Source organism: Cygnus olor, chromosome 3 (genome assembly GCF_009769625.2).
Source record: "Cygnus olor isolate bCygOlo1 chromosome 3, bCygOlo1.pri.v2, whole genome shotgun sequence".
Taxonomy (NCBI): domain Eukaryota; kingdom Metazoa; phylum Chordata; class Aves; order Anseriformes; family Anatidae; genus Cygnus; species Cygnus olor.
In genome coordinates, this window is record NC_049171.1 from 83,017,395 (window position 1) to 83,449,473 (window position 432,079).

A 432,079-nucleotide genomic window follows, 5' to 3' on the forward strand; every position below is an offset into this window, starting at 1 on the left:
TCTTCAACATCTGAGTAGCTGAAGGGAAAGAAACCAGGAGGGTTCTTGTTTTGGATGACTAACTGCTCATGAAATGGTGTGATGGCTTTTCAAATTTTTACCTTTTAAAAATCAGGATTTGAGTCTGTTCAAAGATATATCTAAAAGTTTTCTTGTTTGTTTCTGTTATCGTTTTAGGAATAGTAATATCTTCCTCTGCAGCAGATGAAGGTACAAAAGAATATCTTAACCTCTGAAATGTATGCTTTCCATTCTTGACATAAATACTTTATTCTCCATCTTTGAGCCTTTTTTCAAAAGATAGTTTGAGATTGGCCTACGAGAGACAGTTGTTAAGTTTTTGCTGTCTACTTTTTTACAGTTTAAGAAAACTTGCATCCATAAAATTAAGGGGACTAAAGAAGCTGCTTACATAAGTAGGTTTTGTGTACCTTTGTGCAAATGGTCCTTTTATTTCTACATTTGTGTAGAATTCATGGTCTACAAGGAATGAAACAATGATGCTGTAAAGCAGCTTCTCGCGTGTACCACTAGAAAATCCCTGCTCCTGAAAGACAGTTTCTTAACAATGAGTTTTCATCTCTTGGATGATTGTGATGAATAAAGGCTAGTGATAAATGTTTCTCTTCCCAGCCATTAGAACTGTTGGCAAGAATTAATTTTTGTGTTGCTACAAGCTACAAATATGTTCACAATGGTAAATATTTTTTTGAAGGGAAAATGTAAAAATAATTGGTTGTTCTCCATTGCTTATTTATCAGTGTGGGAAAAGTAAGGTTACTTTGTACAGTTTATTCTTGCCTGTTGACTATAGCCTTCACTCAGAGCTGCATGTTCCTGCGTTAGTGGATCATCAGAAGAAACAAACTACCAGTGTCAAGGACAGGTACTTCTAAGGGAATATAGGACATCTGCTATGAAATCTACATGTGAGAACAATACTGCTGTTTTAAACTTATCTGCTAGTACAGCCCTACCTGTTCTTGTAGTTTACTTATTGAAAGCGCCTCCAATTGTTCTGCTCCAGCTTCTTGGAAGAGAAAATCAGAGGAATATAACAAGCGTTATATGTATACGTATGTTGATGCTTCTTTGTCATAAACAGGTGCCCCATTGTTGTCTAGTGTATTTCGTCTGGACAGGAGAGTTAAAAAAAAAAACAAAAATATAAGTATATATATATGTATATATTATATATATATAAAAAACCCGATGCCTTAAAAGCCACGGGGCATGTAAAAACTTTCTGGAGTGTTATTTCAATGGTAGGTATTAAGGAAATTATTCACGCAAGAGTGCTTCTTGAGTATATTTTATGTTCTTAAAGTAGACATGTTAAAATTGTCTATGTTTAACTCTGGTGTTTTGTGCTTTGGATGTCTTGGGTTCTGACTTCTTTTCCCATTATAGGGGGGTTCTTCTTCAGAAGACATCTCTCCAATAGAGTTAGAAGCCTCTTATGTTATTGTAAGCATATATTACATGTAATAATGTATAAGGTTTATAGTTAAATGCAGAGTACTCGGTCTGTTCTATGAAAGATGCGCAATAACATACATGTAAAGTAATTTGTGCAGGACTATTCATGAGTTCAAACTGACTCAAGGTAATATTCCATAGTAAAATAACATTCAGTTTCAAAGTGGGAGAAATTGTTATAGGTGATGGGGGGGGGGGAGGAAATAAAATGTACCAATGAGAATAAAAAAAAAAAACTTGGAAAGAAAGGGAGATTTTGGTTTTAAAAAATAGAAAAAGATATGCAATGGAAAGTTCGAGGTATGAGGGTGGCTGGAAAATGATTCAGATGCGGAGGAAGTGAGAGCAGATAGCACCCATCAAACGTGCGTGTTGGTAGGGTTTTTTGTTTGCTTACTTTTAACATACTTTTACTTATTTAGTTCTACATAATTTATCTAGTTTATCTGCAGGCTTTCAAAGAAGTCTTATGAAGTGGATAACATTTCTATGTCCTATGAAAAGAGTGAATTTGACTATAAAGGCTAAATGAACTGATGGTAGTCTAATCAAGCATCGTTTCTGAAAGTGCTGACTACCCGTTCTTCATCAGAAAGGTGATATGAAGTGCAAATATTCAGTACTATTGTGAATGAATATGACAGCATCCAAATCAAGTCAAGTAATGTTCTTTAAAGTATAGGTGACTCTTCCAGATTAAACTGAGTCTGTTTTAAATCTTTGTTCTAGCTACAGCAGTTGTTATTCTCATGAATAACAATTTTAAAATAAAATATTCTCTTTCATGAATTGATGTAATAGAATCATTTTTACAGGATGGAGGAATATTTAAAGACTAGGTCTTTACGACATTTGTAAAAACTCAGTTGTTATAGTATTTTAATGGAATTTACAATATTGTGGCACTTTCTGTTTATTATTAACAGATACTGATACTGCATAAAGTATTAGATGTCCACAGTATTCCTGTTTTTAAGTAGCAATTAATGTTTAACTTTTTCAGAATTGTGATTTTTTTTTTACCTAGGTGTTGTTGCTAAAAGACTTTCTTTGCTCTTACTGTTTGCTTTAAAGAATACCTACCAGCTCCTTTTTCATTACGAGGCATAATTGGTATGCTTTATCTGGTTTTATTTCTCTGGATTTGTCTTTTCGTGTGTGTATGATGATGGTTCCAACAATGCCTTGGAATGGGAATAATATAGTACCAAATTAAAATTGTTGACATAGGAAAGAAAAGAAGGGAAATCCCTTTCTGAACAGTAGAGGTCACTTCACACTGATAAGAGACCTGAATCTGGCTGCAGTAAACCTAGGATTTGGCTGTAATTGTCTATAAATGAGCCTATTTGTTGCTCTCCTGTGGCTCTCTTCTGTTATGTACCTTTGAATTTGGCAGTGAAATAAGAGGGTGTTGGAACAGTTGTGCCGGCTGTGTAGGTAATACAGAAACCGGGTAATGTAGTTTCAAGAGCAGATGTGGGGTTGATGGCAGACAGCAAGGTTTAAACAATTCCTCAATTTGTTGGCTCCAAAGTGGTATATAGTTATAGGATGAACTACTCTTGAATTACTGTTTTTAAGGGTACTTAGAGCTATGTGCTGCAGCTAAATAATAACCTTCAGAGCTAAAGGCATCAGTTGTCTCTGTAAAATACTGATATCAAGTCTTAAGATTTGTTTTTGCCATCCATAATTCTTACCAAAACTATTAGAAAGGGCTCTAGATGATGAAGCACTGGGTCTGATGAGGACTTCATCTATTTTTCTTGGTCGTTCTTGTCAAATCATACAAGATTCTTTATCTCAGGATAGTGTATACAGCACAGTCTTTCAAATATATAAAATACAGCAGACAGGGAATATGACTGTGCAGAGTATGCATTTGTACTGTGCTAGAAACGGAATGAATTCTGCACAGATGTTGTGTTGGAGGATGAAAACTTAAAGGTGACAAGGAAGAAGTTGGCATGAAAAGGAAAAAGCAGCAGGGAGAGTTAATAACAAAGCAAAGTTGTTCTATGGAATGGGATTGAGGTGGCATTTGAAATCAGAAGAGGTGTAGAGTATTTGCAGCAAGAGTTACCTGTGCTTGAGGAATGTACACATTTATGTGCATATTTAAAATTGTATTCCTTCAAGCTCAGGCAAAAAACTAACTTCAGAAATATTTGGAGGCTTAATTCTTCTGATTCTTTTTGGTCGGCCTGATAATATTGCTTTGAATGAAGGATAATTGAGAAAGGGTTGCCTCTTTGGAGAAAAAAAAAAAAAACACAAGGTATTGAATATAGATGGAATTCTTCTGGTACTACTGAAAAAAGAGTAGTAAATAGGTATTTTTCCTAATATTACAAACCTTGTATAATAGCCTTCCTACTCCAAGAATATTCTGCTAGAGACAGAGGAGTTCAATGCTTAAGGCACATGTTTAAAATTTACATCTTTTTACTGTCTGCAGAATCCATATTCTAGGTATGGAGAGAATTTTATCAGATTTTACAAGAATATTGGTTAAATTTGATGTAATAACTCCAGTAAAAGAAAAAAAAAAAACAAGACTGGGACATCTCTAACTGTGCCCTGCAGTATATGTAGTTCAGTAAAATAGACAATTCTATCAGTCTAAATCTGGTGCTTTGTGTATGAGTCTCATTTCTATTATGACTCTTGATCATCTGTGATCATTAAAACTAACTTGTCACCTTCACTGGAGACTGAAGTATAATTTTCTGTGGTGAATAACATAGGTTACTATACTACCTGGAATAGTAACTTCTCCCTTGTTTCATTGTTGGGTTTGGCATATGTGTTCCAAGTGCATGATCTCAGGGTACTGGTGACCTCCCGTCCTTCTCTGTAGAAAGTGAGAAACAAACTTCCTTCATGTAGGAGGCTTGAGGAAATACTAGGTCAGCAAATAAAATGCTTGTCATGGACACATACCTTTTGTGAAGGATTATTTTCTATTCCAGCAGGACTCGTTCTCTCCAGGCTCCCATGATTCATGATTTTGATTCATGATTTTACTTTTAACATATAAAACTTTGGACGTGGAACATGGTACGTACCTGTGTGAGGTTCTGTTCTGGGGAGGTTTCTTTAATAGCTTCTACCTACTTGTGTAGTGTTACAAATACACCTATGTCCTGGAGCAAGGGCACACTAAATGGTTTGAGATACAGTGTGTGTCTATAAGACAGAAAAATCTGAGTTGCACTACTCTACGTTCCTGTTTGATGTAGACTGTAGGATTTCTTTTAGTTTATTTCTAGTGCAGTATCTCAAGGAGAACCAGAGTTCCCTTTAGAAAATGTTACTTTAAGTACTTGCAGTGAAGGAGAAATCATTGCAACACTTGGCAATAGCAGAAGTGCTCAAATGATGATTTGCTGTTTAGGTTTTTAAGGTCTAGCTTGTCTTTCATCTGTTGGTTTGAGTTATACTTATCTGCTGTATTAAAGGAGGTCAATTCTGCACATTATCTCATTTAAAAGGAAAAAAAAAGACTAGATACATTTCTTCTATTGCAATCAATAATTGAATTTAATATAATTGACTCTTCTGAATAAGATTATTTTTCCTCATTAATAATTTCTGTTACTCCTCAGCAGAACTCAGTATTACCCTAGTGTATTTCTGGAATCTCTCTCACTCAGAACTTACCACTCTGAAGCCAAATGAATTTTAGTTTTGGCAGTCCTTTACAGGTGGATGTAAGTGGATCAGAGACTCTTGCTTGGCCACCTCAGTTACTGCCAGAAGGTGTCAGTACGTCAGTAGTTAGCAAGAAGAAACAAGGCTTGGATCTTAAAATAATTTGTGATTTTAATTGGTTGATTTTTGCTTCTTTAAAGCAGACAACTACTGTTCTTGGTAGTAACAAATAAACTTGTGTATTCTGCCTCCACTGTAAACATATTTATCCTAATTCAGAGCTGGGTAAGCATGAGATTAATAAATCAATTTTACATAGGCCACTAAACTTCTTAGCTGTCATCAGCAAAAAGTTCTTACTTCCTCTTTTTTTAAAAAAGGAAGATTTAGCTTAATTCTTTTCGTGTTCTTATAGCACTCTCCAAACAATTTTGAAATATTTTCAACTGAAAGGAAAGAGTTGGGTTGTACATGAATACATATGTGATGTGTTAAATCAAAAATCTCTGGTTTAAAAAAAAAAAAAAAGCTAATCAGAACGTTTTCTAGAAACCTAAAAATCCAGGTGATATATTTTTTCTTTCCTTTAGTCCTTACAGATAACTGTTACAGCATTATGGTAGTGTTTTTTACTTTTAATTTTTCAATAATCAATTACTCTGCATCCTTCTTGTGCTTAGAAAGCCTTTTCTCTAATTCTGTTGTTAGAGAAGGTGTTTAAGAGTATTTTTTCTTTTATCCTAAACTGAGCGAATTGCAGGTAGAAAACAGTAAATAAATACCTCTTAACAGTATTTCATAATTGGTTAACCAAGTTGTCATTTACTGGATTATTTGGGCCATTTTTCAACTGCATTTATGCAGATGTTTACTGCTCCTCTTTAAGCTGGATAAATTGGAATGCTTTCTTCTACCAGCATATTTAATTTGCTCATATGTCTGTAGAATGTGGGAAGCATCTGACTTCCCGCTTTGCTGCGGTCACATAAATGACTTGGGCAAACCAGTTCATTTCCCACACTTTAGTTTGTGGACTGTAACAAGAAAAAGAAATGTTCCAATCCTGCTGCTTAAGGATGTCTGCAGAGATTTGAAAGGTCTTTATCTAGAGAAAAGAATTTCATATTTCAAATCTTAACCTGATTGCTTAGGCAGTTACTTGTTTGCAACTGTTTATAATATGGAGCCCAAATGTGTTACCCAAAAGTGAGATGGATTTGAACTGCAATGGATTTGAACTGCAATTTCTTGGTAGGAAAGTTATCATTTGTTTTTGCTAGAAGTAATTGAGTTGAAAGGATGCAAATATGGAAGTGGAATTGTCATTGTACACAGGATTATCCTGATTAATCTAGCTCAAATAGAAACTGCAAGGATTAGGATAAATATAAATGTACAAAATGCTCAATCATGCAACTGAGAGTTCAAGACTGATGCGAAGGAAAATGTAATACATTTGGTTGTATGATTATATGCTGCTATGAGTTCTTTTATAGTATACAGAGAACTAATACATATCATCTACAATACAGTGGAATGTAAGACAGCTCATTGTGATCCTTTAATGGGAAGGCCCATATTTCAAGAGGCCCTATTATTTACCAGAAATCTTGGGACAAGAATGACTCTTTCCTACTATTTCCTTCTCATCAGGTCGTGAGTTGAGCACCCTCTTGTTTAGGGCTGCCACTTTTTCATTAAAGGAAGTATTAATCTTATAGTAAAGTAATATCAGATTTTTATTTTTAATAAAAACTGAAATATGGAACCTTTTGTTAGCATGGCATTTATACAGTTGTTAAAGAATTGCTGAAATGCTTGTTTTGGCCGATGACGATATTTCCTACATAACCAGTATTACATTGGTGTAAATTCAAGTGATAGACTTGTGCTATTGTATTTGGATTGACATGGTTAATTCTCCTAATTGCTTCTGCATGCAAGTGCTCAAACATAAGTAATTTGCGATAGTGCTGCTCAGAGAAAACCAAGAACCAACATCTCAGGGATGCTCAACATCTTCTAACATCAATTTTTTGCAATTAATTCAGTTGGAGATTACACATTCACTTATGTAGTAATCAATTAATTAATTATTGCATTTATTTTTTTCTTATAGTGATACTTCTACCATGCATCAGATGTAGACGGAACTTCACTGAACCTGAATAAATACACTTGCTACAGGTAGAATTGTAATGCTTTGATTTTGGAAGATTCTAGGAATCAAGAACGCCCTAAAAACCTCTTAATTTAGTTAAGTTTAGTTAGTTTATTTATTGTTATCATATGTGGAAATGATGAAGAAGTTGTTATATATGGGCTAGAAATAGCAGCTAAAAACAACGTTGAATTTTAAGACAAAAGGTAAGGTTAGTGAAAATCCAGACCATAGCTGTCTTGTTTATTCTTCTCATTTAGAATTTAAGAACCAGTTGGGAAAAAGGCCTGTCACAGAAACCATTCATATGACATATGATTTAAGTAGTATAGTTGGCAAATCAGCTCTCAGCTGATAATCGTGCACTTGTATTCACTGTGTCTTAAATGAATGCAAGATTGAGATCAATTAGCATTCAAGTTTATACCATGAACATAATTTTTTAGCAAACCTTTTTTAGAAAAACGAAGTCATTGTAATAAATGAATGCCATTGTCTGAGAGAGAAACAAATACAACTTTGGTTAGTTCCCATCTCACCTTTTTCTCCAATCAAGACCATTTTATATCAGTTGATGCTAATTTTAGTATATCAATAGTTTTATTAGCAAATGCAATCATTTTCAATGTTCACTTGGATTGAAGTGGACACTTTAAAACTGTCTAGTTAGAATTAAACATCAGCATTGATTTCTAAATTATTTCTAGAGTTAATATAGACAACACTAACTTCTGAGATTGATTGCTATCTGCAAGAAACATTTTTTGTTTAGTAGTGCTTTTTGTTTGGTTTAAAAATAAAAAACAAATACTGGTCTCCTGATCTAGAGTTGCTAAGCAAAGCAGGGATTAGTTACTGGTCTAAAAAGCTAATCAAAACTAAGCTGGATTGTCCTGTCTGATATTATATGAATGTTCAGGGACTTCAAAAAATAAGCTAATATTTGTTTTGGCTTAAAACCTAGTTCTTGGAGGTCAGTTACAGTGAGAACATCCATCTTCTTGCTAAACTATAAAAATGATATAATTTTGGAGGTTTCTGTGGTTGGCCTAATTTTCTCTTGGTTTCCTGTGTCTGGCATGCACATTTTGCCAATGCCAGAGTTGTGAAGTGGTATCACCCATAAATTGCCATTGGAAGGTCTGTGCTCATGTGAAGCTGAAGTCTGCTCTTTTACCACTTTCTGACAGACTCACAGATCTGAGTGTGGAACTTGGTCATGATGGAATGATTATAACTTCAGTCTTTAATACAGAGAGAAGTTTGTATTAAACTGAAATGTAAAGAGGGCATTTTCAGTCTTTTTCAGAAATGTCCCAGTAAGTGGTTTGTATTCACAGATTCTTAGATTGCAGTTGGGTACGCTTACATCTAGTACGTTGGAACTAAGTAATGTAAATTTCATGAAAGTAACAGATAAACAAGGGTATGGTTGGTGGGGAGGAAGAATTACAATCGAGTATTTTACCTTTTAGGGACTATCAGAGCAGCCCAACACTGTTGAAAGGATAGGTACAGCCTGACTTGTTTTCCCCTACCTAGTTCACTGCACAGTAACTACATTCAAGAAAAAGAGCTTTTTTAAAAAATATTTTGTATTCTAAACCTCCAGGATAGCAGATAACAATGTGGATCTGACTCCTTCATTAAGCTGACTGTCATCTTCAGTCTTTCTGATCCAGGCAACTTCATTACCAGCAACTCAATAGATGTCTGTCTTCTGACTTCTTAAGCATTGTTAAGACGCAGGAAGGAAAAATAAGACAGGAATAACTTCAGTGGGTGAAAACACAATCCCTACAATGACAGCACAACTCATTTCCTTTTGGACTACTATTCAGATTATCTCTAGTGGTCCAGTTGGATAGGTGGGAAATAAGATGTGAAAGAAAGCACCAAACACCACCACTGAGGAGACTAGTCTGTGGCAGAAAATGCAGATTTTTTTGCAGTTTTAGAAAACCAGATGTCTGTGGATATGAAGCTAAATTTCCCCCCAGATGAACAGGATTCTTCACAAAGATTGTGTCAGACCTTAATAGCACTCCAACCTTCTCTTATTACCTAATATTTATTAAATTGATTTTCATGGGGTTTAGTTCAATTTTTGCATACTTTAATGCCATATAATCTCAGTTCACTTTAAACTACATTATTTTTCACAGTGTAACACTACCTTGTGGACTGATTTCTATTTATTTCTTAAATCCTAATCCTCTTTCTTTAGGAAATCTGCTGTTACAACCAAGGAGCATCCCTTGTCAATGTCAGTAAGGGTTAAACAATATGAAGCCATAAATGGAACAACAATCATTTCTATTTCTGAGAGAGACATTTTGGCACTGGGGGGGGGGGGGGGGGGGGGGGGGGGGGGGGGGGGGGGGGGGGGGGGGGGGGGGGGGGGGGGGGGGTGGGGGGGGGGGGGGGGGGGGGGGGGGGGGGGGGGGGGGGGGGGGGGGGGGTGGGGGGGGGGGGGGGGGGGTGGGGGGGGGGAAGAACTGTTTCTGATTCAAAATACAGTACTATCTCTAAAAGCACTTGAATTGTGTTTCAGAATGCATTGTTGGATTTTGTTTGCTTATTTGATTTACCCATTGTAACAGCTGAGTATTTTTCTCTCTTTATTTTCTGTATTACAGGGTAAATGAGCTACATTCTCTGCATTTTTCACCGCTCTAAAGTCAACTAGGGCCATATCACAATGAGAAAAGAATTTGAATGGAACAGGGCTCTTGTGACCACTTTTCCCAGGGGGAAGGATTGTAGCCAGGACTGAATTATGTGTTGCAGGCAGGTACTGCTGCTGGAATTGCAGGGGAGATGAATGTGGTGGCTCTAATAAAGAATCTTAACTTATGGATCATGTGGTCAGAGCTGCATGACTAGACTGAAGATTCTACTGTGTGTCTTCTGCTAACATGTTCTACCACAACCAACAGTCTTCTAGGAAGACTCAAACTATATGGAATTTACTGCTTCACATAACTTGTGTAATTCAATGTCTAGAGGTATTTAATTTATGATGTAAGTAAACTGCTGTTAAAAATAAATAAAAATTGTGCTCTGGTGTGGGGAGAGTGCAAAAATGCTTGGCTTAGAGAGGCAGGCTCCAAACCCAGGAGTAACTAGCTAAATTGGTGTAATTTCTCTGGTTCATTTACTATTTTGGTCTTAATTAGCTGATGTTCCATTATTGAAAGCCCACTATCATACACATAACTTTAAATGTGCGTAACTTTAGATGACAAAGAAAATGGGACTGCAAGTGAAATCCTTCACTACAGTAGAGGAAGCTTGAATAAGTTTCTTAAAATGATTGTTTCACTCTATACTAATAATGCTAAACAAGCCTACATCTTGAAAGAGAAGTGATGAAAACGGAAATTAATGTAAGTTCAATAGTAGTGGTTTTTTTGCATAGAATAATAATATAGTCAGCAAACTAACTTCATTCTGGGTCAGTAAGATTAGAATAAAATCTGTACCCTGGGGAATTACAGAAATCTTCTGTGGACTGTATCAAAGGAATACCAAACAACTATTCGCTTCAGAGATATTGCTATTAATATTACAGACATGCGTTACTCTTCAAGACAATTTTGTGAATTGTTTTTCACCACTTGTCACTGCTAGTTTAAGAGGTAGATAGAAGCAAAAGAAAATTTGATGTTTTAATTTATACATAAATTAAAACGGGGCTAGGGCAAAGAAGGGAAACCTATACAGCAGCTTTGTGTTTTTCCTGCTAAGGAAATACTGGATGGCAGCCAAATTGTAAAATATTTTATCTATACTTGTTTTAAAACTTTGGCCACCACATTATCTATGTTACCTAAAGCTTTTATGTGTGTTATGCAGTTGTTTAACAAAAATTGCTCTTCTGAGAGTATGTGAAGGTCGAACTGTTATAAATATGGTGGGGTTTATCTGCATTTTTATTGATTCAGCTAAACACTGATGCTAGGTGTGCTTCTAAATTTAATTTTTTCCTTAAAACCAATTGAAACTTGACTCGAGAAAACTGATCAGAACAGAGGAAGATAATTTTATTGCATACCTGAAGCTAATGTCTCAAAATCAGTGGTATAATCTACTTTAACATGAAGCTAACTGACTCTTGGTCTTTCCTATTGTCAAACAGAAATTCATCCAACAACAACAAGAAGAAATAAGTTTGGTTTGGAAGCAAACAAGAACATTTTTCTGAAATAGCTGCTGAAGGACAAGGGAATACAAGATAGTTAAGTCATTTGCTCACGACATGCGAGAAATCTGTGGAAGAATAAGCAGTAAGTCATCGAAGATTAGGACACTACCTTCTCTCACACCAGGAAAAAATTATGTGCTTTCTGTTCTTCTATAAAGTGAAACAAAACAAAAAATTGGTAGCAAAACTATTGAAGTTTCCAAAAATCCTCTTGGTAAAATACAGTACAGTGTAAGGCAATACAATGAAGTAAGCCTATCAATTATTAAAATAAATATTACACTGCATTCAGTAAGATTACTCTGCCAGACCTCCTATCAATAGTAAAAAAAAAAAAAAAAAAAACTTGCTTCCCATATAATCGTAGAGTTAATGGTGAAATCCAAGTTAATGATAACTTAAAGTACTTTAATAAAACCAGTGTTTCAACTTAAAGGTGGATAAAGGTAACTGAACACTTTATACTTTGTAGCAGTGTGCATATCTTAGAAGGCATCAGAGCTCTCATGTTCTTTGTAGGCAAAAATCTCAAATCTATTTCATTACCTGTGTCTAGAAATCCGATTAGGTAATGTGTTTGTTGTTTTAACAAAACAAAATGTCACCATACATCCCTGGAAAACGTGTGACTACTTACCGAGTATTACCATGTTTAAACAAAACTAAGTGATCCTGGAGCACAAATGTTCTCTACAGTATGTGTAAAGTAATTCTTCCACTGCCCTTGACACTGGTAAGGCTTGGAGTACTGTTTTGGGCACCATAATTCAAGAAAATTGTAGACTTACTGGAGACAATCCAGAATGGAGTAAGAAGAATGAGCAACAGTCTGGAGGGAGCAGGAGGGAGGATGGAAGGAATTGGCATTGTTTAGTCTAGAGAGGAGAAAACTGAAGAAAGATGGGACGACAGTCTATAACTGTGAAGTGTGTTACTGCAAAGCAGAAACCATAAACCATAGATAGCAAAAAAAAAAAAATGGAAAAAAAAAAGGCATCAGAGGAAACTGAATGTTACTTTTAGTGATAACTATCCTTTGATAGATTAGTTAAGGGTTTAGTAAATTTTCTGGCTAAATTTGTTTTTAAGTTTGGCAGATATTTGCATTTAATATTTAAAGTTGTGGAGCACATGTAAGCTCTGTACATAAATTCTAACTTCTAAGTCCATTCTAAAAACTTACCAATAACCTCACTAGGATCTCTTGATTTTATATTAAACAAGCTTCTGCAATAGATCATGCCTGAGCAATAGATCATGCCCTAAGCAACCTGATTTAGTGGGTGGCATCCCTGCCTATGGTGGGGAGTTGGAACTAGATGATCTTTGAGGTCCCTTCCAACGCGAGCCATTCAAATATCTGTTGTAGCTATAAGCTAACCTAACCTATCAGCAATCTAAGATGTGTAGATACGTTATCATCAAGCAAAATCTGATAAACTGTATATACTAGGAAAGAAGAGATTAAAGGATGCTTTAGACTTCTAAACTGAAACAGTCGAACTTTCTCCTTCCTATGTGGAAAGGAGTATTTATATTACTCACATTCATTTTATTTATGCTTTTAGAGACCCACTATCTAGGAAGAGACTATTTACCTGTGATTCACAAATACATCCTTCTCAGAGAAGATGAACAAGCTGAGCTTTCCTTTTCACAGTGCTCCTAGACACCTTGGCAATTATATAAACAATGAAACCTGGCTACAGCACAATTATGGGTCACTCTGCAATGGGTCACAGAGTCAGAAAGGAATCGTATAAACATAAGTGTCCAAAAACTTTTCTTCATAAGGATAACTATAACTTACCATTACTCACCTTTTAGGAGATCTAGGAAAGCCATTGTCTCTTAATGTATTTTAGGTTGTACACTAGAAAAGCTAAAATTAGGGGAATCAAATAATAGTATGTGTAAAAGGAAGCAAAGAGGGTGTCCAACCAATTAGAATAACTCACCACAAACCCATTCCTAAGTCCAGGAATAATAGTCATCACATTATCCTTCTCTCCCGGCCTTGACAATTTTGCCTGTATATAACTGGGTCATAAAACAATATTCTTGGAAAACGATGCATTTCAGCAAGAAAGCAAAGATGCACTTTTATTCTGTACAATACTAATGAATGGACGATGCACAAGAATGCATCAGTCCTGTGAGTTATATGTCTAAGCCTACATCATCCAGAGTATAACTTACAAAACTGCTTCTACACATGAGATGCATACCTAATACTATCCTAATATGGCTGTGGTTGAAAATATCTCAACATTCCTCAGCTGTGCCTGCGGAGAATGAACACAAAAATGTTAATTCTTCTACATTTATATCTGTTGTGAAATGCTGGCACACTCTAGCAATCAGCATTAATACTTTATTTGGTTTTGTGGGTCTTTTCTAAATGCCAGCAAATGAAATGTGGAAAATTTCCATCTCCCATACTTGATATGGATTTCAGCTGTGAATGTGTATGTCTGTCACTGTGTTGGAGATGGAGAGGTTGAAATAACCTTAGACTATAATTCATAAATACCTGTGGATCAACCTCTAGATATGCTTATGTATAATTAATTTTGCCTGTATTCCATTCTTGGACAACGACATAGATATGTACGTACAAGATGAGTTGATTTTCAGTGGATTCTATAATGCCACCTAAGTCATACGTAATGAATTTTAAGCATCAAGAAAAACACTATAACATAATTATAAAGAAAACAAAGATGACTTCTGAAGGGATATAATGCAGTGTATTTTCATGTACATGATAACTATTTCAAAGAAATGACTAGCCAGTGAGATCACTCAGTTGGCTCCATTTGCTGCTTTTCCAAAAATAATGTGACATTGTGCATTGAGAGGTCTATGCCAGTTGTGCTGCAGGAGAATCCATTACTTACCATAGATTTCTTTTGAAAAATACTTTTTTTTTTTTTTTGTACAGACAAAATGTTTGGACTTCAGGACTGTGGGAAGCCAGGCATCAGAGTGGCCAGCTGTTCCCCTTTAATACAAGGACTGGCCTGTATCCTGAGCAGCTGCAGGAACTGGAGACTTTTAATGTTGTTCAAAGCTACCTTAGCTTTTCCTATCAGCCTTGTCTTGAACCAGGCTGGACTGGACCAGAGATCCTGGCTCAGAAAGTCTCTCACTGCTATTGTCAGGTAAAATAACCTCTGGAAAGCATAGTAAGAATATTTGATTATTTGCTGGTCTTTCTTATTTGTATTCATGTGGTTTACAAGGGGATCCTTTTTACTGGAAAACAGTTAAATCTGGGAAATTTCAGTCAGAAACACATCTTATTTTCATTTTTTTCTTAGTGATTACATTTTTTTTCAAACAAAACTGTATTTTTAATTGTTCCATGCTTGAACTTCACAAGAAACTTTGATTTGAACAAATATTAAAGCTGGGCATTTCAAAAATGTTTAGGAAAGAGTTTCTTTATTCAACTCTTGAATAAAGAAGTTTGTAATATCTGGCCTCGTTAATTCAGAATTCTAGGTTAGTCTTTTTTATGTGGTCACTTTAATCAAGGAGATGCCTGCACTGCTGCCAGAAGAGATTGATTTTTTTTTTTTTTTCCTGTTCAGTAATCACAGAACCACTGATTGGTTTGAGTTGGAAGAGACTTTGGAAGATCACCTAGTTCCAACTCCCCTGCCATGGGCAGGGACACCTCCCACCAGACCAGGTTGCCCAAAGCCCCATCCAGCCTGGCCTTGAACACCTCCAGGGATGGGGCATCCACAGTTTCTCTGGGCAACCTGTGCCAGTGCCTTACCATCCTCAGAGTAAAGAATTTCCTCCTAACATCTAATCTAGCCCCCCCTCCCCTTTTTAGTTTAAAGCCATTATCCCTTGTCCTATTACTACATCCCCTGACAAAGAGTCCCTCCCCAGCTTTCCTGTAGGCTCCCATCATGTACTGGAAGGCTCCAATGAGGTCTCCCCGGAGCTTCTCTTCTTCAGGCTGAATAACCCCTCTCCCAGCCTGTCTTCACAGAAGTGGTGCTCCAGCTCTCTGATCATCACCAGGTACAGAGGTCAGACCTAGTGGCCTGTAGTTCACTGGGTCTTCCTTTTTTCCCTTTTAAAAAATGAGGGTCATGGTTCCCTGGTTCCCTTCTTCCAGTCACTAGGAACTTCAGACTGCCACAACTTCTACCCCTTTCTCTTTTCCAGTAATCCTTTTCCTGCTGCTTTTCTAGTGTAGATACAGCAATCCTTTGAATCAGGCCAGAGAACATCATCTGTCTGAAACCTAATATCAAGGAAACAAACAAAAATGTTAATGCTCATAACAGGCAGCAGGAATGATTGCCCAAGGATGGCTAGGTCTGCCCCTGTAGAGAGCATTACAGATTTATGCCGAACTGAAGTAATGCTGTAACCAAGCTTCTAGGGATTCAGTGCACATAGCATGCAGAGATGAGAGAGACAACCTAATCAGGGAATGGGAGGAACTATCATAAATCCCAAGCTCTGCAGGAAGATTGCATGTGATCTCTGAAAATTTCACAGTTAAAGATAGAAATGGATACCTGCTATACGTGGTACATCAGTAATCAGAGCACCCACAAAAGATATCGATCGTGATACACATCTGCCACTGTTGTTGGAAGTTCTTTTGCCACCAGACCACACACCATCCTGAAGCTGATGTAGGCAAGTCCTTCCATTGAGGCTGAAGGTGCAATAACTCTGTAAAGGAAGGAATTCCAGATAGCCTGGGACAGAGAGCTGGGTGTGAGAAGGAGCATGATGCTGATGCTATTGTCAGCTTGCTTGGGCTTACCTGGAAAGAGAGGCTGCAGTTCTGCTCCGTTATAAAGTTTACATGTTTTACATTAAATAGGATGTAAAGAGCAAGAATGAACAGTAGATATGAAGAAAACTGAAACCTATTTAGGCTCATACTAGCAAAGGCCAAGCATGCATAAATGTTTCCTTACTGCAAACTATACCTGAGACATTTTAAAATTCTAGTTGGATAACATTAAAACTCCATAAGATGTCTGAAGGAAACCAGATGGCTACCTTGGGGAGGGACTGAGATAAAGTTTTAATGATTATTCCCCTCTACACCAGCAAAATTGATATTCAAGCAGAAGAGAAACAAAAGTAGGTCAAAGAAAGGTCAGCAGTTAAATCGGGATGTGTTTGATACTAACCCTGTAATTTACACACAAAATCATCCTAATTCTCTCTATTATAGTTTGTAACTTAGTCTGGAAAAGTTCATTCCACATCAGTTAGGATATATTTTTTAAATTTGAGTCACTTTTTCTATCACAGCAAGGCACTCCTGACATGTGTGATTTTATTTATGCTATGTAACCAAGTCAATGTTCTTATTACCCTGTTGTATATCCCATGGCACCTTTGCAGGAGGGATGATTCATCTCAACAGGCTTATCTAGTGAAACTCTTTAAATAACTGTGTGTGAAACATACGGTTCAAGACCAAAAACATTTTGAGAGTGGAATAAAGCCAGGAATAGCAGCTGTTGCTAATACAGTATAGTGAGATTTGATAGAGGGCAAACCAAAGCAAACTTTAATCTCCAAGAATCTTCGAGCTTACAGACTCAAGTTAAAAATACAGGACTACAACCCAATTTACTACATTTAGGTTAAAATTGACTTGTCTTTTCTACCATGGCTCTGTTAAAACATTTTGCTTTATAAGTAGGACAAAGTTTCTGTGTGTAGGCAGAGACAGCTGGGAGTTATCTGGAAGATTCAGAAAAGAGGAAAGATGTCAGGGAGAGCTGCTGATTTATTTCAATCTATTCTGCTGATTTATTTCTGGGGCTTAAGTTGGAAGTCAGAGCAGGTGAGACGAGTGTTTGTTCCACTACAAGTCTAAGCTTTCGTGCGTTTTGTCCATGTGGGGGAATCTGATGCTATGAGAGAAAGATATGTGTTTAAAAGTAGCAAGAATATTATATAGAGAAATTTGTAGGTGGGAATGGAATAGATGTTCAGGTGAACATGTCAGGAACTGCAACTGTAGTTAACAAGAACTTACAGCTATGAGAGTGGTGGACCAGAACTTCATGGGAGAAGCTGTTTCAGAGACAAATTGTTTTCTGGTTCTACTTGTTGAAGGTGAAAATTCTCCTTACTGTACTCCACCTTGTACTTCTTCTATACCACACTACCTGTGAGATAACCAGATTAGTTTGAATGGTCTAGGGATGCAAGAGACACTCTTGCATAACGAATATCAAAACACAGTACTTGTCTTTTAATCCCTTTTGTTAGTTTTCGTCCTGTGAAAGGATGAGCTTAATGCTTCTTTGCTTTAGCTGATGGTGCTGCAACTTGTGAGGAGTTCAGACAAAGCAACTGTAAGATAGCCATGCTGAAACTGACTGGCAGAGAAAAAAGAATTGAGCGTAGGGCAATGACTCTGGACTTGTATGTCTAAAAGGTTCTAAGGAGCATGGCAGTGAGAAGACTGTAGAGCCAAGATTGTCATGAATTGGGAAAGACTACATTTTCCCTTGGACAGGTTATGTTTGCTATTTTTGTCCAAAAGAGAACTCACTTTACACAAAAGTAATGTTTTGTTTGCTTTTTGTATGAAATCAACACCTGTACCACCTTTTACATTTGAGCAGACACTGGCTAGTAAGTAGGGAAAACACAACTTCTTCCTTCAATATGTCTGTCCAACTGTGTAAATAGAGGTCTGTTAGGTTTATCAAAGGGACCACATAAGGCTGTGATATTGATAGGTATTTTTCTATGCCATGTCAGTCCCAGACTCGAGCTGAGATGAGAAAACAGAAATGTCAAATCACATATGCCCCAGTTCTGGATGACCCCAAGGGTCATCTTCAAACATGAGGAGAAAATGGTCTTTGTTTTCTCTCTCAGCTTTCAAATGTGAGTGTATCTGGGCAGTAGGAGGAAAATAGTTTTCTTCTGGGGCCATGACTGGAAGAGAATACCAAGCCTTACCTCAGATTATACCAACACGACGCAAATGGTGGAGTCATCACATGCACCTAGCTCTGTGAACCCTTTCAGCTTTTTGACATTGTATAATAGTGTCACACATTCTTTTAAGAAAGAGAATGAAACAAACCATTAAAATTGCAGGGGACAGAAAGTCCTTTATCAAAACAAGCAATTCAAGAATCTAAATAAATGCAATAAAACACTGTCCTCATTTTCATTCTTTCCTTTTTTTCTATCTTGTCCTATTTCCATTTTCTTCTTGCTAGTTTTCACATAGAGGTAAACATTATAAAAGGTCTTCTCCAGTCATGTTATCTCACCATCTTACAGCTGCAAGATTTCGTTAACACTGAGGGTTTGAACCAAAGATCACTTTTCAAAAACATCCAATCTTGATTTTTAAAATGCTAAAGAGAGGGAAAAAATTTTATTAATTATAATAAATTGTTCCTGTGTTTGTTAACTTCACCGCGACAAAAAATCTGTATGTCTAGTTTTGCTTTATTTAGTTCCAATACCAACCTACTGGACCTTTGTCATTCATTTATCTAGTGGACTGAAGGGCCCATTATCAATGCTTCCTGCCATTATTAAGAATTTTAAGACTGTTTTAGTCACCCATTATCCATGCCCTAGGTAAGGTAAATAAGCTGAGCTCTGGAATCTCTCTCTTTACAGGTCATTTTTCTTCCCAGCATTTGAATCATTCTCTTGGCAATTCTCAGACACTTTCTCCAAGTTGCAACATCAATCCTGAATTGTACACATTAGCTTGAATGTAGCAGTAGTCATTCCAGTGCCAGGTGCAGAACCTAAGACTGAAATCTCTTGCCTGTCCATGTGTCGATGATTTATTAGCCTTTTCTGATCAGTGGCGACACATGGTAGCTACCATAATATAATAATATCATGTTCTTCTGCAAGACAAGGCCCTGTATCATCTCCTCTGATTCTAGCACTAGTCTGACTTCATACGTGCTCTTCTGTTACTACTGCATGTGCTCACCTCCACATACTCAGTCCAAGTGACCTGCCTTTCATTTTTTATCCCTGTACTTTGAGGCATATGCAGGCTTTATCAGTGATAAATTTATGGTTGCTTTGGTTTTTCTCTAAATTATTGATTGAAATGCTGCACTGAGAACAGCACAGGCACAGAAACATGGCTATTATAGGACTGAATTCGAAGTACATTATTGGTGATGGCTTCCCTATTTCCAAGTGTTTTTGGAGATCTGCTTATAGGTACTCTATTTTTTCTAGCTCCTTTAGTCAAAGTGTTGTATGATACCAGGAAGACATCTGGCAGATAAAGTTGAAAGTCTTAACATGTTAGTAACCAATATTGTTTAATTCATAAACTACAATCTATTGAAAACTCTGCTAGACAAGTTATATTTTCAGTACGCACATATTAGCATCAATATTGATCTGTCTTTAAACTCTCAGTTAATCAAGTCCTGATATGCCCTACAATATTGATGTCAAGCTGGAAGGTTTGTGTTTGCCTTTGCTAATTTGTTTAGTCTTTCAAAATACTGTCACAGTATTAGCTTTCTGTTAATCCTCTGCATTTTCAAGTGCCTGAAGTGATATCAGCAATGACTCTTTATGGTTCAGCAACGGTAATCGCCATTTGATTCTAGGAAGTCATAGCGTACCATTACTCTTAATCTTTTCTTCTGTAATAATGGAAATAATACTTGCCTTAATCATAGGATTCGCTTGCAGAAGTGGCTAAGTGATCCAAGGTGTAGGGGCTCTGCTGAACCATGGGACCATCTGGATCATGGAGCTGGATTTTGTCAGGTTAGTTTCAAGCATTAACACTTTCAGCAGCAGTATGAATTTAAATCACCTCATGGTGTTTAGAATCCACACCCATATGCCCTGCATCAGTATAAACTTCGTGAAAGCAAACTTCTGAAGTAACTGCATGAAAGTACGGTAGCCGCACATCTTTTGTGTGTGGCAAGTAGGTGACATGAAAAACTGCTTTGGGTTAACCTGCATGTTTTGAGCCTAGTGATTGTAAAGAGATTTTATGCATCATATAAACGCACACATAGGCAAACACACATGGCAGTAAAACTTGATTCACAGTGTCTCCACTTTATAACAAGTAACAGAAGATGAAAATCCACTTAGTAATAGAAAAGCAGAAAAAAATGTTATGATGTATGATGTGGTCATGGTAAGGGGCTGGAACCAAAGCAGGTACCAGAGAAAGGGTCGCGAGTGTCTGGGGGAGGGGAGGAACTTGGGAGGCTGAGTTTTTGATGGAAGCTATGAAAACAGTTTAGATATCTTCGGTGCTCTTGAAGTCACTGCCTCTCTATTGCCCTGTAATTGTTGTCTGGTACATCTCAGTCATTGTTTCTGAATGTAGTTGCGTTTCTTTCTAAATACTTCTTAGAATCCAGATAAACGGGTTCCATGTTTCAGTTGAAGTACAGGGTACGTGGGAAGGGAATTGGAAGCCCCTTGCTAATGTGTAAGTAATCTCTGGCATGTTGGCATTGTGTTTAAAAGTTCTTTCCTCAGTTTGGTATAGAGGGGCTGGGACATCACAGTAGAGTTTAGACCATGGTGTCATTAACTTTTTCTGGATACTCCCCTCAACATTTCGTCCACTCATACACACATGCAGAAGTATTTGAGTTGCAACTGGGTTGGGGCACTGTTATAGGTGAAAACTATAGTACAGCTGCGAACGTGGTTATGCCAGTGAAATGAAGATACAGGAAGAGAAGCAGTGGAGCTAGAGCAGCTAAGCCCCAGCATCAAAGGCACAGCTTGGTGGGGGTTGATCAACGCCTGTCAGTATTCGAGAAGCTCTTTTGGAAAAATTTTTCTCTTGTGCTAAGGTATTCTGGTGAACTTAACCTTTTTCCCTCACTGTAAGGACCCATATGCCCTCTATAGTTCTTCATCCCTTTATTATGATTACACAAGTGTGTGCGGTTACAGTACACAGTACAGCAGTGTAATTTGAGAACTCTCATTAAAAAAAAAACGCACCCTGATGCTTAAGAAATAAAGATGTTTTAATGGAAAACTTAGAATCAGAGGAAACCAGGACATCCAGAAATCTTCCCACTGCCTTGTAGGATTAATTTACTCATCCTCCATTGTGGACATTCCACAACTTCCCCAGACAAATATTCCAGTTCTGCACCACCTTTTTCATTAGAAAGCTTTCCTAGCTTTTTTTTCTTGCTGCAATTTAAGACCCAATACCTGTCATAGTAGCCGCTATAAACAAGAAAAAAAATGCTTTCCTCTGCTTTAGCAAGAGCCTTCTGTTCGTGAGGAATAGCGTGTCCCCTTTCCAGCCTTTTCTGCTAAACCACCCCACTTCTTCCATCCTTTGTCATAGGCATTGTCTAAACCTCTGCTTATTGTCATTACTCTCTGAATTCTCTGCTAGTTCATATTATTCTTCAACTGAGTGCCTAGATGAGGCACAGTATTTCAGCTAAAACCCTATCATTGTTGAGTACAGCAGAAGGCTTATTTCACACATCTTGCATGCTCTACTCCTGTTTAGAAATCCCAATATGGTGTTTGCTTTTTTCACAATAGCTCGATAGTGTTGACTCATGCTTAGCTTGTGATTCAGTCTATCCCATGGACTCTTTTTAGAAGAAATGCCACCAGCCAGTTGTTTTCCATCCTGTATTTGTGCTGCTGATTATTCCTGTCCAAATGAAGTATTTTGTATTCATTTGACCAGGCTAGAATGGGAGCCTTCTTCACCCTTCCTGTAAAATCTTTGCCAACATTTTTTGTGTTTCTTATTGCAAAATCCACAATACACACAGGACTAGCTATTCTTTGGATTTGTCTTTCCTTTTTTTTAGAGGTCACAGGGAATAAGGATGTTAGATGAGCGTCAACTCTATTAGCAAATACTTAGTATGCAGACAATGACATGAGAGAAGAAACTCCTCAATTTGTGTGGCAAACTCCATAAATTCTGATTTGTTTAACCAGAGATTAAGCCCAGATGTGAAGCTAACAAGATTAAGAAGAAAAAGGTAAAAGCTGACATTGATTAAACCTTTGTAAAGTTTCATGACATCAAGCAGATGAATAAAATTTTAGTCAAGAAAAAAGGTTTCCATCTTATATAGATTTCCTCTGTGTTCTCTTCCAATGCAATCATAACTTTTGGTGCAAGGAGTTAGTTATGAAGAAAACATCTCTTTCCAGTATCTTATAAAAATAAGTTTATAAAGTGCTCAGCTCACGCTTAACCAATATTAAATAAGCAGATCCTCAACAATTTACTTTGGAGCCAAAGCTGGTGGTCAGTGCTCCCAAGAGTATGATAGAAATAAGAATATGTGTATAAATAGAAGTATCAAGTGTGATTCTAAGCACATTTTTTAATATCACTAATTATTTTACTAGTAGATGTAAGAAGTATTCAGCTGTAGCAGTAACTACGATATAAGATGATAGATTAATTAGATTTAGCATGTTCACTTCAAATCCCCTTGAAGTACCAGGATTTGTTTTAACTTTACTTCTACATGTACTACATTTTTGAATCACTGTTCAGCGAGTCTCTGTTTAAAATTAGTAAATCAGAGAATGGGCCAGATTCCTTAACTGGAAAGACTCTTTTGAGGACTGAGATCTGTCTGAGCCTTGATTGCTGGCCTGCTGTATATGTTTTTTTATTAATCTTATTTATTTCCTCTAATGTCCCAGAACTAGACCAAGAATAACTTTGAAGCACCTATTTTTATTGTTTGCATAATCCAGCATTGCTCAAAAAATCTCAGACAGTTATCGATTAAGGTTGTGTTGCAGACTTCAGTATAACACTAACTTTGATAACTGCATAAGTAAAACAAACAGTACTTGTGGGCCTAGTCAGTAAGACTCAGAAAATACAAATATAGAGGAACATCCTGGCCTGTCCAAAGGATTTGATTCTCAAACGTCGCAAAGACAGGTGCTGTCCCAGCTATCTGTACTCCTTCTAATATTAATGACACAAACATTTCACAGATTTCCAGAAGGGTATGACTTGTATCAAAATGAAAAGATACACACACAGCCTAAAAGACTCAGTTTGCAGCATATCTGTCTCTCTAAACTTCAGCTTGCCTCTAACATCCTCTAAAGAGTTTACAAACAATAACCTACTAAGCTTTGCAGTCCATGCATAGACAAGTTATGTTGCATTCTTCCTGCTCTGTTTACAAACATACTGAAGGTAAGATTGATTTCGGTTTTTCATACTTCAGTGAAATTCTACTGAGATTCACAGATAAATCCACTGATGATCAAATTAATCTGAAAACTTTTATAAATCTAAAAAATTGGCTAATTGCCTGGTTTCTTGTCTTTCCCTAGTTTGCACTTCGCAAAGTACTTTCAGAGAAATGATTCAACCCTTTCCTAATTCTGCAATTTAAACTTTGGTTCTACTTACATAGAAAAGATGGGGTTGAGCATAGTTCATCTATCTGTGTAAGTACAAGGAGACTAAGAGTTGTTAAAGAAGTCTTTGATTTAGCTACCAAATTGTAGACTTTGGTGCATCAAGAAAATAATTGTCAACAAGCAGACAAGTTGCATGGTTTCTGCTGCAGGTACATTTTGTGCAACTGTGTATCAGCCATTCAGTTTCATTCTCCTCAGTCCCACCTCATGATACCATGCTTTGAAGAATACCTTGAAATGCACTTATGACACTTTCGATAACAAGAGCCTCGCTACATGGCCATATATAACTTTCTTCTCTCTTTCTCCCTTTGTTTTTGAAACCATGTACTTTTGGCTATCCATCTTGCCTTCCTCAACTGAAGCTGTGTTTCAGCATTATATAGTGCATCTACACGTAGGATTTGTATGTTTTGTATATATGTTATATATGTTATATGTAACTAAAACACAAAAAACTCTTCCACACGCCTCCATAATACCTTACTATGTTGAGAATGACCAGAAAACCCCACCTCATTTTTAAATGAGGAGACATGTAGAATAAAATAACCTGTTTTTGCTTTTCAGTGTTACCCAAGTACCCGTTCCCATATATACCGCATTTTTTTTTGCTGCAGTCACATGTGTAACTGTACAGCCAACTAGGATTTTCTTTCATTCATCTTTTCCCCTCATATAAAAATAGGTTGAGATTTAGATTTTCCCTCCTGACAAATGAGCAGAAATAAAATTAATCAGATGGGGGAAAAATACAGCAGTCTGAATGGGGAAACAAGATACTTGGCAAAAGCATATTTTGAAGAAAAACTTTCCAGCAAATTAAACACAAAAACCTTTCATGTCTGCTACAGAGTTTGACCTTTCCTTCTCCTCTCCACCTCCCATGCTTAAGTGCTTCCTCCCATGTATTGTAACATGGTAGCTCTAGCTCCGCAGCCCTTATGGCTCCAGGCAGTACTTTCAGTGCATGCTCTAGCTTCTACTGGAATCACTTCATTTACTTTATAGGGTTTTGGATCAGGCCCTTCAAAACAGCCTAAACTTTCCACTAGTAAAACCAAAGCCTTTCACACATCTTTGTTGGATAATTTTCAAAAAGAGAAGGTAGACTAGAGGTCTAGTGTGGAAGCTGGGTTCAATCCCCTGGGCTGCACGCCTCCACTGTCACCCTGGGCCCTACCTGCAAGGGACCTACCTTCTTGCTGCAGCACAAGCATTTTCTGTGCTGGGTCCAGGCACTAACCAGGGTACACGGTGTGGCGTGTGTGGCTCAGGCTCTTCAGGCAGAAGGGGCAATCCTAGTGAAGTATCCCCCACTTTAGATAAATGATTTTTCCATTGAATTATAAAGCATGCTCCTATGTGAGGCAAGTGACACAGTGATCATGCTCAACAGTTGCCTACTGGGCTAGCTGCTTTGGATGACAGAACCAGAGGATACCTTCCTTTAGGGTCCTGGCGTAGCCCAGAGTGCAAACCCTTCAAGAGCCACCTGTACCAGCAGCAGTTCCCCACACCAGCCTTTCCCTCCCCCCCTCAGTTTCTTGTAACATGCTCCCTCTGCACCAGCCCCTTCCTGAAGATTGCCACCTCCCAGCAGTCTGCTGCTGGAAGAGCTCATGTGAGGCATCCTCCTTTTGTGGCAAAATCAGCTGGATAAGCTGGGACATGAAGTAAACCTACTGCGGTAACCTACCTTGGGCCTGAAGCTAAAACAGTTCACATAAATGAGCAACACTAAAACACACAGCTGTTCTTCAGCTGATCAAGAATGGATTGGATGCTTTTTCTATCTCAACCAAGATTGCCGGAAGGGGGGGAGCTACCTAAACGGCAGTAACAGCCTCAGTCAGGCCATTTGAACTCCTGCTCCAGATCTGACAGAGGCTTAGGAGCCTGAGAGAGACCAAGGCATATCAACACAGGCGCCACCCGAGGCTCCAACACAGGCTGAATTACAATAACAGAACAACTGTGAATTCTCATACAAGTTTGTTACATGGCAACGGAGGGCATATTATTTATAGTTTTCAGCAATCTTGGGATCTGTACCCAGGTTCTGCAAACACAGAAGGCCTGGTTCCTTTCCAAAAAAAAGAATGGGAACGAAAGTCAGCGAGCATGAGGATGGCTGGGAAGAGCTGAGGGCTAAACCAAATACAGCTGCCTCCTAGGCAAATGCAGTATTTCTCCTGAGGCCTCTCTTGACAGTTTTGACAGATTGATAACAGAGCCAATATAACTTGGAATAGTGAAATTATCTTCCTAACCCCTTTAGTGATTGGGTTACCCAGATGGTCTAGACACCACAGATGTCTGCACTAAGTCGGTGATCCTCACCTGTAGCACAGCAGCTGTTTTTCCTATTGATGGCTGTTTTATTTTGTTGATGACTAATGCATCAAGAGGCTGGAAAATGAGTTACTCTTCCTCATCCAGTCAGCATTCAAATATGCAGCTCATATCGCTATTTGACTTTTAATTTTTGACCACAGATGCAGCTTTTTAGGGGAGGAAGGTCAGACAGAGACCATACTTGTATCCATCACCTGATATTAAGTTTTTAAGTTCCCAGAGTAAAGGCCAAGTCTCCTTGTGAAGTACTGCCAGCACTAAGAAGAGAATTTCTTTTACACCATGTCTTCCTTTCAGCACCCTCCTGTGTGTTTTTTTTCCATTGACAGAGTTCACTTTACTCAGGAAAAGGCTATATCCACCCTCCATCTGAAAGCATGTGTATTTTTTCTCATAACTTCTCTTTGTGAGCTAACGGCTGTAGTGGTTGCCTGAGTGATGTCACGCTGAGACTCAGCCTTTCCATTCAGTCACAGGCAGGCTTGGGAAGAATACAAGGCTGCAGCTGCTCTGGATGGAAGCGCTGATACACATCCTTAGCCCCTCTCCCCAGTCTGTCCCCTCTCCTCACCCACTGTTTGGCTGACCTAAAGATTTCCCTGCAAATCCATCTGGCACGCTGTAAAGTCTTGGCTCAGTTCTTGAGAACTGGAAATAAGCTCCAGGTCTACCAAGGACCTCAATCAACGGCAGATGAACCTGTGTTTTTGTTTTGTTTCCCTTTTACATCATCTCAAGTACTGTGAAATTGACAGCTTTCCCACCTTTCTGACACATAGCAGGCTTTAGGCTGAAGGCCTGATTAGGATCCAGACCATGCTGTTACACAGAAAGTGAAGCCAGGATCATGGAGTATTTGCAAAAATAAACACCACTGGCCAAGCCCACCCTGCAACAAATCACGAGCAGCCTCATAAAGGTCCTTTACAGTCCCTGCCGGACATGACGTAAGTGTTGAGCGGCCCAAACAGCCCCTCCTGGCCCCCCTCCTGCCTGCTCTGGAAACTGTGCGCACGGCAGGGCACACTCCCTCCCTCCTGAGGGTCTGCCGGCAGGGAAGGGGCAGTGCTGCTTTGCGGACTCTAGCTTTGATACTTGCTACATGCTCTTCAAAACCCATCTGGACTATGCTGCTACTAAACAGTTACATGCCATAGGAACGTTACAGTCAAAGTGCAAGACACACACCTGCTAGAAAACAAGAGGCAGAGAGTGACACAATTATGACTGTAAGAGGAGAGTCCTAAGGTAGCCACCTTCATTTAAACTGTTCCTCTAAACTAGGGCCAGACTGTTATTTATCATAGAACCTATCTGCCTTCACATGTAAGAACAAGTAGCAGATAGCTAAGAAACTTGTGCTCTTAAAGAGCAACCTAAAAACATCAGTGGAAAGAGTTGTGTACAGCAACCATTAAGAAGTATCTTAGGAAAAAAAAAGAAACTAAGCATATTTCTACAGGTAGAATTTGATTATTTTTGCTAGTCTAAAATATGATAGGGTGATACAAAAGTCTACGAAACGAATGAAATATGTTTATGTACAGGAGAGTCGTCTAGATGTCCTTCTGTAACAACAAATCTTGGGGGGTATATGGGGGCCATTAAAAAAATTGTACATATGTTTTACTGTAATATATGAACTATTTCTCAATCACCTTTCAGAGACCCCGTGGAAGTTTTCCAAATAAACCTTCCTTCTCTCCCCCTCCACCTCACAGCCCATACATTAAAAACACAGTGTTCTAAAAATAGTTTCCTCTCCCGGTCAGGCCCTTTGGTTTTATCCCTAGTTTCTATAGAGGCTTTCTTAATGGGAATGCAGTAGTACAATTTGATGCTGAAGGTTATGTTCTGTCCTGTTATTTCATTTGACTTTCCCAATTTACTTTCATACATAAGTGAAAAAAAGAATTTGAAGGGGAGGAGACAGATCAAGTCTGTCACTTAGCATGTTTAACAGTTGTGGGTTTTGTAGGTTTTTATTATTATTTTTACTGCAAAGCTAACGCTGTCTGGAAACAGTTAGATGGGCTTTTTATTGCTTTTACCTGCTAAATTCACAAGACTTGTCTGCATTACTTAAGAGAGAAGATTAGTATCCCTATTAATTCATTTATTCTACCCCTACAATCTTAAATAATTTTAAAATTCTAACAGTTTGGAAAGGTCCTGTTGTTGCTTATTGCACGAAAGCCCTAACTGACATTATCACGTTTGCCTTGCAGCAAGTGACAATTCACGCTCCATAAAGCATTGTATGCATTTTAAAGCTGTGTTTGCAGATGGCTGTAGGACGTCAGTGGTGGCAAGGAGAGTACAGACAACTGGATCTCTAGTCTTAACAGGCACAGAAAAAAAAAAGAAAAAAAGACTTCTACCACTTGGAATTCAAGTACATTGGTGAGACTTTTTTCCCCCCCTTTTCTATTTCTGAACAAAACCCAGAGCTCAGAGATGGTTGTTTTTCCTGAATTGCTACTGTGGTCTCTTCCCATTGTCCTGATGAGTATTCAGAGTACATGCAGCTTGCTCAGGTCTTTTGAGAACAAGAAAACTTAATCCTGTTTCCACAGCAGTCACTGTGCAGGCATACATTACACAAATGGCATGTTTTATTAAAATATCATTTTGTGCAGCAAAGATGGCACCAGCAATTTTAGGTGCTTTTGTTTTTCCCTTTTAATGACACTAGCAGCATCTGTGGTTATTAAAACTAGAGCTTTCTAAGTGAAGTTAAGGAAAGCAGACTACGTTTTCCTCCCCCAGTGTTATTTCTGTGTAATTCCACTCAGCTATGTTGAAGTCACAACTCACCCAGTACTCTATTTTACACAGTCCTCACTTAAAAAACAAACAAACAAACAAACAAACAAACAAAAAACCTCAAAAGCAAGGCAGCAAGGGCAATTTTAGTCTTCATCCCACACCTAAATTCAGTGTCTTTTTAGTTATATTGATTTGAAGATGAGACATAATGCTTGATTTTGCTAGGGTTCAAGGGCTGCGGACCCAACCTAACAAGTGACTTCAGCAGAGCACGTACATACCCAAGAGCTTTGTAGCCAGAGCACCAAACACCTTCCAGGATTTAGCAGGTAGTCTATGGCAGAAACAAAAGTATCCTTATGTTTTCTTTTCTCTGGTGGAGGTTTTGGATATTAAAGAACCATGTCCATATCTTAATTCAGAAATGAATATACTTTAACAAACATTGGTAGCATCTCTATCTTCTCTTTTTAGATTGGCAGTACACAGGAAAACACTATAGAGTTTACTTATCACTGGCTTCCAGTGGTGTCCTTCATTGCAAAAACTATGTATGTCTGTAATCAATGGGTAATAGCTAAAGCAAATATTAGCTCTTCAAACAGCAGCTCATTGGAGACAGCTGTGGTTATCTCAGTTGCTTATGTCAGTCATCAGAGCAAAGCTTTTCTGTTTGCTTCTTTTTTAGTTGTTCCCTGCAGTTGAAGGGACAATAGGTTCCATCCAGTCACACTAGCAGGATAACTGATTTATTTGGGCATCTAACTCCTAGCTTATTACTTTAAGACTCTTTGAAGACTGTCTTTGATGGTTAATCTTACTTGCTCTGACACCTGGTAGAAGGGCATGTCTATCACTATTACCCAATGATGGAGCTTCACCAGCTCATGAGACTTCTCTCTGGGTTCAACAGGGCAGTTTGAATAGGTTTATAAAGATGTTCTTCACCTGCAACTGACCTTCTTCTGCAGTAACTTTTTGGCTGGATCTGCAATTGAGCCTGTTAGACAGCACACAGTCTAATGTCAATATGAGCTGGAAGGATCAACACTTACACCTCAGCCACTACATTACAAACTAAAGAAAGTTGGCCGTCAGACAGAACTGCTCCAGCCAAGAATCTGTAGTGCTTTTCTCTTCACGCACCAAATATCACACAAGACAGGAAGACAAACAGAGGAGCCAACGAAGCAAAATATTAACTGAGCTCTTGGGCTGTCAAAAAGTGCTAGAACACAGCAAGACTTCCCCTTGCTACCCCCACCCTGGGGTTCCCACAGCTGTCCAACATTGCCCTGCCCTGTGCCTGCCAAACAGGTGTCTTTGCCTCCCTGAGGGCTCATAACAAATGGCTATTTGCATTTGATTTGTGGAATGGAAACTGTTTCCATGAAAAGTGAACTTGATCCAAGCAACAGATTCTGGGATCCCAAAGCCTGCCTGTTTTCATAACCCATACTCTGACACAGCCTGCCCCTTTCTACCGAGTTGGGCAGGTCAATGATTTCTTTGTGCCTGCACCCTCCCAACCTGCCTTGTTTTATGAGCTGGTAAATAACACCTTCAGTGATGCAGGTACCCATTAACAGCCAATAAAGCAGATTTTAGGTTTAGAGACTTGAGCCCAAATCTCCTCAGAGCTTTAAATTCAAGAGAACCACTGCAAAAAGCTCATACATACACATTCTCTCCTTATGCATAATTTAAATACTGTCAACACTTCTTCCTTCAGTCTAGCAATTCCTACATTAATCATCCTGCAAATCAGTTCAGTACTGAACAAAACAATTGCATCATAATGTAACAATTTGACCATCCTAAGCTGAGGCTGCCTAAGGTTGATTAACTGCATGCTGCAACAGATTTTTAAATGACTTGGTGTTTTAAGCTCATTATGCATTCTCAGAACATTTACAGCTTCCCTGATACATTCCTCAGATATGAGGAAGCCAGGAAGGCTAGCTTCAGACAGAGCCTCCTGTCAGGAGGTCCTATAACTTATATTTAGGGAGTGTTAGACACTGTCATACCTCTTCACTGTAAGGTACAACACAGATACCCACCCTTGAGAGAAGACTTAGTGAAGCCCTCCTGCAGAAGGCACATGCAGGTGCTTGTAGGGGAAGGATGTGAGTATCTTTCCTAGAGAGGCTGGACTAGACAGATCTTGAACACTCAAGTTACAGTTCAAGTCATATCATTTGCGTTTATGTTATGCTGGCTAGTAGTCAGTATTGCTTATTTGAACAAATTGTTGTCTATCATAGGCATTCACAGCATTTTCTGTAACAGCTGACAGGAGTTTATTCAGGTGCTAAAACTACACTGCACTGAATCCTGTTCTAACACTACTGCAGTCTTGCAGCTCAGGTACCTAGCTTAACAAGTTGTTTATAGGTAAAGTCACTCACAATGGAGCAGACCCAGAACTTTGTTATCTCATTCAGAAGTTAAGGAGTGGCTATGCAAGCAATGCTTCATTTAAGAGACATTAGGCTCAGATTCCCAGAATTGTTCTAGGACCTTCACCAAGATAGTCTTTCCCCAGATTAAAACTAATGTTCAACCCAATACTTAAAAGCTTCTTTATTTTACTCTTAGATTTAGACTTTAAGGACACCTTAAAAAGCAGTTACATCAAAGATTGGTATTGCAAAAAAAAAGTGGAAGTGCAGTTCCAAAAAAAACCCATAGTGTCTTCAGGTATAAAAATAGATATCTAAGTTATTATCCAGGAAAAGTGTACCACCATTTCTGCCTTGAGCTGGTCCTGCCAGCTTCTGGGTCATGACTCCCCAGTACAGAGCTCATGAACTCATATTGGAAGGAGCATCTCCGAGCTTCACGTCACAGGCATGACTCACAGCACAACTGTGTCACTGCAGCACACAGACCCCAGCCTTAGGTTTTCTGAAGACATTCCATAGTTTTCCCTTGAGTGAGTAAGAAGCATCCAAACATCTCCTGGGAAGCATATGTCATGTACACAAAGCCATCTTCATCTTTGTAGTCCCTGTACACTTCTGCCATTGTCAAGGACATACTGGCTATGCTCTTGTTGTTCACCAGCAGGTAGAAAGCTTGTGTAGCTGTTAGAGCCATCCTGCTTCTAATTGAAGAGGGGAGGGGAAAGGTAATAAGAGGATTAAGCATTAGCAAATTTAAGAAGGCATCAACATTAGTCCATGAAATACACAAAGGAGAACAGTAGCTTATTAGGGAACTATGTAAAAGAAATGTGTAAAGTCATTATGCGGTTTAACGTCTTCATCAGCAGGAAGCTAACCGTGTGCTTGAAAGCCAGGAGGCTTGTGTTCCAAGAAAAGGCTTAAATTTCTAGACCACAAGGGCTACTGAGTCTGAGCTTTGAGTTCTCAGTTGCTGGGGAGAAGTGCTAAGCAGAAACCAAAAGCTCCTGCTGTAAAGCTACAGTAAGTGATTATGATTACAGAATAGTCAGTTATACTTAAAGTAAGCCTACCTTCAAAAGAAGAGTTCTCAGAGACATAACATACAGATCAGCTGTGCAAGACACAAAAGCATCTCCTACAGGAATTAATAGCCAGGAAGATCTCCTCAATGCACTTCTAGGAGTCTGAAAGCCTTGCTATTTCCCAATGCTTTGGCAGAGAATGCACTAAGTACTTTGGGAGACTTCTCTGCTACAGCGCTTTTGTAAGGAATAACTTAGAAGCATGCTTCACACGGCTCACACCTAGGAGTTGCTATAAACTTGAGCAAGACACAGCAAGAGCTAGGAGAACAGAGCCGCAGCACCAGCTTCAGCAAGCAGGAGGAAAGCAGAGCCGGAGTTTAGAGCAGTCCTTGCACACTGCCCTTAGCAGGGAAGAGAGGAGGCTTCACAGGTCCGGAAAGCAGGAGGCACCTCCTTTCCCCAAAGCACCCGAGCAAACGCCTCTCCCCGCGGGGGAAGGGGGCCGCGGCCAGAGCCCACCCCGGTCCCACTGCCCACCTGATGATGGTTATGAACTGGGTCATGGTCAGCTCCTCAGGAACAAGAAACTTGGTTTTGTCCAGGAGAGGAAGGTATTTTTCCTTCTGGTATCTCTCAACAATCACCTGTTTTAATCAGAGCCGCTTAGAAGCCATAAAGGCATTCCGTCCCCCGCTCCCGAACTTCAAAGAAAAAGGCGCCGGGAGCCTCCCCCGAGCACGGCGACAAAAGCAGAGCCTTACCGGGATTTTCGTCGGGAACTTGGCCCTGATGCCGGCTACTTCTTCCAGCCTGGTGGCTGCGCGGGAGAGAGGACAAGCGTTACCCGTGCGCGCAGCCCGCCGCCCCTGCTGCGCTCCGCGGCCCCGCCGCCCCTACCGAAACTCTTCCTCAGCTTGAAGGGCCGCGCCGCCTGCGCTCCGGGGGCCGTCTGCATCCTGCCTCCGCTGCTGCCGCTCCTCCTGGTGCTACCACTGCCGCCCTAAGCCTCTTATGGGGCCGCGGGTCCGGGCCCGGCCCCGACCCCTGGCGGGCTGCCGGGGGCCCCGCCCCGAGGGGCGGCCTCCGCGCCGAGGCCGGCTGCGGGCAGCTTGCCCGCCGGCCTCGCAGCTCCTGTGCCGCCTGGGGGTCTTTGGGGACCCCCCCAGAGCGGGCAAAGGGTGCAGCCCGTCTGCGTCCAGCCCGCCTGCAGCCCTCTTCCCTTTTCAGACGGCTGGGGCCATGCTAGGTCGGCTATATCCTATTCACGCTATATCCTCAGGCTACCACTCAGGTGTCAAGGCACTGACACTGGCAGAGGTTGCCCAGAGAAGCTGTGGATGCCCCATCCCTGGAAGTGCTCAAGGCCAGGCTGGATGAGGCCCTGGGCAACCTGGTCTGGTGGGAGGTGTCCCTGCCCATGGTGGGGGGTGGAATCAGGTGGTCTGTAAGGTCCCTTCCAACCCAAACCATTCTGAGATACCACACTGTTTATTTTCTGAACAACCTGGGTGGTGACTTTTAACCCTGTTTCATCTCTAAGGCCTGATTGTGATTTCAGTGGTTTCCAAGCAGACTTCAGGTCCGTCTGTCTGCTGAATATGATGAGACAGATTCCCAGCCCTCAGGGTTGCCTGTTTACTTGCTTTTACTTCAGCTGTCAAAGTGGCTTCACAGCCAGGCATGGCTCAGCAAGGAGTGAGGCTAACTGGAGGCTGGTTGTTGTCCATGTAAGTCATCTCAGTGGATGGCTGGAATTGATCCCTATTACTCGGCTTGCTTTGTTTAAACCTCTAAAATACAGTAGTTTTCATTTTATTCAATCTACCAGGCCAAAGGTGACTGGAAGCTGCTACAGTTTTTGAGTGAAGGTTTATGAGTGATGGACTTGGCTGCTTCTTCAAGACAAAATCAATATCACTTGTGCTTTTATTGTCAGTCTTGCAATATGTGTAGCAAGGCTATTTTTTTCCCCTAAACTTTTCCAATCAAAGGAGAATGAGCTCTCATTTAAAAATAAAATTAAGTTTGTAACCTCATAGTCTCCATTAAAAGTGCTGTGTAGCACTGAATATGCCCTGAAGACTCAGCAACTGGAAGATCATTTTGAAAAGGCACATCTTTATCAAAGCCTGTGCGCACTGGGTACATGTAGGCCGTGACTTTCAGCCAGCCCTCGCAGAGCTCCGTGTCCAGTGCCTCAAGTCAGGAGTGGAAGTCGGCTGGAAGTGGAGGGCTTCAGTCACAGCACAAGCTCCCCCGTGTGGCACCACGAGCAGAGTTGTATGGAGAGGGCGAGATCTTTTGCTGTGAGGAGTCCCTGAGCGAGAGCTCCAAACCTGCAGAGGACCTGAGCCAAGGCTGGAGTGGTGTAGACGCCGCTCCTCAAGGAGCTCCTCCTGACGGGCAGGCCTCTGCAGCACTGCAGGTGAGCTCTGGGGGCGGCCGGCAGAGCTGGGTCTCACATTGGCGCCCTGCTCCCTGTGCCACCTCTCACCGCGTGTGGGGGAAGCACAAGGGCCTGGTTCCACACAGGCATCAGCGGCCTTGCCTCCAGAGGGGCAATTTCCTTCCTTAAACGTGAGCTCCCACAGCAGTTGCTTGTGGGAGAACTGAGCACCTGATGAGAAGGGGGAGCCAAATAAGAGAATTTCCAGTGAAATTCGCAGTTAGGGCTCCAACTTCTATGGCAGCTAAGAGCAAGCACGGACTCAGGCCTAGTTTGCATGTGCCCTAAGTTGCATTGTCTGGAGGCATAGAGAATGGGAGGTCTTGTGTGTGTCTGCACGGCATCTGCACTCACTCTTGCATGGTTATCCAGTTCTGGACTTAAATATGGAATTTATTCCTTCTCCCCTTTGCGTTGGAAGTTTTTCTCACTTGCACATAATTACTGAACTGGTAAAGCAATTTTGTATAGAGAACAGAGAACTCAGGGCCACAGTGAACCAGAAAGAGAAGGATCAAAGCAAATTGTTATTCTATTTTATCCTGTTTGAATGCCCAGAGACTACACTCATAGGAGTACTCTAAGTCCATAAACATTACAGCGAAAGCTTAGAGTTGCCTATCTTATCTAGTCCAGTTTCATTGCCATGTTTATAGCCTTTTCCAGAGTCCCAGGTTTGCAGCTGTATAACTGAATGTTGGTCTATCCATCATCCCTATAATAAAGTGATCCCAGCTTCATAGGTCTAATCATACACAGAGTCTGGCTCAGGAGAAGTTATCTTAAATGCAGCAAAGGAATATCACGTCCTTCACATTGTCCCATTCCAACTGAAGACATTAAAATACTTGTCTCATAGCAGCAAGGGGTCTTAGTGAATTTCCTTCCCTGTGAGGGGAGGGTGCAGGGTGTCAGAAATGTGAGGACTCTGTTTCGGTGGGAACCAGGGAGCTCCTGTGAAAGACAAAATTGTGGTTCATGAAGAGAGCCTGAAATAAGCTAGTAGGAGCTTTCTGGGAAAGGATAAAATTTGGTTTGTCCTAGAAGTGTTGCTGAAGTCTGAATACATGATACTGCCGGAGGGAGGAAGTGAGTCAGCTCATGACTGAGCAAATGCTTGAGGGCTTCGCCTCCTGATCCGGTGAGAGGGTGCTTCTGTCATAGACTTTCTAGCATATGCAAGTTTTCTATTGTAAAATTTGACTGCTTTGCCTGCCAGTTCATTTTACATTTTCAGGAGTTTGCACTGCTTACCTTGCTTCTTGAACTTTTTCATCCCCAATTCCTGCTTTTTTTTCTTTTTTTTTTTTTTTTTCCCCATGGAATCAGGGCGAGAGTGATGAATGGGCTCTAATGCAAGGCCTTTTTCTTAGACTGTGCTGCTCCATTCATGCTGAAGCTGCTCAGAGAAAGGTCTTTATCTGTGTTAGAGGAAAGGCCTGAAGAACTAGAGAAAGCACATTTCTCCAAATTGTTCTTGTTCAGTAGTTACTTGTCATTCAAATCATAGAGGTCCCTATGGATATGCAAGACTCCCTATGCTAAAGCAAATATAAGCAGCTCCGAAAAAAAGAAGCCTGCCCCAAAGAACTTGAAATCTGAATTTCCCAGACAAGATAAAATGAGGTAGAAATAATTACAACAGCTGCAAAATTCCAAGACGCAAAGAATGTGTGCAATAGTTTTAACACAATTTCAAGGGGAAGACTGGTACAGCTGGTAACAGCTTCCACAGTGCTGGAGCAGAAATGCATCGAATTGATCATAGGACCACCCTGCCTCTTAGGGAATTCACACACAAAAAACAAAAAACAACAACAAAAAAAGGCAAACATCAAGATTTTACATGTGATTGCATTACAAACTATCACAAACTATCAAATCCCTGACCAGCTGCCTTTACACAGTTGAATGCTGCATGTGAAATCACACTTCCTAAGCTTTCCAGTAATAGCTGTAAGAAGAAAAAAGAAATATATTGTACAGACAGGTTTAGCAGAGAGAGACAGGCTGCTTCTGAAGGGGTTTAGCCCTGACACATCACAAAGACAGGATTACACCATAACGTTAACCTGTTGAGCGTGGCTGTGTGTACAATCAGTTGCTATCTAGTGGGTCTGTAACTTAGTATTTCCCTAGAGGGAAATGCTAACCACTTCTCTGAGTGAGGAATTCTCCCTGAGCTTTGTGAATGCTCCTCTGTTCTTTTCTGCTCTGAAGCAAAAGCTCTGAATTATATTTCCGTAGCATGTACGAAAGTTTGAACGATGCTAGCTGTGATCCACTATGGCTGTAGGTGGGTTGTAATAAGCTCTGTAACAACAGAAGAGACGTAAAAGATGCTGAGGTTTTTGCAGCATTGTAGTGGAACCTCTGCCTCCCCTCTGCAAGTGCTTTTAATCCCCAGATGTGTTGCAGAGGCACAAGGACAAGTTGGGAGTCAGGCATTCACATCAACAACAGTGCTGCTTCCAGGTGGATCTGTGAGCTTTTGTGGAGCTGCAGACCAAGAGCTGCCCCTGCTAACCAGAGGACTGCGAATCTCCACTCAGTATGCTCCAGTAGCACATAAGTACTGAGAGGCTCTAGCCACGATTTCGCCAGCTGTAGGGAGCATCCAGCTAAAATTCCCTTCTTTAACCACATGGCATTCCCACTTCGGAAGCCTCCACAGTGCTCTCTAGTGCTTGTGTATCACTGTGGCTGAAAGCCCTGTGAGGTTTAAGGAGTGGGAGTGATTGGAGAGCTCCAGCTGCTGAGCACGGGGAATTTAAGTTGTGGTTTAAAGCTGACCACCCCTACCCAGGCTCAGGAGTCATGTCTCTGAGCCTGAAGTCAGACTGCATCCTGCTAGCCTGTTCTGCCAAGCTTGCTGAACAGTACGATGCCTAATGAAGGCAAACCCAAGGGCCAGAATCAAGAATCGAGAGAGAAACTTGATAGATGGAAAAATGTGGACTGCCTTAGAAGTGATTTGTGTTTCAGTGGAAATTATTCACTCCACTGTTACATGCAAAAAGCATCCCAGCACACCATAAACCGAGATTAGCTTTTCTTCATAAGTCACTGTGCAGGTGCTGGTGAGTTAATTCCAGTGTAGCAAAACTTGGATGACAAACAGGGCATTGCTCTGGCTATAAATTCCATCCAGCATTGAATAATCCTGAACACAAGCTGATATGTAAGCAAGAGGCTGAGGGACTAAGTGCAGAAAGCACAAAACAGTTATGTGTAGACTAACCATATAAATGTGAGTGATGCAGCACTAGAGGGACGAGGATTTATTTATTTAAGCAGCCTAACTGAATGGGAAGAGAAAATGCAGCATGATGTTCTAGGGAAAAAATGTGAGTTGGCACAAGGAAGGCTTATTTGTCGCACTGTGAAAGTCTGAAGGTTTACAGTATTATGCATAGTTATCTTAAATACGTGCTTTCATGAGGGCTGTCTATAAGTGACAATAAAATATTCAAGTCGAGAGGGGTTTGGAAAGCCCTCATGCGCTAGGGAACAGCCAGCCAGTTTAACAGCTCTTACAAGAGCTGTCCTGAATATTTGCATGCCCCTCAGCATCACTAGTTACAGACAGGGAATCTTTTGCCTCCTTCTTCCCTTCTGCAGCTCTGAACTTGCCTATTTCTCTTCCTGTGACACAGAAGCAAACCTACACTCTGCTTCTCATAAGCTTGAAGTAGTTGTGTGACAGCAACTAACTTTCTCTCCAAATTCATGAGCCTTTATGCCAAGTTAGTTGGAGTATTCTTCTGGCTTAAGAGATGCTTAGTCCTGTATCTCAGATTTATGGTCCAAACTCATCTGTTAATGAGGCTCAGGTCATGAACTGAGCTCTTCTCAAAATGCTGAGATAAGTTTAAAAGTCACAGGTGGTATTACTGGGTTGATTGGCTAGTGGTTATATGTGCTTTGGGTTCTTTTCCATTGTCTCCTGATCTTTTTAACCCTTATAGTGAACCTAGGTCAGATCTCTCTGGCTTTTTGGTGTAGCCCCAAAGGTCAGAAATGAGCTCTGTTACTTCCAAGTGAGAGACCACACAGCTGTTTTGTGTCAGAGCTTGGGATTGAAAGCTTCAAATGTCTCTTCTGTGAAAGAAACTTCAGCTAAACTCATTTAATCTGTTCTCTCTTTCTTACCTTTACATGTCCCGAGCTGGAGTCCATTTCTCTCCTGGTTTATTGTTGTCATAAGGTTAAAATGCTGTTGTCTGTGCTGCATGTAATGTATGTGCAGCACCTTAGAGATGGCAAAATTTAAGCAGTATTTTGATGGAGTAGTTTCTTTATGCTAGTTTTTGATTTCAAGGGTACCATTAAGCTTGCTTTTCTTAAATGTTGTATCCTCCACTGAAAGATTTTGAGACCTTTCTCAGCATTAACTTGTTAAATTCTCAACCATGTTAAGAGAGTTGAGCAGGCTGAGTTACAGTGAGGTATCCTCCATCTTTAAGTCATTCCACATGGCAAATCCTTCTGTTTTAGCATTTTGAATTTGAGACCTTCTCAGTGACTTTCGTCAAGAATTGCTCAAAACGAAGATTTTTAACTAGATGTAAAATAAAGCAGTGACTTATTTTAAGGAAAGCTGGCATAAGCTGGCAAGCTGTTGGTTAAGGTCCCTTGCAAGTACCTCTCTGATTTTCTGTTTCCCGTGTTCTCCTGCAGGGGCTGAGCTCAAAGTTCTAGGATGATGCTACCAAGGCAAAAACATCATTGAATCCTCCTTTCCTACTGCATGCCCTCTCATTTTCATTGCTGAGAAGGAATGAATTATGTTTTCCTTGTACAGAAGAAACAGAAATGATGTTCTCACTAACTGATTTTCTTGGTCCTCCCTCTCCTTGGAAAACTGAAGAAGTGCTCTTCTGCATGGACAAGACCCTAGCTTTCCTTTGAGGTAAGGCACTTCAGTTAATGGATTTCCCTTTGTAAGAGATCATCGTAACCTTCTGTAGTCACTGCTGTTTTGTAGCTTGTGACAAAGGAGCACATTGAATAGTGCTGCTCAGGGGTTCTTGATAACAAGGCCCTTCTGTGGGCCAGGGCCTGTTTAATGAGTGCTGTTGCTGAAGCATGGGCTTTTTTAGGAGGTTGTGCGTATTTGCTCATCACAAGGGACTGCTGGTACTTCACATGCATAACAGCAACAGTTGATGGAAAAGTGTGATAAAAGGGGAAACGCTCCACATTTTGCTCCAATTAGAATTTACTGAGCATCTGTTTGAATTAATCTGATTTTTTGGACATCTATTGTAGGCTGGAATTCTGGGAACATGATTTCCCTCTTCTGGTGATGTGTCTTCTGTTTGACTTGGGAGCACGTTTGCATTCTGTCATGCTGGTTTTAGCAGTGCTACTACTATGAGTACAGATCTCGGCACTTGTGCCTTGGTGAGAGAGAACAGCGTGCCATGTTCTGCAAAAATGGATTTCAAAGTTGTGCTTTGTCCATATAAGATGATAATCTTGTTTGAAGATGTTTTCCTTGCATACAGTGTTTTAAAGCATTTTCTCCAGTATGGCTGAGTTGTTTCTAGACGGGATGTCAGTGGCTTTGCATCCAGCCTGTGCCTGGCCTCCCCGCTGAGACTGCCAAGAATGTGTCAGATGGTGCCAAAAGTAGCTATTGGGGTTTGGTTTGTGGATGCTGGAAACTGGTTACTATTTTAACCTTCAGAAAGGGTGTTATAACTGACAGAGAGCAGAGGATTTTAAAAATATCTTTAGCATGTCCCTGTGAAGCTGGCAGCTTTCTTGTTGCTCGTCTGGAATGCCTGACATGAGGGTCAAGAGAGCCCAGCTCTCTTTTGGGGTGGCGGAGAGCATGCCTCACCGGGAGAGCAGTGCACAGCGTCTCCAAGAGTGGCCACAACCTTTGTACACCTCCCTTTTCAGGTGTGTGTTAACGAGGTCAGATCCCTACTAGGAAAGTGCTCTGCACTTAACGAAAATCTGGACTCTTTGAGATGACCACATGGGGTACTCAGAAATTGTGGATCTCTGGATTTGAAACATCTAAGGTTTAGGTCCAAACTCCAAAACTATAGGGAAAAGAAAAAAAAAATACACAAAAACTTTATAAAGGAAACAATGAGTTCCTGCTTTACAAATTCAACCCTGTCTTGTTGTCCTAGAGGTCCTTTTTAAGGAAGTTTTGTAAGATGTTAGGAAAAATACCCAAAATACTGGTTGGAAGAGAGAGGGAAGTTGCTTTACAATTTGAGAAAGGGGACCCCTAGGTTACTATTCCCAGTGTCTCTACTGGACTGTGTCATTTTAAACAAGTCCTGGAAGTGTGGCCAAGCCCCTGGGCTGTATCATCTACTTAGCTGCACAACAGATGTGTTGTGGAGCTCAGCTAATGTGCATGTGCCACGAACAAAATTCAACAGAAATGCCAAGAATTTATTGAATGTGAAAATGCTGACAGTGGTTTGGACTGATAGGGGATTGCTGAGAATCACAGCACAAATGTATGCGTTAGCAGATATTCAGACCTGTCTATGTGAGGAATCTAACTGAAGATGATTAAATCCAGAGCCCAGTCTTCCCAGGGTCTGCATACAGTCAGTGGCCAGACAGAGAAAAGCTCTTGCAGAGGGTCCGTGCAGCATATGTGCTCTGAACTGTCTTCTGCAGGAGTCCCTCCCTTTCCACTGGCCATGCTGAGCATTTGAGTACCTGCAGCAGGTACTGTGAATACTCCAAAGAGCTCAGCCTCTTAGGAGCGGGCTTGAATTCTGCTGTGATCATTTTCAGCAGAATTTTCTTTGCTTAATAACATGCAGGCTTGCTCATTTCCTTAGTGCTATGATATGAGACTGTCAAAATAGCTTATACCAATGTCACCCAGCCTATTTATGTTGCATCTTTGAACCGAGTATTTTTTAAAACTCAGTTATACAGAGTGTGCCTGTAGCTTAGACAAAAAAGACAGCCTTGTACCACTTTCTGTCTATGGGAAACGGACTTGAAGCACTGAGGAAGAGTATGGGTAAGATATAGGCAGGATGGGGGATGCTTAATAGAGGGCAGACTTGTGAACCCCAAAGTGCAAAACAGCTGGTTGCTCAATCCGTAGGCGTTAGTTTGTGTGACTAACACACAGGTAGTAGATAAGCCAGTTCTTCCCGACCTCTGCAGTAGTGTGTCTGCAGTGGGCAATCTTTACAAAGGGATGAATTGTTCTTAAACCGCAGATGGAATGTGATGCAAACGAGGGGGCTGTTAACTATATAAAACACGTGCCAGTGTCTTGCCTTTTGTCATCTTGAACGGACCTAGCTGCTTTGGAAAGCAGAAAGCTTTCTTCACCTATTTGCTTTCAGGTTGCCTATCTTCTTTCAGTTTCTTGAAGACCACCACAATGCTCGTTTCACACTGTAGCGGACAAGAGCTGAAGGCAGGGCTAGATCTACAGGTGCTGCTGTCAGTGATTGTAGCCATACAGCGGATGCCAGTGAGAGAGCATGGTCTTTGCCCAGATGCCCCTGTGGTTGTAAGGTGAGACTCCCATCACCGTCCTGCTCAGGAAATCAAGAGGATTTTTCTCTGTTTTAAACAATAGCTGAAGTAAAGCAGATCTGAGAACTGGAGAAAATCCCACCCAAATATACATACAGATAAATGGAATAGATATGATAGATGGCAACTGTGCTGTATTGAATGGCTCCTGTTGGTAACCTACATAATTATCATACAACGCATGGCATTGGCATGAGGGCTGCTCACTACTAGGTTCTTGATATGGATCTTGCTTATTGTCAATAACTTTAGGCAATTTTTCTCTGATGAAGGCTACTGGAATAAATATATAGGATAGTGCCACTTTGGTTTCTACTGTGCAGTTCTCCCTAAGTAGCATAATTTTTGATAAGAGGGCAATTATCAAGTGTAAATTTTCCTCTGTTTTAAAGAGGATTTCTCAAATATAAGGTTGAACCACACTGAAAAAGTGGTGGTCCTTCACAGGAGACAAGCTTATCCTAAATTGTAAAAGGGGATCACTGGAGGTTCCTGTTAGTGGTTGTGGACAAAGTTAACATTATATCCACGGAGCCTTTTTGTGAATGTAAATCCTCTCCCCTGATGTGCACACCTGGCTCTTTGCACCAGTGTGATGGATGTTTTGTGCTGCTACCCAGAAGACTTGCAGTCTCTGGAGTTCACTAGCCAGAGTTGTGTTCATGTTCATCTGTAAAACTGACTCTGCTTGCAGGTCACGATTTTTTCCTTCAAACCAAACTGCTCCAAGAAGGCTGTGATCAGTCTCTAGAAGGACACACTGAACAATTAGAAAAAAAAAAAAAAAAAGCCAGAGTTTTCTCCTTATTCTTCTTCTGGTTCAATATACCCTTACACATTTCATCGGGTGCTTTTCTAAATTATAACATTAACTCCTGCAAATACCTTTACCTTTTCCTCTGCTTCTTCATGTACTGGCTTACTTGTATTTATGTAAGCAGTATCATGCTATGTTGAATATTAAATTACTGAAATACATATAGAGGTGTATTTGCATATTTCACTAAGAGCTCATTGGGAAACTAAGTTAGCTTTGTAACAGCTGAGGCATTTGTTTGTATGATCATTTTAGTGCAGACGAATTAGTCAGACTTGTTCCTGATGTAGCATTAGCTCCATGCAACTGTTAACTGCTACAGCTGAAAAGAAATGTTTATTAACATAAGAACTTTTCTTGCCTTTGAAATTTCAGTGTCCTCAGTGAACTGAGTTAAAAAAAAATCCTGTTCTTGTAGTTTCTTTAATGTAAGATGAGATGTAGTATCACATCAGATACTGCAGTGTGTGTATGCGTACTCACAAATATACATATATTTATGTTAGCATATACAAATATATACTTATACATCGAGGCATATATATATGTTATTCTTTTTCTCTGAAGGTTTGTAGTCATATGCACTGTGGATTAAATAAGTTGCTATGGATGTAAATGATACAAAATGATTAAGTAGCCCAGCTGTCTGTGGTCAAATACAGCATTTCACCAAATGCTTCTCCAAAATAAAAATTCTTCCAAGGAGTGATTTATAATTTAGACCTGTAAAAAGGTTTCCTGGATAGTATTTGTTTCCCATGTGTAATGTGGTTTGCAATCTACTTTCGGATCCAGCTCTCTGCATTTGTCTCTGAAACGGGTTTGGTGATGGATAGTGGCAAGCCGCCTAAAGATGACTAGATATTTTGCCTTTCTAACATATGTCTCCGGAGTGGTGAGTTAGTGTCTAGCATCATGTTAATGTCACAAAGTAAAGGAAATGGGGTGAGAGTCACTAATGAAAAATGACTTGAGCCGAACTCACAGAAGAAGAGCTAGTGAGCCAGCTGCCCGGTCTGGATCCTCTTCTTCCATAAAGCTTTAAATCCCTTCTCCGAGAAGGTCTTGATCAAGCAGAACAACTTTTGAGATTTTTTTCCTGAATGGGAGCATAATCAAAACTTGTTGACAGCTTAAATGAAAACAGGCGTGGGTTGGGAAAATCAAATGGCAGGGTGGGTCTAGCTGAGGCAGGGCATTGGAGCGGTGGTAGAGCCCTTGGTCTGGGATGTACAAGGTCCTGGAGCCAACCTCAGCCCAGCTGAATGAAAGCAGAAGGCTTTCATCCTTTATTATTTTTGGTGACATGAGCTTCAGTGCCCTGTGCATAGCTAAGTCCCACTCATTAGGATACAGATAGGTGAAACCTTCTCTCCTCTCTCATGCCAACACAGCCTCCAATGTGGTACATTTTGGTGACTGCTGGTGAAAATATTCTTGCCATTAAACCCTGTAGAACTGGCACCTTGCCACTTTTGTGTGGCTCTTTTTTTTTATTATTATTATTTTTTCCCAGAACTGAAATTACTGTTAACCAGCCTGGACGCCCCCCCAGCCCCCTGTCTGTGAGCTGCCTAGAGCGTGCTGGCACCACGCAGCAATGATTACCATAAAATACTTCTACCAATGGAGAACTACTCCAGGAAGGGTTTGCCTTGTGTCAAGGCTCAGCAATGGAACTCAGGGTGCCTTCAGAGCATCTTTCTCTCCTGGTGGGGATTTCAACCTAACTTTGGGAAAGAGATGCCAAATTCTGTGTTAGTATTTTTCTAATCCCTGCACAAAGTACAACTTTCTTCTCATTTGGAATACATTGGATATCTTGAAATCCAGAGAGCAAAGAAGTAGATACTATCACATACTGTTCTTAAAATTGGGGATATCCTATGAATATCCTGTATAGCAAACTGATTTTGATAAGGCTGTTTCTCCATTAAAAAACAGAATTGTACATGGTGACTTGTACTTTCAATTCACAAACAAGGATAGTTTTTGTCAGATTGTTTTCATTAATTAATAAATTCAAGGAGACTGAAATCTGTTCAGATGCCCAGTAAAGATGCAAGAGCCAAATTCACCAAGTTACAGGCTTACAGTGTGGTGCTTTTCGTGTTTCCACCCGATGTTTCACTTACATCCCTGTAGGTCAGAGGGTCTTTCACCCTGATATGAGAACCAATGTGTGAACCGCAAACCCTGGCAGTGCTGCTGGCTGCCTGGGGTCAGCTCCACGCAGATGGCAGGCTCATGTCCCTCTCCCCCTTCTCCTGCCGAGGCGTTGCTGCTGGCAGCAGCCACAGTGTTTGTGCAGCTAGGCTGGAGGGTCAGTCCACCGCCCATACTCTGTGTACGGTGGTGGCCAGCATGCCTGCCATTTGAAGTGCAGTGTTTTCCTGAGCTAGGGACAGATCCACTTTCTTCCATGAATCTGTTCAGTAGCCTTTTGAATTGATGTTGATATCAACCTAAGCATCTGCAACAACATGCTAGCAAGGATTTCTACAGCTTAGCTACACGTGGTATGAGGAACCACCTCCATTTGTTTGTTCTGAACCTTCTGGCTGTTGGTAGTTTCATGATGATCCTCCATTCCTCCTCTGAGGAATGATCCTCAGTGATGATCCTTCAGTCCTCCACTGACGGAAAGAACAATCATCCTCTCATCATCCAGTCTGACATAGCACTCATCTTTATAAATGTTCCTTCAATGTGAAAACAAAACACTGATTCTAGCTTTAAGCAATGCAAATTAAAACTATTATTACCTATCTCGGATGAGCAAATTAAGCAGCAAGAAGTAGGCTGGCTGCCTTTTCACAGCATGCCCTCTGCAGCTTTCAGGTAAGACAGTTGATTTAGGTATCAGGTGTTTTCTAAATTGAGTGGGGAAAAAAAAAAAAAAAAGAAAAAGATTTATATCCACTCTTTGATTAGACTTCAGGGTTGTGGGTTTTTTTCTTAAAAAACGGTGGTGGGTGGTGTGGATGTGACCATAACATTAGCAGCTCTGACTCAGACATACAAGGAGCACATCTGCAGAAGGAGAAGGTGTAGTTTTTCATATAAACTGTTTTCTCGCTATAACCACACTGTGACAGACTGGAATGAAAGCTCCAAAAACTTCAGTCAGCCTCTGGCTCTGTGCAGAAAGTCTTGCACTGTCAAACCTCCAGGGAACATTTGATTGTTTGGCTCAAAGGCAGAAGACCATGTAGAGACTGGGAGTTAATTCACTGTGGTCATTGCACCTCCAAAAAGATAGGAAAAAATGCGAATGTGCTCCAGACTGATCTGGGCTCCAAGCATGCAACAAGTCATATTTTTTTTACTCTAGCTGACAGTAGAAATTAGGGCTGTAAAAGGTCTGCCTAGCAGAGGATTATATGAAACTCTGAGAGACATAGCTCCAAGCAATTTTTGCTCAATAAGCATGTCAGCTGCAAGCTGAAACAATCCAAGATGAGTGTGCTACAGCCTAATGTTCAGGCGGGGTTTCTTTAGGATAATTGCCCAGTGGGGTTGCTGTCCCTTTGCAGAGCATGCTAGAAGGTCCAACAGCACTAGCAACGTGAGCATCTTCCTGCACCATTTCTGAGCACCTCTAGCAAGGTAATGAAAACCTTTGGCTTTCCCTGGCTTCATTTCTTTTTAAAAGGGAAGTCAGCAATCTATAGGACTTGATTCTTTTGTTGAAGGATGATATTCTTAGCAATATTCTAGGACATTCTTAGGATAATATTATTACTATTATATATTAGCAGCTGGACTGCTAATTAAGCAGAGTCCTTTACAGCTCCAAAAATAATATAGCTGAATATCCACTGTCAGAGAATTATATAATTTGATAATGGTTTTAATGGGAGGTTTATTATTGGTATTTTCTTCTTGCTTGTGGTGGCTGAGCTCTGGAGAGCCCTCTTGTGCTGGGTGCTGTACACACACTGTTCAATAGGAGGATCTTGCTATGAGTCCCCAGCCTGAGCAGGGGAATCCTGGGCAAGGATTTGGGTGGGTAAGGGGGCAAAAGAGATGTCTTTGGGCAGTAGGAGAGAGGAGTGCAGCCAGCCAAAGCTCAGCCACTCTATAGGCACCGCACCTGAAGAGAGGCCAGAAAGAGGTTCTCGATACTCATTTATGCTAGGGGAGTTTCTGTAAATTGAAAGCACAGCTTAATTCCCATTTTTGTCAGTGTGATTCACTGCATGACTTGTGGTCCTGCATCCACTGTCCTTCTCCTTTCTGGTGTGAAAACTGGTGCCTTAGGCAGAGCTTCCAGACAAAGAGATTAGGTTTAAAGTTTGCTGATGTGACAAATTTTATTTGGCAGATTCCAGGATTTAGAGACTGAAATTTCTTGCACTCGATGAACTTCTGCAGCACCTCCAAAGTGGAGTCCTGAGGTCACCCCATCTCCCACAGATGTCAGCCCGCAGCGGTCCCTGGGAGACTGGCCACTGAGCCAGGCAGTCTGGGAGCCAGCCTCCAGCCCTTGGTGACACTGACACCTGGCTTTGCTGCTAGTATTCGGGTAGAGGCAGCTTAGTGGGCAGCTTCCTGCTGAGTGGAGGGTTGGGAAGAAAAAAGACTTCATCTAATTCAAACTGAAACTCAATTTGGAAAAAAGGTGATGATTCCTGTTAACAGAAACCCTCTTTCCTGGCTGTCCTCCATTCTAACTTGGACCTTCTCATCTAAACCCAGGATGTCTGTGCTTCTTGACTTCCTTGTGTACTGAAACTACCAGATATGTAAAGACAGTTGATTATAATGATTAATGTTAACGGGAAGTGCAGAAGGGAATTATTTGCATTCAAGCTATTAATGTGTCTCCTAACACTCTTTCTCTCTAAATCACTGGGAAAGTCAGACTAGATTTTAATAGGTGGTGTTATGTAGTTCCAGAAACAAACAATCTGACTACTGTGGTTGGAAGGGAATTTACACTATCAAAGCCTAGATACGTTTTAGGCCAGTAAAATGTATGTGGCAGTGGCATGGATTTATACAACGTGTGGGCCAGAAGGAAAGGTTAGATCTTTCAGTCTAACATTAGGTGTAATATAAGCCATAGATTTTCACTTGATTTCTTCCTGTGTTTAGCCTCATTTTAAGTGACAGCAAATTCTATCATATTATCAGGTAGCTCCTCAGGTCTGTCTTCTCCCTCACCACACCATTCAGGTCTTCTTGTTTATTATACAATGTGCAGGTTTCAAATGTCGTCAACATTGAGAATACAGTGGAAAATTAGACAGTGCAAGTTTCAAAGGAAACTCCTTCATTCTTTCAAGCACTGCTAATAAGGATATTAAAGGGTTTTCTCTTCCACCTCTGAACTTCAGTCTGGCTGTCAGCTGCTGTTCTGCACATGGCTGAGTTTGCAATAGTAATTGAGCCCAAGGTTTGTAACTAGCTTACAACTCTGTTCTGTTGGGTCTGTTAAATGAATGATGAAGTAGTATCTTTAGCATAGTTTCTCATCAACGTTTACCACATTAGCACAAATTTGAGAACAAAAAATGATAAATTGGTATCAATAATATTTGTTATAAAGCTTTTTACTGTCTGGATGCTACTAATTTTCACGCTGGGCTTTTGTACCCAAAGTGTTTGGATCCCGTATAGGAAAATCCAGAGGAGACTTATTCCCCCAATACCCACCCCGCACTGTGCAGAAGACCCCAGACAGAGTTATATCCTTCTTTCTAGCTTGGTGTCTACCACGGCCAGTGTCAACAGCTTTCTGTGCCAGCAATCCTGATCCCCAGCTCAGGTAAGGGTGCTGCTGTTTCATGTATGGCTTTGGGGTGGGATGTAGGAGGGGTGAGTGAGCCTTCTGGTGGAATTAGGATTTCTTATATCAAAAGTCTGACCACAAGGGAGAGCATGGCTTTAAAGTGAACTCCCTTTGGGCTATGAGTCAAGAAATCTTCCTCAGAATATCTGCCTGCATCAGAAACTGTCTTCTCCATCCCCCTTTCAATGCACACAAGCCCATGACCAAAACTGTGGTCCTAAGATGTTCCTTGGCTCTTTCAAGATGCTCAGCAGCTCAGATAGCAGATCTTAATTCTCCTTGATGTCACATCAACAATTCTCAGAGCAGGAGGATCTTGGAAAATGGTGATGATGGTAGCTCCTGTGGGAGAGGACAGAGGATTTCCACGCAGCAAGGCTGGAGCAGTTGCAGGAGGAAGCAGCTTGGCCCCAAGCCAGGAGGGGAGCTTCAGAAGCTGTGATGACTGCTATACCCGGGTCAGGCTGTGAGGAAAAGGTGGGGCAGTTAGCTACAGGTAGCATTGTCCAGGCTGGCAGACATTGCGCTTGCCTTACTAGTTAGATCATGGTGGTTAGGTTTTCCATGTTTTAAACCCCAGATGGAACTTTTGATCCATAAGACAAACGGCATCTTGCTGGTTGTATTGAATCCTCCCCATTACCAACATATTTCTATTCAACCATTACTGATATTGTAAGTTTTTGACTGTGTTGTCCCTTCAAATCCTATCCCTGTTTATGTTCTCACAAATTATTGGCCATTTTGTCCTCATCAAGTAATACAATTGACATGTCTCAGCACTTCTGCTGATCCATGGCATGCTGTTGTGCTGGAGGCAGGCTGTAGAGAAGCGAGCTGTCGTGTCATAAAGCAGCAAAATGTGAGCAAGTTGGCACTCAGAAGTGGTCAACATCAGCAGCAATAACTGGGCGCCTAATCAGAGGTGACTGTCTACATGGAAGAACTTACTTCATGTCTCATTTGGAACCATTGGTAACTCCCTGAATGTGGAGGTCTTGGGAGTGATTCACATGCTTTTAGCCTTGGGGTTACTTGTGACTGCATTCACAAACACAAGCCAATAAATTAAAGCAGATATATGAGACCTTACTGTGGTATATTACAAATTAACACCAACTTGATTTAAGAAAATCCCAGAGTTAATCTTGATTTTATGCAGTGTAAATGCTGCATTTATTATGTACTTTCTGGGAAACATAAGTTGTCAACATAAAATTTTAGAAAGCTTCCTTTAACTTTTTTTTTCTATCCTGTTAGTTCCCTTTCAGAAGCAGAGGCTCTGCATTATCAATATACTTGGCAAAATTATTCCCTTGGTTCTTGCCTGTTCAAAGATAGCAAATTACTACCCCTAACTCCTTATTTTTGCTTCTCTCTCTTGTAATTCTGTCTTTTAATTATAAAGCCTTCCACTGATGTATACAACATCTTATTTGAAAGCCAACAAGACATAGTGTAGTAGAAAAGGCTCTTTAACTGGAAGCCTCTGAGAGGCAGAAGAGAGTACAGAAGGGTGAGTGTTGGTCTTTGTCGAATGGAAGCAAAGAGATCCCTGATGGCGGTCCCTCTGCCACTGCTCTACCTTATGTGAAAGGTCAAATACTGAGCATAGTACACATAGTACATGAGAAGTCAGTGATCTCATGACGTTCCTCTGTCATGTATGTGATTTTTTTCCATGCTATTTTTTTTCCATATTACTCATAATGCTTTGAACGCTCTTCTTCTCCCAAACTGACAAACTCCAAGCACTTTTTATTTACTACAAATTATTTCAAAGTTGTGGTGTCAGGATAATTTGCATAACATTTCAAGCCTCTCCAAAATAAAAATAAAAAAATAAGAAAAAAAAACTTCACAGTCTTAAAACACCCTTTTTTTTTTTTTTTTCCCTAATTACTTTTTCTGACAGTATTTTCAGCTTTACCATCATGTGAGTGAAAATTAAGGACTCGTGTCCCCAGGATGCTTGCTGGACCTCCCAAGAAAGCTACATGACTGCATTTGCCATCAGCTCCTATGTATTCTAAAACTGCACCTACGCCTACAGATTTTGATGAAATACACTACCAGTAGCTAAAATTAATAATCATACTTGATACCAAAAATCAGGTGAAAAATGTAGGCATTGCTTTTGTGTTGCATTATAATTTCTGGATCTTCATTTGTATGTGCCATTTGTGATGCATCATAATCCCCACTCCGCAATCTCTACCTTTCACAGTCTTCCAATATCTGTCACTCTGTCTGTAAATAACCTACTTACCATGCTTTCCTTGCATGAGCAACCCCTTCACTGTATGTAAACCAACTATTTTTTTTATTTTGGATTGTTGGATTGTCTAGGTAACACATACCTAATTATATGCTTAGAAATTGTTCTCACTTCGCATTTAATGCTAAAATATGGTGCTTGTCTATTTTCCTGAATATTCTAGTTACCCTGTCCCCTTTAGAAAGGGGTACTTGCATGTGAAACATGCTTCAAAAAGACTCAAAAAAAAAAAAAAAAGTGGGTTAATCCAGTATTGCAACCTCTACATAAAATTAATTTTCATGAAAGGAACACAAAACAGAAAGAAAGAAGGAACAGTTTAAAGGAGGTAAAGCATCTTTTTATTACTTCAGTAACGAACTACAAAGAACTACTGACTATAAAGTCAGCAGAAAATGACAAAATGTAACAAATTGAATATAATCTGCAAAGAAATGGCAGATTGATTTCTGGGGCACATTTTGATATTATGTGAGACACTAAAAGCAGATCATTCTCAGAGATCTTGGAAGGAGCAGGAGTTGTTGGTTTAAAATCCAGCTGACAAAATTAAGTTTAATGGTACAGATTGAACAAGAGATAATAGATCTAAAAGAAATACTGATTTGTTATTGATAACTGACTTTGCTGCAGATTAAGAACTTGAACAAGGGAGTTATATTAAATTGCTGTCCTCTTGAAATAGACTCTTGCCATCTTCAATAATGCCAAATACTTTTTTTAGTTCATTGTCTTCTTCCTGACATGCTTCTTTCCCTCTTGTTTTTTGCAAGCCTTCTTTGGATGGGAAGGCAGCCTTGCTGAGGAACTGAAACAAGAAAGAGTAGAAAGTGAGTGTTGGATAGCAGTTTTCCTCCCGCCCCAGTTTATTTCACGGCTTGTTTCTACATTCTTCCCTACTTCAGTGCATGAAGGAATTTTTCTAAATATTCTAGTTACACTGGTGACTGGTATTATCCCTGCTTATAAATCTTGTCTTGCATATGAAAAGAAATATTTTGCACAGGTGTCCTCTTTGTCAAGCCACACTTGCATGTCAAAAGTTTTTCCAGAAAGACTGGGGCTTAATCATGCTGTTATAACCTCTACATAAGCTTAATTTTCATGAGATGAGATAAAGACAGATATATAAATAAGACAGAAATAAATTCTTTAAATTTAAAGAAGATAGAGTCATTTTATCTCTTGAGTAATTCTAACTGTATAGAACCTAATTTCAAGAATCATCTGAAATATGAACACTGATGGATAATTCAGAGTTATTCCTGTTTCTTCAGGGGCTTAAAACTAAAGATCAGGATTTCTACCTCAAAAATTGTTTGGGGAAAGTGTTTGTATCATTGATTACAGCAATAAAATGGAAAAAAAAAATACTAAAAAAAGGACTATTTAACAAAAATTGTCAAATATGAAAACCTTGTCATTCTTCCTAGATAGTACACTGTTATTTGTGGCTGGTTTGGCAATTTCAGATGGGTTTGATCTAGACTCCAAACAAAATTATAAAAATGTTGGTAACTAGAAGGAAGAATGAAAACAGAGTTAGGCCTCACTTTTTAGAAGATCTGATTATTTATGTTGTGTTGGTTTTGGCACAGTGCTGGAAACCTGACGTTTGAGGGATATTTCTAGACTTGAATAATGGGAGAGAAATGTCTATTTTGTTTGTATTATATAGCTTGTATTTGCCAGAAGTGGTGTGTTTGTGGGATTGTTATAGATGGGAACTCAGCTTCACAAAGATGAACTGGGTCTGTGGGGCCCATATGTGCAGATTTCTTGCTTGGAGCAAGGCTGCAATGAGGGCTACCCAGGACAGAAGAAAATACACGGTTGGAAGGTTAGTGGGATAAGGCTCACACTTTACACATTTCTTTGTTTCGCACTGTACTTTAAAAAGGCATTTGTGTGTGTGTGTGTGAGCAGGAAGCCACTTCTTTATTACAAGGTATTTGCTGTCAGTAAAGATCTAAATCACCTGATGGGTAGAGGAACCTGTAAGTTGGTAAATGGTATCTGGTTTTCTGTCATTCTAATAAAATATTTCCTTTTTGCCTGTTAATAGAGAAGAGCCACCCAAAACCTTCAAGACCTTTTCTAAAATACACTCCTACATTAGCTAATACAAATAGAACATCCTGTCAAATTTATTACACTGTGTAAAAGAGACACTAAATAGAGTAAGAAATAAACACCAAACAGTGGAGCAATTTATACTTGCTGGATAAAGTACCCTAGCACTCTACTCAGTTGAGTTCATGTCACTTCCAATCTTATTTTGCTTTCAGGAAATGAGAACATGGCAATGAGATGTATCTACATCTGTGCACAGCTAGCGGCTGTGTAGTGCTTGGCTTTTAGTAGACACATTCAGAACAGAGAGCATGTGCTTTTCTTGTACTGTAGTTTCATAAGAAAACCAGAAAACATTGCAAACAGCATATCAGGTTAAGTGCAAAAGGTATAAGCCCTAAGATGCTTGGGTCGTAGGCCAACAAGGTTATATTGACGTTTACAGTGTTAGGCTGTTTAGTAAAATTAAAGCCTGAGCTCCCAGTCATTCGGGTAGTGTTATTGGATTACTGAGTAAAAGATCCACACAGTTCTTATGAATACCACATCGTGCCTTGCTGCATTTTGTCAGGTGATGTCAGCAGAGAAATAACCTCTTTTCAGGCTCCTCTAATGGCTACTCAGCCTGTCTGCAGGCAATGTACTGTTCACTGAGGAAAAAGGCATTTGTTAAGCAGCTTTGGCTGCCTTCCTGCAGGCTACTTACCCAGGAATAATACTCAAACCAGTGAATATAATGAAGTTCAGTACCTTTTGAAGTAATTCAGGTAGAAATGAAGGAGTTTATTTTGTTAAAGAACAGACAGCTCCCACTTTGTCAAAGCGAGAGTGTGAAATAACCTTAAATTGCCAGGGTTCAATGCAGCAAAACCATCAGCTTCAAGATAATGGCACAGACAGGCAGGCCAAGGGGATGCTATAATACCAGTACCAGTAGTATATACAGAAAGTCTGAAATGGTCTGTCTGGATTTATGCATTGTACACTACCATATGCTATTGTTGCTCTTAAAGGTTTTCTGTCAGTTTAAGTTGGTGTTGGATGCAGTTATGGTTCCCCCATTGTTTAAAGAGAAATAAGACTGGGTCTCTTCCTTACTATGTTACATAAGAATGCCTATTTGAGTGTTAAAGCAAACTTTAGGACATGTCTGTCCCTAAGGACATGTAGCATATTAGTAGCAGTAAGCAATCTGGGGCCATAGCCAGGTAGGAAAGAAACTCAGAATAACAGATTAGCAATTGCCTATTTTGCAGCCCAGGCATTCAGACAAAATACTCTAGTGAGTACTACTGATTTAGTGCTCGTCAGTCTTTTGTACACAAAGAGTTGCTAGTTGAATATATTTCAATTCCAGATTGAGGCTGTCCAGTGGAATGGCAAGCTGAACTCTGTCTTTTCTCTCCCTGCTGTAATTTTCCTATTGAGTGGTCCTCAGTCTCCATACTCCCACCAAAGGAGGAGTGAGCTGCCCTGGGCTGTCCCTCTGTCCATTGACAGCACAGCCTCTTAGGAAACTGCATGTAGGTCAGATTTTAATTATATGCCAATTTCTTCACTGTGCCACAGGATTTGAATATTGGAGGTGAAACCCTTGAAAAATATATTAACAGGTGTAGTTCTTCATAATATTGGTATTTTATTAGTTGCAGTAAAAAAAAAAAAAAGGTTAACTTTGTCAAAATGACTGCCATTTAAAGTCAACTTTCTGAAATTACAAGATCACACGTAACAAGCTATAATGGCATTTAATTCAACAAGTAATCTAGAGCAATCTGTGTAATGAATTCTGGTTAGTGGTCTTCTGTAGACATCAACAGCTCTGAGTACTGGAAGCCTGTTTCTCTGTAGGTATGTGATGGTCCTCCCACAGCTCTGGAAGCCTGTTAACTACATCACTTTTCCACTAGGGGAAGAGAGAACACATTCAGGCTGTAATAATGAAACCGCTCAGCAGAAGAGATTCTGAGAGAAGGAATGATCAATGTGTTTTCAAGAAATTATATATGAAAGTAAAGGCTGAGATAATCTTAAAAAAAAGAAAGAAAGAAATGAATAGAAGCAGACTAGAAAACACAACAAGCAATCCTCTCCAAACACCAATTTGAAGTTTTGTAGTTCAAGAGCAGTGAGAACCATTTTTCATGTCTGCTGCTTTTTCTTATACTTTGCTTATACTGCTGTTTACTGCTATTTCTTATTCTTTAAGGATTTTTAAATATTGTTTACATTTCTTCTTTCTCTTGATGCTTCCTTTACAACTGGTACATCTGCAGAGAAAGTATCCTTTCACCAACCAGAAAGTCAAGTTTTACTTTTTGGAAAATTCATTTGCATCATCTTGAACGCACAGGGTTTTTTCAAGTGCCCTTCCCAAAAGAGGATCTGGCAGCATGTGTGGTGTTCTTTAGATTTACACACTGACTGCATAGATTTTTTTTTTCCCCCTTTTTCTTGTTCTATGTTGTGCTGCATCTCTGGGTTGAATGCACTTTCTCCTTCTTCTGAGTTGAGATTATTCCCATTGCTTTAGCTATTTTTCTTCTTTTTGCCAAAACCGGTTCAAGTGGCAGAGTACAATGCTGAACAAAAAGGATCCAATATACATACATTGATTTTACTTCAATTGATGCTGATGACTCCTAACATGACAGTTTTTATTAACTGAATAAAATGATCTAATCTAGGCAAATCTGGACAGCATAACCGAGTTTGAGTTTTTAAGATAAATTCCAAAACTAGTGTCTTTGCTAAACATATAGGTTAACTAAATGTTAGTAAAAACAGATCTGGGCAGGCATCCTGTGGTTTGACTAGTTTCATATTTGGGGAAAATGTAAATGCATATATTAGTTTCTATTGTGATTACTCTCGTGTGCTGTTGAAAGGGATACAACTGCATTTAAGAGAGATATACAGATTCCGATGTACTGGTATATTTAAGATGTCATGAATTAAATGTGTGTTATTTCGGAGTATTTATGCAGAATTTATGACAAATGTTATTAAATAGTTATCAGAAATAATTTTATACGTACATATGAAAAAGACACACTTCATTTGGGCATGGTGCAACTGGAGATGTGATTTACAGATTAAGACAGCAGAGACCTCCCATTCCCTGTACGAAGAAGTTCTTTCCCACTTGAAATCTTAACTCTTATGATAAAAGTTACCTTTGGCCTGATCTGCTATTCCTTCCACAGTGTTTAGTCAAAGTTTGCCGAAAATGGCAGAATATAACAAAAGAATGTAATCTGCAAAGACAGAGTGAGGCTCTCAAATGGAAAATGTTTTATGACAAGGGCTCAAATGTTTTGAAGAGTGTACTAATGATGTGTAATGATCACATCAAGGTGATGAATGGTTTATGTTTGTATATGGACAATTAGGTGTTCTATGTATATGGACAAAAGTGTCCTTTGACACTTTTTTCTATTTCTCTGTCCTGGTGGTTACCTTCCATTTAAATGTAGAAGCTTTGTCAGAATCCTTTGTAAGTTCACTGGTACTTATCCTTGTGAGATGGACTCTTACATCTTTAAGAATACCAAATTCCTTCCTTAGTTCGTTGTCTTCTTCCTTACGTACTTCTTTCCAATTTCTTGGTTGCAAGTCTTCTTCGGATGGGAAATCAGTCTTGTTGAGTAACTGAAACAAGAGAGAAGAAGTTTACTACTTGAAAGTGAGTGTTGGGTAGCAGTCTTCCTCCCACCCGTTTCTTTTATGTCCCATTTCTACATTCTTTCCTACCTCAGTGCCATGGGGTGGGATTAATTAAATTCAGGATTCAGTCAATTCAATTCATTTGTTGCCAGCCAGCCCTTTCTCTCTAATCTTTAATTTCAGTGTTATTTTAAAATGTGATCCTGATGGCACTCATCACCTGTCTTTAGAAACATATGGATATTTTTTTTCTCAGCACTACCTAATTATACTTTCTTTTTAAACTGTCTCAAAGTCTCAAAGACCTGCAAACCTTACTTTGATTTACTCTACAGTGATTTGTCTCCACTGGAGTTGTGTTTGATTTCTCCAAAAAATTGAAATCACAGTCAGGACATTTGTCTTTCACAGCATTTTTTCTGTTATAAATCTGCTGAATAATGCACTTTGATTGCATTTGACTGTATCTAAGAGGAGACTAATTTACTGTCCTTACATATACATTCAACTGATCATCACAGGTTACTTACTGCCTGTTGTCCTTTCCCACTTAGAGGACAGCACTGCTTGGGCTGAGACATGGTAGTCATCCTGTGTGAAAAGAAATGTGTTACCTTTGAAATTTCATCTTGGTGGGTAGCAAGGGTTGGAAGACATTTTATGTTCTGTTTTGCAACACACTGTCTTGACAGGAGTGTATCTGAAGCTTTGGTAGTTATGTCATGGATAGCTCTGCAAGGAATGAAACAAATTGTGGTCTTCCTAAGCAACGTATTTCGTCTTTGTATTTCTATTTTTAGTGGCAAAACTTCGTGACTCTTTACATACAGGAGGTAGACTTTCCCATTATGAATCATCACAGCATTTTCCCTAAGGATTGGAATTTTCATTTTCTCTTCAGTAGGGCTGACAGATGAAAGTGGTAAAACATTTTTATAATCCTTATACTTGATATCGGTCAATGACCTTAAAATTCCTGAAACAACGCTGTTAGATGACTTTACAATAAGGGGATATGATCTTGCTGTCTTGCTGACTAGCTTTTCTCCTGCAAACTGTTTCACTGGGGTTATCTGGGAACTTTTCACATCTTCAGTTACTGTATCAGGACTAGAACAAGGTCTTGCTAAATTTGTGCTAGTTGGAATTAAGGACTTTGGAAAATTGTCCCAAAAGGGTTTGGAAGCCTCTTCCATTTTTATTACTGGCCAAATATAAGTAACAGTTGGTATTTCTGTAGCCTCCCTTACTTCAGGGTCATTTTTAGTTCTGGCTGACATCAGTTGCTGCATCGCAGGTGGGAAATAAGAAAGTGGTACTGATAAGACTTTGGCTTCAGGTGGTATCTCTAAATCATACTTTAAAATCTCAGCTTCAGATTCTTCAGTAACCTTAAGATGTTCACAGATTCCTGAAACTGGTGCTTTGTCCTCTCGGTCAGTATGAGTTAGTAAGGGGCATCTTCCCAGAGAGAGCTCTTTAGCTGAAGTTTCATTACTCTGAGTATTAAAAACCTTTGAGGAGAACTTTCCTCTGTCAGCAGAAGTCATGCCAACATTCTCTAGTGTGTTGAAACTTCTGGTAGAGAAATATTCCTCACTCTTCATTTGCTGATACTGTAGCACCAGAGCAGACGTCGTACTGGTTCCTGGCATCATAAAAGCATTATGGTTTTGAAAACGTATTCTGCGTAGACAGATGAGTTACCATGTGCAGGTAGTGGTACACATTAGCAAGGCTTCCCAAGGAAAAACAATGTAGAAGCAGTTTCAGTAGGTCTCATATATCTTCATTTCTTTCCTGAAGGGCTACACCTATGCAGTCTGACGAACTTAAAATAAAAGTTAATATAAATTAAAATGTGATTATATATTTGTAAATGTACAGAAATAGTGATTTTTTTTCTAGATGGTTGTCATATGAAATGTCATCCTAAAATAAAGTTTAAAAAGAAATGTATTTGTGATTTAAGTATTAACTAAAGCTCATCTAGCCAGTATGATTTTTCTGCAATAATCACTCCTTGTGAGATACTTCCAATATTGAATTAAATTGGCAGTGAGTTTCTGCTGGCTTCAGTAAGAGTTAGATTTTACCCCATAGTGCAAACTGCTGTTTGACAGGATCTATTTTGAAACCATGTTCAGATGCTTATCAAATACATCTCAACACCTTCAAACCACAGGTATAAGAATAAGATTCTAAACAACTACAAGTACCTAAATGAGTCTACTGTAGAAGGAAACAAGAAATGTAAATTTGTATCATGAGAAAGGCAAAGATCCTCAGGTGGATTAAAAACAAATTAGTTTTGAATTAGCTCATTGTATTTTTGTGGTTATGTTCTCTCAGGAATAACCTACTTATTTTAGCACTACAGACTTGATTTTGTAGAAAGTAAACATAAACATTCACATTATTTGCATGTCAATCACACAAACCAGATGTTTCTTATCCTTCCTGATTATCAAAAAAGCCATTGAATTCTCCTCTCTATAACTGAAGAAATCCTACTACCTAACTGACAAAAAGAAGTCTAATAAAGGCAGTAATTTCACTCTTATGTGTTCTGTAATCCTTTTAGGGATTGCATAAATTAACTTTTCTGAGTCCTTTTAACTAGTAAAACTGAATAAACTAAAAAATAAAATGAAGTTTCCTCTTCTTCTAGGCTGTGCCTCCTGCATTTGTGATGCATAGATCTTGATGTAATCACATAATTCTACAAGTCTAATCAGGAATGATTAGAAATAATTATATTAATTGTCAACAAATTATTTGAATAATTGATTGCACGAGTGAAAATAGCACTACATGTAATGAGACACTGTGGTCTTCCTAGAACAACATAGAGTGTGTATTTCTATTTCTGGTGACAGATTTTTATGCAGATTTTTCTGCAGAAAAATTCTACAGGTCAGATAAGCTTCAGCTAGTACTTAAAGATGAGTGAGGCCCTCTGTAAAAGCAGGATGTAAGTCCTATTTTTTCCTTTGTTTCCTCCCCCTTTTTCACTTCTGGATTTAGGGATTCTATCTATGTTCAGAATTATGATGTGATTGAGTTATGACAAGTCTCCTGCCCCAGAAATCTGATATTGGCCTCTGCATTTGCCTTCTCACTCTTTTCACTGGCCCTTAATGCTGTTCCATTAAATATTCATCTCCTGGCATGCAACCACAGCCTCACTGATTCCTCAGTAATAAGAAATTTACTACTAACTTTCCATCAATAGGAGATCTTCCCCAATATCCCTAAACAAAAATAATCAAACAAACAAAAATCCTAAGGACATGAATTGCTGACGCGTAAACATCCTTGGAAATTCAGACACAGCAATTCAACTGGTATCAAAAAGGAAAGAAGAAAGGCTCGTGGTTTTGACACAGAGAAATCCTGGTTAGCTGTGAAACCAGCTGAAAAGAAAAAAGATAGTGCTGCAGAAGAAAAAGACTTCTCGATTCCCAAAAGCCATGACTCGACTGATTGATGTAGTGATAAGGCTCATTGTCACACTCTTAGATTTTGCTCTCTGGCGTCCTGTGTGCCATTTAAAGACTTTCTAGCTAACAGTCATTGCCAAACAAATCCCACTAAAAGCACAAAAAAGTAAACAACGTTTGCTTTATAAATCTCACCTGTCGTGTCAGCATTGCAGGAAAGCCTCTCAGCTCACAGGCTGTCAAGGAGGCTCAGAGAGGCGTGATCTGCCCTGTTCTTGCAGGTGCCCAAAAGCTTTGTGACTATCAGCACTGATAAAGTGGTTCAGCTTTTCTTGCCAACGGGCACAGACAAGTACTGAACAGTGCAGCGCATATATAGTTTTGCAGTGTTCATCACTGCAAGAAGTGCCAAGAGCACTTTACAGACTGCATCTGGAAGAGCAGGGGTTGTAATTTAGATCTCCGATGAATCTCCACTGTACTGAAGGTATGACGTGTGGACTGTGGGCTAAGCATGGCTCACCAGAGCAATTATTTTGGCCTATAACCTTCTCCTGGTGTGTTCATTCCAGCGAACCATGCAGGAGCGAGAGGCATGTCAGGTAAAAATGTTTGTTAACAGCAGCACAGTCCTAGACACCATCTTCCCAGGGAAATTCAGGAGAACTCCAAGGTATGTGAATATATATACAGTATGCACTGAATGTGAAGTAAGCCTGCTAGTCATAGGAATGTCTGATCTAAGCATATCTGTACACACCAATTTTTAAGTCATCTTGGGGCACATCCTTTGCCCTTGGAAGATGCTGTATCTCTTGTTTGGCCAGAAAATGTGGGCATTGATTCACTATGCTGTCCCTCAGAATTAAAAAGCAAAAGCATAGGTACTTGACTATGATGAATCTAAAACCAGCCCAATCTAGCAATCCCACACGACTGAAAACTGTGTTAATATAAGTGTTATGCAAATGAATAATGTCTTCAGTCCTAACTCTCTGCTATGCACAGCAATCAGTAGACTCTCCTTATCTATCAGTACTGGAAGAACAAAGGAGTCTCAGTTCCAGCATTTTATTGACTTTAAATAGTAGCAAATCACACTGATGAAAAATGTATTGTACCTTACAGTTTTGTCAGTGCACACCTTATTGTACAACAGTGACCACAGTTGTATAATTTTGTTATTCCTTTAGTTCAAGAGATGACCATTCGCACTGACAAACCCTAGATCCTCAACACCTTTTAAAAAAAAGAATGACTATATTCACATACCTTAAAATGTCCTTCTTTACACACACAAGAAATATGTAAACAAAAACTTCCTTTCTTTCTCCATCTTTAAACCAACTAACTGCAAAGCAGAGCCTCAGACTTAGGAAACAAGCAGCACAGATTCCCTTATTATTTCTAGCTTATGTATACAAATCTTTTCCATCTGAAATGATCTTACAGTGTAAATTTTATGACTGTGATTCACCACTGCCCTGGCTTCATCAGAGATGAAGACAGCAAGAGTCTTAAGAGTTTATGTTTACAAAAATATTAAAACCCTCAAATATTTTGTCCTTATTTTTGATTAAAATGTTCATATGAATATTGCAACTATGAATTTATGAAAATGCTTGTGTTCTAATTAGATTTTCATTTGCAAAACTTTGGCTTGGTATCTTAGTTTAGTTATAAAGTCTGATGAAAGTTTCTTATCATAGTTCAGGGAGGATTCCAAGGCTATCCCTGAGAAAATGTGGATTTCCTGAAATATAGGCATGACGGCTGCTGCCATAGCATGGCCTATTTTTGCCTGGACTCAGTCTAAAGTCTATGCAAACTGCATTTCAGATGCTACATCTGAAGCCTCTTAAAACATAGCATCTGCTTAGTTAAGTACCCTTATTTGAACAGCAGTTCTACATGGAAGGGTCACATAGGCCTATAAAGTCTCCAGGACTTCATGATGTATGTTACAAAATACAGGTACAATGCAGATCGCTAGATCTGCAACATGGTTCAACACACGTAATTCCTTCCCTTTCTCAACAGCTGACCCACACTTAGGCTATCAAAAATGCTGTAATGTTCAGGGAGAGAGCAGTTTCAGGAGTTACTAAAATGGAAAAATGTTTTGGTGTAAGGCCACTGTTTTAACAGTTCCCTGACAGTTTCTCACATTATGGGCAAACTGTTTAGGCGGAGTACTGTTTTCTGAGAAACAAGTGTTAGTTTTCAGGTTAGCAACCTATAAAGGGAGCACATTTTGCTGCTAGCAATCCCTCTGCCAGGAACTGAGCTTTAATGATGTATGTAAATCATAATGGAAAACATCCAGTGAGTGAAAGCCTAAACTGGCCTTCTGCCCTACCTCAAAAGGCTGTGAGGACTCTCTTTCATGGTTTATGTGTCTCCCACAACTCTGCTGCCCAACTGTTTACGCTTTTGCAGCTGGGGTTCCCCTTGCTGGCTCTTTAAGCAAGGCTACAACTCTGGCAGAGAAAGTTGTATTAAGCTTTATGGCAGGAGCACGTATGGTGTGAAAACATCAAATATGATTTACTTGCAGCTCAGCGGTGCTTGTGAGTGTTTACAAGAGGTAAATAATCACCTCATCAAACGCACCACCCTGCTGCAGTTCACTGCCTTGCACCAGTCCTGGCATAGAGGGCTAATTACACACTGGGGGAGTCAGGGGCCCTTCTAGCACAGTTCGTGACTGTAGCCAGAAGTGGATGCTCTGCCAGAATTAATGAGCAGGACATGCACATGGTGATCCTTTCTTCAATATCCCTCACCTCCAACAGACAGGGCCTTCCTGAGCCACTGGCAATTTCTCTGTGGATTTGCTCCTAGCACCATGCCCTGCTGCCCAACACCTCCCACATCCACGGCAGCTTCTGCCTCACCTCAGTGCCCAGCTGGGTCCCGTGCAGCCATGAAACTTCCTCAAGCCCACAGTTTTGAGGACAAACTCTGAATTCCTAGGACAAACTCTAGCCCTCCCAGTCAAGCTCAGCAGCTGCAGTGGGCCAGGCCAGGCCTGGCCAGGCCGGAGATGGTGTGAGGGTGTGTGGTGTGGTTACCTTTATAGGAGTAGCACAATGCCAGAGGAGTAACAGTCAACTGCTGTGGAACCTGCTGCCTGCGGAGAACCTTCCAGAGCACCGGTGCTGGAGACCAACCACTGCTGGGTGCCATGGAGTTTTAATGGCCACTTCAGCACTGGGGGCCCTCAGCCCCAACTGCTGCTCCCCCTGGTCACTCTGTGGGATCCAGGGCACAGGGCAGAGACATGCAGGTACCACCCCACCCGGCCCGGCCCCAGGACATTGGCCCTTGGCGCTGTGCCTGCCCCACCAGCCCAGCTGGCCCTCCTCCTGTGCCCACCTTCTCTCCCTGCTGCACCACAGCGTGTGCCATGTGATCTGTAGGTCCACACAAATATTTGTGACCACAGCACCCTGGTACCAGGGTGCATTTGGCCGCCACAGGGCCACAGCACAGGTGGCCCCAGTGCGTAGGGTCTTCCCTGGGGCTCACTGGCCTTGCACACCACATCCCTATCCTGCCTGTGTGAGGGTGGCTCCCCTGGCCTCATGCTAACCTCACAGTAATAAGTAGACCATAACCCTGAACCTTGATCCAACAGCTTCACGTGGCTGACAACAGCGGGACATGGCACATCACCTGGGAGCGATATGTTGCAGCATGAATCTGGATGAGAGACAGAGCTAGATTTCTGATTGACTTAATGCCCGCAACCCATGTAAGTCTGGAACACAAGTCCTGTGAGGAGCAGCTGAGGGAACTGGGGTTGTTTAGTCTGGAGAAGAAAAGGATCGGGGAGACCTTTTTGCGCTCTACAACTGCCTGAAAGGAAGGTATGGGGAGCTGGGGGTCAGCCTCTTCTCACAGGTAACTAGTGACAGGACTAGAGGGAATGGCCTCAAGTTGCACCAGGGGAGGTTCAGGTTGGAAATTTCTTTTTGGTGGAGAAATTTCTTCTCAGAAAGAGTAGTCAGGCATTGGAATGTGTTGCCCAAGGAGGTGGTGGAGTCACTGTCTCTGAGGGTGTTTAAGAAAAGGTTGGACTCAGTGCTAAGGGACATAGTTTAGTGGGTGACATTGGTGGTGGCCACTTTATTGTTCCTGTCCGGTTAGCAGCTCCTCTTAGAAATCTCTGCTCAGAGCAGAGTAAGACATTCTATTTTGCTCTAATCAGTGAAATAAAGCTAGAGAGATACCAAATAGAGATATAAAGTGTCTGGTGAGATGCATCATGAAGATAACCACATGGTACTCCATCTTGGAAACTCTGTCCACCTTCACTGAATTTCTCCAGCAGTCATTAGGTTAAAATCAATCTGATACATGAATTTCCTGGGATGGTTCACTGTCAGCCACAACCTGATGGGGATTTTCACATTTAGTCAGAGGACACGTTTCAGGACTGCCATGTGAGGTGAACACCATCTGCCTCTGGCTGCCCGTAGCTGTAAGTTTTAGTGTTAGTGTTTACGGATGCCTCAGAAATCAATACCACTTCCAGTCAGGTAAGAAAAAAGATAGTCCTTGTCCCAGTAAGCTTATGAAGCAGAAACTTCAGAGAGAGAATAAGGACCTTTTCCCCTGTTCCTGCTGAGTTTTTCTGAAATGATGCCCTGTTGTGATACAGGCAAGAGTAAGGAGCATAAAGAGACATACTGGATCTAGCACATGTAACTGCTTTAATGTAGGCAAGCCCAAGAATGACCCTGACCTTCAGTATTGTCTCTGAGTGTGACAAGGTATTCAATTTGAGCCACTTTGTGCCTATCAGCAGATGCGGTGAGAGAGAAGATGGAAAGGAAGGCAAGAGATGAGCTGAAGGACAAGGTAAAGAGCAAAGTGATTCACTGACCATTTTGCTCTTCCCTCTCACCTCCTCTTTTCTACCTGCTTCTTTGTGTGAGCTGGAAGACTATTAAAGTAAAGGAAGAAGAGCACTCTGGCTGACTGTGATGTGCCCACCTACAGTTTTCAAAGCCTAAGAATTATTTTAGGGAAGATAGGAGATGTGGTGCAGCCTGACGCAGGGAGAGAAGGATACAAAGATGTAACCCCAGCTAGTGACATCTAACTGGGGATATCAGGGGCAGTGAGTGTTCAGACTATGTATATGCATGTGTGTGTGTGTATAGGAGGGAAGAAGTAATGTGAGACAAAATTTTCAGTAGATAATCCTCCCTTTTTAAAAAAGAGTAGCTTGGCTCTTCACTATATCAGAACTTCCCCTACCTCTCAGATTGTGCACATTCCTTTAGTTTGTGTTAGTAGAAACCCAGTGCCCTTTCTCTGGCATTGCCTTTTCTTACATCTGTGAATTTTGTCTTCTGGTACTACTTAAAGCTCAGTCCTGTCAGTCACACATCAGAAACGGAGACATGGCAAGAGGTTGGCTGGGGGGTTGCCTCTAACATTTAGAAATTGCTTCTTGGTATAATCTTGCCTGATGGATCCACCCTCCTTGCCTGCAGCAATTGGTACCTATCCCCTTGTAATCAGTCATGACCTTATGTTTTTGCCAGAAAATGACTGTAAGAGGAAGGTAGCAAACATCCAAGTTTTCTCTGATGAGTTCCCATAACTCTGTCCATCTTGTAAGAAGGCTGCAAACCAGAAGCCTGTGCTCCTTACCAGCTCACAGCTTGGAGAGAGAGGAGGTTTCATTAGCAACCCTCTATCTGCCGTTTTCACACTGAGTTGGGAACTTGCTAATCCATTAGGAAATAGTTCAGTGATAGAGCATGTCACAGACACTGAGTAGATGTTAGACTTAATCTTGATAATTTTTTTTTTGTCTGCACAACTGTTTTGTTTAAATGCCTAGGGAAAGATTCCAATTCCAGTGGGTTCTGGACCAAGTCCTAGCATATCAAGCACTTGCTAATAATAAACCCATATTTATTTATCTGTTGCAGATGCTGATCTGTGACATATAAATAGGATACACTGCATAGATTTTGAAAAGAGGTGGCTTGTTACAGCTTGTGATAAGTCCTGTCTGGGAGTGACATATAGCCTCAAAGGGGAAAACTGAAAGATGGGAAAAACAGGAACATAGGCCTCCCAGCTCATACACATATATATACACAATCAAAGAGGGGCTGAAAGCAGCAGCTTTTGAGGACATAGGAGTTTTGTCATAGGAAGAGTCCTTTTCAGGCTACTCCTCAATTCAGTGGTGAAGTTTCCTTCCTGTGGCATGATCCTCCTTCAGCTCTTGACCTGGCAAATTAATAGGAGCATTTTGCATCAACCCAGGTGTTGTGGTTTAACCTGGCCGGCAGCTAAGCACCACACAGCCGTTTGCTCACCCTCCTCCTTCCCTCTCTGGGATGAGGGAGAGAAATAGGAAAATGAAGCCTGTGGATTGAGGTAGAGACAGTTTATTAAGACAAGAAAATAATAAAATGATAATAGTATTACTAATAATAATGTGTACGAAGCAAGTGATGCACAATGCAATTGCTCACCACCCGCTGACCAATGCCCAGCCTATCCCCGAGCAGCCACCCCCCACCCCGGCTAGCCACCCCTATATATTGTTCAGCATGACGACAGATGGTATGGAATACCCCTTTGGCCAATTGGGGTCAGCTGTCCTGGGTCTGTCCCCTCCCAGCTCCTGCTGCACCCCCAGCCTGCCCACTGGCAGGACAGAGCGAGAAGCTGAAAAGTCCTTGGCTTGGTGTAAGCGCTGCTCTGCAACAATTAAAACATGAGTGTGTTATCAGCACTCTTCTCATCCTAATCCAAAACAGAGTACCCTGCCAGCTACTAGGAGGAAAATTAACTCTATCCTAGCTGAAACCAGGACACCAGGTTCTTAAGGTAGATACAGTTGGCTCCCAGTAATCTGTGAGTGGACGTGCAGTTAGCAGATTAACCATCTGACAGGCGCAGCTGACAGCCAAGGAGGTTTTGTTAGCCAAAGTACCACAGTGCTCCCTCTGAATGCTACCAGGTAAGCCCAGCTCTACCAACTGTACAGCCCAAGAGAGCACACCCTGATGCCCCTAAACAAAAAGCACTGGGGAGCACAGCAGAGACATGATCGGGGCCTGTGAGGAATTAGCCAAAGTCTGCACAGGCCTCAGTAAACTGTTTTTTGTAGTATTTCATCAACTATGGCCTGCCAGAGTGCTGCAGAGCACAGGGCAGACACTGGGGTGAGTAAGCTCTGTTGGATGTCAGCGCTGCTGGAATTAAGCTGCCTTGCACAGCCCAGCTGTCTCAGCACATCCTTCTGTATCTGTGCTATCAGGATTTTTCCATTACCCTAGGCATCTGAGCTACACACTGGGGTCAGAAGTTTGTCGCCGTTCTCGGGGAGCGGTAATTTGCAGTGGTGCCAGCAGGTGGCACAAGATACTTAACGGTCTGCCTCTGCCGACTAGCATGAAATGGACTTCTTTCTTAAAATGTCTGGCTAGCTTCTGCTTAATATTGTCGCAAAGTGTGTACTCCACAGAGAAGAAAGCTATTCCAGCTTTCCTATGTCACTGTAGTAATGCTTCTTTACAAACACACACACACACAAACAACAACAACAACAAAAGACCAAATATGAATCAGGTGGTGTCTGGGTAATAGGAGATGCAAAGGAAATGGTATTGAAATGCCAGCTCTCTTGGGAGCAGTAGAATGACAGAGGAACTCTTGCTCGTGTCAGAGAGAGGTATTATCAATATCCAGGATCACATACACAAAAAAGGCACCCTTCTGGTAATTAAACAGGAAACAGTGACATATCAAAGAAGGGCTCTTAAATGTCTAAGTGTATTAACACAGCTGTGCATACAACCTAACGGTACCAAGCAAAGCAGAGGCTGTAGTTCTGTCTAGTGAAGCAGATTTAACTTAATCTCATTGATTCTATACATTTTCCACAGCTCAAAGGATTGATTACATTCAAATTTTGGATTGATTACATCCAAGTATCTCCCTTTTTAAGTGGTTCTTCTTATTCCAGTTCTTCACTGATGCCTGTTCCTAACCAATTTTACCTGCTACAGGCATTCTAGGGAGCTAGGTATTTCCTGGTCAGCAGCTCTGCACTAAAGATGATCAAATACCACTCATATTGGTAGATCTTCAGGTCTGTGTATGGCCCTGAACTACCTGGTCACAGGCATTGTTTCCCACTTGTTGTAGTAAATTTTTGTAGTAAATTTTTGTAGTAAAGTGCAGCTTCTTACACTTGGGCACAATAGTACGGCATGATGCAGCAGCATATGAGAGCACTGACTGAGCTAGGGACTGCCGCTGTAAGCTCCCCTGTAGCCTGTCACACAGCAGGGCTTTGCTCCATCTGCACCTCCACAGTCTCCAATCTCATGAACAGAACAGAGCCATCCATCCACAAGTCCTCAAGATAAAGAAGAGCTGGAAGGGGAGGCGATTGGGAAAAGTGAGGGCAGGGCAGCTGTGGATGGGCCAGTGCTAGCAGTGGTGACAGTTCTGTGGGGCTGCTGTACATGCGACCCCTGGCTCTCATTATTAAACAAGTCTGGCTCTGTTGCTCTAAATCATTTCTCAATGAGCTACAGACAACTACGTTCACATACATGTGCTTAAACTTTTTATATATCACTTGTAAATGAATTTAGAGGTATTTCAGCACTGAATCTATTCTTGCCTGAGCATCTGGCTCCAAGAAAAGACAGACTACAGCATAACAGGAGAGACGAGCAGTTATTATCAGCCTGTCGTATACAGTGCCAGTGCTGACGTCAAGATTATTCTGGCCTCAGGGGCACAGGGAGGTAAGCGATTTCAAAATGGAGCTACACAAATGAAGATAAAAGCCACATAAAGCTTTGCTATCTCTTTCTGGCTTTGCTCCCCCGTACTTCCACCCAGCTGAAATGCAATGACTGTATGATTGCAGGGAAAAAACACAGGAGCAAGAAGAAGGTAAGGTTATGCCCAAGCACAAAGAGGTTCAAGTCACCTCTGAACTTGTAGAGCTGCAGGGAAGGCAACAGGCAGTGGGGTAATGTTTTGTTGTAACATAATGCCATCTGCTGGGACTTGCTATTAACAGATGAGGTAGTTAAAATAAATTTGGGATAAATGAGTCCACAGGGCTAGAAGACATGCTGCCTCACAGCCGTGTTAGCACAGACTGAATACAATCACATTTTCAGCTAGCAGCAATGTTTGTATGGAATAGAAGCAATTTTTAGAGATTTTTCACTCCTTGCTGCCTAATACATTGTCATTGAGTATGACAGCCTACATCCTACACTATGTTCATGCTGGCTATTACTGCTGTAAGCTTTTCCCTCTGGAGTAAAAAACTGAAGCTGTTTTGTCATGACAGGGCAAATGAAACTTGCAGAGTGATCGTTCATCAAGTGCTGCAGGTTGCCTAACAACCTGCTTCCCCAAGGACTAACAGAGTCAAAAATAGAAAGAGACCCTATCACCTGCATTCAGGATTGTTTCTTGAATGCAAAGGCTGCTTGTCACACAGGAAAATGAATGGGCATGTGGCTTTGCTGCTGCTGATGCCATCCCAGAACAAGACAATGGACATATTGTGGTGATTCTTCTGTACTCCTATGTGTGGAGAGTGGCATGTGCTCTTTGGGGTTGGCTGTCTACCTTGTCAGAGCACTTGAGATGCTCAAGAAAAGCTAGGAAGTACAAGAGCTAGCTCAAGTCATCTTCAGGTTAGCTTGCATGCTAAAAGTAGGAATTAGTGTAAGATTTTGACTTAAGTCATGAATCTCAGGGCTGTCTCATACAAATTAGTATACCTAGGAGAAAAGTGTAGCTCCATCCTTGTCTCATTGGTTAGAATTGGCATTTACCTAGTCATTTATAGTGAGTGCTGCCAACTCTCCTGTTATACCTATACCTTACACCTGAGCAAATACAGTCAAAGAAGGGGATTACAATGTATTCTGCAAGTATGGCTGCATTAAATTGTGTGAAATGCCAGGGAACTGCAAGGCTCCCAAAACCTTAGGTTAAGTCTGGGTCAGATGCTGGGTTCACTGGTATGTCACTTGTAAGCCAAGGACACCCTGAACAGTGTATTTGTCATTCCTGTGTCATTTCTGCCATGGAGAGAGTGGTGAAGATAATGGGTTTGCTGTGAAATCAATGTTCTGACTGGCACGTAGGATTTCCCCACAGGTATGATTTTGGGGGCATGTTTGTTTCTGATCTGGGTTTGCTGATTGAGTTGAGACCACTTCCATGATCAGAAGAATGAGGTGGTTGTGCCAGTCTTGTTTGGGTTCAAATCCTATCCTAACATGTGACGACCATTAGTATATGGACATATGCAGAACTGGGAATTTCCCTGAGGTTTGTTTTTTGAGGTCCTGAGGAACCTCATAGAGGTTTGTTCACATAGGCTGTGTTTTATGATAGCAAACTGGGAAGAAAAACCTTAAATGCATGTGTTACGGTATTTTTCTATTTTTTTATTATTATTTTTATCTATTTTTATTTTTTGTCCATGGGGATGCATGGCGTTAGGCAACCTGGATGTTCAGGTTTCTGGTATTTTTCTGAGTGCCCAACTGTTCCAAGTTGGCTGACTGGTTTATGCCACTGTCTCTGTTTCCTTTGAGGCTTGGTTTGTGCCCCATTCCTTGTATGTGCTACTTACACAGGGAGGTATAGGCTGGAAATCTCTCTGCAATGAGTACATTGTGCTGCATCTTGTTTGAGAACAGCAGTTTGGAAAGACAAGCTTTAACTGTCTGACTAGTCTCTTTCCTGCTTTTACATGAACATGTGTTGTCTGGCAACTTAAGTTTTGTTGCATGTATTGTGGTAGCAGGTACCTTTGAAAACATGCATTCAGGTCCTACTCCTGTCTTTTTACTACCTGCTGTGGTGAGGTGTACAAAGTTGGTGTGAAACTGTAATGGATATGCTGAGATAAGTGTTTTTTGACAATGGTCCTTGGGGATGGAATTGTCCTTCTTTGAACACCTCTATGGTAAATTATTTTTCCTATTTTGGAATATTTATTCCTTTAAATTAGTGTGTCCCTTGGGAGTCAGAAGGAGAATAGTCTAATACACCTTGTAGAGGTTTCAGGCTCTTTCAAAGACTGTGCTTTGAATCCTGTTCCTGACATGTGATGCCTACCATACTGACAATGTACGTAACATTTACATGAAGTATGTGCTGGAAGAAAAAATTGTTTCAGACTTGTAATGGATGTGTTACCATTGACTGTGAAGGTGATAGTTCTTTAACAAGAAACTTGTGTTGACTGTGCTTCTTTCTTCTTCTGAAAGATCTTTGTACCCTGCAAATCCCATGGGAAGTAATATGCTTTAGTGTCTTGTCATGCTGAATGCTTCAGGTTGATTAGATTTGTTGTTTCAGGATGTCTGATAGGTAGCTTGATGATAACCTTATTGAGGTTGAAATGATCAAGAAAGAAAATACTCCCTTGGCAACTTGTTTGGACCATCTACATTTCTGTGACACGGTTACATTGTCCCTATAAGTGCTTTTAAATCCTTCCATCCTCACAAACGTTAAATTAAGAGACCTGCTGAAATTAATTCTGGAGATCTGATGTTGAACTGATCCAAAATACTGTTTAACCCATAACAGTATTCAGTGTAAGATAACTGGAGGTGTGACTACACGTGGCTCATGAATGAAGACTTAACGTACTTAAGGGAATAAAACAGTTTTTTTTTTTGCTCTGAAACATTTATACCCCAAGATCTTTGGTATCCGCTATACACCTTGTTCCTGCCTAGATAGAAATGTTTTGAGTATGCTAAAACACTGATAGAGGGGATTACTTATTTGGAATGCTCCCCTTTTTTTTGGTTATAGTACATGATGAACTTATACCTTGCTCACTTCTGGTTTGTGGCCGTGCAGAGACGAAGTGACTAATAGATGACATTTACTTGGCATATCTTCAGCTAACAGTTAGTGTTAACATGTGACACTGTGCAAGACTGCATTTATCAGTGTTAATTTCCAAACTCTAGTGAAGGTTTCCAAGTCCTAGCAAAGAACCTTGGAGATTTTTCCTTAAACAATGTTGTTTTAATCCTACTGTCAAGTATCATGAGTGGCCATAAAAAGGTCCTAATATACAGGTGTCCCCCTCTAAACTAGAGAACACCTTTTTCCAGTATTTGGGAACATTATTGTTTTTCTGAGGTCTTTAGCTCTCAGTTCATTTAGGCAGTACTGGGAAGTAGTGGGATAAGATCTATGAAAGGACACAGGTGGGAAAAAGTTGGATATGAGTGCAAATTACGTGTTGTCAGAAGTAATTCTAGAAGCTTAGAAATAAGTCATACCCCTGAGCTATTTCTTATTGTTTGTCAACTATTAAAATAGCAGGGTTTAAGCTGAGCTGTTTAATATATGCCCTGAAACAGTTCATGTATAGTCACTAGGGCACTGTTGAGGCTGAACACACAAAGGTTTTACAACCCATATAATTTTTTCATTGCAGAAACAGTTTGCTGTAAGAATAAGATCCTCAAAGTGTCTCACATACCCACTCTGAAAACACCTAGGAAGTTTTCTTGGATTTCTTGTGCCTCAAGCTCCCAGGTTTTGTTAGGGAGGCATAGTTTAGTCATTACTACACATCTCAAACTAGGTATTCCTCCTCCTTAGAAGTTTGACCTAAAAAGGGTGCTCAGATTGCACCAAGCACACATGGCTTCATGTAGAACACAGTTCTTGCTGCTTTTGTTAACGATGGGCTGGAAGGGTAATGCTACCTCCCTCCCTCACACAGTAATTAAGAGCTTGTTGTCCAGAGCACTAGCAATAGAGGAGATCTAGACTTAGTTCCTTTAAATCATTGCTTGTGAAGATTCAAATCAGAGTTCTTGACTTCCAGCTACAGCTGGATTTCCAAGTTGATATGTTACCATCAGGTTTGTGTTCATTCTTCACTGAGGTGGGAAAGGAGGCAACCCCTACAGCCCCCAGACTTGACAAAAACAAAACAACAAAAAAAAAACTTTTCAAAAGCAAGAAGGCACAATGAAAAATGCCAACAGTGGTTGTCCTGCTGCAGCAGAAACTTCCTGTGGCCCTGGGCAATCTGAGAAGGGATTATGGGCATTACATTGCACGTGATTTAGGGACTGCTATTCTAGAGGTTCCAGCCATGGTGATTATATTGAGTTTGAAATGTCACATGGCATGCTACCTTACTTGTACTGGGCCCGCCTGGGATGGAAATTTTCTCAAATTCTGGAAATTTTGGGGGGCCCATAGTATGATGCATTTGCTACCTTCTTAGTAGCAGTTATACCTGTCTTTAGGAGACAGCATGGAAAAATATCAACTTTTGATTTTATGATGCTTTAGGTATGATATGCAGATTGCTCAGATAAAGGGCAGGTAGTCAGCTTTAACTGCAGTATCTGTTACTGTTGCCGTTCATTTCTTGCAGTTAACTGTTAAACAACAGCTGTCCCACTTTAATGAGTTTTAAAAAAGAGAGTACAACAGCTCATTATTTCTGTCTTCCCTAACAGGCCTATTTTAGAGGCCCTCAGTTAGCAGCTTATATGATTCATGCCAAGTGGAACTCATTTCCATGACTATTAGGATCATTTGCTGAATGTTTCACATAGCACAGGTTTGCTGTGAACCCTCTCCGAAAACTCATTTTTCTGTTGGCGGTGGCTTGCATCACAGCAGCTCTGCGGCCATCTGTGGATCTCCCTGCATCTGTGTGAACAGAAGCGCTGTATAAAACCCAAAAGGTTAAATGAAAAGATCCATTGCCAAGTGAAACCTCCTAATTCTTTTGAACAGCTTTCTTCTTTTAAATGTGTTAAGTCCCTCTCAAAATTGCATAATGGTAGAAAGTCTTGTTTTGCCCTCTACAGGATATGCATACATACATCCCAAACTGAAAGGCCATTTCAGTTGCTTGAGGAGCAGGAGGAAATATGTGTCTACTGGGTGTCTGAGATAATTTTGATCTAAAATAAAGAAATGGCACAATCTCAAGTTTAATTCTCCAAATATGAAAACATGTAGTTATTTTGAAGGCAGAACAAGGCATATACCCAGAAAAAAAACATTTGGGGCTTCTGGACTTCCCTCTTAAGACAGCAAAGAGGGCATTCAGCTCAGCATAGGTTTTTGCATAGTACAGACCTGCCATTGAGACTCCCATCCCACAACTGTACTCAGATGGCTGGGATAAATATGATAAGAAGGTTGTACCTAGTAGTCAGTATCAATGTGTAAGGATTCCTAATTTTTGACAGCCCTTGTTCTCTGCCTTGAGGAATGCACTGTGCAGACTTTAATTTCACCTAGAAGTAAAGCACTCTGTGCATTTAAGTAGAGCCATGACACTTGAGTCAACAGAGGCAGGAACAAGGAGGTGATTCGTGTCATTAAAGGGGTTTACCAACTCAGGCTGAACTTTCCACAATTGCTTAATGAAAAAAATACACTTCAGTTTCTATCAAATCTTTCAGATTGCCTCAATCAAGGTTCTGAGGGATGTGAATAAATTGAGATTAACATGGTTACTGTTGTGGTAAAAGAAGGGGTAATGAGTTCTGACCCTGCATATGTGAATTACAGGGACTTGCTTTTGATCATATGTAGGAGAAGCATATTCTAGATAACTTGTTAAGTATTCTTCCAGACTTAATATGATTTTATTCCTAATAGCAATGGGGCTGAATACAGGCCACAGATGTTTAGTTGCAAATGATATACGATATTATCTTAGCCAAGAAAGGATTTTTCCCTTAAGTGTTTTTCCTGTGCTTTGTTCACCTTTCACTGTGCTCCTCCAGAGCCTCCTGCTTGTTGCAACAGCCCTCACCAATATCAGCTTTTCATTACAGTTTATTTCCTATGGATTAATCTGTTGCCCAGAGCTATAGCCTGAACATGTCTGGGGACTGAAAAGAGATCTAAAATTAAATCCCTGCAGAGAAGCCACCTTTGTTCTTTCCCAGAGAAACAAAATACGAGTGTATCCTTGCCAGAAACAAGGAATCTGTCCTATAGAGAAATTGTTGCTGCTGTGCCTTGTGAAAGGGACAGCAGAGGACCCAAATGCTGCTTCAGACTGCAGGAGAAGTCTTTCATGCCTTGGCATGAAAGGCAACATGGCTGTACCTTGCTTTGTGCTTCCTAGGTAAGCACAAAAGGAGTGTTAAAGGCAAATGACCATTACCATTTTCCCTAGGAAATCAAACAGAAAGCACTGCTGCCATTTCTGCAGCTTTGAAGGTCAGGTTTATTTTTCTGCTTTGTTTACCATTGTAATTCAGAACCCAAGCTTTTTCATTGCATGGATATATTACAGAGACAGGCGTACCTGGGCTGGCAGATTACACATACTGCCCTGTGCAGGGCAAATAACCACACTGTAAGATAAGCTATTCTTTTGCTACACTACATTTTTGCTAGAAAAGCCATTTTTCAGTATCTTGACAGAGGAAGCAACAGCCAGAAGAAGGTGAGATCAGCCCATTTTTTATTCTAGCTTCAGCAGCACTGCACTGAGGACTTTCATTTTTGGACATTAATAAAAAAAGCCAAAACAAAGCATTTCTCGCTCTCCCTCCCAGGACTCTATAGCTGTGACTGAACAGTTCCAGAATGCGATGAAGACACAGCCAGACGCGCTGGCCGCCATTTCAGAGCCCACCTGCTGGGCAACGCTAGGGCAGGCCACACAAAATGGCGGCTGACCGTGAGGGGAGGTGGAGCCGCTCCCACCCCATAGTGGCGCGGCCGCAGAAGCTTCGAGAGCGCCGACAGGATGGCTTTGGCCAGGCGGTGTGTGCCGCCTCTGCTCCGGTTGCTGGTGGCAGCTCATTGTCCAGGCTGTGTGGTAGAGGCAGCAGACATCTGAGGGGGAGCTTTTGGCTATCTGCCAGCAGGTACAGGTGAGGTGGCGGGCTTGGGGCTTTTGTTTGCTTGGGGCGTGGATGATTTGTGTTCGTTTTGTACAGCTGTTGGTAATCAGGCAAAACCTTAGGGGAGAGATGTTTGCTTCCTAAAGCAGTGGGTTTAATATTCTTAGTGTCCTTGTTGTAGTAGAGGTGATACAGTGGGAGATCATTCAGTGCAGAAAATAATTTCAGGGGTATTTTAGATTTTTATTAGCACAAGCCTAACTTGTGCTAGAAATGAAGATTGCTTTAACTAAAAAATACTGGATCCATTAAATTAGGCCCTGCAGGCTCCTGATGTCCCGTAACTGAGTTGACTTCCAGTTTAACTGGTTTTGCTTCCTCCATTTTGTCAATGTGGTGGTTTTGCAGACATTGAACCAACTTAACACTTCCATTTTAGAAGCAAAAAAACTGGATCAGTCTTTGTCTTTGAGCCAGTAACTGGTCTTTGCAAAACAACAAGCCGAAGTGTCCGTTGCCAAGCTTCAATGTGGTGCTTGTGATTATTTTGCTGTATTTATGGTGGTTACGGACTCAGCAGAGCAGCAATGTTGAAACCCATGTGACTTTCCAGGGGTAAGTACTTGTGCTGCTCTCTTCACAGGCAGAACTAGGATCCAGTGGTCATGATCTGGTCAGTGGCTAAATGAATATCTTGGTCTTAGTTTATTAGTATCGCAAGTTATTTTGTATTCTTTTGTCATTGCCTTAGAGCAACATCACCTGTCCTTTTGCCCTTGTGGTTGATAACAGAGGATTTAGAATGTATTGCTGATGTCCAGAAAGCAGTACATTTATGTATGAAACTAGAACAAAACAATTATCCTGCCCTTAGCCATGTTTCTACGTAGTGTTTAGCAATTTAAGTTAAGTAGGAGAATCAAGTGTCTCTGTGAATATAAAGTGAGTAAGTAATTGCGGATGTGAGGTGAATTTTCTGCAAAGGTAGAAATGTGGTTGCTTTTTTAATAGCACAGATCACCTTCCTGGAAGCTCACGATGTGGTAGGAATGTGGCTCCCATGCAGTGGAGATGCTGCTCTGTGGTGGGAAATTGAAAATCTCATTTTTCTCAGTTGCCTATGTTGCTTTACTTTTGTAGTAGAGTATTGGGCTACCTCTGATTCCGGGTTACTTCTCTGCTGCCCTTGTTGATTGTTGTACATTAGAAAATAGGGGAGAACCTTAAGTAAGCTGTACGAGGGCAGGCTGTAATGCAAATTAAAAGTTGCCATGTTTTGCACAATGTTCAGAGAATTGTTGAGAAACTGAGACCTAGACATTGGTCTTTGTTTACAGGGACACGATTCTATGATCATTTTGTGAGATTGGCTCCTCATCTAGATTTTTTTTGGTGAGTTGGAATCAAGTGAGATGATTAATCCCTTTCATGGAAGCAGGAAAAGCCCAGGGACTGATGGCATGTGCACTACTTCTCATCCTTATTTTTTTCTTTTGTAGTGTGTATATATGTAGTCAAATCAGCTTGGAAGCCTTCCATAATACGGTAAATGTGATCAGAAAATGTCTTGAGTCAGAACAGGTCTCCATTACCATATTGCTACTACTACTTCTCTTGAGAGCTCCCTGGTGTGAAAACTTTGCAGGAGGATTTATGAAGATTGTTTCTCTTTGTTACCATACTTAGCCCTGAGGGGTTAAGCACCCATCCAGAACTGTACTGTACCATCTGCCTCTGGAAAGTGAAACCTTTGTGGTCCTTGTAGCTTGTAAGCATTTATGGGTCCTGTGGAAACACCAGTCAGTGTTGGGGGCGTACTCTGAACACTTCTCAGGTGTTGTGTTTGTTAGAAAATCTACCTTTGTTTTTAAGGAGACACTTATGTACATAGCAGGCGTACAGTATCAGCTGGGGAGAAAACCCAGAGGGATCACTTGGACAGTATCTTTTTAAGGCTTCTCACTTCCAGATGGGACCTCCTGATTACCCCATTAATTTCTTAACTATTAATTCCTGCTCAATTCCTGTACATGTTCCAGAAGCCATAATGATAGTAAACCTCTCTTGCACATTACTCATGTAAACAAATTCAAAACAGGGTAATGAAAGTTGGTGGAATTGCATATAAGCAGTATTACAGGGTACATAAATAAAGCTTGTGAGAGCTGGCTTTTCTCTTTCTTCCTTATGAAAATGGCAGCAGAACAAGTTCCATCTTGCTTGAACTGCTAGTTCTGGCGTTTATTATTAATGTCATTTGTCTGGCTGCAGTATGCCAAAGGCAGCAACACTCATTCCTGACAACATGGACTTTAAGTACTAAAGATCATAATTTTGCTATTTTATTCCTCATTATGTTTTATTTTTAGATTGTTCTAACATCTTTTTGCGTTTAGTTCAGAAGAGCAACAGTCCATTTTAAAAGATTTTCCTGTAAAGCATGTTTCTTTGTGACTATTCTGATCCTTACATTTCACCATTTAAAAAGTATCTATGAAGTGTTTCATCCTTATTAAAAATTTAAGTGTTTACTTCATCTTTTATTGTATTGTAAATACACTTTTTTTTTTTTTCTGTTGATGTAGTACGTGTAGACAGATAATCTCCAATACTGAATATTTTTTGAGCAAGGAGGATGTTTCTCTTGGTGAGGTGATCTGCAGACATATCCAGTTACAAGCAGCTGTCTTGACTGGTTAGGCCTGACTGAATAAATGGCATTGTTCACCAGCCACATGAAAGCAGAAACAGGGAACCAAGTCTGGTGTTAACGCTCAGCAATGCAGCAGTGAATATCCCATCTCAGTTAATGAAGGAATCATTCCTGCTTCAGCATTTCAGTTTGCTCAGGCCTGTTTTATACACTGTGTGGTACAGTGATCCTGTTCCCCTTTCTTCTGAGGCATATGTGCAGTTGTAGAAACTGACTTGGCAGTTGGAAACGTATTTACTGTGTTTATAGTAACTTATCTAGTCATTCCTATTCTTCACAGCCACAGAAAACAGGCTTTCTCTTGCAGTGGACACTTGCAGCCTACCTACTTGGGAGCTGTCACTGTCTTCTTTCTTCATAATTTTAGGAATAGAGGATACCTTTCAGACAAATGTGCTTGTGAAGGCAGTTGTCTTCTTGACAGTGGCTTTTTTGTTGTTGTCGTGAACAGAAAAAACTATGCCAGAGAACAAAGAGGTGTATACTGAAACCTGCTTATGCTCAGGAAACTTAGAGGAGGCTTGGGACTCCAAGCATGTTGGGACTTAAGCACAATGGTGGAGTGAATACCTACAAGTGCTTGCTGAAGTCTGCCAAAGCAGCGTGATCTGGGATGGAGTTGCTGTCGGTTCCAGTGGGAAAATGTTACTGCTTCTGTTCTGTGGTTGCAGGCCCTCATCTTATAAAGCATTTATTCTCTTATTGCTGCTGTTGCTATCAGACTGACAGTATGGCAGTACACAAAGATGAGGGTTTGAAGAAATCTTTTTTCTTTTGAAACTTGCTGGGAGATCAGACTTGGGCTAGGAATTTTAATGATCCAAAACTTTCTTCTGAGTTCCTTATTTTTTCTTGTTTTCCTGTTTTATACTGTTTGCACTTAGGGTGCAGCTAAGGATTCAGGTTATTTTCTTCGGCTGCTCTTTCACTAAACTGTAAAGTTTGCTGCTCTAGTGCAAATAGTTTTTTGACTTGTCCTGTTTGAATGACTTCCATCAAGTCACTGCAAAGCAGAAAGATGCACGTCAAGCAGCTTGCTATAGAATGCATATGGAAAACACTGTGGAAGCACTAATTCTGGTGAGGTGTTGTAACTGCAGAAAGTGTCAGGCATGGGGACAAATTTCATCCTTTAGTGTAGCTGCTGACTTCTGCAGTACAGGCTTAGGTTAAAGTATAGGTCTGTGATGGAATATTGGCTTTTACTCTTCTTCCATCATTTCCCTACAAGCACAGAAACATGGGGTTAGAGAGATTAGGTTGCAGTATCTGGCTGTTTTGGGGGGCCCTGTGACATGGCTGAATTCATTGCAATAACTTAGAACAACAGTTTTCACTGGGTCTTATGATAAAGAAAAAAATAATGGTTTTAAAAGGTGATTCTGCTGTCAGTTTGATATTTGAAATCAAAGTTGAGGTGCAGCAGGATGTTATGGTAGTCACAGATAGGAATACTTTGATCTGCTTTGATCGATTTGATTGCTTATGTCTGTTTTTTAGCAGGAGGCCACCAGCCTTATCCATCTCAGTTTTCTGTACGTGTAGATCAAAGACATTTTAGTAAAAACCGAAAGGGCTCGGGATTGTATTTTTGGACTGAAAAATCACTAGGCATAGACTTTGCTGCTTTATTTTGTCTGTAAGTTACAGCTATGTTACTGTACTTGCTATACTTACTGTACTGCTAATACCACTACTGTCCATTTTCAAAGAGCCATCTGTGAAAGTCATGTTTTCAACTCTAAATACTTGATCAGGATGAACAGGAATGAATTTGTTGAACCTTTGGTGCTTGCTGGAGTTACCCCATTGCTTTAAATGGTGCTTTTAATTAGAAATGTGTTTATATGAGCAGTTCTGTTCTTAAGCATGTCCCTACAAAACTCTTGAACTGTACTGGTATGACAGTTTTGTGTGAGCTGAGGTTCTTGAAGCATTTATAAGCCCTTAAAACGAGCCTGTTTCAGCTGATTCTGCTACACAAGATGTGACCTTTCTGATAGCTCATAAACCCCTTGAAGCAGCTGTGTTAATATTCCGTGTGCAGACTGAACATAGTCTTTGGGAGTGTTACATTACACCAGCAGTAAAACCTATTTAGTAACTTACTGCCACGCTGGTTTGATAATGGCTATAACCATTGTAAGGATACAGAGTAGTGACTGGAATATGACCTTTTGGTACTGAAACCTGCTTTGTGGTTTCATCCTAGCATTATCTAGCATACATATCATGAAGACTGCAGGGCTGAATGATGCTATGCAGGGGCTGAAGAAAGCAGTCCCTCTTCTGTCTCCAAATAGCACCTTGTGCAGAGGAAACAAAATAAGACATGAGAGCACTGTGAAGTAGGTTATTGCTGTTTGGTGATTCCTTTGGCCTCTTCCAGACTGGTTTATCATACTGGGGGGATTGTTTTACTATTGGCTGTGAGACTATAGGAGTGATTTGGAATATGTACTGTAATGAGCCAAACACCCATGATGTGTATTTTTTTGGCTCTCTGGTGAAGTCTGTAATATGGTTCCCTTGATCTGGATTACTGTAGCCTGCAGAAGCAGCTTGAAACCTGACTATATTTAGAGTTAAGTGCTCAGTTTTGTGTTGGGTCAACAGGTATACACAGTTCAGGAGTCATTTTCCAGAGAAGGACCATCACAACACGTTATTAGCATGTTATGCCCTTCAGCTCCTTTGAAGAACATACTGTTAAGAAACCAGGGTATGAAAGAAAAAGGGTGGGTTTTTCGTTTTATGTTACTTGCTGCCGAGGGTGTCAGCACCAACCAAAAGCATACCATGGCTGATTTGTAGTTGCTTTTCCTCAGTTACGTGTGCCTTCTCTTGCTGGGTGTCTTCCACTGCAGTGTATTGTTTACATATGTATCTATTACTCAGTGAGAAATTTGGTACTCAAAAATTAATCAGAGGTTAGCAGAGGACTCTCTTCTGGAGTTGAACTCCTCTGGGTTGAAGTCAACACCTTTGGGGATCAGTGCTGTATCTTACAAGATACATGCTTTTTTGGAGATGAAGATCATGTCTGAGAAGGATATATCCTTTAAAAAATGTTACAGTATTGTAAGTAAACATGAGCCATTATGTTTGAAATGTGTCCTACTTAGGATGGGGCAGCCGCATAAGAAGCAGTTGTTCATTGTATTTTATTGCATAGGACTCCAAGTGGAGAAAGGACCCATCTATGTCAGCAAGTTGGTTGCTAGCAAGGGCAGGGAATGGGGTCAGATTGGTTCCTGGTCAGTAAGTCAGGGCCTCTGTGCAGATCCAGGTCATCCAGTGGTGGTGTCTGTAGCAGAGCTAGGACACTGAGTTGGTTTCTTCTCAGCTTACTGAGATGAAATTTGTTTTGTCTACCCCTAGAATGTATCTAAACATTTCCAGGTTGCATCTTTATGGAGAGAATGGCAACTTGCAAAGGGGATTTAAGATGAAAACAGGTATCAGTAGCTAAATTTAGGTTTTGTCTTTTGCACGCTACCTTCTTCGTGATACAGCATATAATGAGCAATTAAAGTTGCTATTGTTGGTAAGCAGGAGTGAGATTTAGTTTCCTACTCCATATGGTTATTACGAAGCTGCACATGTTGAATATTGAATTCCTAGATGCAGAGTTTTAGTTATAAGTGTACTTCATTTTTTATTAAACAGAGGCACTAAATAGTAAATACTCAAGTAGAATAGTGTGGCCTGATAGAATAGGCCAGGCTGGATGGGGCTTTGGGCAGCCTGGTCTGGTGGAAGGTGGAACCAGGTGGTCTTTAAGGTCCCTTCCAACCCAAACCAGCCTGTGATACTGTTGTAATAAAATGGGGACATTTTGGAATTGAGGTAGGACTTTTTTTCACGGGAGTTGGTTCTGTCTTTGTTCTGAACTGGTCACTCCTGTTGCATTTAATGAGGAATGACGTTAGTGTTGTATGTGAAACAGTGTGGGCAGAGTCTGCCCAGCAATGACTTACCTCGCTGCAACTGACGCAGTCAAAAGCCTCCTTTCTAGTAAATGACAACCAGCTTCTACAAAAGCTCATGCAACTGAGAGTGGTGGTTATGCAGTTACCTCCAGAGTTCTGCTTCCTCTCATCTCCTGTCAGTCATTACCTTTTCCATTTAAGCTTATTGGGTGCTTTGCGTGTTCCCGTTTTCAGACTACAGGGAACATGAGTTGGTCTCCATACAGCAAATTATTCGGCACTAGAGCTTGTTAGAAGGGTTTTAGATGAAAAGGGTTTTTGTGCTACTCTGTTTAGGACTCCTGTGGGCTTAAGAGAATGTGAGAGCACTCTTTGCTACAGAAAATCCGGGTGGCTGTGTCACTCTCCTGGGAAGTGAGAATCTAGCATAGGCCCTGCTTCCTCGGTTTCAAAGTAGGATCTTAGTGTGAGTGTACTGGAGAAGGGGAATGTCCTGCGCAAAGCATGGTGGTCTGTGTAAGTATTGGTTGTTGACCATTCTTGTTGTTAGGAAAATCAGGAGTTGTAGCCTTTTGCTGGTCAAGAAGATGCCCATTAGAAATAGGCATTAGTGTAATAGACATTTTTGTCTACGGGATCTTCCAAATAAATTATCTGAAGTATTGAAAAGTTTGGAGTCAGCTTCCTTGCTGTTTTTCAGTCCCCATTTTGCTTTTCCTGTAGTTCATCTAGCCCACGCTTCAGTGGAAAGCAGATTAGGCAGTTCTACAACACCTGTTTCCCATTTCCATAGACACCCTTTGTCCACTTCTATCCATACAACCCTTCTGTTCTTTGTGCACAGTGGCACCCCTTGCTGGAACAGGCTTTACCCTCCTAAGCAGGAAAAGTGTGGTCTTTAGGTAGAGGTTTTTTGTTAGTATCATTATTGTTTTTGTAATGCAGGTTTTAGGACATGGGAGGGGACCTGGGCTATCATATATTACAGGTCTTTTTCCTTTTGTATATTAAATTTTCAAATGCTTTACAGCTCTTTCAGATATGGTGGGAGGTTGAAAACCTTACTTTATATTGAATTAGAACAGCAAATAAAATTCTGGGCCATATAGTATACTACTACATAAATTAACTTAGGCTGTGCTATCATTCCAGGCTACATCCCAGAACAAACTATGCTGGGATTGAGGTGGGGCATTAGAACTGAATGCATGAGAGGGAGCAAAGGAGGGAGGCTGATGTGCAATGGGCCTACAAGCCTTCTTGTTCTGTAATACTCAGAGGAAATAATAAACATAAGGGAGAAGAAACTATTACACCTTTTAAATCATCCTATGCAATTGTCCAAGTACAAAACTCTGCTGTACATTATTGCACTTAATGTTACTTGCCTGTATGAAATGCCAGTACAGACACACGCATTTTTGCGGGTTATTTTGTGCAAGAATAATTACTAGTTAATGTAGAAATTGTATCTGCTGCTGTGCTGTTACTGAAGTAGCTGCTTTCAGATGAATTGTTTCCTGTACAAGAAATAAAAAGAATCTAAGCCATGTGAATATCTCCCTTACTGGTACCAGCTGATCAGCTTACTGCAGCATCTTCAGGTGCTTCAATTTCATTACCCTACATAAAATCTTGTTTTAATTCCCCCTTTGTAATTAGACTCCTGCTGGTCTAAGAAACAACCCCAAGAAGAGATTGGGGCTTGAAGTGCAGAGTGAGGCTCTATGGCCTTGTCCTTTGGCAGAGATCAGGTTAGACAGTTTTAATGATTTCTAGAACTTAAAAAGCACTGCTAAGCTCTTTGCTTCTTTTCAGCTTTTTTTCCTGGTATTACAAGATCTCTGATAAACGTTGTTCTTTCTGGTTTGAGTAATGGGACAGTTGGTAGCTATTGAACAGCAATTGATTGTCCTGTTTAGTCAGGGATGAATTGGAAATGAAAAAATGGAATTCCCTGCTGGGTTGGAGTGTTCACAGGTAAATGGTGTCCTGGAGAAGGCTGCCCTTGCCTAACACCAGGAATCTGACAGGTTCAGATTTGGCCAGTGTAATTTTAGGAATGTGAATAGTCACATCTACGCGTGAAAGAGGCGAGGAGTGGTGCCTTGGCTGTATAGCTGAGTGATGCCAATTGACAGTTGCCTAATCTGTGCTTTCCCTCTTCTTCCCAGGGGACCTGTGGCCAGACTGCACCAAGGACGGTCACCAGTATGTATTGCCCCAGTATGCTTCATCTGAGTGCAGTCTGGAAGAGCACTGGTTGTGGGCCAGCAGGAAGGCAGAGAATGCTAACGCGGCTAAGACATGAGGTACTGTTCAAGCTTGTACTGTGCCCCTGTTCTCTTTACTGATATAGACATAGTCAACAAGACTGCTTCATAGGCCGGGTCCGTTTAGTGTGAACATGATTGATGGAGAGACTGATGTGCCTAAAAATGTGGTTCAGGCGTGGTATGTGTGTCTGAAGCCTGAAACACGATACAGAAGACCTGTGTTCCAGCAGCTGTGGAGGTGACAGAGGTGTGCCAGCGCTGCGCATCCCTTGTGCGTCTCGGCTGGAGGCACCAGCTGTCTGTTGGGGCGTGCCTCCAGTCTGGGGAGTACAGGAGACTGAGGGCTGGGGCTGGGATTTGGTGCTCATACAAACAAACTGACTGAGACGGAACACAAAGAAAATAGGAAAAGCATTATGTACTGAAACGAGATTCTTTTATTTCAGTGCAGTACAAAGAAATAGGAGTTACTTTGCTTTGAATGAAAGTATTGAAACTGAAAAATGAAGCTTGTGAAATACATTCGTGTAGTAGTAGGAATCCTTGGATATCAAAGCAGTGAAAAATGACAGCTATGACGCTGCGGCATTAAAATAAATATTTACATAGCTTTAAACTAATGCATTGCTTTTTTTTCTTCATTTAGTGTTGAATCATTGGTAACTTAGTTTGCAGCACAATAATATATTACCCACTTTGAAATACTGACAATGCTATTTTAACCATTGGTCTTTCAGCCAGTGATTTCCTTATGTTTAAAATGTACTGGTACAGCAGCAACACTCTTCTGTACCAAGCAACAACGCCTTTCCCCCTCCCCCCCCCCCAAAATCCCAGCAAAACCAAAGCCAGCCTCTTTTTTTTTTTCTTCCAAAGAAGTAATCTGCTCAGTTAAGTACATTGACCTTCCGTTACATATAGTAACGCTGTAAACAGTGGGCCCAGCTCACAGACAATAACATGAACTCATTAAGTTCAAGAAAAAGTTGTTTTTCAAAAAAAAAAATAATCTTCTATGTTGCCTACCATCCTGCAGCATGAAACACAGTAACTGCTCAGTTTTGGACGTTTTAAACTAGAACATCAGCTTTCAAATTGAATCAGGACAGGTCATCTGTTTTCCTAACAAGTGCAGATGAGGTACATTTTCAAAGGTATTAAAATGTACTGTCATACTGGTTTGCATCACAGTCAATAGCCCCATGTACTTGGTGACTTTTTAAGTAAGTAAACGTTAATTACACAGGTATTGCTATGAACCAAGCCCATTGTTTAAAGGAAGCACAATTCTTGCCAAGTTAAAAGTCTTTACATAAGAACGTAGTTTTATAATGAAGAACTGCTGTGTGAGTTATTAAAATCTTGTGTCTTCCTGCTTGCGCTTTGTACCAATGCAGAAAATGGACAAACATGCAGTAAAACGTAGCATCATTTAGAAAATAATGTGTTAAAAAATTCAGTATCTGATATTAAAGCATTTACACTGCATAGGCATTCATATAAGGATATAGTATAATAAAACTCATCAAATATACAAGCATGCAGCAGTTGCCTTATTCACAGTTCTAGAAATGACCACACATTGATTTCCTTAAATATAAATTGGGTTATCCAAAATAGATTTTGCAGCCAGTCTCCTTTGCAGTGGCAAACTATGTTCTCATGTGCATTGCAGATACTGACCTATATAACAGGCCTAAGCTATGCCACTGTATTGTACACATCTGTGATAAATACTGTGTTTGAAATAGGAAGGATAATGAAGTTACCATACTTCTCGTAGTAGAGCTTGGAGACTACGCAATGCTGGAATTAAACAAAAAATATAAGCATATTTACTGTATTCTCCTTAGAGAGTAACACTGCAACCTTGCCACATATCTAGCTACTGCATAAGCTGGCCATGCAGTTTTCAAAATAAGTTTAGACAGGTTTTTCTATTTGAGATTTCACCCCATCAGAGAAAGTACAGTAGTAAACTCATATAGTACATACCCTTCCTGCCCTGCAAACTTTACAAAGGACTCCTGCTACTCTTAGGTTGTGTAGGGAAATAGAATACAATGCAATGCCAAAGTCACACCCTCAGAGAGGTTTTCTTGTCTTCATTTAATCCTATACAGCAGTGAGCTTCAAGCACTTAGATGTCACAAGATGTCAGCACCTAGGTTAGACCCTTTCTGTGGCTGAAGGGCACCTGGAGGGTAAAGTTGGGGATATGTGGTTTGAAGTTGTCTGTGGTTTTGACTAGCTTGTTATTGCCTAGCTTGGCACGCCAGTCTGGTGCGTGACTCCAGGACAACAGCGAACAGAAAGTTTGGAGGCAAGGCTTGTGTTAAGGTTGTGTGAGGTTTGAAAAATTGGGCTCTAGAGCCTGGTTTTGGACATGCCAAGGCAAAGTTGGAGTGAAGATTATGACTTAAACCCTTTCCCCCTTTCAGATATTTTTTCCGTAATGCCCGCATTCTGCTTTTTCTCGTCTTTGTGTATAGTAACAAAGATTTTTTGGTGTCTTTAATCAACATGTGCATGTACTTCCTTTTTCTTGGCACTTCAAGTAAAGCTAGTACAAATGACGTTGCAGGATGTCACAACACCCAAGATGCAGGCAGCGGGAATACATCGCTGTGTAGAAAGCAGCAAAGGATTCCTACAAAAATAGCACGTGGGAAGTAATAGCTTGATAGGGAAAAAGCCAGATAATGAGCAGAGAGGGAGGGAGCAGAAGCATTGGCTAATGAAAAAGGGGAGTATGGAAAAGGAAGAACTGGGGGCAGTGGTTGCTGGAAGAAAAGGAGAGTGTAATCCTCCCTGGAGCATTTAGTTCAGAGAGAAGCATTGCCCTTTGTTTTGTAAAAAAAAGTGAGCTTTGGCACACATGTACATGGGAATGAAAAGGCAAGTAGACGGCTTTGGTATGTGCTACCAGAATCTGTTACATTAACATACTTGTATGCAGTGGCCAGGAGTTTGCTTTTGTAATCTGTTATTTGAGTCTCTCCCTCTCTTAATGTGGTGCGTATTCCCATTCCCTAGTGAAGGAGATGTGTCCCTTACCAGCCAGAGGCGTACTGCTTCCTGTCCGTCTCGCAGGAGGAAGGCAGCAGAAGGCACCGTTGTGCTAGAGATGTGTCTAGCTCCTGTGACATAGTCACTTCTGTGTGTGTGGAGCCTCAATGCCACATCTGGAATCTGGTGTGGGGACATCCAGAACTTGAGATGGATATGGGCTCATCTGAGTGCTTTTACTACATCGACTAACTGACACCTGGAAAATGGGCTCACAATGTGTTACAGCTGGCTTGTTGCTACAGAAGCTGTTTTTCTGCTTTTTCTCCAGACTTGTTACCTAAGATTTCTCAGTTGACATCTAAAGACACAAATACTGTGAGAACTGGCTTTATGTTGATTATTTGGCAGTAGGGTCTGCACAGATAGTAACCCCCTTTTTTGCTGGACCTCTACGCTATACACATCCATAGGTGGGCATAAGACCTCTGTTACCAAAACTTCGTATGACAGATCTGGTGATTCAGAGTCTTCACGCATCTCTGACATACTAAGAGCAGCAGTTTAGATGTGGGGACTGTCCAGAAATATAAGAGCATTTTTATTTAGAGATTTCAACTTCATTAATCTGAGTACTACGCTGGCCTCCCATTCTTTTTCCAATTCTCATTTATTTTTTAAATCTTGGCAAAAATGAAAATGTGCTTAGTTTGATCCTGACTTTGTAGACATTTTACTATTTGCACTAGGTTCTTAAGGTTTCTTACTGAATCTGTCATTTATTTTTCTTTTCGCAGGGGAAATTCTATAATCTACTCTGGGAATTTAGAGAATCTGGAGATTGTTAAAAGCAGATGTCACAGCTGCTTTGAGTATGGTGGGAAGGAAGAAGAGGAGCTCTCCAGAGAAATCTGACTGTTGGCTATAAAGAAGTTCGTGCTAAGCTTTGAGCACCAAGTTCCACAGGACTGTACCGCCTTTATGCGAATGAATAGACATTGGATGGGTAAGGCCTTTGCTTTTTCTAGAAACCTTATAAGCTCTACTTCTAGTAGCAACTCAAATTGTTCTTGGAAAGAGGAGAAAGTACATTTGCATTTTTACCTGCCTCTTCAACCCCTCTCTCAAAGTGAAGGAACTAATTAAGTTCCTAAAGACAAGGGTCCTCTCACGTGGTCGTGCAAGTTAACTACGCATTTGACGCATTGCAAATCTGGCTGTATGTTAAAAAACAGTTGACATTAGAATAAAGTGAGACCACCAAAAGAGGTATTTATGTCACCAGGTAATACTTATCCTCATTTAAAATTTGCCAAGCTTTTTTTTTTTCTTCTACCTTTTATCCCTTCTTCCACATTTTTCATGTGTGTCTGTCCAGGTGAAGAACTGAGGCACCTTCCTCATGTGTTTGAGCTCCTTTTTATACCTTCTCTAGTATCACATTATGTAAGGGATCTCTGAAAGGGCAAAAGGTTGTTGAGCAGCCCACAGTTTCCATAAGAAGCAGGCAAATAAAAATATTTTTTCCTTGCTCCTTGGGCAATGACAAGTGGAAAACCTGGAATGGGTTGCTAAAGGAGCAGAAGACAGAGAGAGGGCAAGTGAGATAACGAGAATAGTTCCCCAACCTTTAGAAGGAGACATCTGTCACTTTCAGAATCATCTTGCTTTTCTGTTAAGGTTCCCAAGTTTCAAGAAAAAACAAATACAGGTATAGTGTCATTTGAAGAAATACAAATAAGGACTAATGTGGTATGATAGAATAGTGAGCAAATCTGTTAGAAAACAGTTGTTAGCAAGTCAGTTGTTAAAATGTGGCTCCATGCTTATATTTGAAGAGTCTCTCATTGTGTTCTATACTGTCTGGTTTATATAGTGCTACATATAATGATCTGTGCCATTAATCTTTACCATGAAATTCTTTCCTCACAAAGAACCCCGTGAAGCCTCTTAAGAGTTGAAAATATAGTTCCAGCTTATAAGTCATTTATAAGCTTTACACAGATAGCATTTTTGGGGGGAAAAAAACAAACAAAACAAAATGTGATTCATGTGTCAGATTTGATGGCCTGATATGTGCTCTTAGTTTTCACTGTTGTATTACTTCAGAATATTTGCCTGTCCAACTTGACTGTGTTTGTATAGCAAGAGAACATACACAACTGCTGCATATGATATGATATTTGCAGGTATGTGCTGTGTTGTAAAGCCTTTGTTTATATAGTGCTAAAGACTGCTACTATACTAGAAAGAGCCCCATTTCTAGTATTGCTTTTCTTCTCAGTACCTGCTACATAGAACTTGATGGGCTCCTGTTCCTGCTATTAAACATATTAAGCTTGTAATTGTTAGTTTCCTTCCTGTTGCTCTGAAACTAATCATGGGATGGGAATTCGCTCACGAAGAAAAGAAGGGTGAGTGTCTAAAATGCAGGATTTTGCAGGGAAAAAGCAAAGTGAGAAGTTAGCCCAGAGCTTTTAGGCCAGCATCTGGTCTGTTAACTCAGTCTGATTCAAGTTGGTTTGACTCTGTGGCTATTTTTCCAACCTTCTCTCTACCCTGATTACATTTTAAGCTGTTGAGGGAAGGACTGCTATTACAATGTGCAATGCAGTGCCCAGGATGTATTCTTGCAAATTCATCATGATACAGATAATTTGCATTATTCACATTGGTTACCATGAAACCCAGAACTTTTCAGTATAAGCACAAAAGAATCCTCTGGAATGCTACAGTTGTCCACTTTACTAGAGTATGGTGGTGTTTTTTTTTGTTTTTTTTTTTTTAGCTTCAATCAACCGTACTTTTGTTATTAAAGGGAAGACCAGCATGTTCTTTTTACAGAATTAAAAAGATTTTTTTTTTTTTAGAATAAACCATTCCAGTGTAGAATTTGTTGTGAGTAAAATACAGCCAAGTCCATTGACTGTGGTAGAATAACTCACAGCTAGAATTGCATTGCACTGTTAAAAATCTTAATTTTAACAAGGTATTCAGCAATAGGCCACAGTGGCTTAATTTTTGTCCTACAAATATATTTTGAATTTAAAAAAACAAAACCACTAACCTTAGTGTATTGTTGCAGTTACAGCGTATTGAAGTGAAATAAAAACATGTTTCCATGAAAAACCAAATTAAGTTATCCTGTTGGAACTGCTCAGTACAGCTAGATTCCTTGTTCTGTTTCTTTGTAAATTCCCAATCTCAAGATAATTGTGCAGCTCTCTCAGGTTCATCTACTGACTTCAGCATCTGCTCAGTGTAAAGCATGTGAGTTCTTCCCTTGTCTAAACTGTTTTGGATGAGGTCTTTTCTACATGCTAGTTTGGCAAGCTTCTAAGGCATTTGTGCAACATGATGATGCAAGAGCAAGCTGATTCAACACTGAAAAATTTGTAAGTAATGTCCAGCAGTATTTGTAGTGGAAAAATTACAGCTAAGAAAGCAATCCCTCTAAAGTATCATCTGAGCTTCTATAGTGTGCAAGTGTTAAAAGTGGAATATTTACTCGTGTTTACCTCAGGCAGGTATCACTGTGAATTTAAAATTACCAAGGATCCATTCTTTTTACATGGATTGGATTGTGATTGAAAAACCATGAATATATATGTATAAAAAGGCTAGGATTGGAAGTAAAACAGTGCCAGTGCTCTCTGGGAACATATTAATATGTTGTTAGTGTTTTTGTGTTAAAATGAAGGGTTAATTTTGAAGTCCAGAATGGTTAAGATGTCTTAGAGCTCTCTATAAGGCCAGTCTCAGGAGTCAAGTGCATGATATTCAGGAGGAAGATATTTATAAATGACTTCAGTTTGAAAATCTGGAATAGCCAGCTGATGTGTTACCATCTTACTCAGAAAGTCTGTGCTATTTTTCAGTAAGTACACACTAAAGTCACAAAAAAAAAAATCAACATAGAAATTCTCTGGATTTCTCCTCAGGGTTAAATGGCAGGTAGCATTCACACAGAGCTTAGTTCAGTTTTTATCTATGTAAAACTCAACAAAAAGTAGTAGAAAGAATTTAGGTAGCTAGTAGGAATGCAAGTAACAGGTAGGTCTTGAAAGTAGCATTCTGAGCATTTTTATTTACTTTATTCTTATCTGCTTTCCCCTGAACGATCTCTAGAGCCTGGATTTGCTGAAAGGAATAGGGTCCTGTAAACCTTGTTGTACAGCAGCAAGACCCCACATTGAAATATGCCTTTCTTAGAAAAAAAAATGCTGAGGAGAAAGAACAAAGAAAGACAAAAACTTAAGTCCATTCCTGTTAGGTTACAGTTATGGCCGTTGTGTCATGGCACATCATGCTGCTTCTCTGTTCTTTGCAGAGAAAGCGAAAGTAGCTGCAGATACTAGTTAAGGGGAATGCTTAAATTTTATGCCCACTCTATTGCCTCTTTTTTTTCCCTGTGTTAAAGACTAAAGAACACCACCCTTCCCCTACCACCAAAAAGACTCCCAACAGCAAAGCCCCAAATACCTGTTTGTTGTTTGGCTTGCAGCATGGTAAATAAGAGCACATGCAAGAGACAGAAAAAAGTAGTAGCCTGCCCAAAACAGCTTGAGGCATAACGTGTGAGATTTGTATAGTAACCACTGTATGAGATTTGGGCTTCACCCTTGGCTGAAAGGAATTTCTGTGGTGATTCTTTTGCTGTCAGCCAGGTGTTGGGAGAATTCAGATTTTATTTATTTTTACACCTTGGCAGGACAGACTGCTTCAGTCATGATGTGGATTAGTTGATGATAAAGGCAGGAGTAATTTGTGAAGTAAGTTTTAGAACTGCGCTTGGATAAAAATGCTTGGGTTTAAGTGCTTGTGGTTTGGACCAACACATCACGTTTGTTTTTTGTGACTCTAGATTTATGTACTAATCTGTAAACATCACAATGTGTAGTCTTCTTTCTTAGGAAGCTTGCTGTATACCTTTCAGTACTAGATATAAGATGTTAGCAGGACTTCACGTGAGGAACAGTTAAACAAAAACTTCTATGAATAAGGCACTAGTAAATGTTTGCAGCAAACAACAATTACAGTCTGTATTCTTTAAGAATAAAGCCGTTCTGTTTAGGAAATTGTCTTTAATATGACAGAGTTACCAATACCAGTTAGAAGGGGGTTAGAGAAAGTGCATCTTTTGGATTTTATGCCTGTGAGGACTGTGAGAAACTACGGAATGCAAATTCCTGTTAAGGTTGGAAATTTGCTGTGCAATGGTGATATTCAGAAGAACTAAAGCAAGAGGAAACTGGTCTAGACTGATCCCTGCTAAACCAACGTGAAATAACTGTAATGGATTTGCTACAGATTTATTTACATTGACAGAAGAAGCTAAAGCCAGAATTGAGGCTGCTGTAGCAAATCTAGTTAAACGGGAACAATGGTAACCTAAAAGAAATAATTGGCTGTAACAGATTTTAAAAAAGAATCTGCTTTTTTGTTTTTTTCATTAATTTCCAACTTGCTGAAGTCCAAGGATGCACTTTGTCTGTTGGCTAATGTAACAGACCAAAGCCTTCTGTACTACTTTGGAGCTGCTGCCATTGTAAATAGCTATTAAAATAGCAATCCATATGTTATACGAAATTAAATTTGAGCCTGCCAGTCCGGCTGTAGGATGGCTGACCACTATTTCTCATTAAAGTTGCTCAGAAATACCCCGACCATTCCATCATAAAAACAATATACTACTTCTTTTAAAAAGTACTTTTATGTATCAGCTTTTTGGGGGGAGGGGGGGTGTCATTGAAGCACCAGAATTTGTTCATCAAGTCAATAGGAATGCAGTTGTTAACTGAGGGCCTCAGTTAATGTTTGATTGCATTTCCCTAGGATCAGTTCAATGAAACTACTATATCTGAATCGTTCATTTGCTATACTAAACAGAAGGTCAGTGGTAAGTCCACAGTCTGATCTTATCACTAAATACTATTTAGAAAAAAGACATTACCTTTAGCATTTTACAAATTTCTGTTGCACTGAGATTCTTCATTACTTGTACAAAAATGTCATTTCAAAAACTTAACACATTTCTAATATCGATAATACAAGAGGGAAAAATATCACATTGATTCTTCTTGTATATTGTTGCCATCAGGTGCTACAACTAACAACTCTGAAAAGGGGGGGGGGGTGTCTTTTTTTTTTTTATCTTAGTGAAAACATGGTAGTAAATTTATCTCGAGCTTTAAGATCACCTATCCATGGGGACCATTTCTGATCTCTCAGAAAATTTAAAACTATCTTAAGCAGTTTTTAACCCCCCCGCCCCCTTTTTTTGCATTGACTCCAAAGACTAAATTCATTGGTGATGTAACCAATGGCTGAAATTGGTTAAGAGTTTGACCAGAAATGAATCTGGATGTATCTTAATTATAATAATAAAAAAAACACCCTAGATTTTGTGCTGGGGATCTCTATCATTCTTGCAATACGTATACTAAAGTTATATACAGAAGAAAGAAAATACAAAATTTTCTCTTTCCAAAGATCTCTCCTTTAAAGCGACTCAGGTAACCTTTTTCTTTTCAGATTTGTTTTTTGTTTCTTATACAAATGTCAGAATATATGTTTTCCTGCAGGAGGGAAGTCTAATAAATTGCATGGGTTTATCGGAATATTATCAAATGTTCTTCAACATTAGAGCTGTGCAGAATCTTTTCTGTAAAAATTGACAACTAATTTTTTTTTCATGCTTTCCAGTAAGATGATATATCTGGGAAATTGCAAAAGAAACACAGTGTTTGTTAAAAGTGTGCCTTTTGCAGTCCTAACCAGTTTCATGGTGTGTCTCTATCTCTTGCTGGCAAAGTAGTATTTTGAAGTTGTGCATACATTGCCTTTTCATAATTTTCTAAACTGTGCTTACTTTTAAACAAAACTGACTTTTTTTTTTAACTTTTCAAATGAAACTTGTATTTTAAAAGTCAAGGTGGCTTTTTAACTTGGTCTTAAGATTAAAATAATCCATTGGGACATTTTTGGTTTTGGTATCTCTTAACCCACTGCTTTCAAAGCATGCCTTCTGTAATATACAGCCGGGTGAAAACAGTCTGCATTTGGAAATAGTTACATGAATTATTAACAAAATGGAGAATGCAGTTTGCTTTCATGGCTGTTTTCTTCAGCAGAAGCAGGATAGTAATGAAACATTTTCATTAAGAAACCAAGCTAATACAGTTCTGGAAAAGAATCTTTTTAAAGAGCAAATTCACACTTTTACAGACAGTTGCATCTCAGGGCAAAGTCATGTTTGTAGAGGTGCCTGTTAATACCAACTGAAACTGTGGCCCAAATGAAGGCCTCATGGTTCAGTTTATGCTGATGTATTCGCTTATGGGGACAACGTTTAAAAAAAGCCATTTTGCAATTTTGTTTAAGTGACAGGAAAGAAAAAATGTGTGAAAATGAATATATTATCATTTAACAACAATTTTTGCATAATTTTGCACAACCCTTGACTTTCCCAAAAAGTAATATTTGATTTTTTTTTTTTTTTATTCTTTACACTTGACAAACTTTTACCTTAGGGAAAATTTGTTCTTGAACTGATTTTTCTTGCAATCTCTAGTTCTTTGCTTTCAATACGCAGATGTACATTGTTAGATAATACTATAATTAGAAATAACTGTTACGTTGAAATGAATCCATATTACTTTGATGAAAATTTATTTAGCTGAGAGGTTTTAGGGATTATCATGAATTTGATTAGGCTAACACCAGTCCCTGAAAACCTTCTCATTCTCTTAGGAGATGAATTACCAGTACCATAACTGTAATGTATTTTAAGGCTATTTAGAAAAGATGATACTTTAAATAAATGTTCAAAACTAGAAAAGACTAACACGACTAGATATTTATTTAAAGGGGATGATTTCTATAGGTGAATATTTGCTTATTCTTCTATCTTTTCTAATAGGGTAAACCTACCATCTACTTGTATGTCAATAACTGATCTTGGAATGCCATTTCATAGCTAGGATCTTAGTTCTGCCAAGGGTTCATTCTAGCCAGGATGGCAATTAGTGAAAATCTGAAAACAGCCTCAATCAATTCTTCTGTTTCTGTTAAGTTCAAATGAGGAATGTTAAAATTAACATGGAAGCAAAAATTGACATTCAGTGTCAGAAGTAACAAATTTGAAAGTCTTAATATAGAGAATATAGTTTAGATAGTTTATATAAGTGTGCTTTTTCCTAAAAACACCCCCCAACCAACCTTTTTTTTTTTTTTGCCTTTTTAAGTCTTTTGTCTGTAAATATGAAAGAGGGCTACACCCAATGTAATTTTCATTGTTGTACTAAACAGTAAAATAGTCTTTCTAATTCACATTGCTCATGGCAGTCTTATTTGATGTTGCTTTATTAAGTTTGTGATTAAAGCAGTTTGGGATTTTTGTTGGTTGTAAACTTTTGGCATAATGTGAATACCAGTCTCTTTCAAAAACAGCCTTGAGTTGCTTTATGATGCTTGTGCTGTTCCCCGCGTCTGCTTGGTTGATAACAAGGCCCGCTCCAGCGTTCTGCGTAAATGCATTCCTACCCAATCAAAATTACCTACAAGTAAAGGCAGGAATGTACAATGAGTGAAAACAAGTTCTTTATTTAAAAGCAATCATTCAAAACTAATTTCTCTGCCTTTCTGTGTATTATGATATATATGTAGATATATAAAAAAACTCCATATACTTATTAACCTTTCAGTGCCTAGAATGAAAATATTTTGGGGCTTTATAAACAAATTAAAGTACATGGATGAATAGTGGTTGCTCCATAATGCTGAACCAAACCACTAGATCTTTTAGATTACCTCTTGACAGATATTTCAGAAAACTGAAACAGGTTTTATTGTTTTACTCTACTGGTTACTACCCACCTTGTCAAAGTCTAAGGTAATATATGAGAATTTCAGATGCTGATGGTAGCAAGTCAAAGAGGGTAACTGGATTAATGGTAAACCAAGTGTTTAATTTACATCTTTGTATTTCTCCAGAACTCATAACTATTTAAGATCTACATTTAAAATATGCAGTATTTTGGAGAAAAAATGTTGTTACTAGAGCAATCTTTCAAAACAGAATGTCTGAACGTTTAAAGACTTGAACGTATCTGAGAAATTTATACTTTTTCTTTAGGAGTCACTTAAGCTACTTCAATATGAAACGTTAAGAATTTGAAATGTCAAAGATGGTAAATTGAATGTCAAAGATGGTAAATTGAAGCCTCTTTTTAAGGGACCTTTTTTACTATGCTTTCAAGTAGAAGATAAATCAGGTCCTTAACATATTTTTATTACTTTTGCACAGCTTTATTTCTTTGTCCTTACATCTCTGTGTGCGCATATATATGGGGAAAAAAACACCACCACAACAAAACCAGCTAAGAACCCATACTGTGTAGGCACTTCATAAGGTAATGAAATTTGATCTGGGTATTAGAATTTAAAATGGAGTAAAAAGAAGATTTCAGAGCTCATAAAATACTTAAGAGACCAGAGAGGAATGAGCTCAGCTACTTGAAGTGAAATGGGTAAATTGAGAGGGGTGTGGGTGCATGTTAAGAGCCCATCCATGTGAGCTTTTCAGAGGAGCTTTTGGACATCTCTCTGTACTACTTGTGATTGTCTTACTCTTCTGTGTGCATGGACATGCTTCTGTGTTTGCAGGCTTTCTTTGCCCCAACTCCCTTAGAGAATACTGGCTTTAAGCCCTTGCAGTAAGTCAGGGTGAGTAAGCTGGCAACTAAAACATCAAGCTGCAGCATATTAGAGTGCCTGTTTTTCCTTGACTTAGTAAAATCTTAAAACTTACTTTTTAATTCAGTAGCCCTTTTTTGATCCTTCAGCTCAAGCACAGCTCAGTCAGTTCTATATATACATATATATATAAGTTTTTATCATGCATTCAGTCAGCATTTGACTGATAGTGACCTTCTGCAAGGTGCCATGAAGAGACTTTATTTAAATGTACCTTAACCCAAAATACCAATTGGACACATATCTAACGTTAATAAAAGGAGGGTGTCTGGAATATTACAGTTAAATGGAATAAGATGACATTAGAAGGTAACGGCCATTTGTGGAGTATTTACTAGGTTTATTTACTAATCTGTCATAGGTTTATTAATGACATGGGAAATAGAGAGCAGTCCACCTTTATTGGACTGCAGAAACAGATAATATGGTGATCATCACATTTATTCTTACTTCATAAAGTATGCTGTATTTTTCTTTTAAGTCTATTTTTAACTACTGAAAGCAGTGTGCTGCTTTTGAGAAACTGATAGGAAAAATAAATTTAAGAATTTTTAAATGACGAGAGGTTCAAAGCTCAGTCTTCATCCAGGTTCCCAGAGAAATTAGACCAGTATTTTAATTAACAAGCATATCAGCTGTAGATTCCTCATGCATAAATGGGTATTGTTTAAGGCTTTTGGCTAACAAACAAATATTCTTGAGATGTGGTTACTTACCAATGTATGCAGCTCCATCAGTCACCATATTTGTTACGGTTTAGTTTGGGAAGGGAAGTGTTCTTCTGTTCTTTAAGAAAGCATGCATTCTCTTCTTCAAGGTCAAAGAATTTCTGCCATAAAATAGATTGGAGTTTAGGTTAATAAGAACTACTCTGTCGTGGATGGAAAAATATATTCTGCTCTTCTACTTTTTATTGAAAATAAGTTAGTGCTACAGAACAGCTCAGGGTTATAGGCAAGCATTAATTTTCATAAAGTACTGCACGTTGCATTTTCATACTAAATTCTCATAGCTTGTGATATGCAGTATACCCTGGCGTTGTGAAGTATACAAAGTAAATAGCTACTGCATATTTTAAGCAATACAATGCTGGATAATAAAGGCTACGAAATGAAGAGCAAAAAAAAAAAATGTTCTGCATAATGAGAGATAGAAACTTGTTTAGTTCATTTCCATGTTCATCAAGAAGCCCTGGCATTTGACGTCTGCTTCAGGATACATACTTCCAGGTAAGACAACAAGTTGAATTCTTACATTTATCTGGCACATTGGCAAGTTTCCTGCTGGAAACTACGCCGATCTCAGAAGCTTTTCAAAACCCCATAGACAAAGACCAGATTTACCAGACAACAAGAGGAAAATGCATCTGTTTTACCCTGAAGTGTGATGCCTGATAGATTTGTTTTGAGGAGCTGTAATGCACTCCTTAACTGGCTCAGTGCCAGACAGGAAGATTTTCCAGTACAATACTAAGTAATGTTTGTTTCATCAAGGAAATTAATAGCTAGACAGATTCCAAAAACAGAAGTGGAGAATAACATGATGAAGTAGAAATTAAATATTTACTGCATGACTTGGAAACTTTGATTGAGGTTATGGTGTAGAGCCTCAGAACAAATCTAATTCACGATACATTATTGATGAAAATGGCTGTACGCTGCACCTGCTCCGTGTGTCTGAGGAACTCCTGTACAAGCAAGTACGGTTGACAGAAACTATGTACTTAGCAAGTTGGAGATGGATCTGAAAATGTCTTGAATTACTGGATAAAGCCAGAAGAAATGTTCATGTTATTCTCTGCACAACAGAACAGGAACCGAGATAGTTAGCAGCCATAGGGTGTCCTTCAAGGACATTAACTCTTCCTGGTGATTTGGAAACTGAAGCAACCTGCTGTGTAACTGACTATTATTGTAGGAACTAGTCTAAAAATTGCAAATGGGTAAACTATTCAATGCCAGAACACAAAACATGATAAGCTTCATTCCCAGGGCTATGAGATTTAGCAAAAAGTCGCATATTTTGCTGCAAAAAAAACCAAGCACAATCATCATAGAAGCTTAGAGTTGTGACATTGAGATAGATTAAACAGATGTGCTCAACTGAAAAATCACATGCCAGTTTCCTATTTGTATAAGCTTGTAGAAGAGAAGATTTCAGCCTCAGGCAGGAAAAGATAGAATCCTAGAAAATGTGTGTTCTCCAGCAACAGCAGACAAGTCATTAATTCCTTGACAATGCAGATACCAGTAGGGAGCCACATCTGCCCTCACAAACAGAGTACACAAATGTAGCTTTGATAGGCAAGTAAACCACCACCAGCAGTAAGTAGTAGCAGAGACTAATGTTCTCTACTGCGTACCTTCAGCAGAAATACTGTGCTAATAATACCACCACCTTTGGTTAAAGTTTCATTCGTCTTTTCCATCCTTATTTTAGGAGTTTAGAACTTAATTCAGTTGGTGCTTGGGAGCGAAGGTGTCATAGTTAATATACAGCACTTTTTTTGACTCACAGAACATCTGTATTTTGGTATTTCTGGTTTCCTGAAAATTAGCAAAAGGTTCTGTTTTTTGCTATCTTACCCTAGCATGAATATACCTGCACAGCTTTCAGTTGGAGGCTCAAGAAGGGTTTGTGCCATAGAGCTGTATACCTGGTCCATGGCACTCCTGCCTGGGCTCCAGTTCCCTGATGTTGCTTTACTCCAGTTCAGGCTTCCTGTGGGCTCTTGAGAAGCATGCACCTGCCTCTGGTCAGCACTGTAAGCAACGGACCTGGACCACTTCTAAAGCTTCTTTGGGAGTTAGACCGTGCATTTGTGCATGGAAGATGTGCTTCAAATGTAAAGCACACAAAACGTGAGTACTAGAATGAAGGTCCCAAGAGACATGCCAATGAGCACTTCACCTTGACTTTACCCTTTATGACTGAAGCTTTAATTACATGATCCCATTTGGCTGAGTGCAGGGAGCAGGACAGAGCTCCCTAAAGGAGCAACAGTTTGGTATGCAGTTTAACTCCTTGGTATTAGGCTGTGCTTGCTGCATTTACTATGTCCCTAAACAAAGCTTCCTCATAAATTCTTCTCGAGTCATCTTTTTTCAGAATGTGTATTGAATTTATGGTCTCAAAGTCTTTGTCAGAACGTTATTAAGGCACTGGGACAGGTTAGCAATTTTAAGTTTTCAATCAGAATTTGTAACTTGAGTTTCTCTTAAAATTGCAGAATTCTTGTGCATAAACATATATAATATGTACCTGCACATGACAGTATATTCTGTAGAGTTCTGTGTTCCCTTTCCAACATGTACACACGTTACTACACTTTGATCCTGGCTAGAACAGAGGAATACAAAGGAAATGATTTTTTTTTTAAGTGCTCATCTGTCACGTTTTGTGAAGTAAATAAATGCCATGATGAAGCCTGTGGTACAGTTTGAGCCAAAATTGGATAGTTACCAAGAAAGTCTGAGCCTTAGGCTATTAATTATACCAAACCCATCTTCTTTAATCAGTTCTTACCTAAGGCAGTGACTTGACCAGTGTGCAGAACTTGTGAGGCACAGCACAGAGGCAACTGAGTTCTGTTGTACCTTTAAAATTATATTGAAATCTGCTATGCTCCTTTTTTTTTTTTCCTGGAAATCATTGTATTTCTATTTTAACTACAGTGATTCTGGCTAGAATATCTCTGCCTAGAACTCATTCTTTTCCTTCTATCATTCAGTTCTTTATAATATAATTCTGTACTAAAAATTTTATCTGTTTTAAGTAGATGGAAATGGATGTGACTATGTACAGCGTTAGGTCCCATTTAAATAAAAAATAATTTTAATACATAAAATTTCGATGAATACAGAACAAGTAAGTTATTTGAAATTGAAGTGGCTTAAGCATTGTCAGTCATATGTAGTTTTTGTCTTATAAACACACTTTATGCTGCTTCTCACTTTAAGAAACTTGTAATAACTGTATTTCAAAGCAAAAATCTCTTTCTAGATATATACATAAGATACCACAGTGTAACACAATACTTCTTTTCCCCTGCACTTGTTGTCAATTAAAAACAACAAGAAAAAAAAAAACAATAACTCAGGGGATTGCTTCAGGCAGTTATCTGAAAAAAATAAAAACTGATTCAAGATGACTGATTAGCAGTATCCCTTAATTTCATAAAAATGAATTGTATCAAATTTTAAGTAGTACTTACCATACATACCATACTCTGTTCTCTGATACACATGTAACACTAGGTACTTCTTACCTTTCTGATCGCATGCCTTATGCGAACACATAATAGTTCTAGTTTTTGTAATCCTGAATTTACAACCTCAATCTAACATAAAATATTATTTTTTCTTATACTTTGTACTTCGGTAAGGGAAAAATTGATACTTATGCAGATGAACAGTAAGGTTACACAAATCCAGACTAAAACACGTTTGTGCTGTCACTTTTATCAGCCAGCATAAAGAAGACATACAGCTACAGTTCACTCTGCTAGCTTTGCCATGAAAGACCAGATGTAGTGTTTTACGCAAGCTGTCCCCCACACAGACTGCCTCTTGGCATCATTCTATTTTTCTGTCTTAATTTCAATGTCTGTTACTACTAGAAATTATTTTAGTTCACTATATTACAGTTCCTATGTTATTTAATGAAATTTAAAGGCTTTGGTACAAACAGAGAACACTTTCCAGTTGTGAAGTTTTCTTGATTTTTTTTTTTTTTGTGGGGTGTAGGGGAGAATATCTTAGGATTTCAAAGCAATATGGATTATACTTACAACTTTCAAACTACAGCTTGGAACTTCAGTGCAAATAGCTTTGAGAGATGAAACAAAGTTAAAAGTAAGGGGATCTGTGTCTCTTGAGAAACTTATGAGAAGTCGAACTTTAATACTTCGTAAAACTAAAGCTTCTCGTATCTTCCCATCTAAATATGGCCAGTATCTGTGGAGAAAGAATACGGTATGTTCATATGACTTTAAAAAAATAAAAATAATAAAAAAAGGATTTTTATCCAATCAAGCCTAGAAGACATCACAGAGAGAACTATATACATTTATTTAATTAATTTTGAATTTATTTTTTCTGTCTAAGAAACGCTGTTCTCATTTGAAGGCGTTCTCACTGAACAGATCAGCCAGCATCCTTTTTCATAGCATTCTGCCCTGCCACCGTGGGGACAGTGAGGCTGTGGACAGCTGAGCCGTAGCTAGGAAGGTTGCTCCTGCATCACTGCCTCTATTGAGAGCAGTGGAGGGAGAACCAGCAGAAGCTACAGCTAGAGGGTGCTGCTTACCCAGCCCAGACAGAGGGACAAGAAGGATTTTCTGTTGCTTACACAAGTAAGGGAACAGGGACACTGAATCCTCCTCTGACTGCCATTCTCTCTTTTCCGGTGTACCATACAGGCAGAGGACTGGAATGCCTTCTGTTAATTTCCTGCTTTGAAAAGGAGAGCTGTGCATGGTGCCTGCATCTGTTAGCAGCAGCAGGAGAGGGGTTGCTTAAGGAGGATGCTATCTTTTCTTGATCAAGATGGGAGAAATTCTTCAACAAGTGGGATACTGGCCTCCATAGTGCTCATCTCCCACCTGTTGAGTTGGCTGTTCTTGCTAGTTCAAGCCTTGCATTCCTGACTCTTGGTGAGACCAGGTCAGGACAGGGAGAATTAGATAAAGAAATATACATTTTCTTTATTCCAGCAGTGTCAAGGCATTCAGCCTAATGAAATCTGACCTCTGCAATGCCAGAAAATCTGGGAGCTGACAAGTTAGGGAAGCTGTGGCAGTGCAAAACACAAAGCCATGCTGCTAGGGAAAACGTTAAAAGAATTTACACAGGTGGCTTCTTTGGAGCTCTCTAATCCAGTGGATTTCTGAATTGTTAGGGCATGAGAACAAAAAAGGGAGGAATGTGGCAGGTAACATAATCTGCAACACTGCAGCAGTACTACATGTGAAGAACCTTTCCAGCATAAAGGAGAAACGAGAGGGCTGGATGGTGTGAAACAGGTTCCTACAGCACTACCCTGGATTCTGTCAGTGTGACAGAGGCTGTACATAATAAGCTTATCTGAAAACCCCTCTTCTGGATTTGAAATAGCTTACACTTGATATCAGTCAAATGATTTAAAAAAAAAAAACATACCTTCATGCAAAACTGGAAAAAAACACACAACCATGTTAATTTGGCCTAGTGGTGTTCAATTAAAGTGCATGGATGGAACAGCAAGCTTAAGTAGCTGTCAATTCATAGCAAGCGTTACCAAGAGAAAGAGGGACCACTGAATACTTGCCTTCTGAGCTGGATGGTTTTAGAACACTGTGGTGGCTTCAGTTGTGGGTCATGTCTGCTTTTTAGTGGTCCATATAAACTGTGTGTTTAAAAGTTACTTGGTTTTGTTTGTTTTTAACATTTCTCTGTTCTTCAAACTACAATATAACTTAAAATGTAATCTGTGCTGAATTCAAAAATAGCTTGCATATATTTCAGTAAGGCTATGACATTTCCCATGTTTTATATGAGAACTCACAGCATGGTTCTTCTCTCTTACATGCACACCCACTCTATATTGGATAGCTATATGGTATTCATAAACTAGCAGTAGCTGTGTTATCAAGGTAGTGAATACAATAGCATAAAAAATGGGATTAATATGTAAGCAGGTTCTTGTATTTCTGGGTCTCTTGCAGGTGGTCAGACTAGACAAGTTCTGATCTCCTTCGATAGGCAGATCCAAAGCTTAGGGCCCAGAACTGGAAATGTCTTCTTAGGTCCCAATTCTGCTCCTACTTAAGTCAATGGCAGAACTCTCACTGATTTCAATAAGAGCAGAATTGGGCCCAAAGAAATTGGTCCACAATGGTAACTAATCTCCTCTGGGTTCATTTTCTCCAGCAGTTCTTAATGGCAATTATGACAGTGTGCTGGCCTGGACATGGACACTCACCGTTTAGCATTTGTGTCGATGACGATCGGAAGGTAGTCCATGACAGCTATGTACACAAACTGTTTCGCATCATCGATAACATTGTATATAGCTTCGATATCCAGGACTCTGTCCTTTGGGCAGAAGAGTTTAGGTGAATTCTGTGAAGGCAAAAATTCAAATACTGCATTTAAAATACGGGAATAGATTTTTTTCTACTCCCCTCATACCTCCTACGATAGCAGGTACTATTCTGAATTTTAGTAGAGAATATTAACTATATCTTTACCTGTTCTGCTGGAATACTCAAATATACAAAGACTTATTTTCAAGGCTTAGTTTTGCCTTGAAAACTTCATCATTTAGGTATGACTGGGTAAAATGCAGACAGCACAAGCTTGAAAGCAGTGCAGAAGCTCTCATTGAAGTTTTCACATTTCAAAGAATTTTGTTGCAAAGAGTTCCAGGACTGATTACTGTCAGATGGTCCTGTTTAAAGTACCACACAGTCACTATTTGCTCAGTCACTGCTGCAGGGAGATGCTGCAGTTTTGCAAGAAACTTACCTTTAAAACCTAGCTTCAGGTATGGAGTAGCTCTGTACCTGGCACTGCGCCTAGGGCAGTGGGGCAGCCAGGCGAAGCCTGCCAGGAGCACCTGGCAGCAGAGAGGCCAGGGAGCTTCTGCTCTCCTGCCCGAGCAGAGAGAAGAGGTGGAGCTGCTGCCGCACTGCTTGCAGCTCCTGAGAGCAGAGGCTGCTAAAGATCGGTCGCAGAGTGCAGGCAGGGGCCAGTTACTTACAGCCTGCTGCTGCTGTACCACCTCACCTTTGTTATCTGCAAGGGTGGCATCCAGACATCTAGATGACTGTTTTCTTTAGGAGGGGTTGACTTTTTTTTCTTTCTTTCTATACAATACCTGTCACCTTAGCGCCTTAATCCTTGACTGGTGTTAAAGATTTACTACAGATAAAGAAGTTAGCAAAATATGAGAAAATTAACAGTAGCAAGATTTCAAGACCAATATTCCGGATGCATTCCTGAACACTTAGAAAACCAACCCAAACCTCCTATGTTTTATCAGCCAGTCTGGAAGATGATGTTGTTGCTAAGCAACATCACAGCCACGATTCCTGACTCTTAAGAAAAAAAGTTCAATGACTTAATGTTGTCCTTGTTGTTTTACACAGCACAAAGATGGAAAGCAAAATACATAAAATACATTTTTCAAAGAATAAATTTGAACTCACAAAGAAGTGTAAAGTGATTTTGTTAAACATACTTGATATCTAGTATCTGAAACATAAAGAGGCTGTTGAACGATTCTTACACTCAATATTTTCTTGAATAGAAATTTTAAGCTACAGACAGAACAGCTAAAGAACAAAATTGTTAATGCATTCTCATTTTCAGATGCATTCACTACAAAGACCAGAAAGCCAAAGATAGTTAGAAGAAAAACATTGGTTCTGCCTGTAACGCTTGTGTTACATTTCCATTCATTAGCATTCCACTAGTTCGCTTGTGGTATGGGCGACCCGCTTTGGTCATTTTAGTACTTTCTTGGTGTTAGCTGGGCAGTACTTGATGTGCTGATGAACACCTACCTGGCACGTCTCTAACATAACGAGGAAGTGAGACGTGTTTCCTAACTGCGTATTTGATGGTCACTGTCTCCCTCCATACAGGCAAGGCCTCTAACCATCTCAAAGCACATGTCATGTTGGCAATACACAGTGTGATAAAGAAGATCCTTGCTTTGCAGGATCTCTAAATTCCTTCCTTGCCCTACACAGTCCTCATGCAGTAGCTATAGGGAGCTAATTCAGACCAGGCCATTCAAATAGGTTCAGTAGTAGGTAGGTGCTCCTCACTGTGAGCAGTTTTTTTCTATGGCATCAGAACAATATGTCAGAACAACGTATGTAGAAGTTGTTTAGTTACATTAAAGCCCATTTTGCAGCCTGTTCATACAGAAGGAAAGTTACTTTTTTTTCTTACGATAGATATCCTAGTAACTAAACTGGCTGTGACTACATATTCAGGTAGCTCCTGGTATTAGACTTAGCTGATCGGAGCTTCTGAGTACAATAACTCCTTCCTTTTGTTTTCTGAATAGGATTTCAAGACAAGAGGCCTTTGTCCCACAGAAAAGGAGAACACATCAGAGGGAAGAAGTGCACATTCTGCCAACTGCATGCAGAAGAGCAATTTCTGTAAGAGTCTCTCTCCACTTGTCTTTGTCTAGGATTCCATGTCCCTTAAAGTTGGCCTTGCCCAGCTTTCATTACTGTGCACCCTTGCAGGAATGGCTTTCAGCAGGATTTCTCCATTTCTTACAGATTGCTTAGAAAGGAGTAGGAGTTTGCATGCTAGTTCCAATAATGGCAACTACTTCAGGTGGAATTAATTTCAGAGCTCCTCAGCTATCTGTTAAAAAGGCAGTTTTCTAATTTAATCTAGTCTAGGGACTAGCTTAAACTTACGCTAATAGAGACTAGCTTAATTAAGACTCTCCGAAATCAATGGAAGTACATGTATCTTCATAAAACTATTAATTTCTGGCTGTCTCGGGCACTTCCAGATTTTCAGTCATTTCACTTTGGAATAGCTCTTTGTCTCTTGAATGACTTTAGGAGTGTGAAAATCCTGGACACCTGACTTTTCCATGTCTCTCTCCCACCAGGTGACGTTACCCTGCCCCATTTGACTGTCTGCAACATCTTGTGCTAGTGGCTCATACAACTTGTGTGCTACATACCTTGTATTGTTTTAGACTTACCTGGCAATAAAATGGTGGGGTTTTCCCCTTGTTTTATGCAAAATGGTAAGTAACTCTTTATCATCTTCAGTATTTTCCTGATTTTGAAGTTTCTTTTTAACTCACGTTATCTCCAAAATGAAAGATACTCTATCTTTCATTATCTTTATCAGTCTGTGTACTTTTTTCCAGTTTTGCTACATCACTTCTGAGATGGATGACTGTTCCATTTCTTCCCATTAAAAATACACACAGTGCTTCCACAGGGACTCCTACTTAAATTTTAGAAGTTTCAAAATACCATTTAAAAATAAAAGTAGATAATGTTCTACAGAAGCATGAATGCTCTCAAAGGAACGGTGAGGAGGATCAATACTTAGAAATAACACGGATAAAAATCCAAGTTCTGATATCAAGCTTATTATATATCATTTTAGATATCTGATTTACAATTTATTTACTCCAAGTCATTCACCTTATATTCGCTAGTGTAAATAAATCAGCTAATTTGGAAGGCCTCCATATCATTTTCTGAATGCAAGGGGAAAAATGAAATTTACAGAGAAGGAAAAAGAATAATGCACATGTTCTCCAGCAGTTTTCAGTCCTGTCAAATTGCATGTCACAGAAATCAGATTGAAAAAAATAAACTGTGATTTGTTTGTTCTGCACCATAAAAAAAGTAACACTTTTTAAAAAGCTTTCAACTATTGAAGTAACAACTTCTCCAGACAGCAGAATAATACATAGGTGACAACCATAGTGGTCTTTTCTCTGTAGCTGAGTTTCCAGTCACTTGCATGAGTCTCATTGTTAATAGCTGCTTCTGGCTAAGTACATGGCAGTAATGTGCATCTTTTTCAGTTCGGGCCAATTGAGAGAAATGCTTAAGTACAGGTGTAATCTACACCACATATGTTCCTATTAATGATAATTTCCATCAGTAGTCCTGTCAATTTCTAATAGGTTTATACGCCTTTCTGAACACACATTCTTTGTTTTCTTAAACATTAGAAAAGAAAATAGAAGATATAAAAGCAAAGGTACTCAAGTGTAGAAGTAAAACTCCTTTTCTCCACCCAATATGTCAGAGAGAACACAACAATGTAATGGACTTCATGCAGGGAACTGAAAATCTGTATCAGTGAAGAGACATTAGAGTTTTTTCATACATGCTACTGAGACCTACCTAACCCAGTCACACCAGTCTGTTTTTTAATAGAAGAGACTGTTAGGAGAGTAAGCAGATGTTATATTTCTGGTCTTCCAAAAGTCTGATGAGATAAATAAGATTCTTCCCCTTCCCCCCTCCCTGCAATTCATGTCAGAACTTACCGACACAAAAGCTTCTGATTTAGTCTCATTCAGCTGCAGTGTCAGTTTATTCTGAGTATCGTACACTCCATATAGTCTCTTAGACCAACTTGGAGGTATGTTATTCTTGTATTTTAATGAACTGTACAGGGCAAATATCCTTTGTAAATCCAGGACGAGGCAGCTGCAGTTGTATACGATGACGCCAAGTTCCTTCATCTGTGAAATTAAAAGTTCATATTATTAGTGATATTTTGGCTGAGGGTTCTGTGGAAATAGGCAGTAAGAACATCAACAGTTTCTGAAGGGTACCTTGTACTCAGCAATATTACTGTCAACAACAGGAACATCCATAACAACACTTTTTTCAAAGGCAAAGGCATAAGCTAAATTTTCAAAGTCAAAAGCAGGCAAAAGCTGTAACAGGGCTTGTATGCGCAGTGTGTGTCGCAGCCGCATGCCTGGCTGCGACACACACTGCGTAGATGGACACAACTCGAGAGTGATGCCCATTTATCACAGGCACCATTTTTCCTGTAGGTGTTGCTCAAACTTACTACTTTTGGCTGGGGTGTTTTTTGTTTTTTTATTTATTTCTTGTTTACAGGAAAAGCATCCTCTCTGCTAGGTGACAGTTTCTTACTTCAGAAACAATTTATCTTCTCTGACTTGCGGAAAAGCTGAAAGCAATGAACTTAAGTTATTTCTTGGCTGAAGAAGAAATATGATGCTTCAGCTTCCAATACAAGGATGAAAAACAGGTGTTTAATACTCTGAGTAGCTAAACTGATTGTGCTATTATACGCAGCATGATCCAGTATACAGTACAACCAGTTAGGACACAAAAAGGTTCGATTCTCAGCTCCACCATTGGAACGGTATCTCATGAAGGTACATCAGATTTCTGGTCGTCAGTTCCTTCACGTGTGAAAACAGAGACAGTGAAGCACTTCAAAAGCATGACCCTTCTCACATGTAGAAGTATGAGGAAAACCAGCCCATATAGACACTATGGTACAATTAAATGCCTTAACCTTAACAGCCTTCCTTCTCCATTTAACTGAAGGCATGTCTCCTGATTATTGTAAGTCTTGGCTTGGCAGAGATCTCATTAACTACACATGCCCAGTACTTCTGGTGTTGATAGAATTTCACGTATATTTTCTGGATTCTGTAATCAAAGTGTTAACACACTCACACTCTCTCTCCCTTCTGTTGCTTTATAATATCTCAGGAAAGCACTGCTACAGGCACATACGCTATTGACCTCTCATTATCTGCATTTCACACTATTTCAACCATCTCCAAAAATCAAGGAGACAACCTGCATGTACCTGTTGAAAAACAGTATGTAGGATAAATATTTAAAGGACCCATGCTGCTTTTCTGCAAGCAGACTCTCTTGGTAGCATGTCTCAGAGGTCTCTCTCGCATGATGAGGAAAATAAGGAGGATATGAACTCGCCAGCATGTTCATCCATTCAGCGGCACCAAAAATTCCTTGTTGGTTTCATTCCCTCAGATGAGTTCTCCACAATCACATGGCATGGGGTAGTTTCTGTTAGGGACGTGTCTTTCTGTAAAGCGGGTGCGAACTCTGAACCCACACTGTTATCTCAGAGCTTGTTTCTGCACAGCTCTCCCTGACTACAGATGAGAAACACTGTATGAGTGGGTAGAGGAAGGGAAGCGAAGGATAGAGTTGAACCTTTGCTCTTTTTCTGTACTCTTTTTCAACAAATCCCAATATCTGATATAAAAGAAACGTGATGGGTGGCAGGTACTTCAAGTCCCTGTATTGGAAATACTGCATACATAAGAACATACAACTCGTAGCAGTCTCATTCCCAAATACTTACTGAATAGTTCCCCCCCCAGGAACATTACCTAATATTCTTACTGCCTAAGTATTAATATTTCCACTAGTTTCTTTCATTTAATTGAGAAAAAATACGAAATTCCTGTATTAGCCTGCACAACCTGCAATTTCTGGGTAGTTGGAAAACAGACTACTTACTGCACTGCAGCCTTTCTTTTATGAATAAGCTGGTAAATTTATTTTGATGATAAATATAAATTATTCCATGCTGTGCCCAGCATCCTAGTCAAACAGTCTATTGGGAATAACATCTTTGACTTTTTTCCCCTGGGTGCTGGTATCTCTGGGGACACTCCTGTATTCTGCTTAAGGTTGTCCCGGTCCTCCACATGCTGTTTGTCTCCAAACATTTTTAACTATATGTTACCTCTGTTTTCACTGTGTATCGCCAATACCGCTCTCTTAATTGCCAGGCATGCCATTGCAAAGGACTTACTAATAGTATTCTGTTACATGTATCTGCATAATGTGGTTTAATTGGCTTTTCATGGCTGTTACTTGATTCTGACATAATTATGTGGTTACAGTTTTCCTTTCATTTATCAGTCCCATTATTACTAGCCCACTTTATCCCTTCCACTAAAAGTAAAGATAAAACAATGTCCTAACAATGCACCAGAAGCTGCCAGCCTTGCATCCATGTGCGCAGCTCTCCTGAGAGGAGGAGAGCTTGCAGTGTCTTCTCCCTGTCGGTGTACTAGAGGACTGCCCTTCCACCTAAGCGCTTCTCCCTGTGGGGAGGTAAGCCCAGGGCACTAGCAGTGCGTTTCAGTGCAGTTTGGCAGGCCGCTGGACAGCCTGGCGCAGCTCCAGCATAGCCGGGCCCTGCCAGTGGCCCCCGGACAGGGCCAGCTGCAACAGCTGCTGGGCGCCCCAGCGCAGGCCCTGCGCTCCCCACCCAAATCACAGGCTGGAGCCATTTCAAGAGACACATTTACAGCACGGCCATGAAACCTGGCTTCCCACCGTGTGGCATCTCAAGGTTGGCTTCCCTGGAGGCAAGCGCTGGTCAGAGCTTTCCCTGCTTCTGAAGCTGTGAGGAGAGCTCTCCCCCACACAGGTGGTCCGTGGTACAGACTGGGCTCCTCCTTTCCCTCTCCAGGAAAACAGCTACTCTCTCCACACAGCTGCCTGCTTTTATGGACTTAAGTTCAAATTTGCCAGAACTTGGGAAGTAGATCGAAAGTTACCAGAAGAGGGCAGACAGCGACTCACATGCTTACTGTGCAGAGCTCATTTCCTTAGGAAACCAGGTTAGATGGCAGTCTGTTGGCTCGTTACGGTCTGGTTCAAGTGCCACCTTACAGCACAATATAAAAACAGCACAAACAATGCACATTTGTATGCATTAAAACCCCAGCCTCCTCCTCTCTTATGGAACAGCCCTAAGTAGGTTTGGAAACCAAAAAAATACGCTTCTTCAGAAGCGTCTTCCACACCGAGCCTATTTTTACTCCCATACTCTGAGGTGAGGAGAGACTGCTCTTTTTCCAATTAATCACAAAGCCTATCATCCTGGAGGCATTTCAGAGAGTGGGCTGCAAGGATGTGGTGGTGACAGATTTAGTACGAAGGGGTATGTCATCTAGATAAGGGAAGATATTTTCTCTTCAGTTGGAGAGCTGCTGTTATTACAGACTTTTTTTTATTTTTTTTCTCCCAAACAGTCTCAGAGGAGAAGCAGAAAAAAGACTTATATTGAAAGAATCAAAATCTTTGTGTCGGTCCCTGACTGAATTCCAGTGACTGAAACCTGTAGCTAAGCATCATCAGAGATACATTCTATGGTGAAATCCTCCAGGGAAAGAGCTCATAAAGCAAGGAAAGTATTTCTTCATCTTGAGTTTTTAAAGCAACTTACCCAGTAATGAAAGCATCAGTGAAAAATTAAAGTGAAGAAGGTCTCAAGAAATCAAAACCTTAATTAGTCTAAGGAAGATAATTCTGAAATGAAAATACTTGCAAATTTGATTGCCTCGAAATGGAACTGAAATACATGGATGTGAAAGTCACAATGTTGCTTGTGAGTGACATTTTCAGAGTATGTGTTGTGGTCTGGGAACTAGAATGGTTTCCTGGATAGGGAATTTTGACTCCTCTCTTTCCCTTTTTGTTAAGATCCCCAAGTGCTCTTCTCAAAGAATGAAAAACACTGGAGTGGGTTTTCCTCGTTCTTTCCCACGCCATTTCCATTTGTGCAGAGCAGCTATTAAAGTCTACCAAACCAGCATTTGTCTTTCTTGCCAGTAAGTGCTTTCTTAAACTACCAGGAGTGAATGGTTAACAAGGACTCAAGAAAAAATGAGTGGCTTAAACCCACCGTACAATGATGCTCTACCTACAGAAACCAGTTAAGCTACAAAAAATAATAAATATGTTTTGCCTAAATATGTATATGCCTAGTTAGGAAAATGATTTTTATCACAAGAGGATGAATGCCTTACTAGACTGGACAAACAGCAAGATTTCGCTGACAGAAATTTCTGCTTATTCTTTCCTCTTTTACATTTGTAGGCGTCATATACAAAATGAGAAAAACAAGGAGAAAAAATCTAAACCAATACGAGTGTGGACCCATCACACTAAGTACCACAAACTGAGAAACAGTAAGACTTTGCAAATACATTTGGATCATGGGTCAAGGTGGCACATTATGTCCTTAGCCTGCACTGCACAGACCAGACAGCGTGTTCTATATTTACCTTGGGATACACTCTAGGAAACAACCCCACTGTGTAGGCAAGGTACTATCTGACCTACATAAGAGTGGCACAATCTGGTTCACAGCTTGTAATATCTGTGTTGTGGTAAATCTGGCAGGAGGCTGCAGAAAATTCCTTATTCTAAATTCCTAAATTATTCTAATTCCTTCTTCTAAAAAATGTTTTTAATGATTGCTCACTCTTGAGCCTGATCATGAAAGCGCCGTGCAGCTCTCCTGAGGCATTAACTGCCATTTGCCCAAAAGCTCTGTCAACTTCCACGTGCCAGGCACCCATTGCCCGTGCTAGAGAAACGCTGGATTAAGCTACAGGTAGTCTACTGAACACTAAATTTACTCAGTAGACCTTTTATATATAGGACTGTGTGTGCATTTGCCACCCGTCTGCCATTTGCCTATGTTTGAAAATGTATTTCATTATCCTTTCAGACCTGTGGGGTTTTTAATGACCAATTTCCAAATGAATGACTGAGCAAAACCAGAATCACAACACCGTAGGCTAACAGAGTAACAAAAAGCATGCTGTACTGATATATCAATTACTAAGGTTTGAAAAGACCTAAGAATTTCTATAGCTTCTAAACAAAAATAATAGACAATGCATTAATTACTACCTTAGAGCAGGCCACATACATTTTCAGGGATACACTCACTATCGTTTCATAAAATATGCTATAAACACGTGGTGGTAGCCTGTGCTCCAAACACACGGTTCCTTTTCACTTGGTTATCAGCATCACCTGTCCCCTACTGAAAATCTCCCTCTTGTTTTCATCTGGTACCAGTTAATGCTGAGAGAATCTTTTCAAATCATACCTAGCATCATCTTAAGGCTGCCTTCTACACGGCTGTTTGGTACCTCTCGCCAAAATCTGCTGAGTGGGTATGCAGCCAGACACAGGCGACACTGGCACGGGAACCTTGGCGGTGGTGCCGGAGGAGGAGGGTGCTGAGAGGGGAGCGACCGTCACCAAGGGAGAGAGAGAGGCAAGGAGATTTGAGAAAGGCAAAAGCATTTCATGTGTAGTAGTGTTTGATGGGACTGTTGTAGCAGACTCGGCTGTAACAGGATTACAGGAGCAGTGCTCATCACAAATTCATTAGGTGTAACAGACCCCACTCGGATAGCTGCCACCGTGATGTACAACAAAAACGCAACCCAACTCTGAAGAGGTTGTGAAGGCTGCAGCACAGCCCGCCTCTCTCTCACAAAACAGATGCAGGTATTAGAGCCCACCAGAATAGCAAAGCATGTACCTCAGCTAATGCTTCGCTAGAAATTGCAACCTATCCTTGTGCATCCTGAGCCAAAACACTCCCTCCGTGCTTGCTAGTAATACAGTGCTGAGGCTGCACAGCTTTGTTATGTTAAAAACAAAAGATAAAATTCAGTGAAATCCAAATCCAGCACAGTCCTGCTTCTATTTTTTCCTTCCACATTAATAAGAACATGGGACCTATGCTACTGTTGGGAAATAATAGATTAATACAAATGGTAAAGCACTATATTCTCAGGTGGTGAGTAAAACTCTGTCTCACTTAAGCTATCTGACAGTAAGTGTAAGATCTAAATTTACAGCATCTGTGGATGCAAAAAAATTGTCTAGGGCAAAATAAATTTTCTTACCTGAGTTCCCTGTTATTCTGAAAACCTCGTAGTGCTTTTGATTATTATTTAGGAATTCAAACATTAAATTTTGAAATTAACTGTTACAATGATACTATTGTTCCTGTTTTCTGTAGGCAATTTTATTGAATAAATGGCATTTTGAAATTCCTAGAATTTAACTCTTAACCATTCTCCAGCGATTCACCTTGCAAGACCTGTACATGGCTCTCTCTTGTGCTTGGCCTATGTCCCACAATTGCATAGATGGCACCAGAGTCTTCAAACGTTACCACATCGTGTTCCGAGACTAGCTCTCCTGGGTGGTTTCTTTGCCAAAATATAATACTTAAAACAACAACAACAAAGTCTCAACAATACCTTTGGAAAGGTTAACAGTTTACAGGCCTATGCGAGTTAAAACATTGAATCACAAGGAAACAGATAAATAGAGCCGCAGTCTAGTATTGTGCCCAGGTACTGTACTTGGACATTACTGAGAATAGGACGTTCAAGTTTCCGCAAGGTCCAAATGTAGGTTAAAGAACCATTGATGAACAATAATAGAATAACACAAGACATATAAAGTCAGGAGTACATTCAAGAGCATGTAGCTCACCCTTGAAATTCGGACAATAGCAAGTTTATCCAAGTTTAACACTCTAGTGGAGAGCAAACGCGGAAGCTTTACCATCGCAGCACTGACAAAGGCATTTTAAAAATCTTTGCACATGAAGAGTCTTTCCTACTAGGCTCATGACTTTCTAAAGACTACCACAGTAAAGAAGAAAATATTACCAAGCTATATGAAAGACAGTAAAACCAGCCCCCTGAAGGCATTAATAACCCTCCTTTTTATAGAAGGTTTCAGTAGCATGCAGTAAAGCCACGTGTTCAACTACAAAAAGTGAAATACTGAGTAGGTGCTGATTCAGTATCTACAGCCCATTGCATATCTGCATGAAATAGAGATGTTGGGGAAAAACAAATATGATCATGTAAATAAAGATTATTGCAGTACCCATCCACAAAGTAAGTTAGTTTCAGAGACTTTTGAGTGTGTGTGTAAAGCTGCACTTTGGCAGCTTTAACATACTGGTTCTGTATTAGAAGAATTCTGCCTAAATAATTTTTTAGTTTTATTTCTTACTGAAGTAGCTTTCTGAACTGGTAGAATTTCACATGCACCCATACCATGGCCCAGTCTGGGAACTTCCCAATTATGGGCTGCTCCTAGTCCAGTTTTTTCTCCAAGTGAAGTTGCTCACTCCAGTGACAAGACAGTGCCCACCCCCAACATTGTTACCATCCAAGGCTAAAGGTTAATTCTCCATCATCTGGGTTTTAAGGGATTTAAAAATAATTGGCAGGCAGATTTCTACTGAACTAGAAAAAAGATCCCTTCCACTTGACATCAAAATAAAGTCTCAGCCTGCGCTGGGAACTTGATCCCATCAGTGAAAATGGAAAACTGTCATTCAAGTCACTGTGCTGAAAATAAATCTCAACGCGTGACCGCGGAGAGAGGATGCATTTGATACACAATGCACACAGCATTTGCACTGAACATCAGTATAAAGCCATAACATGCTCTCACAAAAACAACGGAAGGGACATACAGATGGACCAGCTGTACCCTGATAATGTGCATTTGAATTGGCACCCACTATCCCTTCACTGGTCTTTAATTCTCACTTTCAACAAGTCCATTTGATTTCAGTCTGTGAGTCTTGTCAACTGAAAGTTCCAGGGAAATTGGAACTTCATACAATATTTTTACTTTTATTTCCTAATGGTAAAAAGCTGCTACAATAAGGCATTAAGGCACAGGAGATAATTCAAAAGCTGCTAACTTTTGTGTCCAGTTCCTTTTTTTTTTTTTTTTGCTGGTCCACACACAGGTCAGGAACACAGAATTGCACAGTGATGCTCTACTAATTTCCACTTCACCTTACATTCAGTAGATGGCCCTACCGTTGTTTTGCACAGCATCCTGATCTTAGGGAAACTATGCTGAATAACAGTCGGTTCAGCATTTCATTTCTGCTGAAAGATATTACCACAGAGAGGCAGAACAAGCGAGGCATGCAAATGAAGGGGGGCTTTCTTTAAAATGGCATGGCTTAGAGAGAACTTCGTGCGGAAGAGATAGCAATGCTGCTTCAAAGTGGAAAACGAGAAATCCCCTGTGTCCTTGCCACATTAGAAAACAACCATGACAATTTTTATGTCAGCCATCTGCTCACTGATAAAGAAAATCCATCAAAAATATATGCATTCATACAAACAGAATAAATAACATTTGTTTAAACCATGGACCACTGTGTGGCAATGCTCACATAGAACCCAGCGCCAGGAGTGGAAGTTTGGGCTTTGCTGCTGCTGTTGATGATGCTCAACAACGAACCAAGTGCGACACATCGCTACTTGTCAGAGAAAGCCAGAAGGCAGAACTGAATCAGTTAAAAATTCCTTGCTATATACTCCATCAGCATAATTAATATCACTTGGCATAATCACAGCCTAATTTATCATTTTCAAATGACTTTTCAGTTTACAGTTTCATTACCCCCTCAAAGCAAGCACAAGTGTCTCTTCAGGGAAAAAGCAAACTTGCAACTGCAAGAAACCGTTTTGCCAGAATCATATTTGATTTATTTCTTGTTTTACTGTAGGAAATCTAATTAATGTGAATTCTAATTTGATTCTGTTTCTCTTTTCAAATGCAGTTTTTGTTCCTTATATTAAAGAAAAGCACAGGCTAGGAAGAAAAGGACCACATTGTGCTGGCCTTCATTTCACTGCTGGCAAGCTGCAGCACATTTTGGTGCTGGTGTCACTCATGAAATTCAACAATTAGTTACCTCACTGGAACCATACAAAATTAAAAGGTGTTCTGAAGGAGCCTGCTAGCTTCTGGAAAAGCCTGGAATCTCCTTTACTACACACATACGCATACATCCCGCTGCCTCTTTCCATCTCTCCTGCATCAGACCCTGTATCACCCTCTGTCAGCCCTTATCGTGCAGCCTCCTCACGCAGCTGGAAATCACAGCACGAGCTCTTAGTATTTGTTCTCATCCTCGGCAGTGCTGCAAGGGGCAGCCTCCCTACGTCTTTCTGCTGTATGACACTGAGAGGAGAGCACAGAGGACTGGCCTCAGAATAAAGGCAGTATTTATCTAAACCTTTTCTCTCAAAGCGCATGGTTTCTTTGGGGCTTTCAGATTTGCGGGCATCAGGGAAATGCAGCAGCACGTAGTTGACTAATTGGATGCATTATTTATAACATCACTGACACACACAGAGGGTTTTCATTTTACATACCGAATAGAGATTGGTGGCAGGCGTGCTGCGGACACAAACTGGGACAATGACATTATATACAAATTACTGCTGTAACTGTTCAGCCTTGCCAGGCTACCTGATCAGACTTAGAAACCTCTTCCCTTGATGTCAACGGAGGGCCAAAGGCTCTAATTAACTTTTGAACCTTGATTAAATGACGTGTACAGGGCCTTGAGGTAAGTTAGAAATCCAACCAGTTTAGACAGGTAATTTAGCAAAATATTACACAGGCAGCCCCAGGATAACAGCTAGCCGATATGAAAATCTGTTTCAGAAATCCATTATTCTTTTTTAGTAGCCAGTTTACTATTTTTGGTTGCTTCAACAAGGAACCATCTCCGCTGTAAAGATGTGGGCCTGCTATATTCTCCTAGGAAGAAAACTTGGAATTAAATTCATATATCATATTCCTGTCTCGTGACCCTAACTGTAGAACACATTGATGCAAGTTGCCTTAGTTTCACTGTGTTCCACTTACATTTGGGTCATCTGAAAAGCCTCTTGCTACTTGGTGAACTGGATTCAGCTGCGGTGTCAGCTGGCTGCCACTACATAAACAAATAGTAATAATGCATGCTGTGTCTATATCATCATGGAAAGGGGGAAAATAAATCTATTTTTTAAGGAGAAAAAACAGGTCATGACCTATCTCAAACGTGGCAGATGCTAACCCTATCTATGTAAAAGTGTATTTTTTTAATAATGTTGTATAACAGCCCATGTGCAAGAAGCAGAAATACTGTGTCAAAGATGTCAGAGATCAAATATGCTAATAAAAGTATAGTATCTACTTAAATAGCTCTTACATGAGTTAACACTGAACAGAATGAAGAAGAAACAAAAAACAATTGTGAGACCATTAAGGCTTAATGCCATTGCTGCCTGCAATGTTGGGTAATAATCACTTTATAGGAAAAGGAAGGAAATACCTGAAAAGATACCTGAGAATGTGTTATTCCAATTCAGCATCAACACTCACAGTCTGAAAACTGGAAAATATTTTTTTTCCTCACATAATTTCTATTTGAGTTGTTATGGCATGTATAGCGTTAAAGATAATAAAATACCAGTCACAAAGGTGATAAAGATGTTTCCAATACACTATGCTAATAAGCAGAATGTACATCATGAAACTGTTTTGTGTGTTCATGGTGTATATATACATGGTATATACACGTGTTGTACCCATGCAGCAGAGCTACACACAAAATGATTTGCTAACCACAGAAACATACCGTACCATTAAATTTGAAAGAAATGCCAATTAAATCATTATATTACAAAACATTAAAATATATATATAAACAATAATATATAAAGTAAATCAAACAATACATTTACATGATGAAATAATAAAGTAAAATAAAAGATAATAAAAACATATTAAATCATTATATTACACAAATTTCCCCAACAGAGGAATTCTCACGACTTGTGAAACTTCCTGAAGACACCCCTCACACGTCTGTTTGCCCGTGCTGCCCGCCCCGTGCACCTTCCTCAAGCAGTGATTCAGTTTGCCACAGAGCAGTTCCAGGCAAACATGAACGATTTCACGGCTTTGGTGAGTGTTGTTTACTTCACAAAGTTAAGAAAAGTGCCTGCACGATGACTTCCAAACTAGGCCTTAATGTTTGTGAAGACTATATCAAAATCTGAACAGGTTTAGAGGTGCTGTTAACTCTGTACATTCATATGGAAGGACTGCTTTGTCGCAATCTATTTTGTTCTGCTTGGCAATTTGTGTATATAGAAAGATGAGGTTTTACACTGCACCTCAGAGCCATTATTCCTTTCACAGAATGACTGAAATGGTTGTCCTTCCTCGCAGTACTCATGGAGATCTATGGCCCTGTATTTCAGCCTGATTTACTGTGTCTTTTTCACAAGACAATACTAAACCCAGTTTTCCTTGAAAGGCTCCCCTGTTAAAATGGAAGGTGGCTGAGCTGCAGCACTGGGGAACCTTTAGGGGTTGAGGCAGTTGTGAATGAAGGTGTTTGTCTAGAAGGGAACTCTCTGCAATACCGAAGTATGCACGTGTGGGTGGAACCATGACATACCGGGAATATACATCCATGATTATTTTAATGTTGTTATTTTAATTGTTTACTTGAACAAGGCTGATCTGATGGGGTATGCTAATAACTAATCCCTCAGAGAGGAATCCGCCTCCATTCATTAACATTACTGACCAGGATTAATTGCGAGCAAGTTGTTGTGGGAGATGACAGAACAGGCTGTGGTGCATTAGCTCCCCCCGCAGAGATTCAACTGGGTTTTAATGGACAAGTTCTCTTTCAGCGCAACATCAATCACATCCTAGGGAAAGCAGGGAATTTACAGCCTTTCTTCCACCCACATAAGTCTACTTATTTCAGACTGTACCACTGGCTGTTGAGCTTGGTGCTGGGACCACTGGATCTGAGGGTACGGCCTGTCATGTTGTCTAGGACAGACAACGTGGCTGTAGACCTCATCGGTCTTTAGAGCTATGACTCCGGAGTTGTCTACCCCTTGGATGCTGAACTCCAGCTGTAGCTTCACATGAGCCACCCTGGCACAGATACGCAGCACAAACACGTTTGCTCTGCCCGTGCAGTTTGGCTCAGACTGGAGAGCAGAGGTGCTCAGGCAGGCGCTGCCCCACTTTGTGCAGGCAGCCAGCAAGCTGCGCCAGCATGGACACCGCACAGCCCCTCCAATGCAGCACCTGCAGGAATACACCTTACCTTCTCAGCACATCTCGCTGTTTCAGGGTTTCTTAACACAGATGAAATGACAAGACTTTCACTTGTAAATGTGCTTGGTTGCAGGGTCTATGAACTCAAGTCGAGCCCAGTTTGGGGCAGTCTGCTTTACTGTTCACTGCAGAAAGGCCTTGTAGAGGCTTGCTGGAAACAACTCTCACCACAGTGACCAATGCCTTTTATTTTTTGCCTCTTCTCAATAGCTGAACTCTTAGGCTACCGAGTTTTATCTCTAAGGCCTTGGCTCCTGCAAGCACGTCTCAGCAGTACTGTCAGCTCACCACTCTGCCTGCCTGTTTGCTTCAGGACAGCAGCAGTGGACCTTAAAGCTGCCTCCAGGATAGTTGTCTCGATGATTCTTCTGTCCTCTGCGTGATGGCAGACAGTGTACACCGCTGAGATCCTGCTTGCCTGCAGTTCCCTGCACACTTCTAGAACCCACCCAAAGCTCTCAAGCCTGATAATCCTAACGCACTGATATTATTTGTCAGATATCTGAGGGACCACACACAGACCAGATCCAGAGACACTCTCTTTGCAAGATCTTCTGACTCTTAGTTGTTTCAAAATGTAGAAATGACATGGCGAGCATTAAAAAGCAAGCAAACAATTATGAGGTTATTTTTTACTGGAGAAAGAAATGTTTTTTGGACTTCGGAGCTCCAACTACATGAGTATCCCACAAAGTTTTTTAAAGAAATGACTAACTGTTCAAAGTGGATGTTTCATCATGTTGTTCTGTAGGCTTATTTTTCATTGATTTATCCAATTTATTACTGACTACTCCTATGGTAGGTAAACCTGCTCTACTGAACTTTCACAACAAATTAAAAAAAGAGAAAAAAATAGGTATCTAATTTAAAAGGCCTGAGAGAGTGATGAGCATGCTCCTACAGTCAAAAGAAATCAAATAAAAACATGCAGCAAGCTGGGGTTTGCCCTGTCTGACACTAAATGCAAAGACAACGCAGATGATGCACATGACAATAGAGCACGACATGAGGAGAACTATGCTAAAAGGGAATGCTGCAGCACTCGGAGTAACGCCTTCCTAACACCTCGCAGCTGGGGATCTAGAGGAACTAGCAAAGCCAGCAGAGCATGGGAAGTCTTTTTGGCTTGAAGGGCAAGGAGAATACACAGCCCCAGGCTGTTTGCACTCACTTGATCGCAAAACCAGAAACCCACAGAAGTAAAGAAGAACAAGAGCACTGCCAGGCAGCAACAGAAACACTCACAAAACACAGTGCAGCAGCCACACTACCCGTATTCCTGTCCAGCTTTAACCAGCCTTCTGTTTGCATTGTACATAATGCTAGCAAGAGACAAAACAGCCCACTTGCTTCACTGAGATTCATTTGTAAATACTGGATAGCCAGGTAATAAATTTCAAGCAGAGTAAGCCTAATGGGCAGGGCTGACTGTCCTGATCTACTGGATGTAAAACCAAAACAAAACAGGTCTTTCTCAGTTAAACCAAAACACCAGGCTTCCAAAAATGCAAACCCTGTACCATGATAAATACACACTGTTAAGTTCTGCATGTTTCAAGAGCAGTATGTCCCCTGCCACCTCCCCACCCAGAGGAAAAGAAGGAAAAAAAAAAGACAAAGAAAAAGGGAAAGCTGCTATCTTGGAGAAATGTATCAGTCATCAAACTGTTCTAGATTTGATTAAAGAGGGAGACCCTGGCCAATAGCTCCTAGCAAAAAACAGTAAATACATTTTCAGTCTGTCTTTTGGAAGACAAGCTGTAATAACTTCACAGCAGAGTTTTGACAATCCAACTGGCTTTCTATACTGTGAGAAATAAAAACAAAAAAGGAATTTAATTGTCAATACAGCTCTGTAATATCTATTGAGACACATTTTCTTCACATCTTGACTCATCCACCTGTGCTTATACATCTAGGTTGTGTTTTTATCTTACCTTTATAATGTTAGCTAGTTTTGGAAATAATCCCATTGAAGTCAACCGGATTAGCAGCATAAGTATTTTCAGGATTGGATCACACAGCTAATAACATACCCAAACTTTTGGGAAGCAGATATTCTCTGTTAAATACGAGGGATAATATTTAAGACAGAAATACGAATTCAGATGGAATATACAGGTATTCTGCTGCATATACTTTCAGTATAACATTTATCCGTCTGAGCTTGCTTGAACCCCGCTGGATGACGAAGCTGAAGGAGCCGTGTTTCAAGTTATTTGACACTTGAGACTGTGCTCAATTTACTAATAGCGATATGATACTGAACACCACGGGGACAGTAAGAAAATTAAGCAAATTATTAGAAGATGACAGTTAGGATTGGCAATGGTCTAAAGTGCACATGAGGGACAGAACTGTAGCTCATACAAGAGCAGCATTCTATCAGTGGAAACTCTCAATATAATGTTTGCTTGAGTGAAAAGATGCAATTCCACTAAATGTCAGACAAAGTATCTTATCTCAAAAGGACCAGATGCACCATTACATAACTTCAAGAGACGCATTTAGATAAAAGTTCAAAAAAATGACTGACTGATTATAGCATGCTTTTTGTGCTGTGCAGTTCTGTAAAGATAAGATGCAACTGTCATTAACAGAAATTGCAAATGTACAGATCCTGTCTCAGTGATCAGATTGGAGAGACAACTCTACTATAGCAAGATTTTTGAAAACAAATGAGATCATCATGATGTACTTTAAAGCGTATAGAAGTCCAGTACTTACTACACAGTGTTCTTATGGGAGGATAATTTAGGTCACACAAATAAATAGAAACTACAGTTTTTAAAGACACAGTTTGAGGAAATGATCATTTCCCTTTACCTGAGAGGGAAAATAAAAATAAAATGTTCCCAGCAGCATTCAAGAACCTCATGAATTGTGGAAAAGTTATGGTTTGGATCTGTATCCCCTGAAATGGAGGCCAAGAGAAGGAGGAGGAATAATCTCGTAATGAGTGGCATCACCTTCCAAGGGCTGCCCTTAAGCTGACAGGAATAGTCCTCCACATATACCTGGGACGAGACTTTTGAGTAAAGAACTAGATAGATTGCGTCCCAATGATTTTACCCCCTGAGCAATCAGAGGATTGCTCCTCCAAAATTCCCACAACCCCAAATTTCCTCCAAACTTCCCTTTGTGATGCATCTCTCAGTACTTGAGGATGCCATATTCTGCTTCCAATTTTTGTCATCTTGAAGAGACTAGGAAGAAACAGAGGTTAGGTTTTATCAGAGACTATTTGTCACAGAAGACAAGAGGAGGAGAAGGTGGTAGCGAAGAATTCTAACTACCGCTTTTGTCTCCTTTTTTCTTTGTTATAAGGCGGAGAGTCTGAACAACTAAATTAAAACCCTCGGGATCTCTTAATTCAGTTCTGTCCTGTCTGGTGATAACAGGCAAGACAGACAGCAACATTTCATTCAAGTGCGCTCCTGCAGCTGTCCTGCTGCAAGCTTTAGACAGCTGAGTCCAAAAAACTAGTTCATACAAAGACAAAATATTGGCTAGCCAGTTTTTCAAGGTCCTGTATACGGGCCAGGGCCATCCCAAGCACAAATACAGGCTGGGCAGAGAAGGGATTGAGAGCAGTCATGAGGAGAAGGACCTGGGGGTGTTGATTGATGAGAAGCTGAATGTGAGCCAGCAATGTGTGCTTGTGGCCCAGAAAACCAACCGTACCCTGGGCTGCATCAAAAGCAGTGTGGTCAGCAGGGCGAGGGAGGGGATTCTCCCCCTCTGCTCTGCTCTCATCAGACCCCACCTGGAGCACTGCGTGCAGCTCTGGGGCCCCCAGCACGAGACGGACAGGGACCTGTTGGCAATAGTCCAGAAGAGGGCCACGAGGAATATCAGATGGCTGGGGCACCTCTCCTATGCAGACAGGCTGAGGGAGTTGGGGTTGTTCAGCCCGGAGAAGAGAAAGCACAGGGGAGACCTTACAGCGGCCTTCCAGTACCTGAAGGGGGCCTACACGAAAGATGGGGAGGGACTCCGTCAGGGAGTGTAGGGACAGGACAAGGCGGAATGGCTTTAAACTAAAAGAAGGTAGGTTTAGATTAGGTATTCAGAAGAAATTCTTCACTGTGAGGGTGGTGAGGCACTGGCACAGGCTGCCCAGAGAAGCTGTAGGTGCCCCATCCCTGGGGGTGCTCAAGGCCAGGCTGGATGGGGCTTTGGGCAGCCTGGTCTGGTGGGCGGTGTCCCTGCCCATGGCAGGGGGGTGGAATTGGATGACCCATAAGGTCCCTTCCAACCCAAACCATTCTGTGATTCTTTGATTTTTAGTTAACGTGAAGAAAAAGTGTATCTTTTGTCTGTTTTGTTTCTCCTGAATAACTGTAGTGTTCTTAATTTCGGAAAAATTTGGAATGCAATATACTTAGATTGTAAGTATGCGTAATGTAGATTATTCATGTTTACCAATAAAAAGCATAATTTTACTTATCTATTCCATCTTCAGATGCTTAATAAACCTTTTTCAGAATAAGAGTCATAACTCTCTGACATCTCATACAGCTAATTTGACTGTTGATTTGATAGAATAATTAGCAGAATAAATGAACAGGCAACTTATCTGTAATTATTTAAATGTAATTGATAATTCATACTTGCTACAACTCTGGTGTACTTTAGAAGTCAGTTTACCTGTAATCTATTTTGGCCCTCTTGTATATTTAACGTCTCAGGTGCATCAGGTAAAAACCTAATTCCTCAGATAAAACAGGTCACTGTTTCTAAACTGATAGCGTCGGTACAGTTTATCTAATTTTCCAATTAGCTTAGATTATGTAGATACAATCATTAGTTTCTGATTTATGACCCCAAGGGATTAAGAGGAACATAAAGAGGAAGCTGCCTGAAAAGGAAATGGTGTTGTTTCGTAGTCTTGTCTGGTAGCTGTCACTTTTGAAAGCATTGCAAGGCACTGTTGGGAGTCAGCAAGAACAAATCATTGATCCTCTGCAGCACAGATGATTAGATAAACTTTTGCTATTCAAAACACTGCCTGAAGTAACTTCATGTAAGAAGCAAAGTCAGATAACTTTTACACATGAGACTGAGCTTAATTTACCAAGAATTAATGTCTTCCTGAACAAATACAATGGTGATGACATCAGGTATTATTTTCCCAGTCCTCCTTCAGAGTTTTTTTTTTTTTTTTTTTTTTTTGGTTGGTTGGCTTGTTTTGTATGTTTTTTTAATGTAAAGAAAAATCAAATGCCTTTCTGAAATCGTACTTTGCGTTGGTGAAAGAAATCACACAAGGAATGCAACAGACACAAAGAAAACAGGAAAGACGAGAGCAAATTCACACTTGCTTTTTTGTTTTCCCATAAATAATTACGTTCTAAAGCCATTCAGCCTAATTTGGTCTGAATTTAGAACAATCAGAAGAATGAAGAATCCAAAAAGTATACTGATTTAAGAAGCAACTGAAAAAAAAATCCTCTGCTAGCAGTTCTTACACAGCTAACTGTAAGACAGAAAATCATGGCCCTGCTTAGGAACTTTTCCTCACCATCAGTTGAGTCACAATTTTATGTAGGATTTTTGGGGATAATACTTTCAAGGTATCACAAGCAAGATAGAGTAAATGACTACTTACAGAGGATCTGGATACTGGGGTTCATTTAAGAACCGATCAGGTGACACTTTTCTAACTACTTGATTATTTTGCAAGCACACTCCCTTGCTCTCCACTTCCTGCAGGGCGGTGGCTGCTGGCCTGGGATGCTAGCACAGGAAGTTGGGTCTGTCCCTGCTGTGTGGTTGCTCACCATTGCTCATCTCGAGCATCACCATCCCCCTGGCCTCCATCTCCTCACAGCTCCTTGACCTCCAGGATCTTGCCCCACTCCTAGGATCTTTCCTCCAGCCAGGAACTTCACCTTATTTTCAGGCCCACTTATTTTTTATTTTTATTTTTTTCCCCCAGATCATTTCTTCCCAGCACACCTTCTTTTTTTTGGCACACCAAGACTCACTTTTTTCCCCTCAATCTAAGCAGTTTGTATGCAGAAGCACAACATGTGAGCAGACTCCCAGCTGGTGGTTCTGACTTCATCTCCAGTAACTGGAGGACTCTGGACGTGCCACTTTTGTTTAGCCCAGGTGTTCATAACCAGCACCGTAGACCAGGTAGACCAGTTACAGAGAGCAAGCAGCAGGCATTGAGAGCTCAAAATCTGGACATTAACTACCTCACACGTACACCCACTTACATGTCACTTCTTAGTACTGACAATTTAGGCTATTTTCTAGCCTATGACACAGCAGTAGTCAATATTGGCCCGATTCCACTTCTAGTGAAGACAATTGGATTAATTTTTACTTGTTACAATAATGTCCCATAATAGAATTTTCCAAGGGCTGATTACTGCACATAAACATATTTTTCTGAAATGGTTCAGCTAATCCATTACGGTTGTTTGTCCGCTGGATTCAATTATTCATGTGTGAATAATAAAGCTTTTCCAAAAATGTTGTTAGCAATGAAGAGCTGCAGAAGTATATTTTGGGCTGATTAGAGGTTCTGCTTGTACTACAAACCTCATGTTCCTTAAGAGAATTAAGGAGCAAAAAAGCATTTTCAAACTTCGCTGAAACTACTTGAGGCAGTCATGGAGCAAATGAAACATGATTTTTTTTTGTTAGTTCTTGCTCTTCATTAATATTATGGTTGATAATTTTTATATGATCAATTTATTTTAGTTACATTAATAAGCTACCTGGTCAAGTAACTAGAGACTAGAATATAGCGCCACGTCGCCTTTGTTGTTACTAGTGCAATCCACAGGCAGCAATTAATCAGAAGAAGTATGCAATTTTAGGTAGCATTGAACAAACCCTTTCTCAACAAACATTTTAGAGTAGATGTGTATATTTTGCTGACTAACAATAGACTTCAACGTGTCATTAACTTAAATATATACTTAAATACACTGCCCAGCTGTAGCCCAAAGATACTGCCTGACTTGTTCAATGGTCACAAAACATCTCAGGCAAGAGCCTGGGAATGCTGCGAAGATACTTCATCAATTGCGGCAATCACTGACTGAGTGTCAGTGAAAGCGGAAGGCAGAAGTTGTACAGACAATCACACAGATCTCCCATATGAGATAAAAAGTTCAAAGTGAGACTGAAAATTTTACCTTTACCATTTTCCTCTGTTAGTACTCCCCTAAAACACATTTTGCAGGGAAAATGGTACTACAAGCCTTTCTATAATTCTTTCAGGTTCACCAGCTTGATGAAAGACTTGTTTATACAGTTTTTGCACCATTTTATCAGTTTACAAAATTTACCAGAAAAAAGCTAGATCAGCGGAAAGGTTATTTCACTGATGCAATTTTACACATCGTTACTATATCTAGGAAAGTAATACCTCTCTAGGAAAGCAGTAAAGATTGTGGCTGCCCTGGTCCTAAGAAAATGAAGAAAAAAAATTATTGAGAACGAAAATCTGAAAGCCACTACTATAAAAGGAGACTGGTAAACTTTTAAGGAAACCATCACTATTAGTGTAACAGTTTATATCCCTGTCCAGAAATAATGCTTCAGAGCAGCAAAAATAAAATAAAATAAAATAAAATAAATAAAATAAAATAATTGTGAAAGCAACTAAACAAATTTACATGTTCAGTAAGTGTTTCAAAAAAAAATCATCAGCTCAAAGAACTGCAGAAGGCATATTTACTAGTCAAACATAGTAATACAATCAAGAAGAAACTTGATAGCAGCAAAAAGGGAAAAATGGTAACAGGAGCTTATTGATAACACTACTAGTAGTAGTTCAGCAAAGCTTTCAATGTTTCTAGTTAAGCACATTCATATGTGATACTGCTAAGCCAGAGCTTCAAACAGAAGAGGGAGAGGAAGGGTGTTTCTCACCCCTGGGCTCCCAGTCCTTATCCACCTCGACCTCCATGCTGCACCCCCAGCCTCTGACTCAGTCTCTTGACTGAAAGTCATTTCTCAGGCCCAGCTCCCAGCCTCTTGTCCCTTGTCTGCTCAACAGCCCTCAGCTTTATTTTCCTGGCACATCATACAATTTCTCTCCTCCTAACTGATTTTGCAACTTTCTCAACACCTGCGTAGTCTCCATCTTCCCATTTCAACAAACCTGTCCTGCAATTTAACCTGCCTGGCTTCCTCCCTTAGCTAATTTCAGTTTTCCCTGGGATCATTGTTATTCAGCATCTTCCTTCCTTCCAACACCTCCCCAGCCTCATTATCTCTCCGTCACAGCCTCCTGCTGGTTCCTCATCCTCCTCACTACCTGGCTTTCAGTCTTGCTAGTGTTTCTTTCCAGTTTCAAAACAAGCAGCCATGTCCCTCTGGGTCCAGAGCACAGCCACTCAACCTCCCAGCCTCCTCTTTCTTGGTCCAATCAACTCCCATTAAACCTCTGGGCCCAGATCCTGTAATACCTGCCTGAATTTCAGTGGCACTCCGCAACTATCTGGGTCCCCTAGCTGAGGTATATCACCGCACAAAAGCTCAGGGAATGAAGTGTGACAGACAGAAAAGGACTTTCTGAAGAATTACTTCTGTGCATGCATGAATTGCAAATTTTCAATGGATTATGGCTGTATTTGGCATGTATTAATGACAACAGTTAAAGATGTATCCCTGACAAAATCTAGACCTGTTCAAAGAAAAGATCAGAATAGTCCACTCTGAGTGAAAAAGCCTTACTTTTTTAAAACTCATTTTTTCAGGGAGGCTGTACACTCACATTTACTTGCCTTTGGGGTTTAATTTCAGACAAAAGCAGATAGCTGGCATAGATTTCAGCCAAAATGATTAGTGTTTTGGAAAACTTGCAAGCCACTTGAAACACAATTTTACATGGGAAATGCTGAGCAAACTTAGCAATAGACTGTGCTATCAGTCTTGTCCATAATGTCAAAGCTCAGACTCTGGCAAATACTAAAAATTTGATGGCAAAGGCACAAGGATATATGCAACTATAAATGTTATTCCCTAGGTAATGTACACAGCATATGAAAATCTCTCCTCCTAATGCAGAAAAACTACTTTTAAAGACAATATTAGCACTGTTTCTTGTCAGTGATGACAAGTCAAGAAAATTACAACAAAACCCAGTAAGCCGCATAAGAGATTGATTTCTAGTGTCCAGCTTATAGATGAAGAGAAGAATTCTCCACAAATATTGTAAAAGCAAATCTGACACCTTTGTACATGTGAATCCTCATGCTGTTTTTTCAGAGAAGCTGTTAGAAGTTAAATTATTATTTCAGCTTAGACTCAGATGCCCAAGAAAAGAATAATGCTAACAGTTTTGTTGTTGTTGTTTGTTTGTATTTCCTCCTTTTTCTTCACAGGGACAGAATAGCTATAAATCCAGTTATATCTACCCCAGTAACCTTGCATAAATATTCTCCAGTGAGCTGAGCTACTATATGTTAAGTACTCTGTACAGTAATGTCACACAAATGTTTCTACGCCTCCAGGACTCTATCAAGCAAGAGGTAAGAAGGGCAAAGACTCTGGCATTATAGCCCAAGGTGAGTATTTGCCAGTCTACAGGGACTTGCTCAAGCTTGGAAAGCTGTGGAGTTGTTGGGGTTTAGTTTTGTTTCTTTTTACTGAGGTAGTGAAATCAGGGAGTGGAATCAAGTTCCATCCCCAGCTCTGCTGCAGATTACCGGTGCAACCTTTGGCTAGTAAGTTTATCTGAATATAAACATAGTCACACAGGCTGACAGAGCACATGGTGTCTTCCGGGGGGGGGGGGGGGGGGGGGGGGCGGGGGGAGAAAAAAAAAAGATTTGCTAGAGGAAGGAAATGTGGAGATTTTATGTAGTACATTACAGTCCTGATGGCACAAACAAAAATTATGCACAACTCCTGTCTGAAGTGTCCAGATCTTCAGGTAGTTCCTCTCCTCTATTACAGTAAAAAATCAAAGAGCTAGAATAGTTTCTGCTTGTTACAGTTCTATGTGTATAAACCTGCAATAAATGTCATCTTCTATGGTAAAGGCAGGATTATTTATTGATGTTTAAGGTGTGCAGGACAGAGCAGTGAAAAAGTCTGTATATAACTAATTAGGTAAAGACACAAATAGCTGGAAAAAAAGTTTAATTTCTCAAGAATTATTTTTTCTTGGAGAAAGAAGTATGTTATATGCAGGTATGATCACAAGTATCACATTAAAAGGGTTAGCTTCCAAAAGTACCCCAAATATACACAAAAGGTTTTGCCTGCTCATCACATTTTATCTGTTGTTAGTCTTTACCCTACACAGTTCTGTGTGTGAATATGCTCCTCTGTGTCAGGTCTGTAAATAAATATGGAAAAACAGTATTTTTATTTTCACTTGATTTGTACACCTGGAAAAGAAAACATGAATCTGTAGACAGAATAAACTGAATGTGCAGCCTACCACACAGAATCACAGAATGTTAGGGATTGGAAGGGACCTTGAAAGATCATCTAGTCCAATCCCCAACAGTTTATAATCCCCAATCAGTTTACAATCCCCACACAGTTTATAGTTGCATTGTGTGCCTGTTATTTTTTCCACAAATGCTTCCCCTTAGAACTAGCTTGTCACTAATAAAGGCTTGGTTACTAAATAAAGGTAGATTCTGCCAATATCCATTTATCAACACATACTCAAACTAATTACCAACTGCACAACTTTTAAATTCCAAACCAATGGCTGAGGTTTGCATCCTTTTTTTAATTACAGCGAGACGAACACAAAGAAACTGCACTTGTAGAGCACTGCTCCAGCCTCACACTAATAGAATTGGAGATGCATTTGTACAGCTTAGGCAAGCAAAACTAACAGCCACCTGACTGTATTTGTACAGTATCAAAAGCAAGCTCTGGAAATACTGTAGAAACCTGCTGCATCTTTAGCACAACTGCTGCACCAGTGGAACAGGTGCTCCTATATGAATAATGCAGCGTACTGGCTTGAGCGCATGCAAAGGTTCAGTAGGGAGGAAGCTGTAAACATGCATGTAGAAAATACAGGGGGAGGTATGTGAAAAAATATGACAACCATGTACGGCTAAATCTTAAGCTTTTCATTGCATTTCAGGTATTATTAGATGTGAGTCTGAATGTACTCAAACAACTTACACTTGAACTGAGCCGCTGAATAATGAGCCCCTGCTAGCTACAAGGTGACTGACTCACACTGGATGGCTTGTTTGAGTGAGAAGATAACTGCATGCTTGATAGGCCGAAGTACCACGTCTTTCTAGAATAGAAAGACCTACTTTATACCTACTTTATTCTGTGATTTGCTGTAAAACTGGCCCTGGTGGTTTGCTGATTCAGTAACCACAGTTCTGTTACTCTAAAAATCAGATGAGTTTTTAAAGAGACCATATGTGACTAATCAACAGCCCAGTCTGCCTTTTCACAGGCCCTTCCCTGTAGGTAAAGCCAGGATGCAACAGAAAATGTGTAGTGACAACTTGAGCAAGTTTTCTGCTGTTGTTGCAAAACTGCAGAAGCCCTACCCCACTACTGCAGGCAGCGCGAATGCGTGGGCCTGGACAGGCCTTGCACTCCCTGCTCCTCTACTCCCCAGCTCCACTCAGTACGTACTCTTTAAGGGGGGGCCTGACCCTCAGGTGCAGCTACACGGGGACATTTTCTGATAATGAAAACCCATGGGAGCCGTGTTTCCACGTGTTTCCCCAGTGAGGACTCAGCTCTTTGCATCATTAGGTCCTACGCGTGTGCCAAAGCATTTTCCTTCAGGAAAGTACTCAGACTAAAATGACAGGGTTCTGTGCTTGTTTTGCCTCTTATGTGAAAAGCTCAAGACAGATTATTATTTTAGGACTGCATATCAGATCTCTTTGACAGTTGCCCTGATTTATTAACCTATAACTCTGGGGTAAGGGAATTGGATACTTATATCAGATGTCAACAGGGGCCAAGCATCTAACATCCTCAGGCTCTTCTGAAACCCCAATGTGCATCTCTCAGCTAATTGAAAGCAGATTCTCTTTTACTGCAACTCGTGAGAGAAATTTCTTTTTTTCTCTGTACAAATATTCCTCTGGGCTTCATTTTATCACCACATAAAAAATATGCTAGTAAATGACTGTAAGACAAAAATAATCCAAATGCATACAAAAAATACAATGATAAAATTAACAGTGAGGAATCACATTTGAAACACAAAACTAGCCTCAAAGTTCAATGCAGGCATGCTACATGAGTTAAGATTTACTTCATCATGAGAAGACCAATCCTATAATGAAATCTTAAAAACTCCAACACAACACACACCTCCTTCTCCACAAAGTCATTACAAAGGACGTTCAAAATTATCCATAAGTTTCTGACATTCTGCTGATATTTAGAAAGTATGGTTTTTTAATAGTAATTAATAACTATCAGCCTAGGACTGCTTCCTTTACCCTACGTTGTGCATTCCAATTAGTGAACTCTAAAAGTACAGGCTCCACGCACTGAATATGACCAACATGAGTCTCACATGGTCATTTTTGCTCCATACCACTGACTATTACAGCCTTTAACAATCCTGAGACTGCTGGGGGAAGAAAAGATACCTCCAAAAAGACAAATAAGCTGCATCATGGATGAATTACTTCTTCAAAATGGCATCAGACTGTAGAGAGTCCTCAGCACTGGTGGTTGGTAAGAGGCCTTACTGTACATCCCTCAACTCTCTTGCTTATGACAGAATTAAAATATAGAATTTTAATAGATACAATCTTCAATAGCCTTATGCTATTGACTTTCTGTGCCCATAAATCTATCCCTCCCCAGCTGTGGTGGGTATTTCAGGATATTATGTGCTATCCCCTTGTAACTCCTCCTGAATTTTGCTTTTTCTTATTTAAATGGCAGACGAGAGGGACTTGGTCATTCTCATGACACTATCAGGGAGTTTCTTTAGCAGTTTGTTTCCCAACACATTTGTTCAAAATTATCATTTTTTAAAAATAAGAAAACCAGAACTTACAACCTTGAAACAACACAATCATCACTGAAATCAATAAAGGCAATAACTTTTTTTTTTTTAAATTAACGCAAAGCATAACCGTTGAGGATAGCTATTTCAATGAAAACATGTAACATTTATAGTAATACACTTGTGAGAAGACAGAAGAGTCATCAAAACTCTGGCAGTCCCTCTGCCAGCAAACTATCAGAAAAAGAAAGCTCTACATCTCCACTTGTTGGCATCAAAACAATACTTTTTTCCTTATTATACACTCAAAGGGTATAGGAGTACTTTTTCAATTAAGTTACCTGTCCCAGTGATCTCCAGTCTAGGCTGGCACTCCCAATGTACACATGCTGTTTATCAACAATCCAGAAAGATGACTGAAGGCGACCTTCATTATATGCTGACATGTTCATATACAGCACTTCAGCACCTAGAGATTTACAGACACAACAACAAAAAGTACTGTTTAGAAGTACAGAAGTTACAGACATTAAAGAAAAGAAACTTCACATTTCAGGGTCTCAGCTATCAAAGCTACAAAGGGACATAATTAAACATATCATTAAGGCTTAAAGTCAATGATAGACAGTCTTACTGTCCCACTATTTCAGACCTTAATTAACGTATATTCCAGAAAAACAGGCGTAGGGAACATCCCCATGTGTTATTCTCTCTGCTTATTTACCTCCCTTTTTAGAATCATGTAATTGCTATTTTTTCAAGCACTGTATGCTCCTAAAACCCTTTTTAAAGGTCTATGCTGTAACTCTAACCTGTTACATATTATAATGACCTCTGAGATATAAAACCCAACTATATCCCCAACCTGAAAAGCAAACTCTTTTCTCTTGCCCTGTGCAATGCTCTGAGCACAAAGCCTGCAGTGGGTTACCACATGGAACAGACATCGATGAGAGGACCCCACAGGGAACATTAAGGAGTAAGGAAAGAAACAGAGACCTGAAGTATGCTGAAGCTATGCTCAATGCTACTCATCTGTGACTTTGAGCCTGCCACTTTGTATTGAATGGTTTTCTTAAGGATTAAAGTCTGCTGAAATCAAAGGACCTACTTGCAGGGTTAAAAGCTGTTGGCTCCATCACATGAGTAAAAATGTCTGAATCAGCCCCATCAGTATGTTTGCAGTACTAAACACAGAATATATTCAATATTAGATGAATTCATGGGATTTCTCACATCATTATTTTTCTTTCAGTGCTCCAGTGTTTGTAAGATTAGGTGATTAATCTGAATTAATTATTGCTGAAGGTAATTTAAAGTAACCCAATCTCTTTTTAGTTGTCACAGTAAGTGGGGAAGAGAAGTGACAGTAAAGCAGACTGGAGGGCAGCTATCTCCCATTAAACATTCATGTGATCATCAGTACCACGAATTCCCATAATGTCTGAATATGAATCACGATGTTAGAATTCCAGTGTACTTCAGGAACTAAAATATTTTTTATTTAACTTCTTATTTCTGACCTTCTAAGAAATATTTGACTCAGTTTTAAGCTGTAATTGCCAGTGATAAATATTCCTTTTCATTATCATTATTACTGTTATTATTATTATTAAAATTACAAATCTCTCTTGAATGAATGATTCCAGCAGTTCAAGCATCAGGAAAAAAATAGATATAGTAAGGCACCAAACTTGCAACACAGGACTTTAAGCAAGAAACAGTTTGGCTCATGGTCACTACAGTTACATTTCATGCTACCCAGCTACATTTCCCATTTTTTACAGGTATCATCTAACCACATTCATCTAAGCTTGGAAACAAAGGAAAGGTTGGAAACAAAGCGTTACTCCTTTGAATGTGTTGCGGTTTTCAATCCATGCATTAATGAGTAGAACTGTGCTAATTAATGAGATAATGCGCATGAACTGGTAAAGAAACCAGAAAACACTATAGCAGGTGTTAAATGGTTTAAATTGTTTTTTGATGAATAAACAAAAGCAACTAGCTGAGGAAAACTGTTCTGTAAGGTGCTGAACTTCTAGCTGATTACCTGAAAACTGTGTTTAAAAATCAAGTTTAACGTAGCAGTTTGCCTTGATCATATTTTCTTTGCATACATCCAATTTGCAACATTAAACAGCAGTAAGAATTTAACACCCACAACACACCTACAGCAAATAGATTATAAATGAAGTGTTAGCATTTTCATATAGGAAAGGTAAAACTGTCTGCACCAACAATGATCTTTCTTCTCATAACTGAGAGCCTAAAATAAAAACATTTAAAATATTTTTGAAATATTCAGTGCTGAATAAAAATGTTGATTGCCAAAGTTACAACAGAAAACTATTTTACCAACAATATTAACATTAAAAATAGCAGACATCTTCAGTAACCTGACATAAAATTCTAGGTATAAGACCCCAGGGTTTGGGAGCAGTTCACATATTGGCATAACTGGTGGGAGAGGACTATCACTCTAAAATATAATCTAGGCTTCAATTACCAAAATAGAGATTATAGCCGTGCAGATGATACTGCTAGCATACATACCATTAAAAACAAAACCTGGAACCCAACTTCTTTTCCTTTTGGAAACAGCCAACTCATAAGGCTGAGGAAACAGTATCTCCAAGTTAATTTAAAAAAAAAAAAAAAAAAAAAAAAAAGTTATGTGTTGTAGGGAGCAGCTGCTGTATAGCCTATTAATGAGCCCTTAACTTTTGATGAAAGGAAACATGCATCAGTATTGATAACTGCCTCTGTTCTAGAAGCTCTTGAGATGTTTTGTTAAAATAGGCTTGTCAGGCCTTCAACACAATCCATCATCCCTAACGTGGTCCAGTTCCCATGAGGAGATTAAATTGGACCGATCAATATGTGAAGTCATAACAGAACTCTTTATCTTGCTGCAGTCTCAATTACACAACGCTGGGGGTCTAGTGAGTTCAACCAGAAGGCACAATTTGTAGGTTTGATTGCTGATGTAGATGCCAGACTCTTAGAAAATAAATCCAACAATTCTGGTTCACTGAACAATAAAGTGCAGGATAAGAGCTTAGAGAAAACCAGTGCTGTCACTCAAAACTTGAGTGGATTTGCCTATCCCACAAAATCGTGTACTGTAAAGGCTGGGCCAGAGTGCCCATTTCTCACAGGAAGAAAGAATACTGCAGGGATCAAAGCGTGCTTGAAGTGACAGACATTTCTCTGAGTAATACTTCTTCTAGGCAGAGAGGTTTGCATTCTCTAACAGGGTGATGACTGATGCTGGCTGGGGCACACAGCAGGACCCTGGCCTTGGGAGCCTGGGCCTTCTCAGGCCGTGTGGGGGGAATGTGGTCCCTGAGGGGTGCCAGGCTGCTGCTCAGCCTCTTGCTCTGCCTTTCAAGGGGGGAGAAATAATACAGAAGGCAACAGGAGTACTTCAAAAAGACTGACCTTTCATCCATTTCCCAAAGGAATCCCAAAGCAGAAGCATGGCACAAGAAAATGTGATTTACCATTTCTAGCGTTGCAAAGTGCTGTTTGGTCTAGCTGCCTGCTCCCAGGTAACTTGATAACACTAACAATGTTATCAAGGCCACAGGGCAGGCTTGACTTCTAAACAGGAGCTTAAGGCCAGGGCTTTTTCTGCATACTTGAGTCCAAACACTCTAAGCTGTTAGCGGGAGACTTTAATCAGGGGCTTATCGTACAGGTGCTCTATTAGGAAAAACCTTGTGTCATCCAGAAGCACATCTTGGTACATCTGTGTTACAGCATATGCTAGCTGGGGATTTTACTACCGCTGTGGCAAGGTCACCAGGTGGCTACACAAACTGGGAGACTTCTGCCCTGGAGGCTGCAGCAGGCCGGGGCTCACAGGGCTGCTGCTGGGCCTCCAGAGCCACATCTATGAGGCCGACTGCAGGAGGTTCACCAGGAGCCTCTGATCCCACGTCTGTGTGCAGCCTGGAATAGTACCAGCTTGTCCTGGTACAGAGGCAATGTCACTGAGCCAAATCACCTCTCTGGTGGATACAGTAAAACTTTTTTTGTAAAGAAGACTGAGAAAGAGCAACTGCTTAGGCTGCTATTATCACAGCTGCCTTGAAAGCAAACATGCAAATTCTGCCCGCAACAGTTTTCAGCAGCGCCAGTTCCAGGCTAAACTTGCAGTGGAGTTAGCAAACATAACGCCCAAGGAACAGAAGCTTCCTTTGCTTGTACCGTGGCTAAAATTGGCCTTCTGTCTTCACAACTCTCTTATTCTCACTGTAAGTCTTTTTAAAACTAGACAAAGAAAAATGGGAAGGGGGAAGGATTTAAGGACTGAGATGAGAACAAGGCAGAAGTATCTGGGAAGCTGCAGCAACAGTGAAGAATGATTCACAACAGGCAGAACAGTGATGAGAGAGAGCCCTGACCACATCAGCCCTGACAGGAGGGAGCTGTGCTGCAGCAGACAGGCAGTGGAGAGGGATGCAAAGCCTGATGGCACATGCTGGGACAGCAGAGCCCCAGGAGAACAGGCTGTGGAGATATGCTGGGCCCAATTGCCCCCTGCTAGACACAGGGGAGTTGTAAAGGTGGAGGAGATGAACAGGGGCTTTTTAATACTTCTCCTTCTCCATCTTTGGAAAACAGGGCCTGTTATGTGCAGGCCATGGGAGCACAGCAGGCAATGGGAAGGGGGAGCTGCACAGAGCTGTTGGTAGGCAGGGGATGTGGGGAGATTGTAGAGGGCTCCCAAAGGAGGAGGGACAGCAGGATGCAAGGAAGCTCTAGTACACAAAATGAGTATAGTCAGTGAAAGCAATGCTGTTTATAGCTCTCTTGTATACTTGCAGTTTGTACCTGACCAATGCCCCTGCAACGCATCCAATCCCCTGCTCATCCTTCAGCCACCATTCCCCACATCACATCATCACCAAACTGGCCACAGTAGAAACAGCTGCTCTCTTCGGCTTACCCCATTCTTGCTGTCCCTTCACTCGTCATCATGTGCCTATCTTTTGCTCATGGCACTTTTTTTTTTTTTTTTCCCTCTCCTAATTCTGTGTATTCCCAAGCAAACACTCCAAGTAATATGACCTTTAAAAAGGAATCTGAGAACCTGAGCCATGGCCTATTTGTTTCACCCTGCTGCTGACAGTCTCTTGGCACACAAATATACACATTTTGATCTATACATTTTGGACAGTGGCCTCAAGCTGAAGTCAAGAGCAGGCTTACCTTGTCCAGACCGTGAACCCTAGAGCTCACGAGAGTACACACACTCGGGCACCTTGCACAGCCTCTCTGGGAGGCTACCACGCTGGTGGGAGGCAGCACGTGCTGCACTTACCGTGGTGCCATGCACCAGCTCCACTCCTGCAGCTATGCTGAGTCTTCAGAGCAACACAGATGCAGGTAATACTTGTATTGCAAAAATAGCACAATATCATGCGCTAACTCAAAGATCAACAAAAGATCCTTTATTATCCCTAAATCCCAAACTTATTAAAAAAATTTGCTCACTAGAAAATATAATGTGAGTACACACACATATATGGATGTATACATTTTCAAAGTGAACACCTCGTTCCTTACATTTTGCAGTAGATGCTTCCATTTTACTTATTTGCTTTCAGCTGCAAAACTTACTACAATGTACACTTACAAATAAAAATAAGTTTAATTTTACTGAGACAGAAATCCAGAGTGTTCCATACCCTGCCAAGTGGCAGAGTACCTGCCCCATGCTGGACAGACACAAGTGACCGAGGCAGAGGATCATCTCCCCAGGAACTTTTATGCTCTTTTCTTAGCTGACTGCAGAAAGTCTGGAGTTGTTCCAGAAGCTCCATTAGTGTGACCTGCCAGCACTCAGAGGAGGACAAGTACAAAAGCAGAGGAATGCACAACTTGACAACACAGTTATTTTTACTATGTCTCTGAATGATTAAAAGGCAAACTAGAATATTTACTATTTCTTGCTCTTTATGGAATATTGGATTTAAAATGCAATTTAAAAGTCTGCCTGGCCCCAGAAGGATTAATGATTCAGACTTTGAAGAGAAAATACTCAAGGACTTTTAGGGAAATCTCCGATGGTAATACCTTCACCACGAATTGGCTGTTTTGCTTACACTCTCCTCCATTCCTCATCTTCCCCCCGCCCCCTCCTCTTCACAGGACTGATCCTATCACTCTGGGTGTTGTTATTCATTCACCGTATTATTTGCACTCTGGGTGCTGTTCATCACCTCAATTTCATACTAATAAAAAAAAAAAAAAAGCATAAATACTTTAACAACTCCGTATGCTACTGGCACACACACATACAAAAATGAAATCATAGGTACTCAAAGAAACTGTGTTCTCTTACAAGATCAACCAATGCCCAAAGAGCCTTCCTAATAGAACTAGTGTCCATACCACCTTGAGCTTATATTGCCTGCCCTAAAGTGTAGCACTCAAACTGTATGCTGGACAAAAACACCTTCCTTCGGTATGAAATTCCCACTCGCTCCCAACATACAGCCAGCCATATACTATGTGCACATGCAGCTTCTCAAAACAATACAAGGCCCCAAAGCTATTGCTGTCTGCAGTAAGACGAGGCTGTTTCTGATGGAGTCATGTTCACGAAAAATTACTGGGTTGTTACTGCCTTCCTTTACATCATGTGTGGTCACCGATACAAAGACAGCTTTGAGGAAATCAGTGCACAGGAGAGGGATCTCCGGCTGCAGCTCCGTGGGCCCCTCTGGGCCATCGCTGGAGAGATGCAGGTGCCTGCAGCAGCCTCTGGAGTTGAACTGGACGGGCTGACAGGCTCAGGGCTGTGGCGTGGATGGTTCAAGGGGAACATGCAGAAAGCACTCTGCTCCCTGCACGCTGCCACCGCTCGGCTCCACTGGCACGCTCCCTAGCCAGCTCACTTGTCTGAGCCTGGCTGTAGCTTGGAGGAAAGGCTGCTCGGGGAGCACTTCCCTGAGCAGATGGGCTGCAGCCAGGGATCTCCCTGCGGAGTTGCGGGTGTGGGAAGAGGGAGGTCTCTGTCACTGCCGGCTGACTTCCCAGCCCCCTCTCTTCAGGCACCGAGCCAGCTCCTCGCCTGATTCCCTTCCCTCCCCAGCAGACCATAACACACCGTCAGTGTGATCGGGGACAGCAAACATCCTCCACAATCACCAGTAGTTTTTGCTTTGTTTTGCACCCATTTAGTGCATTAAAATCATTTCTGTGAACCAGCACAGCCCCAGAAACTGCTCTATCCACCCAGCTGGGGAAGCCAAGAGCTGAACATAGGGGCAGGAGTGAGCAGGAAGGAGGAGAAATAGGGACAAATGGAGCATTTCAAAACCCAGCTCCCTGTTTGAAAATAGAGTATTACAGAATTACAGCTGGCATGGTTACTTTTTTTTTTTTTTTTTTTTTTAATTAGCAATAATATTGGCATGAACAGATCTCATGTTCAGTGACTCTTCTTCCCTCCACCACCTCCTCCTCCTGGGTAGCTTTTTGGGCATTCAAGGAATGAACCTGATCAGAAAACAGACCCAGGTTAAAAAATCAGTTAAGAAAAAAAAAAAGGTTATTTCAAATGAAGAACTATTCACAATCAGTCTAACTCACCACCTGGCTATGGTGACACAACTGAAGGCACAGCACAAGTATGAGTGGCTTGTGGTTGGGTGCAACAAGATGCAGTAACTGTTTAGGCCAGTGCTGCCATTTAAAGGTACATCCATGTGATCTCAGCCTCAGTTCCAAATCCTAGTATGTGTTTGCCTTTCATCTCGCATAACCATTTCCATCACGCAAACAAAGGAGATATGAGGGCAGTAATGGCATTTGCTTGCAACGATGTTTCCCACGTGCTTACACCAGGGTTTCACAGCGAGAGAGAAGATCCAGAAAAGACCCATCAGGGGATCTGCATGTGTGCAGTTTGCTCATGGCATGCGGGACGGCAAATCCTTGAGACCAAAGGAAAGGTCAGAATTAATTTCTTTCAATTCCTTGTTTAACTTCAGTGACATCTTGGGAGCTAGTTAGTTCCCAAGGCAACATATATCCAAACACATCCAGACACTGGCTTCCACAATTTCAAATGTCGGCCTTTGGTGCTAGTCCACGTAATAAAAATACCAATTTCTCAGCTAAGTACCCTGCTGTAGACAGAGTTCGGCATCAGAGCATTACAGCTCTCACCCATGTGAACACATTTTGCACTGACTGCTGTGCCCTTTCGATTTACTCAGCAAAAAATCCAACAAATAACCAAAATGCTTCCTGCCCCATGTCACAGGAGAGACGTAAGAGATGCCTGACAACATTTCTTTGTAAAACCTATTCATAGCAACTAAACACAATTTCTGATTCACTGAACAAAACACTGAAGGTCCATCTTAATACAGGGTGGGCAAACCATGCCAAATACGATTACAGGGAAATAAGAGGTCTCCTCTTCACCTGCAGAACAGATACAGCACAAGCACGCTCCACTCAAGCTTCCCCACAGATAGCAAGTAGCTCAGCTGATTAATCACATACATGCATGTTTAACTAAGCTATGCACTTAATTTTGGAGTGCAAATATGGAAAGAACTCGTAGGACTCTAGACCTCTGGTCCTTCCAAAGACAGAAATCCAGTTTCCAGAAGACACTCACGTCTTTCTCATTCTGTAAGTCCATAAAGCACTGAGATTCTATACGGAAAACCACAAAACACAGTGAAGCCCTATATACATTAACAAAACAGTATTTAGAAACAGGAATTGAAGCCTGAAGTACCTTACTCCAATGCAGGATATATCACCACATTCATTTTAAAAGTAAAACAACCTTCTTAACACCATGTAAAACATTTTTATTAATAACCCGTGAAGCTTTTTTTGACTTTTATTATCATTTGCACTGTAATAGTTCTTTCCTTTCTTCTCCCTTTGTTTTCTTAAATGCTGTGGTGTATATTTGATTTTTTAGGTAAGATTTTTAGTTGTTAATTTAGAATTTTACATACTACATTTTCCACCAGAAAGCATCTATTCTACTCTTAATTACGGCACATACATGTTACAACCATGCCTTTGCAAGGCACAGGCTGCCACCCTGTATGTTTTTGATACGCAACTACTCCACAAAATGCTAGCAGCCAACAGTACAATTCATTATATGAAATAAGTCAGGAAAGCTGACATGCTTCAACTCTGCTCTTTCCCACCTGGACTTGCTGTTCTGAAGCCAGTGATTTCTGTACTGTATCTGCTAGAGAAACCCTTACTGGCTGGGACAAAGTTTAGGACTCTGATTTTAGGCTATTTGTAAAAGGAAAAAAAAAAAAAATCTTAATGCAAAAGAATTCAGAGTATCTTCTAAAGATCCAAACAGTTTTTCCTTGCCCTCTAATAATTATATTAGAAGTATATTCATGCCTTTGTTAAGGGGCTTTGCTGCATGATGCAGCAAGCATGAGAGACATCCTCACATTTTGCACAGATGTGACACTGACATCAGAATCAGTATTTTTCAGATTTTTACTTCTTTTAGAGCTACTTAAGGTATTTCATATCAATAATCATAGATTTTTAAATAAAACTTTGAATAGTAAGAGAACTGATGATCAGTTCAATTCTTTTCCCTTAGCAGAACTTAGCATTTTTCTAGAAAAATGGTAATTTAAATTACATTTTCTGAATATAAATCTGTTTTGTGAGTCTGATGATTCAGTAAAGTCTGTAAGACAACAAGTGTACAACAAAGTTTGACAGAATATATATATAATCTTAATTTCCATATTTTTTTGTTCTCCATTATTGAAGAGTAGGCTGTTCATTTACTAGATGAAGCTATAAATGTGATTGCTTTACAGATTGGGAAAAGTAATTTTCTTACTTAGCTGATTCAGACGACAAAGCACATTACCACTTAAAGGAAGACTATTACACTATCAGTAAAGGCATTACTAAAGTTGGATTGTGGCTTTTTCTCTTTGCCTAATTATAATTGCATAAGTTTTTGCTATAAAAGAAAGTTATTTTAAATACAATAAAGAGATTAGTAAACTCACACACTGCTCCCCTCCACTTTCAAAGACTTTTTACTTGGATTAGCATTATGAAGAACTAGATTGATTCATACACTTCCTAGATGAAACATCCTAGAACGCAGGAACATTTTTTTCATCTTAAGACATGAAGAATGAGAATCACAGCCCTCTATGAATGAATATTTTAGGGTTAAATCCCTTAAAAAAAATGCAGCAACTATTTATCTCTGACTTTATCAACGTCATTTCATTCTGACATTTATATACTCTAAACCCTTCAGTATTAGCATCAGTCACTTCTAAATGTTGACTAGTAATAACAACACTTGTGCAATTGCTGACAAGATGTGGTCCTCAGACATCTGCAGTTCTGCTTTGGCTTTTGTCAGTCTCCTTCCCACAAAGGAGAAATCCCAGTTCTAGAAGGTGAGAAAGTGTGCTGCAGGGCTGGCAAGAAGGTAAGGGAGGACAGACTGTGCCTCCTCAGAGGGCGGTATTATTTGGTCCTAGCCCACTGGTTTTTATTTTTTACAATACCTTCATAATAGAATTGTCTTCCTGCACCTGCATTAACTTATGGCCTGAACAGCTCTGGAATATTATGTCCAGGCTACAAAAAGCCAGAAGAACAGGCTGACCTGGCCATGGCTGTACAAGGAAAGAAGAGGCACAGCCAGAACCAACCAACCTGGGTCTGCCAGTAGCACAGTCATTTCCTTCTACTACTTCTCACTTCTCTAGCAGCATCTTTCCCCAACTCTTTCCTTTGATTCTGTCCTATTACCCTGCCAAGTCAGCCTTTGACTTTTCTATTTTTTTTTCCAGATAATTCCTATCTCAATTCCAATTATTTTTCTCTGCTTTCGTCTACTTTGTCACAAGCCCACCAAGAACATGCCTGGCCTTTTACCAGTATTCTTTTCTGATGTTTTCCTAATTAATTACTCACTTTTCTGTTTCTGCCCTTCTTTTTCATCTGATTCATTCCTCATAGATCTACCTGTTATTTCATTTCCCCCACTACCTTCCCTCAATGTCATTCTTCCTCCCTCTCCCTCGCTCTCTCCCACTTCAGGCTCAGTTTATCATTTCACTCTTGCCCTTGCCTACTAATTCACTGTTTCATGTATCACATATATTCATTCAGTTATTCATACACTCCCCCACTCTCCAATTAGTTGAGAAACATTTTTTTTTCTCTAACTACATATGCAGCATGATATATTCTCCAAGCCTTTTTAAAAAAAAAAAAAAAAGGAATGAAAATAATATTTTTCTTGGAGTTTTACGGGTATTCACAGTTTTGGGTGCCCAGTTTGGTCCTTATTTTATTTTGCATGTCCTGCAGGTATTAACTCATGATATACAACCCAAAGGTATACAAAGAAGATTGCTTACAGTTTAGGGCTCTGGGAATTGTTTTTTTTTTTTTGGCTTTCCTATTCCAAACAACAACTGAACCTGGGTCTAAGGTTCTTAATAGAATAAGGCACTTTTATAGCCTCTTCTTTTATAGAAGCATATGCAGAATAGACACTGCAGTTCTGCTGGAACTGACTGAAGTGACTCATGCTTGATTTACTATTGCTCTGGCCATCTTGTTGAATGCATTTGTGAGGGCTTCAGCATTCTGTTTTGGTTACAGAGATGCTTCATACATTAAAATGGAGAAATTTTAGAGACAAATTGACATTCCTTAGTGGCACAAGCAGAAAAATCCACACAATGAACTGAGGAAAACTAAAAAGCATGTAGGGAAACAATGCTTTGTCTCTGGGGAAATACACAAGGGATACAAATCAATAGCTTGTCAGTTAGCAGCTTTTTAACACAGATTGACTTTCAATCAACCAGTCTATTTAAAACGTAGAAAGCAAAATAAAAGGAAGCCACAACTCCACACATTCTATGTTATTAGTTGAACAAAGGACACGTGCAATGTACCATCAATATTTAAGTGACAGCACACTGAAATCACAGAGGAGTTTGGTGTCCTGCAGGATTAGATCAGAAGTATCATCTAATTTCTTCATTGTAAACATCTGCAATCATCTGTGAAGGACAGAAGTAAAGATCCTATTATATCATTCAACTAACAGAGCACCAGGCCTGTAGGACTTTCCTTACACTGGGGTCCCTATGAGAGTGGGGCCAGAAGGCAGCACGTACAGCTCTAGTCCCAACAGTCACATCATGGACTCGATGCCAATCCCGTGAAGGCACTCACTCTAGAAGGCAGTAGAAAGCACTGCCATCACTTCAGAGGCCCATCTGAAGTCGCTAGCTGGACACCCTGCCGGGGAAGCCTGAGGGATGACAGAATAGAGAAAAGACAGAAGGGGAAATCAAGTAGATTTGGACTATAAAATGTGTGTAAAATGGAAATGTTAAAGACTTGAAGGTGACCATGACTGACTATTGACGTGAAGTATAATGAATGCACAGGCAAGCAGGCAACTTCTGCACAAAACCAATGAGAGATCAAACTGAAAGCAGTACCAGGCATCAACAGGGTCATATGAAGCACAGGAGATGGTTCTGCTAGGGAGGGCCTTGGAATAAAGCAGACTGCTGCTGTAGGACCTCTCTCGTGTGGTGCAAAAGGCAAAATGGGCAAAATGGAGCAAATAAGGCTAGGTTTTAAGAGGAGGGAAAAAAAAGAAAAAAAAAAGATAGTCTCATATTTTGAGTGGCTTAAAACTACCCAGAATGTTTGGATCCCACAGCTGATGTTCCACAAAGCTGCTCTGTATGAAAGAAGTCAGGGCAGGGCAGGCACAAATCTCAATTTCTGAGGACTTAATTTGAGCCCCTAGGGTCTATCTAGTCTTATTCACAATGACATTGATGTGCACTAAGTGCTACGCAATGATAAATACTCTGAAAAAAAAATAATCAACAGATTGTGTCACAAATTGGCATCAAAATAAGTGGACGTCTTGGCACTTGTCTCTGTGTCATTTCTTCATCTGTAAAATGGGAACTAAGCTATTCCTCCACTTTCTGTGAGAATGATGAACATCTATTCTTGAATATTCATGAAGCACTCTTATTTCAGTGTTAACATCACAAGAAAAAAAAGGAAATAAATTTGTCTGCAGATTAGGTCTTGACGAGTGCTCATTAAGCAAAAGATGAGACTACACAATGAAAATGATAGCAAAATAAAATACTATATGGATACTTACATGAGCATAAGTACCTCTGCACAATGAATTTTATAGGGTTCAGTGGGAAGAAGTGTATCACATTCACCTAAATTCTGCATCATAGCGCAAACAGTTTAATGGCACAAGAGGTCAGGATGCAGAGGATATATTTTACATGCCATAAGTGACTGTTTCATGTTCATATTAGAGAATGCACCGAGTAGCAACTCCTGATTTATTTTGAGGAATGCATAGTATTGATTCAAGCTGCAACTACCAAAAAGCCTCTGTAAGGATGACTACACTAAAACTCAATGTCTTTATAAGGCTGCATCCCTTAAGCCCCTTCTGGTAATACCTATTTTCAGAAAGAAGATCTTCATAATACAAGAATATACGCTAAGAGGAAATCAACCACCAAAGAGAAAAATCTTTACTGGCTTCCTGGCAATACTTGAAAACATTTTAATAGAGACTCAGTTGTAAACGTATTATTACCAAAACCCACCTCTCCCAAGAGATGATGTAAGTACAGCTTGAAACCAGACTAAAGAAGAATATTAGGAAATGGCATCCTTCAATAAGTAGATTTGAGTTCAAGAGAGCAAAATAAAATGAAATAAAATATCGTAACATAACATAACAAATAAAAAGGGGAGGGGAAAGGAAAGGAAATAAACTCTTGCAAGTTAAATAAAACAAGTTAAAAAGATTGTGAAGAACAATGGATACTGAAGCTGCAGAATACATTGGTACTTGTGTGTAGTGTTTTGTAGATGACAAAAACATGCACAGATTCAAAAGCAATTGTTGAAAATCAAACACCACAACAAATTGCTAAATTCCATCACAAGGGAGTTCCTAATCTACAAATTGCTAAAAGAATATACAGGGTAATGGAAATATTATACTCCAATTGGTTTTGTTATGCTCTTTTTATAAGTGTGTGGTTCTTATGACTCCAGCAAGACAGAAGACAGACCTTCAGTCTGCTGCCATTGTCTGATGGCTGAAAACAGTTGCTTTGTGACCGTTTGCTTACAAAATCTCATTTTTGAAAGCCTGTCATTGCAATCTTAATAATACCCTGTTGACACAACTTTGAAGCTCAGTATAGATATTATACACTCCTATAACTTTACTGGTATTTTTCCCATCACTTTACGCAAACATAGCTACTTAGATTAAAAGCACCAGAAAGCGGGATCTGTTTTGTTTTGAGTCATAGAAGTGACTATCAATTTCTGCAGTACATAAAGACTTAGATTTTCACGCTATATTTAGTTAATATTCTGCCTGAAGGACAGAAAAGATGCTGAATGCACTCTGTTCTCAAGTTCAAGCATTAGAGACAATCACTCTATAAGGGTGTGCAACGAGAGATGGAAATGATGAAGAGTAATGCAGAGATATCATTCTGGGAAGTTTTCTTCCAGATGAATTACTCTAGATCAAGCTTAATGTAATTTAATTCCCAACCATTAGCCTGTGTAAAAATTCATAAAATACCATAGTGCAGTAGAAGCCTAAGATTAATTTTAAAAGTGATGCAGAAGATTACTAGAAAGATCAGTAGTAGTATAATAGTGGCAACTTCTTGTTACAGAGAGAAATCTTATTAACTAATGCTGTGTAAGACAGAAGGATTTGGTCACATGGGTTTACTTTATGGTACAACCTTACTGTATGCAGCAACCAAAAATTAGTAGCATATGAGTAGCTTTTCCAGAATGTTCATCAAAGGAAAACTAAATGGTGCAGCATCAGCTTAGTTTGGACATTTATTAATGCTCTTAGATACTTCTGATGACTTCTGGTATAACTCTGAATAGTATTTTAATTGCAGGTTCAACGCAGAAGTGTTGTATGGATTAAACTAAGCTGCAAAGAAGTGAAAAGAACTTAAAAACACATACACAACTTCAGAGATCCAAGTGTCAGTGTCATGCCACTTCAGACTGGGCTCTTTCCAGAGCTGACCACATTTGTAGTTGCATTATAGTCTACATGACATCAAAAACTTGAATGAGGTGAGAGACCAAAAGTTCAGCATCACTGGGAAAGCTGAAGAATGCTCACAAACAGTAGCAATCAGAAACAGAGCTAATCATACCAGCAAGACTGCAGCAATTGACTAAGACAGTTCTAGGAAGTCAGTCAGGCTTCAAGTGGATAAGAAACATATGTAAACTATATGAATGGACAAAAGAAAACTCATCAACAATAAATTAACCGGCTTTCTTTGAACCCCTATGAAAACACCATTGGTTTTCAGCTCTTTTCAGGATGAGACAGTGTTAGTGCTTTTGCAACCATGAGAAATTATGGGGTACCAACATTTCTGCAAAGGAAGCACAGCTACCTAACAAATGTTTTCTGATCTCAAGCAGTCCTGGCAGCTCTTACCAGTTCTTCCAGTAACAGTAGGTAGGTACTTGCATCCTATCCATATGTTGTTAAAATGTCATAACTAATTTCTGCTAATACCATCCGTTATTGGCTCCTCTGTACTAAAATGTATCACTGACTCAAACCAACTACTGCCATGCAAAAATAATCCATTCCAGTATGCAAACTATCAAACAAGATTTGGAATTATTCCCTGTGGGGTGAACCTGCTATGTTGGACCTGACTAGTTACTACTAGACAAAAACAATTTGGCTGTTCACAAGAGGGCTGGATTACCAACACTAGTAGCTATTCTGGAACTTACAAAACACAAGTGCACCCATTTCTGCCAAATCTGTGAATACATATGCATTAGTAACAGACTCAAATTCAAAGGAATTTGCAAACTGCAAATATGTACCAAAATACTGATCAACTGTGAAAGACTTTTTCAATTAAAACTTTTCAAGCCAAAGAATTAAATTATTTCTACTAAACACGTAGCATTTTAAAAGTGCTTTAGAGTACATCTAATCTTAATTCATCAAGTTAGATATAATATTATTAACTACGGTTCTTTTAACAAATAAAGACTACAGATATCAGAAAGCAAGTGATTGGTATTATATAATGCAAAAGTACACACTACCAATGGGAGGATGCTGTCTCTGGGAACACAACCATTCCTCTCAGCAAAGGCGTTCATTTCTAAGGGAAGTCTACAGACACAGGTGCTGTAGACCTTAGAATTAGAATTTGTCACTTGCATGTCTGGCTCTTGGGGGCACAAAGAGTTTTCGGCATAAAAGTGAACCTTTTTCCCACTCTCCCTCTTTCCAAAACAAGCCAGTACAACCCAAGACCCTAGTTGCTTCCAGAATTTAAATTAAAACATTTTGTTTTCTCTCTATTAGTTACGCATTTGACAGCCTCATACTGCTAATTTTCTAATGCTAGAGAATTTTGTAAGGCAGATCATGCCTAAACCTTCTTAAAGTGGGTGGGTTCCAGACTCATAAGAGGAAACTCTCTCTTTCACATCACAATCTATTATGGTGCCTATTTTCAGGATATCTGTATGTCCAACAGAAGTTTTATTCCCAGAATAGGCACTGTTTTCTACAGAACTGTAATAAAAACTGGAGTAAAGCACCTTACTTTTTTGAGGTAAAAGACATTTAAACTAAATAGTAGGCAATGTCAATGGAAACTGTGCCATTTACCTCAACACCTCATTCAGAACTGCACAGAAGGACTCATTCTCCAATAAAGTTTCAAAATACTGTCCTACAATCAGAAGCTTAAAATAATTATTTCACAAATAAGGGTGAGACTTTTCCTTCAAAAATATCAGTGGGCAGCAGAAGGAGCAGAAGCAGAGCAAGGACTGGAAGGCCAGTTTCTTCCATCTCAAATAAATGTTTGACTACTACAGAGTCATGTTTAAATGGAGACAGAAATTAGAAGAATTTCTGCAAACTGTTAGAGCTCAAATAGGAAGGATCCATGGAGCTCCTGTACAGAATACCCTCTACATTTTCCAAACCTTCGTTATCATAAACCCTATTTTATGAGGTTAAAGATCTTCAATACTAGCTTACACAATCTTATTTCTGTCACGTGTCTGGTAAGGTAAGTAACTCCTTCAAGCTGAAAATTTGGAAACCTTCAGAAGGAGCAGGATTTTGAACATATTCTTCCAGAATTCAGGCAGATGTTCTATGTCAAAAACATTCTGTTTGCCTACGTGTGACTCTAAGATGTAATAAAAATTTTACCCACCCTCTTTTTTCATTCATGATTTATAAGGTTGGACGTGGCTTGGCTTACCTTACACTGCAGGATCTAGCTCCCCAGCTGAAACAAATGAGAAACACGTCTTATGAGTCCTCATGGGATTTAGGCATAAAACCAATGTTGAACATTTCCTTCCTATCAAGACTTCAGTGGACACGTGCACATTTAGCAACATAAACTGAGGCAAAGGAGTTCAGGTGCCGAAACAGAAAGGTGTTTACCACTACCACCCCAAAACAAACAAAAAACAGCTAAACAGGAGTTTCTGCATGTTAGTGTTAGGTAGATACTTGAATGCTTGAATTTCCAATGTGAAACTGAACCATCATTGTTTAACACTATGAAACTCAGATCAAATTACTTGTTTCCTTCAGGAGGACTAACCCCTGGTCCTCTCAAAGGATCCTGCTTACTAGTTCCTGAAAAATCAAAGACAAAATGAGTCTATTTTTGGTTCTAAATTTTAAAAGAGCAGAAACTTATCTCCAACACCCTTCCTCGCAGTCTTAACAGAACCTGGCCTGGGAAAGACTTATGAAGAAAGCAGTGGAGCTACAACTCCATTCAGTGCCTTACATATAACCATCAACTGAACTTCAGCTCTTAAAAACGCTCTTTACATTCCTATGGAGCATGCATCTGTCAGCTGTTGTTAATTTTATGATACATTGTACAACTGGCCATCAGGGCTAGCAGAAATCTCTTCAAGACCCAAATTCAGGATTCCAGCATCACACTGTACAAATGGAGTGTATTTTCCTTTTAGTCTTTGCAATGTTTTTTACGTTTATTCCCAGCATTATTTTCAGATGAAGACAGATTAAAGTCTTATTTAAATAGATACGCCTAGGTTATAGTTTCTATAATCATTTGGAAGGATTAAGAACAGTCTTTAAACCAATCTGGACCTTTCCAATGCACCAGAGCTGAATACTCATAAGGCCACTCCACACAGAGGCCTGTCTACTTCTGTCTTAAAATTTCCCATGATTTCTCTTTCATAATCTAATTAAAATCCACTGTCTACTTATTTGGAACACTTTCTCTGATACCGAAACCGAATATTCTGTGCTGAATGTAAGTTAATTTCATCAGTTTACCATACCATGCACTTTCACAAAACCCCAACCTCCCCTTTTCCCCACCAACCCCAACATTTTTACACTTACAGGAGCACATCAGGATGTGGCAACCTCCCTAACTCCTATAGCTTTATCTTTTCAAAAGAAAATTTTAGTTTCTCCTAAATTAAGTTTCTCCCAATTTAAGGTTGGACTAGATGATCTTAGAGGTCTTTTCCAACCTGAATGACTCTGTGTTACTATGAAATGGAGGACTCCACATTCCTAAGGCTTGCAGTACACAAAGGCTCAAGGTTAAAAAAAAAAGTGCTTAACTGACAGCTTGTTTCAAAAGAAGAAACTGGGCTGATGTTATCAAACATTCTCCATCTCTTCTACAACATAATACAATTTTTTCAGTCGTTCTATATGATATGTTAAAATTATGAAGTCTTCTTCCCATTCCCTCACAACTAGGAATAGAGAAAGGGAATGCGATTGTGGCTGAAGGTAGAGAAGAATTCACATCCCACAAGCCTGACAGCTCTCAAACTACTCTAGACCTTAACTATGCCAACAGAAGCAGACAGAATACAGCTTTAAACACATTTCATCTGATATATATCATATTCACTACTGCTGTCCATTGTGAAACAATTTCATTAAAACAGAAGTAAAGGAAAAAAAAAACAAAAACAAAACAAAACAAACAAACAAAAAAACCTAAACACTAAAAATCCCTAGAAATTACATGACCTGGCAGAATAAGCCTAGCAAAACCAGGTTCCAGTGGTCCTGCCTCCATGGCCAACCCCAGCCACATGTTCCCTATCTCTGTGTTGTACCCATCATTTACGCCTGTGAGATCATACACTGAGCAATGCAGAAACTGAATGCAAATTAGAATTAAGCCAGCCAACAAAACAAAGCAGTCTGTAGCCAAACCATCCCCCTGAACGGTTTGCCACATGATCACTGGTGCAAGAAAGAAGGTAGGGACAACATATGGTGAGGATGGCAAAGAGGAGGCTGGGATCATGCAGCTGCCCAGACAGACCGATTTGTCACAGAATGGTATCTGTTAGTGTTTGCAATCCAAAAGTGCACAAATAAAAGCTCAAAAAGCTTACAGAGTTCTACTTTCTACTGATTTCTTGTCTCCCCACAATAATATAACTTTCTGTTTTTCTAATTTGGTTGCATCTGGTTAGGAGAGAGAATAATCCTGGGCAAATGCGCACAAACTGCTCAGTGACTCAGAATTGTACGTATGATCTAATGATTAGAGCCTGCGTTAGCACAGAGATTTCATATTATTCTTCAGTTTCATCAGTAACGTTTAATAGCTGTAAGCTAAATTATCTGATTTTTTTAATCACATTTGTGATACGGACAGACTCCTCTCTCCATATCTGTTGCAGCCAGCATTCACAAACAAAACAAATTCCTTGCAAATATTTGAGAAACGACTCATAAAAGGGAAAAAAAGCAAAAAGAAAAGGAATGAAGCAATACAAATTGAAGAAAGGAAATCCATTGGCATGTCTTAGAAAGCATTAACACTGCCAGCTAAAATAATATTGTAATTAGCAACGGATTTGGATTCTGTACACGTAAGAAATGATACAACAACCTGCTATTGGAGACAATACCATTCAAATGTTACTGAGGAACAAAGAGTGGTACATAATTATGTGCAAGGAGTGGGAGGGTTACAAGAAATGTTCAATCTAGTACACTGAACCACAGCTGAGAAAAGGCTAAAACAATAACCTTGAAAACAAGCATTAATATGCTACTGTCACAGCACATGAAGGATAAAGAAGAACATGTTTGTTTCCACAGTGAGCCACATTTTGCATACAGGCAGACCTACCTTTCACAAGACAGTCATACACATATATGCATACTATTTGTATACACAGGTGAAAGTGAAATGTTGCTTTAACATTAACTAAAGAGAATCGAGACTTCACCCTAGGACTGCATATTATTAAAGGTACTATAAAAACAGCATCATAGTTTGTAGCCTGTTTAGTAATAATTTTGACAATATTAGCTGGGAGAACATACATGTGGTCATTTTTTTCAGTTTAGACTTTTTTTTTTTTAAATTACAACTATAAAAAAAACAAATGCTCAAATATGACTTCTGGTGCCTGTGCTGGAATTAATAATTGCTAGTTGTCCCTGAGAGACAGCATCAACCAACTTCTCCTAACAGTGATGTAAAATGAAATTCATTAATACTGTATTTGCAGAGCACTCAGATACCACAGCGAGCAACACCATGGAAAAGCCTATGAGGAAATAAATCATTCTATATTCAGTGCAGGATCTGGCAGATGTGCAATAAAGAAAGCCTGGAGACATGCATTAAATACGAAGATAAAAAAAGATTCTACCCATTACTAACAGAAATAATATCCCCTGAATGAGCATCATCTCCCTTAGGCATTAAATGTTTGATGTATTCTCATTCAATACAATGGAAAAGCCTTCTGATTAACTAATGTGGTAAGATTATAGCAAGCACCAGTTAGGTATTCCATGTAAAAGGTAGCATTGGATAATGTAATTAAAGTCTATCATAAATATATGTTCTGGGGCCTAGTATTTCCTCATTTCCAAATGCTTATTTTTGCTACGAAATAACACTCCCACACTGCAACAATTATTAGCAAATGTATATTATCCCAGCACCCAGAGGTTCCTATCACCACAGCTCTAGGTGTGTGGGCACAGTAAATCAATCTGTTTCACTCTGATGCTGCCAGACTGCTTCTGTCACCAAACTATCCTGCTTTACAGCTAGCTCAAGTGAGTCAGGAGCGCAAAAAACATGACAAAGAAAGGCTCAAAGGTAGTGACAAAACCTGCAGGTTCCCAGCTAGCTCAGATTTCTGTACTGACATCGCTCATCGCTCTGTAAATCACTCATTTTATTTTATTCTATGACAGGTCAGTTTTGCTCTCCTGTCCATGTAAGATGTGCTTTATCTTACCCCGTCAGCTCAAATCTGAAGTCGGAGTTCAACTTTCTCCTGTTAGCCAGCAAGGGGGCTGCGGGACAGGAGGGATGTGCGAGGAGGACTAGGATGCGCTCGTGGGTTGGGAAGTTCTACCAAAGCTGCTTTCTGCAGGAGATCAGAAATGGGGAGAAGAGCCACGGGGACTCCACTCATGTCTGTCTAGAAAAGTGAAATACCTGATAGAATAATCTGGCTGGCAGATGTAGTCTCAATATCCGTGCTGAGATGCAGCAGAGCTGTTACATGTTCTGACTATTGCATACAACCTGCTTTAGAAGGACGAGGCTAGCCTGTGCTTACCTAGCAAGGGGAAGACGGGCTCATGAATATGTGAAACTCCCAGAGCCCAACGAGTTATGCATGTGCTTTCTCTCCACACTACTGCCTGTGGCTCGGGCTCCAAGCATATTTGCTGCTTAGGGACAACCAGCTCCATTTGTTAACTGGTGACCATGGAGTAGGGCTTGGACCCTCCTCTGCCCAATTCAGACATGCCACAAGAGGGACTTTGGGTCTAATTCAGCCAAATGTATTCTGGCTATCCATCTTGAGAAGCTTCGAAATTTGGCAGAGCTATTGATGTCTTTACTGCTTTCTTTCCCACTGGAGAAAATAATCAGTTAAAAAGGTGCATACATACTTTCTAAGATAATCTGACCGGTTGCAGGGGAAAAAATATTTATCTTCGTGAATATATGTGTCCAAAGATGAGTCACAGTTCCCTTTCAGGAATCAATTCTGACTAATTTCTAAGGATGCAGCTGGCCAGATCCTCACGAGAAAAGAGATTAATAATTTTAGTAGATGAACCCTCCAGCACAGCATAGTAGAGTGTAATGACATGTTTGCCATCAGCTAAGATGACGGTAGCAGGTAACAGTCCTTGTTTCTCCAGCAGATGTGAAAAAAGCTAATACAGATATATTTTCCACCCACTGTGTCATTCTTATTATTGAACTACTGGAAATTGGAGTAGCATAGCTAGCGTACCAGTGAACTTCTACTTGACACAAGCAGGACACACCATGTGAGACGAACCATGAGTCATCTGTTCATACAAGGTCTGCTCATTTCAACATAGAATTAAGACAATTAAATCTGATATTCTAATTGAAAGTGGCATGTTAAAACTAAGTTCTCTCTGTTCAAGAATGCAGAACTGAATAAAAATTTAACCGGTTTTAATGGGAATAAAAAAACCAAACCAACCTAAATGCAAGAGAACAGAGTTGGCAATCACTACATCATAATCAGGACATTCTAACAGAAATATCCGAATTTGTAAACATAAACAAACTGAAACATGGAATAAAAAAAATCATTCACAGTGAGAAAAGCAGGAAGTCCTAATATTTATCTTTGGAAAAGGCCAACAGTTGGCCTATAATTACAAGGATCAAAGAGGATGGCAGCAAAACTCACAAGAATTACTACAGAGAAGTGACTTTGATTCTTTGTAGCTCAAGAGCACTCAAATATATTGATCCCTTCATTTGAATACTCTAAAATTTCCTGTCTGAGGAATCTGAACAAGACATAAGGGAAACCAAAGGTAATAAAATAGTATAAGCTTATGTTTTATTTACTTGTTCAAAAAGCTCACAGGACTGATTATCTCCCACAAACTGACAGAAGCACTAATGACAAACACAGTTCCCTTCCCTGGTTAAAATTTTAGCTCATCTCTCTTTTTTTTTTTTTTTTGGAAAGGGGATAGCTTTTGATACTTTGTATTCTAAATAAATGGCATCTAAATTATCTATTGCCAGGTACATCAATATAAATTTACAGGTTCTACCTATAATTGTGTGTGACTGGGGGAAACTTGGGACGCTAGAGCCACAGGGAAATGAAACCAGTTTTTCAAAGACAGTTTCATTGGTGTTGCTCTTAAAACATACATTTCTTTTTCAACACATCAGAAAAACATAATTCCTTACTTCACAGATGTCTGTCAAAGCTGATACATACTCACTGGTTATCAAAGGATGAGTATCACTTTTGGTCATGTAACAGAAATAATCAAAGTCCTGGAATAGGCAGTGTCATGAAGTGATATGTCTCCATGGTTATTACATTGAAATAACATGTCAGTTTTGATCAAAAGGTAATCTCTAATGAACCAGGACTTCGTCTAGTAATTTTCTTTTACTTTCTTGGTCAGGAGATTACAAAGAAGTTAAATAAAGATTAACTTTTGTTGGAAAAGTGTGTTCTTTGTTCTTTACCACACAAAGACATGTTATGTTAGGGTGCTGGTACAAGTAGCAACCACTTAATTTATTTTTTTAGAATTCCCTTTGTGATCCATATATTAGATAAATCTCTGTCAAAAATGATTGTTGTCAAAATACACAGGTTCTTTTTGCCATTTAAAGATATATCCTACCCCTAAAAATCATACTTTTATCAGATTATATAGAATAATTAATGTGCTATTATTCAGGAGAAATGTGTGTGAGATTGTTAGAACTCTTTAGGTATTCTTATTTCTTTTAGCATTTAAACGCTCTTTGCTGGTTTTCCACACAGTTTTACATAAAGCAAGTTTAGTCATTTAGTGTCAGCATGTAATCCCTCTTTGGTTAGGGACTTTGAACTTCCAAACAATCATTAAGAAAGCAGGCACCTGAGAAATACCTGTAGCACAGAAACCTGTGCCAGTTGGCTAAAGCTGACAGTATTTTCCAGTGCTTCAGAATCATCAGTAGCATAGACATGTTGGTTTACTAAATTATTTTGCTATTGCTTAAAAGAGGAAACTATCTTGTCCCACAGGATGTAACAGCAATATCTCAGGTTACATTGCCTACTATTAATATGGCTATAATGGCTTTAAAAATCTACCTAAACACCGCACCACATTTTTAACCACTTGCAAAGTGCAAGCCTCTACTTCAGCTACAGTAAGAGTCGTAAAAGTTTCAGATTTTTGATAGCAAGGCACCAAAGAGAGCTAAAGAATTATTGGACAAATTGGACAACACTGCTCAACAACAGTTTGCATTTTATGTATGTCATTTGAGTCTGCATTTAAAGTAAAAGAAACATTACGTAGCAGTCAATAGCATAACAACATAAAGACCTTGGTCTTACCCTTTGTTTTCAAGTCATTTAATACTTTCGATTCCACGGGCAGGATATCGCTCACTAGTTTTATCTCAATATTTCGGGATGCCAGTTCAAGCAATTTTTCAAAAAGACGCTGACCCTAGGAAAAACAGGAAAGGAAAGCAGAAGTTTTAAGATAGAATTTTTTAAGTAGAACATCAAAAAAATTAAAGATGCACATTAAAACAAAACATTTTGTATAACAGCTGAGTAAATATGTTCCAAAATACGGTTAAATCTACCCTAAAGGTTAGAAAATTACTGTTCTGAATGACAAACTTGCTTCCTCCTTTTCCCAGACTGTGCAATACCATCAATGACAGGTGTCACACTGAGAATGAAGTGTCCGGTTCTTTATGCTTCATAAATGTATTTCTATATTAGTTTTCTTATAAATAATTACATTCTGTTAAATTAGGATAAAAAGTGCAAGGAAAAGACTTACAGATTACATATATTTTTGTATTGAGTGATTTTTTTGTAAGTGGTTCTAACCATAGTACAAAACATTTCCTGTGGTCACATGTTCGTTTTCAGATGAGCTATACCAGGAAGGAGAACAATAATGTAAATGTATTTCATACACTTCTCCTTTTTACAATGCTTTTACTTTATTATGTCAACCCTATTTCTAACAGAACAAAAAAGGGAATTTCATACTCATTTGTATACACATTAAAACAGAAATCAAGGTAATTGTTTCATATGAGAAATACAATTTTCAATCAAGTCACATTTTTCCATGTCCAAGAAGCAAAGAAAAAGTAGACCTTTGCATTGTAAATGTTAATTTTTGGATTCAATATCTTAAGTTAAGGGAAAATGCTTGGTTAGAAGCATCTAGCTATATGATGTGCAGAATAAAAGAATAAAATATCCAATGTACTATTGGATATTGTGCTGTGGTTACTACAGCCACTAGAACCCGCTTCCTTGTTGCTGTTCGAGCAGGCTACAGCAGACACCACTTACAATTAGCAGTAGCATACACAAAATCTTTGGGTTTAATCAGCAAAGTGTCTGCCCTAGCTACATAGCTCACAGAGATTCAGTATTGTGCTGGTCACGAGGAAAAATCTCGTATGTCAAGCTAAAGCAAAAAAGCAAATCATATCAACTTTCAGTTAGGTAGAAGGTAAAGCTTTCCACAGGACCATGTTAGAGAATTCTCCATACAAAATATTACTCTAAAAGTCTTAGAAGGATCTTTCTGTTTGACAAAAACAACCAATGCAAAACAGTTTGGGATGAAGCAATCTGATGTTGTGTGTACTAACAAAACTTCAGACAGAAAACCCTCCTCCCACATCGCAACCAGAAGCAGAAAGCCATCCTTTGCCCTGTAATTACCTGCAGATTGACACTTGGAGCCTTGCTGGGATTTCAGCAGTCACAGAACCTAGCTCTTCATCTGTTTACAGTACAGACATATTTCCCAAGATTCACTTCCAAATGTCTGAATATATGTGGCAAAATAAGAATACCCAGCCTCCTAAAAACTAGGTTTCTCAATATTATAGAGCAGCCAGAGGCTGCAATGGAAACACAAAACTACTGTTTACGTTTTACTTCTGTTACGTATGCCTGCTTGCTGGCTCAAACCCACAGCACAGCTCCCTGCTCATCCCAGGGCTTGCAGGAATTTGTCAGCCAACAACAGAGATCAGCTCCACTGTGACCCTGGGGGTCAGAAGTGCACTGGCTGCCCTGGTCCCCTTAGAGGGTCTTTCCTGCAATTGGTGCAGACTGGCACTCTAGTCAAATCTGGGACCTACAATGACTGTACTGGTTTCTGCTCAGTTCCCAGCCCATGCCTTGACCCGTTTTACCCAATCTTAGTATGTGCTGATGTGACCAACACAGCACCCTGGCTAGACCACCTAGCTGTCTCTTACAGACAGTCTGCCATTTCAATAGGCCATCTTCTGGGTGAACAGATCACTTGGAGTGCAGCCCTGCGTTCCAATCAAGGCATCTTCTCTGAAAATACATCTCTTTTCCATTATAGAACATTCAAAGCTATACATTTATCATGTTCTTTTTCATCATAATATGCTCATAAATGGTGAAACCTCACATTGATAGAAACATTTAAAGCATCTCTTGTGATGGTTACAGAATCATAAACTGTGGCTGATTAAGACTAGGAGCACACTCACCAGAAACGTGTGTGTTTATACAGGAATACAAAAACCAGCACCCCACCAACCAGTGTCAGAACTGGAAATAATTTCTGCTGTCTCCTCTCAGTGCATCATCCCTCAGCAGGGATCGAAACTCTCACCACGGCTTAGTCTAGGCACTCTGTACAACTATGACAAATACACTTGTCTTTAAAAATCTGCATGTACTACAGTAAAGTAGGATACTAGAGATTCTTTCTTCATTGTCGAAGTACCTGGCCTTCTTTTCCCATTAATATTAATTTGAAACTCAGTTTCTACACTTTCTGACATGTTTACTTGCAGTTTTACCATTTTGTTCTATGAAAAGGGAAAAAGACAGGACAGAAGGTCTGAAGAGTTTTGTCACTACTGTCAGCACATTTGAAATGCTTCTGTTGAATATAAACCTTCATGTTGTCATTCAGACCACATTTCCTTTGTGAGACAATATCAGGCTGCTGTGCGACTACGTGACAGCGATCAGAATAATTTCTATGGAGTTAGCTTGTGAGGGCTGAGAAGTAGTAACAAGCCAAGTGCTATGAAAATGCAGCATGCTACTTTATACCTTATTTGCATTTTAACAGAATATACCATTAGGAAAAATGCCTATCCTGATGAAATATTCTCTTACACTTTCCACAGTGCTGTGTTAGCAAACCTACTGAAAACGACAAAATAGGCTGTAAAATGTATACATCAAATGAACAGACAGACACTCTCATGACAGCTTTAAACTACTATCCACCTGAAACATCAGTCCCAACTGTACACCATAGCAAGCTGGTGAATTTAAAACAGACAAAAAAAGTTACTACTACCAAAAAGCTCTGAAATTCCCCCCAAAGGAATTTCTTAACCCTTACTAGGCAAACTGATTCTATCCTGGCTGACTTCCCTTGCTTACTGTCATCTTTGTTAGTATGCATTCCTCATTAAAAATAAAACGGGATATATAAACATGAAAATGCTATGTTTATTAAGTTTTCTAAAATTGAATTATTGTGCTCTTTGTCAGCTTAGATACCTACAATTGAGACAATGCTTAGCTTTTATTGTGACAGAATAAAACTGGTTACTTCCAGATTTTTTTTTCTGAATTTATTCTACATAGTTCTACTAATATTTTAAAATATTATCCTACGATCAACCTTTTGGGTATATCTAAAAAACATCACTAACAATCACCGCTTGCCAGCAGAAACCAACAGAAGAAATAAATGAAGAAATAAATGAAGAAATCCTAAATTCAACTTTTGCTATGTAATGCTGAATAGAGAAACTCAAAAGCTCTCCTCATGTTCTTCTAGCAAAACAGGTAAGGAAAAGGGAGGAAATGTCGATTATTGGAATTTCAGAGTTAAAAAAAATGCTTTCACTATAAAAACTCTCACTTTTTAAAATTTCTTTTCTATGTCTCATTCTGTAGCAGCTGCATCAGGGAAATGCCACTATCTGAAGGGGAGAGATGGCTTTGTAAAGATGAGTTTACAGAAAATAAAATACACTGCAATCTCCGTATCTGGCTATAGCCAATTTCTGCTGGTAGCCACTAAGTTTTTTTAATAGTTGTCAAGGACAGATACTTAAGCTTTGGCAGTGGCATTTGTTCTACCAAACAAATCACGTAAGACCCTTGGGTGATGGCTGTCTGCAAGTGACACACAGCTCACCCTGAGATTCACTGCAAAGCCGGACAGCTGGCTTACATGACACGTTTAGGTGGAGTGGGAGCCTTCTCCCATCAAGCCATTTGGGAGTGCACAATAGGTACGTAGGTAACTAGAGATAAGTCAGAATCACCTGGTGTCTGTGTGATGAGTGTAAAAGTCAGACACAGGCCTATCCTCTGATCATCGTACAGTTCTGCAAATATCCATCCAGGGAGAACTGGCTACTCACGGCAATACCAATAAAACATGATAGCATTGACTCTTACTTGTTAAACTTAAAATGAAATTTGCAAGAGAAGACTTGCTGAAACTATATAAGGTCACTTTGAATTAATGTTTCTAAACATGAGATGACTCAGAGGAAATGAATTGTGAAAATCGTGAAATTGGAATGATTTTATGTTCACCTCTCCCTTCACTGCAACTGAACTATAAGCTATCTTCCAAAATTGTTTCCACTGTCCTCTGATATCTCTGAACATCAGACTGCCACAGGAGGATTCACATGTTCGCATTCTCCAAAAATCTCAAAGCCTTCTGTGTAACTACCCTGCTATCTTGAAAATGCACAGATGAGAACACAAAGATGCCAAAGCACATTTTTCCTCTGAATGAGAAAAGCAGGTATAGAAAGCTTACTCATTATTTTGCCAAACAAATATTTGTTTACTTGACCTGCTAAGCTGTGGAAGCACACAGAACATTGTAGCATCATGTATCTGCATTTGAAGACTCCAATTCAGCAAGACTTATAAACTCAGATGCATGAGCACAGCAGCTGCAACCTGGACAGCTCAGTCAGCAATAACTGTTTCTTTAGATTTAGAACCACAAAACATGGCGAGGCAACTGGTAAGGACACAAGGTAACATAACCACAAACAAAAACAAAGAAAAATACGGCACAAAATTCTGCAATTTTATACATACAAAAGCATACATGCTTATCTATAGTCCATATATATATTGGATGTGCATATATATATATATATATATGCATTCATGTCTGTATACAATACTGCAGAAACTTCCTGCTGTATTTTTCTTCAGTATGTATATTGGACACAGATTTATGTGTGTATATAAATACACAAACACACATGTAGAGAACATAGCTAAACCCTATAATAAATTGAGAAAAAGCAATCTAGCCTACTCATCTCTTCTTTAAAAATCCACATCTGTTAAAGTGCTCTCATAAAGAAACTTGCTTTATAATATGTTGTAATATTCACAAAATGAAAATTGTTAGTTATACAGCAGAATGTGGGTCCATATGGAAAACGGTTATGTCCTTAGTCTCTGATAAAACAAGCATCATCCAGGGAACAACTAGAACTTACTAAGCACCTCAGAAGCTAGAAGTTTTGCATCTCCCTCCATGTAACACTTCTCCTGTGTGACGGCAAATTACTCCTGAACTCAGATTTGTAAAGACTCAAGGATGTTTGACTTATACTTCTGAAAATTACCGGATAACTGAAGATCCTCTCAAATTTCTCTTTCATTTTATTAGTGGAGAAAGCAAATGCAACAATACAAATTTTCTTCCCTCTTTCACCCACTAAGCTTGGTATACCTTCTCCAGGGCAGTGATTTGCTAAAAAAAACTCTGCTTCTTTGTCAATTTCTTTAGCAATTAGACTGGTCAATAACAGCACAGTGTTTTAGGATGAATAGACAAGCTTGACAGAGAGATCTATCAGCTGTTCAGCCCACACTGCTGTACAAATGAGGAAATGACTGGAATATTAATCACTTTTTAAACAGAAGTAATTACTTGCTTTTGTAAGACCTATGTATTCCAAATAGATAACTAAATAGAATGTTATAAAAAATGTCTAATTTTTTATGATCTTAACAGTGTATTTGGGGATGAAGGAGCAAATCCACTTACATGTATCTTCTTTCTTTCCCTGCTCTGACATTCAGCAATATCGTATAGCTTTTACTTTGCATGAAAATGTGGAACAGTGAATGGATTTGATGCTTAACAGCTGAAATCCCAATTTCCAGTTTGCTATTTTTACTCTCTGTTTGGGATTTGTTCGGCTCTGCTGGTTTTGAAGCAAATGACATGTTGAATATTTTCAGACAAAAAATTTTTAAAAGATTCATGCACATACCAATTCATGCACATCCTGAAAACATCTAAAGCACTATGTCTTTGAATTCATCTGCTTGAATGACAGTACATGGGTTTGAAGTTTCTTAGGCAGTAAATTTAAATAAAGCTTAGCTGCATAATTACATTGTGAAAAATCTCAATATTTTGATACTCAATAATTTTAGTCACTAACTATATTCCAATATTTATAAGCATTGTAAAAGGAAGGGTTTGGGCTACATTTTCCATTTGACTGCTCACCTCAAGTTTTCACTCATTTGAATGGACATGCAGTAGATTTATTCTGAAGGCAAGTGAATGTATGCCCTTCAATTAGGCTATAGCCTCTCTAAAAAGAAGTAGCGTCTAATTCAGAATTTGAAAACACAGGCTATTTGAAATACTATCTTTGGTTGCTCAGAATACCAGTCATTGTCATCAGCTAGCAAAAGGCATTTTTACTGCATAGCATCGACAGAACTAGAGAGGAAAGTGAAAAGTTTGTGACATAGTATAGTATTGTAGATTCCTTACAGTTACCCTGCTGTCATTTTAACCCAATTCCATGTCAACTGAGTGGGTTTTTTTTTTTCCATCAAAGAATCCATTTGGTTGAAATAGATACTCTCAGCCTCTCAGTTCTTTGATATCTTAGTTTGACAGGGTGATATTAGGTGGAAACCTGCCCTTACCACCTTTCTAAGAGGATTGCTATCAAGAATTATGTGTTTGTTGGCATAGTATCATTGTAATGACTGTCTCATTTGCTATGTATGATTTATAATTTTTCCTATTGCACATAATTGCAGAAATCCTGAACCCCCACCAAGATCCACTTTGAAAAGATATGAAGAATCATGTGATACATTTTGTACCAGATGAGTTGTAAGTGTAATTCTACTCATATATTTGGCTGCAGAATTAATCCACATACTCGATCTTTTACCTGATCAGTTTCATCAAACAGAAAATAAGTATATGGATTATGGATATTCCCAAATTATGGATGTGTTAATAGAGGTGTAAATTTGCAGGTTTCTAAAGATTACACAATTACATCCTTTCCTAAGATGGAAGCAATATGAATATGTGATGGATATGTTTGCTAGTCCAGTGTGCCACCACTCTCAGAAAACTAATGTATTGTTAGGAAAATCCTCATAAGAAAATATTTTTTAATCATTTTTTAAACTACCAAACAAATAGGTCTGCTACAGGGAAGGGCTGCAGCTCTAAAAAATTAATAGTGAAACAACAAAAACAGATTGTTAAAGTCCCACCCTTTTGTTAGTCTAGAACATACCTGGCATGCTGATGGATGACTGTGATTGAGGTCCCACTGGGAAGATACTATGTCAACAGACTTTTCAGCCATATTTAGCAAATTCATCCAGCCTTGGAAAAGAGACAAATGAGATGGTGCACTGTCTGAATAGTTGATCCCTTCAGGAATATTTTCCACAAGAGCAACCCTGAGAATAGATAAGGAAAAAATAAGCACTTAACATAAGCACTTTTCTTTATGAAAAAGTCCCAAATCGTAAAAAAAAAAATGTCAGGTTTGGGCCTGTGGTTCAACATCTGCTCCCAGAGGCTCTCAGCAGTTGGACACCTCACAACTCACTCTGAAGTTGCCAACTGCCATGCTCTGCACTTCCCAAAACAGTAAAATGCAGAGATGATGTACTGTTAATGTAGCAAAGCAAACTAAGCAAAGCAAACAAAGCTTTTGAAGCTCTGCAACATTAAACATAGAAAAGTGGAGTCAGTCCTTAAGGTGAGGATGGAAAGCATGAAATCTCTTCATTCTTTGTGACTCTCATCCTTGCATTTAATTTCTTTAAGATGCACACTCCCAGGCATTCTGTAAAGGTCTGCCTTTACAGCTGGCATTTTATTACATTGCAGTCTCTGCATATGAATTCTCCCTTTCCAACTGCTTTAAGCTACCTAGTTGTTCTGCTTTGTTTACTTGCATATGGCTCTGACTAGGATCATGTAGTTAAGAAAAGGAGGAGGATTATGCTTATTTGTTTTTATTATTATTATTATTTAATTTCCTGTTCTTTTTGGAAGGCTCCCTGATCTTACTGTCAATATTGTTCAAAATGTTTGCAAATTACAAATATTCACATGGATCCAAGAAGCTAAACAAACATTGTAGAGACTACTCCTTTTCACTGCATCCAACTAAATCAAGTACTTCCAAACTGTTTCTGAACTTCTCATCACTGTTAATTATCAACCTTAGCAATATAAATATGGTTTTCAAAGTTTTTTTTTGTTTGTTTTTTAAAGCAAATCATTAATACAAACATCTAGTATAAATTAGAATTGGGAATTGGGCACTTTCTGTTAAAAAAACAAAACAAAATAGTTCAGTATCTTCCTACAGGGTTGTATGGAAAATTTTACAGCTATTTCAGAAAATCTAGTATGTTTGTGAAGTTAATACATTAAAAGATTAAAGTTTAGTAGTCTTTAACACTGGGGAAAAAAGTATTTTGATAAAGTAAATTTGTGGTATACTATATTTTTATTTTCCTGGCTTGGCAAAAAAATAAAAAACAGAACAGGCACAGCTCCTCTTTCATTAAAACTTCAAATATTCCCTAAAATCAAACAACATACATATTGCTAAACTACAGTTACTGACAAGGCTCTCCACAACACAATTTGAAAACACTATTCTACTGGTTAACATTAAACTTAACATCATTACAGTAACACCTGTAGCACTAGCAAATTAACTGTAAGAGATTAAAATTATAACTTGTTTTTTAATGTCTTCTAGTATGTTTTATTCTAAAGCATTTTAACTACGTTAACTCTTGTTTATAAACTTTTCAAAATAACTAGTGCTCTAAAATTAAACTGCCCTTATTCATCTATTGGCATTGCCATATTTTCAGAAAGAAAATTTTAGTCTAACACCCAAGGTTTCTAGATTTGTTTCTGCTGCACTTAATACTCTTTTGGATCTTAATAAAGATTTAGTTAGAACCATTGAAATCCTAGTTACTTTCTTTTTAAACAGTTAACGTTGCTAAGAGTCCCAATACAATTAATAGCTTCCATGGTCCCAGAGCTGTTGTATACAAGGACGGGCACCTACTCTCCAAAGAGGGAGAAATCAGGCAGAAAAGGAAAAGTGATCTCTACTAGGACATTGAAAAAAAAGACAGTGGCAAAGATGAGAAATGAATTCATGTCTTTCTGGGCCTCTTCCATTGCCCATGCAATCACATGTGGATACGAGTTACTTTAAATCTTCTCCAAAGACATTTATTTGCTCAGGATATTGTCCACTCAGGTTTTGACCTGGCCAAGACCAGGGAGCTTAATATTATTTTTGAGATTAGGGCCCTGATCCAGCCAAACACATATATGCTTATTTCTGAGGCATTGACTTCATGTTATTGAGTGGTCAACTGTCTCCAAGTGGAGATCAGTAATGAGTGGTATTCCCCAGGGGTCAATATTGGGAGTGGCACTATTTAACACCTTTGTCAACGACATGGACAGTGGGATCAAGTGCATCTTCAGTGAGTTTGCCAATGACACCACTGTGTGGTGCAATTGACACGCAGGAGGGAAGGGATGACATTCAGAGGGACCTGGGAAGGCTTGAGAGGTGGGCCAGTGCAAACCTCATGAGGTTCAGCAAGGCCAAGTGTAAGGTCCTGCACCTGGGCCAGGGCAATCCCAAGCAGAAATACAGGTTGGGTGGAGAAGGTCAAGGTGTCAGGGTCAAGGTGCCTCTTGGTAAGGAAGCTTGCCCTTGCTGTTGGGCTGAACTTGCTCTTCACCAAGAGACCAGCTTCCGGCTTTTCAATCTGCCATTCAACACACTAGGACTAACTAAGGGATTTTGATTATGCAGCTTCTGCCATTTTATAATTAGGGTCTGATTATATAATAGAAGCCAAATGCCTTCCAGTTATTGAAACCATTCTTCAGAATGGATAGTATCCATTAATATATATTTCCCAGTCTTTTGTTTAAGCAAAAGACTTAGACTGTTTTTTGTTCTTTAGCAGACGAAAGACCTAGCTATGACACTAGTTAAAATGCTGTCTTTGGAATTCAGACACTTCCTTTCAGTAGCGAACTGATTTTGACAATAAATAAATAAATAAATAAATAAAACACCCTCCTGACAATACATTCCCTTTCCCTCTCAAAAACTCATCACCAAGCTCAGAATTTGAAAGAAAACACAAAACCAACTACCTAAGTTTCTAAGATTTTGCCTTCATAATCCTCCCTCCTCCTTAGGCACAACAGCAAAGTCCTAGCGCTTAGTCAAAAAGAGCTTTGTTAAACTTTCCTCATAGAAGTTTGAGTTCACAAGCCCCAGTCTCATCAATGAAAGCTGTTTTGTTCCAATATGACCCACAAAGCTCTTTTTTGAACATGTAACAGAAACTTCTAGGAGAGAAGGTCATTTCCAGACTTTATGGAAGATCAGACAAGGTGACAGTTTATTCTGCTAAAGTGACCTATTAAAGCAAAACAGGATATAGCACGATGGTTAAAGTAGACTTTACCTACACTCAAAATCATTAGCACATAATCTTATACCTGTTGGGTGAAATATCTTTCCCCTCTCGGATTTCCTGGTGCTTTATCTATTTCATCTGATTAATGCCAACACAGGCTTCAGTTATATAGCTGAATATTCTCAAACATACCTCACACAGACTGAGAAACCTTAAAGTAATGTTATATGATTCTGTGAAGTCATAGAGGGAGACAAAGATCAGAGCTGAGATTCAGGAACAGAAATGTGGTAAGCGGTAAATGGTACCTAATGCCTACCAAAGAATAGACCTTGACCTATATAGTAAGACGCTTCTAAGCCCAACTACAACTTGCATTTAGAAATCTCAGTTGAATTCTGTCCCAAGCTAAGGATTCTCCTTTATCTTTGACAGTTCTTTGGTCAGAAAGCAATAAGGTTCATTTCTGATCTTACATCAATTTTCTTCCTCTGAAGGAAACAGAGATGGTCTTAGATTAGGATCTTGGCTAATTAGAGTAGAAAGAGGACTAGGACAGTGAAAATAGGCAGAGGCAATATGTCTGTCCCTTCAATAAACTTAGGTTATTGGCAAACATTTATAGCTCTGTCTGTTGAGAAGTTTAGCTGTAACAATTATGCAAGTATAAAAGGCAAGTTTTTTTGAAAATTCAAACTTCATACCATATTAAAAGATTAAGCTGCTGAGTGTTATTCACTCCAGTTAGTATAAATCCAGAGTCTTACACTAGAGAGCATCCAGGTCTTAGGCACTTGAGTGTGTCCACAACATCTGAATTTACTCACCATTAAAGGGAAGAAACGTAAGAACACATGGGAACCATTAGTATGAGATAATAAAGAAATGAAAGATAAACAGACAATACTTTTCAACACTTTTGCCCTACGGCTGCTGTGATTCAAACAGGAGAGGGGAGAGGAAAAAAAAAAAAAAGGAAAAAGAGGCGTATCAGCTGTGTCCCTAAATTAGGGTTCTGTTTAAACATGACCTTTTGTGACCTCTCTCTCTTTCTTAATACAGAAGCCCTGGAACCACCAACCCCTGACTGGAGGACCACAGCTCCTCAGAAAGTTCCAGCTCTTCCTTTATACTCCATATTCTTAATACCTACTCAAAACCTACCATCTTTCTGACATTTGTCCTTTCAATTTTTACCATGTCACCTTCAAGCCTTCCACTTCTTCCTACATCATATCAATCCTACCACTCTTCCTCAGGTCTATTCATTAGCTGTCATGTTGGCCAAAGATCATCTTCTCTTTAGCTCAACAGAACCACAGCTGCAGTTCTTGTTTCTGAAAGGGATTAAGAAATATTCTTCTAGACGAGGTACAAATACTATTTCAAAAACATGCAGAACAAACTCTTTCCCGCATTCAGAGAAAAAAGTGTCCAAAAAAAATTAAAAGAGGTATTGACAGTTTATCAATACATTTGAATATTCTATTACATTCAGCGGTAAGGATTTGGAAGGTCAAGCCCTGCATTTCTATTTGAGACCAAACTCCAGAGCATAAAGTTATGTAGTGTATTTGGATAATTACATGGTATATCCGGTAAAGAAAAAATAAACTGTGTATTATAGATATTTACTTTGCAATTAATTCTTTACTCTAATTCTTTTAGTATGTTACAAAATGTATCATGATTACATTGTTGATTTCGATTTTAAATAAAATATTTTCCCTTTAAATTAATGACATAACACAATGATTAAAAGTGAAATGGAGAGCAGGTAAGATTGAATTAAAAATGGATTGTGAACTCTAAGTACTCAAAAGCACCTAGATTATTAGCATCTAACTGAGAATATCATGAGCTCTAACACTGAGAATCTCAATGGGCTGTGCATACATATATATGTGTGTTTGTACGTGTGCATGTGCCTGAATATATGCACACTTCAAAAGCTCTCGACAGACATTTGCTTGTCTGCTTTTTCAACTTTATTCATGAAGACTTTGATCTCCAGAGAAAAAATCTGGGGATGCTGAGTGCCTTGCTTAAAGATGATGCTTCGAATTTGATCTGCAGTGAACACAGATATGTTCAGATTTCTTGTGTTAAAGATATTTTTCTGCAAGCGTGCAGCATAGGACTCCAGGTCCTTTATCTGAACATTTCTGAGTATTCAATAGAGCAGCCTAATGTGATGCTTAAATTGAAAAGCTGCTGTCACTGCTTCCCTAATGAATATGTGTTTTACACAGGATTCTGTGAAATCAGTGATAACACTGCAATGAGCATATTTACAGTTATTATATTAAGAAATCAAACTCTGCTAGAATTCTAGGGATATACAGCACCAGCCTTTGATTTCAAGGAAGATTCTTCACCTCTTGATTGTCTTTATATTCTGAATCTGGCTGGACATCCCTCTGGAAGATAATGGTAACCATATAAGATATGAGGATAAAAAGGTGAAAAACTTGCACAGTGTGTGCAACCAAATGTTCTAAATTAGATTTCCTAACTTTCCTTTCCCTGCTCATGTGAATTGCAACCTAGTGGGATATAAGGAGCGTTGCTTAACAGCATATAATGAAATACAGCCATAGCTACAGCGTGCAGCAAAGCATATTCCTTCCAGCTGCTTCAAGCCAAGGAGACGTGCCAGTTCTGGGCTTCTGTTCTTCATCGCAAGTGGTCAGTGACTCCTCAGTCACACCTGGGCCAGTGCAGATGCCACCAGGACATCCTGGCACAAGAAAAGGCCACAGAATTTTATGTCAAAAATGCAAGGCAGGCAGATAGTTTGCTAAGTAAACGTGTACCTAGAGATGGTTAAGCTGTCCTGCACCTACTGCAAAAGGTTTGTCCAATCTGCCAACCTGCGGCCTAAATTCTGTGAATATGGTTTGTGACCGGGCTCAGAACACAAAGGGGTTGCCTGATCCCGTTTAACATGCAGCTGCAGGAGGTGGCAATGGCACAAGAGTTGTAATAAACAGCCCTACCTACTTCAAGTGTTCACTGAACACCAGTCTTAGGCACTTCAGCTAATGCCTAAAATTAGCAGCTGCCTTTTAGCTTTCCCCTTCTAAGGCTGTCCGTCTTTGCAATTAGTCTCCTTCAATTTTTTCTTATTGGTCTGCAGATGCAATTAAAGCAGGCTAATTATATATACACTCATATTTTAACTCCTCACTACTTAGGCCTTTTTATGCTTTCCGTAATTGACTTGGAGATCACTTTGTTATTGCTGTTCCCACATAACTGCTTTTGTGCCCACTCATCACGACATCTACAATGCCAAATATAGCATATAGACATGCACAATGCATCAGTCACTTTAAGTGCCAGATTCGTAGCTGGTACAATATAAAAAATAAAAATTTCAGTCAGTAGTTACCACTGTGGAACAATATTGGTTTCCACCAATTGAAGATTCAGCTTAATTCTCTGGGACTACAGAAAAAATAACAATAAGCACTTCAGGAATACCTCTTCTCTTTGGACTGCCCTACGGATCATTATGCAAGAAAAAAATGAGATTGCCTCTCTCCCATAACACCATCATCAAAAAGAATGTACCCAATAAAGGAAAAAAAAAAATCCTGCTGTTTCAGCTTCCTTTAGATGACAAGTAACACAAAATTTGTTTTAACACATCACAGGCATTATTTTCAAATAAAAGACCTGCTACACATGAACACAAATCATCCAAGGTTCAAAGCTGTGAATTACTTCTAATTAAATGTATTTTAGGTGACATTTCAGGTATCTTATTTAATCATTTCTCTTCAAGGGGAGTACTGCAAGAATCAATGAGCACCAGATCATCAATATCCCAACCCAGCCTGTGTCGGCAGCTCTGATGACCCTCTGTACTGTCTCAATAGAGATCAGAATTGGAATGTACCACAACTTTAATACTAACCTAAAAGTTCAGCACCCAGATAAATATATTTACTATTCAGTATAATATAAAAATGTGTCTGGATTGACTGATAAGGCCACTTAAGATGTCAAAAAGACAGCAGTTGAACCAAATCAGCGCAGGATTCATCTGACTGCCCATGTACTGATGGGAGCTAACATTTCAAAATTAATAATCACTTAAAAGGTCAACATACATGCTAGTCTTGCAATTCTTTGCTTGCTGTCATAATTTTGGTTTGCACCCTATTTAAATTGAGTAATTCCCATATTTTTATCAGAGAAAAATTTAAGACTCAAGTGAATTTTGCTTCACTGAACAACTGCTTGTTTGAAATACTCAAAAATAGGTCTCAAATGAAAAAGAGACACTTTTATATCAAAGAAAGCAACGGTATTGCTAGACACTAATCATAATTCATTTTAGAGTAGACTGTAACTGAATTTCACATATGAAAAGCCACAAGGATACAGAGGTCAAATGCTGCACATGATGTTCTGCTTATGGCTTTCTTTATGCATAGCAGGTATAAGCCTTGGGGATGCATGTGAAATTCATTTAATGGACACAGACTAAGAATGGAAATTGCCATCTGCTCCTCATATGTTTGGGCTTTCTTTATAACAATAGCCTAATGTAAATGTTTGAGTATGTCCTAGCCATAACAAGAAGCTATAAACTTTGGCTGTGACACACCTCTGTCCTCTTCATAGCTAAAACATGCTGCAAAACTTTTCAGCATCTTGCCATGTGTCAGAACAACCTCCCTTTAAATGGTGATCTCCCAATAAAGTTTAAAGACAACATAAGGAAAACAGCTGGCATTGTGATCTTATGAAAAAGAAAAAAAAATACACAGATGAAGAAGGATGCCAAATCAATGTTTGCATATGCCTGACATTTATCTGGGGTCACAACAGCAATTCAAAAGCTCACATCTGCTCTACAAAACTTCAGGTAGCATAACAAATTTCTCCCATCAAATTCTCTCTACAACTTCATTCTCCACAACTTCATTCTTTCTTCCCCTTATTTTTCATCGTTTCCCTCCCTCAGCTTTTTCCAGGTGCACCGACCTTCATTCTGGCTCATTGTGGAGCATTTTGTATCAAGGAACAAAGAATTTCTCTTATAGCTTTTTTTTTTTTTTTTTTTTTGGGATGTTTTACACAATGAAACAAACTTTGCTGGTCTGCGCTTAAAATGCATCATTTTGAATGAACTATTCTCTCTTGGGAGATTTTCTGTCTCACGCTCTTGCGAGAAGAAATTTTAGGAGGCAGCCAGAGTGGGGTACCACAGTGGATCCTTTCTTGTGTGGATCCCTTTTTGGGATTAGGCTTCCTAAAGGCAACTGGCTGAGTCCTGTATGTTTTTCTCTGGGTATTCTTTACATCAGAACAGCCTGTTCCAACCATGTGCCGTATTTTCTTTCACCATCTTTCGCTCTAGTTCTTCTACACGTTGAACTCTTCCACGCCCTGGCTCCTCCTCTCCTTGTCTCCCTCTTCTGTGTATTACATGCTACATGACCTCTTTACCTTTTGTTTTGCTCCTTCCAGTTTCCTGCTCATTAAATCTCTTCTGAATGACCTCCTTGGCAGAAATCAGCGTTGCTATGAAATCTGCAAGACACTTCTGTTTGTGTGGTCTGTTTTGCTCATCCACCATACCTGATTTGTCTATGTACAGTGAAAGCTCTTCATTAGCGGGACTCCTTGTTACTCTAGCATTCATGACAAACACTGGGGGATCCATCTGTAGTAAATTTCTAGGAAGTATTGCAGAAGGAAGAGGTAGCAAGGGCCTGTGAAAGTCTCCACTGACAGTATGTGATATTCAGGGACAGACTTTTAAGTACTGATGCTTAAATTGTCATCACTCTTTATATCAGAGCCATGAAGCAGGTCTAATTTGGCTTACTTTTTTTTTTTTTTTTTTTTAAGGGCATATATTGATACCTTGGCAGCTTCCCAATACAATATCAACAAGCACAGCACTGTCAACTAAGATTTCTAATTATTATTTCTAGTGATAGTTCTTTGAAACTTTGCCACAGATTACCATTAGCTGCAGCAAACAGGAAGAAACAGATGGTTACCAGACCTCCAAGCAAGTTAGATGGCAATACAGAAAGCCAAGTCCATGTGTAGGGACTTAAGTAAAAGCTCCTAACTTATCCTAACTGAAAGGGAAAAGGTTTCCTGGGTGATCAAGTCCCCGTCTTTGCTAGTTCAGGCAATTTTTCATATGCTTTTATTCTTAAATTTTCCAGACGAGGAAAAGATACTAGAACTGCAAATGGTTTTTACCTCCACTTTTTCTACTAGAATATTTATCTTATCTTGCTGCTCTCAGAGGCAGAGACCTGCCTCACGTTACATCCTTTTACCTACTCTATCCTACATCTTCAGTAACCCATCTCTTACCCGAGAATTCCTCTCTCCTGTGATACTTTTATGGAGGACAATCATTTTCTTTCTTAGCTTTCGCCCTTCACAGCCAAGTGCCTTTAGTTCCTTTTTAATAAATATGCTCTTCATTCCTAGAACCTCCTCCTTGTTTTTGCTTGCACCTACTCAGCATGAGTTCAACCTTCTTAAACATTCATGGTCAGATTTATACTTAGTAATCCAGATTAAAATTTATCAATGCCTTTCAAACTGGCGTTACTATTTCATTTGCAGTTCTGGATATACCTTACCTGCAGTATTGCACCTATCCCTAAGCAATTCTCTCTTCTTTTATTGCAGTTTCCCTAAGGAGCTGCTTCCATTAAACAGTGTAACAGGAAGAATCTAGTGAAATTACACTTGGACTATTGCCTAGGAGTGACTAAATCAAACTGTTAACCAAAGTGGTATGTATATCCCCATGAGAAACCAAAAGACATATTTAAGATCCATTAAAACCTCACAAATTTGAAAGACTTTTCCCATTCTCAGTCAGAGAAAAAAGGTATTTTTGGATCACCTATATTTATTTTCTGCCTCTAGATCACACATCTTCTGGTTCAAAGTTAATTCTAATGATGTCTGCAGGGGAACGTACCTTTAGGGGGCTCTATAGTCAGCTGGTGTTTAATTCACATACCTAGTCAGAAAGCTGACTAAACCAGACCTCTGCCATTCCCTGCTTCTGCATGACTGCTGTATTACTTGAAGTTCAATGAGTAAAACAAAGTGAAGAAATGCCAAGAACAAACAGACCAATTAAATGCCAGATGAATGTTGAAATGTGTAACAGACTTAAGAAAACCTTTTAACAACTCTTTTTCTGAAACTGTAAATATGTTCCAGCAAAACAGCAGACAGTTGAGATAGCTGTATTTCTCTCAAAGTTGCTTCTGAGGATATTTTGTTATTATTACTTTCAATTTATCCAAGAAGACAGTAACCACAGAACCTAAGCAATGATAAGCTCCATGAAAAATGAAACATAAAAAATGTTGTGAAGCAGAGAGGACAAATAGAAGGTGAAAGTACAGGAAAGTCTGGGAAGAGCAATTTTGAAGAGTTAACTCAGTCCCTGATAAGAAATCATATCACAATTGGGATCTGCAGAAAACAAAATTAAAAAAATTCTACTGAAAGACCAAGAATTAACCCTTGGCAAAAATACTAGAATTTGCCAGAAGAGAGAATCACCTATGTTGTATTGAATCCCGTGGAAGGCAGACAGCCCTCTGAGAAGTGAACATAAAGAACTCATATCTCTAAGGGACAACTTGATTGGAATTTGCTCTGCTGCAATTTGTATCCATTGCATCTTGTCCTATTACTGGGCACCCTCAGGAAGAGTCTGGTTCTCTTGTCCTTATAAGCACCCACATAGAAGTTGTAGAAAACACTGAGATCTCTCCTTTCCCTGCTTTTCTCCAGGCGAAACTGTTCTCTTAGCCTCTCCTTGTACTAAGCAATCGTTTCTCCTGCCCTGCTGGCTATAATCTTGCTGATAAAGGTCAGTATACAGTTGCCCTCCTCTGACTCATATTCAGCTTATTGCCTGCCAAGAACCCCCAGATCCTTCTCTGCAAAGCCTTCTAGCCAGTTACACAGGGTTATTCCAACCTGTGTGCGGGACATTGCATTATCCCACTTCTCTGGCCTGTCAAACTCCCTCAGAGCAGCAAAACAACCCTCTAGCACATCAACCATGCTTCACCCCATCAATTGGCATTGCCTACAAACTTGCTGAGGATCAGTCTGTCCTACTGCACAGGTCATTAATAAACATCTTACAGTCCTGGCCCAAGTATTGATCCCCGAGGGATGTCACTAGTAACTGGCTGCCAGTTGAATTTGTACAGATGATCACAACCCTCTGAAACCAACAACATAGCTGATATTCCACCTCTTCCCTGATGAAATAGCAATGGCATTAACCAGACCATCATCTGAATAAAACAGAAGAAATGGATTCTCCCTAAGTCACAAATACAAAATGTGTCATGTCTATATAATATATAAGTGAAACCAAGCACTGTCTGATTACTTGAGCATGGTCCAACAACTCCTCAAGATTATTTTGACATTTGCAGAAGTAGAATTTGCAAACTACAGTCCATAAAGAGATCTGCAGATAGGACATACTCTCTCTGAATAGGTGGCAAAAGCACAGAGCCATTTTCTTTAATCACTAATACACTCTTTAAATGCAAAAAGAAAACTGTTGTCAATGAGAAATGAAATTATTATTTTAGGAAAAAAAATCTATGATAAGGGCTAGTGATATTTCATGCTGCTTTAAGGTGAACAGCAATCTGAGAAAACTGATAAAGTTTTTCATCTAATGCCAGTCAAAGAAAATTAAGCAGCCTGTGCTAATGCTAATGACAAAATAAAATGGCCTGCCCTATTACTGAGGTTCCTCCAGTTCTTCATTTGTAGCAGCCCTTCTTGTTTTTTATCTGCAGATGAATGATTTTGCACTTTGTAATGTTAAGTTTTGTATGTTTTCTAGAACTCCAGACCATAAGATCACCTCTTTTTCTTTTACAGGCTCAAATAGGTTCATTTTCTTTTTAGAGGATCTGTTGACCTACAAACACTACAGCAAAGCATAAAACTTCAAGTAACCTATCCCAAAGAGACCAGCCTTTCATCACAACAGATAAAAAGAATTTTACTTGACTTAATCATGCATTATAATGACTAAATTAAGAAAATGCAATACAGATGTAATGTGTAAAACTCGCTTGCTACAGTGAATGAGATAGATGGAAATGATCAATTAAAAATTACAGAGCAAAACCTCTAAGACAAGAAAGGTAGATGCGTAAAACCGAAAGTAAAGCTTATTTCAAAGAAAATTCAATAGGAACACCAACTAGTAAAGCAAACATATTCCCTAATATATCCCAGTTCAGCAGCTGTACTTATAAAAGGATTGGCCATTTGCAGCTGGAAATTTGTACATAAACACAGGTTCATGCACAGAGAAACAAACAAAATAATCTATTATCTTCATTTACACACAGTGATTGGATATAAAAACATCTTATCTAGATAGAAAATGGGGCAAAAATAGGGGACTTTATGGGTCACTCAATTCCCTTTCCTTGTGGGGGAAAAAAAAAAAAAAAGCCAAGTGATTTCATTTTCTCACCTCCAGGACTTTTCTGCCCCTGTATTTTTTCAGTTCACATAACTACAGTTGGGTTCATCTGGGCTGCCAACAGTACCACACAGTCTAAACTACCACTCATTCTTCTCTTACTCTAACAGTTACCATAAACTATGTGCTATAGCATGTAATGGTAACTAACATACCAAGGCTTACTAAAAGAGTGAGAATTAACTGACAGTTCCACATGGCTGAAATTTTATTTTCCCACTACAGGCTAGAAACATTTAATGAAAACTCAGCGACACTTTAAGGTAGGAATTGACTTGCTCCACACCGGTCTTCCCAGGATTTCCACTCACTGTAGCATATTTTCTATGCTGACTATTTTATAGACTTACTGAAAGGTTATTACATCTGAATTTCTTACTAGATCAAGACTAAGTTCTTTCACCTTATCACCTAGGACCTGCACAATCTTTCAAACCCCCCTTCCTGCCTATCATTACATGAAAATTTCAGATCGCCTCTGTTCCCAACACCACTGAAACTTCAGGGACGAGAAGGAGCAGAGGACTTTACTTCTATGAACCCGTACTCTAGTTATAACTGACTATAAATGTTCCAAAGCAAACCAAAAAAACAACACCCCTCACTCCCCAGCAACAACGCTTTCCTGAAAGCAGATTTCCTATGTCCTATTTTCCTTTAACAAACCATGCCAATCAATAGTGATACTCTCACAGGGCAAAAATCTCCAAGTGTGTCTCCGTCCCTTGGACCCAGCAGATGCCAATAAACACCACAACACCACAACTGATCAATGAGCTGCACAGTATCTTCAAAACAGAGCCCCAGTTACTGCAGCTCCGAAGACAGAAACAGGGACAAGGGTACAAAAAAGGTTATTTGAATGGTGATGGGATTGGGAAAGGAAATAAAATATCAGTTCATCTCTCCTACTTGTCCACTGGCAGACAAAGACTTCTTGCAAAATTGATGGGGTCCTTCTTGCCCTCTTAGATGCATGCCAATTTTTTATGGAAACTGCACTTCCAAGAATCCCCATGAGTCTCTCGCCTAAGAAGGCAGATGGTGGATTGTGGTGAAGTAAAGCAAATTAAATACTAGTCTCCCTGATGTCAATAATAAAATTCCTTGCAATTCAGTTGAAACAGAACTCAGCAGAAACTTAATCATTTTAAATAACCTCTTAAAAGCCTATACATAAGGGATTCTACAGTAGTTCACTTCTCAAACCCATTAACTGTCTGTTTGATCTCATTAATGCTCAACTTTAGTTAATTCTGGCCGAGTGATTTTTTCTATCTGATAAGTTTATGCACATAACAAAAAGAATAAATAATCAGTATGTACATGAATCACAAATGCTTCATCTTGCAAGGCATGAAAATTGCAAGTGAACATTTTAACAGTCCAGCTTAAATGGTTATTGATGATCAAAAGTATTGTACAAAAAAGACACTCAAGGTTGTTTAATATAGGCTGTAAGGGCCTGATCCCACTGGCAGTACCCTTATCAGTGGGCACAGGTGATGATTAAAGCACCTTTTTGAAAGGGCAGATGCAAAGAAAAGCTTACAGCCCAACTCTCTGGCCTTCCACCTACTGCCCACTCCATAAAGGCAAGCAACAACCTCCTCACCTGGCCACAAACCCCAGCTCAGCGATGTGAGCACTGCTTGGTCCAGCCTGAGCACATGTGAATTAAGAACAGGAGTGAGTTAACACATGTGAGTTATGAACAGGACTTACTCCTGTGCCTGGAATAAAAATATTCCAACTGGAATAAAAATACTCCAGTAACTGCTTTTAAAGGATTAAGATCAAGCCTTTGGTAAATAGGGTTTTCCCTGCTCTTCTGAGTATGACACAGATGATAAATAAATCATTCACACTGCTCTTTTGACTCCTTTATTAAGCTGTTCTCTGACTCAATTCATCACAATTTTTGTGAATAAAAAATTGTGATCATCACAATTTTTGTGATGAATACTTGTCAATACCCTATTTACCTTACAATGCATTTGTAAAAGTACTCTTTCAAATATGAAGTTAGCCTCTGGAAATCTACCTTGGATAAGAAAATGCAGTTTACTTGGATAACAATACAGCCATTAGTGCACACAGAGGTAAACACTTTTAAATCATTCTTATTTTTTAACTCTGTATGTTCCTTTCCTACCATCCAACTTCAAATACTAACTGGATGAACAGACTCACCTTTTTATTTGCTGCTAGCTCATATACAATCAGAAAAATACAATTTTTAAAACAAGTCTGCTTGCAATAGCAAAGGGTTTATACAACTTACATACTTATGCAATAAAATAAATATTAATACAAATTGCATGACTGGAAAATCATTTGGGAAACTAGTTTGATCCCTGGAAGAACAAACTGAAAGTCAACATGAAATTCAAAGGGATTCACTGATTAGTATGCCTACCCAAGGGCATAAATGAAAAAAAAAAACAACCACGGAATGAAAAATTGTGATGAGGTACCAAAAAGAAAAACAGTACAAGAGGGAGAGATCTGAGACAAAAGCAACAAGCACCCAAACAGGCAGAAGGTATGCAAGCAATTCATTAGAGGCCAAAGGTGTCTTGCAAATTGCCACAATATATCCAGGCTTTGAAGTTTAGGACAGACTTTTTAGGTACAGATACCTGGAAATGGATTTGGCTTATTCCTGTTACTCCCTTCTGTGCAGTGTCAATGGAAACAAGCTGAAAGCAGAGAAATACGAGATGCCAACTCAAGATAACAGAACTGTGAACAGCTTGATACAGTGGGGCACGTTCTGCCTGAAAACTGCTTTCAAATATAAATAGCACCCTTTCAAGAGCAAATAGACTCCAGGAAAAAAAAATACTGATGCTCTTAAGGGACAGGAAAGTCATCTCTTCTAGACACAACTGCCTGGCAATCACAGGACAGGACTGTAAGAGCCTGGCACGGACACTGAGCATCCCTAAACTTGCTGTAATTCTAAATAAGTAAACCCATAACAATATCCCAAAATGAAACAGGACATCTGTGTTGTAGTGAAGAGAGAACTGAAGAATGTAACAATACTACACAACCTCAGAATAAATGGACTGAAAAAGTTCAGAAAGTTTAAAATGAATTTTGCTATGTAATTAATCCATTATTAATGTGCCAATATTAAAAGTAATCACATTTTATTCTTTGACACAATTAAAATGTGGTGTGCTTGGCAAGATTTTCTATAGGCCTTAAGCACGAGGCTAAATCAGGATTTTATATCATTTTATCAAATGAATTCCAAACACTATTTACAGGTTTGTTTGTTTGTTTGTTCCAAAGTAATGGCACTTAACTTGATCTCCAAGAAGAAATCAAACAACAGTACAGGATTTGTGGCAAATTAAAATAAAATTAAAAATTGAAAAGCTTTGGCTTTAAGGGGGTTATTTTTGTTTTTAAATCTTAATTAATTCTCCCCCCTGCTCCCTATATAAAACGGTAGTTTTCAGTATCAACTGCAAGTTCGTAATACTGTTTTACATTTATGTAATCCATGTCTTCTTCTAGGCAGTCCTTATTCCTTATCTTCATTATTGCTGAACCTTTATTCAGTATTTAATAATTGCATTGCAGTTATCATTTTGAGAGCTTTGGTGGAAGAAGTCATGTGTTTGTCACTTAAAATAATAACGTTTCTTTCACCACTTCAATTTAGAGATAAGTTTAAGTCAAGTCTCCAGTCCCGGTACCTATGAATGTGAATACTGAAATACACGAGAATCACTTTACAAGTGTAAATCCATCTACGATAAAACTTGAGAAGATAAAAAATATACCCTTTTTTATGTTCTGGAATTTTAGTTACCAAAAACAAGAAGCAACATCCACATAACTTATAATTATAGAACAGCTATAAAATATATCAGTGAGCCATAACAATATGGTCTCATGAAAAAAATTAGTTCCGCTTTAAAGCATATGAAAGCTTAAAAAACTGCACTGCTGTCTTCTCCTCAGCATATAAACAGACTGCCTGATGGTGGTGGGGCCATTGATGAAAATCAAATGCTTTCTATGATTTCAAGCTTCCTATCACAAGTCAAGTAATTAAAGGACAACAAATGTCTGAAATAACAATTAGAACAATAAAGTCACTTGCTGTTAAAAAATCAATTTTAAAAATATTTTTAAGACATTGTGAAGCTTTGTTGACATAAAAATCTATGGTTAACAACTGCCCTCCATCCCCCTCCAAAACCACATGCTTTGTACAAGTCACAGAATTTGTCGTCCCCCCCCATGTAAACTCTAGCTGGTGGGATGTCCCCCCCATGTAAACTCTAGCTGGTGGGATGTCCAGACTGCATTAAGCTGCGCTTGCTTGACTGATTTACTTTAGGCATTTCAGTGCCTTCTTTACAACCACTCCAAAACTTTTTTTTCTTCAAATAAAGAAATTGTAGTGGGTAGAAGACATCAACTATTCCATCAAAAACCATCAAGGGCCCCTAACAGAGAACCCACATACACAAAGCACCCTTCTGTACAAACTCCAAGAATATAATGAATTTTTGACTACTTGATATTTGGGCTTTCCATTGTACTACAAGGAGCAAGAGCAACATGAATGAAGCCACCTCACTAAAGAAAATAAAATTGCTGTATGTATTCAGCAAAATGTTGCTAAGCCTTAACCAAAATGTTTTGCTTTTAGTTAGCAGCCATAAAAAATAAAATAGCATTTGTAATGAAAATCACTTTTTTCCAATATTGACTTTAAATTCCTAAAAAGATTTAACCAGTTAAAAATGCTTTCTATTGCTTCAAATTGGTTCTTTTTCACTGGAAATGAGACATGATTTGAAAATCCACAGTGAACAATCACTTGTGCTACTGCTGCTCTACTTCAGCACTGTGCCAAAATACAGACTTCAAATAGTCTATAGTGCATCACAAAAGCTTTGCATACCAAATATATTTTAGATTAAACTAAACAGACATAAATGTTGTTACTAAGAATCTTACTTTCACTGTCACCTTATTATTAAAAAAAAAAAAAAAAACCTATTTTAAATGAGGTAAGTTTGGAGGGAAAAAAAAGTAAATTTAACATTAAAAATGTAAATTTAACGTCAGCTCTTCAAAGAAGCTAAGCACCTGGTTATCTATGGGTCTTGCATTAAACTCAAAGTAATTTGTGAGGTAGACTATCTCTAAATGAGAGAGAGCAAACAGTCACAAAGGTGACCAAGCAGAAACTTTCTGTCCCAGCCCAGCCTTCTAGCGGTATTTTCTGCTTCCAGCTCAGCAGTTACTGTACTAAATCTAAAGCACAGTAATTACTGCTTCAGAGAGGTAATAATAGGCCAACAGAGCAATTTAGAGACAAGAAATAAATACCCAAAGAGTTCAGATGGTGACAGGATGCCCCATCTCTTTGCTGGTCTGAACAGAGATCACAGCTCACCTCCTGCGAAGGGAGAGCTGCAGAGGGGAGCTCCGAGGAGCACTTCAAGGAATTGATGACAACAGTTTTACAAATAAGCCAAATGCTTGACGGTAAAATTAAAGGCACCAAAGGCTGGCATAACAATGATCATTATTTCACTTAGCAACATGACACAGAATTTGCTTACTCCATCCTCTGCCCTTGTGTCTTACTAGCCGTGCCATTTACATCTGATAGCAACATGGGGCCAGCACCACACCAAGCCAGAGTGGGGTGGGCAGTGCTTTGTCTTTAAAGTAGTTGCAGCTGCAGCTTGCAGCTACTTAAGCAAGAGAAAACAGCCTTCATGGATTTAAAAAGATGAAAAAACATGTTCCAGACAAAATAAGCAAAGATCCTTTATCTTTTCCTCATTCTGCTGCAGAGATGGGCAATTTTCATTTCTGCTACATCTCATGCAATCAGGTATTCCACGTAAATCTAGGCTGACCACAGTGCATGTAATGTGACGATCTTCTAGCATGCATTAGCTTTCTAAAACATCAGTAATGAACAATGGGACAATATTTATAACATGCCCTCAATAAGGAAAGATAGTCACAGGAAACAGATCTCAAAATTCTCCGACTGCTTCTGAACTTGAACAAAGATAACAGCACAGAAACATAGTATTTCCTGGGGATTAAGGAGCAATAACTAAGGCTTACTTCTTTTTCACTTTACCTCCAGCTATCTTGCACTCCTAACTTCCTAATGAAGAGAGTCCCATGCTATAGTCTTTATTAATACAAGGCCAATCAGCATTCTTGCCTCCCGAGATGGTGAGAGGCATAGGGAGTTCATTAAGCTTGAAAATGTCAAACAAATGCCCCTCTTCATTGCCACGTAGCAGTATGAGTTCAATAAATTCTCATTACCTGAAACCTGGAAGAAAAAAAAGTTACATACCATCATCATGATGGATTGCTGGAGCTGAAGGACATAGGGGAGGGAGAGAGAAGATGCAACAAGGAACTGATTATGTAGACCTTCTCTTGACTTGCAATATGAAATAAGCTAGTTTTAAATAAAAGTCAGCATTTAGAAAATGGGGGAGTTACTCTTTGATCTTTGCTACTGATTAAACATCACATCTATGTACCTCCCAAAGAAAATAAAAGCTAACTTTTTATTGTTTGTGGATATGTTTATGGGCTTGATTCAAAGCTTTTGCTATCTTTAGTGGATTTTTCAAATAAACTCACCTTGGTTATAACTAGAAATAACAAAGGCAGAATTTATGAGTTAAGGTTCTAGACATGACAGCTCCAGTTTATTTCCAGATATAATAGAAACAAATAGCACTAGAAAGTCCAAGTTTTCAATGAGGATTATACAAATAATTCTTTCCAAAAACTTCTACGCATGGTCTAGTTATCTAATGGCATACTAAGTCAACGTAATTAGGGGAAGTGAAAAAAACAGAGAACTGTATTTCTGATCATAACACTCAAATATTCCACAAATATATTAGTGCAATATCTAAGATAATACATACAACATTAATGCCATAATATCTCTAGATAATTTTCAGCCAGCTCTGCTGATAACCACTTTATCTTGCAGTATGATTTGTCAGATACAGGTTGAGGATCAATGAGTTTGGTATAGTGAGAGGTTATCCAGCTGATAGGCCATTGATTACTACCACAGGATTACAAGAAAGTAGTCTGTGATTGCTGAGATCTCAAGATGAAAACCTACTCTTTTATAATTTGTGCATACTTCCTGAGTACATTTGTGCCAGTACTGCTGAGCCTCTAAAGCTGTGTTAAATGTCTTTCCAGAATTTCTAAATGAATGAATCCACAATTGCCTTAAAGGAGGCTGTAGAGAGATGGGGATCAGTCTCTGATCAAGTGATAGGATGAGGGGAAATGGCCATGAGTTGCAACAGGGGATGTTTAGATTGGATACTAAGAAAAATTTCTTCAGTTAAAGGGCTGTGCATCATTGGAACAGGCTGCCCAGGGAAGTAGCTGAGTCACCATCCCTGGAGGTCTTCAAAAAATGTGTAGATGTGGAGCTTAGTGACATGGTTTCATGGTGGACTTGGCAACGCTAGGTTAAAGGTTGGACGAGATGATCTTAGAGGTCTTTTCCTACCTGAATTATTCTATGACTCTATTCCCTGGTGGAAAGGTACAATTTTTGCTACCTTCATTAGATTTTGCTCCTATTAATGGGGCTTTCATATATTGCATTGAATACTGGAGTGTGACCCGGATTTTTCTCAGAATATGCTCTAAGAATCTTCAAATACATTTGCTTGCCTCTTTCTTGTCTGCTCAGACTAAAATTAGACAAGATTGAAGTATACGTATTGATTGCACATTTACAAACTACACTGCTGAGATCACTGTGGAAACTTTACGAGGAAGAGCTACTGTTTGTTTCTTGATATTGCTGAATCAAGCAATGCTCATGAAATACTTTTTATGCACTTCATTAATGTCATGAAAAAGTACCTAAGGAAGACATTATTTTGACTTGGTGTTTATACCTGTGTAAAACATTCCAAAGGCGGCAGTGACAATCCTCAGACACATTAACACGTTCAACTGCAGAGGGCTAATCCTACCTGCCTTCCTCATGTGTCATCCAATACAAACTTGAAAGATAAGTTGAAATACAACAAACGAAACAGAGTAATTTAATATGGGTGAGCATACTTCAGAGAATGTATCATGCACATTCCACCTGAACAGCCCATATGGGGCAAAGGAGGACTCAGAGGATGAAATTATTGCATTGTTGTTATAGGAGATGCACTATTATGGTTAAAAAAAGTAGAAATGTAATCAACTACCCCACATTTTTTTCAGCCCCTGATTAAGGGAAGAAAATAGCATCTTTGGAAAGAGTCTTGAAAATATAATACATGCATAACAGTTGATGATTTCAGCTGAGAGATAAAAGGAAAATGATTTTTAAAATTTCAGATCAAAGGTCAAAGCCTGTTTCAAAATCTGGATAACACATTCACCATCCTTTTGCACCAAAAATACTATTACTTTCATTAAATCTTCTTGCTTTTAAAGAAAAGACAAAATGATCTCTCCAGCTCAATACTTTACTGACAGTCAAGGGCACAACCCTACGAATTTTACTTGGTCACTGCTCTATAGGATCATCAGCGCACACGCAGTTAAAATATCTGCTGAATGAAAGCTGACCTTCCTACAGTGCTTTTCTACAGAGCTTCTAAGTATAGTGTTTAGTCAGGGGAAGATAGTGCCATTTTGGAGACTACAAAGCAGTCCTTCCTTTGTGCACCAAGAGAGCAGAAGACCACCCCTTAGCCCATTATTTTCTGGGGAAAAAAAAAAAAAAAGAGAGAAAAAAGAAAGAAAGAAAAAAGAAATTAAAAAAAGGTACAGACAGCAAGCACTCTATGCCAAAGTCCTGAGGTGACTAAACAGCCAAAATGTTAGTGATCTTACTGATGGCATAAGCTTCTCTCCCATTGCTTAGAACTCCACATTCCAGTTATATCAAAACTCCCCTAAACGCTTACTCAGCAGTGAAACGTTTTAAAAAGCATTTCCTGGCATCTTGCCCTTCAGCAGAAGAAAATTTGCATTTTTACAGCATTTCAGCCTGTCAGCACTAAAACATTTTAATGGGTTTTGCAGCTGTGCAGGGAGAATTGCGAGATGGTCAGCGGATTCTTACGGCAGGCTGCTGGGAGACAAGTGCCTACGGGTGCTGAGGCAGGAGAAACCAGCTGACCTAACCAGACTTTACATTCCACAGAAAATTCAAACAGCAGCTTTCACCCACAATGAGTATGCCAAGAGCAGGGCTCCATGGGCTCTTTGTAGTAAGGACCATTAAAATCCTTGTTTTTCACTTGATCTGAACAAAAGCAGCAGCTTTCTGTAAGAACTCATGAAAGAGCAAAAGCATAGCCAATTGCAACTTCAATCCCCATAAACTGCACGTAGTATATAGGCTTTAAGATCTTCATTGTCTAACTACTGTGTGGATTTGAGAAAGAAGGCATAAGCAAAATCAGAGAAATGTGGCATCCCAGGGTTCCACTTGGAGCAGGGGAGAGCAGCGGGTCTGACTTCAAGGTGCTTCTTCAAAGGATGTTATTAAACGTACAAGCGAGGCGGGTGGGCCTGGCAGGGCAGGGAGGCAGCAGTAATGCCAGGAGCTCGGCAGCACACGCAGCCTCGCTGAGTGCTTCAGGCTGGCGCAGGAGGGTTGCAGTACCACCAGCTGCCCTTCCTCAGGGTGTGTGGACAGTCGGTGTCAGTGGGTGAACAAAGTCAGGAGTCCAAGTAAAGGGGTAAATGCACATTCCTCTCTGCTAAGGGAAGAGGAGCGCTCCTTCTCCAAACCTCCTCCTCATGGTTTAACACTTTCCCTACATACTTCCCCCCAAAAGACATCCATTGGGCATCCCAAGCAGAGTCGGCTGTGTTGTTTCAGTACACTTTAATAAAGTCTAATTGCAGTCAGAAAAAAAAATAACCCTGCATAGAACAGCTTAAGTATTTTGATTCAAATAAAATTGAATAAAAGTAATAAAATTGAGATCACATAAGTATATTTACTGGGTTAGCTATCTCATGACACAGTCTTTAATAATTGCATCAAAACATTTCTGAACTAATTAGCCAAATTCTTCTCTTAGATATACTAATACATAACACTGTGGATTTGTTTGGTATTTGCAGCGCTGTGGCCAGTGCAGATTTATCCTGGAGTCACACTGTCTCTGAATATAGACTCAAGATAATTCATCGAGGCAGGGAATATGCATGTGTGTAGGAGGGAGCCTGAAAAAGTTCCAAGGAATGGAGCTTCTGCCACTTGCTAAACCACTGGGGGATGAGAGAAGACCACAAAAAGGCCTGGATGGAAAAGCTGAGTGGAAATGCAAGAACACAGTCCAAACCTCACAAAGCCAATCCTAAATGACAAGGAAAGGAAAGATAAGGAAAACAAGGTTACAGAAGTCTGTCAAGGGACGGAAAAGGAAATAAAGCTGTAAAAATAAAGCAATGATAAGGCATTTTTACTACAACGCAAAATCTTATTAGAACGTAAGCCAGCAGAAAAGTAAGCCCACAGAGCAGTGACACCTCAATATACACCCAAGGACTCAACAACATATGAGAACTGTAGATCAAGTATTAACAATTTAACACACCACCATTTATTATACAAAATGTCGACAGCCAAACTTCTTGAAACGTGTCTTGCTACTCTGATCTGGAGTTAATGAGAGGAAAGGTGCTCTCCCCTCAGTGCCTGCCAGCATCCTGCCCATGCGGCACAGAGCCACTGTGCCTCTGTCCTTGTCCTGCAAGCAAGGTGTTACAGCAGTCAGTGCCTTAAAAAAGTAAAGCCTTGCCCTTGTAAAGGGCAGAGCTGTAGCTCATGTTATCACGTTATTGACAGCTAGATGTTACGTTGAAGGGTAAAGCATGAAAACATGAGGATCCTGAGGATCTTCTGAAGTGAATTGAAGTAAAACGAGGTATGGATTGCTAAAGCTCCCACTGAAAAATGAAACAGGGCGACCTGATTCCACTGAATTCTGTGTAAGAAATGTATCTGCCATTGCTGTTTATTAACTAGGATGCCATATATACTATTAACCAACAGACCCCACATCGTTTTGTTTTCTCTTGTTCACTACCATACTGTAATTGAAGATCTACGGGATTTGGTTCTCAAAAAACTCACACAATCGTCTTGTCTACGTTCATGCTTAATCTATAGACATGAAAGGACAAGGGCACCATCAAAAGAGAAACATTTTTAAGCCCTGATTTTAGTTACTAAAAATTTTATTTTTCCCCCCTTTCGCTTTCTACCTAGTTTTGAGGAAAGACCAGCCAATTTCATTTCATTTAATTGCTTTAACATTGGCCTTGTTTTTATTTCTGTTCTAAATACCTCTATTGCAGCTTAACGCCGCAGTATTACTTTATCCACAATTTATACAAAAGTAATTCCTGCTGAGCATATTTTCTTAACAGCTTCTTTACATACTCTTAATTGTTAGCTAATGTTCACTATCTATGAATTATTTAATATAAAAGTTATTAGAAAGCTATTAGACTTTCTGTAATAAAAATCTCCCAAATACAGTGATACACAACCATTTCCCTGGCACCAAGCAAGCGTGTCCTGGCAGTCAGTGCCGACAACCCGCCCAGCTGCTGCCTGGAGCAGCTCTGCCCACGGCAAGGCGGTTGTCTCCTTCCTAGCAGAGAAGAGGACTGTGAGGGGCACACAACTCACACGATGCTGCATGTCATAAGTGAAGTTATTCTTGCCCATCATGAATAAGGAAATCCAGCTGCTGTCCTTGGTGTTTACATCATATTTTTATTTTCTTTTTTCCTCTTTTGGTATGCGTACTGCAGGGAATACCCTGAATATCTATCAGCCAGGAATCAAGAGCTTGTATTTCCCAAAACAATCTATTAGGCACTGACTCGGTGCCTGTTTATCCACTGGAAAGAATCTGTCTCTTTTCTTCACTTGCACTGTATTTTAGCCCTGGGTAAATACCATTACCTTTATTTTCAAATTCTCTAAAATTTAACAGCTAAGTGTCAGAGACCTGTATGGCTGCTGTGCATCTCTGTACAAGCCCTTCATCAGCTGGGTTATGCCTATTCAGCTTCTTTGAGCAGATACCCATTAATTGTGCACCTATATGTAAAACTGCCCAACGTCTTCTAACACATCACCTTTATTGAGGCTCCTAAAAGGTCAACAAATATAATGTAAATAGCCACTATCGTATATATGAATTACTTGGTGAGATATTATTTTAGATCAGCTTGTGACCATGTAGGCTCATATAAAACCCCTTTTTGAGGCTTAAATATTGTAAATAAATATTAAAGGGATATTTAGATTTTTTTCTTTAATGACAAAATGTATGTTGTCTTTTTACTTCCTTCCACAGAACCCTGATATTCTTCTATGAATGCTTTGTAACTGTAAATAGCAACATTAATTTGGTCTGAATAATCATAAATCATTAAGCGGGAATATGACTGCTGCCTTCATTCCTCCCAGCCTGCGTATCTTCCAAGAAGATAATACTTGATTATCTTGGTACGACTTGGAATGGATAGATGTGTTAGCTCTCAGCCGCAGAAACCAGTCAAGAATAAAGATGTTATTTTTCTGATAAATGAACGTGATTTTATGATGTTAATGGTAATTTAAAGAGAACCTTCTGAATAAGAACTCTCTTCCCAGAAGAGGAGCAAAAGGATATTCTATGATGTTAACATTTCCAGAATCCAACAATCCTTTAAGTTTAATTAATGCCCTTCTTGCCCAACAAGAACAAATAAAACTACTCTGCAAAACAATGAAGGAAAATTCAAGGTAAAACCTTTAGTCAGCAACTATTTGAAATCAGCACTGCAAATTCAGCAGATATACTCTAGGTAGGAATGGTAATAAAAATCCACGGATGAAAAGAAAAAAGTACTCAAAGTATCCATTCCCAAAGGGCATTACCAGCACTCAAATTACAAAGGCAAGATTCTATAGAAATTTCCAGGACACCTTGGGAGCATGAAGATTGATTTGACTACTGTCTGTTGCTTTTAGGTATCTATTTGTATTTATGCTTTACAAAAAAAAAAAAAAAAAAGATAATTCAGTCCATATAGATTTGCATATGGTGAAAATTGCATCAACTATAGCTTAGCATGACCAAGAAATACTGTACTTTCATTTACCCATTTTTCTATTGAAATACTTTAAGGTTTTATGAACTTACATATATTCACATTTGTAAAACTATATTTTTCTTCAGTACAAAGCCAGTAGAAGTTGAGCTCTAAGACGTATTATTTTAGAGACTGATTCAAGTCCAGCTGGCTTGAGGAGATATTTCACAGATAACAACAAAGAATACTAAAACCTCCTTTTATTTTCCCAATCATTTTGAAATAAATGTGTTGCAAGATCAATGAAGATCGATTAGCTATATGCCTGCCAAGTTAACAAAAGATAACAGAATATCATCTGTGCTCAGATATCAATATATTCTCAGAGTCCCAAGCAGTTCTAGGAAAAAACAAAACAAAACAAAACAAAAAAAAACAGTAAAAAGTCAAAGCTAAAACTTCTAATGTGTCATTAAATGCTCATCAGAGATTTAGTCTCAGAGGCATGATGAATCTTCCCCCTCATATCAGAAGGCACGCAAATCACTGATGACTCTTAGAAGAACCATTTCAATACACAGAATGTGAAGAAACCAGATTTAAAATTAACAGATTATGATGTTCTCAGTCATGAAAACTCACTTTGAGCTGTATGATCATTTTCAAATAGCCTTTTTTGAAAGGCGGGCCATTAAATACAGAGTAAATGACATATGGGAAATTGCATCCTGCAGAAATGAAGGCTAGTATTTGTGCTTTATTTTTCTGTTTTCAGCTCAGGTTGACAGGAAGTAAATACATGAAGGAAAAAAATCTAAAATATAACATGAAAAGATAGTACTGGCAATGAGATGGATCAAGATCTCCAGCACATTTTTTCATCTTGATCAGGAGGGTTGGATGTGGGAAAGCTGAATAAAGGCACAAAACTCGTGTTTGTTTAACAGAATACAAACAGGTTCAGCTGCCCAGCAAGCAAGAGTACTTTGTATCTGAGGCATTAAGCACAGGCACTGATGCTGTGGACTAACCACAGAGACATGGACATACAGAGACCAGTGCCTCTGGACCTGTATCAGAATATATCGCCATGTATTAACATGAGGAAAAACAAAATCAAGAAGGAAATCCTGAAAGTTTCAGTCTAGTAAATCCTAGTGAAACACATACAGAGCATCTGAAGAGAACAGCCCTAGCAAACCTCAGCCATTCAGTCTCCTCTGTGCCTCCCAGCGAGGCATTAACACAAAGATCCACCACTGTCTGACTGGAACTTCAGTGCTACGACTGGCAAAGTGTGCTGCACGTGGCTGGAAATGACACTGCCAGCTCCAGCTTACCCAACCAGACAATACCGATATCTCTGGGATGCTGAAAGGGCTTCCCCCCATTGACAACCCGACTACTTTTTTGTAACTGTGACACTGTCCAGCCGCTCTGGGATGTGCACCCTGCCACGTCCGCAGCAGGTCACCAGAGGAAGTATCTAGTGTCTTAGACCTGTACTCTTGAAGAGTATCAACTCACACTAGCTGAAAGGACACTCACAGAAGCATTGTAGGGTTAGACACAGACCTCCACACATCTCCTGTAAGCTGACAGGGTAATAAGTACTTCTCTATGCCAGCGGGAGGGTGGAGCAGCAATTAAACTAAATGGTGTCACTGGAACAGGTGCTTGCTAGGATCTGAGGCAGCGCCAGCCCCGGCTGAGCACACAAGTCTCCCTGCAATAGAGCATCAATTCAGACAGATCCTACTGGGAATTTTAGCCACTTTTAATGCCTTTTTCCACAGAGAAAAGGAAGAAAGATTTACCGGGGAGCTTTATTAAGTTGGATAGCTATTCTCAATAGGGAGAATAAAAGCCTCTGATATGTGGCAGATCAGTCTTCAAGATCAGAAGAATGACCAATAATTTTAGATTTAATAACTCTTTTTAGAACAGGCTTACAATCCGGTAAAGAAAATGACCTTGGAAATTTTATGAGTCCTGTTGGGAATAAATAATCTGAGTTTTCTGCACATCTTAAGTTAAGAAGGAAAAAAAAAAGAAAAAAAAAAGAAGAGATTTGATCATAGAGAATCGCCAGCAGACTGAAGAGAAGAAAAGGCTACTCTAGTACACAAATTGTCCCTTTATCCCATCCACAATACTCAGGATCCATGAAATAATTGGAATTTGATTTCTGCTAAGGGTGGAACATTTTCTCTGAGGCAAGTTCACAAATTTTGAGTCATGAACCAAGAAATACATACTTAAATGTATAAATCGCAAGAATACAAAAAGACATCGATCTCTGTATTACACCCTAAACAACGCTTAGCGTAACAGAAAAAGCTGTCTTAAGGAGACTCTAACACAATCCATCAAACTCCAGAGGAAACCATTGGATTTAATTGAACAAAGAGTGGGTGAAAAAGAATGGCTTGTGAATTTGGACAAAATGCATTGAAGCCCAAACCCATCCACACAACGTAATTAATGGTAAACTACCTTCTGGCAGTAATGCAGTAGAATAATATCTACACAGAACATGCTGATGAGTTTTGGCGCTTTTTTTTTTTTTTTTTTTTTAATTTGTGAAAGCATTCTTTATAGCTGAAAGTAAATGCAAAACAAACCAACCCTTTTTAGGTATTAGGGCAGGAACAGACAGGAGAGAATCTTATTCTGCACTGACACCGAAGAATCATTAACAGAACATCTTTTCCACTGGAATACATTTTTAAAAAATTAAAAAATAAAAGGTAGGAAAGGTTGAGCTTCCTCTGGTGCAAATCTTTTGAATTACTGACTTCCCTCCCTGGCCCAATGAGTTGAATGCCCTTGCAAGTGGTAGGTGGTCCACCAGCTCTTTGCAGCATCCAGCCATAGAAATTTCAATAGTAAGGGTGCTCCTTCTTCTGATGCAAAAATAAAAATGACTGAAAATATGGAACATTAGAAAAATTAAGTAGTTTTATAGCTCACTCTCTCCATCACCCCCAAAACAGGAGGACAACAGTCATCATGTTGACAGAAGGCAGTTTTATGCCAAGTGCCTAAGTGTTTTGTAAATAGAAATCTTCAGTTGCTCTTTAACAGGCTTATTTTCAAAATCTGAGCATCTTGTTCTGTTTAGACATTTAATTATTATGCCTGTCATAGTTTGTTTATTAAATAGAAATCAGTCAATATAAACCTTGCTATGTTCAGAACCCACGCAGCGCAAGAAAAATCTCCCCCACAATCAGCCAGGGGCAAAGCAGTTCCAAGGTAAAACAACGTAAGTATGTGCTGCAGTATGTTCACTTAATAGTGCTGCAAAACCCTACTGAGAGAAATACCAGAGATTTTTTAAAATTTTTGTGGTTTATTGCTTTATAAAACTGTGGGCCATCTCTCACAACCTGAGAATAAAGGAATATCTAACAAAACTCAAAGCAACACATGGTAACTGTCCAACAGTAACTGCAAGCCAGAGGCAAGATCTACTAGGAGCTACCTGCTATCTCTGCTTCAATGGGCATCAGACAGGCCAGACAAGGAGAGCTAAGGGTGTATGCAACTTCTATAGGACCCCTAGCATCACTATCAGCAGGAACAAGCAGAAAAGGAGGCTTATTGAACAGCTGAAGTTACCAGTAATAGATCAAAAAGACGTTAGTTCAAACACTTCAGAGAACAGACCTTCTCTATCATCTGTAATTTCTTCTGTTTCCCAGCTTGTCATTTTTAGAGTTCACCAGCTAGTTTCAACACAGCCACGTAAGTTTCAACTAACGTTGTTATGCCAGAGGCTAGCCAAGATTTATTTAAAAGAGATCAGCCATTAAAAAGTACTATTTTCAAATTACGATAATCTAATTTTTAAGCTGCACTGTCTAGTGGACCCAGGGCAAGACAGGCAAAGGTCCTGGACTGCTAAGCATACGCTCTTAACCAGCCTCATCCACCAGGGCTGCCTAACAACATTACTGTGGACGTCTCAGGAGAATTATTTGTATCCCATACAAAGCACAAACTGTAAAAATTCCACTTTTCACAGTCATTACTAATTCTTTTAAATCCCTAAGTGTCAATCAGTTGGCATTCCTTTTAATATAAAGGGTCAAAAGCCATTTGTACTTCATTAAGTCCAGCATTCTAAAATCAAATTATGTGGAACCAAGCCAGGAGTGTACTGCATTCTCTGAAGCAAAAAGATGCCTCTTAACAGTCCTGGTCCAACTGTAAAAAAAAAAAAATTAAATTAAAATTAAAAATTAAAAAATACACAACTACTTTCAGTAAGTCAGTTTCTCCATAAGTAACTCAAGGTATGAAATTTATATGGGAGACTGTAAATGAGTATAAAGAGCATTATTTAATCTAAACCAATACAATTTTCCAGTCAGCAGAACTCAGATTCTAATTTCAATTCTGAAGCCAGAATCTGTCTGCCAGACCAATTTTACAGACCTTTCCCCACCTCCACGCAGATCTTTTTCTGAATGGCGCCATGTGTGTCAGTAGGAGACAGTAATTTTTAGAATGGTTCTTGGTGATTATTCTGATGAGTACATGTATTTGCCCTCAATTACTAGGACAGAGTTATAATTACTTTTAAATTATCAATTTGTACTTTTTGGATTATATCATCATAAGCAAGATTTAAAAAATAATCAAAATAAGTCTGTATTTACACATCAAATGAACAGGAACAAGATTTTCAGTCATTTCTTAGTTAAATACTGAATCTGCTCAATATTACTGAATATTGAGTATGTCTGCCCATGTAACAAACGAAATGCAAAATGGTTTTGTAGCTTCTAGCAATCTGACTTCATATTGTGACAGTCAAAAATGGTCTGTAAGGTAAAATGCTTTTTAGTTCTCAATCATAGGCTGAGCTTTTCAACAAGAAGCTCAAAGATTACAAATCATAATTAATAGTTCTGGTTTCAAACTTAGTTTCGTTTCTTCAAATTGCTATTTCCTGTGTGTTTTTTTCAGATGGGCAGTAACAATCCTTTCAGCGATGGTGAACACATGCAAAAAAGCCTGCTTCTCCACTTCCCTGACAAGTTTTTGTTACAAAATTCCCAAGAAAAATAAGTACATCAGTAAAGAGGAAGGTCTTTATGACAACACATCTAGTAAGTATTCCTTATGTAGTACAAGTTTAAGGATTAATAAAAAAGGAATCTCATGTTGAATTACAGCAACCCAATCAGAAAGGTTGTATTTGTATTCCTGAACAATACAATCACAACAACGTAAAGAAGATGTAGAGGCTTTATGTGAAAATACTGCTTACAACATAATTCACCGATATCTCTCTCAGGCTACAAAAAGATCTGGACTTCTAAAAATGTCTTCCTTTTACTTACCCTCCTCCCTCCCCCCAGTTCTCAATTCTCACTTGTTATTTTTTGGCAAAAGCTCCAAAAATTCCTAGCTGAAGCACTATTCTAGACCACAGTTCTATTTTAGCTATATTTTCCTTTAGAATCAAAACACAGAAATGAAGTTGATTTTCAGGAGACGAAAGCCTTTAACAAACCATCATAGAAATTCTTGTCAAATCAATAGCATTCTTTCCCATCAAGCTTCTTCACAGAAATAATATAAAAAAATAACTAGGATCATACACATAAACTTGTACTTGATAATAATTTCATCTGAAAAAATGACATTCTATTGCCATCCTATCTCAGCACATCCTGCAAATGTAAGCACCTGTTCCTGAATTTCAGTGAAAGTACTCACACAGCAGAAATGTAAGAATTCAATAATTCTTGTCTTACTTATTAAAAGTGCTTAGCCCGAGTACTAAATATATGCCACACAGCAATTGATCTCACAGCACTTCAGTTAAGTCTGCAATATATTTAACACAAAAAGGAGCCCATTTTCATCACGTAAAGAAGGATTCAATGTTAGTAGGTAGCAGCTGCCAGCACTTGGATACTGCAATAGCTGTTATTAGAAATGGTTTAGGCAGTTTATAGACACAGCATTGATGTGCCTTCTGGTTCAAGTATTAGTAGCTAGATCACGCACTTGAATCACTCTGTGAAAGGCATCTGAAAATAGAGCTGGGTTCTGAGATCACTTTTATCACTGTAAATGCAGAACAGTTTCATCGACTCTAATGGTTAACATCAGCATGCCGGATTTACACCCAGGCTCCTCTTACACAGTACAAGAGAAACAAGAACGACACACGCCAACCAACAAAGAACTGAGCAGAGATGAGTATTCTTTGGAAAGGGAGATTGGTGTATCCCAAACAAAGAGACAAAAGCAGTTAACCTCTTAGACATGGAAAAAATCATATGCCAGTTCACAATAGTACTGTACATGGCTCCCACTCTTGATTTTTTTCCATTTGAAAAATACAAAGTGAAGAATAAGTTCTTCCTTGGCTAGGTCTGGGGACAAAATGTGGAACCTTTAGTTTAAAAAACTAAGAGATAAACACAGTCCACAACTAAAGTCATGTGCAAATTGAAGCAAATGAGCAGAAAGACTTTCTCCTCATCTGACCTAGTTCTGTCAAAGATTCACACATAGAGAAGTGGGTGTAGAGGTGACACATACAGTATCTTTAAAAATTTTGGAAGGCAACAACTCACAGTAAAGAATACCTAAGACCCTGATGGGGAAATGAAAGCTAACTGAACTCTAGAATATACAGGCAAGATCTTAGAAGGCTGTCCAGAACCGTGGGCATACCTGAAAATGAACAGATTTGGGCCAAGTCATTTTACAAGAAAAAAAGTGCTGGAAAAATTAAGTCCTGGAAGCATGGCGTCAACAGAATGGGTTTCAGGACAAGGCTGCCTGCAGGATACAGGTATGTAATATTTGAAAGAATATTCTAGCAAGCAAATTTGAGGAATCTCTCTTTGCTTTTTTACTGGATTGTAAATTGCTGCTGACTGCGCAGTGACAGTTGCACCACAGAAAAATATTAAGATACTGTCCCCAAAAAGGTTGCACACAAAATCAACAACTTGCAGAAACAAGAAGAGAAGGCTCCAACAGACATGAAAATTTCATTAGCTTATGCTAAAAAACAAATATCAATTACTCCAACTCACCATAGGCCACTGGTAGCTGGGTAGATTCTGAACGCATCCTGTGGAGCGGTCAGCCACAGCTGCTGGACCAGGTTGCCCACGGTGGCTGCGGAGCCCATCCTTGGAGCTACACAAAGCCCAGCTGGGGACAACCCTGAGCAGCCGTCTATAGCCAAGCCTGCCCTCGGCCGGGGATGGACTGGGAGAGCCCCAGAGACCCCTCCCCACCCAGGCAGTCCCGTGACCCCATGAGAATGGAGAAGTTACTTAAGGGTAACTGTTCTCCCACAAACTGAATCACTGAGGGTGCTCTACATGCAAGTTAAAGCCTTGAAGAAAAGCAGAATACAACTGTGAACAAAGTCCACAAATGTTTGTTGTTGTGTTGTGTTTTTCTTTAAACCAGCCTTGCCAGAGAACAGAAGAGGGCCTTGGACAATATGATGTAGAAAAAGCACTGGACATCACTGACAAACAGATTTGTGGAGGAGCCTGCCAGTGAGGAGAGGTAGAATGAAATTCACAGGCTGGAAATGAAAGGCCTGAAAAAACTAATCACCTACTTCAATTTAAGGTTGAAAGAGATGCAAAACCATGGCAGGTGTCTGAGGCAAATCTTAATCTAATACAGTCAATACTCCATTCTTCCTGTCTGTATCACTAATTCCTCACAGCTCCTAGCCAAGGCACTGTGCATGTAAAGGGAGTGCAATGAGCAGGAATAGGCTGCACAAAAGGGGCAGCCTTAGGTCGAAGGTGATCAGTGACCTTCCCTGTGAAAGAAATCTCTTGATGAAAGAAAGATATGGTGGAACTGGGAGCAGCATGAGCCACTTCAGTCCTCATTTACTGAAATGTAATGGACTTCGACCCACGCTTACAAAATAATTGAACTAACACAAGGGCCTTGCTCAAAACACAGCACCAAAAACAATTTCAAAAAGTGTGTGCTTTATTTTGTCAAATAAACCTCCAAAACAAGAAACCATCTTTTCCTGTTTCCTACTCTTACCAATTACACCACAGGATTATGGTAGTTATTACACATCATTGTATAGCACATAATATTCTTATCCACCCCAAAAGAGAAGTTTTGTTTGTTACCTCTTACCGACAGTTATTTTGACAGTTCTTTTCTGAGAGTCCATCCTCATCTTCTCCCATAATATCCACTGCCGAAAATATCAGTGCAACCAGAATTGCAAAGCAGCATACCAGTGCAAAGATCACAATGCATCTTTGCTGAGACTGAAAGAGATTAAGATTAAAAAAGTTTTAATGGGGTGATCACATTCCAGTCAATGACCTGAGACTCTACAAATTTTAAATAAGATCTAAACTTCTTTGAAGATCTTACTGCCATAGCTGTCAACATGAAACACACCTCGGGATGAAAACAGCCTCAAAACCTTCCTCAGTGTATCACCTTGAGATGTATTTTATACTTCTCAGACACTGTTAAATAATTCATGTCACAAATAATATTCATAATTTAAACTGTCTTCTGTTTGTACCACAAGGAAAGCATTATACCTTAAAATAATGTTTCTCACATTAACTGCATATTTTCTGATTGTGCATCACAGATACAATACACACTTCAGCATGGCAATCAAAAGCCTTGAGAATTTTGTTGTGTTTGGCTGAAATAAATCATGTAATTGCAAGAAGACTGAAGGACAAAGTCCTTTTTATTGCTACACAAAGTGACTGGCATTGTTATAATCCTCACAGCAGTTGAGACACTGGCCAGTCCTTGCCCCACAACATTTATAATACAAGGAAAACAAATTCACAGATGTTAGATGGGATTCAAGGAAACAGTGGGAGACCGCTGGTCAATACAACAGGCAATGCTCTCCGCATTTGAGAGGAAATTAAACACAGCATAGCACGTCCTTACCCTTCAATATGAAATCCTGCAGCATTAAACGGGATACAAGTGTGTACAGCCCTAGATAAATGTGAAACCTTCTCCAGAATCTCCTGACATGCAATTTACACAGCTGCACAAATAAAGATTATTTTTATTCTGAAACCTACTGTTTAAATATAGTGTGTGTTTTTCTATTGAAGGAAAAAATTTTATTGAACATGTTTTTGTGCAAAAATCTAACTTGTTACCATAGTTATTTTCTTAATTTTCATTATTGCCCTGTAAATGAAATTTCACATTCAAAAAGGTTTTATAAAGAATGGGAAAGAGGGAAAATGCATAAGAAAGCAATCAACCTAATGCTTGTGCCTTGAAAACAACTTTATAGTATTTCCATCGCTTTTCACACTTATTTTAAGAGGTAATATGTTTCAGACTAGCAAGAACTTTTCCATGTCTGCATAAAGAAAAGGCCAACTTTTTTCTTTCTTTAAAAATAAGCTTCCAAAACTTCCAATTCAGCACACATCCCAGAAAAACCAAGCTCGTGTGTTTCAGAACAATTCAGATCTTTTCACAGACAGAAGTGAAATGCTTACTTAGAACATAGTAAACAACTTCCTTGGAGAAACAGGAACCATTTTTCTGAAATTCAGTGAAGAAAGCATCCTTTTACCTAACACTAACACTGAATATATTTAGGTTATATGCATATTTTAAATATAATACATATTAGACAGTTCTACACCTTTCAAATGTATGTTTAAACTTGTGCTAATACATTACCTAAAATCTTATGAGAATGTAGCATAACAAAATCTTCAAGCATTTGCAAAATCTACTCCTGAAACAAATACCATTTGGACATTTTTTTTTTTCTGCTAGGTATAGTCATGGCAACATACGAACAAAAATTAGAAATGACTGCATTTGGGTGCCCAAAACCAAAGCTGCACTCACATGCCCAGTAGGACATCATTCTCTCACTAAGACCACCTCTCTCTCACAGTTTGCTACAGTTCTCTAAGGGTATTTGCAAAAAACAATGCAGCTTCTTCCAAGCACTGGCTTTATTTCCATGGCAGCAAGATTGCAAGGCTACTCCCATACCAGCAAGCCAAACAGAGCCAGGGCTTGTTCTCCACCCTAAGGACAGAGGCCGTGAGCCAGCACAGCTCACGCCACTAGTGCTTGTTTTACTCTAGTAACACGATAACTGCAGTCATCCTACTCGCTGGAAACAGTCTTGAGCCCATACTGTGGTCAAAATTCGGCTAAACTGCAGCAACAGGCATCCTAGCTCCTACACTGTACAAATGACTGCGTGGCACCACTCCAGGAATTGCCTCCCATCCTCTTGCTGTGTCTCCATGCAAGCAGCAGCACAACTGAGCACTCCAGGGGCCCCGGGGCCAGGAGGGAGCACGTGAGCCTTCAAGGCTGGGCCAGCCAGGCTGAGGCAGCAAGAGATGTTTCATTGAAGGGAGCCTGCAGTACCTTCTATCATCCTAAAATGTCCCTGAAAACCTTTGTGAGCACCTTAAACCTAAAAGGCCAAAAGCTACAGCAGTTCCAAAATGATATGGTATCACAAGAGGAAGAAGAACAAAGGCGAGTGAAACCGATAAGTGCCTTCAATACCAGGACATTTTATGGTAGCAATATCCAGGTGGTTTTGTTCCAGGAACATGGAAAGGGGAGGCCAAAATGATCATAGAATCATTTAGATTGGAAATCGAGCTTTAAATCCCATTCCACATAAATTCACGGAATATAGTCAAGGCTTCTAGACTTCAGTGTTGTAGTCTAAGTTTGTATAAAGTTTAAATCCCTATTCTTTCAGTTCTAAGCATGCACAGCTTGCCAAGCTCTGCAGTTTGACTGCTTCTTATTAGAGCAGCATACCATTAGCACCACTAATAAGACCACTGCTATTCTACCAGCACTAAAATAAAGACAGAATCACATATATCTAATTTACTGCCCTTATTTACACAGATAATCTGTATCAAGCATTCCTCTTTGACAGTCATAATAGATTAGTTATTTCTTAAGTACCAGCCTAACCGTGTGTTCACAAGTAGCGTAGGGGACCTTTTAAATTCACACATGCTAAAAAGGAACCTTATCAAACTGTAACAATATTTTCTTTGAACTAAGGATAGCACAAAATATTAAATAAATAAATAAGCAAAGTTTCCAAAGCTTACTATTCTCCTAATCCCACATTATTAGTCAGAGACCTGAAAGGCTAGGTAAAGATCATTAAAAAAAATAAATCGTACAGATAGTAAAGAGGGTTTTGAATGTTTTTACAGTTCATCTTGAAATTACTCTTGCTGAGTGGTGATTTTTGCCAGCTTTTAAAACTACATGTTACATTAGAAATGAATATTTGAATATTGCTTATCTTCAAATTCATGTTTATATTAGAAAACAAAGAAACAAAAATAGCTACTGGCAACAAATAAGTCTCCAGAGCCTTTCTTTTGACAATGGTAATAAATCTTAATTTTCATGTACTACCACCAATACTGCAGACAATTTTATAATAGGCTTTTTCCAATTATAATAGATTGGAACAGCCCATGCCGCTGTTCTATTCTACTGCGTGCATGTGCGCACGGGCATGTTTGAGTAGTAGCAGGCTTCTTGAAAGAAATTAATTCAACACAGAAGAGCTCACGCCGCAGAGAGACTAGAAGGAATTTGTTAGATTTGCTCTTCAGGCTCTTGCATCAGTGAGCTTGGGCAAACTGTTTGCTTGATGCTGTGTTGTGCGGCCCCTTGGCAACGGGGATCTGAGCTTATCAGACCTATCGTCTTGCTGCTTTCAGTACATGCCTAAAAACCCTCTGTGTTTAAGCTTTCAGTCTTCAACACTTAGTTATGGAATACAGTTGGAAGACCTCTAAAGCTTATGTAGTCCATCTCTCCATATACACAATTAATTTAGACAAATACTACTTCTAAAAGATGTTTGTTCTAAAAAATTTCCAGTTGAAAGAGATCCTGCAGAATTCTCTTCAGGTAACCTGCCCCATGCGTTGGTACCTTAATGATGCCTAGCTAATTCTCTCCTGCTGCAATATAATCTTTTTCCTTCCCATATGAGCTGAAAATAGAGAGACAGTATTTCATTCTTTCCTGCTGTGACCTTTTATACATCTGAAGGTTGCTGGAGGTGCTATGAGGCCTGTGCCCAGAGCATCAGAGGACAAGGATGGCTGAGAGTTTCACTCTCAAGAAGTGCAGACTTCTTTCCAGCATGAGCCCCAAGATTCTGTTACATGACAGACATATTTCTTCAAAGCTCAGAAAGAGTGAGAAATAAACCCTGCAGAAATGAGGACTATCAAAAATGCTATTTTCCACTTCATGAGCAAAGTGCATTTCTTTCACCTGCCTCATCCACCTTAAACAATACCATTGTTTAAAACAATAAAATCCAGTCAAATACTGCATTTACTAAATGAAAGCATGGTATTTTTCATGCTGTTATACCCCCAGGTAGAGAGCGAGAAAAAGAGCAAAACCTGAACACAATGACTATGCATTACAGCACTACTCAGAGAAGATTTTCTTCTGAGAAGGACTCTGTTTATTTTTATTAAGAAAAATGATAATCTGTGTCAGTTAAGGTTGCATCAGAGCCAGGGCTATCCAAGCAGAATTTACAATGAGAGCAAGAAAACACCCTCCATCTTTACTGCATTCCCATTGCTAAAAGGCTGTTAAGAACATTTCAATGGCCTATAGCTTTAACTTTCTTCACAGACAGTAGATATCTCTGTAACATACACATAATGAAGCTATTACATGTAAACACCCAGAAAATAAGAAATTTTGTCAAGAAAAGTCACATTAATCATTTTTGATTTCCATCTTTCCTACTCATAAACCTTGTTATCCTGCTGGAGAAGGTGAAAATAACATATACTTTGACCTTTAATAAAAACTTTCTTGCAAACTCTACAAACTTTGTCCAGATTATTATAGGAGAGAGAGAAAACTGGATGGAATATCACTCTCATTGAAAAAAAATGGAGGACATTTTAGAAGTAATTCAGATGATTCTGCTGCATATATATATATATTTCCATGCTTTTAACAGTAATCTAAATTATGGAATAGAAAGGAAATGTGCTGATTAAGTTTTCAATCAAAAAAGCAGAATATATTGAAAGCACGCTGGAAGACTAGATTAAAATTTCAAAATATTCTTGACAATCCAGAGAATATGTTGAGAAAAACAGGTTAAAATTCAATTAAGGAAGAAAAAAAGCTACCAGCAGGTATGAGCAAGCAGTCGCACAGATACAGAAACTTAGAAACCACTAGGAAAAAAGGACAATAAAAATGATTAAGAGGCTGAAATACATGCTTTAAGAAGAGAGACCAAAAAAAATAAAATAGGACTCTTTAGTTTAGAGAGGAGAAAAATCATCAGAGCACTGGATAAAGTGAAGGCAAAATTACTATTCACCAAGTAGCACGATACCAGAAATAGGGATGTTTATTGAAGCTAGTAGAAGTTAAGTTTCAAACAGATCAAGTACTTTTTTATACAGTGGATATTGAGCATATGGAATTTGTTGTCACAGGAGACTGTGAAAGCAAATAGCAGCGGCAGGTTTAAAAAGGGATTAGATAATGCCTTTGACAACATGTCCAGAGCAGCTGCTAGAGGAAACAGACAAGGATGTGCCTTTCTAATACAGAAGTTGGGTGGCATGCTATTGCCACTGTTAAACACACTGTGCAGGACTAGATGTGTCACTGGCCTGAGCAGTAGGTTTTATTTGCTGTGTTTGTATATTATTTTTCCATAGAAAAATTAAACTAGTTATAGCATACTACAACGTGGACACGAATCAATCATGTCACACTGTAGTATTTACTTACATTTCTACATCCTGCTGTAGTGTTTGTAGTGCATACAAGGCAACAATAATCCCTACCTCTACTTCAAGTCTGCATGTTTTGTTCACCTTTCAATAGTGCACTGAGAGAGTTAAGAGAAAAATCAACAATAACCATTTACTCATATAGTCGCCACAGAAAGAAGAGTTAATTCACTGAATAACATTCTTTAATTTCAGTGTTTTCCAACCAAACGAGGCATACGAAGTCATACTGTCTGCCCAGTTTCTTTTGAATCTGTATTTGAAAGAAAAATCCGTAGAAATGTAATTATCTCAGATGTTTTATGAAATCCAGCATCTAGGTAGAGTTGGCTGAGAGACCCAACATAGTGCAACTCCCGAGGAAAAGATGGTCCAAAGCTTTGTCTTTCAGCATGTACACCACTCAGCGCCACGCAGCCTCATGCAGCCAGGGATGGGAAGAGTCACTGCTGCGGTGCTCTGTGGCAGGGTGCAGGGCCTTGAGTGCGCACCCACAGCGAAGCAGCTGCTTTGGTTCCACTGCCCTCTGAACGAACGTTTGATCCAGCAGGTCAGGCATGTAACACAATAACAGACCCATTACTATAAATAGAAAAAACTATAAACTACCTTGGAAGACATTCAAGGCTTTACATACTACTTATCTGAACCTCCTCCACACAAAGTGCTATATTACAGGAAGCTATTAACATTCACAATATGAGCTCTGTAAGAAAAAAAAAAAAAAAAAAAAGAGGTTTCCAGCACACGACCAGCTAATATCTAATGTATTTTGTTGACCAGAATTGGCATAAGAGAGAGGACTGAAGCATTTAAGTGTTCACATGCCATTTTCCTGAAATCAAGCCCTGATGTCTGACCATAATATATTGACTCAGTCTTTAGCATAATGTAAGACAGTATTGTAGTTTGAGAAAGGCAAAAAAGGCCAATGTATGCCCTAAAAACAGTCTACTGAAATCCAGTGTCTCCTGCAAAGAAAAAAAAGCGTATTGAATAATCACAACCCAGATTGAACAACCAATTCAGAATACTATTAATAATTCATTAGTAAAAAAATCACTGTAAATACTATTTCTATATCCAAATATCAGTTTACACATCTCTAAACCTGGAGACACCAGGTAGCTGCTCTTACCACTGCTAATATTAATTCTATTACTCCATCAGGAATTTTCCAAGTAAAAATCGCTGCGCAAAAGAAAGCTGTAATTGACTTCTTTTTGGATGAGCACGTCCCCATATGAGCAAAGACACACTACCTCTAGAAAAAACATACCAAACTGAAAACAAGAACAAGCAAACAAAATAAAACTACTCTATAAAACCCCAGAAGCCAGAACCGATAGCAACAGTACTTAATTTCTGTTTCGGGGTGACCAAAGAAAGGTCAGTAGGTACAGTGAAGGTAAGGGTGGAGAGAAAAAATAAATAAGGGGGAAAAATATTCATTGTACTCTTTCAACTTTTAATCTAAAGGCTAATCATGTTTATTTTAAAGTGAAAAGGAACATTTTTAAATGTTGAAGAAGGGGAAAAAAACTTTTGTTTCATAAGTTGCAGGTGAAACATGCTCAGAACACTTATTAGACATTTCAGACTTATTTAAAATGTCTCACCAAGAAAAGAAAGACACCCCATGTTAGAAGTAGATCACTTCAATGATTACTTGAGATCATGCGCTTAACATATACATGACACATTCCCCTGGACCAGTCTAATACACATAGCTCTGACTGCACAATTCTGCCCCAAACTAGGCAGGATTGCCATAACCATCAGACAGCTTTAGCTATTCAGGTGAGGCACCTAAGCTAGACCAAACCATACATAGATAAATACATTGATTTGATGCTTGTGATCTCTAACTTACAAATGGTAATGTCTCATGTTTAAAACTACACAGTTATGTTAGTACTTTAATAACTGTGACAAAAAGTATTAATGACATGCTCAGTTGAGTAACCTAAAGCTTGCTGTCAGGACAAATCTGCTGTCAGCAAATCTCATTTATTTCAAGAAAATGTTTTAAAGCCTTATTAGCAGCAATCTTAGTTAAGACAAACTAAACGAAAACTAAAAGTCAATTAAGACATTTTTCATAAAAGTCAAATAAGACATTTTTCTGCCACTGTTTGCATGTGCCATTTTTGTACAGTTACCTCAAGCTTCTTTATGCACACAGCCTTTCATCATTTTTCTGAGTTTTTTTTTCAAAAGGAGATGAGACAAAAAAAACAGACTTAAAAATACGAAAACATGGCTATAGGCACAGAAACACCATCAGGGAGGCTGAAGGTACAAACGAATTTAAGTTCAAGTGTAGTTCTGCAGCATAAACTCACCACTACCACCAAGGTGCTTTTTTTTCTTAGCTAGTTGAATTCACAAGGCAAAATACATTACCTTCAACTTTTTCCACTGAGGTTTAATCATTTCACGCTGCAGCTGGGACAGCTGGCTAAGAGTACAAGCACCATCAATTACTGTAACATGACATTAAGTCATAATAAAGCAATCATACTCTACAGTCTACAGCAGTGGTACAACTGAACCTGGCAGTACTTAACTTAGTTTCAGTTAGTTTAACCATAAATTACCAGCTTCCCTTTTATAAAGCGTAAGAAACAAATTCATTTGAACTCTTCTGAATTTAAAAGGAAGAGGAAAAAAGATCTCTCTCACTCAGTAATGAGAGGCAATTAAGGGAAAAGTTTTATTAACACTATTAGAAATTGACACAAGTTCAAGAAATGAGACTATCTCATAGGGAAAGCACTTATTTTTAGCTCATTCTGAATTTCTAACTACACTTTTAGTAGATGTGGAAATAATAGATTTGCCACTCAGCCAAGCAAGTTAATTCCATTGTCACAGAGAACACAACCAATGTGACATTCGCAATAGGAATTATGTTCCACTTTAAAGAGAGATAAAGGAAAATAAAAAGAGGCTTACAATCCAGAGCTAATCAGAGAGATAAAGGTAAACTAGTTAATTATAGTGATTATGTGTATCTGATCCATGCTTTCTTTCTTACGACAGACTTGAGAGGTAATTTAGCTACCATGTTTTTATCCTATAAAATTCTGTATTTGAATTAAATGACAGTATTTGTACCTTTTATATCTTAAATAATTCTACTTGATGGATAATTCCTTTACTGGCTGGAAAATATACAACAATGAGCAAAGATGAGACTACTGTTTTGACTTCAGCATCTCTCAAAAACCTTCCTCCTTGGCATTCCCTGCCTTTCCCAATCATCTCACGTTTGTCTGTGATTCCAAAAGACCCTTTTTATAGCAAACAGGGGACTGAAGAGTGGAGTGTCACAAACAGCACCATCCCCTCCTCTACATGCAGAGCTCTGGCATGGAGAAAGCCAGGCTGGAAGTGTCAGCTTCCACTTCCATCCCACAAAGGCAGCTGGTTCTCCTTGATGTGGTGCATAGGGGCTCTGCTTTACTCACTTGTCTCCATGTAGAAGGAACATTCCGGTTCTAATGGTTTTGTCTTGCATTTATTTGTTTGTTTTAATGAAAGCACTTCCTAGCAACACAGAAATGATTTAGGTAACAAAAAGAAAATAAATGAATTCCTCTAAGTTCTCAGTGACTGGAATGCCTGTTGCTAGCTATTAATAATAATTATTAAGTCTTAGTGTTCCAAAAACATTTGGTCAGAAAGGCTTTCCCTGTATCACAACAAAAGAAAAAAAGAGCTGAATATTTACACTGGATATAAATTTATGAGCACACGAGAATATATAACAGGCAAACAAAGAACCAAGAAAAAAAGTCAAGGCACAAACAGCAACAGATCTCGAAGACCTTCAATATTCTATTTCCTTTTACCACAATCTCCTTCTGTAGGAGATCTATTACAGTGCTCTCCATATACTCCATTACTGGAGGAGTTCTTTTCCTAACCCAATGAATAGAAACACACCTTGAATGTGGAAGAAAAAAAATCAGAAGAATCAAGTAAACTAGCCAAAGGAAATTGTTTCTGATGTGCTCTGGATGTCCACTGTTCCAGCTATGTTGACCCTTTCCTCCTTCCTTTCTCCACCAAACAGCAAAACAACTCATTATCAGTTTCCCTCCCACTAAGAAGTCCCCACTATATTCTGCCTTCTTACATGTTTCTCTCTTCACACAACGCAGAGAAAAGTCCACAAAAAGGATACCAGGTTTCAAAAGCAGTGGAAGATATCAAACGCCTTGAGGGAAGGTCGGAAAATCACCACCAGCGAGCTTTAGTTCTGGTAGGTCCAAAGAGATTTGTTTTCTAGAGAGTGCCACAACCATGCTCCTACACCAGCAGAGGTGCAGAACTACTCTGATTTAACTTTTCACCTCTCACTGAAACTACCCGAGACCTCTTCCACCAGTAACATCACTCCTGCCCCCATTCGCCTTTCCTCTGCTGCCTTGTGACTATGTTAATAAGGTCAGAATCCTTCTGGTATCTTGGGATATGAAGGTGTCCTGATTTACAGCCTTTTGTCAGGTTTTCTCTATCTGCCCCTTCTCATGTATTGCCCTTGTGGAAAAAGCTTTTGCACTATCATTTTCTTAGTCTGAAAATATATTTTGATATTGTTCTGCTGTAAGAAGCTCATTGGCTACTGGCCTACTATCTACTCAACATTTATTTTGTTTTTCTCACTCTGTTTATATTAGAAATGCCTTAGCTTTTTTAAATCATAATTTCCACAACCTCATACATAAGGATAATCAATCAACATTGTAACTGGCTGAACATTTTCTCTATTTTGTCCTTGTTTTTTGCATGTAAGTCATTGAAAATTCAGATAAAGCAGAGCCCAGTCATGTGAAACATTTCAGTGCGGACTCTGCCGCCTAGTAAAGTGCTGTTTGTGCTGCAGCTATCCTGTCAGTTGGACCACTATTTCCCTCAACCCATTATCAGTTTTCATGACACCTGACTTTAAAGCCTCCACCTTTCTATTACATATTGTTTAAATCAATCAATGGATTTAGAAGTTACTGGAAGGAATGAAGGTGGATGAAGCACATGAAGATACATACTTACATATTACACACACAACCTTGACCATAAAAGTCTCAGTTTGATCAGAAAACAGTCTTAAGGATTAAATAGGATATCCAACATATACAACTGCTGCGGTAAAAAAGAATGAGGCAGGTATGTGGCTGTTGCCATCAAAATGATCAAGTGTTCTGGCTGACCTGAATTTGTGACTAATTTTATGATTGTTTTAAATCAGGTAATCACTACTACAGATTTTTTTTAATTAAATTACCATTACAAATCTGGAATTTTTAATCATTCTATAAAAACAAAATGCTATTTTTGTGAAATTCTGGTTTCTTATTCTCATTTCTGTTGCAGAGAATCCCAATAAAGGCAAAAAAATTAGAGAGATGAAGATGAACGTTGGATACAGACCAGCGAATCCTGCCACACAGCAATTTGACATGGCGGAGGCACGCATCTCTCTGATGTTTCAATGTTCTTGAAAGGAGAGGAGGTGTATTGCACCTCACCAGTACAAGTGATGATGTATCAGAAAAAGTTCCAGTAGAGAGTAACTGCATGCCAAAGAGTGTCACTAAACATTATCACCTTTCATCCTACAGTGCAGTCCAATATTTTTCTGAAGCTTTTTTTTTTTTTTTTGACAGCAAACTTCACTGTGAATACTCTTTTAGGAGGAAAAGAAACTAAATTATTTGCAATAACAGCATCTTACAGGACACTATCAACTGAAGAAAATTGTTTTGGGCAAAGATGTATGCTCAGAAAATCTTACAAGTCCTTTCTAAACTGCAAAATAAAGTGCAGCTTGAGTTTTCAGTTAAACAGAAAGGCCTTAATACAGAAAAATCATCTAGAAAAATAGTAAGATTCATCTCTAAAGTCTGGGGATTAGACAAAAATCTCGGGATGCAATATGAAAATAAAGTCCTAATACATTATGAGGAGCTCACTCCCTCAAAAAGTTGCCATTGTGTTAAGTGACATAAAATTCACAGAGACATCTGAAGTTCATCTGCCATGTTGTCACAAATTGTCTTATAAAAAGTTTAATGAGTCTCAAAATATGGAAGTTTATTCTTTTCTCAGAAAGTAGGAAAATGGTAAATAATTGCTACCATTTTGGAAGGAATTTGAGATATGAAGATCTTACACTATTATATTATATTAATTGGCATTTGAAGTTTTATCCTGAAAGCCAAGACTGTAAAATAAATGCATCCTACACTTATGAAAACTAGCTTAGAGTCTAAATATTTTTTGTATGTACTGGTTAAGGCTGAGAAGTATTTGACATGAAAAAAAAAAAAAGATTACTGTGTTTATTGTGTGCTCTGGTAAAATAATAAATGAAATTCAAGTAAAATTAAGAACAGATTTCCTTTTTGAATGCATAACCTTTTAATCTGTATAATATTAAGCAATACATACAGATGCACTACTACTCACAAACAAGCTCGGATATGGGTTGATAACATTTCCAAATTATACTGCATCACCATATGCATCACCATGTACATATTCATTGAGACAACAGTGGTTCTCGCAATTCTAAATTTACAGATTCCCTCTGTATAGAAAATGCAAACCTAATGGCAACAGGCTGGCTTTTCTTAGTCTCCTAGTCATTTATAAAGAAAATTACCAAAATGTCTGGTGGTGTATAAAAATATATATACTAAGTACATACTTCTTCCAGAGCACATTCAAAAACAAGCGGTATTGATTGTCTGAGACAATGTACAGTATCAGAACAAGACAGACCTATTACAGAAGCTATAAGAAGAGGGCTGTATCTGTGCTTACACTTTCAGCCAATTGATACTCCATTTTCATTTCCATGGAGATTTTATTTTTACATTTCAGGTATTAATTCCCATATTAATCTACTAATTTCAAAAAAAAAAAAAATATTTACAGAAAGGATTGCTCCACAATCTAAAGTTTTATCTTGTTGACTGAATTAATGCCTGCCAAGCAAATTAATAGATAACTTTGCTGGCATTTATAAGAAATATGCACATATACACATACATGTTTTATAAAGCTTATTTATCGGCAAATGCCATCATACATCAAAAGCACAGAAAAGCATTTCCCAAAATTTCTAAAAGTTTGAAATTTCCAAAGTTTATGATTATGGATCAAACTTAACTTTTCCTATAGTGGAGAAATATGGGGAAAATGCATGGCACTCTATTGTCAGACCCCACTCAAACCTAACTCTCCAACCTACTGCAGAGATGTCCAGAATACTTCAGTAAAGGACAAAATTTTGTAGTGGCTTTCAGATAAAAATGTGCATAAGCATGCATTTTAGATATAAATGTTCATGGGTACACTACGGGCTTTGAGCAAGCCACTATGGATAATAGCAATTTTGCCACTGTCTTTAAAAGGAACAAGACTTAACTCAATCTTCAAAAAGCATATATAATTATTTTTATAATGCAAAGACCAAAAATCCAGTTTGAATAAAAATGTGATAAATTTCTCTCAAGTCATAAAACTATAGCCTTTATCTTTCAAAGGGCATTAAAATGCAGGCTGTAATCACATAAAAGTCTCTTGTTCAACAAAACTTTTTTTTCAGGAACAGTATGCTTTTCAGAGTTTAAAACCTCACCTTTTCTTTAGTTCGTTCTGTCTGGCTATGGAAAGTTCCAGTTCCCCATGGACATAAAAGGGATAATTAAATATGCACCTAAGCCAAAACTGATCCACTGTGCTGAGCTCAAATTCAGATTTGCCAATGACGTAAAACTGCAGCTATAATCTCCCCCATTCATTTTGCCATGTTCAGAATGTACAGCCAGGAGCACTCGAGCACTCCTCCTGTTTAACATGGTTCACTACCACACAAACCACTAGATCTCATTTTGAGATCACACTAAATATATAGAAATATTATCCAGACATCAGATATGTTATAAAGTCATCAGCTCAATTTAGATTTTGAATACAAAAGCCTTGATCAAAATTTAACAGATGATTCAAAGCATCTGGCACCTTATTAAATATTCATATATTACCCTATTTACATATAGGCAAGGAGATAAGACATTTTGATTTTCCTTTATTGCTAAGACTTTTTGACAGGTATATAGTTTTCTTTCTCCTTTTCTTCTGCACCAATCTCTAAAGCCCCTTCCACAACAGTTCGACTATGTCTTTCTTACAGCAGTTATGCTTCTCTCAGGGACAGCAAACAACAAGTCATCTCACTCTCAGCAAGGACTGCAAAACTGGGTTTATTTCTGAAAATTAGCTTTTTGCACACTCAGCTGCTGAGCTTTTTCCAGGAAAAAAGAAAAGAACCCAAACAATAAGCAAGCCCAAACATTAACCTCCACTTTTTCTGTTTGCAATTGTGTTCTGTTATCATACAGAGGGTGATAAAATAACCTGGAGCTCATCGGCTTTCTTCAAAATTTGCACTAATACAAACATGAACAGAATTTGGCCCTTGTTATTCCAATCTCCTCCATGGCTGACAACTTCTACAAAGTTATTTAGAGAAGATGAGAATGTTTAAACATGTCATTCTGATACATTTGTTTCTTGCATGGCTTTCAGCCTAGTCCTTGCATTGAAAAACAAAACCAAACAAAAATGGACATGATGGAAACTAACTGAAGTCACCATGTTGACTATGTACTAATCATTTTGTAATAAACAGATGCTTTGCCAAAAATTACTATAAAGCCCAACAGTTTTGCCTAGATCTCTGTGTTAGTGTAGAAGCATGGAAATTATGTTTTTAAACATGGGGGGAGGGGGGGGGAGGAATATCAGTCTCCATCTAGCCGCTGTAATTCAGTTTGAAGGAAACTACCCAGCAATTTAAAAATTAAAAAAATATGCTTGCACTTATCCACAAACTGCTCCAAGGACACTGAAACTATTTGCTATACATGCAGAAATGAATACTGTCACTTTCTGCTGTCTTGTAGCTGTGTAAATTACTTTGTAGATGGCAACTTTGGAAATTTGTCTCTCTACTATATAAGAACAGGCCCAGAGGCTGTAAATGATTGTTTGGGCCCTCTGACAAAAAGCATCTCACAATTTTTGGCTCAATGTGAGAAATTTCCATTGCTCGGTCCTCTGTTACACAATTACAATTCTTCTCTTAGCCAGATGAAAGAAAAGTATCCAAGCAAACTTCTTAATTGAAATGATCTACCAGTACTTTGGGAGAAAGCAGAAACTACCTGAAGGGAAAAAAAAAAAAAAAAAAAAAGGCAAAACCAAAAGCACAGTGTGAAAAATGTTGCTGTCGTCTACTTATTTTGCTTTAGATAAGCCCAGTACAGAACACAGCATCCGCTCTAACTAATGGTGTGGATGGTATCCTTTTCAGAAATATAAGCCCTACTTCCTCCTCTCTCCAGCCTCTTTATGCTGCCATCCTTCAGCTGGGCTGCAGTAAAGCCAGCAGAGAGCTACTTCAAGGAGGGTGCCTAATGTGTAGGCAAAGCAGGCTCTTCTGCTGTGGAAAGAGAGGGAAAGGGAATAGCCATGCCCCAATATTATTCTGAGAGCTGGAACGGCTACAGGGCAACACCGATGCCATCAAAATGAGTTAATGCACACCAGAAGATGGAATTCCCAAGGCAGCCAAGGCTGATGAGGTTGCAGAAGTTGTTTAAGGCCACTTTTCTCAATGGCAATCTTGACATCTTGTACAAGGTGATTAAAAGTCAGCTGGCAGATAGCGGGCTGTCTATAACAGCCCATGCTGCTAAAAGGATTTTTTATTTTTTTATTTTTATTATTTCTCCAAGGTGTGCACAGCCAGAAAGATCAGGAAGGTGGTTCTGTTGATGTAATGTTACAGGATCTGAACTGCCCTTTTCGGCCTCTCGGAGAGCAGACAGATCTACCGACTAGAATGGAGTGAAAGAGGACAGCAGAGGAAAATTGAAGTTGGAGCTCACCCAATAAGAGTGATATAGTAGTAAGACAGAGGACCTTAAAGAATTACTCTCTGAAATGTGAAAAGGCAAATACCATAAAAATATTACTGGTATTTGATACTGAGTTGCCCTGAAAATGATACCTTGACTCACAGGCAAATCTAGCCAAGACTCGTGTTTACATCCGTAATGCCACCCAGAGCGAGTGCTTCTGCACTTCCATAGTAACTACAGCGCTTGTGTTCACTCTCCCTGTCCTTGATGCTGGGGCAGAGACTGTAAGGAAGAGAAAATCCAAGCATGGTGAATCTCATATTCTGAAACCGTTTTCATAATTAAGCTATGCTCAAACTCCTTTAATCTTTTCTTTCTTCTCTTTTACTATATAAGTGGCTGGTATACCCCAGGAATAAAACCCAATCTTTTCATATAACAGTGGCAGTGTATTTCTCTGTTTCTTCTGCAATCATGTTATCTTTTTGCTACCACTTACTGATCCTCCTTTGGTTTCAGCTAGCTTCCTGCCTCATCTTTGAGAAGATATCTCTGCACTGGAGAACAAAGATGCACTTAGACTTGGTAGCATGCCCCAACACCTTCACTCAAAAAGTCAGGGAGACTTCAGTATGTTCTACAAAAATCTTTTAACTGCTGTCAGAAGTGTCAGAAAACAACATCAAAGTCCCCTAAGAATACAAGAGGGTGCCAAAAACAGAAGGAGCAGCAGAAGCAAGTTCTATCTACCATTTTAGACTGTCTTCATTTACTACACGTGCTCTGAAACTTTCAATAATTTCAGCCTGTCCCAGTCCATAGCCATAGCAAATAGCTTATTATGGCTCTTATTGTTGTTTATTCTAGCCAAAATACCTTTTAAAAAAACTAAGAAACTGTGACAATTCAAAATACCAGTCAAGTATTAAAACAGTAAAGGCTGACTGCCAGGAAGACCTCCCTCACTTTCTCTACCTGAAGTGTTTTTCAGTGTTTTTTTTTGTTGTTGTTTGTTTTTTTTAAATGAAGGTTCAGAGAGCTTTATCCTCTCTTTGAATGCCATGCTGAGTTCTGCTCCTGCTGTAAGAGTATTCTTAAACCATCAGTCATGTTTGAATTCTATTAATTAAGATTTCAAATAGATTGAGCTTATAAATGCATTGCAGGTATACACAGATAGCATAGAGGCTTTAAATACCATGACTATGGAGGAATTCCGTCTTTCATTTTAGCCTCGTAACTCCAAAGGCTAGGACTTCTATCCTTAATCTCAGTACAAAAAAAAATAATAAAATAATAATAATAATAAAAAAAGCAGAGATTTAGAGTTGGGTAAAGGAAGACGAAAGTTGTTAATTCAGAGAGTTCTACAGACTGGGAGCTAAGAGAAGTACTGCTAAGCAAAACATTTAAAAAGAAGCACTACTTGGCTAAAACCACCTCTATATCACTTTCATTTCCAAAACCAAAAACAAACAAATAAACAAAAACATGCACACAAACCAAATAAAAAAACCACCCCCCATATAATCTGTAAAATCACATCAGTTCATCATTGAAGAGTCTAATACAGTAAGAAGTTACTAACCTTAAGATTTCTTCCCCCAACATTAACAAGTGCTTTTTGAATAAACATTCATTACTGCTTTCATTATTCATTTTCTTAGTTAAATTACAAATTTTTTCCTAGTGGGCAGAAAGATGTAGGTGACACAAAGTTAGTCACAGATTAGTAAAGAAGGCAATCAAAGGCAAGAAATGGCAGTGGGATCCACTCAAGCTGAGTGACTGGATAGTAGCAGGAAATGATATAGTTACATATAACAGTGCACTAAAGTATACGTGATTCTTCCAGCTTTATTTGCCTCAAAATTAGTTTTAAACTGAGTAGTACAATCTAGGAACAAGATCACAGTTACTGTTGGTAACTTTATGGAAACATTAATATATTGCCCAGAGGTCAAGAAAGCCAACTGAATTACTAGAAAAGAAAGAGAACACCAAAGAAAATTTCTTCACACAAATGTATAAATTCACAGTGTGCCCACAACCTGAAAGCCATGTGCAGTTCTGGTCCACTAATTTCAAAAATCACAGAGCAACTGGAAGAAATATGGAAAAAGGTAAAAAGGACAATCAAAGCCCAGAATGTTTCTGTATAAAGAAAGATTAAATAAACTTGAAGTCTTCACCTCGGAAAAAGATATGAGTAAGGGAGGAATGTGACAGAAGTATAAATTCATAAGTGACATGGAAAAGATGACTAAGAAACAGTTATTCACCATTTCATCCAATAAAAACATTACAGGGCATTTGATTAATTATGTTGGCAAGTTCAAAAGGATCAGAAGAAGGTACTCCTTCACACAAGGCACTGTTATGCTGTGGAAACCCTTGGCATAGGACAATAGATGCTAGAAGTTTACACAGATTTGTAAACCTTCAGGTTTCTTCAGGTTTTCTTCTTGAAGGAAGAAGCTATCAACTCCAGTAACTGGAAATTAGAATGATCAGTTCTGTTTTCTTCCCTAGCTTCCATCAGAGACAGGACTGCTGGCTGGCTAAATATTGAGCCTGAGAAGCCTAACTGTTTTAATTTTCTCAGTACTCCTTTCCTGGAGAACAAGGCTGGCTTAACACTCTAGGACTGTATATCAGGGCATTACTGCTACAATACACTGCCCACTCAACATTAGCAACATATTCACTTATAACACAAAATAACAATACTGAATTCAACACCTCCAGAATCCTCATGCCCACCACTTTTGATTTCAGTATCTGCAAGGGACATATAGCACTAAGGAAATAACCACATAACACAGGGTGGTATCACAGCCCTGAGGGCACCCATACCCGTTACAGCCCCCTGGGGCTCCATCACCCTACCCACAGCCCAGGACCCCATTTCAGCCCCTCCCTGGGGCCACAGCCCCTATCCCAGTGATGCCGTAGCACGGCCATTCTCCAGTGTCCCTCGGCGCTGTCCTGCAGAGCCGGGCCCGCTCACGGTCCAACGCCCCAGCCCAACACCTGGGACTGAAGCTGTCCCTCAGCTGCCCCCCTCCCTGGTGGTGCCGGGGTGTTGGGACAGACGCTGGCTGCCTGGCCCTGGCTGCCACCCACTGTGGAAAATCTCTACTCGTGGTGGACGCTGTTCTCCAGGGGGCCCTGGCCTACCTGGCACACTGACCGCAGGTGCCTGCTGCACAAAGCAGCCAACACCTCACGTGGAGAGGCACACACAGTCCTGGAGAAGGAAGAGGAAGGGAGCTTTATTGCTGTTGCTGACACCACAGAACTTGCACCAAAGGACGGCCTCAATGATTGTAATTCTTAGGGCTGCACCTTGCCAACAGCAAGAGGTTATGTGGGCTACCACAGGCAGCAAAGGGCTCTCAGCTGCTCCTGCCTAGGGACTTGGAATTTTCACTTCAGAGTTACACAACATTAGGACTGTCTACTTGCATAGTAAAGAGTGACCATACAATCAGATTTTGTATCTACTTAACTTAAAACACACCAAAGTCATGCTGTTTAGATGCCCACAGATGATAATTAATTGCCTATTTAGTTGAACTACCTTGCGTTTACCACAGTTTCAGATTCCACATGTACACTCTGCGTATGTGTAGGAACTTGTTAAGCTTTTTGAGCCTGAGCTCACAACTTATCCAGGAGACTTTGAAGTATCTAGTCTGAAGGACTTTTTCAAGGTTTCTTTCTCGTACATTAGTGTAGAGTGAAGATTAACGTTAACCTGTCAGCTTTATCTAGTCACCATTACAAATGAGATGTATTACTTGGGGGGGAGGGGAAGGTAATTCAACCCTTGGGCAGTTCAGTAAATTTTATTCATGGCATAGGAAGAAGAGGAAAACTAAGACACTCCTTTACAGAAATCTTTAAAAATGTAAGGCCATTGGTAGTTGGATTTATGATGGTAATAACATACTTGAGTTGCTTGGGTTTATTAAAATTAATGACCTTAATAAAAACAACAGCAATAGCTACATATAAACAGAATCTACACAAATTTAGAAAACTGGCTTCAATGGTAAAAAATAAAGCTATTAGTAACAGTGTCCAAAGTAATGCAACATCTGATATGATCTATCAAAAAAGCAATCCTATCTATTTAAACCCAGATAGTAATGTATTAGTTCTAGCTTTCAGAGACATACATTTTTTCTTCATTACTGTACAGGATCCTGGAGCTTTCTAGTTCCAAAGACTGCGAGATGTTCTGTGTCAAAGCACAACTTCCAGAGAGCAAGTGCACTAGATTCATGAAGACAGAAGTTTGATTTTTACTTGCTTTTTATTTTAAGAATTAGGGTAATTAAGAAAAAGTAATGCTTGTCTAGCTTAAAAACAGCCTTTATACCTATTGATATATGTGATTTCACATGTATATATTTCAGACAAATAAAAGCAGCAATGAAAATGAGTCTCATTGACTGCATACACAGGGGTACTGCGTACTTTCGCTATACAGCCTGCTCCTCTTTCACGAATCATAATGGAAGATAAATCTATTCCATCAGTACCTCACAGCCACCTGAGAAGAGCAGTCCTCAGAATTATCTCTGTTTTGCCTTTAATAGACATTTTAGTAAGTTGCTTTTTCCTGATTTGAATAGACTGTGATTATAACAAAAGGTAGAGATATTTATCACCACTGAAAAGTAAGTAGAAAGGACAGGTTTCAGCTCCCTAAGTTGCTATAATTACCAAGGACTTGGTACAACAACTCTCATTAAATAGGAGGAGTCATACACTCAGCATCAGCCAATGAAGCAAGATCCATTGAATTTAATGGAACAACTGGCACAAAAGTCACTATGTTGATATCATTAAGATGAATGAAAAAGTTCTGCTAGTCCCACTGGAAACTTCTACCTGATAAAAATTTTCTCCTAAACAGAATTAACAACTAACAAATGACGTAGGGAAGATAACTGCCATCACCACTTTACAGCTGAATGACGTAGGTAAAACATGTCTTTTCTGTGGTCAGCCAACACAGAGGAGACACAAAAACAGGCAGCCCGTTGCAGCTGGGCAATCTCTGGCTAGTTCTCTGGGCAGTCTCAACAGAGCAAATAGGAGTTTATTCTCTTCTATAATTTAACAGAGCTCTCATGATCTAAACCTAAATTCAGAGCTTACCAGGCCATGATTCTAGTAACATAGAACCAGCTATGTAAAAATTAAAGTTATTCGAATAGAAAGAAAAAAATAGCAATTGAAAAATAAATTCAGTTGACACCAGTAAAACAAGGTTAACAAGGACTCTCAAAAACAGGATTTTTTTTACAGTCTTATGAAGCAGGATCTCACTCCTAACTTAAAAATACATTTTAACATCTCCATAACAGACCCACATTCCTTACACCTACAAATGTAAATCCCCTATGAAATTATTTTCTGGATTACTGGTTTCTAAAACTTAAGAACACCTAATATGCATCAAGACAGCAAAACAGCACTCCTTGCCTTATACAACATTGATTCTTCAGGTAGGAAGAATATATTCCAATTCAGATGATGAATGAGACATTTGCCGTTTTCTCCTATGCACTCTCCCTGCTTCTCTTCATTTAAAGAAGACGCAACACGTACGAGACCAATGGTGATAGCCCAATTAGAGTTACATTAATGCACCATGAATTTCTTAGAGCAACACTAAAAGCAGCAATGCATCTTGAATTTAGATGCTGAAAAGGTTCATAAATTTAGACTGCCAATAACATACGCATCTTTGTATTATACAGTCTGCAGGAAGAAAAGCAGGAAAATTTACAGCTTTTTCTCTAAACTTAAGCAATGAACTTGAAAGTATAGCCTGATTTTAAAAAGCTATGAAAAATTATTCAGTAATTCAAAATGGCATTCAAAGAATAGGAGTCCCCTCCGTGACTTCAGTGACCAGAGAATAATTTTCCTTTGTGCTCTCTGTCTTAACATACTGTCGCTTTCATTTATGCTTTGCTTTTAAAAAGCCAAATCAAAGATTTCTCACCAAATCAAAGTATGCAAAACTCTACCCTGCAGAAGACAATGTCTTCCACTCCAAAAAGTTCAAAACTCCTGGTTGATTTTCAACCAAACAACTGCCTAAACTGATTCATTTCAAGTGATGGCACTGGCTAGAGGAAAGGGACGGGCCTGAGGCAGGATGGCAGTATGCAACTTGAACTGGGTCATTTAAGTTGCCTTGGAAGCACAGCTTGAATAAAGATGGTCTTGACAGCCTCCTGGAAAACCTTTCCCCTCTCTGCAGAAGCTGCACTGAACAAAAGTTGTTATGAACCATTGTAGCTGTTTGAGACAGACACTTTAAGTTGGGATATGTGAGCATTCCTTCTGTATTTCTGTTTTCAGCAATACTAGAGCATAGATATATGAAATTAAAAGATACCATGGATATGCTCCACTCTTATTGCCTTGTTACTTTTGTTCAAATATTTGCAAACTCACCGTGGTCACTAGAGATCAGCAGAATGATTCTGTCAATGCTCTTCCATGATTTTCAAGCTACTAACTGAAACAGAAGACCTGTAAACTTGGAAAGCAAATGCACAGTTCTTTGTTGAAAAGACCATATGCTTCCCAGATGATTTTCTAGGAGTCCTAGGTGATTTGTAGCTATCAGGATTTGTACTATATGTCTATCTCAACAAAAGTCATCACCAAGAAAAACTGAAGGCTGCAATTTTAATATTTTAGAATGAATTCACAGATTCCCCACTTCTACATCTAATCTGCAAATAGCATCCCAGGACTTTTTGCTGAAGGCTTCAGCACCAGAACTTATTGGAAATCCTTTTCTCTCAGCGCTGAGCAAGGAAAACTGCTTAGTTTATGAGATGATCTGTCACCAGTGCTAACCGCAACTTTGCATCGGGATCAACGTTGTGATCTTGATGATGGTTTGCAGACTGAAGATAGGTTTCCACAATTTGAATTCACCCAATTTTTAGCTGCACTGTTTTATATGCTGAAAGGAAAATATAGAGCATTTTCTGACAATGCTTATGCATTTTGAGGGCAAAGACCTGATGTTACAAAGACTTCCTCCTTCAAGTCTTCCCCCCACCTCAAAAAAAGTTGTGGCACGCTGACAAAACAGCATGAGGAAGTTTGGACTGCCACTGTCTAGGGAGCACATAGTCCGTGGGCAGGCAGACTATTTCATTTGCCAGAGCTGTCAAGCCAGCCCTTTCTACAAACACTAGCTTAAGACAAAATAAAAGAAAAATTATAATAAAATGTTTTAAAAGCTGCATGCAGAGTGCTGAAGCAAATGCATAGTAATTAACTGGTTTCCTGGGTAACCAAGAGCAAAATGATCAAATCTGCCTGCTTAAAATTAGATTTTTAAATTTACATTTAGACATCTAAGAGTTGCACAACTTCCAGGTGTTTTGAGCTGCAGCTGTTTTGATTAACTGCACCTCTAGTGAAGTAGAGAAGAGACAGGCCACAGTTTTGGGAATATAAACTCAGTAAGATTCCTCTTCTCCATTCTGACTTCAGGATGAAGTATAGAAAGGGCCCGACTTGCCAATGCATCAGCACCCACCAGCTGTCAGCAGAAGTGACCTTTCAAAAATCTGAACAAGGTAAGACTCTAAATTTAAGCGTTAAGAATAGATATGTCTGCCTACCTAAACACAGGTACAAATGTAGCCTGCAGTACTAGAGTACATAACACGAAAGGAGAGCTTAAAATCTGTCTGACTTTAGGGGAAAATTAATGGCACAAACCTGAGAAGAAAGCTTGGAAAATGGCTTCTCTCATCCCCCTCTGTATGTATTTGCATTTCTTGAAAGGGGCAACAGAGAAATGACACAGGTCATGTGGTTATTTCCCTGCATAAATCCACTAGACTACTCCCCTCATCCCGGTGGGCTTCCCACCTCACAAGCCCAGTACGGGTGCTCTGCGTGCACTGCACATCCTTTTGGCTTTCTGTTTGTCAGTATCTGCAAGCATGAAATCTCTGTAATGAGCCGTGCAGCAATGACTTAAAGAATTACTTTGAAATTTTATTTACCACATGAAAAATGAAATGTGCACGCTGGCAGATGGACAATCATGAAAGAGGTTTTGGACTAAATCATTTTTATTTCAGGAATAGATAAGCTCTTGTGCAGTTTTCTAAACCAAGGAATCAGACATCTGGAGACCTAATTGTCTTAGCTTAAAGCTTATTTCAATACTATTTTTTTTTGCATCTTTTGGTATGTAGGAGGCTATGTACATGTGAAGGAAAATGGCATTAACTGGCTAATCAGTGATTTCACATTCCTTACAGATAAAGCCTATTATGCATGTTTTTCTCTGGTTTGTACAAAATACTGGCCAGTTCCTGGTGTAACTTAACAAAACAACTGGATTCCCACTAAGTATGCATTTGTCCAGGTGGGTTACAATGCTATAGTAGAAATAGCATGTGCATGTAGTTCACCGACAAGAAATCAGAAAATAACCTGCTGGAAAAAAATATGAAAAAAGAGGTAGTCTTCTTTATTTGTGAGAGAGACAGAGAGAGAATATGCACTCTGAAAGTGGAAAAAAAAAAAAAAAACCACCAACAAGTGACAGGTGGTAAAGATGCATCTGAATTATGTTTCAACTCTTTAAGGGATAGAGTCATGGGAATTTTCATCTTTCAAAATAATTTGAAATCTTCTGAATGTTAATTCTCTATGGTATTTCCTAGAAGCTTTTCTCCACTAATTTAAGCAAGAACAAACAACACTGAATTTTAATTAACTGTCAGGTACATCAGTGTATATTCCAAGCCTCCTCCAGGAAGCAACTATTTTAGAATTTAAGATAGGAGAGCGTTTATAACACAATAAATGATATGCTTCTCACTGCAGTCTGGTGAGTGCCAAGCCCTAAAGGTAGTAACGATTTAAAAGAAAGCACCGTCTTCTATGTCTTGAATCCATTTCCCCAGAGAGTACTGTCCATTCAGAAATTACACTTTTGATTTAAAAAATATATACACATTTACACAACATGGTCTGAGATCAGAGACTCAGCAGAAGATACACATCAGTACTGAAAATACAGAGACCTCTGTGAGGTCAGGATAGGATCTCCACATCTAGATTCTGCAAGTTTGCCATATTCAGCTACAGATTTCACTTTGACCACTAAAAACAACAGCACCTATTTTAAAAAAGTCAGACTGTTGTATGGGTTTGTGTTATGATTCCTCTTAAACCTAACAGAAATACAGCTTCATGGTTTGGGTTGGAATTTCGCTGAAATGAATGTATATTGAATCCACCTACCTTTCCCCAATTACTAAGATGCAGCGAGGTCAAAAACCTCTGCTGCTCTCTGTGCATCACGCGACACCGCAACACAGCAGAGGTGGCAAGAACGCTCAGCCGCATGCACAGCTCTGGTAATCACACCTTGTCTCAGCATGGCACAAAGACAGTTGCAATATCCTAACCTAACTCTTTCTCAGTAACAAAAGTTTGCAGGAAAGCAAGATGAAATGAGCCTGTCTTTAAAACAGAGCAATGGCTAAGCTCCCATTTTTCAGCTATGGATTGCATATGGTCCACCCATTTTCAGCAATGCCATGGATTGCACCAGTTTTTGTTTTTTAAACACCACTTGAGTAAAGTCATTTGATAGCACCAATGAAACCTCCCCAAAATAAATGATGGTGAAAAGCAATCGCCACAGCATGCTTTGCACTGCTCTTCTTCTGTCAGGCGTGGAAGCAAAATATTATGAAGCAACCTCTTTGCTTGGTGAAACACTCACTGGTGGTGGGTGCAGGCAGGGGGTGAGCACAGGTCTTGGCCCAGGCCCTCCTGGCAGCAGTGCCTGGCTGAGGGCCAACGCACCCAGCACTCTCTGGACACATGGGCGCTTCCTACTGAAGGTTTCTTGGGCAGCACGAAGAGCATAGCCTACTACGTGGGGTTTGGCCAAGAGTTTTTCCAGGTGTGTCTAAGCTGTCCAGTCTTAGAGCAAAAGTCATCACACACGCCGCCTATAGCTTTATTTGGAGATAGTTAAAACAAACAAGATCCACTGAAGCTTTTTCCTTCCCACAGAAAATGGAAGAGTAGTGGGAACTGGAGTATTTTTTAACTATTTAGGATGTGATTAATCCCAGAAAAGTCACAACACACCATACACAGTAGTAAGTACTTGCAAGATTTAGCCCTAAGGAACTGACTTTGTTTCCATATCAGATGTCTGAGTCACCTCTGAATTACTTTCTAAGTAACATAGGATTTAGCAGCAGGTGAATTAATATTGTCACCTATTCTGGACATTCTTTAATGAAAAATGGGTATGATCTGATAACAATGACAACCACGTACACAATTTAAAGGGTAATAAATAGACTAGAAAATCTATGTCTTCAGAAAGCTTTCATAGTCCCCATATTTCTGCAAAAGCAAGTGATTTTTAAGCTACGAAACAAACCTTGACGATAGTGGCCTGTATTAGTTCTATATTAAAATTCCCACAGAATATTACATCAATAACAATTTGATCTGAAATTCCTTTCTGAAGAGACAAAGACTATCAGAAAAAATAGTACTTTACAGGTAGGAAACAAAATATTCAGAAAAACTCTACACCACTAGAAAATTAATAACACATACTATAACTCCAGAGAAGTATTTTTTTTTTCCCTATAATTATCCATTTCTGTTATGTACTTTCTCAAGCATCATCTTGCAGGTATCTTTTACATACATGCATTTAATTATATTGTTCCTGAAAAATCCTCCTACTCTCTCTCCGTCTCTGACTGGAAGCATATAAGTGCTTCCCCACTACCATCAACAGTGTCACAGAACAGTGAATATTTCACTGGTTTTGGACCATTAAAATGATCCACAGCAAATGTACTACTTCCATAAACACGCACTAGAGAAATCATAAGGCTACTACAGATAGTAAGACTATTAAGGGCATTCTACATCAACATTCATTAGCAGTCTTTTAACATTTATTCACCCTTCAGATTCTGCTACAAATATTTTTACGTTTTCTTTTATTAAAAAGAGAGTCTCATCAGCTGTGAAGCCAACTTTAGCGAATGTATAAAAGAGGCACAGCATTTGCAGGACGTGACATACGAACAAGCCAAAAAGGACTACAGATATTAATGTAACACAAAGTCATAAGCTTATAAGTTCCAAAATACTGTATAATAACCTTTCTGCTATAATACAGTTAAGAAACTGAAAGTTCTCTCTTTTGTTTCACAGCATCATGAATGGTTTCTTCAGTTAGTTTGTTTGCATTCATGATGATTTTAAGGAGATCCAAAACCAACACAGTAGAAAGATTCGTGTTTATCCTGGTATGCTCTTACATTTGTTGGCTTTTCCCAGGCACTTCGCTGTATATGCGTATGTCCTATTAGACTGCAGCACTGCTCCCCCTGTGAAGTGAAATACCTAAACACTCACTTGGTAAGAGTTATGTGCATTAATCCCACAGAGGCAATTGTTTTTCTTAAAGACAAGAACAAACAACAGTTTGCTGCAAAGGCGCACACTGTATTGTTCCTATTTTTTTCCTTCCAACAAACTTCTCATCCAAAATCACGGCCACCATTTTTCTTGGGACCTAGCAATACAAGTTACCTGCCAACTCCAAGTCATGAAATCCACCACTAAGACTAAAGATTCACTAAAGATTCTTCCAAGACTTAGTCCTTCAAGATCTTCTGCAACTTATCAGAGCCCAAACTAAGCAATTAGGCTTGGATGACAAATGCATGAAAGACTTTGAAATGGAAAGTACACGAGGCACAGGTGGAGAAGGAACTGCCCATCACTTGCTGGCTACAGGGCCACACCCACACCGAGGCACAACTGAAATGCAGCCCACAATCAGCCCAAGCATACAGAGAGGAAGCAGCTAACAACATTTCATGGCAGCTTCTGCAGCAAACAGATGAGAGCTCAGACTCCAATATATTTCGCCTGTAGCATTCCTAGTGTGCTGTATTCATCCCTCAAACAGAACCCGTTTTCTCATGCTTTGCATGTATAAGAAAGACAATTTTCTCTCTAACTGTGCTGTAGGGGAAGAATTATTAGATGTAACTGCTGCTTTTGTGATTGATCCTCTGTAATAGTGGAATGAACAGTAGCATAAAAAAGGTTTCTTTCTAACATGCCTATCACTTTCGACAATCCTTTAAAGAGAAAAATAAGAAAATTAACAGCAGTGCAAGCAATAAGTTTTATGTAGTCAGAAAATAACCTAACAAAGCCAAATTGACTTACAGGAACTTTTTGTCATGGAGTTCTTCAGTATTATCTAAAATTAGTCCCATCAACTTTTCCAATGAAAAGAGAAAAAAAAGATCATAAACACGTTTTTTGACCAGTTTTGCAGGCTGGTTTCAGTCAATGGAAGATTTTTTATTTTTACCTGAATGACTCAGAGGTCTACAGAGTGGCTCCTCAGTTACTCAGGACCCAGTTATCTCTGACAGTGTGTTTGGGCCAAATCAACTATATATCCTTCCAAAACGTTTGTAACTTTCTCTCCAGAACTAATGCTGATGAATTCTGTATGACGTTACAAAGATTTTCCTCACTGAACATGAAGAACCAGAACAAAAGCTATTAAAAATACTGTCAGGGAAGAAGTAAAATGAGAGGTACAGTCTTACAGCATCCTTCTCCTTGCCATTTTTCCCAAATGAGTCTCCACTCAGTTATCTTATGACCAAATAAATACCCATTATATTGCCACACAGAGTTCTCCTTGTTACTAGATATGTGTATGGCGTATGCCCAGTATAGGAAAAAACAAGTCAGCAGTCTTTAGGCTGGTAGCCTGACACACGTGCACCATCTCCTATCCTGTGTCAAGGAGGAAAGCCACACCCCATCACATAATGGGGAGAAAGGACTGCAACACACAGTCCTCATAACATCTCTGACCTACCCGAAAGGTCAGCACTGCCAAGTTAAAGCCATGACTACTAAAGCCATCTTGCTATGGGAACGGAGGCAGAAGAGCTGTGGGTTTCAACACAATATCTGTCTCCCTCTTCAACTGAATGAAGATCTACACCAGAAGTTGACAAAACTTCGTTCTGGCTTTGAGTCTCATTCCAAAATCTTCATGGATCCAAAAGCTTTAGCCATATACCTGAGGTGTATGTTGGTGAGCTGAGGGGAAGCAGAGCTCCTGGCACAGCCCTAGGGCAGTAGATGACACTTGTCTCAGAGTTCTCCACTCCATTATTACATGATAAATAGAGCTCACTGTGCAGCTGTATCCCCAGACGACACAGCCACGTTGGAAAACATAGTTAAAGAAAATCTTCTCAACAACTGAGATACCCAGTAGACTGAAAACTACGTGCAAGAGCTAGAGGTACAGAGCTTCCCATCACCGTGCTGTGCAGTGGAGCAAGCCTGGAAATCCAGCCAAACTGTGCAAGAGTCTCCCACCAGCACACACTAACCAGCCTCGGATCCGACCAGAGCACACTCCTTATACAAGCACTGGAAGCACATCCTACAGTGCACAGCGCCGTAACTGATTCCTCTTACATCTCCATGCTATCAATTGTTATAGAGTTGTCAGTACCCTTCTGTCTTCTCCCAGCCTTTTTATTTATTTATTTATGTAGAAGGTCCACTCTAAGCCTCAACCTTAATTTTCTGCAGTATTCTCAATAAGGTCATGATGTATGTGAGCAATTATGTGCAGCAAAACATGGCATTGTTATGACAGTCATTACACATACGGGCAGCAGTCTTGTCCTGATATTTAATGGTCTAATATGAACATCACCAGATGCAGAAAAAAATAGGTATTACCTACCCACCTTCTCACTTTAGCTCTATTTCTCAGAAGCTGTTCCCTTTAATTATTTCACCTAGAGACCAGACTGACCTTTTCCCCGTCTTCATTTTCCCCAGCCTTCCCTTTTGATGGCATGACAGGATAAAAGCCAACAGGACAGAATAAGGCTAAAAGCATCCCTTCTTAATAGCTTCTCTGTATATTACCCAGATGAAGGAATAAAACCCTGTCTTGAACAGACACAGCAGACATGCTAATACATTATGTAAACCACAGCAAATAATTTATAACTCCCTGAAAGCATCTCATTTCATGTCATGCTGCCAGTGTAATGGCACAATTTAAAACATGGATTTCAGAGAGCTAAACTTGATATGTGGAGTATACTGATAATGAATCAAAAGGAAAGCAACTTAAAAAAATCCAACACCACCACAAAAAAAAAAAAAAAGAAAAAAATATTCCAGTTTATAAATCCTTGCACAAACCTTTGAAACCTTGTTTCTGTCACATTTTGTTCACTGAAAGTATTCAGGCTCCATAAACATGGATGTTGAGATTTCAAAACACACGCTCTTTTCATTATAAATAAACTCAAGTATATACCTGGAGATATTTCAGCATTACATTTCAATTAAAGGTCAGAATGCTTATCTTTTTCCTCCTCTACATAAACAATATTTATGGAGCATGTAAAGTGTGTACTTCATTCTACGTATGGTGCACAAACCTGCTGGCATGGTAAACAGCCTGCTGTACAGCTATAGCATATCACCTGAACAAAACTGTGCCAAAAGTTAGTTGAGCCACGTAAACTAGTACTAAGCACACACAATCTGTGATTTTACCAAAACTGTACTGTATTAGATTTCTTCTTTTTTGACTAAGTCTGTTCAGCAGTAGTATTATGAGAGCCAGCATGAATGGACACACCGTTTTTTTGTTTTTACCAAGAAGGTTGCAGGAGAACAAGGCAAACAACTAAAACTGTAAAATCTGAGGATATTACCAAATCTTGAGTCAAGTTCATATCAGGTACAAAGCTATCGCTCCCCCTCATATTCCCCTATGTGTGAAATATAGTTCAAATATGTATAGCAGTATTTTAAAATACAACATTATATTTTCAGGCAGATCATTGGACTTCTGTTCAGCCATTGGGATTTTTAAAAAATTATTTAACCCAAATTCATTTGTATGAATTTTATATCTAATTGTTGAGGTTGTTGTTTTGTGGGTTTGTCTTTTTTGTTAAATTTTACACTAAAAAGACACTTAAACTTCACTGTACCCAACTTCTCTTGCAGTAATCCTAGATCACACTTCATTAGAAGTTTTAACTACAATAGTTATGTTTACAACCTCCCAATTTTTCAAGTAAGGCTTGTACATTATTATTTTTTGCTGTTATTCACAAAACATATTTTGAGTAATTAAACCTAGGTATCTAAAGCATTTGACAGTTTGCAGTGCTAACCCCTCTATAACAACTGAGTACTTGCATTCTGAAAGAACTCCTCTCATGTTAAAATCATAAGAGGCTGTTCCACTTGGACTGGATGAGCCATTTATTACACGGCTGACTATTATTAAGGGTTCTTCATTTGGGGGATTGGGGAGGTTTGTTTTTCTTTTCTAGTGCCACCCCTTGCCCTATGACCAGCATATGCAAGATCCTCTCCCAAGCAATCCAAACTGAAAGAAACAGATCCCTTCTGATCTGCCTGCGCTAATTACCTAACTAATCCATGTCAAGCAGGTCACAAAGCAAGTTTACTTTGGCTTAAACTTTATCAAGAGCAAATACATGGCAGTACATGAATGCTTTTGTTTCTAGAAGGGAATGTTTTCCTTAATTTGCTGTAATGGAAGGATATCTGCATTTGACTTGTATAGGAACTACAAAACCACACACCTGGAAATACATTTAACCTCATTTGTAATTCATCAAGTTCAGTGTTCATAATGAGAAAACGAGACAGATCTCCTGTCTCCAATCCTTTCCTGTACCAAAATTTCGAAAATGGGCATTATCAACTATGAGCACATTGTTTTCAGAGAATAAAAAACATTATTCTAAAGTCTCCTCAGTACTACAGAAGTACTTAATACACAGCAGTATTTAATGTATATTCAACATCGGGCATTTTTGACAAGAAACTAGTAGTAGAAAAATGATAATGCTTGGATTCCTACTTAATATCTTTCCAAGAAGCTTAAGTCTGGTTTCCATTCAGTTATTGATTTCCTAATCTATGGTGCATGTTGAGAAGGAAAACATAAATCTTGAATATATCAAAGTGTGTTTACAGTCATAACCTGGAGCATATAGGCCAAGATAACAATTTACTATTTACTGTACTTCAGTATTTAATTTCTCTCTACACAGTAAAACCACTTAGAATAGCAAAAGATCAGACAGCATTCAGGGATGGTTTTTAGCTCTTCCATTCTAGTTTTCATACTGCTGAGCAACAACAAATACAACAGAAAGATGAAAAATAGCAAATCAGACAGTTTCACATCTGCTGTACACTTTTCAAACTCCCATAGTTGCTCTTTTAAAATTCTCTGCTACCATTTGAATCACAAAGAGAATAATTTCCCACACATCAGCTGGGCTGTCAAGTAAGCATATTTCAGTACTCTCCGGACTTATTTAGTAATTCGTATTCCTTTCACCCTGACGCACTGTAATTTCATAATCAATGCATTCCTGGACTTCAGTATGCACTTAAAATGAATGGCTGAGTTCCCATATAGGAGACTGTTGGTTGTTTTTAATTGAAATATGCATTAAACCCAGTCTTAACAATGATTCTTGGGAGTAAACAGTACCCAGATATGCATTTCCACCCACCAATACTTTAATAACTAAAAAAAAAAACTAATAAAAATATTTTATTGCATCTTCAGGCATTGTTTAAACTACTAGTAACATTGGTATTGATTTATAATAATTTCAAATTTTATATTCACGTGTTTTATATTCTACTTCTATTGTTTTTATATTCACAGTAGAATATTTAAATCATTACAGAGAATAAAATCACTATCCCAGGAAGTTCTCCTTGGTTATTTCTCCCCCCCAACACTAGAGAAACACAACACAACTGATAGGTCTTCACAAACTGAAAACCCAGGAAAATAAAAACTTCATAATTCCCTAAAAGTCAAAAGGTATCTACTAAGCATTTCTGTTCTTTAAAACAAACAAACAAAACACAACACCTAAAAGACAATATGTAAACATACAACCTACATAAGCAATCAGCACAGGTTTATTCATATTTTTATGAATAAAGTCTCTGTCAGTGGTAATTAATGTAAAATTATATTAAAAGCCCATGCAGCTGTCCTTCTGCAATGGAACAAGTAGACAGGCTTACATTTTACATCCAATTCTAGTCAGCAGTCTTTCCCAATTTTAAAAGATTTTATATAAGCTCCACAACATGTTCAGTGGCAAAGATATTTGTCACCAACTTGCTTTGCTGATCTTATCCAGCAAAACATTGATAATGCCACTGTATCTTACACACTGTTTTTGGTTTAAATACCGTTTCCCTCCTAATTTCATCATGACCTTTTAAGCATTCTTTTCTAAGTAATAATCCACAACTGGTGAAAAGTAAAGAGCTTCTTACCATTCTGATCCAATATTTTCCCTGTCTCTGGAGTCCAGCAGCAAGGAGCTGTTGCACTGCTTACTAGAGACACCAGCAGCTTTGGAAGCAGAGAATGTTTTATGTGGTTAAAATGTATCACCACTGATTATATTTCAGTCCCCCAATTCCTAGCCTTGATGCTCTGGAAATCAGCCAATCCAAGCAATAAAGAGGTTTGCAATAAGAAGTTGCAGAATTTTCACAGCAAATGCTTCACGAAAATGTTTTGCTTCTTGATACTTGTTTTTTATATCCGCTAAATGTTAAAATAAATCCTGGCTCCCTCTTCCCTCCTCCTCCTCTTTTTTTTCCCCTTCAAAATGAGATTCATATATTGTTCACAAGGGACTTTAGCACTTGCTACAGCTAGGCACAGTGCAGACAGGCATCATGCCAGATTACGCATACATCTCTGCCAAGATACCTGAATCTTGACTTGCAACACACCCTGTTATTCCAAACATGGATCTTCCTAAGGCAAAGCTCTTAACTTTGCCAAAACACACAGTGTTTTTGTGAGGCAGCCAAATGCCCCTTCAGATTACTAAGGATTATTTGCAATGTGGTTGTTCTTTGTTGGCTTTTTTATAAAACACTTTTTCCTAGTGAAGACAAGGTGGTAAGTTCCAAAGGGATAAAATGATCAAAGTGGCGCTCCTACTACACACTTCTACCACACACTTCTACGCCCATCCCTCTCAAAAATACACATCACAGAAAATCTCTCTGCAATGCTGTGACTATGATTAATTACTTAGTTCATATTATAACAGCCTTGGTGTTCCTAGTAACAGCCCAGAATGCTGCTGTGCTAGGGATACAAAAAAGGGAATAAAGTCCATGGAGTTTACTATCAGAGAACGCACTAAGAAATGATCAGGGATACTGAATCAAATCAGACAATAATGTCTAGTTTAATAGGTACTTACAATAATACCCCAGCAACCTGGCCATTTCCAAGCCTTTTTGGGCATCACAATAAAGGAGTTTTAGAGAAAGCCTCCATAGTCTTCTGAGGATCCTACCTTGGAGATGCTCTCAAGGAGCAAGCATATCATTGTGTGAAATTTTGATGAATGCATGAAAGAGGATGGAGTGATACTTCTGCCATGACTGAGAGTTCATAAAGGTCCAGGAAAGTTAAGACCATGCTTTGTGTAAGGAAGAAAAAGAAATTCAGAAAAGATGCTCACATCCTTTTGTAACAGGATACAATAACAATTTCCACAGGATCTGTTTGAATGTATATGACAATGCAGGTCTGACCTGAAGGAAAGCAAGAAAAAGGATGATGGACTAATTGGGAAGCAAGTTGAAGAAAAGCTGGACAGAAATTTAAATTCTTTGCTGAAACAGCAGTGAACTTATTTTAAAATAAGATGAATAAAATTTAGATATCAATAACACTGACGTTTATTTTTGAACACAGATAAAGATCAAAGCAATAAGTGACATGTATGTTATGGACATCATGGCGAGATAGGTTGTTTCCCAGAGTGACAAGGAAGCAGAAGTGGAGGAGTTTACAGGAGGCCTGTTTTAGCTAGATATCTAGCTCAACAGCCACAAAAAGCTCTCTTCAGTTCTGGCTGAAGAAGAAAGGTCTGTAATAGACATATTTGCAAATCTTTATGACAAAGATGAATGTGATTACATTTACAGATGAGAGCATCTGCTACAGGTGAATAAAAGAAGGGACTACAGTTCAACCCCTAAGAAACACAGCAAGATAGAGTGGAAAGAGGCATTGAAAGAATGATTAAGAATACAAGTGGGAAAAATTAGGGAAAACAGGGTCTGCTTCCCTGAAAACAGACAGAATTTCACAAAGAAAATGGGCAACAGTATCTAAGATAACCACTATGCTACAGGAAATCAGAACAGAGGACTGGCTTTTTTACTTGACCAGAAAGCTGTCCACAGGAACTTTGCCATGAGCAGCTTCAGCAACATGCAAGGAGCAGGAGCTGCCTGTGAAGTGCCCAGCGCCACACCACAACTTAAGCAGGGACAGGAAACAACTCATACAGCCACATGGGTTAGGTTGTTAATGGACACAAATTCACAAAAAGATACTTACTGGGATAGTGATCAGATGCTGAATATGAAGACATGCAGCCACCACCTGCCTGTGTGGGTTTCTGCAGTAAGTATGTATGAAGTCGGGTGATATGACCCTATGCATACATACAAACCTCAGAGTTTGAAGTCTGCCTCTCAGGCAAGGCAGCCAGGATGCTTCTATTTTGTTAACGAACAGTTAAGAATTATTTGAATGCATACAGATTTCAGAGTGAATTCTGTCACCATCTTCTCATAATTAAAACACACCTCCCAGATTCAAGTGCAAATATCACCTCCTAAACTCAACTAAAAGACGTTTCTGCACAGAACAAGCACTATCAATACAACTGTACAGGCATAAAAAATATTCAAGTTAATAGACTTACTTTAACATTAGCACTCTTGCTTCAAAAGGTCATCTTTTTCACTTAAACTCCTTCCAACATACACGCTGAGTGTCCACATGGTAAAAATTATATGATGGTATAAATGCAATACCTTAAACTTGAACCTCAATTTTTACATCTAGATAAGCCTTAAAGATGAAATATTTTCTTTGCCTTACACTGACAAAGGATCCACACACAAAGGGGAACTTATATTTTCTGAACAGGTCTATAATTTCTCCTTTTTATAAGGAATCATCTTCCCCCAGCTTTGAGCTAAAACCCTTAACTTAATCCTGTGCTGACTGCTTTCAGCCTTCTCATGCAAGGGCAGGTATATATTGCCAGACTTTACTCTCAGCAGAGTAACTGTGATCAGGAGCCCCATGCTTCAGAGGCCATTTCAAAAGTGAGATCAAAGCTCTCAAAGGCATCAGACCACTTTCTTTAAGCACCTGTAGCAGCCCACATAGTAAAAACACTTACTTAGGCAGCTTTCCTTGAGAATTAATGTTTTCAATGACAAAAGGAAATCCCTGAATGCTCTAAATGATCAAGGAACTCGGACTGAGGCTGGCTGACACACTAAAGTTTTGATCAAAGCAATCTGATTTTTGTGATGAAAATATCTCATGTTGTCAGATCTACTCCTGCCTTCATGCATGCTTGTCCTTTGCAGCACCCAAACCCTAGACACCAGAGCTTTCAATCTGCAACAACTGAACAGCTGTATAAAGAGGTACCAAACAAAGCAATTGATCAAAGAATTTTTGCCCTGGTAGAATTTCTTTTATTTTGGCATTTCATTGCTGCCTTAAGACAGGATGGGGGGGGGGGGAAGTATCTCAAATTTTCATTAAATGAAAAGTCCTAGAAAAATTAAATACAGAACTGTTGAGTCATTCTGGATTTGCTTGAGATGCCGCAAAGCCAAACAGGACACGCAGTGACAATTTTCTTGGCACGCCCTGTAAGCCTGTCCAAACTGTCACCAGCATTGTGAAGCAACATCTCTCCCCCTAGATTGTAATAAATAATGAAAAGACCAACAGACATTTTGCTATGAACAGCTAAATATAAATCATAGCTCTAATGAGTAATAAGACAAATGTATGCACTATTATTTGACTTCACAGAACAAAGATGAACTAGGTTATGCCTGCCTACAGAAATTCTAAACATCAGAAAACCAAACCAAATGCACAACTTCAAAAACACCTATACAAAACAGGAAATTTATTAATAAAAGACTGAATTATAAATAATTTAATATTTCACAAAATATGTTTTTTCCCTTAATCTTTCTCAAAAAATTTCACTCAGAAAAGGTATAAATCCATCATGATTATCTATACAGAAAGACACATGCATTTTCTCAGTTTAAAGATATTCCATTCAATCAGGAATGGGAAAGCAGTAAACCAGGGTGGAACACAGTAGGACTTTTCAAAATCTTTAGGCACCCATGTAGCTTAAAATCCAAGCCCATATACTTTCATTGTGGAGTTTAGCCTGTGCTTGCCAGGTAGACAACATAATTCTGCATTTTATTGTTAAAGGCTTAGAGCAAAGAGAAAGGTTCTTAAAAACTACCATAATGGTAGGGGGATGGATACACACAACTGCAGAATGGATACAGCTGCAAACATCTTTGTTTTCTACCTTTCTGCATAGACAGCAGATGACCAGAACCACAAGACCTACTACTCTGGGAGCAAGAACCATATTCCTATTTTATCGTGACATTATTTTCATACAGCAAATGTCAAGACTGCACTTCAGATAGCAACTTCTCCATTTGCTTGGGTCTTTTCAACACCAGGCCCATTACGTCAAGACAATTTCTAACATCCTGGCAGTTTATTGTAGGTTTTGTCTGTCAATATCCCAACTGATTTTTCAGCAGTGGTTGAACACAGCGCAAGAACTCCTGTAGAACAACAAAGGCTGTTCTTACCAGTAAAGACTCTACTCAGCAGTAGTCAAAGGATGAAGCATGGCCCTAAAAGTTCATCTTTTTTGTAAAGTCTGCTTGCCTCACTCAGCCCTAAACTGATGTGCTAGCTCACCATGCGGGCAATGACCCTGTCCAAAGCCACTGCCTGCTATTTAAATGGGTAGTATCAATACACAGACCATGAGGGGTTTTCACTGTCAAGACCAAACATTGCTTACAAATTTCAAAGAACTATTTTCCCATTATTTTGGGAAGAGCTAAAATTGCAAGTAAGAGGTAAGAACAGCTGCAAAAGAAATGCCATCACATTAAATACATTTTATTTTTGAGATAAAGTTCTCGTATCGATCAGATGCAGCTGCAAAAACATATGAGTGCTGCCTCCCAGAGTCCAGCTGCCTAGAAACGATTTTTTCTATTTTGCTGTGGAGCACTGATTCAGTGCCCAAGGAAGCAATCCTCAGCTGCTGCAAAACGATTACTGGATTCTCTGCCAACCCTTACACAGAGGGGGTCACACAGGGCCACCCCAGCTCCAGCTATGCATAAACCCAGCCCTCTCTGTCGCCTGAACAGCTCTGCCACATAGCATCTTCAAAATGGAGTTAAACCCATCCCTCTGGCTCACATGCACATGAATTCCTGCCCACACGAGCCCGTAATGGAAAACGCAGCTGATAGGCCCACCAACCCCAATACAGCTGTGCAGTCCCTGCCACCCACCACTCGTAGCACACCTGGAGCAGCCCGGCGGTGGCACAGCCTCCGCAGCACCCTGGAAGGCTGGAGAGGAGAGGCACAGGAGTGTGGCACAGAGCTGCACAGGGAGGGTGGGCAGCTTTCACCCCCGGTCATCACCAGAGGCGATGATGCTGTTTCTATGCCCAACAACTCAGACCAGCACAGCACACTTTGATCTAACTACTGAAATTAGCACACAACTGTACTTGTGCTCCAAAGCAAAAAACAAATGTTTAAGGAGTCCTGTTTAAAGTAATTTAGGTTCTAAATTTCTAGTGGTGGTTTGAGCACCAAGTCACTGTCTTATCCACAACAGATCACTACTTTGCAACATTTACCCAATACCCATGCCAAGCACCTTTCCATCACAAAGGAACTCAAGAAATGCTTCTAAAAAAGCCAGATACAAATAGTCTGATCCTATGTTTTTCCAATCAAAAGAAAAACAAAAAAACAACAACAACAGAAAAGCAACAAAAAAACACTACTCTTTTCCATACATGTTAATGAAGATGGTACATAGCCTTTAAATACTGAAGTTGTTACCAGTGTAAGACCTTGTCAGCAAACAAACCATTTCTACCACTGAGAAAACTGGTTAACGGAGCAGCATTTCCCCCAGTAACTTCCATTGCCAAAGAAATACCTGCCCACGTTCACTACAGGAAGAAAGCACTTAAGTGTCGACATAAATGAGTGCATCTTTCATTTTCACGTTGCTTTCAAGATGACTCCTGCCAGGAGCTCTCTTCCTCTCCCTTTCACCACGAGAGGGAGGCACAGCATTGCTCGGGCCCCGTTCGCCACAAACGGAATAAATAGCAATCACAGAAGTTAGTCATTATCTTACAACAACCACTTGAATTAACTCAATTAAGCTAAGCAAGAATGATCACGCTATATGCTAGTGAGTACTTAATAAAACAGATTTTTATACAAAAGCTTACATAATGTATACACTGCAAAATAGCCAATTTTAAAAGCAGCTACTCATGATACATATATTAGTATTTGGTCTCCTACGTAACAACATTAGCTGTGTTGATGTAATTCAGTTTTGTTTCCATGTGAAGTTACACGTAATATGATTTTCCTGTATTATAGAAGACATTTAATTCTGCTGCAGTACTCTGCCTAATGCCAGTCACAAACTTGGATAGAAGGGGAAAAAAATGGCAAGAAGATCAAAGCTACTGCCATTAAGTTGAGACTGGTCTGAGAGAAGTGGAGAACAGGAGTAGAACAAGGAGAAATTCAGCGTTTGGTGTGACCTTAGAGCTACAACAGACGAGGGTTATATGTGTCTGACTTCCACAATCACAACATCCTTACAAAGCTGCATTCAGAAAGCTGGTTCCTGATACAGAGATACATGCTACAAAGGGATGGCTCTGGAAAACTCCAGAGGAAATAGAGGCACAGCAGGGTACTACTGCATGGTCATATGGACAAGAAAAGGCTCAGAAAGGCACTGGGTGACCAAGAGTCATCCAATAGTGACAATAAAGTACCTTACAGACATGGTGGCACAGTATGAAGCAACAGGGTTGGGAGAGTGCCAATTTTTTTTCCAGCATAACTAGCTCAATGACAGCTACACCTATTTCAGAAATCAAGATGTGAACCTCACCAACTGATCCTTGGGGAAGGAACTGGTCCTAAGAAAGAGTTCAAAAGTAGCTGACCAGCTCCAGCATTTGTTCAGGTACCAGACACTAGCACACCAAATGAAGTAAGTGGCACTGATTAAACCCCCTCCAGATAAAAAGAGGCTATCAGCAAGAATAAAGCAAGTAAAAGACTGCCACAGATTTGTGAGAGCTTGAGAAGTCTAAGTGTACACTATATGCATCTCTAGCACAGAATGAGCAAGAAATGGACCTGCACAGTGCTGAATGACATATACAAGATCAGGATTCCCTTTGCCATGGAACAGGAACAGCAAGGTATATCTTAAGGTCAACACATACCTGGACTCCATCCTATGAGCTGTCATTCTACCCAGTATAAGCTCTGTAAGACAATCTAAGCAGATAAAATTAGGAGACAGTCTTAGAGAAATATGGAAATAAAATGCAGTGGGATTTGGCCCAGGAATGGACCCTACAGGGCAGTCATCTGAGGTGCACTAGGGGGTTATCAAAGAAGCCCTAGATATCACAGAACAGTCTCCATCCACCCACGCACAGTGAAAACAGAAGAGCGACAGAAAACAGATGCTATCAAGTAGCCATATGCGATCCTGCAGGTACATTACTGTCAATTCAAAAAGTCAAAGTGGGAAATACCCAGAAAGGACTGCACCAACAAATAAATTAGAATAAATAAATAAATAAATCAGTATTAGAGCTGAGATTAACAAGGACACTTGAAACAGGAAAAGATAGCAGAGACAAATACTCCAATACTCCACAGGTTTTCTTGATGCTCTGAGAAAATGACTTTCTGAAAAAGTGGTTAGAGGATTACCACAACTTTCACCAAAACAACAGACTGAAAGACTTGAGTGCATCTTGGGAAGAGACACAGCAAGTGGTCAGACAGCTTAACAGAAACCATCTCTAGAAATGACAGCACATCTGAAAACCTGATGACAGTAGCAGATGATAATCTAGTCCCCTTGCAGCTAAGTGTACAAGAGAGTAGAACAAGGAAGAGTTGATTTTAGCAACAAGATCTTTGAGAGGCTTTTGGAAAAACTACACAAGCTTCTGAACTAAATTCTTTAACCAAAATCCTATCCATGTTGGGGAAAAAAAAAAAAAAAAAAGAAAGAAAGAAAGAAAACTGAATTAAGGGATGGGCTGTTTTCCTAAAAGACAGATTGACAGCGCAGCTGAGGCTTTTCCCTAAACTAGATGTGGGCAAATAAATTTTAGCAAGCTTAAAAAAAAAAAAAAAAAAAAAAAAAAATAAAAAAGTCCATTCGAAAAGTGGAGTATTCCTTGTCAAGTGGTGTGTGGTGCCTACGTATGGAAAAGTGAAGTCAAGAGTCTCATAATAAATTCTACAAATAGCTGGTTCAAAACAAACAAACAAAAAAATGAGTTGCCAAAAAAGAGGTTTTCTCACTCCGGAGATTGATAGTCAGAATTGCCAGACCAGTTACCAAAAGACTCAAAGCACATATACATGAAAATTAGATTATCAATCTGCTGTTATACAGCTAAATTTGACCTAACAGGCACATAAAAGAAATATCTGGCAAGCTTGTCGCCACAGATTTGCAAGTACGCTTACATAATATATATTTATTATGTAGACTAAACAGAATATAAATAGTATATAAATTATACTTACATAAACTACTGTGATGTGATGATCCCAGCCAGCAAGCACCATACAGCCATTTACTCTCTTATCCCCCTCAGTGGGACAGGGGAGAGAATAGGAAGAGCAATGCACGGAAACCCACAGACTGAATATGAACAGCGTAACGGGCAAAGGGGAAAAAAAAAGAGCAAGCGACCCAAAGGACTCAACACCTCCCCCAGGCAGAATGATGCCCAGCAACAACTACCACAGAAGTCAACAACCCATGTCCCCCACCCCCCTTGTTGCTCTACACCTCCAGTTTGTATTGCTGAGCATAACACTGCATGGCATGGAATACCCTGCTGATCGATTTGGGTAAGCTGTCATGGTTGTATCCCCTCCTACCAACCTCTTGCCCACCCCAGCCAGCTCACTGTGGGTGGCAAGAGAGAAACAGAGACTTGGTGCTTTACAAGCATTGTTCAGCAAAAGCCAAAACATTAGTGCTTTATCAACACTGACTTAGCCGCAAATCCAAAACATAGCACCATTTGGTGCTGTGAAGCAGGCTGACTACATCCCAGCTGGACCCTGTACATCTCTTCTACAACAAAGTTGACTGTCATTTCAGGAGACAGCAGGGCAGCAACCTGGGCAGCTTCCTGCACTTGCAAGGTCTTAACATGAGAGAATGTTGCTATTTCCCTGAAGGCAACACAGAGCTGATGCTGACTCAAAAGACACCATGGAGAAATAAATGATCTAAAATCATACACAACTTAACACATGGATATTCTCAGCTTTGCTCTTTGATGTTTCTAATGTTTGCCTGGAGTCAGCTGGTAAGATGACATCAATAGCTGTAAGATGGAAACAAGAGTGAGAAAGAGCTGATCAATATAAAAAAAAAAAAAAAAAAAAAAAAAAGCTTAGCTTCTCCAATCATCTTCCAGATGAATGATGATCATCTGCTTGTAAGGCTGTGTTCTTCAGGCTAGCAGGAAGTGACTGGACAGTGGAACAGTGGTTGAGTACCAAATTTAAAAACACTGTATGATGAAGCATGAGACAGAACAAGAATATATGACGCGCCTGGTGCATACAGTCATTATACTACACTGGCAGAGGAAGAAAGAAATAACAGGCATTTATAGTAATTTAGATTAATACTCACATTTTTGCAGAGTAGCTGAAAGCTACTGTTCAGAAATTTAATGTTGGGTAATGAATAACGTAATGAACTTATTACTGGTCAAGCTGAACTGAAGACACAGCGTAAGTTCATTAATGGTTTAATCATCTAATGATTTTAAGGTGTCTGAAGTTAGTCCCAGGGGTAATTAAGGCCTGGGTATCCTTCTAGGCCAAATTCTTTGCTGGTTTAGCACATGCTGCTCCTAGTAATTTCAGCCGTGTTTCACTTGTTTATATGACTGAAAAATATGGCCTTGATGAGATTGTAGAATGCCAGTCTGACCTGTCAGGTAAAAAATTGCTTTTGAAAAACTAAGGGCTGATAAATATATGGAGAGAATCCCACACGCTATAGGGAGAAAAAAAAAAAAAAAAAAAAAGAAAAAAAAAGTCTTAAGTCTCTTACTCTCTTCCTTTGGGTAATGGCTCTTGGATGATAAAACTATTACCCCTCACATTAAAGAAGTCCCAATGCCACTTATTTACCTGCAAAATGCTAAGAACATGCTTTCCCAGGTGATGCACAAAACCCTGCAGAGCAGCGGCCAACTCTCTTATTCTGAAATTTAACAACTAAATCACACTACTGCTTTCCACTATTGACTCACAAATTTTGTTCATTCCTAAAGAGGCAGTTTAATTCCACAGTTAAAAAAACACTGGACTTCAAAATGTAGGCAAAGGAAAAACAGATCTGAAGACACAGAAGAATGATTTGCCAAGTATTACCAAATATGTATCAGACATGTCAAATGCATACTTTTGCCAGATCGAGAGTCTCGACTGGAGCTAGGCAAAAGTAAACAATTTTAACCTGCATATAAAATTGGGGTAACAAAATAGCCCTAAAACAAAAAATTCACATCAGAAACTAAAAAATTCAGACAACTCACAAAAATTATGACTACTAAACATAAGAGTGCACTAAACAGCAAGAGTAGTATCCAACTGTGCTCTCTATGTTGTTTGTTGAATACTGTGATTTTCTTTTCAGCTTCATTATTTACAAGGATTACACATAACATTTTTTGCAGCTAACAGAATAAAACTTGCTGAATATATAAAGTAATTTCCTTAAGACAGTAACAGTCTTTGAATCTGCTATAAATAATTTGACCACTAACCGGAGACAAAGCCACAGCATGTCAACATTGTTGGCATAGTTTACAGGAACTATTCAAGAACATGAATTAGCCTAGACTGAGTTGCACACTTCTTTCTATGGATCTGAACATTTGATTTATTTATTATTTTATTTACCCTTTACATATAGAGAAATTATGTTTGAATTATATTCTATTAATATCTGGAGATCGATAAAGAATGTCAGAGGTGTCAACATCTTTCTCAAGGACTGCATTATCATGTTTTTCAGATATTTTATGCTTTCCAGACAAAAGACTGGAAGTCTCAAAACAGAGAAGGTGATTGCTTCATAAGAAGCAGTCTCAGAAAATGAAATCTTCAAAGCAGGTTTTTTATGTATATATATATTTATTTATATATTGGAGAGAGGTACCTTCTGACTACCTTCTAGTAGGCTATTTTCAAAGCTTTACTGAGCCCTCTGAGCAATGAAGAACCTCCACCTCAGTCTTGATTTGAGAAAAATATATACATATATATTTGTGTAGGAAAAAAACCAACAGATTCTCCCCAACCCTGCATACCAAAGCTTCAACCCCATAAACTGAATTTGTAAGATTATGTGAACATAAGGCCTACCTCATTTTTCTGAAGAGTATATTTTTTGGCTGTATGATGGATATGTCTAAATTAGTATTTTATCTTGCTTCAAGAATGTATTTTTGTAAATGTACAAGTCTCTTAACCATCTCAGTCTTACTGGGAGATAAGGTGCCAACCCCCCTTTCTGGATCCCAACAAGTAGGGAACAAACACTTTCAAGACAGGCTACTTTATTAATACTACAGAAAAAAAGTGACAGCAATTTATAAAATGCTATATCTCTTCTGACACTGGGAACCCCAAGGTGACAGAGCTTCAGATTAAATTCTGATCAGGGTATTGCACACCGCACTGATGCCATCCGTGCTGAGGCTGACCCCATACACTTACATTCCTGTAGTGTCTTGCTTACAATGCAGATTCACCTGTCACTCACAGCAATCAAGTCTGGAATACGGACTTGCTGTTGAAGAGGACCTTGGCAGTTCCTAATATTCTTATCTCTTTAATAAGCTAACAGTTCCTGGGAACAGGTACATATAATATTTGCACACTGATTAAATGCACATCAAGTAACTAGCACTCATGCTTTACTCAAGATACATACATTTGTATTAGCTATCATGTGGAGCACCCTCTCCATGTGCAAGTCCTCTTGACCAACCACTACAATCCCAAATTAGGTTTCCTTCATGGAGTGATCCAGGAATATACAAACTAAACCCACAGATGTGTTTCAGAAGTGCAACTAATACTCAAAACCTGCTAATAGATATTCAGTCAACAGAACCAGACTAGAGCTATTCCTATCTAACCCTCCCTAATGTGTGCAGCACAGACACTCAGCCTCAGCACCAAATATTTTGCTCTGCAAATCTGCTTCTATTGCTCTGGAATATTTGTTGTTGTAGACACAGTCTGTGCAAGCGCCAGGGACAGATGAAAACTGGGGCCAGGGTGTCTCATCTCACAGACACTTACAATAAAAAAGACAAGTCAAAAAATATAGTGGCTAGGACACCAAGCTGGGAGTCAGAGAACTAATTTCAATCCAAGCCCAACAAACTGCGCAAGATAAATTGCCATTTGGTGCTTTTATTTCAACTCCTTAGCCTTCACAAGACCTGTCTCTCACTCCATTTGGATGCTGCACAGCCCAACAGGCCCTAATACTGGTGGAGAACGCAAATAACTATTGTTATACAGTACGCTCTTAAAAATATACAGGCAACCTCCAACTTTTTCTACATTCTCTCAGACAAGTAATTTAATTTCTGTGGGATTAGGAGACATCCATACTGTGTTCATAAAGTATGACTGAGTCACACAGAGAGCCCAGAACCTGACCAACTCGGTCCCTATAATCCACGAAGTCAGTCCAAGTCTCTGAACGCTTATTTATGACGTAGCCCCATAGCCAAGTCTCTGCATTTTTATTGCTCCCAGAACTGCAATATTGACAATAGATGCCTACATTGGTTCAAGGGTAGAGCGGGTTCACCATATATTGACAACTCAGTTTGAACCAAAACCACATTTTAAATTGGATTTAAAAAAAAAAAAAAAAAAAAAACAAAATGACCTCACCAGAATAAGCAGATGTGCCAATGCTATACTTCACATCTTCCAACCACTGAATGCATATCAAATATTATATAAAGTGGCTACTGCTGTCTCCTGAGACAATGGAGAAAAATATAAAGATTCTTAGTATGTAGATAAAATGAATTATCCAAAGCAGCTTTTTTAGATTCTCTTTCTAACCAGAAGACATGGTTTACATACTTTTCTGCATATGTTTGTAACATTATCCTTTGGACGTTTGTCACAGCAGGGCCAAATCTGTAACAACGTAAACAACTGTTAAAGTCTGTATTTTACACAGATATATTTTACGTGCATTAAAAAAGGTATGAGAACAACTTAATTAGGGGAAGAAAGATGAAGATTGTAACCTGAAGTAATCTGAAGGTATTACTAAATGAGAAAATAATGGCAGTTTTTGTTTTAACCTGTATTTGTGCCTGTACACAAATAGAAATCAAATAGCTATTTCCTAAGGAAAACAAAGAAACAACAACAAAAAAAGGAATAACAACATAAGTTGAAAACAAACCTTTCTGTAGCAGAAGTTCGAAGAGTCGGAACAGAAAATAATGCTATATACTTCATAAGCAAGGCATAGCTGTTACAATCTATCATCCTTAACAGTCAATCATTCTATGAATTACTGCATTCATACATTTTTTTAAACTAATCTCTACCTTAGACAAATGCAATTACTGATAAATAACTATATCTATATTTTACCAAAAAAAAGATGCTTTTTGAGCACTTTACTGAAAAATGCTGGCACAATGACTCTGACATCTGAAAACCAGAAATAATGGAATTATCTGGCTGAAGATTAGGAGTGCAGTGATCACAATGGTATGGTAAATGTAGTCTGATTTATACCGTCCCTCACCTACTGCCTATTTGGCAGCACTCCAAATCCATAGGCACTGAAGTCATTGGGATCCCAGATGACAAGCAGTGCAGAGCCTGAACAGATTCTAAATCATCTGGTGAGCTCTAGATAGGTGGTAGGAAGAGACAGTAGGATGGCAGGACAATTAATCTTTGCCACTTTTTTTTTTTTTTTTAAATTGCGAACTTTCTTTCTTCAGCATGCACGCTCACAGAAGTGTTAAGGTACTTAAAACTATGAGCCCTACTTGCATCAAAATGTGTTTTTGATGGACAAAAGATAACATTCATTTTCTGCAAAAACATCACATAATTATGTGATTTTTCTGGTTTACAGCCCTAAGTAAAGCATGACTGCCTGTTACTACAGTTTTTCTTTTCACTAGAGGAAAAAAAAAAAAAGGTACATTGTAAATATATGGTTACCGATTCATTTTTAAATTAAACAAACAAAAAACACCCACACCCCAAACCTTCAAGTAACTGTAATACAATCTTACTATCCACTTATAAAGAAATGGTCTCAAAATTATGTCATGCTAACTAACAAGTCAAACCTTGTGCTGAATACACTCTTATAAATGAAGCACAGCCTAAAGCCCTCAAAACAAGGGCTTCACAGTAATCAGCACTGTATAAACCATCAACATTTCTTCCTGCAGAGCTTAACACTGAGAATTTTAAGGCCTTGATCGCAAGTTCATTGGAACCACTGAAGAATTTTCAATGGTTTTGGATTATGTCCCAGAGAAATAAACAGGCACGAGAAGACAGGAAGGTAAGACAAGTTAGCAGAAAAACACATTAACAGTGAGGGTAAGCTTACTTTCTGTTATGACAAACAATTTGCACACCTGCTTTATTTCAAAATCCTAATGCAATTATACAGCAGGCTACATTTCTGTAGGAGAGGCCGCACTTTCTTCGAAGTGAAATTCTTTAACCTATTTCAAGATGGAACAGTAAAAACAAGCATTTTAAAAATAAAGTATTAATATCCCACATGGACTGGGTAAATTTGTAAACAAAGAATATTATTTAATTGCTTTTAAACCGTAATGAAAAAGACTAGCTAAAATAGTCATAATTCTGGAAAGTGAAAATGCAAGACAGTATAGTAAGCTCTATATATTTTCATACCAGCAGCCACTATTTTCATTTTTTGTCCTGATGCTTAGAAAGAAACTTCATCTGCAGTTGTGTGTTACACTTAAGTTACAGTTAAAACAGCCCAGGGGCATAAGCATGGATTATGTGACTCTTAATGACCTTCCAGTCCTGTTTTTCATGATTTACTTAAGAGAACGATGTATTTTGTGGGCATTCTTCCAGTGATCCAATTATGAAACATATACTGTTTTAAGAACTGATAGTGAGCATATGCAAGTATATATATACTATCTTATTATACTATTTTTCTTTTTCACATTGCCCAGCAAAGCAACCTTGGCGTTCTGAGAAAAAGTAGTATAAAATACACGTATTACATTTACTTTTTGTGCAGTAATCTTTCACCACTGCAATAGCTATTAGTTAACAGGTGTCTGTGTCACATTGTTTGCATATGCAGGCTATAATTTCATGAAAATGGTATTTTATAAAGTTACATAGAAATGTAACCAAAGGTGTTAATAATTATCTGTCAAAGGCTGCCTGTTGGTTTAAATAATTACTCCAGTTACTTGTGAAAAATGAAATGAGGTGGTAATTTGTTTTTATAGATTTGCTCAAGCATAAACATGGTTTTGTACTTGATCTTTCACAGGCCTTGATGGGCTCAGCTCACTGAATATATTACTTAATACATACCATAAGCACAAGTCCCATTTTACATAGGAGGCAGAGAGGCACATGGAACCCATGGGCAGTGACTGCGCCAGCCCCTCAGCACAGAGCCAGACCACTTCAGCACGCTCCCTGTTCTCGCAGTGCCAGCTTTCTCAGGCTAGCAAACTGCTTTCCCTTCACTGTGTGCTGATAAGATAAATACTTCCCAACCCAGCAGAGCATCTTTGAGTTGTACATGAATGTTTTTAGGGGATGGAAGCAGCCAAATGACACAAGACTGAAATTTCCCACATAAGCTGGCCTCAAACTTACTACACAGATTTTTCATACATTAGTGTTAAAAATATCCTGCTCAGTGTAACAGTACACAGAAGCGTATGACAGCTATTGAATGAAATGAAGTATGCGTACTCCAGGTAAAAAAGCAGTTGACTTTGGGAAAGTTGGGAAGACAGCAACAGAGAGCAGGCTGGAGCATGATAAAAGGATATCATTTCATAGATGAGGGGAAGAGTGGCTATTGTCTACCTCGACTTCAGTAAGGCTTTTGACCCTCATAGTGGTGTTGAGTGAGGTATGGGCTGGATGAATAGACAGGGAGGTGGACTGAAAACCAACTGAAGGGCCAGGCCCAGAGGGTGGTGATCAGTGGCACAAAGTCTTGTTGGTGGCCAGTAACTGGTGGTGTACCACAGGGGTCAATACTGGGTCCAGTCCTGTTCAGCAGTTTCATTAATGAACTGGATGACAAGGCAGAGCATGCCCTCAACATGTTTCCAGACCACACAAAACTGGGAAGTTGCTGATACACCAGAGAATCTTGCTGCCACCCAGAGGGACCTTGACAGGCTGGAAAGGTGGGCTGACAAAACTCTCATGAAGTTCAACAATAAGTGCAAGCTCCTGCACCCAGAGAACAACCCCATGCACCAGCAGATGCTGGGGCCACCCAGCTGGAAAGTAGCCTGGCAGAAAAGGACCTGCATGTCTTGGGGAACACCAAGTTGAACATGAGCCAGTAGTGTGTCCTTGCCACAAAGAAAGGTAATGTTATCCTGGGCTGCATTAGGCAAAGTATAGCCAGCAGATTGAAGGAGGTGATTTTCCCCTGTACTCAGCACTGGTGAGGCCACATGTGGAGTACTGGGTGTAATTCTAGACTCCTCTGTACACGAGACACATGGACATATTGGAGAGAATCCAATGAAGGGCCACAAAGATGATTAAGGGACTGGAGCATGAGGCAGTGTGTACAAACTGGACCACATGAGGCTCCATCTGAACACCAGGAAGCACTTCTGTCCTGTGCAGGTGACTGAGCAGTGTGAGGCTGTGGAGTCTCCCTCCTTGGAGATCTTCAAAAGCCAGGACATGGACCTGGGCAGGCTGCTCTAAGGGCCCTGCTTGAGCAGGGGGGTTGGATGAGGTGCCCCTGCCAGCCTAATCACTTCTGTGATTCTGTGAAGGCACAGCAATGAGTTCACCTGCAGGAGCTCTTTTCCCAAACCTGCCTTGAGCTTCTTTCCTCCCCCAGCCCCAATGTTCTAGGTTTCCCTAATGCTGTTTTTCTTGTTCAGGTATTTCCGTGGAAAATGTCTAGCAAAAGTGAGTATATTTTACGCTGTATATTTTGAGAGCAGAAGCTATGTACAAAGCTTTGACGATGTTTTCCCCGTATGGTTTTAAGATATAGAACAGTTCTGAGGTTAGCCTTTTTCTTCCCTCTCAAGTGCAAGAAATAAAAATTACGACGCATCTGTTTTTTCAGTTTCTGGAGGATTCTGTATCTTTTAAAAAACAGGATGAAATTGCTCTTAATAGTTACAGCCAACAGATCAGGCTGGCTGAACTTACCATTTTTCATTTCTACATAATCTTTTCCATTTAATACTATGAAGACTATACATCATGGAAGCATTTTTTAGAACATTCACTGTGGCAGCAGATTCATATTTCTTAACATAATTATTTTATTCCACCATCTCCAATAAGACCTTGCATTGTTTTTCCAATATTTGAGGATAAGTCTCCTAATTTGCTCTAAGCAGCTATGGCCACCCAGAATATACAAAGAATAAAAAAAAAGCTATAAAAGTTATTGCAATGTATGTGTCGTGTGTCTGTTTTAATAAGTGCACTGCATAGAGGAGCCAAATAAGCACTTTCTGTGGGAAATGAAGTGACGGGTCAGCAACATCAGGAATCTGTATTAGTAATACAAGGTTAATCCAATAAGTCCAGTAACACATGCGTCTTGAAGTTTCACCCTTTCTTTGAAGAAAGAATAGCTAAATTGGTATGTTAGGAGACTGAAGACAAAAAAAATCTGAAGATGAAGTCAAATTAAGGTTCTCTAAAGATTGTATTACTAATTGTTCAAATTAATACTGTCTTTCAAAACAAACAAAAAACACAGGACTCAAGTGCTCTTGATCCCATGTTCTTCAAGAAAGCAAGGAGACATCTTCTAAATCCAAGAACAAGTTGGAGCCTTACCTAGGAAGCAGCAGGCTGGTCTATAAAAATAATCTAGTCTCATTGTTTTGGGCAATATTGTCTATGTAATGCTTTTGAACTGGATGAATAGAATTTTACTTTCCGAAAGACAGCTGGATAATGGTTAATGTTGACATTCACATTAAACAAACTTACACGTAATTTAAGCAATCTATAGTAATAGAAGCAAATATAATTGTGTATTGCAATAGCCTGCAACCTTGGACCCCAGGCACCTACGCTGAAAGAGACAGAGACCTAGAAAGAATAAGAGGCCATTATGAAGTCAAATGCATTCCTCAAGACGCTCTTTTGCTATATTTCAACCGACTCAAGAGTATAGCAGCCACTAAAAAAGGGAAGTTTCTGATCAGCTCCCCTCCCCTTCTCACATTCTTACTCTTTCCTCTACATTAAATTTGGCTCACTGTGCAGCAGCATTTCCAAATCAGCCCATTTATCTGAAAGAAAGTCAGTGATTCTGTTTGGGAGGACAGGTAATTCAGCAAGTTGATCAGCTCAGCCTCTGGCCACATGATTACAAGCAGCAAACAAGAAAGGTGGCAGACTATATAACTCTGGAAGCTGGGCATCGTTTCTCAATATCAACCTGCCACTGGACTAGATGAGACATGCATAGAATTGCATATAAAGTTGTCACTGTACCATCTACTCTGAAAAGCTGATATGAAAAGTCTTGTATTACCTTAAGTATTTATATGGCTCACAACTTGTCTATATGTAGGCTTTATCAGCTACGCTGGACACATCCTCACAACCCTTATAAAAAGCTGAGTAATGCTCTTAGCCCATTACATATGCAGTGATACCTACCCATTGCAGCAAGGGTATGACATCTCGCCCAAGGTCATATGGAAAACACAAAGCCTGATTTCATTTGATCTTTAAATCAAGTAGTAAGTCACTGTCCTGAGATCTCATTCCCTGCCTATGCCCTAAACACATCTTTAGGTTAAGCCAACTTTTGGAGACCCAGTTTAGAAATCATATATAAGCACAAAACGAAATTAAAATTCGACAGCATTTCCTTTGCTCAGCTCAGCTCTACCACTCTTTGAAAGAGTAGCCATTTTCCTGGAGCTGGGTAAACTTCAAGGAAATTAAGCCAAGCTAACGTTGCAACAGAAGAAACTTCTGGCAGATAAAGAAACAGTCAACATCTTGAGACTGAAAGTAGCACTGCTATTGTTAGATACTCTTATCTCTACTACAAAAAAAAAGTTTCAAGGACAGCCTAAAGTCTCTCCATCAGAGTAACTGCAAGCAGTTTATCTTGGAGTCAACCTGTGAAGGCAACAGCCAGATGCAGTAAAGGGCAGCTACAAGGGAGGTATTTACACCCACTTACTTCCTTCTTTAGTACTAACCCGACAAACACAATTGCCTTCTGTGTGAGATGACTAGCTCTGTGCAAAAGAGGAGAGCAGACTACATTGCATATCTTGACATCAACAAGGTTTCTTGACGGTCTCCCATATAACACTTACAGACAAATAGGTAAAATGTGCACTGGATAAGCAAAAACTATTTAATTTTCGTAGTCTTGGCTTCAAATCCTCAGGAAAGTATTCCACTGTCAATGTAGTTTCTCTTTGCCAAGGAGTATAAAACCTGCTTGAATCTTTACACAAATCGATTGCAAATTTATCTGGAATAAGAAATGCAAAAAGAAAATTAAAAAAAAACCACCTGCATCTCAGAATAAGTACATTAAAACAAATCAGGCAAGCCTGTTACATATCAAAATCAACATTTAAAAAATATTTTTTACCTCTGTTTTTGGGTGACATCCACAGATACAGACATTTGGAGTGGGCTTTGTTTGTTTGCTTGAAAAAAAGCTCACTTCAGGAATATTTGTGCAAGTGTACATTTGCAAAGGTGTTTGTCAAAGGTATTAGTATAGCAATCTAGAAATCACTGGTGTGACTTCCCTCCAGATGGCATACATTAAAAAAAAAAAGATGAAGAGACAGCATTATTCCTGTCCAGTTACACAGTGACTTGCAAATAAATAAGAATTTAAAAACAATAAAAATTACCAATTTGTCAGCTCAAGTGAGGCTGCATTACAACTTTGACAAAATTCAATCACAATTAGAATAAACACAGGGGCCACTCTTGCTTTTGAAAAGCTGGATGTAGACTAAACACTTTGTATTCGCTTTTGGGGTCTGCGTAGCTTCCATAATCCTTGCTTAAATCTAACAGAGGGTAGTTAAATGAGCCAATGACTCCATGTCCCAGGCAGAAATTGTAGTCAGTGGTTCAAATATGCTTTAATTAATTACACTTAAAAAGTGCAACAAAACCACAAACATTCTTGTACCTCCTGCTACCACACTTGGCCAGTTTGTTTGTGGATACTGATGATGGAGCTTTGTTCAGCCAGAGCTTTCAGGTGAATCACTGTCCACTCTTTAAAGTGAGTATGCCCAAAACAGAAAAAGCAAATACCAAAAACAATAACAAAAAAGAACACAAGCATATTTCTAATTACCAAATTCTAACCCAAAACTCAAAGCTGATGTGTGGGAAAAAAAAAAAAAAAAAAAAAAAAAGAAAAAGAAATATAGGTCCTATCATCTTTCAGGGCAGTTTCTTTCCTCAGATTTCACACTTCAGCCCAACAGCTTGCAAAGACTGAGTTGGGCAATCCCATGTTTTCCTCCCTGAAAACATGAGATTTTTCATGTTTTAGGAGCTTCTGTCTTTCTACCATCACCCTACTACAAAGAGCTCCTCTGCTTCTTTCAGCAATCTTCCAGACTACATTTTTCTTCAAGCTCCCCCACTCCTCTTTCTCTTCTTGTCCCCACCTCTACCCTAAAAGCTTCTCCAGGCTTCATGGCTCAGTTGCTCTCAAAGCAAAGCAGCCAAGACAATATAATATGACTGCTTTCAGTCTGCTGCCAAGACTTTAAAAGCAAAAACAACTCAACGCCTGGTAAACAAGCAATAAATACAAATAAACAAACCAATCAGTTACGGTAGGAATCTCACCAGCCAAAAGCATACACATATATATACACTTAATTAAAGTTAATTAAGTAGAGCTAAAACAACCTACTATATATCCAATATAACTCACAACAGAGAGCCTGCTATCAGTGGTTAAGTTGGTTTTAAATTACATAACCATCATGTTGTCTCTAACTAGACATACAATTGTTATCTGGAATGATATTTTGGGAAGGTGTTTCAGTCATGATGGCAATAATCAAGTGTCCATCAGTAGCTGGTTCCTCATCACGCTATTCCGCTTGAGTTGGAACTCCTGTGCTCAGAGCCTGAAGAAATTAGCCAGATGTTATCAAAAATTAATGATGTCCAGAAATACACTGAGAACACTAAATACCAAACAGAATCATAAAGTGAATAAACAAAGCAACAACTATTCGTAAAGTTTCTTATGAAAAATGTTCAACTGCTAACTATTGAAAAAAACAAACATTTTAAAAATCACAAATAGCTGGTGGGGAAAGACTTCTCAAAAAAGAAATCATAGAAAGCAATGGCTCATCTACAGTCCAAACATGAAGGAATCTTGGTGTCTTTCAAAAATTCTACCACCACCACAACCCTTACGTAAAGAATGTATTTAAAAACAACAAGACAACACGCACACAAATCCACAATATACAGTGGTAACCTAAGAGCAAAACCACAAAAATTTAAGACTTCAGGTGTTTCTTATGCATTCTGGCTTGTAAATCAGAAAGTATTAATACACAGTACTGCTCCCATAACAAGAGCACTTCTATACCTGCTTCAAACTGCTCCCTAGATCAGAGAAAATCCCATTTGCTACCTGCACAAGCTAACTTCAGAAGATGCACTCTTATCTATTTCTGAAAAATAAAAAGCTCGTAATCTCTTTAGAGACAGATTCCATAATACCGAGAAACAGCTTTCTCATTCCTTTCAAGGCACAATGGTACAGTTGCTTGTATTCCTGCACACTGAAGACATCCAAGTGCTCATTTAATTTAAGGAGGAGATTCTGAAAGAACTCGCTGTTGGTTGGCATGACAGTGACACTGGTGGCAAAGACTTAGTGTAATCATTGCCTTTCAAATTATTAGATCCATAGACAGCCTTAGCGAGGTTGTCACATAATTCAAACCTTCCATTTTCGTTGTAAATTCAGGGTTTTCAGAAGTACATACTCCAGATTTACAAGCTTACATCACTTTAGATCTTCAGAAAGTGTTATCCTGCCAGTACAGAAGTTAGATATAAGCCTTCGAAGAGAACACGATTCTGCAAATCCTAAGTATATTGCACTCTTCATACCTTCCCTGGGAGTTCCACACACAAGACCCACCACAGGATGGAGCATGCTGTGGATTAAGAAATAGGGCTGTGGATTTGCCAGAGAAATTCAGGTGGATTGGGCAGTGGGGCTTGGACTAGGGGATTAAATAAAAATCAAGCATTGTGGAAGAACTGACGAGACAAAATTATAGAAAAAGAAAAACCAAAGGTCTTGGTTTGGGTAGGTAAATCCACCCTTGGAGAAGTAAAAAGGGAAGCAGCTGTGCAGTGTGACAGATTTTTAAAACTGGATAAGAAGCAACAATTACTTAAAGCCAGACAGAATGCTTGTAACAGCCGCAACACAGGCAAGCTTCACAAATTAAAAAAGTATATATTTTTTTAAAGAATTTAAATTTCCAGAAGTCTAAGGTTTAACTGTCATGTGGTTGCAGAAAGAAACTGATTTAGGCTAACACACATTGAGACCATGTGCAACACAGCCAGAGAGCACAGGCTGGCACATTCCAGCTTTCTGCAGGAGTTTGATGCAACCAAACAACGAGAACAAAACTCAGAACAATACTGCATAAAATGGGATAAAGCAACACAAAGGGCTAGGTGCTATCTGCCTGCTACATGCCCAAGAGGGAATTGAGAGCAAACTCTGCAGAGACAACAGCTTACATTGACAAAGGAAATTGCATTGTTTAAAATGGTAGCATTTTCAAAAACACTTAAATGATTGTTTCTTGCTATACCCAAAGGAATTGCTGTTGTTATTCAAACAATAAATCATACCTACTATAAGAGCCTGAAACAGCATTTGGTGTATCGATGATCTTTTTACACTTATAGCATCCCAAATAGGCATCAGCCTTCAGCATTGCACATTTGGTGTAAGTCACATTCTACAAATATATCACTCCAAACAAAGTTTAAAATTGAAAATAATTTTTAAATTGTTGGACTTTCATCCATTGATGTTCTTTTATGTTTGCTTAAGCCATTCATTTTTAAATTGTGTTTCCTTCAAATCACCTTATCAACTGCACCAACCACAGTGACTGTAATCTCTATTCACATAACGTAAAGATGCATCTTCTTGGGGATTTAAAAATCACAGATGTAATAGAGGAAGCACAGGAAATACTTCATCACGTTGTTTTTAGCAGCACTTAGGCACAGGACTGTATGCTTGACTGCAAATGACTTTTTATCTAGCAAACAGAAGTTGACTCTTCACAAAACATGCTGATTTTCCATGAAGAGGTACATGGATAAATAGCACAGTTTAGCAATACTTTAAACTATGACTGAAACCATCTCTAAATGATGGGAAGGATAAGCTCGCTATCCTACCAGAATTTACCATTATGTATTCTGTTGAAAAACTAGGTAAACTGCTTTTTCTGTAAGTCATCAAAAGATCACAAAGGTCAGTAGAAAGTTCAATGAATGCTAATAATGAAGGCACGCCAGACACACTACACTACAGGCCATAAACCAGTTTCTTAATTTAGGAAGAAGTTACTTGACATGTTGGTTTAGACGAAGAAAGGAACAAGCATGATGGCTATGTCAGCCAAGCCATTTGCTGAAAACCTTTGAAGCACTGTATTCCAGAAGGTAACAGTGAAAGAGCAGCAGAGGGTTACAAAAGCACATCAACTTCCATTTATAAAGGCAGAAAATGCCAACCCATCATACTGCACAGGCACGCAGGGCTGTTCAGGTACTAGAGTAAACCTACAGATCTTCAGCCCTACCTTATTCCATTCTACTCATCTTCCCGGCCCAACTATATTGTCACTGCCCATGAAGTGGCTCACCACAGGCCAGCTTCTGCCAGCAGCCACAAGAAAGCCATGGGAAAGATGCTATTGCAGAATTTCTATAGGTTATCTGTTCACTTGTGTGTGTGTGTTCCACAAATAAAACTTTCTAGATGATCATGGGTCTTCCCCAAATAAACAACCATGTGGAAATAGCAGAACTTGACAAGAGTCTTCATCTTTGTGGTAGCTACCAGTTACATCTACGAACATTCTTCTGTTTGCTTACCTCATTTTCCAGAATACAGGGTTTTTTAATTATCATTAAAGCAGGTGCATATTTCCACATAAATAAGCACAAAACAGATGATTCCTGCTATCATTAAATTGAGATCATATTTCAGTTTAGATTTGTGTGTGTTTTTTTTTTGTTTGTTTGTTTTAAGCATGATGGGCATTTTTTCACCTACACTTTCCCATTAGAAACAGAAGTATTGTAATGGGGAGCACAGATAATCATTTCACAAGTAGCCTTGTTTTTCTTAGTCTTCCTTAGGTATCCATTCATTATTCTTTGCAGCCAATTGAAAGTTTTAAATGCACCCAACTTCTTTCTGTACTCCCCATTATCAAACACCTTAAGGAGGACTCGGATCAAGTTGCCCACCATTTATCTCATTTTTTGCACACTCACATAGATCTTACAGTTTCCTACATGCCATCCGTTGTATTAGGATCCCTCCTGTCCTGTTCATAGCCTGTCAAGGATTTTCCCGTGTGCTAACAGCAAAGTGTTTATACAAGGTATCCAGCAACTAGCCTGACAATGCATAGAGTTAAGGCTCAAGAAGAAACGAGGACTCTGAGACAGACTTTTCCTTTACCTACCTTGCATACAATTGGACTTCCATTTTTTGCCCTAAACCCATGACAGCTGAGCTGATCCATAGTCTTCTCTCAAGGAGCTGATATGCAACTGAAATTTGTAGCAGCAAAGTCAATGGATACTTTGCGGTGTCTTTAGAAGAAAATCAATAAGAATTGCACAAACAGCACTGAGAAGTAGGGCTCAAATCACTGCCACCTGTAACACAGTTCAGTAGGTAGCCTCAGCTGAAGTACTGCCTGCCTGAAGTTTGTTCAGCACATATAATACATATGCCCTTACCAAAAAAGGTCCTGCCTAGAAAGGGATCAGACATGGAACTTAATGGGCAGCAGCACAGTTTCTGTAACACTAAAAGCACTATGTGGCTGGAAGTGCCAATGACATTACCAACTCTTACTCTTCCACATTTCAAAACAAATGCACATCTTCTCATTATGATAGGCTTTTTATGATATACTAACATTTACAGAACTGTTAGAGTATAACCACAAGTAAATACGCCGTTAGTGTGGTAACAACAGGATCATGAAAGTTAAACTGGTGACTGATAGTCTTACAACCAGTCACTGCCAAAATCCCCTGCTCAGCACTGCTCTACGTTTGGTTCTGCTCCAAACAGTTTAAAATGCCTTGGGGAAATCCAGCCATCTAATTTATCAGAATGGCAGGAATTATCTGAGTCACTATTTGCTTTATTAGTAGCAATTCTCAAATACATTATCTCTTTTTTATTCCATTAAACATTTTATTACAACTGTAAATAGTGAAATACAAATAGCAACAAAAAGTAAAATAGGGTGACTACTATTTATAAGCAGGAACAACTATATAAATTGTAAAACAAGCTGCTGATTATGTTGACATCATGTAGTCAGAAATAGAATTAGCAAAGCTTTTTGAAATTCTTGGTTTTAATAAGAAAAATAAGATGCACAACTGTATTTACCTATGAACACCGCATGTAGAGAACTTGGAGAATAGGTAAATTTGTGTCTGTCTTCAAAGCATGAGCCAATGAAGCACTGCTAAAAATACCACAGATATTTCTCTGTCTAGGACAAGATATTGCCTATACAGCCAAGTTATGCAATGCACTGATCAAAACAAAATAACCTAAATCCCTTTAAAAATATCCATATCCTATGTATTTATAAAAGTGAAAGAATTCCGAGGAGCAAACAAACAAACAAAAATCAGACGAAGTTTTGATAGATAAACATCCAAAAAACTGGAATAGGTTTGTAAACTAATAAAAATTAATGTCAGATTAAATTAATTCGCTTCAGTTGTAGGGTATAATGAATGATACTAGGGTATCATTCATTACTTCTCTTTCTCCTCCTGAACCTGAGGTTCTAACTCCTTGCACAGATTTTGTCACTTTTGCCTGAGTGGCCCTGTTGTCCACCAAGGTACAGTATGGTAGCCATATAGTCACAGTAAACCCACTCTGTAGGTTACTTTGAGAGAACAGCAGGCTAACTTGCTTCCTTTATAGCACCTAAATCTGGTGAATCTGTGTGTGCCTGAGTTCTCAGTAAATGGCTCAACTGCATCCCCACCAGCTAAGGTAACACCTAGGTATGCATTCACTTCATTATTCAAAGTGAATAATGGTTTCCATTCTGGAAACCTGGGCATACAGTGTCACAAGCAAGCAGCAGCACAGGTCCCTGATTTGGCTGAGTAGAAGACAGATTCTAGCATATACCTGCCGGCTAGTCTAGATATATCCCCAAGTATTCTCCTATTCTACTTCTCAAGATCAGAAGAGGATAGATTTCAAACAACTTGATTATCTGGTCAGATTACACATTGGTGACACTCCTCTAATGACTGTAGACTGGAGAATTGCTATTATTTTTTCTAACAGCTGTTATTTAGTGATGCAAAATGTAGTGATGCAAAGATTTAAAAAAAAAAAAAAGCATCTGAGTCTCATATTTTAAGAAACCTCCTTTCAGAATCTGAAATGACAGAATACAGAGTTTAGGAGCATGTATTGACCTTCCATGACATTAACAGACTACCTGATTCACCACCACCACCACCCAGAAACTATGTAAAAGACCTGGGAATCAGTCTTTAAATAATGTTACAAAGGTAAGCAGGGAAAGAAGTGGGTAGTCCTCCATAAGCATGTCCCTCAGGAAAAGGCTCCATCAGGAGAGACAAATCTAGGGAATCTATTGCTCACACTGGTATTTCTGTATTGGGAATAATCAAGAATATGACTTCCTATCTTGAATGGGAACAAAGCTGAGTTTGTCATTGGCATGAGCTGGTGTGTTGTTTCTGTCTTTGGATAATCTCGGAAAAGATTATCACTGGAATATTTTAGCATGGCTTGTTCTGGAATGGGAGGCCTAAGATAGACATACATTCTGCCACAGACACTAGTTCCTTTTGGCATCTTTCACAATCAGTGAAGCGATTGCATTTGTGAGGAGATATTCACTAAGGATAATTTTCTTAGTGTCTTAAGCACCCATGCTATCCTTCAGAAGTATTATTGTCAATGCCCTGCTAACAAGACCCAGCCACTGAAAACTGCAAAGTACTTGGTTGTGTAGTAGACAAGGAGCTTAGGTTGCAAGTTTCTGGAGCTGCTGTTTCAAAAGGATGGTCAGCTTTGATGAAAAGGATGACAGTAGCAAAAAAGTAATTTGGATTTTCCTTAACGCTGGTAGTATTAGGAAAGGCATAGCAATGAAAACCATTTTTCCCATATCTTCAGATAATTTAGCATCTGAAATAACAATAGCCTAAGCTTTACGTCTTTTGTTCAGAAATTTGGAAAGCAACTTCTAAGAACACTTAAATGAATTTAATTAAATTTATATATGCATATATAAATCAATTTTAAATGCAATTTTGAAACTTCAAGTTTTGTTTTCTTATGCAACAACACAAAGCCAAACACTATAAATTAAGCCTGTTACAGAGACTACATGCCTCAGATGTTTTAATTTTAGCTTGGACAGTTTAGACTTTCGAAGTGACTGATGCTGAATTCGTCAGAAACAACGCATTAGCTTAATGCAATGTCAAAAGTTTTTTCTGGTACGACAGAAGAGTAGCGTCTAAGGCTAATGTACTGGGTTTATTGTGGCAAGGTTCTGGTAGCATGGAGGCTGCCGCAGTGGCCTATTTGAGAAGAGGCCAGGGGCTGCCCCATGTCAGACACGGCTAGTTCCAGCTGGCTCCAAAACCAAGTCAGCTGTGCCCTGCAGCATCTATCAGCAAAGCAGGCAGCACCTCTGGGAAAACATTTAAGAAAGCGTAAAAACCCATGTGCAACAACTGAGAGAGTGAGAAAAATATGATAGAAAAAGCCCTGCAGACAGTGAGGGGGGGGGGGGGGGGGGGAGAGACACCACAGGTGGAACAGAGACTCCCCTGCACCCATGGAGAGGACCATGATACCATGATGTCAGAGCAGATATCCATCCACACCTGCAGCAGGTGGATGATCCTTGAAGGAAGCTGCAGCCTATGCTGGAGCAGGCTCCTGGCAGGAACTGTGGCCAGTGGAGAAAAGCCCATGCTGGAGGAGGTCATCTGGCAGGAACTGCAGCCTGTAGGGGAACCATGCTGGATCAGTCCATTCCTGAAGGACTTTACATCACGGAGAGACCTACACTAGTGCAATTCTTGAAGAACTGCAGCCCTTGGGAAGGTTCCATGTCAGAGGAGTTTGTGAAGGACTGCACCCTGTGGAAGAGACCGCACGCTGGCGCAGGGGAAAAGTATGAGAAGGAAGGAGCAGCTGAGAAAGTGCTGTGAACTGGCCACAACTCCTGTTCTGCATTCCCCTGTGCCACTGGGTGGGGGCAAGACAAGGAAGAGGTGTAAGAGTCAGGAAGAAAGGAGTGAAGTTGACCCCAGGAAAGAAGGAGGCATGGGAAGGTGATTTTAGTCTTGTCCTTGTTTCTCACTATTTTTAGTTGGCAATAAATTAGTTTTCCCTGAGTCTGTTTTGCCCATGGGAATATTCGGTAAGTGAACTCCCTGTCTTTACTTTGACCCACAAATTTTTTAATCTTATTTTCTCCCCCTGTCCTATTAAAGGGAGTAGGAGAGCATCTTGGCAGGCATGTAGCAGCCATCCTAGGTTAACTCACCACAACCACAAAGAGAAACATGAACTATTAGGTATCATATTTTCAGTCTTTCCAATATGAAATTACTTTGGTGACTAAAGTTATTCCTTCCTCTCCAAATCTCCAGATGCCACTACAAATTCCCCATGCTATTTTAAAAACAAACTGTTCTATGCTCTATACCCTAAAACTCAGTATTTTCCCCACACTGTTTCAACTATTTTTGGTCCCCTTTTTTCCCACTTTTCTGAACATTACTTTTTCTCTAATTATGTTTGTCTACAAAACATTACAAGAGACACCTTCAAGGAAAACAGCATTTTAACAGAACCTCTCCAGTCAGTCTGTCAGCAGGGAAGCCAACTGCATGCTACTACTTCAGCAGGGACCTCAAAGCATGCTAGTACCACTGCTGCAGGCAGGCATTTATGAATGTCAGACTTACGTTGAGAAAGAGCCAAAATCACTCTACTTAATGGAGTTCCCCTGATTTTAACAATGAAATCTACATACAGACATCCCTCTCCAGACCCAGATAGGTATTTGGAATTATTATCTGCAACCATGGCATGAAAAAGCTCTCAATGCTGGAAACCAACTCTTTTGAACCCTCTGAATAGTACCCATTTATGCACCTTCATGGATGGTATACTCCATTCTTCTTGCAATTTGATATTACTCCATTATTTGTTCCTGTTTAATGCCGAAGACTCTTAATTCATTTAACTCAAGCAAAAAAAGGGCAATGCATTTGCATTCACAGCAAGACAGAGGCTGTTTTGGGAGTATGTGGAACAGTTATTGAATTCTGATTCAGATCCCTTGATTATTCTCCCTTAGGTTAAAGTGATTTGGCTTGGCTTTGAGTCATACTCATGTTAACTTGCTTCACTATGTTAACCATGTTCACCTTCTCCGTTTACATGTTACAGGTTATTGCTGTGCATGTGATATTTTCCACCATCCCTAGGATGTATTTAATTTTTGATTTGGTCGTGAAGCTCTGGGAAGTACCACAGACATGACTGAAAAGCATCATCTTGAATTGTTTCAGCCCTAATATTTCCACATTGGATACCTGCCTCTGTTGCCATACAGCATTGCCCTCCCTCTGCCTCATTACCTCTTCGCTCTGGGTAGCGATGCCACCAAAGGCACAGTGGTGAGCTGATCAGCTGCATAACATCAACTGGCCAAGTCAGCTCTCATAGCAGCAGGAGTACTTAGAATCCGAAAATTCCAGCATTGCCTTTGCCGTTGATTAGAATTTAAGTAAAAAGAAGAGAACTATCAATAATGTTGCCTCTTTATGACATTATTACAGGTAACAGATTGATGATCTCATGGAAATACAACTCTTATAACAGGTCTCCCAACAACGTATTATCTTGAATCCAATTTCTAAAAGCCAGGTTTTAAAATCTTTTTTTTTTTAAAGCACATTTGAGTAAACAAGTAAAATTAAAAGTTAGAAAAAGATTGAATATCTACATAGTTGAGAAGAAATACCTGTGTAATAAAAGAAAAAGAGTATATGCTTGAAGTATCTGTTGTAGCTTACAAAATCTGTTCAGTTTTTGTTTTAATTCATTACTATTTAGAATTAAGTTCTCTTTAAAAACTGAGGGTACTTAGTACCTCTTTTGCTGAGGTACTAGGAAAATAGCTATACAGTATTTGTCATTATTGAAGGATGCACAGATATGATGGAGAATCGCTGTAAATTGAATCAGACATAGGCAACTCCCACCAGCTAAAGGCTTGTTAGCTGCTCTTCCTCTCCATTGTATTCTTCCCCTCTTACCCAAGTCACATCTGATTAAAAAGGCAACACCAGGCAGAGAGGAAAAAAAACCACTCTGCAAGGGAGATGGTTTTTCATACAACAATTTCACTCCAATCACTTCCAGCAGTAGACAGACAACTTCACAAGAAGGTATTAGGAACCAGCTGAAGCAGATACTGCAGGAACATCAGCTGAATGGTTGCAACATCATTCTGGTCACACCTGCAACAAAGTTCCTCGGACCTCTAATTAGTTCCTCTACTAAGCTGAGGAATTACAACCCTTTGCACCATTAGCTACACCACACATACATAGAGGCACCAGTTCAGCACAAACACCTCATGGGCAGTCCCACTTAATCTCAAAGATAGCATTCAAGTTCACAAGAGAAAACGGGTGAATTGTGTTCAGATCCTGCACGGTACAAATTGTGTTACTGCCACTTGCAAAAAGATAACCCACATAAACATTTAAGCAGTAAGGAAACACTATGTTAAGATTATTTGATGAACAATCAATTAACAAGACGCCAGCAATACATTCTGGCTTTTGGCTTCCTCTGTGGTCAGTCAATAATTAACCATAGAACTATTAAGAAACTGTATCATATTTGTGCATCCCAACTTCTTCTTGGCTTTTAGCATCTGAGCATTATGGCAACAGCTGAATTTTGAACCTCTTTACCACACTCTTCAAATTCAGATTTGTTAAAAAAGCAGAAAAAAACATAACACGACAACTTTCTTAAGCTTAGAAATCTACAACAAACTATTTTTTTGAAGTTTATATATATATACACACACACACAGAGGCATTGTCATGAAAACTGACTTCAGAAAATATTTTTCAGTCTCTCTACTTATGAACTATATATGAATTAATAAGAAATGTCACACATGAATAAGTCATGCTAATCACTTTAACAAAAGTCAATATTATATCTACTGTGATCTACCAAAATTTACTGGAAATAGCATACAAAATATACCGGCACAATTTCATCCCTATTACAACCACACTGACGTCAATTTAAGAAGATTTCTACGAAGAAAAAATAAAATAAAATAAAATAAAACACCTTCTAGAAGGCCTAAAGAGCACATATATAAGACTTCAAAGTCAGTTCATGCATACATCTTGACTCACTGTATACACTTCTGCCTATATCTGCCATTATGTCATTATAAATATCATGCTATATAGTTTCAGAAAAATGAGTGCCTATATGAATGCTCACTCCTTGAGTATTGATTTTCTTAGTAGGTATCAAGCAATGTAATTAACTTGAGGATGGGGGGAGGAAGAGGGCGGGGACCTGCAATTAAAAGTTTTTCATGTCTGCCACTTGTCTCATGAAGTTTGTACATCATCCAATATTGGCCATAAGCTCACATATGTTAATGACTACACCATTGAGAACAATGCATCTCTAATTAATAGGTTTGTCTGCTGGACTAGAAGAGTGGGGTGTAGAAAATAACTTCTTTGGCAGGAAAACACAAAAAAGCCCTTAAAGATTTGTCTGAAAATGGAAAACAACCTTGCAACAAAATTGTATAAGCAAAATGCAATCTAGAAATTAATACATATTTTATTTACATTCATTAAGGGAACGTATTTAACAGCCTGTTACAACACTTGTGAGTAATGCAGTTACCTTAAATCACAGAAGTATTTTCACATAGATACAATTGGAACAACTAATGTACTGCAGGGTATTCACAATAAATGCCAATGAAATAAATACTTCATTGCAAGCAAGAAATATCAATGTTCCATTTTTTTTCTTTGCATTGTTAAAGTAGGCTCTGGGAATAAAAATAACTGGATCAAATGAGAGGGAAATTCCCAGAAAAACATGCATTCATACCAAAGTGATTATAGGAAAAGCATTTCACACCAATGCTGCAGGGTTATTCAAGACTACTACTGTGACAACAAAATACTGACTTTATCCAAAAATGGGGGGGGGGGGGGGGGGGGGAAATCCCAACATCCAAAATAAAGGTTTTGCACTTTGTCATCCTCAAGCAAGTTAACATCTATTTTCTTTGTCCATGGTAAATATGATGGTATGATTTCAAATGCGGATATTTGAACGTGCTAATATTCAGCTACCTGAGCAGCATTTAGCTATCAGATTTGACAGATTATTCACCACCACCCCAAATTAATAATCATTCATTTGCTGACACATATCAACATGTAGCAAAATCCTGTTAAAAAAGCCAGAGGTCAGATTTCTGGGTCTCCTGTGTTTTAGCCATCAGCCATACCGAGATAAGGCACTGACCTTTCTTCTTGATTCACAATGGGAGAATACTCTGCTTACAAGCTTACTACTGTGAAGCTTTGTTGTTAGCGTGAAGAATCACAAAAATGTGCGTGGGAAGGCAGATAGGATTCAATACCTTTCTCAAAATTCAAAACGTGGCATTTCCAACAGTTCATCACTTCTTGCCATTTCCCCAGAAGTGTAAACAACTCAAGTTTAAGATTTCACTAACATGGAAAAGATATTCTGCAGGTTGGTGGAAAGGGAGGGTGATGCCCTATCAACCAGTTGATAGGTTTTTTTTGTTTTATTTTTTTTCAGGTTTCATTTTTAAAGGATTATACTATGCCATCTAGATTTTTCATACAATAAAGGCAATTTATCCTTGTTTCAAGATCATTTCTACCTAAAGAGACTTCAGGTGGCAGCATCACAGGAAATATTTTTCTGTGCAACTTGAAGTCAATGTGACTGTGATTGAAAATTATTCACTAATATAAAGGATGGCAGACTGTTGCATTATGCAAACCCATCCACATTCTTTTGCATCCCTGTAGATGTGCAGCTACTTCCCTGTTTTGATTGCACTGTAACAATGGAATGCACCTCATAAGCTACTCAGAAAACTCTTAGACAATATGCAGGTCATCTCAACCCATTTCCTTGTTGTTAAAAATAACATGAAAAATGCTTTCAAACATCATGAGACAGGAATACTTAGAAGCACCTTAAATTCTCATAAAATATTCACTACAACCACCCACAGTATCAGTTCAACTGTGGTCCCAAACACAGTTAAGTCATGTATTGTTGCTGCAGAAATAGATGCCTTGAAGGAAATCTCCTATATCCCTTATAGACTGAATATTTTCAGAGTCCCATATAGGAGAAAAAAAATACAAGAACACAGCTAAAATTTTGAAAAATCTATTTTCTTCAGGCAATTTTAGAACTACATTATAATCACTGTGAGATAAGTGCTCTAACCTCCATCTGCACCATCCCAATATTTCTCCTCCCACATCAGTGCTGAATTTGTGGGAACATAAGTATGAATAAGCCAAGAACATTCAAAAATATTTCCAGTTAGGAAAAAACTTCCATGTGGTTTGGGAACAATACTGACATCCTATTTGCCTCGGATTTGACCAGTCTGGGACCTCTAAGTAGTGCCTTTCTCTACCATCTGGGCAACGTCATGCCCAATCACTGGAGCAACACTTTTCTTCTGGAGTCCAAGCTGGTAGCAGTCTAACAGAGGCACTACACAGAGGTGTATAAAGACAAAAAATAATAAAAGGAGGGAAATAGAAGCTGGCTTACGTGCTCCAGTTTGTCTTTCCTCCTCAGCCAGACGCTGGCACTGTAGTCCTGCTGCTTGACGGTGCTGTAGAAGTTTGCACCTACTCTCGTGAGGCTCGGCGACGGCTCCCTGGGTCTGCTCTTCAGCCTCATCTGCTCGAAGCCCTCATGGGGGGATGAGGAAAGCCAGTCATGCCTGACTTCCATCTTGACATGACAAGGCAAAGTCCAAGCAGAAAAATCAGAAGAAACCAAGAAATTAAGAGCCACTAGATGAAGAGGGTCCAAAAAAAAAAAAAAAAAAAAAAAAAAGAGGATGGAGGAAGACGAGAAGCAAATAAAAGCAACCCCCCAAAACCCAGGAAACGGCAAGCGAAGAGGAGAAGCAACGAGGGGGAGTGGCGGGAGGGCTGCAGGTACGACAGGGGAGCGGCCGGGGGCGGAGGGGGGCGCCCCGAGACGCCGCCGCCACCCGCCAGCTGCAGCCCGGTGCCGGCGCCGCGGAAGGCGGCTGCGTGCGGGACGGCGGCGAGGCCGGGGGACAGGAGAGGAGGGGAGAGCAGGGGAGAGCAGGGAAGGCGCGGCCCCGTGCAGGCGGAGGCCGGGCGCGGCCGCCGCCTCCAGCCCGCCTGCAGGTTGGCGCAGTGGCGGGGCCGCCGCCCGCCCGCCCGGGGCTGGAGCCGGCTCCTCCCCGTCCCCCCTCCTCCTCCTCGCTCCCGGAGCTGGTTGCCGGCGACGAGCACAAAGCCGGGCGGGGGGCGGCCGCCTTCCCCTCAGCGGAGCGGTTACCGCCGCCCCCTCGCCCCCGACCCGCTGCCCTCCCTCCTCCGGCCTCCTCCTGGAAGCCCCCGCGGCTCCCGCTGCCCCTGGGCGCGCCCCTCGCCGCCGCCCGGGCCCCGCAGCACCGCCCCGACCCTTTCCCCGGGGACAGCGGCAGCACGGCTCGGCTCGGCTCCAGGGGAAAGCCTCGCCCCGACACAGCCCCCTGGCCGGCTCCCAGCCTGCCCGCACCCCGGTGCCGGTCTCGGGCAGGTCGTGCAGCCCGGTGCCAGCTCTGTCAGTACAAGTTGGTATGCGTTGCTATTTAGCTGAAACTTGTTTCGCCGGGGGGGGGGAAGAAAAAAGAAAAAAGGACTTTCTCACGCTGTGAAAAAGCCACCTTGGTAATTGCCCACACACTCTGCAGAGCTATATTAGGCACAGACAAGAAAACTCTCTCACAAAGCACCAAGAACTAATTATTGGAGCTCAGAATGGCTCTTCAGTTCTGGCAAATGTTTGCCAGTGGGCAAGCTGTAGTTTGCCACAGAAGTGGATTGCTGTAGTTATACAGATACACCGATATCGAATTGAAAGACTACACGTGCATCCGTTTAACTGAAAATATCCATTGAGTGGTAAAACTGTTCATTCAGACTGTTTGGTGAGAGCACTGCAGAAGAGCTCTCTGCTAACCACTTCATCTGGAGTGAAGCCTGTCAGCTCAGAAGGTACATTTAAAACATCCTCATGGTTGGGCTCAAAGTGTATTACTGCAAAATGCCATTCAGAAAGCAGCTGGATACTGAAGTACATGAATACTACAAAAACCAAATGTAACAAAGTAACAACAAGCAGAATCATCAATGTTATTTGCTGTACTGGGTTTACACGGCAAGGTTTTGGTAGCAGGGGGGCTGCAGCAGTGGCCTCTGAGCAGAGCCCAGCAGCTGCCCCATGTCAGACCTGAGCCAGCTTCAGCTGGCACCAAAAGGGACCCGCCACTGGACAGAGCTGAGCCAGTGAGTGATTCTGGTTGGGCCTCTGGGAGAGATGATTTAAGAAACGAGGAAAAAAAACCCCTGCTGTGCAACAGCAGTTGGAAGACAGGAGCGAGAAAACATGATTGAACAGCCCTGCGGACCCCAAGGTCAGTGCAGAAGGAGGGCAGGAGGTGCTCCAGGCACAGAGAGGCCCCTGGTGGAGCAGGCTGTCCCCCTGCAGCCCATGGGTCCCACATGGAGCAGATCTCCACACTGCAGCCCATGGAGGAGCCCCGGCGGAGCAGGTGGATGTGGCCTGGAGGAGGCTGCAACCCATGGAGAGCCCCCACAGGAGCACGCCCCAGGCCAGAGCTGCAGACCATGGAGAGGAGCCCACGCAGGAGCAGGGGGCTTGGGGGGAGCTGTTGCCCGTGGAGAGGAGCCATGCTGGAGCAGTTCCTGAAGAGCTGCTGCCTGTGGGCAGCCCCCACAGGATCAGTTCAGGAAGGATGGCATCCCATGAGAGGGACCCCATGTGGAGCAGGGGCAAAGAGTGACCGTGAAGGAGCAGTGGAGATGAAGCATCAGGCACTGACCACAGCCCCCATTCCCCTGCTCTGCTCAGGGGAAAAGTTGAGGAGGGTGGATGGGGAGAAGGTGTTTTTAGTTGGCTTTTGGTTTCTCACTGTTCTAGTTTGCTAGTAATAGGCAATAAATTACATTAATCTCCCTATGTTTGTCTGTTTTGCCCACGATGGTAATTGTTGAGTAATCTCCCTGTTCTTATCTCAACCCTTGAGCCCTTTCCGTCGCATTTTCTCCCCTTTTCCTTTGAGGAAGGGGAGTGAGAGAGCAGTTGTGGTAGAGTTCAGCTGCCCAGCTAGATAAAACCACCACATACACAAATAATTTTTACTCACTAGTGTGAAGGACTTGCAGCCCTCCCCCCAATAAATTTCTCTAATTTCCTGTCCCTCTAAGGCCATCAATGCACTCTCATGACACCTGGAACAAAAATTAAGTCTACATGAGCCAACTGAGTGCAAGATACAATGAAGGTGCTAAAATTCAACATAAGGCATATCAGAGCTGCAGTACCATCTCAGTTTAATAGTATCTTGATTAAAAGCCCACTGAACCATGCTTTATCTGCTGATGCCCATTTATGAATTTTATATGGACACATGCAACTACTATCAAAGGACAGAAATGCATGAAAGCATTCAATAAAACACAAGCAAACAAAAAAATCCAAACACCCTCTTAGGTTCTTCAAATATACCATCAGCTTGATGTTGTTCTTATAAAAGTGCACATATGCTGTAAATAAGAACAGCCTGCTTTATACTGTTATTTGCATAAGAAGTTTCACATTATTTCTATAGCAGTATAGAAAGCACTCCAACATTTTCTTTATTCCTCTGGCTTTCTTGTTTACAGTGCTTGCAAATACTTCCAAAAAATTTATTAACACTCTGCAGTTGCCACCTGCTTTTCTACCCATCCCTTAATACATTGCACTGTGACAGACCAGAATCAATATGCCACCATACTTCAGTACGATACGTTGTAACACTCTTCCATATATATATATATATATATATATATATGTGTGTGTGTGTGTGTGTGTGTTTGTGTGTGTTTTTAAACAGACTTAGCTTTTTTTTTTTTGTAGGGTTAATTTATCTTATCTTCCCTAGCTACACTACTAGTGGCATTCTCAGCTGCCAAATGAACTTCCTTCTACCTCTCCAGAACAGCCACAAAGTGGCATGCTGAGGTTGCTCTTAACCCCTAGGCTATAAAGAGGTTTGCTCACCTTTCTAGGCATCTTCTTGGTTGGCACCAAGCTCTTACCTACATGTCTTTCTACTAATACTGCTGACATTAATATTACCCCAGTCCTAGTCTGATGACAAACAAGAGAGAAAAAGAAACCTAGAACGAGTCTATTGAAGTTGTATGAGCAAAGCATGCTTACAAAGCCTTTGTTTCCTAGCTCTAAGCAGTAAAGAAGCTTTTGATTGGGAAAACTCAGTCAAATGACTGATTTTTTTTTTACTTTCATAAACATTTCACTCAGGTGGACTAACAAGCTACGAATACAATGACAGCCCCTAGAGAATACATAGCCATTAATCTAATTTGAAAAGAGTTACAGAACTCTCTTCCCCAAATTTTCTCTTCCATTTTGGATCTGTGCAATAAACAAGTTTGTTCAGACCACAAGCATAGCATCCAGCTTAATTCAGAGATAATTCAACTCATTAAAATTCAATCAGTTTTGTAGTAGATCAGCAATTCCAATTGGCTATATGAGCTGGATTAAGCTGCTGTCCTTCTTTCATGCAGTTTTCAGAGTTACCCAAACACCTGCTCCTGTCAAGGCCCTTTGCTTCCATAGCCAGATGACTACAGCAGCAAGGATGACTGAAATTACAAACATTGTACTTACATCATTAGCAATAGATGCAAGTCAAGCATAGCATAACATGAGTATACCCTGTTGTGGTTCACACTGCAATTTTCTCTAATTTACTACCCATCCTAATATCAAGACTCAGGGAAACACCTAGGCAGTCTTCAGAACTCTCCAGTTTCTATACCAACAGAGCGAGAGCTGTAGGGGGCAGGGTTCACTCAGGCCAATGAGAAGAATCAGAATATAAGCAGAAACCCTTCAGGTAGGACTACTATATATATATTTTCTTTAAAATGACATCCTTTTCTTCCATAAATCTTGCCCAGACAAGTTTTAAAGAGTTGCTTTCTAAATTTTTTTTTTATAAGATACTTTAGCAATACAGTACACATACAACAGCATTAAACTTTTCATCAGTAAATATCATATACCTACATGTAAAAAAAAAAAAACATACCTGTGACAGATTCAAGCCCTCCTTACAAAGTTCTAGACTCCCTACATTTGCACTGCAGAGCTGAACGCTGCTCAAGCCCTGGCCCACTTTTCATAATTTCCTACACCTGACAGACCAGCAGGCAGTAATTGCCTACAGGCTTCAGCTGGTGCCCAGTCAGAAGGCTGTGCCCGACACCAGCTACAGCAGCTCCTGGCAGCCAGGCAGAAAGGTGACAGCTGCCTTCCTCCACAGCTCTGCTGAACTTGCTTTCTCACCTAGGAGCCATCAACAAGACTCAGCTGGGGAGGTCTGTGTAACCTCTCAATACCACTGGCACATCCCAGCTTAAACTGTTAGTCTTTAAAACAGTTTCAAAATAACCAAACCACCAGTTCCTGCCTAGCCTCTTGAATTGTAGTAGCTTACAAAGAAAAAATCCATTGCAGCAGTCTGCCTCCTCTGTGCTGACGGCTTTACCACATGTGTGCCCCAGCCTACCTGCTCCTGCCTCCTGGAAGCAGTTGCCAATCACTGAAGCATGGGGTTGCTGTAGGAAAGAAGGACCATGGAGTGGGGGGGGGAAGCTTTTTCCGTGTAGTGTGATCTCCTTCAGTAGCATGCACAAGGTTGGGATAGTAAATCACACTAGATGAGATGTTGAAAAACATTAAGAAAAAAGCTAGAGTGAGAGAGTTGTAAATAATTTCTGCATTGTTGCTTTCCCAAGTCCTCTTCAGCAGAACATGCAACCTTTGGACAGAATATCTATATCTTCAGCTTTTGGACAGCAGCTGAAGTTACAAGGATGTAGTAGGATCAGGCTAAGATTACAGTGAAGGTTTGGAGCTGGAGATGCTTCAGAGTTCAGGTTATGAATATATCAGACACCTATCTCATATATAACATGGAAACATTGTCCCACACTGATCACACTCCCTGCTTCAGGCCTCCATGTCTTTCTGAATCCAGCTATTAACTGAACTATTCTGTGTCTCTTGCCTCAAATTTTAACCCCAGACTCTTTCCTTCCTGCATAATTGCTGATTTTCCCAAACCCCCACAGCTACCTGTTAGGAACATCTGGACACCACTCTTGAGACGTCTTCCCTCTGTCAGGTATAGTTGAAATCAGCCATGTGTTTCAGAACATAACAGTTTGGGACTGACAGACGAACAGTATAATTATATAAGCTTTGTTTCCTTTAGAAAGCAAATAAAAAATATCTGAGAGATCAACTAGTCCACCTCCTGTTTGAAATAAAAGATTATTCTGCAAATATAATCACAAATTCCAGTTAAACTTGAACTACAGTTCAAGTGAGGTGAGGGGTCTGGAGAACAAGTGTTACGAGGAGCGGCTGAGGGAGCTGGGATTGTTCAGCCTGGAGAAGAGGAGGCTCAGGGGCAACCTTATCGCTCTCTACAGGTACCTTAAAGGAGGCTGTAGCGAGGTGGGGGTTGGTCTATTCTCCCGTGTGCCCGGTGACAGGACGAGGGGGAATGGGCTGAAGTTGCACCAGGGGAGGTTTAGGTTGGATATTAGGAAAAACTTCTTTACTGAAAGGGTTGTTAGGCATTGGAATGGGCTGCCCAGAGAAGTGGTTCAATCACCATCCCTGGAGGTCTTTAAGAGACGTTTAGATGTTGAACGTACTGATATGGTTTAGTGGAGGACTTGTTAGTGTTAGGTCAGAGGTTGGACTAGGTGATCTTGGAGGTCTCTTCCAACCTAGACGATTCTGTGATTCTGTGATACATGGCTAGAACGTGTCTCCCATGCCATCCTTTTCACCTCCATACAATCTGATGGCTTGAAGCTGGTCCCTTGGGTCCACCACATGCTGACTGCATATTGGTGTGGATTGGGATGTTCTCACTTTTCACCAGGGATTGTGACAGAACATATGATATTTTTCATCTCAAAGCTAATTCTGCCTTCTCTCTTTTTTCCCTCTTTCATCCTTCACACCCCTTCAACATTTTTTCAGATCTGGGCCTTGATAATTTTATCCAGACAAGTTTTCATTCTGCATCTTAAAATAACATTCATTTAGTGGCACATGCTAATGGGGCCAAATTTTGTCCTCCATTACACCCTCTCTGTCCCCACTGGAATCACGAGACAAAAATAATTGTATAATGATGGTGTGACCAGGGGGCAGAATTTGGCCTACATTTCTTTAAAAGAAATCTGCAGCAAGCAGTGCCTGTCAGCCTCCCCTGGGAATGAGACCCTTTACATCTGTGCGAAGGACATGGGCTCTCTTTTTGTTTACTGGCTAGGTTCATGTCTATCTCAGCTTGGGTTCTTCATGCTGAGTCTACCTGGTTGGTGCAGCTAAGTGCAATAGGCAGACTGCTGACAAGATCTAAGCTCTCAAGTGCTCTTGCTCTGAAGTGAGTAGTTAAAATTCTTCCAAGGGTGTGGTAGTCAGCAGAGGAAAAATACTGTAAAGAACACTTTTTTTTCCAATGAACTGGAACTGAAAGCACAGCAGGTGAGGGATTTGCACAAGCAGAAGGAGGGATCTTCAGGGCCAGAGGAATGCTTTTCACTTTTATTTTCAACACATACATAAATTGTGGTTGATAACAAGGGATATATTTTCTACATCTGCACAATATGAAGTGTTGGGAGGGAGGAGAGAGAAAAATGGAACCTTTTGTGACTGTTCCTACATAAACAACAGAGGACATGAAGAAAAGAAAATGCAGTAAGGTGGTGAAGGAAGAAAAACAGGGAATTAAAACAGAGAAGAAAAGGTTTGGGAATGCTGTTTTTTTTGGTGGTGGTGTTTTTTATTTTTTTTTATTTTTATTAATATTTTTTTGTGGATGGATTGTTAGGGTCATACAGGGAATGAACATGCTTTAAGATTAACATGCTCAAATGTCCTCCAGCTATCTTCTTGGAATGCATTAAGAAAGGAAGAAGTATATTCCAGAAAGGATAAAACACTGCGTAGACTTTTTTCTTCTTTGCATATATATGTATGAAAAAAGTACATCTGTATTGTACCTTTCTAGTTAGGAAAATTTTCAGTAAAAGAAGTATTAGATCAGGAAGTATCCAAAGAGCTCTTACATGTTTCTTTCTAGAAAACCTTGTTTCTACTATACAAAAGAATATACTTTAAAATAATCCAAAATCTTTTAAAGCAGAAATTTCTGCATCTCCAAATTATTCAGTATATTCTACCTAATTTCACAGCATAGGAATTATTTGAAGATATTGCTTTATTTCTTGAACCAAAGAAAAATGCCCTAAATTCTAACTGCCTTTTGGAAATTAGCTCAAAGCTTCCTGCTCAATAACATCATGCTGCAAGCTATAGTATTATAAGCCTTAACACAAAATGTTTTCTAATTGCAATAAAGCTTAGAAGCGAAAGTGATTAATCTTTATTTGTGCCATCCTTTGTACTGTAGATATAGTTTACTTAAAACATTTTGCAGTGTAGTGTTTTTAAGAGTCTGGATGCTGGCTTTCAATGAAATACAGGTGAAAGGGTCATTTTTTACTGGAATATTTCCCACTGAGAGCAAGCAGAAAGTTATGCCACAAAATCTATACTGATGTTTTCCCCCCAAAGAGATGTTATGTTACATCACATATCAGACTTAATTATGTGACCAGAAGGATGTTTATTGGTGTGTCAGCACCTAAAAGAAGATGAAATAAGACCTTTGAGACAATATGACATGAGTTCGTTAACTTCGTGCTTATCTTTGTACTCTGATCTAACTGATCCAATGGCATTTAGTGTGATTGGCTTTCAACCAGACCAGGAGAGCCGAAGTTGGGGGGGGGGGGGGGGGGGGGGGGGAGGGGGGAGGGCGTTGCTACAGCAGCCTGGATTTAGAACAGTTAAAAGTATGGGGAACTACGACCTTACAAATACGTGTATGTTCTATAAAGCTTGACTGACCTGTAGGGATTACATACAAGATTAAGATTTTAGAATAAGCTTTGTGAAGGTTAGCATTCATCAGTAACAAGTATGCATTATAGCACAGGTACAACATAAATAAATTAAATACAGTGTTATATTTAGTTTTGCTGTGATGGAGATCTTGGGACTCTGTCAGCTGGCTCAGTTGTGTTGCTTCCTATATTAGGGGCTGTGAGTCAAAGATGCCAAACCTCTGCCTCTGACAGATGTTTCCACCAAGACCATCAACAGCTGCTTTGAAGACTAAAATGTATATATATGTACATACATAGTATTTCACATTTCAGAGAAATGAGGAAGCCTGAATGATGTATTCTTTTCCCCTGCCTTAGAAGTAAATATTTTATTTCAATGTGTACATTTATATGGCATTTAATACATTCTAAAGTGGTCTTGCTGGAGCTGGCCAGAAAAGCAGTTGTTTCATACTTATTTTTATGCATTTGTATATGCTCATTGATGTGCAGTTGTGTTAAGGTCAGGTGATCAGACACTTTGCTGGACCATTGCTGCCTACAATTCTGCAGGAATGAATCTGACTGTGAGCTCCTCATAACTTAGGATAGTCTTACTTTCTATGAACCAACGTGAACTTGTGGGATGAAACGAACATAATTAAACACAATATATTTTGCCTTTAGAACCACAGCTTTAAAGAAACAGTCTTAGCTCATCCTCCCTTAGCTGTATCCTCACTTGGTTGATAGACAAGTAGACAAAGGCTGAATGAGGGAGTACAGATATATTTTATGCTAACAAAATACGCATGAAATGTATTCTAAGGGAAGAGTTATTTTTCTTATGAACACTCTCAATGGCTTAAACCAAGTCTTCTTAAAAAGTAAGAATAAAAACTCCTAGGAAATTGAAAAACTTCATATCTTAAATTCCTAGAACAGCTGTAAACAGGTAAGGGAGAGAGTGCAGTCATCAGATATTTTGTATATGGTACTCTAGAAAGGAAAAATTCCAACTTTCTTCAGAATACTGAAATACATATGTTAACTTATTTGAAGTGGAATACTGATCATTTGCAAAGTCTAGAAATTGCTATGAATGTTCAAGATATACTGCATAACCCTTTACAGAAAACTGACTGCGGTGCATGTGATACCTTTCTATACTGCACAAGAAGGAATAGATTAAGCTCTGGGATGTGCAGCAAGCAGTTCACTGACACATTGCCTTGATTTAAAGATGAGCACATATGAGATAGACATTCATCTACATATTTCGCTTTCTTCCGTCAGCAGGACTTTTTCATGCAGAAAACATTTGCAATTTTGACAGTCCTAAGGAAAAGGTAGGCAAGATTCATGCATTAAAAGGTATCTTGGTATTTAGTAGGTATAATATTGCTGGTTTTGTGGTTTTGTTTTGTCTTCTGGTGAATTTGAAGCATTCTACTTCCCTTCTATAGAATATTCAATTCTCTTCATATAAGGAAAATGTGCTACTATAGTACAGCATACACCCCACTAGAAGCTGAAAGACCTGAAGCAGTTAGGTTAATGTGCAAACCTTTCAACTAAGTTCATGAGGAGCTCTAAAATTCACACATTCTTAAAATATTAAAATTAAAACAGAATGGCCAAGTGACATAGCTGCACAATGGCAAAAAGGGACTTGGAGTGAACAGGGAGGATGGGGAGAATATCATAGCACTTACCTGTATGCTTATGGTGCAAAGATCTCCTTAAGTGGAGTTTCTCTGTTCAAACTATAATCAGTCTTTTTCAGTCTGCCATGGTGAGAGATCCACAAGTCAAGATGAGAATGTCATTACTTCCATTCGATTCTAGAGTAGAGATGCATCTTTCAATGCATCAATTTCAATGCAATCTTTCAATGCAATCAATTTCAAAGCATCTTTTCAATTTGAATTTTATTATACTTTAATTCTGTCAGGTAAAAAGGATGAAAATTCCTGTAAGAATTTTGTATTTAGTTTTCTGTAGCAATAATGCAATGAAGCCAACATATTTATGAAAATGTTGAAAGAATCCATTTTGAACAATTCTTCACAGAATAATATCTTCAAAGATGAAGTTATTAATAATGAAAATATCTTGCAAATCTAGTAAAACAGTCAACCTATTTACTTTCCCTTATAGCACAAGCTGCAAAGCAGTTCAAAACAGTGACAAGAAAAGCATGCTGAACAGTTTGAAATTATGGCACGGTTATTAAACATTAAGTGTTATTCTAACATTTGATCACAGTATTTTTGTGCCAGTAATCTGTTCTTATATTTTGGGTAGGCATCTCAAAATTTTCCCAATTTGACACAATTGTTTAATATTCTTCTCCTTGTTATTTCTGTTATTCTTTTATCTTATCACCTTTAGCTGGACATTTCCTGATGTTCTCCCTGTCTTCTCAGTCACTCATAGGTATGTACAAGACCATTCTGGTAGGCTGAAATACCCTTTTTGTTCACTAGGTCTTTCTGGCATGGTTTGTATAGTTCGTAGCCCACTGTTAGCTGTGATGAATCAATTCTTTTCACTAAGACCTAGAGGTGAAAGCCAAGGAAGATATAAGAAGGCATGTAGGAGAGATAGTATCCTGGGAAAGGTATTTAAAACCATATGGAAAATATTATGAATGCAAGAAATTTCCTTATATGTCAGAGGATCCTTGGAAGAAGTAAGTTTTGGAGTCATTACTATGTAAGGCTTGCCACTACTTCCAACCAAAATTCCAGGATTGTTTTATCAGAAGGATAAAGGTTGCTAAGTTAGTGACTAATAATTAACCTGACATCCTTTATTTCACTACCCCAGAAAGCAAACTCTGGTATTCCACCACAGGCTTTTAGCAAAATGGCTGCACATTAAAATGTCTGAAGTGCCCTTGAGTGACAGGTTCTAACAAGTTCCGAAGTTTGTAAACAGATAAAACCCTGAAGAAACAAAATGTGTCTGTTTGTCTTTCTCAAAGAGGAGAATTGAGGAAATTGATCCTAAATAGACTAGCTATGTCACATACAAGTATATCCTTTTCTAATCTCTTAAAACTTGTTGCTGGCAAGGATATTGTTTTACTCATTCATAGAGTCCAATTCCTCATATGAGGAAAGACAGTAAGATGTGGAGCATTTTTCAGTACCTTTGGGCCAAATTACAAAGAAATGTCAAGAACCCCATGGCAGTTTGTAAGATCACCTAATGACATTCATAACACTCAGTAGAAAAGAACAACCAAGCAAATCATCCAATCAAAAATAGCTTCTGAAAATGTGAGAATTTTCTATGTTGCATATTTGGGGGAGGGAAGAGAATAGCCTTCTACATTTGTAGGAGAAACCTTGAAAATATGACCCAGCTGCACCTGACAGTTTTAGAAAAACAGAAAACAGTTACAAAAGGTAATTTTACAGAGAATTTTGGCATTTTGGGATATATTGTGATTCATCTTCTTTACACGATTTGCTTTATCTATAATATTACAAAAGATTTTCTTTTCTGGATAGCATACAGACTATCTAAGTCTCTTGCTTTTGTCTTACTCATTAGGCTATAGATAGTACTTCTACAGAGTGAATTGTGGTTTCCCAGAGTGTCTGTTTTAGAAATAAGAAACAATACAGTTACTTTTCTAGTTCACGGAATGGCTTGCCATTAGGACTTGGAAATCAGCTGTAATATGCTATATCTGTGGCTGCAGTGTGTAACTATAGTTTCTGTAGTTTTGTATGGTGTGATAAAAACATACAGGAGCTTGTTACAGAGCCATCCTTAAAAAATCAAACATTTGCTAATTTTCTGCTTGGCACTACTTGGACATTTGGTATCACAGAGGAAAAACAACACACTGAAAAACAACACAAGCAGGAAAGATCCTGAAAACAGAGAATAAACCCTGTCAAAGCTGCATTACTAGGCAGAAAAGCTTGGAAATTAAGATATTGATAGCAAATTCCTCAGGCTGCCTGTTGTCCTTTGGGCCTCCCACAGAGGAATGGGACCGAGAAAGAATGAAAGGCAGACAAGGAAGGAGGGAAGGAGGGAAGGAGGGAAGGAAGGAGGGAGGGAGGAAGGAAGGAAGGGAGGAAGGGAGGAAGGAAAAGAAAGAAGAGAAGCAGCAGCACATTTTTTATGCTGCTGTGTTTTTCTTCCTGCAAAAGGAAAGCAAATGGACTTTTATTCCCATTGCTGCCCACGGCACTTTCCTCTCTGTGGATCCCATTAATTTTAACACACAGGTCTTAACATCTACGTCCAAGCTTCCATCCCATTTTTGGAGCCTTTTGGTGCCCTGAAGATGCAAAAGAGGAAGTAGGACATAGCTTCACAGGACAAAAGAGGGCAAAAGCTCAAAGTAAGTGAGAATTTTCTGAAGAAATGACAGATTGATGACAATCTTGCAAAGCAGTTCTTTCCCCTTCCTCTCTTCATTCATCTTCATTCACTTTATAGTCAGAAAGGGGAAAGGTTATTGTGTAGAAGTTGAGCTTCTGTCCACTTCCTAAATAGCCAGAACTTGTAATGACATAAGTGATCATTTCTGGACTGTAATAAATGGAATTCCTATTCAAGGAATTAAGATGTTATTCAGGATCTTAATGAAATAAAAACATGCGTATGTTTCTTTGCAATTTTCTTCAGTGACCTTTTGTGTCTTAGAAGTGCTTTTCTTTTTAGGCTTAATAATGCATAAATGATGTTCAAATAGGTGGTCTATTGATGATTGATCAGTGGCTAATAATCACACTACACTGCAGTTCAAGAAACCTCTAGATTGTTTTACAATACAAATGTACAATTACATGCAAGTTGGCATGAATAGGATGTAAGCAAACTCTATTTCTGTGTGAAAAGTCCCTTTAGTCTATTCTTGGTTCCTGATATACAAAGTAAAATTACACTTTTAAGAACAGCATCTCAGAGGAGTTCCAATTTTAACCCCAAATTTTCTTAACTTTCTTTCCCTGTGATTGCACAGGACTATACATTATGCTGGGTGGAAAAAAAGGGGAGAAAGTGAGGCAACCTTACTCTGCAGCAAACTCCAGAATTCTCATTTCATATATGATTAACAGTATTCTTTCCCAGGCCACAAGGAGAAGACCTCCCAGGCAGAATGGATCACAATTCTCCATTCATTTATTCTCCATTTTTATGGAGATCAGTATAAACAGGCATTTACTGCCTTTTCATATTGTCCTCGAAGTCTTCAAAGATATCATTTTTGAATGTCAATGTACTTTTTGTATTGTCAGAAAGTAACATGCAATAAAAAATTGTCAGAAATATTTATTATTCAAACTGAAGGTAGTTTAACATGAACGTTTTACAAACTATTGTATATTCTGCTAAGCATATTCCTTAAGTTTCTGAAAGAATATACCTACATTTTCTGTGGGCTTCTGGAGAGCATCATGATTTAACCCATACAATTCCAAATACAGATATAAAAAACTCATGCCTCCCCCAGGACTGATCAACAGGGAATATACAAAGTAATGTCTTCCCTTTCTTTTCGTCCTGCCATTTTCCATCCAGCATAGCTGATTTAACACTTGAGGAAGTGATGACATCTCTAGCTATAGGGAAAGAACTGTGGTTTTTGGACAACCATGAAATAAGCAGTTGAAGCATTGCCTCTTATGATGGACAAATGATAACTCTAACTCACAGTGATATTTCTGAATTGACAAACAAAAAACAAAACAACCTGTTTCTGTCGGTGTTTCTCACACCTACAGAAGATGTACTGAGGAAGTGATGGAAGCAGGGACTGCTGACATGTCCATGGCCATATTATCATTGTCCTACATATGTTTCTGGTCACAAGACATTGAAAGTTTTATGCATTTCCTTATCTTCCCCTCCATTACCATCACAGTATGCATGGTGTGCACACCTGCTACAGCACAAGCAAAAGTTTTAGTTCCCCAATCAAAAATGACCAATTGAAGTCATTATGGAAAAGTAATTTGCAAAGATAGTTCTTTTTTCTGTTCTGTGTGGGACTGGGTGAAGCTGAAGGATGTATCTTTTCTACCCATTCTGACTAGCTAAAACAATATTGCTAATCTCTGTTCAAGTTAAATTGTTCAGTAATACTAGCATCTGAAAAATGGTTGAATTAAAATGTCACTGAATGTATCATTGGTATTTTTTTATGCATTTCTCCTGCCAGATGAAAAAATATGGTAGGAAAATATTCACTAAAGTGGTATATTAGATAATCAAAGATACTGACAGTACTGAGATTCTTCAGTAATTTCTATACTGGCTTGCACTTTACCTCTAATTTGTAATATGACTGATTTCATTACTGACTTTTAAGTGAGGCTTATCAGGAACTAACAACAGAACATGAGAAGTAGCTGGAATCTTTATGAAGTGAAGCAATTGTTTGTACATGTTACTAAAACTACGTCCAGTTTAGTGAACGGCTACGTTATGAATTCTTGTACTTTGGAAATTATGCACAGTTGCAGAGCATTTTCCACATACCTCAGGAGCTAAACATTAAATGATTTCTCCTTTCTCATTAATGGTTGCTGTGCAATTTTTATAAAACACTCAAAAAGCAGGTTGGTCTCTCCTTCAGTCAGTAGAAAAGCTGAGGATTCTGCTATATCAGGCCACTCAAGCTAAGCAAATATCTGCATTAGAAAGGTCATATATAATTCTTAGGCATTTTCCCTAACTTATTCCTGACTGTCCTGATCAGACACCTTTGCATACCTAAGAACATGCTATACAATATGCTCAAAAGCAAGCACTACAGAAGCTTCTAATAGCAGATACTCAGTCCTACTCTCTGGAGGTTTCCATGGCACTCAGGAATGCCACTAGCACTTAAATCCATTCTTGGATTCACACACACACAAAGAAAAAAAAAAAAGGAACTCCAAAGCCATAACATATTTCTTGGTTGGTTTTAATGCAAAAGGCTGAATTGAGCTCTTTAAATATGGGTCTTGTGATAACCTTGTTTCTTGAAGTCCTTTGCCTGATCTTCAATCAGACCAAGACATAATCAACACATAAATCCGTCTTTCACAGTTAAATTAATCCCTCATTCCTCTCGATCAAGAGAAAAGAACATTTCAAATGATGCTCAAACAGGTTTTCCAAAAATGAAACCAACAGCAGTGAAATAGAGTTTCTGTCAGTGAGAAACTTTCTCTCTCTTACATTTTGGTGATTATGTATGCAGATATTGATACATTTTAGCTAAAGGAAAGCAAATTTGTTTACCTCTGAATACAAACTGCAGTGTTTTGGTTCTGTCTGATTTTTTATTTTATTTTTTTTTCTTTCCCTGGAGCAATAAAAACACATGAAAAACAAATGACTAAAACCCCAGATCATCATAGCAATATTCTGGTTTCCTCATTGCTTCTATCCTCTACAGTCAGCTACAGCAGTGCTCTTGTTCTGAGACATATCCTTGTTTAGAAAACATTTCAGTATATATTTTGATTTCATTTTTCCAAAGTCTTATGGCATTAACATTGCAAGTCAAGTCTGAGGATATTATAACAAGCTAGAAATGAGCCAGTGAGACTGTAGTTGTACAAGGCTGCTTCAAGAATACCCCGAACAGCACTCTCATTTAAGTGCAGTTCTAGTGTCCAACTATTTGAGCTGCTGGCTGCAAACCAACACAGTGGAAGGCTCAGGCTACTCAAAACACAGGACACTTCTTGCCTTTTGGCAGGAAAAGCATGCAAGCTGCAGGCTGCAAAAGCATCAGCAGCAGACTGGCACCTATGTTTGACCAATAGTGTGACATACATTTTAAAAAGTGCTTTATCCAGAGAAAGTACAACATATAAACATCATGTGGTACTTCTGGGTTTTCTCCTTTGTGGTAAGTAGTAACCACTATGTTGGTAGTCTTAGTGATGACTTTAGTTAGAAGGGAAGGCTCTCTCCCATCTCTTCAAGACCATATTTAGATGAGATAAATTAACTAAAACCAGTGTTCTGATCCTTGAAATTATCTCCCCTACAATTTTTAGGATACATGACCAAAGTATCCATTTTAATTAAAACAACAAATCAACATAACCAGTTTGACTATCCAGAGGTATTTTTTATGTGCATTTTCACATTAAGTAGACAAATATTAATGATGTGTGTAGTAAAAACATGCATATCTTACTTTTCATCTCATGTAAACTCAGAAGACTTACAGATGCATGGAAAAAAAAAAGAAAAAAAAAAAGAAAAAAAAACCTGCTGCTGACAGTGCATTAACAGAGAGATGTTCCTGTTTTCTTAATGCAGGTTTGACTACCATATCTCCTCTGTTTGGTAACCTAGTAATCTTTCCAAACTCCACAGGGGATATGAATTCTTTATCAGGCTTAAGTCATACTGGAGTAAATTCAGATGAAAAAAACAGGCTGCTCTTTGTATTAATGCCAGCAGCCCCATCGATCAAGTAATGACACAGAGAGCAAAACGATACATAATGGATTCCATTTGGGGGTTAAGTGGGAAGGTTCTTGCAATTTCAAAGCACAATGCTGTCTTGTAAGATTCTGTAAAGGGGACTAGATTTTGCATTCATTCAAGACTACTTCTACATCTTCTCTCTACACGAAGGAATTAAGTAGCCAAGTAACTCCCAAGTTTATTAATTGCTTCCTCTGGTCTCCAGCTACCCCCAGTATACAGGTGCACAAATAGTTTAAGATTATTCTTTGTCTCTCTGCCAACCTCTTTTGCAAACTATTTCATCAAATAAAGCCAGGAAAAGCAACAGGCATCATTGCTGGGAGATGTACTTCAGCTCCTGGGAAAAGCCTGCAAGCTCCGTGGGTAGTTCTTTGTCCTTGTGTAGACAAACAAATTTTTACCACATTTGCCATAATACAGGTTTGGGGATTGCTGCTATTATCAGTAAAATAAATAAAAACAAGCTCAGGAAAAACAACACATAAATCTAAGTCAAAAATCGGGCTGTCACTAGGCTGAACTGCTGAGTGTTCCTAGGGTCAGGAGAGGTAGCCTGAAATACGTAATACATAATACATTAATCAGTCCAGTTCAGGTGAGTTCCTACAGACTGATGCTACTTCAAGTTAATACTAATACTGATGTCTGAAAAGAGGGCTAAGATAAAATACATCAGTTTTTATCCGTAGTATAATGCCATTTATTTCAATGTAGTTGCAACAAAAATATGCACCATTATTTTTATTTAAGCTGCAAGTGCTACTAACCTGCCATCATAAATGAATCTCCTGCAGAGTATTCCCAATATATTCTTCCTTGCCTAGGACTGATTGATATAAAAATGTTCTCTACAGTGATTAACAATATTCCATAGCTAATGGATTTTGATTTTTTTCTCAGTATCTTCTAAGCACACTTAAGAATTAATAAATGTTTCTGAGTCAAAGTCATCTGGTCTGCTGGGAATTTTCTCTATTTTACTTGCTGTTATGGGGAGAACAAACTGAATTTGCTTAGTATGCCCATCTGAGCTGACCACCAGCAGTACTTTACAGAAGCAGAACTGAGGCTTGCAAAAACTCATGCTTAGAAATCTATTGGTACTCATCGCATTTACAGTCAGCCTATTTCATTTCTTATCAGCCAGTAAGTCCCTTCATAGCAATAACTCTAGAATATGTGTTAGTCTGGGATACAATACCAGAAATGGAGTTTAGACTGGAGGAAGACAAAATGTTACAATTCATTTCAGGGACCAAAGTTGTCAGAGAAAGAAGAGGCACTTTTATCTGAGAAGTTGCCTCAGCTGTAGCATTTAATCCTCAAAAGAGATATGTTCAATATTGCACTTCTAAATTTGAGCATGTCTGGAAGGCCAGAAAGGAAAAAGAAAAAAAAAAAAAAAAAAAGGTACATTTCTGCAGCTTTTTCCAAAAGAAGTAATAAAAAGTGCACTTCGTTCTCTCTTTCGTTGCTTTTAGCATGAACAAGGAAAAGTGAAATATAAAAAAGAGTGCTGTGAAAAGTGCAGAAGCAAAGGTAAATTTGAGGGTACTTTTCAGAAACAGAGGTTTTGCAGGGAGAAAGCAGAGAATTAGGGTTCTCTTATTACTACATTAGGACATTCTAAAAAAAAAATAAATAAATATGCATATCACCTTATTAGTCTTTTTGCTACACTCAGGTAAAGCATCAGAATAATGTCTGACATACTGTTTCCTGAGACCATTTCTCTACTGCTCTTCAGGCTGTTTCTTAGATCATCATCTACAATATTTTTTCATTCTCTCTTTTCAACCTGTAGCACTGCTGTAGCATTTCACTCCTACCAAAGTTAAGAGAAAACCAGAAGGAAGCTACCAAAAGATATTATTCATGGACCGAGTTCTGAGAATGACATAGCAGTATACCATTATGATGGACAATTATTTCTCAGAATTTATCATTCAGTTAAAAAAAATGAGAGTATGAGGAGTTTGTGTGTGTGCCAGGTGTTTGTATGAAGGCCAGAAAGATTTTTGCCACCAGAAAAAGAAGGGAAGGGAAGGGAAGGGAAGGGAAGGGAAGGGAAGGGAAGGGAAGGGAAGGGAAGGGAAGGGAAGGGAAGGGAAGGGAAGGGAAGGGAAGGGAAGGGAAGGGAAGGGAAGGGAAGGGAAGGGAAGGGAAGGGAAGGGAAGGGAAGGGAAGGGAGAAAACCATTGTCATTTGCTGATAATTTAATTTAGTTGAGACAGCACACATCCCTACTTTGTGACCCTGAAATTACTTCGCGCTTCCAGACACAAGGAGTATTTCAAAAGTCAGCAAGTTTTGACTTTTCCTTCTGTAAAACACTTCCCCACTCCATCCCCCAGCCCTTGCTTTTACTGTCTTGTTTTGACAGAAAATCCACAAACAAATGAATTGTCATGGTCTACAAATGTGCATTTGTATAGCAAGGTGGGATTTGGGAAGTGACATCCACACCAATGGACATGGCTAATATGAAATCAGAACAACTTTTCTTTCTTTCATCATAAAGTAGCTTAACATGAACACCCGAATTCATCAAGGCTCTACCATCAGTTACAGGACAAAGATAAGAAGAAATAAGAACTAAGCAGAGTAGCTGAGTAGTAGTACTCAGCTGCATAGTTTTAAAGATTTTCATTACTGCATAGTAGCTTCTGTTTATGCATGCCTATTGCAGATACCTATATCTGTCTGAAAAGAAAATAGGAAGTTGCTGTATTTTTTCCCCCAGAGATGGCTTTATTGCAGTTTCACTAAAGAAGCTGATATAACAAAAAATAGAAAGTCTCCAAATACTTCGGAAAGGAGAGCTCCTAATATATGTAGCTGACAACTCCCTAAAGACTCTAGTTTTAAAGGCAAAACAAGTATAAAACAAATAACAACCTGAAGCAGGCTTGTATTATTCCACGGGTCTATGATTATACTCTAAAGCAAGGAGTCACACAGCTTTCAGCCTTCTGGGATACCTGGTCAGGAGACTGGAGAAGACACAATCCTTTCATGTCATCTAGTTTAAAAGCAACTGTCATGATTCTCTGAAAATCCCAGAACCAAAATATGAATGCTGACATGCAATATCTGTTTCTATCATCCTTGTTATCAGAAGACACTCTTTCTGTAGAGGTTCATCAGTTCCAAAAGAACTGAGTTAGGTAGGTGCTCATCAACAAACTATCGCTCTTTGCTTGTGTCAGTACAATAACAGAAGGTTGCTACTCTTATATGGCCTTATCAAATGATAAAGTCTTCATTTCATTAAAATCTTCATAAAATCTGTTGTGTTACTGACACTTTTGTGACATCTTTGTGTACAACACAATTGCTGTCTTTCTGCTTTCTGATCTTTAAAAAGATAAAATGAGCTTCAAATACTTAAAAACATCGAAATAAAATTTTATGTCCCAAATAGTGGGTAGGTTGGGATAAATAGTCATTTATTTGAGAGTATAGTCATTTCAAATAGAAGTGAGATGAGGAAAAATAGCAGCCTTTTGGATTTGATGTTATCTAAATTTTGTATTTTAGAGTCTGATTTTGAACAGTTGTACACCCATGTGAGAAGTTGCCATTAATTTTCTGAAACTAATTCAGTTAAATAACGTTTTTTTGTTTGTTTCAGAGAAGAACACCGTATATTATGTCTATCCCCATGAGAATAATTAAACGGCAATGATATAAATGAATTTTCATAGTATCAAAATCACAAAAGTGACTAGCAAAAAAAAAAAAAGTTGGCTTTACCAAGAGAGGGAGCTATAAACACCTTTGTTGCTGTTCCTGGTGGGGAAGGAAGAGGATTCATTTAGGGCTGAGACCAACTCTCAGGAGAGGTATAGGAAGCTTTTTCATCAGATCATAGCACATACTTCTATCACATTTCAACAGCCTTTAGTTTCCTTCAACTGCTTTCTACACTTCACAAAATGTCAAGCTCATGAGGACAAGAAGAGGATGAAGGGGATTCTACAGATAGCCAGAATTTGAATCAATAGCTGAATTCTGAAATTAGCAGAGTTCAGACTGGAAAAGATGCCATATTTAATAGTGAGACAGTGAGAGTAATGATCATGGAACATGAACTTCATCACCTGCAGTTAAGATTGATGTTGTTCTAAAAGATGCACTCAAATGGAGCTTAAAAAATTAGATTTTTTATCTTTCTGAAATCACTTTTAGAAATTCTATCCTTAAATTTTCAGGAATTCTATCCTGGTATTACCTAAGATGTTCAGCAGACATTTAAAATATTTATCTGACTTCAAATTCTATGAATGCTATTAATAGAAAAATCTAGCAGAAAAATCAGATACGTAAAATAGGAGAATTATGAATAAGTAAAGGATGAAATTAAGTTTAATGATACTGATATTCTTTTTTTTGCACTTGTCCTTAACAAGAAAACAAATTGGATAGTTCTACTGGATAGCTGTAGTTAATTGTAATTAATGTTGTAAAATAGCTATATGCTAAAAAACTATATACAAATCATAAATAACAATAAATGTGCTTTAGAGGGCAAAAAGGAAAGCATTTGTTAGCCTTCTTGAATCACCTGTTTTAGAAAATATGTAGAAATCAGCAGAGGTAATTTGAAACAAATTTATTGAACAATATCTGTTCAAGCTATGTTCTTACTGGAAAATGCTGAGGGACAGGTGAACTATTCGGATGACACAGGTCATAGAAGCCACCTGCTCTGAGCTGGAAGAATCCGTTAAAAAAAAAAAAAAAAAAAAAAAAAAAAAAAAAAAAAAAAAAAACCTTAGTTTTTTTAAGCTTCAAACTTCAGGAAAAGACAGCACCTATGTGACATCCTCCATCTGGAGGGTGTGATCAAAATGGGTCCATTAAAAAGTAACTGCAATGTATAAGTGGTTTCACCCTGGTCACAGCTAGAAGCTAAGCTGTGGCTTTGTAGGTCAAGTTTTTACACTTATTGCTGATAACTGTTAGAAGCTACGTGAAGTGCTGGCAGATTCTTTTCAGGCACTGACCTAGATTTAGCCTGTTTCAGTTCAAAGTGCTTTTTGTAGGGAGAAAACCCCAGCCTTCCTTATATTCTAATGTATACGACTCATTTAGTCTGGAGATATTACAGGCAGCAGAATAAGAAAAAAATTCAAAGCATCAAAGGCATATACTAAATATAAGCAGATCCCAGTTTCATATCCTCTGTGTGAATACAAAAAAAGATTATTCTATAGCGTTATAAAATCATAATTCCTGTCCCACAGAAGGACATCAATCAAAGATTCAATCTCATTATAGACTTTGACAAGTTCATGTTCAGGATCATGACTTTGACCTCCCCAGAGCACCTCTAAATCCACAGAAATAGAGGGCTTTGGTGGTCTTTATCATGGGCACCTTTTCCTGTACATCCAGCAGAGCAGCTTGCAGAAATTTTCTGCGATATTCACTATAAACCTAGATTTCACTTTTCCATAGTAGTCCTTAATACACCCAGAATCTCAAAGAGAGGCAGGGGACTTACTACTTCTCTCATCTTAACAGTTGTCTACTAGAAGCCTACCTATCCTTAAAATACCAATATAACTTTCTAATTAGTACCTTACATCTATACAAAAAATAAAACCATGCTTTTCTTACTAAAAAGGCTGTGCACAACCTTAGCTGACCTCAAAGATAAGAACGATGTGCCCGGCTACACAGGGAGTTTGTGACATTCTGTACATTGATATGCCTTCAACCCTCACCTTTCCAAATATACAGATTTTCTGAAACTCCTGGGACTGCTGCTATCATATAGTGCTCTTACCTTTAAAATGTTTGAAAAACTATCTAGCAGAATATGCAGTCAGAAGCAAGTACAGTATTTTTAAGACTGACAATGACTGAATTAATCCAGGCATTTTTCTGTTTTAAAAAAGAAAAAAGAAAAGAATATTTTTACCTCTTTCTAAACTATCAGAGTGCAGTGGGACAGCCTCCCAAAATAATTGTACAGTTCTTTTTTTTTTTTTTTAATTCCTATTCTCTCTGTAGTAATGTTTCCATTGCAGAATGAAGTCCTAATTTAGGTTGACTGACAATCACTTGATAAGGGCTTTAGAGGAGACCCTGTTGCATGCAGGGTTACTATATTAGGATATTAGGTCTCAGTTTTATAAGGCTAATGCTAAAAATTCTTTTTTTGCATACTGAGGATATGCTGTAGTATAACTTAGCAATGGGAAAACTGGAATCAGTCCAAATTTCTATGCCAAGATGCATACTATTTTTCAACATGGTATGTCAGTCAATTCACTGTTGGCTCATCTTTGCAGTGAAGATAGCACACTCACTGCTGATCTGTGCAGTACACTACATCTTACATGACTTAATCTAGAATGTTCAAAAGCTCTAGAAGCCACCAAAATGCTATTTGAATGCCACTTCCAGAATATTTTCAGGGGTTTGCATGCTTGCTTTGTATCACATCCAGGAAAGAACACCTGAAGCAGCAAGTACACACAGGAAAACAAATCAGTTGATCCCTGTTTTTGGCTCTCCTAGAAGATACTTGCACTAAAACTGGCAGATAGATAAAACTACTGGAGTGCAGCAATCCTTAGATTTGGAACATCTGAGTTTTAAATATGCATTGCTATTTTTCCTGTTCTTGCTTAACATTCTTCTTTTAATAAGTCATTGTCTTCCCAGGCAACTTGTGTTCCAGAAGTGTATATCACTTACCTTCAAGCCAATCTCTGACTGCTTGAGATTCAATTCAACCTTGCAGGACATATTAACAACATCAAATGCACCACCATTTTTTTTCCTGTTCTTCTCTTATTTTTTCTTTTCTATTCTACTTTTTGAAGATTCTAATCCTATACATGATTATATAATCTGTTTATTTTTTCCTCTTTATCTGAACTCTCATTTACTACTTTTCAGCACTGGGGTGGGGTGTATTTTTTGTATATATCCTAAAATGTTGCATTTATTTTCTTATTAGTAATATCACTGATTTTTTTCTTTTTCCTTCTTAAAAAAAATATAAAAAAAAACACAAAACAAACACAAAAAAAAACATGATGAACATCCAAAGACACAAATTGAAACAAATTTCAGTTCCTTCACTCTGAGACTGAAATTAGTGTTACCTATTTAAAAAGAAAACACAATATCTAAAAAAACATCTAAGCAACTGATCTACTCTTTTCAAAGTTATCAATATCTGTGATAAAAATCTTTATTTTGGTATGTTAATCTATCTTTAAACTAGCCAAAGTTTCTACTCCTTGAATTCTGCTTGTCACACACACTGTCAATTTACATAGTTCCTTAGTTCCAGTTTTTGTCTGTTTGTTTGTTTGTTTCGAATCCAGCCCTTACTAGTTATAAGTAATCTAAACAGTATCTATATGTGTAACCAATATAATTAGCATGCAATACATTCCTGCTTCTTGGATTGTCACCAATATATACAGTTAAAATGATGGCAGACAAATTCATTTGTATAATTTGCAAATATCTAACTGAAATGCTTAATCTAGTCTTCTTTGGTTTTCTTGTGCAGTCAGTAGTGAGCAAGAGGACACTTTGGAGTGCCTAAATTAGTTTTCTCCTTTGACTTGCCTAGTGAGTATTAACTATATAAGGAACATCAACGTGAGATTTGTCTGACCGAAAGAAGATATGAAGAGCTGAGCTGGTCTCTGGATGCTCCTCTTCTAGGTCATTGGGAGAAACAGGGAGTAAATCTTCTCTTTCTAAACTGGCTGTCTAAAATAGGCCAATGAATCACTCTCTGCTTCTCCCATTGACCTTAAAGAGAAGCCTCAAGTGACTTGCCTAAGTGTATATGACTACAGCATATGTTGTAAATGTCTGAAGTTCGGTGAGATGAATTCCACACTAACCACTTAATTTAGATGATTAAATTTAGCTAGCGACTTTATGCATAGCTCTAGGGTACCCAGTAATTAATCTATTTTTCCCAAGTATTGACAAGTGTATTATTTTATTTGTTACCTCCCAGTCTTCAAAGCACAGTTCATCTTTAGTTTTCAGGCAGCAAGAAGAATTTAGCAGATAAATTTCACTTCAAAACTCATCCCACCTACTCCTTCCAGACCTGTATCTCCCACTCCATATCCACATCAGATAGCCAAACAGATTCACATAGCTGAAGTTCTTTAACTACCATAGTTTCTGTTTTATGCTTGCATAAGATCGATGGCCTGCTTGACCATGTAGGTGCATAGTCCTTGTTCAAAGGTTACAGCCAATCATTTTAATCTCACCACACTACCCAGAAACAGCCAGACAGTTTGGAAGTGATGCTCTCAAGCCACCGGACTATCCTTCTGTTATAAGAGCACCATCCTGGCCATTGGATTAGTGACTAGTATGATGAAGATGAAGAAAAGAGACATCTGGGTTATGTTAGGAGTAATTAGACTAGGACCAACAGGGAGACAATAAGCAGGGCTCCATGGGGAAATTAAGAGGAAGACAGAAACCAGGTAGGAAAATGAAGACCAAAGACATAATCTTAATCAGGCCAGGCACTGTCCTAAGGATCAAGAAAGAGCAGTGGGTGCTTCAGTTGTAGGGAGGCTATTGCCTGAAGCTGGACTAGCTTGTGCCCAAAAGGCCAGTGATCCAGCAGCTTTTCATATATACTTCAGATTTCTGAAATGCACCAACAAGATCTGATGGCTGTGTAGTTCACTTGCAATGTCATGGGGTCAGAACCATAACCTTTCATGAGGTCCGTGAGATTACAGCCCTCAGAAGGACCATTAGCTGCTTCTGGATGGACAAATTTTTGGATGCATCAGGAAAATACTAGTGGGTAAAAGGTGTATAAGTACTATGACTGTACATCATCTTGCCTGGAAACAAGGAAGATCCAAGGTGACACTCAGCTGAGATGGCTGCCAGAGTTTTTCAAAATAGTCTATGAAATTGGACTATCACCCAGACAGTATTGGTAGTAAAACACAAGACAAACAGAAAAGGAGCAGAAGCAGGAAAGACTCTGACCTGGACATCAGGAGAGAACATGTCATCCTTTTCTGGTAGAGTTCTGTCTCAGCTCAAGATCTGTAAATTTTGGCTTGAACACCTTCCATTGTGCAGCTGGGACACTGGCATATGGAAAAAAATGAAAAAGTTTGAACAAGTGTAAACTAAGAATTTTGGTTATATTCTTATATACTTTTAAAATTTTCAAAGAATTTTGAGAAATAAGAGATAACTAATAAGAAAATTATTAATACGATTTATGGTGGTTCCTGCTTGGCAATATGTACCAACAATCTCCTCAGTGATTTTAAAAATATTTTTCACTCTTTTCAGTTATTCATAGTGCTCTACAAATTATGAGACTATTTTTTGCTTTTAGAACTACCTCTTAAAAAACAAAAGACAGCACTCAGAATATGTATGTATGACTTTTAAACGATTAACAATACTTCTAATAATGCGCCTTTCTTGTTTGGTTAGATTTTTACATAAGCAAATGACACACAATTAAAATAATGCCAATTTTAAAAAAGCTCTTAATCTCTCTGAAGGAAATGTGTTTCTCCCATCAGCTGGCAGCATATTTGGAAGCAAGATCAACACTTAAAATTGTGTACCTGTAATAGGGTAAAATGAGAATGTGAATTCTCCTACTGCTGCTTCAACTCCCATCAAACCAGAGCTGTCTGAGAAGGGGGAGGGCAACACGTGTATCAAAGCACCCATTGGGGATGTGACTTCTCTTGGTAACAGCAATGAAACCCCCACAGAGCAGTGGCTGGAACTCCACCTCTTTCCCCAAGAAGCAGTAGCAAACCACTTCCACAGGGAAGAAGGAAGGGCTGCAAAACTGAAGCTAATCTGTATATGAAGGTTCCACCTAGTAACTACCCATATCTCATTGATGTGATAAATCAAATTATTTGCTTCTTTCACTGCATAAGAAATATGATGATGTGAGAATTGGAGGCATGGTAAGGAGTAGAAGTTCTAATACTCTTTACAACTGCAGTGATAACTGAAGCTGTTGCTCTGGACCAGCACCTTTATGGAGCTGAAAGGGTTGCTTCTGCAGTAACAGCAGCTCAGGAACTACCTTGCTGGTTCAAGATGTTGGAATAATACAAGATGTGATGTACATGCCACAGAGTTGTTGAGATACAACGTGGTTTAAGTAGCTTAAGGAGTTGAGGTGCAGATTATCAGTTTGGACAAAGAGAGCAGGGATGCACAGTGGGAGCCCCGGAAAATAGCAGTGACTATGACTGGACTCTGGGCTAGAAACACTGACCTTGAAGGAAAATGGTTAAGGAGGTAGAAAACAGTATTCTGGAATGGTGGATTAACAAGCAGAGTGTGCACTGGGGCTAGAGGATATATATATATGTGTATACATACATGTATGTTGGTGTTTTTGTTTGTTTTGATTTTCCTATAGAATACTATTTTCATTGATTACATTTGTTAGCAACTGTAAGAACCATTCAGCAGCAGCAATATGTCCTTACTTACATTCAAGCTTATTTATCATAGAAATTGAACATCATATCACCACTCTCCTTTTAGTTACTATCCCTATTGAAAGCTGCTGGCCTGATTTACAGAACAGTACAGCAAATGCAAGATTACACAGATTTCATTATAAGCTGTAAGCACCTATGAAAATGAGGCCAGCTCTGTACTTGGGTATTACACAACTCAGAGCTGATGAACCAGCCAGACTGCTGAACATCTCCTGTATAAAACATTCATGATGAATACTACACATTACAGTGTGATAGCTGATATTTTGAGCCTTTGTTTTTTTAATCAGCTACTTTTCCCTGAGTTATGCAATATCAAAGAGCATAGAAACATGATGAGAGACAATGACTTTGATTTTTGGTGGCTGTAAGCATGAGACATTTTTATTTTAAACGGTCTTTACTTTATCAGTTTATTTCAATACCAAGATATGGCTCACTATGCTAAAATACAAAGCATGAAGAAAGCAAAATTTCTAAATGCAGACAAGCTAAACCAAAATATAATATAAAATATTTTTGATAAGAAAGCTAAGTTCTGTCTACTTGAAGATTTCAGTTTGATTTTTGATGGTGAAGAAATATTTACATGTGTTTTCCAAATTTCACAGCCTCAGATGTGATAATGATATCTGCTCTGCATCCTTCTGAAATCAGGACATGGCTTATACTGTGAACCCTGTCAATCCGCCATTTCATGCTGCTTAAATTCCTGTAGGGCTCGCACAGTTTGAGCACAGCTTTCTCAAACTAAAACCATGCATACATTTTTAAAACTAACATGTTAGTCAAGCTAGGGAAAATACCGTGTTGCATGACATTCAGCCCTAGTCTAAGCAGTCTGAAGCCTCCTAAATTGGTGAAGTTCAGACTATACTCCAGCTGAGTTTGGCCCATCACTTTTGTAGAAATTGTGTTAGAAGTTATTCAAAGCTTGTACTTCTGCTTTAGCTTTTGGAAATGTTATTGTTCATGTCACGCTTGTTGTTTAGCATTCAGTAAGTACAAATTGAAAATATTTAATATTGTAGTATTTGTAAAACAAGAGTATTTTTTTCCAAAATCTAATCCAATGCTGCTTGCAGGATCCTTGAGAAGTGCACTAAGGGATTTACAAATGCTGTTGCAGTTCATGCATGCCCAGGAGAACTGAGTGCTGAGCAATGATTAGAGACTGTTCCTGTAATCTAAATGACCTCCCTGACACTGGCCATGAATGTATTCATAGCAGCAACGTTAATTACGTGTAATGGACTGTACCTCCTTTTTGCTAAATTAAAACCATTACAAAGCACTGATATATTAAAAGTGTTAGGAATTAATTAATCCATAATTGCATGATGGAAAATAACTAATAGAAATTTTGAAGGAAAGGATAACCTTCCCAGAATATTAATGCTTTGCTTTCTAAATATGATCCAGCAATTTAAGCCACTGAGTTGCAATATCTTTGCTGGGAATTTACAGTAGATTTTAGTCAACATTAGACCTTTCCTTTTGTTTACCATTGTCAATTAAAACATGAGAAATATATTTTAAAAGCCTAAAGCCATGGGACTTCAGAGTTTAAATAAATTTCATCTCCCTCATTCATACCAGCATCTTTTACAGGCTGCAGTATTTTATGTAAATGAGGCTGTATTTGCACCTTCACAAAAGCCAAAAATTAGATCAGGCATTGAGCCTAATTGATTGCAATAAAAGATTTAAGCGAAGGCTTCAGCACAGGGTCCTGTAATTCACATTATCATAAGAGCATAAGCACCCTATCCACACCCATCTGCCAAAACACAGAAACATAGTATCATCTAAAGCCTGATTCCTCTGTAGCATCTTTAAAAAACAAACAAGAAAACCACCACAAACTCCTAGAGTCTTTTTGTTTTAAAAATTGAGACCTGTGTTTTTAAATCTTTTGAGGAAACCTCAGTCTCTGTTTAACCTCAAAGTACAGGCATAATCTAACACTTGTCCTTCATCAAAAATGACCCAATTACATTAGGTATTTTTAAACTGAAGATTACCCTTACAGAAAAGATCAGGCTGGAATCTTTTAATTGCATCAATTATAAGTAATTCATTAAAATGTCACAATACTGACAGATGATGCTCTCCAGAGTTCATATATATGTGATCTCCGTTCCTTTAATGTTTATTTTGTACCATCTACTACCATTTTTCTCAACAAGGGTATCCTCACCACAACCATTGTAAAAATGTATGCTTACACTTCTGGTGTATGTAAGGAGAACAATGAAATGTCTTTAGTTTCAGGGCATGTAAAATTTGAAGAACCTGTATGCATATCTGAAAACACATTTTTTCTCTTAGTATGGTGATCTGTTCTTTTAAAATGTCAGTCAAACAATTGCATAAGGTTAGATGAATACTTACAAGTAGATAAAAGCCGTGATACATGAAAATAAAGATTTCTTATACATATCACTGAGAATCCATGAACGTGTAATAGCGTAATCTTTAACTCTGCTGTGTATTTAAAAGTCTTCAAAGAGAACGTGTTTTAATCAGGTATTCAGTGCTCCATTAATTCTTTCAGAACACAACTAAAGACTTGTTTGAAGGTGAAGGCAGTCAGAGGACAGAAGAAAAAAGTGGTAGCTTGAGTTCCCGGTCTCACAAAAAAGTAAGACATTCATTCATTAATTTAAATTCCCTGTTACCTACAAACAGTGTAAAGAATAAAAATGTTTCCTTGGTGATTACTACATCAAAGCCATTGTTATGGCACAGGTTAGAAGAAATAACTTCTGTTAAACTAAACAGACATCTTTTTTATTGATGTTAGTAAGGTTAGCAGATAGAAGTATAGCTAAGACTTGTTGAAGTGATGCAATTTCACTAAAAGCTAAATTAATAAACTAAATCAATACAATATTAACGCTGCATACATTAAAGAGATTGGAACCCAGTGACAGGTTTTGAAATGTAATGGATACCAAGATCCTCAAGCAGAATCCCAGTAGGCCCTACTAGAATCAAACCGTTTGATTTGATTTGGATTCCTCCCTTCAGGAATAAAATCCTGGCCCCAGATTACTTCACATTTTTACTGTTGACCTGTTTTCCAATGACAAGATGAAGAAAGTGGTAGAAAATGAAGGCAGACTTCTGATACAGTGACAATCATTTGGTTAAAAGGGCATGGTTCTTAGACACATTTACATATAAAATCGTATCTCTAGGGCAAGAACGTAGGGAAAAGCTGGAGAGAGATCACTGTCCTTGGAAGAAGTGATTGGATAAGCCTCCTGTGATCAGTGTGGATGATCTGATAAACATGTTCTTGTGGTGTAGTCAAAAGAATGAATACATGTACCAACAGTCTGTGAAAAAAGGGAAACATGTAAAAGGGAAACATTAGAATAGAGAGATGACACCAGTGCAGCTGAGGTTAGAATACAGTTTCCACTTGTGTCCGCATGTGGAGGAATGTGAAGCATGGAAATAGGAGGGGATCAGTGCCTCAGAGTCTGGTATTTAATGCTGTGGTTGCCTCTTGAAAGTTCTTAAACTTAAAAAGTTATTAACTTAAAAGTTCTGTCTTAGAGCCAGTTTGGTTTGTTGTCACGATTAGTATTCGTAGGTTGTTCTAAGATCCCACTTCTCTGATCCACAGGGCAAGAAACCATACTCCAGAAGAACTGAAGAGATGTGAAGGGATTCTATGGATTTGATCTTTTCAGTTTACTCAAAAGATGATTACATAGTGCATAAATATTATGAGAAATAGTTTGAAAACATCATTAGCCTAGTAGATGAAAGCAAAAGAATATTAAAAGGCTGAAAGATAAAGTTGGACAACATCAAGCACAAAATGACATTTTCAACAGTTAAAATATGTAATGTTTGGGGCACTTTAGCTAATATTTACTTTTTCGCTCAGAAATCATGTTTTAGAGGTCACATTAAAGACATATAATATAGAAATTAATTTGTAGAATGTAGAGCTATTGAAACACAGAAGAAAGAAGAAAAATAAATGCCAGGGTATACAAAGAATCTGAGGCTGAATAAGAAGGCTGAGAGATGGATAGGATAAGATAGGATAGGATAGGATAGGATAGGATAGGATAGGATAGGATAGGATAGGATAGGATAGGATAGGATAGGATGGAATGGAATGGAATGGAATAGGATAGGATAGGATAGGATAGGATAGGATAGAATAGAATAGAATAGAATAGAATAGAATAGAATAGAATAGAATAGAATAGAATAGAATAGAATAGAATAGAATAGAATAGTTCACTTGGAAGATCATCTAGTCCAACTAGAAAATTCATCTAGTCCATCTAGATAATTCAGAACAATCTTTATCCTGTGAGTTTTTCAAAGAACTGAGAAGATATGGGGAAAATAAAACCACCCTTAGTTGGAAATACTACATTCTCTTCAAAGTAGATCATAACTCTTTGTATGGAAAATAAGGGGAAGGACCAGGCAAAAGCTAATGAAAAAAAGTGGAAAAATGCTAAGCTCAAAGCTGTGATATTTCAGTGTAAATCAATGATTAATTTTTAAACATAAATGCAACTTGAAAAGGCAAAGATGGGATTGAGACATTCAATTTCTAGATTTTTCAGTACCACTCAGGAAAAATAAAATATTTAAAGGGCGTATTTTCAAAACAACTGATACCAGTTTCAGATACTTTGCCATCTGCACCAAGGATGTTGCTTGTGCTGCCCAGTCCTTAAAGAGGTCTTTCAAAGCATGATGTCATCACCCAGAAACAAGCCCTCAGCTAACCCAAAACAACATGTCTGCATAAATCAAACACTACCACGCAGCAAAATTAATCTGAGCAAATAGTCTTTTATTTTCCTTGCTTTCACGTCCCCTAGTAGAACAATTATGCTGCTGAGATTTTATAATATCCTATTTATAATTTATGAAGCTGTATTTCCATAGTTAGGTATATAAATATACAAATACTGAGTTGTGAACACATATGAAACAATTTGAAATTTATTTAATATATTATTTGTTTGTTTCAATGCTTTGGCTTTTATCGTTTCTATAAATGTATACCCCAAAATTGTTAGTAAATTATTTTCGTTTGAAAACTCTTGGCATAGCTTGAAACTGTGGTGATGTATTTCATATAAGCATTTCTCATTTTTTTAAAAAGCATTCCACTCTGTAAATGAAAGTAGCTGAAATTCCTAGGTCTTTGTTTTTTCTTTTTAACTCTCCTTCACATGTTGCCGAAGACAGACCCATCTTAAAGTGAGCCTCTCATACTAACCTTCAGATAATTCTTTGATGCCTCATTGGGTCTTCCCATACTTCCAGGGAGTGCAACTCTAGAGAGGGGAATTTATTGCACTCGAGAATAATTCATTCAGAATGACAAGGAGCACAATGAATTTACAAATGAATGATATGTCTTCTGGGAATAGAGATGGTATTCTTGAAATCTGCATCATCATATGCTAAAATAAGTAGCATGTATAGTTTTTTTGTTGGTGGTGGTGTGGTTTTTTTTTTTCTTTTTATTAAACTTTTTCTAATTACACATACAAAGACATGGGCATACGTAATAAAATCACTATTTGCAATATCTGCTTACAAATATATGTGAAATAGATGGGAAGCTTGGGGGCCCTAAACTGACTGTAATTCATCCACATTAATGAAATCCTAGAAATTTTACATCATCAGTGAACAAGGAGAACAGAAATTTTATACCATGCTAGACAGCGCTATTTCAAAGCATCTGTGCTGTGAAAAACATAGTTCATGAAACAACTTTCTAATAGAACTAAGGAGTGTCAGATGAGAATATGTACGCAACTTTTATCTCTGAAAGCAGGGAAGACTCTTGCTTTAGAATAAAAGAAGGATGGAACTAGAATAAACCACAGCACCTAATCAGAAATAGCATAACTACAATAACTAGAATAAACCACAGCACCTCTCAGAAAAGCCAGGTATATACTATCTGTTGAAAGTGGCATTTTGACCATTCTGGACAAAATTCAGAGAGTAGTTTTATGTAAGAATTCCTACTGACCCCAGGTATCAGAAAGCAATGAACAAAATAATTTTAACTTATCAAAATAGTTAACATAAAAATCAGTGACCATCTGAGTTTGTTATCAGTGAGCTGTGCACTTCTCATAACAGGGAGTAAACTATTTCTGTTTTTATTACATTTCTGCTACTACACTTAATGAATACAAGCAGTTATTAAAGTTTAATCATGCTCCAGTTATACATACAATACATGCAGTCATTCACAGAACACCATATGGCAACTCTACATCTAACTAACCCTTTGGACTCAAACTGTACTAATTATAATTCGCTTTGTAAAGCAAAATGGTGCTTTGGTAGAATCCAAAACTGCCTGCTAGAGAACTGAGAAAGCATTCCCAATGGATATAGAGTATTAGGCTATATATATCCAAGAAAAAGGGAAGAAGAAAGGAAAGTCTGACCTAACTGGGAGAAACTTCTTATCATTTATGAACAGTGAATGTCTAATCTAAGTTTAATTCTCAGAGCCAAGTACTAAGGGAGATAAATGGAAAAATGTGAACAAATAGTTCTAAAGCCAAGGCCAATTACTTGCTGAGTTTTAACTTGGAGATAATCAGGTTTCCATAAACACGTGAAAGATTCAGTGATCATATCAGTTAGTTTTATTGATCTATCTAATACCTGGGAGAAACACTTTGATTAAGCTGATTTTGGCCTGTTTGTGAGAAATGTCTTGGGCATTAAACAAGTATCAGACCACTAGTATTATCACTAGCAGCCTGAATGTAGTACTGATCACCAGCAGCAGTTCAGGAATTAGAAAAGGCAGTCTGAGCCTTGCATATGATGAACATGGCACCTTTCCTCAGACAGAAAGGCTGGATAGTATTTACAAAAGACTACGTGCCACAAACTAGATATAATTTGAGGCTATAAATATGGTATTAGCAAGCCCACCTCTTGAAAGCAAACATTTTAAGGCATTGTGGAAAAGCAATTTATCATCTATGGGAGTATGACGTGCTAGGTTAGGTAGCAGTACAAAAGCAGTAATCTGTATCACAGTTAAAGACACCATGAGTGCTTTCAGACAGAGATTTAATTTATCCAAATAGTACATGGTGTTATATAACCCTAAATGAGAAAAAGAAATAAGAAAAAAAAAAAAAAAAAAAAAGAAACTCACTTCCCATTCTCAGGACTGGAAGATTTAATTAGCCAGACAACTACAGGCTTTCCCTACTACAGCTTTTTCTAGACACAAGTAGTTAAATTGTTTAGGATTTTTGTAGTTGCCCTTCAGATGACTCTTACAATGCAGAGGGGACTTCTGGATTTGCCTGTTACTCCATTGTAACTATCCAGTTACGGGAAAACAAGCATCTAGAGTTAAATTAGCCATCCAGGAAAACAAAATAAATTTCCTGTTTTCAAAATACATATAATTTGAAACACTTGCTTTTCAGGTCGTATTGAAAACATAAATCCTTCTCAATTTACCTAGTAATTTTCTTCAGTTTTATTGGAGATACCTGCATGCACAAAAGGAGCAGAGTGGGCCTTTTGATATTAGAAAATTCTTACAAGATAAAGAAGATTTAAAAAATCTATGGTGAGCTGTTATGATTTTGTTGCAATTTAATGCAGTCCTGTCAAAAGTCTTGTAACAAGATATTGATCGGATATAGAGGACCATCATGCTTCACAGAGTGGCAAGCAGAGTCTTTTATCATTCCTCAAAGTAACATGAAAAGGAAAGAATCTGAAAATTTTTGATGCTAATGACATGACAGGTGCTCAAATATTGTAACTGGCATATCTCTAAGATAAAGTTCAATTTTATTGTACCTTTACTTATGGCAGTTACTATGCGTTTTTATGATCAAAAAGCAACAAATACATTTGGTCAGTAAGAACTTTAACCTTAGATAAATAGAGACATGAAACAGGAGTGAACAACTAAAACATACACTCAGAAAGAAGAGCTTTTCCTCTCTTACGTGATGCTTCACATAAAAGCAAGCTTTGAAGCTTCCCGGTGGTGTACAGTTACATAAATACTTACTTTTCAAAGCAAAAATAAATTAAAGTTGCAAAATTATATTAAAGTTTCATAAAAGAGTTTCTACGACAACTCTAGAAAGCTGTCTTTTACTGTCCTCACTAGATACTGCTCAGCAGCACACCAAATTTTACTTTGGTATGTGAAAAGGCAATGATTAATCTATGTTTTTTTTTATTAAAAAGCTTACCAAAATGTAGCGACATAACTGTTTCTTCTGGGCTTAAAAATCATACAAAAGGTTACATATTTTCACAATGGTTGATTGGGGTGCCATGTGTATGCAATTAAAGTCAAACAGAATTATAATTCCAGCAAGATTATATATCTGAAAGAGGTTTTAAATTAGCTGATACCATCAGCTATATGCAGAAGTCCTAAGAAATTCTAAATATTCAGGATTTTGGCACACATGAAATGAAATGGCAAAGAGAATTAAATAAATTCTTTGTCAACAGCAAATTTAAACAGAGTACTGAATGGTTTTGATTTCAGTCAACAGAATTTTCACTAATATTTTAGCTAATTTCCACTAATTACTTCTGGTGTATCTAGCAGATTCCTTCCTGAGTTCTATCTTGATATTGTAAATATGTTCAGTGGAAGGATTTATTTGTGGACACAATCTGTGCATTACGAACTCTGGACTGCTGGTTTGAAGAGCAAGAAACAGATTTAAAGAAATTAAAAAATCAGAGTTTAATTCCATGTGGTATTTGTTTACCCTGTAAACAGATTGAGATGTCCCTTCAAAATAACTTCAAACTAAAAAATCACAGACAAAAGGTAGAGAAATTGACACTAACATGAAGATATTTATGGACTGGCCTTGCTGTCTCATATAATAGTGAAAACTAGGGGAACTCCGCCAGTGTCAAGGGATTCACATTCCTGCAAAAGTGATTTGAAAACAGAATATAGACCATTAACTCTTTGGCATCTTTCCAGCTTTAATTTAGTGCATATAGCTCATTCTAGCATTCACTGCATGAATGATTTTATCCTAAGCTGTGGCTCAGTGTATGTTGTAGATTAAGATCTTCCTTCAGTCTTAGAATATATAACTACAAGATACACAAGAAAATAAGATTGACATGAGGACTAAATGGCCTAGTTGACTGATTTAATGAGTACAGTAGGATTTGGGCATTGAGAAATACACCATGGACCCTGTGAAATCCATTTAATAACTATGAACCAAAGTTAAACCAAAGAATGTCTGCACTTACAAAGCTTAATGCAGAGTTCTCTAATTACAACACTGAGGTTTGCTTTGTGTCCTCTTCCTTTCCTTTTGCATAAATGCTTTTTGCACATGAAACTGGATTGCTTTCTGCATTTACTGATCTGTTCTCTTCTTAAACCCCCTCTTCTTAGATCATTTTGGAGAGAGAGCAGCCTTAACAGGTCCCTTCCCTTTAATGCTTACAGATAAGTTGAATAGCTGGTTATGCCATGTGTAGATTCCTACAAGGAACTCCACAAGGTAACAGTGTGGTAGATCAGGCGTATTGTCTTTCCTGGAGTTTATCCTGTCTTTAACCCAGTGTTCAGCCTATCTTTAAATCTGAGTTCCATTGAATTTATACTCATATAAAGAAGAGAAAGCAACCATTCAGATAAAAATGATTGGACATGACAGACTTTCTTAGGCCAGAGGACCCTCAAACTCAGTACTTTATGGTCTCCAATACACCACCCTTAACTAGTTTTATCAGGTGGTTTAGTTACAAAATCATGCCCCTCAACACACTCAGCATACTTCAGATTACTTCTCTAGCTCACTGTCCTCTGAATCTGTGAAGCTGAAAGCCATAACTACGTTCAGTCTTTGCCTATCAAGGTAAAGATTTGTTATATTAGTAGAATGCACAGTCAGTGGAGCTCAGTCAACAGAGACACTTTCAATAAAAATGGTTGTTCCAAGGGCTGAAACTGAAAAGACAAAACAGAGAAATTGTTTCACAGACGGATTTCAAACCCATACGCTACATCCACAGGAATTATACAAACTATAATACTTCCCTTCACTCACATACTTTCCTCTATTTCTAAATAAAGATTTATTTATACTTAATGTTTACTTGTAATAATCCTTTACTCAATCCATTAGCTTTGACCTGTAAACAAACCTAATTTATTTTAAAAAACAATAAATGGAAACAGTCATTTATGCTCCTCTTTTCCTTCCACACTTAAGAAGGCAGTCACAAATATGATTAAAGCATCAGTCAGTACAGCTGAGGGAAAAATAAAACTCCATTGTTGGACAGAGGTTGGCAGGCACCAACAGCAAGAAATGTACAGGAATATCTGCTGCCACTGACAAACTCTTCTATCATGTAGCAGTCAGCTGCTCTTTTGGGGGTTCTTATGCCTCAATTAGAAATGCTTACTCTATTCTGTGTTCAATTGTCTATATCCCATTTTCACATACTTTCTCGCACCATGTAAATTCATTGGCATTTGTGAAGTCATTCTCAGCTTACACTGGGAATGCTTAATTAGCCTTTTAGTTTGGTTCAAGAGTGTGCTTTTGAAGTTAATCTCCTGTTCATCTCTATGTATCATATTTTGGTTCACACCACAGAGCAAAAAGAGTTCTTGAATGAAACTGAACTGAAAAATGTCCTACAGCAATGCACCTCCAGCACACTGGACGTTGCGTCCTCAGCACTGTTTCTCCCTACACATCCAGACCTACTGAATTGCACTACATGCTCATACAGACATACATACCCAAGCTGCATGCAAGCAGCAACAGGCCAAAAATGTCCTCTGCTTACCAAACATTGAGGGTGGTGAGAGAGTGGAACACATTGCCCTGAGATGCTGTGGATGTCCTGTCAATGTAAGTGTTCAAAGTCAGGTTGGACAGGGCTTTGAGTGACCTGATCTAGTGAAAGATGTCCTTGCCATGGCAGGGGGTTTGGACTAGATGATCTTTAAGGTCCCTTCCAACTCAAACCATTCCATGATTCTATAAAAATAAGCTATGTCTCTCAGTTTTAAAATTGTTTGAACACATGTGAATTCTTTGTAATAAAGGGATATGATAAAGGGCTCGGCCTTGTCCTGGTTTCAGTTAGGACAGAGTGAATTTTCCTCCTAGTAGCTGGCAGGGTGCTATGTTTTGGATTAGAATGAGAAGAGCGCTGATAACATGCTGATGTTTTAATTGTTGTAGAGCAGTGCTTACACCAAGCCAAGGACTTTTCAGCCTCTCTCTGTCCTGCTAGCGAGCAGGCTAGGGATGCAGCAGAAGCTGGGAGGGGACAGACCCAGGACAGCTGACCCAAACTGGCCAAAGGGGTATTCCATACCATCTGACGTCATGCTGAACAATATATAGGGGTGGCTAGCCGGGGTGGAGGTGTGGCCGGCTGCTCGGGGATAGGCTGGGCATTGGTCAACGGGTGGTGAGCAATTGCATTGTGCATCACTTATTTCGTACACATTATTACTATTAATACTATTATTATTATTATTATTGTTGTTATTCTTTTCCCTGTCTTAATAAACTGTCTTTATCTCAACTCACAGGCTTCACTTTCCCGTTTCTCTCCCCCATCCCGGAGAGGGAGGGGGGAGGGTGAGCGAACGGCTGTGTGGTGTTTGACTGCCAGCCGGGCTAAACCACAACAGCCCATTTGGCGCCCAACGTGGGGCTCGAAGGGTTGAGATATCGACAGATTTGACCAGAGTGTGTTAAACTAAAATTGGTATAAGTATTCGACCTGCTTAATAGTTGCTAGTCACAATGTTGATTGCCTTAATCTCAAGTCTGCTGTGCCTGTTTCCCAAATTGAGTTTTATAGCAAGTTACTTTCTGTATGTGCTCCCTGTCGTGCTGTTTACCCTTTCCGGGCCCTGGTTTAAGATTGTTATGGTACTGTGTGGTGTAACGATGGCTTATGAAATGATGAAGTATCTGGTCATGACTCTAACCTGGTATTTGTACTCAGCACTGTCGTCGACTCTATACTTCGGAAACCATATCTCAGAAACTATTAGCAATTACACCTATTGCCTTTTTTCATCAGGGAGTCAGTCTCTAGAGGGGACAGGGGAAGATATTTTTTCCTACCTGTTCACTCTCCCTTCCTCCTTTACCACCCTCTTATCCCCCGAGCTAGTTACGGTAGCTCTCCAAGATGTTGTATATCCTTGGGATACTCAGACCAGCATGTTCTTGTTGTTATGTCTCCTGAATGCGCTTCAGGTTTTGTTTAAGGTTAAACAACTACTTAGGAATCTCATCCGGAGATCTGTCTTGAGGCGGGATATTTGCGAGTGGCAGGGAGTGTGGGAGGATATGGGCAGGTTTCTAGGGCAGTGGGCACCTCCAGTGTTTTGGACATTCACCCCTGAACAACTGCAAAATCCTAAAAAACTGGTAGAATGCTTGAAAAAAACGTGTCATGACTCTGGCAGTTCCAAAGTGACACAAATCACTGTGGCGTGCTGGGGTCTGGCTTGTGCCTATCAAGCTGCAATTGATGCTACTATCAACCTAGTGACAGACCCTGCGGCCGTTCCAGTCCCGACTCCTGCAGCCACTCCAGCTCCAGCTCCCGCAGCCGTTCCGGCTCCAGCTCCCGCAGCCGTTCCGGCTCCAGCTCCCGCAGCTGTCCCGGCTCCAGCTCCCGCAGCCGTACCAGCTCCCGCAGCCGTTCCGGCTCCAGCTCCCGCAGCCGTTCCAGCTCCAGCTCCCGCAGCTGTCCCGGCTCCAGCTCCTGCAGCCGTTCCAGCTCCCGCAGCCATTCCAGCTCCCGCAGCCGTTCCGGCTCCAGCTCCCGCAGCCGTTCCAGCTCCAGCTCCCGCAGCTGTCCCGGCTCCAGCTCCCGCAGCCATTCCAGCTCCTGCAGCCGTTCCGGCTCCAGCTCCCGCAGCTGTCCCGGCTCCAGCTCCCGCAGCCATTCCGGCTCCAGCTCCCGCAGCCGTCCCGGCTCCAGCTCCCGCAGCCATTCCCACTCCTGTGGCTGGGTCAGAGAAACGAACTGTAGCAGTGCAAGTTGCCCCTGCAGAGGGTACTCCAATCCCTGTGGCAGACCCTGTGGCTGGGTCAGAGAAACGAACTGTAGCAGTGCAAGTTGACCCTGCAGAGGGTACTCCAACCCCTGTGGCAGACCCTGTGGCTGGGTCGGAGAAACGAACTGTAGCAGTGCAAGTTGACCCTGCAGAGGGTATTCCAATCCCTGTGGCAGACCCTGTGGCTGGGTCGGAGAGGCGAGCTGTAGCAGTGCAAGTTGCCCCTGTAGAAAAGGTGAAAAAATGGTATAGAGACGCAGGTCGTTTAGAACGCAAAAAGTCTTCTGCTAAGTCTGGGTGTGGAGAAGACGAGGCTGGGCCATCAAGTGTGCAGGAGGATGAAGATGAGGATGAGGATGTCAGTAAGTCAACAGTAACTACCCGAACCCTATACCAGCGTGAGCTACGAGATGTGCGAAAAGATTTTGGTCGCTGTATAGGTGAACAGCTTGTCACCTGGCTGCTCCGGTGCTGGGACACTGGAGCCAATGGTGTGAAATTAGAGGGCAGGGAAGCCAAACGGTTGGGATCCCTTGCTAGAGATGCAAGCATTGACAAAGCAATTGGAGATGGAGCACGATCTCACAGCCTCTGGAGGCGTCTCCTGTTAGCTGTGAAGGGAAGGTATCCCTACAAGGAAGAACTTGTATGTGTACCAGTCAAGTGGACCACCATGGAGAAGGGAATTCAGTACCTGAGGGAATTAGCCGTACGGGAAGTAATTTATAAGGACTTAGACGATGCACAAACATCCACAGATCCAGATGAAGTCCAGTGTACTCGACCCATATGGCGGAAGTTTGTACGGAATGCACCATCAACATGGGCCAGCACATTGGCAATAATAACCTGGAAAAACGGTGAAGATCCCACAGTGGGTGACATGGCTAAACAACTCCGGGAGTACGAAGGAAATCTCTCCTCTTCCCTACAGGCCTGCGTCTCGGCTGTGGAGAAACTCTCTGAAGAGTTCCACCAACTTAAAGAGGATTTATCTTCCCCCCCCCCCCCTGAACAAACCAGTGGCCACCAACTAAAAGAGAATACTTTGGAGAAACTTATTGAAGAGGTCCAGCAACTTAAAGAGAGTGTATTTTCTTCCCCACCTGTACAAACCAGCGTCTCGGCTATTAGGGGTAAACGTGCATCCATGCAAAGAAGACAATATGGTGGGTACACACCCCGCACCACCCTGTGGTTTTACCTACGTGACCATGGAGAGGACATGAGAAAATGGGATGGAAAATCTACTGAGACTCTAGAGGCACGGGTACGTGAGTTGCAAAAGAAAACAATCGGGAGAAAGGGGTTCTCTGAAAAGTTTGCTGCTCCAACTTCTAGCAGGCAGTCTTTTAAACACAGAAGTGAAGATTCTGACCAGGACTAGAGGGGCCCTGCCTCCAGCCAGGGGGAGGAAAGGGACAACCGAGTTTATTGGACTGTGTGGATTCGATGGCCTGGCACGTCTGACGCACAGAAGTATAAGGCTCTAGTAGACACCGGTGCACAATGTACTCTAATGCCATCAAGCTGTAAAGGGCCAGAGCCCATCTGTATTTATGGCGTGACAGGGGGATCCCAGCAGTTAACTGTATTGGAAGCTGAAGTGAGTCTAACCGGAAATGAGTGGCAAAAGCACCGTATTGTGACTGGCCCGGATGCTCCGTGCATCCTTGGCATAGACTATCTTAGAAGAGGATATTTCAAGGACCCAAAAGGGTTCCGCTGGGCTTTTGGCATAGGTGCCTTAGAGACAGAGGACATTAAACAGTTGTCTACCTTGCCCGGTCTCTCAGAGGACCCTTCTGTTGTGGGGTTGCTGAGGGTTGAAGAACAGCAAGTGCCAATCGCTACCACAACTGTGCACCGGCGGCAATATCGCACCAACCGAGACTCCCTGATTCCCATCCACGAGCTAATTCGTCAACTGGAGAGCCAAGGAGTGATCAGCAAGACCCATTCACCTTTTAATAGTCCCATATGGCCAGTGCGAAAGTCTAATGGTGAGTGGAGACTAACAGTGGACTATCGTGGCCTGAACGAAGTCACGCCACCACTGAGTGCTGCAGTGCCGGACATGCTAGAACTCCAGTACGAACTGGAATCAAAGGCAGCCAAGTGGTATGCCACAATTGATATTGCTAATGCATTTTTCTCCATCCCTCTAGCAGCAGAGTGCAGGCCACAGTTTGCTTTCACTTGGAGGGGAGTCCAATATACTTGGAATCGGCTGCCCCAGGGGTGGAAACATAGCCCTACCATTTGCCATGGACTGATCCAGTCTGCGCTGGAGCAGGGGGAGGCTCCTGAACACCTGCAGTACATCGATGACATCATTGTGTGGGGTGACACTGCAGAGGAAGTTTTCGAGAAAGGGAAGAAAATAGTCCAAATCCTTCTGAAGGCCGGTTTTGCCATAAAACAAAATAAAGTTAAAGGACCTGCACGAGAGATCCAGTTTTTAGGAATAAAATGGCAAGATGGACGTCGTCAAATCCCAATGGATGTGATCAACAAAATAACAGCTATGTCTCCACCAACTAGCAAGAAGGAAACACAAACTTTCCTAGGTGTCGTGGGGTTTTGGAGAATGCATATTCCAAATTACAGTCTGATTGTAAACCCGCTCTACCAAGTAACTCGTAAGAAGAATGCTTTTGAATGGGGCCCTGAGCAACGACAAGCCTTTGAACAAATTAAACAGGAAATAGTTCATGCAGTAGCCCTTGGGCCAGTCCGAACAGGACCAGATGTAAAGAATGTGCTCTACACCGCAGCCGGGGAGAATGGCCCCACCTGGAGCCTCTGGCAGAAAGAACCTGGGGAAACTCGAGGTCGACCCCTGGGGTTTTGGAGTCGGGGATACCGAGGATCTGAGGCCCGCTATACTCCAACCGAAAAGGAGATATTGGCAGCATATGAGGGAGTTCGATCTGCTTCGGAAGTGGTCGGTACTGAAGCGCAGCTCCTCCTGGCACCCCGACTGCCGGTACTGGGTTGGATGTTCAAAGGAAGGGTCCCCTCTACACATCATGCAACTGATGCTACATGGAGCAAGTGGGTTGCACTGATTACTCAGCGGGCTCGAATAGGAAACCCCAGTCGCCCAGGAATCCTGGAAGTGATTATGGACTGGCCAGAAGGCAAGTACTTTGGGATATCGTCAGAGGAGGAGGTGGTCTGTGCTGAAGAAGCCCCACTGTACAACAAGCTACCAGAAAATGAGAAGAAATATGCCCTGTTCACTGATGGGTCCTGTCGTATTGTGGGAAAGCATCGGAGATGGAAAGCTGCTGTATGGAGTCCTACACGATGAGTTGCAGAAGCTGCTGAGGGAGAAGGTGAATCGAGTCAGTTTGCAGAAGTGAAAGCCGTTCAGCTGGCCTTAGATATTGCTGAACGAGAAAAGTGGCCAGTTCTCTATCTCTATACTGATTCATGGATGGTAGCAAATGCCCTGTGGGGGTGGCTACAACAATGGAAGCAGAACAACTGGGAACGCCGGGGCAAACCCATCTGGGCTGCTGCATTGTGGCAAGATATTGCTGCCCGGGTAGAGAACCTGGTTGTAAAGGTACGCCATGTAGATGCTCATGTGCCCAAGAATCGGGCTACTGAAGAACATCAAAACAACCAGCAGGTGGATCAGGCTGCTAAGATTGAAGTGGCTCAGGTGGACCTGGACTGGCAACATAAAGGTGAATTATTTATAGCCCGATGGGCCCATGACACCTCAGGCCATCAAGGTAGAGATGCAACATACAGATGGGCTCGTGACCGAGGGGTGGACCTGACCATGGACACTATAGCACAGGTTATTCATGATTGTGAAACATGTGCTGCAATTAAACAAGCCAAACGGTCAAAGCCTCTCTGGTATGGAGGACGATGGCTGAAATACAAATATGGAGAGGCCTGGCAGATTGATTACATCACACTCCCCCAAACCCGCAACGGCAAGCGCCACGTACTTACAATGGTGGAAGCAACCACCGGATGGCTGGAAACATATCCTGTGCCCCATGCCACCGCCCGGAACACTATCCTGGGCCTTGAAAAGCAAGTCCTATGGCGACATGGCACCCCAGAAAGAATTGAGTCAGACAATGGGACTCATTTCCGAAACAACCTTATAGACACTTGGGCCAAAGAACATGGTATTGAGTGGGTGTATCACATCCCTTATCATGCACCAGCCTCCGGGAAAGTTGAACGATACAATGGACTGTTAAAGACTACACTGAAAGCAATGGGTGCTGGGACATTCAAAAATTGGGAAACACATCTGGCAAAGGCCACCTGGTTAGTCAATACTAGAGGATCTGCCAACCGAGCTGGACCTGCCCAATCAAACCTGTTACGCACTGTAGAAGGGGATAAAGTTCCTGTAGTGCACGTAAGAAACATGCTGGGTAAGACAGTCTGGGCTACTCCCGCCTCAGGAAAAGGCAAGCCCATTCGTGGGATTGCTTTTGCTCGGGGACCTGGATGCACTTGGTGGGTAATGCAAGAGAATGGGGAGGTCCGGTGTGTACCTCAAGGGGACCTAATACTGGGTGAGAATAGCCCATGAGTTGAATTATAATATGTTAATTATCATATAACACTGTATGTCATCGCTACCATGGTTGCTATATATCATAGATGAAAATGGTGATTAATTAGAAGGTATTGGAAAGAGTGTAACCTGAGCATGACATAAATGGTATGGAATAAGGGGTGGATATCTGTCCTGGTTTCAGTTAGGACAGAGTGAATTTTCCTCCTAGTAGCTGGCAGGGTGCTATGTTTTGGATTAGAATGAGAAGAGCGCTGATAACATGCTGATGTTTTAATTGTTGTAGAGCAGTGCTTACACCAAGCCAAGGACTTTTCAGCCTCTCTCTGTCCTGCTAGCGAGCAGGCTAGGGATGCAGCAGAAGCTGGGAGGGGACAGACCCAGGACAGCTGACCCAAACTGGCCAAAGGGGTATTCCATACCATCTGACGTCATGCTGAACAATATATAGGGGTGGCTAGCCGGGGTGGAGGTGTGGCCGGCTGCTCGGGGATAGGCTGGGCATTGGTCAACGGGTGGTGAGCAATTGCATTGTGCATCACTTATTTCGTACACATTATTACTATTAATACTATTATTATTATTATTATTGTTGTTATTCTTTTCCCTGTCTTAATAAACTGTCTTTATCTCAACTCACAGGCTTCACTTTCCCGTTTCTCTCCCCCATCCCGGAGAGGGAGGGGGGAGGGTGAGCGAACGGCTGTGTGGTGTTTGACTGCCAGCCGGGCTAAACCACAACAGGCCTCTTAACATGTGAGCCACAGAGAAGACAGCTTGGGAGCATGGTGTGAGATAGAAACAGACCTTTCATCTAACTTTGGGTGACAAGTGCACATGGCAAGCAAAACATGCAAAATGTGTATTACATCAGTGGTGGGAAGAGAAGGGTGAATTCTGTCAATACTAGGAAATACTTCCTTATTTCTCTTATCTCCCTACACATATTTCAATTCACCATCCCCCACTTTATTTAATTTTTTTTGTAGCAGTCTTCAAAATGAGCAAGTAGCAAGAAAAACAGGATAGAGATCTTCTATATCACCTACCAAAGAACACTGTCTATGCTTGCTCCAGATATTAATTTGGAAGGGGGGTGCAGGACAGGGATCTTTCCTAACTGTGATCAACATGTTCAAATAAAGAGAATGAAGTGACCATCTGATCCAGATGTTAGTATCTAATACGTCTTTATTTTTTTCTTTAGATCTGAATAGTTAAACACAGATTGGGGTCTTCCAAATTGTTTCTGTTTTACTTTGAAGCTATTCATGAAGCTGACATCCTCATGTGCAATGATAATGAAGAGTTGTTTGGACTTTGGTATTTTATTTTGTTTGTACACATTCTGCACTCAAAATAATAATTCATAGTTCTAACTGGCATGAGTGTTACAAAGGATTTAGGAGTTGCACCCAAACCCTGCAAACACTAACCTTTTCACCAAATGCCTCAAAACTGGAAAAAACAAGAGCAGAAATTATATACCTGTTTGTGTCCAAACTGGCTTTTCTGCTTGGCAGTCCTCCAAGAAAGATCAAACAGTTCTGCCTTTGGTGAACAGCTTTATCTGGTAATACACAGCAACTTTGTGAGGACCTTTAGAACACATAGCACCCAGACCTCAGGACACTCAGTAATCTGAACTCTACTGATGGAGCCACAGATTGAATGTATGTAAACCATAGTCTTCACTGTATATATTTCTTAAGTTATCATGCATGACTGTATGTTTGCCATTTGTGGCACTTTTCTGCTCTTGATTCATTGTTAAATTGAAATTTTAGGAGAAAAAGAGAGAAGGATTTGAATTCACACCATAAACTTATTTCCTGACCTAGTAAATTCCAAATCTCTGAAATTCTGTCACTTGAAGCAGACAATTGCAAAGGATGAAAATATAAACATACAAGACCATGAAAAACAAGTGAAAATAAAAACTGAGAAAAGGAGATGTTAATTTTGCTGGAAGAGACTTTCATCAAGTCATATATCTAGCTAGAAGTAATCTAAGCCACTTTTTTTATACTGTTGATTTCCTGTGCTGGGCAGCGTTTCCCTAAGACTACACTGAGGTAGGGGCTCAGGCACTATTTCTGAAGGCAGTGTGTTTACTCTGAATCATCCAGACATCTTGATGCCCTCATCTTGGAGATACTTTTTATTGGAAGCTTTGTTTTCTTCTCATTTGATGTGTCAGATGTAGTTTTGAACTAACTTTGAGGATGTTAACAAATGGTGCAGGGTCAACTAGGGGGACTAGAAGTTGATTTTAAGAAGTAGCAGAGCTACCAAGCAGTGGAGATCTCCAAGTTGAATCTAAGAACTCCAACACGAGTCATCTCCAACTTGAATGTTTGATGCTTATGATTAAAGACAACACATCTACCCCTGTTTTTTTGGTGACCACAGCTTCCAGGTTTTAGACTCCTGCTGCCACACTCAGAGTAGACTCTTGTTTTGGGGTGCTGTCAGCATGAAAGGAGAGCTATGCCTAAGCTCATACACCAGTTATAGCTTGAATTCAATTGACAAAGTAAAGCCAATAAGAGAAGAAGAATGCCATCAGAGTACATGTGGTACTTCAGAGGTCTCATTAGTACTAAGACCAAATGAGGCCAAGAGCTAGTTATAGCTAACTAGCAACATTTGCACTTGAAGCCCAAGATACCTTTTTGTATTATTATTAAAAAACTAACATGAGAGCTCCTCCTAACTTACTGCTCCTATAATACCACTCTGGCATTTTCAGTCTATCCCCACACTCCTGCAAACTCATTTCTCACCTTTCTCTAGCCTGTCTACAACTCTCTTTTGCAGGGAGGCTCACCTGTCTTTTTTTAAAACCTCATTCAGTCCTGTGAGCATGCCTTGCTATGACCTTTTATAGCTAGCTTCCGCTTTGCTCCCAGCTTGATTAATTCTGTCTGTTTTTCCTCCTCCAGTGCTCTTATTAGCACATACTTCTCTCTTATACAATCTGATTGGCCTTGTCCTCTATTTGCCTTTGTCTCTCTCTCCAGCTCTCTACATCCTGCCTTCTATTTATTCTCTTTCAAAAGGAGTAAAGCTCTCCTTCCTGTATTCCAAACATTCTTCTTTCTTCCTTCTAATATAGCCCCCTGATTGTCCTCTTTTGCAAAGCCTTACTATAATAGATTTCACCAACAGTGTTCCTGACCTTTTGTTTTTCAAAGAGTTAGTCTGTAAAATTGCTTAGCAGAGAAACCTCAAGGATGTCTGCAATGCTAAAATGGAAAGGATCAAACCTGAGTGCTTGAGCCATGACTGCGTATAATGTTTAGCTGTTCTTTTTTTCCCTAGGTTTTGTCTTGACTGTTCAGACTAGTTTTCTCCAAAGCATTCCCACTTGCTTTGGGGATAATTGATAGCAGGGATCACACTGAAGAAGAGAGAGCATAAGACTGTATTGGTTTTAGTTCTCTCCACACTATACAATTCTCCAGCACCACCCCATCTTGAGCAACCAGAGCACTTCAGGGAACATCACAAACAACATCTGTACCAGATGATAAAAACAACATTCTGATGGAATGCAGAATGTCCCTCACGTAATTTCAAACACTTTGAATGTACAAGTAATTGTATTCTAGGGCCACAGGAATAACACATAGGACACCCAGGGACAAGTACCGTATAGTTGTTCTGCTTCAGAAGGAACCAGCCTAAAGTAATGCAGACACAGGCCCATCCAAACAATATGGCTTTATGGACAGGGATCTTTCCCTGTCCCCTTTCATTTCATTGTACAGATGCATTCATTCTATCCTCTATGGAGTGAACTAGGCATGTATCACTCACTGTATTTTATAAACATTATCTAACACATCATGATAGTATCTTCTCCATCATCACTGTTGTGGTACCACAGAACTACAACTAATACTCAAGGTACATATTTCCTCCTTTTAATCAACATTTTTGTTTTTAAAGTAGGCCATGTTATCTTTGTACTCATACATGCATGCATAGCATGTGGGTGGAATAAGGCAGGTGGCGAGTTTTCCAGCTGCCCAGTTTCCACTTAAACTCAGAAAACGTCCACTTACACCTACAGCTGAATACATTAAAGGCTTCCTAGTCTGGATGCTGCTGCTTCACTCCAGTGCCCACAGGATTCCTCTCTCCTGTTACTAGGTCATGGGCTCACTCTAAGATCCATAGAATATTATAGGACTGTCCAATTTAATAAAAACTGGATGCTAGACAGCATTCTAGTAGTTCAGCCATTGGATAGATGGCAAATAAATCTTTAGAGGTTATATACCAATATTTCTAGAAGAAGAGAGCTCAGAGGAAATTGTCTTGCTGGCCTCTGATGGGGTAGTCATGGTTATGATGATCATAATGAGGTTAGAGTAAATAGAGTCATATTGTTTTTATTCAGAATTCATGAGGGTCTATACATTAGCAGAGAACATATGTCAACTATAGTTTGATTGGAGAACTATATTTTTTTAGACCAGCCAATAAAGTTGGAAAAAATAGACAAGCATTTTTACACAGATTTTTTTTCTTTTCAAGTCAGAAAACAGAAACAACAAACCTCACATGTCTCATGAAAAATTGCTCTGAGTTTCATTTAATTATGTTCATGGTCTGAATTTAAAAAAAAAAAAAAAAAGAGTTAGGAGTTAACCTCTTAAGACAGTGTGTTTTGTTAACACAGTAGTGAGGAAAGAAGTTCAATAGCTCCTGTAAGAATAGAGAAAAATAAGTAATTATCACCTATAGAATAATGAGATATGTGTGTCCCTTTGGCACAAGGGAAATTCTAAAACCTTGATCTAAGTCTATGAATTTTTGGTTCTAAAAATTATGAACTTCAGTTCTTAGCCTTGCCTTTTAATGATATTCTGAAAGTCTTCCTTGAGGTCAAACTTGTAATAGTAGTTTTGTGAATGTTTTACTGTTGGCAATGAAGCTCCTCTAACAGCTGTATCAGCATGCCTTGCATGCAGTCTTTTTGAACCTTCCAGGTAAGTGGAAGTTATGAATCTAATAAGCAATATGCACTTTGAATCCTGTGCTGGATATTTTGGTAGATAATGTTCACTGCACATTCAAAGGGAGGTAGACAGGGCAAAATGTAAGCAAATGAATAAATATTAAGAAAGGCTAAGAAGAGACAGACTGCTCCTAGAGAATGGTGGCAAAGGAAAGAGAACCCTACCTCCTGCTGTCTCACATCAGAGAAGAAAAAAATAGAAGGTACGTTAGACCTGAGGGAAAAGATATAATCAAACTCCTGGTCTACAAATGACCCTGAGGGTCATGGATGCATTAAGGAAAGTCCAAGGCAGAAGAGCCTGAGAAAGGGAGGATAGGCTGCAGCTTTGCAAGCTATCATTGAAGCAGCTAGAGAAGATTCCTCTTGTTAAATATAATCCAGATAACATTCATTATTGCTTTGTCTTTTCACAGCTCTTTCAAATATTACAAATTTTCAGTAATCTTGTTTAATAATAATCCCAATTTCTACGTAAATTGCAAAACAGTAGGTACTCTGCTCTTTTGGCCATGATGAGTCACTGAGAACCATTAGTTACAGTATTGCCTAATATTAAAGATACAATCACAGAATCACAGAATCATCTAGGTTGGAAGAGACCTCCAAGATCACCTAGTCCAACCTCTGACCTAACACTAACAAGTCCTCCACTAAACCATATCACTAAGCTCTAAATCTAAAAGTCTTTTAAAGACCTCCAGGGATGGTGACTCGACCACTTCCCTGGGCAGCCTATTCCAATGCCTAACAACCCTTAAGGTCAACTTGGGGTTTGGTAATTTGAAGAGTTACACTTTGTACTTGAAGAAAGAAATTCTCATCGGCACTAATTAATCACTACCTTTCACCAAACAGCAGAGGAGTGTGAAACAGCACATGACTTGGAAAATGCGTCTCATCAGTACATGAAGCCAATGAAAAAATTGAGCAACTTCATTACTTTTACGACTGGCCAGTTCATCAAATTTTGCTGAAAAGTTGTTTATTTGAAAGCGTATGCATGCAGCCTACACATACTAATGGAAATGTATGGCAGAAAAGAATTTTTCCTTCCTTAGTAGTCTATAAGATTACATTGAAAGTCTGTATTAAGCACTCTCTACTTCTCACGCATGTTTTTGTAGATCATTACTCGTTTACTTGCTTTTTTAAAATTTTATTCCAAGGTCACAGAGTTAGTACCTTATCATATAAGCAGTACAGGAAGGTAATAACCTAGTGAGGTTTGAATTTAAGTGGGCAACAAAATAGACAAGCATTTAGTGGGCTTAGTTTGCAGCAGCAAGCTAGGCTTTAAGCTTTCTGGGCACACAGTGCCCTTGCACAGAGGTAAGCAGGTCCTTCCTGTCTGTTTTCAGTCCTCATCAGAAGTAAGAATAGATATAGCTTCTGTGAGTTTCCCTCCAAATACTATTTCTGAGGGAACTTTGTGCTCTTGAGGATAGGAATAGAGAAAAACATTGGCTACTTAGAGAGAATGTTCCAGTGGGCTATGAAAACCCACTTGAATTAGACATAATGTTGGATCTAAATGAGGGGAAAAGTGGGCCTTTATTAATACACCTAAGCAAAAGTACCCTGGATGTCACAGAGTTTGGGGAAACCCAATTGCTGTACTGGTTTGATGAGTACAATCCTGTTACCTGCTGTTCTTATTGCCTGTGATTGTCAACAAGCAATTTTTAGCTTGCCATCGAGGATGATACTGAATTCAGAGTAAAAAAAATAAGAAAGAGAACAGCATTAGACTAATCAAAATAATGTCCTCATTATGATGAGCTTAATAAGCCAGAAATTCATATTAATTAATTAGCTTTAAATCAGAGTCTAAAAAAAGGATCTGGGTTTTAAGTGGGACCTCAGATTAACTAATTAGTTAATGTTTGTAAAGTGTGGTGAATATGTGGAAGGAGGGGGAGTTTGTTCTGTAGTGCAGGATCTGCACTTAGTCTGGGGAGTTTGGTCTCACAGCTAAGGCTCTGTTTGGAGTCTACATTTACAACTAAGAGAGAAAATAACTAGATGGTTTATTCAGCTATTGACAGAACCTTGTGGTTCTCAGCTATCTATACTACTGACTTACTGTGAGTGGGAGCAAGTCTATTTGTTCCTCTAAAAAACAGGAATAATCCAAAAAAAACTACTTTGGCAGGGCAGTAAGACTCAGTTGATGTGTGTGGTGCCCTGGAAAGGACATAGAAAGGTATTAAGTGCAAACTGAATCTCCGTATCAATGGCAATGAAATGCAGTCCTAAGGACTGTGCTGGTAAGAGGAGAGTGCCGGGTTCTCTATGGCTCTCACAGGGCCATGTGAATGGCACATGTGAATTCAGTTATGTTGTGTCTTTGCTTTGTTCGCATACTAAACTGCTTTGATTTGGGGATGTACAACTGAGGTGAAGTTATCACAGTACATAACAAAGGCTAGATGAGATGAAAAACAGAAGAGATTAAGGGGCAGCTCTAGCTCAGAAACATAATGGATTGAAAAAAGAAGGAAGGTACAAGGTGGGTTGTGCAATGGAAAATTAAGGAGCAGGTACTTAATATTGTAATTAATCTTCACTTCCTTCCTTGACAAATACCAACACATTTAAATTATATTCTGTATGAGAACTATACAGAAATAGACAGGGAAGGGAAATTCATTCAATATTTTGTTGGTATGGAGTAATTTTTGAGCACTCATGATTGATGGAAGACAGAAATGATTCTCTTCTTGATCCTGCTGACTGGACTAAAGGCATTACAAAAAAGTAGGTATGTTCATGTGCCACAATGGCTTCCTCACATACAGATAAAAACAACATGGCATTTACTGTATTTTGTACAAAAAATGTGGCTGTTTGTGCTATTTGCTTTCTTCCTTGATGATCTACCTCTCTTTCTATCTACTCTTTGACTCACTGTTGCCTTTTTCAGTATTGACCACCCATGTGTCAGGATTCACAGTACTGCCTCAGAGCTTGTGCCTTCACCCAGCTGGGGACACTTACTCCTCTCTTAGCTTTATCTACAAAGTTGGAAACTAGCTAGACCTCAGCCTCCTTCAAGAAATTACCAAGCATAATATGAAATGCTAGTGCCAAAACTACGTCATGATGTCCAGATGACAGTAACCTGAATCCAAAGAATTCAAGCCACAGCTCTTTTCTATAGCCATTTACTTAATTCCTCATAGTAGCATGCATTCCTCCATCAGAAAATATACTTTCTAGTATAAGTTTAATTTCATTTTTACTTGGTTTTATTAAAATGAAAAAAAAAAATCATTTCCCCACTACAGAATGCTGTTCTGTTTCAATTCCTACAATGTATTTCCTTTATTAATCATTACTCCAGACTAAACAAACAGCTCCAATTTTTTATGTCCCAGTGCAAAAATGAAACTTCTATTACATTTTACCCATTTTTGAAAACTTCATACAATATTGCATATGACAGCACACAATTTTTTAAGTAGAATTACTAATTAATTAATTTCAGGATTATTTCTGTTTCATTATTAATATTTATCTTTGTTTCAACAGCTGCAGCTGAATGCCACTAGAGGCTTTAATTCATTGGGAAACAATCATCCTTGTGTTTACACTTCAGTATACTGTCATTTAGAACTCAACAATGCCTACAAATAGCATCTAACATGCATTATCAAGGATTTATCAGCAATGAATGTTATCTTTTAGGATGTTGCCCATTTTTCTACCTTTTCTTCTCAACATCTTTAGACCTGACTAATCTAATTACTTTTTTGTCCTTCAAAGCTGAGAGCACCTTGACTCATCAGAGAAAACCAGGACCACTGAAATGGCAACGTACAATGGAACTGGGTAACAGGGAAAATAAATTCTAGTGATTTCAGTATCTTTGCCTCGAAAATACCACCTCCTTATATTTTTTGTTTCATATTTTAGCTGCGTTCTGGCATATATTTGAAAGGAAAATTATGCCATATTCACAGAAAGTAGTAATTTAGAATTCATAATCATGATGACTCACACTAGAAATATCAGCCAACTAGTTATGAGAAAGTACAGCAGTATCAGGGATCCTTACTCTTCCATGACCTAGAAATGAAACACGTGAAATTTGTAGTAGTTGGACACTAGAGTGTGGCATTAGAGTTTGACTGCCTTCTTGTGTTGAGGAAGATGTAGCTAAGTACTTCTTTTGTCTGCCCATTCTCCTGATTGCCGTGAAGGTAAATCTGCACTGGGTACCTATGTGTTTTTGGCTTGGATGGAGTTAGTTTTCTTCCTAGTAGCTGGTATAGTGCTGTGTTTTGGATTTAGGATGAATATAGTGTTGATAACACCCAAGGTACAGTTGTTACTGAGCAGTGCTTGCTCTGAGACAAGGAATTTTCAGCTTCTTATGCTGCCCTGCCAGCGAGGAGGCTGGGTGTGCACAGGAATGTGGGAGGGACACAGCTAGGACAACTGGCCAAATGGATGTCCCATATCATATGGCATCAAACGAAACAATTAATATGGGTGAGTTGGGGATGGGACTGCCACTGCTTGGGGTCTGGCTGGGAATCAGTCAGTAGGTGGTGAGCAATTGCATTGTGCATCACTTGCTCTGTATATTCTTTTATTGTTATTATTATTATTATTTTCCCTTTGTTTGCTGTCCTATTAAACTGTCTTTATCTAACCCTTGAGGTTATTTTTCCCCATTTTTTTTCCCAATTCTTTCCCCTGTCTCACTGTGTGTGTGGTGAGAGTGATCGACTGGCTGTGTGATGCTTAGCTTCTTGCTGGTGTAAACCACAACAGTCCCTTGCAGAGTGAAAGGCTCAGGCTATACCAAAGGGCACATGTCCCAGATCCCAAGTTACTCATGGCAGTCAGAGATGTGCAAATACATAAGGACATACACAAACACATAAGGATTATACTCTACCCCCACAGTTCCCACCACAGATCCAGGAGAGGGACCAACTTTCTGGCCTCGCGCTCATGACTCTTTTTCTCTTCTAATCTTCATCCTTTCCTCCTAGAATAAGTTCCTCAATCCTCACCCTATTTACTGCCAGTATCTCCTTTTATTTCTTTGCAGTAGCATTTATACCCCTGCCTATATTATCTTTTTTTCAGAGTTCACTATGAAAATATTGCCACGCATCCTCTACTTTTCTAAAACAGACTTTATCTTTCTTTTAAAGTGCATCACTCCTTTGTTGTTGTGTGGCCCCCAATGACACCTAGAAGACAATGAAGCTGGCACACACAAAGCAGTCAAACATACTGCATATGAATGACAGATTCTTTCCTTTCATTAACTGTGTTTCTGCAATATTAGGCATCATTTGGGAATAATTTTACAAATTTGAAAAAAAAAAAAAAAAAAAGGATTTTAAATTGGCAATACCCCTTTAAGTGATTCCAGCTTTTCTTTAAAAGATATAAAAAATAGATAAAATACTGCTAGTGTGAGATGTACTGTCAAGGGACATGACTGTGATAGGTTTTGAAGAGAAAGCTCAGATAAAGAGTGTTGATGAGGCAGAGCATGCTTTCTTTGTTTCTGCTTAGTTTGATTCAGCAGGGGATATAACTATGAGTCTTGATATCTGCATTCAAAGAAGAGCATAAGAATCTTTTCTCCCACAAAGTAAAACTGAGCTGAGCCAGTACTTCCAAACAGATCTGGAAGTTTTGATAACTGCCCATCTTTTATCTGAGGTGTGCTTGTCAACCCTGCATTTAGATCAATTTCATCACATTTTAGCTTAACATGATAAGGAAGAAATGGTTTCTAGGTTTCTAGGAGAAATAGAAGGTTCGAGGCAGCTTTTGCTTTTATCACGAGTGGGCAGCTGGTAGCTACTCTTCCAGATATTTTGTCCACAAAACAACCACACGTAATATTCTTAAATGCCTTGTCAGGACAAACCCAAGGACAGGAGAAGAGAACAGTAAGTCAACACATTCAGTGTTTTTCCTGTGATACAGAAATGTGATGTTATCTCCTGTCTTCCATGACACAAGTTTGGTTTAGGGAGTGAAGAATTCATTCTCACTAGCAGTGGTGTTGAGGGGAAGATGATGTCTGGGCAAGAGTAATGAAGATGTGTGTTTCAGTCTGGATGTTTCTTTTTTCTTCCTCAGGAGACCTAAATAGCTATAATCTTTTTTTTTTTTTTTTCCCAACCCTTTTCCTTGTTCCTTATGTGAATAAGAGCCAATGTGAAGTTTTAAATTTTTATCCAAGCTGTAATTTAAAACACAGACTATAAGAGTTTTACAAGAAGAAAAAAAAAAAAAAGCAGAGAGAACAGCAGAGAGATATAAAATTTTAAAAATCTACTGAAAATAACTATTGCAGCCTGATAATTACCTATCACTGTTTATTACACACATTACTAATTAACTATTGATTTAAAAAATCTATGTAAGTAGTAAAAATCATACCCTTGTATCCTTGGCAGACCTGTCAGATATTACAAAACAGAAAAGGAGCAGTGATTGTCTAAACCACATAGTTCACAGACCAGCCATAATCGGATTTTTTTTTTTTTTTACATATGCTATTCAATTGTGGAAACATGAATGAGTAGCAAAATGAAAAAAAAAAAAAAGTTAAATTTATCTTCAATTATACTTGGTCTGCAGGCTGGAAAATATCTTTATGAAAATACGCTTTTCAGTATTTGCTTCCTTTTATTCTCTTTCTTCATTGTAAAGATTTTAGAGACTTCCTGAGTTAATGCCATGCCTGATTTTTCCAAAAGGCCTCAGCCTTCTCAGTAGGAAGCTAACAGCTGACTGCTGATATACTGCTTCTTTAACCATTTTATTATAAGTACCTGGGTGCAGCTGAAGTTAGGTTTATCCCTGAAAGAGAGAAAAGACAGCAGCCACATAAATTTCTTCTGCAGGTCCTGTGCTTGATGGCTCAGTACAGAAATCAGATGGCATTTAAAGCTCTGTACCTAAGCACTATTTGGTTCTTTTCTGAGGCTGCCAACAAGCTTGCCAATTAATGCAAGAGGTGAGAAGATAACCTATTCTATAGAAACTAGAAACAGACAGGCAAAAATCATTTTTTACAGTCCAACATTGTTTTAGTAGACTATGTGGCTATGCTGATCAAATATTCCTATTATCAACCCCACCTCCTAGGAATGGGAATGCCCCCAAAACCCCTTCTTGTTCCTTTATATATAGATACTTAATTATGTCACTATGGCTTCATAAGCTAAAACTTACTTAGCTCCAAAGATAATTAAAAAATAGAAAGTTTCATTGTGACTTCACTATGACAAAAAAAGAACAGTCCTTTTAGAGAACTAGAAAACATGTTAAGCAGCAAGAATAATGTCCTTGCAATTCCAAAATGCAAATGCAAAATATCCCCTGTACCACTTATTTTGTGTATGGATGCAATTTACTGGTGAAACTAGAAATTGCAACTAACTTGAAACTTCCTTTGAATTCTGTCAGCCTGTTATTTAATCCCAGCAGAAAAGCCCTAGAGTTTCACTTTAACTGCTGGGATTCTTTCTACCAGGAATCCATCTTCTGGTGCTTGTTGCAGCCTTCCAGTGGAATAGGCATTGTAACAATTAAGTTTGTGAAGTTTCTTCAAGAATTCTTCTCAGATATGTGGGATGCAGGAGCTCAGATGGCTGAGAGCAATGGTGGACAATACCAAAGAGGGTTTCTGAATAACTCACACTGGCTTAACGCACAGGTTTGGAGAGAGAAACTATCAAAGACTAGCCTGTCATTTTTCCTTGCTACCTCTAGATCCTCAGACTCTCCTGAAAAATAAAGATGTGTGAAAGTGATGATCTTTTTCTAACCACAAAAGAGAAAATTTTCACAAGTGTCCTCTGATTATACAAAAGCATCCATAGCAGATTAAGAAAATGGCAGAGGGAATCTAAAAGCAGATACGCAGAAGGATTATGCCCTTCTTGGTATTAACTAAATGCTTCGTGCTTAGAAGGTGGGCCCTGAATAAGGAAGGCTTCTGACTACATCTCATGAATATACACTTTTTTATTTCACTGCCTTTGTGTTATACACCTCTGCCTGTACTGTTAACTGAAGAACTGGGCTTTGAGGCAAGGTGAAATGAGGTCTCTTTACTAGGCAAATTTTGCTATAGCAGCTTCTAATAAGAAAAAAGTAAGAACCAGAGAAGATTGTTTAAGTATTGCAGAAAAGTAAATTTTAAAATGAAATTAGTATTGCAATAACATACATTGTGCTAGCTACAGAGCTTCATTTGTTAAGAGGCCTGACTCAGCCAGGTACCAATTCCAAACGGCTTATCAGCAAGTCAGTGTTTGAAATACTAACTATCCTCACAGTACAGTTTGACATTACCTTAGCTCAAAAACCTAGGTTTCAGATAAAGTGGGACCTTTCGCTATTGCTAATGAACTAAAAGGGTAGACACTGTGTCCTTATAAGCCAGAAAAGAATCAAAACAGAAAAGCAATTACAAGCTATATTAATATAATTTATAATCCTACAAAGTGTATTTCTTGTAGAAGCTAACAGAATAAAAGAAGACCGCCCAATAGTTGCCTGTTTATAGAATGGTTGTGAGAGGTCTTTTTCTGAGGGAACTTAAATTTTTCTACCAGTGTTGTAGGTTAACCCTGGCAGGCAGCTAAGCCCCACACAGCCACTCACTCACTCTCCTCTAGTGGGATGGGAAAGAGTATGAGAAAGGTGAAAGTTAGAACTAATTCGGGGGTTGAGATAAAGATGGTTTAATAGGTAAAACAAAAGCTGTGCACGCAGACAAAGCAGAATAACTACTTCCCATTGGCAGGCAGATGTTCAGCTATTTCCAGGAGAGTAGGGGTTCATCAGCAGCGGGTTGGAACGACAAACACTGTAACTGGCAGTGTGAGAAGCAGAAAAGACCTTAACTCTGTGGACACACAGTTCATCAATATCAAAAACATTGATATGTTATCAACACTGTTTTTCAGCACAGATCCAAAATATGTCAATATATGAGCTACTATAAAGAAAATTAACTCTGTCCCAGCCAAAACCAGAACAACCAGCATTTCATGTTCTACTATTCTGTTCGGGAAGAAAGCCTAAATGGAAATAGCTGCAGAAATCTGAATATATTAGCATATATTTTTTTTTTTCAACAATAGGAATTGTACCATTTTCCCAACACAGTTGCAAAAGATATACAAGTTGGAGTATTTTTTGGAGCATGACTTCATGAAACTTTCTTGCACTAACTTTAAATGCTAAATGTCCATTTTCTAATGCAATATGAATTTCGTATGTTTAGCTGTAAGTTTTCTTGATGCTATGTCTGAAACTCTGATTTTGGTTTAATCTCTTCTTTTTGTCTTTGCTGGCTAGCTCTAACCAAACTTATTTCTTTCAATTTTCCCCTCAGGTGTTCTGTCACTCTGGTACTCTTTCCTCTATAAATACCTTCAGGTCTTCAAAGAGAAACCTTCTTCTCAGCACCCCCGTCTCCACCTTTCCAAACCTAAATATTAATATCTGTGTCTTGTTCCATTACTTCTTTCTTACCTTTGACAAATTTTCCAAACTTTCATTGTATTTTACTTCTGCCCTCTTGGAGCTTAAGTTTCTTTTCTTTATATAAATATTTCTCCTCTTTCTGTTTTAGATCATCATTCTGTTTTGCATCAGTGAATGCAAAACACAAATTTTGTACTCCTTCAATAAAGCAATGTATTTATAAAATCTGGAGCTATTAAAATACATCCACAGCAGGAATGTGCATTTTTATTACAACTGAAAATTATATGAATTACAGAATTTTTGTTATTTTTAAGAAATTTGTGTATTTCTGTGTCTAGCACATGCATATGCAGAATCACAGATTCCTAGACACCTCTGCCAAAAGCGATAATGAGCTTCAGTAAAATCACACTCAACAGTATATCTCTTCCTTCCCACAGCTCTCATCTCCTACTAGTGAATTCAAAGTACTACAGAATCGTGTATGTTAAAACAACAGTAGTCTGCTTACCTCCCCTTCCCAAATAGAAAGGAAGATTAAGGAAAATTAGATGGGCAGACTAGTAAGCCCTCAAGTGAAAGAAACCCTGTTCATTCAGATGGGATGAAAAAAGGGCTGAATGATTTTAAAAGTTAAGGACTCTGGAAGGAAAATACAATTTTGCCAGTATCCTTAGCCTTAGGCTAAGAAGATAATAGATAGTCTGCTTACCACAGCTTTTGCAGGATGACAGGAGGATGTATGTTCTACTTTAGGGACACAAGGCCTGGTTTCTTGGTATCTTGGACTTGGAAGTAAGAACACTGATAGCCACTGAAGATCTTAGCAGCATAGAGGTTGGGTTCACCCCACTTCAAATATTGCTCTCTCTAAGTTATGTGTTCAGGCTAGCCTAGCTATCTATGCCTCTTCAAAAGTGAAAGAAGAGAGAAAATCCCCTTCAGCAAGTAATTCTTCTCTATGAAATAGCTAGCTGTGATGAATCACTTTCTGGTGGAATTTTCTGTCTTCACTGATTTTAGATATCTACTTTGGTAGTTTAAATGGTTTTAGACGGTAACAATAAGGCAAGACGAATCTTGTCTACCAGGCCTATGCTTTTGGAACAGGTATTACTACTATTCAGTAAGTTGACATCATGCCCTCTTGAATGCAGTGTGTCTAGTTGTGGACTCCTCAATATCCCAGAGAGACACAGACATACTAGAAAGAGTCCAGTGGAATGCAAACATGACTGCTAAAGGACTGAAGCAATTGGCATCATGGAATATTGAAAGAAGCCAAGGGAGTTGCATCTTCAGTCTGAAGATGAGTAGTTTAGGGGGATATCTAACTGTAGTTTTCAACTACCTAGTGGATGGCTATGTAGAAAATGGATGGAAAAAGTCAGTATTTTCGTGAGAGTGCACAGTGAAAAGAGCAGAATCAACACTCCCAAGTTACAGAATGGGAAATTCCAAATAGAAGTAAAATAACTGTAACAAGGAGTGTGGTCCAACACTGGATCTGGCTGCCCAAAATGGCTGTGGAATCCTTGTCACTGGAAATACTCAACATTCCTGTGCACAAGGCCCAGAGCTGTTCTGATTGTGTGGTTAGCCCTGCTGAGCTAGAAGCTTATGATGCCTTCCAAAAGTCCCTTCCAAGAAAGTCTCTAAATAGTATTTAAAACAACTTCACTGTAGTTGAGTGTCATACTAAGTAGAGGTGAAATGGCTGTATTATAGAAAAGCAAGGTCAAAAGATGCTACGAATTTGTAGAACTGTATAATCACAGTCTGTCATTTCAGCATGAAAAATTAATTGAATTTACTGTGAAAACTGGGTCAGAGACAAATTGCCTTATGCTATTTGTCCATGGTTTATACTCCATAGTTTGGCCCAGTTTATTTTTAACACATCAAAATGAGAAGCTCAGTTTACCTAAAAATAGTTTGGGGAAAAAATATTTTTGTGAAAACACCACAATAAATAAAACTTGACGTTGTCAAACATCAAGCTTTGTTCTCAAAGAGATTCTCTAATACGTACTTACACATAACACTTACTGAACGATAAAATATTGATTGAGCCTATGACTTCGGCAGTGTTCAGCTTCAGATGCTTTGGTTCAAAGTTGTGAAGGCAAATGGGCAGACCTAAAAAGCATGAAGCGCGAGGACTTGATGAACCATTAAGAAGAGACAGCAAATAGGCTAACAACTCGATACTTAACATTTTGTATTTGCTGTAATGTCTTTACAATTTGCTAAAACTATACAAGTGCTATTTCCAGTAATACTGTTCCTTCGCATTACACTTACATACACTTACATTCATCATAAATATAAAAAGGAAAAAATATAGTACATGTAATATTCAATATTGAGTGTACCAATGCCACCCTACCGAGGAACGTGGAAACGTAATTCTACTCTGGAAATAAACAGCATTCAAAACACTGCTTTTCATGGATATACTCACATTTACAGTGTATTTAGATCAGATCTTACTAATTTAAGAATGTTTTAGCACTGTTTACTCTGAAGAGCTGCAATTAAAATAACAACAATAATGAAAAACCATTACCATTATTATTTAATCACTTAAAGATCTGGACAACCAAGATCTTAATATATTTAATATGCATGAGCAATAGTATCAATGGCCTTAAATTTAATTCAATTTTTGCCTGTTAAATCATGGCATTTACTAGAGAATTGGCTCACTAAAGTAACACTATAGAAAATCATGATAAATATATAGAGTACATACATATATCATGTACATATATATTACACATATATGGCCTAAAGACAGTTAAGATATTTGTCTTATAAAGTTGCTGTAATGTAGCATTATGTAAAGTAACTAACATGAACGTAATCACATAAGTAACTTTTGCCACAGATTTTTTTTTTAAATAACCTATTTTATGACTAAGCAAAATCCTGTGTTAGTCTGTTGTACCATGCTTGCTTCCAGGAAAAAAACCACTGACTACTGTAGCAACAGAACCTGGTCCTCCTGGTTTATGAAATAAAAACTAGCAGTGTCTTATAGTCCATTTTCCCTGCATTATCTGTGCTTTTCCCCCCAAACTAGCATGCACTGATATGCATTTCACTTAGGAACTCCAGAAACACAGCATGACACAGTGTTGTCCTGCTCCTGTCTGTATCTCTTAAGATAATTTCACTCAGAACCTTACTTTTTTCTGCCAAGCACAACATCTACTGTGCCACACGTCCTATTCCTGACAAATGTTTTCTGCAACATTCATTAGAACTCCAGATCTTCTTTCAGCATTTTAGAGTTCCTTTTCCCTTTGTAACCACCATGTTTCATGCTAAGGAGAACATCACATTAATTATTTATTCCTTGATTTAATGCAGTGCTGAATAAAGAGTAGCCAAATGGCTTCAGCTTACACTTTGCGCTACAGAAAACCCTGAAAAAGGATTCTTGTCAGCCACTATGATTCTCCAGCGTGAATCCTCTAGAGCAGCTGCATTAAACATTTTATCTAGCCCTTCTTTTGAATCTAATTTTTCCAGGTATTACATTTCTGGAGATCAAGAAGAAAAGAGGTGTAGTCTGAGCAGCATGTCAAATGGGTTACTCCTACCCAGCATTTGTCTTTTCTGTAAATTAATGTCCTCTCTTAGCAACCCAGGAATGCATGACAAAACAACTCCTTCAAAGGGAATCACAGAAATCCTCACGAGAGCTTTCATTGTGCATATTTTTGATAAATTACTTTCAAAAACACTAGGTCAACCTCAAAGTGAAATGTATATTAAAGAGAAAGATTTACTTCAAATATTAACAGCAAGTAGGTTGGAGCTTCTTGGGAAGTAGATACTATTTCATATTATGAGAACATGACATGCAGGAATCTAAGACTAGAATTATATCACAGATCATCATCTTTTACAGCTCCAAAATGTATAATTAGATTTCAGCTTTAAAATACTTTATATTTTTAATATTTAAAACGTGTATATAAATTATAAAGAACAATATTTTTGTACTGGAGGAATGAAAGAGTCCTCCCTTGACAACACCTAAGCACTCAAGCAAAACACATAGTCAGCCTTCTGAGGGGAACTGGGAAAGGCGGAAATAAATGCACCATACAGAAAGATTCCTAAAAAGTAGGAAAAAAAAAAAACTTTTTTTTTTTCCATTCTGTATGATCAATACACTTTTCACTGTAATGAATTAAGTCATATAAATGCCTCATGTCATGAGTCTCAAGAACAGGTTTGGTCTTAGGACAAAAATTAGGTTCCTTCGCCTTCCCATCCCCAGCATCAATTAATTCTATAACCTGTAAATTTGTATTGACTCATCTCACTTATTTAGCTGTAGGGACCAAGGACTGCCAGCCTTAACCTAAAGAGCCTGGAAACTTTAAATGACATGCATTGGAATTTGTGGATTATCTCTTTGTCAAGTAGAAGTTTACACACCTAATTATTAATGAGATTGTTGCTAATCTACTTAATTAAAAAACTAAATAGTCTTTCCACAACTTTTAGCCTTCTGAAGATAAGAAACTGAAACAGAGTCAATACGATACTACAAAACCTAATGCTTGTTTCAAGCAGATCATCTATTATAATAAACACATCAGTCAGAATTTGGGTGATTGCTATTCCCACACCAGTGTGTTCTCCAAATGGCAGAATACATTTCATTCAAGTTGGTATTTACAGAAGAAATACCACATGCTGTAGAGAAAAGGTTGCGGAAAGAGTAAGCATTTCAGTCAGCTGTTTTCTTGTGAGAAGCTTACTACTCTTGTCCCACTGCAAAAAATGTCAAAACTCACAGTAGACTTCAGCCATTATTCCTTACACTTGCAGTCATTTGCAAGTGAAAAAGCTAACAGCAAATATTTGTAATCATGTTTCTGAAAATAGACAGAAGGTGTGGTGATTTGATGTTCATAATGGCAGGTTTGAAAGAAAGAGCACTCTCAAAACTGTCTAAGTCAGTTCACCCACTTACAACAGCAACTTAACACAAAAAAATATTGCACATATATATGAAAACTGTAGGAAAAAAATCATCTAAAAATAATCAGAAATTTCCCTTGCATGGTTGAGAACAAACATTGTTAGTTCAATTAGCAAGAATTCAATACAAGAATTAATGTATGGTTAAGTTAGCCAAAGAATATCCACGAGATTCCCATATTCCTCTAAAAATATTCATATTGCGACACTAACATTCCAGAATCTAACATTTATGTAGCATTTAGTAATGAATTTCATGTCATTTTTAACCTTTTCACAGATATGACGAGATAACTATCCCAACCAAAATCTAAATTTCTCAAGATTTTCAGAGAAGACAGGATTTCAATAACGTGTTTGGGAAATGGTTGCTGTTAAAAGTATTTGCCATAGAGTCAAAAATACTAACAAAATATGAGAGATTAAAAAAGGTAGATTCTCAGGGAACATAAAAGATGACCTGTTGAAAGCAAGGAGAATTGAGCTGAATTAAAATTTTGCTTCAAAACATATGCAATACCCCTATGACTGCAAGAAAATATCTGTATTATAAATAGCAATCTTTCACTGTTGTACTAAAGTAATTCTAACTCCAACTCTTCTTAAAATCATCTTATATTTTATTTATTTCTCAATTGAACTTCTTCTGATATATTAGCATACTTATGCTGTTGCATCAATAAATCCATATTCACAGTGATGAAAACATTTGAAAATAATAACTCAAAAGTGATATGTTTTTCATACATCTGAGTTCCACTACAGATGCTCACCAACTTGAACTGAAGTTTTGTGAATTGGAAGTATGTGGATAAATCAGTCATCCTATGTTTGTTCAGTTATATGGTTCAAAAGCTCTCTTTGTCCTAGTCAAAGATATCTAGACTCATAACTATACAATAACTTCACTGAGTGCAATTCTGAGTTCATTGCAAAGACTGTAACTGAAGTCAGGTCTATAATAATTGTAAAAACATGAAACAGAATGACAAATAATAGTAAGTAAAATAAGTAAGTATGGATGTACAAAATTTCTATTGAGGATAACACCTTATTTTTCATAACTCTGTAGAACTTTAAATTTGATTTGATTTATTTCATTTTTGACGCTATTCAAACGAGGACAGTGCATTTCTGATATACTAATTTATACTAATAAAACATGTCTAGACAGGAACATGGTTTTGTCTGTGCAGTTTCGAGCAGAAACTCTGTCAAGAAGATAGAATAATATCAAGTAAACCTGCAAGTCAATACCTACAAATGAAAGGGATACTTTTGGAGACAAAAGTTCTGCCCACAGCGCATGGTTCAGTTTGAAAGAGATGAATGCTTCCTCCTTGCCGTGGATGTTCCTGTGCCTTCACCAGTTTCAGTGATAAGAAAATTACATTTCTGTATCTATTTTTCCTCCAACTTCCCGTTGATACTACCAGAAAGAGCTCCATACCTGCAGTGCTTTGGTGACGCAGTAAGAAGTTTAATGTTGTAGACTATGGTACAGTAGGAATTTCAAAACTGCTCCTTTTTAGATATCCAAGCAAAATTAAAAGGAATCTCAAGACTGCACACATATATGTGCAGACATGCTGACTCATACAGTCAGTATGGACACTAATATGAACAATTTCACAGTGGGCTCAAGAGCACAGAAAAACATGTCCTGAAAGAGGGGGCAATGAAGCAAAAAAAAAGATTCATTGAAAACATCTCATACTATTTGCAAATACAGTTTGCATTTTAGAAGAGCGTAAGTTAAAAGAGAAATTAACTATCTTCAATACGAATCTTAAAGAAGAAACACTGTTCTGAAGCTCTGACAATTCTTTTTCCTTCTGCATTTGTTTATCCATTCGTAGTGAATTTGAGTTCTGAGTTCCCTAAAATCTTCTCAGCGGGCCTACAACGTCATCTTCACCTAGCACACTTCAATTACATAGAGCTTATCACTTTGTTGTGAAGATATGCAGCATACTAAGTAGAGGAAGAAAATGACTTCTCAACTTGCTGTCCGCTCAGTTGGAAAACACTCCTTAGGTTTAAACTCTACACCAGGACAGATCTGGCAGATAAAGCAGAGGAGTCAGTTCAGTCTCATAAAATGGTTTGGTACAGAGTGCTGACTTAATAGCATCTAAAAGTGGAAAGTACAGTGCCAGCAGGGATGGAAAAGTAAACAGGTGTTGTCACTGCAGGAGAGAGCGATATGCAATGTTATCAGTATCCTTACTGCCTCCATTTCAGACAGTATAAGCTGATTTATGAAATCTTGTGGTAAGAAAGAAAATCAGCAAGTCAGGAAGTAGCCAGACCTGCTACTCCCAGTTAAGTCTGAACACTAAGATATATCCACTGTGTCACTGCTAGTAAAGTCATACAAGGGTCAAGGTCAGACAAGTGAAAGCGCTATGGTATTAATTGCTGGACATATTAGGCTTATATGGCAAGGTTTTGATAGTGGGGGGGTGCAGGTGTGACCTCGGTGAGCAGAGTTCAGCAGCTGGCCCGTGTCAGACCAGAGCCAGCTCCAAAAGGGACCCTCCACTGGACAGAGCTGAGTCAGTGAGTGATTCTGGCTGGGCCCCTGGGAGAGATGATTTAAGAAAGGGGAAAACAGACAAATAAAACAACAACAACAACAAAAAACACTGCTGTGCAACAGCAGCTGGGAAAGAGGAGTGAGAAAACGTGAGAGAACCAGCCTTGCAGACCCCAAGGTCAGTGCAGAAGGAGGGCAGGAGGTGCTCCAGGTGCTGGAGCAGCAGTTCCCCTGCAGCCTGTGGCAAGGCCCCTGGTGGAGCAGGCTGTCCCCCTGCAGCCCATGGGTCCCACATGGAGCAGATCTCCACACTGCAGCCCGTGGAGGAGCCCCCAGTGGAGCAGGTGGATGTGGCCTGGAGGAGGCTGCGGCCCATGGAGAGCCCCCACAGGAGCACGCCCCAGGCCAGAGCTGTAAGCCCGTGGAGAGGAGCCCATGCAGGCGCAGGGGGTCTAGGGGGAGCTGCCACCCATGGAGAGGAGCCGTGCTGGAGCAGTTTGACAGATGGACCCCGTGGTACGGAGCCATGTGGGAGCAGTTCCTGAAGAGCTGCTGCCTGTGGGAAGCCCCCACAGGATCAGTTCAGGAAGGATGGCATCCCATGGGAGGGACCCCACGTGGAGCAGAGGTAGAGAGTGACCGTGAAGGAGCAGTGGAGATGAAGTGTCAGGGACTGACTGCAGCTCTTATTCCCCATTCTCCTGCACTGCTCAGGGGGAGGAGGTAGAGGAGTGGATGGGGAGAAGGTGTTTTTAGTTGGCTTTTGTTTTCTTACTGTTCTAGTCTTCTAGTGATAGGCAATAAATTATATTAATATCCCTATGCTGTTTTGCCTGTGATGGTAATTGGTGAGCCGTCTTCCTGTCCTCATCCCAACCTGAGAGCTTTTTTTTTTTTTTTTTTAATCACATTTTCTCCCCCTGTTCCTTTGGAGGAGGGGGAATGAGACAGCAGTTGTGGTGGAGTATACTTGCTCATTATTGTAAAACCACCACGCTGGAATGGAGCTTGGAAATTGAAATTTCTGTGCACAAGGCCAGTCATTCTATATTATAACATTGGTAACTCCTGAAAGCTTGATTTTGGACCTATTTTTGAATGGTCTGTGTTTATAATATTACCTACAGTGTTTTGCCAAACAGTGATTGATTTTACATCTTAAATTCTAAATGAAATGTGTTTACTTGTTACGAAGTTGGAAATTAATGAGTTGGGCAAGAACAGAAAATAAAATAATTGCCTCAGCTAACTACATTCCAGCATGATAGAACAGGGTTGATTTCAAAGATGTACCTACTTTCTTCAGTTGATTAGATTAATAGCTTGCCTATGATATTTTCCAGCTAAATTATTGCTTCCCAAAACACATCATAAATGCAACCAAGAACTGACTATTGTCCCAGAACTATTGGAGGTCAGGGACTATCAGCACTTTCAGTGGCAAAAAATATAATGCTACTTTGAATCTTTATGCACTGTTTCACATTTATCTGTACACAGAGTAATTGATTATTATTTTTGTTTTGCATGAGACTCAGAACTTCTCTCAAGTAGACCAGCATAAATTATTCTGATTCAAACACTTTCATGAGATAGACAGTGCTTTGCTTTCTTTTAAAGACACCTCATTTTCTGTATCAGGCAGTAGCTACTATATCCATTTAGAAACTTTGCCTAGGGAAAACAATTAAAACAAACTTAATGACCTTTTTATTAGTTAAAAGGCTTCCATATTAAAGTTCTGAGGCCTTTAGGTAAAATTCCAACAATACAAAGTTGCATTAAGGTCAAAACTACATTGCTAGAAAGTTCTTTAAGGTGAGTACCCATCAATAGAAAAAGGAGAGAAAAAAGAACAGGAGGAAAAAAGCGAGAAGCCAATATTCAAGACATACAAAGACAAAGACATCCTGGCCTTGAAGGAAGTAATTCTGCAATACATTTTATCAATGTAGAAATAAAAATACATAGTGTAGTTGAGGTAGCACTGTCCACTGATTTCCTCCTTCCCTGTTTAGATTAACTCTACTCCTCATTTTTTCCTCTGAGTTACGTACAAAAATATTATCATGCATCTTTAAGAAGCTGCTTCAGTTTTCCCCAGAAAGGGACATGAAAGTTTCTGCACATAATTGATGTGCTTTTGCAGCACTTTAGACACTTCAGTGCAAAAGGTTATGCATAATTGTGTTATATTGCTATCATTATTACACAGCATGCCCAAAGCTAGCTCTAGCACTTATTAGATACCCACAGGCATCCTACGCAAATAGGTACTGAATCCTCAAGTCAACTTTTTTTTTTAATCTTAGATAGCAGAGAGATGCTATGAAACTGTAGACAAGCTGGGCTGTAAGTGTGCTGGATGACAAGATGGGAATCCAAGGGGATTTTGGAAGATTGGAAAAATGGTGTTAAAAATTTCAGATGCAATTCACTAAGAACAAGTATACCATTCAACAAATATTTACCCCATAAGTTCAAAGGAATGAAAAGCACCTAATTAGCATTCCTTCAAAAAGGACCTAGGGTGTAATGTAGTTGAGAATCTGAACAGATGTCAACAGCAATACGATGTCAACAACAACAACAACAAATCCAGTCTATAGTAATCACCTCTTCTTGTCTATAACACTCAAAAGACTTCTTTTACTCCACTCAATACTGGTAAAGCCCCACCTGGAGTATGATGCTGACAATTAAACACTGTATGCACTGAAGATGCAGAAAAGAGTGCAGAGAAAAAAAAACATCTGAGGTCTCAAAATGATCTACAAGACACAGTTGAAAGAAATGAATCTGTTTGGTCTACAGAAGAGAAAACAGAGCAAATATAAGACTTAGAAAGAAGCAAATAAATGTTCTGCAAGGTTTCTCTGAATATCATTTAAAGAAATAGTAGATTTAAATTACAGCAAGAAATACTCAGAATAGGTATTAGAAAACACCTTCTAGCCTTCCTGGTTAGGAGATCCAAGGTCTGAGCAATTGTCTGGTTGTGGAAACTGTATCAATTTATCATTTTTTGGTTGTTCAAGAATTATGTCGGGTTGGGGAGGATCAATGTGGCAATATTCTGGTACTCTTCCAGCCTTATTTATGCTGTCCAGTGAACATACGTGCACATATATGACTACATATCGCTCATTCATATTTTCATGAAGCCTGTTTTTTTTTTTTGAAGAACAAACCAGCAAAAACATCAACACAGTGATAACAGTGAAAAAAAATAGTCTCAATTCCTGACTTTATCTGATTAGTACACTGCATAACTTTTTACAGTCATGACATAAGATTGTCACTTCATAATTGTTTTTCAAAATAAAGGTATGAAATTCTAATTATGTGTGTCATGGTTAATATTTATGCCACAGTACCTTTAACAACTGCAATACTAACATAAAACTAATTATGGTCAGATGTGATGTACTTGTCTAACTTTTTGCTAGTTTCACTGAGTGATGTTATGTCATCAACGTTTAAGTATGCACCCTATTGATTTCAATCAGAAGTTCTTCTTAGAGTCTGATGACACAATATGGTCTACTGATATTAAAGAGCATATGAATACATTTTAAGCAGGAAGATAAGCATAGAAAATGATCAAAATCTTATGTTTTGTCAGCTGCTTTATTTCAAAGTGACTAAAATAGAAGAATCATACCAAACGTTTTAAATGGTGATAAAAAAAATGTAATGCTATATAAATAGTGTAGAATATAAATGGACCACTTCAGTCTCACAAATATTAATTTTACAAGATCCTATACACCCACTAATATCCTTGGAAGACACTAATTGTCATGTTGATATCATGACAAACTGTGCAAAAGCTTATTTTTTTCAGGACATACACTGTTGCGTAGACATTAAATATCGTCCATAATATATGATCCTCACAGGTTTGTACTCTAATTTTGGAAACATTGCATTCTGTGTGTTTTTTTTTTTGTTTTGTTTTGTGTTTTTTTTTTTGATCCTACAGTCATAGAAGAATCTATAACTGTTTTGGTTTTGACGCAAAATTACACGTAATTTGTCTCATCACAATATCTACTCAAGTTTTATTAACTTTGGATTAGTAGCTGGATCCTGCTTGACTAAAGAGTGGAGCCACGTCTGTGTGGCAAAATCTCTAATTTCAAAATGCAACTCTGTTCAATGGTTGTCAGCTGATGGTATCTGCACCATCTATGTCAAGAAAGCAATAAAACAAGATGAATCTGGTATTTGCGCATTGGGATCAAAGATGGTATGTATCATCATCATCCAGAGCTGTCACCTGTTTGGAGGACATTGACACTCCTGTATGGCCTATATGCTTGCCTTTCATTTTTGTGGATATCAGGAGCAGAGAAGAAACTTGTGGGCACCTAGATCATATGATGCTTTGTACTTCGGACTGGTTGTTCAAAAGCACACTTACGCACAGCAATATCCAAGACATAGACATGGCTACCAAACTGTGGATAACATTTCAAGGGAAGATAACAAAGAAAACTATTAAAAGGTCAGCCTCTCACTGCACCTAGATATCTTTGCAGTTCACACGGCTAGACTTCTGTTGTTTTGTATCTCACACTTTTAATTTACACCTGTGAAGAACAGTGAAAATCTGCTTCAGACCCACAATTGTAAGCAAGTCCATTTATCTTGTATCAAATTGTCAGTAAGAGGTGACACAGCCAGAAAATACAAGAATCTAAACAGGGAATGTAAAAAATAAAATAGTCTAAAAAAGGAAAAAGGCAAAACACCTGTCAAAATATACAAGCAAATATTTTGAATCTGACAGATTCAGATTAGAGTTAAAATATAGAATCATACAATACCCTCAGTTGGAAAGGACCCACAAGGATCACTGAGTCCAACTCTTGCCTCTACACAGGACCACCCAAAAATCAGACCCTGTGTCTGAGAGTGTTGTCCAAACGCTTCTTGAACTCCAACAGGCTGGGAGCCATGACCACTGCCATGGGGAGCCTGTTCCAGTCCCAACCACCCTCTGGGTGAAGAATTTTTTCCTAACACCCAGCCTGACCCTCCCCTGTCCCAGCTCCATGCTGTTCCCTCGGGTCCTGTCACTGTCCCCAGAAAGCAGAGCTCAGCGCCTGCCCCTCCGCTCCCCTCGTAAGGGAGCTGCAGGCCACCATGAGGCCTCCCCTCAGCCTCCTCTGCTGTGGGCTGAACAAACCAAGGGACCTCAGCCACTCCTCATACATCTTGCCCTCCAGACCCTTCATTATCTTTGTAGCCCTCCCTTGGACACTCCATTCTAGTTTTATGTCCTTCTTATGTTGTGGTGCCCAAAACTGCACACAGTAGTGCTGGAGATGAGGCCGCACCAGCACAGAGGAGAGCAGGACAGTCCCTTCCCTCAGCCAGCGGGCAATGCCCTGCCTGATGCACCCCAGGATATGGTTGGCCCTCCCAGCTGCCAGGGCACAGTTTTTAATAATGAGGGAATACAAAGCCATTGCCTCTGAAACCTCTGAAAATCTAAAAGCTTAAGTGAGTATAAAAACCAATCATCCTGTTTCAACAGAATTCAGCATTCAGTTGGTCTCCATGTGGATGACAACATATCCCACAAAACCACACACATCCTTTATGGAGCAGGGCCCACACTCTCCTAAACTGACCTATAAAGAAGTCTTATTCAAGCTAAAATATGCAAGAACAATAAAGAAAGTGTATATAACTTTGGACAAGGAAATCCTTTAGACTGGGAAATTGGCCCTGGAAGAACTGCTTGAAATTCTTTCAACAATAAATTACCAACTTTGATCAATTACTGCTCTGAAGAATAGAAGGTAGACATTATTTTAAAGTTGAGCTGAAGTGTTTTTATTTATTGGCAAACGCTGCCTTTCTGATGACTGTTACTGTGATTTTTCATTTCTCTGGCTCCTTTTGTTCCTATTAACTAAGCATTACTCAGCACAGACAAGCATTGTTTTTAAGAGCTGATTTACCCTTGCAAATTAGACGCTTTCATACTACCAGTCTTCAAGGACAGCCAGGGCTAATTGAGCAAAGGTGGAGCGATAAAATGAGTAATTGTGTCAACAGGGACGGTAGTCCTGAAAAGTACAACCTGACTGGTAATTACATACAAGTACATGTCAACGTTTATCCTGAGGGCCGTGAGGTACTAGTCACAGCTTTTGTTTTCTCAAACTCACTCCTGATACCTTCGTGCTCTGCAGTACTGGAAAGAGCTAGCACCCTGAGGTTATCCAACTGAGAAACTAGGTATCTTACATTGTTTAAAACACAGTTTCTGAAGCATACAAACATATTGTCTTTTAGTGTATTTCTGTACAGAGTTACTTTGACAAGACTTTGTATGATTACATGGTTTGATAGAAATCCACCCTATTTCTGCAGCGTATCCTCAACTCCTAAACCTTTGGAGATATATGCCAAATAGCAAGCATATAAGAAAATATTATTTATTCATGTGGTATTTAAATATCTATAGGCATTAAACCATATAATGAGTGTTATCAGCGACATATTAAAGATAAAATAGGCACCTATTTTTTTTTCTTTCAATTTCTATTACTTTAATCAGTAAAGCTGTGAATCTCCCAAACTGCTAAAATGTGTAAGGCCGAAGTGAATTAAGTAAACTGCCAGGATTAATGGGGAAGATACTTCTCAAGCTGTATTTTGGCTGACCTTCATGATTTAATTGGCAGTGCTGTAGAATATCTAGTGTCAGATAAAGAACTGGTTGAATAGTTGACTGCAAGCATTGGATGAAAATGCAAATGAATGTAATTAAGATGGGACACAAACACTTGCATTCATATTTCCTCACATGTAGGACCAAATCTCTGTCATTTGGACCACACAAATGTGTTCTCAGACATGGATTTTGGTACCTTCAGTTAGGCATCAAGAAATAAAAAGCTTATTTTCTTTTCTAGGGTTTTTACATTTTTCTTCCAACATGTATTTTCTCTCAAGTTATCAGATCCTTAACTAACAAAGTTGCAAAAATTTAACCTACTGAGCTGACCTCAAGGATGTGGGTATCAATGTGCTCTCTACCAAATGCTGGTACTTCTCGCTACAGTGTCATTAGCATCTTAGAAAACCTCGTCTGACTTTTCAGAGAAAATATGACTGCTATAATTGAATTTAATCTAGAGGTACATATAGGTTCCATGACTTGAGATGAGAAAAGAGGGTAAATGAACCAACCCCCTCAGACATAAAATAAACTGGATAAAGAGGTCAGCCAGCATTATGCATATCTAAAATTTTCTTTTGTCCTTTGTGCCTCTCATTTATAATAATATCCATCCCAAGAATCATAGAAAAATCTCAAGTAAGAAATGCTGTATTAAGTGTCTGTAGGTTTTGCAACAACAAATAAATGATCAAATTTTATGAAGTAAATTAGACACATTAAGGCACTAAACAATTCTAAGAATAATCTTTTTGCTGTTCTCTTCTAAGTCCAAAAAAATAAAAAAAAAAAAAAAGACAAAACCCAAACCCCAGAAAACTCCATTTAAGTTCTTGAATCACCCTGAGGTTATTCCAAGGCCACAAATCTCTGAAGGGAAAATTTCCTCATCCCTTGAAGAGCTACCTGAAAAAAACACTGTTCTGAAAATGACTTCATGTCAAGGATATATTCAGGAAGATTTCTATAGTTGCCTGTAAGGTAACAGACTGGAAGAATTAGTCTTTTGCTTTTCAGAGTCCATTGCATATGGAGAGCTTCAGATGATCTATCACTTCAGACAGTGAGAGACAACTCCAAATTAAAATTTCCTTTTACATAGCTAGAAAAGGATGGATTGTAAGACTGCCTCCCTGTTTTGTTGTTGTTGTTTGTTGTGTTTTCCAATGCTTTCTTTGCCTCAGTAAACTCTGGCTGTTTTTTTCTTCCTTCCTTGAACAGGCTTCATCCTCCAAAAAAGAAGGGAAAAAATAAAAATAAAAACATCGAGGAGTCTTCTTTGGTTACCTGTGAGAGTGAGAAAGGAATACTGCCCATATCTAACAATCTCTCACCATCATTCACTAGACTGACAACTGAAGATGAACACTTCAACATGACATATCCAATTGATGTGCTAATTTATCTGTGCTTCACTTACTCTTGAAATCACAGGGTGAAACAATCTATCACAAATTGAATCCTGCGTATACTACAATTAGGCAATGGTGACGCATCTTTATGCAAATAAGGCTTCCAAGCCACTTGCTACTTGTGAAGAAGCAGCAGCTCATGATACTACATTTCACGGATTCTCAAGTGTTCACGTATGATGCTGGTTTTATTACTGAAAAATAGCGAGGAGACTAATTTTGGCGTAGATTACTGGTCTATACATTGATTATTTTAATTTTTAAAATACAGAGATTTTAACACACAAAACCATATTTTAATTCTCCCTGTATGCTTGTGAGATAGCAAGAGACCTGCAGGTCACTGCAGTAATGATAAGTCACTGACTCATCATGTATATGTGAAATATGTAGCCTGTGCTATTGGGAAGTGACTTACATTGTTTGTAGTCTTTTTCATAGTGATGGCTGTAATGTAAACATGGGAAAAATAAATCCTATTAAAGATCTTTGCTTTTAGCTGGTTCTCAGGGTGGCTTGGTTTGGAATGAGTTCCACTTTGGACAAAAACGAAATATGTCATGACAGATTTTATAAAGGAAATTTGAATAGCTACTAGGAACTGAATTTATTTTCTCCTACAGGAATCACAAGTGGTCTTATGCAAAAGTTAGAAATGCTAGAGTCTATGATCATGAAACTTGGCTCTCATTTGATTAGCTACTGGTCTACCTAACATTTTCTGAAAAAGGCAGAAAGCTCTTCCAAGTGCTGTTTCCTAATACATAAAACACAAACAACCATCCCTTCCCCAATTCTCTCACAAAAAAGGGCATTCAAAATAATGGTCCTTTAAGGTAATTGGGCAGTTGGGTCACATGACATGTGAAAAGAGGCTGAGAAAACCAGATTTTTGAATCTGGAGAAGATGAAGGGACTGTCTTCATCTACTTAACGGCATGTTTCAGAGAGGATAGAGCCAGTCCTTTCTCACTAGTACACACTAAAATATATAACTTGACATTTAAAGGATACTGCAAGAGGTTTAATTTTATCTCTTACCTTATAGTAGAAGGCCCAGGCAAAAGCTTTAGAAGAAAAAAAGAAAGCTTTTTCTATTATTTTTTTACATGCAAGCAAATTCATATGTTCATAAATATATTTGTAATGTCTAATTAATACCTATTGCTTTTGCTAGATTTATAGGTGATTGGGAGGAATTTTGTTGAGAAGTATCACTCAGAGAAAAACACACTGAATTGTACCTTTTATGTCTTATATGATCTACCCTGAATAGACATGTAAGCAGTTCTGAGCCCTACCAACTGATGCATTAAAATGGATTTGTAAATCATTTTCAACAAACTTACAACAGAATTACTACCATTTTATTAAGTTAGAATCTTATTACAATCTAGCTGCTTGATTGGTATGTATTTTTACAACTGAACACTCTGAATTGACAGGCTATCCTGCCTTTATTGTTCTTTCTAACTAACAAATAAGGTCACTAATAGCTTTCAGAATATTAAGAAAATTTCTGTATAAGAAAATACAAGGCGATTAACTTATATCAATGTTCCTAGGTTTAGTATTTCATCCATAAACTCCTGCAAAGCTTTTCAATACGGTCAATGGTACATAAATCAAGGGAGCACCTGCTAGCATAAACTGGTAGCATAAAAATAGGAAAAACAAATGGGACTACTAAACAGTGTTCTTAGCAATCCTCATTATGCTAGCAAAGAGCTAGCTTAGTGTTCCCCTACTATAACTAATTTCCACCTGTGGAGAGCAGCTTTTCAGGACTACATCCTTATGATAGAATTGCACTCTCATGCAGTTTTTACCTTGGGCTTCTATAGCAGCACTTCATGCCTATACTTGCATGGTCAAGACCAGGATGACCTGTGATGGTCTCACATTTTCAATACAATCTAATTCTGTCTCATCACTGTACAATTCTATCCCATATGCCCCATCAGTCTAGTGCAAGCTGTTTCAGTCCTCTGTGGTCCTTTTTGCAACAACTCAAAACTTGCCTTGACTGCATCATTTATTGTCTGCCTTCTTAAATTCGCCTTGTAGTCACTTCTGTTGCAGTTTTTTCTCTCTCTTGCAAAACATTTAATGGCTCTCAGAAATAGCTGCTGTATTTCACCTAGCTCTATTGCCTTTAATATTGGTAATGTCAGCCTTTGTTCATTTCCACTGTGTAAATACCCCTACTATAGTAAATGTCATCTCAATATAAACACTTTAGAACATTCTGCATGAACTACTACGTAAAAATATACATTTTTACCAAGCAGATCAAATTCAAAATACATGGTAATTGGGCCGACTTACCAGTGCACACTGCAAACATAATGTCTCGCATCATATCTTGTAATGACCCCTCAGCTCATAGGGAAACTCACAGGCTGTGAAATTTTTGTACTTTTCTCTCAGCACTTTAGTTGAATTGATACACATGTAACATGCTTCAAGCAGTTCTTCTGCTGAGGGGAAAAATACTGCAATGGCTAAAGAAATTAAACAGACAAAGAGACCTTGGAAGAAAAAATGAAAATGTGAAAAAGATTGTCATCTGTTTTACTGCAGAACATATTTTCAGTAGGAATAACAGCAAAAAAGACCAAGAACTAGGAAAAAAACAAGTTTCATCAGTGCAGTGAGTTTAAATTATTTACAATGACTGCACTGAGTTTAAATTATTTACAAAATTCAAGATGTCTGAATGTTTCTAATGAAATCAATTAGAATGATAAAAAGCCTTGTAAAAATGTTAAGTTTCTTCAAGAATCTACTTAAAAAGAAATGTAAACCTAATGAACTTTTTTCCTTGTGAAATCATAACTTATTCAAAGAGGAAGCAAAGCTTGCAGCAGTTTTGTGCAGGGATACATCATTTGCTTCACGTATAAACAAGAGATTAAAACCCCTATCTCAATGCAGAGCACAGTTAACAATGGAGCTAATACACAAATTTTTGGTGCTTCTGTGGCTATCAATTCTCTTGGATCTCTCCTTGAAAGAGCTATGCAAGAACTCATAAGAATCATTGGAAGAGGGGAGCAACTCTTGTGGAGTTCTCCAAATTTGCCTGAGAGATAGCCATGGTGAGTCCAAATAAATCCCATACTAATTTGGTCTGAAGGCAATTTCTTCAGTTTCCAGTGCAAATATAGATTGATTTTTATTTAATTATATATTTTTTAATTTTTTTTTCCAGGCAAAGGTCTGGCCCACACAGGTGCACAGAGATGTGTTCTATAACATGCATTTTAGAGCAATCCTTTTATAACTGATTCTTCTCTTAATTATCAATACTCCACAATCATCTTGTCACTGCATAATTTAAAGGAAACCTCAGAGGATACTTTAAGCAATGCAGGAGGGAAAGGACTTCCAAAAGCTGAGGTGTGTTACACCCATTGCTATATCAGCATCTCAGAGGCAATTGAGATGTCTGAATTCTGAACTACCTGTGAATATTTCAGTATTCAGTTCTATTTCCACCTAAGTAAGGAAAGTCACTGCAAAAAAATGAAGAACATCTAGGAAGCATAATCTTAAGGAAAAAAATCCAACAAACATTTGATGTACAATTTTCAACATGCTTTTAAAGTCAGTAAAAATTAGCATCATCATTTTATATCTGGAGAAATTGAAATGGTAACTTAGCCTGTATATTGTTGACCTCTTTACACTCCTAAACCTGCTAGATCATCCTTTTGCTAGCCAAGCCTGTGCTGAAAAAACTGTCAATGTCCCATGATTCACTGAATACAGGTCTACCTAGTCCTGGTCCTTCCTCTGACAGCTACAAATCTGTCCTAAGCCTACCAAAGCCTAAGGAGTTCTGTTAAGATTTCCTTGATTATGCTTCTGCCTTCCCCTTGCCACTGCATGGATCCTACCTCTTCCTTCTCTTATCTGCTCTTAGTTGTGGCTATGCTGGTGCTGAAACCAGAATAACAAACCCATTGGGATGCAATTGATTATGTCCAAAGTCATTCTGGTACCTCTGCACTGCAGCAGAAGAACAGTGCAGAGGCCCTAACACTAGTCCTGCACAAAGTTAGCACTGATCCGTGTGGCTCATTGTTTGGACTGCATCAAAAGAAATGCCCACTTGTAGAAATCACTTTCCCAGATCACATCATCTTATTTTGTGCGTTTCAGATTTATGCAGAGGCAGTAAATGTGCAATAAGCTGTGCAAGGTAGGCAGTAGGTCTTCCAGTAACAATATCTGCTACATATGAAGACAATGATTTCTCTCCAGTTGGTTCACTGGGGAAACAAAATTCATTAGTGATATCTACAGACACCGGGATTCAACCAATGCATGCCAGATCAAAATAGCATTGTGAGAGTATGAGAATTTTAGTGGATTTCAGCTTGCAATATAATTCGCCTAAGATGGATGTAGCAATCTATCCAAAGACTGTAGGAATCTAGCTTAATAAAAACCTATAGAGAAAGAGACATCCTTTTGCTGCTTCCATATTATAATATGCTATTTTACAAAGTACCTGACTTTGCTACACAAATTAAAAAAAAAAATGTAATCTGAGCAGCTGTAGAAATCTACGTAATTTTGAAAAACTAATTGTGTAATTCAAACAAAATCAACAGTTTCCAGAATAGACATTTGCAGAATATGAAATGATAACTAATTACAACTGTGGTCTGCTAACAGCTACTCCCACAAGGTACTATGTGTAAGACTACACACTGAGTAACTACTACAAACCTTCAGTTGTATTGACTTGAAAGCATATAATAGAAAACACCATGTACTGCGCATAACTCTGCATGATTGATATCACGTAATCCACTACTATAATACTCCAAAAGATGAAGAGGCAGTAGCGACCATGTGATCTTTTCAACCTACTGGTCTGATCCAGAGCAGTGTTATATATCTTTTCAAGGTATCTGGAAACCAAATAAAAATGAACATTGACTAGGTGTCTGATGGGTGACTTCTCTGGCATTAATACTTCCTAGTCCATGGGGAAAAACTAGCTGATTTATGCTTAGCTGTAGGGCTGAATGGGAAACATGAAGACTGAGTGGAATAATAAGTGCCACATGCATGAGTAGATAGGACTACTGTTAAGAGTTTGTGGCTCAGGGGAGAAAGGTGGAACAGTGTAAAGGATGATTTTGTGGCAACAGTGGGAGACCAGTCTGCTTTATTTGAAAGGCAAAAGAGGGCTCACTGAGCTATTCACACTGAGAAGGAGCACTGATGGTTTATTGACATATTTATCAGTCACTCCAGTGACGGGGTAGCAACTTTTATGCAATGACAATGGGATTTATGTTTCTGAAAAGTATTTCAGTAAGGATTTAATTTTCACCAAATTCACCCACAGATGTATGCATACAAATCTAACTTCCTTCAGTTAGCATGGCTGAAGGCAGTTAAGAACCTCTAAATTATACTGTGCTAAATACTGAAATATTAATTAAAAATCCTTATTCCTTCCAGCACCAATGTAAATCTCACTGGCATTACTGGGAATTTTGTGATAAAGAATAGAAGAAGAGTATTTGGCAGGTAGAAATTCATTCATTAATCCATTTCAATAAAATGATAAATGTCATCCCAATTTGAATGAACTAGCAAATAAATACTATTTTTGTCACAGAAACAGATAAGATGGTGCTGGATAAACTGATCAAAAGGCTTGCTAGAGCTTTGTAGAACAGAAAGGACGATCTTCTTAAATAGTCATCATCATCATTCGTACTTACACAGCACCTTGTCATCCTCAATGCTGCAAATTCTTTAATATGAAGCTTGAGTGTACATTGTGAAAATAAAGGAAAATCAGCTTTTTAGAAGGGATCACCTCTGGGATAAGTTGTAGTTTAAGTGAAACTACTGATTATGCAAAGTGGTTTATTTCTAATTCTTACTCAAACTGCTAAACAATTCTGTATTGCAATGTTGAAGAGAGCAGCACAACGGAAGACTGAAACAAGAGGAGAATACCAAGGAGCTTGGCTGTACTGCAGCACCTTGCTGATCAGTTCATACTCAGTCTTTGCTCTGCCAGAAAACTCTAGTCCATCCTTTCGTTAATCCTGGGGATCCGCAGAGGTTTACAAAACAAAATGGCTGTTGGAGAGGTGATCCATTTTTTAATTTTTTTTTTTAAACTTTGTGAGGTAAGAGACTGGTTTGCAAGTTGTTTTTTTTTTTTTTCCTCCCCTCTAATTTCCAGGTTCTTCAGAACAAATCACAATGTTTTCATGTTCACTCTGTATTTGAATATTTTCTCCACAAGGAATTGGTCACAAATATTCAGAATTTGTAGTATACTGCACAAAAGTAATATGCCACCAGTTCCTAACTGAATGAATGTTTGAGGCAGCTGAAATACCGACTTTTACAAATTTAAACATTCTACAAATATTCCTCCATATTGCATTATCATTCACTTTCTGTGAATGTTTCTGCCAGCGAAACAGTATTTTTCATATGCTGGTATAAAACAAACATGAATAAGGTTCAAGCTTCTCTGAAACTAGTTTATCTTAAGTACTCTGATGAGATCTATGGAGTATTTCGTTTAAAAAAAACTGACTATTTATTATAGTTTCTGTTATTAAAGTGAGATTTCAACATACATACCAAGTGAAAAACATATTGGTTCCATGGTATTATATATCCTGAAATACGTTTTCAGTAAGAAAAAGGAAGACGTCAAATAGAAATAACGTATTCTCCACTGCTGATCAAAGCAAGAGAATGTGTGTGACAGAACTGATTGTCTCTTAGAACAGCAAATACATGATGCAAGGAACTTGCAAGGACTTGCAAGGACTTCTCATTTTTAGATTTTATTCCATCTGAAATAACTGAAGAGTATTTTAAGTTGAAGTAAGAGACCGACATCCTTTTCAGGTAAAGTACTAGTTCTGTTATACAGAATGTGGATCCACAGCAATGACAATTTAAATGCTGTTCCCTAGATCAGATGGGACAACTGACATCAGGAGAAGTTTCTTCCGTACATTCGGTCCTGTATTTTGTCTGTCTTCGTTTGATTCACTGAAAGTATCTTCATTTTATACAATGTTTCTTTTGTATGTGTGTTAATTTGAATCCTACACAGTTAATTGTTCAGTTTTTAAAAGAAAAAATTGTCTTTTATTAAGCATCTGTATAGCTCTTGCTCTTTCAGAAAAAAAGTGCCAAGAATCTACCAGAAATGATTTTTTCCATAGAGTAAACAACCTGTCTCCATATATAGGATCTATAGGATGCTTCAAGATAAATATATATATGTTGCCAACATTCTCACCCTTTTAAGAAAGTCATTGTGGTCTTTTGCAAGTGGATGTACAACAAAAGCACATAAGATAAGCCTTTATTATTTTCCAAGGATTGGTGGTATCCTAATCAATTCTAATAGGCTTTCAAGAGATATTTGTCAGGAGACTAGGAAAATCCAAGGATTAGTAATGGACAGAGATCTTTTATAGGACACCATATCAAACACAATTGAAATTGGAAGTTTTAATCGAGATGATGGTTTGGTAGTTTTAGACTGATTTCTTGCTGACAGATAAAGTAATTGTATTGCCATCTGAGCCATGAATTGAGTCTTCTCAGCATAGCCAGCCCAGTCTAAAGTCTGAAACAACCACACCTAATAAAATGCATTCTGTTCACCTGAATGTAGATGAGGAGAAATGTCATTACCCAGTAGGGACTGCACTGTTAAATTAAGCTTAATCATAACACCGTTATTCCTCCATTCCTACAGAAACCATGACAAAACATAGCTGACAAACTAAATACGAAGCATTTTCACATGGTCTAGCACAGAAGTCTTAAGCTGAGGCAATAAGTAGTACTGTGCTCCCTTTGCCTTTGCTTAGCCTGCCATATGGTGGAGTGTTTAGTAACACATGGTACCTTTGCTAAAAAAATTTACATACACTTAAAAGCAGAAATCAAATGCTAAAAGAAAAAAAAAAAAAAGGACTTGGGACTGGAGGGCCTGCCAGGTTCATAGAGTCTGCTTTCAGAGGCCATTATGTCATGCAGTGCTTTTCATGAGGTAATGATGTAACACTTTAAAGTAGCTAGGGCTTTCCATCACTACTCTAATTCTTATTGGGAAGCTGTTCCCAATGCTCACCACTCTGTTACTCAGGTGAAAGGTACTCACGATCATTTAATATTTAGTTTTTCTCATACTAAGAATGACGTAATTACAGTATCTCATTTTCTCCCTGGAACCATCATGCTCGGAAAGATCCTTTGTATTACCTCTAATATTACATTAAAGTATAAATTTATGTTTTCTCAACAAAATGTTTAATTCTTGTGATATTCTAACACTAATTATCTCTGATCTTAAGGCTCTGAATATTAGGCTAGACCCCCAAGAAGTGAGGATATCATCCATTCATATTCACCACACTACCATGCTCCTCTGAAGGACGCTTCTCTCTACAGGCAAAATAAATGTGCAGACAGAATACTGGCCTGTAAGTTCGAATCAGCATTTATCTGTTCCTGTGTATTTTAGTTAATAAGACATACAATTCATAAATTTTTTCAGACTAACTTAGCATTTACTTTATTTCCATGTGTTTATATTAACCTAAATCCACTCTCTTCTGCCCTCCCAATCCAAGACAGTCCTATAGTGATCCAGAGCTGTCATAGCTCTTACTGAAACATCACATTCTATAACACAGGTTGCGTTAGGGGAGGAAAAAAAAAAAAAAAAAGCCTAAATAACACATATGAAAAAAGACAAGAGCTCAGGATGCCAAGGGACCAGACCAGACCCTCTGTTTGACAATATGCGGTTAACAAGAAGCTTTTTTCATCCTTCTAATCCAAGCAGAATATAATATATATTTATAAGATATAATTCTTCATCTTTTCTGAAATGCTTGCTGTAAAGAGAACTGGCACCTAGATCTGGACCTACATAGTACAGGTAAGCCTTGTTTGCAGATCTGTATAAGATATAAATAGTACCTAAGACTTTTAACTGTCTTTCATTCAGTCAGTATAATCCCAAGCAAAATACTCATCTCACCCCCAGCACTTGTAAAGAGGAAAGGAATGATTTCTGACAGCATGTAACACCTACACAAAAGGCTTCAGTTTCTATTTGGGGCCTTCTGACATACAACAGAAGTATTAACTGTAAATCATGATACTTAAAATATTGTTAGTAACTTAGAAAAACACTATTTACTCACATGGCTTTCAGATCCCCCCAAAATTGTTTTAGTGGTTTTCAACCTCAGAATCAAGTGCATACCTAGATCCAAGAAGTTAACATGTAAACAACCAGGGTAACATTCAAATAGCCCTACAATATATACTGTTTGGTTGAAGATAAAACTGTTGCGAGTTAGCAAGGCAGTATCACATTCATAAAGTTAAGTGCTTTTTAGAAAAATATCTAGTACAGTTCAAAAGAGATACATCTTACAGCATGCACCTTACTTAGGCAATGTAGTCCAACTATATTGTCTGTGTAATTCAGTTACAAATAAAGTTTTTTAATTCTTAATTAAATAACATCCAAAAGGCAATGAAACATTCCTCAAGCACTTCTCGGATTAAAGACCTATAGCTGTTATTTTTATTAATGTTTCTCAAGAAAATTCTGCTCTATTCTACAGTAATTCACTAAAAAAATCTCATTTAAAAATCACTTTAAAAAAAATTAATTTTATTACATCAGTAAAATTGCAATATGAAGAAATAAGTTTCCTTCTACATCACACTCTGCAAGAAGTTCTGCTCAAATTAATGGCAATTATCTTTATGAGAAAAAGAGACTATGAATCCAAAATTACAGTTGTATAAAGGGTACAGAAACAAGAGAAAAATGAGGGAAGGAGACGAGAAGAACATATAAGTGAGCCTCAAATGTTCTTAACTTGATGCCTAGCCTGATACTTTTCAGCCCCTAGTAAATATTTATTGGAAGAGTTACAAACAATGGTAAAACATTTTGAGTAGGTTACAAGCTACCAACCTCCTGAACCCCTGTATTCCACAAATAAGTCACTCTGAGCCCTTCACTGTATCTGGTACAGCTTTTCCAGACCACCCAACGTGGAATGGACATGACTGGAGCAGTAGCAGTGTAGCTGCAGAGGAACTCCTACATACCCTCTATCACCTCTACCCAAGGCCTTAGCAACATCAATCCTCAGAAGAAATACTTTTGGTAGCACTTTTCTTGCACAACAGTTACCAGGCCGTTGGGCCAACAGAACATCCACATTGCTGGTACTCACATCAGGCAGAATTCAGAACACCTGGGGCATTTGTCCTCACAGACCTCCCCGTAACACTGCTGTGTTTGTGTAGGAGAAAACACTGTAATGCCACTGACATTAGCAGTGTTATTTTTAAGGCTTTTTGAGTCCCCATAATTAATTTATGTACATGCTAATAAAGAGAGAACTGGACAATTTCTCCAGAGGTGTAGCAGGGCGATCTGCTAAGTGCCAACTATTATTTTTAAGGTCTGTTTCTATCTTCAAAACAAATTGCCATAATAGATTAACTTCATAACCTTCAGCTGGAGCTCCTAGCGTTCTGATGAAATTACAGCTGTAGGCAAACAAATAGCTGCTAAGTAACTTAAATAGCTCTTTTCCCTTGTGTATGATGTGTCAGTTAAGTCTGTGACACAGAGTGTAAGCACAGTTAATATAAAAGTAGTTATTTTTTTCCCCTGAGCAGAGCTGCTATAATTTTGTAGTTTTTTTGTTTCAAGTTGCCTTCCCTTTTTCCTTATGTTGCTTATACTACATGTCTATCTCCTTGCAACTTGCAACGCAAGCAAAAACCAGAAAGCTGGGATCCAGATTTTCAAAAAAAACTAAGATCTTCAGAGCCACCATTAGGAGTACCCAGTTTACAATGTTATGAACCAAAATCCCATAGCTGTTGACTGAAGTTACAAAGTTCAATATCTCTGCAGAATTAGGGTTGACAGTATCTTCAGATGAACATACAAAAATTTAGATACCCAAGATCTGTGACCTAAAAAACACTGATAAAGTGCAAGATTTTTAGAGGATATCTATATCATTACTGAATAATGAAACAAATTATCTATATCCTAGGCGTAATTCTATTGAATTCAATGACATTGTATCAGCTCTGAATTTGACAAGTAACTTCAAATGCCATTTACTTCAAAAACGGAATTTTTCAGTACTGGAGCTTTTGCAACAACTGAAAACTGAATTGTTCACTGAATACATGAACTACATGTAATAAGACTTCTCTATAAACCAAGCAAACATTTTAAAATGTAACATATCAAAACCAGGGACTGTATAATAGAAGTACTGACAAAGTATCATAACAAAAAGGGATGTTACCACAGAGAAAAAAGCAAAGAAATGCTAAAGAAGAGACTTACTAATATAAAGAACAGCTGAATTATTCACTCTACTTTTATAGCAAGAAAATGGAACATCTATACAGACATAAATACTTTGCAGGCAGAACTACTTCAGGCACGTATTTCTCAGATAAAACGGTGTGATCGTGAATAAATAGTTTCCAAAGGGGTGTTTTGAGTTTGAAATAAATGTTTATTTTCTCTGAGGACTACTCAACTACTGAATGCCTATAGAGAGAGAAAGTTGTGAGGATCAGACATAGATTTTTCATAATTATACAGGTTTATGTAAGGTTTCTTCATTTACCTCTTTTCTTCTCTTCTTAATGAACATTAACAGTAAGTTTACTTGGGACCCTGAGTCCAAGTATTCTTATTGATATTGATTTTAACAAAGGTATTCAGATTCAAAGTGCCACAATGAAAGGATTGGCTTCATATTTTGTCTTTTTCCCTTCATGCAAGCCTCACTGTAATTATACAGATGCAGTAGCACTTCCTCTATTAAGAAAATACTTTAAGTAAAAACTTAATTTAAAACTTAAATTTTTTTAAAACTTTAAAACTTAATTAAAAACTTAAATTATTTAAGTAAAAACTTAAATAATATATCTTTTTTCATGTGAAGAATATATCTTTTCCAATGGATATGACAAATCTGTGAATAGATTTCTTGGGGATTTGAAAGTATGTTGCAGTTTCTGAGGCAGAATAATAACTAAGTTCTTGAAGCATACCTTCAGCATAGATTTGTAAAGATGTTAACATTTTTTTTTCTCCTTATTTTTCATATTGTATTGAATTTCTGATTGCTCAGAATGAATGCTGGTTTCCACTGCATAGTAGAAACTGCATGAAGGTAACATTGCCTGATGGGACTTAGGTCTTTTTTTCCTCTACAAACACAATGGTAAAATCCCATTTGGGGATTGGTGAAATCCAAGACTTTTACCTTAGTTGTAAAAGTATTGAAGTTAATGGATTTTTTTGTTTGTTTAAGGAAAGAGGAGTCTGACTGATGAATTACCAGTTTCAGCGATACAGAAAACACAGCTTGCTGTCTTGTCAAAAAAAAGTATTTTGACATATATATGAAGTTGTTGTCATATACTTCAACCTCTACTAAAATATGAAATTTGCTTCCTCTGTTTGGTTCATCACCACAGATTACATTGATTTCTTATATACAGAAATAAGGGCTTCAGTGCTACTGTTTCTCTCTCTCTCCTCAGTATAAAAATTATACAGATCTCCAAGAGCTAAAAAACAAGTGTATCCTGTTCAACTTCCAAATTTCCATCCTGTGCTCCTGTGAAGTCATTTCCAGTAATCAGCCATCACAGCTTAGACACTCAAGCTGAAAGAGTAACTTAGTCATTTTATTGACCAAAATCTCCAGGCACGTAGTCCACATTTATTTATGTGGGTACAAGACTGTCTGGTTTTGTTCAACAGTAGAATAAAGAGAAACAAAGACCCTGATTTCAACTTCTAGTTGCAGGAGAAGTGTAGCCTAGGAACTAGAGATGATTTAATTAAGCACATGGTTTTGGCAGATTTTCCTTTGGAGATAACTGGGATGAGGTAATTATGCAGAAGGTACCAACATTAGTCTAAAAAATATCAGGTAGTACATATTTATTCTTTGGTTCCTGGCTTTATGCATCTTCTCATCAGTTAAAAGGTATTTATTTTCCCCATAAACCAGTAGCCAATTTTAGATAACTGTGGTTTTTTATGTGACATTAAAAAGTGTGGTATGTTTATGATTTGGTAGTGTCAGAGACTGCCTGTCTCATTGCAGTGGCTGGCATCAGGTAGGAGAGTCCTTCTAATATTGTTTGTGGGCAGATTCTGTGACTGGAGGCTGGGTGATTTCAGCATGCAATCCTTGCTTTTGGAACTTGTCACCTTATGACATTGATCTGTGAATCTAAATCAAGATTCATATTTTCAGTCAAAACTTTGTCTCAAATGTGCTATATCGTCTTCTTATAGATTTATAAATCCATTTCCTTTTAATATGTGTAACAGTAGAAGTCATAAATCCCAATGTCAGTCATGTCATTATGGTGGGTACTTTAGGCAGTAACTTGACTGCCCAGGGAGCTCAGACTTTTAGGATTTGACTCTGCCATTTGCAGTTTAAACAGACAGAGTAGAAGTGCAAGAAGATTCCTCCTTACAAAGCACAGATTGAGAAGGGAAATATTTTTCCTCCGTGATTTGAACAGTAATAGAGCATTGTTCATTGTCTGTAGATCAACAGATACCTTCAGAAATTGGTCACAGTATTTTACTATGCCTCCAAATATTATTGTACATGTGCAGCCTGTAGGCAACAGGCCTCACAGCTGACAGTACACAGCTGGTATTCTAAGCTGCACAGAGATTACAGTATCTGCAGTAAATCCATCAGAGGTTTTAAGATACTAATTGGATCTGCTGCAATTTGGAAATTCCTATATGACTGTGAAGATGCAATGAATCATGCTCAGCCTTCTCTGCTGTTAGCACACAACAGGAATATTTATGACAGCAGATAGCATTAAAATCATGAAGGACATGCCATGGTCACATCCCTGGAAGATATATGTATATACATACTGGAAAATGTAATACAGTAGTGTATTTATCACCTATGGCTTTGCATAGGCCCTTGTCACTTATAAAAGTAATAAAATTTGATGTGCGTATTTAAATCAAGCTTCCTACAAGTTTTCAGTCACATAAAAAATGGTGCAGTTAGGCAACTAGATTTACATAATGCTCAGTATATATGCTGAGGTGATCTTAGCACAGAACTTTCAATGAATTTTTTAAGAGATCATTTTCCTTTCTTTGCTGTTATATTAAGCTGAAGATTCAGTATGTTTTTATTTGTGTTGCAATGAAAGACTTAGCTATACAGCTGTGGGTGCTGTCTTGATCATGGTTTTTAATCTAAAGCCTAGAAGTGTGCTTCCAGTAGTTTTAATCTGCATTAATTATGTTTATTGTCTTACACTGATACCAGAGAGAGGAAGATCATTTTTCAACTTACAGACAAGCCTACTGTTTTCTGCACACCTTGCTTCTTCCTGTCCTTGGAAGATTTGTACTTATACCACTGCTGGTTTTGGAATCAGGCGTACAAGAACACAGAAGTATTTTCCTTGCAAAGGCTTTTTGTGTGTACTAGAGGCCAGACTCTTGAACTGGCAGGAAAAAGAAAAAAAAAAAAAGATGCTTATCCAATATTATTTCTTCAATGAATTCTCTTCAGGGTTTCAGGCAATTTAGAGAAAGATGCAGCTACTGAGAGAACAATGAGAGAAGAATATATTGGGAAAAGATTTGAGCCTCCTAACTTTATGTACCTGTCCATTTAGGAGTAAAATATCTTCAGACTCCTTATATAATCAAAGATATGCAAGTATTCTTAGATTATTTTAATTATCTTTCTCTTTCTGCAGTGAGTGCATAGAGGAGAGTAAATGATGATTTTACTCCTAAGACTGGTCTCTATATTACACACCTGAAGATGGGCCTGGGTTTATTCTAAGAAATATTTGTCACACCAGGAAGATGATTACGGGACAGAAAGCCTGGGAGATGGGATGTCCGCAAAGTAAAAAATCATGTTCTCCAAGCAGGTAAATTACTGGGGTTGGAATATAAAATTTGGACTCAAGTATTAGGAAAGAGACGAATCAAAATCTGAATGAATGATGGACAATACAACTGCAGTACATTAATTATACAAAACCAAGATTTTATCATGCTGACCTGCAAAGTGAAATACCATGCCAAGAACATGTCCCATAACACTTTCTGGTCATCTTGAAAGACAACACTCAGCTGCTGCTCTTAATACTTCAATAACTAAAGTAGCAGCTATCAGCCTGACAAGGCTCCAGCCCTGCTGATGGTAGGTGTTAAAATGATGCTCACTTCAGCTTTGCATGTTTGTTTGTTTAGCCTGGAAATTACATGCCTGAAAGTTGACATTAAAACAACAGGATTAACACTGAAAAGTGCAGTTCCCAGGGATAGTAATGCCAGAATTACAAAGAAGTTTGCTGCTGAGCAATTCAGACGTGATTGATAGCTTTCCTGGGCACATACAATAACAAAACTACAGGTTTCTGGTGCCTGTTGTTGCCTAAACACTAGCAGGTTACTTAAACAGTAGGCAGGGTTTTTGTGGAGCTCATTGCTAGAGTTAAGTGTCTAATTTGGGTGCCTGTGTCCATCTGTATAGCTGGATATGATTCTTCAAACAAGTGGTTTTAAGGGGTGGTAAAGTGGACTGAAGCAGTTTCTATATTGTCTTTCCTGGAAGTGCAGTATATTCTCTCTTCAAGTAGAGGGTTATACTCACACTCCATTAGCAGACTGTTAACTGCTTGGAGAAAAGATGAGAACGACACATACTTCAGGTTATCTACCAAGGGCCAATGTGCCAATAAGCAACACTAGAATTGTTTCTGTTTTCTCTCCCTGTAGGACACATGTGAAAACACAAATAAAATTTGGAGTTAGATATTAACACTCTAATCTGCAAACAAGTGATGCACACAGCTATGGACTAGCAAGGCTAATGACAGGAACCATGTACAGAAGGGATATTCCTTTTTATCTTTAAATTCAGTTGTGTAATGGTAGCATAGGCCCAGATTATATACAGCTCTATGCCAGATTGTACAAATCACCCATTGCTCAGTAGAATTATGGAAAAACTTGAGAAAACAGGATATGGACAGTAAATATCAAATAACTTTTTTTTTTTTTTCCCTACAGTATCTCATGCATGAATATGAGATACTACAATCTCTCCTAGATAAAAATTCAGGAATATCATATCGTCCAGTGCTGTTGGTTGGGTACCTTTAGACTTCATATCTTGCTGCCTGTTATTTTTTTGTGAGTGAGTAATCTATAAATACCAATGAGCTGTAGTCCATTTTCTACTAAAGTAAAATGGAAAAATCACATTCATTTTTCATGAGATATACATTCTACAAGTTCTGCTGGAGAATAATTGCATTGAATTAGATTGTTTCTGCAGTTACTAACTTAAATAAAATCTATGTATGCAGATGACCTTTTTACATTACATTGTAAAAAATGCATGTCAAATTAGAAATGGTTCAGCTTCTCTAAAAATTCAAGATCCATTGCATAAATTATTTAACAAATATTTAACACTGTTCCTCAGATTTCAAATATAGATGAATGTATGATTTATATATGAGAGAAAGAGACAGAGAGAAGAGCTAAAAGTTAAACTTTTCAAGTAAAATTTAGAGGATTTATTTTGAAATATTTACCCAGGTTTCTTCAGTAAAGGTATGCCACTGTTCAAAAGTAATGACTGTAGACAAGAATGTTGGCAACCTCCCACACTGAGTTGACAAATATTTTTCTGAAGGATAGATGAGGAGCAGGGGATTGTTAAAACTACTATTTAAATTCATTTCATAAAGCTTAATGGAAGACATTCAAGCTATGGTATGATTACAAAACTCCAATTATATTCCCACTTGCTCTTGTGCTAGAACCTTTCTTTAGAAATGAGCAAGGAGAAGATACAGCTGAAGTCATAGGCTTGATTTGCTTGTTTTTATGTAATACAAACTTTTAATATGGTGCACGTTGCAAAATGAAAAGAAATAAAAATTGCCATATGCAGAATGGGTCAATACAGAGGGACAGGCTGAAAGACTGCTGTGTCAGATATCTGAATCTGGGGAGCAAGAATAAAGCTGTTTTGTTTTTTTTTTTTCTCTGATTTATCTTCCATCCTAGAATCACTAATAATTTTCCCAAGCTCACTATGAATAAGATACACACATTCCCTTCTCTGTTGTGCTCTGGTATGGCCTCACCTCTCCAGTACTACTGTGTGCAGTTTTGGGCACCACAACATAAGGACATAAAACTAAAATAGAGTGTCCACGGGAGGTCTACAAAGATGGTGAACGGTCTGGAGGGCAAGATGTATGAGGAGCAGCTGAGGTCCCTTGGTTCGTTCAGCCCACAGCAGAGCAGGCTGAGGGGAGGCCTCGCGGTGGCCTGCAGCTCCCTCACGATGGCGCTCAGGCGCCTCAGGCGCTGAGCTCTGCTCTCTGGGGGCAGCGACAGGACCCGAGGGAACGGCATGGAGCTGGGACAGGGGAGGGTCAGGCTGGGTGTTAGGAAAAGATTCTTCACCCAGAGGGTGGTTGGGACTGGAACAGGCTCCCCGGGGCACTGGTCATAGCACTGAGCCTGCCGGAGTTCAAGAAGCGTTTGGACAACTCTCTCAGACGTGTGGTCTGATTTTTGGGTGGTCCTTTGGAGATCCAGGAGTTGGACTCGGTGATCCTTGTGGGTCCCTTTCAATTCAGGATATTCTATGATTCTGTGAATCTTAGCACCATAACCTTCAGTTTGAGGTGCTGAAGCCACACACTCCAGCTGAGCCCATATGGCCTCAGTTACGCTTTCTGTGCCACCGCTTTGTCTCCATGAGATGTTCCCACAAACATCTTTGCGTATTAGTGACTGCAATAATTAAATAAAACTCATGGATGCAGAGTTGTTATGGAAGGCAGTTTCAAAGTGTCTTTTTCTTTTACAGGTGACATAGTTTGAAATAAAATGTCATCTATAAAAATAGTTTCAACAGAAAACAAATTATTTAAGTAAGAAGATACAGGTGGGGATTTTGTCCTCTCCCATATTTTGGTATGGAATCAGCAAGAAATTTAATACTGAATTTTCTCAATGTGATTTTTCCAAGGATGCCTATAACGGATGAAATGCCGTATGAACAGATCCTTTAGCTCAAACCAGCATGGGTGACTCGGAATGGGATTCACACCTACTGAGATGTCTCTCTGAGCCCCTCTCTGGTCAATGGAGATCAAGCCATCCCAGACAACAGAACTGGGGATCTCCTGACCAGAAACAAGGTAAGCTCACTTTAGAGGAGCTGAAGAGCTCTTCAGAGTCTGTTTACTAGATATCCACTGACAAAGAATAGGAGCTCAGACCCAATTCAGTTGGCCACATGCAATGTCCAGTGTCCTTCGAGATGCTCTTGCTATCTGGAATAACCATACTAGACTGGCATGTGCAACACAGAATGTAGGGAAGACCCACAAACAGCTTTCTGAAGCAGCAGCTGAGCCCAAGCAAGGCAGTCTGCATGGCTTTCTAGTGACATTTCAACAACTCAGTTTGGCTCTAAGGCATCAGGGATGTCACACAGGCTAGCAGTTAATAGATGGAGTTGATGGGGAGACCTGTCCCTTTTAGAGCAACACCTGGCAGCAAGGCAGGTTGTTTTAGGGCTATATAAAAGGCACCAAACACATTTAGGCAACAGAACCAAGCTTTTAACATGCCTGTGGACAAGTATACAGTTACCTAAATGTAAGTGTCTTAGGAACTGACTTATATCCTCATTGTATGCTTAACAGACAATAGGCATCTTGCTTACTGATATTTTCCTTTACAGTTGCCTCATACTTATTGCATTCAGAACCGGTAGAGAACATATCCTGAAACCAGTAATGTATCATAAACAGCTCCCATTACATAAATTTTTCCTCATCCACTGTATCAGTAATCAGTGTGAGTTTTTTAATATCAGACAGAAAAAAAAAACGCAGAGAATTATGTTATCAAAAGTAATTCTCTGAAAATCCTATTTTTTAAAATCATAGTGTGTTATTAGTAGTTACTTCTAGTTAGTCTCCAATAATAAAGTAGTAGCACAAGAGGTTCTGCAACAATTATTCATTATGATTGATAACGGCATGATTCTGGCAACCTCACACATGTTGACTGATATGTTGCTCTGTATACTGTCCTAGTAACAATAGGTCATTATACAGATTAAAGTACAGTTCAAAGTGCGTGAGATTCTTGAAACATTCCCTAAAAAAATAGAACAACGCATTCTGTATATCTCGTTCTTAAGTAATAGAAGTCATAACAAACTTTTCATCTCACTAAGAAATCAGAGTTTGGCTGTTCAGACCAAAAAGTTTATTGTACATAGCAGAATTTACTTACTGATTGACAGGAACTCACAAATCTTTGCAGTTACAAACAGAATATTTTCACCTACTTAGAGTGATGTGTCACTACTACAGGAAGACTTTGACAGTTTTATGCTTTTCAGTTTTTCTTTGATTTTTTTTCCTTTATGACAATGTCTTTCAAAAACTTTAATTAATAATTTTTCCTCCTGACTACTCCCCTTTAAAAGTAGGGCAAATGTTGCCTTTCTTCTCTGACTTGCTGTGCCTACTTTTGGAGGCAGGGAAAGAGAGATCTTTCTGAAGGATAGATGGGTGCCTATTTCCATATTTGAAAACTATTATTACCATTCTGTTGATGAATGTACAAAGAGACTTTTCAGATATCCTGAAGACTTGCATCTATCCTTCTTACATCATCACTGCAAAGCTACACTTTTCTAACAGGAGTTGCAATAACATATTAGTTTTGCCTACTGCAGCATAGGTGTTCAAGGAAAAAATAGCAAAAGCACATGATTACCATGAGCTAATTAAATCTTGCATCTTAAGCTGAAACTATAGTTTAATACTGTTTACAGTCTTCATTGTTGAGAATAAATTTCATTAGCATGGGAAAACAGTGAGATTCTAGTTCAGGCCTTACAGGAAAAAAAAAATAAATAAATACATAAATAAATTGCTTACCTGCTCCAAGACTTTTGCAGAAAATCAAACTCTAGATTATGGATTTATCAATTTTTCTCCAGCTGGTTAATATTTAGATATGAAATTGAATTCAGTATTTTGGCTTAATACAGAAAAAAAGGTAAATTCAACTACGTAATATTTTTTTGTTTTCTACATGTATAATTTTATTAGTCTATACAGTGCCTCAACTTGCAAAAAAGTTCCATGTTTTGGGACAATGAATAAGACCTCACACCTGCCTGTCTAGAGTCATGGCGCTGTTGCCATGATTATACATCTAGCTGTCATCAAGCTGCACTTGAAGAGATGTTCTTTCCTTTGTGGGGAGATACACTGGATGATCTAATAGGTCATTTTCTATTCCTAACTTCTATGGCTCAATGAATAATAAATAATATTACTGTGTATATGTAATGTCTTGTTCCAGCAATAAAATATCACCCACAAGACTCAAACACTACCGAGATCGTGATATAATGCCTCAAATGTTCAGACGTAAGATCAATTTATCAAAAACAGGGTAATTTTTCAATTCTGTGGGCCATATTTAACATTGCTGCTGCTCAACAGATCAATTTGGTTTTCCCCACAAATTAAAAAATAGGGAACATGAGTTATAAGAACAACAAAGAGAATCCTGTGAACTAAAACTCTTCTTCTATTTTGCTTCAGAAAGCATGATGCAGATAAGTATCTGCAATACTCTCTGTTATATATAGAAGAAAAAAAAAAAGTCTTAGTACGTATACAAAGTTAAGGACAGAATATTTTATTTATATTATAGCTGCCCAGAATGTAACTAAATCTTTCTCACGTTCCATGGTTGCAATCTGAGTTTGGATAGGTACCTAGAGAAATTAAATGCTTTCCCCAATGCTGATAAACTGGAGCAGAGGCGAAGAAGAATAAATACATATCTGAGAACAGCAGAGAGTCCAATTAGATAGCTACAGTGGTCAAATGTGTCTTTAGGAGGACGCTGGGTTTCTGTTTCCACACACCTTACTTAAAACAGCTCCTCGGATAAATCAGAAGTGTAACCTCTGGGGGGTTTTGCTATAATACAGAACAAAAGGAGAACAATCCCAGCAGTTAACAATGTTTGGCAGTTAATCAAGTCTCTGAATTCTGCTGGACCCGAGGCAAAGAAAATATTATTTCTATTCTAAAGATAAACAATACTTAAGAGGTTATATAGTTTCTGCTGTTATCACAGTCACCATAGTCTCTGTCATAAATCCTGAATGAAGTCCAAGGAAAATCTATACTATGACTTCCACGTCGTTGTACTAGAATAAAACACAGATGTATAGGTAGCATCCCATCAGCCACGTAATCAAAAGGAAGTACTGTGCCAGGGGTTCTTTATAGCTTCAGGTGGAAGAAAAAAAGTGAATTGAGTTCCAGCTCTCCAAAGGATCAAGATTCCCAGAAGAATGTTTCTTCATACTTTTTTTAATGAAATATACAATAGCAAAAGCTTCAAGCCGTAGAAAGCAATTTATTAATGTCGCTGATAAAATGCCAATGATGGAATGATTTCTTCATGCTACAGCTAAGGGAAAATAGCTACTTCTCCGAGCTGCACAAGCAACTTTCAAACAGTATAATTACAAAATGTTACTTGTTCTTATTTAAGAATTCCTGTAGTGAAGTCACTTCAGCCAACTGACTTGTTTGCTTTTGCAAATGAATTTCAGCCTATTTGTTGCAATATACAGGTCATTCTGCATACTCTCATAAATTTTATATTTGAAAATCAACCTATATAATTATCTGTATAAATTACGTGATGTTTCTGTATTCTGAATAGAAAATTGTTTAATTATCTTTCCCCAAGCTAGATCTAAATCAGAGAAATTTCATTTAATGATTAGCTACATCAGACAAAGGGCTAAGACAGGAAAACCAACAAAAAAATCTCATCAATTTACATTAGAATCATAGAATATCCCGAGTTGGAAGGGACCCACGAGGATCATCGAGTCCATCTCCTGGCTCCACACAGGTCTATCCAAAAATTCAGACCATATAATTAAGAGCACAGTCCAGAAACTTAACTTTCTTGAACTCTGACAGGCTTGGTGTTGTGACTACATCCCTGGGGAGCCTGTTCCAGTGCATGACCACCCTCCCTCTCTACATTAAAAATAATGAAAAAGAATGAGATAAAAATTAAAGATTATTTTAAAAATATTTTTCCTTATTATTAATTCTTATTTAATAGTTTTCCAACTCAAGCAAAATAATATACTGTTTCAAATGGCAGAATTGTTGATGAATTTTAATTTCTTTCATGTGCTAAACGCTGCATTTTAATCTCCTTCTCGTTATCTCTATGGCCTACAACTTTTTTCCAAACTATAGAATGGTTTCTAAAGAAAAAGGCCAAAGGTTTCTGTGCCCCATATCATCTAGGTGAAGTTTTTCAGAAAGTTAAAATTTTCTCTCCCATCGAATAATGACAGCAAATCATGTCTTTGTGTAGTAAAAACACTAAACCAGACCTCAAATCCTCATTTCAGCTCTGCAACAGACTTCAGCTTAAAGTAGATCAACACACTATAGTTCCTCCACTTCTAGAAAGGAGTAGCATCGTGGCCTCACTTTTAGTTTGTACAATTCACTTGGACTCTAAGTTCACCTGCACAATGAATTTTTTTAATATACATGTCCCATGTTAGTTTAATGAGAACTAAAATCCATTTGTAGCTTCTGAGTACTACTGTAATTAGTAAATGATTGGATTCAATCTACCTTAAGACTCACCTAATCTTGAATTTTGTCAGCTATAAACTGCAGAAATCTAGAGCAATCCTGCTTTCTCAGTTGTGCAGACTACCTACGCCAAAATTCATTACGTTCACTGCGTAGCCTAAAAGTTCCATCGATAGCTTAGTACATCAGAAGTTCTTTTGCTCTGTGGCTATAACGCTTATCTCCCATTTGAAACTCCATCATAATCCAGCTTAGTCTAAAATATGACTACTAAAATAATGGAAAACACTAAAAAAGTCTGTATGAATAGAAATACAGAATTATCCTTATATAACAATAAAATAGAGCATGTATTTGTGATTTGAGGATGTCAAAATGTACAGTTATACTCTCTACTTTTACTTATATTGATTTTAAATTTCATTGACTGGTAATATAAAACAATTCCTATTGAGAAAATGAATGGAGCTTATGCCAGGTTTTGAAAATGAGTACACCACAAATAATCTACACTAATGGCTTTGGTGAATCAAACCAGATAACTCCATTCATGTCCTTGTCTTCAAGCCAAGAAATTGGACTCCTATAAATTTCTGTAGGAGTCCATGAACTGAAGCAGAACAAGGAACATGATATCTGGTCTGGTTTCATGGGATATTCATCTGCTGAGAGCAAGAGAACTTCAGAAGAAAAGAAGGAGGGGGGAAAATGGATGTTATTCCATAAAACTTCTGTTAATATACATTTTTAGAATGCATTCCAATCCTGTGTGCCCTGCAAAGTGACTAGCAGCTTTTTTTTCTAATGAAAATAAGTACACTGCAGTGTTGTGGTAGGGTTTTGCACTGTTTTGGGAGGAAACTCTTTGGCAGGGTGGTGGTGGTTATGTGTAGTTTTTGCCCAGATGTAATGCTTGTTGTTTCTTTGCTTTAAGGAAGGCAATATCAAAGTAATATCTTTACACCTAAGGCAGAAATTCATGAGATTTTTGATAATCTCCGTTTCCAGGAGGGATTTCATTCCATGGTCACAAGCCAACTCCTGCTTAAATTCTGTCTTTCAGAGGCAATTTTTACACCCACAACTCTGCTCTTGCTGCACAGATAGTCAAGAATACATAGAAAGAGAGAAATTATCAGTAGCAGTTGGCCATCCCAAAATCAGGTGCTAACTTGACAATAAGTGAGTCTAATTTGAAATTCCATGGAAAACCAGAGATGACAAAAACAACTACTGCTGTAATGTGCTTTCAGAAAAAAAGTAGCTTTCACTCACTGTTAGGAGCCTGACTTCAGAACCAGAATACAAATCAGTGCGAACAGCTCACACCGCGTTCCTCAGCCAAGTGGTAGGAGAGAAGTGTTCAATGGCTGCATGTCCCAGCTGACCAACAGAGAGCAACATGCAGGGAGTGTGACCACTCCAAATGGCCACTCAGGCAGGCAGCCATGCCTCTGTAAGAGATGTATCAGGAAGGCATCCATAAGTCCACTCTAACTGTGGACTAATCTGTAGATATGTGCCTTCAAACAAAGACTAAATTGTGCCTTCAGATTTTTCAGTATTTCTTCTCTACTTCATCCTACTGTTCTTCACCATGAAACAGATCTTTTTGAGTACACGTTCCAAGCACTGAACCATTCAGAAAGTGAAGGTGGTAGAAATGAGTATCATCTGTGCATTTCTGGCACCTAAGTCCTGATCATCTCAACAATTTACCTAAAGCATAGTGCTTATTAAAAAGATTAGAAGAACCAGGATTCTACTACAAGTTAGGAGTCCTGTTTCGCATTACCACTTTCCAGCTGTCACTCTTTGCAGAATGAGTCAGAACACTTTACACTCCTAGACTCCTTCTATTTCTCTCAAATGTGAGAACAGTATTTCATGGTCAATGCTGAATGTGCAGTGGTTCCCAGGACTTGTGAGTGTGGATATCTGTCTGTGGAGCACTGAAAGGACGAAATCATTCATCAGTGCTACTAAGTTCCACAGCCTGGCTTGTATCCACATTCCTCACCCAAGTTTGAGATTTCAGTCCAATACCTGAGCAGAAACACAATCAGTCCAATACCTGAGCAGAAACACAATTTCTATTAACATAGAAAACAATATAGCCAGTGATTTAGTTCTGTACACAAAAAATCTATACTGACTGTAGGCAAATATTTTTCAATATAGTATCTATAATATATTGCTGGTAAGAAAAAGCAAAAGACATGAAAGAATCATGCAGCCCTTGGCCATGATAATGCTTGACTGCAGGCTGAGGAAATCCTCACACTAAAAGTCTCCACAAGCTTAAAAGTCTTATTGTGAATATCCTATATACCCCATGGAATAAATGCTTTTCCAGTACCCCAGAAATATTGGCTTCATGTGCAATCAAAGACCACTGTTTTTGTTTGTTTGTTTGTTTTTTCTATTTATTGTCAATGTTCGCTTGCTCACAATGATAATAGAGCAGAACACACTGTCGTAGTTGTTATTTGAAATTCTGGTTTAGGACAGGAACACATTAAAGTAAAGCCAGAAAGAGTTACTTGTTTTTCTATTTCTATTTGTATAAATCTCTTCCTGTCTGGGATTTTAGCTAACCTCTGTTTCTTACAGTTTCCCAAAGTAGACAAAACATTAATCATGAAAAGTGAGCACCTGGTATGAAAGCAGTTTAAGACAAGCCATACTTCAGAGGACTAGCAGATAATAGCTATCATAAATTAAACTAAGTAAGGAAAACTTTGTCTTGTTTGCTTATACTGTAGAGACTAGATACTAGACGGAGAGCTAGAGGATCTGTGCTGAAATATATATATATATATATATTTGAAAATAGATTGCCTCCCCTTTTTAAAATGTCATCTATGGGAATTAATGTCCACTACGGCAAAGAACTCAAACAAAGATAGATTCTAAGGAGCTGCTTTGCAGATTATTTTTTTACATACTGGAATTATCATAACACTTAGAAAAGCTGAATCCTGCTACTGAGATAAAATGAAATTGTCTAGCGGTCTCAAGGGAGGAGATTTCTTTGCAATCAATCTGACAATGGTAGTAGCTACCTATTATTCCAAACATAATAAAATGATTATGGAACTCCTTTACTGAGGATTTCTGTCAGCCACTCATGGTTCTTGAAGATCCCACAAAAATTATAAGTACATGCATGGCTGCTAACTCCAGGGATTTCCACCATATTAACTGGTCCAGATTAATTTCTGTGGAGAACATGAATAGAGTCCACTCTGCATAAAGACGCCAGAATTTGTAACTCTGTAGGTAAAGCTGTCAATTACCCTTAACCTAGTTAGAAACATAAACCAGTAGAATAACAGGTAGGTGACTAGAGCTGCAGATATGCTAGATATGAATTCTGTGAGATGCCTATTTGTATCTCCAAGTTCCAAAACCTCTTTAATAAGCTGGTTCATAGCCTCTTTGAAACAAAGTTGAAATATTGCCAAAAATTCAGCTATTATTTTCAAACTTTTGCTTAAATAAACTAGCCTGGTTTTCACAAGGTCCAACGGAAAAATAATGAAAATTTCCAGGCAAAAACAAAAAGCAAGCAATAAAACATGTTATCACAATTCACAGTTCATTTTCACATTCTAATATAAGCAGGTTTCATATATACATATATTTTTATACATATTACTTGTGTAATCATAGATGTAACACACCTGTATAAAGCACTTGTACTGATGAATGTTCTTTGGGACCACTATGATGGTAAGAGCAAGAGCTGGGCTGTTAGCACCTCAGCACTCTGAGTGCTCTTTTTTATGTGTTGAACCCTCATGTGAACAACTGTGTAACTACATAACTATCATAAGATCTTCCCAAGGAAAAACAGATGCACAAGAAACACCAGAAATCTCACAAAGCTGAAAGCAGATCACTCTAATCCAGCTGCCAAGATTTTCAATGCATATAGTTTAGTTAAAGCTAAAACTCTGCAGTGTAAAATTTGTCCAAGATGAATTCAAAGGCTAATGCATTTTTATTTGTTTATTTCCAAGAGTTATGTGGATATTTGATTCTGGAACACTTACTAGCAAATAGGAGATACATTCTAAATTTTGAATGTAAAGTCATAGTAAAACTTTTAAAAGTTGCTTAGCTTACAAATTCTAGCAAACTTATCTCTGGCATCTACTTTTAGCAGTGTTTAGTAAATCACTAAACAATTTATGGACAAGCTCTTGGGTAACTTAAGACAGAGGCATCGCAAAAATTTACAAAAAAATGCAATGAAATTTACAAAATAATAAAGCTTTATCACCATAAACACATTTCAGCTATTTATCTTGGTACTTTCTTGATCCAGTCAGGAGTTACAGAAAGATATCTAATTAGCAACTTAACTATGTGAAATGGCACAAGGGGCAGTGGAAACAAGATGCTACGCAACAATAAAACAAGCTCTGTGCATTCTTGATAGGCAGACTTGGCTCTATGTTACCACCATAGCAAAAGGACAGAACTATTGCAATCTCAAAATAAGTTATTTCTATTCACTTCTTTCTGCAGCTAACACTGATATAGAAATATTTCAGTAAGCTGCTTGTTTCAAAATGCGGAATTGACTCTCTTGGAGAAAGTAGATAAGGTGAAAAAAATAGATTTGTCAATATTTTTCAGAATCCTTAGTAAAAGTAGTAAAAGTTACCTACTTCTACAGAGATCTGTTTCAAATTAGAAAGGATTTAGAATTATGTAATTATAGGACACAATAGTCCAAATAGTAATTTTTTTAATTATGTCTGTGAAGGCTCTGGTATCTGAGGTCATAATGATTGTCTGGTATATCAACAAGCTTTTGCAAATAAGGTTCCCTTCAGAAACAGCTCGTTTGAGCTCCATTCAGAAATTTCTTCCTTTCTAGGACCTTTTTCCCAGTCCTCTGCTTCAGGGAGTTCTTGGAAGACCTCCCTATAGAAAAAGGGATTTTAATTCTTCTCTTCTTGCAAACAAAGCAGAATTTGGGGGAAATTTGGGGGGTTGAAACTAAGTGATCTTTAGGGTCCCTTCTAGCCCAAACCATTCTATTATTCTATAATCTTATTTTTAGTATATGTTGGTCTTCTAAGAGCTTCTTAGAGCTTCTAAGAATGAAAAACCAGTTGGGAAATTAGTTTTCCAGAAAATTCTACTTCCTAATCATGAAGACAAAGGATTACTAGAATGATTGGATGAGAAGCTGTAGTGTGTCTTTCATTCAGTACTTTTAAGAATAGGTACGACAAAAATCCATCCACAATGAAATAGCGATCAGACCCTAGTATGTCAGGTTGGAAGACTGTTTATATAAATTCTAACGGTCTCTGCCAGCCTAGTTTTTTTCCTAATTCTATGTCCTTAGCACTCACTTTTAACTATGAAAAAAATATATGGTGTCATATTTAAAGTTCTTGTCTTTACATGAAAGGTGTTAAGGCATTAGTGTGAACCGATCATGTACAAGAAACTGCAAGATATTTTGTTTGCAGTTGTTTTGGGATGGTAAGAAGTGTGGAGAGACTTCAGTAAAATCTGAATATGGAATTCAAATTTCATATTTAAAATTCAAGTTAGCCATTTACAAATCAAAAATAAATAAATAAATAAGTCCTATATGCCCTTCATTCAAACCTTGCTTTGCTTTCATCTTTTGACTGTCACAGTGATGTAAGCAGTTGCAAAGGTAACATGACTTCAAAAAGAAAGTTCTGACATAAAATTGCTGCTAAAACAGAGACAAAAGAAAAAGTCTGCCAGGCCGGAAACTGAAACTGAGAAACATAATCCTTAAGCGTGGCTGAATACCTCATATGGGAGGCAGCCTGAAGATACCACTCCATTGGTAACAATCAAATAAGAAACATACATTGCTAGAGCAAGGGAGGGCTGATTTACTGCCTGGAAAAAAAAGGGGGGGGGAGGATCAATGCAAGCACTTGTTGCTACCTAAGTGGTGGTGTCGGTGATATAAAAAAGTCCCAGTTTTTACCCCCAAACGAGCTTCTCTCTCCAAGAAACTTCCCAGGCTGCATGTACTCCTTCCTTCCTTTCCTTCTTCTTATTTGTTCCTTTTCCACTTTAAACAGGCTGAAGCTTCACTGAAACATTGGGTTAACTCTGTGACTTGATGACGTCAACAACTAAACTCTGTAACACTCCACGCACAGTGATGTGGATCAACTTTGAACTGCAACTCTGTACATTACTTTATTCTTCTTTTGGGCCCATTCCTGGGGGTGGTAGTTTTCTTTTGATAATATATATATATGTATATATTGGACCTGTTTGGTGGTCCATTTTCGTTTTCTAATTGTTGGGGGGTTTGTTGTTTCAGTAACTGTGATTATCCACAGAACACTTAGTCACTTTTTATTCACTGCACAGAGAATCAGGGGGTCAGGTGTGGGGAAGGAAGAAAGAAGGGAAAAAGAGTCAGGAGTAAGGGCATGTCTAGTGGGCAGGACACACAGCAGGATAGGGCTGTGGCACAAAGATGAAATGGGAAGAGTTTAACTTTTCTTCTTTGGATATGGGGGAACCCCTAAAGAAACACATGCTCCAGCTTGAGTGAGGCCTAACCAAGGCATGGAGCAGCTGGCTTCCCAGAGCAGAACAGATGCGAAGGCCTGTCCTGCCAATGACAGAGGTTGCAGACACAACAAAAACGTATGAGTGGTGTCAAATAGTGAATTTCAGGCAAAACGTACAAAATGTAACAATGTGCATTTTTGCAAATCAAGGTAGACAGAGCTAATCCTTCCTGCACAAATTACAATTTACTTAGGAGTAAGATACAAGCATTTTGAAAACAGGGACTAATGAGAGAACAGGAGGACATTCACAACTAAAGAACCCATTCTCCATCTGCATATAGCCTTTAAAAGCTTATTTCTACAGTGTAAAGGCATCATCTTTCTGAAGAAGTGAAATTTAATTTTATATCCAAGAGATCTTGAAGAATGATTACACAAAGAATCAAACAGAAGTCCAGACATATGCATGGTGTCAACCTGGAGTTGGCAAAGCTGGGTTGACCTGTCATGCTTCTTACCATATTTGAGATTCTGTCACACAGGCTTATCATCAAAAGAGGCATTTTGCATATATCCCCAAAATCCATGGACAAGTGTGCTAACTGGTCTATAAGTCTTTTAAATTGTAATTGAACTGTCTAGTGTAATGAATGAAGCATAGAATAATGTGAATTCTCTTTGTGTTTGTTTATTCAGCCTGTCAGCCTGGTTTTGGTTCACTTAGTGTTAAAGAATTGTTTACAGGCAAATTTCTCTATTAATGCCCATATAGTTTCTTTCTAGTTTAACTTTTGAATGCTTAGCACTCCTTCAGGCACAAGACTCATTACAGTGCTAGACTAATAACTGAAGGGGTTTTCTTTCTGTCATTGTTCTATCTAAATAAATAGCTGGAATAATTCTAGAATGCTATGTATTAGATTAATGGCAGTCATATATGAATGATTTTTTTCCTTACAGTAACTTAACATTTTCTGTAAGTTTCAGGATGAAACATCAGTCAAGTGCCCCCAAAATCTGCTTTGAACAACAATCTCACCAACTTCTTTAATACCTGAGGAAAAGAATGTTGTTTTTTCTTTTATTCCAAAGCATTCACTCAAAATGTTTTTCTGATAAATTAATATTTGACTGTGCCGTTTATTCAGTTTAAATACATAACAAATTCAGCCATAAGTAAATAACTGTAAACAAATATTTTGCAATTAAACATATGCAGGCACAGGTATGTTTACTAAAGATATTTCTGGAGTCCCAATTTGTCCTACATAAACAGAAATTCCACTATAACTCAAGTATACGGCCACCTTATCCTTTGAACATGAACCAAATCTCACCACGGTCAAGAGGAAGCTTCTGTGGCCTTTCAGTCATTCTCCTGAACTTTAATTGTGTTTGTAGAGATTCATTTGGGGCTTACAGGGATAGAAATCTATCACTCCTGCTCTATAACACACATGTCCCTAGAGCAGTACAAATTTTCTGCACATTCACAGTTCTGGTCTTCCAGACAATATAATATCATCTGACAGTGTTTACATACAGAAATAAAAGAGTGAAGTTGGTTTTATTGCACAAACACCTTTATTAAGAAACCTAAAAATGGACCAAGATTGTTCCAGCAGCTCCATACTTGCAAGAATTCAGTTAGGGATTCTGCTTTGTAGCAATTTAAAAAATGTATACCTAAGGTTAAAGAAAATGGGGGGGGGGAATAGACATAAGCAACCACACAGAATATCCTTTGGTTTAAAAAGCCTATGAAATGATTTATTATAGTTTTTAACAAGCTTTAGTTAAAAAGCATTGGATGTAAAATATACCTACCTGCCTATATATCTATACGTATTTTTAGCTGTAAGTTGGTTCTAGCTTATACTTCAAATCAATGAATGGATTTCTAAACAGGAGATCTGGATCCCCACTTTCCATCATTTCTAATGAAATAAGGCATCTGGATGATGAAGTCTTAATCCTCTACAGAAACAATCAAATGATTCTTTCCGACAGAATGGATTATAAAGCCAATGAATAAACTTTTTTCCTCTGAATTTTGGAAGAAATTTTTCCCTATGGATTGCCATATCAAGTAGGACAGCATCCAGGAATGTTTGGAGTTTATCAGACTGTGTGAGGTTCAGGTTATTCATGGTCTTTTTCAAATATGCAATGAAGGTCAAGGGGAGATGGGAGCCCATTTTTTTCTAAAGCGTTCCATCTCTCACCCTCACTAAGCAGAGCTGCAGAATTTCAGATTTCTCTCTCTGTTCGTGGACAGGCATAAAATAAGAAAGTTCAGCCCTGACACAGATGTGTCATTTCATCAAAGTTCCACAAGAAGAAAGATCTTCCAGAGTGAGTAAGTGGATTCCAAGGTGGCCAAATAAATCCAGAATTCACATGGTTGCTCCATATGGAGCAAGTTTAACATGAAGAAGGTTGGGTGCCAACTTCACAGACAAATACAATGTACTTATCTCTCAGGAGACATCAGGGTGCAGTCAAAATGCCTCCAATAAAGAGGTATTAAATGACACCCTCTTTATCCCAGGACAGAAAAGATCTTTCATTTGATAATTCCTTTTGGTCAGAAGAAACCAACAGAATACGTGGATATCTCAGACAATGTACTGAGTTTCAAGCTTTATAGGAAGAGTGCCTGTGGTTCACAATGGTCAAGGAGCACATCTTGAAACCTGCCAGTTCCACAGAAAACATAGAACGAATATAAAAAGAGTAAAATAATAATAATAACAATAATAGCAACAATAATAATAATAATTAATGATAATAAAAATACCCCCTAAGAAACATAAATAAATTTTAAAGTTCCTTAAATAAGAAAGAAGACAGAAGCTGCAGAAGAGTAGGCCATTGCTTGTAAGCCAGAGGAAATGCTCAAAATTATCTAAAAGACTGAAAGGAGCTGGAGGCTTCAGAGCTGTACCCTGACTTTTTATACCATGTTTACTTCAGAGAAATGAAGTAAAACATGAATAAGGTGCTATAGGTACTACTAAAGCTGGAAATGTATATGAATGTTTGTATACTTATGCTATGAACAAGATAAATGAAACCACTTGAAGAAAATAAATGTTTATACCTGAGAAAGATGTTGAGAAAAGAGCTGGACTGGAGAATGTTCATCTACTGTTAAAACATCTGTGATTAACAGACCATGGTGAAACTTGGATGTCAAATTCCAAGAATGTTTCACACTAATCACTTGTTACGTGACACCATTACCACTGACTACGGGAAAGTAGCAGGATTAGTAATTCAGCATGGTGACAAATGTTATACAGCCAGTGATGACACCTCTGCGTAGTACACTGACCCAATTCTTGGTTTTGCAAGAACAGAAACACTACTCAATCTAATTAGCAAAAAGTTTAAAAGGAAGGAGGACAATAAACTCAGAAGGGAATATGAGTGAGCCAGTTGAAATAGGCTCAAGAGTCTGCAACTAGAGTTGTTAACAAAGGACCTGGAGACCAAAGGGTATATTGCCTTATTCTTAACAAAATACATAATGTCCTACAATTGAACTCTGAAAAAAATAATTAAGCTTTGAGTTCTTCTATGGCTACAGTTGCCAACACATTTGGTTCCTGCCATATATTACAAGGCAAGCTTGGGGGGAATCTGCACAGCCCCCTCTTAGTACTTTTAGAAACACGGCCTGGATAACAATGGCTGGTAAGGTAAGAGCGTGTGTGTAAACAGTATGTATAACACCCAAATCTGTCTGTTCTGAGCTGACGTTTCTCCCCAGACATGTAGCACTGATGAGGAAATTCACAATTACAAAGTTTACTTAAAACGACCATCAGCCCGATTAAACAGCAATAAGGGGATTACCAGGATAACGTTAAGAAACGGAGGAGTCAGATTGAAAAGAATTACAAAAGAAGTATGACTAATTGTAGAAGCGGGGAAAGAGACATGCAAACAAAGCAGTCAAAACTTGGCTTGACTGTGAATCCCATCCCAACCTTCAGTACAGGCACGAGCACGCTGGAGTTCATGTGCCAAAATTGAATACAAAAAAGGGATGGAGTTTTTTACATTGCCATACACTTTATTTTTCTGAGTGTTTAGGAATCACCACCTGTTTTGTCAAAGTCTGCAAGGTAGTATCTAGAGTTTGAAACAAAACCTGAAATAAAGCACAACATTGGAGAAGAAATACTGTTCCGTTATGATTGTTCTTGCTCTGACATTCCCTCAGAAGGAAGCTCATAGCACAGTTTGATGGAAAGAAAAACTCAGAGCAGGAGGTAGGTTTTCTGTCAAACAAATATAGAGGCTGTATATTTTGGACACATTTTTCCCTCTTTCTTTTTCCTTTTGGGAGACCTCTGGTTCTTCTGACTCCATTCTTAGAATATTCACGTCAGAGGCATCTGACCTTTTTCTCAAGGTGAAGCAACCCAGTTTTCCCTCTTGTTCCTGTCCCAGGGGAATAAATGAGGTCAGCATCTCACTGGAAATGGGCTTTAGAGTTTGCAGAATATTTCCTCTGTTTAACAGACATTATAGAAAATTATTAAACAGAAAGATTAGATGAGATATGACTTCCTTTGTTGCAGATTTCTCTTCTTGCTCTCTCATGGAACACAATCACTTCTAAAAATAAACTTCTGAGTTGCAATTTGTTTTCCTGATCCTACAAACAGATGTCTGAGATGAGTTTTCAGATGTCATCTGACAAGGTTAGTGAGACTATCCAAAGGGATAAGGAACTGCCCATGACTATTCACCTGCAAGTCTTGGATCTGTATTAGGAAAGAGCTGAAACCAAACAGAGAAAAAGGTAGCACTAAAGGTTTGCTTCATTTGCTGCCTGTCTCTCAACAACAACATGGTAAACTGTGCTAAGCACCTTCCAATTCTACTGACACAGAGGGGAACCATAAATGAAAATCTATGAAAGCTTGGTTAAAATTAGGGGGGGTGTTGGAAGAAGATAATCCCTCAGCATGAACCTGAAAAATCTAGTTCAAAAACAAAGCAAAACAAAACAAACACAAGCACACACACACACAAAAAAAAAAAAAAAAAAAAAAAACTGAAAATCACAACAACCTGACTATCAAAGGTGTTATGATTAGACTTGCATAACATGCATCCACAAATCTTTTTTTTTTTTTGTCTCATTCACACTGACTGGCTGAGAAGCAGAGTTGGACGCTTACTGCTTGTATTACTTCCTTACACTGCTCTTATTTCTCCCCTATTCCACAATTCAAAAAAAAAAAAAAAATCATAATGAAGTATTCAGCCATTATCATTGATTTTACTTCTTGATTGCAAAACATGTTGCTGAAGAAAATTTTTGAGCATCCATGTCAAGGTAACCTAAACAAACATGTCAAGAAATACAGAAGCAGGGCTTGGGATGTTAAAATTTTTCAAAAGAAAAATGCATTTTAAATTAACATCAGAATGCCTTGTTTAAGGTTATGGTTTGTAACAATGTATCAATGAGCATTACTACTTCAAATGACAGTAATTCTAATAAACTTTTTATTCTTTCAGAGAATGAGGTGTTTTCTCAATAATAAATGGAATGGCCCCATGGGGATAGATATGCTTGCTAATTATAAGATTTCTTTAAGCCGAACAACTACCCTCAACATGGGAGGATCCACCTGACTGAGGAAGCAATTTGTAAGTGTGCAGAATGAATCACAACAAACAGAAAAGAAATAATGGGGGACGGTAGATGCTAGAATTTGGGTCCCATCAGCATAACTACTTAGATGACAAAAATCCTCTTAGCAAAACAAGAGACTAAGTTTATGAAATGTATCTGTTTATGATAACAGGAACAGATACATCCTTCAAATCCCATAACAAATGTAGTATCTATTCACATCAGAACATTAAAAAAAAAAGAGAGAGAGATAAAAGTACAAGCATACAGAAGCTATAGTACACAAAGAGGTCAGTCCTGGGGAAAGAAGTTTGCTGTGAGGAAAGCAATCTTAATGGGACAATAAAATAATCCTTCATAATGTATCACTTGGCAAAAGGAGGTGACAGCAGCATATATATTCAAGGGAAGACAGCAAGATTAACAGATACAGTCAGCAAAGGAGAATAAAGGGAAAGGTCAGAACAAAGTAAGATTCTGAGTCAGGCCATTCACAAGGGCAACTCATTGCCAATTCTACTTTTTTTTAAATTAGGATTGAAACCCCTAGTACCCAGCTGCCAGCATAGCATTGTCCTCTGCTGCGTGGGACCACAGGGCAGGGCCGCAGTCTGCAGCAGCCTCTGTGCAGCCACCTGGAGCCCCAGTGGGGGGAGTGTAAAGTGAGAGGAGTCTAAGGGACCTCTGCAAAATTGCCAAGCCCACAGACTGTATGGTATGAGCCACAAATGCAAAATCTATCACTTGTTTCATTGTGACAGGACCTTGCCCAGAAAAAGAAAACTTCCATCAACAGTGTCTCAGTTTTTCCTGGGAGAGCAGGGAACCCCTGTCTTAAATCTTCCCACTACTGGATCAGCAGATTCAAACTGAGGGGAGTGGAAGAAACATCAGCTTCATCTCATCACACACGAGCATTCAGAGGCCTTTCCACTGAGTTGTTCTTACAGCCCTTTCACCTGGAAAACTTACGTTCAGTGAAACTCAGGTTCCACCACAGAGAGCACAACCAAGACAGACTCTTAAAGGTAATAGAAGAGATCAGTGCACAGTGCTACACATGTATTTCTTTGTCCTATGTTGTATCACCAACTGCATCTCTGTTAGGTTCATTCTTAGCTGCTGGGAGTCAGAGTGGGTTGAAATGCCACCCTCTCCATCTGGTTACTGAGAAGGGAAATAAGCTATTACACAGCACAGGGGCTCTCTGCCTGCCACAGCCAAGCATGATCTCTAAGAATAAAACTAGCTACAGGAAGAAATCTAAAAGCAGCACAGGCAAAGCTGATCAAAAGATGGCAAAGAAATGAGTTAGAAAGCAAAAGCAGGGAATAGGTGAAAGAAAAGTTAGTGAAATGAGAATTAAATTCTAATGTTTGAAGGAAATAAGTTTGGAAAATAGAACTGACAATGGTTAATTCAATCCTTCATCCACAGGCTTCCCTAATTCTCCCTGCCACTGCTTCATGCCCTCACAGACCTGCTATTCAGTATTTACAGCTAGTAATGCTAAGAAACAAACACAAATGTTGTTCATGCATTTGTAGTGAGAAACAACTCTGGTATTGCCCAGCTCATGGTATAACAAAAAAGGGACCAGCATGCCTACGAATAGGATTCTGAGGAAATACGCTATCAGTGTGCCATTTGATTCAAACTCAGGACAATATTTCATGCAGTAGTGATCAAAAAATACATATTTTTCAGACTGCACAATACATCTATTTTCCACTGTTGGTCAGGTAACAGCACACACACACAAAAAAAAAAAAAAAAAAAAAACACTGATCTGAGCAGTGGGCTGGTTTTGTAAAAAGTGCCCTCATGGGGCTCAAATAGCAGATTCACTGAAGCTGAACACAGTTCCACCACTGGAAGAGGAGAGGCCTATCTGTCTTCCTGCTCTCCTCTGGGCATACAGCTATTTGTAGGCACATCCATTTAATGAATAAACAAAACATTACTGAATGGAACCTAGTGAGAGGGTCAGGCTGAGGAAGGGGTGGCGGGGGGGGGGGGGTGGGGGGGGGGGGGAAGGAGCAGAGATATTGTCACAGAGATATGCTAAAGGTCATGATCTTATATTTCAGCTTTGTATTCCTAACATTCATATGGGATATCTACAATATTCATTCAACTCCCTCATCTGTCTGAATCAGAAAGCTATGAGATGATGGAATGTGCCCTGAATTAAAAGAAGTAAAACTTTAACGTGGGTGTTCTCCCTCACACACACAAACACTAAATATTTTACATAATCACTTATTCTGGGGCAAAATAAATGCTACAAGATGCACATGCATCAGACTTGTTTTCAAATAAATTGCACTCATGGTATAATTTTTATTCTTATGCAAAACAAAAAACTGTCAAGAACTTGAATTTTTTTACACAATGAAGCCAGCATCTGCTGATCTCAAGAAAGCAAGTAAATCATCATAAGGAATGAATACAAATTACAACAGAGATAAAAGGAACAATTTGTGTGAGCTGTGTCTACATCAGCACCAGATTTATACTAAGAATTTTTCAAAGAACAGCTAAATAAAGCAAGGCAATCTCAAAAAAAAAAAAAAGGCAGTAGAAAACAATCACAATAAAATGAGGCACAAAATGTGAAGTTTGTTATACACCAAACAGTGAGATCTATTTACCAACCATAAAGCCCAGTAGTCATCAATTACCTGACAAAATTTCAAGCTGGATTCAGAGAAGAGTAAATAAATAAAACATCAACAACAAGCCTGTGCCTTTTGCAGGTTTTGAGCCTTATGCTTCTCTCTTTCTAAATGGACCAAACTATTGTCCAGAAACAGAACATTCTGTTCTCATTCTAGATTTTAAGTCTGTAAGAAAAGAGGCCCCATAAACACTCTCTCAATCTTCTTAGTGAGAGTCCCAGCAAATGTCCTTTTTTCATACAGAATTTTGAGTTCTGTGAAAACCACATCCTATATTATGACCATTTAAGCTGTGTAGCTCAGCTACTTTAACAATGAGTGCAATGTAAATGCTGGCCAAACTTATCCTGGGCTCCTATCTTTCCCACTTCTTGTTCTACCAGAAATATTGAAGCTGCTTCCTTTTTCACACTACTTTTTCCAATATAATCAGAATGAGAAGAACAACAGTGTATCAAAAGGAAATATAAGATTATATTTGAAGGCAAGTATTAACCTGAGCACTGGAATCAAGAATGCAGGGTTCTGATGTATTTCTCTTTCATGGCTGCATTTTCTGCTGTTTGAAAAGGTTTAAGATCCAGTCAATTTTTCCTTGTAGTGGGAAAATTCAGAAAGTGTTTCCCCATGTAGAGGCTTTGTTACAAAGCCCAAGTTAAAAACTCACGCTGAAGTTCTTGAATGCACTTTGAATGAAGATTTTGAATGCACTTATTGGCTTTCACTATTTAGCCACACATTCTAATAAAATGCTAACAAAATTAAATCTCATAAATAGAAATTACCACTATTCTAATTGGTAGAAATTGTTAAATAATTTCAGAAGATCTAAGATGAGGACTGAAAGACTAGAAAAAATGGAAAGCACGATAATTTCTCTCTTGCTACTTTATGAAACCAATTTCAAAAAAGAACCCCAAATAAATGTTTCTTTAAAAAACAGATATTCACATTTGAGTCTATTCAAGGAAAAAAAAAAACTGCATTCAATAATTTGCTGTGACTGTGTTTCAACATTAGTTAAAGCAGCACACCTGCTTCTTGCTCCCAACAGTCAAACTACAACAACCACAGTGGAAGCCGGGTCAGCGAGCTCCAGCTGTGCCTGTTGATCAGTATAACCAGACTAAGTCAGAACCGCATTTGTTGCATGGTTTTCATACAAAGCAATACTGGGGAATCAGCTCAATATTTCACAGTTAGCAACAATATCAATAGGTTTGTATTTCCACATTTATTACAGCAGCAACAAAAATGTTCAAATAATATAAATTCCTGAAATGGGATGAAAAATTCCCCTTGCAACCTACGACAGTTTCCTCTTTATCTTCTAATGGCATGGCAGTACCATTGTTTGGTTTTTTTTTTTTGCTTTGTTTTGTTTTTTCTTTTTCACTGCAATAATGAAACTTGGCAAAGAAAACCTTCAACCTTCTCTGTGAAATTCTCACTGAAATAAGGCAGATCTGTGAAGCTGAAATTCATTGGGCTGACTAGTGCAGGACATCTCTGTGCATACAGGCAGTTGAGAGGCTGTGAATACTTCACCACACAGGTGGACCAAATTAATATTTACTGTCTTCTGGTGGCAGAATAAAGTGCTCTGTGAAGCCTTTCTGCAAGTCATTTTCATTTTGTAGTGACTAATTGCTTCAAAATGTGTATATGGATTCCCCCTCCTCCCTTTTTTTGGTTTGTTAAACAGTACATTTTATCTATGCATGAAAATTGTATAGTTTTTTAGAAATTCTCCACATGTGCTGTACGGAATTGTACTGTATTATATGGACTTATTTTTCTTAACTTCTTCCTCTGACCCTTCATAATTAGTTTACAGACCCCTACACGTTCATAAAAAACTACCTATCTGGAATATCGTGGACATTTTCAGAAAATGTATCAAATAATTTTTACAAAACCTATATTTTATAACTTTTTCTCTTCAGTCAGCAGTGACTGTCATAGCTCCAAGCATAAGCAGTAATCCCCATTTGCAAGTAGATGGCACATCATCACAGCATATTTATAAACAACATATACTTGAAACATATGTCTCAGACATGTAGTAAGAAGTCTGAGATCATTCGTTACTGAAAATTAACCATAGCTCAGTTTTATAAAGTTCAAAGATAATAAACATTTTAACAGCACTAGCAGTTACTAATAGAGTAGTTATGCTGATATACTTTGTATACTAAGCACAACAGCACTTCAATTTCACAAATGACACAAATCAAACAGTTTCATAAATAAGGTTTTTATAACCCACCCATTCTTATTAAATCTCAAATAAGCAGGGATAATCTGTTATCTGGCAGCTCTAATAAACACTGTCCTTGTGGTCTAGTTTGGACCAACTCCTATTTTGGGGGGGCAACAATTAGGTCATTTAAAACCTTCACTGTATAACATATTTTGGGGTAACTCCAACATTGTGTGCATTAAAAATGAAAATATCTGTGCCACAGACTCCAAGGAAGTGTCATTGGATAAGTAACCTCTCATTTTTTCACTGAATTTTAAACGTCCTTCTGCTTCTGGAATATACCCTACTAAAATAATTTCCAGATCTGAAATTATATATTATATATTTTATACTATTTGTTATATATATTTTATTATTATTGTGTATATATATAACATAAATTATATATTCCATCACCAAGGAATACATATACAGAAGTAAGAACACTTCTGTCCTTAACTTCTTCTCTCCCCCTGTGTCCTGTTAGGTCTTTTTGCCACTTGGAGCATATGGAAGAGCTTACAGAGAGTTGCTTGTTCGTTTTGAATTCTTAGGTCCTTTCAGAGACATGGTTTCCCTGCACTATGTGCTTAGACAGATACCACAGCATTCTGTACTACAAAACCAAGTCTCTTTCAGTAGGATCTGGTTAAAGAGCTCCAGACTGGAATTTGTGTCAAGAAACAGAGTACAATAGAAATGGTCATACGGATAATTGCCTCTCCTCTCTGTCCTCATCAACAAACTTTCTGTGCCTTCCATTATCCTGTCATTACTATTTCTTGTGCTTCTTTGCTACTGTTAAACATATGTCCTCTTAAAAGGAGTGGATACTACCAAGATGTTCATGAACATGGGTTGCATAGATTTCTCTTGCTCCATGTGATGAAGAGTACATACAGGTCCAGATGGTGTTAACAGCAAAGATCATCGGGCTATAGCTTTCTAACTCCTCCTACCCACTCCAATAAGTATTTTATTTACCTGTTGGTAAACAGTAAGTAACTTCCTTCTTATGAAAATAATCAAATGAGGAAACTGAGCAAGAGATAGATTCAGTCACCTTTGATCTCACACGAAGCTTGATGAAGGATTAAACACAACACCACTGAATACCCATGATCAATTACTTGCATTACGTTATCCTAACACTTTGCGCCATAAATAGCAATTGTGTATTTTAGCAAGTATGAGAGAATGAGTGCAATGTAAATAAGATATCATGATCCTCACCTAGCCATTTGTACAGAATTACTGAGAAAGAAAAGACCGTACCTTTTTATTGTGTCAGAACTTTCTTCTAACCTAACTCACTTTTAATGTACGAATATGTATTCTGGAATGGGAGTAGTTGAGCAGTTTCCCTTGGGCTTCTGTTTTATTGACTAACTGTTCTTACAAGTTTAAGTTTGAGCATCCCTATTTAGTTATACTGCCCATGATATAAAATAGTATCACAAGGCAGAATTTGCTGTTTCCACTCGGAAGTTTATCTGTAGATTTTTTCCAGTAAATCAGTTTTATGATAAAGGAAAATGACACTACTGGTTTATTACCAACATCACTGATTAAAAAGATGATTCTGCCTGTTTCTACCTTATTCTGTAGAACAGAGAACTATAACTCCTTTGTACCTGAGTTTGGTCTATCCTTAAATGGTGACACTGATGGTTACCATCTCAGTTCTTTCAGATCTGTTATTGAAATCTCTTCCATAAAATGGGATTCTGGCTGTTACAAAATGAAACTCCATCTATCATGTCAAAAATGACCCTGGCTTGGACTAGAAGATTTCTGTGCTCAAAAGTGACAGTCCAAAAACAGTCAAAGCTGAAAACAAGATTTACCAAATTTATGGCCAGGGCTTCAAAATCTGTTTGTTTCATCGCCACGCTTAAGTGCCTAATGAAACAGAACCAATGTTAATATATTGTCCCAAGGATAAGGGATAAGAGACAAAAAGAATCTTTATATGTATCTTGTGTGTTTTTTTTTTTTTTTTTTTTTTTTCCCCCTGCTGGTATATAGCTAAGCATCCTGACTACTCCGTTAATTTCATTGAGGTATGTGTTTGCTTTCTCTCTGTCACCTCTTCCAATGTTTAATGTCAAATATGTTCTGATTCCATCACTGAGCAGAGTCCCCTGACTTCCTTTTAAATTGCAGGCAAGTCACAGCCCCTTCATTTAGGAGATAATGAGTGTCTGGTGCAGGGGCATTGGACAAGGTCAGTTCTAGCAGAGTTGGGAATAGAGCCCAGATTCTCACTATGACAGACAAATGTTTTATCCTGTCAGTTTTGCCCAGCTAGCTCCCAGAAAGAACATCTCAGAATTCTGTGTTTGGGAGGGGTAAAATGGAGATATTCTAATGAATTCACTTCTAACAGGGAATAAAACTGGAAGCAAATAAATGAAGATGGTAGTCTAGATTCCTGATAGTACTGAGTGGTTAACACACAATGGAAAGCAAGAGAAGTTAAGTGCCAAAATAATCCTAAAATATGGCTTCAGAGGGATTTAGACCAAAACTTGCTAACAGCTAGTGAATTTTAATATTCTATTCTGACATCATTTTCTTTACTTGAAAACAAAAATGTCAACAACAACAATAAAATCAGAATCCCAAAATCCTAGTCTCACTTAAAAAAAAATTATTAATTGTGTAACTCAGGAGTTTAAATACTGTGGTTATCTCTGGTGATCTGTAAGCTGCCTGAACTAGAGCATTTTACTTCTATTAACTGATGAAATAAATTTATAAAAGAGATGTTTGAGCTGAAATTCAGGTTTTATAAACCTGCAATTTATGAGACTAAAATTTCTGAAGAAAAAAAAAGTTTAAAAACAATCATACCAAGTAATATAAAAATAAGCAATCAATATACAACAGATCCCAGGTTTTACTACAAGCAAAATAATAAAAAAATACTGCACTTCAGGTAGTAACAACAAATGCAGTATGAAATACCTAATACAATGCAAGGTCCATTGTTTGGAGTTAATAAATATAACTGTATTAAAAAGTCATCCATCAGCAATGACAGTGAAGGAGAAAAGGCTGGCTGGGATAGTCAATCACAGCATGAATTGAGCCAGCCAGAATATGCACAGTTTAATGTAAATACGGGCTATCTCTGTCAAGGCCTTTCCAATAAACATCTGAAGTATTAATGGTATATAACATAAGATGTGGGTTTAAGCACATCTGCGTATAATTCTGGCTATCCTTACTCAAAGGAGATGAAATCAAAACGGAGGCTTGGAGGAAAGTCATTACATTAAATCACAGGAATTAAAATTCTATAAGGAAAGTCAGAAAGAGCTTGGGAATTAGGTTAGGTGTGGTAAGATCAAACATCAGTAAGAAAAGTTTTAGGATAAAGTGTGCAGGAAAAAATCCAGGTGAGTATTAGATAACAGCTAAACTACAAATTGGTAGCGTGCTAACTTCTCAGGGAAGGGAGGGTGTAGAGCAGAACACATCTACTGCATAGGATCCTCTGTGGAAACAGAAAAAGAATAGGGAAAGGGATAACTTACCAGTCTGAAGATGGAAGCAAATCATTTTTGAAACAGTTTACATGATGAGATAATCTACAGTAGGACACACTGACCACCTGGGATCCTTTTCAGTCTTACATCTTAAGAAAAGACAGTTGTGTGACTAACGTTACCCAGAAAGATGTTAAGATGTTTTGTCCCAGGCTTTCTGTATATTATTGCTCACCTCAGAAATGCAAAGGACTTTATTTTCAAAACTTCCGAATATTTACGATAGCAAGAGAAGTAGAAGATACTCTGAAGTTTCTCAAGTTCCATAAACACAAGCAAAAATTTTCTCTCTGCTTTAAGTCATTATCTGTGCAGTGGAAATAATAACTCATTGTCTCAGAGATGTGTTGTAAAGCAATAATATTTGTTTGATATCTAGCTATGACTGATTAATTCAGATTGAAAATGCTATTCTTTAGCAGTGATAAACCTGTATGTGACAAAGAAAATTTTAAATCAACGATTGCCGAGCAGGAAAGAAAATAAGAAGCGAAACCCAGCCAAATGAGAGGCTAAGCATTCTGATATGACTTTATAAGCAGTGGGATGACAAGACTCTCCCAGAGGACACAGAAGTCAGTGCAAACAAGCCTTGACCAGTGTGAATTGACTGGTAGCATAAACACCCAATGAAACATGTTCAAGAACATTCTTATGAGAATCACTTGCTCTGAACAGACTTGTTTTCCTTTGAGCCTCTGGGCCAAAGCAAACAGACAATTAAGATTGCTACCTTGATTTCCCCACTGAGAGTTAGATTAGTAAGTGTTTGCTAAAGGATTCAGAGGGAAACAACCACAAGGGGAGAAATTCAACTAATTTACCTGGTTTCCATCTTGTTTGTGTGAACAGTATAGCTTGTGAGGCTGCACATTTTACCCTTTTATCCAGAGAAAGCAAATATTCTCCATAGCTTTCCAAGGCTTAGAGAGACAGTAAGTTTTATTTTCAGGTTCTGCTTCTACTTCAGTTGATATCAGCATCCATTTGTTTTCTGACTTCGAAGAGGGTAAGTTAAGGAAGGAAAATAGAAGCAATCACAATTAAAAAAGAAGGATTCGTGTTGGGATGCTTCTCAGTGACATTAAGTGGCTGTGACTGTTTCCACACTAACCTCTTATTGCTGTCTTAAGTGGGGGTGTGCTAGGGTGATACTGCTGTAATTTGGTGATACTCAGTGTGCTTGTGTTCTGCCACAGCCTCCAAGCAGCTAGAGTAGGCATTTGATAATCAGTCCTTGATATTGCCCAGGAGCAAGGAAAAATAAACTCCATATTTTCTGCTTTTGCTACCTGCTATTGTCTGTACTTCCTTCCTAGCTCTGGAATTCTAACCTATTATCACGGAACCATAGAATCAACTAGGTTGGAAAAAATCTTCAAGATCAAGTCCAACCATCAACCTGACCTACCGAGTCCTATCACCAAACAATGTCCCTTAGTGACACATCCACACATCTCTTGAATACCTCCAGGGATGGGAACTCCACCACTTCTCTGGGCAGCTCGTTCCAATGCTTGACCACCTTCTCCATAAAGAAATTCTTCCTAACGTCCAACCTAAACCTCACCTAGAGCAACTTGACACTGCTTCCTCGCATCCTATCACTAGTCACCTGAGAAAAGAGGCCAACACCGTCCCTGCTGCAACCTCCTTTCAGGCACTTCTAGAGAATGATGAAATCTCCCCTCAGCCTCCTGTTGGCCATGCTATTTCTGATGCTGACCAGGATACTATTTGGACTTACTGGCCACCTGGGCACACTGCTGGCTCAGGTTTGACCAGCTGTCAACCAGCATCCCCAGCTCCTTTTCTAATGGGCAGCTTTCCATTTACTCTTCCACAAGCCTGTACCACTGCATGGGGTTGTTATGACCCAGGCACAGGACCTGGCACTGAGCCTTGCTGAATGTCATGCGATTGGCCTAAGCCCATGGATCCGGTCTATCCATATCCCTCTGCAGAGCCTTCCTACCCTACAGCAGATCAACACTCCCACCCAGCTTGGTATCATCTGTAAATTTACTGAGGGTGCACTCGATCCCCTCATCCAGATCACCAATAGAAATGTTAAACAAAACCGCTCCCAGTACTGAGCCCTGGGGAAAACCACTGGTGACTGGCCACCAACTTATTGAACTCCATTCACTAGGACCCTCTGGCCAGCCAGCCAGTTCTTCATGGAGTTTCTGCAGGAGAATATTGTGGGAAACAATGACAAATGCGTTACTAAATTCCAGATAAACAACATCCACAGCCTTTCCCTCCTTTACGCAGTGGGTCATTTTGTCACAGGAAGAGATCTGGTTAGTCAGGCAGAACCTGCCCTTCATAAACCCATACTGGCTGCTTCAGATCACTCGATTGTTCTGTATGTGCCATGTGACACCACTCAAGATGGGATAGAACAGAATAGTTCAGTTGGAAGAGACCTTCAAAGGTGATCCAGTCCAACTGCCTGACCTCTTCATGGCTAACGAAAAGTTAAAGCATATTAATGAAGCTGTAAGATGATCTGCTCCATAATTTTCCCTCGTATTGAGGTCAGACTGACAGGCCTCTAATTACCTGGATCTTCTTTCCTGCCCTTCTTGTAGATTGGAGTCACATTCACTAACCTCCAGTCAACTATGACTTCCCAACTTAGCTAGAACTGGTGGTAAATTACTGAAAGTGGCTTAGCAAGCACTTCTGCCAGCTCCTTTAGTACCCTTGAATGAATCCTGTTCAGCCCCATAGACTTATGAAAATTCAAAACAGTTTCCCACTTCATTAAAGGGGCTTCATCTCACTCTTTGTCACCATCTTCTAATGCAGGTGGCTTGGTACCCCAACAACAGCTGACCTTTCTAATAAAGACTGAGGCAAAAAAGCCATTAAATGTTTCAGCCTTATCCCCATCACTATATTCTCCCTTTGCATCCAGTACAGGACAGAGATTCTCCTTAATCCTCCTTTTGCTGCTGATATATTTATAAAAGGACTTTTTATTGTCTTTTACTACTTTAACCAAACTGAGTTCCAGCTGGACTTTGTCCCTTCTATTTTCTCCCTGCACAGCTTGACAACAGCTCTTTAGCCCTCCTGAGTTGCCCGTCCCTTCTTCCAGGGTTCATAAACTCTTTGTTCCTTCCCGAGTTCCAGAGGAAGCTCTCTGTTCAGCCAGGCTAGTCTTCTACCCCACCAGCTCAACTTTTGGCACACTGGGACAGCCTGCTCCTGCACCTTTAAGATTTTATTCTTGAAAAAGGTCCAGCCTTCCTGGACTCCTTTACCTTTACACAGGTTTTCTCTGGTTTCATACTAAAACCAGCCCCAATAGGAAGGCCTTTGTCTTGTTATTGTGGATCTTTTGAAACTGCAGATAGAAAAACGAGAGGAGGTTGGGAACAGCAAACATTTTAAATCTGAAATCTAGATGTGAGGAAATACTAATACAACTATGAAAGTTTACATTGAATAAATAATTAAAAGAAAGCATAACTATGAAAATGATTATAAACATGCAATGAAAGAAAAAAAATTCAGTGTGGTAGAAAGAAGAATGCAAAGGGATTAGATAAGATAAAGATCTTTTAAGTATTCATGTCAGAAACTGATTTCTAATGTTCAGACAGGCAGTGTAAGTCTCCCAAAGGAAGGAGTAGAGTTTCACTGCATGAGTGTTTTAGCTGGAATATTAAATTAATTTTAAAATGTTCTTTCAAAACAACCCAGCAGATATACTCTATTTTTGCTACCCCCTTAGGGTAATGAGTGCAACGGTATCATTTATTTCTTCTTGCACAATACATCCTGCGGATATACCAATGACATTTTTTCTATTCACTGCATAAGGGTATTAGATGACTTACATACTGAGACTGAACAATCTTTTATAGTGAAGGGCTGAAAAATAATAATGAGCAGGAAATAGAAACAAACCTGTCATATCAGGATTTTCTGCCTTCATATGCACAGCCCATTGCTAGTTTTTGGCAATGGCGAGTTGCAAAAAGAACAAACCATTCCCAGCCGCTACCAAAGGGCTTTCAGCTTCACTAAGAAAACTCTGACTGCTGTCAGGTGGGCTTGTAGCACAAAAGCAGTAAAAGCACACCACTTAAATGCTTGGCTCTGCATTTCTGGTTCTAATCTACAAGTGGATGGTACAGTACAGATAAAAGTAAACAATAACACAGAATAGATTATATTATCTTTAGCATGTATTTCAGGAACTCAAGTATTTTTAAAAAATTATGGCCCATTTTCTTAGTAATCTTTTAATAAACATGTTCATGTATGGGTCTGTAGCTCACCAGTCCTTCTGTGGACCAGGGGCAGAGCTTCCATATTATCACAAGGGATAACAAACTAACTCTGTTTGAAACACTGGCTTACAGCACCTTTAAGGTCTGCAGATACAGTTATTCCACTGAGACCCAGCTAAGACACACTCCAGAGGATTTACTTAGTGACAATATGCACAACACAAGCATCTGCAATAGAATCAGCTGGGGAAGATGAGGAAGTTACACAGTCTCTTCCTAGGAAGCACATTATGTAACATTGCTTGTTTAACTGCAACCTTTATTCCCCTTTGTGAAAATAAATTACACAACAGATTTAAGACAGAATCCAGTGGATTTTGATGTGACACCAAATTTTCCAGTGTGCAGCCTCACGATGGATTAGTAGATTAGCTATATGCTTTAATGATTTCTATACTCAGTGAGGCTGAGGGTTCATTAAATGACTCTACAAATTAAGAAAAATTCCTATTCCCTTACAGCATCAAGAGACCCTGTGGGCCATCTTCTCTAGTCTTAACCAAATCCATTTTGGAGAATAGGATTAGCTTGGTTAAAAGGAGAGACTTAAGGTTCTATTTAATTCATTTCTTTGAATACTAAGTAGACTTTCACTACCACGGTAGCTGCATTTCTGTGTCCCCTGTGTGTCATGAACATTCATATCCTGTGTTATTCACCTTTGACTACTGAGACACAGACAGCCCCAAATCAATCTAAAATTCCTTTGGAAAGTTTTCTAGTGAATTTCATTCTTATCATTAAATTAAAGGACAAATTTTTCACTTATGTACTGAAAGATTAATAACATTTTCACTCCAGGATTACAGAATAATGTTAATACCGTGATCTATTTAAAATGTTCCTTTAATTATCACTTATTTAATACATCTGTTGAAAGAAACAATCATTAAAATAATTATTTTGAGTATTCCATTACTCATAAATTCTATTACTCAAAAGAGTTATGAGATAGCAGGTTCACTTACAGAAGGTTAATTAACTAAAATAGTCCTTTACAAAAGCATTTCCAACTCATGGGCAGCTATTCAGAATGGAAATGTTTACTGTAAGATTTCATTTAATTATACCATACAGGAAAGGCAGATATGGATGGCAGCTTGTCAAAGAAGACTACTGTCCTATTATTTGTTTAGCTAATACACTTAAAGAGAATTATCAGTGTAACTTAAGGTACATGCATAGCTTCCCATTACTACCTGATGATTTTCGAAACCTTAGATACCTTTCTCATCCTGTGTACTTCTAGGCATGGCATTCATCGCATTCTGTCATTTCTGCCACTTTTTGCATTAAACCCATATTAGGCAGGACTTCAAGGGATTCATTTTACTTGCAGGTCTTCATGGAAAAACCTAATGATTAGGCAGTCCTTCTTCCATCATAGATTTTCCAACCTGTGCTAACAATGCTTATGCATCTGTAGCTATTATTATTAACCATTTCTATTTCCAGCTATTTTCTGTTCTGGCTGCCATCAGGAGATAAACTCAGGTGGAATGGGTAAGAGGATTAGTCATGAGATAAGAAGGCTTTTATCAGGATGCCAGTGGCTTCTGTCTGGTCAATGGCCCATGTAAAGTTTGCCTCAGCTGAGACTCCAGGAGGCAAACATTCTCTCTGCAAAAACAAAGCTACAATTCTTAATTTGTCTCCTTACTTGTAAACTTTGGGGAGGATGAGTTTTAGAAAGACAAAAGCATCAAGCAAGCTTTCTTAAGTCCCCAAAGATTGAAGAAATGAGAAATTATGTGTGCAACTTTCAGGAAAGCTTGCAATTCACTCGCCACAAACTTTCTTTTTCTTTAGAATATTCATGAGTACTAATTGCGCTATTTATTTTGTATGTAATGTAGTTGAAAGTAGTTTGGATGTAGTTTTCAAAAACATGTAAGTACACAAACACTCTGTAGTAGTGATTATAAACCTAGTTGATAAACCATACAATCAACTATTTAAGCCTACTACAGATCAAAATGTAGATTTATGCATGTAACTGTGACTCTCTGGTGATAACCAGGCAGCCTGCCCCAAGACTCTCAGTCAAAAGAAATCTTTTCTTTTTGAGTTAGTTATTCAAGTCATTATTCATGAGAAAGAGGTACAGTTATTTTAGTATACGAGCAGTCCACTCAGTCATATACACATTTGAATCCTAGAACAGAGAAGGAAATGAGTTCTTTGCTGGGGCTCAGTTTACACTGAAGGGGTAAATAGTTTCTCTGTAACAAACCAGAAATGGGACACTATTTGTCAAGGTGATCATTTATACTCTGCTGTGAACAAATTCAGAGCCAGCCACTGTTTATTAAAAGCTGAAAGTGTGCAATCCATCCCTGCCTGAACTAATGCTTGCCAAAGCTGCTGGGGGTTAATATATTATTTTTGTAGACAAGATATTTCTCTGCTGTTTGAATGAATTATTCTATCAGATGCGTTGTAGTAGAAGGGAACAAAAACAAATTAAGGAACATTTCTAGAATATGAGGCAGAGGTTTCCTAGTCTATTTAAGGTAAGAATTCTTGTACTTCTGGATTTCTTTTCTACAGTCCTATAGACTAACCCACATCAAGTGGAAGCAAGTGAGGAGGGAAATCACCAAGAATGAGCCATCTAGTTAAAGGCTCTTGTCCTGAATCACCGCTAAATACTACAGAACAGTGTCTGGAGATAGTAATCTCTCATTTCCCACTGAAATTATAATTAATTTTTTATTAAAAAAAAAAGCTGAAAAAAAACACTTTTCTGAGAAGAAGCTGCCTTTTGTCATTTTCTGAACATCAGCTGAAGCCGAGCTCATCCTAACAGCTCTGAAAAACAGAAAAGAGGAACACTCCATTCATGACTTGCAACCAGATGGGTAAAAAGAATGGTGAAGCAAGGCTGGTCTGTATGACTGCACAGGATGCTAGCTGCAGTGTCTCATACCTCTTCCCAAACTGACTAAATAATTTACATGTAATCCTTTAAAGTACATCTGTCAGGTGCTACAATTTTTGGTTGAAGGCAGTAACCAGTTAGAGAAGCAGGGAGCACCACTTTTACTCTTCAAGTGAAAGGTTAGGGAGGAAAGGGAACCAGGGAGTCACTGGACCTGTTAAAAGATAAAGGAGAGGCACCGAAGTGTTAAATTGCTGCTCGCCAAGCTGATGACCAGGTCACGGATGCCTGATGTTGTTTGCAGTTCTACTGCTGTTGTTACTACTAGTTACATTTTGGGGGGTGGTTTTTCTTTTGTTCAATTGTTTGTTCATATTGGACACTTTCTGTAGTGACTGTCCTTCACTTGCATCACTTAGCAACATCTTAAACTTCTCACAGATTTCTCAAATTCTTTCTAAGCCACATGGTAGGAATCAAACCACATGCCACATCACAGGGCAAGACAGCAGGATTCTTGCCTCTCTCTCAAAAATTCTCTGACTGTATACTGCTGCAGTGCTCCTTAGTAAGTGCATTTGCTATTCCTTAATGAGAGCATTCTTTCTACTCCGAGGGATGTATTAATACACAAATGATTTCACATTTTGATTATTTTACCCTCCCCACTTCTTTTCAGTATGGTATTTTATACTATCTTAACTATACTTATTTTTCAGCTGCTCAAACAAGTGCCAAACTCTTGAATATATTCTGCAAGGACCCTCTTAATAGGCTTTCCACATAGAAATCTGCTGTTGAAAAAGAGACATTTTACAAGGACTGAGAGAAGGGCAGCACTGAAAGAGGACTGAATATAACTATTTTTCTGAAAACTAAATCAGGGTATTAAGACATGCAAAGAATACTCAGTGCAGAACTAGTCTTCTTCCCCTCTGTGTCTCAAAAAATAGCAGGCAAATCTATGCCTGCAAGCCATTACTGAACAAGGGCTCTGGAATTGTTTTGGATATGAAATCCCAGGAGAAGACTGTGGTTCCTGTTCAGTGACTGGAGGCATCATGCTGGAAGCAAACAAATAGCCTGCAATTCACAGCCAGAAAAAAAAAAAAAAAGAAAAAAGAAAAAAAAACAGCTGGTAAAATTCTACATAACCACATTCTTCTGGAAATGAAGGCTCTGTTGTTTCAGACTTTTGTTTTGTTTTGTTTTTTTTGTTTTGTTTTTTTGTCTGTTTTGCATTCTGTACCCTCTCATTGCAAAGGAAAAATGGCGATTTCTGAGCAAAATGAACAACATTATCTAAAGCAATTGTAACTATCTATTCAACACTGAAAAATTAAATTATGGGAAAACTGAAAGAGGCAGAGGTAGCTGTAGATTCCTTACGACTTTCTAACTATTCTGTATGCTGTTCTGTCAGAATTCTCAAATACCAACACACTTCAAACTGAGTGCTGACGTGGTCTCTAAATCTCGTGAAGTATGCAGGGATTCTGTGCAATGGAAACTGGCAGTAAGAACACAGTCCTGGCAAGGTCGTGAGCAGAGAGCCTCCTAAGCAACAGGAAGCAAAGAGGTACTTACTGCAAGGCCCTTAAGGGTAGCTGTGAGCATCAACAACAACCTACAGGGCTCTCTCATGACCAGAGCCAAATATGCAGTGCAAACTGCCAGGATCCACCTGATATTTCTGCATACGAAATCTGCAGTGTTATTGATCCTTTCTCTGAAGCTAGAAGGGTACATGTTTAAACATGGTAACACATGGATTCCTGGCTGCAAAAGCGATAATGTATTGATCAAATGTGCATACAACATTTCCACTTAAATATATTATTAAATCATAACTAATAGGAGAAACAGTGGATGTATCTATCACCAGAAGGATGAGAACATTTACGATTACTGAAATTTTGAAAGGTGGTAAGTTTTCCACAGAATGAGTTCTGTTCACAGAACAAGCGACTTAAAGAGGCTGATATTCATCAGAAAACTGTGTTCAACCACTAAAAACAGCAACTGTAGTTTCTAAAACTTTATCTGAATATATGCTCTAGGGTAGGTAACAACACCAAAACATATAGATAAAGAATTCACTGTCTTATCAACATGATGAAGCCAAATGTTTAGTGTTCTCTACTTTTTGTGAGGATACAGCACATTAACTGAAAAGCATTTTCATTATTTCAAGTGAAAAGCAGAAAGATTTTAATTTCTTGTTTCGAAACCAACTGTGTATTCAACATATTTGCCATATCTTGCAAGGATAAAAAAATCCACAACAGTTTTCAGCTGTTCAAAACTCTTTGGCAGAGATAGAGATAGCCACAACTCTATCATCAGCTTTGAATGGTATAAAATTCTTAGGCTTAAATAACTGTGAACAGAGACTTGTCCCTGAAAAACTAAATAAGCCAAAAAAACATTTTAGGAAATAAAAGAAACTATGTTAGGTGAGAAACAGGTATTGGAGGGATTTGAGTGGAGCAGGTAGGAGTCTTAAAGTGGTTTTGATTTCATTTCTTAAAGGGAGATGTGAGTATTCCTGCCTCACCTGCTGGCCGCATAGCTGCTGCACTTCTTCCATTTATATTAGGACTGGATCTCCATTGAATGGCTGACACCAGTCAGCCACTCTCCTGATTGGCCCTTAAGAAATACAATAAAAAGCAGAGTAGTAAATATGATTCTGTATAAAATGGAACTTGACATTGTAAAATTACAGTGCAAGTAAAAGGAAAGAAAATTACAGACGTATATCTAGAAAACGCTTCTTCCCCTACTGATGGATTTCCTTGGACTGACATAAATACTGACTTGACCACAGTTCATCTAAAGTGTTGATTTTTAAAAAACTGAAGTGGAGGAGCATAATAATAAATAAATAACACATTATTACAGAACATAATTATAATAAAATAATTGACACTGGCATGTGCTTTCAATCAGAGATCCCAGAATGCTCAGCACTCGCACGAAATAGGCCATGATAATAAAATACCCAAATAGCTACCAAATAGCGGAAACCATCCAAAAGTTTACCAGAACAAGACTGTTCCTTTGATAATGTCTCGTGGAAGAAGACTTCCTTACTGTGTGGTGCCCTGTGGCTCATAATTCCCAGCAAAGTCTCACTGAACTTCAGCCAGCTAGTAGCATTGGAAGCAATTCTGCCCACAACAGCTTTCATGACTTCTGACCTCTTCCTCCATATAGCTTTCCTTTCCCTGCCAACCATAGGAGACGGCAAGGCCTCTCCGATTACATCAGTCTGTTTCTGGCTGCAAGTTCCCCTCTACCTCTTCCAAGTACATTTCATTCACAAGTTTTGTGTGTACTGTGATGGTCCCTTACAGATACTACCCAAGGAATCCTTCCAGACTAGATAAATAGCACTACCAACTCAGTTAATATTTAGAAAAAAATCTTTGACAGAGGTTCTGTGTTCACAGCAGTTCAGGCCTACCCTCTTAATCAGTGTTCTCCTTCCTCCAGATTACATTAACTAGAAACAATGGCAAAGGAGGTTGAAAAACCACCTTATGCTTACGAATATGAAATAAACTTTTACCACAGCTCAGACAAATTATGACATTCAGAATTTGGCTGTATTCTGCATATCTCTAGACTCCAATCACAGAATCACAGAATGGCCAAGGTTGGAAGGGACCTCTGAAGATAATTCTCTTAAATGAAAATATTTACATTATTTTCCAAGCATTTTAAACAAAATATTTTGACACTATTTAGTATCTTTACTTCTAATTTAAAAATAAAAGTTGACAATGAGCTAAGCCTTTTTTATTATTATTTTCATTTTTAGCATTTTGACAGTATCTGCCAGCATAGTAATAATCCTTTCAGGCTATTTTGCCAATGTGTTGAATTACTTCACCTTCTAGAAGATGTTACGGTACTTAAAACTCAATACTATGATATGCAACAGCCACTAGGAGAAAAACTAGACTAGGATGGAGTAGAATGGCAGAACGGGATATTCTGGTCCCAAAGGCAAGCTCCAGAATACAGCAGCATCTGTCCGTTGACTCAAATAATGCAGCTGCTTCTTCTGTGTCTATTCCTGAGTTATATTCCTCCAAAGACCCATCATGTAAGTAACAGTGAGAGTTGATTATATAGCCTTGTAAGAATAAAAATCACCGTGTGGCAGGCTGGAATAAGAAGCTAGCCCAGATCTCAAGCTTTTTACAGCATGATGATAAACTTTGGTCCAGAACGAGGCCTTGTCTGGGCACCAGGATCTAGCACTTTTTGTAAGGAATCTAATCAGTATGTCAATAGACAGAATCTGTTCTTCCATGTTCCACAGGACTGAATCACAGGCACTAGAGTTCTCTGGATTTAGAAGGTATAAAATGGTAAATCCTTTAGAACAAGAATGGTAAAAAGAGATCTAAAAGAGAAAATAAGCTGTTTCACTTCCAGCTAGGCAACACGACACACTGACTTGAGAGATGTGCGTTCCCAGCAAGTAGATCCTATTAACTGGAAGAATGCCAGGAAAGAATCCTGGAACTGAATTCTAAAACTAGAAGAAATGGGAGAGAAAGAATCACAGATTTATCCCCATGTCTCACTGCTGTTTTATCACTGAAGTAAAAGTTATGTACTTAAGACCACATAAAATTCTGGAGCTTTCCTAGTTTTAAAAGGAATATATGAGGTGAAATTTTGTTTTAGCATTTAGGCAAAAATTTGATGGCTGATCTGAGATCTTGTTATATCTTACAATACACATCTTTTTTCCCAGTGTCTTTCCCAAGGATCTGAACGGCTGCTGGCTGCTACCACTTCATATCCGTTCATCCCTTTTAAAACCATTCATAATCCCTCAGGTAACTCAGTGTCTGAGGGTGATTGATTTGTCATAGCAAGGAGTAAAGAACTGAATTCCTGCAGTCAACTCTAAGTCAGAGTCCACTCCACGGAAAAATGTGGCAATCTTCCGAAGTCAAGCTTCCTAGTAGTATTATTTGATACCATTTATTGCAAAAACCTTATGGTGGCCCTAATTACAATGTGACTCCTGATGCATTTAATTCTTCTGAGATAACAACATTATTGTGCTGACAGAAAATTTCTCTACGGCTTTCTGATGCTGCAGGAAACTGCTTTATAAAAGAAGCACATATTTCTTAAACCCCGTAATGATATAAAAAGTCAAATTAAATATTAGCTTGTAAAGGCAGCAAAGGAAAAAAATATTTAAATGCAAGACACACACATGGCCTTGACGCTGCAATCAGGCAAAACATAAAATCACCGAGGAAATGTGGAGGTAGGTGTCACATTTACATCCATTTACCGGGGATTCTTGTTACTGTAACTTTTTAATAACTAAAATTATACTTTAGGTTAGAGGAGGAATACGACCGTCTTCCATTGCACAATATACTATTTGTAATAAAAAAACTGAAAATTCCCTAATAACCCACTTACTTTCCGCTGACCAAATATAGATGCTCTATCTGCCATAAAGGATTCTTAGTAAATCATCTTTGCAGATTTTCTTTCTAATATGCAATCAGTTAATATTAAAAACAATTTAATAATTCTTTCCTAGGAGCTAAAAAAAGGCACTATATGTTAAGCATATGATAGTATCATAAATTACAATGTTGTTCCAGAAGCCAGCAAACAGAAAGAATTCTTCAAATTTAACTTTTAAAAGTTGTTTCAATAGGGTTCATTTTAGCACTCACAGGCTGAAAAACAAATTCTTCCTAGAGAAATATAAGAATTCTCTGGCTTAGACTTACACATTCAAAGTATAACTGCAACTCTCTTTACCTGCACATCCTCACAAGTGCTGTCCTGCTAACCGTCACACTGTAAACAATCCCTGAAGATCAAAATAGCCTATTTTTTATTTAAATTCAGTGATTAGGTCAATTAGAGACTAAAAACATCAACAGAGACATCAACAGAGTCAACACCAGACTGCAAAGCTAAGAGTATACTGTATCACATTAGAGAAAATTACACGGAGAAGTGAAAAGGCATAAAATAATTTAGATGCATGATGCTGCTAAAAAAAAAAAAAATGATAGGTCTTTCCTTGTAATTTCACCTGGTTTTAGCAGGTAACAACCTTAGAGATAATATATACTAAAAATTAATCTTTCTACAGAAAGCTCCTAAGGGTCTATGAGAACTGAGCCTCAAAGGCCATACTCCATCAAGATTAATTCATCTCTTAAGAATAAATTGAAATAAGATCCTGTTAAAAAGACGACATTTAGTCAGAAGCAACACCAACAAAATTGCAAGAAACAGGTCAAGTATGGGATCAAAGTTTGAAGGTGACATCCTCACACACAGGTGGTTTCAAATCATAGCTCAGTGTTCATCCACAGGTCATGGAAATGATGTAGCTGAATAGATTTTAGAACTCACCTGAACAAGCTGAAAACTACCACAAATCCCTGGAGGTTTAAAGCAAGATAAAAGAAGCACAGTGATGAAAATAGAGTATACACATTTAAATGTGCTTGCTTTGTCTTCTACTAGACAACAAAGAACAATGTTGGAAATACCACTAACACAGATGGTTTTGATCAACAGAAAGTGACTGTTGGCTTGCAGCTGCTTTGGTCAGGTGATTTTGGTTTTGCTCATTCAAGTTTTATTTGTTACACATAGTAGAAGTTGTGTGTAGTACTGCCAACCAATTCTTACACAGAAGATACAGCTAGCATAGTTGTGTGAAAACATTTTGAAATTAAGAGCAGATTTTTAAAATTGTTTGAAGCTTGACCTTTTTTGCTATAATTTAATGCGGTTTGAATATGCTTAACTCGTTTCAATCTGGACTGGCATTAACGGGGCTCTATATAGCAAAGAGGAGAATTTCCACTCTTCTGTCTCTTCATGGTTACTACCTCTGTTTTATGTTTTCATAACTTAACATATTGGACTTTATGAAATTCAGCTGCATCCCATAATTAAATAATTTCCTTATAGTTTTGCCTTCTGAATCAACTGGGCTCCTGCAGCAAGGAAGACATGAATTTAGCAGGAACTTACTTAGGCAAGGCTTTCTTGCCCATGAAATGGTTTTGACTTTGCCTCAAAAATGATTTTGTTTTGTGATATTTAGCACTCAGATATATTCAGATTATTCACAGAAATAGTAATAAAATGCTTAATAAAGAGCCATCTGAAATTTTGGTTAAGATGAGTCACAACATGTGAATTTAATCTCATAAAAGGAATTTAACTGCAAAGCTTCCTATTATTTCTGAGGTCTTCTGTGTTCAACTCCTTTATTATAGGAGTTTCCTCTTTTTATTTTCAATGCTATTTAATACGTGCTATCACTCCATGATGTAGGAAACAATGAAGTGCAGCTGCAGACTCAAAGCCAGCACGAGCAGGAGGGGGTGTAAAATGTTTTCAGAAACACCTGGACTCACTGCAGGGAAGTCTATTTCAAGGACATGTAGAAACAATGCTAGAAAATTAAGCTACTCCTAACATTTACTAGGAAAATAACGCACCCAAAGACTCTCAATAAATGAATATTTAAGCATCAGTCTCCTGATATAAGTTAAGAAAGCTCTGATAGTAAGTCCCTGTAGAGAAATAGTCAGAAGTAGGGGAATATATTTTGACACCTAGAGATGAAAATATACAAACTGTACCAAAACCTTTCAAATACCACAGAGTAGGTCAGCAGAGGTGGGCAAAAGAATGAGGCACAAGAGGTGATTCACATTTCTACTTTTGTCTTCTTAAAGCATGTACCTGAGCTATATTGAAGAGAACTGAACTGCGGGAGCTCAAATTTTCAGTAGAATACTGAAAGAGTTAGTTACCTTGAAAGAGTGATTCGGTTACTAAATTGGAACCTTAGAGACAGAGTGTAAATATCTCCCTCACATAGCAATAAAACTGGTGAGAAAAGAGTCTCCTTATACAGGGAGGCTGTATGGGGAAAGCAGGTCAGTCACTTGACAGTGTTGCCTTTTTTTGTTCTCCTTGCCTTTAAGCAGAACTCCCATCCGATGTTGAGAAGGTCTGTCTGCAGAAACGCCCCAGACAACACAGCTTGGAGAAAGGCAGCAGGGTGAGCAGTAAAACCAGAGATTCCACCTGGACTACAGCTGCCTGCGTCAGAATTCAGTTCAATCAGAGATGAAAAGGATCTTTCAGGTGGAAATGAAAGTAAATCCACAAGGAAAAATGTCAGATAAACTCTGATTTTGAATAAAATCTCTTCATGATAAAGCAAAACCAGAGGTTCTGAGCAGATTATAGAATCATAGAATATCCCGAGTTGGAAGGGACCCGTAAGGATCATCAAGTCCAACTCCTGGCACCGCACAGGTCTGCCCAAAAGTTTAGACCATGTGACAAAGTGCACAGTCCAATCGCTTCTTAAATTCAGACAGGCTGGGTGCAGTGACTACTTCTCTGGGGAGCCTGTTCCAGTGTGCAACCACCCTCTCGGTGAAGAACCTCTTCCTGATGTCCAGCCTAAACTTCCCCTGCCTCAGCTTCACACCATTCCCACGGGTCCTGTCACTGGTGATAACAGAGAATAGGTCACCTGCCTCTCCACTCCCTCTCACGAGGAAGTGGTAGACTGCGGTGAGGTCCTCCCTCAGCCTCCTCTTCTCCAGGCTGAACAGGCCCAGTGCCCTCAGCCGCTCCTCATACGTCTTCCCTTCTAGGCCCTTCACCATCTTCATCGCCCTCCTCTGGACACTCTCCAACAGTTTCATGTCCTTTTTGTACTGTGGTGCCCAGAACTGCACACAGTACTCGAGGTGAGGCCGCACCAGCGCAGAGTAGAGCGGGACAATCACTTCCCCCGACCGACTAGCAATGCTGTGCTTGATGCACCCCAGGATACGGTTGGCCCTCCTGGCTGCCAGGGCACACTGCTGGCTCATATTCAACTTGCTGTCAACCACAACCCCCAGATCCCTCTCTGCGGGGCTGCTCTCCAGCGTCTCATCGCCCAGTCTGTATGTATAGCCAGGGTTGCCCCATCCCAGGTGCAGGACCTGACACATTACTGAAACTGAATCTCCCTGGCAAAGTAATCAAAAGTGTAGGTTCAAACCTAAACTGAATTTCCTAGCTCAGTCTTGCTTTTGTTCTTCTTTTCACATTCTTTTCATATATTCTATACAACTTGCATACAAATATGCAATATATATTGCATTGTCATTGTTAAAATAATTTTAGCTAAAATTCAGGAAACAAACTCAGTACACTGTTATCCTAGACCACAGAATTTAATCTTTTAACTTATACAGCTCAGCTAGTTAAGAAAGGACACACAAGTTTTTCCTTTCTGCAAATATATTTGGAAATGTAAAAGAATAAACCCAGAGAACATCCACTATGCATGTAATTGCAATTAAAAAGCTGCACTATCAATTCAACAAGTTTGTATGAATATAGATCACCCACTCTTTGTCTTCAGTAAAGATTACAAATCCCAGAGTTCACTATCACCTGCAGACAAATATGTTTGGAATACAATCCTCCTTTTGATCTTAAATCCCTGTACATTGTATGCTGCGTTCTCCAATTTGTAATGTTACTCCTCTACTGCACATAAAAGTGGCTACAGACCATGCTGCAAAGCTCAATTTCCATCTGGCTTTGAGGATTGACATTGGTTGGTGTCACTGGGCTGTACTCTAGATTTAACACTCAAGGAGTCTATCTAATATGCAAAATTTTGAAAAATAGTATGTAGAACACTGTATTGGGAACACTTATTTTCATTCAACAACACTAATCCAAATCAGTGCTTGACAACCAAACTAGAGGTAGTTCTGTATTCACTGCATATAATTTTTGTCTCCCTCCTCCCTCTAACTTCAAAGTTATTTAGCTTGCATCATATTCAGTGTTTAAACTTTCCTATGAACAATTAATTATTATACGATCAAACAGTCTGAATATAATACACAAAAGAGCTGATTTCTTGCTGACTTCGCCTGGACGATCTTTAGAAATGTCCGTAATGTCATCCTGATTTACAGCAGCCAGCAATGCTATTTATTAAAGCTAGTCTTAGTTATGAGATCTGACGCTATATAACCTGACCAGAAAGATCTATTAAGATCATCAAAAATGTTTTTTTAAGCTAGTAATGAAACATTTCATAGATTTAGGGTTAAAAAAAAAAAAAAGTAGGAAAAAAAAAAAGGCTCTTAAATTACCTGGAAAGGTACACTGAAGAGAAAAACATGCACAGAAGGCATGGTAGTTTTTATGTAAAGCAACCGTCAATGTAAAGTTTTTTCAAGATGAATTTTTTAAAGGCTCAGTATAAGGTAGTAAACAAAGTAAAATCTATAAGCAATTACAAAGGAATACAGCAATAAAAGTTATGAATTAAGAAAAGAGATTTCTGATATTTGGGTATGAAATTATGGACTTTCATTTTTCTTTCAGTAAATAGCTAGTTGTTTTTTTGTTTTTGTTTTTTTAACATCTTACCTTTGGTATCTTACAGAAGACTTCTGTTACAATGGCCAAGTGACATGTGAAAACTGCATTAAGCTTTATAATTGTTACAATGAAGGTATTAAACAGAAATTCGAGATTTAAAGATGAAGAAAAGGAAAAGTGAGAAGAACATTAAGACCTTAATGGGCATATAATATAGTGATGAATTGGCTCATGAAGCAAGCACTATTTCGGGATGCTTAAAATCTGTCATAAAACTAAGTGTGGGAATTAAAAAATAAAACTAACACAATCAAAGTGTTTCAGATTGTATGAATCTGGAAGCAAGTTTGGAGAGTTAAGTTTAGTTTAAAAAACAGAGACTGCAAAGTCAGCAAGGACTGACTTTGTCAAGATATTAAGCAGTGCTCTTGGGGCACCAACGGATACTGACATAGACAAACATTGTAAAAGTCCAATTTATCACATTTGCAAGTTTTCTGTTTCTTTCTCTCACTCCACCGCATGCAAAAAAAAAAAAAAATGAGCTTATGTCATAAATTTGTCCTAAATGACAGCAACTTGAAAGTATCTCCCTGAAGTATTTTATCATTACCAATGAGAAACAGTTCACCTTTCATATAGTCATGAGCTTCTCTAATGGTTGGTGAAACACTGGAACTGTGAGAGCCAGCAGTAAATGAACTTAGACCTTTCCCAGCGTGAAATAAACAAATTATTACAAAAAGTCAACAACAGACATTTCCTACTTTAGCCTGGCATTACCTGCACTATCTTTAGCCTTCTCAAAATTGAGTGTTCAATTCAGATTACTGGGAAGTTCAGTGTAAGAGAGAAATTCAGCTTTTTTGCAAGCATCTTGGATAGTTGTATAGACATCAACAAATATGTTACAGGCAACCTGAAAAAATCACATTTTGAGGTTTACAAAGACTGGGTCATATCTGATTATTCTGACTTTAATAGATCAAGTTACTGTGTTAATTTTCTTGAAAACACTTGGGTATCTCACTCTTTTATTTTGAAGTTTAATCAAAGCATGCATTAAGATACTGTGATTTTCCTACATTTGTTTTTTGGAAGATAAGATAGTAGAACTGATAACAGAAAACTTCTAAATGTGAGGGTACAAAACTATTATAAATACCCAGTTACATGTTTAAAAATAATATGTCTGAATTTCATTTTATTATACAAATTACAGAATGTGCAATTTATTAAATTAAACACAGACCTTCCCTGACACTACTTCTGATACCACTGAGACTAGGATTTCTCAGTATAACTCTAAAATGGAAGATACTCCATTGGGCACTCATTTCACAAGACCAGAGCAAAACATCAACTATTTCTCTCTACAGATCTACTCCTACTTCACAACAGCACTTGCTCATGAAAACATAGCTGGAAACTCAAATTATGTCTTGGACACATGTATGTCCCCTATAAGGGAAAAGATTTAAAAAAAAATATTTTCAAGTTGCCCAACTATCTAACTGGTTCTGGAAGATAAAAAACAAGAGTTCTGATAGAAAATAGCATGAAACACCCTCAGTTCAGCATCATATAGATGTACTGTCCTTTTCTATTGACATTAAGATAAACATCTTCCACAGTAACAATCGTCTCTATACTAAGGCCAGAACTTTGGTTAGGGGAGATACTGAATTCTTGCAGGTAAAAAGAATTTTTTTCTCATTTCTCAGTTAATTTGCTTTGAAAAGGACAATCGGTTACTAGAAATCATATGCAATAGTTGTTTCTTTTAATATTGCTAAAAATGTTAAAATAGAGTAAACACTCATTCTCCCTTGGAGAAAGCCTTCAGTGAAAACATTCAGTATGAAAACAGTAATGTGTATTCACATAGCATGGGGGTAGGTCCAGCAGGAGCAGTTTCAACCTAAATGGAGAAGCTGTGTGGCTGCCCCTTTGCCATGCCTCCAGGCACCATTCTGGGCTGCTACTGAGAGAGGGAAAAGCAGATTTCAGCTCTATTAGCCCTCATCTGTCCTACTAGTAATTAATGCATCCCTGGAGGAGATTCCTGAGGATCAGAAATGTATCGTGGTATCATTTTAGGAAAATGCTCATGGTATCATTTTAGGAAAACATGAATCATATCTGCTGTTTTGGAAAGCATCAAAAATACTTATTGCATAGCATCTAAAATCATTATTGACTGTTATTTGCTACTTTAGAAGTATTGTCATTTCCATTTCCTACGCACCATTTAAAAACCTATAGATTATAACTTCAGCAGTTTTATAATAGTTAAGTGAAAATGCAAGTGAGTAGTGATCTGCACTGAGGAGATGAAAAATCTATCTTAGTACATGCACCTTTCTTTGGTGTTTAGAATAGCTTTCATCCGTGACTGTGAATTCACTTGGATTCTTAAGCAGCTGACCTTTCTTTCTTCTGCAGTCTCACTGAATTGATTTTACATATACTACTGCTTAAAGTGAGGTAGCCAAGCATTTTGCTCAAACCAGTGAAGCTCTAGCTATCGTGTCAATTCTTCTCCGCTAAACTCCTTTTGAAAATAAAATAGAATCAAAGAGAAGACAATATGTTTCGTATCACATCTTTCCATTCCCAGATATCCCAGAGGCAATGAGAAAATACTTACAATGCATAAGTCGGTATGTAACTATGGCAATCATTATACACCTTGCAATAGTTCACACAAATTTGGATAAAACATTACAATATGTGTTAGAAGGAAATAAGGTTAGTTTAAGATACAGGCTCTTAAGCAATTATTTTGATTCTGACTGCTGATCCTGAGTACCCTTTTTGCTTGTAGAATAAATGAAGTATTCAGATACCCCAAGCATGACGGTAATGCTGTTGCTACATGGATAGAAACACTTTGAAAGAAGGAAGGGAAGGGAAGGGAAGGGAAGGGAAGGGAAGGGAAGGGAAGGGAAGGGAAGGGAAGGGAAGGGAAGGGAAGGGAAGGGAAGGGAAGGGAAGGGAAGGGAAGGGAAGGGAAGGGAAGGGAAGGGAAGGGAAGTGAAGGGAAGGGAAGGGAAGGGAAGGGAAGGGAAGGGAAGGGAAGGGAAGGGAAGGGAAGGGAAGGGAAGGGAAGGGAAGGGAAGGGAAGGGAAGGGAAGGGAAGGGAAGGGAAGGGAAGGGAAGGGAAGGGAAGGGAAGGGAAGGGAAGGGAAGGGAAGGGAAGGGAAGGGAAGGGAAGGGAAGGGAAGGGAAGGGAAGGGAAGGGAAGGGAAGGGAAGGGAAGGGAAGGGAGGGAAGGGAAGGGAAGGGAAGGGAAGGGAAGGGAAGGGAAGGGAAGGGAAGGGAAGGGAAGGGAAGGGAAGGGAAGGGAAGGGAAGGGAAGGGAAGGGAAGGGAAGGGAAGGGAAGGGAAGGGAAGGGAAGGGAAGGGAAGGGAAGGGAGGAAGGAAGGAAGGGAAGGGAAGGGAAGGGAAGGGAAGGGAAGGGAAGGGAAGGGAAGGGAAGGGAAGGGAAGGGAAGGGAAGGGAAGGGAAGGGAAGGGAAGGGAAGGGAAGGGAAGGGAAGGGAAGTGCAGGGAAGGGAAGTGCAGGGAAGGGAAGGGAAGGGAAGGGAAGGGAAATGGAACTAAATTTTCAGAATGAAAAACAGTTTCCAAAACCATCTTCCTTACATTACATAGTCTGAAAGAAAAATCAAGGAAATTTCTCTTTCTTTTATAAAAGGCTATGAATAGTTCAAATTTTCCCTTGTCAAGCTACAGCTGCTGTAACAATACACTCAGGCCTCCTGTTTAGAGGATGACAGATCTAAACCTGCCGCACCTGCCTGGTAGTACACCAACACAGCAGCAAGGAAGAGGACTAATGTGTGACTTCTGAGTCTCAAAACATTCTGTTCGGCTCCCTGGGTGTGATTTACATGCGGCCAGAATAGTCATGGAGGGGAATGTTAATAAGGCCAAATCGTAACTTGCATACTTGTATAGTTAGTAAGCACTACTTTAAGTATCCTTTAAAGCAGAAGGAATAAATGAGGGCAGAGAAAGAGAAGCAGAGGGCACCTACATACCTTTGAATCATTACAGTTAAGAAGCTCTATCATAGCTCTGCAGAGTTTTCGGTATTGTGTCTGCACCAGCTCAGGCATAAACAGCTGCAGCTGACAATAGCGGAATACTAATCTCTCAGCAGTCATTATAGAAGGAGATAGTTCCTATAAGAAAAATCTTGTTACCTTGAAAACATGTCCAATGACCCCCAGATAGGCACAGCCATACTTCCACAGGGTACCATATGTCTACCAGAGTAACCTGCAGCATTTGGTTTCTTTAAAAAGTCCACCTATTAAGCTGCATTGCTCTTGTACAGCTGTTTGGCTGCTGTCTCATGCTGAGAAATGTTCTCCAGACATGCCAGTGCTGCATTGGCACATTACACAAATCAGGCTCCTCCTATCTATAAATACAACAGAGCTGTGTCTTGCTTATTTCACATAAATTACATCATTTGCAATCTTATAATCTCTATTCTATTTTGCATTGAATATAGAATGAGCATGAATTTATTAGCAGGTGCTTGTTTCACTCTCATGAGCCCTTCCCAATAAAGCATGTGCTCCTGTATTATGAGACCTGTTTCAACACTACAGCTGCACAATACCTCTTCTTTTCCTTCTTTTCTTCCCTAGATTATGGCTGAAACACACGTTTAGTCATATGTTTTATGCTTCAGACAGACTGTGGCTCAGCTGCTTAAATATAAAATAAACACTAATATATCCTTCAGGTTCATGGTAGCTGCAATACATCTCACATTCACTTTACCTTAACATGTTCCATATATGCATGAAATAGCCTCTGTAGCACCACTCCCAAATAACAGGCTGAGTGACTCAGAAAGCATTCTGCTCAGAGCTGGTATTTTCACGTATCCTGCTCTCTCTTGGTGTTTTCAATGTAATCTACTTCCCGATTTTCTATGCAATTTCAAATAGATGGTTGTGCTGAAAATTTTATCTCTTTTCTTCAGTTTTGGGAAATAAAATTGACAACATAGTGTGCACCAGCAGATAGCAGTAAAAGGTGATTTTTTTTTTTTGATGTGAAAAATAACCAAACCAGAATTATAACTTTTTCTAATACCATAAAACTGAAAAATGCTAATATATCTGCATGCAGAGACAGAGGTCCTGAAGAGAAAAGACCATGTGTATACATGTTTATGGTTTTTCTTTTGCTGTGCATTACAAATAGCAATAACAACTAAAAAGTGCTGTATGTGGAATAAGTTGGTCTTCTACTTATTATCATTAAATCAGGGGTAAACACTAAACTCCACGTCGATTAAGAGAAAAAGTAAGCTTATTAATTTTTTTGCATGTTAGATGGTTCATAAGATACACTGATACCAAAGATAGGTAAGTATTGACATTAATTATTACTTACTGGAGTCATAAATATTTCTCCGGTCACTTTCACGATCTCTCCTCATTCCATAAGTACAAAAATAGTAATAAGTGATTGGTCTAATTAAATGCACAGAAAGATACATTTAAGTGCCTTTCTTCTAAGAAAGAAGCTTGCAGAACTGAAAATGCATTTGTTCAAGAGAGAAATAATCTCTTTTCAGTCTGGCGTTTCTGTGATTTGTGCAAAATTAGGCAAAGAATGTTCCTGCTTTTCCAGCAAAAATATTTGTTGTCATATCATAGAATCACAGAACGGTTTGGGTTGGAAGGGACCTTAATCATCCAGTTCCAACCCCCTGCCGTGGGCAGGGACACCTCCCACCAGACCAGGTTGCCTAAAGCCCCATCCAGCCTGGCCTCGAACACTTCCAGGTGTGGAAGTGGATGTGGGCCATCCACAGCTTCCCTGGGCAGCCTGTAATAAGTATGCCACTGTCCATTATAACTACTAACTCAATATGTAGGTTTGACAGGGATAAATTCTTTAGACCTTGCATACCACAGACATTTTAATACATTTGAGAGCTGTGTTTTACTAATATATAGAGAGGAACTCATTTCTTGTTTTTTATACAGGTGAACTTCAATAAAGCATTCCATCTTATACTATAGAACTAAAATAACTTCATGAAGTACCACAGGGAACGCTTCAGCTCATTTCAGAAATAATGCACTCCAATAAGATTTGTAGTATTTTTTTAAAGCCACCCACTTTAATGTTTTTTTGTAAAAGTTAGGTAGATGCTGTCCTCACTGGCCATGGAGAATTTTGCTTCCTCATCAATTGTGCCACTATCTTTTTTCAATAAAAAAGCTGAAAAAGGGATGACAAAAGAGTGGCCCATTCAATTAAGGACAAGATTAAAAAATAAAATAGTTCTAATAATGATATATGGGTGAAGAGCTTCATAAAGCCAGGTCTGCACATTTTGGTATAAATTTTATTATTTCTGTAGTTACGCTTTTTAATAGATACACAGAATCACAGACTCTAACATGTACGTAGGTCTCCCAGGAGAAGAAGCTTACGCCGGTGTGGATCAATCATTTTGTAAAAGGGAAAGAAATACTACCAGTATAAGCCTTCCTCTAAGCCAACAATGAGACCACAGCAGGGAAGAGCACATAGGGGAAGGAAATGAATTTTCTTGTGTTGCATTAAGCAAGCCATTTCAATTTAAATGGAAGAACTTGTGTCTGAAAGCAAAGCCTTACATTCCTTGTGAATGTAAGGTCCATCTTTCCTCTTCCAATTTAACCATCGAGTCTCTCCCTCCCGCGTTTTATGTTGTTGATTCAGGATTTATGTTCAGCATTCAGAAACTTAAGAATAGAAGATGCAGAGTAACTGAAGGATATTCTTCAAGTAAACTATTTCAATATGCCTATTTTTTTCATTTAATCTCTGTGATTAGAATACTTTTATTACATATCAAACACAAATTACCAAGGCTTGTGATAGCTCGTAAGGCTACCTTTAATTCAACACTTTTGTGTCGAGACTGTACTCACTACAGAACTAAAATTATCATAGGTGACAGAGGCAGAACTCAGAAATCATCATCTCAAGCTTCCTGTGTCAAACAGCCAGCCACTATACTAAATACATGTTTGCATCAGGAAATAAATATTTAGGCTACAGATGGACAAAGTACTGAAACACATACTTGAGGCACATCTCGATACCACGAACTCACAAACCTAAAAACAAAAATTTGTTACAGCACTTTGAAGAGTTTTGCCTACAGAGGTCCTCTACAGGAGAAAAAAAAAAAAAAAATCCATCACTCACTGAGCCAGGGAAGGAGGGCCCAAACTAGGCTAAAAAACTGCATGCTCTTGAGAAACAGGTGGAATCAAATGATTCTTTAAATGATGATCTAATTCAATATTCCTCCTTTCCAGAGTTTTTTAATGGTGAAAAAATCAATGTCCTGATTGATTTTCATATCATCTTTCATTTTTATCTGTAGGCAAATGGCACTGATGTTGAACTACTCTGTAGAAATACTTTGATCTATTAGTGTGCTACATTGTTGTCCAATTAGAAGCTTCTTCCCTCTCCCTGTAATTTCATAACCTATTATACTCTGGGCAGATGAAAACGTGTAGTTTTCCAGATACACAATTAACTGTTTCCTTTAAATGAGTATCATGCACATTTCACGCTTGTGTCATACTAATCAACTGATTTTTATTTTTTTTTATGTTGCTGTCCAATTATATTTAAGATGACAGAGCAAGTTCAGAGAAAAGTCTAAGAAAACAAGATCAGTAAAAACAACCTCTTTTTCTGACCTCTATTTTTTTCCTGTATAGTTCCTGGACTAAATGACACTTACATATAACAAATAACAACACAGGAATAAAATAGGATTGTATCTGGACGCCGTTGACAGACACAGTGCTTAATTCTTTCACCCTATGAGTACTAGACACAAGCAAAGGTACAGCAAAATGGAAATATCCATAACTACTCTCTGACTCCCAAGTAGGTCTGTGCTGCTTTTGTTCCCAGCATAATTTAAGTAATCTCACAGTAGTCTAAAAATTATGCTCTATGGTGTCCTGAAAGCTGTTTCAGCAGTGAGATACCTTTTTTTACGGTGCCACAAAAGCAGGGTGGAGAGAAATAGGAAGTTCAAAAGCATTAAGCATCCTGGGGATTCTCTACCCTGAAGAGATGCCTTACTTACTGAAAATCTATTTTTAAATATTCCATCTATTAGAAAAAAAATAAAAAGGCACAAATTTGGAGGTTTAATGACTCACTTAAAACTAGTTTTTGATGATCAATGCACCTATCTCTTAGCTCTCTGAGCAGTACACTATAATTCTTACACGGTACTCTTCAAATGACACTTTATTAGCACTTTATTAAACTATTCAAAATTATGTAAGAAAATATAGCTCTTTTTTTTCATTCTTGTAAAGTATACTTGTGGGACTTGAGGCAAAGAGAAAAGCAAAGTAGCACAAACACTAGCTCAGCCTTATGTCAAGCATCTTATTTCAAGCAATATACATCAGAGCAACTCTTTAAGCAAGATTGGTTATGTGATTGATTTCTCTAAATACTGTGAGGCAGAAGACATGCAGACAATTGATAGTGTCCCCAAATTAATATGATGCGGCATTACTTTTGTGGAGCTTGTCCTTTTCTGGTAAGACATAGAAGTATCCCAATGTAATGAAAACATTAATGCACATATCAATACTGTATATTACCTCAATAAAAAAAGAAATAAAATGCATTTTAAAAGAATTAATGAAAGATCAGAATAAATAAGAGGACAGCCCTACCACGTTTTGCACTGAATTCATCCTTCAATTGATTTTTTCTTCAGTTATATTTACATAGATTCTTCTGAAACAAGCTATCACCGCAAAATTAAACCTTTGACAATACACATATATTACATTTTTAAACCTTACTATTAGTATACAACAAAACAAAGAAAGGTGTATAAGTAAATTAACTCAAATTTCCTGAGTCTTAGCAGCAGAAAATAGCCTCACTCTGCACCATTTAATATCCCTTCTTTACAAATATTCTTACAAATAAAGGGCTCTTAGGAATCAGAGGTGCTTCAAATGTTTTATTTTTGATGGATCTTTATGTACCCATGGGTATTATAAAACACCGCTTCAACTAAAAACTAATTTATTGATGTCGGTTATTTGAGAATAATTCTTTTTTGAAATATGGACCTGAATCTATCTTTAGTCTACTGCTTAAAGACGTGAGATTTATAGAACACATTGTTGTTTTTCCCCTCCAAGGTAAATTTTACACCCATGAGCTAATTTCAACATTTTCATGAGAAGGGTGAGGTCTTCAGAATGAAACTTCTTACAAATTACAGAAAAATTGGTTAATTGAGTGAAGGCAAATTAACTGATTAGAAAGCAACTTTCTGAGTGAAAAATGGGAGTCAATTTGCTTTTTTCAACTCCTTGGCAGCAGAAAGCTGCCCTTTCAATGTCAGTATGATAGTTGACTTAGGAACGTACCAAATTCTAACTGAGTCACTGTACCTGCTGTCTTTTTGCCTCGTGAATAGATACACACACACAAGAAGACACAAGTACTGATACAACCTGGCATTACTCCAGATGGTATGGAGAGAAGGTTATAGAGGATATGAATGAGACAGAAATCATTATTTGTCACTTACAGATCTACTTACTACAAGCCTAAGCGAAGTTTATTTACTCTTGTCCAAAGAATGTTATTAGTTCTCAGTTCGTTAGAATACCTATGTCCACGTGGTTTGATTGGAAGTAATGCTACAAAACAAATCTTGGTTTAAATCTGTGACTTCGTTTTTTAATGGACCTGTTAGAGCATGGATTAAGTCAGAGAAAAATTAAATGGATGGCCATTCATTCATATTCAACATCAACATCGACTTGTACTGCTTCTGTCAATTTCAAAACAGTGATTCAAGTATTTTCATATGACTAGTGGTTTCTTCTGTGTTACATTTCTGGCCACCCAAATTCGAACATCTCAAAGGAATTAGACATTAAGGGACCACTGACCTTCTACCTGTCTGAACATCAAATTTATTTGCAGAGGATCAGGTTAGGCACACAAACGCTGAACATCTAAAACAGCAGGGAAAATTTTTCTCTCTCTCATTTTCTCACTAGGCAAAAGATCTTATCAATCATTTCACAGTTAATCTTGTCTGCTGTCCTCTCCCCTTCAGTTTGCTACTTTTGTATTTTTCACCCATTCTTATCTCTGTGTTACTCTTTAGGCACCTGTCAAGAGTTGGAGTGACCTCCCAGGAAACATATTCTGCCTTCAATGTTTCTTAACAAAGCACCTGTATTTCAAATTATTCCGGTTCTAAAGTCCCCATATAATACAGAAGGTTTCACTTTTCTTGCAGATATATATAGTTCTCATATCAGAAGGGACTGAAGTAATTATGAACACTTCTTGGGAACAAGGGAAGAAAGTTGAGTTTAAGGCATTACAAGAGGAGCAGTTCTTTCAGTATGCTGCTAATGTCAGGTGCTATAGACGAAACATGAGCAATATTATCCACCTAAAAATAGGGAAAAGTGTGAATGCTAGACAGAAGTCATTTCCATTCCTGACATGCTGAGCACAAAGTGATGTGGGACATCAGGCCTACAGAGAAAAAGAAGACAGAAAATAGAAGGCAGAAATAGGTGAAATAGCAAAAGGAAAATGAGAAACAGAATAGAAAAGCAGATAAAAGCAGTGAGATTATTTTACCCATCGAACTAATGGATCATGACAGGTGTACATATTTGCATTTTGTGGAGGATGTGTTCTTCAAGTATTTGATACTCAGCTAGTATCCTTTTAATAATCTGGCATTGTGGCCCACCTGCAGAACAAGAGCACCTCACATCCCAAGTCTAATGAAAGCCCTTAAAAACAATGCTGTACATAAGCATAAAAGCACAGTAGAGATAATGAGAAAGAAAGCTCCTCTGTGCTGTTCATCCTTTCATATGTGCTTCACTTTTTGATGGTGACAAGCATGAAGTGTCAATAAGTAAATAAAAATCTCTTCCCACTCAGTTCTTGACTTGGCTCTCCTAAAAGCCAATGTTATTTTTAGCTGACCAAGGAGAAAAAGTACTTAAGAGAACACTAGGATAAAAACAGTTCCACATAAATCATCAATTATTAACATTTAAAAAAAAAATGTTGGGAAATAATTACTGTAATGTTTTCTACATACAATTCCTCTTTCTCTAACGAAAGTGATCATGCACTTATGTGAGAAAGTAACCTCTGACTGGTAAATCAAAAACAAGTCCTCTTCAAATTTTAGTCAGTTTAAGTTACCAATATATCTTAAAACGTTATGCAGGACAACAGTTACTTGTAATGCCTACCTTCATCTCTCTTTGCACACATTTTTTACCCATTTTTCTTTTCTATTTTTAGGTAAATGAAGTGGCACTTCACTGGATGTTTCTCTGGTTTTTAGGTCAGTAGTGATTGTATACACATACATTGCTTACAGCAGCAAAAATAATGTACGATTTTTTTTTAAAAATGGCTTTTGTACATGCAGTGATCCATAACTATATTCTGTAATTTGTGACTAGTAGAAACACACATTTTGATTTTCCCACCCAGCCAAGCACAAATGTTTAAAACAATCAGTTCAAAGTCTGCATTTTCAGATCAGTAATGTCTAAACCAACCAAACATTTTGCTTCTAAACTCTCATTTAGTTGTTTGATCTTGTACTTTGTGCACAATCTGGATACATAGACAAAAATATTCTAATACATGAAAATACATACTTAGCCATTTTATGCTCTCTTCCAAGTCCTGGGGGCACTCTACGTTTGCAGCCTTTGATGTATGAGATAATAATTCTGTTTAAATCAGCTCTAGGTTTGCTTTTGCTTTTTAAGAAATATTCTTGTGACAAAAATGTAATTGGCAGGCATAGCCATTTACATTTCAGCATTAAATAATAGGTGAAGTCTTACATCAGGATCTACTTACGTACTCCAACACTCCCAACAGTTTTTCTACTCATCCAAAGGCTGTAGACTGGCTTTGCAGTTACTGTTGGATCTCATGATGTACTAAGGTTGTTCTCTCTGTTTTAGAGAAAGATTTAATAAGTTTGTCAGTGATTTATGTAAAACATATTGACATTCTACTTTCCCAAGCATTTTGTGTCACTTTTTAGTGTTTTATATTTTTCAATAAGATTTGACAATGTTTCTAATGTGTAATTTCCCTTTCCTACATTGTTCACTGGAAGATGAAATTAAATTGAACTAAGTCTTCTTCCGTTTTAGGATCTCTTGTGTATCCAGTCACAGAACTTCCCCTCTAGACTAGGCTGACAGGAACACACCATCTAAAGCTATGTCTTACCACATACCACACTTCTAACAGGACAGAAGTTTAATGGAAATTGCAAAGGCAACTGCCACCTCCACAGAACACAGCCGACTTTGCACAGTCTCTCACGCAGTATCAGCAGATATCACAAAGCCATGCAGCCCTCCTTTCTGCTGCTCCATCACATCTGCATCTAGCCCTACTCCTTGCAATGACTCCCATGTGTGTTAACAGTAAAAGAAGGCTAAACCCCTCCTCAGGCAGCCTATTTACCTCACGCCCCGTCCCGTGCTAGAGCAAACACTTCCGGGGACTCCCCAGCCCTCACGTCGGCCCTGCTTTAACCCCAAACGAGTGACGGGCACGCGTGAGGCAGTGACTAGAAAGTAAGGGACGAACACAAAAGAGAAAACAAGGCGGCGGCAGCCTCGGATCCCCTCAAGGCTGCATGAGCGCGTCGGGGCGGGACGCCGGAGCCCTGCGCTCCTGTGGCCGTTAGGCGGCGACCGTTAGGCGGCGGACGCGAGGGACGGTGTGAGGCAGCGGTCCCCTTTGCGCTGGGGCCGTGGCTGCGTCAGCCTCCACATCCTTCCTCTGAGGGACAGGGAGCCACCGGGCCCCGGCCCTGTCAAACCCCTCTGGGTTTGGATTATAGTGTTGCGTTTACACACCTTAAAGATAGACGTCTGCCGTTCTAGGCTTTCTTATGTACCATGTATACCTGTAATCTTCTCAGGTTAATTCCAGGTGTGTGTAAGGGGATTTAAAACGATCGGTTTCCTGTGGTAAAGAGCCCAAAGAGAAAGACTGAATAAAAGTTAGTAACAGGGCAGCGCCAAAAAATATAAATTAACATATATGTATACGACTGTGCCCTCCTGCCTTGAAACTTTTTTGTACTTTCTAGTCTGTAAGTTAAACGAGTTCATAAGTCTAAATGAGAAGTATCTGAACTGTCCAGTACAGATCACCTCAAAATTGGGATTTTTTTTTTCCTTTTTTGTGGCCTCAGGTTTATGCAGCTGAAGGAAGCCAACCTCACCTGCGAGGTCCACAAAAAAAGCATTATGATTTACAGTCTTTCCTCACTGAATGTGGAAGTGAATCGATACTTGCAGTTGTGATCTTAGGCCTATACCTGGAGGTGATGCAGGGTAAAGCCGTACCTCAGGGATCTGCAGATATCCCACGATAGTTCTCACTTGGCGCAGAAGGTTGCTGACAGGTTATGTTCATTAATTTTGTATGAGTCACACTGTTGCTAAATTGCTGGAACTACAGAAGAGCCTACCAGTGAACAAAAATAAATAAGAACATTTCTTCTCCCTAACTTACCATCTGCCACAACCTTATGATACCTTTAAATTAGTTCAGGTAGTTAAGGCATATTTCTACATTTTAGCCTCAGTTTCCATGAATTTTCCTCAGGAAGAGCAAACAATTAACTTTCCCCTTCAATATGAGTACTGCTAGTAGATATTTTCTGAATTAATACATAGGGTGAATAGCATAACTACGCAAAGTTGGACCAAACCCAGGACTAACTCTACCAGATGCCACGAGCTGGTGTATGAGGAGCAGAAGAAGAACAAGGCAAGACACTGCTGCTCAACAGTGCTTTTCCACCTTCCAGGCACTTTCAGCTCAGGGACTACATTTATGTTTGTAGTATCCACTGACAGATTTCTCATCTGTGAAGTTGACCAATCTCCATATAAAACCACAGATTTCTAGCACCAAAATAACCCCTAATATGGGCTCCACAGCTCAAACACCCACCACACAAAAAGTCAGCTTTTTTAGTGTTAGAAAACTGATTCCTGTAAGTTTCTTTTTATGTCCTTAGTTTTTGCAGACATCATTAATACTTATATAACATTTCCACACTGCTTGTGATTTTAGTTGCATTGTTTAGTCATTTCCAACATGTAGCTCTTCCATATTTCATTCTTTCTTGTTGCCCTCTGCTAATGCATCTTTTCTGAGGTGGGGGAAAGAACAGAATGCCTTACAGTATTAAAGATACCATGAGTGCCTACAATGTCGTAGTCATGTTACTAAAAATTCCTAGCGTTTCTTTTATGCTTTTGATTGATAAGAGCACTGATAAGGCATTGTCTTGGAACCCTCTATCATAAGCCCTAGATTTTGCTTCAGAAAAGTAAAGGCTAGCTCAGAGCCCACCATTTTGTATATGAACTTAGAAACTCTTCCTATGTGAATCAATTTACATTTATTTCCACTGAATGTTACCTGGTGTGCCTACTTACTAGTTCCAGCAACTGCAAGAAAATTAAACAAGCTAACCACAGTTCTGAAACCTAGATAACTATAAATATAAACATAAAAAACAGCTTGTAGCAGGAACAGTGAAAATGGTGGTGCTGTATTCTCTTAAATCTGAAGTGGTTATTTAGATTTTAAATTCCAAAAGCAGCAATACCCCATCACTGAGATGCTTTGTCCAAGCTAACTGCTCTTTCTAACACTAAAGGGATACATGTTTTCCTGACTGACGCTGGCTTCCAAATGGAGCTATTTAATTTGCAGCATCAGGAAAAAAATGTGCCATATATGCATTTCATGTAAAAAATGAGACTTTGCTTATGGAACAGCAAATATTGCTCTTGTACTCAGAGCTTGTGGAATTTTCTCATAACTGCATAAAACCACAATCAGTGGAGTATAAACGTGAAAGCAAAACTTTTACACGTATTCTTTGATTTAAATGCAAATAAAACCACTATTTTTGCCTGGCCTAGATTCCCCAAACTTGTTGAGCTGGAGCATGTGTGAAAAACATTATAAGAGATAAAGCCCAATAATTGTATAGCATAGTGTTTGGGAAATATGCTGTTGATGGGTTACAAATGAAAAAAAATAAATTACAAACCACAAAAGAAATATGAATTCTGACCTACCTATAGCTTGTGTTTTGTTGATAAGATTTGTCTATAGTATTAAAAAAGATTTGATATTGTTTTTACTTAGATGTTTAATCAGTTGGAAATAAGTAGATTTGCTGAGGATTATGGGAGTTTGCATGAATCACATACTTAGTATTTTCACATTTTAGATTTCATCCCTACTTCTTTGCAATAAATTCACAATACATTTGGTCCAGATATATCTACTTTATTGCACATTTTTCATTACTGTTTTTTCAGCTGTCATGGTATTTGTTCTCATGAGTTTCAACATGGGCTATCTGTTCTGTACAGCTTCAATACAAGATTCAACTTATGATTAGGTCAACAAAGACAATGAAATTAGGGCTGATTCCTGCTTGAGCAATGCATCGTGGATATTTCCGAAGCAGATATGGGATACTTGACTGCAGCTGACAGTAGATTATCAGCTAGAATTTGAATAACAGGCGGTGAAGGGAAAAACTATTGTTGTATCTTGCAGAATTTGTGGGGCAAGATGTAGATAGACTGCAGAAATGTAGGGATGTGTCTCATGATCTGTTAGCATCAGGACTGGGTTCATTTAGGTCTCAGTTTTCATGAAGGTATCTGCCCATCGAGAGGACTGCTGTTTGCTTATTCTACAGCCTACTCACCCTCATTGCAATACTTGGAGAATCCATCAAAAGACAGTCCTTTTGGTTCTTGCTGTTGTGAATATAAACTCAACCCCTGCACCACAAATAAGCCTATATGTTGGTTTACTAATCCTTAGTCACTGTGCAACTAAACATAAAAACTGTTGGCTGTGTTTTACTAATCCTTATTCTTCTGATGTGGATTTTACACGACTTGTCAATTAACATAAAATTCATTCACTTTTCCGTACACAGCTGAACTCTAACACAAGACTCAACTCATAACATAGTCCTCAGATTTGTTTTGTGTCTTACCATGATATTGATAAGGAATTTACCCATTCTGTTAATGCTCCTAAATGTAGCCATCTAGGTCTTGCTGAAACATGCAATGTGGAAGAAAATGCAACAGTTAGCACAAAGCTCAGTCAAAATCCTTCCCTTAACCAAAACGTACCTGTGGTAGGGTATTGGTACATCGCTGGCAACCTAGCTCAGTGGACCATGAAGAAACCCAAAACAATTCTTATCAGTTGTGTAAATCCCAACCCTGGCTCTACAAGTACCATATACAATGGTACTATTCTCAGTACCATACCAAGCATAATTTTGTCCCAGAGGATCTGGTGGGTTCTCCAGTCTAACTTTTATTTTATCTTGGCTTGCGGCAAGTGTTATGCCAGAACAGATGGCTTTTGCCAATGCAAAAGCACCGGTCCTCTTTTTTTTTTTTTTTGTATGTGTCTTGCAGGATTTCATAACTAGCCTTAACCTTATCCTCAGAATTGAGGCATAAGGAAAGGAAACAATTGTCTTGCTGACTTCAGCAACTTTATGTCTTACAGTGTTCAGTCAAAATCATAATTCTTCAGTACTCACTGTTCTAAACCCCAGCCCTTAGCCTTGTACTTAACCTACTCTTACATATCTCTGTCTTGTCTAGACACAGAATTACTGCTGGAGAACCACTATTGTTTCATGAGCACTTTCTGGCTTAGCTGGAGCAGTTGCAGCTGTAAGAACAACAAATGGGAGCTACAACTCAAATGCATAGGGCTGCTTAACCAGCACAGAGAAAGATCAACTATATTATTAGTGGGTATAGTGACTGTACATACTAGGATCCTAGGTTACTGACTGCAACCTCTACAGCTTGAGGGAGAAAGCCAGTGGCAGGAATTGCAAGCATGCCTAATTGAGAGCATAGATACAACTTGTAGTGGTCAGGGTACCACAGATGCACAGATTTTGAAATAAAGCTGTTGCCCGCTGTGTTTAAAGAAACATGATGTTATGCAAGTAAACAAGATTAGACCTTATTTTAGGGCTATTTTCATTCTAATGGAACAACTGAAGTCAATAGGTTTAAATCATATGCTAAAAGCAGGTACCATATACAAGTATTTTCCTGATTTATGATCTATGGTTTTTAAATGAGAAGCCAAATTAGTCAGAGAACTGAAAGAACTGAGGAAAAAAGAAAATTAGTGACTGCCTGCATGCCTCCATTTCTCATCCATCAATAGCAGCTCTGAAATTTGCGTCCTAGATATGATAAACATTATACCCAGTTTTATGCACATTAGTCATATTGAAGACAACGGAATTTTGTTTGAGTGGCTCCTGTACTATTTAAGAGACCAGTGTGTAAAAATGACTGTCAGGGAAAGTGACATCCCCAAGGTCAGGGAAAGCCATTTATTTTCATACTTCTGTTTCTTCCCCAGCAAAGAAAGGGAAAATACACAAGGCAGATTAGAATTTAGCTCAGGAAAATGGGCTTTCCTGTCTTAGCAATGAATTAGATGAAATAATTATGGCAAGTTCCATGCTGCTAATGCAGATATTCCAAAGCAAAAGATATTATCGTGTCCTTGATGTCAGGTTGAAAATAACTAGTATAAGATTTGAGTGAACACAAATGCATTTCTCTCAATAATGGTTTTCCAAATGATTAACACAGAGACTTTGATTCTACGGGGACCTGTATTTTTTTTTTTTCCCTTTATGGGAACAAGCAGATCATAGAATCACAGAATATGAAGTGAATCTACTTAAATGAGATGCACTATTTGCTTAGAACTTCCCCTTGTTTGATAGGAGACGATGTAATGATCATAAAGAGTTTGAAATCAAATGAATGTGGAGATATATTTTAACGGGATACATACTAGAAGGAACAAGATTAGAAAATAAAGAGATCATGGTTTTCCTATCAGTGAGTAGTTATATAATTAATATAAAACAGTTTATCAGCGCCAGACAGAAAAAAATTCTGTCCACTGTATCTAAACATCTTGCAAAGTAACAAACAACTGATTGGTTCTGTTTATACTAGTCTTCCATCAGCAGAATAAGTGACTTAAATTAGGTTTCTGTTATTGCAGAACTGAAAGAATGAAGAAACAGTCTGTCTAGATATAGAATATTGAATCTGACAAAAAAAAATCAGATGTGTATGCTGGGAGAGCTTAATAAGTCACACAGTTTATGAATCTAGAAGATTGTCTTCAAAAGTTGTGCTTAGTTAAAATATGTTCCATCAAAGTGATAATGAAGATGTCACAACTAATCAGGAAAGAATAAAAATGCTTCGCAGGACAACACAGAACAATTACATCCTAAGCAAAGTGGATTCAGTGAGTTAAACTGCATATGGGACTTAAAAATAAAAATGAAAATAAAAAAAAAAATCCCAATCCTGCAGAAAATTTTCCATTATTAAGTTAAAAGAAAGAATAATGGACTTTGTCTCAGCTGTGCAAATGGAATTCTGCAGAACTTGTGCTTTTGACTCAAAGCAACATCCATTGGGATCAGAGTGAAAAAAAAACAATCTCTTCCAGTTTTTCACCTATATTGAGAGGCACATGCATCCAGAAGATAGAGAACAAAACAGGGAGGTTGCAGACCTGAATTCAATTCAAAGCTTTCACACAAATCTTCTGTATGAGTTTGGACAACTCACACCACCTGCCTTTTATTCCCCATGAACATTTTTTCCTGCTGTATGCAGTTAGATTGCAGTCCCTGTGAGACAAAGGTTTTTACTCTGTGTTTGTACAGCACATAGTGCAACAATGTCAGGACTTAAAGTCTTTGGGTATGATAAATAAATATAGGTGTGTTCAGAGAAAAGAAAAAGATGGATTCCTACAAGCTTCATCATCACCTCTTATCTGCTCAGATTTACAGTAAGGTAATTATTCTAAAAAGGCAGACCTATTCTATAAAGGCTCAAGCACAGAGCCATCCCAGTAATAGCAGCATGTATTTATGTTTAAAACAGGAAGCATAACGATGAAACATTTGCTAATTGACGATGTTCAAGATCACGTCACCTACTTCATCTTCAGTCTAGCAGAGGGTCACTAAAGTGATTAAGGAACTGGAACATCTCATATATGAGGAAAGGCTGAGAGAACTGGAACAGTTCAGACTAGGGAAGAGCAGGCTCAGGGGCATCTCATCAATATGTACAAATACCTGAAGAGAGGGCACAAAGAGGATGGAGGCATGCTCTTTACAGTGGTGCCCAGTGGCAGGAGAAGAGACAATGAGCACCAATTTGCAGTTTCAGTCTGAACACTGACCACCAGGAAGCACTTCTTTACTGTGCAGATGACTAAGCACTGGCACAGGCTGCCCAGAGAGGTTGTGGGGTCTCCCTCCTTGGAGATCTTCAAAAGGCATCTGAACATGGTCCAGGGCAACCTGCTCTAGGTGGCCGTGCTTGAGCAGGAAAATTGGAGCAGATGGCCTCCAGAGGTCGCTTCCAACCTCAGTCATGCTGTGATTCTGTGGGAACTCAGAATCACTAATACTGATGTTTGGTAATTCTTGGAACGCTGGCAAAGTTCCAGATGATGGAAAAAAATGTATGCTGTGACAATATTAAAAACACTAATTAGAGACCATCCGTCTGACATCAGTCTTGGCCGAGAGACTAGAATGGCTGGAAAAGACTGTCAGTGAGGAATTAGAGATGGCAATTAAAGCTAAGCAGCATGGCTGCAAACAGTGGATGTTTTCACTGATTTGATTGTTTAATAACATTATAATTTGGGGTGCAAACGCACCCTGTCAAAAAAAGGTGAAGCTGTTGATGTAATAAATTACTTTGTGACATTATTATCAAAAAAACTTTGATGGAATTAAATTACATATAAAAAATGAATACCTGATAAATCTTCACATTTAAGCCAGAATAAAGCAGTTACATTTAAAACAAATTTCTTCAGGTTTTCCTCCCTCGCTCTGAAGAATTTTTATCCAGACCCTAAAAGATATAAAACCACTAATAAGATTTACAGATGAGGTTGGAGAGCTTGAAAGTAATTAAAACAACAGATTACTGAAAGAAGCCAAAGCACATTACTGGGCAAACTGTCCACAAATGGGGAAAAAAAAAAAAATATATATATATATATATATATAAATCAAATGAAGGGCCCATATTCACTTAAAAAAAAAGTAGGATACTCTGTTTATGGGACTATATATTGGGAAGTATACATCTAAATAAGACTATGTCCTGCACTGTGCTGTCTGCTCACTCTGAGCACACTCCTTGGGAAGCTGGTGAAGCCGTGACCAAGAGCAGTATGGAAATGAAGCATGTAAATTTTGGAACTCAAACTGCATGGTTTAAACCAATACAACTGTTCATGTTCATGCTAATGCTGCTGCAGTCATGTGCCTAAACCACAGCAAAGGTTAAAATTCTGCAAACAAATTACAGAATATGTAGAGAAAATAAATTACAAGGTTGATTAAGATATGGAAAATATATTTTTTTTTTTTTTTTTTTTTACAATGGAAGACTTTTGGCTGTTTCCATAAATAAATAAAATTAATTTATTTAAAGCTAATATCTCTCTGCATTACATGGCAGTGAAAATGTCTTCATATCTCTGAGATAACACTATCTTCAATCCAATAAAGTCTAGTAAAGTCTTATTATAATTGAATGCTGGAACACTTTTAAGAATAGCATCAATTATGTGCAACTATGTTTTGTATTTCTCTAATTCCAGACCACCTTTCCAAGAAAAAAAAACATCAGAGGTCTTCTTAAGACCTCTCAGCAGTAGATGACTGATACTGTAAAAGAACCTTGTGCAGCCAAATCATAATATGTGCAAATAGCTTTTTCAGTTACCTCAGTGAGCCCTGTTGGCTTATCATATTAATTCAATGCACATATTTGAAACTATATGCTTTGAATTATATTTTTTTTCCCTTCAGAATGAAAATATTACTAATTATACAATGGAAGTCCTGACATTTAACCTTTCTAAATTGTTCATAACTTTGAACTTCACCAACATCTCATGAATTTGTCTAAAACTGCTGCTTATCTTGATTTTCTGTGTTTCTTTTCCAATTGCTGTAGTCGTGCTCAGGCCATGATTTCAGGCAGGAAATAACCATGAGGATTTGCTGAATGCTAACGAGATGATCACATAGTAAATTTCTTTAGTAATAATAAATGTGTAAAGAGATACAGATAATAAGGAATGATACTGCAGCAGAACTATTCTAGTTTGTCTTTTATAATGTTCCTCGAAGCATCAGACATTCAAAGTTTAAATGACACAAGCAAACAGTAGAGTTTTGTGTGTGTTTTGTTTTTGTGTGTGTGTGCGTGCGCAGAAAGTAGTGAACGGCACAAGTAACAATAATATTGTTATCCAAAAATATAACTTAGAAGTTATAAAAAAGAAACAACCATCCAGAAAAATCTACATAGGATTAAAAAAAATAAAAAAATAAAAAAGATGAAACAACTATCACTTCGATTTACAGCTGTGAAGCTAAATCCACATAATATCAAGGGCCTAAGTAAAAATCAGATTCTTGGTATAGCCTTTGGCTATATGCCTGAGTGAAGCTAGAGAGGAAGTTAGAAGGATGATACTGTATCTCAAAAGCTCAATGTAAACATTATCATCATTCAGTGATGCCAAGATATTTTAAATCCAGCGATTTAGTCAATACATTCTGAAGTTGTAACCCCACAAAAGACATAATCCAAATGCTTGAGTCCATGGTCACTGGACAAAAAACTCTAATTCCGAATTTCAGCCTCCCTGGTCTAGTGTTTTCTTAACAGAACCAGACACAGTTGTGACACTTCCTCCAAATTCTTGCCATTATGGTCAACTCATTTGCTTCATTCTGAATTAGTCTTATGTGGCTGATTCTGACAGATAGGCTTGTGATGAATGCACAAACTTAATTCATCATAATCTTATATCAGTTGTACTTAGCTAATACAAAGTGAAGTAGATGATAATGTTCTGACTAAACAGCACTTTTTAAGCTTGCCTACTACAGACATAAATGAGGATGTAGACTTATAAATGAAGATGTTGCCTTATTGGTGTAATCAAGTTTCTTTAGAGAATGAATTAGTATGGATTCTTATTTATAATATGTTTGTTTACTACCATATTGTAAAGAGAAATGTGTCATTTGCATGTGTCTCAAGCTGTTAACGCATCTGATTTCTTCTTAGCACTGCTGCATATCAGAGACAAACTTGGTTTGTAAACACCAACAAATTAACGTCAGTCCCTCGTGTGGGAGTCAATTGCATTTTCAGATTAGCCATGAGCCGCATCTATTTTCCACAGAGATATTAAAACATTGTTTAGACACAGTCTCTTGGAAGGGAAATGTGTTTATCACTTTCCATAGGATGACAGCCATTGATCTCAGACTGTTGCTTTCTGTTGCGTTAGATTTAAACCCGTGGTGTCTGGAACTAAGCTGTCTTTGCATGTACAGACAACAGAAAAATACCAGCCTGCATCCAAGTGATATTAAATTCTGTTAATAATATGACCATTTGCAGTCATTGTTCAAAAGGTATACGCCCATACAGTGTTTTGTAGCAAACCATTCCATGGTTTGTAGCTTTTTGTAACAGCTTGCAAACTTTTCTTCATTAGCAGTGAAGAACACCAACAACATTGTCACTGTCACTTAGTTCAGCAGCTCCTCCATTACTAGCTATCACTGAGCCCTTCCTCTCAGATTTTTAATTGGAACCACCTAAAGCTTTAAAGGGTCTTGTTTGAAAATAAGAGAGATTTTCATCTCTGAGACAGTCTTTCCACTCCTTCACCACCCACCCAGGCCTTCTTTTATGGCTTTAGCAAACACATTTTACTCCACACTTGTTCATCCAAAATGCTGAGGGAAATTCAGTTTCCCATCTCCCTGGTGGTTCCTCCTCCTCCTTCACCATACTGAAGAACTTGATTTCACTTTTGAGTAGCAGAAGGATGAATCTCCACACTACTCCTTTCCACCACTGAAACACAGACCGCTGCCAATAACTCCAGTCCATCTGCTAAATCTTCATACAAGCAGCTGAACACTTTTTACTTTGCCCCAACATTATGGGCGTAAAGAGAACTTCAAGCATACGTGGTGTCTGGGCCTTGAGAGCATACCCTCTCTGGAAGGCCTGGCTTCCAGGCCTAAGAGCCAATTTAGAGGTGGTGCAGCTGAGGGTGGCCCCCTTCCTTTGGTACCCTTGGAGGGAGGATTCCAGGCAGGCCAGGAAGCGAGGCTTCAGTCAGGGCCAAACCTCATTCATTTGCTTTTTAGCTGTGGCTCTATCGATATATCAGCTGAGCTACTTATTGCCCCTGCTGCATCATGGCCTTGTATGTAGATAGCCATGGCTCACATTGATCCAGACCCTGACCCACAGACGAATGGCCCAGCCTGGCCTCTGTCTGGCCCTGTCACCATCCTGGGGCTGGGGCTGACCCTGGTTGCCTTCACCAGGCCCAGTTGAGCCTGGCTGCCTTCACCTGTAGGCTGATGACCCAGCCTGGCCTTAGCACATCCCCCAGCTGTCCCACCAGCCTGTCCTTCTCCCTGTTTGGGGTTGTGGGACAAGTTCTGGCCGGTGAGGCCCTGTCCTGCCAGCCCAGGAAGCAGCCCACAGCTCCAGGCTCCCTGGCCCTCTGGGAGCAGCCAGCCCTCACTGCCCTGACAATAGGCAAAACTAGCTGGTTGCCTGCCTTCAGACCCTCCCTGTAAATCTGAGCTCTGGTGAAGGTAAAAGTTTAAATCAAAGTCTAGGTTGGTTTAGTTTAGTGTATCAACAGTGCTTCTTGTAGACTGGCACTGTTGCACATTGTTATTCTCACTTTTTCCTCATGTTCAAAGCTGTTTGTACAGAACCATCTGAGACGTTCATGGCATATTCAGTCACTGGGAAGTGTTACTGGCATTAGAGAAGTCAGTAACTCAGAAAGTCAGTATTAATCACTTTCATCTGGAAACCCGGGGAAGAAGTGCTGAATTATTTTACTCTCAAATAAGTCACTGCTCTAAAATGATTTCTTTCATTTTAGTTTCTCTACAGGCTATTCAGTTTTGAAAAACCAAATGAAAAATAGAAGGAAGTTGAAGATTCTGCATTTTAAAGTCTCATTATGATTTGGTGATTATTAATATTTCCCACATGGACCTAGAGGCTCTTTTTAAATCTTGGTTGGCTGTACAATGGATGAGAGTTCTTCAATGTGGGGAAGACAATTTAAATCTACAGCCTGAGGTATTTGGTATTTCTGAAAATTAAAGATTTCCTCCGAGCATACTTCCCATAAAGTTAGGCCAAATCCTATTATCACTTTGGAGATGCAAGTCAGAGTAACTTCATTGACTTCAGACTGGGGACCTAGAGAGTTCTAGTACTTACATAATTTCATGTTTTCTAATGTCATCAAGATGGCAGCCTTCCCCAAATTTATATGGATGACAAAATTATATCCCCAGATACTGACCCCAAAATGATATTGATTGGTTAAATAGCTTTTGATACTATGCCCAGAATTGTCTTTAATAAATAATTATCCTGCTCTCTAAAGATTTCTTTCTGCCTTGAATTTACATAGTTTTTATAACAAGTCTCTTTGATTAAAAGCACTATTAAGTACGGTTAAGAATGATTGGAACCAAATTTGAGCAATTAATCATTTTCAATTCCAATTTCAATTTTTCAATGTTGGTAAGTATAGAGGTAGCTCTGGCTGTCCTTTGCTGGGGTATGGGTAATTTTTCAAAACATAATGACTGTTCAACCTGGCAAACAGCCACAGGACATCTTATAAAAATTCCATTCACCAGCATTGTTGCAGTTATGATGCTCAATAAGACTTTGCAGAGTTTGTTGACTGACTTCCGTAGTTTACAGTTCTCCCTGATGATAAGTCAAAAGTTTACTATGGCCCCATACAAATTACCTTGTTAAAATTACATTATTTTCAGTTATAGTTACAATTTTATTTTTCCTGGTAGGTGTTCCTAAACTCAGAAACAAAATAACATTGCATGCTTTAGGAATGAGTATCTGCATACTCATGTGTGTGGTATGCAAAGTCCAAGGTGACAAATTGCTCTTCATTTATCCACACTGTTTTTCTCATGCAACAAAGCCTTGTTCAAACATTTCCAGTCTGTGCTTGTGGCCATTTTCTGAATGGTGTTAAGATCCTAGATTAAAGGACTTCTAAGAGAAGGACAGATAAACACACAAAAAAAAAATGATGTCTGGGGTAGGTGGACCTCTATAGGCGGGCAAGCTCCCATCCAGTTACTCGCTCATTCCCAGCAGTGGTATGGGAGAGAGAATCAAAGAGCAAAAGTGAGGGGAAAAAAGTTCATGGGTTGAGATAAAGACAGTTTAATAAACTGAGGGAGTGGGAGAGGAAAAGGGTGAGGAAAAAAAACAGTCATGGAAAGGCACTGGCCACCAGCTGACTGATACCCAGCCATTTTTCAAAAGTAGCTGTTGCTTGGACAACTCCCTTCAGTTTTACAGCTGAGCATGATGTTATACAGTATGGAATATCTTTTTGGTCACTTCACGTCAGCTGTCCTGGCTGGGTCCTCTCCAAGGTGGACAGGAGAGCCCACCATTAGCCTTAATAGTTCTATTTTGCAGCATAGACATAGCCAGTGTCCAAAAAAGACATTTTGCACCACTGCACACAAGTAAAGAAGGCCATAGTCTTATGGATGTGGTCTTATATTACAGTCCAAGGTAGAGCTTCCCAAGAGAGCTACAAGCATGTGGCTAACTGAACACTGGCAAGTACCTGTTTTGTTGCTGGTGATGAAAAGTTATAATGCTGTTGCCAGCTGGCAACTCTGATTTCAAGGATGTAGCTGAAATGAAATATTGTTTCCAGTTAAAGTAGATTTCCAACAGTAGCATGAGAACCTGGTGCACATAGATAGTGCTTAAAAAAAAAGCCAAGATGCGTGTTAACCAAGAGGGAGTACTGTGTCATTGATGTGGGAAACAACATGAACATCACTGCTAAGCACTGACAAATTGCAACACAGCATTCTCAGAATACCTGTCATTTGTATTCTTTTACTTTGCCAATGATGAAGCAATCACAAGGATGCTTTTGACAACCTGTATTTCGTTTTTTTCTGTCCTTTTCCCACTGGTAGCTGAACCCAGCATACAATCCACATCACTACAAAGAAATTCTAATGTGCTTTCAACAGTTGGTGCTGGTGTGCCTCTTTGCCACTTTTTTTCAGCCATCCAATCTATTCAGAAGCACATAGATGCAAATGTTACAAACATTGCATGGACTGCAAAGTTCACACTCGAACATAATGTCTACAAAAGAAGAGAGAAGTGTTTTGCAAGCTAAATTTCCCTGTTGTTGAAGGACTCTGTCACCATTTCACCAAACAAACAGTGCCCTCTCCCAAGCAACATGGGGCTAGATCAAGGAAAATTAAAATGCCATACAAGTTAACATCTATGCCATATATTGTAGCTGTAATGAGTAATTGACTGCAAATGCTAGTTCTGTTTTATGGATTGTGAAATACCTTGGGACATGTTTAAATACGTTATAGGGTATTGAAATGCCTGTTGTGCTTATTTTTTTAGACTCCTGGTGTGAATGGACTGCCAATCTGCAAGGGTTATACTGTGTCAAATTAATTCTATAGATTGTGTTGGGCAAAGGTCGATTCATTTAACAAATAATATATCAGTTAATTGTATCTCTGAGCTTGCTCATTAGGGACATGGGGTGCCATTTAATTGGTTCATGTAAATTGCTTGAGCTTTTGTATGTGTCTCTGCACATTTTATTGAAGTGTTTTTGCAGATCAGCAGCTGCCATTTTCTTGCAGTTAAAGCACTGAGAACAAGTGCCTGAACATGGAAACAAAGCAAGGGAAAGAAACTTAGAACAATACTAACAACTAAATGCACTTCAATCAACAGACGAGGTTCAACATGTAAATCAAGTATGGAAAATGTGTCCTCTCATGCTATCACCCAGCATGGTGCATGCTCAATGTCAAACACTTAGACTTCCCCCTCTCTTCCCTTCCTTTTGCCACCATGGCCACATTCAAACATCTGAAATGCAAGTATTTGCGTAATAGTTAAAGTGATACAGCTTTATCCTACCAGCAATTATGGCCATTTCCAAGACACCTTTGGTAGGAAGAGAGAAGGTTTTCCTGGTAGATCAGTGTTGAATTCACTAGTAAGGGAAACGTGTTTTATGAAGTATGATTAGCTTAATTATCCTGCATCGCTTCCCCCAGCCTGAGTCTCCAGCATCATGCACCCCGAGATAGTCACTTCCTATGAAAAAAGAAACAGGAATAAAACACAATTCAAGCACTAAATGTAATAAACTTAATTGATCTTAGTTTTTCTGAGAGTTGTTGCCCAATAACAGACTCTGGAAACTGTAAATTGTGTCTTCAAATCGCATAAACAGAAGGCTCTCCTGGATTGCTGGTTAGTATCTTTTGTCTTTCCTGATAGCTCATTTGGCACTGCTACCCAAACCTATGAATGCCCAAAAACTCAGTGAGATTGCATTATGAAGATGAATAGTTCTATTATTGCAGCCAAACTTGTGGCACTTGGCCTACTCTCTCCATCTATTCACCAAAACAGAAGTATCCCTCTC

At 38.8% G+C, this 432,079-nt stretch overlaps 3 protein-coding genes and 2 long non-coding RNA genes across 22 annotated transcripts; 2 read left to right on the forward strand and 3 right to left on the reverse strand.

The window, feature by feature from the left end:
- Window positions 1-31,637: 31,637 nt before the first annotated feature.
- MAP1LC3C (microtubule associated protein 1 light chain 3 gamma) lies at window positions 31,638-33,558 on the reverse strand. The gene is made up of 4 exons (XM_040552944.1): window positions 33,400-33,558; window positions 33,264-33,319; window positions 33,040-33,146; window positions 31,638-32,175 (listed from the first exon to the last, which is right to left on the reverse strand). Exons 1-4 carry the CDS (start codon window positions 33,455-33,457, stop codon window positions 31,968-31,970), a joined length of 429 nt encoding a protein of 142 aa, XP_040408878.1. The 5' UTR covers window positions 33,458-33,558; the 3' UTR covers window positions 31,638-31,967.
- Window positions 33,559-39,040: 5,482 nt separating this feature from the next.
- Window positions 39,041-55,089, forward strand: LOC121067201. The gene is made up of 4 exons (XR_005818162.1): window positions 39,041-39,155; window positions 39,629-39,860; window positions 52,153-52,209; window positions 52,657-55,089. It is a non-coding gene; the product is annotated as an uncharacterized LOC121067201 (long non-coding RNA).
- On the reverse strand, window positions 39,782-64,389 carry LOC121067199 (ligand-dependent nuclear receptor-interacting factor 1-like). 8 transcript variants are annotated; one of them, XM_040551391.1, is made up of 5 exons: window positions 63,636-63,923; window positions 57,649-58,949; window positions 56,912-57,103; window positions 52,154-52,187; window positions 39,782-39,861 (listed from the first exon to the last, which is right to left on the reverse strand). In XM_040551391.1, the coding sequence occupies exons 2-5, from the start codon at window positions 58,774-58,776 to the stop codon at window positions 39,845-39,847; spliced, it is 1,371 nt and encodes a 456-aa protein (XP_040407325.1). In that variant the 5' UTR covers window positions 58,777-58,949; window positions 63,636-63,923; the 3' UTR covers window positions 39,782-39,844. The 8 variants fall into 8 exon arrangements, with proteins under 8 accessions (XP_040407325.1, XP_040407326.1, XP_040407323.1 ...); XM_040551392.1 differs by lacking the exon at window positions 39,782-39,861 and having other exon boundaries at window positions 51,624-52,187; window positions 57,649-57,709; window positions 57,947-58,949; XM_040551390.1 differs by lacking the exon at window positions 39,782-39,861 and having other exon boundaries at window positions 51,626-52,187; window positions 57,649-57,850; window positions 57,947-58,949; window positions 63,636-63,922.
- Window positions 64,390-75,846: 11,457 nt separating this feature from the next.
- LOC121067200 lies at window positions 75,847-118,921 on the forward strand. Of its 11 annotated transcripts, XR_005818158.1 has the most exons (9): window positions 75,847-76,487; window positions 76,897-77,072; window positions 81,383-81,518; window positions 85,277-85,414; window positions 88,415-89,393; window positions 107,201-107,297; window positions 107,768-107,908; window positions 112,703-113,281; window positions 118,093-118,920. It is a non-coding gene; the product is annotated as an uncharacterized LOC121067200 (long non-coding RNA). The 11 variants fall into 11 exon arrangements; XR_005818161.1 differs by lacking the exons at window positions 76,897-77,072; window positions 81,383-81,518 and having other exon boundaries at window positions 88,415-88,573; window positions 88,719-89,393; window positions 118,093-118,921; XR_005818154.1 differs by lacking the exon at window positions 81,383-81,518 and having other exon boundaries at window positions 75,850-76,487; window positions 118,093-118,919.
- Window positions 90,961-417,356, reverse strand: PLD5 (phospholipase D family member 5). The gene is given in 17 exon segments (XM_040551381.1): window positions 90,961-96,928; window positions 96,931-96,945; window positions 98,860-98,885; window positions 98,887-98,972; window positions 102,933-103,098; window positions 105,104-105,243; window positions 109,178-109,375; window positions 134,736-134,863; window positions 158,944-159,058; window positions 166,206-166,374; window positions 200,216-200,352; window positions 267,805-267,990; window positions 293,778-293,881; window positions 352,340-352,401; window positions 375,104-375,168; window positions 416,198-416,293; window positions 416,819-417,356. Coding segments are annotated over 13 exon segments (1,605 nt in total). The 5' UTR covers window positions 293,799-293,881; window positions 352,340-352,401; window positions 375,104-375,168; window positions 416,198-416,293; window positions 416,819-417,356; the 3' UTR covers window positions 90,961-96,710.
- Between the last annotated feature and the right edge of the window lie 14,723 nt (window positions 417,357-432,079).

Excerpts from the sequence above, each read along its gene's own strand:
- MAP1LC3C (XM_040552944.1), bottom strand. The coding sequence starts at position 33,457 with ATGCAGACGGCCCCCGGAGCGCAGGCGGCGCGGCCCTTCAAGCTGAGG. Across the intron at positions 33,320-33,399 it reads CAAGCTGAGGAAGAGTTTCG|CCACCAGGCTGGAAGAAGTA; the intron begins GTAGGGGCGGCG and ends TCTCCCGCGCAG. Across the intron at positions 32,176-33,039 it reads CAGTTCATAACCATCATCAG|AAGCAGGATGGCTCTAACAG; the intron begins GTGGGCAGTGGG and ends CTCTTCAATTAG.
- LOC121067199 (XM_040551388.1), bottom strand. The coding sequence starts at position 58,776 with ATGATGCCAGGAACCAGTACGACGTCTGCTCTGGTGCTACAGTATCAG. Across the intron at positions 57,104-57,648 it reads GTGGGAAAGGACAACAGGCA|TTACTCAACAAGACTGATTT; the intron begins GTAAGTAACCTG and ends CTCTTGTTTCAG. Across the intron at positions 52,188-56,911 it reads CTTCTACATTTAAATGGAAG|TTCCTCAGCAAGGCTGCCTT; the intron begins GTAACCACCAGG and ends TTCTTGTTTCAG.